General features: G+C 38.3%; 1 protein-coding gene and 2 pseudogenes across 2 annotated transcripts; 1 reads left to right on the plus strand and 2 right to left on the minus strand.

Annotated features, from left to right (window-relative positions):
* Positions 1 to 41,079: 41,079 nt before the first annotated feature.
* PRKD1 (protein kinase D1) lies at positions 41,080 to 392,186 on the minus strand. Of its 2 annotated transcripts, XM_061394915.1 has the most exons (19): positions 391,683 to 392,186; positions 197,967 to 198,105; positions 129,968 to 130,099; positions 128,489 to 128,649; positions 113,681 to 113,704; positions 99,856 to 100,066; positions 98,299 to 98,376; positions 96,277 to 96,481; positions 92,077 to 92,200; positions 90,511 to 90,588; positions 88,935 to 89,214; positions 86,906 to 86,958; positions 84,688 to 84,760; positions 82,153 to 82,259; positions 67,396 to 67,557; positions 66,742 to 66,840; positions 65,555 to 65,822; positions 42,872 to 42,957; positions 41,080 to 42,066 (listed from the first exon to the last, which is right to left on the minus strand). In XM_061394915.1, exons 1-19 carry the CDS (start codon positions 391,944 to 391,946, stop codon positions 41,848 to 41,850), a joined length of 2,763 nt encoding a protein of 920 aa, XP_061250899.1. In that variant the 5' UTR covers positions 391,947 to 392,186; the 3' UTR covers positions 41,080 to 41,847. The 2 variants fall into 2 exon arrangements, with proteins under 2 accessions (XP_061250899.1, XP_061250900.1); XM_061394916.1 differs by lacking the exon at positions 113,681 to 113,704 and having other exon boundaries at positions 391,683 to 392,185.
* On the minus strand, positions 123,439 to 125,903 carry LOC133234705 (AFG3-like protein 2; annotated as a pseudogene).
* Positions 392,187 to 406,599: 14,413 nt separating the features above from the next.
* On the plus strand, positions 406,600 to 407,710 carry LOC133233981 (nucleosome assembly protein 1-like 1; annotated as a pseudogene).
* Positions 407,711 to 576,716: the final 169,006 nt, after the last annotated feature.

The raw sequence follows: 576,716 nt of genomic DNA on the forward strand, positions 1-576,716 counted from the left end.
ACTTAGGAGGGTCTTGCCTCCAGTAACCATTCCTTCTTCTCAACAAGCAAATCCTGATTTCTTCCCACACACTCCTATCCCAAAAATAATTGGGCTATCTAGCCCTTCTGTCTTCTCAGTCAAGATCTTAAAGAGGATGGAATTAAGTATTTAATTTCAGTCCTTCTCTTGAGCAAGACCTTGAGGCAGAGAAGCAGTGAAGAATCTTCAATTCTTCTTTCAGATCCTTGCTGATCTTCACAAACTGATCACATCTTCTTGTGTCAGCTCAGAAGTCAGCCCTACACAACCCTCCATGTCCTTCTTCCTTCTTTGCAGCAGTGTGCAAGGGAGGTGGATGGATCCTGTTTGTAGAATGCAGCTGCCTCAGACCTGGTGTTTTCATCTTAGAGAGGGAGCTGCTCTTAGATCCGGTGAATCTTTTTATGCCAAAGTTTGCTTCCTTTGTTACCTCGCAAAGTTAATTATCAACTGATATCTTTATAGAGGAAAGAATTATTTGGTGGGAAACTGAGGCATGTGAGAAGGCTTAGTAAAAAGGCTAGTAGCATATGTCATTACTCTTCTCAGAGACAAGTAAATGATAGGCAAATTATAAATGTGGTTGATTTCTTAGCTCAAATACCTGGAATTAAGCAAAAGGATAAGTAGAGGAATAAGAAAGGAAGAGTAGTAAGCCTGATGCCTTTCAAAACAAGAAGATACTCATCACTGATACATGCTTTTATTGTGATCTTTACACAATATCACGATAAAGGCATCTTTACATAATATCCCTGCATTTGCTTTCAAAATAACAATTAACACATTAACAGCAGAGAGGGCTTTCAGACACCAGTTACCTAACTGGAACAATTCAACTAAATAGGCCTGATGTTGAAATGGATATTGTGGTGAAATGTTTCTGTGTAGACTTCTCTTTAAATTATTCTCATTTAAACTGCAAAGCCGGAGAAGGCAATGGCACCCCACTCCACTACTCTTGCCTGGAAAATCCCATAGACAGAGGAGCCTGGTAGGCTGCAGTCCATGTTAAGGGTCGGACATGACTGAGCAACTTCACTTTCACTTTTCACTTTCATGCATTGGAGAAGGCAATGGCACCCCACTCCAGTGTTCTTGCCTGGAGAATCCCAGGGACAGGGGAGCCTCGTGGGTTGCCGTCTATGGGGTTGCACAGAGTCAGACATGACTGAAATGACTTAGCAGCAGCAGCAAACTGCAAAGCCAAACAAAATTCTAGTGTCACCTTTGACAGTAAGAGACACTGATGTACAGAACAGTCTTTTGGACTCTGTGGGAGAGGGAGAGGTGGGATGATTTGGGAGAATGGCATTGAAACATGTAGAATATCATATATGAAATGAGTCGCCAGTCCAGGTTCAATGCACGACACTGGATGCTTGGGGCTGGTGCATTGGGACGACCCAGAAGGAGGGTATGAGGAGGGAGGAGGGAGGAGGGAGGAGGGAGGAGGGAGGAGGGTTCAGGATGGGGAACACATGTATACCTGTGGAAGATTCATTTTGATATATGGCAAAACCAATACAATATTGTAAAGATAAAAAATAAAATAAAGAAAAAAAAAGATTAAAAAAAATATTTGGTTCTTCAAATTTTGGGGGGGATGGGGCTGGAAAATAAATATATCAGTCCATTTTATTTCTTTCAGTGTAATCACAGTACCTATGATAGTAAGGTTTTTAATACAAATTTATAGAGGGTTTCCTACAATAATGATTCAAACTAGCTAGGTAGTCAGAAAATAAAGAATGATAAGAAAAATGTTCTTTCTGCTGTTTTCCTCTCAAAATAAGAGTTGTCTGACTTTAAAAGATCAAGTTTTATCTTTGGTTTTTCTTTCGTATCCTCATGTCCAGATCCAGTGAACCTAAGATTTGTGTATAAGACTAAAAATTTCACCTATGGCACACAAATTATTTTGTTAGGGTGCCATCTGCTGGTGTCAAACAATCAAAGACTTTTTTTTTTTTAAGATAAATGTTATGCATGAATTAAAACTAAAGGCTTAGAAGTTATTCAATTCAAATTATATATAGATATAATATAGACTATTTTCAAATGGTTGTCTGGTGCATAATTTTTAAACACTTTTAATATGGCAAGATAAAAAGTGACTTTATTCTAAAATGAAGAAAGTGGAGGCATCAGACATTGCCTTGACTTCCTGGTTCCTGATCTGTTTGGATTCAAGCTTCATTTTTCAGTTTCCATGGCTCCCCTGACTTTAAAAAATTCTGTTAAATTTTCCCTTAGAAAAGCAATTTAATTGCTGTGTTTGTGATTACATCGGTTTCAACAGATAAAATCTTAATTTACCCATTCACTGGGCTTGTTCTCTAAGCCATGGTATAAGATGCATGCAAAATGTGTTGCCTCTCTCTAAAGCAAGCTTATCAGTGTAGCCCTTATTATGCATGTACAATATCGATGCCCAGCCTACCTTCATAAGACGTAAGGAAAAGCAACTGCTTTACTTCCTCCCTTCTTAAAAATCTTTACCACTTATCTATGTGACATTGAGCAAAACATTTAACTTCCCTTTACTTCTTCCTTATCTGTAAATTTCAGATATAATTAGTAATTATCTAGTTATTTTGATTGCTAAAAAAAAATCACATCTATAAGTTTCTTAAAATACTGCCTGTGTCATAGTAAAAACACAATAATATTAGCGGCTTTACCATAGTTGTTATTTAAATAAAGAACACGGGTTAGTATCAACTAGAAAACCATTGCTTTACATAATTTGGGGGATCCTTAACGTCCTTCCAATCAGGAGATATAAAATGTCTATTTGTATTCATACTTTGGAGAATATGGAAAAATTAATCATTTCCTTACCTTTTTTTTCTCCCTTTTCTATGAGCACTTAACTGATTTGAAGTCTCAGCTCCCTTAAATCTTATATAAAGCCTTTCAAGGTCTGACCTATGTACTTCTCCATCCCCATTTCTCACTCTGTTCCAGCCATAATGAACCTCTTCCAGTTGCCTGAGTGAGCCATGTTTTCACTCTCCACAGGTTTGTGCAGACTCCCTGTGCCTGGAACATCTTCGCCCCCTGCCCTGCCCCCATCATCTTATCTCTTAGCTCTCCTGTTAAGAAGCCTTTAAGGCATGACTAAGCAACTTGCCTGGAAAATCCCATGGACAGAGGAGCCTGGTAGGCTGCAGTCCATGGGGTCGCTAAGAGTTGGACACGACTGAGTGTCTTCACTTTCACTTCTCACTTTCATGCATTGGAGAAGGAAATGGCAACCCACTCCAGTGTTCTTGCCTGGAGAATCCCAGGGACGGGGAGCCTGGTGGGCTGCCGTCTGTGGGGTCACACAGAATTGTACACGACTGAAGCGACGCAGCAGCAGCAGCAGCAGCAAGCAACTAACCTACATACACACAAGGCAAGGATCAGATAATCCTTTCCTAGACTCCCATAATGCTCAGTACTCCTCTATACCACCATTCAGTTCAGTTCAGTTCAGTTGCTCAGTCCTGTCTGACTCTTTGCGACCTCATGAATCACAGCACACCAGGCCTCCCTGTCCATCACCAACTCCCAGAGTTCACTCAAACTGACGTCCATCGAGTCAGTGATGCCATCCAGCCATCTCATCCTCTGTTGTCCCCTTCTCCTCCTGCCCCCAATCCCTCCCAGCGTCAGAGTCTTTTCCAATGAGTCAACTCTTTGCATGGGGTGGGTAAAGTGTTGGAGCTTCAGCTTTAGCATCATTCCCTCCAAAGAACACTCAGGGCTGATCTCCTTTAGAATGGACTGGTTGGATCTCCTTGCAGTCCAAGAGACTCTCAAGAGTCTTCTCCAACACCACAGTTCAAAAGCATCAATTCTTCTGTGCTCAGCTTTCTTCACAGTCCAACTCTCACATCCATACATGACCACTGGAAAAACCATAGCCTTGACTAGACGGACCTTTGTTGGCAAAGTAATGTCTCTACTTTTTAATATGCTGTCTAGGTTGGTCATAACTTTTCTTCCAAGGAGTAAGCGCCTTTTAATTTCATGGCTGCAGTCACCATCTGCAGTGATTTTGGAGCCCAGAAAAATAAAGTCTGACACTATTTCCACTGTTTCCCCATCTATTTCCCATGAAGTGGTGGGACTGGATGCCATGATCTTTGTTTTCTGAATGTTGAGCTTTAAGCCAACTTTTTCACTCTCCACTTTCACTTTCATCAAGAGGCTTTTGAATTCCTCTTCACTTTCTGCCATAAGGGTGGTGTCATCTGCATATCTGAGGTTATTGATATTTCTCCCTGCAATCTTGATTCCAGCTTGTGCTTCCTCCAGCCCAGCGTTTCTCATGATGTACTCTGCATATAAGTTAAATAAGTAGGGTGACAATATACAGCCTTGACAAACTCCTTTTCCTATTTGGAACCAGTCTGTTGTTCCATGTCCAGTTCTAACTGTTGCTTCCTGTCCTGCATACTTAGGGTGTTAAAAAAGAAAAAAGAAGAACTAGATAAGAGCATTCAAGAAACCAGATTGAGAATTGTTACACAGAGAAGTCTCATGGGAGAAACACCTGAAGCTACTCTCTTGTCTTTGAATGTACACTGACTCTCTCTAATAAGGAACATTCTATCTTGGCTGTTCTGCTTCCTTCTGAGACTGAGCATCTATTGCTATCACTACCCTAAATTAAATTCAATAAAGAATATTTAAGTTAATTCTGATGAGTGTATTCATGAGACTGCCAACAATGTATTTTACCAGCTCTAAGAATAACACTCAGGACTTAATTGTTAATATAATAAAAAATAATTAAGTTTAATATGATAAATTTAATATGATAAAGAACTTTTCAAACTTCACTCATGTGTTGTTTTATTATTAATTTTTATTGAAGGATATTTGCTTTACAGAATTTTGTTGTTTTCTGTCAAACCTCAACATGAATCAGCCATAGGTATACAGATATTCCCTCCCTTGTGAGCCTCCCTCCCATCTCCCGCCCCATCCCACCCCTCTAGCTTGATACAGAGCCCCTGTTTGAGTTTCCTGAGCCATACAGAAAATTCCCATTGGCTGTCTATTTTACATATGGGCAATGGCACCCCACTCCAGTACTCCTGCCTGGAAAATCCCATGGATGCAGGAGCCTGGTAGGCTGCAGTCCATGGGGTCGCTAAGAGTTGGACACGACTGAGTGACTTCACTTGGACTTTTCACTTTCATGCATTGGAGAAGGAAATGGCAACCCACTCCAGTGTTCTTGCCTGGAGTATCCCAGACACGGGGGAGCCTGGTGGGCTGCCGTCTATGGGGTTGCACAGAGTCGGACACGACTGAAGCGACTTAGCAGCAGTAGCAGCAGCAATGCAAGTTTCCATGTTACTCTTTCCATACATCTCACCCTCTCCTCCCCTCTCCCCATGTCCATAAGTCTATTCTCTATGTCTGTTTCTCCACTGCTTCCCTGTAAATAAATTATTCAGTATCATTTTTCTAGATTCCGTTTATATGCATTAGAATACAGTTTATCCTTCTTTTTCTGATTCACTCCACTCTGTATAATAGGTTCTAGGTTCATCCACGTCATCAGAACTGACTCAAATGCATTCCATTTTATGGTTGAGTAATATTCCATTGTGTATATGTATCACCACTTCTTTATCCTTTCATCTGTCAATGGACATCTAGGTTGCTTCTGTGTTCTAGCTAATGTAAATAGTGCTGCAATGAACAATGGGATACAATATGTCTTTTTCAATTTTGGTTTCCTCAGGATATATGCCTAAGACCGGGATTGCTGGATCATATGGTGGTTTTATTCCTAGTTTTGTAAGGAATCTCCATACCGTTTTCCATAGTAGTTGTATCAATTTACATTCCCACCAACAGTGCAAGAGCATTCCTTTTTCTCCACACCCTCTCCAGCATTTATTGTTTGTAGACATTTTTAATGATGGCCTTTCCGACTGGTGTAAAGTGATATCTCATTGTAGTTTTGACTTGCATTTCTCTAATAATTAGCGATGTTGAGCATCTTTTCACGTGTTTGTTAGCCATCTGTAATGTCTTCTTTGGAGAAATGTCTGTTTAGGTCTTTTCCCCACTTTTTGATTGGGTTGTTTGTTTTTCTGGCTTTGAGTTGCATGAGCTGCTTCTGTATTTTGGATAGTCCTTTGTCAGTTGTTTCATTTGCTATTATTTTCTCCCATTCTGAGGGTTGTCTTTTCACCTTGCTTATAGTTTCATTTGCTGTGCAAAAGCTTTTAAGTCTAGTCAGGTCCCATTTGTTTACATTTGTTTTTATTTCTGTTACTGTAGGAGGTGAGTCATAGTGGATCTTTCTTTGATTTATGTCGAGTATTCTGCCTACATTTTCCTCTACGAGTTTTATAGTTTCTGGTCTTATATTTAGGTCTTTAATCCATTTTGAGTTTATCTTTGTGTATGGTGTTAGGAAGTGTTCTAATTTCATTCTTTTACATGGAGCTGTCCAGTTCCAGCACCCTTTATTGAACAGACTGTCTTTGCCCCATTGCATATTCTTGCCTCCTTTGTCAAAAATAAGGTACCCATAGGTGCATGGGTTTATTTCTGGGCTTTCTATCCTGTTCCATTGGTCTATATTTCTGTTTTTGTGCCCGTACCATACTGTCTTGATGACTGTAGCTTTGTAGTATAATCTGAAGTCAGGAAGGAAGGAACTTCAGTATAATCTGAAGTTGATTCCTCCAGCTCCATTCTTCTTTCTCAAGACTGCTTTGGGTATTCAGGATCTTTTGTGTTTCCATATGAATTGTGAAAATTTTGGTTCTAGTTCTGTGAAAAATGCCATTGGTAATTTGATAGAGATTGCATTTAATCTGTAGATTGCATTTGGCAGTATAGTAATTTTCACAATATTTCACAATCTTCCTACCCAGGAACATGGAATATCTCTCCATCTGTTTATGCCATCTTTGATTTCTTTCATTAGTGTCTTATAATTTTCTGTGTATAGATATTTTGTCTCCTTCAGTTCAGTTCAGTTTAGTTGCTCAGTCATGTCTGACTCTTTGTGACCCCATGAATCGCAGCACGCCAGGCCTCCCTGTCCATCACCAACTCCCGGAGTTCACTCAAACTCACGTCCATCGAGTTGGTGATGCCATCCAGCCATCTCATCCTGTCGTCCTCTTTTTCTCCTGCTCCCAATCCCTCCCAGCATCAGAGTCTTTTCGAATGAGTCAATTCTTTGCATGAAGTGGCCAAAGTACTGGAGTTCCAGCTTTAGCATCATTCCTCCCAAAGAACACCCAGGGCTGATCTCCTTTAGAATGGACTGGTTGGATTTCCTTGCAGTCCAAGGGACTCTCAGGAGTCTTCTCCAACACCACAGTTCAAAAGCATCAATTCTTTGGTGCTCAGCTTTCTTCACAGTCCAACTCTCACATCCATACATGACCACTGGAAAAACCATAGCCTTGACTAGACGGACCTTTGTTGGCAAAGTAATGTCTCTGCTCTTCAATATGCTATCTTAGTTAAGTTTATTCCTATATATTTAATTCTTTTTGTTGCAATGGTGAATGGGATTGATTCTTTAATTTCTCTTTCTGATTTTTCATTGTTAGTATATAGAAATGCAAGTGATTTCTATGTATTGATTTTGTATCCTGCAACTTTGCTAATTTCACTGATTAGCTGTAGTAATTTTCTGATACTATCTTTAGGGTTTTCTATGTACAAAATTATGTCATCTGCAAACAGTGAGAGCTTTACTTCTTCTTTAATGATCTGGATTCCTTTTATTTATTTTTCTTCTCAGATTGCTGTAGCTAGGACTTCCAGAACTATGTTGAATAATAGTGGTGAAAGTGGACACCCTTCTCTTGTTTCTGATCTTAGGGGGAATTCTTTCATTTTTTTACTACTGAGAATAATGTTTGCTGTAGGCTTATCATATATGGCCTTTACTATGTTGAGGTAGGTTCATTCCATGCCCATTTTTTGAAGAGTGTTAATCATAAATGGGTGCTGAATTTTGTCAAAGAATTTTTCTGCATCTATTGAGATGATCATATGGTTTATCTTTCAATTTGTTAATATTATGTATCACATTGATTTATTTGCATATATTGAAGAATAGTTACATTCCTGGAATAAACCCAACTTGATAACGGTGTATGAGCTTTTTGATGTGTTGCTGAATTCTGTTTGCTAAAATTTTGTTGAGGATTTTTGCGTCTATGTTCATCAGTAATATTGGCTTATAGTTTTCTTTTTTGTGTGTTGTCTTTGTCTGGTTTTGGTATCAGGGTGATGGTGGCCTCATAGAATGAGTTTGGAAGTGTTCCTTCCTCTGCAATTTTTGAGAGTTTTAGAAGGGCATTAGGTCTTCTCTAAATGTTTGCTAGAATTCTCCTGTGAAGCCATCTAGTCCTGGGCTTTTGTTTTCTGGGAGATTTTTGATCACAGCCTCAATTTCTTTTAATTGGTTTGTTGATAATTTCTGTTTCTTCCTGGTTCGATCTTAGAAGCCTGAACTTTTCTAAGAATATCCATTTCTTCCAGGTTATCCATTTTATTGTCATATAGTCGTTCATAATAGTCTCTTAATGGTCGTTTGTATTTCTGCATTGTCTGTTGTAACCTCTCCTTTTTCATTTCAAATTTTGTTGCTTTGATTCTGGTTCTTGATGAGTCTGGCTAAAGGTCTGTCACTTTTGTTTATCTTCTCAAAGAACCAGCTTTTAGTTTTATTAATCTTTACTACTGTTTCTTTCATCTTTTTCATTTATTTGTGCTTGGATCTTCAGGATTTGTTTCCTTCTACTAATTTTGGGGGTTTTTGTTTTTCTTTTTCCAGTTGTTTTAGGTGTAAAGTTAGGTTGTCTAATCGATGTTTTTCTTCTTTCTTGATGTATTGCTATAAACTTCCCACTTAGAACTGTTTTTACTGTATCCCATAGGTTTTGAGTTGTCATGTTTTCACTGTCATTTGTTTCCAGAAATGTTTTGATTTCCCTTTTGATTTCTTCAGTAACCTGTTGGCTATTTAGAAACATTTTGTTTAATCTCCATATGTTTGTGTTTCTTACAGGTTTTTTTTTGTTGTTGTTTGTTTGTAGTTGATATCTAGTCTCATAGTGTTGTGGTCAGAGAAGATGCTTGATATGGTTTAAGTTTTCTTAAATTTACTGAGGTTTGATTTGTGACCCAAGATGTGGTCTATCCTGGAGAATGTTCTATGTGCACTTGAGAAGAAGACTCTTTGTGACCCCATGGACTGCAGCACGCCAGGCCTCCCTGTCCATCACCAACTCCCGGAGTTTACTCAAACTCATGTCCACTGATTCAGTGATACCATCCAACCATTTCAGCCTCTGTTGTTCCCTTCTCCTCCAGTATTCAATCTTTCCCAGTATCAGGGTCTTATCAAATGAGTCAGTTCTTCGCATCAGGTGGCCAAAGTATTGGAGCTTCAGCTTCAACATCTGTCCTTCCAATGAATATTCAGGACTGATCTCCTTTAGGATGGACTGGTTGGATCTCCTTGCAGTCCAAGGGACTCTCAAGAGTCTTCTCCAACCCCATAGTTCAAAAGCATCAATTCTTTGGCACTCAGCTTTCTTTATAGTCCAACTGTCACATCCATACATGACTACTGGAAAAACCATAGCTTTGACTAGATGGACCTTTGTTGGAAAAGTAATATCTCTGCTTTTTAATATGCTATCTAGGTTGGTCATAGCTTTTCTTCCAAGGAGCAAGCGTCTTTTAGCTTCACGGCTGCAGTCACCATCTGCAGTGATTTTGGAGCCCCCAAAAATAAAGTCTGTCACAGTTTCCACTGTTTCCCTATTTGCCAAGAAGTGATGGGACCAGATGCCATGATCTTAGTTTTCTGAATGTTGAGTTTTAAACCAACGTTTTGATTCTCCTCTTTCACTTTCATTAATTGGCTCTTTAGTTCTTCTTCTTTGCTTTCTGCCGTAAGTGTGGTGTCATCTGCATATCTGAGGATATTGATATTTCTCCTGGCAATCTTGACTCCAGCTTGTGCTTCATCCAGTCTGGCATTTCTCATGATACACTCTGCATATAAGTTAAATAGGCAGGGTGACAATATACAGCCTTGACGTACTCCTTTCCTGATTTGGAACTAGTCTGTAGTTCCATGTCCAGTTCTAACTGTTGCTTCTTGACCTGCATACAGATTTCTCAGGAGGCAGGTCAGCTGGTCTGGTATTCCCATCTCGTTCAGAATTTTCCACAGTTTGTTGTGATCCACACAGTCAAAGGCTTTGGCATAGTCAATAAAGTAGAAACAGATGTTTTTCTGCAACTCTCTTGCTTTTTTGATGATTCAACGAATGTGGGCAATTTGATCTCTGTTTCCTCTCCCTTTTCTAAATCCAGCTTGAAAATCTGGAAGTTCATGGTTCACATATTGGCTTGTAGAATTGAAGCCTGGCTTGGAGAGTTCTGAGCATTACTTTGCTAGTGTTTGAGATGACTGTAATTTTGTGGTAGTTTGAGCATTCTTTGGCATTGCCTTGGTGCATATATATTTACAATTTTTATGTCTTCCTGTTGGATTGATCCCTTGATCATTATGTAGTAGCCTTCCTTATCTCTTGCAATCTTCTTTATTTTAAGGTATATTTTGCTGATATGAGGATTGCTACTCCAGCTTTCTTTTGCTTCCCATTTGCATTAAAAATATTTTTCCATCCTCTCACTTTCAGTCTATATGTGTCTTTAGGTCTGTAGTGGGTTTCTTATAGACAGCATATATATGGCTCTTGTTTTTATATATATTCAGCCAGTCTGTGTCTTTTGGTTGGAGCATATAACCCATTTATATATAAACTAATTATTGATATATATATTCCTGTTTTCATTTTGTTAATTGTTTGGGGTTGATTTTGTAGATCTTTTTTTCTTCTCTTGTATTTCTTGATTATATAAGTCCCTTTAACATTTGTTGTAAATCTGGTTTGGTGGTACTGAATTCTCTGAACTTTTGCTTGTCTGAAAAGCTTTTTACTTCTCCATCAATTTTGAATGAGATCCTTGCCAGGTACAGTAAACTTGGTTATAGATTTTTCCCTTTCAGTATCCTGCCATTCCCTTCTGGCCTGCAGAGTTTCTGCTGAAAGATCAGCTGTTAAGTAACATACAAGGGAAACCCCATACAAGCATTCCGTTATATGCTTCACCCTTGCTGCTTTTAATGTTCTTTCTTTGTTTTTAGTCTTTTTTAGTTTGATTAGTATGTGTCTTGGTGTATTTCTCCTTGGGTTTATCCTGTATGGGCCTCTTGGTGCCTCTTGGACTTGATTGACCATTTCCTTTCCCTTGTTGGGGAAATTTCCAATTGTAATCTCTTCAAAAATTTGATACTCCCTAGGGTTTGTTCTCTGGTAGTCTAGGGTACTGGAATCATTGCTCCCACTGCAAAGGCTCAGGAATTCATCTCTGGTCAGGAACGAAGATTCCACAAGTGGTTTTTTATGGCATTAAGTGAGATTAAAACAAATATCTGAAAACAAACAAACAAAAAAAAAACAAAGATGAACCCCAGACAAATGGCAGTTACAAAATCAGGCAAATAATTAAAATAATGGACTATACACATATACATATACACCCATGAGCAAATTCAAAACAGCCCAACAAAAATATAGTAGATTGACCTGGCAAACAAAGGAAATCAAAAATTATAGTTACCAGTTAAGAACAAAACTAACTAAAGCATAAACTGGAAAACAAAACTAAAGCGAAGTGCCAAGTGGGGAATAAAGCAATGAAAATAAAGCTAACAAAATGTTGAGAGGAAAGGAAAGAAAGAAAAGAAAGAATAGATATGCAAATTAAATAGAGGTAGATGAAGATTTATATAAAGATTAACTGAAAGGGGATTTATATATATAAATACATTATATGTATATGTATATTATATACATTATGTATATAATGTATTTATATGTATGTAAATCCCCTTTCAGTTAACCTTTAATGTATATAAATATATATGCATATATATGTGTGTATATATATTTATACATATAGGAAACTAAAGCACAAACTGGAAAGCAAAACTAAAGCAAGGTACCAAGTGGGGAAGAAAGCAATGAAAATAAAACTAACAAATATGTTGAGAGGAAAGGAAAGAAAGTAAAGAAAGATAGATTAGATATGCAAAGTTAAATAGAGGTAGATAAAGAAGATTTTGGATTGCATCATGACTCAGTGGACATGAGTTTGAGTAAACTCCCGGAATTGGTGATGGACAGGGAGGTCTGGCATCCTGCAGTCCATAGGGTCGCAGAGTCAGACATGACTGAGTGACTGAACTGAACTGGAAGATTTATATATATTAAAGATTAACCACAAGGGGAAAAGAACAGTAGGAAAAGCAAACAAAGGAATAAATGTAGAAAAAGTAATAATACGTTTAAAAAATTAAAATTAGAAGAAAAAAAAAAAGAGGAAAACTCCACAGAACTGCAAAAGCCCAATGTAGAGACAGAGGTTTATAACAACAATTTAAAAATGTGACTGAGGGGGAAAAAAAAGCTCAAAAGCTTAATTAGATTTAAGAGTGTCAATGGCGGGGAGGGGGTGGGGAGGAAAAAGGGAAAAAAAATCCAAAAGAATCTACAGAACAAGTCAAAAGAGAAGAATAATAAATGCTTTTCTTCAGTCACTGCTGTCAGCGTCCTTTCCTCATTGGGAGTCACAGTCCACCTCACCTCCCTAGAATGCCCTCCAACACCGTGCTGATCTTTGGACCTGATGTGGGGGCATCTCAGCTTCTAATCTGGTCCTACTCTTATGTGTTCTTGCCTCCAATGTCCACAGTTATCGGAACTAGTGAGGTTTTTTTTTTTTTTTTGTGGACGCTCTCAATGACCTTTTATATATTCCATTAACACAGAGTCTGCCTAGTTGATCATGTGGATTTAATATGCAGTTTGTACAGCTGGTGGGAAGGTTTCGGGTCTTCTTCCTTAGCCACACTGCCCCTGGGTTTCGACTGTGGTTTTATTTCCACCTCTGCATGTGGGTTGCCCACTGGGATTTCCTCCTGACGCTGCCCTGGAGGGCTTGGGTTTGCCCCTGTGAGGGCCAGGTGTGGAGGTGGTGCAGCTGCTTGGGTCGCAGAGGTTCTGGCAGCACCAGGTACTCAGGGGAGTTGGCAGCTACGGTAGCAGGAAATATAGTGCTCTAGAAGGGTATGTACTCTTGCCTGGAAAATCCCGTGGATGGAGGGGCCTGGTAGGCTGCAGTCCATGGGGTTGCTAGGAGTCAGACACGACTGAGCGACTTCCCTTTCACTTTTCACTTTCATGCATTGGAGAAGGAAATGGCAACCCACTCCAGTGTTCTTGCCTGGAGAATCCCAGGGACGGGGGAGCCTGGTGGGCTGCCGTCTCTGGGGTCGCACAGAGTTGGACACGACGGAAGCGACTTAGCAGCAAGCAGCAGCAGCAGCAGCAGAAGGCTATGGCAACCTGTATTGGCCAATACGCGCCAGTATTCTTGCCTGGAGAACCCCACCTCCCTGACAGAGAAGCCTGGCAGACCACAGTCTACAGGTTGCAAAGAGTCAGATACTACTGAAGCGACCCTGCACGCATAGACTCAAGACATTTTTTACCTGTGGCAGCTCTGCCCCAGTGAGAGTTGAGTATGAAGGTGGTGCAGCTGCTTGGCTTGTGGGTACCCTGGCGGTGCCAAGTGTGCAGGGACATGGACTGCTTCTGCTACAGGAGTTATGGCCCCATCAGTCTTTCTTTGAGTCTCTTGTAGCTGGCGATCAGAAGGCTTCTTTGGCCAGTCTTTCTCTGTAGCTCCACCCATTCAGGCACTCAGAGGGTTCCCTTGCCTGGGGTCCTTCTCTGTTGTTTGGGTTCGGTGCTTCAGGCATATAGAGGGGACCCCTGGCTGGGCTCCTACTCTGTAGATTGGCACGTCAGGCACTTAAAGGGGCACCCTGGGTGGAATCCTACTCTGCAGTTCAGTGCATCAGGCATTTGATGGGCCAGCCTCTTTATTGTTCAGCTGCTAATGCTGGTGGGGGGACAGAGGCTATGGTGATGGCCCCACCCACTACGTGTGACTCAGCAGTATCACCTTGCTTCCATGGCTGCCTGGCTTTCCTCCACAGGCATTTCACCTCCCCTTGATCTGTGTCTCTACAGTCAACAGCAGCCCTCACCCTGGGATTGCCCCACAAACCCTAAACTCCAACTCCCATGCTGTGCCTTCCAGGGGACCTGTATCCGGGGTATGTATGGCTGTGGCAAGGACTGTCTGATTCTCATTCCATTTAGGCTGCCACAGATCAGCTGTTTCACTGTCAGCCTTTAATGTTTCTCCTCTTATTCAGAGGATTGCCCTGCTGTGAAGATCAGAGCCCTGCTTCAGTCCCCCACCCACCAAGGGCAGGTGCAGTCCTTGGTTACACTCCTGTTTTCCCCTTAGTTCCTTTGTCCTACCAAGTTTTGCGTGGTTCTATATGTTCTTTTCCTCTAGTCTGGTACTCCTTTCTGCTCTCAGCTGGTGTCTGCATGCACTCCTGTGTCTGAAGGTACATTCCTGATGTATCCGTGGGGAGAGATGTACTCCACGTCCACCGACTCCTCCACTATCTTGTTCTCAGTACTTAATTATTTTTTACAAAAAGTAAACTGCTTTGACTGTTTAACCATTATTTTCACTGTCCTGGTGGCAGAAATATATGCCACGTCTTGTTTGTCTATACATCTCTATAGCCATGCTTAATCTACAGTGAAACATGTACCTTAGCATTAAAAATTGGCAAAGATGATTTTTAAAAAATCAGTCTTATTTCTCCTGAGTCCTTTGGGTATTTATTCATAAGAGTTTTGATTTAGGGTTTCCAAATGGCCACAGATTTCTGTAACATAATAAGAGGTGATGCTATTTTCTGTAATTTTCTAAAATAAAGTGTTTGTTTTGTACTATTTATAATAGCTACCTGATTTGAAGTGAGATCAGAGAAAGAAAACAAATGTGTGCAGTGTAATTTGTTTTGAACTGGAACATAGAATTCATTGAATGCTGCAGTTTGATTTACTGCATATGCAAACATCATTAGGAAACAATGATAAACTGTATACACTACTTTGTCACAGAAAATTAAGGTATAACTTGGGAAGCCATGGAGATATGTTCCAGATTTAATGACTTTCCATCACCACCCAACTCTTCTGGCAAGTTCTACAAGCAGGGGTTTTCACCCTATGAATCAGAACACATAGTTTCATGGTCCTGGGGTAAAGTTGGATCACAAGTAATCTTTTGCCAATAATTAGGTATGCATGCATGCATGCAAAATCACTTCAGTTGTGTTCAACTCTCTGCAACACTATGGACCGTAGCCCAGCAGGCTCCTTTGTCCATGGGATTTCCCAACCAAGAATACTGGAGTGGGTTGCCATGCCCTCCTCCACGGGATCTTCCTGACCCAGGAATCAAACCTGCATCTCTTATGTCTCCTGCATTGGCAGGCAGGTTCTTTACCAGTAGTGCCATTTGGGAAGCCCCGTCAATAATTATATAAATGTGTAATTGCTGTGCATTTTAAGGAAATTAGAGCAGATTTAAGTATATACCTATAGTGTCATTCTTGTGCCCAATTTGCATGCTTTTCTTGCATAGAAGGGAAATGGGTGGAGTCTTCAAAGGAGAAGGAAACTGTATTTATTGAAAACCTGTGCTCATTAAAAATTATATGAAAATGCATTTGTAGAAAAGTTCAACAAGATAATGAAATATTGAAAGGACAATGGCATTATGTTTAATGTGTTTTTTTTATGTGCATCTGTACTCTCTAATTTACCAACAATAAAAATACAATATTTATGGTAGAGCTTGTCAGGTTTTGCAATATATCCACGTTTATATGCAATTCTTAGCTCCCACGCATTTACATAAGATCACGTGACTACCTCTCAGCAATCAAATAGGAGAAGTGCTATGTCACTTTCCATCTTGGACAGCAAAAATTGGTTGAGTTTCTATTATGTGCTCCATCCCGTTTGTGCTGCTAGAAACTGCTTGAAAAGGAATCTCACCAGATTTGCATCAGACTGTAACATGAGTAAGAAATAAACATTTTTTTTTTGTTAAGTTATGGAGACTTGGGGGTTTATTTCTTAACATAGCATAGTCTATGCTATCCTGACTCATATATTTGTGCAATTTTCAATATTTTTTTCTATTTAATGTTTATGCATTCACTTGAGGCAAATATAATCATTTTTATATTACATAGGAGAAAGCTGAGACTTGGAGACATCTAAGAAAGTGAAGTCACTCAGTCGTGTCCGACTCTTTGGGACCCTATGGACTGTAGCCCACCAGGCTCCTCTGTCCATGGGATTCTCCAGGCAAGAATACTGGAGTGGGTTGCCATTTCCTTTTCCAGGGGGATCTTCCCGACCCAGGGAATGAACCCAGGTCTCCTGCATTGCAGGCAGACGCTTTAACCTCTGAGCCACCAGGGAAGCCGGAGACATTTAAGTACTTGCCTAAAAAGGAAATGGCTGAGCTGGAATATGAATCGAGCTTTCCTTTGAACTGATTTTTTTCACTTAACCTATTCTTTATTATATTACATATAATGTGACTTACATGTGAATTGAGCTACTATTTTTGCATCCAAGCTCCTTAGTATGTGAACAAAAGCAATTCCTTTCATCCCTTATTATTCTTATGTTTTTCAGTGACCTGCTTTGACCATCCTCACAGCAGAAGTCTCCTACTCTGTGAGACAAGACCCAACCTCTTTAACTGAGTTAAAGAAGATACCACAATTTGTTTCCAATCCACAGAGAATAACAATCCACAAGCATATAATAGTCTATCAGAAATCTCCCTCCTCATTCCAGTTAAAGCTGATGAGTAACTGAGGAAAACACATGTGGCAGAAGCCTGTTGCCCTGGCTGCTTGCTGGAGGGCCTTGTCCCTGTTGGACACACAAGCCAAAATGATTCTTGAGAGCCCATGATGGAGGAGAGCCATTGTGGACCTAACATCAAAAGCATCTATAATTTGGGTTGGTTTTCTAGTAACAGAATGATAGTCATTTCTCTCCATAATTTCTCTTGTAGTCAAGGCTATGTGTTTTGTACAGGGATCCCTATACGTATAATTTTGAAAAAGTCCCTTTTGTTAAATAACATGGTTAGATATGCAGCCTATCAACTCTTATCACCAAAGCTTAAATGAGTCAAAAGTGTATAGATTTAAGGGAAAAAAATTTTTTTAAATTTAGCCAAACCATTCAGCTTACTATATTTAAACAACACCTCCAGTATTCTGAAATAAAATACAGCTTAAGAATGACTATGCCTATGAAACTTGTTTAACAGTTTATTGCCTCAAGATACAGAGAACTAGTGACTTGAAATAGAAAAAATGTCTGTTTATGCCAAGGCAATGGCACCCCACTCCAGTACTCTTGCCTGGAAAATCCCATGGACGGAGGAGCCTGGTAGGTTGCAGTCCATGGGGTCGCTAAGAGTCAGACACGACTGAGTGACTTCACTTTCACTTTTCACTTTCATGCATTAGAGAAGGAAATGGCAACCCACTCCAGTGTTCTTGCCTGGAGAATCCCAGGGATGGGGGAACCTGGTGGGCTGCCATCTATGGGGTCGTGCAGAGCTGGACACGACTGAAGCGATGCAGCAGCAGCATGCTAAAGAAGGAACAGTAAAACTATGATGATTCTCTGAGTTGCTTTGAAAACAAATGTTTGAATACTTTGTAGATTTACAAACATAGGAAAATCAAATCTCATATTAAAAGCAATCAGAAAGTTAAACAATATAATGAAATATACAGTAATTATTATCTTGCAAGTAACCCAAACCTCTTAAAAACGTATCTGTACCACATTAGTTATCTGGCAATAGCTACTGAACCTTTAGAAACATCTTAAAATTTCATTTCATCAGCACATTTACTTCTTATAGATTAAACTAGAGTTTGGCCTCAAGGTTCATGGATGCTTTGGTTTGAGTTTCATAGAAGGCTGTCATTTATTCACACGCTGGCTCTATATACAATGTCTTGAGTTTTCTTTCTGTTTAAAACTTCAGTGAAATACAAAAAAGAGAGATTATGCCAATATTCACACTGTCAAGGGTAATAACCCTTTTCTTATTTTTATTAATATTTGTTGTTTCAAAATAACTACTGTAGCAACATGTAGAAAAATACATCGAAGAAAGGCCCAGAAAAGTTTATTAAGCAGCCATATCAGCCCATAATAAATTCATCTCATAGGTATTCATTTTGGACATGGTCCTTTTTTTTAAATCAAGGTCATTTAAGTTCATTCTAATACATTTTTGCTGGTATTGTTATTAAATATATAAGAACATCTAGCCATTTTAACAGAAAAACCTTCAAGCCACAGTAGAGATGGAGTCATGTAAATAACTACAATGACCACAAGGTGGCAAAGTACACAAATCTACATCACTTAGATGGGATCTTCCTGTAGAAAAAGATGTCTTTCAGCGTGGGGGAGGGGTGAGTAGGGGAAAGCTTCTCTTATGATTGTCTGCTGGCTAAAGAATAGCAAAATTATACTAATTTCTCAAAATTTGGTAATTACTCCAAATTCCTGGTTCTTGAGATGAGTGTTGGTATCATGTTACTATTCTAATTTATTATAAATTTTTCCTTTTTAAAGCAAAGTTGAATTTCTTAAATCTTACATGTGTATTTTAAAGGGAAAATGATTGGGTCTTTGTCAACGTTTTAAACCCATTTGATATGTATACACGAGTTAGTCAGAAAGTGGGTGCTATTGCTACACAAATTCAGAGTCATGATGTGATTATACGATTAGTGCTAGTTATCACAAAATTATAGTTATTTATAGTTCAAAAATTTGGGGTTTAGAAAAGCTAGATTATAAGACTTCTTAATAGTGTTGTTTCCAAAACACCATGCTCTGGCTTATCTTTTCGCTGTAACGTACTTTGAGTGATCAACCAATTTTCAGTGACCTGATACATAATACGGACTCTCAAATCTACAGCTGAAGCTCTGGCTTCCCTGAGTCCTAAACCAGAAAATCTCAGATAGCAATTGGATAAGCCGTACACAATTTATATTTACTATATTTAAACTGATCTTATTTTTTTCTTCCCAAAATACCTACTACTTTTATCTGATTTCACTTCTGATAATCCAATGGATAGTGACATCCAAGTCAGAAACCTGGGATGGCTTAATATCTATTCTTTGGTTTCCTTGTCTGGATCCTGCCCACTTCTTTGGTTTCAGCCTCTGCCACTATTCCATGCCCTTATCCTAAACTTGCCACATTTCCTCACCCTTATTTGCCTTTGCTTACGCTATTTTGTTGTCATCTAGTTAGTACTCCTGAGGTTATATAGATCCAGATAAGCTTTCAGGAAGCTTCTGGCATAATGTATTAAGTGCTTTAAAAAAATTCACAGTCTTATATTTTGTCAAATTCACTATTTTAAAAAGAAAATCATCTAAAAGCTGGTCTGACATTTGTATAAATATTATTTACAACAGCAAAAACAATCCCCAGAACACTAAGAATATATGGAAATTGCAAAATAAGTTACAGTAAAACTCTAAGAATGTTGTATAGCTATGTAAATAACATTTTCAAATAACATTTCATTTCAGAAACATACTTGATATATAATGTAAATACAAAGGTTGGGGGCCTGTATTGGGAGGACTCTGGAGCTAAACTACCTGGTTCGTATCTTCATTCTGTTACTTTCTCACTACAAAGTATTTATTATCTCTGCTCCTCAGTTTCCTCACTACAAAATAGAAATGACAATAATAGAGCTGTTACAAGGATTACAGGAACTAATGCATATAAAGTGCTGACAGTGGGTGACACAAAGTAAGTGCTGAAGTCTGTTCAGGACTGGAGTTCTGAGATTTTGCTGGTGAAACCGCTGACATCCTATGATGATAAGTTGTTTTGATCCATACCCTTTGATTAACTCCCCATGCTTATGTGTCTCAGGAAAATGTTGAGGCAAATTATTAAACCAAGTTAAAATTATTTACCTTCAGTCTAAATAGGGTACTCCCTAGAAAAATTGTTTATAATTCAAAAGAACAAATTTGGTACATTTCAGTAACTCAACAGTTAAACCACAATAATCTCTTCAGAGAAAGATCTTGAAAAGATAACTCTCAAACTCAATGTTCCAGACAAAAGAAGGGTTTAATATTCTAGCTTTTGTTCTTGAAATAGAAACTGATAAGCTTTTCCCAAATGAATATTAATGAACATAATTAAAGTCACATTATGATAGTCTACTGATTTACTCTGAAGGTGACTGAGAATTTTTTAGAACAAAATCTAACTTAGACAAGTAGATACGAAAGGCCTCAGGTTTCTGTTAATTATCTTCTTATGTAAAAAGTCAGGAATTTTCGTTTGCTCAACCAGTTGGTTTACTGATACTCAAATATACCTGTGATATTGTAGGTCAAGATTTAAGACTTTCATGTTCTCTTATCCCCTTTTAAGCTCATCAAACTTGGACTTATTCCACAACATGGAATAAGATTAACCAAGAGAAATATGTACTGACATAAGCAAAATTTCCAAGTGAATTTAGATAATTTTTAATTATTCAACTATGGAATTCTTCATTCAACTTTAAAAAAGTATTAGTTGTATTTTATAAATTAAAATTTAACTAGTTTTTCTCATTCAAAAGAGCTCAAATTCATTTTACCTTTGATGACATTATCTGATAATAATATAAAAATTATACATAATAATACAAAGAATAATCTCAAGGGAAAAAAAGAACTTGCTTTGCAGGATACCATTTTAATTTCACTAGTACCATAATTTATTTAATATGTTAATAGTTTTGCTAAAATTGTTATATATACTAAAATATAATCAGGTGTTCAAGTATTTTTTATTATTTCATACTTACCTTGCTGCTGCTGCTGCTGCTGCTGCTGCTGCTGCTAAGCCGCTTCAGTCATGTCCAACTCTGTGCGACCCCATAGATGGCAGCCCACCAGGCTCCCCCGTCCCTGGGATTCTCCAGGCAAGAACACTGGAGTGGGTTGCCATTTCCTTCTCCAATGCATGAAAGTAAAAAGTGAAAGTGAAGTCGCTCAGTCATGTCTGACTCTTAGCGACCCCATGGACTGCAGCCCACCAGGCTCCTCCATCCATGGGATTTTCCAGGCAAGAGTACTGGAGTGGGGTGCCATTGCCTTCTCTGATACTTACCTTAATTCTACCCAATTAATGAACTTTTGCTAGAAAAAAATTTTTTCCCAACTCAGTGCATTATCCATCTTCTGAGCTGTAACTGGTTGACTTACAGTCTCAAAAAGATGTGTCTATATTCTAACTCCTCAAATTTGTGGATGGCAACTTATTTGGAGAAACGTTCTTTGCAGATGTAATAAAGCTAGAGGTATAAAGATGAGACCATTCTGGATTGAAATGTGCACTAAACTCAATGAAATATATCCTCATAAGAGATATATTAGACACTTATTAGAAGATTAAATGTGGAATGGTATTTGACATTACTTTTCTAAGAATAATTTTCCACAGTATCAAACTCTCCTTGTTTCAATGATGAATTCATTACTGGAAACAGTTTTGGGTAAAATCAAATAATAATTTGAGAGCTAGTTTAACTAATCACATAACTAATTGGCCTGGTTTTAGCTGTTGATGTGGTGGAACAATTCCTCCTTGAAAGGTCACTTGAGTTTGGAAGATGAAAGGGTCTATCAAAAGATTCACGGTCCCATATCTGACCCAATCCTCTCTCCTCTCCACCACACCACAGGACAGGGATGCTATGAGACAAGTGAGAGCAAGAGAATGAGAACACTAAGTTCTTCCACCTAAAGAAAGTAGCTGGAGTTGACACATGGACAGCTAGACTGACATAGTAATAAGCATGTTATGGAAGTAAGTTCAAACTAGTGAGAAATCCATGTGGTTGAGCAGGCTATGTCAAAGAGAACAAGTATGTCTAATATTTCACTTCATTCTATCTGCTGTGATGTAACTCCACACCATTATCCATCAACAAATAATAACAGCCAACATTCTTGAAACGCTTACTGTAAACCAGGCAGTTTACCTTCATAACTCCACTGTTTACAGTTCTATGAAGTAGGAACTACTGTGAACCCCAGTCTTCAGGGAAGGTTAACAACATGCAGGTGCCTCACGGAAGTGACAATCTGGAGAAATTAAAGGCTGTGTTCCATCCACATTTGGGTAAATGCAGACTAGAGAAAACACAGGGAGATCCAAAACACTTACTGCAAGCAGGAAGCGATGTCACAGTGAGAGAAATATCTGACTAACCCAAGAATTTCCAGGAAACATTGTACTTTCTACCTTACAAAGAACATTAAATTTTTACAAACTAGAGGGGCTCAAGTCAATTGAAATACTTGAATATACTGAGACAACTGATAGCTGAAGGCTATAAACCAACACGGATGGACTAGTTCATAGAACATGGTGTATATATATATACATATACAACTACTGACATTTTTCTTTTCTGTATTTTTGGTTAATTCTGCTTAGTACTTTGGTTAGAACAAATTGAGACATTTATACATCCCAATTTTCCATTTCTGCAAATACTTATTTTTAGAATACTAAGATTTGGATTAATTACAGTGAAAAAAGAAAAGAAGTCTTGCACAAATTTAGATAGAATTTGCATGGACAGAGAAGTCTGTCGGGCTACAGTCCATGGGAATGCACAGAGTTAGACACGACTGAGCAACTAACACACAGTTTCTGACTAAATGCTGTTGTACAGCTTTATCAAAAGGAACACAATTGCCAAGCCCTAACATTCTTCTAAGAACACATTTAGTGTGTGTCACATTATTTCACATGTGTGCATGCTCAGTTGCTCAATCTCTTTGCAAATCTATGGACTGTAGCCTATCAGGCTCCTCTGTGCATGGGATTTCCCAGGCAAGAATACTGGAGTGGGTTGCCATTTTCTTCCCTGGGAGAATCTTCTCAACCCAGAAATTGAACCCACACCTCCCGAGTCCTCTGTATTGCAAGCAGATTCTTTACCCCTGCAGCATCAGACAAGCCCACATTATCTTACATTAAGATCTAATTCTAGATACTTAAGGGAACTTCCAGGGAAGTTGACTGATTGCCATTTTTAACTAGACATGGATGTTTATATAGCATACTTGTCAAAAAGTATTAGTAGGCTGTTAGTTGAGCAGATTAGATTCAAGGAGTAAGAGCTGTTAGCCTCTCACTGAGCTAATAAGAAAAACAGTGAATATGTGCTGGGACGCACTTGCTCCCACTACCCTCACTCTTGTCTTCATCCCCTTTTATCTTGCAAGGGTTGAGACTACAGGGGTCCAAAGGGTCCTCCAACCACCTGAGAAGCACCAGGCTGGTACCTTGCCTGACTTCAGTGATCTTTCCTGATGCAGCATTTTTTTCAGCTCTTCATTATGGTACTGTAGGGGCTTACCTTCCAATTCTAAAATTTGAAGGAAAAGAAATATATATAAACACCAACTTTCAGACAGATTCAAAGTCAACTCCTGGGATCTTTCTCTAGGTCTTTGTCTCTTAAAAACAAACATAACTTTATTTAAAATGCCAGACATACTTTTTAGAAATGGCAAGAATCACTGAAAAAAGAAAATTATGTCAGCAACCCTGTGTTTGAATTAATTTTGCCATTGTTTCATTTTAAATTAGAAGGCAGTCACTGTGCTTTAGTGCAGCACTTCTCAAAATGGTTATGGTAAAGACTCAGCTTTTCATTGCTTTTAATTTTCAATCCACAGATGCACTTTTGAAAAATGTAAATATGAATTACTATGATAAAATAAAAAAGACAATAAAATTTTAGTCTACTTTTTAATTATGTTCAACATAAAGTTGCTTTAGCAAATTGCCATAAAAATTCCTAAACTCTTAATCTCTGTACTCATCTTCCAGCGGCCCAAGATCAGCCTTAATTCACTTTTTACAGCACTACATTATATATATACAGTGCTTTGGTTGGGGCTTCCCAGGTAGCGCAGTGGTAAAGAATCCACCTGCCAAAGTAGGAGATGAAGGTATGATTCCTGGGTTGGGAAGGTCTCCTGGAGGAAGAAATGGCAACCCACTCCAGTATTCTTGCCTGGAAAATTCCACGAACAGAGAAGCCTAGGGGGCTATAGTCCACTGGGTTGCAAAAGCTGGACACAACTGAGCATATATTCATATAGTTCTTTGGTTGGAGTTTTAGTTTTATGGATGATTGAAAGCTATTGTTTGTTTTAATTTTAAAAAGGTGTTTTTTTTTTTTTTTCCAGTAGAAGCTGATTCTTGTAGAACTCTCCTACCCTTTGTATATTCTTCCATTAAGATTAGAGTTTAAAAATGTGAAAGGAAAGGAAGGACTATGTGAATAAATCTAGCTGATACACACTCATCAATTGGTACTTTAAAACTACTTTGATCCCCCAATTTTTCCCTTAGTCTCTCTGAGAAGTAGTAATATCACTTGTTTGTCCACTAATCTTCACTCTTTTCTAAACTTAGAGTAAAATAAGCTATGCTTGTAGCCATAGCAATCACACTTAATGTTCTCCCCAAAATGTACAAAATCTTATGCACTAAAGCAAAACAAAAAATAAATATAAATAGTGAACAAAACACACATGTATATCATTAGGAACTTCCTGTCTGGAGCCAGATGACAAGGATCCAAATCCTGACTCCCATCAGTTACTGTGTAACCTTGGGGAAGTTACTCAATATCCTTGTACCTCAGTCCCCTATTTGTAAAGTAAAAATAGATAAAACACCTATCATCGAACCCTCATACAGGTATTAAATGAAATGCTTGAGTTTTTGGCACCTTCGTTGCTTAAATCTTACATGCTATTATTGTTTGGACATTTGTTTCAGCCTCCAGACTAAAGCATACTTTCAAGATTCATTTGATTACTAGGATTCAAGAAATCTAAACCTTGGTTTCTGGTTCTAATCATGCGGGAGTAAACACATACCAGCCTACTTCTTCCTTCAAATGCAACTAAAAACCCTGGATATAATACATAGGGAGCAGCTCTCTGAGGACTCTAAAAAGTAAATGGTAGCAGACAGATTGGGGAAGGTAATCAAAACTTGAAGCACTGTCATAATCAGTGATGACCCCCACCAGCCCCCACTTTTTCAATTCTTTTCCAGTATTTGTTGGTAATGAAAACTCAAAGGCAGCCCCAAACCTGGGACTCTGCATTGAATGTTAATAGAAACAGTACCAAGAGAAGCTATTTTCAGGCTACTAAGCAGGAAAGGCGCTCCCTAGAGTCAGAGAAAGCGAAGAAAACCCAATGTTGTGGTTTTCTTTCTGTTGTCTTTTACCCTAGCCCTAGACAATCCCAAAGCAGCAACAAAAGCAACAAAAGCAGAGACTGTCAGGCAGGCACCTAAAACTCAAATGAGGTGACACTGAGTTTTGACCATAGGGACACTGGTCCCAAGACTGTAGCCCCATTGGCTCTTTTTCTTTGTATATCCTCTTGCTGTTTGGCCCTGCAGACAGACACAGTAACAGCAATTAGGCAGCAATGGGGACGTCTAGAGCCCTGGCTTACTAGCCCAAGGACCATGAAAGGTGTTCCTGTGGTATAGAGGTGTCAAGGAGACCACAGAGAGAAGGTAGCTCAGGAAAATAATTCCAGAAAGTTGTATTTGTACTCTCAGGTTCAGTCACAAGTTGTACATGCTTAAATCTGACTCTTACCAGCATAGGAAAGACTTTGAGAACCAAATTGTGGGGTAGAACCACTTTCCAGATGCTAGAATGTTCCTGAGTAGAGGACAGAGAAGACAGGTTCAGACAGCATGTTTTGTAAAGGCTTTAAAAACGGCACTGACTTTGAAATTATAGCCCAAGGACAACAAGTAGAAATTTATAGCCTGAATCTATAGGATCAATAGCTACTAAAATAAAAAAGGAGTAATACAATCAATGTTCTTAATAGACTTAAACAAAACAAAATCATAATATTAAAAATGTTCAGTATAAAATCTTAAAATAACTTAAAATAGAAAAATAAAATCTCACTATCACACAAGAAAAATGACAATCAACAGATGTCAAACCTGAGATGGCACAGATGTAAAAATTAATGGAGAAAGACTTTAAAGTAGGTATTTTAAGTGTATTCCCAAAAGTAATGCCAAATATTCTTGAAATGAAGGGAAAGATAGAAAGTCTCAGCAAGATAAACAGATCAGATCATTCGCTCAGTCGTGTCCGACTCTTTGCGACCCCATGGATCGCTGCATGCCAGGCCTCCCTGTCCGTCACCAACTCCCTGAGTTCGCTCAAATTCACATCCATTGAGCTGGTGATGCCATCCAGCCATCTCATCCTCTGTTGTCCCCTTCTCCTCCTGCCCCCAATCCCTCCCAGCATCAGAGTCTTTTCCAATGAGTCAACTCTTCGCATGAGGTGGCCAAAGTACTGGAGTTTCAGCTTTAGAATCATTCCTTCCAAAGAAATTCCAGGGCTGATCTCCTTCAGAATGGACTGGTTGGATCTCCTTGCACTCCAAGGGACTCTCAAGAGTCTTCTCCAACACCACAGTTCAAAAGCATCAATTCTTTGGTGCTCAGCCTTCTTCACAGTCCAACTCTCACATCCACACGACCACAGGAAAAACCATAGCCTTGACTAGACGAACCTTTGTTGGCAAAGTAATGTCTCTGCTTTTCAATATGCTATCTAGGTTAGTCATAACTTTCCTTCCAAGGAGTAAGCATCTTTTAATTTCATGGCTGCAGTCACCACCTGCAGTGATTTTGGAGCCCAGAAAAATAAAGTCTGATACTGTTTCCACTGTTTCACCATCTATTTCCCATGAAGTGATGGGACTGGATGCCATGATCTTCATTTTCTGAATGTTGAGCTTTAAGCCAACTTTTTCACTCTCCACTTTCACTTTCATCAAGAGGCTTTTTAGTTCCTTTTCACTTTCTGCCAGAAGGGTTGTGTCATCTGCATATCTGAGGTTATTGATATTTCTCCCACCAAAAAAGATGTCCTTTTCATTATAGGGGACTGGAATGCAAAAGTAGGAAGTCAAGAAACACCTGGAGTAACAGGCAAATTTGGCCTTGGAATACGGAATGAAGCAGGGCAAAGACTAAGAGAGTTTTGCCAAGAAAATTCACTGGTCATAGCAAACACCCTCTTCCAACAACACAAGAGAAGACTCTATATATGGACATCACCAGATGGTCAACACTGAAATCAGATTGATTATATTCTTTGCAGCCAAAGATGGAGAAGTTCTATACAGTCAGCAAAAACAAGACCAGGAGCTGACTGTGGCTCAGACCATGAACTCCTTATTACCAAATTCAGACTTAAATTGAAGAAAGTAGGGAAAACCACTAGACCATTCAGGTATGACCTAAATCAAATCCCTTATGATTATACAGTGGAAGTGAGAAATAGATTTAAGGGCCTAGATCTGATAGATAGAGTGCCTGATGAACTATGGAATGAGGTTCATGACATTGTACAGGAGACAGGGATCAAGACCATCCCCATGGAAAAGAAATGCAAAAAAGCAAAATGGCTGTCTGGGGAGGCCTTAAAAATAGCTGTGAAAAGAAGAGAAGCGAAAAGAAAAGGAGAAAAGGAAAGATACAAACATCTGAATGCAGCAAGATAATAGAAGATATAAAAGCAGAACCAAAGGCAAGCTTTAGATGTGAAAAACACAACAACAAAAACTGAAAACTCACTGGAGGGATTAAAGAAAAAAATGGAGATGACAGAGGAGTCAATAAATTTGAACATAGACTGATAGAAAGGGAAAAAAAAGATTTTTAAAAAATGAATAGAGTATTGGGGATCTGTGATATAATACCAAAAGGTTGAGCATTCACATGACTTGAGTCTCAGAAGGATAATAGAAACAGTGTACTTTAAGAAAAACTGCTTTAAGAAATGACTGAATACTTTACAAATTTGACCAAAGACATAAACCTAGAGAATTATGAAAGTCAGTGAAGTCTAAAGAGGGTAAATACAAAAATATCCACACCCAGAAACACCCTAATCAAAATCCTGAAAACAAATGATGAGCAAAAAATCATGAAAGCTTCCCCCCAAATATGAAACATTACATGCATATATGGAGACAATTTGAATGACAGCAGATTTCTTATTACAATCCAGAAAACAGTTGTCTACTTTCAGACTACTTTTTTTTTAATAACCTATGAAAAAATTTTTTTAAATTTATTTATTTTAGTTGGAGGCTAATTACCTTACAATATTGTAGTGGTTTCTGACATACATTGATATGAATGCCATGGGTTTACATGTTTAAGTACTGAAACAAAAGAACTGCCAACTGAGAATTCTGTATCCAGTAAAACTATCCATCAGTGAGGCAAAATAAAGATATTCTCAGATGAAGGAAAACTAGAGAGTTTGTACCAGCAGTACTCCTCTTAAAGAAATGCAAAAGGGAGTTCTCCAGATTAAATAAAAATGGCACTGCAGGCCAACTTGGAATGTCATCAATGAAGGACAAGGAACAGAAAGTAAACATCAGTGGAAATATAAGAATATCCACTTTCAGTTTTTAAAAAATATGTTTGATGATTAAAAGCAGCAATTAGTAGCAGTCTGATAGGGTTTTCAATATATGTAGATATAATACATATTACAACTATAACATAAAAAGTGAAAGCTAAAGGGACCTCTAAGGTGGTAACATTTTTATATTCCACTTGAAGTGGTAAAATATTAGTTTAAGTGCAGTGTTAAAAGTTAAGTATGTATATTTTAATACTCAGATCAACTACTAATGAAGGTTACAAAGAGATATAGTACAATACTGGGCTTCTCTGGTGGCTCTGTGGTAAAGAATCCATATGCAATGCCAGAGACACAGGAGATACAGGTTGGATCCCTGTATCCAGCAGAGACACAGGAGATACAGGTTGGGTAGGGAAGATCCTCTGAAGAAGGACATGACAAATCACTCCAGTGTTCTTGCCTGGAAAGTCTCATGGACAGAGGAGCCTGGAGGGCTACAGTCCATAGGGTTGCAAAGAATCAGACACAACAGAACAGACCGAGCATAAACACATAGTAAAATACTCAACATACAAACCAAAAACTAATACTAAAACATAAATATTCTAATAATTCAACAGAAGGCGGGAAAGGGGAAAGAATGAAAAAACAGGAGGAATGAATAGGAAAACATGATGTCATAGTAAACCTAAATGCAAAAATATCAGTAATTTAAGTTCTCTGAACATACCAATTAGAAGCCAAAGGTTTTCACAATGAATTTTTAAAATCCAAGACCAACTACATGGTATACATAAGAAACTCTATGTATATCCTTTCCACAGGACAGAAAAACATGTACCATTAACCAGAAGGATATAAAAATACTAAACAAAATCATCAATTAATTGGATTCAGTTGCCCTTTGTAGGACACTCTACCCGACAACAGCAGAATACATATTCTGTTCAAGTACACATGGAACACTCTCAAGACTGGCTATCATGTGGTCATAAAAAAATTAACAAATTCAAGAGAATTGAAATCATACAAAGTATATTTCTTGATCATTATGGAATTAAACTGAGAACATAAAGAACTGAAAAACTCCAAACATTTGGAAATTTAAAAACATACTTTTTTATTGGAGTATAGTTGATTAACAATATTATATTAGTTTCAGATGAACAGCATAATGGTTCAGTATTTTTACAGATCATCTTCTTTATCCATTCTTGTTGATAGACACTTGGGTCGCTCCCATCCCTTAGCTATTGTAAACAGTACTGCTGTTACTATTAGAGTGCATACATCTTCAAATTAGTTTTTTTTTCTTTTCTGGATATACTCCCAAGAGTGGAGCCACTGGATCATATGGTAGTTCTATTTCTAGTTTTACTTCCATAATAGCAGCACCAATTTACTTTCATACCAATGATGTACAGGGTTCACTTTTTCCACATTCTCACCAATATTTGTTATCTGTAGACTTTTTGACGAAAGCCATTCTGACAGCTGTGAGGTGGTATCTGTTTGTTGCATTAATATCACATTTGCATTTTTCTAATAAATTAGTGATGTTGAGCATCTTTTCATGTGCCTGTTAGCCATCTGAATGTTTATTCAGGTCTTCTAGCCATTTTTTGCAGAGAAGGCAATGGCACCCCACTCCAGTACTCTTGCCTGGAAAATCCCATGGAGGAGCCTCCATCTGCATGGAGGAGCCCATGCAGAAGGCTGCAGTCCATGGGGTCGCTGAGGGTCAGACATGACTGAGCGACTTCAGTTTCACTTTTCACTTTCATGCATTGGAGAAGGAAATGGCAACCCACTCCAGTGTTCTTGCCTGGAGAATCCCAGGGACGGGGCATCCTGGTGGGCTGCCGTCTATGGGGTCACACAGAGTCAGACACGACTGAAGTGACTCAGCAGCAGCTCAGCAGCAGCCATTTTTTGATTGGATTGTTTGCATTTTTTGATAGAGTTGTATGAGCTATTTATATAGTTTGTATATTAACCCTTTGTTGATCACATTATTTGCAAATATTCTCTGACATTCTATGTGTAGGTTGTCTGTTTATTGATGGTATCTTTTTCTGTACAAAAGCTTTTAAGTTTAATTAGGTACTATTTGTTTATCTTTGCTTTTATTTTGCCTTAGGTGACATATCCACAAGATTATTGCTACAATTTATGTCAAAGGGTGTTCTGATTATGTCTTCTGAGGGTTCTATGGTTTCAGGTCTTCCATTTAGGTCTTTGCTCATTTTCCACTTATTTTTGTACATGGTGTGAGGAAATGTCCTGATCTCATTATTTTACATGGACCTGTCCAGTTTTCCTAGCACCACTTCTTGAGAGATTGTCTTTTCTCCGTTGTATATTCTTACCTTATTTGTCATTAATCGACCATAGATGTGTGGCTTTATTTCTTGGTCTCTACTTGGTTCCACTGATCTGTGTCTGTTTTTTGTGCAAGTCATTCACAGATGTGACAGTTGGACCATAAAGAGGGCTGAGCACTAAAGAATTGATGATTTCAAACTGTGGTGCTGGAGAACAGTCTTGAGAGGTCCTTGGACAGTTAAGAGATGAAACCAGTTGATCCTAAAGGAAATCAAACCTGAATATTCATTGGAAGGACTGATGCTGAAGCTCCAATATTTTGCCTGATGCTCCAAGTCTTTGCCTGATGTGACAAAGACTCACTGGCAAAGACTCTGATGCTGGGAAAGGAGGGCAGGAAGAGAATGGGGTGACAGAAGATGAGATGGTTTGATGGCATCACCAACTCAATGGACATGAGTTTGAACAAACTCCAGGAGACAGTGAAGGGCAGGAAAGCCTGGCATGCTGCAGTCCATGGGGTCTCAAAGAGTCGGACGTGACTGAGCCACTGAACAACTACCACCACCACCAGGCTGTTTTGATTACTGCAGTTTAGAAGAATAGTCTGAGTCTGGGAGGATGTTATCTCCTATTTTATTCTTTTTTCTCAAGACTGCTTTGGCAATTTGAGGTCTTTGTGTTTCCATATAAATTTTAGTATTATTTGTTCTAGTTCTGTGAAAAATGTCATGGATACTTGAAAGGGATTGCATTACATCTTTAGATTTCTTTGGTAGTGTGACCATGATAAAAATATTAATTTTTTCAATCCAATAGTACAAGATATCTTTCCATGTCTTGGTTCAGTTCAGTTCAATTGCTCAGTGGTGTCTGACTCTTAGCGACCCCATGGACTACAGCATGCCAAGTCTCCCTGTTCATTACCAATTCCCGGGGCCTGCTCAAACTCATGTTCATCAAGTCAGTGATGCCATCCAAACAGCTCATCCTCTGTCGTCCCCTTCTCCTGCCTTCAATCTTTCCCAGCATTAGGGTCTTTCTTTTCTAATGAGTCAGTTCTTCACATCAGATGGCCAAAGTATTTGGAGCTTCAGCATCAGTACTTTCAATGAATATTCAGGACTGATTTCCTTTAGAATTGACTGGTTTGATCTCCTTGCAGTCCACGAGACTCTCAAGAGTCCTCTCCAATACCACAGTACTCTGCATGGAAGTTAAATATGCAGGGTGACAATATACAGCCTTGACATATTTTCCCAATTTTGAACCAGTCCATCTTTCCATTTCTTTGTAGCATTTCCAATTTCATTCATCAATGTTTTATAGTTTTCAGAGTCTAGGTCTTTTACCTCTATGGTTAAGTTTATTCTTAAGTATTTTGTTTTGTCAGTTTTATTATAAAGTTAACAGGCACTCACCAGCAATCCCATTCAAAGATGTTTAACCTTACGGAAGGAACATTAAAAAAAATGTATTACAAATATATATAGCAGCTCTATGAAAAATTAACTCACACTAGAAATAATGTAAATATCTTGCAATAGGTGAATGGATAAACAAACTGGATATATCCATGCAATGGAATACTACTCAGCAATAAATAATGAATTATTGATTCACATAACAACACAGATGTTGAGGGAAAGGAACTAGGGCTTAGAAGGTTACATATAATTCTGAAAAAGGCAAGTCAGTAGAGATGGAGAACAGATTAGTGTTTACCAGAAGTAAATGTGGAAGATAGTGTGACTATAGAAGAAGATCACACAGTAATTTTTTGGGGCAATAGAACTGTTTTATATTCTGACGGTAATAGTAGCTACATTAATCTGTATGTGTTAAAACTGACAGAAACCTAGACCAAAAAACATCTATTTTAGTCTATGTAAATTTTAAAATAATAATAAATGAATCTGAACATCTTAATTTGTTCATAATTCAATGTACAACACTGGAAACAAACTGTAGCTATTTTAAGGAATCAATTTCCCCAGCTTGGAGTTTAAAACATTATTTTGTATTGCTGTACTCATAGGATTAATGAGATAATATTTGTGAAATGTTTTGAGCTCCTTAAAAGGAAGTTGCTATGCAAATATAAAGTGTTGCTATCATTACTCAGGCAGTATTTTTTTCTTTTGCTTATATGATGAAGTTTAGGATCATCTTCATTTTTCACATTATTTTTAATGAATTGTAACAATAAAATGTGGTAGCCAACATACAAAATGAAACACATGTGCTAATGAGACTAAAACTTTGCAATTAGAATTTGAAACATCAGTCTAAAGATAATTGGATCTAATGATTATTTCTCTATGTACACAAGCTACAATTTTATGATGTCCAAGTTAAGCTTATTCTGCAGTTTTGCCTACAGAGCATACTTCAAGTCACTATCTCCTCTGAGACATTCCTAGTTTATCTGGATGCCTGAATAAAGGTTATCAACAATGAGGAAAAAATTCACATCAGATAGTAAGAGTACTCTGTCTTTAAAAGGGAGTAATCAAAGTGTAGTCAGTTTTATTTTAGACTATTATTTTTAAAAAGCCTTTTAACCTCATTATGAACATAAGCATGATTTGATATTTAAATTATTGGACTCCAAACAAACTTTTTATTACCCCTTTCTTAAATGTAAAACAAGGAATTTCAGTTCCTCTTGACAAAATGACCTACAGCTTCCTACATATTTTGGGACAAAGTGTGAATTCTTCTTCCTGGTTTTTGAGGCCTTTGTTAATCTAGCTCTAGTTAACCTGAACCATGTTATTTCCTGAGTCTACCTCCATAATAACCCTCTGCTTCGTTGGGAGCTTTTCCCCTGTTCAAGTTCATACTCACTTTTTTCTCTTTACTCAAATGATTCCTCCTACTCCTCTGCATATAGAAGGATGAAAGTATCCGCAAAGAATCCAGTTTTTTTTTGGAGATTTTGGAGGAGACCTATATATAGGTCAAACTCTTGTCTCTATGGGGGGCTTCCCTGGTGGCTCAGACAGTAAAGAATCTGCCTGCAATGTAGGAGACCTGGGTTCAATCTCTGGTCCAGGAAGATGCCCTGGAAAAGGGAATGGCTACCCGCCCCAGTATTCTTGTCTAGAAAATTTCATGTACAGAGGAGCCTGAGGGGCTTCAGACAAGGGGTTTCAAAGATTCCGACAGGACTGAGCAACTAACACCATGTCTTCAGGAAAGGAAGCAGAATCCAGTAGTCAATCAATATTAGACAGTTAACTACCTTCAAGAGTGGAGATAACATTATGAGAGAAAAGAAAATAATCTATTGAGAGAAAAGAAAAACAATCTATTTGAATCTCCTTGAAAACTGACATCACTAAGTGTCCAACACTCAACTAAAGTATAACCTCAGTTCTCAGACCAAGTCAGACTAAATACTTAAAAAGGAGAAGATCCAAGGGGTTTGGATATATAAAAGAAATATCAATAGCATACAACATGAAGAAAAAATAAATCTTAATTCAAAATCTTACCATTTCATTCAAGGTACAGAAAGAAGTTTTGAGGCAAATGTTCACACTTTGCAGCAGAAATTAGCTGGTAGCCCAGAATCACTTAAAGAAACCATCACTGTGAAAAGTTCCTAGGCACAATCTATGACACAAAAGAGGTCCAGGGAAGAAGGTGACTTTTCCTTTTTCAAAACAGAATTTGCCTCAGAGAATTAGAAAATGTATGCATCATTGACACCTTGTTGACATTCAACTTAAACCATTCTTTCATGAAATCTATGAATAAGAAAGTAAGTTAGAAGTCAGCTTGCCCAGTTTCTTGTCTTAATAAGAAATAAGAAATAAACTTCAAAGACATGAAAATTGTTTCTAAGCCCTGATGTTCATATGACTCAGAAATCTGTGGAATACATGGAATTCTTTGAATAGCGCTTTATTAATTTTTAGACCACACAGCTTTGGTAACAGTAAGTAATTCAAATTCATCTTGTAGATAACTGGCAGTAGAGTCTTTGAAGATTTCTGAACATGTGAGTACAACGGTGAAAGCAATTTGGGGGAACGTAAATCTGGCAGAGGTGTGTAGAGCAATGACACAGAAAGGAAATGCCTACAGTGCGGTTGATTTGAAAGTAAATGGATAACAGTGATTTTAGACATGTGGAATTTAAGTCATCGTGGACCTCTAGATAGATTACAGATTATTGAGCTTATCTATAGATTTATGGAGAGACGTAACTGGAATGTTGAGAGTTGGAAGCAGTCAATATAGATTTGGGAATATTAGCTAATATAACGGTTGAATTCATGCAAATAAATCATATCAGAAGAAAATATTAGAAAAGAAAAGTGAGAAAACCTTGGGAAATGCACATACAGGTAGGAGAGAGGAAGAAGCTCACATGTGTTTAGCTACAACACATGCCAGCAATTTGGCTAAGAAATTGAAATACTTACCTTAGTTATCCCCGCTGCTAAGTCACTTCAGTCGTGTCCGACTCTGTGCTACCCCATAGACAGCAGCCCACCAGGCTCCCCCGTCCCTGGGATTCTCCAGGCAAGAACACTGGAGTGGGTTGCCATTTCCTTCTCCAATGCATGAAAGTGAAAAGTGAAAGTGAAGTCGCTCAGTCGTGTCCGACCCTCAGCGACCCCATGGACTGCAGCCTTCCAGGCTCCTCCATCCATGGGATTTTCCAGGCAAGAGTACTGGAGTGGGGTGCCATTGCCTTCTCCGTTAGTTATCCCAATTGCACTCTAAAACATATATGCCACTCTACTCCTGAGTAGATTCAGAGGCTGTGGGAATAACTTGTCTAAATTCACTCAGTAAGGCATGGAGTTGGGATCTGGACCCATGTTTAAGTTCAGAATTCAGGCCTTTCAGGTAGTCCATCAAAACAAATGTAGGCAGGACACCAGAGAAGGAAGTTACAGGGAATATGGGCAGTACTCATACCTGTTTTTTCATTTGCTATATTCCTAGCACATAGAAAGTGGTCAAAAACAGTTGTTGAATGACTAAAGAATAATACATATTACTTACTAATGGCTTTATTGATGTCTTAGGCCAAGGATACACTGAAGAGTTTTATAGGCATTATTCTACTTAACCTCTTACAACGCCCCTGGATACATGAGAGATTAAAATGCTTTAATGGTCACCAAGAATCCAAGACAAAGTTGGTCTGTCTCTTCATTTCTAACTTCTATGCTATCTTGAGGAAGTCCATCAGTTTTGAGTAAAAAGACAATGATGACTCATTGAGAAGAGATTCGATGATAATAAAAATAAAGACAAAAAAGAGATACTAATTAGATGTTGGCTAGAATGAAAACGGTCTAACTTGATTTGTTGAGGTTTTGCTGAGGATGGGAAGGTGAACTTTTTTAAATACAAAGATATTTTGTGGTTATCAAAGCAAGTTTAATTGGGGGCAGCATTCTGTCTGAAAATAGGCAAACAAATCAGAAGAGTCAGATAAAAGGGTTACTCAGCTTTTGAGCAGATTAAAAAAAAAAAAAAAATTCTTTCTTTGAACCTGCAAGAAAAGTTCAGAGTTGGGAGAAAGAGAAACAAACAAGCCAAAGGAACAAAGGAGCAAAGAAGCTCAAGATCCTGAAGAAAACCCGCAGAACAGCTATCACGAGTGCCAAGTCTTTGTCTTTGGAAAAATAACATGGAACATTGTCCTCAAGCAGCATGCTGCTGTTAGCCGAAGTTAGTATTAAGGGTTTGAAGGATCATACAGAGGACACCCCCACCTACTTATCCCTTACTGGGGAGATAGGGAATGTTTTTATCCACTTGAGTACAGGGAGTCATGTTGTTCAGACACTCAGAGCCCAAACGAGGGAGAAATGGATTAAGTGAAAAATTTAAATGAGATGCTTCAATTTCACATATAACTGAAATTTAATGACGTGATGGTTTAGTAGTTCATCATACCCATCACTGACTACTAACCTATGCTGTCCTAGACGTGGCATCTAGGAGGCCAGTCTTCAAAAAACAGAAGCAAAAAACAAACAAACACAAAAATGAGCAGACATAAGCAGCTGTGTACTTCAGAGAAGGCAGTTTCCAGAGTATTAATCCTGGAAAGTTACTGAACAAACAAAAGCAAGGACTCTAACTATGACTGAGGGGGAAGGGACAGATGAATCATGATACCAAGTTGCTATGTTAGTTAAACTAATTTTGACACGTAAAGGAACAGGAAACTGTGATGCATAGAGAGGATAAAAAAGCACTTGATGGAAACTGTCTCCAGGAGGGTAGAAGATGGGGGAGAGAGCCCAGAAATTGGACTGAACAATGGCTTCAAAGTAGCTATTACAAACATGTTCAAAGAACTTAGGGAAACCACATTTACAGAATTGAAAAAAGTATAACCATGACCCACCTGATGGAAAATACTTTTTAGAAAGATAAGCATAATACAAATCAAAGAGAAAATTTACATTTGGAAAAAATGAAATAAAAAATTCATTGGAGACACCCAACATCATATCTGATTTGGGGGAAAAAAAAAAAAAAAGTTAACCTGAAGATAAATCGAAACAGATTACACAATCTGAAGAACAAGAAGAAAATAAAGAAAACAAAACCAAAACAGAGTTTGAGAGACCGGTAGACTCACTAAGCATACCAAACTACATGTAAAAGGATACCCAGAGAAGAGAGAGATGAAGGGCAGAAAAGTATTTGAAGAAACAATGGTCTGACTTTTTCCAACTGTAGTAAAAAAAATTATCTACAGATCTAAGCTTAAACTCAAATAGGATAGAAACAAAGAAATCCATACCTAGTACATCATCTGAAAGTGCTGAAAGACCAAGACAAAACAGCAAAAGCAGCAAGACAACATGCATCACATACAAGGGAACCACAATATGATTAAAGGTGAATTTTCATCAGAAACAATCAAGGCTACAAAGCAGTGGGATGAAAACAAAACAAACAAACAAACAAAAAACCCTGTGAACCAAGAATTCTATATCCACCAAAACTTTCCTTCAAAAAAAAAGGTGAGATAAAGGCATTCCAAGATATGCAAAGACTGAGAGAACTTGTTGCTAGCAGACATGCCATAAAAAACTCAAGAGAGTCATTCAGGCAGAAAGGAAATGGCACTAGATGGTACTCTGAATTCATATGAAGAAATAAAGAGCAATGGAAAAGGTAGTTAAATTTAAAAAACTTTTTTTTAAAACCTTTCTTCTCTCAACTGATTTAAAGGATAATTGTATGAAATGATGATTATAAAACAGTATTATTGAGTTGTAACATATACGTATATAACATATAGGATAGTGACGTCACAAATAAGGGTGGAGGGAATGGAGGTGTATGGGAGCACAGTTTGTATATTTCACCAGAATTAAGTTAGTATTGATGTTAATAGACTGTGGTAAGTACAGATGCAAATTAGCTCTAGAGTAATCACTAAAAGATAAAATAAGAAAAACACAATGAAGGAATTATGATTCTATACTAATAATATCTTGCTGACAAAAAAGAAGGTAATTAAAGAGGAGAAGAGGAACACAAAAAGACATGAAATACAAGTCAAATGCATGGTGAAAGGTTAAACAGGGCTTAACAAGGCAAGGGGATGGGGTGGAGAGAACAGTGTTTCAAACAGAGTGAAAAGACTGAAATAAAAGAGCTTGTTCCCTTTTGGCCACAAAAAGCAGTCAACCTTTCTCCATGGGCCTCAGTGTGACTTCAGATGAACCAGTATTTGGTTCTTTAAAGTCAGTCTAAATAGACAGTATGTAAAATGCAATCATGTCAGAGGTAGTCAAACAACATTAACTGAAAAAAGCAATGAGGATACAAATAACTCCTATTCTCATTGCTATACTTATTCTACACATGCAATACAATGGCTGACCATGTTTTGTTTTTTTTAAAGTCGCCATGAAAGTGAGTACTCACTAAACTCAAAGATCCCTCAGGGCTAACAGACAAATCAACAGCATCACTGATCAAAACATTTTTCTCGGCACAGTCCTTTTGCTCAGACCAAAAGCAGAAAGAGTGGGTGGTGGGGGTTGCTCTAATGGTTCAGGATATATAGAGAAGAGCAATTTTTATGGCATCCTGAGTGGACTGATAATGTCACTGTTCAAGGAATATTGCCTATGTAACGACAGAGGACACATCCTCCCTGAATCACACTTCGGTTATTTCTCTTATTTTTGTCAGAATCAGAAGATATTTCTGTACTAAAAACGTTGCTCTGCCTCTTACATTAAACACAGTCTACTGCCCATATGTCATTGAACATGATGATGTACCACTGATGTGAAGTCTGGACAACCACACTGATGATATTTAGCATAAAATGTGGTTGCTACTTCAGTGAAACTGGAGTGTTTGCAGCATCAGCTGATGGAAGAAAGTGGTGTGACTTTCAGTGGCCCACTATTTTTCTGAGCATTAGCAGTTACTTACTCTTTCCTGTGCTTGATGTCACCAAAGAATAAGTTGTCTCAATAGCATGGCCACACAGATATCTTTTTGACATGCTACTCTGAATGTAACAGAAATAGTCATGTTTGTTACAAACTGCTGGAACAGTTGGTAAGGCTGCCCCCCCACAAAAGGCTGAAACCATTATTCCTCCATAAATATTTTCTACTGTTATCTACTTCACTCCTGAACTTACTTCTTTCCTCAAGTTGCATAATATTATTCCATATCATTCTATTTTTAAACATTCCTTTTATTCTGACTGAACCATTCTACTGATATTTCTCAGGTTTATGTCCCTAAGACCATTCTTTTTCATCCTATCCTGAAGGACTTGAGTCATTCCAATCAGTTTGTGGCTTTTGAATTTCAGATATATACCTTCAACTCCAGAATTCTTCCCTAAACTCTACACACATATTTAAATATCTTCAGGATATCTCAAAGTTGATGCTTAACATCAAGGAACTTTATATTCAACATATTCAAATGTGATCTTACCCTTCCTAAGGGTGTAAGTCCTTCTGATTAATAGTCCCATCAATCACCCAAGCCAAAAACTAGGATTCACTCTGCTGCTGCTGCTGCTAAGTCGCTTCAGTCGTGTCTGACTCTGTGCGACTCCATAGACGGCAGCCCACCAGGCTTCCCTGTCCCTGGGATTCTCCAGGCAAGAATACTGGATTCACTCTGGACTCCCCTAAATTTTACATTCAACCAGTAACTAAGTTTCATTGATTCCATCTATCAACATCTTTATACACACCTCTCCACCCAGCTCCCTATTTATTACTGCATTTCTTCATGGCCCTCATCATCCCCTGTGTGTTATTACAATGGTTTACCTGGTCTTTTGGCTCATCCCTACCCTGGCTTCAATCCACTCTCTTGCTGGCAGAGTGAGCTTGCTGATGTTGCTTATCCTTCTGCTTAAGAAGTTTGGTGTCCTCTGACTTACACAGAATAAATTCCACATTCCTTAAAATAATAACAAAATATATAGTGATTAACCATTGGAAAGATCAACTATTCTCCCATTCCTCCAAGTATAAATAAAGCTTGTGTCTTAACATACTTTTTAAATACATTCAGCTGGCTCACTACACATAAAATTATTCGAAACATCACAATTTTTTTCTGGGATATAGTTAACAGTAATTCATGCTAATTCACTGTCATCCTGCTACAAAGAAAAACAGTCCACAAGTATTGACTTTACACACTTGAAGCCTGTTAAAGCCCAATACTAGTTTTATTTTCCCCAGGCTATAGAACATTACTTAAGTTGGCTCTCACGTGAGGAATTTTCCAGTGTTGATGTGTTACTGCAGTTCACCTCCAAACCTACCTGTTTAAAAAGAAATTAGAGCCATTTTTCTAATCAATCAGGAAGTTACACCAAGATTGCTATCTGTAATACTCTTATGTCTCCAAGTATACTGTTTGGTTTTGGTAATTTTTCACTTTTCTATAGGAAACTAGATGACATGCAAGACAGAAAGTTTTCAGTACCTTTGGAATCATACTTTTGTGGCTGCAGAGTGGATAAAGCTATGTTCTAGGCCATAAGATAACCGTGACTCCTATTTGGCCTGAAAACACTAGCGTCAATCACACATGAAAATAATTCAGTCAGATGGACACAGATTTTCACAAGAATATTTATTTGTTATTGTTGAAAAATACACAAAGGCAAAAGGTTGCTTAGCTGCTGATTTCCTAAAATACAGCAGGGTATTGTAAGAAAGGGGGACATACACCTGTTCTATAAATGGCAGTTACATTTCTAAGGCATTTGGGCTTTAGAGTAGTAGGCACATGTAGGCCCATTTACTTGAGTTTAAATATACTGAGGCACACCAGACAGGCAAAGGATTTTAAAATATACAGTAAAACTTTTCCATGCACTTGCGTCTTAGGATTGCATATTCATCCCCTGATCCCCCCAGCCTCCATCACTCATTTTTTCCACGTGAGTTTTGGAGTTGTTCATAGAACACTGGTAATAATCTACTCTTCAAGAGTTTGCTTATAGTGACAACAATGGGACGCACAGAACTATTTCATGGGCAGGTTCTGTAGACTCTTACCAAATTGAGGCTCCAGTAAGAAAAACACCAATTTGCAAAGGCACAGTGGAGACAGGTTTAATGCATTAAATATAACATGAATCCTTCACAATAACAAGTTTAGTGTTTCAGGGAACTTTTGTTAATACAACACAGTTGGTCACACAAAATACAAATGCTTCTGTTGATTTGTCTTGGCAACTCAGATACATCAACAGTGCTAACAGTTTAACAGCTTTGTTCTCATCTGACAGAAAATAATGGCAGTTCTGCAAGGCAAATGTTAAACCTGACCGTATGTATTTATTAATTCCACAGTGTTTTGACAGATTATAGGGGATGGAACTCAGAGGATGCTGACACGCTCACTGAGGGCTTTCATTTCTGTTTCTTCGGCCTCAGGACTGTCACTGTGGCCCGCGCTTGGGTCGATCAGGTGTGTGGGGTACTGCAGCCCCTGCTCGCCTGCAAACTGCTCCCACCTTGAGTCATCGCTCTCATGGGTGATGTAGCGCTCCCCGATTTTGCATTCCAGCTCTCGTAAATCTAACCAGGTCTGATAATCCTGAGGAAGACATTGCAAAGTGTTACCCCAGATACGACTGTAACTCATTAAAGCATTCTTTCTTACCAGTTCCCACAACATACATGTTACCCTCTTCTCTTCCACTCCAACCGTGCTGTGCCTTTCCACAGGCACCATGAAGTAACAGCATCAGCACCGAAGCCACCTTATTTGCCTAAACTTTGCAAATGCATATTGTTTATAGGATATCATGCATCAGAAGGTGTGCAGTTGATATTTGCAGTTAAGCAATGTAGAATGTTGGTGTTCTTTAGAATTCAAAGCCCACAAATAATCCTTCAGTATTTCAGAGGGTTGTTTTTATAAACTTTAATTTTCAATGTGAAAATATTTTAAAAAATTGAAGAGAACAAACAGATGCATATGCTTTATATCTACTATAAATTTGTTTTACAAGTATTAACTAGGATTTAAATATGCAGCTCCCAAACGAGTACAGTGCATGACCAGATGGGCATCTACTTGGATATTTATCAGGATTACACATACAGATGCTTCTGAAATCTGGTTCTTGAAGTTATGTTATGACCCTTCCTTCTTGTTTTTTGTTTTTGGGGTGTGTGTGCTGTGGTGTGTGTGTGTGTGGTGTGTTTATCTTTTATTCAATTTTTCCCGATACAGTTAGAAACTATTAAATCCTAAGAAGTTGCATGAATTTTGGCAAACACACTGATATAATTATACTTCAAAAATATGATACAAGATTTTTTAACACATAGTATCCAGATCTTTAAATATTTAGAAGCTTATTCAACTGAGAAAATATCCAATGATTAATTTTTACCTGTAGCCAAGGGTGACTCAAGGTCTTATCCACACTATAGCGCTTTCTCATTTTCACTTGCAGCAAATTATTGATAAGATCAATGGCTGAAAAAAAATTATTGGTAAAAATAGATGATATATCTGAAACATATGCATAATTTATTTATAGTTTATTTCACATCTGCTCCTTCACACAGTTAAATGCAACACAGTGATAACAGACACTAGAACCTGAAGAAAAATCCTCTTGAGAATTCTAAAACCTTGGCCTTAACTTTATTTTGGATCCTAAAAAAATGAATCTGAAAATAACTGTAGAGGAAGGCGTATGAGTCTTTGTGAGTATGATGTGAATTCTTTTGGTTTAGTTTTCAATACACTTTTCTGAAGTTGGAATTTTGTTTAAATATATATCATTTAAAGGTATTGCACTAATGGCAGGATATAACTAATATTCAAGAGACAGCATTTACTAATTTTTGTATAAAATGTGTTTAAAGTTTGAATACACATAATTGGCTTTATAGTGTTTGAATTAAGTGACAGATATCTGCACATCGCATTTAAAAGGAAGAAAATAAGCACAACATAGACATGACTCATGATCAACTTAAAAACCCAATGATACGGTGGTGAAACACTTGTCTCTTTCAATTTGCTTTTAAAATTAACCACTGAATTACAATTTTATCAGCCTTCATGGTTTCACAGGGAAGACAGGGAAGCAACCTAACAGCAATTCTTCCAAGAAGTTACAATCACAAACCATCCAGCCTTGTACTCAGCCTCTGATGGGGACTTTAACACAGTGTAATTTAGGAAAAAGTTGATTCTTCTAGTTATCTAGTCTACAGAGCATTTTACCTAGAGTATCATGTGTCAATCGCCTTTCCAAAAACTATATTTTCAGCCTATACCACTAACTATAGGGAATATGTAATGCACAGGCCTGTACTATGATTAACAGGGCCTCTTTGAAAAATAAAAGTAACTTTCTCATCACTCCCAGGCAAAGGGCTGGGAGCAGTAAAAAGTACATCCTGGAAAGACACCTTGAAAACAAGATCTTGAGTACTGATGTGACTGACGGAAAACCATTAGTGACTGTTCCCCTAACCAGAGCCTTGAGGGAGTTTGCTGAGAAAGGGTGTCACTAGCCGAAGGGCTAAACAAAGTCATGAAAGGCCTCAAGGTTTGACATTGAGGACTGTGCATTGTATATCTTTATCCCTGATCTGAGATGGTAAAGAACAGATACCTCTAGAGCACGAATAAGAAAGCAGAAGTTAACAATAAAGGCATGCAAGGATTAGGATCTGGGCTTTTGCCTGCGAATGGCCATCAGCCCCCTGATCCCCAGTTTATTTCTGAGTCTTCTTTTTCTTTATTCTGCTATGGCACCGCTCCCTTGGGGCGGTTCATTGTTGGGCTGGTCCTGACATTAACAGTTCACTCTTTATTAAGTTCATTAGCTTATGCTTCCCATTCATTCCGATAATAACTTCCCATTTCTTTCTTTCCACTAGCATTTTCCTCCCCAAAAGAATTTAGTGAAATCTGCCAAACTAATGGAAACATTCACATTTTGCCAAAGAATACATTCCCTCCCTTAATGTATCCTGGTCATTAAGTTTCTTAAGAGATGGATCTTCCTACCAAATACCTTAAATAGGTATCTGACAAAGATGCAAATTCACTCCCCAACTTGCTCAAGTACCAAGTCCTGAATGAGGGCGCTCTGACCCAATTGCTTGGTCTACATCACTCACTCTGAATGGATCTGAAAACACTTCATTTACAGAAGTCCCTGTAAAATAAAAGTAACTTTATTCTATCAGAATGAATCAGAATTCTGTTATCTGGCAAAGAGAAATGATTCCTACAGGCTTTTGGTAATCCAGAATTGTAGCTCTTGATAATAATATTCAAAGTATTTGCTTGCATAGAAGGACTGCAGAATGAAACTGCTAAGAATTTTTTCACTGGAGAAAGTAAATGTAACAACACACATTTAAATGCTGTCTATGCCCTTACACCCTTGCCTTAGCTAGGATACCTTAGGAAACACAGTATTTAGTACAATTTCAAATTCCAAGCATGTGTTCTCAGAGAGTTTTTGAAAGTATAGTTCTCTCAGTGAACTGTGTATCGGGCCTGGGCTTTAAAACATCCATTCACATGATTTACTCACTGGTGAGTAAAGTGCACCTTCCATTCTGGCTGCTGTGAAGTCACACAGCAAAAAATGGAGAATAAGGGGAGAAAGGAGAGTGCGTGTGCTCCGGCAAGCATGTCGCAACATTACACCACCCTGGACGCCACAGGGGATAAGGACATGTTATTAATTCACTCCTTCTGCTTTGAATTCTGTAATTAGGAAGGTAGGAGTACAGTAACTTGACAAAAAGTCTGGTTTGTGCCCAAATGGGCCCCAACAGTGAACCACACTGCCTAATGGGGAGGGAAGTACTGCCAGAGGAGAAACTCGACTTGTGTGAAGGGAATGAAATATATGAAGATGAAAAAATTGCTCTGCTGAGTGAAGCATGTAATCACAAGTCCGACTACAGCTGCAGTACCCAGCTGACCTGAATTTGCACAGCAAGCCAGTGACAAGCACCTCCAAGAGAAAAGACTTTAGGACACAAGGAGAGAATTAGACAGGATGTGTGTGTCTATACACGTGTGTCTGTCTGTGCATTTACAAATACATTTTGTGGCTCTTGGCAGCAGAAATAACTATTAAATGTTGGACATTAGTTAAATATTGGGAACTTGATGTTGCTGAGAAAATAGGCCCATCACCAGTGTTTGAGAGCTCCATTCCACTGGCCACTATTTCTGGAACTCCTAAATCCTTTCCTTTTCATTAATCAAGTTTCACATAACCCAACATTAAATGCACCCTCCAAAATACTTTCACTGAGCTCATTTTTTAAAAAGACTCTAAAGTGTGTGTGCGTGTGTGTATGTGTGTGTGTGTTAAACATATTCTCTTTATTGACTACATCCATCACATGTATATGTCATTTGCTTATCCGTTTATTCACCAAATCTTCCTTAAGGGATTACTGTTGGCAATGACACTGGCAATAAAAAAGTTAATGATAAAGCTCTGAAAAGCTCCCAAGTGCAAAGGCAATTCCAAAGGCAAAATATGCATACACACAAAATGACAAAATGCACCATTCTAAATCTTTGACCTTTATTAATACCCTCCTCAAAGAAAAAGTGCTTTCTTCAGCATTTCTGAAATGTAACTAGTTAGAGTCCTAGCGACTAACTCCAGTGGTCCCAACTATTTCACATGTCAATAATATTTCATGATACTAGTGACAAGAATTATTTTCTCCTATGTTGTGCCCAAAGTTGTCATTTTTACAACTTACCCACATTAATCCTATTTATGTTTTAGATGCAATGGAGAACTTGACTATCCCACGTGACAGCTCTTCAAGTCCTGGGGACTGTGATTCACTTTACCCTTGCTCTCGGCAGTTCTTTCTGCTGCCCTTCAGCCTCCCCAGTTTCTCTGTGCACCCTAACTTGTATGTCTACCAGCTGTTCTTGTTCACAATAGGCCAGAATTTTTCTCACAATTAGCTGCCAACTTGATATGAACACACAGGTATTATTCATAAGGCTTAGGATGAAATTTTTCCTTTTTTAAAAAATTTCACATTCATAGTCTTAGGTAGTCCTCATAACAAGCATATAGAAGTAGTTATTATTTTACCTCGATTTTATATAAAAGGAAAAACTGGAACTTCAAAAGGTCACAAAATTTGGTCAGACAGTTTCCAGGTAACAGCTGAAGATGAAACCCAGGGGAACGGATTCCAAACCCATGCTCTTAAATACTGTGGCATGCCGCATCCACGTCATACCATTAACTCGTCATTATTAACTGATGATAATGTAAAAATCTAATTAAATTAAAAAATTTTCCAACAATAAACATTAAATTCTTCTTAGTTATGTTTCTACCACACTCCTGTGTACACAAATGTGCAGATATAGACAGATCTATCTCTCTAATCTATCTTTCTGACTTTAGTTCAACATTTTGGCTTTCAAAGACTATTCTGAATGTGATGTGATCCTCTGCCATTGAAAGGACTAATCCTCTACCTTTCTACCATTTCCAAACTGAATAAGCCTGTCTGCTACGTATTAATCAAATTACTAAGAATCTTTTTTCAGGATAAAGCTTAAACACAGAACTTGATGACTCTATGACAGATTAAACTCACAACTGCCATGCCTATAAATTATCTGAACACACTGATAAATGAGTAATGTTTCCTCCCAATGTTTTCCTTCCTCTCATTCAGTCCATATGCAATTGTCTTCTCTAAAGGCTACCATGGGAGATTTTTTTCCGAATGCTTTCTTATAGTTAAGAAACATCAGTCCTTGGTATTACTCACTCTACTAATCTGTCAATACTATTTAAAAAGAATGTAATTATTCTAAGGTAATAGATTCTAAGTATACTAATATTGACTAGTACTGGTTTTTAGTCATTTCCTTCTTAATACCAGAGTTTTCTAAATGTTTGCAAACTTTTCATCACTCATTCTAGGACTTAGACAAGAACAACTATTAAGCTGCTTCCTGAATGATTACAGAATCCATTCTTTCCCTCTTTTAGAAATTCAGAAAACTCTGGTCGTTCTAAGTATCCTGGTATCTCTCCCAATTTATTCAGGATTTACTAATATAATTATCCACAATGGCTCTAAGAACACCTCTGTCAGCTTCTTCAACATATAGTATGTCCTGCTCTGAACATCATTGTTTACAGTTGCTATTGAGTGTTCTGTGACACCACTATCCCCCACCCTCTCCCCAAGTACTAGCTCCCAGCAGGGACTGTTAAGTGTAAGCCTCAAATGTGAAGATCTGAGCTAAGAGGAGAAGGAAGCCAATAGTAACGGAGTAAAAAGACTAGTAAAACTGGAGAAGCTATGGCGGTCCCCCAAAAGAGCCTACATCAGGGAAATAATTCCAAATGGGACCTCAACTCCAGTTCCAAAACTCAAGTCAAGACTGGGAATTCTGATCCAGAGGGAATTTGATAGGACTTGCCTCTGAAACTGAAGGATGTGCAGGGTGGGAGAAAGGAGACAATGGGAAAGACAGATACAAAATTGAGCCATTCTGAGAACTTCTTTCAAAAACAAAGCAAAGGAGGAAGGGACCATGGTTTGGCAGTGGGAAATAAGAAGTGACAAAGAGGACTGCAGCAGAATGGGAAGTCAGAAGGAAAATCGACAGGCTGGCATGTCAGAACAGGATACTGGCACCCAAGGCGGAAGGTTAGAAGGAAGCAGAAAACTCCAGGTTTCCTGGAGCTCCAGGAAGATATAGAGCCCCATGATAAAGAGATATTTGGGGAAGCAGAGAAAGTCTCAAATTCCTGATACCTATTACTTCCTTCCATAGATACAGCAAAAAGTACCTATTCCAGTGGGCTTCCCAGGTGGCTCAGTGGTAAAGAATCTGCCTCCTAAATGGAGGAGATGTGAGTTTGAACCTCTCGAGTAGGAAATGGCAAACCACTCCAGTCTTCTTGCTGGTGAATCCCATGGACAGAGAGCCTGGCAGGCTACAGTCCATAGGGCTGCAGAGTCAGATGCAACTGAGCGCACACACCACCACATACTGAAGTATCTGCTTTTCATGAGGTAAAGTTGATTGCTACACAGGGCTGGATTCTCCACAGTTCGGGGCAATAAGCAGATGTAATTTGGAATAGCTGTTGTTGTGTCTGGGGCCAAATATGTGCAGGAAAATCCTCCATTCTCTTGAGTTACATTTTTTTCCTTTTAAACCCTCTTTCCCTTATTTTATCAATTTGAGGCCCTCCTCCCTATCAGTGGCTGGTTCCTCCTTCTCTTGCAGTAAATATGTCATCAACTTTTTCAGACAGTACTAGAATTACTTTCTGATTGTACCTGCCCATTTACTCTGAGAGTTAGCCTTTCTACTCTTACCCTGAGAGCTCTGTTCTCCGATTCACCCTTAAACTCAATCTCTTCCTTCCATATTACTAATAAATAGTCTTAAAAGCAAGCTCTCTGAGCACCTCAAATAGCGACATTGGGACAATGTGAGAAGTCTTTTCCTTTTTCACAGGAAAATTTTAAACAATTGCATGGTTCATATTTTTATTTTAAAGAATCTCCTCTCAAAAGTATAGCATCTTGTGTTTTCTAACATGTCTCTAGCCATGAATTTATATTAATGTTTCCCATAAATTAAAATAAAAGCAAAGAAAATCTGTTTTATGGTGCCTAATGTTTCTTTTTTGCTACAACAAGTTCTTGGCTAGCACAGTTATTTTTCTCCTAATGTACTGTAAAATAATTTGAAAAATTTATCACACATTCCTTTTTTTTTTTTTTTAACCAGAATGGCCTTTGAGCAGAGGTGGGGATAGCTGAAGTTCTGTGCAGCCTGTCTGGCAGGTGTACAAGTGTATCTGAACAAGAATAAAATTAAAAGGTGTACACAGGTGCTGAAGGGCTTCATACCTTAATATGAAAAGAAATGTTCCATCAGACTCTTAATTGTATGGATTCTATTTTCTTCAGGTGTCAAAATTCAGAATCATCTCTGAAACTGTGGAATCTATATTGCAGTCATTCTCCATTTCAAAGTAAATACCACGTATATCGTCACAACAGGCTCTGAGTGCGTAGAAGGCACAGTGGCACATGTTACAGCTAAACCAAAAGGACTCCCAAACTTGGAGAACAGGCCAGAAAAAGAACGGAACTGAATATTTTTTAAGACATTATAGGTCCCTCAGGTCACCCCTCTCAGTCACCTTACATTTTGCAAAAAAAAATTTTTTTTGAATGTGCTGTTTGGCCTATGGGATTTTAGTCCCTGACCTGGGATGAAACCTGGGCCTCTGAGGTGAAAGGGCCAGGTCTGAACAGAACTGCCCTCTGAGGTGAAAGGGCCCAGGACTGCCACAGGGCCCAGGACTGCCACAGAAGTCCAGCATTTCCCATCTTTTATCATTTTGGTACCTACCTGTCTCCCCATTTTCCCTACTAGATTTTAGCTTCTTTAAGCTTGCCCAGATTGTATATTCATTTTTGCACAATTTCATAAATATTTAAAATAAAACGCATCATTTAATGTATTAGGAAAATGCTTGCTAAATAGCATTTGGTAGATTGAATACATTAATTAGAAATTTAAATATGCATTTTCTCAGCTCTAAGTTTTAATATCTGCATTCTGTGCATATGGTTTGTATATTTTGGCTAAAAATACTCCTGGATGGCAGGACATCACATCTCTACAAACGGATCACAGGATCAGTGGCTTCCTTCAGAAAATCAGAACAACGCTGAGAGTATCTGCAATACAGATCATGTTTATTTTACAGCGTTTATTTGACACAAAAGAAATTATCTGTGAAACTCTGGGGCTGACCTGTTTTGTACAGACAAGGCAGTTTAAAGAATTGCTTTTCCATACTGTCTTCTGTCCAGCTGCAGATTAGTGAGGTACAGCTTTTCAAATTAGAAGCCAGATCAAAACTATCACTCCTGTGTTGGAGTCATCATTGGTTACCACTGAGCGCCTTGTTTTCTTTCCCCCTTTCCATTCTGCTTCACTGCCTGTCATCCTGTAGGCTCAGTACTTCTCCCTTTGGCTTGCTTCATGCTGATGGTAAGTTGTGTGTCTATTTAAAAAATCGTTTTGCAACCCTTCACATTCCAGCTCTCAACCCAGCAAGCTGTTGCCCAGCAACACTAACTGGGACTCTCCTCTCAGGGGCTGAAACCAGAGGCTGCCAGCAGCAAACAAGGCCGCTGGAAATCATCATCTCACTCGTTCCTGAGTCAATTATTGCAATCCAATGAAGTGCAAGGCCTTTAGAGACTCAAGCCGGGTCTTTCCCAGTTCTCTCCTCTGTAGAAGGTTACTCCATCCTTGGGTACTCCTTTGCTTCACATTGAATTTAATTTCCTTCTAAAGACTAGAAAAACAATACTGGAAATCATGAATTGTTTAAATGCAGCATACAGCAGCCCCCAAACTGATACCAAATTGATACTAAATTTAAAAATCTCAATTAAAATATATTATTCTAATGAAGTTTTAGGTGGTTTTTTTTCTTTCTTTCATTTTCACTTCAAAGAGATTTTTGGCTTTTGGGTGTTTTTTTAAATGCAGATACTCAAGTCAAAGGCAAACTAAAAAATCTTCAGAGGAGCAACTTCCAGGTATCAGCAGTTTTGGAAGAACCTCATTCAGTTGCTCAGTCATATCCAACTCTTGCGACTCTATGGACTGCAGCATGCCAGGCTTCCCTGTCCTTCACTATCTCCTGGAGTTTGTTCAAACTCATGTCCATTGAGTTGATGATCCCATGCAAACATCTCATCCTCTGTCACCCCCTTCTCTTGCCCTCAATCTTTCCCAGCACCAAGATTTTCACATCACTTGTACAAAGTATCGGAGCTTCAGCATCAGTACTTACAATGGATATTTAGGGTTGATTTCCTTTAAGATTGACTGGTTCGATCTCCTTGCTGTCCAAGGAACTCTCAAGAGTGTTCTCCAGCACAACAGTTCAAAAGCATCGATTCTTCGGCACTCAGCCTTCTTTATGGTCCAACTCTCACATCCATACATGACCACTGGAACAACCGTAGCTGTGACTGTGTAGACCTTTGTTGGCAAAGTGATATCTCTGCTTTTTAACTTGTTGTCTATGTTTGTCATAGCTTTTTTCCCAAAGAGCAAGCCTCTTTTAATTTCATGGCTGCAGTCACCATCTGCAGTGATTTGGGAGCCCAAGAAAATAAAGTCTCTCACTGTTTTCATTGCTTCTCCATTGATTTGCCAGGAAGTGATGGGATCAAATGCTATGATCTTAGTTTTCTGAATGTTGGGGTCTTAAGCCAGCTTTTTCACTCTTTTCTTTCACCCTCATCAAGAGGCTCTTTAGTTCCTCTTTGCTTTCTGCCATAAGGGTAGTATCATTTGCATTTCTGAGGTTACTGATATTTCTCCCCGCAATTTTGACTCCAGTTTTAGCTTCATCCAGCCCAGCATTTTGCATGATGTACTCTGCATATGAGTTAAATAAACAGAATGACAATATATAGCCTTGACATACTCCTTTCCAGTTTGAACCAGTTTGTTGTTCCATGTCTCAATCTAACTGTTGCTTCTTGATCTGCATACAGGTTTCTCACCAGGCAGCTAAGGTTTCTAATACGTGGTTCAGATGGTAAAGAATCTGTCTGCAATGCAGAAGACCTGGGCTCGATCCCTGTGTCAGGAAGATCCCATGAAGAAGGGGATGCCTGCCCACTCCAGCATTCTTGCCTGGAGAATTCCGTGGACAAAGCAGTCTGGCGGGCTACAGTTATGGGGTTGCGGAAGAGTCAGACACAACTTAGCGACTAACACTTTTCACATTTCTTTCTGGCTGAGAAAGACGGTGCTGAAGCAGTGCTTCCTGGACTTTTACATGCATATGAACAATCCAGGGATCTTATACTGAAATTCTGATTAGATAAGTCTGGGTTGGAACCTAAGAGTTCCAGGTGGATCCTCACACCGCATTTTGAATAACGAAAACACTAGTGTTTTGAATAACACTAAAAGTAGCCAGTTAACAGTTTAATATTGCCCAAAGTGCCCTGGAATAGATGGCTATATACATAGACAAAAGTATCTGTCCTCAATCCCATCTTGTTCAGAATTCTGGAATGAAGACATACTGAAGGTAACGGAAAGGTTTTAGGATAGCTTCTACTCAGAGGATGCCGACAGGAAGAGTAAATAAGTTGGATTACACAAATAAGTTCTAAAATAACTATATACATATACAGATGTATTGTCAAGATAAAGTTTAACAGAGACAAATGAAACAGAGTCCTCTATTTAGCTTCCTGCCCCCACAAAAGAGGGCTTCCCAGGTGGCGCTAGTGGTAAAGAATCAACCTGCTAATGCAGGAGATGCCAGAGACATAGGTTTAATCTCTGTGTCAGCAAGACTCTCTGGAGAAGGCAATGGCAACCTACCCCAGTATTCTTACCTGGAGAATCCCATGGACAGAGGAGCCTGGTGGGCTACAGTCCATGGGGTCACAAAGAGTCAGACATAACTGAGCACACATGCACCCCACAAAAGAAATTTAAAAACAACCCAGGCTATGTACAGAATTGAAGAATGTGGCTTATCAATATTTACAAGAAAAAATCCAGAATTCTAAAGGCACAGTAAACTCAACATGATTCTACATTTAATCCATAAATCAAGTGTTATTTTAAGCCCTGCTAAAAGAAATGAGTTCTTTATAATAAAGGAATGGTGAATTCATGTTACTTCAGGCTCATTAAACCTTGAGTCAGATCAGTTTTGAGTTTTGATTTAAAAAGAACACAAAGAGGGGAGTGTTTGGACCGATGTAAAACAGGTGGTTCAAGGAAAAACTGCCCAGGAGAAGAGAAGATTGGACTGACACGATGGCTGTTTTCAAACCTCTGAGAAGAGCTTTTATTTAGAGAAAGGACTAGGCTTGTTTCTACCAGTGGATAAAAACCTAGAGACATTTTGTTCACTGTGCTAGGTTCAAACTGAAAAAAAAGTAGGGCTCCTCATACAACTGTGTATTTTCTATTACTGTAGCAACTTAGGAGTATTCTGGATAACTGCTCAGTGTATTGGTACTGTGGAGTATAGGGTTAAGGTAAGATTTTTAACATTCTATATTTTGAAATATTATTGTTATGGTGAAAGAAAGCAAACTTACAGAAGATTTAACATTTCTTGTTCCTATATCCTGATACCTCCACATATATTTAGATGTCACATTTCAATTCAACCAGGATGTATTATACATTCAGAACTGACATTTTATTTTTATGATTGGGATACATAGAAAACATTTCAATTTGGATCATAATAAACAGTCAATTTTGAGCATTTATAAAGCCAATGTTCTTGCTAAAACTTCTTCAGGTCAGTTTCTCTCTACAAATTATCATTTGTTAGAGAAAAACCTCATTAATTATATTTTATTTGTTATCAAATGGTTCCTTTCCTGGTAGGACACCTTTTAAGATATTAATTTGGAATTTGAAATATGTTTATAAATAATATATATATATATATACACTATGTAAAATTATATTATATAAACATACATATATTTAAAAATGCAGTCTACTAAGCAGATATTATTTAAACCATTGTATACCTTTGGCTCAAAATTTTTAAGTTTCTTATTAGTGAACAAAAAGCAGACTGTTTTTAAAGAAAATTAAACACAAGTAATTCCAGAATATCTAATAGAGGTTGTTTAAAGTGTTAACACCCAGTGGAAGTCCTGACCCACATCCTTTACTTTAGTTGATCAATCAGGATAGAAGCTCGTTGTACCCAGTTAGGCAGTTTTAAGTAGTTCACCGCCTTGTCCCCTCGCATCTCCTCCATGCTGTTACGTCTGACAGTGGTGCTAATATGTTGACAAATCAATCTATTCATTAATATTCAGCAGGCTTGCTGGATCTGCAAGCCTCATAAACTGTTACAAACACAGTTTAATTTTTAAATGACAATTGTCTTTCTTTTGTTTCTCATACCATTGGATTTCTCGGTCTCATCTACCCGAGGCTTATTTTCAATGGGGTTATTTTTTGTTTTGAACAATATGTAGTGAAAGAGGGACCTACAGCTGGTTCCTTTTCATGGCAAAGTGCTACTTCCAACTTAAGTGCTTAGCGTTCTGGAACGCTGTTGGATTTTGAAAACATACCATGTGGTAATGGCGCTAGGCTTTTATTTAGCTTTGCTTTGTGTTTGTACTGGCTGTATTTTTCATCTCCAATTTCTGGGGGAAAAACACACTTGTGAACAATTTTATTTGAATTTACCACACTGAATGGCAAAAAAAAAAAATGCTTTTAAAATAAAATTTAGATGCTTGGATAAATTTAGTGGTATATTATTATAGCCATTCTATGCCTTGGGATGCCATATATTCTGGACTGAACATAAATGTCAGCAGAGGACTGAGACCAAATGGAAGAATAAACTATAGCTGTGCTTATCAGGGGAAAGATGCAGAAGAAATATTACCATTGAGACTGTCAGATCACACAGTGGAAAAAACCTGTGTCACGGGCGCACCATCACAGGTTGATAATTTTGAATTAAAGACAAGTTATAGGATTAATGCAAGGACATTTCCTTTCTTTTCTTCCTTATTACATATGTCAAGGCTTTATGTCTGATCTTAATTCTTGATTACACCAACTAACCATGTGACTCTGAAGCTGAGCAGTGACAACACAGCAGGTGAGTTGAGAATAGGTGCTTCTTCAGGCTTCACCTGCGAGCACAGAAAACGATCCCTGTCTGCAGGGGTCGTGAGCTCGTTGTGAGACAATTTCCGAGGTTGCCTCTGTGTTGATTACTGCCTGCTTGCCTCCCTAATGGCATATAAAGGAATATCAAAACTCAGAAGGAAAAAATAGTAATTTATCTGGTAATCGTCATGGTCTATTACTAACCTTCCTCAAATTTACCGTGTGTCTCTAATTGAACACATCAATTCAATCTGATGATGGAAATGCATTTTTACTCTAACAGAGGCTTTCCTATCATTGCAGGTTTGTCATCATTCTCCTGGTAAGATGACTTGCACTGAGGCAAATTATATCTCACCTCATTAGCTATATAATCCACTTCACATGGTTACCAGTGTCACCTCGCTTCTTATTCTGAGAATATACTCAAGGGTAAACAAAGCTGTATAATAAAGTCATTTATAAAACAGAATAACTTAAATTGCATGTGTTAGGATCTTGACCAGCTGAAGGAATGCAGAAAGGAGAATTCATTTGACCTTCATACTTGCCTGATAGCCCAGGTGGTAAAGAATCCTCCTGCAATGCAGCAGACCCCGGTTTGATTCCTGGGTTGGGAAGATCCGCTGGCGAAGGGATAGGCTACCCTAGTATTCTTGGGCTTTCCTTGTGGCTCAGCTGGTAAAGAATCTGACCGCAATGTGAGAGACCTAGGTTTGATCCCTGAGTTGGGAATATCCCCTGGAGAAGGGAAAGGCTACCCACTCCAGTATTCTGGCCTGGAGAATTCCATGGACTGTATAGTCCATGGGATAGCAAGGAGTCAGACACTCAGACACAAGTGACTGAGCACACACATTCACATCACAGAAGTATCATGAAGTTAGACATGCATGGTCTAAAGGTTTTCTAAAATTTAAAACTAATAAACAATATGTGGAACAATTTATATATAACAATTATGAATTATATGATTACATCTCATGTCCCCTATAGCCTATAAACCTACATTCTGTAGCATCAAATTTCTACACCTATGTCCACTCAAAAGAAAATTTTCAAGTATTAAAAGGATTCTCTTTCCTTATATTTCTTTCATTGCTCAAAATCTTGACACAAGTTAGTTTCTTCTTTATTACACATAACTATTGTACAACTTTTTGCATTTCCTGGGGTGTTTTTTCTCCTTTAGTCTTGACAGTGGAAGCTTATCAAGAAGCTTTTCCTTACTAATTTTTCTTACTATTATCATGGAAGTTTATGTTGAAATACATTCAACATTTGGAACAAATTATATATCCTGATATTAAATATCTGATAAAGAAAATGACGTGAATACAAAAAATGTTACAAATGAGAGAAACTTTTAATTTATCTAAATTTGAACATTAGAAACCTACTAAACATTTTTTAGAGCGCTGTCAGCCGTCATGTCTTTTAGGAGATCTGAGCAGTGTTTTAGAAAGTGTGTTTCATGGGCTTCTTTCATTCTCAGAGCAAGATGGCAGTTTATGGGGGTGCAGTCTGGGAATCTTCATTATTAACTAGCTCCTCTTGACATGCCAAACTTAAAATATGTCTGCTATAGGCTCAGAACTAGACAATTACAGGTAGTTTAAAATGAGCCATAATCAAGGAGGTTCTTTGGCAAAATTTTTAGTAAACCCCTACCTTGCCTACTTGTGAATATTCCTATTTTTCTGACCATTAGCTAGTTTTTCCATTTCCTGATTCTAAGCTCTATATCCTTGGTCCCTATTTCTTATTGCAAGTGTTGCTTGCAATTTTCTGGGTTTCTTTTTGGCAGTATCCACCCAAGTCACTCTTATTATGCACCAGATATGACAAACAGGGAGGATAGCCTGGCCTAACTCTTGCTCCTGTGGCAATGCTAAAAATGCAATGAAAGAAATGGCATATGGGAACATGATCAAGTAAGGTGCTGCTGCTGCTGCTAAGTTGCTTCAGTTGTGTCCAACTCTGCACGACCCCATAGTAAGGTGCAATCCTTTTTAAATTCATCTGATTACTGATGCTGAAGCTCAAGCTCCAATATTTTGGTCACCTGATGTGAATAGCCAGCTCATTGACAAAGACCCTGATGCTGGGAATGACTGAAGGCAAAAGGAGAAGAGGGAGGCAAAGGATGGCTAGCATCATCAATTCAATGGACATGAACTAGGGCGAACTCCAGGAGACCATAAGGGACAGGGAGGCCTGGTGTGTTGTAGTCCATGGGGTCGCAAAGAGTTGGACATGACAACGACTGGACAACAAAAACAATTTAAAAAATGTGTAAGTGATAATGGGCTGTCCTTTCCATAAGACAAAGTAAATTTGCTAATCAAGCAACTACTTTAAAATAGGTGCAGAGTCCTTTCAAGGAACTGAGAAAGGTCATAGCCTCTATGTGCTGAGGACTAAGCTTAACCTAGTACAAGATTAAAGCTGGGGGTGAGAATGAGGCTATGTCTACTTACTGACAAGTGGTATTGGATAAGATTCCCAACTGGTGCAGTGATAAAGAATCTGCATGCCTATACAGGAGGTGCAAGAAACACGGGTTCCGTACCTGGGTTGGGAAAATTCCCTGAGTAGGAAATGGCAACCCAGTCCAGTATTCTTGCCTGGAAAATCCCATGGACAGAGGAGCCTGGTGCGCTACCATCCATGGGGCTGCAAAGAGTTGGACACAACTGAGCGACAGAAGAGCACATAGTACAGTAAAGGTCAAATGCTCACAATGATTAAAGTGCAACTCACAACACCGCCCTAAAAGGAACAGAAATGTTCTTGAACTCCTCTCTTTCCATGATTACCTGAAGTCTCCTCTTGTGCAATAATCTGTAATCATATGATTCATTCTGGAGTGTTTTATTGTATATATGCATTCTTTTGTTTGTAAATTTATTTATTTATTTCAATTGGAGGCTAATTACTTTACAATATTGTAGTCGTTTTTGCCATACATTCACATGAATCAGCCATGGGTGCTCATGTGTCCCCCATCCTGAACCCCCCTCCCACCTTTCTCCCCATCCCATCCCTCAGGGTCATCCCAGTGCACTGGCCCTGAGCACCCTGTCTCAGGCATTGAACCTGGACTGGCGATCTATTTCACATACAGTAGTATACATGTTTCAATGCTATTCTCTCAAATCATCCCACCCTCGCCTTCTCCCAAGAGTCCAGAAGTCTGTTCTTTACATCTGTGTCTCTTTTGCTATCTCACATATAGGGTCATCATTACCATCTTTCTAAATTCCATATATATACGTTCTTATTTAGTTATATTTATATGGAAGTGAAAGTGTTAAGTCACTCAGCTGTGCCTGACTCTTTGCATCCCTGTGGACTGTAACCCACCAGGCTCCTCTGTCATGAAATTCTCCAGCCAAGAATACTAGAGTGGGTTGCCCTTTCCTTTTCCAGGGGATCTTCCTGACCCAGAGATGGAACCCAGGTCTCTCACCTTGCAGACAGATTCTTTACCATATGAGCCACAAGTAGTTGACTACATTTGTTTAGCTATATATAATTTATATAAATATTTGGTTATATATATAACTATAATTAAATATATGTTTAGTTACATGTGTAATTATATATGTATGTGCATAAACAAATAAATATATATATGTGCATATACACAGATCGATTGATCATGTAAAGCGATTGAAATAGACAGTGTTCGATACATTTAAGGTAATATAGTTATGTCAATCACTCTGCTAACTACTTGCCAGTGCAATTTCATTTAACAATTAACCTAGTGAATTAGGAACTTGTATCACCATATTTCAAACAAGAAAACTGAGACCTGAGAGAGTAAGTAACTTGGATGAGGTCACCAAGATGCTGAGTGGGAGAGTTCTCAATTCAGGTCTTTGTCACTACAGGATCGCTTTTCCCTGTCTTTTTAGACATTAGTAAAAATTATGTTGCTATATTAGCTCTAAGCTAGGGAAAGCATATTAAGATTTTAATGTGACAGCATGGCTAAATCTATTAGAAGGATAATCAGGTAGCTATAAATACAGTGGGTAAGAGCATCTAGCTTGGAGCAGGCTGATAGGATTTGCAACCTAGCCCACTAAGGGAAGCCACTTAACCCTCTATGTCCACACTGCCTCATCTTTAAAATGAAAACAATTATAGTATCTACTCAAAGGTTTGGGACAACTAAATTCATATATGTAAAGTGTGTTAAGCAGTGCTTGGCTACAAGGCAAATGTTACAGAAGATCAGTGATCTTTTTCTTTCAAAATTTAATTAAATTTACTATCACCAATTTACCTGTAATATTTGCTGTGTTAGGTTTTCCTCAAAATATTTTTTTCTTAGTTTTCAAAGCACACTTCAATTTGCACAAAAAAATCTATTTTTATAGTGGAAGCCTGTTAATGCTTTTGTGTTTGTTTTCAGCCTAGTATCTTTTCACTGCAGGAACTACCTCTCTCCAACCTGGAGGGGCTCTCCATCATCCACACGGCCAATCAGAGCCTGGCTCCTGCGGTGACAATGTGATTGTTCCCAGGGTATTACGGGATTAAGCACAGCCAATCAGTGCCCCTTTCAGAGAATCTACAGCTACTGAGATAATTATGCTTCCATTCTGAGTCATATACAATGGGTAGCATGTTAGCCTGGAGCTGCTGGGAGATCACTTTGCACCACATGAAAAGTCTACCTGAGAAGGAAGACACCGTAAGGTAAAGCAGAGTGAGAGATGGAGAAATGTGTCACTTGAACCACAGGTTCCAGATGAATGGGGCTCACCTTCTGGACCTACCCCACTGTGTGAGTCAATAAATTATCTAAGTTAGTGAGAGATAAGTTTATACTATTTGCACACAAATCCTGATTAATTCACTGATATATTATTGGTAAGAATATCTCTATAATGCTGGTACTCAACTTATTATAATAGCATAAGTAATTAATAAGTTTAAAATATTCCTTGAAATTGAAAGTGTTAGTCGCTCAGTTGCATCTGGCTCTTTACAACTCCATGTACTGTATCCTGCTAAGCTCTTCTGTCCAAGGAATTCTCCAGACAGAATGCTGGAGTGAGTTGCCATTCCCTTCTCCAGGGGATCTTCCTGACCCAGGGATCGAACCTAGGTCTCTCGCACTGCAGGCAGATTCTGAAAGGTTGTTGTTGAATCACACGAAGACACGGGGATTCTTGGCCCCCGGAGGAGAAGAATTCAATCCAGGGCCAGAGACGAGGCTTGATCGCTCAGAGTTTTAGCGTAATAAACTTTTATTAATAAAGGAGATAGAGAAAGCTTCTGACATAGGCATCAGAAGGGTGCAGAAAGAGTACCCACTTGCTAGTGTTATCAATGAAATTATATACTCTCCAATGAATCCAAAGAATGTCTGGAGGTTGAAAAGACCTCACCAGACCTACTCCCATAATTTACATTTTAGGATAACAGAATTAGCCAGAAGGTTTAATCCAGAGACTGTCCTCAGGCAGGATACATTATTGTTATATAATCCTTGTAAAGTAAAAGTAAATGTCGCTTAGTCGTGTCGGCTCTTTGCGATCCCATGGATTGTAGCCTACCAGGTTCCTCCGTCCATGGGAATTTCCAGGCAAGAATACTGGAGTGGGGTGCCATTTTCTTCTCCAGGAGATCTTCCCAACCCAGGGATCGAACCCAGTTCTCCCACGTAAAGACTAGGTCTATTCCCATAATTTACATTTTAAGATAACAGAATTAGCCAGAAGGTTTAATCCAGAGACTGTCCTTAATCTAGAGACTGTCCTCAGGCAGGATACATTATTGTTATATAATCCTAAGGAAATGTACAGAAGGAAAAAAAAGTTTGTCCTTTCTTCCTCCTTGAGAATTCCAGACCCCTCTCTCCTTGGGGACCTCTAGACTCCTTATCAACCTGCCTAGGAAATGACTCTCTCAATTCTTTACTGTCTGAGCCACAAGGGAACGCCTATAGGTTCTTAAATATCAAGACATTAGAAACAAGCACCCTTTGGTGTGCAAAACTGTGAGCTATAAAGAATGGAAACAGGGACTTCCTTGGCAGTACAGTGGTTAAGAATCTGCCTTCCAATACAGGGAATGCAGTTCAATCCCTGGTCAGGGAACTAAAACATCACATGCCACAGGTGACTAAGCCCGCCAGTGTCACAGAGACCCAGTGCAGCCAAAATAAAACAATAAATAAACAGAAATCAATTGTCTAAGAAAGAAAAAAAACGACAATCAATGACTTCAAGTCCACGCCACTCTGTGACCTTAGGCAAGTCATTTAACCTTTTCAGTTTCTCACTAATACAGAGACTAAAATGCTTATTAGAGGACTGCTGTGAGGATCAAATAGCACAATAAGAGCTCAAACACACCAATATATAGTACTGTATTGAATCCATGTCTATATTAACAGAGAAAAAAGCATGATAAAGGAATTTTCTCATTCTGACCCGTCTATGTATGCTGCAAAGACCTTACAACTTTCTTCTATCTTTTGCTTTTTCATGCCAAGAAATAAAAAGTACAACTAACAGTATGACTGAAGAACACTTGGGAAATGCACACAGAAGTTTGCATATAATTTCTAAAATTATACAATCAATTCTTGGTTACCCGCCAGAGCAACTGCGTAGCTTACTGTTCTGCTATCCTTTTCCTAGATCCAAGTCCTTGGCTCACCCCACACCTGCATTCTATAAATGCCTTTCACATCCTTTATCTCTTTCAGTCTCTATTACAACTTCATTACATGGGCAGGAATCATTACTCTGTTTTACAGATGAGAAACTGAAGCCCAAAGAGGTAAGTGATAGCTAATTAGAATGGCAGGAAGTACAACATCTCAAACTACTTCACTGCTGATCCTTACCTCTGATTTATTAGAGTCACTGAGGTGCCTAGATTTTTACTTCCTTGATTTTGAATTTTTGCTGGTTCTGGTGTGGTTTGCAGTATATTGTAATATCAGCTGTGACCACTCTTTGCCAGATCCTAGTTTGCTTGTGTACTCATCAGATCCTACGTGCTTAATATTATTTGGTACTGGCCCTGTGATTATACCTAATCTGGAAAGTATTTGTTCCCAACAAGATAATGGAATAGAATCTAAGCCAATAATTACTGTTGTAACACCTCAGTTAATATTATGACATAATTTGGCCAGCTTTTCTTTATATTCAATATTACTTCTGGTTGTATACCAGCAGGTAGATAACTCATTTGCTGTCAGGGCTTCTGTTAGCAAACAGTACAACTCCTGTGCCTCAAATGTGGAAATGAGCTGGAAAAAGATGCTGAGAAGAAAGGACAATAAATGTGCAAACTGATACTTGAGTCATTTACAAGAACAAGATTCTACATGAGCTGGTTACCATATCATTTTGAGTGGCAGGAAATTTTTAGTGCTTAGACATTTCTATAGCCAAGTAAAATGTATTCTTTCTGGTCAAATATAAATGCTTCTTGAATTAGCCCATGTAATTCTCTTTTGTGCAATGCTGTATCTCTTCATTCTTTACTGACTGGCCTAAGTTCCATCTCCTCTGAAAATTCAATTCTGACTAGTCAAGTCCATAGTGATTCCTTCTCCTCTGAACTTGGAGACCCTGATTTTATACCAAGCTAACAATTCAAGAAAATATATGATCATTTTCCCAAGTTCATATAACTCATCTCCCCTATAAACTTTCACGTTGTTTGAAAGATATTTTATGTTTTGTCTTTTACTTTCACATTACTTACACATGTATATTGTAGTTTCCCAGCAAAAGTTCCTTGAGCTGTTGATATCCATTCTTTTGCTTTCCAATACAAGTGATAATTAAACATTTACAGCCTATAGCTAAGAAGATTACATCCACATAGAAGGCCAGCATATTACATGATACCAGAGACCAGGCATGATTTGTTCCACTTCTTCAAGCAAAGTACTCTACTACTCCAAGGAAAAAAACATTTTAATGTGAAGGCTATTTTCCTAATTTTCCAAACATTCCTGCAGAACAGGAAAATGTCCGACTGGCTGTAGAGATATTTCACATTTGTGCTGTGGTTAACAACATCGATTTATTTTTACTGGATTTCTAGATTACAGGTATCAAACATAATGTTAACTGCATTTAAAGGTAATGTTCCCCGGCAAGTTCAGGTCACAAGGTTATTTGACAATTCCCTCTTTTCTGCCTCCTGGATAAGAAAAAGAATTACACTTCCCTTTTTGCCTCTGTTGACTTATCCTAAATATATTTCATTAGTCTTTCAGCTACATGGTAATTCTTTTGAAGGTCAAAGATTCCATTAAGATATATCCACCTAGCTATAATTTCAGCTAATTAGACAATGTTAGTCAAAGTCAAAACTATAGTGAGGTAGCAGTCAGAATGGTCATCATCAAAAAGTCTATAAATAATAAATGCTGGAGACGATATGGAGAAAGGGGAACCTTCCTACACTGTGATGGGAATGTAAACTGGTGTGGGCACTGTGGAGAGCATTATGGACGTTCCTCAAAAAACTAAGAACAGAGTTGCCATATGATCCAGCAACCTACTCCTGTGTATATACCCAGACAAAACTATTATTCAAGAAGATATATGCACGCCTGTGTTAAGAGCAGCACTATTTACAATAGCCAAGACGTGGAAGCAACCTAAATGTCCATCAACAGATAAATGGATAAAGAAGATAAGTATACATACAATGGAATATTACTCAGCCATCAAAAAGAATGCAATAATGCCTCTTATAGAAACATGGACAGACACAGAAATGATCACACTAAGTGAAGTAAGTCAGAGAAAGACAAATACCGTATGATGATCACTTATATGTGGAATCTAAAACATGATAGAAATCAACATATCTGTGAAACAATAACAGACTCACAGATACAGAGAACAGAACTGTGGTTGCCAAGGTGGAAGGAAAGTAGGGGAAGGAAGGAATGGGAGTTTGGCATTAGGAGAGGCAAACTATTATATATATGATGGATAAACAGGGTCCTACTGTGTAGCTCAGAGAGCTATATTCAATATCCTGTGACAATTATAATGGAAAATAATATGAAAAAATATATAATGAAAGTGAGTCACTTTACTACATAGAAGAAATTAACACAACATTGTAAATCAACTATCTTTCAATAAAATTTAAAGAAAGTTGCAGCCAATAGTAACTCAAAGCTTTGATAATGGATGGACTGTGCCATTTACAATGAACAGTAGTCTAAGAACTAATTATCCAGGCAGTTTATACATGCTTTTTTCCAATTTCTATACCACCATGTGTAATAACAGGTATCAAGCAGATATTTATCTATGAATGTATTTGCCTTTTCAAGTGGTTAAAAAGTCTCAACAAACGTAGAACTAGATGTTGCCTGAAAACTAAAAAGGAAGCATGACTAAGGGTTAAAGAATGGATGTTCAGACCATCTGAGCATAAATCCTGGCTCTGCCATTTACCAGCTTTGTGATTTTGGTGGGGGTTCACTCCTTTTGCCTCAATGTCCTTGCCTGAAATCTAGATATAATAGTAAAATCTATCTTAAAGATTTTTTGGGGTGAGAATTAAATAAACTCCAAAGCATGTTAATGAAGAACTCCCTTGTGAAGCATGCAGTGAGCCATTTTCTCTAGCCTGACTGGGCCCACCACTTCTTTTTAAACTATCTATCACTCTCCCTTTAAGAAGTAAATATTTATTAAGGAGAACTTAATTTTAAATAATGAAACACTGCCAAGGTAATCTACCCTAAAAAATCATCAGGATATATATAAGAAATTATACATGAAATTATCTAACACTGAATAAACAGAAATAATCTAAAGTATAACACTAGGGAAATGACTAAATAAAATATTATATACATGCTCTAAAGCCACATACAGGAAAACGGTATACAAAGAACTCGGTATACTAATATATGTAATGTGATAACTAAAATATCAGTATCATAAGGTTCTTGTGTCCATTGTAAGTTAAAAGTGCTTAAAACATAAATAGGCATATAGTAAATCAAAGATTACTGTTAGTAAAGATCAAGTATTGCCATTGTATCTATGTATAAATATTCGTAAGTTCTTAGGAAATAACCAATGATGAACAGTTTCTCTTTATTTCATTTACCTCTTAATTTTTATTTCTTAATTTCTCTATATGTAAGTTTCACCAGTAGATATTTTTGTCTCCATTTCCTTTACTTCTCAACCCACCTCAATCAATTTGTGCCCCTACTCTGGTGGGCAATTTGCCATGAGCATTTATCAATTTAAATTTCATGACTGAATCAATAATGTAACACTTAATGAGGAAATCATTATCACTTCTGAATAGGAGATATTACCTTCGTGAGAGATTTCCTTCCAAGGATTCGGTGGATACATGAAAGCTGCATTCTGGATTTGGTCGTGAATGTCCTCATCTTCATTAAATGGGAACGTGCCACTTAAGCTTACATAGATGATGACCCCAACAGACCACATGTCTAGAGAGCGATTATAGCCCTTGTTCCTTAGAACTTCAGGAGCCAGGTAAGCTGGGGTACCCACCACTGACCTCCGGAAAGACTTCTCTCCAATGATCCGGGCAAAACCAAAATCACAAAGTTTCACCTGTTGATAATAATGGTTTGAAGATACAGTCAGGTCACTAATTTGTGTATCAGTCTGTCTTGGTCCACAACAGCTAAAAAACAACTATAATACTTTATATATATTGTATGGATTTCTCATGGTAGAACTAACAGCTATTTTCCATTTTATGTACTTTGAGGATAGCAATTTATGAAAAGACACAAAAGTATATTTTTATTCATAAAAATATCATCTAAACATTTTCCCTTTCTCCTCCTAGAACTGAGAGACAAATGTGAAAATATGTATACATAAAAGTAGGTTATTCTGTTTTACAAGGCAGGAAAACATCATGCAAAGTGATGGATTTAACTCAAGGACTTATTATATGTAAAGGCTGAAGGATAAGCACACGCCATCATTCACAATATCCTCAAAATTAGCTCTGCATGGAAAGGTAGCCAGGATCTGAGGGCCTCATGGAAGCAACACAGAACAGCCACCTTGGTCAGGTCACTTCAGACACGAGGGTATCTGGAAAGAGATCAGTTGTTTTGCATTCTCTGAGTTGAGGAAAAGAAGAAACTTCTGTCTTCATCCCTGGGAACAACACTGAACTGCAATACCCTGCCTAACATTAGAGAGCTGGCAGCATCCCTGGGACTCTGAAGTTGTCTCCCTCTCAGGCCAGTGCTCCCAGCACTGACCTAGTGCTGCCGGTTCCCCAGGATGTCCACACCACGGCAGCAGAAGCAGGATGAGAGGCCTGGTGTGCATTATATTATAAAGGCAGGCTGAACTGAGATGCAGAATGACAGAGGCAGTCCCCATAGTACAAGAAGGTAACAAATGGATGAAGACAGACAGGCAAAGTTTTGAGGAGAAAGGGTGACAGAATGCAGCAAGGGAGCCAGTGATGCTCTCGGCAGCCTTTTTGCTGAGAGGCTTTCATACTTGCCTGAGGGAAAGGATCAGCGGATGCTAGCAACACGTTTTCTGGTTTGAGGTCACAATGAACAATATTTTTAAAGTGTAGATGTCGCAAAGCCACAAGTATCTATAAAGGAGAAAATCATCAACATCAGCTTATTTTAATCTAAAAGGTCAGTTCAAAATGTTCTCTACTAGGACATAAATTTAGAGGGTCAAGAGAAAACTCAAAATGAACAGTGACATTTCTTTATGCTTCAGACCCTGAAATAAGCCAGCATGTTTCTAAGGAAACTTTATTGGAAAAAGTACTATATTATGGTAACCAGATGGCAACCGAAACAGGTAAAGATAAAATAATTCAATAATATCTAACAGGCTACACATTCCTGAATATTTTCAAAGATTCAGGACTCAGCCACTGTGCATTTTAAAATTTCATGAGCAGTTTTAATACCTGTGCCTGCATATACATTATTCATTTGGTACTATCCTAAACCCTGACTACTACAGATATAAATTAGATAATAAAATAAGCCATTCCACTTTTTTTTTTTTTAGTGTAGTTCAGACTCTGGAGGTAGGGTCTAAACAACAGGCCTAGAAAGCTCTAGTTAAATAGTGATAACATCTGATATTAAATATTACCTTTTTTATTTCCTGACTCTAATTGATTTCTTACCTGAGTAATTAAAAACTTCGTTATATGCTCTGGCAACCTGCCCTTTTCACTTGACAAGATCATCTCCAGCATGTCTCCATGGAGTTTTTCCATAACAACAAACACTCTTTCAGGCGTCTCAAACATACACTCCAAATTTACAACACCAGGGTGATGAAGGTTCTATTAAAGATAAATAAAGCACTTGAAGAAAATGAGTTTTTGATACTGTTTGGCAAGCTCACTGATTATACAAAACTGTTCAAGCTTAAAGCTATGGAGAAACCCACACTTTAGATTTTTAACACCTCTAAATTCCACATGTGCTGCCTTATATTTTTGAAATTCTAATGTCTCCAAAAAATACATCTTGACTTTCTGTGCACAGTGAGTATTTTTTTCTATGCTATAAATCAAAATTCCAGCACAGTGAATTGCTAATTAGGTTTTAATTAGAATATCATATTGAAAAATCTGTAGTTTCTTAGGATCATCTCCAATATTAAGCATACTGTCCTAAATAAGTTTACTAGGCCATCCGTACACACTTAGTAGAAATTTAATGTAGACAAGATGAAATACGTTCATGGAGTGCATCTGACTGCACTGATGAAGCACATTAATCAGTGCTTTTGGAGCTGCTGCCGTGCTCTTGGAGGCTGCTCTCGTTTGCTACAAAAGCTCTTACACAAGAGTAAAGATCCCCATGAAAACAGCAAATATTATTGAGCCTCTGTTTTGTTCAGGACATCATGCTATGTGGTAGTGCTTCATAGTTCTCAAGCACTCAATAAATATTTCCACAATAAACTAATGGCCAATAATGATAGGCTGCATTTGGCTTGACATGTTAATTGTCACACATGTCAAGTAAAATTACTCTTAACATTAGTTGGGCCCTTGTAATGATGCTTAACTCTGAATGTTGGTCTGGGGTCGTCAACAAAAGCCTTTGATCATTTGACCTTTATTTTTTTCCCCTGCACACAACAAAAAAATCCAAAAATTAAAAGAAGTATTATATATTCCATTAATATTTCAATGAAAAATGGGGAAAAAACATACATCTTGAATAAAAATTACTGAAAGAAAAAAACATGGACTGACTTAAATGTGTTAACAGCTGAACACAGGGAAGAAAATAAATCCTTTATTCCAAGGGAAAAAATCTTAGCCATAAAATTAAATGCAAAATGAAATGTTCACAAATTATTGGAAACCTGAAACGGCTCGGTCTTCAGACCTCACGGACAGATGCTGGGTGGTGAGCAGCAGAGGGGACGTGAGTGAATCTGGAAGTGTCACTGTCGTCCACGCTACTCCTCAGCGCAGAGAGCCTGGCATTGACTCAACACGGACATACGCTGTGGTTGGCAGTAGCTCCCATGATGAGAACCTGCCTCGCTGGATGAGAACCCCATCCACTACTCTGCAATTCTGCTCTCTGCCTTAGACATCAGATGGGACTTTAATATGTGCTTATTTAATTTGTATTTTTCCAGAATGTTCTAGACCAAAAGTAGAAAATGAATTAATGAGATTGTTTTCTGTCAATGATTTCCCCGTGGACTCTGAAGGACTGTATAAATGTCCTCTAATAGCTTCTTTATGTAAAAGATCAAGGAAAATTTGGCTATTTCTTGGTAAAGGACTTTGAATATACTTAGGTATATATTTTAGGAAATAAAATATATTCAATGAATTCATTGAATTAAAGGTCACCTGAAAGCAAACTGGTAAAAGAAATATGTCTTGGAAAAGTTTCAGCTCCTACATTCATCGCACTTGGTCCTTGATCTTTCACCAAAACCTTTACGTTTTACAGGTCTGCTAAAGAATATATTGAATGGTAGCTGAAAAACCTTTCCAATAGCAAAATGACTTTATTTTTTCTGCATAGCTGATATGTAGTAAGTTGATAACTTCTTGAGTTCATTATGTATGGTTGAGACAAAGCCATCACAGATGCCTACTCAAAAGCTGTATGCTTTTGAACTCAATCAAATGACCTAACTTGCTTTTACATTCAACAATAACAAAAGTAAGCAGAATATACAGAATCATGTCTTCATTAACAAAAGTCTCTATCCTGATGAGAAGTTAATTTATTTAGCCTAGAGAAGATATCTGAAGACTATAAGAGAGGGAAAAAAAAATTAAAGTTACTATTTTGTATCATGCATCATTCATATTGCCTTTTTAATACCTTAAGGTCAACTCTAAGATGAGCTTTAACCAAAGTAGCTGATATGACTTGTTCACAATTTTAACTTTTTATAGAAACTATGAAATAGCTTTTCAAAATTTTCCTTTTAAAGTCTAAAGTAAATTAATTAACTTAAAATGATTTGATGATTATAACATTAACTATGGCACAGTCGTGTTCAGAAAGAACTTTTGTTAACTTCTCAGGCCTAGCTCATAGATTTGGATAATAAATTTCATGGCAGAGTAAGCTATTACAGGACTTTGTGGCCATCTGTTTGTTGCATTTAAGTAATCTAATTTTCAGGAAATGAAACATTTGGTCAAATATAGGAAAGAATAGTGTCCATTCACACATTACAGATTGATGACATATCCATGGGGTGAATATGAGTTATTTTGAAGTCTGGGAGGAAATGCCATTTGGAGATCAAGACAAAAATTTTCCGACTCAAACTGCCTAGAGAGTTCTTATATAATTAATGGAAGCTAGTCATTAAAAGCAAAAGATTTTATAAAAGCAGTAATACTTTATAAGTAATATTTAATTAAAAATTTTAGTTTATACATGTATTCTATTTTACACATTTTACATTTGCATTGAGAGTTATTTTACTTTACTCATAATCTTTAATTCTAATAGTGTTGCCTTATTGTAAACCTCACATTGTGAATTCATTCCAAACATCTAGCTGTGATAAATTAATGTCATGTTTTCCCCTTCTTCTACCTTCAGGATTATTATACTCAAATATATGAGAGGTAGGAAAGAGAAAAATTAGATTCAATGTATCTATTCAACAGATTATTTAGGAGTCAGCCTTAATGTGGGAACTTCTGACTACTTTCCTATCAAACAACTAAGTGATTTAGGTCATACTGAGACCGAAAGGAAGAAAATTAAGTGAAGAATCCAGGATCTAAGTTCTAAGTAGCACACAGAGCAGACAGAATACACCAGCACAGTGTACAGTGGCAAGAATGGGGAATTGAGCTACAGCAGCATGGCAGTGACTACTGATAGTCACTCCTGAACTGAAAGAACACACCATCTTACACATCTTCTAATTACAGTCTTTTAAAATTTATGCTTCACTTACTAACCCTAGAATTCACAATCACTTAATACCTTATGAAGGGGATACCTTGATAGTTGCTAAAAAGTCAGTGTAGAGAGGAGATAATTATAAGAAGACGTGTGAAAGATAATACCCAAATTCATGTGGTAAACTCAGCTATCTTGCCTAAATTTTCTCTTTAGTTTGATAACCAGAAATTTAAAGTGGAAGAAAAGAAAATTTCCTTTTGTCTTTCACCTAAAGGAAGTTGTATTAAGTATGAAGCCCACACTTAACGCCTTCTACTCTGTCCTCTCCTATCTTCCTAGGTTGCTCTAATGATAAAGAACTCGCTTGCCAATGCAGCAGACTGAAGAAATGCAGGTTCAATCCCTGGGTCAGGAAGATCCCCTGGAGGAGGACATGGCAACTCACTCTAGTATTCTTGCCTGGAGAATCCCATGGACAGAGGAGCCTGGTGGGTTACAGTCCACAGGGTCACAGACAGTCGGACATGACTGAAGCAACTTAGCATGCAGTATGCACACATCTTCCCTCATGGGCTTCCCTGATGGCTCAACGGTAAAGAATCTGCCTGCCAATTTAGGAGACATGGGTTAGATCCCTGGGTCAGGAAGCTCCCCTGGAGAAGGAATGGCAACCCACTCCAGTATTCTTGCCTGAAGAAACACAAGGACGGAGGAGCCTGGTGGGCTACAGTCCATGGAGTTGCAAAAGAGCTGGGCATGACTTAGTGACTAAACAACAACAACATCTTCCCTCATGCTGTATTTTTAAACTTCAGTGATGACAGACGTGCTTCTACTCTGATGTCAACAGGTGAGGGCTGTGTTACACCACATGAGAGCCCTCCTGATTTAACACGGGGTGGGGATCATTTGGTTGTTGCATGCAAATGTGTCCTTATTTCACGATTGGTTGACTAAAGCCTACAATTTATAAACAGTTTCATACTCTAGAACTTATTTTTTAGGAGGTAACATTTTGGGAATGCACACTGATAATAACTCAGAACCAATAAAGCTAACATATAATGTCAGAGGAATAAATGCACCAATATTACTTCAGTAAGACCAAATGTAACAATCCACCCTCCTGTAAATCACTGGGTGACATTTAGATCAATGGAGTCACAACCAAATTTAACCTATTAGACTCTGTGAACTCAGAAATGATCTGATCATTCCCGGTAAAACTGTTTGCATATACCATCCATCAGAATTTGCGATGTAATATTATATTTTTGTGTGGCATTAATTGGCTCAGATTGACCCTGGTTTAAATAGTTCAAAATTTTGTGGAAGAAATAAGTTGAAGCATCTCTACTGTCTGTTAACAAAATATATATATTGTGCCCAGATATCAAGAAGGGGAGTCAGCTTTTAGATGGCTAGCTTACAATACACAATTTACCATTATTTTTTCCATCTTAAGTTAGCTACAAGTTCTGTGCATCCTATTAAGTAACACTGGCCCAAGAAAAATTTTTTAAAGAATCAGTTCAATATTTGCATAGAAGAAAAAAAAATCAGGTCAGGCCTGATATGTAATTCCTGTATTCACATATATCCATAAACCTATCTACAACCCTCTCTATCATTCTGAACTTAATCTTTTCTGGGACTGATTTAATCTAGCTTTAGATTTCAAGGCCATGCAGACACATGATAAATAGAATGAGTTCTCTCCTTTCCTTATAAAAGGAGAAGAGACTGAATGCAGAGAGAGAGGAGTATGCAAAAAACATACTTACAAAACCCTCTCATCACCTCTCATGTTTCTAGCCCAATTAGCATAAAAAATATGTGCTATTTTCTACTCATCACCAGGAATCTTGTAGGGCGTACGAATGGGAAATCTAAAAAGCGAAATCTAGATTCCTAAACCCACCATGTGGACTCATACACTGAGGTTCCATTGGCACTGTCTGTATATGACTAAAGTTGTTACTATAATTTTGGAGAGTTGAGGGAGTGACTTCTACCAAATGAAAGGCCCTTACACAGCAAGAATACTGTACACATCCAGGCATCTACCCCCAAAACCCCTGACCAAGGCCAGTTTCAAGCTGAATTTAGGCAAAAGGATCCAATATTTGAGAATAAGAACAAAGGCTTAAAAGACAAAAAAATATCAGTAACTGGTTGTTACTTAAAAAAAAAAAAAAAAAAATCAGTGTTAGTAAACATTCCACCCATAAAGTGTGACCCTCTTTCCTCCATGCCATTACTCAGCTTGTGTTTAGTGAAAAGGCATGAATTAAAAGAATGGCATGTTAAAACAAGGAAGTTGGAATTTGTAGATCAAGGTGTGTTTACTGAACATAAAGGTTAAAAATTGGATCAAATAGCTCGAATTTTTTTTTTTTTTTCTATTTGCTACAAATGCATGGCAATAGACACACATTGGAACATTTTTTTATTTCCTGCTAACCTACCTGGCTGGAAACATGAACACATGAATCCAATCTCATCCCAATGTTAGATTTAAAGTATAACTTTTAACAAAGTGTATCACTGTAACCCAATTACTATACTTGAGAGGTCACCACTCCAGAAAGCATAACATTCTATTATGAGGTTAAATGACCCGTACAGACGCAGAATCTACCTGAAGTCTTAACTACTGGATACTGGGAACTGGAGCGAGCATACCAGGTGTACTGGAGAGGGTCAGAGGACAGAACGTCATGTGCAAAAAAGTCAGATTGTGTTATCTTACATTGTATAAGGATTTTGTGGCCCTTAGATGGCATATTATCAAAATTGAACAGGTTTTTAATTATGGGGCATCTCAGAATCTTTAAGCGAAAGACTATTCACTTCCAAGATGTAGATGACCTGGATGTAGTATGCAGTATTTTCTAAGCTTTCTTTTAGAGCACATCTTAATCCTCACCTTCTTCCATGAAGGAACTCAGAAGACATGATCTTCCAAAAATAGGTTGGGGAACATTGATTTAAAAAAAACACTTTAGGGACTTCCCTGGTGGTCCAGAAGCTGACTCTGCACTCTCAATGCAGGGGAACTAGATCCCACATGCCCAACTAAGAGAATGCATGTGGCAACTAAAGATCCTGCATGCCATGATGAAGACCTAAGATCCTGTGTGCCAAAAATAAACCAAATAAGCAATAAATAAAATAGACCTGGTGCAGCCAAATAAATAAACAAAAATAAATATTAAAACATTAAAAACACTTTATATATTATTTAATTTGACCCCCACTAAACATTCCTGTGAAGCAAGCACATTGAGTCAGATGAATTCTAATCCATAATTAAGGAAACCAAGATTAAAAGAAACTTATGAAAAAACTGAAAAGCTCTGACTGGATCCTGGCCATCTGACACTAGGTTCTCATTATGACTAAATTGTTATGGAACACAATATCTAGTCAGAAAATTTTTCAAGTTTGTTTTCTTTTTATTATAATAGATTTTAAAATGTTTTTTCTTTTGTTTTAGACACATATATACATAATTTACAGACTTAATTGGAGCATGCAGAAGATAACTTTAGAGTTGTAAAACATGTCTTCAAAAGAAACAATTTCATGAAAATTGTTCACATAGTAATATAAAAAAGAAAAAATATTTGAAGAAATATGAACATATAAGGTGAAACAACAGAAGTATAAACTTTTTATTAAACATAAAAGATAAAGTACTCACTTTTTGAATATTTTTCTCCTGAGAAAGAAAAGTTGACTCCTTCATGCTTTAAATAAAATCACCAGTTTCTGCAAATTTTCATTTTCCCACTCATACTTAGCAATATTATTCTCTGGTTTCCTGTTATGATTATCTCTTTCCACCTACTCTTGATCATCTTTTTAGACTAAGAGAACAAAGCCAGGTATTTACAAGATATATATTTAATCTTGTTCTGTGAAGATAAATTACCATGTTTTGTAGTCAAACAGGAATGAAGGTAAAGTATACTTTATTATCTTACTGGCATGCTCTGCAATTCTATACCACTCTGTTTCCTTCAGCTGTGGCAATATAATTTGTTCAACAAATATTTACTGAGTGTTTACTAGGGGCCAGGCATATGTTAATATATTTTCAGCTGTACCCCAGGCTTTGAGTCAACCGTGCTCTTTGTTAACACAAAATTACATGTCTCTATGTTCTCTATTTAAGAAATTCAATATCAAGTTATTTGAAATCATTCCTAGGAGCTAGACAAGTGGTTTCAATACTATTAATAGTAAGATAAGTATGGAATCTTTACTATATGCCAGGCACTAAGAATTTCAACAAATTATCATACTCAATTCTTATAACATCTGTACAAAATTTTATGGATAAGGAAATTGAGACTCAGAGAACCTAAGTAACTTATCCAAGCTTCTGAGACTCTTAAGCCTGATGTGAGAACCCTGGCAGTCTAAGCCCAGAACCTATGCTCTTTAAACATTATGCTATCTGTTATCTTAGTATTTTCCTTGGATTAAATCCATTTAGAACCAGTGCTGCCTGTTCTAACCAGTATGCATCCGGGGCTATGCTACTTAAGCCTCTTCATCTTACTTTCACAACCCATTTGAGCATGTTCTCTGGATTTCTGAACGCTGCCTCATCAGTCTTCTCACCACAGTGTCCCCTAAACCTGTTACGACAACCACACTGACAATTTGGATTCCTTGCCTTCCTGACTGATAAAATGTCTTCCCTATAGCTTAATCTGTTTTTAAGCTGGTGTACCACCCCACCCCCACCCCAGTGTTGTTCTCTGTTACCAGTTCCACTCCTGATCTTGAAGATTCATTGCCTTTAAAGGTATCACTCTGACTTACTGTCTGGTTTCTTTCACACCCAATGCCCAGTCTTCCTCCCATGGCTAAGCTTTAGAGGTAGCTGTAACATCTGGAACAATGAGCAGCCCATCTACACTCTTCCTTCTCATAAAATATCATAGTTTTCTAACTGGAGCCTAAAATTTAATTACTTATTTATACAGAATGGGGGCGTTCTGACTGTTAAAACTAGCTTTGATTATTATAACTAGTAGAGCCTCCAAAAAAGTTTTCTTGTTTTTTAAACTTTTTTCTCTATATCATCCCTCAATATTGATCTGACTGTAATAATTTTTTGAAAATATTTCAATAATTCACAATCACCCAAGCATAATAAAATCCAGTTGACTTGGCACGATATCTATGGTTCTCCATGAACTCTCACAAAAGCCATTTCCTAGCCTTACCTAAGTGTACTCGGTCCTTTCACAGCAGTCTCTAAACTAAGGGAGGCAAACTCTTGGGGAAATGGAAAATTAAGAGATGTATGAGCAGAGGAATAGTGTTAAGGAAAATTCGCTTTGTTTATATTTGTACCCCTACTACCTGGCACATGGGAAGTACTCAATAATTATACTTTGAATGAATGAATCTTAATCCATAAATAATTTTCTAATACAGATCTATTTGAGAAAATCTCCATGTTCTTCAAATTCTCAATTCCCAAGTTGCCTTTCACAATATTTTTTCCCCATTTTTCAAAAGGAAGGTATGTTTCTTATACATTCCAAACACTACTAAGGTACCTTGCCATGGGGAAGAAAATTGTCTAGGAAAAAAATAAAGGGAAATTATGAAATATTGTGTTGGTATGAACGGAATAACTCTAATAACTTGGAACTCAATTCTTTGGCAACTTAGCTTCTTATGCATGCTTTCACCAAAATCAGAGAAGGATTTAATGGATCTATTAATAGAATTAAAAGAGGATGAATTTCCGAAGATAAATCACTTGGACTGTTTCTATCTTATCTGGAGGGGGTGGCGCTTACAACTTGGCTTCTACAATTTAACAAAAGGAATAAAACTGCTGAACTGTTTAATTTAAACAAAAAATAATAATCACTTAAAATTTATTAACTATATTAAAAAAATAAACCTCATTAAATAATGTGCTTTCAGTAACATTTCACTTTTTATGTTAACAAGCATAGATCAAACTTTACAGAATATTTATCTTACTAGACAAAGGTTTTCCTAATAACTGTAATGATAAATGAATTCAGGAGAATGCTTTACACATTCAGTGTTATAATCAAGAAATTTAAAAATACACAATGATTTTTATTGTAAATAAATATGAAAGGGGAACCAATAAAAGACTTTAAAGTAAAAAATATATATAACGTTGGAATATATTTCTGTGGTAAAAAAGTATAATGTAGTCAAAGAAAACAAAAATACTGTAAAATATGCTATTGCTTAAAAAGCCTATGCATGTATTTTTAAATGACTGTTTAAAGATATAAAATGTTTTTGATATTTAGATTGTAATGCATATATTTAAATGAGTTATACAACAGCTTTATTTTCAAATACCGGGATTTTCACTATAGTACAAAATTAAAATTCTTTGGACTTCTGACAAAATAGTTCTAGCTGTCAACTTAAAAATATACGAGCAGATACAAAGATTTTTAGAATTCTTTCTGAGAATTCTAAGTGTTTAGAATTTGAAGAATTTTTAGTATTATTTTTTCAAACCACATGAAGTGATTTGAAGCCACACTTTTTAAATGATCTAGTTTTCTACTTATATTTCATAGTGTATTTATTTTATTAAGGTGGGCCCTCAGCCTAATAACCCTTTCTAACATTTCTTTGGTCATCAAGAATCATGACCCTTTCAAGATTTCACCAATGCTATATTTCCGTTTGAAAATCTCCCTCATTCCAGTACCCTGACCTCTGCCATAACTCATGCCTTCTTTCACTATGTTCTGTTTCCACAGCTATCCTGACTTGCAGTTACTTGTATCTGTCTGTCCAAATATATGATTAATATTCTAAAAGGTTTCATTCACTGTTATACAACCTAATAAATTGCTTTGTATCAAAAAAGGAAGGGCTTCAAGAGTACTGTTGAATGACTTAATATTTTTATTAATTGAAGGAAATTAATTGAAGTTCCTTTGAAACTGGAGAAATGATAGCAAAATGGACAAAATTAGAGAATAACTTGCGGGGAAAGATGTTAGGAATAATCATTTGGTGTTTGGTTAGTTGGTTTGGATAAGACTGGCACAGCAAAATGGAGATGTCCTAACGTCAGAAACAGGAGACTGCAGTGTCTGTGAAAGAACAGAGCTCACAAGATAAATTAAGGAAATAACCTGAGAAACAATGACAGATGTGTCTCTTAAAGTGGATGAGCTCACTCTGGAATGAGTCCCAGATTGGCATAAACCATTTAGATGAAGGGAAGAAGGTCAGTAAGAAGAACAGAGCTAGCAGGGAAGGTGAAGTGGGGCCTGATGAGGGCAGGGATGAGTGAGAAGCGAGAAATGATCAATGCTGTTGAAGCACTGAGGCTAGTCAAGTAGGGTAAAGACTAAAACATAGCTAAAGAGTGATAGTTGGGCAGAGGTAGAAGACAGGAGTATGGCAAAAGTTCCTTACACTGTAAAAAGGCGTGGAAACCAAAGACAGATATTTATGAATAAGAATGGAAAGCAGCATAGAGCACAAATTTAAAGTACATCAATAGAAAATGTGCTGCAGCCATGAGAGATGGCCTAGACAAATCAAGAACACAGTTTGCTGTTGCTGTTCTTTTGTTTTAAAGTTATGAGAAAAAAAAAAAAAGAAAAAAATAAAGTTATGAGATACTTTGATGGAAAGAAGAGTGCCTCGCAACAGAGAAATAAGAATGATGGTGGAATTTTAGGAGATAAGTAAAAGGCGATATACTTAATCTACGGCCTGTAAAATTCTTACATATCTTTTCCCACATTCTGTATTCAGTACCTTTAGTATTCCAAAATGCTTTAATATAATGTATCATAAACAAGCTCTAGTATTGTTCCTTAGAAAAAAATAAGCTGATATTTAAGATAAGGACAAAATAGTATATCGATTAGAATTATACACATTCATTAGCATTGTCCTAAAGCTTTTGTGCATTGTGACATTATGTGAGAAAATAAAAATGAATTTAGACTGAACAAGCCTATGCTGATAACTTAAATTGTATTAAATATATCATGGCAGTATCACTTACTTTAGATTGTAAGTTTCTAAGCCTTCTAAGATTAATTGCATCTTCTTACAAAAGTCAGTTTTCTGTAATATCCCCAATAATCATAAACTATCTTTCTATCCCTATCTTGTTAACATGAATAGAAAAAAAACAAAAATTTCAGATTTACCTTTTTTAAAAATCAAGATACAACTTATAAAATCATACTATAAATAAGATCTCTTGGTAATTTTTAGTCTGATCTATATTCTCTTTTTCCATAGCACTTACCATATTCTGGCCTACTACAGAATTTTATATGGAATGAAGTTTAACATCTACATTAATTTATCATCCTTCTAAAATATAATAATAATAACAAAGCATTTAGAGATAATGAAAACAGCTATTTGAAATGATGTAAATCAGGGATAACTATGCCAAAAGATTCACACTTGCCTTAATTTTTCAACTGTTCAAAGATATCTAAAGAGTGTAGCTTTCTATGACTAAATCAGTCTCTTGAAAGCCTTCGCCCAGTAAAAAAGATGAATGAGAAAAAGAAAGGAGAAGCCTACTTTTTCACACATTCATTTTTACAACTTTGAAGTCTTCTACAAGCTAAGAAGGTTTTTTAATTTAAAACAAAAACAACAACAACAACAAAACAGAAACAAATCAGAGTTCAACAACAACAAAAAAACTAACAGAACTACACGAGGAGAATGTTCTCCCATCAGCCATTTCCAGCCCACTTGGTCCTCTCCGGACAACCTCAGAAGAAAGAACAGGATGGGGCAGAACTAGTCAGACTCCAGGTATAAGCATAAACGAGGAAACTAGCTTTCATAAGTGAGAGACCGCGGGCAGAGGATACCAAATGCTTCTATATCACTCCAGAGGGAGAGGATTCTGCTCCTCAAGATTAGGAAAAGAAAACCTTCTGCACCATTCAGCTGATTTCAATCACGGTACTTTTTCCGAACTTATCAGTTAGTGAGTCAGAATCCTCCCTGCATCTCTCTGCTTATTACCGTATTTTCTTTTCAGGTTTAAAAAATGAATTACTTATTTTTATAAGAAATATAAACCAGGGTAGTGAGGGCTTTCAAAGAACTAACAATCCTTCTTAACTAACCAATTAACCATTAATAGCAAACAGAGTCCAGACATTTGCTTCCTGGTTGGATACTATGACTTCTTATGTGACAGGATGATGTCTCTGTACAGTTTTAATTCAACAAGCATTCATCCAACAAATATTTGCTAAACATCTAATGTTTGTCAGGAACAATCTTTGGTGTTTGGGATGTATATATTTTGGAATATATATCAGTTATTTGATACTGTTGGCAAATAACAGCATCTGCCCTTTTGAAACATATATATTCTACAGCAGGGATTGGCATTGGGGATGGGGAAAGAAACCCACAGCAAATATAATAAATAAAATTCTGTAATAGGCCAGAATATGGTAAGTGCTATGGAAAAAGAGAATATAGATCAGACTAATTTCTGGTGAACAAGTTTGAAACAAATGTCAACTTTTGGTAAAGTATGAACTCTCAAACCTCATATACATAAACCAAGCTTTAATAAGATTCCTTCTACAGGTTTTGTAATTAAAAATTAAACATTTAAGTATGTTGTAAACATCAGACTAAAAGTAGACCTGAAAATACAATTTAAAGACAATTTAAATACAATTTAAAGACTCATGACAGGAAGGACTTGAGTGTCTTTGTCCCCACTGTATCCACTGAGCCAAGAACAGAGCTTAGCTCATGATATTTACTCAATAAATATGAGTTTGATGAAGGAAGTGAAGAACAATTGGGGACAATGGGGATGAATGATAACTGATGAGGATTCTTGAGATTTCAGGCCATAATATGTGAACTGTTCAAACTCTTTGTATGCTCAAGAGACAAAATCTCACTTTCAACCTAACCAAATTCTTTATAGAAAATCACATTATAATGAAATTTTTGCCAAATACATGTTTACTGCATCTGAGTTGTTGATTGCAGCTACTCTTTTGCAAAGGAGATGGAGTCAGTTTATGGTATATTTTATTTTTCTACCTTACTACAGAGTCAGCAGCTGATAATGTGTTGCCATGCTCAGGAAAGCTAATTAAAAGGCTATACAGAGAGAATTTGATGTTCCTCTGCAGTTCCAATAAAAAGTAGAAAGGTATATAACCATGTTAATTGAAACTCCTCTTATGTCCTGTAAAGAAGGAGAAATGTCTTATCCTTATGCCAACTGTGGCAAGGCTGCAAAGGAGTCGGCCTTCAGGACATCAGGTGAGGGTGGAGACTGGAAGAGGGGGGTCCAAGTATGGAAAGGTGTCACTAAGTTTTCAGATGTGACAACTCAGTGTTGTCAAGAATTTTTTGCAAAAGAATTTGAGTAGCAAGCACTAAACTATGCATGAATTGTCAGCTTAAGATCTGTGGTTATCTTCTTCCCAGAAGGCAGAGAACACTGTGGTAGTTCTTTGTGTTACATTAGTTGTCCAAAAGCACAAAAACACCATGTTTAGAACGTATGAGTCTCAGAAAAGTCTATGTCATTTTTTAATATACAGCAACAATTATTTTGGTTGTCTGTACACATGAGATCCTTTAGGGCAGAAAATCATATCTTTTCCAACTTTTTTATTGTATAAACTCAATAAATGGCATTTATATGAAACAATAAATGAAGAAATGCAGTCTGTTTTGTTTTGCTAGCAATGCTCAGATGAAAATTATTTAATAAAACTATAAATCAGAAATTATGATCAGCTTGTATGACAAGTAAATAATTATGGGAGTTATATAAAAATGGGCATTTATCAAGGATCTAAACTGTCCAGACTGGATGGCTAGGTTGGCCACATTTAGTAAACAACTGCTCCATTTCCTTTTGATCTGCATAAAAAGTTTTAATAATTTAAAAAATTATGTATATCACATAATACTTTTCATTAGCAAATTCTGGCTTTAAAAAGGGACTGGCTTAAAAAATGAGAAGAGTTAAGGAAGTCTCAATATTAAATAAAAGGCTTACAGTAAGACACAAAGAGGACATTAATAAGATCAAGATCATCTGATTCTCAGGCATGTATTACTTTTTTCCTTGATATGCTGACAGCTACATACTGACATATACTTGATTCATATAATTATCACAGCATAAAGGAAGAATGTTTATGAAGGCAAGGTCATTGATAATGTAAAACAAAATGGTTGCAGCATGTCCACTATGGGCAAATGCTGAAACATTATTCATTTAATGAGAATTAATAACACATTAAAACCTAGAATTAAGCACATAGAAAGGAAAAGCTGCTGCCTCGTCTCAGGGAAGATACCAGGCAGGCAGTGGTTTGATGCTTGATCCGCCTTTTCACTTATTTAAACATGTTCCTAAATATCTATGCCACAGATAATGGGTAACTTTTCTTTGTTTTGCAGAAGTTAATGGAATATATTATAGCCCCCACATAAAAAACAAAAAGTACCTGAAGAATTGCAACCTCATTACGAAGCTGGCTTTCTTGTTTTGTTGGAAACCTTAACTTGTCAATGATCTTAATAGCTACATCTCTTCCTGTTTTACGATGTTTTCCTTTAAAATAAAAAAGAAATAGTAGCATAATCTTATTAAATATCATCTCTACTGAAGAATACCAGAATTTATAAGGACATTTTAGAATTATAAAAATGTTTTACTGAAAAAATTAACATTTCTGGTGGGCACTGACTTATGCCCATCAAGATTTCATTTCTTAGCTCCATTATTATAGATCAAATATACACTATAAACTTAGCCAAATTCAAAACACAAAAGAATTAGGACATTAAAAGCTATTCATATGAACAATCTGATATTTTCTTACAAAACATATGTATTAGAAACAGGATATTGAGCTACTTAATATAGAAAATATTCATACCACTGGCAAGACTACTCTCCTTAAGAAAGGATGAAGTCCTGATAAACTAATGTATATTATAACAGAAAGAATAAAATTCTTGGCACGAATAGCTTCATGGTCTTGAGCAAACCACTAAAGCTTTCTGGGTTCCTCATCTTCAATGGCAGCACTGTTGTGAGAATGAGATGTAACAAGATATGTACAGTACACAGAGTGCCCAGATAACTATACACACTCAAAAAACATGTTATCATCATTATTATCACCATCGTCAACATCTGACAGGCCCTTTACATATATCATATCCAATTTAATTCGCACAATAAACCTTCTAGGGAATCAAAGGGTCCCCTCAAGCTGTTCACTTCTACACTACTAGATTATAGAAGATACAGAATATAGTCATGCTAATTGAATTTGGAAGTGAAACTAATTACTCACTATTTTTGGTCACATATAAACTAATTCAAAACTCGATTATTTTTACATTTGGTGTAATTCTAGAGCCCCTTCTCCCTAAAACCACTTTCACCATTCCTTCCAACTCCTCCGAGAGCGCTTCCCTTCACAACTGACAAAACTATTGTCTTGTTTTCATGTTCTTTCCTTTGGCTGCAATCTCTATTCCAATTCAGACTTTTTACTGCAACTACTGTCTCCAAGACTGTGGGTGTTTTAGTCTCCCTGTTTCTGTCTCTATGGCACTTGCCTGTCTTCCGTGACTGTTCTTATCCGCTTCATCCATACGTGTCCAGGTATAACTTTCTAGTCTTCCTTGTGGAGGCCTCCTTCTAAACCCGCTCCTCCACTGCTGGATGTTACCAACTATCTGGCACATGCCGGTTTCTCTAATCTCGTTTCTTACCCATTTCACCCCCACACTATATTCAGTCATGTATATTTACCATACTTCATGGGCTTCCCTGGTAGCTCAGTTGGTAAAGAATCCACCTGCAATGCAGGAGACCCTGGTTCAATTCCTGGGTCAGGAAGATGCCCTGGAGAAGGGACTGGCTACTCACTCCTGTATTCTTGTCTGGAGAGTTCCCATGGACAGAGGAGCCTGGTGGGCTACAGTCCACGGGGTCTCAAAGAGTTGGACATGACTGAGCGACTAAGCACAGCACCATGCTCTATACATCATGATTTTTTTTCTTGTATGCAATTATTACACTGCAGAACAATTCCTTGGGTTGTACTTAGTCTCCCCGATCACACTGTTAGGCCTTGACAGAAAATACAATGGTTGCTGACTCACTGACAGGTTTTCTGTCAAAAAAAATGATTTGTACATTTTATAAGAATCAAAATTACTTTGTAAAACGAAGTAGAATTTAATTAGTTTTTAAATTAAAGAGCACAATATTATACTATGATAATAGAATCAAACATTGTGATTATTTCAGAGCACCCCATCTCACAAAAAAGATAATCTGTTAGTGATTATATTGAGAAATTCAAAGTTATAAGGCCATTTTACAGGGCAGATAAAAAAACTGATATCTTTCCTAAGGATCTGAAAAATGTGATTGAACTGACTAGAATCTAAGACAGAAGTTTTAACTAAATTCACCAAATAACCTGAGAATAAGAAAAATGTAAAAATTTAATATTTTACTTCATACATGTAAACAATACAAACCTTAACAAAATACATTACATTGCTAAAGATGTTAGAATAGAAGATGTTAGATTCTAACATCTAATAAAGACGTTAGAATAGACTAGTTTTTCCCTAGTTACATGAATGGATTTCTATAGCATTCTGGACAAAATATGCTAAGAGGAAAAAGAATGTTTCCAAATTATAGTTTCCTTGTTTCTCAATATTTTGCCTGTATAAACCAGTATTTAACCATTATTGTGTATAGAGTTTAATCCATATTTAAGTAAAACAAATTTTTTAGGAGTAGAGAAATTTCTCATTCAAAACAGACATGTGCTAATTTTCCAGTTAGCAATCATCTCAAGAGAAATTTCTAAAAAGGTAAGTCACAGAAAGACCTAACATACAAAACACATCAACATATAGGTTTTTATATTCTTCTTGGAGATATTAATTTTAACACAAGTAGCCAAAACTTTAAATTAATAAAAATACTTGGTGATTCAACATACCTCCATACACAATTCCAAACTGTCCAGAACCCAGTACTTCATCAGGAAAAATCTGATAAACTGTGCTGATGTCCTATAGGTGCAAGTCCAGAGAAAAACAAACATTAAGTGGAACAACGTATTAGTCCTAATAAATTATATAATTTATTAAATATATCATTAATACTTAATGAATTTAAACATAATTTAAATGCCAGATGAAATCTACAATATAATGATAATATTAAAAACTCACCCTTCAATTTAATGTTGTAATGTTTGAAAACTATTCTGCTCTTAAGCAGCAGAAATTTTTCAGTTTTCAAGTAAATAGGTTTCATTAGGAAGAAAAAAAGACTTAAAACTATATAATGTCATATATATATATATATATATATATAATGTCATAAACATATATAATGCCAATATTTAAAAATGGATTTGCTTATTGAGATGGTTATTTAGAAATTTCACATTAAATAATCATGATTCCCAATCACGTCTGTGTGAGTCCTGATTCCAACCCATTTCATTCTTTACGGCTAAAATGGTAAGGCTGCTTCTTCTTCAATCATCTACATCAGATGAATTTAAATTAGAAGGAAAAGGGGCTGAATCACTGTGAATGAGCCAGAGACACAACAAACAGATAATGAAATTCTCATTTATAAGGTGACCAAACTGTTTCACTTTTTCCACTTATAGAGGTTCAAGTTTCCAAGCGTCTACTCTTTCCTCTTTGAAGTAATAATTGCTAAGTAAAATATTCTGTTTTAAATGACTGTGTTTACAACCTGTGATTTGATGATGACAATCATGAAAGTATAATGTAATACTTTTTCACTTTCAGTATTGCTATGACATACCATGGAATTTTCTGCCAATCCTCTATCGTTTTACTGTTGTCCTTTCAAAACCAAAAGTCCCTTTACATCACATCTTACCCTTTGCATATTCTATATATTCCTATCCTTTTCCTTTGTCCCTCCTCCAGGAAAAAACTGTAAGTCCTCTCTATACTCTGATCCCTTCAGAGTATCTATGGTTCAGAGTTCAAGGTTGTCTGAAGACAAGAAAAGAAATTAATACTACTCTAGTAGTCTGAGTCCAAGTGCTACTTCATTTTTTTTCTGATAGCTCAATGGCCACCTAGAATTTGTGGGTGGAAGAACCACAAAGGAATCTAGAATTTCCCAAGAGATTTATAGGTAGATAAGTATTTCTCAAAGTCTTCTCTGGCTAAGTAAGAGCAACAGAAATCTTTATCTATCTTGTGACTAATAGAAAAAGAGGTCTTTATCTTGTGACTGACAGAATAAGAATACAGCTAATTTTTGTCACGAACTTTTCCTAATATTCTCAATCATATTGGTTTTCAGTTTACTTTATGCCAATTTAGTAAAGGTTGCAAAGTTATGCTGGTGATAAATTAAGTTTCACGGAGTTTACTTTTTGAAAAGTAAACTCAGATCAGTGTAAGGCTACAAATGTTTTCCTTTTGGTCACAGGCATAGCAGTCAAAATTGAGGGAAAAATCTGAGTCACAGGATGAGGTAGGAAAGGCCTCATTACTTTTGGGCTTCTTGCCACAGTGACAAAGTATAATAAAAAAAGCAAACATATGACAGAGTGTAAATTACTTCATAATATGTATATGATCTACACAGAATTTTCAAAAACTGGGCTGATGGAATTAGGTGGTACAGTTGACTAGGGTGCTGGAATGCAGACCCATAAAATCTCATTTATGCAGTTTATCAGGTCTCCTTGGTAAGTACAAGTGATTGTAAGTGTATTTGCAACTCCCTGTCATATGATAGCACTCATGGGTAGCAATCAAGGAAAGGGAATAAGGGCACATTTAAGCTACTCATGAAATTCAAATAATTTATCTATTTTATCTGATATTACATAACAACAACCATTTAAAATTCCAGTATCAAGATGGGTCAAATACATAAAAAATCAGGCACTGCATTCTAATTGCTTACCTGAAATGAAAAATAGTTATTTAACTCTCCACACTACAGAACAGATTACAGAAAATCACTAAAGAATTGATACAATGCAATGTTTCTAAAATTTTATAGAGGAAAAACATCCAAGGGGACCCTATTTTATTTTCTAGAAAATACTAAAAAATTAAAATATCAGATCAATAAAAATGCATTTTATGATGCTCTTATTTTCCAATAAAAGATCATAGTACCAAGTTTTATATTAGTAGGTATATACTCACCACATTTTCTTGAATCTGGCAGTTTGATACTGAAATACTCACAGAAATATCTCCTAGAAAAACACATTAAAAAATACACAAAAGAAGTAAGAGAGGTAATCGCAAAATAGGTAAACACATGCTTATTAATCAAGCTGCAGGGGTGTTTTTAAATCATAGCAATTAGATTTTTCTAAGAAAATGCCTATTAGAATATTTGTTTGCTTTTACAGTTACAGATTTACTCTGTACTTGGCTTTGAAAAATAATAGTATTTTGTCAGTTTAGAGTTGGAAGTCATAAAGATTTGGGTTCAAATTCTGGTTTGCCATTTTTAAACTCTGGTACAAGCAGAAACAACTTAATGCTACTAGGGTCTGATTCCCTTACCTGTAAAGCAGGCAAAACATTAACATCCACCTATTGGGGTTATTTTAAAAATAGAGCTCTCACATAAAATGGTTAGCACTCAAATAGGCATATATATCCCCTATTGACATGTACTGAGCTTCCCAGGTGGTGCTCGTGGTAAAGAACCTGCCTGGTGAGTCCCATGGACGGAGGAGCCTGGCAGGCTATAGTCCATAGGGTGGCACAGAGTTGAACATGACTGAAGCTACTTATGGAGAAGGCAATGGCACCCCACTCCAGTACTCTTGCCTGGAAAATCCCATGGACGGAGGAGCCTGGTAGGCTGCAGTCCATGGGGTCTCTAAGAGTCGGACATGACTGAGCAACTTCACTTTCACTTTTCACTTTCATGCATTGGAGAAGGAAATGGCAACCCACTCCAGTGTTCTTGCCTGGAGAATCCTAGGGATGGGGGAGCCTGGTGGGCTGCTGTCTACGGGGTTGCACAGAGTCAGACATGACTGAAGTGACTTAGCCGTAGCCAAAGCTACTTAGCATACATGCATGCAATATATACACTGGTTGTAGAGATCAACTAAAAAGTCGTGACAAATCAAATCTATCACAGATCATCAGTCACTGTGATGTGAAAACAGAGGGTGCTTTGCCACAGGCTCTATTAATAGCCATTATGAGACTGTAAAGTTACATTTGTATACAGATACTCCTCTAAAATATCTTTTGAAAATGCATCCTCCATTTTTGATCTTGACTGAATTCTGGTAAAATTTATCTCGTGCTACAATGAACAGAGAGATCTACCTAGGAAAAAATGATTTAAGACTTTCCAAGTACTCTGAGCACAGAGAAGGCACTGGCACCCCACTCCAGTACTCTTGCCTGAAGAATCCCGTGGCCGGAGAAGCCTGGTAGGCTGCAGTGCATGGGGTTGCTAAGAGTCAGACAAAACTGAGCGACTTCACTTTCACTTTTCACTTTCATGCATTGGAGAAGGAAATGGCAACCCACTCCAGTGTTCTTGCCTGGAGAATCCCAGGGACGGGGGAGCCTGGTGGGCTGCCACCTACAGGGTCGCACAGAGTCGGACACGACTGAAGCAACTTAGCAGCAGCAGCAGCAAGTACTCTGAACACTAAGTCACCTGCAAAGAGTAGCACATTTGGTGGTTTTGGAGGACTTGTGTTAACTCAGATTTGCAGATGGCAAAACTGGCATTCCAGTCAAGCTCAAGCTGACAAGATTACTTCTTCTTTTATCACCAACGAGATTACTTCTTTTATCACCAATAGCCCAAGTTTCTGCTATTATTGGATATACTGGGTTGACAAGCATCTGTTCAAATTTTTAATATAAAATAAAACACCTTAGTATATGTAGAAGCTTTTATTTGGAGACCACACCGCCCTTTTTGTTTGTTCAGTCACTAAGTCATGTCCAACTCTTTGTGAACCCATGAACTGTAGTACACCAGGCTTCCCTGTCCTTTACTATCTCCCAGAGTTTTCTCAAACACATGTCCACTGAGTTGGTGATGCTATCCAACTGTATTATCCTCTGTCACCCGCTTCTCCTCCTGCCATCGATTTTTCCCAGGATCAGGGTCTTCCAATAAACTAAACATCCCTAAAGGGGTTCTCTTCACCTGTTCCAAAGACAGACAGAAAACCAGCAGACTCACTGTGCACGCTGGTTCCTGAGCCCACAGAGGACCCCTTGGGTATGACGGGCATGAGAGCGTGCTGGATTGCCATCTCCCACATCCTGGCCACATCGGCACCAACGCCACTGGTGAGGACACTGCTGTTTGGTGGCGGGCTGGAGGGGTTGACCACATTTTCTCCCACATAATACACGATGTTTGCTGTAGTGATCTCAAAGCAGTGAGGGTTGGCCCCACTGGGAATTAAAGCTGATGGTTTTGCTGGTTCCAGAGATAAAATTTCTGATAAAGGTATTTCCTATGGCAAAAAAGTGTGTACTTAATGGAGTTTATCAAAAGGATAAAACTTTCAAATAAAACTCATGCCAGGGACATGTAAGAAATGACATTACAATCAGCTATCATTTCTATAAAACAGTTTTATAAGACACAGACTATAACTAAGAAAAACACAAAAATAAAATTATCATTTCCTTTTTCCAGAAAAATTCAAGTGGCTTTTTAGTATGTTCATGCAATAAGAATAAATATGAATAATTTTGAACCTGCATCAAAATCTAAGTCTTAGACTATAAATGATAATTTTAATAACTGTGAGGTAAAATCACAACCCTTTTGAAATGCATTTGGGTATGCACAGCTATTTTTAAATTTCAACTATTCTTTAAAGCACTGAAAATGAATCATGTAATTTGACTTGATAGATGTTAATATAATAATATAGCCACATGAACAGTTTTAGTGAGGAACACCACAGAGAGTGGTTTTAAAAGCAGTTGCTTTTACGACAGTTTTGATATTTAAAAAATTAATCACCGTATTGTCTTTTCGGATGGAGAAGAAATAATAACTTTTAAATAACTCTTAAGAAATAATAACTTTTAAAACAAATTTTTAATTTAAAAGTTAATGAGGTTTCCTTTTTCTGTTAGGTCTGTGTAAAGGGGCCATGGAGAACACCTACTATCGCTGAGCCTTCATTATTCTTGATGGAGCAAATATATACTTTTTCACTCTAAATTTCTTTGGAACCATGTTTCACTGGGTGATATGTTATGTGACATCTGTATTATTTCATGTAGAGAGACAGAATGAAAACAACCGCCAAATTATTTTTCTAGCAGAAAGTGCTCCTTATGATACTGGCAATACATGGAGGAGTCATACAATGTTTCTTAACCCCTGGTGACATACTTGCAGGACTACCAATGCAAAACAAAACAAAGAAAGTTGGATAGAACAGACTTCAGGAATTCACTTTTCACTCATCTTCTGTGACCCTGAACTTGCTAGTTAAATCACACATCCCTGCTAAAATAGATGGTTAAGCTTCTTCTCCCCCTCCCCCTACCCCACCATCCCATGGGGCCAGAAGCATTCCACAGTGAAATTTGAAATTCACAGAGGACTAATCAGCTCACAACCTGATTTCCCCCAAATCTAAAAACTACAGAGAAGAAAAAAAATATCTCTGGGAGCAAGCTTCAGAAGAGTCACGTTTGTTGGGTGTAATTTCGTATTTCTGATACTCTACATTCCCACAAGAAAGCAAGAGAGGGCATGAGACCTCAGTCAAGGAAAGAGTCACCCTTACCTTGTAGTACCTGCTTCCTGTGTCATTCTGAAAGAGGGTGATACATTTGCTATCCAATCTCCAATAGTGCCGCTTCCGCTGAAACAGAAGTTTGATACAGTATCTTTTAAAAACTTAAAAAAAAAAATTCAAGACAGATATAATCAAAACATTTTCCCACTGGGGCATAAGATTTGATGGTAGAAAGTGTGCGGCCTTTGGAAGAGGAAGACTAACAATTTCAAGACTCTAGAGGGTGTCTATTCAGCAAATGTATACAGTGAGTTTCTGCACCTACATTTGAGTTATAAATATTAAAAGAGATGATATATTAGCACCCAGAGCAGTGCCTGGCACTTAGTGCAAGTAGAATAAATAGAAAACACCATTTTAAAATGTACTTGATGGCTTGAAGAGCTAAAGGTGGATTAATAGCTGTAATAAAAGGGCTTAATGGGCAACATAATATTTATATTCTATTGTTTTAGAACATAAGGCATGCCATGCTGATCCAGCCAGGCATTCTGGCTTCCATTAGAGATGGCACAGTAGAACTAAAGAATGTTGAGTAGGATGGCAAGGCTGACTCCATGGCATCAACCTAACATTAGAGGAATGCATCAATAGCTTGACTTTCTCTTAAGCTTACTGCAGATCTAAACATCCATGATTTGGTGATCAGGTCCTTGTGTGTCTGTATGAATGCATGTATTTCTTCTTTTCAGACTAAAATGTCCTAATACTATTCTTGGTCTCTTCTACAACCTGTCTTACACCAGTCAAATATACTAAATATGCTTCAAATATTTTACCACATCTAGGAAAGACTGGATGGAATTCAGTTGAGTCCTACAGTAAGTCATGTAAAGCTCTCTCTGGAAGAGAAGGTTGAGATTAGACATAGCTGTTAGGTTATAGGTGTCCATTTACCTAAAGAAATGATAGGAATTCCATGGCTAGGAAGTGATGAGGAAAACACTACCAATAGCTGAGAAAGAAGCTTATTACTAAAGGTCAGTTAGTTTAATTGAAACATATGTCAATACATGCACACCTCATGCATCAACTATTAGGAAAATAAGAAGTAGTGAGAAACTCAGAGTATAATAAAACTTGTAAATGTGCTGTCTTTTATCTAATAAAATATAAGATTACTATGTTTCTGAATAGGTCAATTTTTAAGTGAACACTTAAGGATTTAAGAATTATATAACAGTTATTATCATTTTTTCTCTCCCTAAAATGCAGTGCTCAAAAATTTTTTGAATCACAGATGAGCATTCTGAAAGTTTTCAAGGCTGCTATAAAAAGATAGGTAGACACTCAAGTTGTTTGGGAATCATCTCAAGTAATACAGGGAAATGACTTTGTTTCCCTGAAATTGCTGTCTACAGTCTTTTCTAACTCAGTTGTTTGCTCAGCTACATGGAACACTCAGAGACTGTGAATATTCTCCCCTGATCCTGAAGCCTGCCTGCACTAAGGTTTGCTCCTGCTAACCCAGATATCCCACAGTCTTGACAGAGCACCAGAAGCCCCTCTAATTAAAGCTCACAAGACCAGACAAGAGCTTGGTGTGGATCTTACCAGCGTGTCCTTGCTGGTGTAGTGGACCATCCATCCTTCTTTCATCACTGTGCTGCTTTTCCTCTTCGTGTGTTTGACAGACTGTACTACTCTCATGAGTGGGATGTTGTTGCTTGTTGATGGACTTGAAAAGCCAAAATAGTTTAAGAAAGAAATGTTTTTAGATACAGATCTTCTTTTCCTGCCTAAAGCCTTATTTCAGCTATTTCAAAGTGAAAGGCAAAAGAAAATTTCACACCCCATTTTTAGTGAAAGGTATCCTTCCCTGGTGGTTCAGACGGTAAAGCGTCTGTCTACAATGCAGGAGTCCCGGGTTCGATCCCTGGGTCGGGAAGATCCGCTGGAGAAGGAAATGGCAATCCACTCCAGTACTATTGCCTGGAAAATCCCATGGACAGAGGAGCCTGGTAGGCTACAGTCCATGGGGTCGAAAAGAGTCGGGCACAACTGAGCAACTTCACATACATACATACAGTGTCAGAGTACCATGGTTCAGACTCTGCTCTGAAGACTGAGAGGTGCTTTATATGTACATCTTAACAATCCCTGAGCAGAAGAGTAAGCACTTAGGTTTTCAGGTGAACTAAACACTTGGTGCTCAGTATTGGGGTAAACATTGGGTAGATTACTATCATAGTGTACAGAGGCCACAGTTCAGAGTCACACGTGAATGATCATTTGCTTAATAAATATTATAGCCACAATATTAATCATTTAGATGTAATATGTTAACATGAAATTCTGTCTAAATAATTTCACAAAAATTAGAATCTGCTGTTCAAACTGTCTTTTAAATAACTATTGCTCATGGAATTATGCCTCTCCTTCATGTCCTTCTTTTCTACCTCTATGTCTGCACTGACCCACCATTTACATGCCACCAATATTTTGATACTAAAGAAATGTTCATCTTCAAAGGAAAGTGGGGGCATAGGCATTTTCCAGTATTTGAAAAATATTTCTCATGTTATTAAATGAAATAAAGTCCAATTATTTTATTGCTCTCCTCTCATGAACAATTTTAGTTATGAATTTTAGTTACGGAGTGCCAATGAACATGGCACTTATAAAATGGACATAAAAGTTTGAATATACTTTATAAATCAGAGGTTTGGGAGCTATTTTTGTAGAGTCAGGTAATACACATTTCAGGCTCTGCAGAATACTTAACTCTGCCATTGCAGCGCAAAAGCAGCCACAGCCATAGCTATGGACGGGCATGGCTATGTTCCAATAAAACTTTATAACACAAAAGGCAACAGATTGATTTGGCTATAGTGTGCTGACCACTAATATAAAAAATGGGGATCATCTACAAATCAAAAGTACAGACAATCAAATCACAAATATGAAACTCCACACACTTCTGCAACAAAATCAAGAACAGTAAGGTCCAGACATAATGTGATTCTTGTAATAAAGTGTTAGTGGCTCAGTCGTGTCCGACTCTTACTGACCCCATGGGCTGTGGCCCACCAGGTTCCAAGTGGGTTGCCATTTCCTCCTCCAGGGGATCTTCCCCACCCAGGAATCAAACCCATGTTATCTACATTGCAGGCCAACTATAAAGTAGATGGTGTTTGCTAAGGTTGATCCCTGATCTATGTATTTGCACACAACAAGCTTTGAATAAATATTAACTTAGTAGTAAATTTTCTGTTTGAAAGTATGTGTAACCCTCACATGCAAAAGAAAATAGGTCAAAAAATGAGGCAATATCAGGAAAGGATGCAAGCTACACTTCTCCAGGGGAATCCCGACCGCCTAGCTCCAAACTTAGGAGCTTCTTCTACAGTACACAGCTCATTTATAAACAAATTACAGGAAAAGTTTGGACATGGTTCAGCTTGATTCCAGACCACAGAGATAAAACAAACATGGCAAAAAAGCAAGTCACGTGAATTTTGTGGTTTCCCGGTATATATATGTTATGTTTACACTATACTGTGGTCTATTAAATGTATTATATAGCACTATGCCTAAAAAAAATCAATGTATATTCTTTAATTAAAGATTAGCTTATTACTAAAAATGGCTAACCATCATCTCAGCCTTCGGGCAAGATGCAGTCTTTTTGCTGGTGGAAAGTCTTGCCTTATTGTTGATGGCTGCTGACTCATGAGGATGGTGTTTGTTGAAAGCTGGTGTGACTATGGCAATTTTAAAAACAGGACAACAGCAAAGCCTGCCACATCAATTGATGCTTCCTTTCACAAATGATTTCCCTGTAGCACACAATGCTGTTTTATAGCATTTTACCCACAGAACTTCTTTCAAAATTGGACTCAAACTCTATACTGCATTATAAATTAAATGTGTGTGCTAGTATTACTCTAAATCCTTTGTTGTCATTTCAACAATCTTCACAGCATCTTCATCAGGAGTAGATTCCATCTCAAGAAGCCACTTCCTCTGCTCAACTCTTACAGTTTATCATGACACTGCAGTCACAGTCTCAGGCTCCATTTCTAATTCCAGTTCTCACGTTATTTGCACCACATCAGCAGCTACTTCCTCCACTCAAAGTCATCCGTGAGGTTTGGAAACAACTTCTTCCAAAGTCCTGTTAATGCTGATATTCTGACCTCTTCTCATTAATCATGAACATTCTTAATGGTATCTGAAGAGTAAATCCTTTTCAGGTTTTCAGTTGACTTTGTCTAGATCTATCAGAAGAATCACTATCTATATGGCAATCTTACAAAATGTGTCTCTAAAAATAATAGAAGTTAAAATTAGCCCTTGATCCATGGGCTGTAGAACAGATTCTGTGTCAGAAGGCATGAAAACAACGAGAATCTTACCATCCATCTCCATCAGAGGTCTTGGGTGACCAGGTGCATCGTAAATGAGCAGCAGCATTTTGAAAGGAATTTTTTTTTTTCCTGAGCAATAAATTTCAACAGTGGACTTAAAATATTCAGTAAACTATGCTATAAACAGATGCAATGTCATCCAGGCTTTGTTGTTCCACTTACAGAACATAAGCAGAGTGGATTTGGTATAATTACTAAGGGTTGTAAGATTCTTCAGAATGGTAAATGAGCACTGGCTTCAACTTAAAGTTACCAGCTTCAGAGTCAGCCTGTCCTTTGAAGCTTTCATCTTCTAGCTGTGAAAGTCTTAGATGACACTGGCTTCAAATACAAGGCTGCTTTGTCTATACTGAAAATGCTATGTGTAGCTATCTTCATTAACTTAGCTAGAGTTTTTGGTAACTTGCTGCAGTTTGTACATCAGCACTTGATGCTTCACTTCATACTTTGATGTTATGGCGATGGCTTATCCAATCTTTAATAGCTTCAAACTCTTCTTCTGCATCTTCCACATTGCTCAGTCTTCATAGAATTGAAGAGTTAGGACCTTGATCTGGATTAGGTTTCGCTGTAAGGGAATGTTGCTGTTGGTCTGAACTTCTATCAAGGTTAAACTATCTCCATCAGCAACGGTGCTGTTTTGCTGTCTTATCATTCACGTGTTTATTGGAGTAGCACTTTTAATTCTATCAAGAACTTTGACAACCTGGCTGATGGTTTTACCTCAAGAGGCTGAGCTTCTGACCCATCTTGGCTTACAACATGCCTTCCTCACTAAGCTTAATCATTTCCAGCTTTTGATTTAAAGTGAGAGACACATGAATGTTTCATTTGAACACTTAAAAGCAATTGAAGGGTTATTAACTAGCTTAATTTCAATACTGTTGTGTCTCAGGAAATAGGGAGGCCTGAGGAGATGGAGAGAGACAGGAAAATGGCTGGCTTGTAGAGATGTCATAACACATAATGTTTATTGATTAAGCTTACTGTTTTATATAGGCATGGTTTGTGGTGCCCCCAAACAATTACAACAGTAACCTCAAAGTTTACTAAACATAGATCACTCTAACAAACATAATAATAGTGAACACGCGTGAAATATTGAGAGAATTACCAAAATGTGACACAGAGATGCAAAGTGAGTAAAAGCTGTTGGGAAAGTGGTACTGATAGGTGTCCCTACCCAAGGTGGCTACAGAGGTTCAATTTGTTTAAAAAAAAAAAAAAGGAATACCTATGACATGCAATAAAGTAATAAAACCAGGTATGCCTGTAAACACAACTTTAAGTTTTCTCTGTAATTGATTAAAATATCAAAGAGCTTTAAAAAGTAAATACCGCTTGGGGCTCGCCTGTCTGACCAAGCCTGGGAGAGCACCCTCACCTGATGGTTCTGTTGGAGTCCTCGTGGTCCGGGTCTGGATCCTGCATCTCCCCACTGTCGTTCTGGCACTCGGCCATCACCATCTCAGCGTCCTGGACCATTGCCTCTTCCATGTCATCCATGAGCCCACTGTTTCTTTCACTGTCATTGTCATCGCTCCCTTCTTCCATGACTACGTCAGACTCTGCCCCAGGGCTAAGCAAATCTACAAAATTGTTTTGCACCCATGAAGATAAGCCTAGTATCCTAGAGCCAAGACTTAAGAGAAAGTTAGGCAATCCTAAAACAAATCAATTGGAAGCCCTAAAAATACAGTCATGTGAATAATTCTTCCTTTCTTTCACTTTCCTTTTAAACTTTAGCTCATAAGTATCTGAATTTATGAGAGGATAAATATATAATTTTAAAGTAGATGCTCATTTTTTAGGCCCCTAAGCCTAGAAGCATAAATACGTCATGGGGAGCCTTGGAAGGACGCCAAGGGTGATGCAGAAACAAAGTGCTAGGAAGCAACGTGATACCAGGAAGAGGAAACTAATCTTATTTCAGCAGCACAGCACCCTGGTGGGAAAGAGAAACATGTGGGAGGATGTGGGAAACTTTCACATGCACGAACACGGAATGTCACTGACTCCTGATACTCCACTCAGTAACTTTTAAAATCATGAATTTCAATAGATTAAGTTGGTCACATAAGCAGCACTGTTTAAATAACTATCAAACAAATATTTGATGTTTGAAATAATACTGAATCCTGCCATTACACAGTTGATGCTGCTGCTGTTGATGCTAATGCAGCATAATTACTTACTAATATAAAGTTCTTACTTTAAAATTAGAAAAAAGACTGATTAGAGCCTATTTAAGGCTGATGGTTTAAATAGCCTGCCAAGTTTGGAAAACGCACATTTTCCCAGATTTTTCAGACTGTATGGAAAAATGCGATTTCAAATTAATCAATATAACAAAAACTATACTGTTTCCCCTTAGTTCCAGTTATCTAGTACAGGTTGACATTTCCTGGGCCTGAATAAAATCAATACCACATGCCACTTAAACTGGGAAGACTGCCAAGTTTTTATCTTTGGCAGCACTGCAAAGCCAGAAACTACTATGGGAATGTTTTCCTAGAGAGCTTTCTCTTCTTCTAGAGAAGAAAGTGGAGAACACAGATAATCACTTGTTCTTCGGGATTTTAGTAACACAGAAATACTCAACCAGTTTCTCCCATCTTTTACCACCAGTTTTCTTCTCAGAGGAATCAACAATCTGATAACAGGCTGAAAGTCTAATGCAGTCTACTATCTATGGGTAAAGTCAACCTGGGACTCTGTGTCAAATGTTTTGTTCAGAATCCATAAGGAATTCTACCAGGGAAGAAAATGAGAGCTGTTCCTTTAGAACACAACATTTTTCTTAGGATTCCTTCAAACTTAATCTATGCAATTAAAGTCTTCCCAAAGGAATATTCCTCAATATAGAAAAGGATATGGAGCTTTTAACTGGCTGAATTAAATTTCCTTTTATTATTATTAAAGATGCATATTAACAAGTACACACACAATGAAAATAGTAACTGGATGGATGAAGAAAGTAGGTAACTGTTTCCGGTCAGTCAATTTCTGTGATTCTTCCCTTGACCAACAGGGAATAAAAGTTAACTTCTGTTTCAATGCTTGGAATAAAAAGGATGGAGGAAAAGACAGATAGGTATAACTTGCAGACATTACAACAATTTCTACATTTCTGAATGAACTAGGATAGATGTAGAAAATGAGGCAGTTGGGGAAGAAATCCTGGATATCCAGGTTTTCAGTATGAGGTGGTTCACCATGTAAAAATCCAGATAATCTCTGGTCTTTATCATAATACAATGACGGGTACTTTTCTACAGTAAAGTAGGACAGAGGCTGTAATTTACTGAGTCACAAGTATCTGAATAGAAACAAAAGTAAAGAAAATCCCACTAAGTCCTATATGACACATGCCTTAAGAGGGAGAGAAGGCTGACCTTCTACCTACCTCCGTTAATGGTCACTTCGCCAAGGCAGTTGTTGGGCACTTTTGGTGCACAGCGTTTATGACAGTTGAATCTGCAATCTAATCACAATGATTTTATTTTTGGTGGCTTAAACAACAAATGCAGGAGACCTGGGTTGGATCCCTGGGTCTGGAATATCCCCTGGAGAAGGGAACTGCTACCCACTCCAGGATTCTTGCCTGGAGAGTTCCATGGACAAAGGAGCCTAGTGGGCTACAGTCCATGGGGTTGCAGACAGTCAGATACAACTGAGAGACTAACACTTTCACTTTCAAAACAACAGAAATTTATTCTCACACAGGTCTGGAAGATAGAAATCCAAAATCTTCCTCCAGAAGCTCCAGGGGAGAATCCTGATGACTGGATTCTGATGGTGGCTGGCATTCCTTGGCTTGTGGCCACATCACTCTAATGTTTGCTTCTGTGGTCATGTCACCTTGTCTTCCTCTGTGTCAAATATCCCTGTCTCTGTCTGGTAAAGATGCTGTGATTACATTGAACTCTCCTGGATAATCCAGGCTAAACTTCCCATCTCAAAAGCCGTAAGTTAATCACATCCACAGAGACCCCTTTTCTATATAAGGTACCATTTACAGGTTCTGGGGATTAGTACTAGGACACCTTTAAAGGCCATTATCAGCCACCACAAGTATGGACACAGGGGAAAGGTTAGATGATGATCAGAAAGGAGGCTAAGATCAGAGCCAGAGAAGCAAGGTGGAGAGCTATGTGTACATGGTGAGGGGAGGAGGGACTGTTCACAGGAATCAACCTGGGATCAGCATCAAAAGGAACAAGGGCGGTAAGGAAGCCTGCCTGAGATGAGGCTAACCATGCAAGTTCCGGCTGGTCCCTCCAGGCCAGAGTAGCAAACAGCAGACAAATGACAGAATCCTGCCATTAGGGGAGTGTGAGGTTGAGCCAGGGAAGGCCACTGAGGCAGTGGGGGAAGGAAGGGTAAGCCATTCATCTATACTGACCTGTGAGTGAATCAGAAAACACACCCCTTTCTCTAGATGCTTCACTATCAGCCTTGGAAAAGTATTATTAGCATACTAGTATTGTAAGAGCAAGCACACTTTCAGGGAAAGTACTGTAGTTAACACAAATCTAATGAGGCCCCTTAGGTCTACACAGAGCTTGCACCACCACAGATGTTGGAATAAGCATGTCCAGTAGGGTACAAGAAGCAGGGCAAGTGAGGTTAAGGAGCTCCCTGGTCCAAATGGGAGGCTGAAGGAGGCTTAGGTAAGATCCAGCATGGGCTTCACTGCTCTCCGTGGGTAGGTTTTTATAGCCATCCATCCGTCATGTATTTTCTCAGTGGGCTAGCTCCACCGAAACGGTCAGGAGGTGGACAGAGGAGCAGGAGGTGAAGGCCTTGAAGGCTGTTTTATTTGGTGCTGATGTTGTAATCACAATGATTTTAGAAGAAAATATTAAAACCAAGCATTCATCCAGAAAGAAAAGTGATGAGGAAAACAGTTATTTCAAATGGATGAGGATCAAGTGTTGGCTGGTGGCAAAGTCATCCTTACCTTTGCACTGCAGGCCCTGCCTGAAGAGCCCCTTGAGAAGCTTCTTGCAATACTGGCACACGGTGGGCCGGGTGTACGAGTGGATGACGAATGTGTGCGGCACTTTAACTTTGGACAGCAAGATCTTGTCGAGCTGGATGGGTCGCCCAATGTACGACTGGGAATTTGACCTCTTCTCTCGACCAATGAAGGACTCAGAAGGTGACTTTTGCTATATGTTTGAAAGACAACAGAGGACAATAAGTTGTAAAAGACTGATTTATATGTTTATGCATTTTTATTTTCACTTTGATTTAATTTTTCGACAAAAGGGTTCACATTATTACTGAGCCAAGGCTCTAGTGCAGTAAAACTGACACAGAGAGAAAAATCATTTTCCCAATAAAACACATCCAGCTTTTCAGGTGGTAGTGATGTTCCCAGAGTGATACGGTTAAGATGCAAGTGACCTTGATGCAGCATAATATATTTATGTATTTTTAAATTGCTTTTTGTTTTACTATTGTATTTAGTGGACTGATTGTTAAGAATGTCAGTGGAATAAACTAAAACTATGTTTCTGTTTATTAATGTAATTTATTTCCCCTTTATGTCTTACTTGAGTACTTTGCTTTTACATCTGAAAACAGAATTGGAGATCAGAATATTTGAAACTGATTTCTGGGACTTTAATTTTCAGCTTTTTATTTTCATTAGTTTTAATGGAGAAATATAAAGTTGAAAGCAAACAAAAATATGGTTCTAAATCTCACTGCATATACTACTTCACTGATATTTACTAAAGATTCACAGGTACAAAATGTAAGAAATTCAGGAGGATAATAAATGAAAAGCAAATCCCCCCAGTCTGTCCCATACAGTACCTCATCTGAAAAGGGCCGATAGTTTCTTTGGATTTTCTCCAAGAAAAAAATATACATAATTTAACATTATTCCTCAACCATATAAAAGTAGAGTTAAACTTATACTATCATTTATAAAATGAGAAACAGTGACTACTAGATTATATAACAGTCACAAATATTAATGTTTTGGTTACAATTATATCTCTGTACACTCCTGTTTCTCATTTTGTAATTACATCATCAGCTCTATATAGATTTAAAAAAACAAACGAATTAAAATGAACTGTGTTTCCAGTGTTTTTGAACAATTTCATGGTATCTCTTGATATCATGGAAATATACTTGGGAATCATCAGAAATAATAATCATTGGAATAAAAGAACTGAATTACTTTTTAATAGTCATTATAATTATATAATTCATTTATTAAGCTCTTAACTTAGTATTAACTCTTAATAATCACTGTTTTAGGTACCTTGTAAGACAGGCCTTGTTATCTATAGTTGAGGCATCTAATTTTGGGGTCAAATGCTAGTACATAGTACAGTCAAAACATGAATCTACGTTTGTCTGCTTCTAGAGCCCTTGTATTATCACCTTACTTAGTTAATGTCTAATTCGGGTAATTACTGAAAAGATGAGAAACAAATCATATATACATATAATTTCTATCCCTTTCAATGTCTATCTGCATCAAATGGGAAAATTTTGATTTACAGATTCACTAGCTGCAATAAAAAGAAATTAGAAATGAGGTTCTACTTAGGGATATTATGTCTACAGTTACATTTATACCTTCAATTCCATAAAAAAACTATGAAGCAGAATTATTCTGGAAGGGCTCAACTCTTGCAGAGACATCATGGGAGCTTTTAAAACTGAGTCTAAGGTTTGCCAAATCAGAATCATAAATATATTGAATAAATACCTTCAGTGGAATTTAATTTTACTGGAAAATAATTAAGTTCATTGGGTTAGGTCCTGTTTTAACAATCCAATGGGCCAGTTTTAAGTGCACTAAAATGAAAAGTGGTATTTTTCCACAGTTGGAAAGTTTCACCACTCAAAATAAAAGCTGATCTGTTGTCACACTTTCTTAGCAGACTTACAATGTTCTCAAATTTGGAAAATTGTATGAAAAGTTGACCAAATGACTTCTCAGTTATTTTTCTTAACTTAAGAGACTTAATTCTAAGATGTGTAGACAAAGCCAGTTTGATGTTGGATTATTCAGTATACCATTGGGCAAATTCACTTAGATGAGCAAGAGGCAATCAGATAAAGTTCAATGTTCTCACCCAATATGTTAACATTCACATAAACACTACCACAAACTACAAGAACCAGAATTATTCCTGAGAAGTCATTTATTACCTTCAAGGCAGGATTACCTAAGACATTTTAAAACCTTACATGATTTTAGGGAAAAGAAACTGGCTGTTATTTTGTGGCCGAGTCTGTACTACACACTCAGGCAAAGATGAGATTCACACAGCCACATGTGTCCTTGGCACTGAATAACAATAAACTGCAGATTTATAGTGTCAAAATGAAAACTAATAGCATTTAAGATACAATAGCAATTTAAGATTTTAACAACATTATCAAAGCGTCCTCTTGTCATTTATGACATCTTAAAATCAACTGGAGAAGGCAATGGTACCCCACTCCAGTACTCTTGCCTGGAAAATCCCATGGATGGAGGAGCCTGGAAGGCTGCAGTCCATGGGGTCACTGAGGATCAGACACGACTGAGCGACTTCACTTTCACTTTTCATTTCCATGCATTGGAGAAGGAAATGGCAACCCACTCCAGTGTTCTTGCCTGGAGAATCCCAGGGGCAGGGGAGCCTGGTGGGCTGCCGTCTATGGGGTCACACAGAGTTGGACATGACTGAAGCGACTTAGCAGCAGCAGCAGCAAAATCAACTAGCAACACAACCAGACATTCTCATGATTCTCTTTTCTTACAGTTCCAAATAGAATCAGTCATTTTCAATGTGGCCTCTATTTCTAAATGAAAAAGTGAAGTTTAAAAATCATGAGACGGGGTGCATGCATGTGGTAACTGATGTAATGGAGATTGAACTGTATTCTATGTTTCTGAGAGTTTACACATATACATTTATACCTGCTTTTCCCTGTTATGCAGCAAAATTAAGAGCTAAGACAAAAAAAGAAGACTGGGTTACTATCTTATGACTTTGTAAATGCTTATTGAAATATTTATCCATTCTTCAAAGCGTGAAAAAAAGCTTTACTGATATATAAGAGATTGTAAAACAAACATAAAAATAAGATCCTATAAGGCCATTGACCTGTAATATAAATTTATATTTATAATATTTATCTATATATCATTGGTTACATAAATGTTTAACAACCATTATTTCTGGAATCCTGCCAATCATCATTTCTAATAATATAAAAGCAAATAAAATGCTCCTAAGGGTTTTCAGAATCAGTGATACATTTTGATTAATAATTCACATTCAGTTACCATTTTAAGAAAGTTACTAGTTGTAATTTCCATTTTTATGTGAAATTTTATTTGAAGGTATAATGCCCAAAATCCACATTACCATATTTTTTTTGTTTGATGCATCAAGCTATGGAGTAGGCAAAAATTCAGAAGTTAGTAATTTTAAAAGAAATAGAGGATGGTTTTACAAATCGCATTGATCTAAATTAAACTAGCTTGGACTTTAAGATAATTTCAATAGGAAAGCAGACTTACAATTCAAAGGGTAATGCTGACTTAAATAACTAGTTTTTATGGAAGAATCTGCCTGCAATGCAGAAGCCCTGGGTTTGATCCCTGGGTTGGGAAGATCTCCTGGAAGAGGGCATGGCAACCCACTCCAGTATTCTTATCTGGAGAAGCCCATGGACAGAGGAGCCTGGCGGGCTACAGTCCACATGGTCGCAACGAGTGAGACACGACGGAGCGACTAAGCACAGTACATGGATGTTGTGCATTATTATACAAAGTAAAGAGATATGGTATCATTATATTTCTTCATTAACTTACTTCATTTTAATATTTTTTATGTACTTGTATATTTGTATAAAGTGAAGTGAAAGTGTTAGTTGCTCAACACTGTCTGACTCTTTGTAACCCCATGGACTACAGCCCGCCAGGCTCCTCCATCCATGGAATTCTCCAGGCAAGAATATGGGAGTGGGTAGACATTCCCTTCTTCTGGGGATCTTCCCGACCCAGGGATCGAACCTGGAACTCCTGCATTATGGGCAGATTCTTTACTGTCTGAGCCACCAAGGAAGTATATTTGTATACTTAATCATTATGAGTACATTACTTTACACTTGTAAGTAAGATCTTTAATTATGGTAGAGAAAATTCTCGCTTACCTATCAACACTAGTGAAGTTTTGATTAGGCTTACTAGTTTAACTAAATGGTGTTTAAATTAATCTCCACTGTTACTTGCTGTTCCAGTATTTGGGGAACCTGGACAATCTGCAGAATGAGTGTTGTGGTTTTTTTTCTCCCTGGGAATAAAGAGGAAAGTTGAAATGCTTTGGAAAGGAAGAAGTAAACAGCAACATTTTGTTTCATTCTGCTTCATTATTATGTGTAGAGCAATGACTGGCTTAAAACTCTGAACAGATATAGCATTCTCTTCTCTATAATTACAGTAAGCACATACAAGAGGATGCACTTCTAAAAATTTACATGTTTACATTAGCCATTGGTCTTATGTATTGTTCTTTTCCTGAGTGGAGGAGTTTGGATCAAATTGTAGGTGTGAAACTTTTTTGAGAGCTGACATCACTGTATGACATGGTATTTGTATGGACTGACATCAATGATCTGATCTGGCAAATTGCAGATGATGAAAAGTATAAAGGTCTCTCTTATTCTCATTGTAAGAAGGATCACGGTCATGAATGGGAGAGAATATGAGAACAGCAAAATGATGAAAGCTGAATTTTAAAGCCAAGATTAGATATTAAAGATTCAAGAGATTACAATGTTTTCAAGACTGTGGTTTCCTGACGTGTCTGTAACATCCACATGTTAACAGTGTTTCGTGTGAAACGACTGCCAAAGTTAAAAGTGCACGCACTGAACACCTACTTATGGAGACAATGCATCTTGCTTTTCTAGACACAGAATCTGGTTTTTAACCTGGTATATTAAATAATGACTCAGCAAGTTTGGAACCCTCCCAGGAAATGACTGCTTAGATTACATTATGGAAACTCCAACTGCCAGCACATCTTTAAACATTCAACAGGACTCTGAAACAATTTCCCAACAAGGTATATTCCACTTCGCAGTTCAAAATGAATTCTCTTTATTAATAAATCTAAAAAACAGAGGGGGAAAACTGCCTTTACTTGTGGTTTCTTGTCATTTACATAAAAATTAAAAATAAGATTTCCTGAGAGATAAAAGTCACTTTATAAAAAACAGCATTCAAATGAAACTTTATCCAGTATTAAAATATAGACCCATAATGGCAACTGAATTTGGAGTGACATAAATTCCTACTGAGTTAAAGAGAAATGGAAAAGTTAATACTTTTGTGTACACTTTGAAGTGTCTTTCTGGATTTATCATTTTCAGGACTCCTTTTGGTCTTAATCATTAACACAATGGGGCTTCCCTGGTGGCTCAGACAGTAATAAATTCACCTGCAATGCAGGAGACCCAGGTTCAACTACAGGGTCAGGAAGATCCCTTGGAGAAGGGAATGACTACCCACTCTAGTATTCTTGCCTGGAAAATTCCATGGACAGAGGAGCCTGGTGGGCTACAGTCCATGGGGTCGCAAAGAGTCGGACACAACTGAGTGAGTAACACTTTCACATTTGCACTTTTCACTACACAGTAAGCTCCTAAGGGAAGGACAGTGTCTTAATCACATTTGTCTTCTGCTAGTAGAAAGAAGAACCTGGTACAATGTAAGTAATAAGCAATGCTTGAACAATAATGAATGTTTTCAAGAAATAAATGTATGCAAATAATGGATGAGACATTTCAATAGAGATGTTCAAAATATAGACTGTTAATACAAGCATTTAAAAAAAAAATGAGGATTACATGCACTGTAACACTGACATAGTACTACATGCACTGGTAACACCAACACACTTGCTCTACAGAATTTCAGTTTTGAGAAAGTACAGTTGACTAAGCAATGTTTTTCACTGGAACTGTTCTCTGTACTTGTCTGCCTGCTCCTCATCCCTACTTAGCATATACAACATGTATACAATATCTATCACAACCCTTCTGCTCTAAAAAGCGGACAGGTAGAAAGCTCAAATATGTACCTGTAGGCTGTTAATATTAATGGGTGCAGGAATGCAACAGAGAATGTTGGAGCTTATGGAAAACTGGAGAGGACAGGTTCAGTTTAAAAGGGATGGCTGTGGCTCAAATACTTCTAATGGCTGCCATGTGACTGAAAAAGCCTTATGTTTTCAGCTTTTTTAGTTTTACAAAAGCAGCAGAAAATCTAAGCACTTTATGAAATAACTCTATTTCTAAATATCAGCGACTCTGAAAACAATTCTGAAACATTCAGTCAACAGAATTGGGGAATAAATCTGGTCATGGGGAGGAGTTTGAGACCTCAGGATTAGATAAAGACATAAAATACTTTCTATAACTTTTGTATGTACCAGATTCTTTTCATGGCACTTTATTTCAACTCATTTCAATCTCATGATCACCAGGTTTTTTAAAGATAAGGAAACTGAACCATAGAAAGATTACATCATCTGCCCAAGATCATACAGCCTGTAAAATGCAGAACCATGAACTCAGGTAGTCTTGTTCCGGGCTTGCTTCCTCTTTTCTTAGTCTCTCCCAGCTCTCATATCCCCTGATTTTATACTAATATAAAAATAGAAAATATTTTCTTCCCTTCATTTAAGTCACGAAAGAAGAGTTCACAGAAATGAGAATAACAAAGCAATAGTACGTTCTACATGCCAAGTGCACCGTGAAAATATTGTGAACCATTTAACCTTAAACCACAGAAGAGATTTTCAAGCAGTCTGCCTGTGCTCAGAGGATAGCATCAAACATGTGTTCCAGAACATTATGGCTAGCAGAATATATAGCGTCTATTGTTTAAGAATCCCTCAGTTGCCTGCCTACTTTCCTATCCAGCTGCTGTTACGCTTAAAAGATACAAGCACCACTGTGTGACACCAAGCCAAGCAAACATTAACCTTTTTTTACTGAAGTGTTAAGACCTAGCCTTTCTGATTATCAAAGAACTGGGCAGATTAGTGCCTTATAACAATTTGCCCCTACTGCTATCAAGATGGATCTACCTAATTTAACAAGTATTTCCTAGGACAAATTCTACCCAAAGGCTCAAGTCAGATGCTATAGGACATATAAAGATTAATCAGTAACAATCTCTGTGCCCAATAAGCTTACTACCCAACAGAATTCTGGACACAACATAACTGTTGTTATTGACTTGTGCCCTTTCCTTCTTTAGGTTCTGCCTTACTCTTCAGATTCCAGGTCATATATCACCTTCTCCAAAAGGCCTCCAGACTACCTCATTTCCTGCCCACATTCCTTCCACACTCTTTTACTCTCTGGCACATCATAACTTTCTCATCCAGGGCAATTACTGCAGCCTACAACTTGTCTTACTTACCTGTTTATTAGGTAAACAAAACCATCTCCCTTCAGTAGAATATAAGTTCCATGAGAATGGGAACTTGACAATTTTGTTCATCACTGTATCATCAACTTCTGGAAAACTGCCTCACACAGAATAAGTGCCCATATGCATCCAGGTTCAAAGAAAAAATAAACCATTTCCGTGGTGGAGATGAAGGGGTCATTCAGAAAAGGAGTTTCCTGAGGAAGAGGTACTGGGTATGGACCCTGAAGTGAGTCTTACCATGCAATGGCTATGTTAACTAGTATTAGCAGCCAAAATTCTGTTTAGGACAATTCAGTCCTCCCAGTGTTTGGACTGACTGGAGATTTCTTTTATATACTCTGAAGCCTGTTTATCCCACTTGGAAATGATTATCTGACCTCACCCATCATCACTACTAGTGAAACAGGACAGTGAATGCTTAGTCTCAGGCTATTTTATGAAGGGAAAAGAAACGATTGACGTCTTTCCACAACACTTAGATGAGTATTTCATCTCAAAAATGGGGAATCTGGGATTTTCCAGAGCAGTTCCTGGGCAACAGGCAAGTCTCAACACCCCTGTAAAATGGAGTTCACATATGAACACTCTGGTGTGATGCCCTGTAATTCCCTGAGTGGAGGGTACGGTGTTTGGTGAATTTTAAATTGTTTGGTGCTATTCTGTTACAATTTTGACTCTATAGGCCTGGAACTACCTGCCAAGTGTGCAGATAAATGAGTTTGGCTACTCAGTTGGATACCCTAAATATACAGCATAAATAAAATCTAATCAACACCTTTTCAAAACATTGAAAAGGACTGCTACAGGGCAGAAAAAAAGTGTACCCCCTGCTCAGAGGTGATGGATGCTGTTTCACAGTAGAGAATCCACTTTTAATGTTTGAAGCAATTTGTGAAACCTTTCACACTAATAAAATATATAATCTCTTAAAAATACAAGGTGATCTGGATTTGCTGAGTGCTAAAGCAGTCTTGGAAGTTACATTAACTTTTATATTGCCTCACTCTTTTTAAGTAAACAGAAATAAAGGATAAAGGAATCTAACTATTTTCTTAAGCAATCCACCCTTTCCAGGGAAAGCACTAGACCTGCTGGAGAGTTGTTACAAATTGCATGCACTGTTCTTCCAAAATGTCAGTTACTTACAGCCTGTAAATCTGTGGGTTCTTGGAGTAAAGGGGAAACATAAGACCACCTCTCCATAAGGATAAACTTGAGGGCAGTGTAACCTTAATGTCACATGCTATACATTCACAAAATAAAAATGGAGCATTTCCACGGCGGAAGAAAATAACTTTGCATGTCAACAAGTGGAGGGCTTTGACTGTCAGATTTCATCTACATATAGAATGTGAACTGGAAGGTAAGCAGATCATGTGGAAAATCCAAGAATAGCGATTTTAGGGATACATATTCTCATAGTGGGCTTCCGTGGTGGCTCAGAATGTCAAGAATCTGCCTGCAATGCAGGAGAAAGTGAAAGTGAAGTCGCTCAGTCGTGTTTAATTCTTTTCGACCCCATGGACTGTAGCCTACAAGGCTCCTCCATCCATGGAATTTTCCAGGCAAGAATACTGGAGTGGGTTGTCATTTTCTTCTCCAGGGGATCTTCCCCACCCAGGGATCGAACCCAGGTCTCCCGCATTGCGTTGCAAGCAAATGCTTTTACCATCGGAGCCACCAGGGAAGTGCAGGAGACTCGGGTTCAATCCCTGGTTAGGAAAGATCCCCTAGAGAAGGGTATTTGACCCTGATTGAATTGACAGTGGGCCTGGCCTCAGCTTATGAGTTCATGGGAAAGCTGAATGAAACAATCTGGAAAGATGCTTTCCTATCGATTACTGCCTTGGACACACCAAGGAGAAGCTGGAAAAAGCATGACGTAAACAGTGCAAAGCTGCAAAGTTGCCTCTCCCTTCAAAAACGGCCCACAAGGATAACTCCACAGTAGTTTATAGAATCTTAGCCTGTAACAATCAATGATGAATATATAGCATGTGTGTATATGTACGTGCACATGTGCTTTTGCAAGAATCAAAGAGTAGATTTTAATGCAACTTAAAACAGAGAAAGAAAAGTATGAGACTTTTTTCTTTACCTACCAAAAGAAGAAGAAGAAAAAAAAGAAGAAGCTGACTTTTAAAAGTACAGGAAAGAATTAACTCAGTGAAATTATGTCAGTGTACACAGCTACAGAGAACCAGACACTTCCAAAAACTGGGCTATTTGGTGAAAAGTCCATTTGTTCATAACTTCTGGACTCTGTTGCATCTTGTATCTCACTATATTTATTACCAAAATTGCAATACTCATTACTCTTCTTGAGAAGGGAGTGATGACTTCATCTCACCGGACAGAACCAATCTAATGGTTAGAACCAGGTCTTGTGGATCAAGTAAAATGATGTATCTAAATATTTGCGAACACACTGATAAAACATTTTAGAAAGTGAATTATTTCTAACGTTTCTAGAAGTTTAATTTATAGTACCAATTTCAATCATCCACTCTCTTCACTCCTCATTTCTTCTATACAAACCTTTATTTTTTTCCTGGGTCAGAACATTTATGAGGATACAGAAACTCTCCAGGTAAAAACGAGCAACCCTCTTTCATAGTACTCCTCTAGGAGCGCTGTGGTCACAACGATGACGATGGCAGGCTGGATGTGACACTAGACGGGCACAGCCAGCCACTGAGCAAACGCTTGTCCCTGGGAACGGGGTGGGTGTATCTTAAAGCAGAGAACAATGCTTTGGGTCTTAAGGCACGGCTGTGGAGGAGCATTAAAGAGGCCAAAGTATCTTTGCGATATGACTGCACGAGTCTTCACTAAAGATTCATTTGTGTAAAAGATCAGCCGGTACATGTGGACAAGAGGCATATGATGTCCCCTCTTCAGCGGAGTTCATGAAGGACTCTCCAGCTGTGTTCACATTCAGAATTACACAGCTGGAAGTCTATGTGTAGAGTACGAAATAATAACGTGCGTATGATAAGCTAGACACATTGGATGAAACCAGGCAACAGCTGATTAACAGCACAGCAAAGTAGGCCTCACACTCTTAATTTTACTGACCAGCTCCTTCCTGACAAACCTATCACTACACATACTCTTCTGACTCTCAGGAGAAGGGCTGCTTGAAGAATTCTTGGATGTCTTTTCCTCACTGGAAGTATACACTGGAGAACTAGTTTACACAATCATCAAAAGAAATCTCGAAATATCTGGCTAATGTACTAATGTAGACGTCATGGCACATATTGAAATGGAAAAACGACTTATTCATTCAGATTAATCACCAGGATTCCTGGAACTCCAGAATACAAGCGTAACAAGTAAAGTCTCTACCTCTAGATAGACTTTTGCTACTTTGGAAACTATCCTGGAAAATATTTGGCCAGAAATTTCACCATAGTTACATTCAGGATTAGAAATAACTTTCCCCTCATTATTTGCTCATTTGAAAGGAATCTATCTTGACTATTATAAGGCATATCAGGATCATATCCAATTACAGGTAGATAATGTAATACTGGTATGCTTTTTTTTTTTTTAATTTATTAATGAACAGAAACAGTAACTGAATGAGTCATTTTGTGGGGAGAGTTTTTAGGAAGTATGCAGCAAAGAGTTCCTTGGTACAATTCTTGTCTTAATTAAATGGGAGTCAGTAAACTTTATAAAAAAATAATAGCAGTTTACAGCAAATTATTATTTAGAAAATATGTACCCTCTCATAAAAAGTTAAACTGAATATTTTCCAAATTTTATAAAAAAAGTGAAATGTAAACAGTCAGACACAGGAAAAGCTTCTTAAATAAGCAATTTATATTCTAACAATATCTGTGCAGTCTGAATGTTAAGAATTACCAAAAAGACTTGTCTAAAAGCATTTAATTTCACACACACATACACAATTCTAGAGCCTCTTAACTTCAAAGCTGTAATAGTAAATGTTTCCTTAAAGACATTTTAAAACATTTAAAATAACTTCAGCAAAGTTCTTAAATTTTTAAAAAATTCCATAAGGCCTACCTAACTTTAAAACAATCAAGCCATGACTGTATCCTGTGATTACAAAGGACACCCGTGCTTTAAATTCTGTTCCGTTTTCTAACTTGACTTCAGCTCACTCATGTAAAGAGAAAACTATTCTTCTGAATCATTTGAAAAGAATATAATATTTAATCTGCCTACAATTATTTATTTTCAATAGTACTCCACTTACAGTTAGATAAGGAGTGAAAATATGTTTTCTCTGTTTTAAAATATCAGTATGGGGAAAAGCCATCAAAAACACATGTAAAATTGAAGATATACTTCCACCATTGATTAACAGACAGAACAGTACGTATTCTAAACAACAACCAACAAGCAACTCAATAGAGAAAGAGACAGGGAATTCACCATGGGTAAAATACAAATGGCCAATAAATATACGAAAAGCTGTTTCTCTTCTCTAGTAAAGAAATGATATTTATTAATAGAAATTATTTTACCTATCCAATTAGTGGATAATTGGATAATTTAAAAATACTGATAAAATTGACTGTTGGGAAGAGTATGAGGAAACAGACTCTCATACACTGTAGTCAGTGAAGTTATAAATTTAAACTTTTACAACGTTTTGAAGAACTAGTTGGCCACAAAATGCACATATTCTTTAGCCTACTTGGATTCTAAGGATATAACCTTCTGGAGTCATTCAACAAATACTTACTGATAAACCTATAATTAAATCTGTAATAAGTTTACAAATGTGCAAAAAATACAGACAAGAACACCTATTTCAGTATTGTTTTTTAAAGAGGAACCAATCTAATCGATAGAGATTAATTAATATGCATCATTGCAATATAATACCAGGAGCTTCTACAAAAACTTTTTGTTTGCATTTTGTTTCCCTCGGGAGCTAATCCATGAAGGCCTAGTTGCCTGTAAGCTATACAACTTGCATAGAAAAGCCAACTACTCTTCAGTCTTCTTTTACACAATCTGCTCTGAGTTTAGTGCAGGAGGGTGAAGTGGAAAATGCTTCCTATCCTTGTTTGGCTTTATTCCCAAAGGATAATTTGAAGGGAAAAATACTACTCCACATTTAAAATTATGTCTGGAAGGCACTGTAAATTACAAAATTTAAATTTATAAGAATATCATTGACCTAGCATTTACTCTGGACTTTTCTAAGTAGGGCACATTTTGAACTAGGTTGATTTTTCAAACATGGGAATTTACTATTATTGAAGAAGATCTCTTCATTTTACATCTTATGAATCAAGGTATCTTGACTTCTCAATTTTATTTAACCCAGAACATGTTCTGGTTGTGTTTTCATTAGCGTCCTTTGTTAGAGTTACCTTAACAAGACCATTTTAGAATGGACACTGATAACGGTATTTGACATTTATAGTCTCATGAAGGAAAATAATAATATGTCAACCCTCAATTCACCAGAAGTACAGAAAAGAAAAATGAAACATTAACAAGTCAACTGGTCAAAACAAGTTATCACAATAAGAGCACTGCTGTGTATCCTGCTTTAACACTTGACTTCTCCCCAGTGTTTAGGTCGTTAATTGCCTAAGATGGATAAAAAGTCAATTTTTGAGGGGATATTTCTTAAAACCTTTGTGAAAGAAACTGAGCTTCTTTTCCATATATAATTTCTTCTTGGATTGAGATGTTAATACATACAGTTGCATACCATCCTTTTTAAATAGACTGTGATTAGACTATAAATTAAATAGACTGTGATGATACATTAAGAAAAAGCTCCTTTCCTAAAAAATTATAGTCATTTTCAGACAGTGGCTGCTCTGTGCCTTACTGTGCCAACCAAAACTGGTGGTTATCAGGACCATGACCTCACTTGGCATGGTTCTGTGGCCCCGGCACCAGCACATAGCTCTAATATGTGCATTTCAGTAAATGCGCTACCAGTGTTCGGTTCTCTTTTGTGTTCTATACTCTTCTCAGCTGGTCTGCTCAGTTTCGTAGAAAAGACAACAATGTTATGGAATCAAGGAATCTAAGGGCAAAATTTAATCAAACGAACCATCTATTGGTCTAAAGCCTGCATTGCTCTTTGTCTTACCGAAGACTGGGAAAATTTGAACAATAACATCAGGAAAAGAAAACAACCACCAACACCACCCGTGGGCTTTCTGCAGTTCAACAGGTTGGATTCTGAGCTAAAATTCCGACCTGAGTATCACAGAATCAAAACAGATAACTGTCTGATGTTAATTTAGTATTATAATGCTGGTTTACAAAAAGATAGTGAAGCACATTTCTAAGTAGAGATAGTACCTACCTCAAAGCCAGGACTCACAGGAGACTGAAACATGAAGTTGTAAAAAGCAAAAAGCAGACAACGGTGCAGAATAAAGGAAGGAAAAAGATAAGAGAACCATGTTATTAGAATAAAGCAATGCATGTTGCTCAACAATATTATTAGCAAATAATAGATCTGTTTTCAACAAAAAGCAAAATGTGATACTCATCAGTCTTTGTGGAACAGAAACATCTGGGTTAGAAATTACTTTTTAATATTTAAATGGGAGTGGAGACTTTAAGATGGCAAAAACAGAGTTTATAGTTTTGCGCTGGTAGAGGTGAAAAAAATATCTACATATCAGTGTCAGTGATGAGAGACAGTTCATTCACCTTGTTGAAAATGAATCAGAGATAGAACGAAGCATTTTGACCTTTAAGTGAAAGATGAGATCTTCTTCACCGTAATTCATCCTCTCAATGGGAAAAGAAAGGAAAAGGTCATCCAAGTAATCAAACGTGACACAGTTGTTATCTGCCTTCAGGCAGGAATAAGCTGATGAATAATCAGTATCAGTCAGTGCTGTACAAACCTGGGAAGTCCAATACAGGCTTAGAGTTTTAATGAGAGAAATATGTCTGTGGTGTATTCTTTGCTCATTTTAGAGTCCTTGATGCATAGCATTGCTTTCCTGTCTGATTTCATCCAAGTTTGAAATATACTTGAAATATACTTTGAAATATACTTTCAAAAGTTGAAAGGTTATTAAAAAAATTTTAAGAGGAGGAATATCCATGAAAAAAACATTTTAGTTAGGTAAACAAGTATCTGATAATTTATGCTGAATACACTTTTTTTAATCTCTGTTTCCTCAAGCTTTGTGGGTCACCTCTATTTAATAACTAGAAATCAAAGCTAAACTAAAAATAGTTGACTTTCTTAAACAAAAAATGCACGACTGTGTTTTGAAATGAGTAATATTTCTGGTATGGAATAAATCATTACACTTTGAGAAAAATCCCAGTATTTCTTCTCTCAATCCCTAAGTATTCTAAGCAATCTACTGCTAAACCATTTTGTCAGAGACTTTGGAAAGTGATGTATATTCACACTGAGGTTCTGCTAAGATTAACTGTTACTCAGTAATACCTGTGTTAGATTACTGGATTAACATGAAGCATGAGCACAACTCAGGGACAACAACGGCTCATTTGGCCAGATCCAAACATGATTTTCGGAGAAGGCAATGGCACCCTACTCCAGTACTCTTGCCTGGAAAATCCCATGGATGGAGGAGCCTGGTAGGCTGCAGTCCATGGGGTCGCTAAGAGTCAGACACGACTGAGCGACTTCACTTTCACTTTTCACTTTCATGCATTGGAGAAGGAAATGGCAACCCACTCCAGTGTTCTTGCCTGGAGAATCCCAGGGACAGCAGAGCCTGGTGGGCTGCCCTCTATGGGGTCGCACAGAGTTGGACATGAATGAAGTGACACAGCAGCAGCAAACATGATTTTGGAGGAGAAATTATATAACTGTTTCAATGTACTTTTATGGAACATTTTTACACAGAGGCAAAACTTTCTCTTTGAGAGAAGCCAATCAAATTTCCTCAATTTCTAAAATAAGATATGATCCTTGTCATCAACATATTTCATATCCAAAGCACAGGATTTTCTTCCAGTGTAGCTCTGAATGTCTTTATGCTGGGCTATCATCAGAATTCAACTCTAGCTTACTGCTGGTTCAGTGCTCGGTACTTGAAGATGGACTAGGCAACATGCATTGACTTACTCCTTTAAGTTGCCATGTCTAAAAGAGTATTTTTTCCCATTAGGTATTTCCGGGGTTTGTGAGAAAAGGGGATTCCATATTTGAGTAAGTTTAGGAGCACTGATTTCATTATTGTAGGACTTCTGTGAACCATAACTATACTCAATGAATACTGTGAATGCCAGTACTTGGATGGACAAAAAAGCATTTCCTAATCTTATCTGCCTAGGAGAATGAGTTTTTGGATAGTATTTTATAGCACCATTATCTTAAAGAAAAAAATTTGGGGAATCACACACCTCTGTATTTCTCCCTCGCTATCAAATTAGAATCACCAGAAATGTCCATAGGTCACCAAGAAAAAGAGAACCACCTGTTCTTTCTGAAGGTGGTTGGAATATTTTACTAGAGCTTTGTTTTTATTTTTGTTTCCTCCTCGAAGGCAGACCATATGAATAACAGTTTTATATCTGTGGTGAAGACTACTATAGAAAATGTTTACTATGTAAATGAATACTATATATATTAGGATGTTGTGGCATATTACTTTCATTTACCACTCAGAGAATTTATGATTTTTGTGACTGAACAATGCAATTTCTATAACTTTAACTTGATTGACAGGAGTCTCAGAGTTAAATTTAATTATTAATTATTCTGATACAACATTTCATTCTTTTCTCACATGAGTTGGGATGAAGAATCGTAGTGACTTTGTAACTTTCTATTAGGATACGTACTCACTATTGTCATTTAAAAATATCTTTACTGAGGTACAATTTTTATGGCATAAAGTACAGAAAATTCTAGGTGTACCTCTCAATGAACATAAAAGCATGAACCTCTCCGCAGATCAAGATACAGAATATTTCCAGCATCCAGAATGGTTCTCTCCTGATCCCTTTTAGTCTTTATTGATCAGAACTTCAGACACTGGATTCATAACCATATAACCTTTGTGTCCATTTTTTCCCCAAATATTATTTTGTGAGATTCATTTATGGTGCTGAAGGAATCAAGAGTTCCTCAATTCTACTGCTGTATTGCTATATACTACTATCCCATTGTATGACTCTACCATTATTTACGTGTTTCTAGCTTTTAGCTCTGATCAATAAAAATGCTAAAAACATGCTTGTAACAGTAGGATTCACATTGACACCACTCCCCTGCCCCACAAGATGAAATCGTTAGGTATCCATGTAAAAAATATGAATAAGATTTATAAGAGGAAAAATACAAAACTTTGATGAGTGACATCATAGAGCTAAATAATAGAGATATCCCACATTCACATTTAGGAAGACTCAATACTGTCAATTCCTCAGTTATTCTCAACTTCACCAATAAATTCAATGCAATCCCAATAAAAATTGCAGCAAATTATTTTATGGATATTAAGAAAGTGATTCTACATTTTATCTGGAGAGGCAAAAGACGGAGTATAGCCAATGCCATACTGAAGAGAACAACAAAGTTAAAGGACCAATACTATTCAACTTCAAGAGTTACTATAAAGTTATAATAATCAATACAGTGTGGTGTAAGAATGACAAGTAGATCAATGAATCAGGATAATGAGTCCCCAAACAGGTTCCCATAAATACAGTCAGTTCACCTTTGACAAAGGATCAAAGGCAATAAAATGGAGAAAAGATGGTCTCTTCAATAAATGGTACTGGTGACTCACATATAAACAAACGAATTTAGACACAAACATTACATAATTAAATTAATTAACTTAAATTAAGAAGTGAATTAATTTGTCTATGCCCATTCCACCCGGACTGTGTCCGGCCTTGTCTGATCTCACAAGCTAAGCAGGGTTGGGCCTGGTTAGTACTTGGATATGAGAAGTGAATTAATTTAAGTCATTTTAATTCTACATGAATCACAGACCTAAATGTAAAACACAACACTATAAAAATCACAGAAGACAGCAAGATAGTATAAAAGAAAACCTAGGTAACCCTGGATATGGTGATGCCTTCTAAAATACATAACCAAAGAGACAATCCATGAAAGATAAGCCCGACTTCATTAAAATGAAAAACTTCTGCTCTGCAGAAGACAATGTCAAGAGAATCAGAAGACAAGTCACAGACTAGGATAAAACGTTTGTGCAATATTAGCAAAAAACACATCTAATAAAGACTGTTACCCAAAATATACAAAGGACTCTTAAAATTCTACAATAAGAAAACAACCCAATTTAAAACTGGGCCAAAGACCTTAATAAACACTTTACCAAAGAAGATATACAGATGGCAAGTAAGCATATGAAAAAAGTTTCATATTATAATATGTCATCAAGAAAATGCCAGTTAAAACAACAAGAAACCACTACAACACACCTCTCAGAATGTGAAATCCAGAGCAAAGACACCAAATGCTGGCAAAGATGTACGGCAATAGGATTCTCATTCAATGCTGGTGGGAATGCAAAATGGTGCAACTACCTAGAAGACTGGCAGTTTCTGATAAAACTTACCATATGATCCGGCAAATACGCTCTGTGATACTTACCTAGAAGAGCTGAAAAGTTATGTTTACACAAAAACCTATGCACGATGCTTATAGTATCCTTACTCATAACTGCCAACATGTCGAAGCAACCAAGATGTCCTTTGTTAGGTGAATGGATAAATAGGGACAACTCTGGACAGCACAACAGTGGAATAATAACTTATTCCACATTAAAATTAAGTGAGCTGTCAAGACATGAAAAGACACAGAAGATACTTAAATATGTCCTACTAAGTGAAAGAAGCCAAAGTGGAAAGGGTACGTACTGTATGATTTCAACTATATGATGTTTTAAAAAAGCCAAAACCACAAAGACAGTGAAAAAAAAAATCATTAATTGTAGGGGTTAGGTGGAGGGGATGAAGGAAGAATAGATAGAGCTAAGAGGACTTTTTAGGGCAGTGAAAATATTCTACATGATACCATGATGATGAGTAAATGTCATTATACATTTGTCCAGATCCACAGAATGTATAACACCATGAATGAACTAAAGCAAACCGTGGACTTTGTGTGATTATGATGTATCAATGTATGTTCATCAGTATTAGCATAAGTACCACTCTGTTGAGTGATGGTGATAATGTGCGGGAGCTTTGCATGTATGGGGGCTATGATAAAATGTGGGGGTATGTGGGAACTCTTTATGCCTTCCTTTTGATTTTGCCATGAACCTAAAGCTGCTTTAAAAAGTGAAGTCTAAAAAGATTTTTAAATGCTTGCATATATCTTTCCATGTATGTCTATACACATTTCCGGTAAATATATACCTGGGAGTAAAACTGCTGAGTCACATGATATGTATATATTCAGCTTTAGAAGATAATTGCCAACCAGAATGCCAAAGTTGTTAAACGAAATTATATCTCCATTAGTAGTGTATGTGAGTTCCAGTTGTTCAATATCTTCAACAATGCTTGTTACTATCAGTTGTTTTCTCCCAATGTTAGGTACTCCGTGCTGTGCTTAGACAGTTGTGTCTGACTCTTTGCAATCCCTTGGATTGTAGACCGCCAGGTTCCTCTGTTCATGGGGATTCTCCAGGCGAGAATACTGGAGAGGGCTGCTGTACCCTCCTTCAGGGGATCTTTTCAACCCAGGGACTGAGCCCAGGTCTCCCGCATTGCAGGCGGATTCTTTACAGATTCTTTACCATCTGAGCCACCAGGGAAGCCCATGAATACTGGAGTGGGTAGCCTATCCCTTCTCCAGGGGATCTTCCCAATTCAGGAATCAAACCAGTGTCTCCTGCATTGCAGGTAGATTCTTTACCAGCTGAGCTACCAGAGAACCCCTGGTGTAGAGATATTTCACTGTAGATTAACTTTAGACTGTTTGATAACGAATGATGCAAAATATATTTTCAATGCTTATCAGCTGTCTTCTTTTGTAAAGTACTGTTCAAGTACTTTGCTTATAGCTTAAATAAGGTTGTCTGTCTTTTGAAGTTTCACAGATGGTCTTCATACATTTGGATATGAGTCTTTTATAAGATATATATACACACACACATATTATATATATTGAAAATGTCTTCTTTTATGATTTGCTTTTCCAAGTTTTTAATGGTATATTTCACTGAAAACAATTTGTTACTTTTAATGGTGCCTTTATCAGTTTTTTCCCTTTGTCTGTGTTTGAGTCCTATTTTTAAAAGTTTCTCATGACTCAAATTCTTGTAGATATTCTTCTATGTTATTTCCTAGAAGCTTCTAATCTGTCTAGAAGTTATTTTCATGTGGTATAAGGTAAGGTCACGATTCATATTTCCCACATACATATACAGAAATACTTGTTGGAAAAAATCTTTTTCTCACAGCAGAGGTATAATTGTCAAAACTTAGTTGGTCTGTACATGCACATAGCTTCTGGACTCCTCCTGTTCTGGTTCATTGGTTTATTAATATTTTTCTGCTCCTGTGTAATACCACATTGTCTTTATACTTAATCTTGTGTAACACCACATTGTTTTAACTATGACTTAATGCTGGTATGTCTGGGAATTCTCCAGCTTTGTTCTACATCAGGGGTTCTCAAACTCCACACTACTGACATTCTGAGCCAGGTACCTCTTAGCTTGGGGGCGCTGTCTGGTGCACTGGTCCCTCAAATCCTAACAGTCTTGGTTGTTCTTGGGTACCTTTAAATGTTGTTTTATTATGTTCTGTTATACTTTATTCAGCTTTTATAATTGTCCCTTTTAGGAGAGTTGATTGATACAAGCTTTTTCATAGCTAGGAGCAAAACTTCTGGAGTAAATTATTAACTTTTTGCCTAAGTCTAAGCCTTGCGTAACATGATTTCAAATAAATGACTTTCTTTAACTTTTCCGTAATACCACACAAACATCTGTAACTTTTTAAAAAATGATGTGTAAGTCACAAATAAACTAATTGGATCATTTAAGCTGGAGTCAAGATTGCTAGGAAAAATATCAATAACCTCAGATAGGCAAATGACACCACCCTTATGGAAGAAAGAAAAGAAGAACCAAAGAGCCTCTTGATGAAAGTGAAAGAGGAGAGTGAAAAAGGTGGTTTAAAACTCAACATGCAGAAAACTAAGATCCGGTCCCATCACTTCATGGCAAATACATGGGGAAACAATAGAAACTGTGAGAGACTATTTTGGGAGGCTCCAAAATCACTGCAGATGGTGACTGAGCCATAAAATTCAAAGACTTTGGCTCCTTGGAAGAAAAGCTATGACCAACCTAGACAGCATATTAAAAAGCACATTAGCTTGTCAACAAAGGTCCGTCTAGTCCAGGCTATGGTTTTTCCTGTGGTTATGTATGGATGTGAGAGTTGGACTGTGAAGAAAGCTGAGTACCGAAGAACTGACGCTTTTGAACAGTGGTGTTGGAGAAGACTCTTGAGAATCCCTTGGACTGCAAGGAGATCCAACCAGTCCTTCCTAAAGGAAATCAGTCCTGAATATTCATTGGAAGTACTGATACTCAAGCTGAAATTCCAATACTTTGGCCACCTGATGCGAAGAGCTGACTCATCTGAAAAGACCCTGATGCTGGGAAAGATTGAAGGCAGGAGGAAAAGGGGACAACAGAGGACAGGTGGTTGGATGGCATCACCAACGCAATGCACATGAGTTTGAGTAGGCTCCAGGAGTTGGTGATGGACAGGGAAGCCTGGTGTGCTGTAGTCCATGGGGTTGCAAAGAGTCGGACATGACTGAGCGACTGAACTGACTGAATCTTGACTTCCCTTCTGCAACTGTCTAAAAGTTTATAAAACTGATTTAGTCTTAATAAGTTTACTTATACATAATGAAAAACATATTAGTGTGCCCTCTTAAGTACCTACTGAGTTTTTCTTGTTTCCTTCTAACACAAGTGATGATGTACAAAAAGATATACACTCTTGCAGAGATATTAAGCCATTAATTATCTACATTTTGGATTTTCTTAAAAATGGACTACATCATAGCTAGAATAATGGATACAGTTTACTGTCAAAGCTGATGACAACGCTGAAGAAGCTGGAGTTGAACAGTTCTATGAAGACCTACAAGACCTTTTAGAACTAACACCCAAAAAAGATGTCTTTTTCATTATAGGGGACTGGAATGCAAAAATAGGAAGTCAAGCAACACCTGGAGTATCAGGCAAATTTGGCCTTGGAATACAGAATGAAGCAGAGCAAAGACTAATAGAGTTTTGCCAAGAAAATGCACTGGTCATAGCAAACACCCTCTTCCAACAACACAAGAGAAGACTCTACACATGGACATCACCAGATAGTCCACACCGAAATCAGACTGATTATGTTCTTTGCAACCAAAGATGGAGAAGCTCTATACAGTCAACAAAAACAAGACCGGGAGCTGACTGTGGCTCAGATCATGAACTCCTTATTGCCACATTCAGACTGAAATTGAAGAAAGTAGGGAAAACCACTAGACCATTTGCGTATGACCTAAATCAAATCCCTTATGATTATACAGTGGAAGTGAGAAATAGATTTAAGGGCCTAGATCTGATAGATAAGAGTGCCTGATGAACTATGGACGGAGGTTTGTGACATTGTACAGGAGACAGGGATTAAGACCATCCCCATGGAAAAGAAATACAAAAAAGTAAAATGGCTGTCTGGGGAGGCCTTACAAATAGCTGTGAAAAGAAGAGAAGCGAAAAGCAAAGGAGAAAAGGAAAGATACAAGCATCTGAATGCAGAGTTCCAAAGAATAGCAAGAAGAGATAAGAAAGCCTTCCTCAGCAATCAATGCAAAGAAATAGAGGAAAACAACAGAATGGGAAAGACTAGAGATCTCTTCAAGAAGATTAGAGATACCAAGGGAATATTTCATGAAAAGGTGGGCTCGATAAAGGACAGAAATGGTATGGACCTAACAGAAGCAGAAGATATTAAGAAGAGATGGCAAGAATACACAGAATAACTGTACAAAAAAGATCTTCATGACCAAGATAATCACGATGATGTGATCACTGACCTAGAGACAGATATCCTAGAATGTGAAGTCAAGTGGGCCTTAGAAAGCATCACTATGAACAAAGCTAGTGGAGGTGATGGAATTCCAGTTGAGCTATTTCAAATCCTGAAAGATGATGCTGTGAAAGTGCTGCACTCAATATGCCAGCAAATTTGGACAACTCAGCAGTGGCCACAGGACTGGAAAAGGTCAGTTTTCATTCTGATCCCAAAGAAAGGCAATGCCAAAGAATGCTCAAACTACCGCACAATTGCACTCATCTCACATGCTAGTAAAGTAACGCTCAAAATTCTCCAAGCCAGGCTTCAGCAATACGTGAACCGTGAACTTCCTGATGTTCAAGCTGGTTTTAGAAAAGGCAGAGGAACCAGAGATCAAATTGCCAACATCCGCTGGATCATGGAAAAAGCAAGAGAGTTCCAGAAAAACATCTATTTCTGCTTTATTGACTATGCCAAAGCCTTTGACTGTGTGGATTACAATAAACTATGGAAAATTCTGAAAGAGATGGGAATACCAGACGACCTGACCTGCCTCTTGAGAAATCTGTATGCAGGTCAGGAAGCAACAGTTAGAACTGGACATGGAACAACAGACTGGTTCCAAATAGGAAAAGGAGTACGTCAAGGCTGTATATTGTCACCCTGCTTATTTCACTTATATGCAGAGTACATCATGAGAAACGCTGGGCTGGAAGAAGCACAAGCTGGAATCAAGATTGCCGGGAGAAATATCAATAACCTGAGATATGCAGATGATACCACCCTTATGGCAGAAAGTGAAGAGGAACTCAAAAGCCTCTTGATGAAAGTGAAAGTGGAGAGTGAAAAAGTTGGCTTAAAACTCAACATTCAGAAAACGAAGATCATGGCATCCGGTCACATCACTTCATGGGAAATAGATGGGGAAACAGTGGAAACAGTGTCAGACTTTTATTTTTGGGGGCTCCAAAATCACTGCAGATGGTGACTGCAGCCATAAAATTAAAAGACGCTTGCTCCTTGGAAGGAAAGTTATGAACAACCTAGACAGCATATTAAAAAGCAGAAGACATTACTTTGCCAACAAAGGTCCGTCTAGTCAAGGCTATGGTTTTTCCTTTTTTTTTTTTTCAGAAGGAAAAACGCAGCATTTACACTTTATTTGTGACATAAGGAAGCCGTATTTACACAGTACATTCTTATTTTTAAATATGTTACACAGGTCTCCTAGAAAACCACTCCATCACAGAACAGCAGCATGTAGCTTGGGTTCCTACTTTAAAATATTAAATCAAATTGAAATACTCTTTAATTTCATAGCCCATCACAGAGGGAGACTCTGAGGGAGGTGGGAGTGACGGGCGGGTGATGGTGAGCACACCCCCATGTGAGGGCACAGGAGACTGGAGGCTGGGGACGCATTCCCGCCCCTGTGACCTCCGAGGCCAAGGACGAAGCACCCCTTCCCGCCGTGCCCATGGGGCGGCTCTGAGGGTGCAGCACCAGGAGCTATGCAGGGCCGGCACCCTGGACCAGGCTGGTCACCTTCTCTCCCGCGGGCTCCTCCGAGCCCTCACGCTCCCTGTTTCAGTCCTTCAGGCCCTCGGGGAGTGAGGTGTCCTCGTCCAAGCTGCCGGTGCCTTCCACAAACTCCTCATATATAGACTTCTCCGCAAATGGCCTGGGGCCCAGAAGTTCCACCATGTGGTTCTTGTCTAACACTTCTTTTTCTAACAACAGCAGAGCAACCTTCTCCACATCAGCTTTCTTCTCTGTGAGGAGGGCTACTGTCCTCTTGTAAGCATCGTTGATAAGGATTCGTACTTCATCATCTATGAGTCTGGCAGTAGCCTCGCTGTAAGGCTTCTCCAACACCACATCCCCCTGACGTGGGAGGTCAAAGGAGATCTGCCCGACCTTCTCGTTCATGCCAAACTGAACAATCTGGGAGTAGGCACTCTGGGTCCCTTTGTGCAAAGTCGTCCTGGGCGCTGGTAGTGATCCTGCCAAAGAAGATCTCCTCGGCCACGCGGCCGCCCAGGGTCATGCACATGCGGTCTAGGAGCTGCTGCCGGGTGAAGAGGTACTGCTCCCGGGGCAGGTACTGAGCGTAGCCCAGCCCTTTGCCTCATGGGATGATGGACACCTTCAAGAGGGGGTCTGCGTGCTCCAGGTACCAATTGGCAACTGCGTGGCCTGCCTCGTGGTATGCCACTGTCTTCTTCTCCTCGGGCTGCAGGACCTGCGTTTTCTTCTCTAAGCTGCCAATCACTCGTTCAATTGCTTGTTCAAAGTGTTTCTGGTTTACGGAATCTGAAAGGTGTCTCACGGTGATCAAAGCAGCTCCGTTGCACACGTTGGCAACATCGGCTCCTGAAAACCCCGGGGTCAATGATGCGATTTCCTCGCCAGCTTCTCCTTTTCCAGGGCGCTATCCAGCTTCAGAGGTTGGGGGTGAACTTTGAAAATAGAAGCTCTTCACCTTAATGTCCAGCGGTCCTTGAGAAACAAAGAAGATCTGCCTGTCGAAGCGGGCCGGCCTCACCAGAGCTGGGTTTACGATACCCGGTCGGTTGGTGCCCACGAAGATGACCACATTGGTGGTTGTGTTGAATCCGTCCATCTCCACAAGCAGCTGGTTGAGCGTGTTCTCCTGCTCACTCTGCCTGCCAAAGTTGCCCCTCCCTCTCTTCCTTCCCACCGCATCTATTTCATCGATGAAGAGGATGCAAGGGGCGTTCTTCCGAGCAAGGGTGAATAAGTCACGGACTCTAGCTGGACCCACACCAACAAACATCTCCAAGAACTCAGACCTGTGGTCATGTATGGATGTGAGAGTTGGACTGTGAAGAAGGCTGAGCACCGAAGAATTGATGCTTTTGAACTGTGGTGTTGGAGAAGACTCTTGAGAGTTCCTTGGACTGCAAGGAGATCCAACCAGTCCATTCTGAAGGAGATCAGCCCTGGGATTTCTTTGGAAGGAATGATGCTAAAGCTGAAACTCCAGTACTTTGGCCACCTCATGCGAAGAGTTGACTCATTGGAAAAGACCCTGATTCTGGGAGGGATTGGGGGCAGGAGGAGAAGGGGACGACAGAGGATGAGATGGCTGGATGGCATCACTGACTTGATGGATGTGAGGCTGCGTGAACTCCGGGAGTTGGTGATGGACAGGGAGGCCTGGCGTGCTGCGATTCATGGGGTCGCAAAGAGTCGGACACAACTGAGCGACTGAACTGAACTGAAGATCTATATTGTTATACTTTTCTTTCTATTTTAGCAGCACTATAGAAATCCAAGTTCAACATAATTGCCAGAAATGGGTAAATTAATAGGATTAGCAATATTTTAATTTGTATGTGAAGTGATGATTTTTAAGGTAAAAACAAGGAATCTATTGTGGAAGAGAAAGTCATTTTCTTACATTTGGGACAAAATCCATACTGACGGCAGACATGCAGCACGGGTGGTCTAGTGGCATTAGTTAGCGACGCCACCTTTATACAGGCCATTACTCTTTTCAGAAGTGGGAAATATTCTTTACTGTATATGGGACTAAAATATTCTAAATCATTACCATAATATTATCTTTGTCTAGGCATTCACAGAGAAGGCAATGGCACCCCACTCCAGTACTCTTGCCTGGAAAATCCCATGGACGGAGGAGTCTGGTGGGCTGCAGTCCATGGGGTTGCTAAGAGTCGGGCACGACTGAGCGAGTTCACTTTCACTTTTCACTTTCATGCACTGGAGGAGGAAATGGCAACCCACTCCAGTGTTCTTGCCTGGAGAATCCCAGGGACGGGGGAGCCTGGTGGGCTGCTGTCTATGGGGTCGCACAGAGTCGGACACGACTGAAGCGACTTAGCAGCAGCAGCAGCAGCAGCAGCAGCAGGCATTCACTATAACTTTTAAACTATAGTTACTGGTCTTAGGTGTTTTGTCCAGAGATGAAAAGAGACATATTTGCTGTACTCCGAGTAAGCAAAGAGAGACACACAGGCACCCGTCAGGGACACAAAGGGCTATGATGATGTAAAACACACATTTGAGAGCCGGTATGTCACACACACTATTCCCACAGGCATTTTTCATTTAAAGATTACCTGAAAAGCATTTTACACAAGGTTATGAAAGTTTATGTAATACTTTTCAAAGTATCTTGTGGCCCCAAATTTTCCCACCTCATAAATATCTTATTAGATCAAACTTTTATAAGCATTCTTGGCAAATATAGTTGAAAATCTCATTTTTAAAATGCATTTTTCAAACATATTTTTAAGCATTTATGATAAAATTTTCATTCAGTAATAAATCACTAATGAATTTGACACCTGGTGTACAATATAGTTTATAATCAAGTAATTTGAACAATTAAATAATTAAGTAATTTGATTAAATAAAGCAATTAAAGCAATTAAATGATCTGGGTGAAAAACACAAAAACCTGCTTAAAGACTTTGGTAATCTAAATTAAATTTGTATATAAATTATACATATGCAAGCATATAATAATTTAATTCATATTTATAAACTCTAAATGATATATATATGATCTTTGGATGTATATATACATGTATATATGTGCATATATGTATATATTATTAAAAACTGAGATAGCTTTAAAAGAAAAATATTCAGCATTAATTATCTAGATTCTAGTCTATTCTAATGATGAATAACTTTAGAGTTTAACCTTATGAAATGTTAACAAATTTTTAAAAATCTTTTCCTGGTAAAACTCAAAACAATACAAACTGATTTACAATTCTGTTTCTTAAACTTGTTTAAAAGCGTCTATCCTGAAGCAAGAATAACCGCTAACTTATAAAATCAATACTTACAAAAATTCAAATGAAATCAAGAAACTTCAGAGTTGGAAAGATAATATGAGAATTATTTGAAAAAGTAAATAGAATTTGACTTAAGCACCTTTCAGTAAGAGTATCACTAATTCTAATACAACTTTCTAGAATAATATATAATCACACACATGTATTCTGAAGAGTCACCAGAATATAATATATTCTACTAGCTACTGATGGGATTTACTGCCTGCCTTACCCTAACAGGTTCACTTCATGAAAATACAAGAAACTCCTCCCAAAAAAGTCATAGTAACAGAGTATGGACTTTTCCTATTTATCGAAACAAGCATTCATTTGACTTAGATAATCTAGTTTATGCTATAACAAAATTTAAGTGATATAAAGATCACAATAAAATAGTTTCCAAACAATAAATTAATTAATATGACCTTTGTAGAGATGGTTTCAAAATGCATTACCCCTCTCCACTCCATGGATTATATTTAACCTAAATGTTTCATAATTTTTATTTTTTTTCTTTAATTGATACACTAATTAGATTATAAAATGTTTTTTTGTAATATCTACTGTCAGAGCAAGTAAACGTAGGATTTCTAAGCTCACACCGTTAGCTTATTTCAGAAAAAAAAGTTCTTATTTTAAACGTTGCACATAATTATCACAATTTTTGCTTTGCTTTGAGTGTCTGGAAAATCAAATTTTAACTTTCTTAAAGAAAATATTTAAGTCATATCCACAGATATTTATGGGAATATTTAAAGTACTACGTGCTGTTTTTCTCATGACATTTGTCAATCAGTGTGACTGTGACAATACATCGGCACATATGCCATTAATGCCAAACAAGTAAATACCTTCATCTTTTCAGAGAAAATTGCAAATTTTCTCCCACAATAAACAGTCAGCTATACCACAAAGTACTCTAATAATCTTCAGAGAAGAACATCTTTTATCTCTGGTTTCCAAATTTTGACAAACTATGTTTTGCAACATTCACACATTAGCTTGTGCTGCTCTGGCTCCATGACCATGATGAAACCTCACAGATTTTAAAACTGCTCTAAGCTCACAGATAAGAGCAAACTCAAAGCTGTTGGATATTTGCTGAGGCACTGACCAATCTACAGCACAGGCCCTGAAGAAACACAGTCATCAACACCCTGGCTGTGTTCTTCCTCCCAGGACACTGTCTTGGATTGACACTGTTACCACATCATCCTTCAGATTTCTCATGTAAACTGGGAAACAGATAAACAAAGAGGCCATACCAGAAGGGGCTCATCAAGGGCACTGGTGGAGAGCTCGGCAGATGCTGTGCGGACAGTGCTGAGCCCAGTAAGGGAGACATTTGAGAGCCTTCTCCGCCTCACGCCACTGCAGTTGTTGGGGATTTTAAACGCACATCTCTTGTGGTAATTCAGCCCACATCCTAGAAGGAGACAGCAAAAATGACTTTTGTTCAATGATAAATTAAAAGCTACTCGAGTCTATGGTATAAATTATGAATTTTGAGAAATAGTACTGCTTCCATTTTTCTTCAGGCTGTTTGAAAATTTAAATTTTCTCTTAAGGTTTTTCTGAGCTTTATCATCTCAATATGTCAATAAGCGGGGTTTTGAAATCTGATGTTATTGGATGAGCTCAGCAACCAGTCTGGTTATCAGTTTTAAAAATGTTTTCTAACATAAAGGACTTGGTCTTTGAGGGGTCCAGGAACAAAACTCCAAAGAGATGACCTATTTTTAGCTGCTATAAGTTCTACTGTGAGAGAAAATTAATCATAATGTCTCATAACTTCTGAACTATATTGATTTGAGTCAAGGCTCCACAAAACTTATTTGTCTACCTGGCCTTGGACAATTAACTTCACCTCAGTCTTTCTGTTGGTAAAATGGGGATAACTACCACCTTGTAAAATCATTAAGAAAATATGTAAAATATTTCACATGCTAGCTTCCACAGGTAAATAATTAGGAAAGCACTGTTTTTCTCTCAACATTTCTACTGTTCATAGTTCTCGCATTGTAGTCTTACCTCAAAATTCTCCCATGTGTCACACAGTAGACAAATTTTCATACACCTACCCTTTAGGTAGACTTTCTTCTACCTTTTTACAAACAAAAATTCAGAAATTATGGTTACCTTATTTATAGGATTCATCATGAAAGCTTAGGTTTTCTGGTCAACATTCAAACAGCTCTATCCCTCCCTACTCCACCTCTTAAATAGTAAGATCAGGGTATAATCTGATTTGTTTTTAAGAATACATCATGGTGTTCTAGAAATCGGATTGAGTAGTTCAAGGAGTTCTGTCCATAGAAGATGATACAACTATGACCTTGGTGTGGAAAGCTTGGTACATGTTCCAGTCGGTCACTTAAAAGCTGAGCGATCTTGGATGGTTTGATTAAACTTCTGAATCTTAGCTCATTTCAACATTTATTGAATGCTTATTATTCCAAGTTCTAGCTTAAGATATAAATTGTAATGTTTAGTCTGTTAGCAAAATAATCAACACCTTATAAGAGAGAAACATATCCATACAATACAGGGAAAAAGATAGGAGAATCTGGTTTCCCAGATCAGAGCTAATATGTTGAAGACAGGAAATGAACAGAACAGAATCCACGCACTCCCCAGATCCATGGAAGATATCTGAGGGAAAGAAGAAATTGCAGAAAAGGTCACAACACAGGCAGGTAACCCCAGCATGTATTCCATTGGGCCAGGAAGGGAAATCACTTTACCTTCACATTTAAGGCCTTGACGCACCAGCCCCCACAGCATTTCTCCACAGTGATCACAGAAAGCTGGAGCTCTGTATGAATGAACAAAGAGAGTGTGGGGGCGAATTTGAAAGTCTTCAAAGGTGGCGGAAGCTGTAAAAATAAAAAACATTGAAAAATAAGTTGAATGAACACCCTGATCTGTAGATAATTTGTATGCATGATAACTACTATGCAAGTATGTATATAACTCTCGGCAAAGTTAGGACAGATGCAACACTGCCTGACTTTTAGCCATTCCACTGCATTCTTCCCAACCACAGCTTTATAAGTGGTGGCACAGGAACCTCTTTCTTGTCTTCCTGCTTCTTAAGGTCTCAGACCACTTCAAAAATAGCCAAATGGATACTTGTATATGTATGGCTGAGTCTGTTTGCTTTTCACCTGAAACTATCACAAGGTTGTTAATCAGCTATACTCCAACATAAAATAAAAAGTTTTAAAAAATAGCCAAAACACTAGAAGAATCAATGAAAGGATAAGTCAACTTGATTTATAGATAGGGGATGTTACTTGAAAACACTTTGCTTCTTCTCTTACTTGAAATGAACCTGAGGTATTCAGAAGTATTAAAGGAAAAGAAACTCTTGATGAATTTTATTTAGACAGATCAGAAGAAAGTATGCTTGAATATGACCTTGAAGAGAGGTACAGTAGAAGGGTGGGGTCTAACTGGAACACAAGAAATCTAAGCGGCCTCTTTTGGAGAGATAAAGTTGTTTGAACTCTTATGCAATATAACCAAGCATTTAAATCCTGACCTAAAAATAACAAGCAGCCTCTTCACCAATATGCCAGAGGGATTTAATATACATACTGCTGAACTTCAGTTCACTTTGAAAAATATACTTTAGTAAATCACATTCATGCTATAGGGTATTTTTATTATTGCTTATTGTTATTTATTCTATATGTTATTCATACAGAGTGTTGAAATTCATTATTTTTAATTATACTTTTCCATAGGACTTTTTAATTATGTTATAAAAATATGTTTCTTTTGGTGTTGCTTAAATCAAGAAATAGAAAGGTACAGAGAATACAAAGTGAAAGGCCACCCCTTTCTCCCAAATTCGAATGAGTGGGGCTGTATTTTCTAGACCTATTTGCACACATAGCCTGATCTTGAGGCTGTCGAGTATAGCCCAGGAAGAGCTGACCATAGACTGAGAAGAGCTAGGGGAGGCTTTGCCATTACCTGAGTGACACCTCACTTAATCGTCATGAGTCTCAGTTTCCCACACATTAGAAGAAAGGTCTGACTGATGGTGACTTCTCTTAACCCCGAAGTGTAAACTTCCATTAATCTTAGAAGAGGACCAGGTGCACTTAATTTCGTAAGGTTTTATGCAAAGAGAATTTTGCGGCAAACTTAGGTCTTACATAGATGATTCTATTCTGCCTTCCTTTCTCTGCCTCCTGTTTGTCTTCTTGCCTCGCTTTTTCAACACTTATTAAATGCCTTTTCCATGTTATCTGTCAATGGCACCAATCCAGTTTAAAAATGTAAAGATAAGTAAGACATATTTACAGAGCCTTCCAGATAAGCAGGAGACAGATAAAAACAAATTTTTACAACTCCATAGTAACATTTAAATACCTTAAAATAACTTTTTAAGGTTCAAAGAAGCTACAAAGTTTGGCCTAAGTTACTAAATAGGACTAAGACTACAATCCGGAAGTGTTTTGTCTCCAGTCCAGGCTCCTTTTCATCATTCTTGTGTTACATCTTGTCTTTCCTAACTCTACCCCGAGAGTTATATCCAACAGCCCCACTGTGCGAGAAACAAGTATCTGCAGTTTTCCTGCTGGTGACTTGGATAGCAGGTACGGGCCAACGAATCACCTGTGGGAAGACTTACGAAGTGCTTACCTTGCTAAGCGTGCAAAGTGTGGCAGAGTGAATGCTGAAGCTGTAGGCAGTTCACCCCTGCTAGATAGGTGTCCAAAACTAGGAGCACAACTTTGAGAGTATCATATCCCTCAGGGCAAATGAAGATAGAACATGCAGGAAAGTGAAACACTTCAATCAGAAAGAATATGACTGGCGGTTCACAGAACATATAATTGAACCATGAAAGGAGATGAAAAATTTTAATGGGTTGGTTTCCCCTTGAATCTTGAATAAAAGTACTTTATTCCAAATTAATGTGCTTTATTACTGGAAATAAACTATCAACTTATTAAACGTACAATTTTTACTCAATGGAAAGATAATGAGAATGATAATACGGTTAAGGTTTATTGTACTCTTACTGTATACTGGACACTACACTAGGAGATTAAAGTGTGGGAAGAAGGAGCTAATCAAAGAACTGTAGCCAAGTAACCTGCTCTAGCATTATCTACAAGGAGTTCTGATTAATGTTAATATTTCTTACAAAAAGAATTTCAATTGAAATAAGATTGAGAAATTGCATTATTATGTTTCTCACTTCAAGTTTCACAATATTACAGTCAGTGCTTATTCTAAGTAAATCAGTAAAAGGTATGGTTTGAGTACCAATCAATTTGCTTTTATAATCTGGTCAAAATGTGTCTAATTTTGTAAATGCTAAATCCTCCTTAAAATTGGTCTCTCACCATCATGGACAAAAATTGTTTTTAAAACATCAAAGAAAATAGCTAAAGAAAATATTTTGTGCCAACCATTAACTCCTCACTTCTCCCCTGCCTCTCCCTCCACCCCCTACTCCCACTGAATGACACCCAAACAACTGTGGCAATACCATGATAGCAATTAGTTAAATAATTACGGTAGTTTTCAAAATAAGGAATCTTAGTACCTGACAATACTAATACCTACCTGCATTCAGATTTTTTGAATTAATCAGAATGAATATAAATAATTAAAAAGATTTTCAAAGATATCCCCAACCCAATTTATGTCAGGTACATTTGTTTTTTTCACTTTTTGAAGGGGATTAACATTCATAAGTAGTTAGCACCCTTGACTTATGTTTAAATGCCATTTTCTAAAGTTCAATTTTAATTTTAGAATAATTAAACACATTTTTAAAATAAAACTACTAAGTATGGTGAGGTTTCACATGCATTTGAAATCAAAGCACAACATCAATTCATTATGAATTTACCTGTTTCTGCACCCTGGGGGAAATCAGCATTAGCTGAGTGTATGCATGCCATCTTGCCTAATCACAAAATTGCACTGCAGAGATAATCACTTAGCACAGGAAAACAAAGTGCATGCTGTAATTCCATTTCACTTAAGGTTTGGAAGCAAAATGGGCAGAGAAGAACAAGAATATTAACGTGTTTAGGGATCCAAGAGAGGACAATGTGCTATCTGTCTGGATGTCACAATCAATCAGGTGACCTAAATTAAAACCATATGACCAGGCTACACACTAAACACAATGGGCCCCTTATACTGGTATTTGTATCTCTGATTTGCTCTATTCACAGTCTATTGTTATACTCCATGGTGCAGGAGAGGAGAAAATGACATGCTTTCCTTAGTCATTGAGCATTTGAAACAGGTAATTGAGCCAAAAACTCTAAGATAATCAGTACTTCTTTTTAGGCTCATTATAAATTGTTGCACAAAAATGGAATAAACTGTTTGGTTAGCAGTACAGCTTCTGAAGCAAAATAAATAATCTCTGGAGGTCAAATTTATTTGCATAATAAAATAAAATAATGTCCCATCTTGCAAGATTTTCAGTTAATTTCTCTTACTGGTAATTTTGGCAATGGGGGAGAAGCATTAACTCTTTCTGGCACTGACAGGTTGGAACAGGTATAAGAAGAAAAGCTTAACACATTTCAAGTATCATCTCATTCAATTTTCACAAGGACTTTATGAAGTAGATATTATCATCCCCAATTTACAGATGAGAAAATTGAGTCCCAGAAAAATCAAGGAGCTGTCCTAGGTGACACAGGATCTTGATTCAGACAATCTGACACCTGAACCATACAAACTCTGAATAAAATAATCATATTCTCTGACCATTAAAATTCTGTGGATTATAAATTACCTGCATATTTACTGAATCAATAGGAAAAGATTCAAAAAAAAAAAAGAAAGAAAGAAAGAAACACTGTAAGAAAGTATAACACACCACTAAAGGCTTCCCTGGTGGCTCAGACGGTAAAGAATTTGCCTGCAGTGGAAGGGACCTGGCTAGTTTCTAGTTTGGAAGATCTGCTGGAGGAGGGCATGACAACCCACTCTAGTATTCTTGGGGATTCCTGGGGAATCCCCATAGACAGAGGAGCCTGGCGGGAGCTACAGTCCATGGGGTCGCAAAACTTGGACACAACTGAGCGATAAGCACATTGTAAGATGCATCCTTACTTCAGACTTGCAAAAAAAAAAAAAAAAATACGGAGTAAAAACGTCCATGAAATAACATATAGAATGAAATTAATTCAGCTTATGATCAACATTCAGAAAACTAAGATCATGGCATCCGGTCCCATCATTTCATGGCAAAGAGATGGGAAACAGTGGAAATAGTGGCTGACTTTATTTTTGGGGGCTCCAAAATCACTGCAGATGGTGATTGCAGCCATGAAATTAAAAGACGCTTGCTCCTTGGAAGGAAAGTTATGACCAACCTAGACAGCATATTAAAAAGCAGAGACATTACTTTGTCAACAAAGGTCCATCTAGTCAAGGCTATGGTTTTTCCTGTAGTCATGTACAGATGTGAGAGTTGGACTATAAAGAAAGCTGAGCACCTAAGAATTGATGATTTTGAACTGTGGTGTTGGAGAAGACTCGAGAGTCCCTTGGACTGCAAGGAGATCCAATCAGTCCATCCTAAAGGAGATCAGTCCTGGGTCTGGACGGACTGATGGAAGGACTGATGTTGAAGCTGAAACTCCAATACTTTGGCCACCTGATGTGAAGAGCTGACTCATTTGAAAATATCCTGATGCTGGGAAAGATTGAGGGCAGGAGGAGAAAGGGAAGACAGAGGATGAGATGACTGGATGGCATTGCCAACTCAATGGACATGAGTCTGTGTAACCTCCGGGAGTTGGTGATGACCAGGGAGGCCTGGTGTGCTGCAGTTCATGGGGTTCACAAAGAGTTGGATACAACTGAGCAACTGAACTGAACTGATGATCAAAAATTCTTTTAATATGCTTTCTGCATATTCTTGATTTTTTGAAATCCTCCTCCCTCTAAACAAACTGGAGTTAGTAACAACAACTGGATTTAAAATTTTTACAAAATCAAAGGTGATGCATAATTAACAGCCAACTGGAGTTTTGTTTCTACGTGATAGCCAGTGTTATTCAATTGGTAAGTCTGACCCAAAGCAAAATGTTATAAAGCTTTAAAAGCTGTTAAGATTTGTTGTAAATAAATTTGTTTTTTTCTTAACTTCTAGAATATTGAAAATAGCTTCTAAATACCACACCCCCAAGTTAAATATACATACTCATCAGTTTTAATGCATCCAAAGGATAAGAAACCATATCCACTTTAACATCCTGTCATTCATCCATCAGATCAGATCAGATCAGTCGCTCAGTCGTGTCCGACTCTTTGTGACCCCATGAATCGCAGCACACCAGGCCTCCCTGTCCATCACCAACTCCCGGAGTTCACTCAGACTCACGTCCATCGAGTCAGTGATGCCATCCAGCCATCTCATCCTCTGTCATCCCCTTCTCCTCCTGCCCCCAATCCCTCCCAGCATCAGAGTCTTTTCCAATGAGTCAACTCTTCGCATGAGGTGGCCAAAGTACTGGAGTTTCAGCTTTAGCATCATTCCTTCCAAAGAAATCCCAGGGCTGATCTCCTTCAGAATGGACTGGTTGGATCTCCTTGCAGTCAAAGGGACTCTCAAGAGTCTTCTCCAACACCACAGTTCAAAAGCATCAATTCTTCGGCGCTCAGCCTTCTTCACAGTCCAACTCTCCCATCCATACACAACCACAGGAAAAACCATAGCCTTGACTAGATGAACCTTTGTTGGCAAAGTAATGTCTCTGCTTTTCAATATGCTATCTACACACACATAATAGATATACATAAGTAATCCTCTGCCAGTCATGGACAAAATCCTCTGCCATCTGAGAGTGTTCATTCGTGTGAGAACTATTGACAAATAAGTTTATTGCATTGTAAACATCTCAAATCTTCAGAAAAAAAAATTTTTAATATTGAGCCCAAATACAACTTTGTATCTTCTATTTGGTGGTGACAGTTTAAAAGCAACCACTTAAAATTAAGACATTTTTGTGTCTTAATTCATGTAGGTCAAGCAGGCCAAATACCTTTAAGCATATAATTGATTAACATTATGATTTACTAATGTATCTAGAAACTACTATATAATAATGTGTGTATATATATACACATATATTGTCACACAGTATATATTGGAAATAGAAAAATAACAAGGAATGGTATCTGATGTTGAGGGTTCAAAGTCAAAATGAGGATGAGAGACCCATAAATAATCATAATACAAGATGCAGAGGTGAAAACACAAAGGAGAAGGTAGCTGAGACCGCCTCGGTCTATCAGGTAAAGCTCCATCATGAGGGAATCACTGAAGAGAAATCTCATGAGTGAGGAATATTTTGAAAAGCAGAAAAGAGGATAAAGGAAAAGAGGAAACACTTCATATAGCTTGATTTTATTTAAAATTATCTACATATTTCTCCATAAATATAATTTTGTGGGTTCTTGACACTTCATCATCCTTGGTGTAGTGTCAAGACAGTTTGCAAGGGTGACTGCAACATTGTCCATAGTATAGGTCACTGAGAGCTTGTAACAGATCATTTGCATGCTATTGTGGCCCGGATATCTGACGACACTGGTAAAATTCCACCTGGGCATGTGCACTTCCCCTCCCCTCCCCTCCTCCACTTACCTAATACACACACACTAACACCCTGAGATTGGTAATTTCTCTGTGCTTCTCCACTGGTCCCAGTCTCTCCAAGATACTGCTGTACCAGATATTCTTTTCCTCCATCCACTGTTCAAGTTAATCTCATGGTTCATGTTTTTGTTATACCTGGAGACATCTAGAGTTGGGAAAGTCCTTTACCTCTCCAGAAACAAGAGCATTCAACAAATTCTTGTTGAGACACTGCAATAGTATCTTTTAGATGACTGGAGGGAAAAGAAAAATGAACATTTCAAATTTTCACTCACATATGACCCAAAAAATTATTAGTGAGGAGCAATGATGGGAACTTGGGAGGCTGGGACTATATCATTCCAAAGATTATAGCAGCCAAGGGAAGAATCATAAAATTTATTTAGCTATGCTGATCAGGCAGTTCAGAGAGTTCTGGGAAAATATTTTATAAGTCTGTGGCCAGAGACTCTTAAAAAACATATATGCCTCCAAGAGGAATAAAAGGGTCTCACAAGCTAGAGTGACAGCACAATAACAAGTTACCCTAATTAGGGAGAAGAGGGGGGTGGTACCTAGAGAAACTGATGTAACTTCCCAGGGAACTCTGATGGGCTCAAACTAAGCAAGAGAGGGCATTAACTACAGAAGGAGCAGCAGCCTCAGGGTGACAGCAAACAGTGGCCAGGCCAGTGAGAACCACTCTAAGAACGCCAACAGCAGGAGAGAGTGGAATCTTTTAAAAAGCTGGAACAGAAGAAAAGGTCTTTTAGTTGTATGTTGTATGTGGAAAGAATGAAGCAGAGACAGGCCTGAACTATGGAAAAATAGTTTAATGCTAATAAAGTAGGAAAAGCCAAATTATTCAACTATAGTTTTCTAGAAGTGGACTATCTATATTCAAACTAAACAAAGGGAAGAAGAAACATCAAATATACTCAAGAAGGAAACAAGTCTAGGGTAGAGAACAAAGATTATCTAAAGGCTTTAGATGGACTGTTTTCAATTGACCCTGGCAAGTTATATAAATTTATAATCTTATGAAAACATCTACCATAATATTCTTAGAGAATCTTGTTGGGCTTGTGGAATTATGCTAAGAAAAACAGAAGATGCCCTGATAAGAATGGAGAAGTTTTAAAGGAGAGTTAATGAAGAAATTTAGCCCTAGTTCATATCAAAAAACTTTATAAAACTATGACCTTTAAAATAAGTGGTGGTTGTATAAGAAAAACAAGATAAATATGATAGAGCTGATCACCCAGAAATCTATTCTGTGTGAGTAAGTGAGCGAAGTTGCTCAGTCGTATCCGACTCTTTGCAACCCCATGGACTGTAGCCTACCAGGCTCCTCTGTCCATAGGATTTTCCAGGCAAGAGAACTGGAGTGGGGTGCCATTTCCTTCTCCATTCTGTGTATGAACTCAAAATATGATAGAATAGATATTATAAATCAATACAGCAGGGAAACACAATTTAACAAATGATTCAACAATTACTTGGGGGAAAACAATTTAGATACTTATTTCCTATGTTATACAAGTAGATAAATATACATAAATAATATATATATATATAAAATACCTGATGAGTAAAAAGTTAAAATAACAAACCATGGAAAAACTAGAAGGAAATAAAAGTGTTTATCAATCTCTTGAAGGAAAAAAGACTTTGGAAAGTAAGAGACATTTATAAATCTTCAAAGTAATGGAAGAAATCAAATGGAAAGGTTTATTATTAGCAGGATAATGTAGCTGGCACTACTGACTGACTTGGCCTAAGAGTTATGTAATAGTCTCTTTTATTTAGCATAGGTTTATTTATAATAATTATATAGGCTAGGTCACAGAATTACGTTTAATACTTCTAAGTATCTAGACTATAATCGTCAACATTCAAGGAAAGATCTCTACACTTCTTAGATGTCAGGCAGGGAGGTGACAAGGCCTATGTTCTAGCATGAAAATTAGGAAAAATCCCAATATTCATTCATTCCTGCTCAGAAAGAAACAGATCCTTCTTCTTAAGTCTTCCTTCATTTTTTTTTTTCAACTAGAAACAAGCAGCAGGACAGTAGGAGTTTTAAGGGCTAAAATTCTGCTCACGAAACAAGATGTATTCGTGAACTTGGAGAGTTACAGATAACGTTTGAGCAATCCATCCTTTGTTTCCCTCCCAGGCAACTGAGCTCTGTGGCTGATGGGGAGCATCTCCCACAGAACTAGCAATGTCTCCTGCCAGGAAAATGCTACCAGAATAAAAGACATACAAAAGGGTGCTCTGTGTAACTTAAGCAAGAGAGTTATAAGAACAAGTTACTATGTTCATCCCCCTCCACATTAAGAAGACACCAAAGACACTCACATTAACACTCCCTCCAGCACACCTTTTGATCCAGTCATTACTGATGCATGCCTCCCTGCCTTTCACACAAACCTTCCCTTCTGCTTCCCATCCCACAACTCAGCTTGTATCGCCTGCTCTGGAACACCTTCAGCGATAAGCCCACCCCGTGGTAAAGAATTTGCCTGCCAAGGGCAAAGACGTGAGAGATGTGGGTTCAATCCCTGGGTTGGGAAGATCCCCTGGAAAAGGAAATGGCAACCCACTCTAGCATTCTTGCCTGGAGAATCCCATGGACAGAGGAGCCTGGAGGGCTACAGTCTACAGGGGTCTCAAAGAATCAAACGCGGGTGAGCGACTGAGCACGCACGCACACACCTGGCATAAACTGCCCTCTTCTTTGGTAAGTTCCTGAGTACACTTGTATCATAAAATGTATCAGGCTCTAGGGAAATCTCCTATCCCTTTATCCATTCACACCTTAAGATGAGCAGATTGATGAAGGATAGATCATTTACCTTATGAGTCTATATGCATATATTAAATGATCAAAGCCCATGTTTGAATAAATGGAGCAATGCCTTTAAAACTCATAGTGCTAGCCTACAGTTCTAAGGTTCTACATTTTATTAAGTTCTAATAACCTGTAAATAGAGTATCCCAAGTCCAGAAACAAAGTCCATCAGAATCATAGCATGGATCACAATTTACACATTTTTAAAAGTGTCTAACAACGTCCTTGACACTTCGATGGATATCTTTGTTAGTGCCTTATTATTCTACAGGCAGTGTGGGGCAGGCAGTGGTGAGAACCATGGACTGAGTGTCAGAGCATACTGGAGCTCTGGTCCTTGTCATGGCAAAGGGGCGACCTTGAGCAAGTTACTTCCTCTCTCTGAATCTGTGTCCCTCTCCCTTCAAATTGGCTTACTGAAGCTCACCTAGTTAGGCTCTGAGGACACAAGGTGGTCAGCACAGTTTTTGGCAGATTGATGGTAGATATGACAGTAATTTCTTAGTATAGTGATTTACAGTATGGACTTTGTAATAAAAAAAGATCTGAGTTTGAATTACAATTATTACTTATGCTTTTTACAATTATTGTCATCATCATCAACACCAATAGAGGGAAATAATGCCTTTCAACTTATCATCCACAGCACTTAAAACATTAAAACCTTTAAAAAATATTATTTGTTTCCTCTACTACCTTACAAAGAATATGTTTCCACTCCAGAGGAAATTGCTTTTCTTTCCACTGTTCTGGCTAATGCAAATTAAATGGTGCTAAGTCCATAGGACTGTGTCTAGTTCCTTCTCTAAAATGAATCAATTAACAGTTGGGAATTGCAGTGGGGAAAGAAGGGTCACCACATCCTGATGTGACTGAATGACAAATGCCACAGCTGGAAAGGGATTAGAGAGCATCTCAGGTCAAGAAAGAACATAAATGGTTGCCCCATGTGTCCAGCATAGAGGGAAAAGAAAATTAAGTAAAAATGTCATGGAGTCAAATTCTAGCTAATGAGTGCAGGCTCTGCAGGCATCCAGAATAGGGGAAAGAAAGGTCAAATCTGTTTCTCAGAAAGCTCCATCACATACAGGAGACTTCATACCTTTAAAAGGATAATGACCTCATTTACATGAGGAACACCAGCGTACAAACTGCCCATTAAGACTACTTACAAAAGGCTGGTAGACAAAAGCTAGGTATGGTAATATACTGAAATGTTCTAATAGGCAGCAGGGTTTCTGGCAACAAAGAGCATCACTGTTGTCAAATATCTCTGCACGTAGAGACACCAGGCCGAGATCCTATATGCTCTGCTTCAAGTTTCTTTAAGTCTTACTGAACTTTTCTTATAAACAGATGCTTGCTTTTGATTCATAAACAAAACAAAACTTAAAAGCTGTGAAATTTCCTGGGTATTCCCACTCCCAAAGAAGCAACAGCTGAATCCTGGCTGAAGTCAAATCAATGCCCATTGACCAGGCACTTGCTGTGAGCAGGAATAGATCTGCCTGCTGCTTAGGGGCGCCCAGAGAAGGATTTTCATTGCTTAGGGACTCCTCATATTCTTTTAGAATAATCAGGCTGATTAACTCAGTTGGTCCATTCTGGTTTATCAGAATAAAAGAGTTTTATTAATTGAAAATCTGCATTTATGCCTTTTAGTCATGTCTATTGAGTACATTTTTTTACATAAAGTAAAATCTAAACTTTATTGAGAACAGTTCTGACTCTTTGAGACCCCATAGACCGTAGCCACCAGGCTCCTCAATCCATGGGGATTCTCCAGGCAAGAATACTGGAGTGGGTTGCCGTGCCCTCCCCTTCAGGGGATCTTCCCAACCTAGGGAAGATCCTGCATTGCAGGCCACCAGGGAAACCCTACAATTGTCTAGACAACACCCTAATGGAAACATGAAACAATTTTTTTTCAACTATTCCCAAATTCCCTTGGGCTCCTTTGGAGATAATCTCTTCCGCAAGTCCATTCATTCCTTGGCAACCACTGATTTATTTTCTGTGCCTTTTCTAAGGCCTTTCCTGGTAGCTCAGCTGGTAAAGAATCTGCCTGCAATGCAGAAGACCTGGGTTTGATCCTGTGTTGGGAAGATATCCTGGAGAAGGGGTAGGCTTCCTACTCCAGTATTTGTGGGCTTCCCTGGTGCTCAGATAGTGAAGAATTCACCTGCAATTTGGGAGACCTGGGTTCAACCCCTGAATTGGGAAGATCACCTCTCCCTTTGGAGAAGGGAAAGGCTACCTACTCCAGTATTCTGGCCTAGAGAATTCCATGGACAAAGCAGCCTGGCAGGCTACAGTCCATGGGGTCGCACAGAGTTGGACACAACTGAGTGACTTTCAAAAATGTCATATAAATGTAGCCTTTTGACTGTAGCTTCTATCAGCATAATGCATTTGAAATTCATCTCTGTTGTGTGCTAAGTCAAATTCCATTTGGCTGATATGCTACAGTTTGTTTATCCATATACCAGTTGAATCCTTTCAATAGGGCATCAGTTTATCCATTCACCTGGGCATTACGGCCAAGGGTCAAGCTGGGTTTGAGGGCAGTAGGGATCGAGGGTTCAGAATCCAGGATGTCCAGGCTCCAGTGGGGAGGCAGAGGTGGAAAGGAATGTTTATTTGTGATCTGTACAGGTTATTCACAGCATGGGAAATTTATTGCTGAAAACAATTTTCTTTTTACAACTCTGGAAAGTGTATGACTTTCAGAGTGAGGTAAGGTGGTTTCATTGCTGTTTACACCCATCTCTTCTAAGCTGCACGATCTCTCTGTATCTCATTTCCCTCATCTTCGAAATAGGTATAACTATTAAAGAATAGCTGCATAATTATTTCATTGAGAAAACATTGTGAAATAATTGCATTGCACTTGTCACTATACTGTGGTAGTCCCTGAAGTACTGTAAAACACAGAACACATTTTCTCAATGATGCATATGCAGATTTATGATAATCTTACGTTTTTGCATTATTTGCAAAAAATAACTCAAAATAGACTACAGACCTAAATATGAAGCCTGAAAGCCTCAGAGAAAATGTTTATAAGCTTGGTTTAAGCAAAGATTGCTTAAATACAATGCCAAAAATATAACTCATTTAAAAAAAATGATAGGCTATTGCTTTATTTTTTTCAAAGGATTAGTCTCCAAAATTTAAAAACAGCTCATGTGATTTTCTGGAAGAGTTTGAGTAGGATAGGTGTTAGCTCGTCTCTAAATTTTTGGTAGAATTCAGCTGTGAAGCCGTCTGGTCTGGTCCTGGGCTTTTGTTCTTAGAAGGTTTCTGATTACAGTTTCAATTTCTGTGCTTGTGATGGGTCTGTTAAGATTTTCTATTTCTTACTGGTTCAGTTTTGGAAAGTTGTACTTTTCTAAGAATTTGTCCATTTCTTCCAAGTTGTCCATTTTATTGGCATATAGTTGCTGATAGTAGTCTCTTATGATCCTTTGTATTTCTGTGTTGTCTGTTGTGATCTCTCCATTTACATTTCTAATTTTGTTGATTTGATTTTTCTCCCTTTGTTTCTTGATGAGTCTGGCTAATGGTTTGTCAATTTTATTTATCCTTTCAAAGAACCAGCTTTTGGCTTTATTGATTTTTGCTATGGTCTCTTTTGTTTCTTTTGCATTTATTTCTGCCCTAATTTTTAAGATTTCTTTCCTTCTACTAACCCTGGGGTTCTTCATTTCTTCCTTTTCTAGTTGCTTTAGGCGTAGAGTCAGGCTATTTATTTGACTTTTGTCTTGTTTCTTGAGGTAAGCCTGTATTGCTATGAACTTTCCCCTCAGCACTGCTTTTACAGTGTCCCATAGGTTTTGGGTTGTTGTCATTTTCATTCGTTTCTATGCATATTTTAATTTCTTTTTTGATTTCTTCTGTGATTTGTTGGTTATTCAGCAGCGTGTTGTTCAGCTTCCATATGTTGGAATTTTTACTAGTTTTTCTCCTGTAATTGAGATCAAATCCTACTGCATGGTGGTCAGAAAAGATGCTTGGAATGATTTCAGGTTTTTTGAATTTATCAAGGCTAGATTTATGGCCCAGGATGTGATCTGTCACATAGAAGATTCTTCTTATGGCCCAGGAGAAGGTTCCGTGTACGCTTGAGAAAAAGGTGAAATTCATTGTTTTGGGGTGAAATGTCCTATAGATATCAATTAGGTCTTACTGGTCTACTGTATCATTTAAAGTTTGTATTTCGTTGTTAATTTTCTGTTTAGTTGATCTATCCATAGGTGTGAGTGGGGTATTAAAGTCTCCCACTATTATTGTGTTATTGTTAATTTCCCCTTTCATACTTGTTAGCATTTGTCTTATATATTGTGGTGCTCCTATATTGAGTGCATATATATTTATAATTGTTACATCTTCTTGGATTGATCCTTTGATCATTATATAGTGTCCTTCTTTGTCTCTTTTCACAGCCTTTGTTTTAAAGTCTATTTTATCTGATATGAGTATTGCTACTCCTGCTTTCAGAGGAAGGTAAACTTCCAAACTCATTCTATGAGGCCACCATCACCCTAATACCAAAACCTGACAAAGATGTCACAAAAAAAGAAAACTACAGGCCAATATCACGGATGAACATAGATGCAAAAATCCTTAACAAAATTCTAGTAAACAGAATCCAACAACATATTAAAAAGATCATACATCAAGACAAAGTAGGCTTTATCCCAGGGATGCAAGGATTCTTCAATATCCGCAAATCAATCAACATAATACACCAAATTAACAAATTGAAAGATAAAAAGCATATGATTATCTCAATAGATGTAGAGAAAGCCTTTGACAAAATTCAACATCTATTTATGATAAAAACCCTCCAGAAAGCAGGAATAGAAGGAACATACCTCAACTTAATAAAAGCTATATATGACAAACCCTCAGCAAACATTATCCTCAATGGTGAAAAATTGAAAGCATTTCACTAAAGTCAGGAACAAGACAAGGGTGCCCACTTTCACCACTATTATTCAACACAGTTTTGGAAGTTTTTGGCATAGCAATCAGAGCAGAAAAAGAAATAAAAGGAATCCAGATTGGAAAAGAAGAAGTAAAACTCTTACTGTTTGCAGATGACATGATCCTCTACATAGAAAACCCTAAAGACACCACCAGAAAATTACTAGAGCTAATCAATGAATATAGTAAAGTTGCAGGATATAAAATATCAACACACAGAAATCCCTTGCATTCCTATAAACTAACAATGAGAAAACAGAAAGAGAAATTAAGGAAACAATTCCAGTCACCATTGCAAAGAAAAGAATAAAAAATACTTAGGAATATATCTACCTAAAGAAACAAAAGACCTATATATAGAAAACTATAAAACACTGGTGAAAGAAATAAAAGAGGATACAAATAGATGGAGAAATATATCGTGTTCATGGATCAGAAGAATCAATATAGTGAAAATGTGTATACTATCTAAAGCAATCTATAGATTCAGTGCAATCCCTATCAAGCTACCAACGGTATTTTTCCCAGAAGTAGAACAAATAATTTCACAATTTGTATGGAAATACAAAAAACCTCAAATAGCCAAAGCAATCTTGAGAAAGAAGAATGGAACTGGAGGAATCAACCTCCCTGACTTCAGTCTCTACTACAAAGCCACAGTCATCAAGACAGTATGATACTGGCACAAAGACAGAAATATAGATCAATGGAACAAAATAGAAAGCCCAGAGATAAATCCATGTACCTATGGACACCTTATCTTTGACAAAGGAGGCAAGAATATACAATGGAGAAAAGACAATCTCTTTAACAAGTGGTGCTGGGAAAACTGGTCAACCACTTGTAAAAGAATGAAACTAGATGACTTTCTAACACCATACACAAAAAGAAACTCAAATGGACTAAAGATCTAAATGTAAGACCAGAAACTATAAAACTCCTAGAGGAAAACATAGGCAAAACACTCTCTGACATAAACCACAGCAGGATCCTCTATGACCCACCTCCCAGAATATTAGAAATAAAAGCAAAAATAAACAAATGGGACCTAATTAAACTTAAAAGCTTCTGCACAACAAAGGAAACTATAAGCAAGGTGAAAAGACAGCCTTCAGAATGGGAGAAAATAATAGCAAATGAAGCAACCAACAAACAACTAATCTCAAAAATATACAAGCAACTCCTGCAGCTCAATTCCAGAAAAATAAATGAACAAATCAAAAAGTGGGCCAAAGAACTAAACAGACATTTCTTCAAGGAAGACATACAGATGGCTAACAAACACATGAAAAGATGCTCAACATCACTCATTACCAGAGAAATGCAAATCAAAACCACAATGAGGTACTATTTCCTGCCAGTCAGAATGGCTGCTATCCAAAAGTCTACAAGCAATAAATGCTGGAGAGGGTGTGGAGAAAAGGGAACCCTCTTACAGTGTTGGTGGGAATGCAAACTAGTACAGCCTCTATGGAGCAGTGTGGAGATTCCTTAAAAAACTGGAAAGAGAACTGCCATATGACCCAGCAATCCCACTGCTGGGCATACACACTGAGGAAACCAGAATTGAAAGAGACACGTGTACCCCAATGTTCATCGCAGCACTGTTAATAATAACCAGGACATGGAAGCAATCTAGATGTCCATCAGCAGACGAATGGATAAGAAAGCTGTGGTACATATACACAATGGAATATCACTCAGCCATTAAAAAGAATACATTTGAATCGGTTGTAATGAGGTGGATGAAACTGGAGCCTATTATACAGAGTGAAGTAAGCCAGAAAGAAAAGCACCAACACAGTATACTAACGTATATATATATGGAATTTAGAAAGATGGTAACAATAACCCTGTATGCAAGACAGCAAAAGATACACAGATGTATAGAATAGTCTTTTGGACTCTGTGGGAGAGGGTGAAGGTGGGATGATATGGGAGAATGGCATTGAAACATGTAAACTATCACATGTGAAATGTTTCACCAGTCCAGATTCAATGCTTGATACAGGATGTTCAGGGCTGGTGCACTGGGATGACCCAGAGGGATGGTATGGGGAGGGAGGTGGGAGGGGGTTTCAGGATGGGGACACATGTACACCCATGGCGGATTCATGTCAATGTATGGCAAAACCAATACAATATTGTAAAGTAAAAAAATAAATAAATAAACTGAAAAAAATAAAAATAAAAACAGCTCATTTAGCTCAATATCATAAAAACAAAGAACCCAATCAAAAAATGGGCAGAAGACCTAAATAGACACTCCTCTAAAGAAGAAATACAGATGGCTGTGTGGCACGTGAAAGATGCTTAACATCACTAATTATTAGAGAAATGCAAATGGAAACTAAAATTAGATATTACCTCACACAAGTCAGAATGGCCATCATCAAAAAATCTACAAACAATAAATATTGGAGAAGGGGTGGAGAAAAGAGAAGCCTCCTACATTGTTTGTGGGACTGTAAACTGGTACAATCACTATGAAGAACAGTAAGGAGGTTCCTCAAAAAACTAAAAATAGAGCTACCACATGATCCAGTAATTCCACTTTTTGGCACGTGTCTGGAGAAAAACGTGGTTTGAACGGCTACATGCACACCACTGTTGACTGCAGCCTTGTTTATAAAAGCCTAGACATGGAAGCAACCTAAATGTCTATCAACAGAGGAATGGATAAAGAAGACGTGATACACACACACACAATGAAATACTGTTGTTGCTGTTTAGTTTCTAACTTGTGTCCAACTCTTTTATGACCCCGTGGACTGTAGCCTAGCAGGATTCTCTGTCCATGGGATTTCCCAGGCAAGAATACTGGAGTGGGTTGCCATTTCTTTCTCCAGAGGATCCTCCCTACACAAGGATCAAACCTGTGTCTTAGAAAGTAGATTCTTTTATCACTGAGCCACCTGGGAAGCCCACACGTAGCCATTAAAAAGAATGAAATAACACCATTTGCAGCAACATGGAGAGACCTAGAGATTATCATACTCAGTGAAGTGAGTCAGACAGAGAGAGATAGTTATACGATATTGCTAAGATGTGGAATCTTTAAAAAATGATACAGATGAACTTATTTCCAAAACAGAAACAGCTTCACAGACTTAGAGTAGGAATATATGATTATTGGAGAGAAGAGGGGAAAGGGTAGGTTGGGAGTTTGGGACTGACACGCATACACTGCTATATTTAAAACAGAAAATTAACAGGGACCTACTATACAGCACAGGGAATTCTCTCAATATTCTGTAATAACTTAAATTGGAAAAAAAAATTTGAAAAAGAACAGAAACACGTATTTGTACAACTGAATCACTCTGCTGTATACCTAAACATGGCTAATTATCACTGCTAATCAAGTATGATACACACAAAAATTTTAAAGTAAAAACAAAGCAGAAAATAAAATAAAAATTGATAGACTTTAGCAAGGTTAAAAACTTCTTGTCCTTGAAAACCCTGATTAAAAAATGAAGAGAAAAGCTATAATCTGGGAAAAAATATTTGCAAAATACATTTCTGATAAAGGACTTGTTAAAAACTGTCAGCAATGTTAAGAAAAGAACATATTCAAAAATCAGTAAAAGGTCTAAAAAGACAAGTTGACCAGAGAAGTTACATGGATGAAAACACAGGAAACCTAGTTCACTGCAGTACACTGGGGTCCGGTGGTCTTTAGTAAACTAGTCTGGGATCATTATTACCATTTATGATACTCTTCAATCACAAAAGCATTCATGTTCTACACATTACCTTACAAATTAATACATTTGGGGATATAACTCACAAATACACAGGGCTGTATATATCTATCTTAGAATACTGCATTACTTCTTTGTAACAGAAATCACAGTCTATGATTCTACTTAAGAGAATATTTTGGAAGATTAGGGGCTTCCCAAATAGCTCAATTGGTAAAGAATCCGCCTGCAATACTGGAGACATGGGTTCATTCCTTGTGTCAGGAAGATCCCCTGGAGAAGGGCATGGTAACCCACTCCAATACTCTTACCTGGAGAATCCCATTGACAGAGGAGCTTGGCAGGTAACAGTCCACGGGGTGGCAAAGAGTTGGACATGACTGAGAGACTAACACTTGGAAGATAAAGTCATCATTGCCAAACAATTTTTTAGAAAACATCATAAAGAACTGGAGACTGTATGATTTTTTAATCTAAAATTTTAACTATGTTTGGATAGCCCTTAATTAATTTTGTATGACAACATTCATTTTTGATTATCAAAATGCTCTGCATGTGTACAGTAAATGAATTATTTCAACTTTGTTCATTTACTCACTTAATGTACATTTTATTCTCAGGTAGTTCTATTACAATTATACCTGATTTTAGTCTTTTATTCAACACCACCCCCTCTCCCTTTTAAAGTCACAAATCACAATGTCATTATTATTGTAGGCAACAAGGGGATAATTTCACTGTCAAATTCTCTACCAGAGTTCTGAATCTAGTGGTTTCTGGACAATACAAGATAAATAGTGTACGATAAAAGTTTTAAAGGAGATAGATATAAATTTTAATCTAAATTTGAAGTTTCCTGTTATGGTTTGCTCAGGTTAAGTGATGCTCACACAGTAGTAATATTTTCCTAGTGATATTCTAGAATTGGAAGGGAAGGGAACAAAGTAATCTTCAAATTATATATGAATCCTTGACATTATGGTAATAGGTCCTTTCCTCATCTAGAGGAACATTCTCCTGTGACTGGCTATTATTTCATGTAATGGCAGAGTTTATTTTGTGCTGAGCAGGTAGATAACAGAGAAGCAGAAAGGACTGGGTTGTCTGATTTTATGTAATGGGTTAGGAATGCCAGTTCTGGAGCATGAATGCCTGGGTTTTGAAACCCAGCTTCATCACTTAGTGTCATCCTGGCCATATTCCTTAACTCTGTAGGTCTTAGCTACCACATCTGTAAAATGAGAGTGATAAATACAAAAGGAATTCCCTTAGGAATGCTTTAGTATTAAATACGTATATAAGCATTTATACCAGTACCTGGCATACAATAACCATAACAATAAGAAGTTTGCTAATAATTCGGAAAATTTTTTGTTTCTCTAAGCTCACCGTATTGTTAACAAACTACGATATTTGCAAAGTGAGTTTGTCCTGTCTGGCTCTGTCCATATTATTTCATAATTCATTTTTAAGTTATGTGAAAATTGCAGAAGTGGAACAGTGTAAAAGTTTTTCATTCAGCTTTCATAAATAATTTTTAAAATGATGTTTCTACATTGTAAGTCATCAGAGATAACACTCTGGTCAACATTTTCAAATCATCAATGAAAAGAACTATACTTAGGTACTGATTCTTAATTTCCTGTTTTTGTTTTGTTTGCCTTTGTTTTTTTTGTTGTTTTGTGTTTATTCTTAATACAGCATATTGCCTGGCATTTCAGCTACTCAGTACATATATGTTGAATGAATGCAGTATCTCTTTCTTAAAGGAACATTCATTCATTCAACAGCCATTTATTGTTCTGACATAAACAAAAATTTATTTAGCACTTATTGTATTTTCAGGTTAGATGTCAATCAGACATTAATATGATGATCATTATTAATGTTGTTTTGTACGACTTTCCATTTATTCGATTTTTAAAGTCCTTAATGTTTTCATAATGGTGGATCTGTACTTGTCCTAGGTTGGGATTAGGTTCACTGTTTATTTCAAAGAAACCTGAAATAACAGTGGCATAAACAACATGGGAATATGTTACATGCTCACACAAAGAGGAAGGAAGCTCCATGCTGCTGTGGCTATCCGGGAACCTGTGCTCCTTTCAGCTCACCACCTGGGTATCTCCTCAGTCTGTTCTTTCTGTAGCTCTAACATGGCCACTACTTCTAGACAGAGGGTTACAGAAACAGGAGAGCATACTTCCCTTCACTCACATTTGCTGGAAGCCATTAACTGCAGGATTCCTACAGAAAATGTGCCCCAAAATTTAAAAAATAGGGGTTTATATGAAGGAGAGGATGGATTCTCAAGAGACAATTCGTCTCTTTCACAGTGGATTTTAAAAAAAATTATTTTAAGAGGATGAGAAGGGGACAACAGAGGACGAGATGGTTGGATGGCATCACCGACTCAGTGGACATGAGTTTGAGTAAGCTCCGGGAGTTGGTGATGGACAAGGAAGCCTGGCATGCTGTAGTCCATGGGGTTGCAGTCAGACATGACTGGGCGGCTGAACTGAACTGAACCATGATAATCCTCATCTTAAATCAGAAGATATTATTTGAAATGATAATAAGTAAGTAATAAAATAAACATTAAAAAGGGCAATTTGTACATCAACTTTCAGCTTTAGGTAAGTTAAAAGCTTCAGCCATTATTAAAAGCTGCCTGTTAATCAGAAGACCACTTGTCAGGAGAGAATGCAATCATTTTCCTGGACACTTTTTAGTAATTTTGCTAGATTAAAATGATAAAGAAAAAAATTGCAAAATTCCGAAACCAAGTCATGTGCCATGTTTATCAAAGAAGCTGATGAAAATGAACCTATAAATGGAAATTTAAAATGGAATAAAACTGATTTGATGATAAGCAGAGAATAGATTAAACATGTACCATATGGCAATTTTAGTCCATCTTCCTAAAGTGTGCTATAAACATAACATTAGCACAAGTGATTCTGAGCAAAACGTTCCAAAAGGTGATTTTGCCTGCAGGATTATTACATTTGGTAGAGCTTTGAAGTCATTTTTCAAAGGTCACTGTTCTCAACACTCAAAGATTGTATCTGGCCTTCAACATTTCTGGCTCACTCCACATTTACTGTAACATTCTCCAAATTACTTCGACATACATGATTAAACCAAACAAAAAACCGTAATCTCCAGCATATATAAAACAAAGTAGATAAGATTTACAGTTAATCTCCTAGTATTTTATATCGTAACTGAAGCAAAATGATAAACTAAAAAAAACAAACTAGGTCAAGTAGACCATCACACAGCATGTGACCAAATGTGGGTTTGGAGATTTGAAGATAAACAAGAGTTCCAGGCAAGGAGAGGGAAGAGTGTGCAGAAAGATTTGCTATAAAAGATGAAGGAAAATATACATCTTAGAAAGAAGAAGCAACAGAATTTCTCAGATAGAAACACATAGGAATACAGTTCAGAAGAGGAAACAAACATGGAAAACGAGGGTCACTGAAGGAATGAATGCGACTAGGAGCTTCACAGGTGGCTCAGTGGTAAAGAATCTGCCTGTTGGTGCAATCCCTAGGTCAGGAAGATCCCCTGGAGAAGGAAATGGCAACCCACTCCAGTATTCTCACTTGGAAAATTCCATGGGCAGAGGAACCTGGCTGGCTACAGTCCATGGGGTCGCAGAGTCAGACACAACTTAGCGACTAATCAGCAGCAATAGCAACAGTGTGAGTAGGAGGGAAGGTTTCTATTGTCAAGCAGTGGGAAAGACAGGGAATAGTTTATTTGAGAGTAGCTGATGGCCAACTTTGATATATCAAGCTTAGGCTCAAGAACACAATTACACATAGTTTTGAACTGTCAAAAAATGACTTTAATTCAGTTAAAGTATCACATATACAAGAGAACATATGTAACATATGTGTGGTTTAAAGAATAATAATAAACAGTCATTGTACTTTCCATTGAACTGAAGAGAAAGAAAAATCATCATTACTTCTGAAGTTGCCTTATGATTCCCTTCCCAGCTAGGTAATTAAACGAGAAGTGTCCATGTTTTGGTTAAAGTAGTCAAGTATGTTCAGGAGCATTTCCAGGGAGATACAAAAAAATAAACTTCAGAGGGCAACATGAATCCTACCTTTTTTATACTGGTCATACGGTTCTTGCAGCAAGAATATTTAGAGTTCACAGGGTCACAAAGAGTCTGACACAACTTAGCGACTGAACAACAACAACAACGATGACAACACGAATCCTGTGGGCCTCAGACTAAGAAAGAAGCAGTGGGAATACAGAAGAGAGGAAAAACCTTCAGTACACTGTGATGAAACAATCAGAAGGCAAGTATGACTCAAGCTGTTGTTTATTTTGCTTGTTTATTTTTGAAGCCGTTTTAATTTGACTTGTTCTGGCATGAATGAAACAAAATATTGGTACTCCTAATAAAAACAGGGAGAGAAAGGAAGGTTTGAAGGGAAAGCCCATGTTTTAGATCCAGCATTGAGGCATTTAAGTGTGAAAATTACATCAGTAGAAGAAAATGCACAATGAAGCCAAGGTGAAGGACAAGGATTCAAAAAACAATTTTCCAGAAATGCCTGTGGAAGAATTTGAGACTTGACATGAGTCCTCTGAGGAGTAAGAAGTAAAGAGTTAAGATTTGAGGCCAGAGAGCTAAGGAAGAGCCAGACGGAGGGATTATCAGAAGTAGAAATACAGGGCAGAGTGGCACCAGAAGCTCCCTGTGCCACTAGCAAGGAAAGAAAAGAGCTGTGGGAGAAGGGCGAGCTGTGTGGCCTGAGAACACACCAGCATACTTTTTCATGTGAAGTCAGTTAGAGAGTTTTGTGAGACAGAGTGAAGGGGCAGAGTCCAGCCTGATGGACACTGACAAAGAAAAGGATGAAAAAAGAGAAAGTGATTGTGCAGGGACTTCTCCCCTCACTTAGAATGCCACAGGATTCTCGTATGTTTAAGCTTCTTTTATCCACAGCAATTGGCATTAAAGGGCAACAGAAGTCCACAGTGATTCCTTGGACTGCAAGGAGATCAAACCAGTCAATCTGAAAGGAAATCAGTCCTGAATGTTCATTGGAAGGACTGATGCTGAGGTTGAAATTCCCAATACTTTGGCCATCTGATGCTAAGAACTGACTCCTTGGAAAAGACCCTGATGCTGGGAAAGACTGAAGGCGAGAGGAGAAGGGGACGACAGAGGATGAGATGGTTGGATGGCATCACCAACTTGAGGGACATGAGTCTGAGCAAGTTCTGGGAGTTGGTGATGGACAGAGAAGCCTGGTGTGCTATAGGGGTCGCAAAGAGGTGGACATGACTGAGCGACTGAACTGAAGTAAGGACAACTAAGTTCCCTCTCTGGATTCTAACAAACATATGTGAGTAATTCTTTGCTCTTGGCCAGAACAGCACTTAGAGGAATAAAGTCTGTTGTGGGTGAGGGTGTGGTCTCTTCTCTCCAGTCTTCCTTGTAGCCTACCTTGCATGTGAGAGGTGAAGACAGCCTTCTACAGTATTCTCTCTAGTCTCCTGTGGCAGCCTATGGCTTAAACTACCACCCTCATCAATTTGACCTTATTTTAAGCTAGTATATTCACTGCAGTATAGCAAAGATGGGCATAGAGTAAATATGAGAGTTTAAGACACAACCAAAGAGCGCATGCTCTGGGGTTGGAACCTTGGGCACAACCCTTTGGTCCTTCCATCACTCATCTGCTACATGACTTTAGGTGAGTTCTCTGTGCATCAGTTTCCTCATGTGACAAAGGAATTGAAACAAAAATAAGACCTAGTTGGTTTAGACGTTTGAATGAGCTCTTAGAATAGTGCCTGGCAAATGGTAAACATGCAAAAAGTATAAACTATTTTTTGTTGTTGTTTATAATAATTTTTTTCTTTACTTTTGTCCTTCCTCTCTCCCTTCCTTACTCTGAGTGTGTGTGTGTGTTGGAGGACAACACAGCGTTAATGTTTGTCAAAGATTTGCTCTATGTATTCAATCTAAAAGTCTAAATCCAAATTTCAGGAACAGTTTTATAAGAATACCCATCAAAGATTCTGGAAAAGAAGTTAAATCCTTGTTATTTTAAAAGTGGTCCATGGAGTCTATAGCATCAATATAACATCACCTGGAAGCTTATCAGAGATGCAGAACCATAGTAATCCATACCCTTCACACCTCTCCCTGCCCTGCCAGACATACTGAATCAGTACCTATGTTTTAACAAGATAAGCACAAGATTCAAGTGCATATAATTAGATTTGGGGCTTTTGAGGGAGCTGATGAGGCTTTGGAATTTGAGTTGATTCTATAATGACTTTTGTGGATCCTAGGATATGGGACAGAGAAGGCAATGGCACCCCACTCCAGTGCTCTTGCCTGGAAAATACCATGGATGGAGGAGCTGGGAAGGCTGGAGTCCAAGGGGTCGCTAAGGGTTGGACACGACTGAGCAACCTCCCTTTCACTTTTCACTTTCATGCATTGGAGAAGGAAATGGCAACCCACTCCAGTGTTCTTGCCTGGAGAATCCCAGGGACAGCAGAGCCTGATGGGCTGCCTTCTATGGGGCTGCACAGAGTCAGACGTGATTGAAGCGATGCAGCAGCAGCAAACATGATTTTGGAGGAGAAATTATATAACTGTTTCAATGTACTTTTATGGAACAAATTAAGTGCATAGTATCTGCCAAACCTTGATGATATTCTCAGATATAACATTCACATTAGATCACCTGGTATGATAGAGAAATTACTGGGAGGGCACTTAGACATGTCAAGTAATCATATACTTGACTATCTTTAACTAAAATGAGAAAAAAAATAGTATTTCTGAGAAACACTTCCCTTTTGTCACAGTTCCAGTGTCCTTTGTGTAAAACCAAAACCTGCCCTCATGGATCATAGTATTGATTCTGTAATTTTGATTATAAGCCTGCAATGTGGCACAAACTGTACTCACAAATTCACATACTTAATGCTGAAACGCTTTCAGAAGGATTAGAACAAGCCAATAACACTAACAGGATGCTGAGAAAATGAGCAGTTAGGCTTTCAAAATTGCTGAGTATAGATGTAATTCTCAATTACACTACCAATGACATTTTCCATGGTAAACACTACACTGAACCTAAAGATAATCAACAAATGGAAAGTGAAAACTGGCAAAATGGTCATGGATCATTGTGCGTAACTTGATATCCACTGATCATAAGGTGTGTGTGTGTGTGTGAGTATTCATGTAATTAAGTATTTAGGAATGCAGTGTGACTTATGGTTCTCTATCATACTAGGTCATCTAAAATGTGAAAGTCATATCTGAGAGTATCAACAAGGTTTGGCAAACATTTTGCACTTATTTATTGAGCACTAGCTCAAGTGAGGAAGCTGAATTATGTACATCAATCTATCTATCTCAAAGGCTTTTTCTAGATGTTCCCTATGCCTAAAAGGATAAATTGGGTTCAGGGTGCCAATAAAACAATTTTACTTCCCTTTTTAACTTTCAAATCTTCTGAAAACATAGCTCAGATCCGTCATGTAATTAGTATCAGACTAATCTTTCTGCAAAACCATTTTCATCAATACTCCTCCCCTGCTTAAAATTCAATGGCTCTATCTTTCTCACTTCATTATTGATTCAAGAAACATCTGCTGAACAGCAACTATACAGAATACACAGTGCTAGGAAGTGGGCAGGGAAAGGGTGGTGGGGATATTAAGAGGGAGAAGTAAAACATGGTTCAGGTGCTTAGGGTCTAGTAGAAGAAGGCATAACATGTGCATACACTCTACCATAAATAGACTGTGATAAATACTGTAGAAGAGGAGGGAAAACTTCATGCAGAGTCTGGGATCTCAGGCGGGTCTTGAAGGGTAAATATGAAATGTGAGAGGCAAAGTTAGGACGGGACAGGTATTCCAGGCAGAGAGAATTGCCCAGAAGCAGAAAAGCAAAGGGCAGTTCAGAGCACAGCCAGTTTGATTGGATCGTGGATTACCCAAACGGGATCTACAGAAGTGTGCCAGGGAAAAGGTGGGAGATTAGTCAGGGCTTGTGTGGACTGGATACTTGCTTAGGGAAGCTATATTCAGCAGACAGTGAACAGGGAGGAACCACAGGCCTGGGAGGACAGGTGATGCCAGAATGTGGCCAGGCTTTGGAAGCTAAGTATGTTGATGGTCTGCAGAGAAAATGGACTGCAGAGGCACCAGCTAGAAAGAGTTACAAGGGGTCTAACAGTGGAAACAAAGGAGAGAAAAACAAATGTCCACATATAGATATAAATGCTATAAGTGTTAGATATATATATGATTTAAATGCTATAGACTTGACAACTTATGTGATGAGGAGTCACTGAGAAAACAGTCAATGGTGACACTGAGCCCTGACATCTGACTGGTAACCTGTTGGTACCATCGAGGATAGCTATGACCAGCAGGTGTGAGCTGAGTTGGAGAAAGAGTGGATTCTTCTGCTCTGGATATATTGCACCAAGAGTGCCAGTGGGATATGGAAGCAGAAATACCAGCAAGTGGTTAGAAATGTTTTTCAGGACTGAAGAAGTCACCCACCATGCAGGCGGTTCTTAAAGGCATGGGAGTGAAAAGGTCCCCAACAGAGACAGTAAAGAGGCCAACTGGAGGTCTTCTGAGGGATGGAAGAGTCATGGTCAAAGAGGAGGCAGCAGTTCAGTGGAAGCTAAGGAGAAAGTGATGTCTAAATGGAGCAACTTTTAAACCACTAGCAGATACTGCAAAGATGACTATGAAGTAGGACATGGACTGAGAAATAATAACTAACATTTATCACACACATAGTACAACATCTGATACTACGTCAATTTATGTGTACAATATCTTTTATTCCCGACACCAAAACACAAGCAGATTCTACTGTCATCGTACAGATGAAAAAACCTAAGGCTTTTACAATTTAAAGGAATTATCCAAGGGCGTAGTGCTAATTGTTACTGACAAATCAGAGCAGCTGGACACCAATGATCATTTTCTCACAGTTAACCAATTCTTTGGGCTCATATGCCCAATTGCTGTGAGATTTCTTTGGCTAAAATGTCCTTCACATCCCTCAAAACCAGCCCTCAGAGCTCAGTTCCAGAACCATCATTCCCAGAAAGTCTTCTCTAATATTCTTTTTTATAACACTCATAGCATCTACTCTTCAAGATGCAGAAGACCAGAAAGTTTTAGGTAATGTCCCATGTTATGCACCAACAATTTAAGTGCATTGTTCTCTCCTCAACTAAGTAACTAATGCCTTCAGACAGATTTATCACTTTGTATACTTCCACTGTATCCTACAAAGCAACTTGTGACAGATGTGGTAATTTCAGTCAGGAAATATTTGTTGTGAATTAACCCATGACTCCAGCAAGAAGAGATAAGAAAGCCTTCTTCAGCGATCAATGCAAAGAAATAGAGGAAAACAACAGAATAGGAAAGACTAGGGATCTCTTCAAGAAAATCAGAGATACCAAAGGAACATTTCATGCAAAGATGAGCTCGATAAAGGACAGAAATGGTATGGACCTAACAGAAGTGGAAGATATTAAGAAGAGATGGCAAGAATACACAGAAGAACTGTACAAAAAAGATCTTCATGACCCATATAATCACGATGGTGTGACCACTGACCTAGAGCCAGACATCCTGGAATGTGAAGTCAAGTGGGCCTTAGAAAGCATCACTACAAACAAAGCTAGTGGAGGTGATGGAATTCCAGTTGAGCTATTCCAAATCCTGAAAGATGATGCTGCACTCAATATGCCAGCAAATTTGGAAAACTCAGCAGCGGCCACAGGACTGGAAAAGGTCAGTTTTCATTCCAATCCCAAAGAAAAGCAATGCCAAAGAATGCTCAAACTACCACACAATTGCACTCATCTCAAACGCTAGTAAAGTAATGCTCAAAATTCTCCAAGCCAGGCTTCAGCAATATGTGAACCGTGAACTTCCGGATGTTCAAGCTGGTTTTAGAAAAAGCAGAGGAACCAGAGATCAAATTGCCAACATCCGCTGGATCATGGAAAAGCAAGAGAGTTCCAGAAAAACATCTATTTCTGCTTTATTGACTATGCCAAAGCCTTTGACTGTGTGGATCACAAGAAACCGTGGAAAATTCTTCAAGAGATGGGAATACCAGACCACCTGATCTGCCTCTTGAGAAATTTGTATGCAGGTCAGGAAGCAACAGTTAGAACTGGACATGGAACAACAGACTGGTTCCAAATAGAAAAAGGAGTTCGTCAAGGCTGTACATTGTCACCCTGCTTATTTAACTTATATGCAGTGTACATCATGAGAAACGCTGGACTGGAAGAAACACAAGCTGAAATCAAGATTGCCGGGAGAAATATCAATAACCTCAGATATGCAGATGACACCACCCTTATGGCAGAAAGTGAAGAGGAACTAAAAAGCCTCTTGATGAAAGTGAAAGAGGAAAGTGAAAAAGTTGGCTTAAAGCTCAACATTCAGAAAACGAAGATCATGGCATCTGGTCCCATCACTTCATGGGAAATAGATGGGGAAACAGTGGAAACAGTGTCAGACTTTATTTTTCTGGGCTCCAAAATCACTACAGACGGTGACTGCAGCCATGAAATTAAAAGACGCTTACTCCTTGGAAGGAAAGTTATGACCAACCTAGATAGCATATTCAAAAGCAGAGACATTACTTTGCCAACAAAGGTTCGTCTAGTCAAGGCTATGGTTTTTCCTGTGGTCATGTATGGATGTGAGAGTTGGACTATGAAGAAGGCTGAGTGCGGAAGAATTGATGCTTTTGAACTGTGGTGTTGGAGAAGACTCTTGAGAGTCCCTTGGACTGCAAGGAGATCCAACCCGTCCATTCTGAAGGAGATCAGCCCTGGGATTTCTTTGGAAGGAAGGATGCTAAAGCTGAAACTCCAGTACTTTGGCCACTTCATGCGAAGAGCTGACTCATTGGAAAAAACTCTGATGCTGGGAGGGATTGGGGGCAGGAGGGGAAGGGGACGACAGAGGATGAGATGGCTGGATGGCATCACTGACTCGATGGACATGAGTCTGAGTGAACTCCGGGAGTTGGTGATGGACAGGGAGGCCTGGTGTGCTGCGATTCATGGGGTCGCAAAGAGTTGGACACGACTGAGCGGCTGATCTGATCTGATCTGAACCCATGACTCCAGACTCTAAAAGAAATCAGAATTGGGTTGAGAGTCAAGGGAGCAGAAACATTTTCAGTTACATGGATTTACCAGTGTGGTAAGAGAACAGTAAGATATTCTCAGCCCACCAAAAAGACAGAATGGACAGTAACTAAGAAGGAAGGACCCTGCTCATTGGATAGGGCTGAAGAGGACTGCTCTGAGCTAGAAGTTCTGAAAATATACCTGGCTTCTCAGTTATCACACCACTGAGACTGTTAGCAAATTAAGGCAGACAATCTTTCCAACTGATGAGACATTTAAGCTTACTTTAGAAGATTTTCTTGCCTTTTGTTCTTTGATTTTTGAAATATGAAAGAATTTTTTCCCCTTTCTATAGAGTATTCTACAAAAAAAGTCTCTCCAACAAAAGCATTATTTATTCATTTATTTTATTTTACTTTTTGTTAAAAAAGGAAAGATGGACTCCTCTTATAAGGAAGATTTAGGCCAACTCCAAAATGTAAAGCCCTCCCATTCCTTGGCTCATATCCACCTAGCAGCACTTCTCAAGCACAGATTCAACGTGACTCCTTTCTCACTCAAAGTGCAAAGGAGCAGTCCACTAGGCAGAAGCCTGACTGCTACCTTGGGACTGCATGTGTCCTCAGTCACTCGGTCATGTCTGACTCTTTGTGACCCCATGGACTGTAGCCCACCAGGCTCCTCTGCCCATGGGATTTCCCAGGCAGGAATACTAGAGTGGATTGCCATGCCCTCCTCCAGCAAATCTTCCCAAGCCAGGGACTGAACCCACGGCTCCAGTGTCTCCTGTACTGGCAGGCAATTCTTTACCACTGAGCCACCTGAAGCCCCTTGGGACGCCTTATCTGTATCCAGAATATCCAACTTGATGACTGCCAGAAGTATATCTTTTTCCTGCTTTGAGAGCTTGTTTTAAGCTTGTCTAAATATGCTCCATCTACAGTGTTATTCCAAACGTACTTGAGAAAGCAAATGCCAAAGTAAATGCATTTAAAAACACTGTTCCTTTCATCATCTGCAATGGAACTTCAGCTTGATAGAATTGACAGGATACCACACAGAAATATTGAAAAGTTTTATTTGGTTAAGAAAAAAAGACTATAGCAATGAAGCTTTTTACCACTGAACTTTCCTTATACACCGTTAAGTTTTTATCTTAAATTTTTCTGTAAATCATCAGTATTTATCTCTCTGAAATATTAAACAGAATAATGTTCTTACAAAAATACAGTTTATATCCTCTTTAAGGGAAAAAGTCAAGTTCCTTTAATTGCATGGAAATGAATCTGGTATTACAAACTATTATGACAAGGGGACCACCTTACTTAGCTTTAGCTCCACTTTGTTCACATGAACAAAAATGTGGGTGGTTAGAATTTCTAATTCTGTGGTCAACATTCTGACATATTTTTCAAGAAAGGTGATAAAGCTTTGGAAACAAACAGCATTCTTTGTGGATCTTTAATTTAATACTTTAGAAAGATGGATAGCTATAATTCAGAGAATGAACAAAGATGTATCTTTATGCTCACTCTCTGTGTGTGCTAACAGTCTTTTCTATGCAATACTGGACCAGCTAACTATAACTCAAACTTCAGATGTTTATTCTTAGGGGAAAAATGTTTCTATTTTGGACTGTATAGCTCTCATCAGCATTTAGTTTTAGAAATAGAAACTTTTTAAACTCAGAATTTCTAACAGTAAGACAGATTCTCATTTTGATGATGACAGCTGATTTGGGGAAAATTTTTATTTCCATTTTAAAGTCTTCAAAGATACACATATAATAACTTTCCACAGTAACAATATTAACAGGGGGAAGACATGATGCAGTTTTGGAGATGGTGTGTACACTTATTCAAGGGGCTTCCTACTTTCTTTATCAATTTTGTGAAATGGGTTAGAGCTCCTGTCCAACTGGTGGCTTGAAACTTCCTTTACCTTAATTTGAATCCTTTGGGATTCTTTCTTGAGTAGAGAGTTGCTTCCCAATTTAACTGGTGACATTTTTGCTTGATGTGCCTGACTCTGATTAAGTGGACGGGCAAACACCAGGATTCTCACAAGGTTTCTTGATGAGGCACTTAGGGGAATGACTACCGGAAGTATGGTCAGCTGGGAGAGGGTTGGGGGCACTTTAAGCTGGTACTTCACAATCCAACATGATATCCAGCTATCTTCATTAGTCAACTGTGACAAACATGCTTTTGCAGTCTTCTTGACACTCAGGGTGCTCCAAGCACCCAGTTCCCATGGCTAGATCTTCTTCCCATTTTCTGTACTAGGATACAGACAATCCCCTCTAAATCTGTTGCCTAATGTTGTTTGTACCAGGTTTCCCTTCATTGGTTAAACCATGAACTCTAACCACGGGCTGGCGCCCTGCTATTATCTGACAAGATGGTCTGGATTCCCAGTCAAGGGCTTTGTCTATACACTATGTAACTCTACTAGCCAATTACCAGCTGTGTGACCTTGGTTGGATTCATAAACATCTCTGTGCCTCAGTCTTTTCATCTGTAAAAATGGGAATGATCATCACTTACCTAACAGAGTATTTTGAGGATTCTTAGGTGATTAAGCCAATACTTAGTACTCAAGTAAACACTCAAGAAGCAAATCCATTATCATTAGTATTCTTTCTACCTGAGGTTCAACAGGGCTGATGCTGACCACCACACAGAACTTACCACCAGTGGATTGTTAAGAATATGCCACAGTATGGGTTTCCCTGGTAGCTAACCGGTAAAGAATCTGCCTGTAATGTAGGAGACCTGGGTTTGATCTCTAGCTTGGAAAGATCCCCTGGAGAAGGGAATGGCAACCACTCTAGTATTCTTGCCTGGAGAATTCCATGGACAGAGGAGCTTGGCAGGCTACAGTCCATGGGGTCACAAAGAGTAAGACATGACTGAGCGACTTTCACTTTCACTCTCATTGTTGTCAGAGCCTTTTCCCCAGTTCCTAAAGCTCAGACTCTTTTACTTCATTCTCCATAGCGTGACCTTCGCCACTCCCTGCCTGCCGCTGCTAGCCTGAGCCCTGCTGAGGCATTCAGCCACTCATACTCTTTGGGCATTTCATCATCTACAACATATTTCTTTTCATAATATGGGCTTAAAATTTTTTATCAGAATAGAAAACTTCTTGTGTTTTCTTAGAAAATGCACCTTAGTCTCTCATGATGTATGAGAAAGTACTCAAATCTATTTAACCAGCTGTGTTAAAAATCCAGTTAAAACTAGGTGTCTTCATATTTTTGGTGGGAAGAAAAACTGTTTGAGATTAATAGTGAAGAGGAGAGACAAAGGGAATAGGCGTTAAGTATATACTTATCTCTTCACAACAGAGTCACAGGCCAATAAACACCTGAGGCTCAAAATATTTTGCTAATTTCTTTAAGGTCAACAGTGTGAGGTCCAAGTTCACCTAAGACTCCAGCACAGTTTGCTGCAGGAGGAAAGGGGGTCCTGACAGTGGACACTCCTGGCTTGGGGAGGAGAAGCCGTCTTCAGTTATTACAACCACCGGGACACACTGTTCGCCACTGTGGGCTGTTGTGCTTAGTCGCTTCAGTCGTGTCCGACTCAGCAACTCCAAGGACTGCAGCCCACCAGGCTCCTCTGTCCATGGGAATTCTCCAGGCAAGAGTACTATAATGGGTTGCCATGCCCTCCTCCAGGGGATCTTCCCCAGCCATGGACCAAACAGGAGTCTCTTGCATCTCCTGCATTACAGATGGATTCTGTACTGCTGAGCCAGCAGGGAAGCCCACTTGCCACTTTACAGATACCTTCATACCAGAATTATCATCACTGATTGTATATTCATGTGACATTTGTCTCCTGATCATTTTCCCAGTTACTTACTACTTAAGAGTCTAATGTTAAAACCAATCACATTAACACAATTCACCCCAAACTAGTGCTCAATATCTATCACTGAAATCAGCAGAGGAAAACATAAACATGCCTTCATAAGCACATCCATTTGTATATCCATTTGCTGTCCTTAAAACTATTTCATATCCATAATTTCATTTCATCTGCCCAACATTTACATTAGTTCCCTATTGCTGTTGTACCACACACTTAGTGGCTCAGAACAACACACATTTATTATCTTACAGTTTAATAAATCAGAAATCCAAAATAAGTCTCAGTGGGCAAAATCAAGATGTCAGCAAGCAGTTTTCCTCCTTGAGTCCTCAGAGGAGAATCTGTTTTCTTGCCTTTCCAGCCTCTAGTTCGTGGCAGGCATTCCTCAGCTCATGGTCTCAACTTCCTCCAATTCAGGACACCCTGAATGCTACTTCACAAGCAGTAACTTCTAGAATGTAATTAGATCATCTAGCTGCTATACTGCGGGCTGACTGTACAGGATCAAGGGCAGAAGCAGGTAAGAGAGACGATGTTGGCTTGCACCAGTGAAAACAGGAGAGAAAGGGAAATGTGATCAGCACCTGCATATATGCTGAAAGCAGAACAGACATGACGGACGAGCAGATGGAAGGTATGAAAGAGAGGAAGCAAGCATGACTCCAAATTCATAGGCTGAGCACAGAGTTGCCATTCACCTAGAAGAGGAGGGTATGAGTCGCAGGTCTACAGAAAGCTAAGAGGAGTCCAGTTGTAGACGTGTTACCTTTGCAAAGCTTATTAGACATTCCAGATGGACATGATGAGGAGGCAGGTGGCTAACAGAGTCTGGAGTTCATGGGGGACATCTTCAAACTGGAAAAAGTTTAGAGCGAATCTTTAGGGAAACAGCAGAGAAGAGGGAGACTGCCAGGCCAGGAAAACTGGCTCATATTATCCCAGATTTTAAAAGGAGGTAACAAAGTGGGGGAAATGGTAGACCATAAACTTAGAATATAAATTTCTCACTGGATTATGAAACAAGCTAAGAGCACTGAGGAAAACAAAAACAGGGCTCAGTTCATGATTAGCCAGATATATTCACTTTGTCTTAAAAGTAAGTCTTCTGTAAATGTTCTTTTCAGTATATACAGGAACATGAGGGCATAAAGCATCTTGTTTTCTGCAAAGCATAGAAAAACGTGGCTTGGGTTAGCCAAATAAAAAAACAAAAGAAAACCCCAAGGGTTGAACATTAAGCTTATATAAACTGCTGACTAATACATAAAGTAATGAATTCGTATATATCACCAGTAAAGCTTTCAGTCATACTCCATAAAACCATATACTTGTCTGTATTTGTACATATGTACATGGTTTTTTGGTTTTGCTTTTTTTTCAAATCATTATTTTGGATGGAGAGATGAAATGTGAAGTATATACAAAGTTAGGAAATGCCAGGTGTTTATGAGACATGAAAATTAAGTTTCCCAAATTATGAAATAAAACTCAGATTACAGACTAAAGCTGATTCCTTTGTTTCACACCTTCTATCAGGTTCATACTTATAGATGTTTATAAAGCTGCTAATGGTTACATGGTTTGGAGGTGATGAAAATTTCTAAAATTAGATGGTGATGGCCACAAAATTTTGTGGCTATACCATTGAATTACACATTCTAAATGACTGAAATTTATGGTATATGAATTACAAGTCAATAAAGATAATTTACATGTCTCTAAGACCTATTGAAAATAAAAATAAATGAGATGAACCACTTATATTATCCTAACAGATTCTGCTTGAAACATTCAGTTGTTTGTTTTTTTGTTTTCTGTCATTTGCCACAGACATAGTTGCCACTAAGTATTTCTGAATTATGAGATACAACTTGCAGTTGCAAAGATGAGTGTTAACTGACACTCAGCCTCAGTGTAGGGAAGACGATAGAGAGTGGCGGAGACAGCACAGGGGAAGATGCATCTGGAGAGTGGCTACCTGCTCTGGGTGGCGGCTGCTTGGGATGCTGGGTCCGAGCCCCAGGCCCTCTGGATTTTCAGAAAACCCTGAAATCCAGATTTTACGGGAAATCTTTACATTTTGAAATATTTGCTCTGATTTTCTGGAAAGGACACTTTGCTGGATTAATAACACACGTCTACAGGCTGCATCCAGCCAGTGCACTGCCAGTTTGTTGCCGCATTTTGATATATAGTCAATGAACATAAAAATCACGTGCCCATATTCAAGGTGACGCCTACTCTGACCAGATAATTTAAAACCTCAGTGTCCGGAGCTAAAACATGGGGGGCTGCATCTTTTGAAAACTATTCTTACATTGTGTTCCTAGGGAGACAGCCACTTCTACTCAGATGACACCAACACAGCTCCCAGTGTTACTACTGCATAAGTGAATATATGTACACAAGACTAAACATTTAATAAAAAGTTAAAATGTCATCTGAATTACTGTTTTCTAAAATAAGGATGGTCTGTATCATGAATGCAGATATGCTTTTAGTAACATTTTAAATTTCATGAAGCAAAATGTTTTAGGGTAGCCCCTGATTAACAGTATTTTCTCCTACTGCAAACATCTGATCTATTAAAACCTATGTGCAAAATGACTTTGGGGAGAAGGCAATAAGGCTGTAATACAAAATTCTGTTTCATGAATTGGACTAAAGAAATTTTAGGTAATCAGACTTCAGTTCTTTTCCACTTTTTTTTTTTTTTTGACATGATGTGCTTGAATTTCTCCAGAAATTTCAGCACATGTATTTTTAACTTTAACAAACAGTAAGCCTTAATGTATTCCTGTTTGACATAATGTAATTGTAGAACTCCTACAGCTTTCTACTTTTTTGATATTATATAAGAACCCTGTAATTTTATATGCCAGAGAAGACAGAGCACCTGAGAATAAATGCCTATTCAAACTTGTAGAGCAATATGTGAAGATGTACTATGCATTTCTACTTTAGAAATGTCTACTTTAACCTGAGGTCAAAATTCACAAGAAAACAAGAGATGCTCAAAAAAATTTACTGAAATATGCCCTTCTGATTATACCTTATATTTAAAAATTTCCTAAAACCTATCATCATTAGTGACATGGGATCTGTCAAGCATTGATATTTGGAGCAATAACCTAGTGTTTCCTCACATCAAAGATTTGGATATTTGAAGCTAAATTTTAGAAAAATTGAAAAAATGACATTCAAAACATAAATAAATGTTTCTAATTACTATTATCTGGATCATGAGATACTATGTAAAACCTTTTAAATTACTAAAAGTAAGTAGATATGGTTCCCTAGGATGTAATTTTTTAATGAAGAGAGCAAAGTAACAAGCTTAACAGTTTTATTTACAAGGAAAGCTTTTTACAGTTTTGAAATTTCATAAAGCAAGCTTTATCAAGCTCTATCAAGTATGACAGGGAAGAAACAAAATAATAAAAAATGATCTATTAAAAGAAATTCTAGACCATAGATAGTTTGGCCTTCTGAATCAATCCTTGCCTTTCTCGGGTGTCAATAAAGTTTCAATGCCAGAAGGAAACCCTGGCTTTTCCAATTCCTTTCTAGCTTTCTAACCATGAAAGATTACTGTTAAAAGTGGGAGAGGGTCTGCCCTGCTTATTTGAGGAACTTCATCCTAACCCTCTGCATAAAAGTATGTAGAGCCATCTGACAATGCAAAAGACTTCCAGACACAACTCCACCCACTATCTTTAACTGCTGACTAGTTTGTGAGCCGACTGCTGGTTTGTGATTCCTGACAGTCTATTTAATCATGATCCACTTGCCCTAAAGTCAAAGACAAAATCAACAGCAGCTAGGACTCTATAAATAAATCACAAAACACAAAGTTCAGCCTGCAACGTCCTCATGAAGTAAAAGAAATTTTGTATGGGACGAGTGAGGAAGGTCTTTTCCTGTTAGATGCTCAAGTTCAACCATAGATTTATGTGGTCAAGTACAGCCTTTGACAAAGTGCATAACCAAGGGTTTGCTTACTTTTTTCACTTAATTTAATGTTAATACTTCCATGTCCCTAAAAACAGATCTCTTCCATTCTACCTTCTATTAAATAATATTTCCTGGTAATAAAGTACAAAAATTTATTTGGTTACTGAGCACTTATTATAGTGGATTTCTAATTGGTTGCGAAAAACCTTGAAAGAGTATTTCTACATGCAAAAGTATTACTAAAGGATGTATTGCTAGAAGCAGAATAGTTTGGTCAGTGGGTTTACTTTGTAAGGATGTTAAAAGGAACTACCAAGTTACCAACAAAATAAGTTTACCATTTTGTTTTCCAACCAATAATATATGAGGTTGTCTATTTCTCTCAAGCATTACCTGTACTGGACATTGTGGAGCTTCTAAGTTTTGAGAATCTGCTAGGTGAAGATTATATTATATTAATCTGCATTTTTTTATTAAAAATGCAAAAGAAATCTGTTGCATTTCTATACACTAACAACAAAAGGTCAGAAAGAGAAATTCAAGAAGCAATTTCCTTTACCATTGCATCAAAAAGCATAAAATACCTAGGAATAAACCTACCTAAGGAGACAAAAGACCTATACTCCAAAAACTGTAAGACACTGATGAAAGAAATTGAAGAAGATATAAACAGATGAAAAGATATGCCATGTTCATGGGCTAGAGGAATTAATATTGTCAAAATGGCTATACTACCAAAGGAAACCTACAGATACAATGCAACCCCTATCAAATTATCAATGGCATTTTTCATTGAACTAGAACAAAAAAAAGAAATCTCAAAATTTGTATGGAGACACAAAAGACCCTGAAGAGCCAAAGCAATCTTGAAAAAGAAAAACAGAGTTGGAGGAATCAGGCTCCCTAATTTGACTATACTACAAAGCTACAGCCATCAAAACAGTATGGTACTGGCACAAAAATAGAAATACAGATCAATGGAACAGGATAGAAAACCCAGACATTAGCCCATGCACCTATGATCAATTAATCTATGACAAAAGAGACAAGAATACACAATATTGGAAAGACAGCCTATTCAACAAATGGTGCTGGGAAATCTGGACAGACACATGTAAAAAGTGAAATTAGATCATTCTTTAACTCCATACATAAAAATAAGCTCAAACTGAATTAAAGACCTAAATGTGAGACTGGATACAATAAAATTCCTAGAGGAAAACATAGACAGAACACTCTCTGACATGAATTACAGCAATATCTTTATCAGTTCATCTCCCAGAAAAATGGAAATAAGAACAAAAGTAAACAAATATGACCTACTTAAACTCAAAAGCTTTTGCACAGCAAAGAAAACAATAAACAAAATGAAAAGACAACCCACAGACTGGGAGAAAATAATTATAAATGATGTGAACAGTAAGGGATTAGTCTCTAAAATTCACAAACAGCATATGATGCTCAACAGTATCAAAACAAGTAGCCCACTCAAAAAATGGGCAGAAGACCTGAATAGAGATTTCTCCAAAGAGGACATACAGATGTCCAATAGGCACATGAAAAGATGTTCAACATCACTAGTTATTAGAGAAATGCAAATCAAAACTACAATATCATCTCACATCAGACAGAATGGCTATCATCAAAAAATCCACAAACAACAAATCCTGGAGAGGGTGTGGAAAGAAAGGAATCCTCCTACACTGTTTGTGGGAATGTAAATTGGTACAGCCACTATGGAGAACAGTATGGAAATTCCTTTGAAAATTAAAAATAGAGCTAATCCCACTCCTGGGCATATATCTGGAGAAAAGCAGATCTGAAAAGATACATGCACCCCAATGTTCACTACAGCACTGTTTACAATAGTCAAGACATGGAAGCAACTTTATCCAATCAACAGATGAATGCTGCTGCTAAGCCGCTTCAGTCATGTCTGACTCTGCACGACCCCAGAGACGGCAGCCCACCAGGCTCCCCTTCCCTGGGATACTCCAGGCAAGAACACTGGAGTGGGTTGCCATTTCCTTCTCCAATGCATGAAAGTGAAAAGTGAAAGTGAAGTCACTCAGTCGTGTCCAACTCTTAGCGACCCCATGGACTGCAGCCCACCAGGCTCCTCCGTCCATGGGATTTTCCAGGCAAGAGTACTGGAGTGGGTTGCCATTGCCTTCTGCAAACAGATGAATAGATAAAGAATATGTGATACATATATACAATGGAATATTACCCAACTGTTAAAAAAGAATGAAATAAGGCCATTTGCAGCAACAGAGATGGACCTAGAGAGTGTCATACTCTGTGAAGTAAATCAGACATAGGATGAGAAATATCATATGACATCCTTTATGGATGGAATCTAAAAAGAAATGATACAAATGAACTTACTTGCAAAACAGAAAGAAACTCACAGACTTGGAAAACAAACTTATGGTTGTAGCGCGGGACAGAGGGTGGCGAAAGGCATAGGTTAGGGAATTTGGAACTTTCACATATACTCTGCTGTACTCAAAATGGATGACCAGTAAGGACCTATCGTAGAGCACATGGAACTCTACACAATGCTATGTGGCAGCCTGGATGGGAGGGGCATTCCGGGGAGAACAGATACATGTATGTGTGGCTGAGTCCCTTCAGTGCTCACCTGAAATTACCATAACACTGTGAATCAGCTATGCTCCAATACAAAATAAAATGTTTAAAGTCTGAAAAAAAAATGAGCTTTGTCATCATTTCAAATGTTTATTAAGTTTCCCACTTGTATTCATGTTCTTTTAGTTCTACTTTTGTGACTTGTCTAGGTCTTTTCAAACTTTTCCATTGATTAATTTCACTTGTGATTTCTGAAGGAGCTCTACAAAAATACAAACTCTCAATCCTTTGTCTATTATGGCAGAACATTTGCTGATTCTTGTATTAGTGTTTTATATTTATGGCTTTTTAAATTGTTCAGAAGTTAAATATTTTAGTAAGTTTGAATTTGATAACAACTTCCCTTATGGATTTAGAGTGCCATGTCACACTTTAGAAGGCTTTATCTACAATTTATAGATTTGCTTCTTTGCTTTTGACTAGTTTAGAATTTATTTTCTAAGTGGATATCCAATTGTTTGAACATCACCTATTGTATAATCCACTTTTTTTCTATTTAATCAAAATTATATTAATTTTTTCTATACAAATATGTTTCTTCTTGATTATATTTTTCTACTTATTTGCTTATCTACAAGTTAAAATCACACCATTTTAATTATTTAGATGTATAGAATGTTTTGATACCTGGAAGAGTAAGTGCCCTGCCCCTCTACTATAATTTTCTTTTACAAGGCATTTTATAATTTTATTATGAAAACTTTTAAGCCTGAAGAAAGAACAATACAGGAAACTTCCATTCCCAACACCAGATTCAAAAAGTATCAGGATTTTGTGACATTTGCTTCACAACTACTCCTTTCAATTCTTTTTTTTAAACCTCTGCTGCAGTATTTTATCATGGAGAAGGCGATGGCACCCCACTCCAGTACTCTTGCCTGGAAAATCCCATGGACGGAGGATCCTGGAGGCTGCAGCCCATGGGGTCGCAAAGAGTCAGACACAACCGACCGACTTGCAGATTCCACACATTTCATAATTACAGTTGAAGTATTCTTGAGCATATTTCTTAAAATAAAAAATGACATTTTCATACATAAGAGGAGAAAGAAACGGCAACCTACTCCAGTATTCTTGCCTAGAGAATCCTGTGGACAGAGGAGCCTGGTGGGCTGCTGTCTATGGGGTCGCACAGAGTCGGACACGACTGAAGAGACTTAGCAGCAGCAGCAGCATACATAAGAACAAATGCTATAATAACATCTAAATGAAACTAACAACAGCTACATTTCTTCATTATTTTCATTCCGCAAACAAACATCTTCAATAGTTTCAATGGCTTTTTAAAATTGATTAATCTGAAGAGGTCCAAACAAGTTCAATACATCACACGTGGTTGAAAAATTCTCTTTTTGAGGGCAGATCCCCCTCCTCTTCCTTTCCTTCCTTCTTCTCTTTCTCCCTTTTTTCACACCACTAATAGGCTGAAGAAGCCTAAGTGCTTCTACATCTTATTTCCTCATTTAACTTACTCTTCTTCATCACATGTTGCTTATTAAAGAAAAGTTAGCTCTGGAGGCTTGGTTGGATTCAGGTTCAACTTTCTTGGCAAGAATACTTTATGCTCATGTCATAGTTAATTTTTATTATTTTTTAATTGAAGGATAAGTGCTTTACAGAATTTTGTTGTTTTCTGTCAAATCAGCAATCCCACTCCTAGGCATACACCCTGAGGAAACCATGTCATAGTTAATTTTTATATGGCAACTTGGCTAGGCCATAGTACCCAGATAGTTGAGCAAACATTTATTTTAGATGTTTCTATAAAGGCATTTTAAAGGTGAAACTAACATTAACATCAGTAGACTTTGAGTAGAACAGATTACTCTTCGTAATGTAAGTGGGCCTCATCCAATCAGCTGAAGGCCTTAAAGGAAAATAAAGACCTCCTCTGAGGAAGAAAATTCTGCCTGCAGACTGCCTTCAGACTTAAGTTGAAACATCTACTCTACTGTGGGTCTCCAGCCTGCTGGCCTAGCTTGAAGATTTTAGACTTATAGACTTGCCAGTCTCAATCACATGAACCAATTCCTTAAAATAAATCAATCTCTTTCCATCTCTCTTTTTATCTCTTTCTATTGGTTATGTTTCCCTAGAGAACCCTGTGTATAGTTCAGTACCATGTATTTCACTTTGCATAACATCTGGAGACTCACAATATCTGGTTGCCCTACTTGAGTTTTGCTGATTGATGAATAGATTCAAGAGATGACAGCCTGGTTTTTCCATGTTTTGGTTCCCCACAAAAATTTCATTAATGCAGAGGCTCTCAACAATGTGGTCCTCAGACCAGCAGCAGCAGCATCACTTGGAAACTTGTTAGAACTGTATGTTCTTGGCCATATCTTAAATGTACTAAATCAGAGATACTGGGGGTGAAGCCCAGCAATCTTTTTTTTTAACAAGTCCCCTGGGAGATTTTGAAGCACACTAAAATTTTTAGAACCAATGCTGTAATGGTTTCATCCACTGGTGAACACTGCCTGAATCAATTATCTCATTAGAGGCTGCAAAATAGTGATTTTAATTCTATCATTCGTTCTATCCTGTTAGTTGGGAAATTTATATAAAGAATATCTTTTTCTCATAAAGTGGTGCTATTTGGCTATTTTGCAATACAGTTTGTATAGGGAAGGCAAAATAAATTCTTATTTTTTTCCTTTTACTTGCTATTATTTTCAATAATTAATTAGTACTCTATTTCCAGTAGTGTTCAATAAATATCTGCTTTTCTTTTTCACTCTTTGTTTTAAATATCATGAGCTCACCAATTTGCATTTATTCAATGTTTCCATCAATTTGACTTATTTCTTTTTGATGCTTAAACTGTGCCACCTTTACTCAGTGGGAGACTCTTCATGTTGGCTCCTGTATCTTTTTGACAAGACTCACTAGGTTTTGATGACTTCTTAGCCTTTGACTGTGTGGATCACAATAAACTGTGGAAAATTCTGAAAGAGACGGGAATACCAGACCACCTGATCTGCCTCTTGAGAAATTTGTATGCAGGTCAGGAAGCAACAGTTAGAACTGGACATGGAACAACAGACTGGTTCCAAATAGGAAAAGGAGTACGTCAAGGCTGTATATTGTCACCCTGTTTATTTAACTCATATGCAGAGTACATCATGAGAAATGCTGGACTGGAAGAAACACAAGCTGGAATCAAGACTGCCGGGAGAAATATCAATAACCTCAGATATGCAGATGACACCACCCCTTATGGCAGTAAGTGAAGAGGAACTAAAAAGCCTCTTGACGAAGGTGAAAGTGGAGAGTGAAAAAGTTGGCTTAAAGCTCAACATTCAGAAAACGAAGATCATGGCATCCGGTCCCATCACTTCATGGGAAATAGATGGGGAAACAGTGGAAACAGTGTCAGACTTTATTTTTCTGGGCTCCAAAATCACTGCAGATGGTGACTGCAGCCATGAAATTAAAAGATGCTTACTCCTTGGAAGGAAAGTTATGCCCAACCTAGATAGCATATTCAAAAGCAGAGACATTACTTTGCCAACAAAGGTTCGTCTAGTCAAGGCTATGGTTTTTCCTGTGGTCATGTATGGATGGGAGAGTTGGACTGTGAAGAAGGCTGAGCGCCGAAGAATTGATGTTTTTGAACTGTGATGTTGGAGAAGACTCTCGAGAGTCCCTTGGACTGCAAGGAGATCCAACCAGTCCATTCTGAAGGAGATCAGCCCTGGGATTTCTTTGGAAGGACTGATGCTAAAGCTGAAACTCCAGTACTTTGGCCACCTCATGTGAAGAGATGACTCATTGGAAAAGACTCTGATGCTGGGAGGGATTGAGGGCAGGAGGAGAAGGGGATGACAGAGGATGAGAAGGCTGGATGGCATCACTGACTCGATGGGTGTGAGTCTGAGTGAACTCCAGGAGTTGGCGATGGACAGGGAGGCCTGGCGTGCTGCGATTCATGGGGTTGCAAAGAGTCGGACACGACTGAGTGACTGATCTGATCTGATCTTACTTCCTGGCACAACAAAATATCACAGGCTCATCTTGTATATTTCCTGTCTTAAACATAAATTCTCCAACCTTCCAAGAATCACATACCAACCTTCTGAGAATCACATAAGAAGGCCATAATCTGAATAGGCTTATTCCTGTACATTTTCCCTTCCAATTCAGCTTTTTCAGATTAAATAAGTCTTTTAAACATTACAAATAATTAGATTGCAATGAATACATGCTTACTCTAGGAAGAATGGAAATATTTATTTTATTGATACTTCCTATCTAGGAATATGAAAATATCTCTTTTGCTCTTCTTTTAATGTCTTCTAGCAGGTATAGTAGTTTTCTTTTAGAAGCATTAACATTTCTAAGGTGCAATTCTATGTACTTTATGGATTTTTCTCATGATTTATGATTTATTATCTCACCTTATTTTAAACATTAATCACTCAAATAATTTTTCAGCTAAATTCCTTAGACTTCACTACTAGAGAATGAATTGTTTTAAAGATTACTAGTTTTGTTTTTAATATTTATTTACAAATTGTTTTACATATGTCATTAGCTAAGACCTCTTGTGCAATACTTAATAATGATGCATTCGATTAGCCTACTGTGTTTCATTCCAGACTTTTATGAAAATGATTCCTTTTTATTCCACTGTTACATGGGATGCTTGATACAGGTTCCTTAAAATATGGTTTATAAAGTTAAGGAGTTTATCTTTATTTCTAACTTGCTAGATTTACTGCAAAAAAAGGATGCAAAGCTTTTCTAGTACCTATTGAGCTGATCATATCATTTTTCTCTTTCAAACTATTAACATAAGAAATTACATTAATAAATCTTTAGAAAGCATGTACAATCCTTCACTCCTAAAATAAAAGTGATGCAGAGTATCCTCTTTAATCTTTGGCAATTCCTTTATTTTACTGTGCCTTTTACATGCTTTTGAGTGGAATTAGGAACTCACTATTTCCAAACATTCTTGTATTCTAATAAATGAATTTAAAAATATACATTTTCTTCTTGAGACTGCACTGACAATATCCTGAAAGTACATGATATACAGTGCTCTCTATCATTCATTTTCAAATAGTCTATCATTTCGTTGCTTTTTTTCTTTAACTTTAATTTCTAGTGTAATATTCTAAAATTTCCAAGTTGATAAATTTTGTTTGTCCTTTAGATTTTTATTTTCCCTTACTGCACTGAGGTTATATTGGAACATAGCCTGGCTTGTTTCTACTTGGAGAAATTTATTAAGATTTTCTTTGCTATGTGGTCAATCCCTGATTTTTTCCCCATAGGTTTTTGATCATCCTTTGCCTGTGCTTTCTCTTAAGCTACTTCATCTCCATTTACTGATTCTCAGCTCATAAAGCTATCATTTAAATCCAGAAGTCTGCCATCACCTTCCATGCAAAAATGATGATAATGTTTATGACTGCATCTTCAAGACTGTGGACTAAAGTTAATGTCTCCTTTTTATTTTGTGCCTTTCATCTGTCAAGAAATCTACTTCACCTCTGTGAACCCCCACTATATCAAGTATGCTAATTAAGTTTTGTCGCCCCTGCTTTGGTATGCAGATCATGCAGAGTGCTACATGTGAATCATCATACTCCACTGGATTTGAGGGAGTTTCCAGTGCTCTTAACTGAAATTAGTATACAAATATCTATGAGCTCTAGTACATAAAACAAAGATAGAGTGAAAAAGAAAAAATAAATACCTTTTAAACACCACTGGAAATAATTAGAGCACCAACTAATTATTGTACACACACACGTACATAAACGTGCAGGCACAGACTCACACACAATTCAGTCCATTCAATTTTTGTCCTGTCGAAGCTAAAGATGCAATATTATTCCATCAAGAATATCATATCACTGCATAAATATGTATAAGTTAAGAAGAAAAGAAGGCTTTGCATTGGCAAGAATGGCAAATCCCTGCTGCAGAAGGATCAAAGCACATTGTACTTCAGAACTACAAGGTGCTACAGCCAAATCCTCCAAATTTTATTAACAGGTTGTCCTCAGAAGAGGATAATTTCAATAATGCAATTTCAATACAATACTTAGGTATTTCCCAGAATAAAGCTTATTTTCAACTTCTTGCCTCTTTAATCCTTATATTCTAAAGATCATTTATGATAAAAACTCTCCAGAAAGCAGGAATAGAAGGAACATACCTCAACATAATAAAAGCTATATATGACAAACCCACTGCAAACATTATCCTCAATGGTGAAAAATTGAAAGCATTTCCTCTAAAGTCAGGAACAAGACAAGGGTGCCCACTTTCACCATTACTATTCAACATAGTTTTGGAAGTTTTGGCCACAGCAATCAGAGCAGAAAAAGAAATAAAAGGAATCCAAATTGGAAAAGAAGAAGTAAAACTCTCACTATTTGCAGATGACATGATCCTCTACATAGAAAACCCTAAAGAGTCCACCAGAAAATTACTAGAAATAATCAATGACTACAGTAAAGTTGCAGGATATAAAATCAACACACAGAAATCCCTTGCATTCCTATACACTAATAATGAGAAAACAGAAAGAGAAATTAAGGAAACAATTCCATTCACCATTGCAACGGAAAGAATAAAATACTTAGGAATATATCTACCTAAAGAAACTAAAGACCTATATATAGAAAACTATAAAACACTGGTGAAAGAAATCAAAGAGGACACTAATAGATGGAGAAATATACCATGTTCATGGATTGGAAGAATCAATATACTGAAAATGAGTATACTACCCAAAGCAATTTATAGATTCAACGCAATCCCTATCAAGCTACCAACAGGATTCTTCACAGAGCTAGAACAAATAATTTCACAATTTGTATGGAAATACAAAAAACCTCGAATAGCCAAAGCGACCTTGAGAAAGAAGAATGGAACTGGAGGAATCAACCTACCTGACTTCAGGCTCTACTACAAAGCCACAGTTATCAAGACAGTATGGTACTGGCACAAAGACAGAAATATTGATCAATGGAATAAAATAGAAAGCCCAGAGATAAATCCACGCACATATGGACACCTTATCTTCGACAAAGGAGGCAAGAATATACAATGGATTAAAGACAATCTCTTTAACAAGTGGTGCTGGGAAATCTGGTCAACCACTTGTAAAAGAATGAAACTGGACCACTTTCTAACACCATACACAAAAATAAACTCAAAATGGATTAAAGATCTAAACGTAAGACCAGAAACTATAAAACTCCTAGAGGAGAACATAGGCAAAACACTCTCTGACATACATCACAGCAGGATCCTCTACGACCCACCTCCCAGAATATTGGAAATAAAAGCAAAAATAAACAAATGGGACCTAATTAACCTTAAAACCTTCTGCACATCAAAGGAAACTATTAGCAAGGTGAAAAGACAGCCTTCAGAATGGGAGAAAATAATAGCAAATGAAGCAACCGACAAACAACTAATCTCAAAAATATACAAGCAACTCCTACAGCTCAACTCCAGAAAAATAAACGACCCAATCAAAAAATGGGCCAAAGAACTAAATAGACATTTCTCCAAAAAAGACATACAGATGGCTAACAAACACATGAAAAGATGCTCAACATCACTCATTATCAGAGAAATGCAAATCAAAACCACTATGAGGTACCATTTCACACCAGTCAGAATGGCTGCGATCCAAAAGTCTACAAGCAATAAATGCTGGAGAGGGTGTGGAGAAAAGGGAACCCTCTTACACTGTTGGTGGGAATGCAAACTAGTACAGCCACTATGGAGAACAGTGTGGAGATTCCTTAAAAAACTGGAAATAGAACTGCCTTATGATCCAGCAACCCCACTGCTGGGCATACACACTGAGGAAACCAGAAGGGAAAGAGACACGTGTACCCCAATGTTCATCGCAGCACTGTTTATAATAGCCAAGACATGGAAGCAACCTAGATGTCCATCAGCAGATGAATGGATAAGAAAGCTGTGGTACATATACACAATGGAGTATTACTCAGCCATTAAAAAGAATACATTTGAATCAGTTCTAATGAGGTGGATGAAACTGGAGCCTATTATACAGAGTGAAGTAAGCCAGAAGGAAAAACATAAATACAGTATACTAACGCATATATATGGAATTTAGAAAGATGGTAACAATAACCCGGTGTACGAGACAGCAAAAGAGACACTGATGTATAGAACAGTCTTATGGACTCTGTGGGAGAGGGAGAGGGTGGGAAGATTTGGGAGAATGGCAATGAAACATGTAAAATATCATGTAGGAAACGAGATGCCAGTCCAGGTTCGATGCACGATGCTGGATGCTTGGGGCTGGTGCACTGGGACGGCCCAGAGGGATGGTATGGGGAGGGAGGAGGGAGGAGGGTTCGGGATGGGGAACACATGTATACCTGTGGCGGATTCATTTTGATATTTGGCAAAACTAATACAATTATGTAAATTTAAAAATAAAATTGGAAGAATAAAAAAAAAAATAAAGATCATAAGAAATTAAAAGTTCTTAGAGCAACTGAAATTATTTATGAAAGACCCCCATGGTATTTCCTTATACACTAATACTTTCCTTAATCCTCACTTCACCAAACCTTTATCCTCTAGGTGAACACAAAAGTCAATTCCCTTATCTTTATTTCTTCTTTTATATTTCATCTACTTTCTGTCTCTAAAACTGTGACTATTCTGGGCATTTCATATAAATGAAATTTCATATAAATCATGCAATATGCCACACTCATGTCTAGTTTCTTTCATTTAGGATAATGGCTTCAAAGTTCATTTAACATATGGCACGTATAGCAAGCACTTCATTCATTTTTATGACTATGTATAGTATCCTATGAATGGATATACCCCTTTTTTTATCTTTTCATCATTTAATGAAATTTTTGTTTTCTATATTTTGGCTTCGGTGAATAATGCTGCTATGAACAACTGTGTACAGGACTTTGTAGGAACTAGTTTTCTCTTGGGTTTATGCCTAGGAGCAGAATTGCTGGGAAATTCTGAGGAACTGCTAAATTCTTTTCCAATGCAGCTGCACCATTTTACATTTTCATTAGCAAAACATGAAGGTTCCAATTTTTCTACATCTTTGTAGAAAATGTATCACTGCCTGTTTGATTATGGCCATTCTAGTGGGTATGAAGTGTTACCTCACATGGTTTGGTTTGCATTTCCCTAAAGACAGATGATGTTAACCATCTTTTCATGTGCTTATTGGTCATTTATGTAACCTCTTTGAAGAAACTTCTGTTCAAATTTTTGCCCATTTTAAAAATTTGGTTCCCCCATGTCCTTTTAAGCCTTTTAACTTCAACTGAGGCTCATTTAAGCCTATTAACATTAATGAAAACTTACTCTACTTGTTCATTAACAAGTGCTTTTTAGGAACACTGTTGTTAGACGCTATTCAAGTTATGAATTGAAAAAACTCAAACACTCATCTGAAAAGTTTCATTTTGGGTTGATAAGTAATAATGCTAATGTCCTAAACTGATTATCATCTGTATCATATTTAAATCCAAATCTGACCCAAGTGCCTATGATGATAATCAGTGCAGAAGTTTAACATATTCAACAATTTAGTGAACACTTACTGCCATATGGTACACAAGGCTCTGAAGATAATAAAACAAAAGAAACAAGTTAAAACATGTTAAGAAGTTGACAGCAGTCTCATATAATCTTTACCAACAGTTCTATAATATTACTACATTTAAAATTAGATAACCATGGCCCCCTTACTCAGAGTATCATTTACTTTAAACCAATAAACGTGTTCTAAACAGAGTGTTAGTGAAGGGAGCACCTGAGAGGAAGAGTTGCTTGACTCAAATCTGGTGTTTTGGTATGATTTCCAGGAGGAAGATGCATATACCAAGTCATAAAAGATGAACAGAAGTTGGCCAGGCAAGTCAAAAGAGAATGGAGATGCATATGAAAAGCACAGGCTGTAAGGCTATTAGGTATGATGGGACACTGAAAGTAAGACAGGATATTACAAACATGGAAAGAAATGAAAGAAGTTCCATATGTCTCTAGAGTGGGTAGGGAGTGCAATAGGGGGCTATGTGGCTGGAGAAGTAAGCAGAAGGCAAATCACAGTTTTTCTAAGACACGTAGGAGGATTTATCCTTGTACTACTGAAGGGTATTATATAGAAGAATGGCATGATCCAGTTTAGGCTTTAGAATTTATGAGGGTTGTGTGATGGAAGAGAATGGATGAGAGGGGACAAGACCAGAGGCAAGGACACCAATTAGGAAACTATTCTGATGATACAGGTGGGCAACTATTGTGACCTGAACTAGAAAATAGTAAGAGATGCAGATATTTAGTAAAAGGTAATATCCACAGAACTTGCCAATTTATTATATTCATTCATTCATTTATTCAACTTATATGTATTGTGCTTACTAAGGGTCAGGCTCTCCTATAGGCAGTGGGGATAAAACAAAGAAATAAATTGTACCTGTAAAGTGAAAAAATAAAACAAACCTAGAACGGAGGAGACTTTAGGGGATCAAATATTTAAAGGATAACATTAAAAAGCATAATTAGAATTGTTTTGCATGTCTTCACAAATTAAATTAAATAATTTAGAGAGTTGAGGTAACTACTAGGGTTTGATCCAGCAAGTCTTTGTTTTGGTGACTATTGCTATGTGAAAGTCAAAGTGTTAGGCGCTCAGTCATGTCTGACTCTTTGAGACCTCCTAGGCCTTAGCCTCTCAAGCTCTTCTGTCCATGGAGTTCTCCAGGCAATAATACTGGAGTGGGTAGCCATTCCCTTCTCCAGGGGATCTTCCAGATCCAGGGATCGAACCCAAGTCTCTTGCACTGCAGGCAGATTCTTTACTGTCTGAGCCACCAGAGAAGCCAGACTATTGTAAATACATAAATATATGAATTTTTTAAAGTATTTCAAAACTTATATGGTGGTCATGATGTCAAACATATTTTAGCTTTCTGATTTAACTATTAGTTTCAGTAAGATAAAGACATGAAGTATATTTATATATTATAATCTTTATTTTACAAAAACTATAGGTCTTTAAACTGAGGTAAAGCTACAATAACTTCTTTTACAGCAAGATAATAAACACTTATATATTTATTCCAAGATACATATTTACACAGCTTAACCTTTCCTGTAGTATTAATGTGTCACATTTCTTCAATTTGAACTACAATACTTGAAAAAAATGCTATTAAGCCAAGTTTCTTTTCATGGCAAATTCAGATCTAAAGATGATAGGATCCTTACCCATTGATTAGCACCTGCTACAGAAGCAGACTCTTATAGAATAAAGAAACTCCATGAAAGTTAGTTTATTCAGTATACAGTGTTTGATTTATCATTTTTACTACTAAGGAATTTAAGGAAGAGATGTATTTTATTTTCCCAAATTAAGGGGGGAAAAAAAATCTCAAAAGTGTAAAAAAATATTTTACAGTTTTCCCTGGCTAAGAACCATACCTACTTAACCATCCCAGAAGAATTCCAATTTAAAAGTTATAAAATATGATCATATAAAACAATAAATGCAAGGAGATGATTAACTTAAATTCAGGACCAAAGAAAGGGACCCAGTCAGGGAAGAGGCACCCAAAGGTTTTCATGTTTATGGTATTTCTCTAACTCTTCGGTGAGATGGTTGGTATAGTAGATACAGTTCTCTTCAGAGAAAAAGAATCAACAGAATATAGATAATCTGTATCTGTCTTTATAACTGTTACCATATCCATGTGTGCGTGCTCAGTCATATCTGACTCTTTGCGATCCTGTGGACTGCAGCCTGCTAGGTTCCTCTGTCTATGAGATTATTCCAGCAAGAATACTGGAGTGGGTTGCCATTTCCTCCTCAGAGGATCTTCTTGATTCAAGGATTGATCCCATATCTCCTGCACTGCAGGCAGATTCCTCACAACTGAGCCACCAGGGAAGCCCCATCTATATCCATCTCTATTATCTATATATACAAAGAGAGTACTGGCTCACACAATTATAGGGGCTAACAAGTCCCAAGATTAGCAATAATCAAACTGGAGAGCCAATGATGTAGTTCCAGTCCAGTCTAAAGGCAGGAGAAGACCAATGTCCCAGCTCAAACATGACCTCTCCTGCCCTACATTTTTGCTCTAATCAAGACTACAGGGATTAGATGAGGCCAACTCATCCCAGGGAGAGCAATAAACTTTACTCAGTCTATTGACTTAAATTTTAATCTCATCCAGAATAATCTCACCCTCATAGACATACCCACTATGATATTTAACCAAATATATGGGCACCCATGGCCCATTCAAATAGACATATAAAATTAATCATCATGGTTCACTATACTGGTATTCAGAATTACCTTTTTAAAGTATAAATATTTATGTATATGTGTATGCTCTTTATATGTTTAATAGGAAAAGCTGAACTCAAAGATACTACTATGACAGGTGACATTAGAATGTGTTATCTAATGTATTAATAGTAAAACAAAAATAGATAAAAACCTAAAACTTGGTTTTGAATAAAAGGAAGAAGAAATACATCTCACAATCACCAAGGTCATAAAAAACAAGGGATGTCTGAGACACTGGAGCAGACCATATGAGACTGGAAGAAATGTACCAACTGATGCCGTGTGATGCTATGGATTCGGCCCTGTAGCAGAAACAGGACATTACTGGGAAAATGCTGCTAAGTTCAAACCACTGACCAATGCTGATTTCTCAGTTTTGATAAACGTACCAGGACAAAGATGACGACATTAGAGGAAAGTAAATATGGGTGAGGTGAACTTTCTGTACTGTCTTTGCAACTTTTCTGTATTTCTATTCAAAAAATAAAAAATTTAGGTAAAAACCTACCCGGCTTGACAACTGAGTCAGTTGCTAGGGAGGTATCATTTAAGGAGGTCAGTCTCATTTCCAAGCAGGAATGAGGCACTGATGCTTGTCTCACTAGTTCTGAGTGTTAAGTACTCCAGGAGACCAAAAATAGATTTCAGACATTAGCAATAGCAACCCAAGACCTCTGCTCAGCACTAAATATCTTAAAAGCATAAAATCAGCAAGAGTGGAGATTTACACAGGAGATAATCCGGAGGTTGCCATTAAGCTTGTAGGACAACAAGATGAATCTATTTGGCTGGATATGTAAACATTACATGTTTGTTCTCAGGGAAAAGGTTATATATTAAGGATAGAGAATTAAACAAACATTTTTCGTTAAAATTGTCACAATAATTGTTATAACAACATGTCATATGGTCTAGTGTGTCTTTCAACTTTGGAATTTTCCAAGCATTTTAAGTCCTTAAAACCAAAATTAAATTTTTCCTTTCAAATTGAGATCTATGGTGGCTCAGATGGTAAAGCATCTGTCTACAATGCGGGAGACCAAGGTTTGAGCCCTGGGTTGGGAAGATCCCCTGGAGAAGGAAATGGCAATCCACTCCAGTACTGTTGCCTGGAAAATCCCATGGACAGAGGAGCCTAGTAGGCTACAGTCCATGGGGTCGCAAAGAGTCGGACACAACTGAGCGAGTTCACTTTCACTATGAAGGCTTAAGTTGCCAAGCAAAGTATATCAATCATGAACAAGTAGTTGCAGAGTGAATACTGTATGTCTGGAACTGAGCTTACTATTATATGTATTTCTGAAGAACTATAACATATTGTCCCTGTTCTTTAATATCACTAATCTTGTTTGATACATAAGATAAATGCTTATCAAGTACACTCATGTTAGCAAACTTGTGACTTGCTCTATCATTGCTTTTCATGCCCCAATCCACAGGAAGTAATTTTTTATAGGTTAATTCTCAGAAATGTAAGTGATTTTTTTAACTGCTCAAAATTCACATGGTGAGAGGTCTCACATGAGGGCAACACAACATATAACCAAATGAATTCAACTTAGACCTTTACTGATATGAATGTCAAAGTGCAAGGCTGGGGCAAATCAATTTCAAACTATCCAACTTGAGTTTTGTAATGATTACATCTAGTCACTGTTAAGAAAGGTGCTTTCGGATGGAGTGCTCCATACCAGAGCTTTTTTATTTCCTCATGTACATCATTCCTAAATAATCTGACTGTGGATAAATAGAGATACAGGGGTAGTTTTTTCTTTACATTTTTTCAGCATCACAGGATTACTATGTGAAGAAAAATCTTTTTTCTCATCTTTATTTTTTAACAGAGGACCAACTGCTTGTTCTCATCAAGAATTCTCCACACAGCTCTACGTTATCACATTCTAAGGATTAACAAGTTATAATGATCAGAACCTTAAAAAAATTCCTGGGGAAAATAAAATTAGAATAAGATGAGACCCAGAGTTAGCCAGAAATTCTTCATTTTCTAGGAACCAAAATGCTGAAATTGCTTCATAAAATGAAAAAACAGGAATTTAGAGTTTGACTCAAATCCCAATTCTTGTATTACAGTATATGTAGGAAAAGTGATACTTGGTATATTTGTGTGTTGACTTCTTTTTGAAATCAACACTGGTAAGAGGCTATAGACGTCTTTAAAATACTTAGAAAAGTGGAGGTACAAATACATTCTGGTGTAGTACTGCTCTTTTCTTTCTATTTTATTCCTCCATACTGGCATAATGAATAGTCTATTGCTGTTTAAGACTTAAAACAGCTGCATTTCTAATTCTGGCAGATTATGAGGGATTTTTATATGGGTTGCATGTTAAAAGCAAATAAATGACATGCCAACCAGCAAAATGAGAGTGCTGGGCAGATGGTGGCACGGCTGAGTTACTGAATTGAAGTGCTATGTGCTACCAATCATGGAACATCAAAAAGAGATATTTGGCAGCTTTTCAAGTGAAGCCCAATCCTTTACCTCAAGCAAAAATAATTTATGTGTCCACAAGATCTTCAGATAGCCAGTATGAACCAAAGATCTTCAGTAGCCATTCTCCAATTGGCCTTTGTTAACACAGGCAGCCTTCAATGACTTTATTTTACAGATTTTGATGGTATATATAATTCTGTCCTTCCTTCCTTTCCTCCTCTAGGTTCTCCTGTGACTGTGCATGTGTGTGTGTGTGTGTGTGTGTGTGTGTGTGTTGAGAGACAGAGAGAGAAGGAATATGGAAACAATTTCTCCTACTTCTAAGGGGATTATCTTAGAAGTCAAGAAGGCTTTTCAATATATGATCATAGTGAAAAATAAAATACCCATATAAGATAATGAGATAATACTGATCAATATTAATCTTCATAGGTCCATCTTGATCAATACATTTTAAAACTGCATTTAGAATGTTACCATGTAAATTCTTGCAAATCCAGAGATGACTTTCCAGAGAATAAACAGATGGGCACTATATCAAAGAACGGTTTGGTCTTCAAAATCAGGACTTTCTCTATTCAAGGCATCTTATGAAGTATGAGATCAAAGCTATATAACTTTTTAAATAAATATTTTAGAATTTACATTCTTAAGTAAATGCTGTTCTTTATAACTTGGATAAGATCCATTGTTAACCCCTGATATTTTACTATATTTTGTATGTTTTTATAAACCACTATACATAAACACTGAGAAAATGTGAAATAAAGAAATGAAGTTATTAAAATACTGTACAAATAGTCTATATACTATACCAGGATGCTTCCTTCCTGATCTATTCTTTTCTACTATCTACTTTTCGCATGTCCTTCCTTACTAAGATGACTTTATAAGATCTGGATGTCTTAGATAATGTGTTAGTTACTGTACATTATTATCATTGTCAAGCCTTAGTCTGAAGGCACACAAACTCTAAATAGCTTTTCCAGTGCCACAGCTATTAAATGGGCTGATAGGAACTGGATTCAGGCAGTTTGGTGCCATAATCTGTGCCTTTCACCAGAGTTAATACTAGGATATTCTGTGTAGCACAAAATGAAATAAGATAAACAGATCAAGATGCCCTGAGGAAAGTGAATGTTGTGCCAAATAAAATAATTCATATAGTGGAAGTGATGTAGTACTGACTTGTACCATAAAGGTGGCCCATGAACTCAGATTTGAGAGGCCAATGCTAAAGCAAGAAGGACAGGGAGGCCTGGCGTGATGCGATTTATGGGGTCACAAAGAGTTGGACATGACTGAGCGACTGAACTGAAGAGCAATATTATTCACAAAATCGAGCTGCTTTCAATATTGAAATCTGAGGAATTTATCCAATAAGGAAGTCACAGGATGATACAGTAGAAAGTTTCTCTCATGACATTTTGGTAAAAATATGCTACCAGAATTTTCAGTTGTCTTATTTATAACATCTCTCAATTTGCCATATCAAATAACATTTCAGTTGAAAGTGTTTTTGCATTGTGTGTGTGTGTGTAAAGTGTTTCAGAGTCTTAGTAAAATGTATCTATATAGCTGCTCTGTCCAAGAGAACTTTTTTTGATTATCAAAATCTTCTATATCAATATGACAGTTATTAGCCAACATGCCTATTAAACACTTAAAATAGTCAGTGTGACCAAGGAATTAAATTTTAATTGCCTACAATGTGGGAGACCCAGGTTCAATCCCTGGGTCAGGGAGAACTCCTGGAGAAGGGAATGGCAACCCACTCCATTATTCTTGCTGCCATCCCTCCCCCCCCCCCAAAAAAAAAAGTTTAGTTTAGTTGTATTCAACTGAAATTAACCACACATAGTTAGTGGCTACAACACCGGACAGGGCACAGTCAGAGCCCTGGTGGGATACATATCCCTCAGCCGATTCTCATGACTACAATTTCATATTTTTATAACAGATGGACAAAATAAAAACTCAAATGCTTCTATTTTCTAGTTTGAGCCCAAGCACAAGAGTTCTGTGTTATTTACCTCAGCAGAAAACTAACCATTTTTTCAAAGTTTCTGACTCAAAAAGAATCCGTACCATCTCTGTTCAGAACAGATCCAAGAACAGTTGTGTGGGCTTTGCTGGTAGCTCAGCTGGTAAAGAATCTGCCTGCAATGAAGGAGACCCCAGTTTGATTCCTGGCTCAGGAAGATCCCCTGAAGAAGGGATAGGCTACCCACTCCAGTATTCCTGGGCTTCCCCAGTGGCTCAGATGGTAAAGAATCAGCCTGCAATACAGGAGACCTGGGTTTGATCCCTGGTTTGGGAAGATCCCCTGAAGGGGGGCATGGAAACCCACTCTAGTATTTTTGCCTGGAGAATCCCCATGGATAGAGGAGCCTGGCAGGCTACAGTCCGTGGGGTCGCAAAGAGTTGGACTTGACTGAGTGACTAAGCACACATATGCACAAGAACATACTTATTTACAAGATACTATTATTGCCTAAAATGTTTTTATATTATGGTCAGATCCTGTAACTCATCTATTTTAGTATCTTTGATGCATCAAAGTTTTTGTTTTTGGGTTGGAATGTGATTTTTGGAGATAAGCTCCAAATAATTCTAAGTTAAATCTGGTAAATAAGAAATTAATAAGATATTTTATATGCTTTATAAACCAATTGTAAAGACAAAATTAACGTAAAAAGACAAAAAGAACAAGAACATCTCATTATGTCTTCTACAACAGAAGGATTCTAAATACGCAAGTCTTCTGAGACCCTGTTATATCATTGAGGTGCTAACATGGTAAGATTTATATACAGTGATCAATCTCCACTCCAAGAAGCAATTATAAGGAATTTTTGGTTACACAGAGGCCAGGCAATATAGAGTTTAAAAAACTCCTTTGTGTGGTTTTCTCTATCCATGTGTTCTTTTCCTGTTGATCTGGATGACTTACAATACTGTCCTCAGTTATAGACGTAGTAGATGAGAAGAGAAGGAAAAAGCATGATTTCTGGCTGGATATTCACTTGCCAAATGGTAAAGAATTACTCATTAGGCTAATTCTGTGTAAACAGAGGGGCTTGATATGTCGTCCTCTGAAAACCACAGTATGTACAGGTATAGAGATATTTATAGAGACTGAGACTCCAGTTTTGGAGTGCATGACTCAGGTGTTCTATAGATCTTGCCAGCTGACCCTTAGGCACAGACAGCTGTTCTGCTGGATGGATAAAACCATAGAGCTTCAGTGTGAGGAGAGGAAGGAGGAGGGGGAGCAGCAGGCAAGGTCAGCCAGCACCTCAGGATATCACTCTTTATTCCTTCCACACACTGCAACAGAAAGCAGAGCCCAAGGTCAGCTCCAGGGTCACCTCTCTGAGCTCTAATGCCAGGTATGGAACACTGAGGCATCAGATGAAGAAATGACAGTAAATTGATGAAGGAAAGTGAGATTAATATGGAGGGGGAGTGCACTAAAAAGAAGTGACTACGAAACAGGTTTTAGATAGAAAGCAAGGATATCTGTAAGAAAAGAGCAATGTGTAGGAAAGCTGATTCAAGCAAGAATGAATGGCCTTTGATAGTAAATGAGCTTACTTGGTCACAGAGATGAGCATAATCCAGGATTTGCAAAAACTAGATAAGAAAACAATTTGTATTTTATGAATTAGGTCTCATTTTACATGAGAAATGTTGTAAAAGACATTGCTATGCTTTGAAGGAAGAACTGAATTTCTAAAATAATTTCCAATTATAATTAGCTTTTAAGAATATATAGATGATAGCAAGAAATCAGAAAAAAAGGATTACTCATATGATAATATAGATCTTACTAACAGATTAGGCCAAGAAGTGTCAACAGTAAGCACTGAAATTCAATTCCAACAGAACAACAGCAATTTTGGATATCTTACATGGAGCAACTATTTAAGTATTCATTTGTTTCTTGGTCTGTTCATTTTAAGTATGTATTTACTTACTAAACAAATAGACATTGATTGAATGTCATATGTTGGATCATGAGGATTCAATATCAAAATAAACAGTTCCTGTTTCAAACAATGTGCAGCCCAGTGGGGTCAAGAGGGGCACGAAGAAAGAAAACTTCACATGTGCCAGGCATCTTATGAATGTTTTCTATTTATTCTCATGAAATCTAGAACCCAACCCTATACTGGAGACACTGATATTGCTATTTGACAGGTGATAAAACCTGGGTTCAATCCCAGGTTGGCAAGATCCCCTGGAGGAGGGCATGGCAACCCATTCCAGTTCTATTGCCTGGAGAATCCCCATGGAAAGAGAAGCCTGGCAGGCGACAGTCCATAGGGTCGCAAAGAGTCAGACATGACCAAGCGACTAAGCACAGCACACAAAAGACTCAGAGGAATGAGGTGACTTGCCCAACACTATGTAAGAAATAAATGGCAGCTCTAGGGCTTACACTACAATCTTTGATTAGAAGTCACTATTTATCAAATTGAAGTTATGTGGATGCTACAAAAGAAATATCCATATTTTTGAAAGAATATATGTAAAGCACTTAGAACAGTGCCAAACACATCATAACTGCTGTATGTCCTTATATCACTATCACTAATCTATTTCTTAAAGAACAACATAGGGAAGAAACATTATTTATTCAAAACTGTGTTAGCCTGAGAGTTTGGGATTAATGTATACACATTACTATATATAAAATAGAAAACTGACAAGGACCTACTATATAGCTATGGAACTATACTCAATATTGATAGCATATTCAAAAGCAGAGACATTACTTTGCCAACAAAGGTTCATCTAGTCAAGGCTATGGTTTTTCCCGTGGTCATGTATGGATGGGAGAGTTGGACTGTGAAGAAGGCTGAGCGCCGAAGAATTGATGCTTTTGAACTGTGGTGTTGGAGAAGACTCTTGAGAGTCCCTTGGACTGCAAGGAGATCCAACCAGTCCATTCTGAAGGAGATCAGCCCTGGGATTTCTTTGGAAGGAATGATGCTAAAGCTGAAACTCCAGTACTTTGGCCACCTCATGCGAAGAGTTGACTCATTAGAAAAGACTCTGATGCTGGGAGGAATTGGGGGCAGGAGGAGAAGGGGACGACAGAGGATGAGATGGCTGGATGGCATCGCTGACTCGATGGATGTGAGTCTGAGTGAACTCCGGGAGATGGTGAGGGACAGGGAGGTCTGGCGTGCTGCGATTCATGGAGTTGCAAAGAGTCGGACACGACTGAGCGACTGATCTGATCTGATCTAATAAGGGAAAAGGGGCTTCCCTGGCGGCTCAGAGGTTAAAGCATCTGCCTGCAATGTGGGAGACCTGGGTTCGATCCCTGGGTCAGGAAGATCCCCTGGAGAAGGAAATGGCAACACACTCAAGTATTCTTGCCTGGAGAATCCCATGTACCGAGGAGCCTGGTGGGCTTCAGTCCATGGGGTCACAAAGAGTCAGACGCGACTGAGTGACTTCACTTTCATAAGGGAAAAGAATCTGAAAAAAAATGTATGTATGTGTAACTGAGTCACTTTGCTGTATACTTGAAGCATAACATTATAAATCAACAATACTTCATTAAAAAATTAAAGAGAAATATAATGTAGGAAAAATGCAACTTATGTATGAAATTTTCAAATGAAGATTCTTCAAAAAACATTTCTTTAGGGTTTGTCTTATGCCCCATGTGACCTGGGGAGAATGTCTTCTCTTTGACTTGAAATTAAGGATAGTTAGGTTAAAAAAAGAGAAGCAATGCACTCTTATACTGTATCTCCTCGGAGAACCCACCACAAAAGGACAAATAATCGAGAAAACTACCAAAGTACGGGAGGAGTGCTCTGAGGCCTCACCTCCCCATGAGGTCACAAGTAAGAAAGGGTGGGAAATCCGACAGTCTGCTCTTTGCATTCACTTTTCATTGAAAATGGTTAAGGGTGTCACAATGAGACCCAAACCAGGTTTATTTGAAAGGTAAGAATGGAAGAGAATTAATAACACTAATAAATAGAAATGCTGAAGACACAGTTAACATAAACCATACTTAGAAGAAAAGAGTAATGACCTATAATCTTATTTTTCAGGGTTTCCATTGTTACAAAACCACCTACACAGATAATTGCAACTAAACTTGGACAGGAACTGAGACCACTTAGCCTGGCAGAGCTAGATACTCCAGAACAACTACAAAGAAATAGAAACTGAGCAGTAAAGTCCAGGACTTTTACAATCTAGTTACCGAAGCAGTATTAGGGTTGAGGAGGTGCTTCCTATGACTAATTCCACTTTATTAAAAGCAAACAAACAAGCTTATGTCTATATAATGTACTCCTGGATGAATAATAATGCAGGGACCTAATATATCACTCTCAAGGTTTATTCCTTCCATCCGTATTTCAGAGGGGGAACATACTACTAAGGAATGTACTATATCTGAGAGAAATAGATGTTACTTGCACAGCACCATTAAATCAATAATTTACACTTACTATAAAATAAAGAACTAGTTAGAATTTTGTTTCATTTTTTTTTTCTGACTTATGGTTTAGGCAATGAATCTTACTAACAGAAAAACAGTTATAAGGATACCTTAAATATATTGATCCTAAGACACTATTTCAATTTTGATTAGAACCAAGAAATTATATGAATGGATCCTATTTAAACAAGGGCACAGTTACTTTTTATTTCATATTTTGTATCATAACTCTACAGAGAAAAGCCTCCAGAATTTTCTTAACCTGATCACAATTTGTACATTTATTAAGTATCTATTTTTATGAGGAAGAGGGAAAATACTGGCCCTGTGATAAAGATCACGTCAATAGAACTTGTAGCTAGTTCGTTGCTGGTTTTGTTGTTCAACTATCATCAGTGTTTCCCTGAAATATAAACTGTCTTACTATAGTAGGAATTCTCTGAACAGATTCTCAAGAAATCCTATTTACTGGTCCAAGTTCAAAGGGCTAACTTGAAGCAGTATGAAGATTTTAGTCACTTAGATTCAAGCTCTGGTTGACACTACCCCTACTCACTGCAGGATATGGGCAAGTTAAAATTTATATTCCATAGCTTTTAAGGTATCTGATTTCACTATGTCACAAAGTCATTGCAAAGGAAACATCAGTGCTTGTGCAAACTGCTTCAAAAGCCTATGCTACTATGTAAACAAAAAGTTATTGCTTCTTAACTCCTGCTTTCCCGTGGTTCAAACACTGCTCTCTGTGAGAGAGCAGTGGCCTCTACAGAGAGAATGAATATACCCTCTCACATCACCAGTCCATGGGCATGACCCATGTGAACCGCTGAACCCAAGACTCACCAGATAGAGTGGGCGGGGTGGGGTAGGGGGTAGTATTCTGTGATACAATGAAACTGAGAAGTGATCTTGGAGAATTATCTTTCCTGTTAGCATTCACCAAAGTTGTGAAGAGTCCTGCAGTAAATAATTCTTTAAACATTGCTTAAAACAACATTTCTCAAAGTAATGAAAGAACAGGATCTCCTTCTGTGGTATGTTTAACAACCATGAACATCATGGGAAAAGGCCACTTAAGAGTCTGAGGAGAGCAATCGAAACAGCTAACATCAACTCTGCTGCTGCTAAGCACAGAAATTCTCTAAAGTGCTTTACACATTAATTTATCTTAATTTTTATAATAACCGTACAATGTAGGTACTATTGTTTTCCCCATCTTATAGATGAGGTAACTGGACCACAGAATTATTTAATGTCTTAGCAAAGATGTTAAGAGGTGAGTACCATACATACACACTATAAACCCAGATAATCTGGCCCTGGAAACTGTACTCAATGCTTAGGCATACTGCTTTACTTGCAAACTGAATAAAACATGGAGTCTATGTTTTATCATCACCGTATGATACTTTCCTCCAGTATAAGCTACTTTTTAGATAAAAACAAAAACAAACAAACAGAATCTCTGAATCCCCGAGGTTGACTTCTCTGGTGGTTCAGATGGTAAAGAATCTGCCTGCAATGCAGGAGAACCAGGTTCAATCCTTTGGTTGGGAAGACTCTTAGGAGAAAGGAATGGCTACCCACTCTAGTATTCTTGGGCTTCCCTGGTGGCTCAGACGGTAGAGTCTGCAGTGTGGAAGACCCGGATTTGATCCCTAGGTCAGGAAGATCCCCTGGAGAAGGAAATGGCAACCCACTCCAGTATTCTTGCCTGTAAAATCCCATGGACAGAGGAGCCTGGCAGGCCACACAGTCCATGGGGTTGCAAAGAGTCAGACACGACTGAGTGCCTTCACCTTGCCTGGAGAATTCCATGGACAGAGGATCCTGGAGGGCCCCAGTTCACGGGGTTGCAAAGAGTCGGGACAGGACTGAGCCACTAACACACACACACATACAACTTGTACAAAATCACGAAGGAAGTCAATGGTACTATACGGCCATAAAATCAGTTCTTCAGCCCCTCAGGGGAATCCCCAAACCATTTGGCAGATGCGCTGAACAATGTATGAGGACAAGACTTAGGAAAAGGAAGTGAGATCATGCTAAGGCAGCTATAGCTCTCCTTGGTGTCCCCTTCTTTTTCTCATCTCCTTCATGAACTATACCCATATGGTTACTATATCTATTTTACTTTTAAACTATATCTTGATCTCTACCTCATTTCCAGCTCTTTTGTCACTGCCCAAGAACAGGCCCAAATCCTTCTAACTGGGCTATAGCACTAGCTTTCCAAGGAAGCTCCCATCCCTCAACAGCTGGGAACAAATAACCACATGTATAAACAACACTTTGCAAAGGCATACATAATCAGGACAATCTACTGTGAAGGGTAATGAAAATTTCCCAGAAAAAATATAATAAAAGAAAGACTTAATATTTAGCTCTTAATTTATGTTAATAAAAGAAAGACTTAATATTTAGCTCTAAGACTTTAAATTGTGATTTTATTTGGTAAGTTCTTACAGTCCTTGTCTATTTTCTATTTAATCACCTACAAGATAGATACATACACACAAATACACAATTATTAGAGATCAAGTCCAAACAAAACAAAGCAAAAAGAGTTGAGTCATATGAACTCAGTCCTGTTATTAATATGCTTGACTATGGCTGAATTACCAGGCTTCAGTAGAGATTCATCATGAAGAAGACTTCAGATAAATTTCATTAACTTTCACAGCTCAGTACCATATACTTGAACTTGACTTTGCCTTTAGTAAAAGAAATTTCCATTTGCAGTGTTTTCTTACTTCATAACAATAACAGCAGACGAAGTTTGCCAGCTGTGGGAGTGTATATGGTGGGGCACTTCCATGGAGTTGTTTTTTCTTTTTCTCTATAACCTACTCCCATCCACCCATGAGCAATCTTTTCCTGGCTTACTGGGTATAAAAGCACTAGCTCAACCAAGCCATGTTTTCCAAAATTAAAAAAAAAAAAAAAAGAGGGGGGAACCAGTGAATTAGCCAGGAGCAGTCCAGTTAGTACTTACAGATGAGGAAAGGTCTCAGCAGAAAATGACATAAGCACAAGAAAATCTTTGATGTCGTCTGAAGAGACAAGAGGATTTAACCTTACTGAAAATTAATACTTTCCATATTTTCTGACATTTTATTACCATACTATGTCAGAAAATGTTCCTGTTAGTGGAATGTTGATCAAACATGAAAAGAATCAGATTATGTTTATGTCACTACAGAGTAAAATTTAATTTTTCATGAGGAAAAACAGAAAGCTTGGATAAATGAATTTTAACAGTAAAATTATAGTCTCCAGGAGGGAAATTTCCACAGCAAGTTTATGTTCTGGAACTGGTCAAAAGGCCATAGCGGGGATGTCCAGTGTTTGGCTCCTCTGCTCCACTTACCCATTACATTTTGAATGAAGCGGATCCTCTACCACACCTCCAGGAAATGGCATATTTCTCTGGCCAATCATAGCATCCATTCTCTTCAAGGACTGGCTCAGGAATGAGTATGTTTATGAGCTTCCTTGCACCATGACCTGCAGTGTCTTAGTAGCTATCATTTGTCTTGCCTCAAATTATAATGTAATACAATCCTGCCCACATCACAGGCACTAATTCCATGTCAGGGCTGGGTAAATGTATAGCAAGGAGACTTGAAGTTCAGTTTACTTTTGAGGATATATCTAGAAATAATATTTTTACAACAAGTAAATATTTTTACAAAATTGTGTATATGTGATAACTTCTAATGTGATAGCCAATAGCCAATCAAGCAAGCCATATATGTTTACTGAGAACCTCATGTCTATGGTAACAAAAGGATAGGGAGAGAAGCCTGCAACACAACAGTAAAGCCAGGTGAAGGACAGATCTGCCCTGAGCCGTGCTGGCAAGGGATGTGTGTCTGGCAGTCATGTGTGGTTCAGGAACAGGGATGGTAAAAAAGATTGTTAAAGCAATTCAGATTACAGACAGGTATAGCAGGAACTGCTATGATGTAACAGAATATCAAGTAGTCAGTATTGCATCAAAGTGATGTAAGACATGAATACAGAGGGCCATGAGCTGTGGGGAAAGAAGAATAAAGGAGGAAATCTAGTCCGAAAATGGTAGAGAGTTAATGATTAAAAACTACAGTGAAAAAGACAGGAATTGTGTATTTGGTGGCGACTGACAAGCTGGAGAAGGAGTGCTGCCAAGTGGAGATCTCCGAGCTGGGGCTGCGCCTTACCGGTGAGGCCAGAGTTGAGGCTATGCTGTGGGTGACTGACAACAATGAGCAAAGGTAAGCAGTGTGGGGGAAAACAGGGGTATAAAACGGAGGGGTGGGAGGTTTTAAGTAAACACTATTCTTAATATGTACTGAGAAAAGCAAAATACTGAGCATTAGAGAGGGAGAAGAGGTAGAAGAATATAGCTGCCAAAGATGTTTACAGGCAAATGCCGGAGATCCAAACATAATTGCATGTGTAGGCACACACTGTATATATGCACTATATGTACACATGTGTGTAACATATGCATATGTATGTGAATAACATAAGGGTTAAATGTGTCAGGGAAGTGGAAATACGTGAAATGTGAAAAGGGTTCAAAGGTTACGGTTCAGGAGAAGAATGAGATCAGGCTGTTATAAAATGGCTTCTTTTAAATACCAACCAGACAGCTGCTGAGAGAGTAGAAGAGGCTTTCCTGAGCTGCCCGATCACCTGATCGGGCAGCAAGTGAGGAAAAGGGACACCTTTAAACACCCCTCAGCACTGTGGCCAGGGAGATAGGAGAGGCGGGACAGAGAACACCCAGGGTGGATGACAAAAGAGGTGGAGTGTAGGCATAGCGAGGTTCTGGGTTTGCACAGATGGAGAGTAAAAGCAGAACACTGTTACGTCAGGTCAGCATGGGGCACGGCAAGTCTGGCTCATGGAAGGCATGGGGATAACATGCAAATGGGCAGCAGCTCTCCCCGTCAGAACACACACATATAGCTTGCATTCAATCTGTAGGGTGTTACTCTGAGGACTTGACAACAAATGTAAAATGGGAAGAAAAAGAAATAATTTAGAAATCCAGTTATGAAAATCTTCATATATTTCTGGGCACAGCCACAGGAAAAGGGCTCATAAAACATATTCTTTGCAAAGCCGACTGGCTTTGAGTCTAACATGAATTATGGTGACGATAGATCTGGTGCATGCTGTCTCTGAATAATTTATTTCAGGCTGCCTCCAGTGTTCAGAAACAGGAAACTTAGAGGACAACATGGCGAGGCACTCGTGCTGTGAGGCCAGGCGCAGTGAGCCAATGTCCAAAGAGTCAGAGAAAAGGAAAAGGGAGGACACAAGCAAGTGATTCCCCCTCAAATTTAAAAAAGGGAAAACCTTTCCTTTTTTGGTTTGTTTAGCAACTGGCAAAGCTATAAGCAACAGGAAAATTATTATTTTTATCTAGTGAAACCAGCTGTTTTACAGGCTCTATCTACCCAATGAAAATGTGGCAATCCCAAGACCTCTCAGGGTCTCCTATCAAGGAGAATCAATACAGACAATGCGAACTGGACTTCATCAAACCAAAGGCCAGGTGAATTATAATCAGTGCATCCAAGTACAGGGCTCTGGAACTTGAGGAAAATGAAGCCTAGAAACATTTTTAAAGTGAACAGATTTCCCTTAAGAAGGCCAGAAGGGAAAAAGGAGCAGTACAATCTGAATTTCTCAATAATGACTCAATTTTAACAAAGATAAACAATAAAAATCTAGACCTCTTTAGAATATTGGACTGATTACTGTTGTTAAGATCCCTGCTACATGAGTTCTCTGGCATTTTTTTAAAAAGTTAAATTTTTGTGACAGGCACAGTCCAATCCTAAACAAGAAATATAAATCCTAAACAAGAAATAACAATCTGGGCAGAGGAAATGCAGCTGTTTCCCAGGGAGTGAGTTAGCTAAAGTCGCACAACATGGCCTGACCTGCTGTAACTCCTGAGCTCTGGTTTCCAATTTGATCTTGGCTAGTAGCTACTGGAGTTTCGACTGGACTAAAGCAACGGTTTCCAGGCCTTGGCTTTCAGACACTCAGTAGATTTGGGGCCCTGACATCTGTCTTAACTTCAATGTTGGTGAGTGTGTTTTCATTTGCTTTTGCTGTTTCAAGTGATTTAAATAATGAATGAAAGTATTCATGTGTGTTTTGGGGGATTTGGGGAGAGTGCAAAGTTGGGAAAAGTGACTGGGACAGAACTGGGTGGGGAAACAGCCAATTCAAGAGAAACCTTTTGCTCTTTTTCAAAATAATGTTGAAAGTTCATATAGATAAAGCCCTAAAATTTCCTCTTGAGGTTGGGTTTGATGTAATTTTTTTTTTTCTAATGCTGCCTTAAAAATTTATGGCCAAGCCTGGATGGCAGGGAAGTTTGGGGGAATAGGATACATGTATATGTATGGCTGAGTCCCTTTGCTGTTCATCTGAAACTAACCCAACATTGTTTATTGACTATACCCAATACAAAATCAAGTGTTTAATATAAATTAATGAAATCAAAACCAAAAAAAAAGTAAAACTTATGGCCAAGAATTCTCCAGATGCAAAGTATTAATCTATTAAGGAAAAAGTATACTACCTGACAAGACAACTTCAATGAGATCGCCTTCTTGGATATCGTTAGCTGTTTTCACCAGCTGAAGGATGTTTTCAGAGGTAGGGTCATGGCGAAAAAGCAGGATCTTATCATACATTCCATAGAAACCACATTCAGGAAACTGTAAATACAAACACCACAACAGGTTAAGCGTCAAAATCTTCCTAAATTTAAAATAAAGATCAAATAAATAAATGTCAGAGCACAAATACAAGCTAATTACAAAAGTTCAAAATATCTAGAACATTAACAAATAAAAACGAATGGCCAAGTAGATACTGAAATGACTCCAAAGCAGGAGGAAAGAAATCACAGTTCATAAAAGCAATAACAACAAAATGCTCTTCTAATTACGGAGCAAAAAAACAGGAGAATCTGAGATAAGATTCAAAGACATTTGTGGCAGTAAAGTGGTTAAGAATTACAGTGAGTTCTAAGAACTGAGTCTTTTCACATGACTTACAGCAATTCAATAACATTAAAATGGGACTATGTTACAATTCCATTACAAATGTTGTTGCAATTTGTCTGCAAAAAAAAGAGGCCAGTCCATTTTGGCATATTCAAAAATAAGAGATGACTCAACAAATCTAAATATGTTCTGTGTGTGGGCAAAGGTGTTATCTAGATCCTTTGATTCAGGGAAGCACCAGAGGAAACAATCCAACTCTCCCTGTTGCTGCTGCTCATGCAGTGCATTTAGTTTCCATGCCATCTAGATGAAATAGGTAAGTATTAACACAACAGCTAAAAGTCAATTCAAGTATACATAGTTAATATTCTCCTCACAAGGATAAATCCAAGTTTATTACCCAAGATTATCTCCCAGTAGCAGGCATATAATGAAAGCTAACTGAATGACATTTTATACTGAGCAAGTCTATAAAAATTCTGATATTAACAATTACTATCAGAATATTAACAATCAATATTATTCCTTACATTTCCTCTCTTCCTTCTAATGCAAGAAAGAGTATTAAATTCAAACCACAGTACTGGCTGATCAATTTTGTTTTAAAAGTAAAATTATTTGATCAAAGGATAGAAACGTCCTTAAGAATCTCCCCAGAGTTCACTGCAGCACCGTTTAAAACATCCAAGACATGGAAGCAACTTAAATGTCAATAGACAGAGGAAAGGATAAAGAAGATGTAGTAAATATATACCATGGAACATTCCTCAGCCATTAAAAAGGACGTAATAATGCCAATGGCAGCGACATGGATGGACCCAGAGACTGTCATACTTACTGAAGTAAGCCAAAGAGAGAAGAAGAGATATCGTATGACATCCCTTACATGTGGAATCTAAAAAGAAATGATACAAGTGAACTTACTTACAAAACGAAAGAGGCTCACAGACTTAGAAAATGAACTTACAGTTGCTGGAGGAGGGGGAGAATGTGAGGAAGAGATAGTTAAGGAGTTGGGGTGGACATGTACACACTGCTATATTTAAAATGGATAACCAACAAGGACCTACTGTATAGCACGTGGAATGCTGCCCAACATTATGCACAGCCTAGCTGGGAGGGGAGTTTGGGGGAGAATGGATACATGTATGGCTGAGTCCTTTTGCTGTTCACCCAAAATTATATCACAACATTGTTAACTGGCTCTACTGAAATATGAAATAATTTTTTTAAATAAAAATCAATATAAAGATATTAAAAAGAGAAAAACCTTAAAGTCAATTTTAAGTTTATTACAAAGAGCATTCTGTATTAGTATTGGAAGATTTTTACTAAAACAAAGAACCTAGGCTAATGTTGCATGTGAAAATGGCTCTTTTCTTGTATGTGATATTTTCACATAATCAGCAACTGCTATTTGCTTTATAAATCTATATTTGTCTTGTGTGGGAAAAGGTCATAAGTCAAAGAGAAAAAATTGTCTTGTTCCTGAAACTTGTGATGTGTCTGACACGTATGTCAATAAAGGCTGATTTTAAGGAGGTACTGTCATGAAGAAATGTCCAGAATATGGTATCTTCTAAAAATAAATTTATTATGCATTCTTCTTTCTTTTTCCATGTTAATAAAATTAGGGGCTACAATCATTTTAAGGTATTTTGTGTGAACTGAAAATAAGTATATACAGAACATCCTCTTGCTCTTAAGAGTTTGCTGACAAGTAGGATTTATCTGTATATCTGTATACACTTAGTATATCTATCTATCTATCTATCTATCTATATATATATATATACACTTAGTATATATACAGGTATATATCTGTATATCACTTAGTAAAGTTGGCTTCCTTAAAATAAACGCAAGAGCTGAAATGATGTCACTGCTTCCACTGTGCTAATTAAAACTAATACTTCCTTTTTTGGTAATTTCTCCAACAATATTAATTGAGTGAAAAGAAAGAAAGAAGAAAGAACTAAAACACCATTTTCTAAACTAAAACAGTGAACAGTTCACGTATTACTTTAAAAATCAACTCCACTTGATGGGCAATTTACAGTAAATGAAATGGACATAAGTGTAAAAGTCTTAAGTTCTGACTCTTGATCAACACCAATGCAACAAAAATTATAACACGAAACATATTCATCAACCTCTTAAGCTTTATAGTACTCCCTTGTAGTTGATGCTACACACCATTTTGACTCAACATAGATTTACCCTATCACCAAAGATTAGCTCACCAGCTACAGAATTTCATACAAATGAAATCATACAACATGTACTGTGTGCTCTTTAAGTGGCTTATTTTGTTTATTAGAATCTTTTTGAGATTTGTCTACACATTCTATATTTGAGATTCATCTCTTTTTACTCTTAGTTATTAGCATTTCATTACATGGCTCAAGGATACTTGCTTCTCTGTGCTCCCACAGACAGACATTAGTGTTTTTCCCCTCGGTTTGTGGATACTATAAATAATAATGCTATGAAAACTTATGTACAAATGTTTCAGTGGGTATATATTTTCATTTTCTATGACTAAAAATTTAGGAAGAGAATTTCTGGGTCACATAAGTGTATGTTTGACTATATAAATATCACTATGTCAATAACACATTATACTTATTACTGAAACTTTATATTAGGCTGAATATAGTTAGTGTTAAGTGCTTCATGTTCTTCCTTTTTGAGACTGCTTTGAATATTATATGTTTTCTGAATTTCCATACTCATTTTAGAACCACTTTGTCAATTTGTACAAAATAGATCTGCGGTGATTTTTCAATGATATTACACTGAAACATAGATCAACCAACTTCAGTAGATGTATATTCTAAGAATGCGGAGACATTTGTTTTGTTATGAATAAGGTGGTATACTGCTTAATATATTAATTTCTTTAAAATTTCTCTCAAAGTTCTTTTGTAGTTTTCCGTATATATGTCTTAGATATATTTGCTAAATTCATCTCTAAGTTTTCATATTTTATGCTATCATAAATGGCTAAATAGGAAAAGGAGTACATCAAGGCTGTATATTGTCACCCTGCTTATTCAACTTATACACAGAGTACATCATGAGAAATCCTGGGCTGGAAGAAGCACAAGCTGGAATCAAGACTGCCAGGAGAAATATCAATAGCCTGATATGCAGATGGCACCACCCTTATGGCAGAAGGTGAAGAGGAACTGAAAGTGAAAGAGGAGAGTGAAAAAGCTGGCTTCAAGCTCAACATTCAGAAAACTAAGATCATGGCATCTGGTCCCATCACTTCATGGGAAATAGATGGAGAAACAGTGGAAACAATGTCAGACTTTATTTTTGGGGGGCTCCAAAATCACTGCAGATGGTGACTGCAGCCATGAAATTAAAAGACGCTTACTCCTTGGAAGGAAAGTTATGACCAACCTACATAGAATATTAAAAAGCAGAGATACTACTTTGCCAACAAAGGTCCGTCTACTCAAGGCTATGGTTTTTCCAGTAGTCATGTATGGATATGAGAGTTGGACTGTGAAGAAAGCTGAGCACCGAAGAATTGATGCTTTTGAACTGTGGTATTGGAGAAGACTTTTGAGAGTCCCTTGGACTGCAAGGAGATCCAACCAGTCCATCCTAAGGAGATTGGTCCTGGGTGTTCATTGGAAGGACTAATGCTGAGGCTGAAACTCCAATACTTTGGCCACCTCATGCGAAGAGTTGACTCAATGGAAAAGACCCTGATGCTGGGAGGGATTGGGGGCAGGAGGAGAAGAGAATGACAGAGGATGAGATGGCTGGGTGGCATCACTGACTTGATGCACATGAGTTTGGGTGAACTCCGGGAGTTGGTGATGGACAGGGAGACCTGGCGTCCTGCAATTCATGGGGTCGCAAAGAGTCGGACACAACTAAGCAACTGAACTGAACTGAACATAAAGTAAAATCTCTCCTTTTTGGTGTGAAATTCTGCAAGTTTTGAAAACTGTATACCATAACCACATGACATATATGTGCTATACACATCACGACCAAAATAGAAAACAGTTCCTTTTACTATAATTTAGTCTTTTTAAGAATGTCATATAAATGGTATCATACAATAAATAACTTTTAATCTGACTTAATGTCTGCAGGGTCTGAAGTGATTTCTCTCTACTATTTTCTCATATCTGTTATTTGTGTCCTCTTTCTGTTTTGATTAGTCTAGCCATTGGTTTATATATCTTTTTTATGTCATATTGTTTTGATTACTACAATCTATTTTGAGTCAGAAAGTGTCATGTCTCCAGGTTTATTCTTCTGGCTCATAATTGCTTATCATTGAAGAAGGCAATGGCACCCCACTCCAGTACTCTTGCCTGGAAAATCCCATGGATGGAGGAGCCTAGTGGGCTGCAGTCCATGGGGTTGCTAACAGTCGGACACGACTGAGCGACTTCATTTTCACTTCTCACTTTGATGCGCTGGAGAAGGAAGTGGCAACCCACTCCAGTGTTCTTGCCTGGAGAATCCCAGGGATGGGGGGAGCCTGGTGGGCTGCCATCTATGGGGTCACATAGAGTCGGACACGATTGAAGCGACTTAGGAGCCGCAGCAGCCTAATTTCTTGGGCTTTTCAGGGGTCTTCTGTGATTCCATATGAATTTTAAAGTTGTTTTTCTACCTCTGTAAAAAACCTCCTTGGAATTTTGATAGGGACTGCGTTGAATCTGTAGGTTACTTATCGTAGTTTGACATGCTAACAACGTTAATTCTCCCAATGCATGATTATGCAATGCTTTTCTATTTATTTGCCTTTGCTTTTGCTCAGAGGTATTTGTTTTCAGCATACAAGCATTTCACTTCGTATTTCTCGTGTAACCATGAAAGTTCTTTTCATCAAAGTCCATCACCTCTACCATTTCTGATCTGTTTCAATTAGCTCTTTTAATCCCAGTTATGGGTCACATTTTCCTGCTTTTTTATATGCCTACTTTTTAAATTCAAGCTAGGTTTCAGCAGTATGTGAACTGAGAAATTCCAGATGTACAAGCTGGGTTTTGAAGTGGCAGAGGAACCAGAGATCAAATTGCCAAAATTCGTTGTATTATGGAAAAAGCAAGGGAGTTCCACAAGTACACACCTACTTCTGCCACTGACTACACTAAACTTTTGACTGGGCGGATCACAGCAAACTGGAAAATTCTGAAAGAGATGGGAGTATCAGACCACTTTACCTGTCTCCTGAGAAACCTGTATGCACATCAGGAACCAACAGTTAGAATCAGACATGGAACAAATGACTGGTTCAACACGGTGAAAGGAGTATAACAAAGCTATATATTGTCACCCGGCTTATTTAACTTATATGCAGAGTACATCATATAAAATGCTGGGCTGGATGAACCATAAACTGGAATCAAGATTTCCAGGAGAAATACCAACAACCTCAGATATGTAGATGATACCACTCAAATGGCAGAAAGTGAAGAGGAACTAAAGTGTTTTTGTTGAAGGTGAAAGAGGAGAGTGAAAAAGCTGGCTTGAAACTCAACACTAAAAAATTTAAGGTCACTGCATCTGGTCCCATCACTTCAAGACAAGCAGAAAAGGAAAAAGTGGAAGCAGACAGATTTTATTTTCTTGGGTTCCAAAATAACTATGGATGGTGACTGCACCCATGAAATCAAAAGATGCTTGCTCCTTGGAAGGAAAGCTATGACAAACCTAGATAGTGTATTCAAAAGCAGAGACATCACCTTGCTGACAAAGATCTGTCTAGTCAGAGATATGGTTTTGCCACTAGTCAAAGCTATAGTTTTGCCAGTAGTCATGTACAGATGTGAAAGTTGGATCATAAAGAAGGCTGAGCACCAAAGAATTGATGCTTTCTACTCATGGTGCTGGAGAAGACTCCTCAGAATCCCCTGGACTGCAAGGATATCAAACTGGTCAATCTTAAAGGAAATCAACCTTGAATATTCACTGTAAGGACTGATGCTGAAGCTGAAGCTCCAATACTTTGGCCACCTGATGAAAAGAGCCAACTAACTGGAAAATACCCTGATGTTGGAAATGAATAAGGCAAAAGAAGAGGGTGGCAAAGGATGGTTAGATAGCATCATGGACTCAGCGGACATGAGTTTGAGCAAACTCCAGGAGACAGGAGAGGACAGAGGAGCTGGCATGCTACACTCTATGAGATCACAAAGAGTCGGACACAACTTAGCAACTGAACAATAACTTTTAAAATCTGATACCAGGTTTTATGAATTAACGTGAACAGTTGGCCTTTGTCTTCCTTTAAAAAACACTGATATTTGTTTTGGCAAAACACTAAAGTACTTGCAGACTGGTTTTATCCTTCTAAGGTGTACTTTTAAGATTTGTTATGGGAGCTTTAGAACAGTACTTGGTCTAGGGATAATTTAGCCCTACGAAACTCCAATACTTTGGCCACCTGATTTGAAAAGACCCTGATGCTGGGAAAGATTGAAGGCAAGAGGAGGAGGGGATGACAGAAGATGAGATAATTGGATGGCATCACTGACTCAATGGACATGAGTTTGAGTAAACTCCAGGAGTTGGTGATGGACAGGGAGGCCTGGCGTGCTGCAGTCCACGGGGTCGCAAAGAGTCGGACACAACTGAGTGACTGAACTACTAATAATGCATGTCGACATCAGTTTGCCAACAAAGGTCCGTCTAGTCAAAGGTATGGTTTTGCCAGTAGTCACACACAGATGTGAAAGTTGGACCATAAAGAAGGGTGAGAGCTGAAGAATTGATGCTTTCGAACTGTGATGCCGGCAAAGATGGACATCAAACCAGTCAATCTTAAAGGATATCAACCCTGAACATTCATTGGAAAGACTGATGCTGAAGCTCCAATCCACTGGGCACCAGATGCAAAGAGCCAACTCATTGGAAAAAACCCTGATGCTAGGAAAGTTTGAGGGCAGAAGAAGAAGGAGGCAACAGAGAATGAGATGGCTGGATGGCATCATCAACTCAATAGACATGGATTTGAGCAAACTCAGGGAGATAGTGAAGGAGAGGGAAGCCTAGCGTGCTGCAGTCCATGGCGTCACAAAGAGTCACACACGACACAGCAACCGAACAACAACTAATGCATGACTCTATCTCTACAGAACACCTCAAATGTTCAGTGAAATTTCTGTCTGTCTGGAGAAACTTGACTGTCCCTCAGTCTTCTATAGGCTCTGGAGAGTTCATTTTACAGGTTCCCACTGTTGCTCTTTCTTCTGCCTCATAGACTTTTACTCTATGGACTTGTATTCACTTTACTATTCAACTGGCCCCTTAAGCAGTTTTCTGGAGCTCTTCCTTTGTATAGCTCCTACCTTGCCAGTATTCTTCCCATGAAAATTATTTTGATGTGGTCACCTTGAGCTCTATTACCTGTTTCCTCCATACAACCAGATAACTAAGCTCTTGGGTTCTTTCTCCCTATACTACACTCTGGATCAGGTTCCAGGCAGAAGCCTCACGTGACTGTACTTGTTTCAACTACCTTGTTTGTTTCCTTTTCTCAGGGATCACCTGCATTGCCTATGGGCCAGGGTCTGTAACAGGCATTTCACATTTTCTGCATTATTTTCTATTTGTTTGTGGCAGGTAAGCAGGCCCCATACCAGATACTCCTTGTGAATGAAAGCCAAACTCTCATGTGTTTTTAAATATAGAATATCAATATTTTCTACCCAAACTCTTTGCTATTTAATTCCATGTAAATAGCATTTGTAAGAAAAGTAAATTAAAGAAAAATAAAATACCTACAGGTAGTAAGAATACAAATTTAATGTTACATTGAAATAAATATGCAAAGTATATTTAATAAAATAAGAATAAATAAATTTAGTAATTATCACATAACCCTCAAAACACAGTTTGACCTATTGAGTGAAACTAACTGTTAAAGGATTGCCCTTGATTAGAATATAAATATTTCCCAAATATAATACATTAATTAATTCACAGTTCCTCTTACCACATTCTTTGAAAAACTATGGGTGGCTGATTCTGACTCAAGAGAGAAGAGGAAATTCAAGGGATTCAGTGCTTGAGCTGGGGTGAATAGAAAGTAACAGCTGGAAAGGAAGAAATGAAACAGCAACTGTTTCCCCTAAGAAAATCTAAACTTTACCATCTTCTAAGCAAATGCATTGTCAATGTGCTCGTGTGGTGGAAGGATAGGTAGGAATACTAAAGAGGGGCTTAGGAGACAAGGATTCTACTGGCTCATCACAATTTTGGTGCAGCCTGACCTTATCCACACGCCTCTTGCTGCTGCTGCTGCTGCTGAGTCGCTTCAGTCGTGTCCGACTCTGTGCGACCCCATAGACGGCAGCCCGCCAGGCTCCGCCATCCCTGGGATTCTCCAGGCAAGAACACTGGAGTGGGTTGCCATTGCCTTCTCCAGTGCATGAAAGTGAAAAGTGAAAGGGAAGTCACTCAGTCGTGTCCAACTCTTCACGACCCCATGGACTACAGCCTACCAGGCTCCTCCATCCATGGGATTTTCCAGGCAACACGCCTCTTAGTCACCTCTATATACCATCCTTGTGGTTCAGTACTGCTGACATATGGACCTCACACTCTGTGACATGCCTCCTTATAAAACCATGGGTGTAATGTAATGTAATCAAAGATTTGGTATTCAAGTAAGGCTTGAATCGGAGAAGGCACTCCAGTACTCTTGCCTGGAAAATCCCATGGATGGAAGAGCCTGGTAGGCTGCAGTCCATGGGGTCGCAAAGAGTCGGACACGACTGAGCGACTTCACTTTCACGCACTGGAGAAAGAAATGGCAACCCAGTGTTCTTGTCTGGAGAATCCCAGGGACGGGGGAGCCTGGTGGGCTGCCGTCTACGGGGTCACACAGAGTCGGACACGACTGAAGCGACTTAGCAGCAGCAGCAGCAAGGCTTAAATGCCTCATATCCTAATTATTATAGGTCTTTCCAAGGGTGACTCAGAAAACATTTGGAAAAGTCAGAATAAGTACAAAAATACCAATATATGCCACACAATAAAACCATTATTTTAAAAGACTAAATTTAAAAAATGAAGGTAGAGTTCTAAATGTTTTTGAAGGTGGTTTCTCCAATATATAAATGACTGAGGTGGGGAGATCCACTCTCCCATTTTCCTTCTTACTGGGTCACAGACATGGCTGTTCTCTCTTCACTAACAAGACATTCAGAAACAAGTTGCAGAGCCTTGTGAAACAGGGCACAGGGGTGAACATGGAGATCTAGTCTCTCGGGACAGTTGTCATGGCAGCAGGAGCTAAGGGTTTGATTTTTTTTTTTTTAGATTGTACCTTCTTTTTTTATTGGCCAGAATAAAACAGATGCATATTTGTCTGTTCCTATTACGAGAAAACCTTTTCTTTTTTGTAATGTAATGTTCTGCTTGAATAGAAACTATATACAATAAGACTTTCAAAAATTATATTTAAAAATGATGTCTGCAAGGTGAAAAGTGTAATGGAACAATGCCTGACAACTGAGAAGAGAACATATTGGGGAAAACACTCAGGGAACAACATTCCCTAATTTGGTCATAATCATCTGTTTTTATGTGAAGGTGTATGAGCTTTGAAATCTGAAAACCCTCATTAAACTAAACAGGCTTTCAGAAAGGCTCAGAGGCTTGTAAACTCAGCTGGAGCTTATTACAAGATCAGTTCTATGTTTCTCAGGGGCTTTGTGGTTGTGAGCGCAAACATTTGAGATAAGTGATTTCAAGCTCTCTCCAAGTTCGACTCTAACAACACTGGCCACTGTGAAAATATGGCCAACAATCCCGGCATTGGTCGTAAGCTCTTTAATTCTACCCTATGCTGGAAACCTCTGTGCTGCTGTGTGTATCATTTGGCATTTTTTGACCACAGAGCACAATTTACTGTTACATTTCACTATAAATTCAAGGCTGGCCAGACAATGTGCGCCAGAGTAGAATAAATACATGTTTTAATGAGTAGCTGAAATGCGACCTGGCCAACGGGAACTCTAAGGAACAAAGGGTGCTTTTCCATAGTTGAGGCCAATCACAAAGGGCAAGGAACAAGCAATACCAGAAACAAATTAATCCATGACTCAGTCAAGCAGAAAAAAAAAAAAAAATCGGAGAGAAAGAGAGAGGAATGGCCTGATTAGGAAATGAAAATACACTGCAGCTCACTTTCGCTAAAAGGTGATGAATAAAGGCCTGGAATTAAGTTTTTCTGCTCAATAAGAGAACACATCAGGCAGCTGAAGATGGCACTCTCCTCATCAAAGATGATTCTCAAATCATTTTCCAAGAACTCTCTTGTTTACAACAAGCAGTGCCATGACTGGTCACCCTTAGTCAGCAAAGAAATTAAAAAGGTACTACCACTTCCTAGCCAAACTCCTCCCCAAGTTTTGTTCCAAGAGTACAGGGACAATGAGGACACGTTGCAAGCAACTATTTTCACGAGAACTAGGACCTCCCTCAGAGGAGTTGCACCGGAGTGAGGCTGCTGTGGAACTATAAGCAGCAGAAAGGTCAGGCATTTAGATGGTTCTGAAAGCTTTAGACACTTAGGCCAGTAGGATCTTTCCAAGAGGTATCTTCAGCGAGATCCAAGACATCAGCTCACAAAAGTGAAAGTGTTAGTTGCTCAGTCGTATCTGACTCTTTGCAACCCCATGGACTGTAGTCTTCCAGGCTCCTCTGTCCATGGAATTCTCCAGGCAAGAGTACTGGAGTGGGTTGCCATTCCCTTCTCCAGGGGATAGTCTCAACACAGGGATCAAACACGGGCTTCCTGCATTGCAGGCAGATGCTTTACCATATGAGACACTAGGGAAGCCCCCATCATTCATAAACTTGTCTTATTAACTTTGCCTAGGGAATTAAACAATCCCCCTTTAAAAAAAATCACCTAATAAAAGATTGAAAAATGAAGTATAAAAAAAGATTAAGTCAATGAAAAAACAACAAACACTTAGTGAATAACCACTGGGTGATTATCACACACATAGCACTACAGGTAGAATGACAACAAATTATGAGATGGCTGAAGCCTACTAAAGCATGAACACTATATTTTCACTTAGAAACACAAGTTTATGTAAGTCAATTAGAGCAAAAAAGGAAAAGTGAATAATCTATATTATTTGCAGGCATCCTTCTGAAATGTGTTCAGATTTGGGCACAGGCTCTTTTATTTGGTGATTTCATATCCTCAAAAGGAGGCACTTGAAAAGAATTCCACACTATGACCACATAACTATGTGACTAGTTTCTGAATGTAATCTTAGGAAACAGAAAGCAGAAAAAAATTTATAACTTTTCTTTTTTCTTCGCTCCCTCCCACCTCCACCCAATGCTACTCTGATCCAAGTTAGGCAGAAAAGAATACTGTTCCATCAAAATAACTAAGAACTACTCTTAAAGGTAGGTTTCCTAGGTGGCTTAGCGGTAAAGAATCTGTCTGCCAAGCAGGAGACGTAGGTTCGATCCCTGGGTCAAGAAGATCCCCTGGAGAAGGAAATGGCAATCCACTCCAGTATTCTTGCCTGGGAAATCTCATAGACAGAGGAATCTGGCAGGCTATGGTCCACGGGGTGGCAAAAGAGTCAGATGCGACTTGGTGACTAAAACAAACCCTTAAAGATAGTACTTTACTATCTCTCCTAGCGGCAACCTATTTTCCTAGAGTTCTTGGTCCAATCAATCATGTCTTAGTCTTAGAGATGTGATTCATGTAAATAAATTTGCAATGCCTATTTTCATACAATATTTTTTTTAAAGTATATGAAAATTTTCAGTTTCCAAAACAATAAAGACTAAACAATAATTACAGTGCTGATTCTAAGAAGATTCATTATACATTTTCCAGCTATGAAAAAGGCACCACTGTCCACTGCAGAGCCAGTGACATATCGCTCTCCATATGACTTTGCTATTTTTCTGGGCCACTGGCATGCTGTCCAAATGCAGATCTCCACGGCCAAAAGTCACAATCCTTGCCTTGTTCCCTTGGTAGTTTCTTCTCTCACATGAGCAACTATTCCACAAACTTAATGCTTCCTTTGGAAAGGGATGCTATCAATGTCAGAAATCTTCCTGGTCCAAGCTCAGAAACAAGTCACTTCAGTTAGTCCTCCTCTCTCCACTCTACTGCCAAAAATTTCCTTTTCTCATACTAGAAAGAACTTTAAATTTATCCATTCTTACTTTCTGACAGGCAGATTAGAATCTGACCCATGGACTGTCTTCTGCTTAGATTTTTTTTTAAGCCTCTCTCCTTTTCATTAAAGTCAAAACCCATCGTTTAAACAATCGTTTTCATTCATAATTTTGAATCTGGACTTAGCCTTACCCTCTATATGCTGTACAGTATAAAAGAAAAAAAGATACCTGAGAAAAGAAAGAATATACTTTATCAACGAAAGGGACTTGAAATCTTTTGAAATTAAAGTTTAGATTAAAAGTGAAATGGTAGATTTTGATTATGAACTTTGAAATTCAGCCATACTAAAAGACATAGAAACATGCATAAAACCTGAACTTGCAATACCTTTAGAGAATAAAGCTAGACTTTAATTCTTCTTCCCTGGGCATATAAATATACTGATGTTCAGTATCAGATATTGCTCAAGAAGTCTGTCTAATATATTATATGCTTATCTTTAAGGCAGCAGGTGTGACTCAGTGTGATGCTTAATTGTTGGCAGAGACTTTTCTTCTATTTTAATTTGAATAATATGCCACCTATTAAAAAGACAAAAGCAATAAGAAATGACTTAATACATCATTAACTCTAATGCAGCAACTTCTGCATATAGACTTCCTAGAAGTATTTTAAATCATTATTTTGTTGTATATAATTTTTAAGTTTTAGAATAAATGTTCATATCAAGCAATTATAGGTGGTAATAATTAATGAGATCCTCACCATTATTGTGTAAAAACATATTATCCTACATTATAGCCTGACAGATTACTAGTCAGTGACAGCTATTAGAAGACTTAGTAGGTACTCTGAAATTATTCACACAACAGTAATTATGTGTGTGGATGTGCAGCTTGGAAATGGAAAAAATATATATACTTCACACTCTTTGTCTCACTGTGAATAAAACTGTCATTATAGCATACTGTGGATTTTTTACATTGTATAATAAAGCTACATGTTTGTTTATTAATGAACTAATGACAACTGATACATATATTGGATAAAATGAAGAATGTGACAGCAACTAAAAAGGTTTAAGAATCAGAAACTTTGGGAAAGATAAACTCCCAGAGATTATTTATCCTCTCATTTGGAGATAAGTAGATTGATGTCCAGAACATATTACCAAGGTGGCAATATTAGGTGATGTCAGAACAAGGATGAGCAGCCAAGTCTCTTAAAATATACTCCTTGATCTTTTCTCTCAGTTCTGCTTCTCTTAGAAAAAAAATATACAGTAAGTGTAGTCAAATGTCCAGCAAACAGTGAGTCAAGAGTTGAAAACCCTGAGTGCTTTTCTTGGCCAGAAAGTACAAATCTAGGCCTACAGATTATAGATTTTGAACAAATCAAGGTAATGGGCTTAATGAGCTTTATAGCAGCTATTCCCTGGCAATCTCCAGTTCTTACTAGATAGACAAGTCATTCAAACAGTAGAGTGAAGTAGCCCGGGGAAGACTGGCTGACAGCGGAGTGGTCAGCTTACAGCAGTGGAAAAACTGGTTGGGATCATTGAGACAAGGGGCTGTCAGCCTTTCCACAGCCCACCCTCAAAGGAATATTGCATTACATGGGATTGCAACTAATATTTATAGAGCAATTGATCTTTTAGATAAAAAGAAACACATATATAGTACTGATTAATACATTGGAAAAGATTTCTATTAAATTTTGTAAAATAAAATTGAAAAATAAAATGTACTTGGAAAATTTGTACATCTGACTACTGTCTTCATTAATGATAATAAAGGTTAACTCTATTAGTTTATCAGATCAGATTCAGATCAGTCACTCAGTCATGTCCAACTCTTTGCAACCCCATGAATCACAGCACGCCAGGCTTCCCTGTCCATCACCAACTCCCGGAGTTCACTCAGACTCACGTCCATCAAGTCAGCGATGCCATCCAGCCATCTCATCCTCTATCATCCCCTTCTCCTCCTGCCCCCAATCCTTCCCAGCATCAGAGTCTTTTCCAATGAGTCAACACTTCGCATGAGGTGGCCAAAGTACGGGAGTTTCAGCTTTAGCATCAGTCCTTCCAAAGAAATCCCAGGGCTAACCTCCTTCAGAATGGACTGGTTGGATCTCCTTGCAGTCCAAGGGACTCTCAAGAGTCTTCTCCAACACCGCAGTTCAAAAGCATCAATTCTTCGGCGCTCAGCCTCCTTCACAGTCCAACTCTCACATCCATACATGACCACAGGAAAAACCATAGCCTTGACTAGACGAACCTTTGTTGGCAAAGTAATGTCTCTGCTTTTCAATATGCTATCTAGGTTGGTCATAACTTTCCTTCCAAGGAGTAAGCGTCTTTTAATTTCATGGCTGCAGTCACCATCTGCAGTGATTTTGGAGCCCAGAAAAATAAAGTCTGACACTGTTTCCACTGTTTCCCCATCTATTTCCCATGAAGTGGTGGGACCGGATGCCATGATCTTCGTTTTCTGAATGTTGAGCTTTAAGCCAACTTTTTCACTCTCCACTTTCACTTTCATCAAGAGGCTTTGAGTTCCTCTTCACTTTCTGCCATAAGGGTTGTGTCATCTGCATATCTGAGGTTATTGATATTTCTCCCAGCAATCTTGATTCCAGCTTGTGTTTCTTCCAGCCCAGGATTTCTCATGATGTACTCTGCATATGAGTTAAATAAACAGGGTGACAATATACAGCCTTGACGAACTTCTTTGCCTATTTGGAACCAGTCTGTTGTTCCATGTCCAGTTCTAACTGTTGCTTCCTGACCTGCATACAAATTTCTCAAGAGGCAGATTAGGTGGTCTGGTATTCCCATCTCTTGAAGAATTTTCCACAGTTTATTGTGATCCACACAGTCAAAGGCTTTGGCATAGTCAATAAAGCAGAAATAGATGTTTTTCTGGAACTCTCTTGCTTTTTCTATGATCCAGCAGATGTTGGCAATTTGATCTCTGGTTCCTCTGCCTTTTCTAAAACCAGCTTGAACATCAGGAAGTTCATGGTTCACATATTGCTGAATCCTGGCTTGGAGAATTTTGAGCATTACTTTACTAGCATGTGAGATGAGTGCAACTGTGCGGTAGTTTGAGCATTCTTTGGCATTGCCTTTCTTTGGGATTGGAATGAAAACTGGTCTTTTCCAGTCCTGTGGCCACTGCTGAGTTGTCCAAATTTGCTGGCATATTGAGTGCAGCACTTTCACAGCATCATCTTTCAGGATTTGGAATAGCTCAACTGGAATTCCATCACCCCCACTAGCTTTGTTCGTAGTGATGCTTTGAAGGCCCACTTGACTTCACATTCCAGGATGTCTGGCTCTAGGTCAGTGATCACACCATTGTGATTATCTGGGTCATGAAGATCTTTTTTGTACAGTTCTTCTGTGTATTCTTGCCATCTCTTCTTAATATCTTCTGCTTCTGTTAGGTCCATACCATTTCTGTCTGTCCTTTATCGAGCTCATCTTTGCATGAAATGTTCCTTTGATATCTCTGATTTTCTTGAAGAGATCCCTAGTCTTTCCCATTCTGTTGTTTTCCTCTATTTCTTTGCATTGATAGCTGAGGAAGGCTTTCTTATCTCTTCTTGCTATTCTTTGGAACTCTGCATTCAGATGTTTATATCTTTCCTTTTCTCCTTTGCTTTTCACTTCTCTTCTTTTCACAGCTATTTGTAAGGCCTCCCCAGACAGCCATTTTGCTTTTTTGCATTTCTTTTCCATGGGGATGGTCTTGATCCCTGTCTCCTGTACAATGTCACGAACCTCAGTCCATAGTTCATCAGGCACTCTATCTATCAGATCTAGGCCCTTAAATCTATTTCTCACTTCCACTGTATAATCATAAGGGATTTGATTTAGGTCATACCTGAAGGTCTAGTGGTTTTCCCTACTTTCTTCAATTTAAGTCTGAATGTGGCAATAAGGAGTTCATGGTCTGAGCCACAGTCAACTCCTGGTCTTGTTTTTGCTGACTGTATAGAGCTTCTCCATCTTTGGCTGCAAAGAATATAATCAATCTGATTTCAGTGTTGACCATCTGGTGATGTCCATGTATAGAGTTTTCTCTTGTGTTGTTGGAAGAGGGTGTTTGTTATGACCAGTGCATTTTATTGGCAAAACTCTCTTAGTCTTTGCCCTGCTTCATTCCGTATTCCAAGGCCAAACAATTAGTTAACTCTATTAGTATATATAAAGGTTAACTCTATTAGTATTTATTTTGGATGCATGAAGTATAATTTTCCACTATGTTAAAACTAAATTTGAACAATAAACATGCATACACCATTTACCAGGTTTAACAGGAGGTTTAATTTAATAGCACACACTGGCACCAAGTATTTATGTAATCCTTAAAGATGATACTAACCCTCAAATAATTAAAGGACCTCATACACAGTTTGTCAATTTATGAAACTCAATTAAAAAAAATCAATCTTCAGTAAAATAACTAAGTAAACCATCTCCTTTTTAACTGTTTACTCTCATGTTCTAAAATGTTTAAATTTTACTAAATTAATTTTATTCTAGGTAATTTTCATTAAAAAGAATAATGGTATAGATCTAAGTATGCGTAATAATCACAGATTATAACAACACTGGAGATAGGTGTGAGAGAGAGGACATCTGGCTGAGTTACACCCTAGATCACAAATTCAGAAAAGAAGTTTGGAGATACAATATTGGGCTGGTCAAAAAGATGTTACGGAAAAGACCCGAACAAACTTTCTGACCAACTCAATACTTTTCTTACCAAAGCTATCTAAATGATATACCATAGAGGAAGGAGGAATGAGTATAGATACTGACTTTCTAAATGAAGTTGAAAAGCTTAATGCCGTGAATTCAGTGATCATGATGAGTGCTCACCTAGATCACCATGCACACAGAACATCTCTCACAAAAGGTAGGTACGGACCGGGGCACACCACAAGGGCTCATGGTCCCTCAAAAAATACTGAGCACACACGCTCAGACATTGTATCTCTAACTAGAGGCATGATGATAAATCAAACCAGAGATAGTCCCTGTTGTCACGAGATGATTCGAGAGGATGCATCATCAGGAGAGCACAGGTAGGGGAAACCGACAAGGCAATATTGCACTTATGTAACAGCACAGTAAAATCAATGTTATAAAGAAATGGAGTGCCATCCTAAGAGAGCATTATAATCAAGGACTATGACAAAGGACTAGACAGGGAAGTAGGAAAGACCTCCCTGAAGAGATAGTATTTTAGCCCAGAGCCAATGCTCAAAAGCAGTAACTTCAGATGGAGGGAGGCAGGAGGCTGGAGTTCCAAGCAGAGCAAGCCTTTGTGTAGGAATCTTTCACGTTCTTTATTATTTTTAAAAATGATGGTTCTAAGTCTCCTTTGATTAAGGGTAGAAGAACTATCGTTGGTTCCCACATCAACACATCTGCAGATACATCATACACACTGGGCCCAATGCCTGCAACTTTGTAGCTCTGATTTCGTGTAAGACCCAACAAAACACTCATTCATTCAAGAATCCCCTGGACTTAGACACAGACCTGAGTTCAACAACTAAATTAGTATATCTTAAATCATATACACTTACTCTATGAGAAGCTCTATGACAATAAGGTTTGAAATCAATTTAGAAAATGTGGCATCCACTATGCCCTTCTTGAAAACCCATCATGCATATTATCATAATTAATGTTTATAAAGAAACTTGTTTCCCAATCATATTTGTATATATGTGTGTACCTACGTGATATATATCATATATGTGTGTATGTGATATATATGTGTACGTATGTGATATATACCATATTTGTATATGCAGATTTTAATATATACACACAGACATATACTTGTTTATTGATTGATTGATTGCCTCCAGGAGCCACTGTAGAGATTAAATTAACACATGTAATGGAGAAGGAAATGGCAACCCACTCCAGTATTCTTGCTTAGACAATTCCGTGGACAGAGGAGCCAGGTAGGCTGCCGTCTATGGAGTCGCACAGAGTTGGACACAACTGAAGCGATTTGGCATGCATGCACTGGAGAAGGAAATGGCAACCCACTCCAGTATTCTTGCCTGGAGAATCTCAGAGGCAGAGGAGCCTGGTGGGCTGTCGTCTATGGGGTTGCACAGAGTTGGACATGACTGAAGTGACTTAGCAGCAGTAGCAGCACATATAAAGTATTTCTAATAGGGTCAGACCCACGGTAAATGGTAAGTGTTTATTGGTGTTATCAGAGATGATACAACACTTAGTTAAAAGTTAGTTATAAGTAAGTAACTAAGAAAACCAACATTTCCAAGCCACTACAGAGGAGGGCCAATTCAGCCACATCCGTTAGGCATGCTTAGAATTCTGCTATTTCTGCTTGGTTTCTATAGCTCCAATGGAGCTCACGTGATTTCCAATTGACTCTAGCCAGATCCTGAAACTAACCTATTTTTGGTGAAAATAATTTAATAAAATGATTTTTAATCAACTCCCTTCCTTGTATTTATTTATACTCTAACGTTACTGCATTAATTTCAAGTACTGTACTAGAACCAAGCAAGGGCCATAGATTTGAATGTTGGCATCAATACTGTGGAATTCCATTGTTATGATTGTGCTAATGATCTTTTGGCTCCATGGATAAAATGCTCATTTCCTGAAAACCAAATCCCCAAGGAGCTGGTGTATTTTTTTTTTTTTCCATTCTTTGTACTAAGCAGGCAGTGCATCTGATTTATAGGATCAAAATGAAAACAATTTCTCTCATTTACTTTGATGTTCCCCAAGATAGGCAAGAATTTTTTTCTCCTCTTGTAAAATGCTATACAGCTTCTGGAAAGAATGCTGTAACTTGGGGAAGGGTCAGGAGTGGCCAAAGATAATAAAATCACCTGCCACTCTACCAAAAGTAACCATTTAGTAAACTGGCCTTTCAGTTCATTTCAAAGTGGCCAGATGTCCTCAGCTGAGTTCTTTGTCAGGAAAAGGTTTTGGCCCCACCCACTAAGCCTGTATTACAAGGATATCTGCAGAGGCTCTTACAGATACCTGTGATGCCTTGGATCATGGTTCAGGTTACTGAGTCATAGAGAAATGTATTATATTTCCAGCAAAACTGACCGGTCTTCTGTTGCTGTCACTCATAAAGGCAAATATAGATAATCTGAGAAGACTAAATATCAAACACGGTGAGACAGAACAAGCACAGCTGATCCCAAGAGAGGTGGAATTAAAAGATGAACCATTGAGAAAAAAAATTATATATGTCTGTGTTCTTTGATTTAGAGTACCATACAGATGAATATAAAGGTTAAACAGTATGAGTTAGCATTACATTAATTTTTTTTTATTTTTCATACATATCAAAATGTTAGTATTAGTTGCTCAAATGTTAGTGTTAGTCATGTCCTATTCTTTGCGACCCCCTGAACTGAAGCCTTCAAGGCTCCTCTGTCCATGGAATTCTCCAGACAAAAACACTGGAATGGGTTGCCATTTCCTTCTCCAGGGGATCATCCCAATCCAGGGATCGAACCCAGGTCTTCTGCATTGCAGGAAGTTTCTTTACTGTCTGAGCCACCAGGGTACTCATGTATAACAAAGGTTGCCTACAAATATATATGTATGCTAATATAAGATAACTTGAATTTTTTAATAACAAAAACAGTGATAGCTAACCTACCAATAATTACACTAACATATCACGGCATAAGTTTTTCCAGTACAAGCCTCTATTTTTATTTTATTAGGTGTCTGGAGACACAGTGGTAAACAGCAGATGAACAGTCCCCACCTTCATGAAAATCTAAGATACTCATTTTCCCTGCCTAAAATTCATGAGTTTATCATAGACAATCCTCCAACAGCTAATTTCTTGACATTCTTCATCTTGTTCTCTTGGCATTTTATAATCTTATTTGCTTATACTAATCACAGAACAGGAAAAATGGTAGTCAGTATTGGGAATGTTTTAAGTGAGACATTTTGAGAGAAGTTTCTCTTTACCTTTAAAAGAGGGCAGGACAAAATCTTCCTGAAAGGAGTTTGGTTTACAGTGTGACAGCAGAGAAATCCAGGCCATCTGAATAGCCCAGTTACCGTGAGTTGTCAAAACTCTATTGTATTCTCAAAACAACTGGAAGTCACGAGTGCAAAAAGTTGATATATCATTTGATCTAGATCCAGTCATTGCACTAGTTCACATTCCTTTTCACTGATAAATGCATATAAAAATTAAAACAACATCTGAATCGAACAGGATATTTTAAAGTTCACCACAATATGTGTACTATACCGATTATATTAGCACTGAAAATAAACTGTGATTTGTGGAACACAGAGAACCAAGAAAATCAGAAGTAAAAGAAATTCGATATCTCACTTCAAACTCATTGAAAGGAAAATTCTTTAGCTGAGACTAGAACATGTGTAAAATCAGACCACCATGTTTTATGAAACTCCAAACTCAACAATCAAATTTAGATTGCCCACAAAACACTCAAGATATATTGTACTCCAAAGTCCATCCCATTTTCCTCACCCCATTTATAGATGTCTTCCTCACAAGAAAAGACCCTGATGCTGGGAAAGATTGAAGGCAGGAAGAGAAGGGGATGACAGAGGACAGATGGTTGGATGGCATCACTGACTCAATGGACATGGGTTTGAGCAAGCTCCAGGAGATGGTGAAGGGCAGAGAAGCCTGGCATGGGGCAGTCCATGCATTCGCAAAAGTCAGACACAATTGAGCGAATGAACAACAACAATCTCACAAGAAGTACTGGTGCTCAGTACATACACTCTCACATGAACTGACTGCAGGTGAGCTGTCTGCCCAACCTCTGCTCTCAAGCCAGTCTCGTAAGACTGGCAATGACCTTCACATTGCCAGATTCTTTGTTTGACTTTCAGTCCCCAGAAGCACTATCTCAGCAGCATTTGACTCAGTGGGTCATTCCCTCCTCTCAGCAAAACACCTTGCCTTGATTCTGCAATAGCACATTCTCTTGCTTTTCCAATTACTTGCTATGCTATAACTTTTCAGCCATTTTTACTGAAACCTTGTCTTCTTTCCAACCTCTTAGATGCTGGAATGCTCAGGGCTCATTTTTCAGAAAGTTTACTTTCTCTGTTTATAATCATTTCCCTAGAGGACCTCATCCAGTCTTCTCGCTTTGATGATGATGGACATTGGTATCATCTCTATTAATTTGTTTATCTTTATCAACGAGCTCTTCCCTGAAACACAGATTCACCTATCTAATGATACACAATATCACTGCATTGATACATCTATGAGGTATTCACATTAGCATGTTCAGAACAGAACTTTTGATTATTCTCCCCACTGCTTACCACCTGAAGAAATGGCACCAACATCCAGTTGTCAAGTCAAAAACTTCAGAATGATTAAATTTCCTCTCTCTCTCTCTTACTTCAGATGCACTCCATTAACAAATTATGTTAGCTCTACAAAAAAGTACACCATACTCCAAATTAAAAACGTTTCACCGTCTCCATTGCCATCTTCCTAGTCAAAGCCACCATCTCTCACAGAAACCCCAATAACTGCTCAAGCCACCTGCTCTTCTCCTTGGTCCCACAACCTACTCTACACACAGGACATGGAATCATCCTTTTACAATCTGCATCAGATCAAAGCCCTGCAAAGGCTTCCCTTCATACTTACAGTCACCTCACAGTGGTAATCAGAGCCTACAACGCTCTTACCCCAGCTATTACCTCTCTGATCTCATCTGCTGCTCTTCGCCCCATTATTATCCTTCAAATAAACCATAAACAGTTCTACCTCTGAGCTCTTGTACCCATTCTTCTCCTCCTGCTTGAAATACTACCCTTCCTGATGTTCGTTCAAGTGACCAATTCCTTTATGTTGCGCAAGTGTCCCCTCCTCAGCGAAGCTTTCCCTAAGTAAAATAACAGTTCCTCTAATACATCTTTTATCCTGCCCTCTGCTACTTCAGAGAAGTCATCACTATATAAATTTATATAATGTATCTGTCTTCATTTTTTAAAAATTATGTTTCCCAACTAGAACAAAAGTTCCATTAAATCAGGGACTTTTCCCATCCTATTCATTATTATAACTCAAGAACCTAGAATGGTGTCAATACTGTCTAATGCATAGTTTGTGTTCAATATGTAATACTGAATGCATAAATAAAGAAGTCACCAAAAAGTGAGATATTTTACCTCACAAAAGTATGACAGGAATGTGTTAACCATTCTTACATTTTTCTTTAATATTATAGCCTATCAGTATTGAAAACCAATTTATGACTTCTCAATGGAGGTTATAAAATCTATCCGGAGACATTTTAAGAACTTGTATTAGTGATCCATGGATTTAAAGTTATGATCTGTCTTTATATACTAATTCCACAATTAAGACTTGTCAATGACCTGTATTTACTGGGACAGTCTGTTCCCCTTTGACTCTTAAAATAAAATGGAATTTATTTTTAGAAATCAGGATTTCCTTTCCCTGCAGAGGTTACAGCCCAGACACATCTGAATACTCAAATGTTTACAATGACTTTGGCAGACAGCTCACCCTGGAGAAGCATGCTTCCCCAGTATAGAAACTCCAGACTTCTAGAACCTAATTCTTAGATTTTGTGCCACTTTCAGTATTTCGCCCATTGATTTATCAGAGAATTTTGACCTTATCATTCCTATAAAACTTTAGATTAAGCAACGAGTACTGACTATGCTGCTTTACAAAATCAACAGCTAACTACACGATCTTGGCTCAGTTCACCTCTGTCTCTTATCAACTACCACACTCCCCACAGTCTCTCTTCTCAGGAAGCTTCAACCACCAGGCACGGCTGCAGTCATGGTCTTCATTCTTGCTGCTCCCTTTGCCTGGAACACTCTTCCATCTAACAGTCCACTGGCGCATACCATCTGATTCTGGTAAATTTCACATGAATATCTTTATATTATCTACATCACTGTGTGCCTGTATTCTATCTCTCCAATCGCTGAAATGTGACCTCATTTGAGCGCAAACTATGTGTTTGGTTGACTGCTCTATTCCAGCACCCAGGGCAAGGCCAGGCTAAGAGCAGATAGTCAATAAATGGTTGTTAAATTAATGCTCCATAAACAGCATATATTCACACCAATCCCTCTCATTATTCACTGAGAACATGTTTCATTTATTTCAAAACTATTAAGAACAGGCTATACTGAAACCTACTTGAGAATCTAATTTTCTTTCTCAGTTACAAAATGACTCACTTTATTGATCTGGAGAACATTACTGAAATGTAAATAAATATGACTCATAGCTAACAATTATTAATATATTTCATTAATCTGTGAATTGATGTGATTTTATCTATGATTCTTTTTCACTACTTCTCTGAAATAATTTCTCAACATTAAGTTCCTACAGTCAATATACTTTAAATAATTTCAATGTAAGTAAGCTTTAAAGAATTGTACTTTAAAAATACATTTCTTCTTAAACATATGTATCAAAACCACTTCAAATACTTCACAGAACATGTCTATGGGCACTGCGTAATCTGGCGGCAGATTACTATTTGAACTATTTCCCAACAGAAAATATAACAGAAAATATTCTGACTCTAATAACAATCAGAGCCACATCTATAATTAATGAATACATAAAACATGCTCTAACTTTGGATTACAAAATACTGGGGGAAAATGAAATCTATACAACCAGCCAAAACACATGCTAAAGGAATTAAATATAAAATAAATAGTTAAAAAATAAATCAGAAAGAACTCTAAGAGTATATTTATCTGATTATGAAATACCTTTCTAATCATTTATGACAAGCAGACTTCTGGTTCAAGATGACAGATGAAACATAAACATTAATGTTTGTTTCCATGAATCCCACTGAAAGAACAGTAAAATAGAAAGTGAATTTAAGTCATATCACTACTGAACATGGAAGTGGAAAGAGCCATCAATGAACCAAAACTGTTGACAAGTATCAAAGAGATAGAAATCTGATGGAAACAAATCTCATATAGGCCCTTGCATTTCCGGTGTATTTATTTACAGAGACTGACTACTGTTCCCCTCAGGGTAAGCTTCCAAGGAGCAAGGATCTTATCTCCATCATCCATCACTCTATCCTCAGCATCCAGCACAGGGCAGGTAGATAATAGGTGCTCAATATATATTTGTCTCCTCAATGCATTAATAGCCATTTAACAGAAAACTAAAGAAATACAATGAGTCATTTTAACATACCACTGAGGCTTCCCAGGCGGTGCTGGTGGTAAAGAACCCACCTGCCAATGCAGGAGACTTAAAGAGACGTGGGTTTGATCCCTGGGTCTGGAAGATTCCCTGGAGGAAGAAATGGCAACCCACACCAGTATTCTTCCTGAAGAATCCCATGGACAGGGCTGGTGGGCTATAGTCCACAGGGTCACAAAGCGTCAGACATGACTGAAGTGACTGCATGAAGGCACAATGTACCACTATGCCACCTTTAAAATCAAATGCCAATCATATACGAAGTTCTCAATAAATATGTCCTGAATGAATGAATAAATGAATGGATAGTGGGAAAAGAAATCTTTAATGCTGTAAATCTGTCATGATGCTCTGGTAAGCAAAAAAGAAGATTATAAAACAGTGTAGACAATGAAGCCCCTATTTTGTTAAAAAAAAAAAAAAGAATGGGTTCATAGAAAAAGGATTTGAAGAGAACAAACAAACAAAAAAACCCATTAACCGTAGATATATCTAGGAATGGGATTGTGAAAGGCTGCATTATCTTGTATGCTTTTGTTTTTGCATTTTTTTAAACTTTACACTGTGAATATGTAATCTCTTCATAATCAAGGAGAGGAAAAAGCTATTGTACAACAGAAGGACTTAGTTCTGCTATTCTCCAAAAAGTACTTTGCTTGCTATCTCTTCGCCCACTCTCTAGCCAGCCAACTCATACTACATTATGTGCCAGACTGTAGCCCCATTCTTCAAACACACAGGAATGGAGGAGAGAAAAACAGAGGCATGGCGAGCAGGCTGTTATTACAGAGACAGGCAAGGGCCAGGCAACAGACTGTAGCCTGCCTTCCAGCATAGAATTTTACAGCCTCTTCAGGTTGGAACACGTACCAGATGTATCTGTATGCGTGTATACATGTCCATGTTGGAACAGTATATACAGGTCACTCCTCCAGGGACTTCTTTACCACAGTACAGTCCCCAGCACCAAGCTAGAACCATAGGTCACAAGTATAGCTGAGGTCAGGAAGAACAGGTCAGGCCCACTTAACTCAATTATTCAACAGTCATTACCAACCCGTGCTTGGTATCAGCTTCCTTACCTATACAAATAAATCATGTGGCTGTCTTTACAGTTCTGAAACAGGGCCTGGAATGTAGTAAAGTGTAATCAATAATTGACATTATTATAATTACTTATTAATAAATAAGATAAGAAGATGCTATAAAAACAGTGACTGAAAGATGAAACCCTGTAGCTCTAAACTCTTATTTAATCACAAATCCAATATTTATTTTCCTCCTGCATCTACAAGACTGCTTTAGGGACAATATAACTAGCTGGCAGAATTTGTTGGGGGCTGTATACCATACAAATATGAAAAATGACACAGCAAAAATATTAGAAAAATGTATTCCAGAAAATAATAGAAAATGTATTCCAGATCACATAAAAGAGGTATTATAAGGGACAGGTCTGAAAAACTGCCAAGAGAATTATTACCTTGTCCTTGAACCGTCTGGAACAAGGGTCACTGAATCACAGTTCATTACAGGTCTCCTCAGAGGTGTGATCAACATTCTAACAAATGTGAACAAAGGGATGCCCAGAAGAGAATCAGTTCATTCTAGCAAACAAAATCTGTGAACAATCAGCTATGGATTTCAACATTTATTTAGCTTCATAAGTTCATATCATCTACATTTGTGCCAGGAGAGTATGTGAGCAGAGAAAATATTTGTAGTTAGTCAGTCAGAAAAGTGTATCTTCCCACTCTAAGATCTACATCCGCCATCATGGAGAATATGTGCTGTGGTGGTGGTATAATGGTTTTTGTCATTCTTTATCCATTCCTCTCTTGGAGAAATAGCATTTCACTTTTTGGTAGAGGGAATTACTGTTACATCTTTGGTCTATTGGATGAACAAAATAAAGAACATTTCATTCCTCCTCTGGTAAAAGGGTAATGACATTACCCAAGTTGTGCAGACTGAAGTCTGCTGTGTGTCTAATATTTAAACTAAGTGATACAAGGACATGAGAGGAGACACTGACATAGGTCTTAATCAAGGCATCCTAGGCTATTAGTGGATCCTGCTCAGTCACAGTTGCCTATCACGGGTATTCGCATCCCTTTATGACAAAAGTCTGAAAATCAGTATTTCCCTCATCGTCAAGCTAAGGGAGATCATGTGACTTAATTCTGGCCTGTGACACAGGGGCAATCTACTGGCTGCTTCGGGGAACACTTTTCCCTTCCTCATGAAAGAATAAGGCATGCAAAGTAAGCTCTCTCACTGACATGATCTCTCAGATACCTTATGGCTTTATTCAGAGTTTTGTAAGTCTAGGATGTCTAGAATGTAGGCAGCTCTCTTTCTTTTTAAATTATGAAAGTATGATAACATTCACAGGACACTTGGAAAACAATATATATTATGATTATTTTAAGTAGACAAATTAAGATTTGTAGTTGTAGTTTCAATATCAAATTCTTAAAAATAGAATGAATAGACAGAAAAGGAGAAAGATATAATAGATCTGAAAAGCACTATGAACCAATTCAACATCAGTAATATTTATACAATTTTCACACAACATCAGAATACAAAATCAACTCAAGTTCCCATAGACTATAAACCAGGAGACACAGGAACATATTCAGTGACATAAAACAAGGTGTAAAAATTTCATGGTCTAAAGGTATTGAAATCACTCAGAGTCTGTCTCTTATCACTCTGGAATTATGTTAGATATCAATATCAAAATATATTTAAAAATAGCCCACATATTTTTCAAGTGCAATGTGACATTTACCAAGAGAGATATTTGACTTAAGACTTTGAAACTTAATAAAGTTAGAGTGAAAAAACACAGAGGGTGATTGCAGAGAAGAAAACATTTAAATGAGAAATTAGTATCAAACTGAGAAATTAAAATCAAGGATACTTTAAAAACCCCATGTATTTGGAAATCCAATGTCCACTTTTAAATGATGGGTGTATCTAAGAAGCCATAACAAGGAAAATTAAAAAAATATTTGTAACAATAAAAATGGAAAGAGAATTTATCAGAGTTTGTTGCACACAACTTAAGTTGCTCAGTGCAACTAAATACAATATGGAATCTTGAATAAGACTGAATGAAAACAAATAATGGATGCTAGCATAGAATTTTGTGCAATTTGAACAAAATCTACAGTTTAGTTAATAATACTGTATCACATGTTAATTTATTGATTTTTTTAAAATATAGAATTTCTTTATAGTCTCAGAATTGGATTAGACATAAAGCCTCATTTAAAAAAATTTTAAATCACTAACATAATTAGCTTTCTAGACTTTTACCAGTAATACTACATGCCAGAATAAACTGAACTATATCAAAGTTCTGAGTGAATATAAATTAGAAATATAGCATTCTCTTCACACTTAGTCAAACAAGTGGAACCAAAATGTCATCAATTTTTAGCTAAGCAAAAATTCACAAGTTTTCTAAAATATATTACATTGTACGTACTATATATATACTATACACAGACACACACACACACACACAAGCTTTTCTACGATAAAGACTTGAGAAAGAACAACAAACAAGAGACAGAGAATTGGAAAACATAAACTAAATGAATGGGAGCACTGAATATATGAAGTAGAAAAAGTGACACAAGCTAGATAAAAGTAGAAGACCATTATACAGCTCAGTTGTTTTTAAATGTGGCTGCTCATTAGAATCATATCAGGAGCTTTGGAGAAAAAAAAACAATACCTGGGCATTTGTATTTTTCAAAAAATTCCAAGATAAATCTAATGTGCATTTGGATTTAAACAACTGATTACACGTTTTTCTATTAAATGGTAGTTTTAGTGTTATAGAATTCCATTATTTTCTGTTGACCAATCATGATACAATATTATTAAAATGAATAAACAGGTACATAATCATAATAGTAAAAGATGTTTGTCAGTTTTCATAATCAACAGCCAGGCAAAAAATAAAAGATAATTGCAACTGCAAGCCATAATAGAAACATGATTAACCTAACAATATAAATTAATTACATACAACGGAAGGTGGGGGATGTTGAATAGTGGAAATGCATACACGCACATGTTTTCATCCACCAAGTCAGCCTATGTTTTTTGCTTGGTGCATTTAAATCATTTACATTTAAGGTAATTATTGGTATGTACGATCCTATTACCATCTTCTTAATTGTTTGGGGTTCTTTTCTGTAGGTCTTTTCTTTCTCTTGTGTTTGCTGCCTAGAGAAGTTCCTTAGTGTTGTAAAGCTGTTTTGGTGGTGCTGAACTCTCTTAACTTTTGCTTCTATGTAAAGCTTTTGGTTTCTCCATCAAATCTGAATGAAGAGTCTTTCTGGATAGAGTGTTCTTGGTTGCAGGTTCTTCCCTTTCATCACTTAAAACATATATATCACGCCATTCCCTTCTGACTTGGAAAATTTCTGTTGAGAAATCAGCCAATCACCTTATGGGAATTTCTTGTATTTGTCATTCTCCCTTGTAGCTTTTAATATTTCATCTTTGTCTTAAATTGTTGTCAGTTTGATTATTATGTGCTTCAGTATGTTCCTCCTTGGGTTTATCTTGCCTGGGACTCTGCACTTCCTGGACTCGGTTGGCTATTTCCTTTCCCACGTTAGGGACGTTTTCAGTTATTATCTCTCTGAATATTTTTTTGGGTCCTTTCTCTCTCCCTTCTCCTTCTGGGAACCCTATAATGCAAATGTTGGTGTGTTTAACCTTGTCCCCAATGTCTCTTAGGCTGTATTCATTTTTTTTTTTCATTCTTTTTTCTATATTCTGCTTTACAACAGTAATTTACATCATTCTTGTCTTCCAGGTCACTTATCTGTTCTTCTGCCTCAGTTATTCTGCTATTGATTCCTTCTAGTGTACTGTTCTTTTCTTGTTTGTTTGTTTTTAGTTCTTTTAGGTCTTTAGTAAATATTTATTGCATTTTCTCCATTCTTTTTCCAAGATTGTGGATCATCTTCACTATCATTATTCAGAATTCTTTTTTCTAGAAGGTTGCCCACCTCCACTTCATTCTGTTGTTTTTCCAGAATTTTATCTTGTCTCTTCATCTGGGACATAATCTCTGCCTTTTCACTTTGATTAATTTTCTGTGATGTGGTTTTCAGTCTGGCAGCCTCAGGATTATAGCTCTATAGTTTCTTTTGTCTGCCCACCAGCAGATCAGGCTAAGAGGTTTGTGTTAGCTTCATGATAGGAGAAAATGCTACTGGGAAAACTGGGTCTTGCTCTGGTGGGCAGGGCTATGCTCAGTAAAACTTTAATCTGATTGTCTGCTGATGGGTGGGGCTGTGGTCCCTCCCTATTAGCTGTTTCACCTGAAGCAACCCAGCCCAGGAGTCTACAGGCCCCCCATGGTAGGGTTAATAGCAACCTCCCTCCAAGAGGGCTCACACCAAGGGGCACCTCCCAAGACTGCTGTTGTCAGTGCCCCCATCTCTGCAGTGAGCCACTGCAGATCCACACCTCCATAAGAAAGCCTCCAATATTAGCAGGTAGTGTTGGTTCAGTCTCCTGTGGGGTCACTGATCTTTTTCCCTGGGTCTTGGTGCACACATGATTTTGTTTGTGGGCAGCTATCTTAGGACCAAGAGGATAAAGAGAATCAGAGAGATACCAGCCCTCAACCTGATACTGTGGAGCAGTAGGAGAAACCTTAGAAACTGCTACTTACAAACTCCATACTAAATACATTTCCATGTCATTATGTTTAATGGGGCTTCCCTGGTGGCTCAAATGGTAAAGAATCTGCCTGCAACATCAGAGAGCTGAGTTTGATCCCTGGGTCAGGAAGATTCCCTGGAGAAGGGAATGGCAACCCACTCCAGCATTCTTGCCTGAAGACTTCCATGGACAGAGGAGCCTGGTGGGTTGTAAAGAGTCGGACATGACTGAGCAACTAACACTCTCACTTTTCACTTTCATAGTTTATTACTGTTCTGTGGATTTTTCATGATGGAGCTGAGTACACCTATAGAATGAGTACATAAAAATGACTAGCAACTACTGCCCTTCTTATATCCATGTCCATTCAGTTACCCAGTAATTTTTAGGCCTTCTTCCTCTGACTCTGAGATTGACCATGTAACTTGCTTTGGCCAACAGGATGTAAGCAAACATGATTCAAGATCTGGAGGTAAGAATTTGTCCTCTTTCGCTACACCTGTCACTGCCATGTGAACATCACATACATGCATATATATACACATCTACAAAGAGGAAATTTTTTTCCACTATTCAAAACCACTATTCAACTCAGCAAAAAATTCATTCAAGTCACTGATGAACATGCAAAGTTCTGACCTCCTTCTTTGTTGTTTCATTTTCATCTTACTTGTTCAGATAAAAAATTATAAACCAACAGTCATGGCACAACTATACTTATTCATCATTTGCAACCATAGTTGCACTTCAGGATGTAAGAGTTTAAGCGGAAAAAAAGACAAAATTATTCTCTGAGATATAATTGGCTATGTGAATTTATAATAAAAGGTATTTTACTTTTATTACTTGTAAATTATATGCTACACCTTTTACATCATAAAATTGACAATACTTTTTTTCCAAAGATTGGGGTGTTAAACATTTACCAATATACTACTGAGTATGATATAACATGCCTCGTCCTCTGAACTCCAAAAGGCTGAGACAGAAAAGAGACTTTTCTATTTTTCCATCATAAAAAAAGATAATAAATTGTTTTCCCCAAGAGAATGCTGTTCAGCTCTATAGGAAAAACATGATATCATCAGTGAAAGTAGGTTTCAACTTCCTTAGAAACATGCAGATAAAGCTAGAATAATGGTGGGAGGTGGGGTGAGGAGGGGGATTTACAAACACAAGGACTTTTTATTTTCATTCATCCCAGGACTGGGTAATTTTTAAAATTTATTATTATAACCACATTTATTGAAATGTTTGCCTCAATTAGAAATAGGAATCAGTTAACTATTTCTTACATGAGCCTCATTTCTGAAGATCCATGAGGGTGTCAACAACTTATGTCAACAGCTAAAAAATGATATTAGTTGATACTGTGATTAAATTCTTTTCATTTCTATGAAATCGTCAAAGAACAACCTACAGTACTAAAAAAAAGTTAAAGATAAATATATGGAGAAATAAATGTTTCTGATTTCCTGAGTTTTTTCATAACCTTTACTTTCTATTGCTAAAATATGTGCATGAAAATAAGATTAAGGAACCTGGCAGTTTATTCCCTCCTACCATTTTCCTCTCAAAGTCATGTTAGGAACAGAGTGTGGGAGGTGTGCAGGATAGATCTGCAGGCTGAGGAAAAACCATCTTTTATTAGAAAAAAATGGGGACAGAGGAACAACTGTTTGGAAGAGGAAAAAACATAGAAAAAGAAACAACAAGACAGTCATTTCTTAACACAGAGATAAAGGGAAAAAGCGGAAAAAGCAAACAGATGTTGTGAAGAAAGATTGTGAAAGCACAGAGCCAAGAAATGTGAATGACAATATACAAAAAACTAGGAGGCATATAAAAGAAGCAGGAAGAGCAGAAAGAAAAAGAAAGAAGGAAACAATCACAATGAAACCAGTTTTAATAGAGCTAGGGAGAAACTTCTTCTACATATGACATCATTCATTTCTAGCTTTCTGTGCCATGATATTTCAGAATCCATCCTGCAAATGCTTACTAAACCTTCTCCTCCAATTTAAATAGTCAGCCATTTTCTCCACGTCTGGAGGACTCAGGTCTTTGGGTGGCTAATTTGATAGTATCTATAAATGAAGTCAACACTCTGTGTCTTAGGTTGGTGTTTACATGGTACTCTCTCATACTCTATTAGAGTCTACTTTTGGTGTCCTGATCTCTTGAACATCCTTGAGCCGGTAGACACTTGCCTTTTTTGGCCAGACAGGATTCATTCTTTGGTCTTTAAGTATACCTACATTTCCTGCTTCCCTTGGGATATGTCTTTTTTCCCCTTCTCTTTTATACCAACAACTTCCTTTTCTCTTTTCACCCCAGGTAAAGCCACCATAATGTGGTTCATGGGTATCTTTAGTTTGTATGTATATGCACATGTTTTGATTTACATAAATAGGACTATATAAAATACTTCATTATTTTTTTGCTTTTGAGATGTATCCACATTGCACATCAAACCACAATATCCACTTGCTGCCAATGTTCCCTGATGTCCACTAAAATCTATTTATCCACTTTTCTGGTGATGACACCCGTACATCTACAAACTCACTGCCTCTACAAATAACACAGTAATAAATATGCTGATTCAGGCCTCCTCATTTACCAATGCAAGAAATTTTTTGAGGATGTCTGTACCCAAAAATGCTGAGTTATGATACTTGTTATTTTGACTGAATAGTAGAAGATGCTCTCTAGGATGGAGAAGGCAATGGCACCCCACTCCAGTACTCTTGCCTGGAAAATCCCATGGATGGAGGAGCCTGGTAGGCTGCAGTCCATGCGGTTGCTGAGAGTCAGAGACGACTGAGCAACTTCACTTTCACTTTTCACTTTCATGCACTGGAGAAGGAAATGGCAACCCACTCCAGTGTTCTTGCCTGGAGAATCCCAGGAACGGGGGAGCCTGGTGGGCTGCCGTCTATGGGGTTGCACAGAGCCAGACACGACTGAAGCGACTTAGCAGCAGCAGCAGCAGCTCTCTAGGATAGTTGTACCAGTCTACATTTTCACCAGCAGTATCTGAGGCTTCCTCACTATACAAATCTTCAATACCTGGCATTACCCAACTTCAATGTTTCTAATTAAAAAATAATTTGAAGTTGTGGGCATTCGGGGTATCTTCCTCTATAAATTAGCTGTTCATATATTCTTTGCCTGTTTTTCTATCGGTGTCTCTTTCCCTCTTTAGTTGATTTTTTGAAACTCCTTGTATTCTATATATTGGTCCCTTGTTGGGTTTTAGATATTTTAAATAATTTCCCCCATTTAGTTACAGGTTTATTAATGCTGTCCATGGTAACCTTTGATGAGCAGAAATCCTATAACTGATGATAAAAATTCATCAGTTTATAATTTTATGGTTTTGTTTTTGAAATTTTGTTTAAGAGGGCCCTCTTCCCTCTCTCTAAAATCTCTTAAATTGTGTTCAATTCATTTGATAATTCTAGCTTTCATACTTCGGTCTTTCACCTACTTGGAAAAGGTACATCTTTTGTACGTGGTATTAAAAAGTATTAGGTTTCTTTTTATAATGTTGTGAGCCAATTTTCCCAAGGTCATCTATTAAACAATCCATTTGTTCCCCAAGGATTTACAATGTTTTACCACATAAAAAACTTATCCATATATATCAGTTCATTTCTGAGCTCTCCATTCAATTCCTTCAGTCTATTTGTCTATTCTTGTATCAAAAAAAAAAACAACAAAAAACCTTCAAAGAAATTCAACTAAGACTTTCTACTATGTCTTAATATTTGATGGCCAAATCTCTCTTCTATCCTCTTCTTAAGGTTAATTCAGTTATTTCTGGAATTCTATTCTCCCTAAATATTTTTAATAAAATTAATATTTTTAATCCAATTGAAATTGAGATCGATTAATTTTGGCAGATTTGACATGTTTATAGTATTAAATTATATGATCCCAAGAGTATGGACGATCTCTTTTCATACACATCACCTATTATGCTTTCTATTTAACATTTCCTATGAAAGTCTTGTATAAACTCAGTTGTTAATCCCCAGATATTTACTACTTTGTACTGCTGTTTTTACATTGTGATTTTTAGTGATTACTCTTCATAGCATAGTAGTGATTTCTAAAAATTAATCTTGCATCTAGGACCTTGGTTAACTCTTTTAACACTTCTAATAGTTTGCCTGTTAATTTTTTTGTAAGGTAGATGGCTATCTCATCTGCAAATAAGGTGTCTTTACTCTCGTTTCAGTACTTCCATTTCTTTAAGTGTTGTTCTTTACCATTTACACAATCCAAAATATATACTAAATTTTTCCATAAAATATAATCATTTCTGTAGTTTTTTATATATAACCTTTACCAAACTAAGAAGTACCCTTCTAAGCCTTTAGTCCCAAGATATATTTTTCATAAACAGATAGAGAACCTTATCAAATGCTTTCTTGGGATCAATAAAGATGATCATTTGATTTTATTTCTCCTTTGATCTAACAGTATGATGAACTGTTCTCACATTTTTAAATATCAATATAAAGTCTTACTTGATCATGATGGATTATTTGTATTATACCACAGGATATGCTTAGCCAAAGTTTTACTTTGTGTGGATTGCGGTATCTATACTCATACGAGAAACAGGCCTATAGTGATTTTATTTTCCTGTTATGCTCATCGGGCTTTAGGTTTAAAATTATACTGCTGCTACTGCTGCTAAGTCGCTTCAGTCGTGTCCGACTCTGTGTGACCCCATAGACGGCAGCCCACCAGCCTCCCCCGTCCCTGGGATACTCCAGGCAAGAACACTGGAGTGGGATGCCATTTCCTTCTCCAATGCATGAAAGTGAAAACTGAAAGTGAAGTCGCTCAGTCGTGTCCGACTCTTCGCTACCCCATGGACTGCAGCCTACCAGGCTCCTCCGCCCGTGGGATTTTCCAGGCAAGAGTACTGGAGTGGGGTGCCATTGCCTTTAGAGTTACTTAAATTAGCTGGTAACTGTTTCTCATTTTCAATTTCTAGAGCAACTTTCAAGAACAGGAACTAGTGTTCTTTAAAAGTTGGGTCCAATTAACATAAACTCATCCATCCTAGATTATGCGTTCTTAATAGTTAACTGATCAATTTCAACCCTTTACTATATCTTGTACTAATTTGAGCATTTTATACCTTCCAGACAGAGGATGAGATGGTTAGATGGCATTATCGACTCAATGGACATGAGTTTGAGCAAACTCTGGGAGATAGTAAAGGACAGAGAAGCCTGATGTGCTTTAGTCCATGGGGTTGCAAAGAGTCAGACACGACTGAGCAACTGAACAACTACTCTATCTTTCTGGAAATAGATTAACTTCATCTTAGTTTACAAATCAGACATTGTTCCTTGGAGAATTAACTCTTCCCCTGCTCTAAAGGTAGACCATGTATTTTAAAGCTACCAATCAGCAAAAATGTTATCTTTGCTACAGTGAGTAGTCGGGATTACCTGTATTACCTTAACTGGCCCAGACAGAAAACTCAGAACTTTTCTGTGAAGAGGAATAAACAAAGCTCTTCATTGCCTGGCTTCACAGCATAATATGAGTATGGAATCATAATGGGAGAGGATGGGTTTTAGAGACTCGCCGCATAGGTTGGACCCAAATGTGAGCCAACAAAGACAAGAGATAAATCCTGGTGAGGCTGAGTTCTGGATAAAAGCAAATCTATCCCCAGTCAGTGTAGTTTAGTGTGTCAAGAGATCCTCAAGGAAACATTTCTTAGTTTCTGACATTTGCAGTCATACAATTCCTAAACTTCTGGTCCTAATACTTTGGCCTGTAAACTCCTGCCCTGAAAATGCTGCCTGAGGGCAACCGTTGACTCTGTGGCCTCTAGCGTGATATTCTGAGCCCACAGTCTCTGCTTGGTCTCGGCTATGCCCAACAGAGCCCTCTGAAGTAGAAGCCGTGATCTCACTTTCAGAACTCAGCTTTCTTTTACACTCTGGACAACCAAGCTCTCTTTCTAGCTCTCCACCCGACCACCACAATCCCGGTGCCCAGGTCACAGCATCAGACAAAAGAGAAATTTACCAATTATCATACACATTTATCACTCAGTTTTCCCAGATAGTCCCCAGTTGTGACTTTGCAGTTTCATAAGCCTAATGAGAAAGAAAGAAAAAGATATTCATATACAGTCATATCTATATCTATAGTGGTTATACATATGTATTTTTTTCCTCTAGTAAGTTCTGGCACTCTCAATATCCCTATTGAGTTTCCAGAACATATGATATCATTTCAAAGACATATGACAGAGAAACAATGTTTAGATTTCTAAAAGTGACACAAACTGAATTTTAACTGTAACAAACTGTTGTACCAAGCTATGTTTAAAAACTTTACATTTAGAAACAATGACACATGCTGCCAAAGTCTGTTTGAAGTGTTCTTTCCCTGTAATATATATAAAGATTTTCTGTTTTTAAATCAAAATTTACTCAGTAATAAAGGTATACCCAATATTTTGATGACTTGGGGAGGGAGGTAAAAAAGAATTTGAAAATATGCACACAGCAGTTCATCTCTTACCAATCATGCTTTCAAGAATAAAAAGCAAGGTTAAATTTTTAAAAAGCCCTCTAATACTAATAGTATAGATAGTTCTTTAGAACATTACTTTAAAGCAAGACAAAATTTCCACCAAAACTGCCTAGTGTCTGTCCTTTATTCTGACCCTGATGGAAATGAACACTCATTTCAGGAACTACACTACTGGTCCTTCCTTCATTGCAGACTGAAGTCACCACCATGTAGTCAGGAAGTCTGAGGTCCTGCAGGCAAAGCTGTGAGCCTGCGCAGTGGCAAAACCACAACAGACAGGAGACAAGGTATTTCAGAAACTACCTGAAAGACTCAGGAGTCATCATCAGGAACTGCCCTTTGAGTCAGCTGTTCGTTGAGTTTCACAAAAAGAGCAGAGTGGCTAAACCCAACTTCAATGCTTCTTTTAACTTGAATGCTCTCTGGTAAAACAGATGATTTGATTTTAAAGTCCTTTTGTCCTAGTCTATTAAGGTCATGTGGTTTAAGAACAATAGAAATTTATTTCATACAGTTCTAAAGGCTGACAGTTCGAGATCAGGATGCCAGCATGATGGGAGGCAGGTGACACCTCTCTTCTATGTCACAGACTTCTCACAGTTTCCTCACATGATAGAAGAGGTTAGGGAGCTCTGTGAGGTCTCTTTTATAAGAGCTACTACTCTAACTCATGAAAGTTCCACCCTTATGACTTAGGCACCTCCCAAAGGCCTTGTCTCCTAACACTGTCATATTGGGCATTAGGATTTTAGCATATGGATTTTGGAGGGACACAAACATTCAGGCCATACCATCCTTATATCATATAAACTTCATGATTTTAATTTTAGATTTGTTTATCTTAGTAGTTAAAAGACTGTAAGTAATTATAACTCCAAGTTTAAATAGTAAAAATAATAAAAAGATAGAGGCTAAATTAACATATAAAGAAAGCTGAGAACCAAAGAATTGATGCTTTTGAACTGTGGTGTTGAAGACTCTTGAGAGTCCCTTGGACTGCAAGGAGATCCAACCAGTCCATCCTAAAGGAGATCAGTCCTGATAGTTCATTGGAAGGACTGATGTTGAAGCTGAAACTCCAGTACTTTGGCCACCTGATGCGAAGAACTGACTCATTTAAAAAGACCCTGATGCTGGGAAAGACTGAGGGCAGGAGGAAAAGGGGACGACAGAGGATAAGATGGTTGAATGGCATCACTGACTCAATGGACATGAGTTTGGGTGAACTCCGGGAGTTGGTGATGGAGACGGAGTCCTGGCGTGCTGCGGTTCATGGGGTCACAAAGAGTTGGACATGACTGACTGACTGAACTGAACTGAAATTAACCTATTGTGCATGAGTCTTAATAAAGATCATCAGAGCTAACATGTCCAATTGCTAGCAAACTGCAACAACTCCATACCCTTAAAGACTGAATAACTGAAGTCTGTTAGCTGTTTCACCATTCTTAAGTTCTAATGCAGTGCCTGGGCATACAGACAAGCATCATACTAGAACCTAAGCATTCCGGGCTGAAAGATATTTCCTGCTTCCAAGGAGCTCACAGTCTAGTGAGAGAGTTGGCAAACCAAGCAGTAGTTACACAATGATAAAGCTACATGCAGAGATGCAGAGCCAGCCCACCTAAAGACAACAAAGCAGAAGTGTCACCTCAGCTCAGTTTTGAGGCATGAGGCATCATTGGGCAAAGAGAGAGGGGCGTGTGAAAATACACAGAGTTTCTGGAGAATGATGTATGGCTGTAACAAATCATACTTCAGGAAAATGGCAGGAAAGGTAAGCAGGGAGAAGTCCTTGATTATCACAATAAGCCCATTTTGTTTCAGTGTGAGTGCAAAAGAGTTTAGTTTTTTTCCAACAGAAACATATGTCATCCTAAGTAAGGTATCCCATGGACTGCTATAGAAGAGTGAGAGCTGCAGCGGCTGGGATCCAAACTGCAATTGCTCACAGCCATCCAAGGGCAGAGCAGTGAGAACACAGTGAAGGGACGCAGCTCTGATCAGGAGGGTGCAGTGTGCCTAGGGAAAAGGCAGGGGCAGGACAACTGCCACATCTGCGGGTTGTCCCACCAGGTAGATCACGTTGATCATCTCCAAAACTGTGAACACAGGAGGACTGTCACGTCTGAGGCTTGACCCACCAGGTAGATCACATTGATCGTCTCCGAAATTGTGAACACAGGAGGAAGAATTAAGGGAGAAGACGAATAACTGTTCTTGGAAGTACGAAAAGCCAGGATGCAAGCTTTGCTTCCTGGGTGTGCCTGTCTTTCTGACTGCACTGCTCAGAAGCTAGTAATTTTAGGCCAAAATTATAGTTTCCTGCGGGATAAATAAAAATCTCTTCTTACCAACGTGGGGGTGGGGGTGGGGAAGAAAGCATGAAAAGGATAAAGAGAAAACAGAAGATCCTTCGATGAGCAGAATGAACAATGTGGAAGAAGAGGGAAATGATATCCACAGAAAGTGGAAAGAGAATCATTAGCATCAGCAAGAGTGAACCAAACCTTTGCAGCTGTGCAAGGTTGGACTTCAGGGTGGCTCCAGTGAGACCAGCAAGGGGACTTCCCTGGCAGTCCAGTGGTTAAGACACAGTGCTTCCACTGCAGGGGGCACAGGATCGATCCCTGGTTGCAGATACTAAGATCCTGCAGCCCTTGTAGAGGTGGCAAAAACATAAACTAATAATAAAAAAAAAATACAATGAGACCACCAAGGGGACTTCCTGGTGGTGCAGTGGTTAAGACAGAGAGTATCCACTTCAGGGGGCAGGGGATCGATCCCTGGTTGGGGATTCTAAGATCCTGTAGTACATGCAAAAGTGACCAAAATATAAAATAGTAATAAAATACAGTGAGACCAGAAAGCCATGGAAGTAAAACTTTCAGAGAAGGCTGGCAGTTCAGCAGGAGGTCACAGACCTCAGGCTCGTCTTGTTAACAAAAGCCTGTTCTCTCCCTGAGGGATCCGAGGCAACCACGGGTCACAGGGCTTACTTTACTCCTTTTTCCACAGATGGCTGATAGTTAGCAAATACTGATACATAACTGGAAAAGTTTAATTGCAATATCAGTACTCACTTGTATCGTATCTGCAAAGAAATTCTTCAACTGAACTTTAGAGCACAAGAGGTCAATTCCACCAAGGTGTTGGGTGTAGTCCACATGTTTTTTTGACCAATATTTAAAAATTGGGAGGTTTTGCATCATTTCTGATTTCAAAAATTGGAAGATCTTGATATGAGGCCCACCCTATGACATCCAGAGTTGGGACTAAGTAAAAGCCTCCCTCTTCAGATGGAAAACTTTCTAATTTTGGAAACTTGGTCTATTGCTCTTGAAGAAAAGGATCTTCTTGTCACACAATTATTTTCCATACTGTAATCATATTCCTTTGATAAAAGCACATTCACTTCCAGTAGAAATACATTTTAAATACTACTCTTACAAACTGTCAACTTATAAACTTTCATAAATAAGAATAAAGCTGGGTTCCAGAGAAAAAAACATCTCAAAATTTTACAGTTGGTGTTCATTAGTATTATGTGGTCTTTTGGTCTTAACCATCACAGGGGTCTCTAGTCTAAGGAGACTGATGGAAACGTGCTGGGTTCTGTGGGCTCCATGGGCTGGGTTTTGTGAGCATCCAATATCGAGATTATATGCAAAGGCAGTGAGTGTGGAAGATGCTAGTGAGATGATTCCATGCTATCAGGAAGCAAGCAAAAGAGGAGGAAAAAAAAATGAAAAAGGAGAGTAGTAGCTGGGACTATGCAAGTGCACACGGAATTCATCGGAAAGAACACGTGAATCACTTGGTGTGTGAAAAGTACAGGGCCCTGGAAAGGACGCTAATTACAAAACAGGTCACATTGCTAAAATGTGTTAAGCATTGTCACACTTTAGGTAACTTTAAACACTGGCCTAACACAAATTTAAAAATATAAACATTCCAGAAGCCACTTCACATGAGGAAGAAACTGCAATCCTAGCCCTCTGCATTTTGTCAGCAGTCTGAAGGTTGAGCAATTTAGTGATACTCAGAATAAGCACAAAAGAGAGGGCTTCTATTAAAATGTATAACATTGTATTTTAAGGCAAGAAATATGAGAACCCACCAAGGACACAGAAAACATCATAAGAGCCACAGGCACAGTGTTAGAAACTGGTATTGTCTGCAGTTAGGTGCCAACCTTGTGTAAATGAAAAGCTGAAACATTATGGCAAAATTCACTAGGTGAAAACTCTCACAGAGGCACTCATGCAGACAAGTTCTGTACATATATTTTCTCTGTGACAAAGACACTACATATTAATCACTGGCAAAATATTTTCTATTTACAAAAATTAATTTCAGCTTTTTCAAATTCAGGGTAATGGTCAACAGTTAAAATAATCTGGCTGAACAGACCCTTGACTAAACACATGCAAAGGCTTTAGAAATATAGACCTCCCCAATGTTATTCAATAAGAGACTGTTGTGTCCAGTTAATGGTCAAGAATCATTGTTTACTATTTTTGTATGATAGCGGTTTTCAATAGCTCTCTTATTTTCCTTTTAATAGGCAGCATTCCACTCAGACAACCCCCAATGCCCTCTTTCTTCATAGTGGAGAAACTGTTCTGTATTCCAGTTTGCAGAGTTGCCGAGTTGCCAATGAGAGACCACACACCATTGACTCCTGCTCACAACAGTGGTGATTAGAACAGCTTCTGGATCCCAAAATCACTATAAAGGGGCACTTAAGCCTCACGATCTGGAATCTTCTCACCTTAACCAACACTAAGCATGCTAGTTAAAATGCATACAAGTGAATTACTTGTTGATGACTACCTTGTAGCTCCATTCTAGCGGCCCTACAGGGTAAGTCACTCCACTTTGTTCTTCAGCCTTTCTAGATTCTTTGTAACACAGATATCTACCCTAACAACTGGTAGCTTGTATTTATCCAGTTACACAATAAAAGTTCATCCTAACAAAGTGCATGTAGACTTGGTGCTCCTAGGCATATCTTGGTTGGCTAGACTTCCTAAGGTTCTACTTTTAATTTCAAGCAACCAGTACTGAAATATTTCTAACATACAGAACATGCTTCCTCACCTCCAAAGGATATTTTGTTGAATGTAACTTAAATTTTGAACATTACTTGAAGCCATCATAATAAACATCAGTCATTACTGGAAGCGACACAGTTCAGTTCAGTTACTCAGACCCCAATGACTGCAAAATGGACTGCAGCTCGCCAGGCTTCCGGTCTATCACCAACTCCCGGAGCTTACTCAAACTCATGTCCATCAAGTCAGTGATGACATCCAACAATCTCATCCTCTGTCATCCCCTTCTCTTCCCACCATCAATCTTTCCCAGCATCAGGGTCTTTTCCAAAGAGTCAGTTCTTCTCATCAGGTGGTGAAAGTACTAGAGCTTCAACTTCAGCATCAGTCCTTCCAATGAATATTCAGGACCGATTTCCTTTACGATGGACTGGTTGGATCTCCTTCCTGTCCAAGGGACACTCAAGAGGCTTCCACAACACCACAGTTCAAAACCATCAATTCTTCAGTGCTCAGCTTTTGTTATACTCCAACTCTACATCCATACATGCTGCTGCTGCTGCTAAGTCGCTTCAGTTGTGTCCGACGCTGTGCGAACCCATAGACGGCAGCCCACCAGGCTCCCCTGTCCCTGGGATTCTCCCGGCAAGAAAACTGGAGTGGGTTGCCATTCCCTTCTCAAAAGAATGAAAGTGAAAAGGGAAAGTGAAGTCACTCAGTCATGTCCGACTCTTAGCAACCCCATGGAATGCAGGCTACCAGGCTCCTCCATCCATGAGATTTTCCAGGCAAGAGTACTGGAGTGGGTTGCCATTGCCTTCTCTGTATCCATACACAACTACTGGAAAAACCATAGTTTTGACTATATGAGCCTTTGTTGGCATAGTAATGCCTCTGCTTAACAATATGCTGTCAAAGTTGGTCATAGCTTTTCTTCCAAGAAGCAAGCGTCTTTTAATTTCACGGCTGCAGTCACCTTCTGCAGTGATTTTGGAGCCCCCCAAAATAAAGTTTCTCACTATTTCCATTGCTTCCCCATCTATTTGCCATGAAGTGATGGGACTAGATGCCATGATCTTAGTTTTCTGAATGTTGAGTTTTAACCCAACTTTTTCACTCTCCTCTTTCACTTTCATCAAGAGGCTCTTTAGTTCTTCACTTTCTGTCATAAAGGTGCTGTCATCTGCATACCTGAGGTTATTGATATTTCTCCCGGCAATCTTGATTCCAGCTTATGCTTCATCCCGCCCAACATTTCCCATGATGTACTCTGCGAATAAGTTAAATAAACAGAGTGACAATATACAGCCTTGACACATTCCTTTCCCAATCTGAAACCAGTCTGCTGTTCCATGTCCAGTTCTTATTGTTGCTTCTTGACCTGCATACAGATTTCTCAGGAGATAGCTAAGGTGGTCTGGTATTACCAGCTCTTTAAGAATTTTCCAGTTTGTTGTGATCCACACAGTCAAAGACTTTGGTGCAGTCAATAAAGCAGAAGTAGATGTTTTTCTGGAAGTCTTTTGCTTTTTTGATGATCCAACGGATGTTGGCAATTTGATCTCTGGTTCTTCTGCCTTTTCTAAAACCAGCTTGAACATCTGGAATTTCACAGTTCACGTACTGTTGAAGCCTGGCTTGGAGAATTTTGAGCATTACTTTGCTAGCGTTTGAGATGAGTGCAATTGCGTAATAGTTTGAGCATTCTTTGGCAATGCCATTCTTTAAGATTGAAATGAAAACTGACCTTCTTTTCCAGTCCTGTGGCCACTGCTGAGTTCCCCAAAATTGCTGGCATATTGAGTGCAGCACTTTCACAGCATCATCTTTTAGGATTTGAAATAGCTCAACTGGAATTTCATCACCTCCACTAGATTTTTTTTCCAGTAACACTGCCGAAGGCCACTTGACTTTGCATTCCAGGGTGTCTGGCTCTAGGTGAGTGATCCCACTCACACCATCGTGGTTATCTGGGTCATGAAGATCTTTTTTGTACAGTTCTTCTGTGTATTCTTGCCACCTCTTCTTAATATTTTCTGCTTCTGTTAGGTCCATATTGTTTCTGTCCTTTCTCGTGCCCATCTTTGCATGAAATGTTCCTTTGGTGTCTCTAATTTTCTTGGAGAAATCTCTAGTCTTTCCCATTGTATGTTTTCCTCTATTTCTTTGCATTGATCACTGAAGAAGGCTTTCTTACCTCTCCTTGCTATTCTTTGGAACTCTACATTCAAATGGGTATATATTTCCTTTTCTTCTTTGCCTTTAGCTTCTCTTCTTTTCTCAGCATTTTGTAAGGCCTCCTCAGACAGCCATTTTGCCTTTTTGCATTTCTTTTTCTTGGGGATGATCTTGATCACTGCCTCCTATACACCGTCACAAACCTCCATCCATAGTTCTTCAGGCACTCTGTCTATAAGATCTAATCTCTTGAATCTATTTGTCACTTCCACTGTATAACTGTAAGGGATTTGATTTAGGTCGTATCTGAATCGTCTAGTGGTTTTCCCTACTTTCTTCAATTTAAGTCTGAATTTGGCAATAAGGAGTTCATGATCTGAGCCACAGTCAGCTCCCAGTCTTGTTTTTGTTGACTGTATATAGCTTCTCTGTCTATGGCTGCAAAGAATATAATCAGTCTAATTTTGGTATTGATCATCTGGTGATCTCCATGTGTAGAGTCTTCTCTTGTGTTGTTGGAAGAGAGTGTTTGCTATGACCAGTGCATTCTCTAGGCAAAACTCTGTTAGCCTTTGCCCTGCTTCCTTCTGTGCTCCAAGGCCAAATTTGCCTGTTACTCCAGGTATCTCTGGACTTCCTACTTTTGCATTCCAGTCCCCTATAATGAAAAAGACATCTTTTTTGGGTGTTAGTTCTAGAAGGTCTTGTAGGTCTTCATAGAACCATTCAACTTCAGCTTCTTCAGCATCATTGGTTGGGGCATAAGACTTAGATTACTGTGATACTGAATGGTTTGCCTTGGAAACAAACAGAGATCATTCTGTCGTTTTTGAGATTGTACCCAAGTACTGCATTTTGGACTCTTTTGTTGACTATGAGGGTTACTCCATTTCTTCTAAGGGATTTTTGCCCACAGTAGTAGATATAATGGTCATCTGAGTTAAATTCACTCATTCCAGTCCATTTTAGTTCACTGATTCCTAAAATGCTGATGTTCACTCTTGCCATCTCCTGTTGGACCACTTCCAATTTACCTTGATTCATGGACCTAACTGGAGAAGGAAATCGCAACCCACTCCAGTATCCTTGCCTAGAGAATACTGTGGACAGAGGAGCCTGGTGGGCTGCTGTCCACAGGGTTGCACAGAGTCGGACACGACTGAACCAACTTAGCATGCATGCATGCATGCGTTGGAGAGGGAAAGGCAACCCACTCCATTATTCTTGCCTGGAGATTCCTGGGGACAGAAGAGCCTGATGGGCTGCCGTCTATGGGGTCACACAGAGTCAGACACGACTGAAGGGACTTAGCAGCAGCAGCATGGACTTAACATTCCAGGTTCCTATGCAATACTGTTCTACACAACATTGGACTTTACTTTCATCAACAGTCACATCCTGGGTGCTGTTTTTGCTTTGGCTCCATCTCTTCATTCTTTCTGGAGTTATTTCTCCACTGATCTCCTGTAGTTTATTGAGCACCTACTGACCTGGGAGTTTCTCTTTCAGTGTCCTATCCTTTTGCCTTTTCATAGTGTTCATGGAGTTCTCAAGGCAAGAATGCAGAAGTGGTTTGGCATTCCTTTCTCCAGTGGACCACATTTTGTCAGAACTCTCCACCATGACTGACGACATTTAAGATGGTGGAGTAAAAGGACATGCCCTCATCTTCTCCCGTGGGAACTCCAAAATTACAACTCGCTGCTGAACAACTGTTGACAGGAGAATGTTGGAACCCACCAAAAAAAATATACCCCACGTCCAAGGGCAAAGAAGAAGCCGCAGCAAGACGGTAGGAGGGACAAAATCACAATTAGAATCAAGCCCAATACCCAGCTGAGACACTCAGAGGGCTCAAACAAAACCTCGTGCGCACCAGGAGACTCCACAGAGACTGAGCCAGACCTGCTTTTGAGTGTGGAAGCAACACAATAGAGCATCAAAGTCAGAAGCATTTTAAAGTCCTGGGCTCACTGCTCAAATTTATCAGGTTACTGAGGACTGCCTGACCATTGGACTCCTTATGCACAAAATGGGAATAAGAACACATTTCTCATACTGTTGTGGGGATGACTGAATAGATAATTAAGACCACTCATAAAACACACGTCTGCATCATTCCTCTAGAAACGGGAATGCTCCCAAAATCTGATGAGACAGGTGAAACTTCTGCCTCTAGTCTCATAGTTCCAGACCAGGACAGGGAGTTCTCATGCTTGACTTGATCATTATGTCTATTTGCCTGTGCTATGTAGGCTGATTAGTTTTCTGTGATTGTGGTTTTCATTCTGTCTGCCCTCTGATGGATAAGGATAAGAGACTTATGGAAGCTTCCCGATGGGAGAGACTGACTGTAGGGGAAACTGGTTCTTGTTCTGATGGGCAGGGTCATGCTCAGTAAATCTTTAATCCAATTTTCTGTTGATGGGGGGGCTGTGTTCTCTCCCTGTTGTCTAACCTGAGGATAAAGGTCCCTCTAGTCAAAGCTATGGTTTTTCCAGTGGTCATGTATGGATGTGAGAGTTGGACTGTGAAGAAAGCTGAGCGCCAAAGAATTGATGGTTTTGAACTGTGGTGTTGTGGAAGACTCTTGAGAGTCCCTTGGATTGCAAGGAGATCCAACCAGTCCATCCTAAAGGAAAGCAGTCCTAAATATTCACTGGAAGGACTGATGCTGAAGCTGAAACTCCACTACTTTGGCCACCTGATGCGAAGAGCTGACTCGCTGGAAAAGACCCTCATGCTGGGAAAGATTGAAGGCAGGAGGAGGAGACAACAGAGGATGAGATGGCTGGATGGCATCACCAACTCAATCAATGGACATGAGTTTGAGGAAGCTCCAGGAGTTGGTGATGGAGAGGGAAGGTTGGCATGCTGCAGTCCATGGGGTTGCAGAGAGTTGGACACAACTGAGCGACTGAACTGATGTAGGCTGAAGCTATCACTGCTATCATTATGTTAGCCAGTGATCTAACAAATGAAAAAAACGGGATACAGGATACAACAAATAAAAGGAACCTTACAATATAAAACAGAAAGGAGTTCTGCTCCTTCTCTTGTAAGCAAAGAAATGGGTTCCCCAAAATAAAGAGCTTCCTACATGGAGATGGGGGGAAGAACCAGTGCTACAAACTGATTTATACCACTGGGCCCATCACAACAGTCTAGTTCTTTTGATAAACGTTAGATGTATCCTAGAATAATCAGCAAGACCTTTTTGCAATGAACCTGACTGCAAGTTCAAACAAGCATTAGCAGACAGACATAACACCACCATGTCACCTGTTGCTTTGACTCTTAAACTCCCCTGTTTGACTTTTTAGGCACTCCAATCACCACTCTGCATGGAGACTCACCATTCCCGGAGGATCAGCTAATCTAGTCAAATCAGGAAGCAGAATGCTCCTCTGAGTGAAAACACTGAATTCTCAATTCAGGGGTTTATTCTGCAGATGTTAGCTGTTTCACTTGCAAGATTCTTATACTCTCTCCATGCAAAGGATGGAGATATCTATATAACTCCTAACAGACCACATTCATCTCACTAATGGAGAATTACTTCTAACATTCATTTCATTCATTAATTTTGTGGCTCATACTTATCAAGCAGTATCTGAAGTGTTCTTAGTGACCACTTTAGATGGCAGACTCCCCTTAGGGTTCATCTTATATAACCAACCATGTGTACAGGGGAAGATAACTTGAGCACACACATGTATTACTGACTATACTGAAATATATCAAAAGTAAATTATGATCAGTAACAAGCAGAATGGAGGGGTTTGATTGTTGTTAAGTTTCTGGTTTGGGTGGAAGAAGGATTGGAGAATAAAAGGCAGAAGCTTCAAAGACAGGAAACATAGATCCTGTAGCTGTGGGTGGTGCACCAGGAGCTTCTATAGGTGTTTAAGGGACTGGTGATTTGGTTTGTACCTCATGGGAGGAGCCACAAAAAAAAAAAAAAAAAATCAATGGACTGGGAACCCAGCAGCCAAAACTTCCCTTCTCCCTGCTATTCTTCCTGCTTAAGAGTATGTACAGAGTAGAGAACTGGCTGCAGCAGCTCCTGCTCTAGTTAGAACATACTGTCTGCTGAGTTTTGGCTCACTCTGGATCCCAAAGCAATCCAGGAAACCTGAATTACCCCTGCCCTCTAATAATATTGTTGATTTCAATCTCCTTTAAATGTATAAATTAGGATAGCCTGTATAGTTTCTTTGTCAACAGGTAGACAGATAGACTGATTTTGTTTTACAATGATACTTCAGTCATTCTACAGAAAAGAATCACCCGGGAAGACTTTCAAAATTAGACATGCCATCCCACAGACATACTGAATCAGAATCTCTGTGGTGGGACCCAAGCATGGGTATGTTGGGGGTTAAAGAAAGTTACTATTTGGATCAGGGCTTCCCTGGTGGCTCAGTGGTAAAGAACCTGCCTGCAATGTTGAAGATGCAGGAGACGCAGGTTCAACTGTTGAGTCAGGAAGATGGTCTGGAGGAGGAAACGGCAACACACTCCAGGATTTTTGCCTGGAAAGAGTCCCATGGACAGCGGAGCCTGGTGGGCTACAGTCCAGGGTTGCAAAGAGTCAGACACAACTGAATGACTAAGAATGCATGCTATTTGAAGCAGGTATACACCCTTGATAAAGAACCACTAGAGAAGTGCCAGTGCGCAATAATGATGAAGTAGGTTTTCAAACCAATCTCCCTCCACCAGCAAAAAAAGAAAAAAAAAATTCTTAAAAATGCTGGTCATTTTTGTTTAATAAATCATTTTAAAATCATCAAACAGGTGACAAGATAATAAGGAATTATCAGAGCAATCTGATAATTATTGAAGGAAAAACAAGAACCCAGAGAGATAAGCTAGCATGGAAACACAACTTTCCTTGAATGCAAATTTCAAAATTCATATAGATCTGAATTTCCTCTTAATGGGTTCACTAGCAGGTGTTTGAAGTCCCAAGGTGACACAGGGTGAGGCTTCTAATAGGAGACCACACTGGAAGAAGAAAAAATAGATTCCCTATGGAACCCTAATTCAAGAGTACAGGTGAAATAGAATAGATTTGCAGCTGTGATCAGCATTACGACAGTCATCCAAAGAAGCTCAAGCCTTGAACTTGGTGGTACCAGACTCAAAGTGCCTCCAGAAGGTAGAAGCAAATACAGATTCTCTCTGGAGGAAGATTCACAAGTAAACATGACCATATTCAACTAAAGTACTTCTGCTGATCAAACTGCTAAGTGCTGCTAAGTCACTTCAGTCATGTCCGACTCTGTGCGACCCCAGAGACGGCAGCCCAATAGGCTCCCCTGTCCCTGTGATTCTCCAGGCAAGAACACTGGAGTGGGTTGCTATTTCCTTCTCCAATGCATGAAAGTGAAAAGTGAAAGTGAAGTCGCTCAGTCATGTCTGACTCTTCGCGACCCCATGGACTGCAGCCTACCAGGCTCCTCCATCCATGGGATTTTCCAGGCAAGAGTAATGGAGTGGGGTGCCATTGCCTTCTCAGTCTGTTGATCAAAAGATGTCAAGAAAAACAAAGACAAGCCACTGAATGGAAGAAAAAATTGTAATATACATAACAGATAAAGGACTAGAATCTAGAATATACACAGTCCTATATAAGATCTATACAGATACTTCACAAAAGAGGAAATCCAAATAGTGAATAAATACATGAAAAGGTGCTCAACCTCATCAATAACCATAGATTATTATAGTAAATAAAAAAAGCACAAATCACTAAAGTTCCTATAGTATGATTATACTTACATAAAAGTCAAAACCAAGTATGATCAAATAATATTGTTTAGATATGCACACATGCTGCTGCTGCTGCTAAGTCACTTCAGTCGTGTCCGACTCTGTGCAACCCCAGAGACGGCAGCCCACCAGGCTCCCCCATCCCTGGGATTCTCCAGGCAAGAACACTGGAGTGGGTTGCCATTTCCTTCTCCAATATGCACACATAGTGAGTGGCAAAATTCTAAAGAGAAAGGAAAAGAACTGGGGAGCTGGAGGGGATTATAATTGGGATGGGACACACAGGAAAGCTGGTAATGTTCTTTTTCCTGACCTGGTGATGACTGCCAGGATTTATGTTTACAATAATCCTTTAAACCATACTTCCAGCCTTATATACTCTCTTGATCACATGTCATGTTTCATAATGAAGCTATTTAAAAAGAAGAGGAAAGAGGAGTAATAACAAGAGGGAAGAAGAGAAGCACAAACAAGGAGGAGGAGGAGGAGGAGGAGGCAGAATTGGAGGTGGCAGAGAAGCAGAGGGAGAAGGAGGTGAAGAGGAAGAAGGTTTAACACCAACTTAAATCCCAGGTTCGGTAAAACCAGTGACCATGTATTTTCCTTTGAGTGCACAAGTGTCAGATCAGTTCTTACCATACAGCCCCTTTCTGCAAACACTCTCTGCTGCCCCACTGTTCACTGTGCTCTGAATTCAGCTATTGTCCTGATTTTTGGTTCTCTTTGATAGCCTTCTCAATCAGCCAAAAACTGTGACACAATACATCCTACAACAAGGAGCAGAAATATGGGCAGGATACCACAGGATGAGACTTACTCAATATAATTTCAGCTTCATTTAATCTTATAGATATCATTCTTACAGGTATGATAAATACCTCCTCAGCTGTGGCTTTGCTTTCATGGATATTGTCCATGAGTTTCACCGATGCTGAACAGTCCTGATAGAATATATGATCACCAGTGCCATGTTCTCCAGATAAACTACGACAGCAGGTCTGAATTTTCTCTCCTCAACCTCAGCAGGAGTATTCCCACAGAGTTTTGTTTTTTTGTTTTTTTTTAATAACTTTTAAAAATGTAGTTGGGGAAAATGTAGTCAGTAAACATAACTCATGGCTTCTCACAGATTTTTAGATAACATTTTAGGGGCCAAACAATGTGATTCTTTTAAATGAGGAATTTAGATCATAGATTTTGGGGGAAAGGAAGAAATATGCCTAAGTATTTATTCAACATACTCCTTATTCTTAGGGGACACTTTGGTATCACTCAATGCACTGGACTTGAAAATTAACTAATCATTCTCTGGCTGTTCTGAGGAAGAAATTCTACTTAAGGTTAGGAATTTGTTCCTTCTTCCAAGTGAATCAGGTTTTATTTAAAATACACTGTCCAAAAAGGAATGGTTTGTATTCCATGTCATGATTAAGTTTTCAAAAGTTATTTGTAGACAATTTTATATTATTGCTAATTATAGTCCCCAACCCTTACCCCTAAATCCTGATTTTCATGTTATAAGACTCTCCTCAATCATTTCTGCCTTCAACAGAAAACCTGCCCAGATTTCCCGTGCAACCTGTTCACTTTCTCCAACTCCAAGAGCATCCTTAAACCTATACAATAATACTACCAAATTCATCTCTGTGGAATGCTCATCCAGCTTGAAAACCTCAGCAACAGTGAACCCCAACTTCAATGAGAGAAAATCCATAATCTGAGTAATAGTAAGGATATTGTAATTATTTTTTGTGAGTAGTCCCACACCTGGCCCATGTGCATTTTTGAGCCATGCAAAATATCTTCAAGCTCTCAACCTCATGCAGATTGAGACAGATATATATATATACACACACACATACATACATATATATAGAGAGAGAGAGGGAGAGAGAGGATTCTATCTTCTAATCTTCAGGTTAAACATACTCCATTTTTTCAGCTGTTTTTCAACCAACGTGGTTTCAAGAACCATCACTGGACTGAAATCATTTTGTCAATGTTATTTCCAAAATAAAGTGAGCAAGCTCAACATGGTACGTCACACCTCCACCATGTCACTATTAATGCAGACTGGAATCAACCCTGTTTTTGTCAGCATTATCATACTGTTATCTGAAGCTAAGCAAACCTTCAGAATTTCTCTTTTTCTCTTTCATACACATATTTATATTTGTATAAGTGTGATCAATTTCAATAAAGTTATATCTATTTTATATTTATACATAATACAACCCTATAGTTATTATATAATTAATTATTAATAATAGTTATTATTAAACAACTTTTGAGTCGCTTTTAATAGGTACCTTTATTCTTTTAAGCAAGAGGTAAATTAGTATTTGATGAGTGCCTACTGTCTGTAACACAGAAAACTGTTTGTTATTTTAAAGATAAGGAAACAGACGTACAAAATCACAAAAGTAACATGCCTTGGAATCAGCATTCAGACTTCATCTGACTCCTGACTGTGCTCTTACCTCCCTCTCTTTACCACTCATTCCAGGACTTCAGATAAACTGACTTGACAAACAGGCCTTGAGTCTACCCAAGTCGCTGATAACCTTGTGAATAGGGCAAAACCAAGAAGGAATCTGGCAACAAACGAGGAACCTCCCACAGGAAGACACACTGATCCATTCAACAACAGTCCTTGATGGGTTAATTTCACAACTAAGAACTAAGCTAACCATTCCCAGGAAGTCCACACTTTTCCACCTACTTTGTAAGAATATCAAAAGAAATTTTGTAAAACAATCCAGACTCACAACATACACAAAATTCCCTGCATCCCCAATCAAATAACTGTTTGAAAAGAGGTGTCAACTGTTGAAAGATAAAGAAACTGAAGCAAAAATCCATTGAAACAGGACAATGTAAATCAAGAAGTGGTGAGGAGATGTTCACTGACAGGAGCCAGGGGCAAGATTTTTATAGGGAAGACAAGACTTTTATAGTGGAATTACGCCATTGGCTATAAACTGCTGCCTTATTTGGGAAAGTCCTGTTTGCGCTTTACGATTGGTTGTCCTTAGGTTTTGATTTCTTAACCTTGAGGCATTACAGGCTTAAGTTTGGGTTTGTTTATATAGGCGACTAACGCACTTGAACCATTTCAGTCTAATGGACTCCTTGTCTAATTAACTTGGTATGGTATGATTTCCTCTTGGATTCTGGACAGTGCACCACCTTCTATTAATCACTGCTACTTTTCTAAAGTGCTCACAGGTTCACAAGTTGTTTTTGAAATTCTGCTAAAAATTGAGACTACAATAATTGATAATTTATAAATTCTTCTATTACCCCTCTGGAAAATTATCTTTAATCACTTAGAACTCTTCAATTTTTTGTAAAGATGATTAGTGATTTTCCAAAATCCCTTGTGTGGTAAATCTTGGACTCAAGACAAAACATCTTTGTTACCAAAGGGCTAACTATTTCCACATCATTTAAGACATCAAATTCCTGTTAGCCAGTTTTGTTCTACCTCTAGAACTTGAAGCTCTTTCTTCTTGATTAAAAAAAAAAAAAATCCAAGTAAAATAATTATTAAGTACCTCTGCTTTCTCTTTATCATCAAGGAACACCATACAACAGTCATTCAAACAGTCTACTTCTTCTATGATTTCATTAGGAAACTAGTTTCAAATACATTGTTTCTTGGCAAGATGTCCTGTATTTCGGATTATGCTTAAACTTTCTGAAACCAGTTTTTAAAAGATGCTCTTCCTCTATTATAAACATCCTTAATTTACCTATATCTCAAGGCCAGCATGATATGCATCATTCTGAATCCGGGAGACCAAGTTACTTGTAATCCCTGACCTGTACATTTCCTTCTGCTCCCCACACTTCAAAATGCTGAACCTGGGCCAAATGTTAGCTGATAAGAAGGAAACTAAAAGCATTACAGTAACTTGTACAAATACCAGGAAATAACAGAAGCGGCAAACAGATAAGAGTCGTGAAAAAAAAAAGACAGAAATGCAGGTTATGGGAGCTCTCACACATCACCAACTGGGGAAACCAAGCCCCACTGCAGGGTCTATCTGCAGAGATATATCCAGAGGGACTCCATATGGTGCTCTTTTTTTCTCATATTTTTTAAAATACGGAACATCTAAGGTCCCTTGGAATTTATGTAAACATTTCTTGAGGAAGAGTCCATATTTTACTTAATGAGGAAAAAAGCAGCAGTTTACCATCTCAACCCCCAACTCACTGGTTTATTAAGGAAACTAACAAAGAAGCTATATACCATATACACATACCTACATACAAGTATATAGGAAGACAGTGGTATGGACTATTATATAAGGAAATTTCATCACCTATATGAACATAAACAAAAAGTCCTATTAATATACTTTTAAATACTATGTATATTATAGAAAATAATTCTCAATAAATGATGTATATTATGTGTTATATGTCACATTAGAAATCATATTTCATTTATTATACCTTATATATTATACATTTCATAATTACGTGTTTGAGTATACATTTTTCTTCCATTATCATCTGAAATGTTCCTGACATCTACTTAATACCAATCCTGTCTTTACTGACATTTCATAATTGCCCATAGGTTGCAAAGCTCTGCCCAAGATAAAACATTATGTGATTATATGCATTGCTGCTGCTGCTAAGTCACTTCAGTCGTGTCCGACTCTGTGCGACCCCATAGACAGCAGCCCACGAGGCTCCCCCGTCCCTGGGATTCTCCAGGCAGGAACACTGGAGTGGGTTGCCATTTCCTTCTCCAATGCAGGAAAGTGAAAAGTGAAAGGGAAGTCGCTCAGTCGTGTCTGACTCTTCGCGACCCCATGGACTGCAGCCCACCAGGCTCCTCCATCCATGGGATTTTCCAGGCAAGAGTGCTGGAGTGGGGTGCCATTGGCTTATCAACAAAAAATTAAAGAATACTTCTCTGCATTCAAAGACCACAGGATTTGGTTTCTCAAAAATCTTAGCTTCTTTCACCTTTTCTGCAAAAATAGTGTCCATTTCTCTGTTACCCCTTGCCTGTTACCCACACACTTTTCAATCCTCTACAATTCCTTAGTAAGTACAACTGATAAGAATACTCTTCATAAGATTTTATCCTAGAGAAACCTTAGTGATTGCATTCTTTTTAAAAAAATGTTATTGGAGCACAGTTGCTTTACAATGTTGTGTTAGTATCAGGGGCATAACAAAGTGAATCAGTTATGCATATACATATATCCACTCTTTTTTAGATTCTTTTCTCATATAGGTCACTGAGTAGAGTTCCTCATACTACATCAGTTCAGTTCAGTTCAGTCCCTCAGTCGTGTCCAACTCTTTGCGACCCCATGAATCGCAGCACGCCAGGCCTCCCTGTCCATCACCAACTCCTGGAGTTCACTCAGACTCAAGTCCATCGAGTCAGTGATGCCATCCAGCCATCTCATCCTCTGGCGTCCCCTTCTCCTCCTGCCCCCAATCCCTCCCAGCATCAGAGTCTTTTCCAATGAGTCAGCTCTTCGCATGAGGTGGCCAAAGTACTGGAGTTTCAGCTTCAGCATCATTCCCTCCAAAGAAATCCCAGGGCTGATTTGAATGGACTGGTTGGATCTCCTTGCAGTCCAAGGGACTCTCAAGAGTCTTCTCCAACACCACATTTCAAAAGCATTAATTCTTCGGCACTCAGCCAGAATTTTTCACAGAGCCTTTGACTGTGTGGATCACAATAAACTATGGAAAATTCTGAAAGAGATGGGAATACCAGACCACCTGATCTGCCTCTTGAGAAATCTGTATGCAGGTCAGGAAGCAACAGTTAGAACTGGACATGGAACAACAGACTGGTTCCAAATAGGAAAAGGTACATCAAGGTTGTAATTGTCACCCTGCTTATTTAACGTATATGCAGAGTACATCATGAGAAACGCTGGACTGGAAGAAACACAAGCTGGAATCAAGATTGCCGGGAGAAATATCAATAACTTCCCATCATACTACATCAGATCAGATCAGTCGCTCAGTCGTGTCCGACTCTTTGCAACCCCATGAATCGCAGCACACCAGTAGGTTCTTATTAGTTATCTATTTTATATATTAAGTAATGATGGCCTATTCTTTACCTTCACTTGATATGACTTCTTGTTTAGGGTCATCTTTTGTTTTAATTCAATTTTTTGGTGCTCAGTGGCTTTAAATTTCCTAAATGTTAAAATGTCCTTATAAAATCTTAACTTTTTGGACTGCTTAAAATAGTTATAAAATAAGGGTTGGAAAACTGATTAAAATACTTTTGACAAATCTTTCTGCCAATGCTTTAGATAGTCCTTTTAGAAATAATTAACTTTAAAAAAAAGAGAGACAATTCTTTGAGTGGTAAAGACAACTCAAGAACATTATATTACACAGGTATATACATGTGTTTCTATGTGATACATAAATTATGATCAGGTCTATTTTTCTGATGAGTAGTTGTACGCATCACAGCCATTTGTGCTGTTTGTTACTTCTTTTAAAAATATAAATATACACTTCTATAATTCAACCACATTTGATATGTTATTTCTACAGAGAGAAACATAATAAATTACTCCAAGTTTTCACTAGTTTCAAACATTGATTTTTCCTATTTTGAGAAAAGTAAATTGATAAGGGACCACAAGCTAGCCATGAGACGATGAGACAGATTCCTACAATCTAGAAATTATTCCAAACTGACTAATTGAAGACTATATGCTTAATGAAAACTAACCATTATGACTAAGGAGCCACTAAGGCCTCCACCTACAAGACCTCATACTTCAAGCCAGAAATCCACAAACTAATATACATTCATAAGGAACAGCAGTGAACTGAAGTATTAAGTTTTAAGTACCATAAATATTACATCAGAGAAAGAAAAGATCAGTTGAGCTGGATTATGTGAAAAAGGCTTCCTAGAAAAGGTAAAATATGAACAAAGTCTAAAAAAAATTATGATGTGAATAATAAGCTCATGGGAGAACCAATCACAAAACCAAAAACCTTCTCTATTTGTACTGAAAGTAGGATTGATCATGAAAATGACAAGGGGATGGTAATGACTGCGGCACATGCTAGAGAACAGGCCGAGAACGCATAGGGAGAACGGGCACTTCGTAGGGGGAGACGGAATAAGGTCATGATGGGCTTAAAGTGCTTGACTAAATTTGGGGTTTTTTTTAAGGCTCACTGTATATGTTGTACATTCAGAGATTTTAGTTTATAGGAACACTTCCATAACATAATCTTAGAACACACTTTTACTGAATAACCTGACAAAGGAAAGAAGAGCAGTCAGCATATTCTTTCTGAAAAGCACTGAAATGGAGACGATTGTATCATCTGTGAATATTCTTGGAAAATGCACTGAGGTATCTGATTCACTTCTGTAGCCACTTCTATAAAGTGACCATTTTATAGTCCTCATTTTTTAATTGCCATTTTCTTTTGTCTTATCAAGAATACCCATAGGGTTTATGTATCCAGAAATATACCTACTATGCATTCTTAATGCCCTTATATTTCTTGAATACCTAAAAACATTTGCTTTGCTAAGACTGTTATCATGAGGCTCGGTTCTGTTGAAAAATAAAAAAATGAAAAGCTGCTTGTTTAGAGAAGGTTCTGGACAATGGAGAAGAGATGTTATCAAAGATGCTCTGAAGTACAAGTGAACATTTCTGACCACTATCAATACTTCTCTGTGTCTTAGCCAAGTGTTCTGCTTTCAAGAGCTCTTGCATTAGTATGTTCCGGTCTGATTCATAAATGCATTTTGGGTCATCTGCTTTATCTTAAAGACTCTTTTACTTTAATGATTTCCTCCTGAGTTTTGAGTATTACTAACAACAAAGAAAACAGTCCTGAAGCAAAATACAAAATTTGATTTTATATCATGTAAAGTATACATTATACATTTTAGATGAATTATAACTATGAACCTCTCCTTTGAACAATTTTAATATTTAAATTATCTTCTGCTGTATTTGGTTTGGAAACTCTTCACTATTTAATAGTCAGGATAAAAACTGGTTAGAAGCATCATCAAGTATTGTTGTACCTAAAGATTTTGTTGTTGTTGTTTAGTGACAAAGTCATGTTTGACTCTTTTGAGACCCCATGGACCGTAGCCCACCAGGTTCCTCTGTCCATGGGATCTCCCAGGCAAGAATACTGAAGTGAGTTGCTATTTCCTTCTCCAGGGGATCTTCCTGACCCAGGGATGGAATCTTAGTTTCCTGCATTGTAGCTTTAGAAACATATCATTAGATACCTAACATCTACTTGCTAATGATGTATGCTTGGCTGAAAGAGCATATTATAACAAAAAGAAAGATGTATACTGTGTATACCATATAATTATTATTTACTTTGCCAGCTGTAATTTAACAGAAGACTTGTAATTTATTCAAACAATATACAGATCATACGCCATAATACCATTAGGTTTTTACTTCTGGTTTTTGAACAAAATACTTGATGCCTCTCAGTGATAAAGGTATTCATCAACTGACTTGAGTTTAACAATCCCGGGACCTAGTGAGACCCAGAGGATTTCTCTGATTTAACCTATTTACAACATACCAATTTCTCAATCTCTATTCTTGTTTTCCAACTCACAGCTCATATCTCTGGTTATTTCATTGTTTAAAATTATCTCTAGATTAAACATCTTTAAACAGAACAAGGAATCACTGTATCACAGGGTCTTTATTCCCATATTATAAAACTTAACAATATGATATTTTATTCATTCACTCACTCAACAAAGAATCTTAAGCTTTAAGTGTGTACAAGATGCTGTGGACAAGATATATCTAGCTCCACATTCTATAGGAGATATAGATATTAATGAAGTAATCCATTTTATGACTGCAATAGTCATAAGTATTACAGAGGTGTACATGATGCTATGAAACCATATAAAACAAAGTTCCAACTTAATTTGGGGAAGAGGGACTGGAGAAAAGGACTTTCCAGGAAGTCTTCTCTGAGGGCTACTGTGAAAATTAAATATTTGAGAAGCATCGGGCCTGGGTCCCAGAACATAGCAGCATGTAGTGAAGTGATGGTGATAATGATGATGGTATGACACAATTAAAGTCATTCAGCTCTATATCGTTCTAGTCCTCCAGACCAGGCAAGTTTAGAATATATTAAGAATAGAACCAGATGTGCTAGTATGTTGCCTATTGCATGAGGAATAACAACAAAGGGCCTTAGAGTCTGTAACTGTCCATTCATTGTCTTTATCATTATTATAGATTCTCCTCATCAGAGGCTTAACAGTGTGTGTCTTCCCAGAATAGGTCTAGTTCTCCTATTCTAAAATGTTGTTCGAGATTCACATGGGAATCTACTACTATGCTACTCAGTCAAGAGAAGAGCTTGGGCTGTGGTCAAGAAGGGCCAATCATAGTAGGTCCCTCATTCCTTCAGTTCGCATCAAGCCATTGAGAAGTTTAGCATCCTTGACCTGTTCACTTCTGCCCTCGCATGCCTCCATCATGCAGCTCCCCTTTCAAGGGCCGTTTCAGTGAACTCATCTTCAGCAGTACAGCCCAGGGCCTGCTAGTGTATGCATTCACGTGTGTGGACAACCAAATGACTAAAATAGGCTGAGGGTGGCTTCAATGAATGCAAACACAGAAATAAATATGAATCAGCGTATACAACAAGCCTGAAATACACACAGTAACCTTCTCACCACAAGAGAAACTACTGTTTGACTGTTTTCTTCTTGTAGTAAAAGTGAAACTGATTTTTGCTCACTTCATCATTTTATCCTTTTCATTTAATGCCATGCATTATGAGATTGCCATCTCTCAGACAACATGGTAGCTGCTTTCATATGTGTTACTTTAAAAATTTTTTTAACAGCTTAACTAAGGAGTAGTTGACATAATACTCATGTATTATAATACTCATTATTATCATAGAAAGTTCACAGCTTGATAAGTTTTGGCATATGAATACCTCACCAGAATCACCACCAAAAATCAAGATAATGAACATATGCTTTATCCCAAAGGAACTGCTATAGACTAAACGTTTGTGCCACCCTCCAGTTCACATATTTAAGCCCTAATCCCCAGTGTAACAGTACAAGAAGGTGAGAAGTAGTTAGGCTATGAGGATGAAGTCCTCTTGAATGGGCTTAGTGACCCTGATAAGAAGACACATGAAAGAGACGATCTTTCACTCCACCATTTGAGGATGCAGCAAGGAATACTGTGTGCAAGCCAGGGAGAGAGACCTCACCAGAACCTGGCCATGCCAGCACCATGATTTCAGACTTCCCAGCCTTCAGAACTGTGAGAAACTAATTTCTATTGTTCAAGCCACTTGGTTTGCCATATCGTATTACAGAAGCCCACACCAGCCAAGACAAGAACATATGCATCACATCTCATGCTCCTTCCCAATTCCTCCCTTAGCATCTCCCCACCCTCTCATTCCAAGCAACCAGTGATCTACAGTTCTGCACTATGGATTAGCTTGCACTTTCTGAGACTTTCTACAAACAGAATCATTCATCATGTACTTTATGTGTGGGGCATCTTTCACTTAGTATAATTATTTGGGGCTTCATCCATGTTGTTCAGTGGCTAAATCCATATTATACCATATTATCAATACTCCATTCCTTCTTACTGCCAAGTATTATTCCATTGTGTGGGTATACCATAGTTTGTTTATACATTCACCTGCTGAAATGGACATCTAAGGCTACTGCAAATAAACTTTTGTAGGTATTTGTATATAATAATTTGTATGGTCATACCATACCAAGATGTAACAGATTTCTCATGGGTAAATACCCAGGAATGGAGTAGCTGGTATATATGACTTTTAAAGAAACTGCCAAACTGTTTTCCAAAGTGAATGCACCATTTTATATTCTCAACCAGCAGCGGATGAGTTTTACTTCCTTTACGTTCTCACCAACACTAAGTATGGTAAATTATTTTAATTTTAGCCATTCTAAAAGTAAACCTTGTTTAATTCCCCCATGAAAAAGAATCTCCATGTCATAGATCATAACAATGAAGCTCTGCTCATGTTTTCCTCCCAAGGAGATAAATCACAAAAAGCTCCTTCAGAGTACCCCAAATTCTATTCTAATACAAAAACATAAAACAAAAAAATGTCAAAATTCTTATGCAATTTGATTTTATAACTGAACTTTCATACTGTAGACTTGAATCATAGTAAAACTGGTAACCAAATAAGTTTTAATCCCAAACATAGACCACATCATGAAATATTAAAACAAAATACCTTCTACAAACTCAGAAGGTCCAAATTTTGTACTGTAACCCTACAGAGTTGGGTAGGATGAGATCCTTTGTTAGTACAATTATCAAATATTAGTAATATTTCAAATGTTTTACATATCAATTTATCTCAAATGTTATTATGAATAGTTCTTTTGTAGAAAAAAAAATGTATTCAATATTTAAAGTTTCCAAGGCCAATACTTGGCACAGTATGAGCTTGTGAAATTTTGACCAGGATGCTGAAATTTGATGACCATGATAACTAGAGAAAAAAAAATGTGAGGAAATAATTTGCCATCTTAGTAATAGCAGCAGCCAGGAAAATTGCTAAAACATTTTAAGTGCCAGAACATGACATTGTTGAAGAACTCAGGAAAAAGAAAAGTTTATTATCTTATATGGAAACTTTCAACCAACTCCCAAATACCTGGACACAGCAATACTTGCAAAGAAAGCAATGACATGATGGAAAGCAGACAGGAAAACTAATTCAAAATCACTTTGCAAAGTTTTAGTAAAACAGCCAACATTAAAGTGCTGCCAATTTGAAGCCACTGCTTTAAAAAAGGCAAACATCCTTCTAACATTCACTGGATCAAAAGTGACCTAATCACAAAATAAAATGCCTTCAAAAACAAAAGAGAATGGAATGGCAAAAAAGAGACAGCTACAAATCAGTCTTTTTTAACTTCCACTAGCATCATGAAAAACATGACAATCTGCAGATTATTAGCGCTGCCAAAACTGGAGAAAGTTCTTGTGGTTAATATAAAAACAAAATATGCATACATATACAAGGATAACAAAAGACTATTTTTTGCTTGTAGGAGCACTGTAATTTTATTTAAATGGTAGGTGTTTCTGCAGAATAGGAAATGGGACTGCACTTAAAAAAATATCAAATTTATACCCATTATACAGTAGTCACCTTTAAATTTTGGCAAGAAAAAAAACTGTCCACATGAAAAATAAAAGAAGCAAACTACTTAAAAATCTTCCAAACTACAATAACCAAAGAAACTGCTTATTTCCCCCTTTCAGGTAAATTTGAGATTTGCTCTCCTTAGAGAAAACAAAAACCACTATCAAGAATCTGGTTTGTTCTAAGATACTTGAGTACCTAAATCCTACATCCCATCCTGTAAAAAAAAAAAAAAAATCACAGCTACCTTTAAAATGTGTGTTCTGTGGAAAGTTGGGAAGGTAAAAACACTATTTTATTTGAACAATTAAGTTTCTTACACTTAAATAGGTACAATGTTTAAAATAATCATATCCATAAACAGTGGATATTTCTGATTCAAACAGAGAAGAGTACAAGTTTGGTCTTTTGGTTTGTTTTTGTTTGGGGAAGGAGGTATTCCATTTGTTTTCAGTTGCTTAAGCTTTGAAAAATGAACCTGGTCTCCAGCACTCTGTATAAGTCACCTGAAGGAGTTGAAAGGAAGGAGTCGAAAGAGGAGAGTGAAAAAGTTGGCTTAAAACTCAACATTCAGAAAACTAAGATCATGGCATCTGGTCCCATCACTTTATGGCAAATAGATGGGGAAACGGTGGAAACAGTGACAGACTTTCTATTTTGGGGCTCCAAAATCACTGCAGATGGTGATTGCAGCCATGAAATTAAAAGATGCTTACTCCTTGGAAGAAAAGCTATGAAAAACCTAGACAGCATATTAAAAAGCAGAGACGTTACTTTACCAACAAAGGTCCATCTAGTCAAAGCTATGGTTTTTCCAGTGGTCGTGTATGGATGTGAGAGTTGGACTATAAAGAAAGCTGAGCACTAAAGAATTGATGCTTTGGAACTGTGGTGTTGGAGAAGACTCTTGAGAGTCCCTTGAACTGCAAGGAGATCCAACCAGTCCATCCTAAAGGAAATCAGTCCTGAATATTCATTGGAAGGATTAATGCTGAAGCTGAAACTCCAATACTCTGGCCACCTGATGCAGAGAACTGACTCATGTGAAAAGACCCTGATGCTGGGAAAGATTGAAGACAGGAGGAGAAGGAGATGACAGAGGATGTGTTGTTTGGATGGCATCACCGACTCTATGGACATGAATTTGAGTAGACTCTGGGAGTTGGTGATGGACAGGGAAGGCTGGCGTCCTGCAGTCCATGGGGTCGCAGAGTAGGACATGACCAGGAGACTGAACTGAACTGAACAGAACAGAACATTGATAATTTATAAGGTTTTTTTTTCTTAAATACATAATATTATTTTTATTCCTCGAATGGGTTTATTTTGCATTCATGGGAATGCTAGAGAGAGACAGAAAACAAGCAATCTAGAGGAGTACCTTCTCTAATCATGGCAATTCACAGGTCATGCTGTGAGTTTACTATCAAATGTTCCTTCCAATACAGATTTTTGCTGTGGCCATTGTAAGTCAGGCTGTTAGCAGTTTGCAAATTTCTTCTGTGCAAAAGCGGTTAAGCTTCTTCTGTTGCCATAAAAGGCAGATATATTAACAGATATTTGGGGTTCAAATCAAACTTGCAATTTACGGTTAACATTCAAAAAGGTGACTTCGAATTTTAAAAAATTACTTTAAATTATTTTCAAATTTTAATTTTATTCATATAAAATAGGGCCATAGTTCATATCATATATTACAGTATATGGTAGAATATACTTAAGTATATAAAAGTAAGTGTATTTCTTTTTAATATATGAATTCTTTTTAATGTATGCAACAATTATTATAGGCACAATCTTAAATTAATGAAGAAATAAACAAAGCTAAATTATACTAAATACCCTTGTGGCTCAGCTGGTAAAGAATCCGCCTGCAATGCGGGAGACCTGGGTTTGATCCCTGGGTTGGGAAGATCCCCTGGAGAAGGGGAAGGCAACCCACTCCAGTATTCTGGCCTAGAGGATTCCATGGACAGTCCATGGGATCGCAAAGAGTCAGACACGACTGAGCAACTTTCATACTCACACCATCTGTAAATTATAGGGCTTTTTTTTTTTTCCTTAGCCTATTCCTTTCACTACCCTTCTACATAGAGACTCTTAGATATTTATAATTATTGTGCAGACAAAATGCTGCATGCTGAAAAATTTATTAGAAATATGGCTGTTTATCAATTTTTACTACATCTTCATAATAAATATAAAAAATTTATACACATTGCTATATTTAAAACAGATATTCAAGAAGGACCTACTGTGTATAATAGCACAGGATACTCTGCTAAATATTCTATAATAACCTAAGCAGGAAAATGACTTGAAAGAGAATATATATGTATATTGTAACTGAATTATTTTCTGTACACCTGAAACTAAAATAATATTGTTAATCAACTATACTCCATTATAAAGAAATAATTTTAATTTACTGAAATAAAAGCAGTATAAATATAAGAAAAAATTAGGTACTCTCCCTCTCCCCCTCTCTTTCTGCAACTATATTTATTTATTTATTTATTTATTTTTGCAACTATATTTAATTTGGGGGTTAGTTTCTTGAGTAAAAGTCTTAGAATCAGAAGTTAAATGGTAATCAAAGGCATGATCACAGTTGCAACCTTCCCAATATACTGATAAACTCTTCCAATTTATAATACTAGCAGCAATGTGTGAGTTCACATATATCCCTACAGCTTTATCTAAAATGGACATAATTTTTAGTTATTTAATAATTTCAGACTGTAGCACACACCCCACACTTATTTTAATTTTGTAATATTACTAAGATGAATATTTTTCTTTTCAATTTTGATATTTCTGTTCTCACTTACATGAAAATTTATTTTCATCTATGTTTCCTCTGAATATCATTCATAATTTGCATGAATTCTCAAAAATGACATCAATGTCAATTTCCTAGTTATCAACTCCATCAATAGTTCTTCATGTTATTAAATTGACTACAATTTTGAATACAGAGAAAGCAGAAAATTTCACCCCTAAATCATTTTGCTTTTTTCAATTTTTCAATTTTTCAATTTTTAAATATAACATATCTATATATATATGTAACTTTTAATGTTTTTTACATTACATATGTCTTTTTTGAATCACATGAGATATAGGGAAAATGTATTTACTTCTATAGTCTTATCTCAGTTTTGTAAATGGTGCATTAAATAACTCATGTTCTCACTATATTCTCACCTAATTTTCATCTTAAATTCAACAAACATTTTCTGAAATCTTCAATTTAACTTGTCTTTTCTTCAAAATAAGTAGTACATGTGTAACTCGGTGAATGAGTAACGTTTTGGTGACTAACATTGAAATGAAGTTATCTGGAATTGCTTTCAAATTAGAGTTATTTTCCAGTGAGAAATTATAACCAAACTGACCAAGTAGTTAACAATGATAAAATATTTTGGAATACTCCCAAATTCTTGGTATTAAAATAATCATTTAAGACATGTGACACAAAATGTTCTAGGATGCTCATCATTATAACTGAAAATAAAAGTATACTGTTGACTGTATATCTCAACTTGGTTAAAATAGTAAGCTACTTTTGTATTGGTAGGTAGGCAAAAGTGAACAATGCTTACAACGGAGGCAAAAAAAGAAAAACCAGATAAGGTACTAAGATCATTTTAAATGTGTTAGCTGTTCATAATTAGTATATATGTTTCTTCTTTAATTATAAATGTTATATTCCTTAATTTATCTATTGATATATAAGTAACAGTGCTATGCATATTTGTAACACTTTTTTACATGAGCAAATGATTTCTCTGGCTAAATGATATCTCCCAAAGGGATTACATGGTGTATTATGTTGGTATGAATTAGTTTGTTAGATAAATAACTTTAAACATGAAATAGCAATCAACAAGTATGCATAAAAATCATTTAAATGTGTATGATGTTTTCCTGAATTGAGTGATTCCAGTTTGTCTATCTGAAGTTAAATTTTCCAATTTCTGAATACAGAAATTAGAATGAATGTTTAATTATAATGATAGCAATGTTTTAGAATTTTGTTCTTTATTTATCATCTTATAGATGGCTTTTCCTTTTTGAGGGAAGATGCAAAACTGGTCTGTTGAAATTTTAGGGTGCAGAACCAGAAATTCCAATGACTTCTGAAATAGGAAAATTGAACGTTTGGGAAAGAGTTGTGCATTAATGACACATACTTGGCAGTCATCAGTCTATAAATTATACTTAATGTCACGAGGCTGAGTGATGTCCCCAGTGGTAAGTGCAAATAAAAGAGAGAAGAGGACCAAGTACTGATCCTTCGGGCACGCCCATGTGAAGAGGTCTGGCAAAAGAAACAGGAGGGAGAAACGAGTCACAGACATCCATGATAACACACTGGCTCTGAGGCTCTGGGGCAGATCAAGGAAGACGACCAAAACACTGGCCAGTGCAAGGGCAGGGCCTGGGAGGGCACGATGAACCCGATCCGACTTCTGGTGGAGCAGTGGGAACCTCAGTCTGATTAAAGAATGTTTAGGAGACAATTAAAGGAAAACTAGAGACAAGAAGTATAGACTTGTTGTGAATTTCACTGCCAAGAGAAACAAAAAACAGCTAGTGGGGCAGAGAGAGGAGAGAGCAAGACGGTTTTGTGTGGGGTTTTTTTGTTTTGTTTTCAACACAATGGAAATTTTTTAACAATTATAAAGTCCCGAGACAACATATTTTCCTAATCCAATGTAAAGTTCTAATGAGGAAGGGCATTACAAAATGATGACCTAAGCTAATAAGAAGAAAATGATTTTGTCCAGAAAACTTTTATTAATAACTCTCAATTAGGCCAGCCCTATTTTCAAAGTAGTTAAAATTTACAGGAATCTAACTATATATCAAAAGCAACAGTCAAGTGCTCTTCTCCCTTTCATAAATGATATGGGAGTAATGGGAAATCTCCTGAGGGACACTTATCCCAGAAGAGGTTAAAAAGCAAAGCTGTATCAGGTGGGCTTTTAGGGAAAATATTAGTATGCCATGTATATCAACTATCTGTATGTAAATAATAAATTAAAATCTTGATTGATTGGTCAAACATAATAAGCTTAATTCAATAAAATACAGCTCTAGGATGATGTTATTAACACAAGTTCAATTTGATATTTAAAACGTCTTCTGGAAGGAATGGTTATTTAAATGTCTGTCTGAAGTATCAGAATTATACCAATAGAACATATAAAACATGTACCGATGATGTGATTATACGGTTAGCCACACCCTTACACCAATCTGGGGCTTCCCTGGTAGGTCAGATGGCAAAAATCTGCCTGCGATGCAGGAAACCTGGGTTCAATCCCTGGGTTGGGAAGATCCCCAGAAGAAGGGAGTGGCAAACCACTCCAGTCTTCCTGCCTGGAGAATTCCATGGACAGCCCATGGGGTCACAAATAGTCAGACATGACTGAGTGCCTAACACACACTTTCACTTTATACCAACTTGTCACTAAGTAACAAGGTTTCTCAGAACATCTAAAACTTGTATGAAAGAGGCTACTTTGCACTGACTGTAATGGGTAATTAATTCAAACTATACACGGGGGCCTTACTGGTGGAGATCCTGTGTCCCACTGAACTCAGGAAATCTCATGGCACATCCACCACTGCAGAAATACACATCACTGGAGGGCCAGCTGTTCATTCCAGCTCTCCTGTCCTTTCTCCCTTTCTCCTCTCTCCTGTCCTGATCTGTCCAGGGATCAGGATCAAGGTGGGGGACTGTAAAACAGACAGATTATAACTGCACTACATTTACTTTCCTTTTCTTTCCCCAAAACAAAGAATTTTGAGATTATCAACAGTTAATACCAAAACCCAGATGACATACAGAAACAAACCTTCATACTAAAATTTAAACTGAACCCAACTCATGAATTCTAGTAATGGAGACATTCAATCAGGTACAACTGTACCTACAGAGCTAAATATCATCCAAATCTCACTGCATATTAATACTTAAGGCATTCTAGAAACCATCATGAAGATGTATGCACACTTAAATACAAAGAATTGTCCTCAGATCATTTCCAAGTTGTTATGAAACTGTCAACAGAAATTTTAACAATTAAAATGGACAAATATCAGCTTTCCTCTTTTGGAAAATTTGATGTCTTTCAAGACATGTCTGAAATGAAATTTTGCCCCTATAATTTTTTTTTCTTTGAGAATTGCACTTTTCTGACAGCAATATGCAGTTCCACGCAGATCCACCCACTTCCCACTGCTTTTCAGACTTATGTAGCAGAAGCGCCACCAATACACATACATATTCATAAGCTGTCTGAAGCATTAATTCCACACATGGCAATGTATACTTGCATCTGTGGTTGGAGCTTCTAATTTGCAAAAGCAAATATAATGTGTCTAAAAATCTTGATGAGTGAGTCTTTCAAATTCAAGCCCAGAACATTAGGGATCCACGTATACATAATTTCAAGCAGCAATAGATTTAAGTTTTCTGACTACCTAATATAATTCTCTCCAAGTCAGAGTGTCACTATATGAATCTGATTATTGTCAATGCTAATTTCTCTAATTTACTTCATATATGTATTTCAGGTTATAAATATTCATAACCAAAGTCCTCTGATAGTATCCCCTTCCATTAGTCTAAACTAAATTCTACTTTCTATAACACAAATCTATTTTCTCCCATCCTAATTTATCAAACGGCTAAGAAAAGTAGTTGGCAGTATCTATTCCAAACAAAGAAACAACCTAACCTTTCATTTCAGTGTATAATAGGCTAGTTGAAATACAGATAATTCAAAGCATCTTACGTATCACTGATTCCTCATTTTTCTTTTTCCCTTTTTTTTTTTTTTTGGTAATAATCTCATCAGTGGTTGAGCTGATCTACTTCTGTCCTTGAGTTCTAATTCTACTCTAGTAACTATAAATGTTCATAGGGTTCTCAAGGCAAGAATATTGAAGTGGTTTGCCATTCCCTTCTCCAGTTTTGATGAAAGTCTTCTCTTGATGAGAGTGAAAGAGGAGAGGAAAAGGCTGGCTTAAAACTCAACATTCAGAAAACTAAGATCATGGCATCTGGTCCCATCACTTCATGGCAAATAGATGGGGAAACAATGGAAACAATGACAGATTTTATTTTGGGGGGGTCCAAAATCACTGCAGATGGTGACTGCAGCCATGAAATTAAAAGACGCCTGCTCCTCGGAAGAAAAGCTATGACCAACCTAGACAGCATTTTAAAAAGCAGAGACATTACTTTGCCAACAAAGGTCTATCTAATCAAAGCTATGGTTTTTCCAGTAGTCATGTACGGATGTGAGAGTTTGGACCATAAAGAAAGCTGAGCACCAAAGAATTGATGCTTCTGAACTGTGGTGTTGTGGAAGACCCTTGAGAGTCCCTTGGACTGTAAGGAGATCCAACCAGTTCATCCTAAAGGAAATCGGTCCTGAATATTCACTGGAAGGATTGATGCTGAAGCTGAAACTCTAATACTTTGGCCACCTGATGCAAAGAACCGATTTATTTGAAAAGACCCTGATGCTGGGAAAGATTAAAGGCAGTAGGAGAAGGGGACGACAGAGGAAGAGATGGTTGGATGGCATCACCCACTCTATGGACATGAGTTTGAGTAAACTCTGGGAATTGATGATAGACAGGGAGGCCTGGTGTGCTGCAGTCCATGGGACACAACTGAGCAACTGAACTGAACTCTAAATGAGCAGATTTCCCTCTTACTCCTCTTTCTTGGGTGCACAGCAGGGTGGGGGGTGGCTACTTAAGCCAAGAATGGCCCTAGTTTGCTAACTCAGGACTTTAAAGCACAGAAATTTGTACATAAGTGCTTGAAAAATAAATAATTAAAGGACTGGCATCAATCTAAAAGCACATAAACAGTTTGCAAGCGTCAAAATTGTAGACTTGCTAATTTCTTGGCAAATTTCAATATGACAAAAATCATTAAAAGGTGAAAACCTCAATTAAACAAGTAAATTGTCTTAACGTAGTTAAACACGCGACATGTTAATGAATTAACTTTGTAAATCAGTGGGGAAAAAAAATTGCTTCTCGCTAATATTTCAGAAAAGATAACAAATTCCTTTGCTCAGATTTTGATTGTTTATTTTTGTTGATTTTATTAACCATGCCAGTGGTTCAAAACAGACACCTGAAATTGCTAGGATTTCCTGAGGAAAGCCTATCGCTATATTTGGAGTTGTGTTATTTATAACACTTATTTCCTCTTTCTAAAAGGTTGCAGGAGCAAGGTTTAAAAATTGTTTACTATTAAAAAAATGTTTATTAAAGTATCTTGCAAATGAACATAGAATGTTTAGAAGTTCAACAACTTGCTTGGGCAGCGCTGTACTCTCTTAGAGAGTGGCTCTGCAACAAATATATGGATCTTCCAGAAAGTCCCAAAGGATTTACAGATAGTAGTAGTAGATCCTCATCATTTGCAGAGTCTGTATTTGTAAATTCACTTACTAGCTAAAATGTACTTGTAATCCCCAAGCCAGTATTCACGATGCTTCTGGGGTCATTCGCAGACACTTCTCGGTGTTTCATAGAGCAGCAAATTTCTGAGTCACCGGACATGCACATCCCCAGTTGAAGCTCTGCCTTCATATCCTGTGTTTCTTTCAATGATTTCACTGTTTAAAATGTCCCCCAAGCATAATGCAGAAGTGCTGTCCAGTGTGCCTGAGTGTAAGAAAGGAAGTTGCAATGGGCCTTAAGTAGAAAAATATGTGAGTCAGATTAGCTTCATTCAGGCATGAGTTAGAGTGGTGGCCAACGAGTATATTAAGCCCCATTAAACAAGGTATCTTTAAACAAAAACACACATAAACAAGATTATGTATTGATTCATTGACAAATGTGGCCAGAGGCTTACAGGACCCAATCTGGCATTTCCTGTATGAACAGTGGTTCAGGATTGCTAAGTCAGTGTTCAAAGTAACTTTGTAGAATATAACTACTACCAACTGTGTTATTTCTAATCAATCGACTGTGATATACCACCCTGGGCTTCCCAGGTGGCGCTAGTGGTAAAGAGCCCATACGCCAATGCAGATAGATGGTTAAGAGGTGCGGGTTTGGATCCCCAGCTCAGGAAGATCCATTGGAGGAGGGCATGACAACCCACTCCAGTATTTTTGCCTGGAGAATCCCATGGACTGAGAAGCCTGGCGGGCTGCAGTCAAAAGGCTGCACAGAGTTGGACACAACTGAAGTGACTTCGCACACACGCACCCATACCATCCCAAGGATAGGCAGCACTGGGAATAAAGCAGAATGTTCACATTTGCTGACTTATTAAGAGTGTTATCTCTAATCTACAGTAACCAAACAAACAAAAAACTTGACTTCTATGGATTGACCATGGTAATTTTGGGTCTAGTAATGATATTACTTTTCTAGTGAAATCCAGATCCCTAAACTCATCACTCTTCTTCCTTTCCAATGTCTTTTTATTTGCAAAGACCATGTTTCAGGAAAATAGTTAACATGTTCTACCTTATAAAACCCACAAGCAAAACTGTGAACACTGTAAATTCTGTATATGGCTAGATGCCAACATCAAAAAGGAGGGGAAAAATACCTGCTTCTGAAAAAAATACTGTGTTTCTGTTGCTGCTGGATTTCCTTGAAAGAAAAAGACTTCAGCAATTTTATACATCTGTCCCTGGAAGGCTATCACATGAATATCATTGGGCTGTTTCAGCCTCTATTTCATTCATCCTTCATACCCTTTTCCTTCTCTCTCCACATTTGCTCCCTATCCGATAAGAACACTGGCTCCAATTCTTATTTAAAAAATTACTATATGCCATATTAATTAAATTAAGAATATTTTTTTAATTGGGAATTTAAGATAAGGCAATAAACACTTCTGTGTAATACCTTTGCCTACTTAATTGTCAGGACCTGTACGAGGTTAAGCAACCAATCTTTGTCTCCAGAGAAACAGAGCCCAATAGAGTTGTGTATGGCATGTGTGTGTATATATATTCTCTCTGTGTGTATTATGTGGTTGCCGGGGCTGGCAAATCCAAAAATTATCAATCAGACAGGAAAGCTGGAAACTCAGGCAGGAGCTGATGCTATAATCTTGAGGCAAAATTTCTTCTCAGTATTTGCTCTTTAGGCCTTCAACTAAATTGATGAGGTTCATCCATAGTATTATTTAAGTCAACTGACTGTGGATGTAAACCACAACTACAAAATACCTCTTCACACCAAGACTCATATTAATGTTTAACCAACTGGACACCATTGGAAAAGACTCTGATGCTGGGAGGGATTGGGGGCAGGAGGAAAAGGGGACGACAGAGGATGAGATGGCTGGATGGCATCACCGACTCGATGGACATGAGTTTGAGTGAACTCCAGGAGATGGTGATGGACAGGGAGGCCTGGCATGCAGGATTCATGGGGCCGCAAAGAGTCGGACACAACTCAGCGACTGAACTGAACTGAACTGGACACCACAGTTACATCAAGGTAACACACATAAATAACCATCACAGTACTCTACCCCATAAAGTTGCCTCCAGTAAATACCAATAAGCAACAGGGAAACAAAATGAACTGAGGCAAGAGTCCTGGGATGAAATCTCAGCTCTTTCACTAACTGTATGGTTTTAAGAAAATCACTTTATTTTCCTGAACCTTGGTATGCTTATTTGCAAAACAAAAACCAAACACTGGTTTTTTACAGTGTTGGTATTTTACAGATTTGATAAAGAGCTTAAGGCAATCAAGGAGTGGCAGTACAGTGTTATTAGTGTCTATGTCTTTTATAACTGTATTAAATATATGTCACTAGTATATTCCTAACACACACTAACTGCTTCATAAATGTGTGTGTAAGAAAGAAAGGAAGAAACAAGGCGGAAAAGAGGGGAGGGAGGGAAGAAAGAAGGAAGAAAGAAAAAATGAATGAAGAAATAAATATCAAAGTTCACTTCTGGAAAAAACCTAAAATCACAGTTCTTGAGACTACAGGAAAAACACACACACACCAAAAAAAAAAAAAAAAACCAGTCCCTTATTTCCAAAAATTTAGACCTGGAGTGGTAAAGAAGGCCAGTTCGCAAATACAAACATTTATAAACATAATGCAAACATTAAGAAAGAGATACAGAAGTGAATGAATTTAATGCATAAAGCATTCTGGTTTAAGACAAATAAAAGGCACATTCTGAGCCTATGAAGGGTCAAAAACCAAACACAATGTATGAGATAGTCACCTAGAGACATCACTGTAGAGGGATCTAATTGTGGCTTTGTAAACCTGGCTTACCTTACAAATTAATTGATAAGGATAGAGTGTTGCTAAATTTAAAACAAGGTTAAAAAGCAACATCTTGAGAATGACACTGCTGGAATGGAAAGTGTAAAGGAGAACTGTAATACAGTCAGTTGGAGTGACAGATAAGAGATTAGAACCTGAAGATCCATTAATGTTTATATCAAATTATCCAAGGAAAAGAACCTTATCAGGTGACCCAGTAAGGCAATGAGGTTTTCCCATAGCCTAGATGGAATATCCTTCAAGACTAATCAATTCCTTATGTTTCAATTCTGAGCCAGTTTAGCAACTATCTGGCTACTGATTCTGCTTCACAGTTACCTTGCTATGGAGAAGCAATGCCATGGAAAGCATATCATTCATCATAAACTGGTAAACAGGCATTCTGGTTCATAAAAATAATTTTTGAGGAGTTTTATCAGCACAGGGTTTGTTTTTTTAGGAGATATAGCAACTCTGGCTAAAAGGGAAACAAAATTTCTGGAGTTTAAAATTTGAGAACCAGAAACTGCATCTCATTGAGTCAGTCTTGGGGTAGGCCAGCCTGACAGGCCATGCATGGAAGCCCTTTCTGTATTCCTCCCTAATACAGATCTTTGAATCATTCCTGTATGTTGAAGGCTGAAAAGACCCAGAGACTTCAGGAAAAAAAAAAAAAAAAGAGGATAGGAAGTATTTCAATGGGTAGAAATTTTGAGTAGACCATTCCAGATGGAAAGAAAAGTATAGCTAAGGTTCAAAGATGGGGAAACAAAATGTACATACTGATTAGAACAAACAGTCCAACTTTGATGTCCATACACAGGAAGACTGAACAAGAAAACTGTACACGTTGACTGGTCATTTAGACCATTGTAAGTGACCAGATTAGATAATGGTTTTTATTTTATTGGCAATGGGAAGCCTCCAAGTTTTCCTTTGAGGTGAATATCAAAATTTTAAGTACAATTACATAATTAAGAGGATAATCCATTTCTTGGAGGAGAGAGTGGCTGATCCATGAAGCTTATTCCAACAGTCTACATGCTGCTGCTGCTAAGTCGCTTCAGTCGTGTCCGACTCTGTGCAACCCCATAGACGGCAGCCCACCAGGCTCCCCGTCCCTGGGATTCTCCAGGCAAGAACACGAGTGGGTTGCCATTTCCTTCCCCAGTGCATAAAAGTGAAAAGTGAAAGTGAAGTCGCTCAGTCGTGTCTGACTCTTAGCCACCCCATGGGCTGCAGCCCTCCAGTGTCCTCCATCCATGGGATTTTCCAGGCAAGAGTACTGGAGTAGGGTGCCATTGCCTTCTCCGAACAGTCTACATAGTAGGTAGTAAGAATACTAGTTGGAAAGATGGTTGTCAAAACCAAAGAAAGTAAAGATCAGACCCTGAAGAAAGGATAATCATTGGCATTCACTGTGCATCTGATTGAATGTGAAAGATGAGGGACCCCGTAAGGTTGATACGTACTCCAAGGTTAGGAGTAACAGTATACCAGTGCCACTGAGGGAAATGCACATGCCAGGGGCTAAAAGCAGGCATACGGTAGCAGGAAAGACAAAAAGGTTGCGTTTAGACAATCCAGTATTTGGTCTTAAGTAACAAACCCAGTTGCACATGCTATGCTAAATATTGATATTAAGAGATTCAAACTATTAATGTAAAATGATGTTTGAAATGTATCAAATAGCATATCAATGATTTAAAAAAAACCGATATACATGTACTAAGGAGAAGAAAGGAAAATTAAAATATACCAATTAATCCTGGAAGTTTTCACAAGACAAAGGTGTTTTGAGCTATAGTTTCAAAATTTACATTACAAAGATAGGATGAAAATACAGGGATTGCCTTTTCAGCGCTGACATACACGGTAAAAAGCTGACAATAAATATTTATTAAACAATGGTACTTATCAATGAAAATAAAGGTAGCATATAAGTAATATTATAAGATGATACAGATTTAAATTTTAAAACAAGCTGAATCTTAAATTTACACAGATCTTTTTCTTTCATTTTTATACCCATATAGTGCAAGTTTAATAATTTAATAAAGTATGTCTATGTATGTGTGTCTAAAATATTGTTAATAAATATACTGTTTCTGTTGTTCCCCTTCAATTAAAAATATTAGCAAGGTATTAATGGATAACTTTATTATAAATCATGAGCAAACTAACTCAAGTTTTCTAGGATTATACATTTAAATGGTAGAACTATCCTGCTTTTTATTTCACAATTTGAACCATTTATAAAATAATATTTTAATTATTTAAAGGTATTTTTGTTTATGACTGAGAAAACTCATAACCCTAAGGTGAAAACACAGGTACATAATTATAAGATGACACATGTGGTGGATATTTTTACACGTCACCCTGGCTAGGCTATAGTACCCAGTTATTTAATCCAACAAGAATACAAATGTCGCTGTAAAGGTGTTGTGTAGATACAATTCATATCTACAGTCCTTTGACTTTCAGTAAGAAAATCACCCTCAATCATCTGGATGAACTTTCTCCAAAGAGTCTAAAAGCCTAAGAGCAAAATGGAGGTTTCCCTGCCTGATAGATTATATATTTCAGACTTGCCAGACTTACTCCTACAATCAAGTAAGCCAATTCTTTGAGATACTTCTTCTCACACACACACACACATACACACACACACACACCCCTTATTGATCTGTTTCTCTAGAGAACCCTGACTAATACAACATGACAAATGTTGTATTTCCACTTTTCCAGCTAACAATCCAGTACTTCCGGTCCTTTCTTGACAGCTTAGCAGAGGTATGAGCACCATAGCTGAACAATCTGTGAGGGTGGTGAAGGTTCCCCTGAGGTGGTTTCATTTGGCTGAATCTTGAAGCTATGGCACCAGGCAGGGGAGGAAGGTAGCCAGGTGAGGGGTGTAGTGTAATCTACGTAGAAGGACCAAGATAGTCAGAGGTCCAGAGGTTTGAGAGTATCACTATATGCAGGCAAAGGCTAACTATGTGTCCAAAGCAGAAACTGCAGGCACAAGAGGGGCACAAGATCTGTCTGAATGAGTCATGCTCTGCCCAGGGGCAACTGGAGACACAGGTGAATTTTAAGTAAGGATGAGACATGATCTGAATTATATTTTAGAAAGACTGCTTTTGTGAGGCAAAGTATAGGAGACAGGTATTAGTGTTATACTTCTGCTGTCTCTCTTTACAGTAAATGATATTAAAAAACCTGAGTAAATTTCTTTATTAATAATCATGGTTGCAATTACAAAGAATGCATGGTAGCTGAGGAAGTTGAGTTAATATACCCTTTAGTGGTACATAAGTCAAAATTCAATCTAGCAAGCTGAGTCTTTACTCTTCACAGCCACAGCAAGCTGGAGATTTTCCAAATGTTCCACCCACCCTTAAAGATAGGCATATGTAAAGGGCAAGGCAACAATCTAACAACACCACTCTGCATGGCTGACAAGACTAAACTGTTTAAAAGCACTTTTCCAGCTAACAGTCCAGTACTTTCGGTCCTTTCTTGACAGCTGACAGAGAAACCAAGAATCGTAATACTTGCCTGACTCTTCTGTATGCTGTCTACCCCATAAATGTGTCCACTGTCTTCTCTTTTTAGAAACTTGTTTCAAGGAAGCACTAACTCGAAAACATCAAGAAGCACTGAACTCTCCGCGAGTGCCAAACGCCCGAATGTGCTGCTTTGTGCACCCAGCCCTGTGCATCAGCCTAACTAAGAAAACACAGCCTAATTTTTAAAACTGAGTTACCAGAGCAACAAAGTGAACAGTTAAAAAGCTACGAACTTAATCAATGCAAGTCATTGTTGAAAAGATTATCCCCTGAGACAAATCTCTCACTGCTAAAATTATTGCTATTTATCTGAAGTGTTTTCTGAAAAGGTAAGAATCACAGACTGAGGACTTCAGATCAATGAGGTGTTTTGTTTTTTTTTTCCCCCAATGAGCTAAAGCTCACAGTAGACCTAAGCTACTCTTTTAATCATGACATTAATCAATAAAAATTGCACCCAAGAGAATGACAGCATAGGTTCTTCAGGGAGTCTAGTAGGGCTTAAACTGCTATACTTGTGGAAATAGTCAATATTTCATGTTGTAAAATATAATGCAGGTTGATTTTCTTCCTATTTCCCCAGAGCAGAATTTGGGTGCTAAAAACCCAGAACATTAGCCTGGTGCATTATGAACATTAATGTGTTTAAGAATCACCTGTGGATCTTGTTAAAATGCAGATTTTGAGTCAGTTGATTTGGGTGAGGCCTGATATCTGCATCTTTGCAAGTTCTCGGGTGATGTCAGCAGACCATCCCTGAAGTGGCAAGATGACAGAATCCATTACTGACTGGTCAACAGAAAACAGCCAAAGGCAGTACACAGGCAGAGGGATGCTTACAAAAGAAGAACTTGACTGCAAAAGAGATTCTACTTCTAGATTTTCTACCCCATACTGCCCTCTATGAAAATGAGAAAATGGCAATACTCAACTTACCTTGAAGAGTAGCATTTTCCAAATGTATCCAAAGGAGCCCTAGTTATTTGGGATATTAATAGGTGTTGTCAGAAAAATAAGATGCTAATAAGAGGCTCAGTGATCATTTGTTTAACTAAACAATATTGCTAATGTTCGTTAAAACACTGTATGTCAGGCATTGTTCTAAATGCTTAATATGGAATAAGTTATTTAATCTTCACAGCAACACTATGAGGTAGAAAGTATATTATCATCCCCATTTTATAGACACGGAAAAAAAGCAAGGAGAGGTTAAGTAAGTAGCCCAAAGTCACAACTCTGGTGAGTTGCAGAGCCAGGATGCCACCTCTGGCAGGCTGCCTCCAGAACAGAGATTCTGATCTCTGGAACATAAATAAGCACATTTCAGTGCTGCTGGGAAGTGTGAATCACTGCAAGGTGACAGAAGTACTTGTAAGCTGCCAATGAAGGGGAACAGAGGATGGAGAGGAAAGAGGAAAACTGAAAAGTTAGGGTAAGACAGGACAAGAGAACAAGCTAGAGAAGCAAAAATTTAGAAAATGTAAATAATATTTGGAGAAAAATAGATTGAGAAAAATGCAGTGTCATCCATCCAGACACTGACGCATGGAATAAAGACCGATCTGCTTGGCAAATAACGTCCAAGAGAGGAAAGCAAGTCAAGTTGCAGATCTCACCAACCACAGGAGGACAGGAACGCTTTACTTCCACCAAGTATACTGAGAAGCCCTCACAGATAACAGTCATGCTTATCCTTACACTAATTACCTAATTTACAGATTCTCTGGGCCCCCTGCTAGGCCTCTTTCTTCTTCTTACAAGATTGTTTGGATATTTTGCTTCTAATTAGCAACTTTGTGAGAGTGAGTGGGGAGAAGATTAAATCAGGGTTTGGGGTTTTTTTGGTTTGTTTTTGCTTTTTTTGTTCTCATCTAAGGATCCAGCAATAGGTTAGGAGTTGGGAGATTCGGATGTGAAACTAATGATGAAAATACACTCTCATTAAGCCTAGTTTTCAATGCACCCGCTTTGCTTGGCCTTCACATTGCCGGAGAAGAAATGCACTGAATGTACCCAGCCTGAAGTACGTGGTCAGACCACAGCCAGCACATTATGCAGAGTATATTCCAGGTCAGGCAGAACCATAAACAAAGCAGTTGTTTGGTTAGATGAGTCCTAGGAAACAGTTCAGATTGTTCAGACAAGCATTAAAACAAAAACTGACCTCGGAAACTTCTGACATTCACTGATCCCTAATGCAATATATATGCACAGATACTCAGGAAAACGCTAGCACTAACTTAAGGAAAAGCAAAACCTTAACTGGAGATGAGGAACTGCCTTTCAGAGTCCGGAAAAGATCTGATATGTAAGTGTATTTACAAGTGCTAAAATGAAGGGGTTTTTTTGGTTTTGTTTTTTTTCAAATGGAACAAGAGAGGGCATTTGCTTCTGTACTGAGATGTATCCTAACAACTGTACTTACTCTTCATCATCGCCTCCCCCAGGAGCACTGATGCCTGGTATTTATGAGGGACCTCTATTAGTAGGGCTCTGAGATGAAGCAGTATAATTCTGTTATGCTAGGACTTCAACCCACATTTACAAACTTCTCACATATTTTAATTATATCTGAATGTTTGCCATCAGCATGTTTCTTTTTTAAAAAAATAAGAATCCTTCATTGTTCCAAGACACAAACCGTATCCCTTTGAATTCCAGATGAAAACATGTTAGGCCTATTTATGATTGTATTTCAATAGACAAGTATACACATGTAAAGTAGTTTCAGTGTTATTTAAAAATACACTTCAATAGGTCTCATTGTGTTGATATTAGCAGAGCTCTCAAGAAAATGCTTCCAGGTGGCAGGCACCTGCTCTGGCTTTGAAACACCAACCTCAAAACCTATAGTCAAGCACTGAAATGGGGAAGAGCAACAAACTATGTATTTCAGCACCTAGCCATGTTGGCAGCTCATTTGGAACTGGTTATTGCCAGCTGGGCATTTTGCCATTTCCTTGAGGCAAAATTAAAGTGGAAGATGCAAGGGTTTTATTGTAATTTTCCACCACATATTTATATCATTATGGGTTTTGTGCTGCTCTAGTCCCCCATACAGTCTCACTGAATATCTTCTTATTATGTCAACAGAATCTGAAGCAAATATAGGAGGATGCAGTAGAAACAAGTGGGCACTGTGTACACTACATAACACTATGCCTATCCATATGGGCTCCATAATTTGCAGGGCCCCATGCAAGATGAAAAAGTGAGGCCTTCCCCTGTTCAAATGACAGAAGAAAAGTTCCAGTAAAGGTACTATAGAATGAAGGTTTTCCCTTTCTCCTGCAGTTTCTCTCTCAACATGCCACAGTGTTGTTTATTTGCTATTCAATGTTACAATCCTTGCGGCACAGGAATACCTGCAGAGTGAGCGCTCTGTACAGCAACTGGGGAGGGTCAGTCAGTCAGGCATCTCCCCTCCCACAGGCGCAGCAAGCTCCACACAGACCCCAGGAACACTGCAATCTCCACACAAGGAGGGACGTGGACTGGGTTCCTAGACTGGGCTGGGTGAGAGGTGTCACCCTACTGAGGTACCGCAGTGACACTCCAGGATGCAGACAACTGTATCAGTGTCCTGTCCTGAGACATAGAAGGCTCTTGTTCCAGATCCCGAGCGTGCCCTTCCAGGGGCTAAAGGCAGCAGTCGGCAGGAGCACAGAGGAAGAGCACAGGTCTTTGGGGTCCTATGAGGTGGGGGTGTGAGCAGTGGAGAACACAGGAGAACCCATCCCAAGGAGGCAGTCACCCAAACCAAGGCTTCCAGCTCCGGGACGCAGCTCCATCGTCTTGTCAGACTGCACTTACAAAACGCAAATTCAAACAAAAAACTAAGGACTTCAAGTCAGGAAAGTCAGGATATTGAACCCCAACCGAAAGCTCTGGTCACAAGCCCATGAAGCTGGCACTGATTCATGTAAAAACCCAAGGTCTGCGCTCACGTCTGCAGGATGTGCACTAAAACTGGCCAAAAGAGACACCAGCATGCCTGCTGCACAAGGACAACACACAAATTCATCATGTGCTCCTTAAATACACACACACACATGAACACATGCACACAAATCAGTACACATAAAACTAAGACAACCTGAGTAACCCCGGGTATAGGTGGACATTACCAATGTCAGTATCTTACTTGTGATACTATAATACAACCCTGCAAAACGTTACCTTTGGGAGAAACCATGTAAACTGTACAAGAGATTCTCTGCGTTATTTCTTAAAATCGAATACTGCAATTATCTCAAATTTGAAAAAAGATCCAAGGCCTATTAAATGGACAAAATATAGCATACAGGCAATCATCACTACACCTACCTATACCTGGATATATTCAGAAACATTAAATTGTATATAATTTGACTTGACATGATGTAAAAGAGCGATCCTTGAAATAACTAGCTCAAATAAAAATCTGCAATCATCATGTTAACCACACAGTGTACTATTAGGACGAATGTGTTCAGCTTTACCTCTTATTGAAACTTGTCTTATCTACTTGAGATAAAATGAAAACACAAATTGAGAAACTACAGAAATACTCTGGAAACTGAAGTGGCCTACTCAAAGGCATGCCTTTATGCACAAAAGGGGGAGAAGGGTGTGTGGAAAAACACAAATTCAACTTTAAGTTCAAAAGCAAATTTAACTTCTTGCATCCAGAAGTAGGCCGGTCCTACCATTTCCAACTGAAAGGACGTATCTGCTGCTGGTACAGTAACTTAATTTTTACACTAAAAGATAAAAACATCTTGCCTGTTAGATGCAGAAACATCACAAATATAATGAGAAACCTTTGAATTCTCCAGGCTGAGTTCCCATGGGACTGAGCCAGGTGAGAATTCCATGCTGCTCTTTAGGTCTGTGTATGTGAGCAAATGGGCTTCTCAGGTGGCTCTAGTGGTAAGGAATCTGCCTGCCTATGCAGGAAACAAAAGAGACATGGTCCAATCCCTGGGTCAGGAAGATCCCCTGGAGGAGGGCATGGCCACCCACTCCAGTATTCTTGCCTGGAGAATCACACGGGCAGAGGAATCTGGCGGGCTCTGGTCCATGGGGTCACAAAGAGTCGGACAGGACTGAAGCGACTTAGCGTGCACGTACATGCATGCAAATACCCAAAGGGGAGTGTTGCAGCGAGGAGGCCAATTCTGTCACCATGTTGGAACTGTTTCTTTGACTTGCCTTTCGTTGCTTTTGTTATTATAATCGTACAGAATTGTTTGCCTCAGAGAATCCTGCCCCTCTGCCTGACTGTTAAACTACAGTGCCTTTGTTCAGAACCCTGTCCACCTGTGGATGGCAGGAAGGAAGAAATTAACACATCCCCTGCCTGAGGCCTGCCATTCTAGGAAACGTTTGGAAGATTAACGGTCTTATTTTGCTGCTCACCTCCCTTCACCTCTAATCTACAAAAGAACCTGGCATCCAGACCCCAGTAAAATGGTTATTTTGAGGCGCTAGCCTGCCATCTTCTCCGTCTGCCGGCTCACCAATTAAAGTCTCTTCCTTGCCTCAACACTACTCTCTCGGCTTCACTGGCCTACTGCGCAGTGAGCAGAGCGAGATTGGACTCGGTAACAAGAGGGGAAGGGAAAGGCCACTTCTGTAGGGCCTCAGAGACAGACACTGCCCACTGGGCATCTAATTCCACCCTGACTTCCATAAATAAGGTAACAGAAGAGATGTTATATCTCTTAATACAGATCTTAATATCACAGAGCCCAACACATTGGAAACACCAGACTCTAACAGTCTGTATCAATCTTTGCAGCCTGTTCCCGCTGTGACCTCTCAAATGCCCAGCACCAACACCGTATGAATTATGCATCTAATTACTATTTCGTGCTCTGCCAGACAGTGCTCAGGGTCAAGATAAACCCACTTTTGGTTCAAGCCAGAATTTTGCAGAGACATGAAGAACTGATTAAGCAACGAAAGAAGTTTGAGATTCAAATTCATTTTGCCACTGCTAACTCTGCACCTCTGGTAAAACACTGGGCTGTTCATTAGTTAAATGGAATTTGAATTTCAAAGATAGATGAATATTCATTCACTTTGGCTAATTACATACTAAGGCATTCAAAAAGTATTTGTTGAATGAAAGACTGAATTAATGAATGGATCTGTACAGACATTTCTCCAACCTGTTTTTTTTTTTTCTCTTTACTTGCTAAATTCCCTTTCAGCTTCATTTTGGAGTTAACATATCAAAGTAGAGGGGGAAGAACCACAAATAAAACAGCACTTTGCTCACGACCTCACTTGACTGTATCGTGCGGGCTCAGCTACATAATTAATCATTGTCAGCGCCAGTCGGACGTGGATCTGCCAACAACTCCCTGTCAGGCTTTGCCAGGTGTGGCAAATTACTGAGGCTTCGTCTAGCCAAGCTTTGAGCCTGGGAGTCTTTAACAAAAAGCACTTAAGAACCTCCCCAGGCAGAGAGCAGCACTGGCTGGCTATCAATGTCTCCTTCTCGTGGTTGCCCTAGTTTGTTCTGGCAGTCTCCAAGTCCTATGGATCCCTCGGCTTCTTACTGTGCCAGGGCACTAAAGAACCAGGCTTTCTCTGTCTCATCTAGGGTCTTCAAATTCATGAAAGCTCACCTCTTACGTCTGCCTGTGCCCTAGCCACAGCCCGCACACCTGACCTCCATACACTTTTGCAAAGGTATATTAAAAACCGTCTCCACTTGGCGTTAGGCTCGGATCCCAGGCTGGCAGCGTGCCCGTCTCAGTGATTCCCTGCTGCCTCCAGGGCTGGCACGGACACAAATGCAGCTCTGTATCTGCTTACCACAAAAACCTTGACTCTGTTCTATTCTATCACTGGTTCCCCAGCACTTGAAATGAAGCTAATTTTATTTCATGAAATTTAATTAACTACATGCAGAAGTTTTAATGACTATCAAAACAGAGGGAAGCAACAACTTGAATTGTTTCACTATATAAACAGTGTAAAGAATGGTTTAATATTAAATAAATATCAGTCTAAAAGATGACAGAACGTGTGGCTTAACATAGATAAACAATGCAAAGTACTCTGTGTTGATTCTTAAAAAATAGTTTTCTAAAATTTCCCATTGAAATAATTTGCTGCTCCAACCTTCCTGCTTTTCTTCCAAGCTCTATTTCAGAGGTATCCCTCTGCCTTGAAAACTTAAAAAGCTACTACTTTAAAAAGTGCAACAAATGACCTTTTAGTTATCAAAGAAAAATTACCAGTTGAGTGAACATTACTATACCATTAAATAATTAATTGTGACATGGCAAAACTCCCATTATAAAATACTTAAATTATTTAAGATAAATCAAACATATGGTAATTCGCTATTTCTTTCTGACCCACTAGTACATCATAGCTGACATGAATGCCATGAAGAGTTTTATGATTTATCTGTTCCCAGCATATTATCACCTCTCCATTTCAGAAATTCAGTTTCAAAATGTCGTTGGAGGGTAACTGTTGAGAGCAAGATGTTAAACACGATGATGAGAAGAAACGTGAAGAACAAAATACAAGCCTTTGGCACACACTGAGGTCCAAATACGAACGTAAAAAATGAGGAGACATTTATTGATAACATTCTAGCCATTAATCCAAGTGGTACTTAATTAGAGAGGCTGGAACAATTTACAGACTCTGCAGTGGCACGGTCACTGAGAACTCAGCCTGATACATCTTGTAGCATCCATGTCTCTGGAGAGTGGGACAGGCCTACTCATCACAGGGCACTTCCTAGCTGTAAACAATATATGTCTTTCCAAGTCTATATACTCACAATCCACTAATACTTCCAACTATGAGTCAGAATAGCACATTTCAGACTCCCTTTTTCTCCCAGGTAAACTACAGAAATTATAATAGCTCCTATGCCTATCAGTTTAAATTTAGTGCCAGTTTTCTACATATTAATAATATTTATGTCTTCATTAAGTTAAAAAATTAATTCTGCCCTCAGTGGAGGTATTTGAAAAAAAGGGAACACTTTAATAAATGAAACATAGCCATGTCAGAAATTAATCAATACTCCTCTTAGAAGCCTTTTATCAGTAATTTATGGAAATCAGCACAGAGAGAAAGCCATGCTCCCTGAGGTACTACCATCACTACCTAACAAAAGAAACAGCCATGCTCCACAAACTCCGGAATGACAACAGAACCAAATAGTACGGAGTTGATTTTCATTGTTTTAAAAGATATTTTATTGTTACTTAAATTTATTGCTATGAAACCTATATAGTAACATAATAGAAAAAGTATTACCCATGAATGCAACATTTACATAATCTGGAAAGTTACTTCCTTTTTAAATTCTCATTATTTACTGCCCAACATTTGAACATCTTTTCATTAACTATTAGTTAATGAAAAAGTTTATTAGTCCTTATTTACTCAGGTAATTTTTCTAATAGTATATATATATACTATATATATATACTAATAGTATATATATATATACACTCAGCCACATAATTAGTAATCTTCAGAAGTTTAATTTATTCTGACTCTGCCCTTTATGAAGATGTTGGTTTAGGCTTCTTTAGTTTTGCTGACAGTCTTATATTTCAATGGAGTGTAAAAGTCCTTGCTTTGGACTGAATGTGTGTGTGTCCCCCCACAAAACTTTGTATCTTCAAACTCTAAATCCCCAATGTGATGGTATTAGGAGATGGAGCCTTTGGAAGGTAACTGGTCATGAGGGTGGTGCCCTCATGATAGGATTAGCGTCCTTACATGAAGAGACACAAGAGAGCTTGTTCTTCCTTACTCTTTCCCTGCAACTAAGGACACAGCAAAGAGATGGCCATTTGCAAACCAAAAAATGGGCTCTCATAAGACAACAGACGGGGAAACAGTGGAAACAGTGTCAGACTTTATTTTTTGGGGCTCCAAAATCACTACAGATGGTGACTGCAGCCATGAAATTAAAAGACGCTTACTCCTTGGAAGGAAAGTTATGACCAACCTAGACAGCATATTCAAAAGCAGAGACATTACTTTGCCGACAAAGGTTCATCTAGTCAAGGCTATGGTTTTTCCTGTGGTCATGTATGGATGTGAGAGTTGGACTGTGAAGAAGGCTGAGCGCCGAAGAATTGATGCTTTTGAACTGTGGTGTTGGAGAAGACTCTTGAGAGTCCCTTGGACTGCAAGGAGATCCAACCAGTCCATTCTGAAGGAGATCAGCCCTGGGATTTCTTTGGAAGGAATGATGCTAAAGCTGAAACTCCAGTACTTTGGCCACCTCATGCAAAGAGCTGACTCATTGGAAAAGACTCTGATGCTGGGAGGGATTGGGGGCAAGAGGAGAAGGGGACGACAGAGGATGAGATGGCTGGATGGCATCACTGACTCAATGGACGTGAGTCTCAGTGAACTCCGGGAGTTGGTGATGGACAGGGAGGCCTGGCGTGCTGCAATTCATGGGGTCGCAAAGAGTCGGACACGACTGAGCGACTGATCTGAAGACAACAGATATATTGGCACTTTGATCATCCACTTCCCAGTCTCCAAAACTGTGAGAAATAAATGTTTCTTGTTTAAGCCACTCAGTCTATGGTCGTTTGGCAACCAGAACTAAGACAGTTGCCATCTACGATATTAGGTCCTCAATAAGGTAATTAACCTATTCCATGTAACCCTGTGACTACTCAAAGTGGTTTCCACACATTGAAATGCCCCAACATTCCATGCTTTCTCTGTTGCTACCTTCAGTATAAAACAAACTACTGTTGATCCACTAGGTTTCAAAAATGACTCATTTAAACTACATTCCCTGGTGGTTCAGACAGTAAAGAATCTGCCTGCAATGCAGGAGACCTGGGTTTGATCCCTGGGTCAGGAAGATCCCCTGGAGAAGGGGATGGCAAACCACTCCAGTACTCTTGCTTGGAAAATTCCATGGACAGAGGAGCCTGGGGCGGTGTGGGGTGGGGTGGGGGGTGGGGGGTGGGGAGGGCACTAAAAGTCCATGGTTCACAAAGAGTCAGGCACGACTGAGGGACTTTCAATCACTCACTTCAAACAAAAGAGACATCTTAAGGCCTGAGGGTTAATACACATTTATATACTCTCGTGCTAGCTGGGTTTCTTATTTTGTTTTTTCAAAGAATGAAGTTATATCTCTGAAGTGTTAGTCGCTCAGTCGTGTCAGACTCTTTGCCACCCCATGGACCATAGCCCACCAGGCTCCTCTGTCCATGGAATTCTCCAGGCAAGAATACTGGAGTGGGTAGCCATTTCCTTCTTCAGGGGATCTTCCCAACCCAGGGATCGAACTTTTATCTCCTATATTGCAGGCAGATTCTTTACCATCTGAGCCACCAGGAAAGCTAGGATCATCTTTAAAAATGTGTGTGTTTTTTTTTTCTTTCAAGCTTACATACCTAACATCTGTGAAATTTTAAACTAAATGTTCTTCACAAGAATACAGAGTGTGACTTCTTCTAAATAAAAATGAAGACACATATGAGCAAGTACAAGTGAATGGGTAAATAAATATGGTTAACCTTCTAACAATGCCTCTGTCAACCAAAGCACAGGTAGGAAAGGCAAATTGATACATTTCAACTTTTAAGAAGGTTAAACTTCAAAAATAGCTACAGTTCTTTAATTTAGGGGGACATATGCAAGTCCCCCTACTTCTCTGAGGGGGACTGTCTATAGAGCTGTGCATTCTGCTTTTTACTAAGTCAAACCACGAAAAAAGAATAAGTGTAATAAAACTGGGAGAGGAGGAGACATTTGTTTTTATTTAACAAACTCATATCATTCACTATATTCTAGGCACTATTTTTAAGTATTTTACAAATATTAACTCAATAAATCTTCACAACAACTTTATGAGTTGGTACTGTTACATAATTCCCATTTTACAGATGAGAATGTAGAAGAACAGAGAGAGGTAGTAACTTGTCCAAGGTCACTTGGCCAGTAAACTGCTTGGGCCAATATCTGAACCCAAGTACTAAGACCTCAGAGACTGTGCTCTTCATAATTGCCGTCTTCTAGCCATCGCTTCCCTTATTCTTCTCATAAACTCCACCAAAAAATCCAATCCACTAAGAAACCAGGACAACATCCTTATTACAGAAGAGAATGAAAGCATATAGAGGTTTGGAGTTTTCCTTCTCACTTAAAGGCAATGTAACAATTTTTCACTTAAAAAAAAAAAAAAAGACTTCCAAACACAAATGACAAAAACAGCAGGGAAGGAAAAGCTATTTTCAAGCTTCTAGGAGGTTATCATAAACAATGAAGAGAGAAAAACAAATTAAAGTTTTTTAAGAAATGGCATTTGACACTATCCTTTCTACCTTGCTGCCCATGATCGTTTGACGGCACTGTACCTAGAGGCTGTGCAGGGCACTCTACGGTGTGAAAACAAGAGATGACTGTGCTTGGAAAGAAAAGAGAAGCATATTGTAAGAAAATGTAAAAGCACTGTAAGGTCTGAATGTTGTGGAAATAAGCCCAGGCTGCTTCTCAATTCATGAGTTTAGCGGAAACAGCAGAACAGATGACAAACAGCAACAAACAGAAATGTAACCGCACGATTCCCTCCGGTCGTGGGAACAAGTGCCCAGAGCCGCTTACTTAATCTGATGCCAATTTACTTTCTTGTTTAAACATTCTAAATATTTGTTATCTACGAAATATTCATGTATTGTGTTTTAATACCTTGAGGGTTTTATTCTTCAAGGAATTTAGAAGTACCTATAGTTAAAAATAGCAGAACTTCCTCAAAATAACAGCAAAAGTTTTTATTTAAAGATTTAATATTAATTAATTAGACATCACATGGAACTGGAGGTGAATTCAATCCTCCTGACAGGTAAAATTTCTAATTGCGTAATGAACAGTACTCTTGAAATACATACTTCATTTTATTTTAAAATAAAACAAAAATTTTACCTCTTTTTCAATATAATTATTTTTGTTCCATTTTGCAATACTTTTGTTTCATTTTAAGGAAACCCAATAGATGGCACTTTTTTTCTTTGCAGTACCACAAAGAACATTATTTAAACACCAAAAATTGGTTTCTTCAATCTCCATCTTTTAGGTATAATTTTTTTTTTTTTACTTTTTAATTTAACTTTTTATTTTATATTGGAGGATAGCCAATTAACAGGGCTTCCCAGGTGGTGCTAGTGGCAAAGAACCTGCCTGCCAATGCAGAAAACCTAAGAGACATGAGTTCGATTCCTGGGTCAGGAAGATCCCTGGAGGAGGGCATGGAAACCCATTCCAGGACTCCTGTCCATGCAGAATCCCATGGACAGAGGAGCCTGATGGGCTATAGTCCACAGGGTCACAAAGAGTTGGACAGGACTGAAGCGCCTTAGCATGCACGCACACAGCCAATTAACAACGTTGTGACAGTTTCAGGTGTACAGCAAAGGGACTCAGCCTTACATATGCAAGTATCCATTCTCCCCTAGCCACCTGGATTGCATGTGTGTGCGCTCAGGAGCTCAGTCATGTCTGAATCTTTTGTAACCTGTAGACTGTAGCCCACCAGGCTCCTCTGTCCATGGGATTTTCCTAGCAAGAATACTGGAGTGGATTGCAGTTTCCTCCTTCAGGTGATCTTCCTGATCCAGGGATCGAACTGCTATCTTCTGTGTTTCCTGTTCTTTACTACAGAGCTACCTGGGAATCCCAACCACATCAATGGGTAAGTAAACATATTTTTTAAAGTATACATATTTTAAAATACATGCTTTTTGTGTAAAGTTTAACAAATATTATCAACTTAATAAAAAAATTAAATTATAAATAGTTTTAATGTAGTTATTATTGTATTAGATGTGATAATAACTTGGCTCAAATCACTCACTGTTAGGTTAAGGAAACAAAAATGATTACACAAAATCTACAGATATATCAAAGCTCCAAATAAGAAGTGTTCTACTAAAAAAAGAGGCTGAAACAGTGTATTATTCAAAAGCGAATGTTGTAACATACAAAAGAAGGTTGTGGAAATGTCCACATTAAAGGAGGTAAGTTCAGTTCAGTTCAGTTGCTCAGTCGTGTCCGACTCTTTGCAACCCCATGAATCACAGCACGTCAGGCCTCCCTGTCCATCACCAACTCCCGGAGTTCACTCAGACTCATGTCCATCAAGTCAGTGATGCCATCCAGCCATTTCATCCTCTGTCGTCCTCTTCTCCTCCTGCCCCCAATCCCTCCCAGCATCAGAGTCTTTCCCAGTGAGTCAACTCTTCGCATGAGGTGGCCAAAGTACTGGACTTTCAGCTTCAGCATCATTCCTTCCAAAGAAATCCCAGGGCTGATTTGAATGGACTGGTTGGATCTCCTTGCAGTCCAAGGGACTCTCAAGAGTCTTCTCCAACACCACAGTTCAAAAGCATCAATTCTTCGGCACTCAGCTTTCTTCACAGTCCAACTCTCACATCCATACATGACCACTGGAAAAACCATAGCCTTGACTAGATGGACATTTGTTGGCAAAGTAATGTCTCTGCTTTTGAATATGCTATCTAGGTTGTCATAACTTTTCTCCCAGAGAGTAAGCGTCTTTTAATTTCATGGCTGCAGTCACCATCTGTAGTGATTTTGGAGCCCAGAAGAATAAAGTCTGGCACTGTTTCCACTGTTTCCCCATCTATTTCCCATGAAGTGATGGGACCAGATGCCATGATCTTCGTTTTCTGAATGTTGAGTTTTAAGCCAACTTTTTCATTCTCCTCTTTCACTTTCATCAAGAGGCTTTTGAGTTCCTCTTCACTTTCTGCCATAAGGGTGGTGTCATCTGGATATCTGAGGTTATTGATATTTCTCCCAGCAATCTTGATTCCAGCTTGTGCTTCTTGTAGTCCAGCCTTTCTAATGATGTACTCTGCATAGAAGTTAAATAAGCAGGGTGACAATATACAGCCTTGACGTACTCCTTTTCCTATTTGGAACCAGTCTGTTGTTCCATGTCCAGTTCTAACTGCTGCTTCCCGACCTGCATATAAATTTCTCAAGAGGCAGGTCAAGCGGTCTGGTATTCCCATCTCTTGAAGAATTTCCCACAGTTTATTGTGATCCACACAGTCAAAGGCTTTGGCATAGTCAATAAAGCAGAAATAGATGTTTCTGGAACTCTCTTGCTTTTTCCATGATCCAGAGGATGTTGGCAATTTGATCTCTGGTTCCTCTGCCTTTTCTAAAACCAGCTTGAACATCAGGAAGTTCACGGTTCACGTATTGCTGAAGCCTGGCTTGGAGAACTTTGAGCATTACTTTACTAGCATGTGAGATGAGTGCAATTGTGCAGTAGTTTGAGCATTCCTTGGCATTGCCTTTCTTTGGGATTGGAATGAAAACTGACCTTTTCCAGTCCTGTGGCCACTGCTGAGTTGTCCAAATTTGCTGGCATATTGAGTGCAGCACTTTCACAGCATCATCTTTCAGGATTTGAAATAGCTCAGTTGGAATTCCATCACCTCCAAAACAGCTTCCCAAGTGGCACTAATGGTAAAAGAACTCACCTGCCAATTCAGGAGGCCTAAGAGACACAGCTTTTGATCCCTGGGTCAGGATGATCCCCTTGAGGAGGGTATGGCAACCCACTCCAGTTTTATTGCCTGGAGAATTCCTTAGACAGAAGAGCGTGGCATAGAGTCTATCATTCATGGGGTCACAAAGAGTCTGACACGACCGAAGCAACTTGGCACGGGTGCACGCGCGCGCACACACACACACACACACACACACACACATAGACAAAGGAGGTAGACAATCACTAAACACAATCCCTGACCCCAGGGAAGATCCTGTACAAGAAGGAAAAATGCTCCAAAGAAAGTTATTGACTCAGTGGATAAAACTGCAATATGAAAGACAGAATATAGTTTTTCTTGGTAATACATTTATTGAAGTTGATATACTCTGGTTGTATAAAAGAATACCTTATCCTTAGGAAATGCAACCTGCATAAGATGGAAAGACCTGCATAAGATGGAAAGATATTTGCAACATCCTCAGATGGTTCAGAGTGGAAAAAAAAAAGTGTGAGACTTTATGAGAAAAAATGTTTAGGTCAATCTGGGTAAAAAGTAGAGAAGTGTTCTTTGTATTACTTTTATCGTTTGCAAATTTTATATGAGGCTGAAATTATTTCCAAGTTAAAAAACCAAACAAAACCAACAATGAGAAACTATTGACCTGAACCAGAAGCATGAATTAAATCCCACAGATTGAGCTCACTCTTTACAGGACACAGAAGTAGAGTCCTTGAAGCCTGCCCTCAAGGTATTGATTTTATGTCATAGACTAACAGAGTCATTTGAGTCTCAGAAGACGATGGTCCCTATGGAGTGCCAGTTTTTTCTAACCATGAAGGTCTCTCCAAAAAGTTACTCCTGGATACATTTCAGTTCCTTGGCCACTATAAGCTTACAGTCTCTATGAGATGGAGAGAACCATCTACCTTAAACACAATGGTTGCAAGATCACAAATCCACACCTTATCAGACCTGGAAATACGGTTCACCCACATCACCAGTCCAGAGGCCACACCTTAGGGCGACAACTCCAGTGGTCTGACTAAGTGAATGTCTACTTAATGCCTACCACATGTAGGCACTGGGCTACATGCTAGGAATAAAAAGATGAATAAGCCTTGCTACTAATCTTAAGGAACTCATAACCTAAGGTGAAAAGGACCTAATTCTGTAATATTAGTATAATATATAAAATACTCCTGTAATACAAGTGTATATCAAGTGTTCTGAGGACTCAGTGAACATGTGAGACAGCTTCATTCAAACATTTAGTTTGTGTCAGAGAAAGGAACCTTAAAGTTGGGATGACGACCTTCAGCTGACAGAAAAAAAAGTGAGAAGGGAATTTCTGGCAAAAGCAACTAATAAAATGAGACAATGGCATAGAGGCATGAAAATGTAAGCTGTTTTCAATGACTATAGGAAGGGAATCACCATGGCTGGGGCAGAGCATCTCCTGTGACTGTGGTTAACGAGGGAGATAAAGCCAGTTAGAAACAGTTCCTGAATGACCTTGTATAGCATGCTAAGGAACTACAAGATAACATTTACACAAATGGAATAGCAGAATTTTTAAAATATTATTTATCTATTTATTTGTTTTACATTTTGGCTGTGCAGTATGTGGGATCTTATTTCCCCGACCAGGGACTGAACCCATGCCCTCTGCACAGTCTTAACCACTGGAGCATCAGGGAAGTCCCCCAGATATTTTAGAAAGACATTTCTGATGCAAATGTTAGTATTTATTGCCACAAAATGATGGAGTCAAGGAGAAGAGTTCACATGCAATTGCCTCAGCCTTCAAGAGTTAGGTATGACCAGGGCTGGAACTGAGACAATGGCAAGGGAAGAGATATTAAAGGAAGCAGAATTAGTAGAGCTCAGCAGCCAACTGATTGTGTGCAGTGAGATATGACAGGGATGAGAGTGAAGATGCAACTTGCTTCCTTAAACTTTGAGAATTACTAACAGTGACTGAGTCTGAAATTTCAGTGTAGTAAGCTTCAAGACGTTCATTATAGAATACCGGATTCTGAGAAGTGCACTGAAATTCAGGAGGGAAGTTAGGGTAAATGTGAAGATGCTGGAATCATGTTGACAATGATAGCCTTCTTGTATTCTTTAAGGAGAATTGTGCAGATCGAGAAGATAAAGATATATATTCATCCAAAGATGATCAGGAGAAAAACAAGCCAAGAGAGGGAAAAGGAACGACAGGACAGAATTATATGGTATCTGGTATTACATGGTAGAATCAGATGCTCAGTCAACAGAGTTTAAACAGCACTCACCACACAATCACTGCGGCCAATTAGGCACCAGACGCTTGCTACCTCCTGACTGTGAAAGTTGAAAAAAATTGAACGTAAAAGTCACTCAAGTCCTGTCTTACTCTTTGCGATGACACCATGGACTGTAGCCCCCCAGGCTCCTCTGTCCATGGGGATTCTCCAGGCAAGAATACTAGATCAGAATACTACTCAAGTATTATAGCCTTCAGTGGATCTTCCCAACCCAGGGATCAAACTTCGGTCTCCCGCATTGCCAGCAGATTCTTTACCATCTGAGCCATGAGGGAAGCCCAAAATACTGGAGTGGGTAGCCTATCCCTTCTCCAGGGGATCTTTCTGACCCAGGATTCGAACCAGGGAAGCCCACATCCTGATTATTACACTATCTTAATTTCCTACTACATCAGAACAGGACAGTCACTTTCAAATTCAGATACAGTTCAAGTGACATTCTCGTACTATTCACTCTCTCCTTACACACTGAGCTACAAAATTAAACAAAAGACTTTATATTATTATATTAAAAGGAACTATAACCATGGACACACTAGAGCCTTTGTGGACATTCAGGACTATAAAGATAAAAAATAAAGATAAAAGATAAAAAAGCTCACAAACTTATTCTTGAACACATTCACCCTTCTTTAAGAATTATTATATTTATGTGGAAAATATAATAAACCATGATTCAAATAATGTAAACTTCTGATTTCAACAGAGCACTGCCAGGTGACTGGGCTAAACGACAAGCATCCTCCACAGGGGATGCTTGCAGATGCACGTGTGACAGCATACGTGTGCACACACCCACACACAACCTCCTCATTCACACAGACTTCATCATCAGAGTGACCTTTTTAGCACTCTGCCTTTGTCACCCACAGTGACCACCGGTCTGGTGCAATCACCAATCCTCTCACAGAAACAGTGATATCTGTAATCAGTAACTCAGCATAGCAACCAGGTTTTACAACTACCTCCCTGAGCCAATTTGGTTTCTGTACAATTTTTTTCTTTCTAAATTTCACGACTAATGTACTGCCTGAATCTGCGATGTTCTGAGCCTCCCAGGTCACTACAGAAAGTAATCTGTTTTTCTTGTACAATCATTTGAATAAGTAATACCCAGTCATCTGACTACAAGTATTCATTACACATGAGCTATAGAAAATAATCAGTCATGGATCAAGTTTAGTAGCTTCAAAACAAATGACATAGGTAGGATTTATACAGAAGCCTTCCAGGAGTTTCTTTTGTCCAGAAATGATCTGAAATTTATCCTATGTGCATTATACAACCTTCTTTTGCATTTTGTGAATATTTCGCTTGGGTCAGTATTCACTTCATGCCTTTCTAACTCAGCAAATAAAAGCTCAGATTCAAAATGGCTTTGCTGTTGGTCTAGCATGTTAATAGAGCAATGATTATTTCAGTGTTTCAACATGGACAGTCAAAAAGACGACTTTATTATGAAACTCCTGTAAGACAAACAGTATTGTTTATAAATAAAATCTCATGCTAAGAAGTCCTTAGCTTCCAAAGGAAGAAAGCAATCACTATGTTTACTGGCAGTTAATGTTCTGCCCTTTACTTTAGGTACATAATATCTAGATTTTAATCGACATTTTTCAAATGTTGCTCTAAGTACAGAATCCTGGGTTTTGCTCATGCATATCTGGAAACTATTCTGTTCAGGGACTATCCCACGAGCAATGAGGATGCAAAGCATTCTTTACTGTGCATTGCTGCTAAGAAAATACTCCCACAGGCAGTTCTTGGCTCAGTACTGCCACATTCCTGAAGGTTATTCTGATTAAAGAAGAGCTGGGCATTTCTGTGAAGAATCAACACACCAAAAATTTTTTTTCCATAGAAATTTTAAAGTTATGCCAATAATAAATTATACCAAAGACTAATTCAAGATAGGAAACAGTGCAGGCAGGTTTGAAAGTCACATTTGAATTCAAACTGACCTGAATTCCCAGGTTTACAGGCTCGACGGCTTTAGACAAGTTATTTGAGTATGCCGAGCATCCAGATGGAAATAACTGAATATAATGTGTGAGTAAACTAAATCTAGCATAGGCTCTCAATAAATATTACCTTCCATCTTGACTCTCCATTTTGATACTGTAAATAACAAAACTGTTAGGGAATTCTATAATTTTTTCATTATACATGTGTGTGGCTTATGTTTCTGTAGAAAGAGAACATCACAAATATCCCATTGTGATACATGACAAATAACTATCACAAGTGGATTCATAAGTTATGTTTAATTGTTAGTTACTTCCATTGCCTATGTATTCACAGAATAATAACAAAGGAAAACTATTCAAATACACACATTAAAGTATGTATGTGATTAATAAATGAAAAAAGGCTCATAATTTTAAAAATATCTGGGCTCCCAGTGCCATCAGATCAACTGACACATATGTCAAAAATGATTAAGTGAAATCCACATTATCACCTCCTTTGTACTATCTAGTAAACTGGATCAAATATAAAACTCTATTTAATGGGACACAGTCTCCATTACATAACCCAAGAGCTGACATGAAAAGGAAGAAGGTCAAGTCCACTTTTTCAAAGCTCTTAGGTAATCAGAGGACAGAAACATCAGGATGAGATCTTTACAAGTTGTTGATGGAAGAGGAAAAACATGGTTTTGAGTCTTTGATTCTCAATTGTAACCATTTCAAAATATATCTCATTAATAAACATTTTTCCATCTTAATGATGAATAGCCACCTGCTGAAGTCAAAGAAACAGAAGCCCACTTTTAATTGGAAACAGCAAGACTGTGTGTATTTTCCATCGTGTATTTTGGCTTTCCAAATGTTCCATTTGAGAACCCTGAGGGTGAGCCTTAGGAACCCCCCAGTTTTCCATAAGCCAGCACATTCTCAGACACACTGCACGCGTTCAGTTTAATCAGAAGATACACAGTTGGAAAACACTGCTGGAGGTTCATGCATATTTTAATCAGTTTGTGTAAATTTTAAATGAGTTATCAGTTATGGTCAGGGCACGCAATTCTGTATTTGGAAAGTTCTTAAATGGAAGGAATGGGATCCGAATGTCCTAATGCTCCTTTATTCATTTTAGAGAAACAGCCTCTGTCACACTTGCTACCTTCTGCCAAAGGCTACAAAGATCAAACTTAGTGGTAGCAAACTAAGCTAAATAACGTTTTGTCCAAGTTTCCAAAACAAGCATTCACAATTTCCACTCAGAAAAAATAAAGGTGGGAACTATATCTTAGCGTTCTGAACAACCAACATTATGTCATAAGTAAACTTGATTCTCCCACCCCCACTTCAAAAACCACAATTTTTTTAAGAGGCAGCAACCCTTTGTGGCGCCTTCTTTTCCCTACTAAATGAGATCTAGCCATAGGAACTCAATTTAGAGTCAGTATCATTTTCTGTTTAGGGCCGTATACCAATAATTGGGCACAACGTTAAGTCTCTCTGATTATAACTGAAGTATCAAATGACCTGTCAAAATGTTACTTGAAAAACAAACAACTTGACTGACATCAATGGAGTATATTAATATGCCAGAAATATATTCATCATACCAATGAAATTCTAGCAGGAACTCTGTTAAGTATATTCTTTAACTGGTTGTCATTCTAAATGACTTGGAGATAGTTTAAATAATTGGCCATAAGAAATCCCTATGTAGATAACCGAGGATGTGTTTAGTTCAGGTTTGTTTTTAATTAAGAGAAACTTGTGGTTACAAATAGCCCAGTATTTGTCAGTAATGATGACAACATATTTTTTACTTCAACTGGACATAAACTCAGCAGTCATCCACTTGTCAGAACATACTGAAAAAGCCAAAGAATTAATCACTTCAACAGGGGATCCTATGGGAGGACCAGAACGTCCATATTTTAAAATTTCACTGTATGTAAGACTTTTCCAAATAGAGATAATACTTTTGGTTCCAAAATCTAGTGGGTCTCTAGTTTTCCTCAGTTAGGAATCCAAAGGTAAAGTGTTTTTTTCTGAGTTTCAGAAAAGAGATTTTCTCAGATGTGTCAGGAAATGGATGCTTCCTGATGAAATAAGAATAAAGACTTACGGGAAAATAGTGTATAAAAACACTGTTTCTTTGTAATGCCATGATTACTATAACAAAGGTATGTATAGAAAGCAGGATGTATGGCAGGTATAAGGTCTGAAAAAGTGATACTGTAACTGATACTTGACAAACAATAAGGAGCAACTGGTTAGGCTGAGAGCCATATCTTTGAATGCGTGTGAGTGTGCATGTATGATTTGTATGAATGTACGTGTGTGAAAGAAAGGTCACTGCCACAAGGCAGTGAAAATACCCTCTAGTAAAAGTGGCATCAATTTCAATGGGATAAAGAATGAGAAAAACAGATTTTCCAGATCATAAAGACTTTTAAAGAAACTTTATACAAAGGTATGGACCTAATTTCTAAAGGGGACATTATATAAAGATTATAAAAGGAATCATGACATGGCTTGATTTATATTTCAGTTGTATTGTATCAAGTGGGGTTTTAAAGACTGGACTGTGGATCAACAGTAACTTTCTGAAAAGGACCACCAATATTTTGGCAACACTCCCATCAAGAAGTGGAGTCTCCCAGATGTCCATTGGCAGACAAAAGGATAAGGAAGTTTTAGTACATATATGCAATGGAATATTACTCAGCTATAAAAAAGAACACATTTGAGTAAGTTCTAATGAGGTGGATGAAACTGGATCCTGTTATACAAAGTGAAGTAACTCAGAAGGAGAAACACCAATACAGTATATTAATGCATAAATATGGAATTTAGAAAGACGATAACGATGATCCTATATACAAGGCAGCAAAAGAGACACGGATGTAAAGAACAGACTTTTGGATTATGTGGGAGAAGGCAAGGGTGGGATGATTTGAGAGAACAGCTCTGAAACATGTATATTACCCTATGTAAAATAGATGACCACTGCAAGTTTGGTGGATGAAGCAGGGCACTCAAAGCTGGGGATCTGGGATGACCCAGAGGGATAGGGTGGGGAGGGAGGTGGGAGGGGATCAGGATGCAGAGACACATGTACAGACATGGGTGATTCATGTCGATGTATGGCAAAAACCATCACAACACTGTAAAGAAATTATCCTCCGATTAAAATATATTAATTAAAAAAAAAAAGACAAAGAAGTGGAGTCTGCAACTCTCCCTGAAATCTAGACAGGCCTGTTATTACTTCAAGCAATAGAGTGCAGTTAAGTAATGATATGTAATTTGCTATGCTTCTCCTCAAGAGAAAGGACCTCCCTTTCCTTTGGGCATCACAGTTCTTAGGAGACCTCTCTTGGAAGCCAGCTGCCATGTTGTGAGAAGCCTAAACTACATGGCATAGACATAGACAGTCTTCAGCCATCTTGCCAGGGAGCCAGTTCAGTTCGGTTCAGTTCAGTCGTTCAGTCATGTCCGACTCTTTGCGACCCCATGAATCGCAGCATGCCAGGCCTCCCTGTCCATCACCAACTCCTGGAGTTCACTCAAATTCACGTCCATCGAGCTGGTGATGCCATCCAGCCATCTCATCCTCTGTCGTCCCCTTCTCCTCCTGCCCCCAATCCCTCCCAGCATCAGAGTCTTTTCCAATGAGTCAACTCTTCGCATGAGGTGGCCAAAGTACTGGAGTTTCAGCTTTAGCATCATTCCTTCCAAAGAAATCCCAGGGCTGATCTCCTTTAGGATGGATTGGTTGGATCTCCTTGCAGTCCAAGGGACTCTCAAGAGTCTTCTCCAACATCACAGTTCAAAAGCATCAATTCTTTGGCGCTCCGCTTTCTTCACAGTCCAACTCTCACATCCATACATAACCACTGACATAATACTAAAAAAGCCTCCAAATGCCTCTAGACCCCAGCCACTTGATTTTTCCTAGCTGTCACCACAAACATCATGGAACAGAGACCAAAAAGACTCCCTGTACCCTTTCTTAATCCTGAGCTACAGAATTTATTAACATAATTTTTTAAAACCTGTTTAATGTCATTAAATTTGGGGATGATTGTTACATGGAGATAGATAAGTGGAATAAGGTCCACATTTAAAACAAGATCCATTACATTATTTTTCAGGTAGTTCACGCTCAGCTCTTCCTTAAGTAGAATCCAAAATACACTGCCTCATACAAATAATGCTAAAGCTGAAACTCCAGTACTTTGGCCACCTCATGCGAAGAGTTGACTCACTGGAAAAGACTCTGATGCTGGGAGGGATTGGGGGCAGGAGGAGAAGGGGACGACAGAGGATGAGATGGCTGGATGGCATCACTGACTCGATGGACGTGAGTCTGGGTGAACTCTGGGAGTTGGTGACGGACAGGGAGGCCTGGCGTGCTGCGATTCATGGGGTTGCAAAGAGTCACACGACTGAGCAACTGATCTGATCAGATCTATACAAATGCAATAGGGAAGAGTGTCATGTATGCTTTTAGATTTCACTTTTGTTAAAGATAAAGACTTTACTTTTTTAAGATCACTTCCTCAGCAGAAGTGAGGAAGGTACAGAGAGATCTACACAAACTCCCTGCCCCATACATGCACAATGTCCTCTATTAGCAACATCCCCCACCAAAGTGTACATTGATTGCAACTGATAAACCTACACTAACAAATCATTATCACCGCAAGTCCACAGTTTACCTTAGGATACATTCTTGGTGGTACATTCTATGGATTATATTCATGGGCAATGACAGGTTATCAATCGTTTCAGTATCATTCAGAGTATTTTTTACTCCCTTTAAAAAAAAAAAAACTTTTCTATTATGTAGTTTTTAAACCTAAGTATTTTAAAATTTCTAATTTGGAGAGAGAGGGAAGATGGTTTGTTTGTTGTATGTTTGTTTCTATCCATTCTTGATATAACAGGAAATCTTTTACAGAATTACCCTTAGGCATTAAGCCCATCATAGTATAATATTTCTCCACTAACACAGAACCCTCACATTTAAGAAAAATAGAACCTCCTTTAAGTTCAGACAACTTCCCCACTTGAATTCTAGCATTATGCATACTTTGAAACAGATGTTGTTCTAGTCACGTGTACTCTTTCTTTATTTTACTAAGTTCATATTTACTGCTAAAATGTTTCTTTTAAACTTGCCTTTGTATATCAGGGAAAATAAACAAAACACAAAAATGAAAGACAACTGATTCACTTATTTCCTTCAGGCTGACAGATTTCATAGAAAGTGCTTTTGTAATAAAAAAATATTAATGAAGTAGCAATGTTTTGTGCAGACATTTGCTCCTCTGTCTACTTCATTTATAAATACATTTTAATGAGGTAATAGAGACTACACAGCTCTGCAAGTGTTCCTTTTTCTAACATTTGTTCTGAATTCAAAGATTAGAAACAGCTAATCTGCTGCATTTTGGGGGCTGCTTTATGAATACAGCATTTAAAGCACATTGTTCGAGCATCTGGAAAGCTAACATCTCATAAATAGCCCATCCTCCCAAACATATGATTAGACAATAAGGGTAATCTGAAATTTGTTTAAAATCAGTAGCCATAAAGTAGATACAGTGTACTACAAATTGTCCCTCCCCCCTCCCTACCCTCCACCCCAGCATGTGTATTGAAACATGCCTTAATGGGCCTTCATTTGCCAAGAAGACACTCAGAGTAGAGTTTGTCTTTGTACAATTAAATTATGCACATTGTCAAATCTTCTCATTTAAGAAATCTATATTTTACTGAATCATATCTAAGAATTAAGTCAGGTCTGCCCTGGAGGTACTCCATGTGTCTCCATTCTCCTGTTAAGAGGATTAAAGGCCAACTCTCAATTTTTTTTCTCAATAGATTTTTTTTCCCATTATTACTCAAGCCTGTGAATATTTAACCATAACAATCAGCAGACTTTAATAAAGGACATTGTTCAAGTAGACAGTCAACCTTCTAATCAACACACAGAAAAAAAAAATCACATGTAACCCAATGTTCAAAATTTTTCCTTATTTCAGATATATAATATATATTCCTTTTTAAATTAAAAACTATGATGTAATAAAAATTTAGACAAAAATATGATCCGCTTACATGATGTAAGATGCAAGTCCCTGGGGGTCATATATATCAAGTTTATTGTAATATCCTAGAAAAACTTGTTACCTAAAAGTAGTTTCCAAAGAGGAAAATATTTATGACTGAAGTATCCCAGAGTCAGTTTATTTCATACATTTACGACTGAAGTAGCTAACATTTATAGAGTTCAGTCTTACTCAAGTATGTATATATTTAAGCATACACGCTAGGCATAGCGAGAAGTGCTCCACATGGACTATTTCATATACTCTTCAGAACAATGCTGTTAAGTAGGTACTACCAACAGTTTCCATTTTACAGATGACGAAACTGAGACAAAGTTTACAAAACAGACCTAGAGTCATACAATTACAAAGCTCCTAAAATGTTCAAGTTTATAAAAAGTATTTATCATTGTCTTGCTTTGTAGGCAAGGAAAGCGAGGCCAGACAGTTTAAGGTCACAAATACATTAGTAGCAGAACATGATCCAACCATGCTCTTCTCAATCACGGTCAATAAGATGCTTTTTATTTCACATTCTGTGTAGGGGTCTTTAATTGTTAAGTCCCGTTTGTTCTCATTTGTAGCATCTCTTCCTAAATATGCTGTGTTCTTCCAGCCAGTGTATTAATCATCCAATGATCATTCAATCATCACTTGTTACAGGTGTTCACAGCTGACATTCATAGAATTACCTTTTATTTACGTACACGTTATGCTCTGTAAGTATGTTGCTTTGCCACTCAAAATTATGCTTAGGGGATTTGAGCATGTAATATATGTATGTATATGGGCCGTTACTTTTCATTTCTAGCTATATCTATCCTATAAACATACTGTATTATTTTAGTTGTTTCTCTTTTTCATCATAAAAAAAACAATGCTATATCAACATACCTGTACATGTCTCTTTGGGCTAATTTACAGAAGTTTCTGGTTCAGTGCACATGTGTATTTTTCAACCTCACTATATATATGGCCAGATGCTTTTCCAAAGCGGTTGTATACAAATTCACACTTTCACCCACTACACAGTTATCCCTACCAGATACCTCATCAAATTTTCCCTAATGTATATTGTCCAAACCTTCAAATTTTGTTGGAGGCTGTGTCTGTGTGAAAGTCACTCAGTCATGTCCAACTCTTTGCAACCCCATGACAGTAGCCTGCCAGGCTCCTCTGTCCATGGGATTCTCCAGGAAAGAATACTGGAGTGGGTAGCCATTCTCTCCTCCAGGAGATCTTCCCGACCCAGGGATCGGACCTGGGTCTACTGCACTGCAGGCAGATTCTTTACCACCTGAGCCACCAGGGAAGACCTTGTTCAAGGCTATGAAGTTGTATTCTACTCTTTTTATGCATTTCCTTGATTACTAGTTTCTTAATTGCTTTGATTTCTTCCTTAATTCATTTATCATTCACCAATTCCTCCACTGGCTAGTTTATATTCTTACTGATCTAAAAAACTTTTTCTATTTGTTTGTCATATATGTTGTTCTTTCTCAGACAAAGTTGGCTTTAGCTTTATTCACAGTATCCTTTATTATAGAAGGACTCTGATTTAAAGATAGTAAAGCTTATCTATTTTTTTCTTATTGACTAGCACAATAAATTCAAATTCTTATAAATGGATGTATTTTTCACCCAAGATTTTTTGAAATGGCCCCCTTATTTGTAACTATCTCAAAGAAAATTAAGAGAAAAATAAGAACTGGACTAATTCCTTCTTTGCACTGAGCCAAGTGCTCCTCAAAGTGACTGTTTACATCCTTGATAATTATCAATAAAATTCAGAATTCATCACTTCATTTTCAGTGGCACTTTTTTATTTTACACTGTTTTAAGTAAAAATATTTATCATTTTTATTAAGGTAACATTTTCCATCATCATGAGGACCACCATAACTTATATGATTATATATTTTATCAACTGACCCATCTGTAGTATTTTATTTTATCCTATTTGTACCAGGGTATCACAGTTAGGTATATATATATCACATATATATGCCTCCTTCAGTCAGTTTTTCTTATTACTGAGGTATCTTACATTTTTAAGCTTTCAGAGAAGGTGGAAATACAAATTCCATGTACAACTGAAAAATGTTATATAAATAAAGATATTATAAGGACAAAATATATTTCCCTATAATTCATGATCTATAAAATATCTTTTAAATATAATGTATCTCAAAAATATAGAAGTTGGCAACAATCCAATTTTGAAAGGTAGCACCTAATGAGTACTTTCTCTAGCCTATATTATTCTTTTGGAAATTCTGTGGAATACTTAATAGTTCCTTATATAGTTCTACACATCAAACATCCTGCCATTACCTATGTAACTATAGTAAGTCACTAAACCTCATTTTCCATTTATGTGTAATAAAATAGTACATTAGGCAAAATAATCTTCAAAATTCTATTCTTTTATAAGTTTGTTAACCTACACACACACATACACACACACACACACACAAATTCTAAAGGGTTTCAACAGCAGCAATGAAACTAAAATTTCATTTTGACATTCAGCTGCCCAGAATGGGATAGGCAACTTCCTTTCTTCAATGTATCTACTGAAATAAAAACCATTACTCACAACCCAAAGGCAGAGTGCCTCAGAAGAAATGGATTCTGATGATGTCAGATATTTATTGTTGCTTCCAGAACAGAAAGAATTGAAGAGTCTTTCCTTCCCCGTAAAGTAGGAAACATTTCAGTATAAGAATATGTATAACACAGGTCTCTGTACAAGTGACCCTATTTATCCATTTTCTGTGTTATCTCTGAAAAAACTTTATTTCCTATACATTGAAATTGCTATTTGTGGAATTCAACCAATTTCAATTTCATATATAAAAATCTATGCCTTTTACTCTTCCATTTTCTATCCATCAGACCCATTACTGAATAGATAGTAGTGAGTTTGAAAAAAAAAAAAAAGAAAATGAAAAACTCTCGGGAGAGTAGCTATTCAAACCTCTCAAGATAAAATACAGAGCAAGGAAGACAGCTCTCTTCTGAACGAGCAAGTCCTCTTCCCAATGGAGATCCTCTCTACAGATTTCCTACTGCAATAGACCTATTCTTCCTTTTAAAAGTAATTACATGGGTTTTAATATTAAATTATATGGATTCCTAAACCTTTAATTTGGTTTAAACTACTCAAATCTTTTAAAGCAGATTTTCTCAGGGAAAAAAATTATTAATAAGTTTCATGAAAATGGCTCTAATGGAGACAGAAGGTGTCAGCCATTCATTGTTTTGGCTGGGAAAACTCATAAATCCAAGTTGTCATTTGGGCAAAATATAATTGTACCATTTATTTAGTTTGCTTGTGTTAACATACTATTGTCTCACTTTTCTTGTTTTGTTTGAAATAGAGGCTTGATTCTTTTCATTGATTTTTTTCACTGTAAGATAATTCTGTCTAGCTCTTTCATCCAATGCAAACATCACTAATATTACAATAAGACCTTCATTAGTCCTCACATGTAACTAAGTTCCAGGTTTAGCTTGCCCTAAATCTTAGGACAAAGCAATTTAACCAAAGCACATTCTTAATAATTTAATCTTTGGTCTTCTAGTTTACAGACAATTAACATATAAATGATTCTTCTCCCAACACTATTGTTTTCTATTTAACTAAATATTAGTGGCACTATTGTATAAAATATTTATTCAAAAAACAATTAACAGGGTTTCCCTGGTGTCTCAGTCATAAAGAATCTGTCTGCTAATACAGGAGACATGGGTTTGATCCCTGATCCAGAAAGATCCCACATGGTCCACAGCAACTAAGCCCGAGCACCACAATGATTGAGCCTATGCTCTGAGCCCAGGAACCTCAACTAAGAGAAGCCACCACAATGAGAAACTCATGCACCGCAACTAGAGCAGCCCCTGCTCCCAGGAACTAGAGACAAGCCCATGCAGCAACGAAAACCCAGCAAAGCCAAAAATAAATAAATAAAAACAAATTTAAAAAAAAAAACACAAAAAGCAGTAACAATAAGTTACTAACATTACATGTCAATCATTATGTGTCCTACCTAGCACTTCACTAAACATTTTACAAAGGATTAGTTCATCAATGCTGCTACATCCTAAGAAGTAAATATTATCCCCATTGTAGGAAGAAGGAAACTGACTCATATCTGCTAAGTAATTAGCCAAAGGTCATACAGCTAAAGATGGTACAGCCAAGAGTCACAGCCAGGCAGTGGGTTTCAGAGTCAATGCTTTTAAACGCTATGAATTACTACCTTCTAGTCCATAATGCTATAGAGAGACCTACTTTTTTTCTTGAACTTATCCTTTTCCACTGGTGACTTTACAATTTGATTAATATTAACACACAAAAATACAAACAAACATATGAATATGAACTAACAAGTACACTTAATTAAAAATGTACTCATGCTGTGAATACTGTTTGAATGCAATAAAAAATAAATTTATTTTGTAGAATTACTGGAGCAGTTAAAAAATGAAAAGATCAAAACTCTTAATTGCTTTTACCTAGCAACTTGTGCTGATGAACACTAATAACATTTTCCAGCTCACATTTTATTTCTTGCCTTTACTGGCTTAAATAATTGAAAACTGGATGACGGGTTTGGCTTCTGCCTTTTTACTGGGTAAAAACTCTTATAATTACATAGTACAGTTTACCTCAACAGGCATAACAGCACAGATTTAAAGCAACTGATTGTTATTTCAGACCAACTTAATTAAAAATCTGTTGTTTCTTGTTCAAAGACTCCTTTCCTCAATCTGTGCTGACCGACCAGACTCTCAAAGTTTCTCACCTCTGGGCTTGCCTTTTGGAGAAAGTATTTTAAAATTCAGGCATAACCAATAATACATTCTTCCTGAGGTCCAAGACATCTTTTCATATTTCATGCCATCACAAAACCCAATAAAACACTCTAGAAATAAAAAGGTAAAATAAATAACACTTTTTTGTTGCTGTTGTTCAGTTGCTAAGTTATGTCCAACTCTTTGCAATCCCACAGACTGCAGCACTCCAGGCTCCTCTGTCCTCCACTGACTCCTAATATTTGCTCAAATTCATGTCCACTGAGTCACTTATCCAACCATCTCATCCTCTGTCGTCCCCTTCTTCTCCCGCCCTCGATCTTTCCCAGCATCAGGGTCTTTTCCAATGAGTCAGCTCTTCACATCAGGTGGCCCAAGTATTAGAGCTTCAGCGTCAGTCCTTCCAATGAATATTCAGGGCTGATTTCCTTTAAGAATTGATAGGTTTGATCTCCTTGCTGCCCAAGGGACTCTCAAGGGTGTTCTCTAGCACAACAGTTCAAAAGCATCAATTCTTTGGTGCTCAGCCTTCTTTATGGTCCAACTCTCACATCCATACATGACTACTGGGAAAAAAACATAGCTTTGACTATATAGACCTTTGTCGACAATGTGACGCCTCTGCTTTTTAACACACTAAGCTTGTCATAGCTTTCCTTCCAGGGAGCGTCTTTTAATTTTGTGGCTGCAGTCACTGCCCTCGGTGATTTTGGAGCCCGAGAAAAGAAAATCTGTCACTGTTTCCACTTTTTCCCCTTCTATTTGCCATGAAGTAAGTGATGGGACCATATGCCATGATCTTGGTTTTGAATGCTGAGCTGTAAGCTAGCTTTTTCACTCTCTTCTTTCACCCTCATCAAGAAGCTCTTTAGCTCCTCTTCACTCTCTGCCATTAGAGTGGTTATCATCTGCATATTTGAGGTTGTTGATATCTCTCCTAGCACTTAAAAGATATGAACTAAATACCACAGGGCTTCCCCCATAGCTCAGCTGGTAAATCATCTGTCTGCAATGCAGGAGACCTGGGTTTGATTCTTGGGTTGGGAAGATCCTCTGGAGAAGGAAATGGCAACCCACTCCAGTATTCTTGCCTGGAGAATCCCATGGATAGGGGAGCCTGGCAGGCTACAATCCACAGGATCGCAAGAGTCAGACAGGACTTAGTGACTAAACCACCACCACCAAATGCCATAGGAGACTGGAAGACAGGACTCTCCAGATGAGGCAATCAAGAGAGGCTTCACTGAGAAGCTGGTGTTTATGCCAGGTTTTCACTGGAGCATGACTAAATTCAAACAGACTGGAGGGAAGGGGATATTTCAAACAAAATGGACTGTGCCTGGAAACAAACTCCAGCCAGCTGGAAAGTAAAGCTGTTTACAAAGTAAATCTGAGATGAATGGGGGAGAGGGCATGCTGAACCTGGACTGTCAAACTGAGGTTTTGATATTCTATTTGGTAAATCTTAAGGAGTCACAGAATATTCTGAACCATTCAGTCTTAAACCAGAGCAGTGAACTTGAAAAATTAATATAGTAATCAAGAGTAGAATGGAATCCAGGGATGTTTACTACAAAAATTAGTGGCTAAAAAAGTGGTCACTAGTATTGAGGATCTTGAAGAACAATAAAGAGACACTGTAGACACGGAGCTCACGTCCTTACAGCCTTGGGAGTTAGAACAATGCCTTAAGAGGTCACCAGACTGCACTAATGAAGGTGATCAGCAGCAGCTGGCATCAGTAAACAGAATGCAGAGAGGAACTACTGAAAAATCACATATCCAGGACTCAGCCCTTGGGAGCAAAGGTTTGTCAACATCTCCCCATCTTAAGTCAGGGGCAGCAAGGAAACCAGCCTCCTTGAAGAGGGCTCAGGGAGGAAGACCAGTGTCATCAGAGGGTTCACTTTCAATTAAGGGGAGCAAGTGGGAATAATGATGCCCAGATGTGGTAAGCAATGAAACAAGCATTTCTTGGGACAATGAAAAGACCAGTAGGGGGGAAGGCCATATATGAGTGAGCTAGACAGGGTTAGGATGAAGTTTAGTGGCAAGTAAGTTAGAGGAAGAAATGACAGGCCATATGATTCCACAAAATACTCCTAAAAAATATAATAAAGTCACAGTTCAGTTCAGTCACTCAGTCGTGTCCGACTCTTTGTGACCCCATGGACTGCAGCATGCCATTCCCCATCCATCACCAACTCCCGGAGCTTGCTAAAACTCATGTCCATCGAGTGGGTGATGCCATCCAACCATCTTATCCTCTGTCGTCCCCTTGTCCTCCCACCTTCAATCTTTCCTAGTATCAGGGTCTTTCCCAAGGAGTCAGTTCTTCACATCAGGTGGCCAAAGTATTGCAGTTTCAGCTTCAACATCAATACTTCCAATGAATATTCAGGACTGATTTCCTTCAGGATGGACTGGTTGGATCTTCTTGCAGTCCAAGGGACTCTCAAGAGTCTTCTCCAACATCACAGTGCCAAAGCATCGATTCTTTGGTGCTCAGCTTTCTTTATAGTCCAACTCTCACATCCATACATGACTACTGGAAAACCCATAGCTTTGACTAGACAGACCTTTGTTGGCAAGGTAATGTCTCTGCTTTTTAATATGCTGTCTAGGTTGGTCATAGCTTTTCTTCCAAGGAGCAAACGTCTTTTAATTTCATGGCTGCAGTCACCATCTGCAGTGATTCTGGAGCTCAGAAAAATAAAGGCCAAAAAAATAAAGTCATAATCATAGCCCTAGCCCCAGGATGGTTAGCTGCTTCTGGCTGTGAGTATAGACAAAATGATTCCATCTAGTTCCTTGCACAGTAAAAGATCTTTGGTTGAATTTAGACTTTAAATGGTCCTAAGAACTGAATAAAGGGATCATGCACCTCCACACCCTAAGTAATTCCAATAAACACATTGACTATATAGAAAAGAAGAAAAGAAAGGCAATTAAGTACCCTTTTTTCTCATGATGACCAAAGTCATCAAAATCATACTATTTCCAAAACTAAAAGAAAAATAACAACAAGCAAACAAATAAAAACACTACTTTTAGATCAGGCTGTTTTGCGGCAGCCTGAAGTACATGGTTGGTCTGCTTTTAAAAAATGGAATTTTGTTCATAATGCATAAACCTTGCACTTTCAATCAATTGTTTTCTGATAAATATTAGTCATTAGTGCTAAGAAACTTTATTCACCTTTCTTCTTTGTATTCAGAGAAGCTTAATATTTAATGCTGTAAAAGTAGAAACTTAATCAAATTCATTTGTATAAACCCTTGGGTAACTAAAACCTATTTTCACGGAAGACAATTTATGATGAAATATAGTAGCATTAAAGATTTTTTTTTAAGATTTCTTTTAAATGGGCACTTATAATCTAGGATATAAATTTAATATAAGGCTACATTTTGTACCTAAAGCTTATATAAGTAAAATCAAATGTAAAGTATTATCATTAATTATCATTAATTACAATAATAGTGTAATAGTATTTTATATGAATAAAATATTGATTCTCAATCAATAAAATGATTCATTTAGCTTTGCTCACAGTACTTATTGTGACACACGTACAAAATACTGTAGACCTGTATTTTTATAGAATTTCAAACATTGCAATAAAAAGCTTACTGACTAATTTTGGGAATGCCAGATTTACTTTATCAGTATACCTATTTTTCAAACATTAGTCAGTGTTGTACTCCATTAGCTGTTACTCCATGGCTGCTGCCTTTTGTTCTCAGCAGATCACAAAAGTGCAGGGCACAAAACTCCCTGCTTGCATTCACGTTCTAGTTTTCACAGATGAAAATCTAAGGATATTTAGTGAAGTGAAAGGGATTCTGAGTTTTCTGATTTTATAATTCTTTCAAACAGGTTCCTTTGGTGGTGAATGTTCTGGGCCCTTAAGTCTAGGAAAATGTCTCTGGCCCTCCCACAGAGAGTTCATGTATATAGGTATAGGCTTATAAACCACTTATTTTTAAAATTAGAAACACTTAAACAAAAACTGCAGAGTAACATAACACAAACCTTAATGAAACTACCATCCCAGTTTGTCCATTCTTAACACTGTGCCATATGTGCTTCAGATCTCTTGTTCATTAAGTTATAGACAGAATTCAGGCCCTCTACATAAAGCTATCAAGAAATTACTTAGAAGTAGAGAATTCTGTAAAAATACTTTTCAGATACATGAGGTTTAAGTTATTTATCAATTTTTTTTTCTTTTTTTTTTCAAACTCTTGTGTGGAGGGTTGGCTTTCAATAGATTGCTGCAAGGAAGCTGCTCTGCTATGTATAAAACTCTGACCTAGGAGCAGGTTGTCGGCAAAAAGCATGGCACCTTCTGTTGCACCAGGCTGCCCACGAATGTGTAGTGTGAGACAGGCGAGGAAGCAGCTGCATTTCCGGCCGTGCCCTGTGCCTCAGGATGATGGGTTCTCCGCTGTCACAGGTTTTTAACTATACAGTGATCAAAAATGTCTGTATTACATCAATATTTGGTGCTTACAGAGTTGGCTTGATGCCACAATATATGATCCACTTTGTAAATAGTCACTGTATGATTGAAAATATGGTTTATTTTCCAATTGCTGGGTTCAGGACTCTAATATGTCCATTAGATCAGGTCCGTTAACCGCTGTCAAGGTCTTCTACATTTTTATTAATTTTTCATTTTTAATTGTTTGATCCAGTGACTCTAAAAGTGTGATCCCCAGTCCAGCAGCATCAGTTTCCTGGGATTGTTGGCAAGGTAAATGCTCAGGTCACCCCAGATCTACTGAACCAGAAACCCAGTGGGGACAGGGAGTAAGGCAAAGCAATCTGTTTTAACCTACAAGTTATCCTGGTGTATGATACAGCAGAAAAAGTACTGGCTTGAACTACATACCTCTGAATAAAAATGATGTAGTATTTGCATATAAACTATATATGTCCTCCCATACATTTTAAATCATCTTTACATTATCTATAATACCTAATACAATGCAAATGATATGTAGACAGTTGTAAATACAATGTAAATGCTAAGTTTTGCTTTTTAGAACTCTCTTCAAATTTCCTTTCCCAAATATTTTCAAGTCACAATTGGTTGAATTTGAGGATGTGGAACTCATGGATACAGGCTAACTATATATTTATATGCATCAATTCTGACTGTGGATTTATCATTTTTTCCCTTGTAAATCTGTTTTTCTTTAGCTATTTAATAGCTATGTTATTTGGGAGTATATAATATCCAAATCAGTCTACTGTCCTGGCAAACTGTTCCTTTAACATGTAACAGGATAATCCTTTCTGTATACTAACTGTCCATCTTTGACCCATGACCCTCCAAAACCAAACCAAACTGTTACGTCCACAGGACTGTGAGTAAATCAGGCATGAACACTATCTTTCCTTTGAACCTCATTTTCTGAAAGACTTCGGGAAATACAGACTGGGCCCCGGGTTGGATATTGGGAGAAAACTGGCCAACTAAAGGCTTTGAGGAAAAGGTCATCAAAAAGACAAAAGTCCAAAAGTGAAATGAAACAAGAAAATTCAGATAGATTGTCCCATCATGAAATTTACAGAAAGGGCTAGTCAGAGAAAGAGAAGATGTTGTGAACTGAATTGTCCTGGCTCCATGCCCAAATGTCAAAATTCCTATGTTTAAGTCCTAATCTCCTAATACAAAATGTGATTATATTTGGAGATAAGGGCTTTAAAGAGGCAAACAAAGAAAAAAAGAAGTCATGTAGGTGATCCCTAATTCAGTTATGACTGGTGTCCTTATTGGAAGAGGAGATTAGGACGGAGGACCTGAAGACACACAGGGAAGATGGCTATCTACACGCCAAGGAGAAGCCCTCAGAAGATTATCAACCCTGCTGACACCTTGATCTTGGACTTCTAGCCTCCAGAATCCTCAGAAAATAGACTTCTGTTGTTTAACCTACCAAGTCTATGGTACTTTGTAATGGCATCCTTAGAAAACTAATAAAGAAGATAAGCTCAGGATGGAAAACAAAGACTCCATACCAAAACGATAGCAGATATTGACCAAGGACAGGATACTGACCCTGAAAAATAACCTCTGGAACCTGGAAAAGTTATAAATGCTTTTTACAGAGTCTCTGAAACCACAAATAAACAGAACATCACAAAATGCTCCTCAAACATGTTCATTCAAAACATCTTAAATGTACTAATATCACTACTTTTCAACAAATATTTATTGAGCACCTACTGTGTGCCAGGCGCTGTTGGATTTGGGATTCTGCAGTAAACAAAAAGGTTAACATTCCAGCCTTCTCTAAAACATCCACTCTGGTGGCAAGTAACAACAGTGAACAACAGAGCTATTAAATACATGAATGATCATACAGTGTATTGGAAATGATAAATGCTATAGAGCAAACACAGTAAGGGGGATTAAGGGTTGTTTACAATTTAAATATAGCTCCAGGATAGGCTTCACTGAAGAGGAGAAATCTGAGCAAAGACTTAGAGGCATTACTGACCTTGGGTCTGGTACTATATTAAGCCATATACAGAGATTATCTAACTTATCCTCAAGATACTTAGAGTGGAAAAATATACTATACCTATTTTACAGGTAAAGAAACTCAAGCTTAGGAAAATATGGAATTATTGTCTGGAGGGACCAGGATAACTGAGTAAACCAAATATCTAGTGAGTAACCAAACCCAACTCCAGACGTTCCTCAAGGGCAAACGAGGGAAACATGGAAGAAAATAAGTAAATATAGTAGGAATGCCAAGTGCAGAATGAGAGAGAAGTGTAAGAGATTACAGGAGAAAGAAGGTGTAGCAAAGCTAGGGCATCTTTTTCAAAGGGAAGAACCCTTAGAGAAGTGAAAGTGAATTTCAGGTACTGTGTTTAAATAGTGTTTTTAACACAACATATACTCAGCAAGTTAAAATGCAGATCAAAATACTCCTAAGATAGATCAAGAGACTGCTAAACAGTTAAAGAAAATAATTGTCAAAGATAATGGGCCAATTAAACAAACTATAGTATATAGTCATGTTAAGTAGATATTAAAATGTCTAAAAATAATTTTGATATGAGAAAATGAGGATATGCTATTGAGACGAAAACATATAAATACACTATCAACAGTTTTGCTTTAGCTCTGTATAAGTTTGTACATGTGGTATATGCATGGGTGTGCATCAGCTACACAGACACAGGGAAAGACTAGAGAAGGGAAGCAGTTTTTATATTAGCATAGCAGGATAACAGATGATCATCTGCAAAGAACACTGGTTTAAACAAAAGTTTTTTTTTTTTTTCTTACACACTTAAAAGACGTCTAGAGGCTGGCAGCCCTGAGTTGGTATGAAGATTTCATGAAGCTATCAACGACCCAGACTCCTTCTAGTTTATCACTCTGCCATCCTTACAGTATGACCCTCATCCTCAAGTCCAGTGAGACTGAGAAGCACTATCCAACAGATATCTATTCTAGTCAGCAACATGGAAGAAAAGTGTGAAGAGGAAGGGTACCCTCCTGCTTAAGATCATTTCTCATCAAGACCACATAACACAGCCAGCCATCTACAGCACAGCACGATACATCAACTTTACTTGGGTGGCAGAATTCCAATCTAACTGTTGTGGTTGCTCTTTTTCCGAAGAAAAACAGGGGCAAGAAAGCACCTAGTAGTTCCTGTCATAGATTTTTCTATATTCTCTAAAGTTCATAGAAACCATGGCTAATATTTATAATTTTGAAAGTTTTCAAAGGTTTTTGAACTTGGATACTCAAGTTGTTAAGTGATACCAAAACATAAGCAATCTGTAAAGAAAGGGCTTAAAGTTAAAGAGAAAAAACTAAATTATTGACAGGCTAATGTCTACTCATCATAAATATTAAGGAACTATATACTACCTTAGATACCAAATCCAGGCACGTTTAATGTGTTTTCTGTCTATAAGCATACAACAAAAATAATTATTCCCAGAAAGGCCTATTAGGTTATAAAATATACTTTTAAAAGAGTTGCAAAATTACATACTTTAGGATGAAGTTCTTTAGCACTTTTAGAAATTTGGAACAGCTGGTGGTGGTTTAGTCTCTAAGTCATGTCCAACTCTTGCAACCCCATGGACTGTAGCCTGCCAGGCTCCTCTGTCCATAGGATTTTCCAGGCAAGAATACTGGCAAGAGTACCAGTATTCTTGCCTGGAAAGCTCAGTCAGTAAAGAATCTGCCCTGAGTGCAGGAGACTCGGGTTTGATACCTAGGCTGGGAAGAGTCCCCTGCAGAAGGGAATGGCTACCCACTCCAGTATTCTTGGAAACATTTAGATAAATTCTGAACACAAGACAATGGGATCAAGATTAATGTATTAATAAAATTCCCAAAATAAGAGCAAATTTAAGACAGCATAAGATTTTAACAGTACATGACTTAGAAAATAAGTCACACTTTGCATAGCAGCATATTTTGCTAAATTGATAAAGCTAGTACAATGGTAAAACAAAAAGATTAAAAACAAAAAGAATCAAAATCACTGTCTACATGGTATTTGTAGTATGATCTACAGTATACAGTACAATGGAAATAATTACAGAACAAAGAATAATTAGCAAAAAAAAAAACCCTCTACCCAGTTGAGAAAAAAAATATTTCCCAACAACAAACGATGCATTTACTGTTATTAAATATTAGAAGAGGACCAGAAGTATATTGTTTACCCTCACCAACCACAGACCCAATATAGTGCTTAAAATTTATAATCTAGGGTGAGAAGTTGATGAATTAATTTAATATCAGCTCAGGATGTTACAACTACTATATTAAATACACATATCAATTATAAGATGCAACTTGATTTCAAATAATAAAATATGAAAAAAAAAACTCTTAAATTTAAGGAAATATACTATCAGTATTTTGCATCTAACCAAGTAAGTTGCATTTCTTTCAACATCTAACAGGTGATAGTTGCTGGTATTATTTATTTATTCATTTCAAACTAAAATCAAAAATTATCAATGTCAGGCATTCTCCCAAGCCCTGAGGATACAGGTATAAACAAGACAAATCCCTGGCTTGTGGAGCTTACATTTTACTGTGGAGACAATTAACAAATAAAGTACAACTGCAGGCAGCAATAAGTGCTACAAGGAAAAATAAAACTGAAGAAGAAAATAATCAAGCATGAGGAGAAGGAAGGGGTATTTTGAATTTGGGCAAGGCACATCTCTCCAGGGAAATAACGCTTAGGTAAAGTTTCAACTGAAAGGAGCTTGGGTGCCACATTAATACCCAAGGGAAGGACAGTCCAGACAGAGGAGTCCACAAGTACAAACACCCTGAGGCATACATGCTTAAACAGTAAGGAGAGGGACTGGGAGGAGAGGGGAGGGAAGACAGAGGCGATGAGTCAGAAGGGCAGCCGGTGGCCAGACCAAGCAAGGCCCCATGAGCCACGCTATGGGTGTTCAGGTATACTCAGTGTGCAAGCAGAAGCCACTGGGCAAGTTTACAGTAGAGCAGTGACGCAACAGGACACACTAGAAGTATCCTTCTGGTAACTAAGAAGAAAAGGGACCACAGACAGACAAGGGCACAAGCAGAGAAACCAACAAGTGGCAGACAGGCAACTGCGAGCGGCAGTGGCAAAGACAAGGAGGCGGCAGAGAAGGGCAGGCAGAGCTGGAGGACAGGCTAGAACTGCCAGCACTCACTGGACTGGATATGGGATGACAGTGAAAGCGGAGTCAAGCATGCCACCAGTGTGTCAGCCCAAGCAACCGGATAAACACTGATGCCGTTTATGACGATCAACAAGACACTGGAAGAAATCAAGAGTTCAGTTTTGGACACATGAAGTTGAGATGCCTAACAGGTATTCAAGAGGACATACTGATTACACAGCTGGATATACAGGTCTGGAGCTCAGGGAGGAGGCTGAGGCAAAAATTAAAATTGGGTATCATCACTATATAGATAATAATTAATTAGACAGCACTTGATACCATCAAACTAGATGAAATAACTAGGAATAAGTGTAGATAAAGAGAAGGCCAACTGAGTCCTGTAGGAGCTCAACATTGAGAGTTTGGTAAGAGAAAGTGAATCCAGTAAGAGACTGAAAAAGAATCAGCACTGCTGTAGGAAGAAAATGCAATATAATGGACACCCAGTGAGAATTTATCTTAAGAAAGACAAGGACAATTAAAACCACATCAAATGCCACTGACAGCATTGAAAAAGATGTGACTAGCTCAAGTGGTGACCTTGAAAATAGCTTTATTTCTTTTGACTATGAAAGCCTGATGTGCTGCAGTTCATGGGGTTGCAAAGAGTCTGACACGACTTGGTGACTGAACACCACCACCACAACCACAATAGAAACTAATCTGAGCAAATTTAAACAAAATCTTTTATGTATTTTATGGTGTTCATTAGGCAGACACAAAAGTCTCTCCTGCAGCTGAGGCAGAAATGGAGAAAGAAGGCCATCCCATGGCTTCCAAATTTCAACATGCTCTACACTTCCAGCTGTGCATAAAGACCAACTGCAGTTTCTGTGACTCCTACAATGGGGGCATGTCTAACATCACTGGCTTTGTCCAGGACCTGATCAAGCAATAATGTGTTGGACAAATCCTAACGGTAACAAATGCCTGCTGGCATACTGACTATTGTTCCAAGAGCTGTTCTAAGGACGGTGCATATATTATCCCAGTAATGACAACCACCAGTTAAGGTAATATACAGATGAGACTCATAAGTGCTAAATAACTCATTTCACAGCTGATTAAGTGGCAAAGCTGAGATTTTCAGAATCTTGTATGAAAACTGACCCAAGACAATTTGGCCATGCACAATATGAAGCTCTTTTTGACTGTTACTACCAATAGTTAGAACTGAAAGGTTTGGATTTTTGTCTCTGGACATCACAAGTAGGTATGAAAGCAAGCCTTAGAATAAATTGTGATCCACTTATAACATCAAGTAGCTATAAGAGATACAAAAGCAAGCAAACAAAATAAGTTTTTTAAGCCTGTTTATGAGTTCAATGAGGTCCCAGATTTCTAAATTTATAGGATCATAGATCATACATCCCATGCAGCAATCTAGACAAAGGATTTTGTTATCCTTACACAAGCAGTAAGCAACTACATCTGATTATCTGCGGTCCAAGTTAGGGATTCATGCTTCCATCTCTCCTGAAAGCCACCCTGATTCCTATGCCATGATATGGCATGGGCAGGATGTATGTCTAAGACTATTGCAGCCAATCCATGAATCTTGAATACCACTAATTATGTAGGAAATAAACTAATTCTAAAATCTATTATGCTAACTAACAAGCTAAGAATTTCACCAATAAAAATACAATTCGGGCACTTGTTACTGAAATGCAAGTTCATGTGCCCAGCGCACAAAGAGGGCAAACAATACCAAAATATCAAGAGTTTGGGAACAGAGAAACGTTTATTGAGGGCCCTGCAGGGAGATGGTGGCTCATGCCTGAAAAACTCCAAACTCTCCGAAAGCTTTCAGCAAACCCCTTTTCTACAAAAACGGAGGCAGAGGCGTGGTCAGTTGTTGCAAAATTCTCATTGTCAAAGCCTTTGTTCTTGAGGTCAGGTCATGGTCAGGAAAGGATGTTCCTGTAATCTCTACCAGTTCAGTCCAATTGGGTCACTCAGTCATATCTACTCTTTATGACCCCATGGACTGCAGCACGCCAGGCTCTCCTGTCCTTCACCAACTACCGAAGCTTGCTCAAACTCATGTCCATTGTCGGTGAAGCCATCCAACCAACTAATCCACTGTTGTCCCCTTCTCCTCCTGCCTTTAATCTTTACCAGCATCACAGCCTTTTCCAATGAGTCAGTTCTCATCACGTGGCCAAAGTACTGGAGTTTCAGTTTCAACATCAGTCCTTCCAATGAGTATTCAGGACTGATTTCCTTTAGGATGGACTGGTTTGATCTCCTCGCAGTTCAAGGGACTCTCAAGAGTCTTCTCCAACACCACAGTTCAAAAGCATCATTCCTCAGCACTCAGCTTTCTTTATAGTCTAACTCACACATGACTGCTGGAAAAACCATAGCTTTGATTAGATGGACTTTGTTGGCCAAGTAATGTGTCTGCTTTTTAATATGCTGTCTAGGTTGGTCATAGCTTCTCTTCCATGGAGCAAGCATCTTCTAACTTGATGGCTACAGTCACCATCTGCAGTGATTTTAGAGCCCCCACAAATGAAGTTTCTCACTGTTTCAACTGTTTGCCCATCTATTCGCCATGAAGTGATGAGACCAGACACCATGATCTTAGTTTTCTGAATGTTGAGTTTTAAGCCAACCTTTTTCATTCCCCTCTTTCACTTTCAAAAGGCCTTTAGCTCTTCTTCACTTTCTGCCATAAGGGTGGTGTCATCTGTGTATCTGAGGTTATTGGTATTTCTCCCGGCAGTCTTGATTCCAGCTTGGGCTTCATCCAGCCCAGCATTTTGCATGATGTACTCTGAATGTATAAGCAGGGCGACAATATACAGCCTTGATGTACTCCTTTCCCGATTTAGAACCAGTCTGTTGTTCCATGTCAAGTTCTGACTGTTGCTTCTTGACTTGTATACAGACTTCTCAGGAGGCAGGTAGGGTGGTTTGGTATTCCCATCTCTTGAAGAATTTTCCAGAGTTTGTTGTGCTGCACACAGTCAAGGCTTTGGCATAATCAATAAAGCAAAAGTAGATGTTTTCCTGGAACTCTCTTGCATTTTCTATGATCCAATGCATGTTGGCAATTTGATCTCTGGTTCCTCTGCCTTTTCTAGATCCAGCTTGAACATCTGGAAGTTCTCAGTTCACATACTGTTGAAGCCTGTCTTGGAGAATTTTGAGCATTACTTTGCTAGCGTGTGAGATGAGTGCAATTGTGTGGTAGTTTGAACATTCTTTGGCATTGCCTTTCTTTGGGATTGGAATGAAAATGACCTTTTCCAGTCCTGTGGCCACTGCTGAGTTGTCCAAATTTGCTGGCATATTGAGTGTAGAACTTTCACAGCATGATCTTTTAGGATTTGAAATAGATCAACTGGAATTCCATCACCTCCACTAGCGTTGCTTGTGGTGATGCTTCTTAAGGCCCACTTGACTTTGCATTCCAGGATGTCTGGCTCTAGATGAGTGATCACACCATCATGATTATCTGGGTCATGAAGATCTTTTTTGTATAGCTCTTCTGTGTATTGTTGTCACCTCTTCTTAATATCTTCTGCTTCTGTTAGGTCCATACTATTTCTGTCCTTTACGGTGCCCATCTTTGCATGGAAAGTTTCCTTGGCATCTCTAATTTTCTTGAGGAGATCTCTAGTCTTTCCATTCTATTGTTTTCCTCTATTTCTTTGCATTGATAGCTGAGGAAGGCTTTCTCATCTCTCCTTGCTATTCTCTGGAACTCTGCATTCAAATGGGTATATCTTTCCTTTTCTCTTTTGCCTTTAGCTTCTCTTCTTTTCTCTATAGGAGTCCTCTATTTGTAAGGCCTCCTCAGACAACCATTTTGCCTTTTTGCATTTCTTTTTCTTAGGAATGGTCTTGATCCCTGTCTCCTGTACAATGTCACGAACCTCTGTCCATAGTTCTTCAGGCACTCTTATCATATCTAGTCCCTTGAATATATTTGTCACTTCCACTGTATAATCAAAAGGGATTCGATTTAGGTCAAACCTGAATGGTCTAGTGGTTTTCCCTACTTTCTTCAATTTAAGTCTGAATTTTGCAATAAGGAGTTCATAATCTGAGCCACAGTCAGCTCCCAGGCTTGATTTTGCTAACTGTACAGAGCTCTCCATCTCTGGCTGCAAAGAATATAATCAATCTGATTTCGGTATTGACCATCTGGTAATATCCATGTGTACAATCTTCTCTTATGTCGTGGAAGAGGGTGTTTGTTATGACCAGTGTGTTCTCTTGGCAAAACTGTTAGCCTTTGCCCTGCTTCGTTTTGTACTCCAAGGCCAAATTTGCCTGTTACTCCAGGCATCTCTTTTCTTTCCTACTTTTGCATTCCAGTCTCCTATGATGAAAAGGACATCTTTTTTGGGTGTTAGTTCTAAAAGGTCTTGTAGGTCTTCATAGAACCATTCAACTTCAGCTTCTTCAGCATTACTGGTTGGGGCACAGACTTGGATTACTGTGATATTGAATGGTTTACCTTGGAAACAAACAGTGATCATTTTGTTGTTTTTGAGATTGCATCCATGTACTGCATTTCGGACTCTCGTTGACCATGATGGCTACTCCATTTCTTCTGAGGGATTCTTGCCCACAGTAGTAGATATAATGGTCATCTGAGTTAAATTCACCCATCCAGTCCATTTTAGTTCCCTGATCCTAAAGTGCTGATATTCACTCTTGCCATCTCCTGTTTGAACACTTTCAATTTACCTTGATTCATGGACCTAACATTCCAGGTTCCTATGCAGTATTTTTCTTTACAGCATGAGATTTTACTTCCATCACCAGTCACATTCACAACTGGGTGTTGTTTTTGCTTTGGTTCCATCTCTTCATTCTTTCTGGAGTTATTACTCCACTCTTCTCCAGTAGCATACTGGGCAGCTACTGACCTGGGGAGATCATCTTTTAGTGTCCTACATTTTTGCCTTTTCATACTGTTCATGGAGGTTCTTTAAGCCTCCATACCTAAACAGTATGATAACTCTCACTTATTTCTTCTTTAATTTGTGGTGTAAACAGAAGAGCTATTTTAATGATTGGACTGCAAGGATACCACTGCAGTGGCTGATTCATTGTTTTGTCAGCATCTTCATCTAAAGTAGACATGGCAAACATTGTTTATTTTTGAATGTATCTGAGAACAGTTAGAACTGGACATGAAACAACAGACTGGTTCCAAATAGGAAAAAGAGTAGGTCAAGGCTGTATATTGTCACCCTGCTTATTTAACTTATATGCAGAGTACATCATGAGAAACGCTGGGCTGGAAGAAGCACAAGCTGGAATCAAGATTGCCGGGAGAAATATCAATAACCTCAGATATGCAGATGACACCACCCTTATGGCAGAAAGTAAAGAGAACTCAAAAGCCTCTTGATGAAAGTGAAAATGGAGAGTGAAAAAGTTGGCTTAAAACTCAACATTCAGAAAACGAAGATCATGGCATCCGGTCCCACCACTTCATGGGAAATAGATGGGGAAACAGTGGAAACACTGTCAGACTTTTTCTGGGCTCCAAAATCACTGCAGATGGTGACTGCAGCCATGAAATTAAAAGACGCTTACTCCTTGGAAGGAAAGTTATGACCAACCTAGATAGCATATTCAAAAGCAGAGACATTACTTTGCCAACAAAGGTCCATCTAGTCAAGGCTATGGTTTTTCCTGTGGTCATGTATGGATGTGAGCGTTGGACTGTGAAGAAGGCTGAGCACCAAAGAATTGATGCTTTTGAAATGTGGTATTGGAGAAGACTCTTGAGAGTCCCTTGGACTGCAAGGAGATCCAACCAGTCCATTCTAAAGGAGATCAGCCCTGGGATTTCTTTGGAAGGAATGATGTTAAAGCTGAAACTCCAGTACTTCGGCCACCTCATGCGAAGAGTTGACTCATTGGAAAAGACTCTGATGCTGGGAGGGATTGGGGGCAGGAGGAGAAGGGGACGACAGAGGATGAGATGGCTGGATGGCATCACTGACTCGATGGACGTGAGTCTGAGTGAACTCCGGGAGTTGGTGATGGACAGGGAGGCCTGGCGTGCTGCGATTCACAGGGTTGCAAAGAGTCGGACACGACTGAGCAACTAAACTGAACTGAACTGACCCCTCATAATGGAATTGTTCTACTCCTTCAGCTGTGGCTTCACTAAAACATGTGTGTCTGGATGAAGAGTCACACACTGTGAAGAATGCTGCATCCTAAACCTCACACCATAGAGGGAATAAAAGGAAGCTGAAATTGGCCAACTGGGGAAAAAAAAAAAAAAACAGAAAACCAAAAAGCACCTGCCGGCCTATACAGTAAAAGAAAAATCCTTCTGCCAAGTCTACAAGAAGACATTTTTTCATTTGATCCAAGCAGATAACTTTACATCCCAAATATAGAAACTTAAGCATCACTGCCTACCCCCAACCCCCTCAAAAAACAAAACAAAAAAATTAATTCAGCCAATTGCTGAAATACTTGAATAACTGGTAGCACAACCACAACGAAAGATCTATCAGGTGCCCTAAGCACAACAATAAAGACACGAAAAGCAGAGTTCTCATTAGGTGTTTTGGGGGAATAAAAGAGAACAAACAGCAAAAGTGTCCCCCGGGAATAAGGAATACAGACAGCTAAAGGGCGTGAATAACAGACAGAACTGTATCTAAAGTCTGCAGCAGGAGGTCCTATCAACAGTGAGCATGAGATGGAACAACAGGGTTGTCAGCCCCATACTCTCATCACTGTGCCATTTTAGTGCTGTTTCTATTTTAATACTTAAAAGAGGGAAGATGCAAGCTCGGGTCAGAGTGCAAGCACAGGGGTCCAGAGCCGATGGGAGTCTAGCTAAGGTGGGAATGACCCCCTACACACAGCCCTGAGCCTCTGGTCAGCTGACAGGAGACGAAGCAGTCAAACGGAACTCAAGGCACCAGGCTTTCCTTTCCCCATCCTAGCCCATCTGCCTTCATATGCAGGGCACAAGAAGCCCCTTATTAATCCTCGGTTAACAGAGCCTGTGTCTAACTAGCAGGGACTAGTTTCCCTGGAATCATCACTTGCTTATTTCTGGGATAACAGGGAAGGGGGGAAAGAGGCTTGAAGATCAACTGTACTACTAAATATGTGACCTTGGGCAGGTTACTCCACCTCTTAGTCATCTTTATGTGTAAACTGTTTCATTATACACTCTTCAGGACTGTGGTAAAGACTGAATGGAATCATGAATGCATGTGAAATACCCAGTATATCAGACAGTCAGGAAACAGTCTCTAAAATAAACACTGCCATCGCTGTTACCGGCTCCCTATCCACATGTGGTAGTGGCAGGCTAGACAACTTACCTTGATACAACCAACTCTCCCACATCCCCTGACCCTTGATTTACAAATGTCCAACTTACAAAAGGCAGGAGATAAAAGGCAGGGACTTCCCTGGTGGTCCAGTGGCTAAGACTCCACACTCCCCAATGCAAGGGGCCCGGGTTCAATCCCTAGTCAGAGAACTAGATTCCACATGCTACAACTAAGAGTTTGCATGTGACAACTGAGACTCTGTACAGCAAAGCAAATAAATAAATATATTTACAAAGTAGCTTACTAAAAAATATACCTTCTGTCCCTCCTCTGTCTCTCTGTTGTCATCAGAGAAGAAAACTCCAGTCTTTTCATAGAAGGAAGAGAAAAAAGTGAAAAGTAAGGCTCCATCCAGACCTTACTCTGTGGTGGAAGGAAGTGTTGGCCTTTGAAACCCAGTGGCCCCTGGCCCAGAGTAGCTCCTCTAATGCTCCCCGAGTGTTTTCATTTAGGTTTGAAACCATAAAGCCCCAGCAATTAGTGATTCAAGTATCCTCAGAAAAACACAAATTCCTGAATTCAGTTTATGGTTATGCTCATATTATGCCTCATCTATACACTTATGAGAAGTTGTTCAGTTAAACTGCTCTCCTCACAGGGTACCTGAGGGAGAACCAAAGCCAAAATGCTGGAATGCAGAGCAGGCTGAGTGCAGCAGAAAAGGGCAGTGTGGGAAGTGAGGGTAACCTAGGGCGCTGCAAGTCTGGTGGAAGCACAGAAAACCACAACCAGCCAAGTTAAAAATGCCTCCACAAGGTAGCTGCCAGGGATCTGGGGCAGAGAGGTCTTCTTCTTTTCACTCCTACGACTTGGTTTCTTCCTTCTCTCAAGAATTAGAAGGCATTCTTCTATCATTAGTACCACAGTGAAGCTTTAGTAACAGGTTACAGGGGATTTCTGTGAGACAGCTAAGAATCTTAACTTCATTTAACTTTTTTTCATGGAAGTAAATTGAGTTCTAAGTTCCACAGAACTCACTCACATGACTCCCTGACAACAGAACCTACAGCCTGTCTTAATTTATTTCATTAAGCTGGGCTTCCCATGTGGCACTAGTGATAAAGAATCCACTTGTCAATGCAGGAGATGGAAGAGACACGGTTCAATCTCTGGATTGGGAAGATCCCCAGGAGAAGGAAATGGCAACCCACTTCAGTATTCTTGCCTGGAAAACTCCATGGACAAAGGAGTCTGGCAGGTTACAGTCTATGGGCCACCAAGAGTTGGACATGACTGAGTGACTGAGCACACACACATATTTCACTAAACTAATAGATGAGCAAATGTAGGGAAGAATGAATACATGAAGGGAAAGCCTTCATGACAAGCCAGCATGAGGAGCAGTTTGACCAATCTCTTTCTCTTCCTGATCTCAGTCTGGTATTCTTCTAAGTATGTATCATTATCTGACCTTATAATACATATTTGTCAGTTGATTGTCTGCCTTCTCTACTATAGCATAAACTCTTATGAGGGTACACACTGCTTTTTGGTTTGCTAAAGTCCCCACCTAAAATGAAGTCTGGCAACTGCAGATGCTCAGTAAACACTTGCTGAATGAGTGGATGGCAGATCTGAAAAGGCAATGTCTTCATAAGACACTGTAAGATTGAACACTAGGCCTCGAGGAGCAGCACTCTGGGCCCCTCGCTCACTCAGTCTCCACTTCTTGTTTCACACAAGTACCTGACTGCTATATGGTGTGACCGCTTCCTTTTAAATAATGTTCCACTGACCACTTGGAAGCACTGCAGAACCCCTGTCATGATATGAGTGATTGTCCTTGGCACCAAATCTCCCCCAGACTTTTTTTTTTTTTTTTTAGAAAAATAGCAAGCCTTCAAAAAGAGATTCCACCTGCACCAAAAGTAGACAATTCCACGTATAGAATAGATCTCTCTGGTTTTTTGTTTTTTTTCTTTTCCAGTGTCATAAACCCCCTATCTTCTCTCTTTGAAAAGACTTCCGAAGCCAAATCCCATAAACGGAACTGTAAGATCTTTCCATTACTTTTTCTGTAGAAAAAAGCTACTGATACCTAGAAAAATGAGGGAGGGGACACCTATTTCACATGGAGTGTCTGAAATCACTGCTAACCATCTCCTTCTGATATTAGAGAAGTCTCTTCTATCCAAATAATGGCACAGTACCATTTATTTCTAATTAGTTATTGTCTTTTTGGTTTCAAAAAGGCCATGACAATTAAACTAATGCAAAAGTCTGGTCAAATCTATATTTCCAGACCAATGTATTCATTGCTCATACTGACTGTTATGAAGTAGTAAATCATTTCCCCACTTGAAGACTCTCACATGAAGCACATGGTAATTCTCAATAAATCAGGCTACCAATAGTCAAAGCCCAGCTTCTTCATAAACCATATTTATAAGCCTGGCACTAATGACTTCCTTATATTCAGTCACCCAGCTTCCTCATGTAGATAAGTGGGTAAAATAAAATAAGCTTCATTTTATAACCTTGTCTCATTATAAAAATTCAAAGATGGAAAGAGGAATTTAGTAAGTAATCAATTACTAATACTCAAAAAGTTACATCATTTGGTAGAAAACATTCAAGGCCTAGAAAGAGATCTGTAATTCTTCTTCAGTTGGAGATGAGAATTAGGAAATAAACTGTTTTTTAAAAAATAATTAACTCTAATAACTGAGTCTAAGATATTTCTTTAAAACAATATATAATTAATATTTTTCATAATCTGGATGAATAAGGTATTCTTGTGGGTTTTTAAACTATTTTATGAGTTCTATGTAATTCAGTCCTAGTCAAATTAGCTCTATTCCTAGAAAATTAAATGCAAGACAGGAGGAGTAAGAAGTGGCTTTGGAAAATAAACACTTCACTCAAAATATACATAAATTGATATACCATGTCTACAATCTCCAAAATAAGTACACTTCTCCTCAGTGTTATTCCTGAAAAAAAAAAAATTATATGACAGGGAATTTTGTTTCCAACATGATTAGCTGCATTGCACTGAAAGCCTGGAAGAGCAGAGGTCTACTGAAGAAAATATGTGGCTACACTTTTCTGGAAGAATGAAATCCAAAGTAAACTGCATAGGCAACGTATCGCTCAGAAGGGGACATGCAGACACTCTTCTTAACAGAAGGTAAGACAGACGATAACAGCATTGCTAACAGTGGACACTGCAAGGCAGAAGTCAAACCAGATGTCTCAGACTAGCTGCAACCAAGCCAAGGAGCAGTGTATGGAGATTTCAGGGGAGTTCAAACTTGTGTCTTTAACTCTAATCTCACCTGAGATGTTGCCCAAAGTTGGCAGAGAGATACTTCTATACCTGTAACTCTAGAAAGAAGACCATATTCTAGCTACTGCTTCTGCTTGGATCTTGCCAGGTGAGACCGTGGTAAAGAATCTGCCTGCCAATACAGGAAACTCAAGAGACACGGGTTCGATCCCTGGGTCAGGAAGATCCCCTGGAGGAAGAAATGGCAACCCACTCCAGTATTATTGCCTGGAGAATTCCATGGACAGAAGAGCCTGCAGTCCATGGGGTTGCAAAGAGTCGAAAGCGACCAAGCACGAGCACAAGCCATACCTTACATACCTTACAGACAGTGTTTTAACTATCCGTAATTTACAGAGTAAGCTTATAAATATTTACCTTCTATGCTCTTTAAAAACAAGGCAACTGAGGCTTAAATAACTTAAATGTCATTCCTGAGGTCACTTAATAAAACCTAAATTTAAATTTCTGTCGTTTGACTCCAGGGCCAACAAACTTTCCACCAAATCAACATCTCAGGTTTCCAAGATCTTTATCTCACCCAATTATATGTTAAGTCCGTAATCAGACAGGTTACATTTTCCACATTCACTAAAAAAACAGACTAGCCTGATTTCAAGCCTACACGAAACAGGCCCTCCCTTTATTTTTTAATATAGTGATAATACACTAAGCAAGCCAAATTAAACTCATTTTTCAGCCAGAATAAATTATAAAAGTTGTCCAAATAAACTATAACTGGTACCACCCAAACCAACTATAACTTTTACTGAGTGATAGCTGTGGGGGGAAAATGGCGGCAGGGAAGAGAGTTCTCAGTTTGATTGGTGCCACTTCTCAGGCAATGAGTTGTTTTTAGCTTGTTTTCCTCTACTAAGATGGGCCGTGACTCACAATCCTGGCACACCATTTCTAGAAGTTTTTATACCATACACAATTTCTATCCTACCTGTTCACCAAGAGTTTTCTTCTTTGGCAGCTTCATAGAGCAAAATCAACTTTGGCTTTGATAAAGACAGCAACATCTTACTAGCTGGATTAAGCTGCCACTCTCCATTGAGAATCTGAAGACCAGTCACTCAGGTTCAAGGGTTTCCTTTCACTGACCTCTCAAGTGGGAAGACACACATAATGAGTAAATTTGGCAGAAAAGCGTTCCTTTAGGAGTTAAAATTCAAAAGTATTTTATTTCCAACTCTGGATATGTAGTATCTTTTCAATATTGTTCTTTTTGTGTTTTAATCCATAAAGTGAGCATAAATTTCTACTCATACCTTCTTACGGTAGAATAAGGTAAAAACAAGATCTCAGACAGGAAAGTATTTTGAAAACAAAGGAATCAAAAACAAAGTGTTCTTAACTGAATGCTTCATCTGTATGAAGAAAATACACCACTCCCCTAGAGAGCTGAAAACAAGCCACCTTAGTTTTCAGTTCAATTGTTACCGGTTGTCCATTCGGGAACCATAACAGAAGCCGTTATTCTTCCGTTCTCACATGATAATGTACATACAACTTACTTTCCATTGTACTAATTTTCTCTGTCCAACTTTTTAATTTTGTTTTATTTTTAATTCACTGATCCCATATGCCACACTCCATGGTGCTTACTGGAATACCCGTGAAAAAAAGGATAATGGGGAGAGACAGTCATTAAACAGTTTACATTTACTAATGCAATAGCTGCCATGAAGGAAAAGGTATGTAGTACTATGGGCAAGTAGAAGAGTCATGCTTGACCAAGTCTAAGAGGATGGGGAAGGTTTCCATAAGGAAAAAATATTTAAACATACGAATTCTTTTTTTCAGTTTTTGCTTGCAAGTATAAGATCCATAGTTTCTATTCATTAGTGTTCTAGAAATGCTCTTGCTTTTCTCTCTTCCAATCCTAACTTGATACTATTGAAATAAATTTCATTTTTTTAAAATTTTCGATTCACATTTTGCCTCTTTCTCTAAATTTCTCACTCTATTTCCTTTAAAACAAACAAACGAACAAAAAAAGAACATAAAGACTTTAGGTTACAGGAATGAGGAGCTTTTAGAACTAACTGTTCAAAGCTGTGTGCTGTGCTGTGCTGTGCTTAGTCCCACAGTCTGTCCGACTCTTTGTGACCCCATGAACTGTAGCTCTCCAGGCTCCTCTGTCCATCGGGATTCTCCAGGCAAAAAGACTAGAGTGGGTTGCCGTGCCCTCCTCCAGGGGATCTTCCCAACCAAGGGATCATACCCAGTTCTGCTACATTGCAGGCTATTCTTTACCATCTGAGCCACCAAGAAAGCCCATGAATACAGGAGTGGGTACCCCATCCCTTCTCCAGGGGATCTTCCTGAACCAGGGATCGAACCAGGGTCTCATGCATTGCGGGCAGATTCTTTACCACCTGAGCTACCAGGGAAGCCCACTGAAAACTAAATAAGCTTAAGACTATTCCTATCTGCTCTGGTCACAAAGTGACTTCTTACAACTGAGAGAAAAAGAAGAAATATAAATACGTTAATATACAGTGAAACATCAAGCAAAATATACGACAAAGAAAATCTGACCAGCATTCTCTTGTTCTTTGTTTTCAAGGCTCCTTGGAGCATTCTACATTCTTATTCTTCATATTCGGATAAGATGTCCATTACCCTAGAGAACTATATCCTCAAATGTACTTTTTCCCCAACAAAAATCAGTAAAGCATACAGAGTTTTTCACAGACTCTAAGGTAAAATCATATAATCTCAAAACCCAGAAAAGAACAGCAGTTTTAGCTATTTCTAGGAAACAGAGGGGATGCAAGAACAGCCAAAATAATTTTAAGGTAATCCTAAAATGGTATAATACTGTTTTGAAACTTAAAAAGTTTGCTTTTAAAATACAGATGTATGGTATTAAGTTAAAGCAATGACTCTAAAGCAAAATACTAGAGAGAATATGTATTTCATTAATTAAAAAGCAGAACTAGGGCTTCCCTGGTGGCGAGACAAGGCAGGAGACATAGGTTCCATCCCTGGTCCCAGAGATCCCACATGCCTGAGGGCAACTGGGCCCCGTTCCACAACCACTGCACCCACGCTGCAGAGCCCGCTGGCTGCGACTACTGAAGTCCACGCATCTGGGGTCTGTGCTCCACAAGAGAAGCCACCGCACGCGAAGCCCACACACCAGAGCTACAGAGTAGCCTGCGCGAGCAACAGTGAAGACCCAGGGACACCATACATAGATAAACAAATCTTTAAAAACAATACAAAACTAAATCATATTATTTGGGACATTTTTGTCACTACTAGGCAATGACTAGATGTGAATTCAACTGGTCACATATTAATATTCCTGCCATTGTAACTCAGTCAGAAAACATCCCTGTAACTCTACAGAAGGAACCAAAGAAAACACATATGGGAAGTTTCACTCTACACTCAATGAGTAGAGCTTGCATTTAAAAGTCCCTAAGGGTTCCTGAATATGGCATCTCAGTTGTTCTTGTTCTGTCATTTAGTCGCGTCCCACTCTGCAACCCCACGGACTGCAACACGCCAGGCTTCCTGTCCTTCACCAGCTCCCAGAGTTTGCTCAAACTCATGTCCAATGAGTCGGTGATGCCATCCAACCATCTCATCCTGTCACCCCTTCTCCTCCTGCTCTTCATCTTTTCCAGCATCAGGGTCTTTTCCAATGAGTCAGATCTTCGCATCATGTGGCCAGAATAATGGATCTGCAGCATAAATCCTTCCAATGAATATCCAGGGTTGATTTCCTTTAGGATTCACGGGTTTGATCTCCCTGCTGACAAGGGACTCTCAAAAGTCTTCTCCAGCACCACAACTCAAAAGCATCAATTCTTAACTCTTAGCCTTCTTTATGGCCCACCTCTCATATTCGTACATGATTACTGGAAAAATCACAGCTTTGACTACATGGATCTTTGTCGGCAAGTGATTTCTCTGCTTTTTAATATGCTGTCTAGGTTCGTAAAAGTAGAAACAGTGGCAGATTTTATTTTCTTGGGCTCCAAACTCACTGCGGACAGTGACTAGAGCCATGAAATTAAAAGACGCCTGCTCCTTAGAAGAAAAGCTATGACAATTTATCTACCAATTAATCCAATTCTTTTTTCAAATGTAGACTCTGATCTTAAAAAGACACATTCTATCTGGCTTTGAAGTATATCCACAGTACACCTTATAGCCCAAAGTTCAGAGTTCAATGCTTATTCTTCCCCATAGATCCTCAGTACTGACAGCATGAAGAAAAGAAAAAATTAAGCATAGCTACTTTTTCTCTAACAATGTCACTTCTTCTTATCAACAATTATTGTTACTTTTGCATTTCAAAGGCTCAGAACACACATTTAGAATGTCCCCTATCACACAGGCAAGCCAAAAGGAGTAGGGTTATGAGTATGGGTGTATAGATAAGTTGAGTGACAGTTTGGCAGCAAAACGAATCATTTTGAAGATGACTCTGCTGCTGCTGCTGCTGCTAAGTCGCTTCAGTTGTATCCGACTCTGTGCGACCCAATAGATGGCAGCCCACTAGGCTCCTCTGTCCCTGGGATTCTCCAGGCAAGAATACTGGAGTAGGCTGCCATTTCCTTCTCCAATGCATTAAAGTGAAAAGTGAAAGTGAAATCGCTCAGTCACGCCCGACTCCTAGAGACCCCATGGACTGCAGCCTACCAGGCTACTCCGTCCATGGGATTTTCCAGGCAAGAGTACTGGAGTGGGTTGCCGTTGCCTTCTCTGGAAGATGACTCTAAAAAGGTGCAATTTAGTTAATATCCCAAGAGCCAAGGATTAAGGTATTACTAAGGACAAGGGAAATAAAGGAAACAGAGGAGAGTTAGCCCATGTGAATAAACAGCACAGATCTATTGGATTTCTCTCTCTGAAACCTGTTTGCAGGTAGATGCTCTTGAATTCTCTCTAGGTTTGATCTTTAAGTCACACACTCATATTAGTTCATCAGGTTTTCCTCAAATAGCTGCATCTTTATTGAACTGGATATTGAGGTAGACTTTTCAGATCTTCAACTATTTTCTGTATTTTCCTGGGGCATAAGTCACATGTGCAAGCAACATCTAATTTTTAAAAATATACAAAAAACTGCTACCAATGTATATTTATGATAGTATCAATCAGTCAGGAAGTACTCAGTGATCATATGAAATTAATACACAAAATGCAAGGGAGGTATAGATGCCAAAAAATGTCACGCTCAAGATAATGCACACTGAAGATAATGTAAACATTATGAGGGTAAAGGACTGTGCTTGTCTTATTCCCTTTGTCATTATCTCTAGCCTCCAGCACAACAGAACAGGCACTGAATAAACACGTGTTGAGTAAATAAGTCTTAAAAAATGCTGCAAACAAGGAAATTAAAATGGGCGTGATCGTTTCACTCATCTCTGTGTCTTTCATTTGCCGTATCTCTCTGCTGCTTTCTGGTAAGGGCAGGAAATCTCAAATCCCAGTCACCTGGCTTACTCTTCAGATTACTTATTACAACAAACCTTCTATTAATCCTGTGTTTGACTGAGCAGAATAATCCATTAACTCCCATATGTCTGGGATACAATAATAATTATTGGCTTGCTGCTGCCAAGTTGCTTCAGTCATGTCCAACTCTGTGCAACCCCATAGACAGTGGCCCACCAGGCTCCCCCATCCCTGGGATTCTCCAGGCAAGAACACTGGAGTGGGTTGCCATTTCCTTCTCCAATGCATGAAAGGGAAAAGTGAAAGTGAAGTCGCTCAGTCGTGTCCGACTCTTCGCGACTCCATGGTCTGCAGCCTACCAGGCTCCTCCGTCCATGGGATTTTCCAGGCAAGAGTACTGGAGTGGGGTGCCATTGCCTTCTCTAATTATTGGCTTGCTAGACCTTAAATTACTTTTTAAGCATCAAAGGTTACCTTGTGCTTTGAATGTATTTAATTTTCTTTGAGTCCACAACTTTATATTACCCCAAACTAAAATGGGAGAAGGCAATGGCACCCCACTCCAGTACTCTTGCCTGGAAAAACCCATGGACGGAGGAGCCTGGTAGGCTGCAGTCCATGGGGTCGCTAAGAGTCAGACACAGCTGAGCGACTTCACTTTCACTTTTCTCTTTCATGCACTGGAGAAGGAAATGGCAACCCACTCCAGTGTTCTTGCCTGGAGAATCCCAGGGATGGGGGAGCCTGGAGGGCTGCCGTCTATGGGGTCGCACAGAGTCAGACACGACTGAAGTGACTTAGCAGTAGCAGCAGCAGCAAACTAAACTGAACAAAAAGTACCATTATTCAACCATGTTGAATGATAATGTAAATTATATGTTAGTGAAAATTCACATGGTAAGATAAAGTAATGGACAGCAAATAAGACATGGAAATTTAGAAAGTATACTGGTATTATTTCAGACCAAAAAAAAAAAAGGATTAGCCTTGAATATAGCAACTACGTCACTTAGGGGTCTAGCATCTCTCTCCAACATTTTCTTACTGAGACAACAGACAGTACACCTGGGTGCTTCCCAGGTGGCACGGTGGTAAAGAGCCCGCCTGCCAATGCGGGAGACACAAGAGAGGCAGGTTCAGTCCCTGAGTCAGGAAGATCCCCTGCAGTAGGAAAAGGAAACCCACTCCAGTATTCTTGCCTGAAAAATTGCATGGACAAAGAGGCCCAGCGGGCCTCTGAGCACACCCGCGAGAGCGTGCGTGCACGTGGCAACGGTGTCGTAAGAGGTCTAGCATATCTCTCCCCATCAGTTTCTTACTGAAATAGCAGACCGTACAAGGATTTTACAAACAATGCAGTCAAGTAGCTAATTTCTTAGTCAGCTATGTACCAGCACCATATAACACTTTGGCACTTATGTACGTGAGAAAAAATTCTCACTTAATTTATCATTATCAAAAGCTTTCCCTATGTCTTCTCTAGCATGCTTCATTGAGGCATATTACAAAGATACAGGAGAAACTTATGCATTCTAGATGCTTATGTCTACTTGCAAAGATGAATCTGTTAGAGAAAGGATAAAACACAATGGCAGCACAAAGAGAGGTACAATTCTCCACATGCCTAGGGAAAAAACAGATGATGCATGCTAGCACGGGGATGGGGCAGCTGGGAAAGAGATCATTGGAAAGGGCATTTAAGAGTTGAGGCCTACAGGCTGGACTAAATTAAGAAAGGACATAGGAAAAGAATGTGGTAGAGGAAAGGCATTAATAAATACCATTGGGGAGAGAAGTTAGAAACAGTGAGAAAAATACTGTAGCAGACTTGAGCTTCAGAGTTTGTTTCAAGGCTTATGTACCCAGTGAAGCCCGGCTCATAGCAGACTCTCAACTCTAACAGCCTTCACTTCTTCTCCATCTGACACTGGATTCCTACATACCTACCCTAAAAGTTGTCCTGAGAACCACTATACATTTAAAATCTTAGAAGCCAATCTGGCCACAATCTTCCATATTTCTGGATCTCTAAAACTTCCATTCCCACTATATCTTTATTCGATAGGAATCTTATTTTCACAGTCTGCAAACTCCCATTTTCCTACTGGAGGAGGAAGAAAATAATAAAGCAAACAAATATAAACTCAGAACTTTGAATACGCTATAACAAAAATAGAATGTAACCAGAAGAGAGTTATAGGGAGACCAATTCACACAGTTTGGTCAGAGGAAAACGTTCTGAGGAGTGACATTTAAGATGAGACATGAAGGAAGAGAAGAAGCTGACTCTGGGAAGGACACAGAACAGGACGTTTTAGCCAGAGGGAACAGTACATACAAAGGTTTCTAAATGAGAAAGATCATGGCTTCATCTAGGTACAGAAAGGCAGCCAGTGTGACTGGAACACAGTGGTCAAAGGGTGGAACAGACAGAAAAGGAGGTCAGAAAAGGTGACAGGGACCATGTGACACAGACTGTAAGCTGTGATACGGAGTTTGGAACTTAAGATAATTTGAAGCAGGAGGATAAGATGGTCAAATTTGTTGGTAAAAGATGACCATGACTCTGGCATGCAGAAGTGGTGTTAGATGCAGGATGGGCATACAAGGAAGTTTTTGACATTCCAGGTAGTATAAAACCTGGCATATGATGAATGTCCCAAAAACTGATGACAGAATTAACAAATAAATGAGCCAACAACTTTGAAGCAGGGAAGTGGTAGTCACGAATTAATTTTAGAATGATTAGTCCAGCACTGTGTTTTAGACTACAGAGAACCTGTGCTGGGACAGTGTTAGTCATACACCCTGAATATCTGGAATTTTACAGAATATTTTGCAGTTGACCATGCCTTCTGAAAATTCAGTCAAGCTTTATATGATTTCAAAAATCAATGGAATAGAACAGGGGTCTTATTTATCCAGAAAGGATTAAATCATTCCGTGTAAACCATTCCTCAAGTTTAATAGAAGTCTTATTTATTTTGTGTCTGGCCAACTGTGTGTGTGTATATAATATAATGTGTTTAGAGATGCTGATGACTGATGGGCAATCAAGAAAAACTCAAGTTGAAATTATTAAGGGCTGGGACAAGAAGCAGTTTGCAATCACCATAGGAACTGCTTGAACTGAGTGCCTTGTAGCCATTCTGGCCAGAAGCATCCCTCAAAGGGCACCACCGCTTGGCACAGTTTAGTCCTTTCTGATGCAAGAGCTATCACTTCTGAAATCAGGCTCGGTTGTGTTAAAAAAGAATGTCAATAAAATTAAGCTCAAACTATTTGACTGATTAAAAGGTAAAATAAATAGGAAAAGAAGTATGTCAAGGCTGTATATTGTCACCCTGCTTATTTAACTTCTATGCAGAGTACATCATGAGAAATGCTGGGCTGGAAGCAGCACAAGCTGGAAAATTGCCGGGAGAAATATCAATAACCTCAGATATGCAGATGACACCACCCTTATGGCAGAAAGTGAAGAACTACAGAGCCTCTTGATGAAAGTGAAAGAGGAGAGTGAAAAAGTTGGCTTAAAACTCAACATTCAGAAAACGAAGATCATGGCATCTAGTCCCATCACTTCATGGGAAATAGATGGGGAAACAGTGGAAACGGTGGCTGATTTTAGTTTTGGGGGCTCCAAAATCACTGCAGATGATGATTGCAGCCATGAAATTAAAAGATGTTTACTCCTTGGAAGAAAAGTTATGACCAACCTAGACAGCATATTAAAAACCAGAGATATTACTTTGTCAACAAAGGTTCGTCTAGTCAAGGCTATGGTTTTTCCAGTAGTCACGTATGGATTGTGAGAGTTGGACTATAAAGAAAGCTTAGAGCCAAAGAACTGATGCTTTTGAACTATGGTGTTGGAGAAGATTCTTGAGAGTCCCTTGGACTGCAAGGAGATCCAACCAGTCCATCCTGAAGGAAATCAGTCCTGAATATTCATTGGAAGGACTGAGGCTGAAGCTGAAACTCCAATACTCTGGCCACCTGATGCGAAGAGCTGACTCATTTGAAAAGACCCTGATGCTGGGAAAGATTGAGGGCAGGAGGAGAAGGGGACGACAGAGGATGAGATGGTTGGATGGCATCACCGACTCAATAGACATGGGTTTCGGTGAACTCCAGGAGTTACTGATGGACAGGGAGGCCTGGTGTGCTGCAGTTCATGGGGTCGCAAAGAGCCAGACACAACTGAGCGACTGAACTGAACTGAACTGAAGAACAATAAAAACTATGGTGGCCCTTATTCTGTAAAACAAGTCTATCAGAAATATTAATACATGCAGGTACACTTTGAGAGATCTAGCTCTGAATCTGATCTTCACTGCATTTTTTTCCTTTTGTTTTTTCATGGAATCATAGAAGAGGGGGAAAAGGAGATGAAACATCATCAGTTCTTAGTACAATTTTTTTCCTCAGAAGTAATAAATAAAAAGACATTTTCTTGGAGTACAGTTGAGCTTTTCAAAAGTGTGCATCATGTTTAAAAGTAAAACAGATAGCTTACTTAACACATAGATTCACATTCTCTTGTTTTGCAAAGGTTTTCATGGAACAATGAAACTCAGCATAGTAATACCAATTTATTATTTCTAGTTCCTATGGAAACATGCACTCAACTTATGGAAGCTAATTGATACGGACACAAGTGCAAAGCAAATACATTAACAAAGAATCATATAATTTATTACTCTTGTAAAATGAGTTGAGGTATCAGATAAAATAGCCAAAAAGGACCCACAAGTCACCCACAAGCTCTCCAAAGTCATTAGCCATCAGTACCAATATGAAAACAAAAGCAAAAACATAATCCTACATTTCAGAATCCCACATTTGGAATTTGCCATGTGCAAATAAACATCACACATAGAAGGATTAAGGCCAAACTCAAAGGAAGGAAGAAAGGAAAGAAAGAAGGAAATATCTAAAAAGGAATGTGCGTGCGTGCTCAATCATGTCTGACTCTTTGCAACCCCACCTACTATAGCCCGCCAAGCTCCTCTGTCCATGGCATTTTCCAGCAAGAATACTGGAGTGGGTTCCCATTTCCTTCTCCAGGGGATCTTCCTGACCCAGGGATCTAACCTGTGTCTCCTACATTGCCTGCATTATTTACCATGGAGTCACCTGGAAGCCCCTAAAAAGGAATACGAATCTCTTAAATAAGGTCACATAAATAAGAGTACATACTTTTATTATAAATCTGTTAGTTATTCAGGACTTGTAACCTCAAGACAGAGAATTAGATAAAAGCACAAATATGTTAAAATCAATCAGCAAATATTTGTTGGTGTTCTACTATGTGTTAAGCAATATGCTAAGATCTGTAAGGGAACAAAACTAAATTTTAATTCATTTTGACAAGGTGAAAAGACAGCCTTCAGAATGGGAGAAAATAATAGCAAATGAAGCAACCGACAAACAACTAATCTCAAAAATATACAAGCAACTCCTACAGCTCAACTCCAGAAAAATAAACGACCCAATCAAAAAATGGACCAAAGAACTAAATAGACATTTCTCCAAAAAAGACATACAGATGGCTAACAAACACATGAAAAGATGCTCAACATCACTCATTATCAGAGAAATGCAAATCAAAACCACCATGAGGTACCATTTCACACCAGTCAGAATGGCTGCGATCCAAAAGTCTACAAATAATCAATGCTGGAGAGGGTGTGGAGAAAAGGGAACCCTCTTACACTGTTGGTGGGAATGCAAACTAGTACAGCCACTATGGAGAACAGTGTGGAGATTCCTTAAAAAACTGGAAATAGAACTGCCTTATGATCCAGCAACCCCACTGCTGGGCATACACACTGAGGAAACCAGAAGGGAAAGAGACACGTGTACCCCAATGTTCATCGCAGCACTGTTTATAATAGCCAAGACATGGAAGCAACCTAGATGTCCATCAGCAGATGAATGGATAAGAAAGCTGTGGTACATATACACAATGGAGTATTACTCAGCCATTAAAAAGAATACATTTGAATCAGTTCTAATGAGGTGGATGAAACTGGAGCCTATTATACAGAGTGAAGTAAGCCAGAAGGAAAAACATAAATACAGTATACTAACGCATATATATGGAATTTAGAAAGATGGTAACAATAATCCGGTGTACGAGACAGCAAAAGAGACACTGATGTATAGAACAGTCTTATGGACTCTGTGGGAGAGGGAGAGGGTGGGAAGATTTGGGAGAATGACATTGAAACATGTAAAATATCATGTAGGAAACGAGTTGCCAGTCCAGGTTCGATGCATGATGCTGGATGCTTGGGGCTGGTGCACTGGGACGGCCCAGAGGGATGGTGTGGGGAGGGAGGAGGGAGGAGGGTTCGGGATGGGGAGCACGTGTATACCTGTGGCGGATTCATTTTGATATTTGGCAAAACTAATACAATTATGTAAAGTTTAAAAATAAAATAAAATTAGAGAAAAAAAAAAGAAAAAAAAAAAAAAGAATTTACTGTGCACTTCTGTTGCGCCATGTACTAAGATAATCATCAGAGGATACAAAATAGATAAGATACCAAGATACCACTCTAGCAAAACAAGACATTGTTTTCAATATAATTTATGGGCAACACATGCTACTAAACAGGCATTATTGGCTAAGATGAAAAAATGGGCCAAATAAACTGTACAGATATGTGTGCCAAGAGCTTTCATAAGAGAGAGACGATTTAATAAGCTTAGTCGATCAGAGAAGTTTCACAAAGGAGATGACAACTGACTTGGGCTTGAAAAAAATGAAGAGAAATTGAAAAGTGAATGCAGTTAACAAAGGTGATAGGGCAGGAATTTACAACTCTGGTTTGGGTCCTGATAAGACCTGAGTTTAATTTTGAGGGAACTGGAAACAATGATGGGAAGGTAGGCTGAGGCCGATAGAAAAATACCTTTTACTGGCTAAGGGGTCTTACTTTGAAGTGATGACAATACTTTGAAACTAGAGAGAGGTAACGGATGCCAAAACCAAGTATTATGTGAATTTTATATTGTGTTAATGTTGATGATGACAAAAATTATCATTAATTACATTAATTACAAAAACACTGGAAACATCTAAACACCCAACCCCTTAGAGACTGCTGCTGCTGCTGCTAAGTCACTTCAGTCGTGTCTGACTCTGTGCGACCCTATAGACGGTAGCCCACCAGGCTCCCCGTCCCTGGGATTCTCCAGGCAAGAACATCGGAGTGGGTTGCCATGCCTTCTCCATTGTGTGAAAGTGAAAAGTGAAAGTGAAGTCGCTCAGTCGCGTCGGACTTGTAGCGACCCCATAGACTGCAGCCTACCAGGCTCCTCCATCCATGGGATTTTCTAGGCAAGAGTACTGGAGTGGCTTGCCATTGCCTTCAGACTAGATGTTGAAAATCCATATGATAATGTTGGATAAGTCCATATGATTAAAAAAACTATATGGGCTTCCCAGGTGGCGCTCTCTATCTAACAGAATTCAATGTAGTTCATGGTGTCCCTCCTTTTCTTTTGGCCTGATACCTGTTTTTCTTTGAAGGTATTACCAACCAAGAGGGCTCTTCTCAAAATATGAAGCTCATCATTGTTGCTCACTCCATTTCCTCACTCTTAACTTTCTTTGAATATGAGGAACTCCTGTCATTACAGTCATCAACAGTGAAATATTTTAACTTTTCATTATTTCCAAGGTGAAACAAAAAAAAGGCAATCAGGTAAAACCCTTTAGATTTCCTCCTATTTCATAAAATCCATTAAACAACTGCCCAGATTATATTTCACAGTAAGATGAGCAAAAAGCACACCTCCTCTTCAGCTGCAGCCCCTTTCCTCGTGCATTCATTGCTGCCAAAATCAGAACCTACAGTTCGGGAGCTGTACACAGTTGCATCTTGTTTTGAGTTTTTGTTTGCAAACTGTCAGTAAGATCAAAATAAATTGCATGATATGCAGTCCAATATGTATATTCTTGAGTACATCTCAATGTATCCACCAAAAAATATTCATAGCTGCAGGTGTACAAAAAAAAAAGGCAGAATTATGGCTTGATTTGCCTTGATAAGCATGGCAATTTTCTGTACACTTTTCATAAAGTGCTAATCAATTTCAGCTCAAAATAGATTGAAACACCCAACAGATTGCTGCCATAGTCCACAAATGTTTGTCTTTCATAGACTGTGGCAATAATGTGAATTCTGAAGAGGAAAACTGCATCTGAACTATATACCTTATAAAAAGAATCCCTTTCATTTGCCTTAATATTCCCTGAAGAAATGATAAAAATTATTTTGAAATCAGTTACATTGGAAATTTCCAATTTTTCTTATTACATCTAAGTCATTGCTTTCCACATAGTAATATCTGTTGTTTAAATATGGTTATAGATGGATTATATTTAGAATTCAGTGTAGTGATGATATTTAAGAATCAGATATCACATCCATATTACTTAATATTCCTCTAAAATATAATTACAGACATCACATACAACTTGGAATTGAATCATCACAGACTTCTGCAATATATTACTCTTTGTCTATATCTTTAACCAGTAAATGAAGTGTAATTTTTAAAAAAATGTTTTGTCAATATTCTAGTCCTTCCATTAAGGTTATTTCACAAACACTTCAAGGTGCTAATATTCATATTAATGCACCTTTTCGAGTAGCAGTACTCCTGCCATATGATTCACTCATCTGCCCAGGATGTTTTGCCAAACACAAGTGCCAGAACTTTGCTGAGGACTGTCGCACTCCTACAAGGGAGCCTCTGCTCAAAACTGAGCATATACTTTCCCTTCCGTTAAGTGTGAGAAACAATCGGTAATGACATTTAGATCTGAGTACGGTATGCTCTCCATGCAAAGTAAGAAATTATATGAGAATAGATAACATTTCGAATTTTCACACCTTCCTCTTCAAAGCTACGAAAGTGATAATATAATTTGGGGGGAATAAAAGCTACAAAATTTGGCTTTAGAAAAAAAAAAAAGAGTACATAAAAGTTGTGACTTTAAGCAACTTCTGTGATTACCATCTGCCAAAAAATGTTGCCAGAATCACAGGAAACAAAGTATAGTTGACTCAGGCTCTGCAGTCAGAAAGCCCAAGTTCTCATGTTGATTCTGTCGTTAAATAGGTGACCTTGAACAAGTGATTTGTCCTCACCATGTCTCAGCTTCCTCATCTATAAAAGAAGAGAGAGTATGTAGCTCAGGGTGTAGTGAGATCATTAACATATGCAAAATTCTAAGGGCTAAATGAGATAATACATGCAAAGTGCTTAGCAAAGCAAGGTCCAGTCAATCCTTAATAAATGTTAGCTACTCTTATCAGCATCATCGGTATCATCATTTCAAAGAGTCATGAACACTCTTACCTGACTTATTTGCCAAATGTTTGTTTCTAGGTCTGAGTCCTTATGTATAACATAAATTAACCTATTTTCCAAAAGAGATGATAACAATCAAAGCAGTACGCATGAGACAGTAAAGCTCTTGGTCCAAATTACCATCTACTAATCGTGGTAAAATAAGGTTGAATAAGGTACATAAAATATAGGAAACACACTTAGAAAGTGTGATCTTCACTCTTCTGCACAAACAGAAAACTGTCATCTTTTGCTTATCCCAGACCTAATATAACAGTAGTTTTATTCACTGATGGGCTCCCCTGGGCTTACTGATGAAGAATTCACCTGCCAATGCAGGAAATGTGGGTTCGATCCCTGAGTCAGAAAGATCTTCTGGAGAAGGAAATGGTAACCCAGTCCAGTATTCTTGCCTGGGAAATCCGCCAGGGGCGGAGGAGCCTGGCGGGCTACAGTTGATGGTGTCGCAGAGAGTAGGACATGACTTAGCTTCTAAATAATACCAATATTCACCGATAAACTGTTCCCATGATGTTTTTATTCTCACTCATCAGTCTCAGGAATTTAGCTATTCAGTCACCTCTATTTAGCTATTAGATTTTCAGGAGCCACTGAGGGAAAAAGTTTACACATTCTGACATTGAAAATTTGATTCTGACACTGTTTCAGGTGAGGAAATTCAAACAAAGAAACAAAAACACACTATTCAGGAAAAACCTTTAAAATATACTTAAAATGTAACCACAAAATACATTTCAAATCTTCTTAAATAATTACTATAACCATAAGGAAAACATCCGACTGACCTGACTCAAAAAATACTGTCTCCACACCAAGTATCTTCCTTTTATTTCCTTCCTTTTGGAATATTTCTATTTGATAGCTGCCTTGGAGCAAATCAATATACCAAAGCAATCAAAACGAAAACACAATCAAGTAAATTTAGGCTATGAAAAACAATATATGTATTTAGATGTTGTTTTCCAGAGATAACAAAGAGTCATTTGCTAGTTCCCCTTAGCATTTTATTAGATTTTCTGTATTTGTGTAATTTTCTTCAAAATGTCAAAGCATCAGCACAAATGACTACATGACTTAAATTATCACTTGTTCACGTTTTCAAAAATAATTTACATACAAGTTAAAATGAAGGCAAAATATTGCTTCACAAGTAAATTTGATGTTGCTTATACTATTTTTCTCTTATAATTAGAGGCATTTCCTCAAGGACAAGCTTTTGAAACTTTAGCTATGTATTAAGTTAAAATTAGATTTTATAAGAGGTTTCTGATTTAGAAAAACAGCCTTCATTGCTGTACTGAATATTTTGAGGATAGCAAAGCAGATCATGACATTTTCAAAAATATTTTGTACATAATACATAACCAATATGCATTTGTGAATTGACGTAAGTAATATCCTTCCCGTACAAGAGACTTTTAAATGTTTGTTTTTAAAAGTGCCTGAACATATCATACAAAATGGCTGTTAGCCACTTTTTAATCAGTAATACACACATGTAAGGGAGAACCTTATGTATAACCCAGAAATATGCAAGAAAAACCAGTGTAGAGAATGTAGTAAAGAATATGTTCTTATTAAATAATTTCATATTAACTTTATTCCTATCTTTATAAAATATGTATAGTTTTTAATTTATAATATATGCATTTATTAATATAGCTATGTAGAATATGTGATTCAATTTGTTTTCACCAATGGTGTGTTGTTCAAGAGAGTCTGAAGACCACACAAAGTGGAAGCTCTTCATTCTCCAATTGAATTCGTGAAGTTATTTTACATATTATTAAGATTTACTTGCTACAGGTTTAATAGTTTCATCATATATATTTCATTGCTTGGTAATATATACAATAAAAGCTTCATGTATCTTGCACAGACTAACTGCTTTGTCACACACATTTCAGCTTCAAGTTATAGCTGATGTTCATGGAGAGGAAAAATAAAAAACAATCCTGAATATGATATGTATATTGTCCTTATAGCTGTAAAGATTTTTATTCTGATAGAAGTAATGCAAATATGTTAGGCAAACCTCTGAACTTTCTGAAATCTAAGTTTTCACATGTATAACACAGAGATAATGCTTCACAGATTTTTTTTTTTTTTTTTGCAGGGGAAGGTTCACAAAGCCAGGGTGATAGGATGAATTATCATTATTAATTTCCAGGAGTCATATGCAAAATAGAAAGTAACAAGTGCTTGCAATACTGTGGAAAAACTGGAACCTTGACACATTGCTGGTGAAAATGTAAAATGCTGCAGTCACTGTGGAAAACTGTTAGGCAGCTCTTCATAAAGTTAAACACAGAATTACCTTATGACCCAGAATTCCACTCCTAGGCATATACCCAAAAGAACAGTAACTCAGATACCTGTACATCCATGCTCACAGCAGTATTACTTACAACAGCCACAAGGGAGAAACAACCCAAGTGTCCATGGACAAGTGTATAACCAAACTGTGGCATATATATATATATATTATAATGGGGTATCATTCAACTATAAACTGGAATGAAGTTCTGATAATATGGGACAACCTAGATAAGCCTTTAAAACATATATGCTAAGTGAAATAAACCAGACACTCAAGAACATCTTATGCTTCCACTTTTATGAAATACCTAGAATAGGTAAATTCACAGAGACAAAAAATTAGAAATAGGGAGGCGGGAACAGAGAGTTACTGCTTAATTAATGAATGGAGATTCTGTTTAGGGTGATGAAAAAGTTCTGGAATTAGTGGTACATTCAACATCATGAATGTACTTAATAACACTAAATTCTACACTTGAAAATGATTTAAGTGGTAAATTTATGTTCATTTTACCACAATAAAGCATTTAATAAATATAAAATTGCATTATTACATCCTCTCCAGTATAATTCTTCCTATGCTATTCTCCTCCTCTTTTAGTGAAAATTACTAAAACAGTTGTCTTCACTCACAGCCTCAATTTCTTCTTTTTTTGTTTAGCCTCCACTTCTGATCTATCTCCGCAACTCCTTTCAGTTTGGCCTGGGCCCCACAGGACTCCTAAAACGTCTTCACAAAGAACTCCGTCCAGAACCATCACCCCCTGCCAAATTCTTCCCTGACATGCCCACTGACCTGGCCTCATTCGAAAAACACCTTGCTCCTGGGTATCATCAAATGATATACTAGGTTTTCCTCCTTGCTCTCTGACCCACTCCTGACAATTCAGCCATTTGTTTGTTTCGGGGGTTTTCATTATTGCTGTTGTTGTTTGTTTGGTTAGGTTTGGTTCTGGGCTGTTCATCCTTTGTTAATTTTTTAACTTTGTCCTCTAGTTCCACATTTTAGACTTCTCTAGTCCAATCCATGGACTCTCACTAGGCTTATTTCTCCCCTTCACGACCACGGTGAAATGCACGTGGTTTCCCAAAACTTCCCCTTCCTTTTATGTCCTTACCATGGTGAACTGTTCCATCACTCAGTACTCCAAGACATTATGCCATTTTTGCTTTTCCCTCCCCACCCTGCCATACAGCACACCCACACACACACAAGCACACAAAATCACATGCAGTGTTCTTAACTCTTGTGGAAGCCAGCTTTTGAATAGCTCTGGAATTCATTCACTCTTTTCTATGCCCATGCCCACCACCAGTGTCAGTTACTACCCCATGGTACTGTACTTAATAAGGGACGGCAGTGCCTCTTGTTCCATTCTGATCTCTTCTCATCAATGCAGCCAGACTTAAGTTTCTAAAGTAAATACATCTCTTTTTATATTCTTCTCCTCTATGAAAATCTTGTGTGGTTCCTCAATGCCATGAGAATCATGTAAAAGGTGACATATATCTTCACTACATAACTTCTAAGGTGTCTCTTCTATCCCCACCACGAAACTTAATGTTTCAAGCAAAGTAAACTCCTCCCAGTTAGGATGCCAGGTTCCCTAAGACCTGCAGGCAGACCACTGAAACTGGACTTGGGAGAGTGAAAAGGAACAATCCAAATAGGACTCCAGGACTAAAAGACTATCCCAGGAAAACAGGAAGATGCTTTCTCAGCCCACAAGGCCTCTGCCCTTACTGTGCACTCCAATTTCTCCTCCAACCATTTCACCTAATTAACTTCCAGTTCTCACTGAACTGAACTATTGCTTCTTCCATAAAGTTTCCCCTGAAGCCCCAGAACAGAAACTCTGGAATCCCAAAACTTCCTACCTTTTCCCACTTCACTCTTTATTTACTCCTTTCATAATCTTCATGGTACTTTACTGTAATTTTCTGTTTATTTGTAAACTCTCCCTCTACTCCACTGCAATTGACTTTACACTCCTTGAGGACCAGACTTACTAACACTGTATATCTGAGTCCAGCTTAGTCTCTGGCATTATAATAAACACTCAATAAATATTTGAATAAATTCATGTTTCAAAATTATGAATTGATAACTATAAAACCAAGGAATCTCTTTTAAATACATATTTGGACATAGTGATTTCAGTACTTTAGTCAGCTTTAAATTATTCTACAAATAATAATTTACTATATCTATTGTATACTTCTATTTGATTTGTAATCATGTAGCGTATCATAATCCTGTTAGGGGCTCAAAGACCAATCCTAGGCATTTATTCTGTAGAAACAATTAGGATTAAAAATAAATAAGCTTTGGTATAAAATTGTATGTTCTATATAGTTTCTCTGCTTTTATTATGGTAATATACATAATATAAAATTTATCATCCCATTTTTAAGATGGTACCATTAACTATTTTACTGTACAGATCAGTAGGGTTAGGTATATTCAACTGCCTAAACTTTTTCATCATGCATATCTAAAACTCTGTATCCATTACACAATTCTCTATTTCCCATTTTTCCAGCCTCTGGAAACCAATGAACTTAACAAATCTCAATATCTCATATAATGCAGTATTTATTTTTCTGTGACTCACATATTTAAACCTAGCATAACAGTTCATTCATTTTATAATACATGTCATAATTTCAACTTACACTTGAATAATATATTACTGTATGTATATTTCATGTTTTATTTGTTCATTAATCCATTAATGGACACTTGTGTTGCTTCCACCTCTTGGCTATTGTGAGAAACACTATTATGAACATGGTCACCAGTTTCTTTTAATAGCAGGAAATAAACAATATTACAATCATTAAAACCAAAGATGGAAAGGCTTACATAAAAGAGAAGTATTTTAAAGTGTGTATATTTATTGCTTTTTTCCAGATATTATCTTTAGATAAAATTTTATTTTTGTGACTTACACTTTCACTAACAGACATATGTTTACATGATCCAAACATAATGTCTGTTCTAAAAATGAATATTCATTCACTTTAATGACAAAGTAGCTCTTTTTTGTTACATTTAGAAGGAACTTACTTTGGGGAAAACACTTGTTTTCTGATTTGGTAGTATATTCAATTGACATATCATAGAATACTTTATTTCATGCATGAATATGTAACAAACTACTGGCCTTTGGGGCTGCATCTGAGATTTGCACAGTTCAGAGAAACCAAGACTGGGAACAAAGATAAGCAGAATTAAATAGATTGAGAACACAATTCACAATTATGAAACTTCTGCAATCTGTCTTTACTCACTGCTCTCAGATGCATCATTGTCAGCATCTGACCCCGTTAGGTGGCTGATAAGAGGATTTTGAAGGCCAGCAGATTTTATTTTTAACCTCTCCATATGGTTGACCTTCTAGTTCCAATGTGAGCATCATCTGCAGAGATGATCATCAAATGGCAACTTCTACCCTAAAATGTTTTGGGTAATTTGGTCAACTCAAAAGTGATGCTCAGTTAAAGAACAATTTGTGATCTTCTTTGTACTTTAAAGTCTGTACACAAATACATTGTAAAAGGTCTCTCTGCCACAAACACATTTTTTAAGTTTTGCAGGGCTATAGACAAAAATAATTTACTGACATTAGGATTAAAAGTAGTTTTTCAAACTATATGCAACATTCTGCTTGTATAATGTATAAAAGTGTAGCAGTAGCTTTTGCTGGTAAGATTTTTCAATCAGCAAAGTTCTTTTTTAATATGAAGCAAAATATCAAGTTTAAAATAACTAAAAAACAAGGTAATAAGGTTTTATAAAAAATTTTCAAATGCGTACCAATGTATTAATATTTCAAGTCTAATATTAGCAATATCAATGAACAACACATTAGGCTATAACATTTTTCAAAATTAAAAGAGATAATAATTTTATTGCAATTCATGGTCCACAGTTTTATACCCTCTTGAACTCTGAAGATACAGATGGCAAATATGGTTTTCCATATATGAAAGTTTTGCATATAAGAATAATATAACATTCTTAAGGCCAAAGGGCACATTAAAAGATGATCAATATTGCTAATTTGCTAGAGAAAGGCACATCAAAACTACAAAGAGAGATCACCTCATACCAGTCAGAATGGCTATCACCAAAAACTGTAAAAATACTAAACACTGAATAGGGTGTGGAGAAAAAGGAACCCTTCTACACTGTTGGTGGGAATGTAAATTGGTAGAGCCACTATGGAGAACAGTGTGATGCTCCTTAAAAAACTAAAAATAGAGTTACCACATGACCCGGCAATCCCACTCTAGGACATATATTTGGAGAAAACTATAATTCAAAAAGATCCATGCACCCAAATGTTCATTAAAGCTCTATTTACAATAGCCGAGACACAGAAGCAACCTAAATATACATGGACAGATGAATGGATAAAGAAGGTGTAGTATATTTATACATTGGAATATTACTCAGCCATAAAAAAGAATCCAAACTGCCATTTGCAGCCATATGGATGGACCTAGAGATTATCATACTAAGTCAAGTAAGCCAAATAAAGAAAGAAAAATATCACGTGCTATCACTTATATATGAAATCTAAAAATATATATATAGAAATGAACTTAAACACAAAATAGGAGTAAACTCACAGACATAGAACACAAATTTATGGCGTAAGTTTGTTTTCTTACAAAGGAGAAAGAGAGGGGGGTTCAATTAGAAGTTTGGTATTAACATATACAGACTACTATATATCAAACGGGCTTCCTTAGCAGCTCAGCTGATAAAGATCCACCTGCAATGCAGGAGACCCTCATTCAATTACTGGATCAGGAAGATCCAGTGGGTAAGGGAGAGGCTACCCACTCCAGTATTCTTAGGCTTCCCTGGTGGTTCAGATGGTAAAGAATCCACCTGCAATGCTGAAGACCTGGGTTCAATCCCTGGGTTGCGAAGATCCCCTGGAGAAGTGAACATCCCCTGGAGAAGGGAACGCCTACCCGTAACCAAACAAGGATCTACAACACAGCATAGAGAACCATACCCAATATTTTTCAGTAACCTATAAGGGAAAATAATCTGAAAAAGAACAGATATATATATATATATATATGTATACATAACTGAATCACTGTGCCATACAACTAATGTATAGTTATTAACCAACTATATTTCAATAAAAACATTATAAAATTATTCATCCATCCATTTATTCAACAAACATAGACATCCATTATGTGCCAAATACACATTCAAAGAAACATGTAACAACAACAACAAAAAAAACAGAAGAGACGAAATTCTCAACACATCAAGGACTTTAGTCAGGTGGTAAAGACAAAAGTTAGGATATTATTAGAGCATGTAAGCGGTTCACTGAGAGAGGAAGGGAAGGAAGGAGACTGGGAGTACAGAATAGAACAAGCACAGAATTCTTTCCTGAGAAGTGAACAAAGAGCATTCTACAAAGACTAGTACATAATTCACTGGTAAATTCACCAGGGGTTGAGCCCAGAGTTTGGTGGGTAAAGCGACAAGTCTCTCGGCAGAAGAAACAAGAGAAGACAGACACAAAATCCAGTCAAAATGCTTAAAACATGTTTTTTTGTAGGCTCTATTCATCATTGCTGAGACAATAAAATGTAGAATTTATCTGAGATGAGATTTCAATGGGTACTATTAATCAAAAAAGCAAAACAGTATAATACTTTTAACACTCATGGTCTCCTACTCATCCCCAGGGACCTCATATTTTTGAATTCAGTTGGCTCTTCTTTCCTTTTCTTTATAAATTCACATTTGCTCAACACTTGGGAACAACATCATATACCAATTATAGGACCAAAGAGTGACTAGATATTTATTCAAGACAGTTTGCAGAAATAATTATAACTTAAAAAACTGTTTCAGTACTTACTGTTAGTCGCTCAGTCATGTCCGACTCAGTGAGACTCCATGGACTGTAGCCCGCCAGAGTCCTCTGTCCATGGAATTCTCCAGGCAAGAATACTGGAGTGGGTTGTTATTTCCTTCTCCAGGGTATCTTCCCAACCCAGGGATAGAACCCAGATCTCCCGCGTTGCAAGCAGAGTCTTTACCATCTGAGCCACCAGGGAAGACTTAAAAATATGTCTCCTTTCCTGGCAAAACCTAAATAAGAACAGCACTGAGGCAGACTTCAGAGAAGGCAATGGCACCCCACTTCAGTACTCTTGCCTGGAAAATCCCATGGACAGAGGTGCCTGGTAGGCTGCAGTCCATGGGGTCGCTAAGAGTCAGACACGACTGAGCGACTTCACTTTGACTTTCCACTTTCATGCACTGGAGAAGGAAATGGCAACCCACTCCAGTACTCTTGCCTGGAGAATCCCAGGGACGGGGGAGCCTGGTGGGCTGCCGTCTATGAGGTCGCACAGAGTCGGACATGACTGAGCGACTTCACTTTCACTTTTCACTTTCATGCATTGGAGAAGGAAATGGCAACCCACTCCAGTGTTCTTGCCTGGAGAATCCCAGGGATGGGGGAGCCTGGTGGGCTGCCGTCTATGGGGTCACACAGAGTCGGACACGACTGAAGTGACTTAGGAGGAGGAGGAGGAAGGGGGAATTTCCCTAAGGAAGAAAATTTAAATCTAAGTATACTTTTTTTTCTGATACAATGGCTGGAACATGTTTATAAAATACGTGAACTATGAGGAACACTATCTGATGTGCAGACAAAATCCCTACAAAGTCCCTTCAGGCGACAGTGCAGTGTGGCTGCAGGAACTTTAAAACAAGGACAAGAGAAAGGAGAGAATGAGACTTGCTCCCACACAATCTCTACACAAGGAAGAGTGAAAGCTGAAAGTGAAAGTCACTCAGTCGTGTCCAACTCTGCGACCCCATGGACTATACAGTCCATGGAATACTCCAGGCCAGAATACTGGAGTGGGTAGCCATTCCCTTCTTTAGGGAATCTTCCCAACCTAGGGATCGAACCGAGGTCTCCTGCATGGCAGGCAGAGTCTTTACCAGCTGAGCCACCAAGGAAGCCCCTACACAAAGAAAGCTTACAGTAAGTTCTAGCTGCTGGCAAACAATGTTACTCATTAATATCCTAGAAATAAAAGGAATTTTAGTGTACCTGACATGTTCAAGAGTTCAAACCAAACTGTACCCTGACATGTTTTTAATATATAGCAGTAGCTGCCAAAAATTGAAAAGATATGAAAAGAGAACATAAATAATTTTATTACCACTAAATGAAGATATATCCAGACCCAGGCGATTGTTACTGCTTCTTACTCTCTCTGCCTCTTTCCCAAAAACAAAAGACACAAAATCATAGTTTCACTAAATTGATGGCAACATCTTTTAAGACATAATATTATGAATGAAGAACCTATTACTGTTTTTAAATGAACAAGCTTCTTTTCAAGAATCATATTTGGGAGAGGATTCCAGAAGCATATGCAACTATGCAATGACAAAACTTACTTTGTGCCTCGCACCATCTGATACCCTTCCAGGCAATTCTTCTAATACAATAAACCCCATAAGCTAAGAAATGTAAGGCAGTGAGCAACATGTAACCACACCCACTGTACATGTGTGCTCAATGAGACAGTCTTCAACAGATTCTGTAGCTATTTTGCAAAGGAACAAAAGATGGACTGAGCAATTGCATTTGTTACATTTCCCCTGTTGGCCACACTGAATTTATCATAGCATTAAACATCATCCAGACTGGTATGTGATGCTAAAGAAAAAAACACGAATTGTAGTGATTCTCCCTCCTTTGATGATAGGTGCCGTCATTTTAACACGAATGATTGACATTCGACATCAAGCAGCTTTCTGGAAAGGAACTTGTGCACCTCTCAATGGCACATCTGGTATCTGCAGATGGTGTGGATTAGCATAACTTTTCCAGCAATAATGCGCCAAAAGCATAACGCAAAATAAGACTTATGCCTGATGTCAATTGTTTGTTTCTCGCCAACGTTAATATAAAATCTTCTAGAGATGGTTCTAACGCTTACTATCAGCTTAAACTAGAGGGAAAAAACTCAGGAAGCAATCTTGACTGTCTGTGGGGTGGGGTGGGTAGTGAATATGAATTAATTAATTTTTATGAGCACAAAGGTGGTCAAGTCTCCCACTAGGGGTACGACAGGTACACAATGGGGAGTTAACATGACGCATGCCTCTCCTATAATGAAGATCTGATCTGTGTCATGTACGTGTCAAGTATGTGTGTCAAGTACGTGTGTGTACTTAATATGTCCATGCTGCAGTAGGAGCCAATATTTCTTTCAAATCAGCATTAAATAAGCTATATGTTCTGTGAGGATAATACTAAGGAAAAACTGGGCATCCAATTAATTACAGGAGCAACATTAGGCTCCTTGAGAGATATAAAAGAATACAAGAGCCTTTCCTCAAAGCTTTTAAAATCAAGAAGAAAAGCTCAATTTATTAATATATGGTGTCATACGTCATAAGTGACATGAGTCCTATTCCATATGACTTGAGGCAATGTATAAATGCCTCATAAAACATTAACAATGAAGAAGGTCTATAAAAAGATTTATCAGTTTTCTCTTTGAAAAGGCCTCATGAAGGGAGACACCATACTCAAGACCTGGAAACTAGGCTGTATTTTAGCAAGCATTATATTCAAGAGAAGAAGAAAAAATTCAGATCTAAATGGCTTAATGCAAGGTTAACAGGACAGCAAAACTCAAGTGTCATTTGAGGAAATTTGCTGCATTCACAGCAACCAACAGGGTTGACACAGGTGAGTAATGGGAATAAAACTCCACATAGCAATGAAATAGAAAAAGACAAGAGAAGTGATGAAAATAACAGGTACACCATATGAATCAGAAATTCAGTTCCTAGGTAATGCATAATTTATACAACATTAAGTTATTTATAGCTCATCTAGTTCCAAAATCCCCAGTATTAACTGATACCTACTGAACCCTTTTTCTAAAATGATCTTAAAAGAATTCACACACAAAAAAGCATACAATGTATAAGGTGAAAATCATTTGGTGAGTACAGTGGAGCAAAATCAGTCCTTGATTACATAAATAGTGATAGTGACCTAAACTTTGAAACATCTGTCTTCCCCCACCCCCCGAGTTGCTGTGTTCCTAATGTGTACAAACACCACCCCCACTGCAAGCCTTCAGACTTTGGGTTCTCCTCAGAGGAAGATTACTACAAAATTAGCAGCATTAACCCTCTAGCCTGTGAACTCTGATACTATTTCTTAAACTCATTTTAACTTTAATGCAATTTAAAATTATAAATTCTGTTGGCCTAATATGATCAAAAGTATGATTTTTAAAGGCAATTATGTCTCATATCTATATCAGAAAGACTATTTTCAAACCAAGGTTCTGATTAAGATTTGTAGTTCCATCTGGAACTATATTCAATATCTTATAATAAATTATAATGAAAAAGTGTGAAAAAGAATACATATATATCTATTATGTACATATATATATGAAAGCTGAATACACATATATACACAAATATAACTGAATCATTTGCCATATATCAGAAACTAATGCAACATTGTAAATCAACTATACTTTAATAAAAAATAAATTTAAAAAATAATTTGTAGTTGCAATGAGTTCTACCAATGCTTCTTCAAGTAATATACGAACATCTATTGTATATGGGATAAAAAGAAGTTTCTATTTATTAATACATGAAAATATATAGAAAACAACCGCTACATCATTACTTAATAATGACACACTAGGAGTTTTCGTCTGTAAAACTGTCATTCACATTTTAAACTTTTCTCCTGAAGTTTTGACTAATGTCCTGCACATTTGAAAAAACAAATAAAAGAGCTTATGTATTAAAAATGAAATGACAGTATAACTATTTGAGTATAATGCTTCTGCATAGAGAACCAATGAAAAAACTACGACATGAGTGGTTATTTTCTTCTTTGCAACAGCAACAACAACAAAGTAGAAGAATATAATTGTAACGTCCTATTAATTATTAGCAAGTGATCATAAAAAATCACTTCACCTCAATTTCTTCATCTGCGAATACAGATGCAAGTGTCTAATGTGTTATTTTCTTCAAGGAAAACAAGCCATTGGGAAACCAGACAAGAAGTCAACATATCTAAGTGGTGGTAATTGTAAGTAAATTCAAGTAAATCAAAGATTTTCAAAACAGAAGTTTCAAAATTTAAAAACTATCCTTATGGTGTTCTAATAGTCCATTAAAAACTAGAGATGTCTGGAACAATATCTCCAAACAAAGGTAAATTTTCGGAATTTCATAACAGCATATCAATTTATATGCTATATATAATGCATATGATTAAATGTCTCATGTAGTCCAAGTATCATTTTAAAATAATATGAATCTGAAATCTGACTTACAGATGTAGAAAACAAACTTATGGTGACCAAAGGTACCAAGGGGAAGGATAAATAGGAACCCTGGGGTTGACATATACACTGTACTATGAAGAAAATGTATGGCAAAACCAATACAATATTGTAAGGTAATTAGCCTCCAATTAAAATAAATAAATTTAAATTAAAAATAAATAAAATAGATAACTAGCAAGTTCCTACTTTATAACACAGGGAACTCTACTCAATACTCTGTAATGGTCTATATGAAAAAGCAATCTAAAAAAAAAGAGTGGATATACGTATTTGTATAACTGACTTACTTTGTTATACACCTGAAACTAACACAACTTTGTAAATCAAGCATATGTCAAAGGTTTTAGAAATAATATAAATCTCTATGCATGTGTGCTCAGTCATGTCTGACTCTTTTCGACCCCATGCAGTGCAGCCCACCAGGCTCTTCTGTCCATGGAAACTTCCAGGCAAGAAGACTGGAGTGGGTTGCCATTTCCTACTTGAGGGAGTCTTTCTGACCCAAGGGTTGAACCCACATCGCTTGTGTCTCCTGCACTAGCAGGCAGATTCTTTGACACTGTGCCACTCGGGAAGCCCCATAAATCTCGACACTTTCAAGTTAACTTTTTGTGAACCTAAAACTTTTCTAAAAAATAAAGTCTATTAAAAAATAATATATGGTATTTTTGATGAGAAATGTAACCATTTTGAATATAAGAAATTACTTTGTACAAAGAGTTATAATTTTAAAAGATAAAAAAATAAATAAAAGCTACAGACTATTAAATTAAAATTCCATTCCTTACAAATGCTTTTTGAGCATTTACAAAATAATGCAGTCAGTAATGCTGAAAAATGGATTATTATCTAGCCTACTCTAAAAAAATACTTCAAAGGTCCTTCCATGCATCCAATAAGAATTTACAGAGCATATATGGTATGCAGACACTCATCTAAGCTCTGCAGACACAGAAAGAAGCAGAAAAGTATCCTTGAGTACAGAGTCCAATAGAAAAGACAGACATCAATGAAAGAATCTACAATTCAGTGTGAAATTACATTGTGGTAAGACAATAATGTGATAAATGCTACTTTAAAAAGGAGACACACAGAAAAAGTAAAAAAAAAAGTCTACACTATTCTACCATAAAATAACCAAGATCATTTTACTATTATAACTTTTCTCTTTGCAGATGAATAATATGACACAGTCATACCCTCTCCCCCAAGTTTCCAGAATCACAAAGTGTACCTCAGACTGCAAACTGAGAAAATTGCAATAATGGCTGGCAATAGTTCAGATATTTAGGGAATTCTAATCTGAAGACGTCAACCACTAAGGTGCTCATAGATACACTTCAATCCTGCCCATCCTCCTCTTCAATCCTGCCCATTCTCCCCAACTCTTCAAAGGGAAACTTTTGGAAAACTTTTAGCCCTGAAAAATATAGGAAATCACTTAAACTAAAAACCCTTTCTTGGTAATTCTCTAACAAGGTTCTCAAATAATTTGTGTCACTTTTACTATATGTCTGAGCTTTAAAAATCTCTAATTATATTATTTATCCTACCATAGTAAGTATTTTACAATTTTTGCCAATTTTTATCAAATGTTGTTCTCTCCTGACACCATTCTGTTCTCCAAAGAGCTGCTAGTTTCTGATATGCTCAGATATTTCAATGGTTTTTTTTTCCTCACTATTGAGAACTTTTATTAATTCTCCCAATCTGTTATAAGTAGAAGAATAAATCACTGAAAGGCAACTGTGAACGTGAGAAAACCTCATCAAATAATCTCAGAGTCAATCCCTGCCCATAACTCACTGTTTTACATTTGTACAAGAAAGCCAAGCCTATAAATTCTCAGTTCTTGATTTCTAAGGCTCATAGGCTGGGAGGAATAACAAATGCAGCCCAGCACCTGACATGATAAATGTTGTCCTAAAATAAATACATGTGGGTCAGAGTGTGTGTGTGTGTGTGTGTGTGTGTGTGTGTGTGTGTGTGCGTGTGTAGGTAGGTATATGATAATAAACTCATGACAATGTGAAGAATGAGAGTGAGTTTGACAATAACCTTAGAAAATTCAGATATACTTTAAGGACTATCAAAGGACTGAAACAAGCCCCTTGACTTGTCTTTTTTTCTTAAATAAAATGGTTAAAGATAACATATTCTAAGTATCTTCCAAGGAAAGGCAATATTCTAATATAATAACTCTTCCAAGAAAAGACATTGCCTAAATAGCATGTGGATGGATGAGAATGCAAACCTGAAACCAATTATCAAAGAAACCTGACAGCTATTTGACACTACATTCTCTGACAATAAAAGATGCCTAATTTTTTATGAAGTTCATCCACTGCTATAAAGCTTCCTGTTAGATGCCTCACAAGATTAAAAACTGTATCTATTACCAAGGTCACAGGTCATAGCTTCTTCTGATGAGCTTAACCTACATTTCAGTAATAAAAAAAAATGAAAGTAGCTCAGTCGTATCTGACTTTTTGTGATCCCATGGACTGTAGCTCACCAGGCTCCTCTGTCCATGGGATTCTCCAGGCAAGAATACTGGAGTGTGTTGCCATTTCCTTCTCCAGGGGATCTTCCTCATCCAGGGATCAAACCCGAGTCTTCTGCACGGCAGGCAGATTCTTTACTGTCTGACCAATACCTGATACTAAAAGTAAGAGAGAATATCAAGAACATCAGCCAAATATTTAACAAGTGCCTGTATGAAGCATAAGCTAGAATCAAGATTGCTGGGAGAAATATCAATAACCTCAGATATACAGATGACACCACCCTTATGGCAGAAAGCAAAGAAGAACTAAAGAGCCTCTTGAAGAAAGTGAAAGAGGAGAGTCAAGAAGTTGGCTTAAAACTCAACATTCAGAAAACTAAGATCACGGCATCCAGTCCCATCACTTCATGACAAAAAGACGGGGAAACAATGGAAACAGTGAGAGACTTTATTTTCCTGGGCTCCAAAATCACTGCAGATGGTGACTGCAGCCATAAAATTAAAAGATGCTTACTCCTTGGAAGAAAAGCTATGACCAACCTAGACAGCATTTTAAAAAGCAGAGACATTACTTTGCCAACAAAGGTCCGTCTAGTCAAAGCTATGGTTTTTCCAGTAGTCATGTATGGATGTGGGAGGTGGACCATAAAGAAAGCTGAGCACCGAAGAATTGATGCTTTTGAACTGTGGTGCTGGAGAAGACTCTTGAGAGTCCCTTGGACTGCAAGGAGATCCAATCAGTCCATCTTAAAGGAAATCAGTCCTGAATATTCATTGGAATGATTGATGCTGAAGTTGAATCTCTAATACTTTGGTCACCTGATGGGAAGAGCTGACTGTTATGAAAAGACCTTCATGCTGGGAAAGATTGAAGGCAGGAGAAGGGGACAACAGAGGATAAGTTTGTTGGATGGCATCACCGACTTGATGGACAAGAATTTGAACAAACTCTGGGAGTTGGTGATGGACAGGGAAGCCTGGCATGCTGCAGTCCATGGGGTTTCAGAGTCAGACGTGACCTAATGACTGAACTGAACTGTTCTATCCCAGGAACTGTGTTCTAGACACTGGAGACTTACCAAGGAAGAAGCACCAGTGCACACCTCCCATCACACAGGGTCAAGGGATGCTGGCAGGATGCCCAACCCACAGCTATGTATTAAGAAGCAAAAGCAAAATGAGTGGACAAAAAAATGCCTTTGAAAGGGATAAATATCATTGCTGTGGCAAAGGTACTGGTTGCTCAGAAATGGAGCAACCTTTCCCCATATAAAACAGAGCCACCATGGATGGCAACATTCTCTAACCAATTCAGCAGCAAAAGCAGAAGCCACAAGTGAAATATTTGGTTAGATACCAATTTCCCTTCTTCCTCCCTCCCATGTACTATTATAGTCCATTATCTAAAGTCACCATGTCTCTTCCTCCTCCATCTTCATATATACAAAGAAGGCTCTTTCTTCAAGGTCTATGCCAGTGCTTACCTATTCCAAGAGGTAAGCTTTCCTGATCCCTCTAATTAGTAGGATCTTGTCCTTGTTTATCTCTGCCAAGGCATAGTCTCTCCCAAACTGCCTTTACTACTAGATGGTACATTTTTAGTGTTTTTTTTTTTTTACAAATCTTCTTCTAGATTATTCTGTTTGCCACATATGCAGTAAATTTCTAAAAAAAAAAACAAACAAAAAAAAACTGTGTACCTTACCTCTATTTAGTCCTTACAGAAAATATACACTGTGTGAAAAATAGAAGGTACTTGAGAGATAGCTGCAGAATTAGATTCAGAAACAGAGTTTACATATAGCTACTGCTGCTGCTGCTGCTGCTGCTACTGCTGCTAAGTCGCTTCAGTCGTGTCCAACTCTATGAGACCCCAGAGACGGCAGCCCACCAGGCTCCCCCATCCCTGGGATTCTCCAGGCAAGAACACTGGAGTGGGTTGCCATTTCCTTCTCCATTACATATAGCTAGCTATTTATAGATACATACATGTATATATAATACCAAAATAATCGAAATTTATTTTTTATAAAACCTTCTAAAGGATTTCCCTAGCCAGTTCTCAAAATTTCTAAAATGTTTTTATCAAAAGTTTTAAGGCCCACTGATGTTGACAAATAAATCACTTAAATTATCACATTGGTATTAATAGTAATGACTTAATTTGGCATAAATTAGGAATTATTTAAGTTCACAAATCCACCTCTCCTCTTAATATATGTAACACCACACACTTCTTACAGATCCTACATTCTCCAGATGTTTTTTTGTTGTTGTTGTTTTTTTAATTTTATTTTATTTTTAAACTTTACAATATTGTATTAGTTTTGCCAAATATCGAAATGAATCTGCCACAGGTATACCCACGTTCCCCATCCTGAACCCTCCAGATGTTTTTTTTACACACAGCTCTTCAACACCTTTTTTTCATCTCATCATCCATGTCTATACATACAACCGATCTTTCTTTCATTTAAAACATACCATTGTACTCAGTATAGCACCCTTGATAAGTATATGGTAGATACTAGATAAATAATTAACTGGGCTTTCTCTTTTCATTTCAAGATTCAAATTTCCCAAATACCTTCGCCAAATTATTGAAGAAATTTATCTATGTATCAAAATCAAATTTCTGTGCCTTTTCCACTAAATTTGGAATTATTACTGGCCACCGATACCAAAATAAACAAATAAATAAAGGACACAAGAGTACCGACATTGGACATCATCTCCTTCAGAAGTTTGTTTTGTAGTTTCTGCCTTACAATAAAAGTTTTAACCAAATTAACTTTCTTTGCAGGGCTAAAAATGACTTAACGCTCCGAGGTCTATTACATATACGTCCTGACCTCCCATTACATATTAACTCAAAGCTCCTGGTGTGCACTGGCTTTAGTGTGCTGATCTGTGGAACTTTAGAAGGGGACCCATTAGAATGAGAGCACATCAAATGTTATACAGTGCCCAGCTGGCACTTCAAAATGTTAGAGCTGATAATAATAAATATGAATAGCCATTCACTAAAAGGGAGGTCACTAAAATTCTAGGTGGCTTCATTCATTACTTACAAATAAGAATCTGTCAACATTTCCATCAAACACATCTATTTATAGAATGTTACAGCCACAAAAGTTATTTTGGAATAGAGGCACCATTAAGAATGTCCATCAAAGACTATTTCTTCATAATGTTAAAAATAAGTTCCATTCAGCTCTATGAATCTGAAATACATAGAATACCATGTTTTGTTTTGTCACTAAGTTGCGTCCAACTCTTTCATGACCCCATGGACTGCAGCCCACCAAGCTTCTCTGTCCATGGAATTTCCCAGGCAACAATACTGGAGTGGGTTGCCATTTCCTTCTGCAGGAGATCTTCCCCACCCAAGGATTGAACCCAGGTCTTCAGCATTGCAGGCAGATTCTTTTACCGCTGAGCCACTGGGGAAATCCTTAAAATAGCATATATATTTCAATAACGTATCTGTTTTTACTTCCGGAATGGCGACTGATGCGATATCTCAGCGTACAATTCAAACTTTTAAAAATGCATCAATGATATAAAACTAAGTTACAATAATGATATTAGTAGATTTTCATTTCCTAGTAGAAAATACATTTCATAATAACAAAAATGTAAAAGATAAGATTTCAAAATGGACACAACAGAGCAGTTCATTACCAGCAAAACCAAATTTTATTGTTTAAAGGTTATATTTTATTGTGGGTGTTAATGACCAAAGTTAATGGTTTTAAAAATAACTGGAATTTAAATTTTAAAAAAATTAATAGTATAGCTTTATAGGTTTGTTTTTCAAATATTAATGTCATACTTTTTGTCTTCACCGACATATATGGTGCCAAAGTTTTCCCTCCCTCATTTACATTTGTTAAATATAACTTCTCTTAAAGTTAGGAAAAAAATGTCAATAATTCCAGTCACAAAATGTATAAGCACATGTGATGAAAAAATATTTTATAATCTTTCAATTTCAAAACTGAAAGAGGAGAAATGTCTGTTGCCATTATTTTCTTTAGCATATGGTTCTTAGTGTCTTACCTATTACCACTGGATTCATGGCTATCGATTACAGTGCAGGAAAGAGTGCATGTCCTTGGATTCTAGTCCAAGGTCACCTTGTAATTCTGAATCCTAGACCTGCCCTTAGGTCTCACCCTACACTAACAAAATTTCTTTGATAATTACTAGGAACTATCTGTGAAGCTATCTTCACTTCCTGAATGCATTCACCAGGCAGTGAGTGCTCTTTATTTACCAAATACACCATCTGAGGCCGAGATTCAAAAGATAAACAAAAACTTTTGTATCTTGGACCTCATGAAGCCTGGAATCCAGCAGAGAAAAGAAATACTATACAAATAATGACATGACTATTTATATACAGTCATGCCACTTGCTTCAAAGGGAAAATTTAGTGAGAAATGGAATTGTATAACCAGGGAGGCTTTTTCTGAGGAAGAGACATTAAAAACTGAGACATTCGGGATGATCAAGGGTGAGACAAGTAAAGGGGAAGGGAGGTCCAGTCAGAAGGGATGAGATGTATGAATGCAAGGAGGTAGGACGGGCTTGGGGTCTTTAAGGAACTAAAGAAAACCATCAGAGCCAAAAACAAGGAAAGAGGCAAGAAGGATGTCCTGGGTGGATCAGTCGATGGTGCAGGGCCTTCCTGACAGATTACTGTCAGTGTCATGGATTGTGGACTTCATCCTAGGTGCAAGGAGAAGCAGACCATCTTCACTGGAAGTCAGAGCCAGAGGAGTTCCAGTGATGTAGTCTGTGCCTTCTGAGAAACAGAAGAAGGCAAAAACGGGACAGGGGTCTGTGGAGAATGAGCTACAGAAGACGTCACTGGAGGGTTTACAAAGAGCTATGCTTTAATGAGACTTGTGTTTGTACTAAAGTCTCTTCTTGCTCAGAGAAGAGATGAGAATACCTGCAATACAAGCAAAATTGATGATGTGCAGGACTGCGGAGATAACAGTGGAGATGGACAGAAGTGAACAGATGAGCAACTAACATTTGGAAACACAATAAATTAGACATGGTGATTATAAAGTAGAGAGGGAAGAGAGAGAGGGTGGTATTGAGTACGACTTCTCAATTTTTGAAATAAGCATGGGCAACACTGAATCACCCTGAATCAAGTGCTATCTCTACTGTCAAAGGAAGAACAAAGACAATCTTTATTGAGCTTGAAATGTTATTTATTCCCCAGGGCTTTAGTAAAGTCAGTCTAAAATGAAGATGTCCTACTTAATTTCTAGCCATATGACATTAAGATGTGAACATTCAAATAACAGTGCATATTTAAATTCAAAGCCCTGAAGAAAAGCTTTGAAAAGTGGATACCCTCTGGCTCAATACCACGTTTATAAGAATAAATACACCTTTATGTGTATTATGCTTCTCAGATTACTCTCACTATCTGGATTGCTCACTCTCCTCCAAGCCACTGTCATCTCTCATTGGAATTCATATAATTCACTATTTATTATGCTTATTTTTCATTCCATTTCTACCCACTAGAATGTAAGTTCAAAGGGAGCAGGGATTCTATCCATTTTGTTCACTAAAAGATCCATGTCCTAGATTAGTGCTCCATCTAAGGTAGGTGCTCAATATACATTTATAGAACAAATGAATGGAGGAAGGACAAAGTATTATCTCACTGAATCATGTCCCAAGCCTTAGTGGTAATAAGGGAACAAGGATCTCCATTTTGTTTATGAGAAAACAAAAGTTATGAGAATTTAAATGATTTTCGTATGTAGCAAATATACTAGGCCAGAACTTAAATCCAGACTTCCTGACTCTGAAGTCAGGTGGATCAATTTTTATGCTTCCTAGTCATCACGTTTTAACATGGGCACCCAAACACATACTCTCAGATATTCCCCATCAAAACTGTTAGCCTACACAGAGATATGTTCTTCCCTTCTCTAATATTCACTTAGGTGACAGGAACAGAAGTGGATTCAGTGGTTTTCTCTCCCTGACAATTAGTAAGCCATCAGGAAAATAAAAAAAGAGAACGTATTTCTCCATCAGCAAAACCTTTTGATACGATTATAATGCTGGGCCAACACAACACAAAATAAACAAGACGTGTGACAACAAAGTTAAAGTATATTACATCTTGGTGGCTAAGCCTTAGTTACAGAACATGATACAAAAATGCTGATGCTTCAATTTATCGTGAGAATTAAATTTAAAAAATAAGAGAGAGAGGCAGGAAAGACATTGGCTCTGCAACTACAACTAGCACAAAAATGAGTCTTCTTGTAAGAGCCTAAGAAGAAAACAAATCCAGTAACTATCATTTTTAGCAAAAAAATGGGCAGTAGAAGGGACTATAGATACAAAGTACGAGATAAAATAATGATATTAATATGTAAGTCTTCTAAATGTTTTTTTTTTCCTTTTAAAAGCATGCTTTCTTTTAGCTCTGATTATAAATGTTTTAAATTTGTCATATACTGTTAAAAATTAAATACAGTAAAAATAAAAACACAATCTCATCAGCCAAGAAAGGCCATTTATTCATATTTTAGATGATCAGATTATCTTTTCAGACTTCTATGTATATATACAAATTTTAATTGGCTCACTTTATACCTGTTTTATAAACCTTTTTTCACTTTACCATGTAACACAGATTCCTTTTTATAAATAAAAACATAGTTCTACATCCACATTTTAATGCCTACATAATTTTCGATAGTGTGAATATAACATAATTCATTTACCTATCCTTATTGTGACATATTTCAGTTGTCTAGTGTATATATCCTCGGATAAACAACTATGCTGGATATCACTGCAGATATGGTTGGATATTCCTGCACATATGATTGTGTATATGTGAGATTTTCATCTTATAAAAATCTAAGAAATGGAATTGCTAGATCAAAGAGCAAAGAATAATTTCTATGTATTTTAATTTATATCTTCTAGACAGGTGGTTCCAAGTTTATATTCGCATCAGTGAAACACAAGAGCAGTTCTTTTCCATCACCAAGTATGACTGTTTACATCTTTACCCAGGTAAAAGGTGAAAACCAATCTCTTAAAGATGTTTCATGCGCATTTTTGTTACAAAATTTCCCAAGCTACTGGCAAGACCTTTTTTTCCAAATGACCTATTTTTATTCTTCAAATCCACAGTAGAATCACTGGGAGTGGGCCCCAGGACTGCATTTTTAACACACTTGAAAGATAATCCTCATGAACACTCAAATCTGAGAATCACTAGCCTGTAAATTAGTGCTGAAGAGTTTACAAAATGTTTGGCTTACTTTGTCTCAATAGATATACCCAACCAGCAGGAAGAAGAGGAAGATCAGGAGACACTTTCAAAAACTAAAAAAATAAATAAATAATAATAAGGCTCAGAGAGGCTTAATAACTTGTCCAAAGTCCCACAGCTAACAAAAGAAAGAAGTTTTCATAATGCTACACAACAGAGATAAGAAATCTTCCAATTTCACAAATCTTAAAATGATGCATCTTAAGTTGCAGAATATTTGGAAATAAAATTATGTTACTCAGCTAACTCAGATTTAACCTTAAGCTAAAAGTCACCAGGTAGGGAAGAAGTATTATATAATGTTTTTTATGTTTCAAACTGATATTTTTAGACAGGAATTAAAAAGAAACACTCTAATAGAGAAAGCAAAGATGAAGCATGTGTTAGGGAGGAAGGTGTGGGCCAAAACCCTCACGAACTTTCTACGCTGCTGTAACCCCATGAGAGGCTACAATAGATTCGATTCATTTTGAAAAGTGTGTATTTTCTATAACAAGAGGACGAATGCCACATGAAAGTAATCCTGTGCGTTCCAGTCCAATGATCTTTGATGTGGAATCACGATCCAGTGGGAAAACAAGTGTTCTGAAGCAAAAAGACCTTTGCCATTTATTAATTATTCAGACTTGTTATCAAATTCTTTTTGTCACAACTTCCTAATTTATCAGGTAAGAATAGTTTCAATCTCGGAGCATTTTTATGGAGATAAAAAGAAAAAAGGAAAGAAAATAAGAAAGATGATCTGCATCTGGTAAGTGCCTAGTTATTCTAAATTTTTCTAAATATATGATTAAAAATTAGAGTTGCATTATTCAAAGACTGACTTACTAACCTGGCAGAAACTGACTGCTTCCATATGATCTCTTAGTATTTTGACAGCTTAACTAACTGTTCAGTGCACAATAGCTGTAGTAGGCAATCAAGCAAAACAGGAACCACTAATAAATCTATTAAACCTTCAAAGAGAAGTTCAGTTATTGCTGAAGAGAGTGCCATGTCTAGTTATTTGAAGAAAATACTTTTGTAATTTTCAAAATATCATCTGCATATGAAGTTTAATTTGGATGGCGTGTGTTAGTTGCTCAGTCGTGTCTGACTCTTTGCAACCCCATGGCAGGTAGCCCTCCAGGCTCCTCTGTCCATGGGATTTTCCAGGCAAGGATCCTGGAGTGGGTTGCCACTCCCTTCTCCAGAGGATCTTTCCAACACAGGAATAGAACCTGGGTCTCCCACATTGCAGGCAGATTCTTTACCACCTGAGCCACCAGGAGTCTTTTTCACACACACACACACAAAATACCCCAGAAAACTAAAAACATTTTACTTTCATGAAGATATAAATGAGCTTAAGTGTAAAGTATGGAATAGATATTAGTCATGTATGCTGTATCACTGAAGACAGACATATAATACTTTAATGTGTGAGGGAAAATAGAGTTTAAAAAATAATTTGGTAAGTCCTTTCTCCAGGATAAATTATTTTTCTCAGTAATTTTTGAGAAAAGATAAATTATGAGTACTAATATTCAAGAAGTAGTAGTTAGCATTTTCTTATATATTGAGGTACTTTCTCAAAAACAATCTAGTATACTAATATAGAGCTACTTAAGTTTACTGAAATGTAAAGGAATATACAATATACCTCATACATTATGTGCCCTTTAAATTTAAAACAAGTTACAACTGAAATAAATCTATCCTAAAAAAACTACTGTTTATTTATTTCACAAATTAAAAAAATTAAGTTTTTATTATTCATCATGATTCCAAAACAGTATATCTAACTTTTCAACTCTGGATTTTGCAGTTCTACATTTATTTGTATTTTTCTACATTAAGACAAGAATGTCAGAGACTCACTGTATAATGTTTATTCAGGTCATTAAATGTAATAATCATCTCAGTTTGAAACAGCCACAGAGGCTACTTCATTTTTAAAAGGATTCAAAAATTTAACTACATTTTAGCTAATGTGCCTAAGGAAGCTATGATGTGGTCTGTGAACTCCTTTAGGCAAGGCATGGTCTTTTTCTGTTTTTACATCTTTTTGCCTAGGGCAATAAAGATTCATTACAAAATCTTTACTGAATAAATGAATCCAACATTACTCAAATACTGACGCTTTTGATGGATAAGATATACTATATATCACTTGATTATTAGACTTCTTAAAACACTCATCATTATATCTTCAAACGTAATTAGATTGATAATTCAAGATACTGTTATCACTACTCATGTTGTTTTTGTTTTTAATTGAGCTGGCTTAAAACCGGACTAAATAGGCTACTACAATTCACTCCAAATGATTGGGTGTGTCCACAGGACAAATTGCTTGAGCCTTCCTTTGCTACACTTACTATATTTTAAGATATTCCTTTTAAAATAAAGTGAGATATATTTTAAAGAATGAATCAACATTAAGGCTCTTATCTTTTTTAGAGGAGAGAAGGCAGAGAATATCTCAGTGGGCTGAAAAATTTGAAGACTCATCCAGAAGGTTGATTTACAATATCTTGATCACTGGAGTGTTCTGAAGTTTAATTGATTAATATTTATGAAATGCTCAAAGTGCAAATTCTCATACTTATGATGCAAATGTGAAAATATTTATATCAAGGTTAGCACTTGCTATTTTGAATTCAAACCACAATTCACTAAGAATCAATACAAGCACACACCAGTAGAAGGCAGTTTACATCAAACAAACACACTGTTTTCATAACACTGAATTTAGACACATTTGTAAATAAAAATCAAACATCTCCTTATGAGAGTTTCTATGATATAAATCAATTTACCAATTCTCAAATCTTGTCAAAAAATTTTAGGATCACGAACAGGGTCCAAGATGGCAGCATAGGAAGACCTCTGAATTCATGTCCTTCCACAGATACACAGAACGTCACCTACATAGAGAACAATTCAACCTGAAGACCTGAGGGTTGATTCATTTTTTACATACAGTTTCTGCAAATAAAAAAACTAGATATAAATGGGTAGGAAAGACAGAGACACAGTATCCCCTGGAACCCAAATCCTGATGCTATGAACTACAATAGGGAGGGATATTGCTAAGGGGCCTGAGTGCAGACTCACCTGCCCTGGGACACAGTGATAAAATAACATTAAAAAAAAATAATGTGTTAAAAAGCTGGACTATACAGGAAGGAAATCCATTTACGAGTACTAGAGGTTCTGCCAAACAGCCAGGAAATTACCAGAGTCAGCTCTGAGGTTGGAAGTACCAGCAAGAACCACAGTTTGAGGCCCCTTAGGACTCCCCCTAGCCCCGGCCTTCCTGTCAAAGTGCACACAGGCACAGGACTCCTCAGGGACTGCCCCCAGCCCAGGCTGCTCCATCTCCAGCTGCCCTGGGGTGCATTCACCCAAGGACTACACCTGGCCAGGACCTGTTCCAGCTCCAGCCGGCCAGTCAAAGCCACCAAGCACAAGTAATCTGCATAGGGGACATTCCCATATTCGGCCGATTCTTCAAGACCAGGAGAGGCAGCTGTTTTGCCTAATTCATAGAAACAAAAATCTAAAGTCAAACAAAATAAGGAGACCAAGGAGTATGTTTCATACAAAAGGAAAAATAAAACTCCCAGAAAACACCCTAATGAAATACAGATAAGTAATTTATCTGATCAAGAGTTCAAAAAAGTAGTCCTAAGAATGCCCATGCTTTCTGAGGAGAATGGAGAAACTCAATGAGAACTTTAAAAAAGAAATTAGAAAATATAAGAAAGACCAGATTAGAACTAAAAAATACAGTAACTGTAATTTAAAAAATGCACAGAAGGGCTCAAAAGCATACTAGATGATACACAAGAAGTATAAGCAATGTGGAAGAAAGAATGGTGCAGACAACCCAATCAGAACAGCAAAAAAAAAAAAAAGAATATTTAGAAATGAGGAGAGTTTAAGGGACAACATCAAGTACACTAACATTTGCATTACAGAGTTCCCAGAAGACAAGAGAGAGAAAGGGGCAGAAACCGTTTTTGAAAAAAAATAATGACTGAAAACTTCTTTAGCGTGGGGAAGGAAACAGACATCCAGGTCCAGAAAGCACCAAAACTCCCAAGCAAGTTGTGTCTAAAGAGATCTACACCAAGACATATTCTAATTCAAACAGCACAAACTTAAAATATTGGGTTAGCCAAAACGTTCCTTCAGATAGTATGAGAAAACCTGAATGAACTTTTTGACCAACCCAATAAAAACAGAATTTAAAAGTAGAAGAAGAAAAACAACTAACTAAATATAACAGAAATCTCATAAGACTATCAGCTGATTTTTCAGCAGAAATTTACAGGCCAGCCAGAGGAAGTGGCAAGATGTATCTGAAATACTGAAAGAAAAAAACTATAACCTGGAATACTCCATCTGGTAAAGCTGTCATTCAGAAACGAAGGAGAAACAGTTTCTCAGATGTAAAAACTAAAAGAGCCAACACAACCAAAACAGATTTACAAGAAATAGTAAGGGTCTTCTTTAAGTAGAAAGGAAAAGGCCACAACAATAAACAAGAAAATATAGGGAAAATCTCACTTATATATAGTAAAGTCAGTGAATCAGCCACTTAAAAAGCTAACATGAAGGTGTAAAGAAAAAAGTACTATCATTAACTATAACTTCAATAACTAGTTAGACCAAGTGAAGTCGCTCAGTCGTGTCCGACTCTTTGCGACCCCATGGACTGTAGCCTACCACGCTCCTCCATCCATGGGATTTTCCAGGCAAGAGTGCTGGAGTGGATTGCCATTTCCTTCAACAGAGGACGTTCCCAACCCAGGGATCAAACCCAGGTCTCCTGCATTGTAGGCAGACGCTTTACCGTCTGAGCCACAAGGAAGTCCAATAAGTAGTTAAGGGATACGCAAAATAAAAAGGTGTAAAATATGAAATCAAAAACAGAAAATGTAGAGGAAAAGGGTACTAAAAAGGTGATGCTTTTGGAATGCCTTCAAATTGAGCCTATAAAACGAAGACTATTAAAAAAAGGTAAGGATATTACCTAATGAAAAAGGGGTCAATATAATAAGAAGATATAATATTTGTAAATATTTACTCACTCAACATAGGAGTACCTAAATGTATAAAACAAACACTAAATAAATAAAGGAAGAAATGGACAGTAATACAATAATAATATGGGACTTGGATATATCACTTAGGTCAAGGGACACATCACTGAGACAGAAAATCAATAAGGAAACACTGGCCTAAAATAACACATTAGATGAAATAAACGACATAGAGAAAGAACCACACAGCCAAAAGAAGCAACATGCACGTCCTTTTCAAGTGCACATGGAAGATTCTTCAGGATAGATTATATTTTAGGCCACAAAACAAATCTCAATATATTTAAGAAGACTGAAATCATATCAAGAATCTTTTAGACCACAATGGTATGAATTGAAGTCAACCACAAGAAAACTAGAAAAGGAAATAATAATATGGAGAATAAACAGCATGCTACTCTACAACCAATGGGTCACCACAGAAAACAAAAGAAAATTTTAAAAACCCTTGAGACAAATGAAAATGGAAACACAATTGCCCAATATATATGGGATGCAGCAAAAGCAGTTCTAAGGGGAAAATTCACAGTGAGATAGATCTATCTGCAGAAACAAGAAAAATCTGAAATAAGTAACTTTAAATATACATTTAAAGGAACTAGAAGAAGAACAAGCAAAGCCCAAAGTTAGTAGAAATAAGAAAATAATATTAGAGCAGAATTAAATGAAATAGTCTTAAAAAGCCATAGGAGAACTCAATGAAACTAAGTTTGTTCTTGGAAAAGATAAATGAAATCAACAAATCTTTAGCCAGACTCATCAAGAAAAAAGAGAGAACCTAAATAAATCAAATAAAAAATGAGAGAGAAGAAATTAAGCCAACACCACAGAAATACAAAAGATGGTTAAGAGAATACTATGAACAGTGATATGCCCAAACAAATTAGATAACATAGAAGAAATGGATAGACTCCTAAAAGCATAACAATCTTCCAAGATTAAATAATGAAGAAATAGAAAATCTGAATAAATCAATTACTAGAAATGAAATAATTATATCAGTAATCAAAAAACTCCTGCAAAACCAAACTCCAGGTCCAGATGGTTTCACAGGTAAATTCTATCAAACACTTTAAGAAGAATTCACACCTATCGTTCTCAAATTATTCCAAAAACTGAAGAGGAAGGATCACTGTTAAACTCAATTTATGTAGCTAGCATTTCTCTGATACCAAAACCAAACAAAGACAGTACACAAAGAAGAAAATTACAGGCCAATATCCCTGATAAACACAGATGCAAAAATCTTTTGACAAAATATTAGCAAACCAACTAAAATAATAGGTTAAAAGGATCATACACTGTAATTGTGGGATAGAGTTCAAAAATACAAGGATGACTTGATATCTTTAAGTCAATCAATAATATATATCCTATTAGTAAAATGAAGGATATAAATAATTTAATCATTTCAACAGAAGTAAAAAAAAAAGCAACTGACAAAACTCATCTTCCACTTATGCTAAAAACTCTAAGTAACAAAAAGCTCTCAGTGAAGTGACTTGATTGCTTGGCTAAGATTTCATTACTATATATACATTTTTGTTGTTGTTGTTGTTTAGTCACTAAGTTTTGTCCAACTCTTCTGTGACCCTATGGACTGTAGCCCACCAGGCTTCTCATGGCATTTCCCAGGCAAGACTACTAGAGTGGGTTGCCATTTTCTTCTCCAGGGGATCTCCCAGACTCAGGTATCATACCTGTATCTCTTGCATTGGTAGGTGGGTTCTTTACCACTAGAGCCACCTGAGAAGTCCATATATAGATATAGATAAATATATGTGTGTGTGTGTGTATGTGTATCCATTCAGTTCAGTTTAGTTGCTCAATCGTGTCCAACTCTTTGCTACCCCACAGACTGCAGCATGCCAGGCTTCCCTGTCCATCACCAACTTCCGGAGCTTGCTCAAAATTCATGTTCATCGAGTTGGTGATGCTACTCAACCATCTCATCCCCTATCATCCCCTTCTCCTCTTGCCTTCATCTTTCCCAACAACAGGGTCTTTTTTAATGAGCCAGTTCTTCGCATCAGGTGGCCAAGTACTGGAGCTTCAGCTTCAACATCAGTCCTTCCAATGAATATTCAGGACTGATTTCCTTTAAGATTGACTGGTTTGACAATCAGTTCAGTTCAGTCACTCAGTCGTGTCCAACTCTTTGCGACCCTATGAACCACAGCACTCCAGGTCTCCCTGTCCACCACCAACTCCCAGAGTTCACCCAAACTCATATCCATTGAGTCGGTGATGCCATCCAACCATCTCATCCTCTGTTGACCCCTTCTCCCGCCTTCAGTCTTTTCCAGCATCATGGGTTTGTCCAATGAGTCAGTGTTTTGCATCAGGTGGCCAAACTATTGGAGTTTCAGCTTCAGCATCAGTCCTTCCAATGAATATTCAGGACTGATTTCCTTTAGGATGGACTACCTGGATCTCCTTGTTGTCCAAGGAACTATCAAGAGTCTTCTACAACACCAAAGTTCAAAAGCATCAATTCTTTGGCATTCAGCTTTCTTTATAGTTCAACTCACATCCATACACGACTACTGGAAAAACCATAGCTTTGACTAGACGGACCTTTGTTAGTAAAGTAACGTCTCTGCTTTTCAATATGCTGTCTAGGTTGGTCATAACTTCCCTTCCAAGGAGTAAGCGTCTTTTACTTCATGGCTGTAATCACCATCTGTAGTGATTTAAGTTCAGTTCAGTTCAGTCGCTCAGTCGTGTCCGACTCTTTGCAACCCCATGAATCCCAGCATGCCAGGCCTCCCTGTCCATCACCAACTCCCACAGTTCACTCAAACATACGTCCATCGAGTCAGTGATGCCATCCAGACATCTCATCCTCTGTCGTCCCCTTTTCTTCCTGCCCCCAATCCCTCCCAGCATCAGAGTCTTTTCCAATGAGTCAACTCTTTGCATGAGGTGGCCAAAGTACTGGAGTTTCAGCTTTAGCATCATTCCTTCCAAAGAACACCCAGGGCTGATCTCCTTTAGAATGACTGGTTGGATCTCCTTGCAGTACAAGGGACTCTCAAGAGTGTTCTCCAAGGCCACAGTTCAAAATCATAAATTCTTCAGCACTCAGCTTTCTTCACAGTCCAACTCTCACATCCATGCATGACCACTGGAAAAACCATAGCCTTTACTAGACAGACCTTTGTTGGCAACGTAATGTCTGCTTTTCAATATGCTATCTAGGTTGGTCATAACTTTCCTTCCAAAGAGTAAGCGTCTTTTAATTTCATGGCTGCAGTCACCATCTGTAGTGATTTTGGAGCCCAAAAAAATAAAGTCTGACATTGTTTCCACTGTTTCCCCATCTATTTCCCATGAAGTGATGGGACCAGATGCCATGATCTTCGTTTTCTGAATGTTGAGCTTTAAGCCAATCTTTTCACTCTCCACTTTCACCTTCATCAAGAGGCTTTTGAGTTCCTCTTCACTTTCTGCCATAAGGGTGGTGTCATATGCATATCTGAGGTTATTGATATTTCTCCCGGCAATCTTGATTCCAGCTTGTGCTTCTTCCAGTCCAGCGTTTCTCATGATGTACTCTGCATAGAAGTTAAATAAGCAGGGTGACAGTATACAGCCTTGACGTACTCCTTTTCCTATTTGGAACCGTCTGTTGTTCCATGTCCAGTTCTAACTGTTGCTTCCTGACCTGCATTTAGGAGCCCCCCAAAATAAAATCTGTCACTGTTTCCATTGTTTCCTCATCTGTTTGCCATGAAATGATAAGACCAGATGCCATGATCTTAGTTTTCTGAATGTTGAGCTTTAAGCAAACTTTTTCACTCTCCTCTTTCACTTTCATCAAGAGACTCTTTAGTTCTTACTTTGCTTTCTGCCATAAGTGTGGTGTCATCTGCGTATCTGAGGTTATTGATATTTCTCCCGGCAATCTTGATTCCAGCTTGTGCTTCATCCAGTCCAGCGTTTCTCATAATGTACTCTGCATATAAGTTAATAAGCAAGGTGACAATACACAGCCTTGACGTACTCCTTTCCCAATTTGGAACTTGTTCTCTTGTTCCATGTCCAGTTCTAACCATTGCTTCTTGACCTGCACACAGATTTCTTAGGAGGCAGATCAGGTGGTCTGGTATTCCCATCTCTTTAATTTTTTATATAATTTCATCTTTTTAACAAATACATATGTTTTACAGGTACAAATACACATGTACATATATAACTGTTTAAGTCAATTATAAGCTTGGAAACATAAGTCTAATTTAGAAAAGTTTTTGTGCACCTGTCTTTGTGGTAATAATTAATTAAAAGGATCAATCCCTAGTCTGGGTTCCTCATAATTTCAAATAGTTGATCTTATTTAGAAAAAACATTTTCTTTGTATTTTTTGTAACAGGCATCTAGCTAATTCAAAAGTATTATCAAATGATTATGAAACAACCATAAAGAGATGAGGTGTAACTCACTGCTTTTCCTGGCCTGGAAATGTTAAAGATGTTCTATACATATAGTCTGGGTGTTAAAAGGACATGAACTTTGGAGCCTAGATGCCTAAATTTAAATCCCAACTCTGTCAGTGCCTATGTAATGCTGGATAATTCTTCCAGTGACAGTTCCCTCACCTAAAAAAATGAGGGTAAATGTTGTTATCTATTTCTAGGGTAAACAAATAAGCTAATCTTTTAAAAGAGTGGTATAGTAATGGCTGACAAATGTCAGCTGTATCAATGATAAAATTCACAATAATAGTAACAATTGCTTATATTAACTGTTCTATCAGAAGTTGATTCCTAATGATGTTTATACCAGTAGTGCCTTACTGAGCAGGTTTTGACAGAGCTTAAATGATCAGGGGTACAAGCTGAGTTCAAAAAATCAAATCATAACTGATTTTTATTCATGAATTCAAACCTTAAGGTAAGATTAATAAAAACTAAAAGTCATTTGATATCATTCCCAGTTAAAAGAGGGGGTATGAAAATAGGATCTAACTCCTGACTGCCCCTAGTATAAAATCAGTAGCCTAAAATAATCAGAATTAGATTTTTTATTAAATTAATTTTAATTAGACATTAATTACTTTACAATATTGTGGTTGTTTCTGCTACACGTCAACATGAATCAGCCATGGGTGTACATGTGTCCCCTCCATCCTGAACCTCCCTCCCACCTCCCTCCCTACCCCATCCGTCTGCGTGGTCCCAGAGCCCTGGCTTTGAGCACCCTGCTTCATGCATCAAACTTGCACTGGTCATCTATTTTACATATGGTAATATACATGTTTCAATGCTTTTCTCTCAAATCATCCCAACCTTGCCTTCTCTCACAGAGTCCAAAAGTCTGTTCTTTACATCTGTGTCTCTTTTGCTGTCTTGCATATAGGGTCATCATTACCGTCTTTCTAAATTCCATATATATGCGTTAAGATACTGTATTGGTGTCTCTCTTTCTGACTTACTTCACTCTGTATAATAGGCTCCAGTTTTATCCACCTCATTAGAACTGACTCAAATGCGTTCTTTTTATAACTGAGTAATATTCCATGTGTATATGTACCGCAACTTTCTTATCCATTCATCTGCCAATGTACACTGGCTGCTTCCATGTCCTAGCACTGTAAATAGTGCTGCAGTGAACACTAGGGTGCACGTGTCTCTTTCCCTTCTGGTTTCCTCGGTGTGTATGCCCAGTAGTGGGATTGCTGGGTCATACGGCAGTTCTAGTTCCTGTTTTTTAGGGAATCTCCACACTGTTCTCCAAAGTGGCTGTACAAGTTTGCATTCCCACCAACAGTATATGAGGGTTCCCTTTTCCCCATACCCTCTCCAGCATTTATTATTTGTAGACTTTTTGATGGCAGCCATTCTGACTGGCGTGAGATGGTACCTCATTGTGGTTCTGATTTGCATTTCTCTGATAATGAGTGATGTTGAGCATTTTTTCATGTGTTTGTTAGCCATCTGTATGTCTTCTTTGGAGGAATGCTGTTTAGTTTTTTGGCCCACTTTTTGACTGGGTCATTTATTTTTCTGGTACTGAGCTGCATGAGCTGCTTGTGTATTTTGGAGATTAATTCTTTGCCAGTTGCTTCAGTTGCTATTATTTTCTCCCATTCTGATGGCAGAATTAGATTTTTAAATGGAAACCAGTTTAGACAAAAGGGAAATAAATCAATAGTTTGTGGAGAACACAAGATACTTTTTATGACGACAGTTTAATCATACTCCAGGACTGCCAGATGAGTGATGTTGCCTCTTAAGTTGATTTTCAATTGCACAACACACTGGCTGTGTGAGATACACCCTATCAAGGTGAAAGAGCACACCTTCAAGGGAGTCAGAAAGAAAATTCTTGGAGGAGAAAGGCAGGAAGATCACACCACACTATTAAGAGTGTTGATACTTGGCCTAATTTATGAAATTTAACCAAGTTTCCCTCCAGCAACTCTAGTCTTCCATATTCTTGAACCACAAGGAATGAGGGGTGGGAGAGGAGGGTGACTTGGGTCACTAATCCAAAAGTAAATAGGAAGGAAGGGTTTTTTGTATATCGAGAGCTCGACACTTAAAATTCTGGATAAAAGATATACTTGATGACTTTAAATAAGTATTTACCAGTGGAAGAAAATTTCACTGTGAAAAATCCAAGTTCAGATAACTCCTGTACTCAACCAGTTATTTTGTTCTCTGTAAAATCTTGTCAGTAAAGGTGGGAAGCATCTTTGCATAAGTAACCTGGAAGCATGATCATTTTAAACAGAAACACAGGTACACAGTCGCTACTGTTTTGTCATTAATGATAGATATAGGGATATCATCTCCCCCAGCTTGGCACCAAGGGCTGAGAGAAGCCCTCCCCAGGAGTGATTGTTGAGGTTATACAAACTTTTAGCTCACAGCATGCAACTCTTTTGCCCAAATATGGTTGCTACATATAATACTTGGGTGATCACACATCCCACATCCAAGGACTGGATGTTATGTTAAAAAGCAACAGGATTCCAGAAAATCAAATATGATATCCACAGAGAGGTGTTTAAGACTCTGGGGAAAGTCAACTCAGATATTTAAGAATGTCCAAGAAGGCTTAAAACTGCATGAAAAAGTAAATTATGAAGCAAACAGGATACAAACAGCAGGGCAGAAAATTTAAAACATATGAGGAATAAATCTGGGTTGTCAAGAGCTAAAATTATGAAGAGAAAATAAAAAGAGCTTAGAAAAGACAACCCCCCCCATGAAATAAGAAGCAAACATACACACATACACATGGATAGATATAGATATATAATTTAACACCAGCTGCTGCTGCTGCGAAGTCGCTTCAGTTCTGTCCGACTCTGTGCAACCCCCTAGACGGCAGTCCACCAGGCTCCACCATCCCTGGGATTCTCCAGGCAAGAACACTGGAGTGGGTTGCCATTTCCTTCTCCAGTATACAATAAATAAGTAACAAAGTATGAATAAAAATGATTTTCAAAAACAAGCATAACTTTAAATCATTTTAAAAGCCTAAAATCTGACTTAAGAAATCTAAAACATAATTGTCACATAAATGTGACATAAAAATATTTTTAAAAAAATGAAAGTAACTAAGGTTAAGAATTGACAGGAACGAAAGAAAAGGTAAATATTTTTCAACTGTAATTCTACTGAAAAACTAGTGACTATTAATTATCTAAAAAGTTCCCTGCTGGAGACCACTCTTGAGTGTCCCCTGTCGGCCCATCTGAGTTTCTCAAGTTCACTCCATAAACCAGTGAGAAGCAAAAAAAAAAGCAAAGGAACAGTCAGCTAACATTCGTGGAATTTGTGTTATTTTTTGATTCACACCCACCCCCCCCCCCGCCACCGCCCCACACTCCCCATCCTGGGCAAACACATTATACTTCCCTCTCCATCACCATCTCACCTACAGCTATCTTTTGTATGTCAGGCTTTTTATTATTTCCCCAATTATGTTCTTAAAATCTACAGGTAAATGAGGCTGATATGACAAGTAAAACACTAAGTGTCTTTCTTAACACTTCAACTAGGCATCCACTAACAACCACAAAAGACTCCTTTCTGTTCTCCATTCAATTCAACAAACATTTATTCAGGCCCTATTATAAAATGTTTTCAGGAAGGAGGCTTTCACTGGCTTCAAATCCTTGGCCCAGTCAGTCAGATGAGAGGAATACCAACTCCTCAGAAAAGATTCAGATCCCAGAGTGTTGTGTGTGTGTGTGCTTGTCTCCTCAAATAACAGTCCAACTTTCTTCTGAAGTACATCCTATATTCCAAAACACTTCTAATTCAGTTAAAAAAACAATTATTTGAATAATAATTATGGAACAAAGGAAGAAATGAGGATTTCCTAGAAAGCAAATAGCCCAGATATAACTATAGGCTTAATTTGCATAAAGCCTGACCACACAGGGTTCTGCTTCTAGAAACTTTACCATAATGGGATAAATCATTAGTTTAAATCATTCAGTGTCACACACTGTTCTAGATTTCTGGGATATAACAGAAGAAAAACAGGCAAAGATGGTTGCCTGTTACACTCTCATGTGATTTTCTTAATCTTATTCAATTTACTAAATAAAGATTTCCCTGAGCCTTTGTGTGTAAATCGAAGTTTTATCAATCAAAAGATACTTTAAATTATCAAAGACAGGTCTACAGTATTGAATAAACAATGCAAATGTTTCTTTTGCAAAAAGGACTTTTGGAGAAAATGGACATGTCAAAGATGACTTCACATTTACGTCGTTAAGAATCTCGTTTTGTATTTCAGGTATCTAATGAACATTACAGAGAATGGTAATAGCAAGCAAGGGTGAAATTTTAAGAAATTATCCTATGGAATTTTCCTAAATATTTATAGGAATGTATATTTTTCAAACTACTTTTTTAAAGATTAAAATGAATTTAGATATAGAGAAAATAACAGGCCAGTTGTTATAAAAGAAAGCTGGAAAATGGAAAGTGTTGTTTCCTTTTCAATTTTATTATTTGCTCATTGTGAATTTGCTAGATATATTCCATACAGTCTACCCACTGATGGATTTAAGCACTCGCTATTAAATGTAACAGTTTATTCTGAAACTTTCTCTTTTAAAACACAGCAAAAGCCCCAAACCATATGTGTTTGTAATTTTCAAACTGAAGAAAGCAAAGAACCACTATAATTCTAAAATAAAAACTATAAATATTAATGTTAGAATTATTAACAGACAATACTAAAATATTAAAGACAATATTAATCTTAGGAATTTTAACAGACAAGTTCAAATATAAATCTTATATATGTAACTGGGGAAAAGTCTGCCATACTATATGCATAAAGACATTAAAAAAATTGATAGAATCTTAAATACCCAAGAACAGTTGACAAGTTAAACATATTGTATTAAATCCATACACAAACTGTATTCAGATATTCAGATATACATATTGGTGCCCTAAAGTGTTTTTTTATTTATAAGGAAAGATACCAAGTTAGAAGAATCATCTTATGAGTCGTGACTAGGTGGTCAGGAAAAGCCCTGAGAGAGGGCCAGTGTTCAATCACACATTTAATATCCCTAAGAAGTTATTTTCTTAAGAGCCTTAAAAATGTTTAAGTATGAAAAAGCAGTTATCCTATCAGGTTCAAAATTCTTTAGTGTAGATAGTAAAGGGTTTCATTTATCTTAGGAGCTGAAGTAATTAAAAATCCAATCAAATGATCGATCTGGGTAGGAACTAGAGAATTTTCAGCACACAGAAGTAATATATAAATTAGATTCAGGGATGTGGGGGACACGATTACCTCCTGAAGTAATGGAATTGAAACAAGATTCCATGGAACTGACCTAAACTTCCAACAAGAATCCACTTTCTGTCCCAGCTAAAAGCACCGGCGTTTGTTTATGCAAACTTAACTAAGAGAAGACAACTGTAGAATTTACATGGAAAGGGAACTCCACAAACTATGTGAAATCACGTAATTATTTCACAGGTAGAAAAAGATCTTTCAAAATGGGGATATTTGTAATTAAATAGGGGAAAGTTTAAGAGAGTCAAAAACATCATATTAATGCTTTTATTAATACTTTTTCTTATATATTATGTAAATATAATTAGGCAATTAATTTTAATTTTGGCTTATGTATATGGCAATGGAATACTTAAGAACTTAAAATTTTACCATATTTGTGTATTTATAAGTTTCATTTATCAAATGCATAAAAATTACTTAAGAAGATATAAAGGTTTATCAAGCAGGTGATTGCAGTATTTAAAGGAAATCAAATACATTAAAATGTTTGAAAGTATCCAAATAATTGGATTTGCAAAGGATATTAATTCTTCAAAGATTCTTATATGTGATTGTCTCCTAGAGTAAAAATTTAAAATATAAGTTGCACTAGAAAGATTAAGACTAACATCTGAATTTGTAACTTTAAAAACTTGAAAACTAAATTCTAAAACCAATGTAAATATCTGAATAGCCTTCACACAAAAATTATCCCCAAGGCCCTGAACATTTTATATTTAAAACTTGACATAGAAAGTACCGTATGAAAAGAGAAAAGAACAATATGTGAGTTATGATGAGCATATTCATTTATAGGATGAGAACTCTCATTTTGTAATTGATCTGACTTTCTCACCTTTTCGGCCGTTAACGTGGTATATTAGTATCCTGTCACTTCTGTAATAAACTACCACAAACTTAGCAACTTTGAAAAACACAAATTTATCCTCTCAGAGTTCTGGAGTCCAAAGTCAATTTCACAGAGTTAAAGTCAATGTGTGGTTCTTCTAGAGGTTCTAGGGGAGAATCATTTTTCCTGTCTTTTTCAGCTTCTAGCTTCAACTGCATGGCTTGGCTCAAGACCTGTTTTTCAAATACCACCCCCACCCCAGTTTCTCCTGTCACATCTCTTCCTATTATTATGCTCGGTCTCCTCCTGTTTTCCCCTCATAACGACCCCAGCATTCCTTGGTTCCCAGCCCGTTTCCTCCTTCAAAGTCAGCAACAGGAATCCAGTCCTTCTTATGCTTGTAATCTTTCCTGCTTCTGAGTCTCATCCTTCTGACCTATCCTAGAAGATTCACCACGTTTAGGGGTTTACATGATGGGACTGGCCACCCATATAAAATTCTTAATATTACTTTAGAGAATCCAGGATACTCTCCTGACCTCAAAATCCTCAGCCAACATCTGTCAAGTCCCTTCTGCCGTATCATTTGCAGGTTCCAGGAATTAAGATGTGGACATCTTTGAGGATCACTATTCAGCCATTATATGTGGCAATTCTATAATTTTCAAAATAAAAGAAAAACATAGGTTTCAAAAAAAAAAAGAAAAACGCAATTCTATAATTTTCAAAATAAAAGAAAAACAGGTTTCAAAAAAAAAAAACAATTATTTAATTGAAGTATAAAATTATAATAGTTCATGCGTGGAAAATTCTAAACAAATGATCATACAAAATCAAATTTCTTTTCAAATGGCTTTAGACCCCATTTACTTGCATTATTTTCAACACTGTAATTTCTGAACCTAAAATTCTTACTATTACTTCAACAGTATAATCATCAATAGAAGTCAAGCATAGAGGACTAGGTATAACTCATATATTTGCTTCTTCCAGGCTCAACCTGTGAATATCTTAAGAAAATATGAGCTATAACCTACACATTATTATCATGGGACAACACAATTTCCAAAAAATTATCTCCCTTATTTGCCTACTTGTTTTTTAAATATAAGACAAGTTTTCTAAGTAATCAAGGATATTGATTTGCAATTTTTCTTTCTGCTAACCACATTATACTTTCTGCAGACCAGAGAATAAAAGATAGTACAACGTGAAACTATGATAATGTTATCCCTCTGCATGTAAGTCAGAGTATTCTGCCTTTGTGATGGTTGCCAAGGGTACAGGAGCTTCAAGGCAGGCCTTTCTGTTTACCTACTTGAATTAATAAGGGTAGCATGAATCACCAAAATAAGTACAATTATTTGCTGTTTGATACAAAAACACATACATAAGTATCATGGCACCTTGATTTACACTGACTGGTTGGAAAAATAGAGTGCAAATTATTTTAGATACTATATTCAAAGTCAGATCTAATTAACTGGTTTATGAAATCAATTCTAAATATTGGCTATATCTTAAAGTTACACAGAAACTTTCGATCAAAGGGGATAGTAACCTAATCAAAGTAAGGTTTTTGTTTGTAGCCCAAGAATCCACTTAAAATAGTTACTCAAAGTGACATAGTTAATATATATAATCTGAAGACTCCATGAAATAGATTTGACATGTAAGTTTTGCTTTTATCTTTAAATATACAAGGACATTTGGCCAAAAGGCAACACAATGTCTGCCCTAAGTAAAGTTTTCTTTCTGTTTTTGTCTGTTGCTTGTTTTTAACTTAAAAGTCCACCGTTTTTATCAGTAAACATATAATTTAAAGGATTTCCAGGACAACAGACACAACTGGGACTATCCCAGGTAAGTGGGCATCCGGTCACTCAATGGGCCCACTCAATGTAACTCCACTCAATTAAATTAGTCCATTCTTATTGTATGTTCACTTTTGCTCCATCTTCTTCCCAGAGAATTGAATAAAAGCTAAGATCATGCAAGATCTAGTCTTTCATTCTTTGCAAATCTATGCAAGCTGGTGGATTTCTTTAAATACTCTAAAAATCTACATCCCAGGTGACAATAGGTGCCACAGTGAGTGAAATGAAGTCACTCAGTTGTGTCCCACTCTTTGCGACCCCATGGACTATAGCCCACCAGGCTCCTCCGTCCATGGGATTCTCCAGGCAAGAGTACTGGAGTGGGTTGCCATTTCCTTCTCCAGAGAACCTTCCAGACCCAGGGAGCGAACCCAGGTCTCCAGCATTGCGGGCAGATGCTTTAACCTCTGAGCCACCACTGCCTGCCAATAGGTGCCACAGTAGCAGATGGAATTACCATGTATCAAAGGGAAGGGCATAGAACCTTCCTGTTAAGAAACTACTCTAAACCTAAGTAATTTTTTCTCAGCACTGATCATTGATAGAGAAGAGCTGCTGCTGCTGCTGCTGCTAAGTTGATTCAGTCGTGTCCAACTCTGTGCGACCCCATAGACGGCAGCCCACCAGGTTCCCTGTCCCTGGGATTCTCCAGGCAAGAACACTGGAGTGGGTTGCCATTTCCTTCTCCAATGCGTGAAAGTGAAAGTGAAGTCGCTCAGTCGTGTGGGACTCCTAGCGACCCCATGGACTGCAGCCCACCAGGCCCCTCCGTCCATGGGATTTTCCAGGCAAGAGTACTGGAGTTGGTTGCCATTGCCTTCTCCGAGAGAAGAGCTAGGCATGAGCAATTCACTTTACTGCTCCTTGAACAGCAACTGATGCTATGTTCTCCTAATTCAAGATGGGTTACCTCAAGATAAGGCTTACAGGCATAGTACTTACACTAGGAAACATCTAGTAAATTCAGATTTCTACTACAACCAGATAGGTCTTTGCCTTCTCGTCACCCAAGAGATCACCAGTGAGAAATGTCAAAAGAGAATTCCCTAGGAACTTGTCCATTACACTAAAGCTGCAAAGTCCAAAATATGTCAAAGACAGGCAATATTTCAGGTACATTTCCAATCCATCAGGGCTGAATATAACTACTTTCCTATATGCTTTCCAACAGTCATTCAGGGCAGGAACCCTTAGTATAAAACTGAGTTATGTCATACTTTAAATCAAATCATGTCCACTTATACAAGCAATTACATTTCTGTAAAGCCTAAAGACAGTACAATTAGTCTACACAGGAAGTGCTGGCCTTAGTCTTGTACACAGACAATGCAAAGGAGCAATTCACAATCCAGACTGGACTAAAGTGGAAAGGAAAACTTCCATGTGGCCTGCAATTGATTATGTATAAGTGCGAGTTTACCTTATGGTAGGCTAATTCATAAGCGACCAAAAATAGACAAATACATTAAATTTATAGAAAAGAGGAATCATACATGCAAACCACAATCCTTAGCATATGCACACAGTCAATCCACATACTTCTCAAATGAAAAGCAACCACTGACAGGCAGTTTTCTTAAGACCCTTAACTATTTTCTCAGAATCTTCTCACAATCAATGTCCTATTTAAGAAGAAATGATTCATTGATTTTCATAGGTAGCTAAGATACTTTACATCCACTAGTCTTGAGCCACACTTGACCAATACATATTCTTACCATAATCGCTTCTTCCAAAACACCTTCATGTCCACATTTCCTAGGAAGGAAGTGCTGTGAACCAACCCAGGAAATTTAATCACACAGGATAATTAACTTCTCTGGATAAACAACAGTGGTGTCTGGAAATTTATAAAGATGGGTGAGGATTGGCTATCCTTACATCTTCTTACCGGAGTACAATGAAAGCAAACACCAAACCAGATTCTGCTACGTAGATATTTATTTAAATAAATAAATATATAAATAACAAGTAGATACACTGCAGTTTATATGACTCCTCAAGGGTAATCCATGTTTCTAAAATATCACTACTTCAGGCAATCACGTATCTCTCAAGGCCCTAATATCCCCAAAGAGAGTCCATATTTCATGTCCCTTATGCGTATCTTGCCACTGATAAGATGGGGGACATGCAGTGGTATCCCCCAAAGTGGTTAGAATCTCAGCTGACCTGACCACTAACTGGGATGTGAACCAAAATAAGGCAAGTCTTCTAGACTAAGAAATAATTTAAACTAACAGAAATAATATCACACTGTCAAAGCTGAAGTGTTTTTAAGTAGGGAGTTTAATGTAAGGGAGTTTAACATTCCCCTCCCTCTCAACTTGGTAATTTCAGACTCTGTATAGACCTATGGCCATTCCAGCTCTCCCTGTTCTTAGGATTACCTACAGTGATGGGAAAAAAGAATTGAGTGGTTTTGCTTTTTACTTAATAGTTACCTGATTGGAGTAGTAAATGATTTAACCTCTCTGACCCTTATTCAGCTCCTTCAACCTTAAAATGGAGAGAAAATGACTATCACAAAGAGCTACTGTGAAAATCAGACACGACAAATGCCAAGAAGCTAAGATACAGACAGGCACACAGAGTCCGTGCCAGGAAGGTGTGGCTCCTGGAGGCTCCCTTTTGTGGGCGTCTGTTACCATGAGCAGAACCCTTCCTGAAACTCTCACAGTCGAGTCCTCACGGAGTTGCTATTTGAACCCCTCATCTGTGACATTCTGAAAACTTCCCAAGAGGACTATCTGCGTGTAAAAAGCCACTTCCAGACCCCTTCCAACCGCTTCCCCGATGGGACCATTCCTGCTGACTGAATCCGTGAGGGGTCAGGGCTGTGCTCTCACCCTCCTTTGCTGCCCTCAGGTGCCTCTAGTCTCAAAACCCCACAGCCCTCACTGTTGGTAACCCACTCGAATCCACTCAGTCCCCCTGGATTCAATGCCATCACCACAGCTTAGCTGCCGCCCTTTTTGTACCCAACCATTCCCTCAATTCCTTCCTGCTTTTAACAATGCTGAAAACCGCAGCAGCTTGTGGCTCATTTTTTCATGATCATATTCGTATTTTTCCTTCATTTCATGACATGTATGCGAAAAAAAAAACGACTGCTGACAATTATGAAGCAAGGAATTCAGACATTTTTGAAACTGTGCCTAAATACAAGCAGTAAATTCAACAAATTCCTCAACAATCAGTGACCTAGAGAGAATAAAAGCCAATGAACCAGTGCAGCAATGAAAAGTACATAACTTTTTTTCCTTTTCCCTAAAATAAGTTGAACAAAATCTGTGTGTGATTGCATATTTAAAAATCTAATCTTCATATTTGCCAACACTGCTTAGCTGCTGTATCAACTGTCTAGCTTTAGTCTAATAAACCCTTTTTGAAACTCTGGAAGAAATCTCTATATAGGAAATTATAAATTTGGACAGGCATAACTGTGTCTCAATATGTAGTATTCTTATACCAATTTTCACCTTTTTAAACATATAAATTGTAAGAAATTCCAAAATGGCCACAGTGGCCATGTAACTAAAGGCCTTATTTATTTAATTACCTGTTTTCTGTGAGACTAGAAAGACAAAGTAAGAAACAGCATAATGTGGGTTTCTCTGCTGCCAAATCACTTCAAGTGGTGCTGTCACTACTGGTTTTTAATGGGAAAAAAATATTTGGTTGACAGTATCAGAGGAATTCCTGGGGGAAATTTCACATATTCTTGTAGATGGAAAAGAACTTTTAATATCTGTGAGCAAGACAACCATTTTCTCTGTATCTAAGTTCTATCAAAAGAAAGAAAAAGTTGATGCACTTTTTCTTTTTATGTTGTTCTAACATATTTCAGCCTCAAGGAAAGACTTAAGAAACTTAAATCTTATTTTCAAAACATCTCTAGAATAATACTGGGGACATTAAAAGATGAGCACTATCTTTAAAAGCATCCTACATTTTTAACCTGTATTTCCACACTTGGGCTTAGATCTTACAGATGAACTGAGGTGACTATCCAAAGTCAAAAACATTAGCTATTTTCAACACACAAAAACAATGCAAACAAATATATTTTTAAAAAGAACCTCTATGTTATGATCAACTCCAATGGGACTGAATTTTACTCATTTCTAATCCAATCTGAGTCCAGCCCTGCTATCTTGATGATTATACTAGTCTTTCACTACAGCTTGAGAACTTATTAGGAAAAGGAGCATGTTAAGGCTGTATATGGTCACCCTGCTTATTTAACTTCTATGCAGAGTACATCATGAGAAACGCTGGGCTGGAAGAAGCACAAGCTGGAATCAAGATTGCCGGGAGAAATATCAATAATCTCAGATACACAGATGAAACTGTGTATCTAAACTAAACTAAAGAAACTAAAGAGCCTCTTGATGAAAGTGAAAGAGGAGAGTGAAAAAGTTGGCTTAAAGCTCAACATTCAGAAAACGAAGATCATGGCATCTGGTCCCATCACTTCATGGCAAAGAGATGAGGAAACAGTGGAAACAGTGGCTGACTTTTTTGGGGGCTCCAAAATCACTGCAGATGGTGATTGTAGCCATGAAATTAAAGACGCTTACTCCTTGGAAGGAAAGTTATGACCAACCTAGACAGCATATAAAATTAAAATATGTCATAAAATATGTCATATTAAAATATGACAGCATATTGTCAACAAAGGTCCATCTAGTCAAGGCTATGGTTTTTCCAGTAGTCATGTATGGATGTGAGAGTTGGACTGTGAAGAAAGCTGAGTGCAGAAGAATTGATGCTTTTGAACTGTGATGTTGGAGAAGATTCTTGAGAGTCCCTTGGACTGCAAGGAGATCCAACCAGTCCATCCTAAAGGAGATCAGTCCTGGGTTTTCACTGGAAGGACTGATGTTGAAGCTGAAACTCCAATACTTTGGCCACCTGATGCAAAGAGCTGACTCATTTGAAAAGACCCTGATGCTGGGAAAGATTGAGGGCAGGAGGAGAAGGGGACGACAGAGAATAAGATGGCTGGATGGCATCACCAACTCAATGGACATGAGTTTGGGTGCACTCGGGGAGTTGGTGATGGACAGGGAGGCCTGACGTGCTGCAGTTCATGGGGTCACAGTCGGACACGACTGAACAACTGAACTAAACTGAGAACTTATTCAATGATTCCTGTGTAATACACATCAATATATAGGTTTCATGTAATTATGCATTCCACTTTTTTTCTTCAAAGGCTGGATGAATAACTACTGATCATTGTTGTCTGAAGGTTTTATAATGGAGCATGAACTTCCATGAGTGTTAAGTAGTAGCTGGTGAAAAGATCTGGAGAAAGACTTGTGACTGGCTTAGCCAAACTTCTACCTTAACTGTTCCCCAGTAAAATCGCCTCTAGCCCCAGTCTAACACTTCTGCACGTGCACAATTATGTTACTATCAGCTATTCGTCAGATGTATAGTTTAGCAAACTAGCTCTAGATGCTAGCAAGACAGCAAAGTGTGATCTCTATAAGCCATTTCCAAGTGTTCCTCCTCACATCAACGATTAATTTGCACATAACTTTTTATTTGTCTTGAGGACCAGATCTGAGAATCATTATACTGTCAAATGGGGTACCATTACCTGTTTTATTTTGCTTTTTGTCAAACGAGATATCATTGGAATTCCACTTGCAATTGAAAAGGAATTAAATCAACTTGTCAAAAATAATAAAAAGCAATATAATGATCTTTATCAACATTTGTGTTTTTCACTTGATAATAATCAAATGGCTCCTTGACAAATTTTGAGAGGTTGAAAATTGAGAGGCAGTATAAAAAAGCAACTACTCATAACATTTGCCCTGTTGTAGAGGACAAAAAAAAAAAATGTTACCTTGGCCTTAGCGCCATATTGCTTTTTAATAGAATTTTAATTTTATATTGAGATAAGAATAAGACAACAGAGTATACATTTCTTTCGTTAATAAAACAGTATGCTAGTCTATAAAGCCTCACAGATCAGATCAGTCGCTCAGTCGTGTCCGACTCTTTGCAACCCCGTGAATCGCAGCACGCCAGGCCTCCCTGTCCATCACCAACTCCCGGAGTTCACTCAGGCTCACGTCCATCGAGTCAGTGATGCCATCCAGCCATCTCATCCTCTGTCGTCCCCTTTTCCTCCTGCCCCCAATCCCTCCCAGCATCAGAGTCTTTTCCAATGAGTCAACTCTTCGCATGAGGTGGCCAAAGTACTGGAGTTTCAGCTTTAGCATCATTCCTTCCACAGAAATCCCAGGGCTGTAATACTATTTATTAGTCACCTATATACCGAGAGTATATTTAATCCTCTACACATATTATCTTTACTCTTCAAAGTAATCTTAGATAAGTGACAACCATACATTTATAGGATTTTGATTTGTCTAGTAAGGTCATTAAAAGGCATCCATGAATAAATAGTGAAGACCTACATACAATCATCTCACAAATAGAGTAAAAGTAATTGGCAAAATAAAGTTTCAAATCTCCCTTAATAGTTACGACAGGAGTTTGGTGATACAGAGCAACACATTCATAAAGTACTAATAGTTTCCAGCTCTGCCTCTAACCTCCTCTCTCACATACACACAGACTATAGCTGGCACAGAAAAGTCTTTCCAATTTATTTTAATCCTGGAGCTAAAGATTTAAAGTAATTCATATATTTGTCAAAACAGCCAATTGTCCAATTCTCCCAGCCCAAAGTTTGGAAGGCTTACTCAAATATTTCCTTGGGAAAAGTGTTCAACAGCATACACTGATATGAAAAGGTTTTTAGTTCTGTGTATTGATAGAAGAAACATAAAGCAGAGTTTCTCTTTTGCATTATAAGATATATAATGAGGCCTCAATTTTGCAGCCTATAATGCAAATTATAAAACAATACTTTAACATATGGTGGCTATACACGGATAATTAGGCTTTCAAAATTATGTTTCAAAACACACTTAGATACTTAGACAATATACTACATATGTATATAGTAGACATGTATTAACAGGCATTACATATATATCAAAATATAATCGTATTGTAAACTAAACTTGAAAATTGTAAATACACCATATTAAAGCATTATATTACTTTAAGAATCATATAATGAACTGACACATTCTATACTTCATCATTAAATTAGAAATAACAGAAATGATGACAACTGTAAATGACAATGATGACAGTATAAATGATGACAATACAGTGATGATAAATGTAAATTCTGAATAAAAATATACAAACCTACAACCCAAACATCTATTTGCTTAAAAGGATTTTGTTGGTCTATGTGTGCTGACCTGGTCAAACAGCTAGACACTCCCAGTTTCTTCAATCTGTGTAGAAGCAGCATAGCTAAAATTAACAATAAAAATTAAAGTGACACTACAAGTGTTAAGAAAACAGTTTATAATTAAGAAAGCAAAACAACTATAAACAGAGCACAGCTGCTCTCAAACTAAGGCACTATCCTTTGTTATACCTTTAATGAGCTCTCTTCCCTAAAATTTCACTTCTTAGTTTCCTTGGTCAGAAAAATGACTATGCAAAGTGAAAATATGCCAGGAGCCTTTGAGATGCTATTACTTCATTTAAGTAAATTCAAAAGGGAAATATGACTTGTCTATCTAGTAAGATAACAGGCAAAATGAATGGATAGTCCTATTAACTGCATTCCACATCCCTAAATTAATACTGCTTGTTTTTAAAAAGTGTGTGTGCGCGCACAGATGCACATATTCAAGGTTCTTTTGATAGTAGAAAGTAACAATGTTTCAAAATGAAGTCAATTACTATAACTATTTTTTTACCCTCCAGAAAATAATAGTCATGAATGTTATCTAACATGATATATATCTTCATATACAACCAGCCTTCAAGGTTACATGCTTACAAAGTAAAGACATAAGCATTAATATAGAGAAAACATTAAACTAATATTTTCCCAAATATACTGTCTCTATATTCATAAAGTGTTACACACCAAGATGTATGTGACACTTTAGATTTTTCACCTAAACTATTTTAAAAAAATCAACTGAATCACTTTGCTGTATACCTGAAACACATTGTAAATGAACTATGCTCCAATATAATATAAAACCTATATTAAATATTAAAAAATATTTTTAAAAATTCTTTAGCTATATAATTCAGTACATACTTAGGGTACATTTATCTTAAAATCAGAATATTTTTGCTCAATTACCATCAAAAAATTTTAAGCATAATCATATATCTGCCACTTAGCAAACTACATGATGAACAAAAAACCATAAATTCTAAGTAATAGCAACAATAACTTAAAATACTATTTCTCAGAGATGGACCTCTCTTATTTAGCTCATTCCACAGTCGTTCATCCCATGGAAAATGTCCCATGAATGTTGCTGATAGAAACTGAACTGTCAGCTAATACTTCCAAAGATTTAAGATAGTCTGATCTCTGTTAGCATTTAGGAAACTCAAAGCTATCACGTGAAAACCTTCTTAACATGTTACAACGCAATGAATGTGGAGGGCTCAGAAAATCTAGAGAAATCTGCTGAGAACTCTGAGAATCTCTGAGAACAGGACTCCATTCTACATAGTAAATTGTAAATGACTTCTAAATCCCAGCACTGTCCTAAAACATTCATTTCTCTCCCTTCTTCCCTTTCTTTTTCTCTCCTGTCATCCTATCTCTGAGTTAGTATCTTGAGAAAGTAATTCAAGAGAATCTGAAATAAGGGACAAAGAAATTCTTCCCATTTCCTTGACTCCACACTGACCCCCTTCTCCATTTCTGCTATCCTGTGATGGATACTCAGCCCTCTTAATCTTGAGGTACAACTGTATCTCAAGATAGATGACAGAAAACAGATAGATGAAAATTTTTCCTATCGAATAAATATCTAATTACAGTATCCTGTATATACATAACTCTCAAATCCACACACATCTCTCAATCTCTCTCTTAGCCACAACATTCCCCCCCGCAAAAAAAAAATAGTGTAAGTGAGGTCTTTATTCGGCTATCCCAAACAAACTCTCAAACTCTTAGAGACAGAACTACTAGAATAAAAAGAAAAGGAAGGGGTTCCCCTTGTAAATCAGTCACCAGGACTGGTGATTTCCCTTTGCCAGTGTTTCTCCAGGTCTCTCTTCCAGAGCTTTGGCTCAGGATTCTATTAGCTCATGAACTCCAGTTTTCCTTCTGCCATAACATTTTTGGCCTTCTAAAACATATTCCACAAAGCAAATCCATCTTTCAGCTGTCCTTGATTTGACGTCTCTGTGTAGAAGATACAGAGACTCCTAGTAATTTGAGTTCATCTTAGTTGAAAAGCCTTTTCATGATTTTACTTTCTCTAAATACTCTAGTCACTATCCTCAGGTCCTCTGTATTCCATAGGTGCTTTCTGCTGCTCTCCAGAACATATATCATCCCCTCCACAAAGCATTCCTCTTGGTAGTTACAGAGAGAAGAATTCACTCTTCATTCAATTTCTAGTCTCAAACCTCTTGAAACATGCATATTTCTCCTCATTCTAAATTCCATCAAGGTGTGGCTATATGCATGTGTGTATGTGTGTGTGTGCGGGTGTGTGCACAGGCACTCCCTTTAAAAACTGTTCAAAGATAGTCTGTCCATATTAATTTGACCCATTGAATATTATCTGTAACTCACTTGCTTTCAGCTAAAATTCTATACAATCACATTAGCTCTTTAAAAACTTTATCTTAGGTTCTTTATGTGCTTATTCAGTATTATCCTTTAATTAACTGGCTTGCACTCCAATGGAAATTGTTGTAGACTGCAACTTCCATTAAGGGAAGGCTTTCAGTGCCCAGGAGCAGGCTCCTGTTAACCTGCAACGGACACTTCACAGTATTGATGCTGCTGCTGCTGCCAAGTCGCTTTCAGTCGTGTCCGACTCTGTGCGACCCCACAGACGGCAGCCCACCAGGCTCCGCAGTCCCTGGGATTCTCCAGGCAAGAGTACTGGAGGGGTTGCCATTGCCTTCTCCAACAGTATTGATGAGGAGAAGGCATACGATAGGACTTAAAACAGAATTAGGCAGTATCTGCCATTTACGTGGAAGATGCAAAAAACTAAGAGTCACGCGTATTATAAAATGTCACTCCTTCCAATAAACAAAAACTCCTGACACTCCCTGTTAACTTAGTCTGGCCTCCAGAACTTTTACAACTTTTAAACTAGTGATTTCTCCCTAGGGATTTTTCCTAATATCTCTGTGCTCAGTGCTACAATTCACAACACACAGGTTTAGCAAATTCTGTTCCAAACAGTTTAAAGAAAGCTTTCATGATTATTCAAGGGACCTTTATAAGGCAAGTACCAGTCAGTCCTTCAGGGTGGAAATTCAGCACCTTTAGAGACCTCTGTCTCCACCCAGAAACCCTTGCTGTTTACACTAAGAAGACTGGCGCCATGGCCCCCTTTCCTTTACACTCTTATCACCCCCTTCCATGCGACTCCCCTGTGGACCGCCACAGAAACAACCTGAAATTCAGAATCGCGCTATAAACAGCGATAGGCGGGCCAGGTCTCCTCCCTGGGCGGCATGGTCCAGGATAATGGCCCTTTTTCCACCCTGCCTTTGGTGGCCGCTGTCCAAAGTTCCACAGCCTCAAACTTAGGGGCACAGCCAGCCTGGGGTGCTCCTGGACAGAACCCCTCCCATTCACATGCCTGTGTCCTGGCTCCAAAGCTCCACTATCAGTGCCCTGGGAATCAAAATCCAGAAGGCTGCAACTTTCAGATTTATCATTGAAAAAATTGAGCCCATGTTCAGAGTTGGGAATAGAAGACCACAAGGAGATGGGGAGCTGTGGTCTGGTCATTTGTTTTCACAGCTGGCGGAGTCAATCATTCTCTCTTAAAAGCTTATTTGACAGGTGAGAAATTCCTCCTCTCTAGATCATTCCAGGAACTCCTCAGCATCAATCTGAGCTGGGAGAGGGGCCTGAAGGGGAAGGGAGTGGTGCTGAAATCGTGCTGAGCATGTCCCCGGGGAAACTCTAGTGCAGGAAGGAGGATTTCGGCGCCAGGAATGTGCTGGTCCAGGGTCCAGAGCGAAGAGAGGGGAGAGCCGGGAAGTCTTTAGTGAGAGGGAGAGGTGCGACCGGAAAATAGAAGATACCTGGAAATGTCCTGAAAGGGATGGAATTGGGGGAGAAGGATGCAGACTGGAGAGAAATCGGGAATACAAAGAGGTTGGGGCAAGGGGAGAACTGGACAACACGAAGTGCAGAGCCTCGGATGCGGGCATCCAACCTCGGCCGGTGTGGGACCCTTCCAGAGCGCCGGCTAGGCTGGCTGCCGGCCGAGCCCCCGGAGCCGGAAAGTTGGCGCGGCGAGGGGCGGCCGGAGGGCAGTGCCCCCAGCGCGGCGGGGAGGCGCCGGGCTGAGTCGCGCGGCGCCTTACCTTCTGGTCGACGATAGAGCAAGCCATCTCGCGGACGTGCGCCAGGCTGTAGTCCCCGGACGAGTCCTGCAGCAGCAGCACCGGCTCGCGGCTCAAGCCGATCTGCAGATGGAAGGAGATGCCCCCGGCCGGGGCCGCGACGGGACTTAGGAACGGCGCGGGCCCCGGCCCGGACCCCGGGACCAGCGCGGCCGCCGCCGCCGCCGCTGCCGCCGCCACGGGCAGCAGCGGGCTGGGCGGCCGCAGGACCGGAGGGGCGCTCATCGCTCGGCCAGGCGCGCCGAGGGCCGCGGGGCCCGGCGGCTGAAAAGTTTTGCTGCCGCCGAGCCGGGAGCTTCTTTCTTCAAGAGTCGAGGCGGAAAATAAAAACTTTCCGGAAAAGTCCCCGCGCGGGGGGAAGGGCGAGGGATGAGGATCGGGAGGGGAGGGGGTGGAGAGAAAATGGCCGAGGCGGGAGGGCTGCGCCGGCGGGAGGGCCGCGCCGCCGGCACCGCGGGCGGCGCCGCCGCGCGGAGGAGCAGCAGCTGCGGCGCGCGCGGAGAGACGGGGCGGCGGGTCTGCGAGGCCGGGGCGCCGGGCGGGGGCGGGGAAGGGGGCGCGAGGGGCGGGGTAGGGGAGCGAGGGGCGGGCACTGCGGAGCCACCACCCGGCGGGCGCCGGAGCCGCAAGAGCCGCGGCCGCACTGGCCACAGTGTGCCCGGTGGCCGCCCCCTGCGCCCGAGGTTCCCTGGGCCTGAGCCTCCCCTGGCTCGGGCAGGACTGAGCGGCAGGGAATGAGGCCGCCTCCGCGAGCATGGTTCGACCCTTCCCTCCCTCCCTCCGGGACCCCGCTCTCTTCGCTGTCCCGGCTGCCCGACTGCGGACGGACGGGACGGGGCGCCCTTCCTACGGCCCGCTGCCCGGTACTAGGAGCTTCACGGTCCCCACAGTCCTCGCCACATCCTCCAAATGTCCGAGGACGACGCACTTCTACCCGTGAGGTGGCCTGTGCTAAACTCAAGAATGCCAAGCCCTGCGGTTCTCCGTGGGTCTTACCTTCGGAGGGAGGATGAAAATAGAGGGTCTTCGGAAACCCACTTACATCCCGGGTCCTTCCAGGAACCCTTGGGTTCGTTGCCAAAGAGGGTGGGAAGCCAATCCACGGAAATATATTTAACCTGTCTTTACTTTTTTTGACACTGACACACCCTGATACCAAAGCCCACACATTCCACCGCAGCTCCCAAGGCACCAGACATAAGTTGCTAAACTCAGACTAAGTTCTCTTTTGAAAGAGAAGGCATTCATTGTCTACATTTTAAAAAAAGAGGAAGGTCTGATGCAGTCTCTGTCCCTTACCCTTATTCTTTGTGTCTGAAGCTTCTACCCTGCAAAGTCCTCAGAATCCGTTCCTTCATTGGAAAGTCAGCTTTATATATACCAGTGATGCTCCCAGCGGCACTACCAGCTAGGTTGGGCACCATCGGCTTTAGTTTTGATAGTTGTTCCCTGCTGTTGCCCTTCTTGTAGTTTTGGCGGGGTTGGGGAGGTGGGAAGGGTGCTTGGAGAGGAATTCTACTCTCCTCCTCCCACCAGGGTATGCTTCGAACACTGCACAGGGTGGGTGACGGTGCAGATGCACAGGGCCTCAGCTTTGAAAGGCCCTGCCACAGTGATGTGCTGACTGTCACCATCTTGGAATACTTAATGGTTTTTTGTTTGTTTGTTTGTTTTTTCATTTTGCAGTGTGTTAGTTGCTCAGTCGTGTCCGAATCTTTGCAACCCCATGGACTTAGCCTGCCAGTCTCCTCTATCCTTGGAATTCTCTAGGCAGGAATACTGGAGTGGGTAGTCATTTCCTTCTCCAGGGCATCTTCCCCACTCAGAGATCAAACCCATGTCTCCTGCATTGCAGGCAGATTCTTTACCACTGCGCCACCAGGGAAGCCTGGGAGACAGACAAATTATGTAGCCCACTTTTCCACTTCCCTAGTCCTTCCCCTTATATGGCACAAGCACCCACGCAAGTGCAAACACACACAGGCAAACTAATAATGTATGTTTTATTTTGTACTGTTACATTGTTTATGTCTTGACCTCTGTTTCTGACCCAAGACATGACATTTCAAGGTGATTTTCTCTTCAATCCTCTTCCCCAGGGTCAGTAATGGAGACCTGAATGTCCTCAAAGGCATTGTCACTCACTGCTCTAGAAGAGACCTGAATTTTTCTGTCTCTGGATTTGATGGTGTGAGAAGGTCTACATACGTGTTGGCAGTTTCCGTTTTCTTACTTAAAAAGTGGTTCACTTCATCTATCCATCCATCCCTCCATCCATCCCTCCATCCATCCATCACATGCTCCTGTGGAGTCCGACTCTTTGCGACCCCAAGGACTTAGCCTGCCAGGCTCCTCTGTCCACTGGTTCTCCAGGCAAGAATACTAGAGTGAGTAGCCATTTCCTCATCCAGGGGATCTTCCTGATCCAGGGATTAAACCCACGTCTCCTGCATTGCAGGTGGATTCTTTACCCCTTGAGCCATTGCGGAAGCAATTTCCCTAATATACCAGATTCAGCTAAGCTAGAAGAAGCATGGGCTTTCCCAGTGGCTCAGCAGTAAAGAATCTGCCTGTCAATGCAGGAGATTCACCTTCTATCGCCAGGTCAAGAAGATCCCCCGTAGAAAGAAATGGCAATTCACTCCAGTATTCTTGCCTGGGAAATCCCATGGACAGAAGAGCCTGGTGGGCTACAGTCCATGCGGTCTCAAACGTGTTGGACATAATTTAGTGACGGAACAACAAGGAGAAGAGTGGAATTATTCTTAATGCTATGCCTTTTGGTTCTCTGCTGTTTTTTAATGTCAGAAAATGTATTTCATTTTCTTTTAAAGTCTGAATAAAGTCAATATTCCCACAATTTCCTATTACCAGACAAAAAAGTCTGCTGGTCAGTTTACAAGGCCTTACAAAAAGCTAGTTTTGCTTAACTTGGAGCCAAAACCTGAATGACAGAAAAGGCCCTTAAGAAGATCAGGGGGAATTACGAACTAGGCATAGGAAACAGCTGGTGTAAAGGAACTAACACAAGAATGTACTTAGCATTTTCAAGGCACAGGAAAAGAAGGGCAAGTACCTGAGATGAGGTCAGAGACGTGGTTGAAGCCAGATCACAAAATGTCTTGAAAGCCCATTGTAAAAGAGCTTTCATTCTATTCTCAGTGCACTGTCCAACCACTGGAAGATTTTAAAGCAGGGAATGATAAGATTTAATTAGCATTTTAAAAAAATCACTCTCTGGCTCTGTGTATAGGAGAAAAGAGTCAAAGCAGAGACACCAGGTTGGATATTAGCAGTTGTCCAGTCTAAAGACATATATGGCTTGGATGACTCTGGTCGTTAAGTTCAGATACTAAAAAATGTAAAGTTGCAGGATCTAATTTGGAGTCAGATCTGAAGGTCTTAATGATGAATCAGATGTTTATGAGAAGTAACAAAACAGCAGAGTTGTGAAAGACTCCTAGATTTCTGAGCAATTAGCCTCATGGTAGTGCTGATAACTGATACAGAGAAGACAGGGAGGAAGCAAGTTTGGGGAGAAATAAGATTTCTGCTTTGTGTTGAATTTGAGATGCCACTGGGTATTCAACTTAGAAATAACAGTTACAGTTGAGTATTTGAGTCTAGAGTTCAGGAAAGAGAGGATGGTCAGAAATACACTTGAAAATCGTTAAGTGTGGAGATGTTTCAAAGTGAGATTAGATGAGCTCACTAGAAAGGGAGGGATTGAGGCAGTCATCAGTTATATGAGACAGGAACTTAGATGTCCTACATAGGAAGAAAGCCGTGGAACAATAACTTGTTTCCTATACTCTGATTTCTCAATAGTTTGAAGGATGTTGGAAGTAATTGAGAAGAAAACCAGGGGCAGGAGAGAGAATTCTAAGGAACTGTAATTCTGGAGAATTAGAATCACTTTTAAGAAGCTGGTAAATTACTGGATGCAAGAGAGTGAATAAAGAGAAACAAGAAGAAAAAGAGTCTCAGAAAGGGTCCCACAGAACACACTTTGGGAAATGGAGTACTATTCAACAAATGTAAAAGAATTTCAGTTAAATTTTGAAGGTAAAGAAAATTGCTCAGAATTAAAAGCAGATACTTTGAAGAACACCACAAATGGCAAAAACAGATGCATACTGAGTGTCCAGCAGTTCACAATCCGTAATCAGAAAGAGAATTCAAAATAACCTGATTTGAATAGTTGTCAGTTTGGAAGCACAATATACCTTGTCCAGATGAAACAGACAGTGGAGAAAGAAAAATGAGTAAGAAACATAATGTAATTTGGCTGAAAGGATCCTATCTATCCCCAAGTACAATCATTTTACAGCCTAAAAAACTGAAAGCAGAGAAATTATATACTAATGTGGAAAATTGAAATTTGAAAGAGAAAGTATGGTCCCAGAACGGCCTCCTTTTTACACAACTGATCATTGGAAGCTATAAGCATGAAGATAACGGATGATGAATGGACGATAGATGATTAATGTATATGACAACTATTTTATATTGTTTGTCTCCTTACAAGAGTTCATAAATGATAGTGTGCAAGATCAGGTTAAATAAAGTTAATGATACAAAGCTGGCACAACAGAAAAATAATGTCCTAATGAAGATATCAACCATACAATTATCTGCCAAAGTATTGTTCTGCTAAAGCCTGAGCTTGTGACAAAATGTTACCTTGTCTTATTGATAATTTTGTGGCAAATAAAACAGAAAAGAAGTGAAGTTCATTTTTACCAAGAAGTAAAACTAATTTATTATTTAAGAAAGCAAATTTCAAAACTTCAAAGAAAAAACAAATATGATCCTAGAGTCAGAGACCCTCAAAAGGACAGGAGGCCTTCAAAGAAAAGCACTTAACTATAAAATCACAAATGATCAAGGTGAGGAATAAATTCACAGCAGTATGACTACACTTTAAGTTTTGAATGAGTACATATCTGCAAAGAGAATGAATGAGTAGACATAAGCTGTATTAGAAAGAGTAAATGAAAATAAAGGTTACTCATGAACCATGAACTTCCCCTTGAACTTCCAGATGTTCAAGCTGGTTTTAGAAAAGGCAGAGGAACCAGAGATCAAATTGCCAACATCCGCTGGGTCATCAAAAAAGCAAGAGAGTTCCAGAAGAACATCCATTTCTACTTTATTGACTATGCCAAAGCCTTTGACTGTGTGGATCACAATAAACTGTGGAAAATTCTGAAAGAGATGGGCATACCAGACCACCTGACCTGCCTCTTGAGAAACCTGTGTGCAGATCAGGAAGCAACAGTTAGAACTGGACATGGAACAACAGACTGGTTCCAAATAGGAAAAAGAGTACATCAAGGCTGTATATTGTCACCCTGCTTATTTAACTTCTATGCAGAGTACATCATGAGAAACGCTGGGCTGGAAGAAGCACAAGTTGGAATCAGGATTGCCGGGAGAAATATCAATAACCTTAGATATGCAGATGACACCACCCTTATGGCAGAAAGTGAAGAGGAACTAAAGAGCCTCTTGATAAAAGTGAAAGAGGAGAGTGAAAATGTTGGCTTAAAGCTCAACATTCAGAAAACGAAGATCATGGCATCCGGTCCCATCACTTCATGGGAGATAGATGGGGAAACAGTGGAAACAGTGTCAGACTTTATTTTTCTGGGCTCCAAAATCACTGCAGATGGTGACTGCAGCCATGAAATTAAAAGACACTTACTCCTTGGAAGGAAAGTTATGACCAACCTAGACAGCATATTCAAAAGCAGAGACATTACTTTGCCAACAAATGTCCATCTAGTCAAGGCTATGGTTTTTCCAGTAGTCATGTATGGATGTGAGAGTTGAAAAGCATCAATTAAATGCTTTTGAACTGTGGTGCTGGAGAGGACTCTTGAGAGTCCCTTGGACTGCAAGGAGATCCAACCAGTGCATCCTAAAGGAGATCAGTCCTGGGTGTTCATTGGAAGGACTGATGTTGAAGCTGAAACTCCAATACTTTGGCCACCTGATGCAGAGAGCTGACTCATTGGAAAAGCCCCTGATGCTGGGAAAGATTGAGAGCAGGAAGAGAAGGGGACGACAGAGGATGAGATGGTTGGATGGCATCATCGACTTGATGGAGATGGGTTTGGGTGAACTCCGGGAGTTGGTGATGGACAGGGAGGCCTGGCGTGCTGCGGTTCATGGGGTCGCAAAGAGTCAGACACGACTGAGCGAGTGAACTGAACTAAGCTAAAAACAACATGTACTAGCAATACGAGATTGCCAAGTTTTTTAAACATTCTTTCCCCCAAAGAATTAACTTGTAGGCAATAACTGAATTTTTCTATTTAATTTTTGCTTATGTGTGAGGTTACACATTTTAATGTGTTCATAGATCACATGTATATCTTCTTTTCAAATATTATGTTCTAAGTTCCTCATACATTTTTATATTGGAATATTTCCTGCTATTAATGAATAAGAGATTGTCATATATAAGGAATGCCATTCCTTTCTTATGCATGCTAAGTCGATTTAGTCGTGTCTGACTCTTTGGGACCCTATGGGTTGTAGCCCACCAGGCTCTTCTGTCCATGGGATTCTCCAGGCAAGAGTACTGGAGTGGATTGCCATGCCCTCCTCCTGGGCAGCTTCCCGACCCAGGGATCAGATGGGATCAAACCCATATCACTTGCATCTCCTGTGCTGGCAGGCTTGTTCTTTACCATCAGTGCCCACCTGGGCAGATAGCGTGCTGGGCAGATACACAGAGGCAAATGCTTTTTGTCACTCATCTTTTAACTTTTTATGGGGTTGTATCTTTCAAGCTGCTTTATCTATGTTTTTTTCTTTTTCTGCCTTTGTGTGTATTGCTTAGAAAGGCTCTCCCTAATCTGAGATCGGGAGAAGGCAGTGGCACCCCACTCCAGTACTCTTGCCTGGAAAATCCCATGGACGGAGGAGCCTGGTGGGCTGCAGTCCATGGGGTCGCTAGGAGTCGGACACGACTGACGCAACTTAGCAGCAGCAGCAATCTGAGATCAGAAAAAATATTCATCTGTAGTTTTTATTTTCCATTATTACTCTATAATTTTGCTTTATAAGAAATTTAATCAATCTGGGAGCTATCTGAGTACATGTACTGATTTCTAGACCTATTTTTTCTAAAATATCAATTGTCTCAGCTATTGGAGGACATTTTTATTTTTTTTATATTCATCAGTGGGCTAGAAAAAATAGATCCAGCTTCCAGGATTTAGCTTGAAGTTTTTTTATTTTTTTACCTATATCTCTCTGTTTAAAGTCATGAGTGAACTTTAAAATTTGTTTGTCCAAAATGTTGAACATTTAATATCCTGCACACATTCAAAATACCTGCATTTACAAATATTTCTATTTAAATCTATGTTCTTTTGCTAGACTTTTCCCCCTAAACATCATTCCTTCCTGGACAGGAATAACTTTGACTCTGCTGTTCTAATGAGAACTAAAATCTACTGGCTCCAAGGTATTACAAAATTTGCTCAAGTCTCCTGTAGAAAACAGAATGAAACACTTTTTCCTTGGACTTCAGTATACTCAGAAGGCTATTGCTTACAGTTGCCAACTCTATTTGTGCACATCAGCTTTCATCATGTCGATCCAACATTCAAATTCAGAAACCATTAGTAGCAGCATTTTTTTAAAAATATATAAAGATGCAATTCTTCTAATCTTATTTTTCAAGACCCATTGGTTCTAGGGATACAAACTGTTCCTCCATTCTTACTGGATCTTACAAGTTTTCATAGCCAAATATTTTATAACTATGAATATCAAATACATCCCATCAGTTGATACAATTCCATAACTTACTCTGTTTAGTACATGTTATTTTGTGACACTTTACATGCTGTTTATTCAGTATTTTTTATAAAGCACTGACTAAATCCTGAAAAACTAATAGGAAAGAGTAAAGGAGGTACAATTAATACAAAGTTGCTGTTTGGGTTCCTTCCTGGAAAAAAATATTTTTTGAGCTGAAATTTCTTGTGTGTGGTTTCTAATGCTTTATTTGGAAAATAAACTTTTTAAGAGAAAGAATTTGGCAGATTTTTTTTCTTCGTGACATAACCAGGAAAAATAGTTTTAATAGTTTGAGAAAAAAATAATTTGCTTTTCTTGGCTTAGAAAAATTTTTAATGACTTTATTTCTAAAACTCACTTATTACTATAAAATTCATATTCCACTAGGATAAAAGGCTGTGTAATTTAAATTAAGTCATTTATATGAAATTAAAGCTATATTTTATTATTTCTTATCCTCAAACATAACATCATAAAAAATCATATTATTGCAACCACAGTAAACTTCTTACCCATACTCTACTATTTTAAACTGAATTTACACATTTGATCTCACATATCATCAAAGTAAACATCTCTACCTCATACAACTCAAATTAGAATATTCACTTCTTGAATTATATATTTTGTATTTATTTTAAATATATAAATTCTTTATATGATTTTATATATTTTTATAAGTATATTTTGTTTTGTTCAATAAGTTTGTCATCCAGACTAAAGAAAATTGAAGTCCTCATAAACTGAAAAAAAATCATTATGTTTTTGACTTGTTTCAGAATGTATTCAAGAAAAGAATTATGTACTTACTCTTTTAGATAAATGAAGAGTATTCTAGAATGTCTTAACTTTTACACTTTGCTGCCCTGCTTGAATGCCAAAGTCAACAAGTATAGACAATGAGATGTGAATGCTTGTTGGTTTGTCCATATCACAGCAGTCCTATCACTGCCCAGCATATCTTTCTCTTCTCTTTATTAGTACATATTCAACTATATCTAACCTTGCGAGTTGAATTTTTTTAAAAATTAGTTACTGAAATAAATTTTACTTGCTTAGGACCTTCCCTGGTGGTTCAGGCAGTAAAGAATCCGCTTGCAGTGCAGGAGACCCAGGTTTCATCCCTGGGTCAAGAAGATCCCCTGGAGGAGGAGATGGCAATCCACTCTAGTATTCTTGCCTGGAGAATTCCATGGACAGAGGAGCCTGGTGGGCTACAGTCCATGGGGTCGCAAAGAGTCAGAAACAACTGAGTGACTAACACTTTCACTTTCTTTGGAGAAATAGAATGATTTAAGTCACCTATGAGGAAGATTCATTTTAACATTTATTTCTTTAACCAATATTTTCTTTGTTTTTATATACAATTTTGAATATCTCATAATGGAATGATAAATGGATTTACATGGTGTTAACTTGTGACATATCCCCTGCATCTTTTCAAAAAAAAAGCCATTTTAATCATCAGAAACATTTATATTAAAATAAAGCAGTGCAAAAATGGGGTTTCCCCAGCTAGCTCACCAGTAAAGAATCTGCTTGCAATGCAGGAGACACAAGAGACACAGGTTCTCTCTCTGGATAGGGAAGATCCCCTGGAGGAGAAAATGGCAACCCACTACAGTATTCTTGCCAGGAAAATCTCATGGACAGAGGAGCCTTGTGGGCTATAGTCCATGGAATCACAAAGAGTTGGACAGGACTGAGCAACTGAGCACTCAGTGCAAAAATCTCAACTAATATCCATGATTTCTGCTGAAGCATTTAGCCCTCATCCTCCTCACAGTCACTACAAAAGAAGGAAAGTAATGTATTTTCTAATTGTTACTGTCTGATTTTAAACAAAAATTTTATCACGTGTTCATATTACATAGGACAGAAAAGCACTTGGTTTAGAATCTGAGCTTCAAGGGCAAGACTCTTGTTTTACCTACCCTTCTATCCCTTAGCACCCAAACATAGCAAATGTTTGTTATTGTGCTTTTTTTGAATAAAACTGTTCAACTACAATCAGAAGATTATAAATACAGCAAATTTTTTTCAAGATAATAGTCTTTTATATCCACTCTGCTCAAAAGCTCAAGTCACAGAAACCAACTCTACTTCAGACATTTCCTCACGGCACTCAGTTAATGAGATTCAGATAAATTCTATTCTTGTGACCTAGTCTGACATAGTTAGCTCCCCTGGCCTGATATGTTCATAGCATTTTCTCAGTGCTATTTCTCTAGTATCTATCACATTATAAGGATTTTAACTTGCATCTTATACCTGTGGGTATTTCCAGAACCAATTATTAAAACTGATACAGAATAAATGCTGATACTTGGTAACAGTTTAATAATTGTTTATTGAAGGAATCAGTAACTTGAGTTTGAAATGGCTCAAAATAAATAAAATGAATTGCATAATCTAATGGCCTAGCTTTTTCCAAAATCAAGTACTTCAGCTGTGCTTCTAACATGGAATAACATGCATTGTTTTTTGGAGATTATAAAAGTGGTATTTGCTAATTTAGAACATTTGGAAAGAAGAAAAATCAAAATAAAAATAATCTATCAGCTACTAACTCAGTTAATGTTAATCTTCTATTTCTCCTATGTGAGTATGTATATAAAGTAATATTAAAAGTAGTTGTTTTCTAATATGATTTCAAACTTAATATACCAAAATATTTTTCTGAAGTCATTAAATATTCTTCAGAAACATCAATGGGATAGCTGCAGAGTATTCTAGAATAAATTTTGTGACTTGCTATTGTGACATTTACTTTATTTTTGTTTTCCCTAGGACACTTTTAAAAATGTGAATAATAGCACTATTACTTGGGCAATAAAGATATTCACAAATTGAATATCTGCAGGAAAAAATGTATAAATAAGATTAATAAATTGTGGGCGGTATTGGCTCTGCTAACAAGGATTATATCTAGAGGCTTTTAAAATAGAATCATTTAAAAATGCACAAAATTTCAAAGAATTCATAATGGTGACATATATTAAGCTGACATAAAATCTGAAAAACCATTTCTTTAAAATTAGCAAGACACTTGGTAGCTTTTTAAATTGAATATTCAAATCAAATTTGACACCTCAGGAGAACATCAGTTCTGCTGTCAGAAATCAAAACAGTGATGTATGCTATATTTAGAAAGTAAGTGATAGAATATATATTTTTTACTGTATTTTATTATGACAGAATTTAATTAACTTATGAAATATCATTGACAAGTGAAATTGTAAAGTATTTGCTTTGCTACTTTCTAACCATACTTTTTGTTAATTGGCTAGAAATATAAGTGCCAATCTAATTTTCTTAATGCTAAAGTATAGTGCTTTTAAAATTATAAGCACATGATTCAAAAGCTGATGGAATAAAGGATGTTTAAAATTGATTTTTTAAACCTAGTAAAACTTTTTTTTAAATTTCTATTTTAACAAACCAATCCCATTTTCAAGATAACAAAATCATGGATTATTGGGTAATGATAAAATTGGTTAAATAATCTAGTTTTTAGATAAAACAATAATTAAGCAATATTATTCTATTGGACCTATAAAATTTGCTTCCTCATTCCCAAATTATGTCAGTACAGCATCTCTAAGTGACCTATGTTCTTCAGTTCAGTTCAGTTCAGTCGCTCAGTCATGTCAGACTCTTCGAGACCCCATGAATTGCAGCATGCCAGCCTCCCTGTCCATCACCAACTCCCAGAGATCACCCAAACTCATGTCCATCAAGTCGGTGATGCCATCCAGCCATCTCATCCTCTGTCGTCCCCTTCTCCTCCTGCCCCCAATCCCTCCCAGCATCAGAGTCCTTTCCAATGAGTCAACTCTTCACATGAGGTGGCCAAAGTATTGGAGTTTCAGCTTTAGCATCAGTCCTTCCAAAGAACACCCAGGACTGATCTCCTTTAGAATGGACTGGCTGGATCTCCTTGCAGTCCAAGGGACTCTCAAGAGTCTTCTCCAACACCACAGTTCAAAAGCATCAATTCTTAGGCACTCAGCTTTCTTCACAGTCCAACTCTCACATCCATACATAACAACTGGAAAAACCATAGCCTTGACTAGACGGACCTTTGTTGGCAAAGTAATGTCTCTGCTTTTGAATATGCTGTCTAGGTTGGTCATAACTTTCCTTCCAAGGAGTAAGCGTCTTTTAATTTCATGGCTGCAATCACCATCTGCAGTGATTTTGGAGCCCCCAAAAATAAAGTCTGACACTGTTTCCACTGTTTCCCCATCTATTTCCCATGAAATGATGGGACCAGATGCAATGATCTTAGTTTTCTGAATGTTGACCTATGTTCTTGCTGCTGCTGCTGCTGCTAAGTCACTTCAGTCATGTCCGACTCTGTGCGACCCCATAGATGGCAGTTCACCATAGTCACTGTTAAACTGCATGTTTGTGGAGCATTTTGACAGTCCATAGCCTTGAAACAATCTGAGGAAAGCTAGCTTCTTTGGAATAAATATGTCACATACACAGACACATACACATACATTCCAGTATTGTATTAGCAAAACTAAAACTAGGGTCATTACAAAATAGCCCTTTTGGGTATAATCTCAAAATCTTAAAGAATTTACTTTTTAATGGCAGAATGGTGAATGTAGTTGTTATGGGATGAATTGTTTCCCATTAAAATCCCTATATTGAAGCCTAACCCCCAGGACCTCAGGATGTGGTTGCATTTAGAGGTAGGGCCTTACGGTTAAAAATTAAGCCTTTAGGGAAGCCTCTAATCCAATCAGACTGGAGTCCTAACAAGAAAAGTCCTAAATAGAAAGATCTACAGAGCATTCATGCCCAGAGGTACCACCATGTGAAGTGGTAGCAAGAGAACAGCCATCTAGCTCCATAAGTGTGAGAAAATAAATTCATATTGCTTAAGCGATCCGGTCTACAGTATTATGCTATGCTAGACCTGGCAAACTAACACAATCACATATAATACGTTAGGATAGAATGAATATGTTTCATGTGTACATACAGAGCCAAAAAACAAAGGTCTCTTTTCTTGGACCACTAGACATACAGTACAATAGCCTCTCTTTCTGATGTTTGACCTTTTTAATTTCATCAGAAAAGTGTGGGAGGGGAGCATGTTACTGAAAAATGTCAAGGAAAAATATGAAATTACTTAATAAGATAATATAACCCTGAACTTAACAATTCACAGATAATTAGGATAATAGACTCTTTAATTTTTCTTTTTTTAGTTGAATGAGAGACTCTTTAAATTCTACAGTGCTTAACAATTTTCAAAGGTTTCACACACATGATTTAATGGAATCCCGTAATAACTCTGTTTTCCCCTACCTCCATATTGCCTGTCTTCCATTTCTCTCCCCATTGGTAATTCCAGTTTGTTCTCTGTATCTGTGAGTCTGCTTCTTTTTTTTTTCTTATTCACTAGCTTGTTGTACTTTTTAGAAACCACATATAAGTGACATCATACAGTAGCTCTCTTCCTCCAAGTCCATCCCTGGTGCTGCAAACGGCAGAATTTCATTCTTTTTATCACTGAGTAGAATTCCTTTATATATATTCCACTCCATGCCACATCTTCTTTATCCATTCATCTGTCCATGAATGCTTAGGTTGATTTCACACCAAGGCAATTGAAAATAATGCTGCTAGGAACTCTGGGGTGCATGGATCCTTTCGAATTAGTGGGGTTTTCCTCCCCCACATACACACCAAGGAGTGGAATTACTGGGTCATATGGTGGTTCCATTTTTAGGTTTTTTGAGAACTCTCCATACTGCTTTCTACAGTGGCTGCACCAATTTATATTCCACCAATAGTGTATGGGACTTCCCAGGTGGCGCTCCTTGTGAATAACCCGTCTGCCAATGCAGAAGACATAAGAGATCCCTGGCTTGGGAAGATCCCCTGGAGGAGGGCATGGCAACCCACTCCAGTATTCTTGCCTGGAGAACCCCATGGACAGAGGAGCCTGGCGGGCTACAGTTCATGGGGCCGTGAAGAGTTGGATACAACTGAAGCTACTGAGCACACATGCACAACAGTGTGCCAGAGGGTTCCCTTTGCTTTACATCCTTGCCAACGTTTGTTATTTGTGTTTTTTTGGTGATTGCCATTTTGACCAGTGTGAAGGTTTGATTTGCACTTCCCTGGTGATTAGCGATGCTGAGTTCTTGATCTGTTCATGTGGCTGTTGGCTACCAGAATTTCCTCTTTGGAAAAATGTCTATTCAGTTCTTCTATCCACTGTAAATCAGCTTGTTTAGTTTTTTGATGTTGAGTTGTATGAGCTGTTTATATATGTTGGAAATGAATCCCTTATCAATCATATCATTTGCAAATATCAGAAGCTGGAGGAATCATGCTCCCTGTCTTCAGATTGTACTACAAAGCTAGGGTCACCAAACAGTGTGATACTTGTGGTTAATTTATCTATAATAAAGGAGGCAAGAATATAGAATGGAGAAAAGATAGTCCCTTCAATAAGCGGTGCTGGGAAAACTGGACAGCTATATACAAAAGAATGAAATTAGAACATGATCTAATAAAAATATACAAAAATAAACTCAAAATGGATTAAAGATCTAAAGGTAAGACTGGATACTATAAAATTAGAGGAAAAAAAAAGGCAGGACAGTCCTTGACATAAATCAAAGCAATTTTTTTTTGGATCTCTTCTCCAGAAGCAAAGGAAATAAAAGCAAAAATAAACAAATGGGACCTAATTAAACTTAAAAGCTTTCACACAGCAAAGTTAACCATCGATGAAACAAGACAACCTACTGAATAGAATAATAGACTCTTTTTAAGAAAATTAATTTTGCTGTTTTTGATATCAATCTTAATTATTACTGTAATTACAAATTGGATAAAAGCTTATCCCTGAGGGAATGAATACTTTTCAGGATTTAAAAAGTGCTTTAAATAAAGTATGAAAAAGGGAAACAGCTTTTTTAGTGTCATCTGCTCACCGTGCCGCCTCCTGCTCCTCCCGCCGCAGCCCTGAGTCACTCACTGCCTGCGCAGCTCCGCCGCTCGGCTCCCCACCCTCGCCACCGATATTTGGCATTTGTACAACATGGCGCACATCGACAACTTGCCTAGGGTAGTTAAAAGACGAGTGAATGCTTTCAAAAACCTTCAAGTTAAATGTGCACAGATAGAAGCCAAATTCTATGAGGAAGTTCATGATCTTGAAAGAAAGTATGCTGTTCTTTATCAGCCTCTGTTTGATAAACGATTTGTGATCATTAATGCCATTTATGAACCTACGGAAGAATGTGAATGAAAACCAGATGAGGAAGATGAAATTTCGGAAGAGCTAAAAGAAAAGGCCAAGATTGAAGATGAGAAAAAGGATGAAGAAAAAGAAGATCCCAAGGGACTTCCTGAGTTTTGGTTGACCGTTTTTAAGAATGTTGACTTGCTCAGTGATATGGTTTAGGAACGTGATGAGCCTATTCTGAAGCACTTGAAAGATATTAAAGTGAAGTTCTCAGATGCTGGCCAACCTATGAGTTTTGTCTTAGAATTTCACTTTGAACCCAATGAATATATCACAAATGAAGTGTTGACAAAGACATACAGGATGAGGTCAGAACCAGATGATTCTGATCCCTTTTCTTTTGATGGACCGGAAATTATGGGTTGTACAGGGTGCCAGATAGATTGGAAAAAAGGGAAGAATGTCACTTTGAAAATGATTAAGAAGCAGCAGAAACACAAGGGACATGGGACAGTTCGTACTGTGACCAAAACAGTTTCTAATGACTCTTTCTTTAATTTTTTTGCCCCTCCCGAAGTTCCTGAGAGTGGAGATCTGGATGATGATTCTGAAGCTATCCTCACTGCAGACTTTGAAATTGGTCACTTTTTACGTGAGCATATAATCCCAAGATCAGTGTTATGCTTTACTGGAGAAGCTATTGAAGATGATGACGATTATGATGAAGAAGGTGAAGAAGCGGATGAGGAAGGGGAAGAAGAAGGAGATGAGGAAAATGATCCAGACTATGACCCAAAGAAGGATCAAAACCCAGCAGAGTGCAAGCAGTAGTGAAGCAGGATGTATGAGGCCTGAGGATAACCTGCACTGATCTACCTTCTGCTTCCATGGAAGGGATGAATTTACATCATTTGACAAGCCTATTTCAAGTTTTTTGTTGTTTGTTTTCTCATTTTTGTTTTTTCATCCTAAAATAAAAATGTCATATAATTAAAAAAAAAAAAAAGAGGGAAACAATTTTCATGTGGTATTTTACATCTTTTAGAATCGATACTGCTGCTGCTGCTGCTGCTGCTAAGCTGATTCAGTCGTGTCCGACTCTGTGTGACACCATAGACGGCAGCCCACCAGGCTCCCCCGTCCCTGGGATTCTCCAGGCAAGAACACTGGAGTGGGTTGCCATTTCCTTCTCCAATGCATGAAAGTGAAGAGTGAAAGTGAAGTTGCTCAGTCATGTCCAACTCTTAGCAACCCCATGGACTGCAGCCTACCAGGCTCCTCTGTCCATGGGATTTTCCAGGCAAGAATTGATACTAGCTGGTCTTATTTGAAGAGTTTTAGAGGTAGAAGTGGTATTATAGACCATCCTACCTAATTGGGCTTCCCTTGTGGCTCAGCTGGTAAAGAATCCGCCTGCAATGTGGGAGACCTGGGTTCAGTCCCTAGGTTGGGAAGTTCCCCTGGAGAAGGGAATGGCTACCCACTCCAGTATTCTGGCCTGGGGAATTCCATGGATTGTATAGTCCATGGGGTCACAAAGAGTCAGACACGACTGACAAACTTCAACTTTACCCAATTGCTTCATTTTAGAGGTTAAAAAAGGAATACTCTAGGTCATATAAGTTAGTAGAAGGGCCAAGGAAAGAGTGCCTTCATGCCACAGCGCTTTCATCCCACCAGTGGTCTGCAATCTGAATTCGGCTATGTACTCCATTAGTACATAGTAGAAGGGCATGTACCTTCTATACATGTGGTTGCATACTTACTTGTAACTTAATATATGCATACTTACATTAATGTTATATGATTAGTGTAAAATGTATACAAAAATAGAAATTCAAAAGAGCGTTTACAAACAGGACTTCCAGGTCTGGATAACACTTATTCTATAGTTTTCTTGTTACAACTAAAACCCCTGAACATCATATATTAATGAAACAAAGGGGGACTCTGTAAAGTAGGGAGAAGAAAACAGGCCAACTAGGTATTTTGACAGCCAAGAAATAACACAAAATTCAGTTCACTGTCGTTTTATTGCCTCATACATCTGGACTGGGTGCTAGAGAGGCCTCCAGCCTGGAAATACCAATAGATATAAACATAACATCCCAAAGGAAAGCCTGCTTTCTGTCACCAAAAGACCAGGAAAGTAGAAGCCCAATGAGACAGCAAATTCTGAGATAATAACTGCCTTATTCTAGTCTAACACCATGGAAAACCTGCGATCCACACCCATCATTAAAGGCTGAGCAGAAAGCCTAGACTTCAACTCTCATCAGCCCACTGTAACAAGAAACACTCCCAGTACACATAAAATATCCACCATTCTACCCCTGGAATGATATCAGAGGAAGCCAATGCAGAGCTTGGATTTTCACTTCTTCCAGTTCTCCACAATCTCCTATCAGTAGAGAGCACATGGTGAGCCTAGACTTCCATACCATCTGAATGGTAATGAGGCATCCCTTTCCCTACTGCTACAGTGGCGCTAGCAGAAGCCTAGTGAAGAGTGAAATTCCACACCCATCCAGCAATGAGGCAAGCCTCCTCACTGTAGTAACAGTGAAGACTGACCAGGGAATCGAACATCCACCTCTACCTAGCAGTAATTACACTGCCTCTCCCTCTTCTCACACAGTGCTGGAGGAGGTCTGCTAAAATAGAAGATTTAAATCAGATCCAGAGTATCCTAACACAATACTCAAAATGTCCAGGATACAACTAAAAATCACTGTCATAGCTAGCATCAGGAAACCCTAACATAAACGAGAAAAGAAAATAAACAGATAATGCCACCCAGATGTCAAAGATACTGAAAGTATCTGGCAATGATTTTTAAATGAGACACTATAAAAAGGCTTCAATGAACAACTAAAAATATGCTTGAAACAAAAGAAAAAAATAGAAAGACTCAAAAAGAAACAGAAAGCTTTAACAATAAAAGAAGAACAATGAGGAGGAAGAAGAGGAGAAAGAAAAATGAAAATTTTACAACTGAAAGAAACATTAACTGAATATCCAGTAAACTTTCACTGAATGAACTTAGCAGAATTAAAAAGGTCAGGGGAAAGAACTGGTGTGCTTGAAGATAGAACAGAAATTACCCAGTCTAAACCAGAGGAAATACAGACTGAAACAAAGAAATGAACAGAGACTAAGTTATCCATGAAAAGAGAGGAAGATCTAACGTTTATGTCAATGGAGCCACATATGGAGAGAAGAAGGTAGATCTTGAGAAGTATTCAAAGAAATAACGGCTGAATGTTTCCCAAATTTGGCAAAAGACATAAGCCTACAAATTTAAGGAACTAAGCAAATTCCTAAAAGTATAAGCCCAAGGAATTTCATACCAAGACACATTATAATCAAACCTCTGAAAACTAAAGACAAAATATCTTGAAAGCAGAGAAAAATGATACCTCACCTCTAGGAGAAAAATGATTCAATTGATAGTGGGTTCTCCTTAGGAGCCATGGAAGCTAGAAGAAAGAAGCACAACATTGTTTAAGTACTAAAGGAAGGGCTTCCCAGGTGACTCAAAGATAAAGAACCCACTTGCCAATGCAGGAGACACAAGTTCAATCCCTGGGTTGGGAAGATCCCCTACAGAACGGAGTGGCTACCCACTCTTGCCTGGAGAACTCCATGGGCAGAGGAGCCTGGTGGGCTACAGTCCATGGGGTTGCAAAAAGTTGGACACAATTGAGCAACTAACACTTCGCTTCATTTCAAGTTTATTACACTTCACTCAAATGAAGTGAAGTGCTTCATTTGAGTATCAATGGTATCATTTGGTATTTGGTATCATTTGAGTATCAGTGGTATCATTTGGTATTTGGTATCAAAAGGCTGATACCATTATACTGTATAAGTTATGCATGTATAGTATAAAATATAATGCAACCACTAAAATTACAAATATATACACTTAAAAACACTTTATTCAGATAAATCAAAATAAAGTTATTTTTTAAAGTTTAGGTAACACACAGGACAGCAGGAATAAAATGGAAAAGAAAAACGGAAAATGAGAAATAAAATGGAAAATGTAAACCCTAATGTATCAGTAATTACATTAAATGTAGTTTGTCTAAATATACTAATTAAAAGACAAGAGATAGGCAGGGTGAATTAAAAATCAACACTCAATATAGGCTATCTACAAAACTGACTTAGTTATAATACTATAGAAAAATATAAAGTAAAAGGATGGAAAAGATATCTTATTCAAACATTAATGAAAAGAAAGAGGGACTATATTGATATCAGGTCACTTAGAGTTAAAAGTGAAAAAAATTTCCAGGGACAGAGAGGGACATTACATAATAATAAAAAGTCAGTCCACTAAGAAGACATAACAATCCTAAAGGTGGAAGGTCTAAACATCAGAACTGCAAAATGAGTAGGGTAAGAGGACTGATAAAAGTGAAAGGAGAAATAGACAAATTCACACTTAGAGAGCTGGAGATGTCAATATCCCACTCTTAAGAAATGATAGAACATCTAGGCAGAAAATCATCAAGTATATAAAAGAAATAAACAATACTATCAACCAACAACAATGAATTCACAATTGTAAAACACTCTACCCAGCAAGAACAGAATACACATTCTTTTAAAATATTCAGTTCAGTTCAGTTCAGTCACTCAGTCGTGTCCGACTCTTTGCGACCCCATGAATCGCAGCATACCAGGCCTCCCTGTCCATCACCAACTCCCGGAGTTCACTCAGACTCACGTCCATTGAGTCAGTGATGCCATCCAGCCATCTCGTCCTCTGTCGTTCCCTTTTCCTCCTGCCCCCAATACGTCCCAGCATCAGAGTCTTTTCCAATGAGTCAACTCTTCACATGAAGTGGCCAAAGTACTGGAGTTTCAGCTTTAGCATCAGTCCTTCCAAAGAAATCCCAGGGCTGATCTCCTTCAGAATGGACTGGTTGGATCTCCTTGCAGTCCAAGGGACTCTCAAGAGTCTTCTCCAACACCACAGTTCAAAAGCATCAATTCTTCATCGCTCAGCCTTCTTCACAGTCCAACTCTCACATCCATACATGACCACTGGAAAAACCATAGCCTTGACTAGACGAACCTTTGTTGGCAAAGTAATGTCTCTGCTTTTGAATATGCTATCTAGGTTGGTCATAACTTTCCTTCCAAGGAGTAAGCGTCTTTTAATTTCATGGCTGCAGTCATCATCTGCAGTGATTTTGGAGCCGCAAAAAATAAAGTCTGACACTGTTTCCACTGTTTCCCCATCTATTTCCCATGAAGAGATGGGACCAGATGCCATGATCTTAGTTTTCTGAAATATTTAAAATATTAATAGGGCATTTATCAAGATCCACCATGTCCTAGGCCATAGACACAGCTCAACAAACTTAAAAGAATCAAAATCACGCAGATGGCATTCTCTGATATAATGGAATCAAACTAGAAATCAATTACAGAACAATACCATGAAAAGTTCACAATACTCGGAAACCAAACAAGTGAGGGAGATCAAGAAGCATACTGATTTAAGTTTTTTAAAAAATGTCTATATCTAACAATTTGTTGGATACAGCTTAAGCATTGCTGAGAGAGAGATTTATAGCACTAAAGGTATACGTTAGAAAAGAGGAAAATCTCAAAGCAATAATCTAAACTCCAAGCTCAGGAACCTAGAAAAACAAGAAAATAAATCCAAAGCAAGCAGAAGAAAGGAAATAATAAAAAGCAGAAAACATAAAACTAGAAAAAACCCTACAAAATCAGCTTCTTAAAGAGCTGAATTTTCTTTCTCAATAAAATTCATATATATTAAAGAGTGATAAATGGATGTGTTTGTCACATTTTGCCAACTTCAAATCGAAGATGTAAAAGTTTATCTCAGCTCTGGAGACCTCAGGAAGTTCTGCATAAGTTTTTATGCGCCTTTAATGGAGGTTTAAACATGTATGGAAAAGAACTTACATGCCTCTAATGGAAGTTTTGGCTTCCCTTGTGGCTCAGATGGTAAAGAATCTGCCTGCAATGCTGGAGACCCAGGTTCGATCCCTGGGTCAGGAAAATCCCCTGGAGAAGGAAATAGCAATCCACTCCAGTATTCTTGCCTAGAGAATTCCACCGACAGTGAAGCCTCGTGGCCTACAGTCCATTGGGTCGCAAAGAGTTGGACACGACTGAGCGACTGCACTACACTAATGGAGGTTTCCTCTCAAGGGATTTAATAAAGCTCACTGTTAGTCATGTTTTCTTTTGTCCTAGAAGGTACTCTATTCAATTTTTTTAAATTTATGACTGTGAGCTCATGGATTTTCTTATTTCTTTATGATACTGAAACCTTTTCTTTATTATTATTTATTCTGATGCTCAAATTTTCTTGTACTTGGCCAGTGAATCCTTTCCAGTCGATGCCTGAGTCCTTCTGGTGTATCCTGCTCATTGACTAGTCTTCTGGCACAAGAAGATAATCCAGGCTCACTTTCTCCTCCATCTTCAGCCCTGGAATTAGTTATTTCTCCAAGAAGTTCTGGTTCCGTTAGTGCAGAATAAGTTGCTAGAAATCAAGATTAGGGCCCTGTCTGGTAGTGTCCATTGGGTCATTCCCTCTAGTCTTTCTTAGCAGACAGAGCTAGGAAATACATTATGTATATATTTATATACACATTATATATATATATTTATACATGAGTATAAATACATTCTGGAGAAGGAAATGGCAACCCACTCCAGTGTTCTTGCCTGGAAAATCCCTGGACGGAGAAGCCTGGTAGGCTGCAGTCCATGGGGTCGCACAGAGTCCGACACAACTGAAGTGACTTAGCAGCAGCAGCAGCAGCATAAATACACTCATACTTCTATAACTATTTATACTCGTTTGTATCGGAGAAGGCAACGGCACCCGACTCCAGTACTCTTGCCTGGAAAATCCCATGGACAGAGGAGCCTGGTAGGCTGCAGTCCATGGGGTCACTGGGGGTCGGACACGACTGAGTGACTTCACTTTCACTTTTCACTTTCACGCATTGGAGAAGGAAATGGCAACCCACTCCAGTGTTCTTGCCTGGAGAATCCCAGGGACAGGGGAGCCTGGTGGGCTGCTGTCTATGGGGTCACACAGAGTCGGACACGACTGAAGCGGCTTAGCAGTAGCAGTAGCAGTATATATTATAAAACAATGAATTCACATTAATCAGTTCAGTTCAGTCACTCAGTTGTGTCTGACTCTGTGCGACCCCATGTACCACAGCATGCCAGGCCTCCCTGGCCATCACCAACTCCCGGAGTTCACCCAAACCCATGTCCATTGAGTCAGTGATGTCATCTAACCATCTCATCCTCTGTTGTCCCCTTCTCCTCCTGCCCTCAATTTTTCCCAGCATCAGGGTCTTTTCCAATGAGTCAGTTCTTCACATCAGGTGGCCAAAGTATTGGAGTTTCAGCTTCAGCATCAGTCCTTCCAATGAATATTCAGGACTGATTTCCTTTAGGATGGACTGGTTGGATCTCTGTGCAGTCCAAGGGACTCTCAAAAGTCTTCTCCAACACCACAATTCAAAAGCATCAATTCTTTGGTGCTCAGCTTTCTTTATAGTCCAACTCTCACATCCATACATGACCACTGGAAAAACCATAGCCTTGACTAGATGGACCTTTGTTGACAAAGTAATGTCTCTGCTTTTCAATATGCTGTCTAGGTTGGTCATAACTTTCCTTCCAAGGAGTAAGCATCTTTTAATTTCATGGCTTCAGTCACCATCTGCAGTGATTTTGGAGCCCAGGAAAATAAAATCAGCCACTGTTTTCACCGTTTCCCCGTCTCTTGCCCATCAAGTGATGGGACTAGTTGCCATGATCTTAGTTTTCTGAATGTTGAGTTTTAAGCCAAATTTTCACTCTCCTCTCTCACTTTCATCAAGAGGCTCTTTAGTTCTTCTTCACTTTCTGCCATAAGGGTGGTGTCATCTGCATATCTGAGGTTATTGGTATTTCTCCCGGCAATCTTGATTCCAGCCTGTGCTTCCTCCAGCCCAGCGTTTCTCATGATGTACCCTGCATATAAGTTAAATAAGCAGGGTGACAGCCTTAAATATACAGCCTTTACGTACTCCTTTTCCTATTTGGAACCAATCTGTTGTTCCATGTCCAGTTCTAACTGTTGCTTCCTGACCTGCATACAGGTTTCTCAAGAGGCAGGTCAAATGGTCTGGTATTCCAACCTCTTTCAGAATTTTCCAGTTTGTTGTGATACCTTCAACTATAATCCACTTTTCTGCCTTTCATGGTTTTCTAATTTTCTCCTTTTCTGAGTTTGTTAATATGGGCTTCAACATGAGAAACTTGGTTCCCATCATTCTTAATATCTTTATTCATTTGCTCAAGTAAATCACTCATTTTTCCCAATGTAACCAGCCTCTCTACTATGCTGGCTTGCCCTCCACCTCCACACAGTGCCACCAGCACCACTGTGTCCTTGGCCAGAAAGCCTGCTGGTCCATCTCTGTGTGCCCTCCCAACCTTCTTCATTACCTGCACTCTTACCTGCAGAGCCTGCTGGCTCAGGCCCTCACCCTGTCTCCCTAAGTTTCACATTCTTATCACTGGCCTGCACTTCGTGTGGCTCCACTGTCTCTTATTGCCCCCAGCTTCTGTGTAACTTTCTCCATGGATTTAATTGCTCTTCCTTCTCTCCAAGTGTTTAACATTTCCTTCTGGAATCATTTCCCTTCTGTCTGAAGAGCTTCCTTTAGCAATTCTTTTAGAACAAGTCCATTGACTACTCCCATTTTCTCTTAGTCTTCCTTCACTGGAGACTATTTTTATTCACCTTAATTCCTAAAAGACATTTTCACTAGATACAGAATTCTGGCGTGACAGATGAGGCAGTGTGAGTCAGTGTTCCTCTTTTTGTCTGGGTGGTGTCAGTGAAGCCCAGCAGGAAGGTGAATGTACACATTCAGCCAACTCTTGGGCTATATCTCACCAGGAGATTAGTTTCTAATAGAAGATTAAATAGTACCCAGCATAGCCCGGATACGATAGAAAATCACTCATTGTACCAGGAAAATCACATGAATGAGAAACAATGATCAATATATTCCAATACTAAAAATAATCAGATATTGGAATTATCTGACAAGAATTTTAAAGCAACCATTATAAAATGCTTCAACAAGCTATTATAAATTTTGTTGGAACAAATGAAAAGACAGACAATCTCAGCAAAAAAAATAAATTACTTTAAAATAGCAAATGAAAAGTATAGAACTGAAGAATGTAATATCAAAAATAAAAACTTATTTAACGGGCTCAGTTACAGAGTGGAGATCAAAGAGGCTAGAATCATTGTACCCGAGGGTAGATCAAGACAATTTATGTTGAACAACAAAGAAAAGAAGGACTAAACAAAAAAATAAATTTTCAGACTGCTGGGACAATTCAAAAGAGCTACTACTTCGATCACACAATTTTTAGAAAGAGAAAACGAAACTTAAGTATTCAAAGAAATAATGGCTGAAAACCTTTAAAACTTGGTGAAATACACAAACAGATAGATTCAAGAAGTTGAATGAGCCCCAGGTAAAATAAAACCAAAGAATTTCATACCAAAACATATCATAATTCAATTTCTGTGAAGTAAATACAAAGAAAGTATTTTGAAAGCATCCAGAGAGAAATGACACTTTACGTTTGGAGAAAAGCAATTTCAAATGACAGCAGATTTTTCATCAAAAACCATGGAGGCCAGAGGAAGCAGTACAACATTTTTAAAGCACTGAAAGGTTTTTTCCAATTGAGAATTGCAACTCAATTGTGGGAATTTTTCACAACATATACATCTATCAAATCATGCATTCTTTGCTTTAAATATTTTATAATTTTATCATTATACTTCACTAAAGCTGATAAAAGGCTAGCTACAAAAACGTGAATGAAGAGGGTATGGGGACCCTAATAAATTAAAAAAAAAAAAACAGAATTTGTTTCCAAGAAACCCATCTGTAAAAAATGGCTATAAGGAGTTCTCTGAAAAGAAACGACGTTGTAACTGAAGACTCGAAATTTCGGAACAGAAAGAACACTGGAATGGGTAAGAGGAAGGATTGATATAATAGACTCTATTACTTGAGTCCTGAGTCCTGAGTTTTTAAAATCTTACTTGATTGAAGTCAAAACTATAACAGTATATGATATGGTACTCAATGAATATAGAGGAAATACTTGAGACAATTATATTTTAAAAGTTGGGAGAATGTAGGGACCTATGTGGAAGTAAGTCTCATACACTCCCCTCAGAGGAGTAACATGTGAGTAATAGTAGGTTATGGTAAGTTATGTGTGTACATACGATCAAGGGAAATAACTTTAAAAATTATACAAATCATATATTAATAAACACTAAAGTAAATCCAGATGGAGTCCTCAAAAATCTTCAGGTAACTCACAAGAAGATAATGAAAGAAGAGAAGAAGGATAAAAAAAAGACAGCAAATAATAAAACTTGAAAAAAAATCCCTAACATATCAAAAGTTATGTTAAATATAAACAGTCTAAGTACAGGATACCAATTAAAAACCAGACACCGGCAATCATTTGCATCCACATGAGTCTCCAGTTTGGAAGTAATTAAGTAAGGACAGGCTCTGAAGAGCAGCATTTTTTTTTTCTTTTTTTTTCCTAGTGATTGTGGAATTGGCAGTGCCATAAGCAGTTTTTACCTTGGGCCTGTTTTTAAAGGAGTTCAGAAGTTGGTAATAGACTATGGGTAACATCCTGGTGAGGTTAGCCCATTTCTTCTTCTAGCCCTCTTAATGAATGTAAAAGCTATCTAGTACCTTAATAAATAAAGCCTTTTCTGCTTAAATTAAGCAGAATGAATGTTGTTGCTTGAAACTTAGATTCTTAACAATAGAATACTTTGTATTAGAAATGCAAGGAACCCTCAAGGAAATGGATATTTGGGATTCATTATCTGGCAGATTGAGTGTAAAGGTTTGGAGGATCCAGTTAATCTTAGCGAGAAAAGCACTGGTACCTGGTGCATACTGTAATGAAACAATTTCTTATTTTATCATCTGTGCCACTGAGCACCTGGAATACAGTGACTATTAAAGGCCAAGAATGGGAAGAATGAATGGCTGCTGCTTTAGAACAGTAAAATGGGCCTGAAGAATGCAAGAGTTTTAACATGAGTCAACTACTTCTAAAAGTGCTGAGCTTTGAAAGAAAGGAAATGACATATTTATGCTTTTAAGTGTTTAGGCTTAGAGAGTCAAAAAGTCAGGGTGACAAAATGATTACCCTAAAATTAGCTCTCATCTCTACAGAGCTGATGAAACTGAAAATTAGATAAACAGTCTAATCCTGTGGCTTTTGAATTACATCCGTTGAATTCAGTCAGTACCACGTCGCTCGTTGAAAGTTAAGACACTGAAATTCCTGTTGTAATTGGGACAAATGGGAAACCCCTGAAAACTCAGAGCATCTTGAATACTTTAAGTCACTAAACATCCCTTACTGGAAGAAAAAGCTTTCCCACCAGTGCTTAATGAGCTTTTCCTGCCCTCCTAGAATTGTGTAAGCATGTTGCCTGGGGGCAGTTACCTTGCAAGGTAGTATAAATTTTCTCACCACCTATTCCCAATACCATTAATGCCTTAGGCTCATAACCAGTGTCAGAGGAGCAAGCTCCAAGATACTATTGTGAAATTAAACCCATGAATAAAAAGCTTATACACCAAAAAAAAATGCAGTATATTGCCAAATTATATTGCCAAAGACCCACAGGAGTATATGTGAGGATGGATTCTGAGGTTCTGAATCAGAAAAAAAAAAAAGGAATATAATCATTTTTTGAGACAAAATTTTAGATATGGGTTTAGAAAAAAAGAAAACTCATGATTTTTTTAAAAAAAGCAGAAAAATAGACAAAGCTATCTTCGAAAGTAAGTGGTGTCTATTCTCTGCAAGCTGAAAACAATAGTGAGAGATGCTGCCATCAATATGAACCCCATTAGCAGCACTTAACCCACATAGTGATAATCAGTCATTTGATGCCCGTCACTTTGCCTTGCTGATTGATTAGGACGTGCTTGGCTCTGAAAAAAGTTATGTACTCACTAAAGTACCCCATTATCTGTATAAGCAAAAGAAACAAACACCACCACCTCCATATAGAAAACAGAGTCCAGAATTGAGCCTCCATGCCATGGCTCCATCAGTCAATCCACAGCACAGAATTTCTTGAATGCAGAGGAGGCTCGGAATTCTTGAGAAGGAACTCGATGATGGCATTGTCTGAGACTGATTTCCTTCAGGGGCACACTCGAAGTGAAGATTCCTACACAAGTGGTATATTTTAAAAGTGCTTCCAGGAGAAGCCAAGAAAGGGGTGGGGAGGCTGGACCTGGAAGAAGAACAGCCTCCGTTTCACCCTGAAGGATCTCTGGAAGATAAACTGAACCTCAGAGTTTTCCCACCTCAGGAAAAGGGAGCGAGAGAGATGGCATCAGTATTTTTATATCCACAGACACTGGCTAAAGCCCACCCTGGGATTCAGCTGTACACTTTCAGATATTTTGGTTCTTTGCATCTGCAGGCTAAGTGGCTCCATTAGCTGAAAAGTCAGCTTCTAGAAGAGGAATTATAGAGGCAGGCCATTCACAGAAATGGTAATAGATCTGAGTAGACCTGTGTGAAGCACTGATAATGCCCATTACAAACATATTGTTGTTGTTCAGTCACTCAGTAATGTCTGGCTCTTTGTGACCCCACTGACTGCAGCATGCCAGGCTTCCCTGTCCTTCCCTATCTCCCAGAGCTTGCTCAAACTCATGTGCATTGAGTCAGTGACGCCATCCAATCATCTCAACCTCTGTTGTCCCCTTCTCCTCCTGCCTTTAATATTTCTCAGCATCAGGTGATTTTCTAATGAGTCAGCTCTTTGCATCAGGTGGCCAAAATATTGGAGGTTCAGCTTTAGCATCAGTCCTTCCAATGAATATTTAGGACTGATTTCCTTTAGGATGGACTGGTTGGATCTCCTTGTAGTCCAAGGGACTCTCAAGAGTCTTCTCCAACACTACAGTTCAAAACCATCAATTCTTTGGTGCTCAGCTTTCTTTACAGTCCAACTCTCACATCCATACATGACCACTGGGAAAACCATAGCTTTGCTAGACAGACCCTTGTCAGCAAAGTAATGTCTCTGCTTTTTAATACGCTATCTAGGTTGGTCATAGCTTTTCTTCCAAGGAGCAAGCATCTGTTAATTTCATGACTGCAGCTACCATCTGCAGTGCTTTCGGAGCCCCCTAAAATAGTCTGTCACTGTTTCCATTGTTTTCCCATCTATTTGCCATGAAGTGATGGGACCAGATGCTATGATCTTAGTTTTCTGAATGTTGAGTTTTAAGCCAGCTTTTTCACTCTCCTCTTTCACTTTCATCTAGAGGCTCATTAGTTCTTTGCTTTCTGCCATAAGGATGGTGTCATCTGCATATCTGAGGTTATTGATATTTCTCCCGGCAACCTTGATTCCAGCTTGTGCTTCATCCAGCCTCGCATTTCACATGATGTCCTCTGCATATAAGTTAAATAAGCAAGGTAACAATATACAGCCCTGACATACTCCTTTCCCAGTTTGGAACCAGTTCACTGTTCCACGTCCGGTTCTAACTGTTGCTCTTGACCTGCATACAGATTTCGCAGGAGTAGGTAAGGTGATCTGGTATTCCCATCTCTTGAAGAGTTTTCCAGTTTGCTGTGATCCACACAGTCAAAGGCTTTAGTGTAGTCAATAAAGCAGAAGTAGATGGTTTTCTGGAACTCTCTTACTTTTTCTATGATCCAACGGATGTTGGCGATTTGATCTCTAGTTCTTTGGCCTTTTTAAAATCCAGCTTGAATATCTGGAAATTCTCAGTTCATGTACTGTCGAAGCCTAGCTTGGAGAATTTTGAGCATTACTTTGCTAGCATGTGAAATGAGTGCAATTGTGTGGAAGTTTGAACATTCTTTGGCATTGCCTCTCTTTAACACTGGAATGAAAACTGACCTTTTCCAGTCCTGTGGGCACTGCTGAGTTCCCCAAATTTGCTGGCATATTGAGTGCAGCACTTTAACAACATATCTTTTAGGATTTAAAATAGCTCAACTGGAATTCCATCACCTCCACTAGCTTTGTTCATAGTGATGCTTCCTAAGGCCCATTTGACTTTACATTCCAGGATGTTCTGGCTCTAGGTGAGTGACCACACCATCAGGGTTATTTAGGTCATTAACATCTTTTTTGCATAGTTCTGTGTATTCTTGCCACCTCTTCTTAATATATTCCGTTTCTGTTAGGTCCATACCATTTCTGTCCTTTATTGTGCCCATATTTGCATGAAATATTCCCTTGGATAATTTTCTTGAGGAGATCTGCAGTTTTTCCCATTCTATTCTTTTCATCTCTTTCTTTGCATTGTTCACTTTAGGAAGGATTTTTTTTTCTCTCCTTGCTATTCTTTGGAACTCTGCATTCAGATGAGCATATCTTTCCTTTCCTCCTTTGCCTTTAGCTTCTCTTCTTTTCTCGGCTATTTGTAAGGCCTCCTCAGCAACCATTTTGCCTTTCTGCATTTCTTTTTCTTGGGGATGGTTTAGATCACTGCCTCCTCTACAATGTTATGAGCCTCTGTCTATATATACATATATATATATATATATATATAATATATATCTATATTTTATATATATAATATATATATTACATAGCTTCTTTTGCAATATTCATTTTTGATTTTTTTAATTTCATTAATTTTATTCCTTTTTGGCTGTTCTAGGTCTTTGCGGCTGTGCAGGCTTCTCTGTGGTTGCCCTGAGCAGGGGCTACTTCCTAGTTGTGAGGCAGGGGCTTCTCACTGCAGCGGCTTCTCTTTTTGTGGAGCTCAGGTTCTAGGGCACGGGCTTCAGTAGTTCCTGCTCCAAGGTTCTAGAGCACAGGCTCAACAGTTGTGGCACATGGACTTAGTTGCTCCTTGGTATGTGGGGTCTTAGTTCCCTGACCAGGGATTGAACCCATGTCTCCTTCACTGGCAGGTGGATTCTTTACCACTGAGCCACCAGGGAAGCCCTTGATATTAGTTTTGCAATGAAATTTTAAATCTTTAGACTTAGTTCTATTTTTCCCTTGTTTCACTATTTATCATTTTATATAAATTATTACAAATTCCTTATTCTTTTTTTTTTATTCTTAAGAATGTAAGTTTTTTTTTAATTTTATTTTATTTTTAAACTTTACATAATTGTATTAGTTTTGCCAAATATCAAAATGAATCCGCCACAGGTATACATGTGTTCCCCATCCTGAACCCTCCTCCCTCCTCCCTCCCCATACCATCCCTCTGGGTCGTCCCAGTGCACTAGCCCCAAGCATCCAGTATCGTGCATCAAACCTGGACTGGCAACTCGTTTCTTACATGATATTTTACATGTTTCAATGTCATTCTCCCAAATCTTCCCACCCTCTCCCTCTCCCACAGAGTCCATAAGACTGTTCTATACATCAGTGTCTCTTTTGCTGTCTCGTACAGCGGGTTATTGTTACCATCTTTCTAAATTCCATATATATGCGTTAGTATACTGTATTTATGTTTTTCCTTCTGGCTTACTTCACTCTGTATAATAGGCTCCAGTTTCATCCACCTCATTAGAACTGTAAGAGCTGTTAATTTTCCTTCATTTCTCAGTTGAAATTATGTACCTTTGGGATAATATTTTTTTTCATAAAATATGTGACATTTCTATTTTCAGATTTCTTATTTATTTCAAATTGTTTCTCTGCCGCCTTAACTTGACTGGGTAACACTCTTGAAATTTAACCTCTCTTTGAGTCAGAGGACATAACATTTCAGAAAGTTAAAAGTGCCTCCTTAACTTTGTGGGGTGTGGGTGGTACAGATTGTTTCATGACTTCTAGACAAGCCCCAGTGAAAAGCTAGGTTGTCTTTCTTTAAATTGCCCCATTTGAGGTCTGAATTCAATTACCATCCTATTTGAGGTTTCAAGAGTAACCCCTCCTAACCTCTTGAAGAATCTTTTTGGTGACCCTAAGGAGAGCAGTTTTCAGTAAAGTGGTAGAAGCAGAGCCAAAATTGAAAGGGGATAAAGAGAATAAATTCTGAGGAAATGAAGCAACCAATATAGACATTCTTTCAAGAAGGCTGGTTAATGAAGGGAACAGGAGAGCAGCGGAAGTATCTAGAGAGAAGACTGGTTGAGGAAAGATATTTTCGAGATGAGGAAGACTTATATAGCACATTCCTGAAAGAAAAGAGAAGAGAGCTCCTGGGGCAGAACAGGTTTAAGACGCCCATGAACAGGGACTGTTGTGTGAGGCAATATTCCAGAGAGAATCAAAGGGGTTAAGGTCAGTATACAATTACCAAATGTATGCTTTGAGATCCCAAGGATGTGATTTTTCGCAAGTCTTTTTTTTTTTTTTTTAAATAAATCTCTAATTTGGCAAGCCCCACTCCTCAGAATTTCTAAATTTGAAACAGGGTTTACTTTTTTTAGTCAGACTTTCCCAAAGGAATAAAAAAAAAAAGCACCTAAAATTTTGTGATGAGAATAAATAATGCCAAATTAGTTTTGGTCAGCTATTGATTTCTGGTGTATTTCGACAACTTCATTCTCATCTCTGATTTTTAACCATGAGCATGAGAGACTTGACTCCAGAAATGATCATGGTATATGCCATTTAGCTTGCTAACTATTATATTGACAGAAACTAAACAAATTTGTTTTTATTCATAGTTGTCCATTGCATTCTATTTAAAAAATTTCATTGAACAACAGTGCAATTGGTAATCAGTAGAACACTCTTCTATTAATGCATCCTCTTTATCTCAAATGCTGTTACTAAAGGATTTTTGGGTCTCTATTTTAGTTGGTTTAAAATCATTTTCCTTAACTGCTAGTGAATGTGCATGTGTTTATGTAGACAGACACAACTCTTCTATGATGAGAGTAACGGTGTAGTGAAAAAAACATTTATTGGATGTGTATTGGCATAGCACCTGTTGTTTATACACATCAACACTGAAAATGGAAATGCCTAGACTGATGAGCTAGATATTAATCAAGTTAGAATTAGCACTAGACTTTACATGCATTACTCCCCAAATGTTGGAGTAAATGGCTTATTCCATACGCCACATATTCAAATTTGCATATGCTAATATTTGAACAATTATGCATGCTTTAATAATTGATTGGAAAGCTAAGTTAAAAGAAACCATTTCAAAAATTCTTTTAAATAAATATTAATATTCTAGTGTGTTTGGAAAAAAAATGGAATTGAAGGCATATGATCTTCTGGGGAATTGTTCTTAATTACTTTCAGACATATGAATATTACAGGGTTTTCAATCTAAGCAGACATACTGTCGTTAGAAACAAATTTTCTGACTATATCAGGTGGATGTTTTCATTTGTCCTTAAGAGGCTATCTGGCATGAAGTAGTAACCAACAGAGTCTTTCTGGAAATCTGGAAACTGATCTGTATTGCTTATGCTAAGTCTAATAATATGATTTAATTAATTCATTTAATATATGTACTTTAAAGCAGGATTGACAGCTAAAGAGATTTATTTAAAAGTATACATAATTCAGTTTATATTGCTCAAATGGACATAATCAATAACTTGCTGCTGCTGCTGGTAAGTCGCTTCAGTTGGGTCCGACTCTGTGCGACCCCAGAGATGGCAGCCCACCAGGCTCCCCTGTCCCTGGGATTCTCCAGGCAAGAACGCTGGAGTAGGTTGCCATTTCCTTCTCCAATGCATAAAAAGTGAAAAGTGAAAGTGAAGTCGCTCAGTCATGTCCGACTCCTCATGACCTCATGGCCTACCAGGCTCCTCCATCCATGGGATTTTCCAGGCAAGAGTACTGGAGTGGGTTGCCATTGCCTTCTCCGAATCAATAACTTAAACTATTCTAATTATTTGACATGGACACAGGGAAATAAAAAATATTTGAGCTGTCAACAAATATTTTGTCAACAAATTCAAGAATGAAAATTAAATTCCCATTTAATATTTAGTTTTTAGCCCCTATATATCCCAAAAGATCCTTTGCAAGCTAAATGAGATGAGCATAGACTATAATGGAGACAAAATAATCACAAGCTTATTATAAAAAAATTTAGACTAGAAATCATAGGCTTTACTCCATCAGAAAAATAAACAAAGACAATGAACAAAACAAAAGCATGAATCGGGTGCAGTTTTCCAACAACTAGAGCAGATTAAACAAAGCATGTTTATTTTTGTAAGCATTTTCACAGCTCAAACAACCTAAATTTAAAAAGAATCATAGGACCTTCTCACAAAGTAAAAATGCAGACTCTAAATGATGACTAGCTTGTGGAAACCTAAATACGGAGACTGAAACTGAAGATGCTATGGGACCAATAAATAAAGGCTCAAGGAGAGGAAACTGGCCTGAAGTTTCTGATGCTGAATTTTAAAAATACATATATAAATGGATAAAAATTTTTCTTCTGCTTTTGCTAGCTTATAAGACTTTGAATTTTTAACAAAAAGATTAAAGATAAAGTTATGCAAGGCTAGCATCACTATATCAGAGAAGGCAATGGCAACCCACTGCAGTACTCTTGCCTGGAAAATCCCATGGGTGGAGGAGCCTGGTAGGCTGCAGTCCATGGAGTCGCGAAGAGTTGGACACGACCGAGTGACTTCACTTTCATTTTTCACTTTCATGCATTGGAGAAAGAAATAGCAACCCACTCCAGTGTTCTTGCCTGGAGAATCCCAGGGACGGCGGAACCTGGTGGGCTGCTGTCTATGGGGTTGCACAGAGTTGGACACGACTGAAGCGACTTAGCAGCAGCAGCAGCAGCATCACTATATATCTTGAACTCAACAGACAAAAGTGACAGTGAGTGCTTAACACCCCCCGCACCTGCTGTCAAACTCTAATTTTCTAACTTCTTGGCAAACAAATGAATGCACTGTACCCATCTATCAGTGGATTTCATGGACAGTTCTGTTCATGTGAGAAGCACTGAATTCTGAAGGGGCAGAGCTGCTAGCGGGCAATACATCAGACATTAACAGTCGCAGGCATTTACGCTCAGAGAAAGGATAAAGTTACACTGATGTGTTCAGTGACTATGTGAAACTGGATTCTCACGTCGCTAATTAAGACCTGGCACTTTCTCTTCATTATTAATTTTTTGTTGATTAGTTGGATTTGTTGGTTTGTTCATAAAAATTGTGGAGTATGCTCCAGAGAAGCCAGCCAAACATCCCTGCCTGTGTTACCCTGAGTAGCCTGGAGACAGAAGAGTGGGGCTAAATCCTAACTCTCAAATCCATATGACCTTCATCAAACCAGTGGTATCTGACTGAGATCCAGGTTCTTTAGTTGTAAATGAAGCCCATCATCTAGATTAATTCCACAGCGGTGTTTCCCAATCTCAAGTTTTCTTTGGACTACGATACAGGCATTCCAATTGACACCAAGGCAGAGTCAGAGCAGGGGCTTCAGAATGCTAAGTGGGATATTTGGAGCACCTTCAGGGTTCACATCAGCAGAAAAATTTATTCTTCAACTTGCTGAATTTTTCAGATATTTATAGCAGTACGTTAAATAAATTTTAAAAATGATGACTCACCAAAGAGTTGTCATTTTCACTAAAACAGCTTTCTTCTAAAAAGACTTGAATTCTTATCTTCTATGAATGAAATGAGTAGAACTGAGTAGAAAACCGATCCCCTATCATTATAAAATAACACTTTAAGGACCTGGCAGGGAGCGGGATATGATTCTGGGCATACTTCAAAGTGGGTAGCGTCTGTCTTTCAAACACCAGTCTTTCTGTTGCTTCAAATTTTCCTATCTGCCGTGGGAGGGAGGCCTTTCTCCCAGGGATGCGATGAGATTCAGGGATGAAATGAGAGACTGTGTGGGGTGTACAGGATTAGATTAGAGTATCTGGTGTTCAGCATAAGTGAGGGAACGTCCACATTGAGAATTCCAGGTAAGGCCTCTATCCCTGCCCCCTTGGCACTTTGTTCAGGGGCTCATTCAACAAGCATTAGGAGTGGCTCGGATTAAAAACTGATATTCATGAATCAGTTCATCTTACTCATTGATTTATTAAAAGCTTTACTTACCAACTTGTGAAGAGCTCATCCACATGTCTCTCCCCATTCTTCTTTGTTACCATTCTCCCAATGTTGTTCTTTCCAGGTCCCTTGCCAACTGATATGATAAACTTGTGAACTATTTCTTATGACTCAACATAGATCTGCATCTCAGGCCATCACTCCTTCCCTGCCAACTAGACAACTAGATGTTCTATTCTTTTGAAGGACTTTCCTCAGCCGCTGTCTTTCAGGGCCACCTGAGTGGAACCATAATGCAGTGCCTGTCAATTTTCAGACATTTGTTAATACACAGTGCTGAGCCAGACATGCAAGTTAACAAAGAAGTGACAAGGTGGCAGAAATAGATACCATGGGGTTCTGAGCTGCCCACTCATTCATTTTTGCAGAGCCTTCTGGATCTGCTGAAACTCTATCTCATTCAGACCATTTTCATTTAACATTGGAATGTATCTGTACATATACCAGTTTATGATTCAGTGGACTTTAACACGGGCAATTAGGAGTCCATAATTGCTCAGTGTCCCATGCTCAGATCTTCAGTCTCTACTAAAGCCAGTCAGGAACTGATTTTCAAATGGAAAATGGTTAATGGCAGAAGAGGACATGACCTTACTCCAAAATCCTAGAGCTCTCCTATCAATACTCCATAGATCCTCTCCATCTGCCACAAACTCTCTGAATACAAATTGGTCTGCTGAGTCCTAAGGCTTAGGTGGCGAAACCGTTTACACCATACTTGTAACTAGAATATTACAAGTATTAGAATATTTTTAGGCTCTAATTATATCATTCAACATTGCCTGATAGATTATTCAGTAATTAAACTGGAACGACATGCCCAAATGTGTTATAGGTAGCCCCTGATAATCCAAAGAGACTCACTAAAGTGTGCCTTTTTCTTTGTGGTGGGCGATGTGCCTCTCATTTTAGAAAGGTTCTCACCACATGCTTAAGATAACACAAAGGCCTAGAAACTTCACTTATGTGAAGAAACCAGCACTTTCATGGGGTTGACCTCCTATCCTATGGCATATCTGTGTTTCAGTAAAGCACTTAGGGTGCTTGCCAGTTCCTACTCACCAGATCAAATGGGCCTAAAAGACCTAATAAGACTGCATATTTAATTGGCACCGCAACTTGGCAACTTAGAGTCAGGCCATGGGCTTTATCCTCTGCCATGTCTGCTCTGCAGCAATAGGTGATAGACATTCCTTTAACCATACAGGCTTTGTGATTTTCCTTTTTGCAAGGACTCCAGCATTCAAGCCTTTCAATGTGTCCTCTGCACTTTACACACTGGGCTTCCCAGGTGGCGCTAGTGGTAAAGAACCCACCAGCCAAAGCAGGAGAAACAAGAGACGTGGGTTTGATCCCTGGGTCAGGAAGATCCCCTGGAGGAGGAAATGGCAACCCACTCCAGTACTCTTGCCTGGGAAATCCCATGGACAGAGGAGCCTGGCAGGCTACAGTCCAAAGGGTGGCAAAGAGTCGGACACGACTGAAGCAACTTAGTACATATGTACATACTTTAAACACCAGAGAACAGTGAGAAATAACCAGCTCAAGCCACAATTTTGTAATCACCATTGTCCCCAAAGTGATCAAGTGTCAAAGTCACCTGATCTTCAAATATTTTGCCTTTGACATACTCTCTCTTCTGTGTCACCAAGGGTGATAATTTGAGTAATAGTGATGTCACGACATGCCACAATTACTTGTCACATTTCCCTATGATAAGGAGGTTATCTGCACCCTTCACAAACGTGTTAACAACTCAGTTACAGAATCCCATTTCAAAGATTTATTTCCTGTGATCACTCTTGATGCCAATCATTTTTTTAGAATCTTAGAAGGAAAAAAAAAAATGTCAAATTCAAACCAAGAGACTAGGGACTTCCCTGGCGGTCCAGTGGTTTCAATCGGGTGTGGGTTTGATCCCTGGTTTTGGGAGCTAAGATTCCACATGCCTCAGGACCAAAAAACCAAAACATATAAAAAACAGAAATAATAAGGTAATAAATTCAATAATGACATTAAAATGGTCCACATCAAAAAAATCTTTTAAAAGCATGAGAGACTAAAGAGAAATTACTGCAGGGACTATTTAAAATTTGTGGGCAAGGTTAAGGGAAACCAACGAGAGATGGTAATGTTTCCTTGGGTTACAAACAGCAGGAAGCTGATAACACTCATTGATAGATGGATAGACAGATAGATAGATAGATAGATATCTGTATAACTATACATATATAGCTTTTAGACAGATAACTGACTTGTCTTTGGAAAGTACATGAATAAAACACATGCTTACTTTGAGAGACAAGATTATATTTAAAAGTCTGTAATAGAATCACTTACTTGCATTTTAGTGATACCATAGAATGGCCATAACTTTACCATCAATAAAAATCCTTTAATGCCAATGTCAACACTAGCCTGAGATTTAAACAGCATGAGTACATATTAGTATTATTCAAACTGTGCAGTCTTTTTGTATGTGGTCACTTTAAGATCTACCTTTACATTTTATTGATTTCACACCCTTAAAAATATTTGTGGGGACAGTGTATATGCTAGAAAGTAATTTAATGGGTTGAATGGTGGCCCTCAAAAAGATACATCCACATTCCAGAACCTGTGAATGTAATCTTATTTGGAAAAGGGATTTTTGCAGATGTAATTAAACTAAGAACTTCCAAATGAAATTATCTCAAAAAGAGATACTTAGAGGAGAGATACAAAAAAAAGACAAGATGGCCAATGAAGATGGAGCCTAAGAAACATCTGGAGCCACCAGGAACTCTTAAGAGAGGAAGGATTCTCCCCTAGATCCTTTGAAAGGAGCACAGCCCTGCCAACAACTTGATTTCAGATTTCTGGCGTCCAGAACTGTGAGAGAATAAATTTCTGTTGTTTTAAGTCACCAAATTTGTGTGATTTGTTATGGCAGCCCTAGGAAACAAATATAGACATCCATAAACATTTCACTTCAGCACATTTTTCTGGTGGAAATGATGCTAGGCACTCAGGGCATAAAAAATGACTATGGCATAATTCCTTCATTTTCTAAAAGGGCAAGCAGACACATTCAATTAACTCAGGGAAATAATGTTGAATTTGCAATATGAGGGGAGCACAGAGGCAGAAGTTATGAATTTTGGCAAGACTATTCAAGTACTGTCAAGTGGTATGATGGATGAAGTTGGAGTACAAGGATGCATGATGGAGAGAGACAAAAGATGAAACTGTAAAAAAAACAGAGGAATAGACTTTGAATGACCTTAATTATTATTTTTAAAGAGTTTAGTATTTCATTCTGAAGGTTAGGCTTTGTTAACTTTAAGCACCAACTCCAAGAGACAGATAGTTGCTACCTGGAGTTTGGTGTTTAGATGAATTATGAAGCTTATTTGACTTACTTATTCATTCACCAAAAATTTATTGAGATCATATTGTATGTTAGTGATATGCTAAGGATATGGAATTTAGTGGTTGGCAAGGTAGAAACAACAGTCCTTACTGAGTATATAAACTAAAGGAGAGGGGGAAAAAAACCTTGATTGATTAGCCATGGACACTGGGGAGAATATATGCTTTCACAGAACACTCATTAACTATGCTTTAGGACACGGGGAGCTGTTGAGGGGTTGCAACCTGATACTGGGAAAGGTTGAAAGCAAAAGGAGAAGAGGGTGGCAGAGGATAAGATGGTTGGATAGCATCACTGATTCACTAGATATGAACTTGGGCAAACTCCAGGAGACAGTGAAGGACAGGGAAGCCTGGCATGCTGCAGTCCATGCGGTCACAAAGAGTTGGACACGACTTAGTGACTGAACAACAACAACAACTTGAGCAGTGACCTGAATGTAACTGTATTTCACGGGGATTGCTCAGTTGTTGGGAAGGACAAACTGGGCTGGGAAGAGACCAGAGACCAAAGGATCTGTGAAACACTATTAACAATCTTGGAAGAAACTATGATCATCATAATTAGGGAAGAAACAGTGGAAATGGGGGAGGATGCCTGGATTAAAATCATATTCCACAAATAAAGTTGATAAAGCTTATAATTAATTAGAGTGAAATGGGAGTGAAAATGTTGTGGAAGCCTCTGATTGTCTTTAGCTTAGATTATTACCAGTCTATGTCCACTCTGGTTGTAGAATGCACCATTATTTGATTTGTCACTAAGGAAGGAAAAAAACCCTCATTAAACTATGACATAATGCTTTCTAATCTCTTATAATTTTTTATTTTGAAGCAACTGAAAAAGTTACTTCAGATTTATTTAGACAGAAGACTTAAAAACCATAATTTACTCTTCTGAAAAGGAAAACATAAGCAAAATAGATTGCTTAAGGCATTTCTAAAACTATTTTCCCAATCAGAATTCTAACTCTTATAAATCATTTTTTCTACTCAAAATTGTCAAAATTCATTTTTTTCATACAGTATTGTCTTCTGGGCCAACAAGAGTCCTCTACTATTGTTTTTGAAATTTTCTTTGAAGTTGTAAGCTTTGAAGCTGGCATTTTGTTGATATTATAAGAGCATGTCAAAGGAAGGCTTTTAGACAATGTCTAGGATTTATATGCCTTCAAGTGATCCTTAAAATTTTTCTTGACTAAAAGGTCAGGGAATTGCCATTGTCCAGCTCTACTGAGAGGAATAATTAAGATGTTCATGCGGGGACCGGTAATGAAAATTATATTACAACTGTGTCCTGGGCCAACAATTAGAAGTCATTAATTATGAGAAGCATCCTGATTTCAGAGATGTTAAAATGAGTGGGAGTGTGCTTTAGAATTGATGAAATGTGGGGATGATGACATTAAATAAGACAGGCATCAGAGGGATATTAAAGATTCAAATTAAATTGTTTCATTGTTATACTAGAAACACAAATAGTATGTATAGTTCTCAGAATATTTTAGAGGAATAAGTGATAATAGACATTTTGAACATATGCTTCCTTAAATTATGCGATATAATGTTTTAGTAAGATTCTTGGTGGAGAAGGCAGTGGCACCCCACTCCAGTACTCTTGCCTGGAAAATTCCATGGACAGAGGAGCCTGGTGGGCTGCAGTCCATGGGGTCACTAAGAGTCGGACACGACTGAGCGACTTCACTTTCACCTTTCAGTTTCATGCGTTGGAGAAGGAAATGGCAACCCACTCCAGTATTCTTGCCTAGAGAATCCCAGGGTTGGGGGAGCCTGGTGGACTGCCGTCTATGGGGTTGCACAGAGTTGGACACAACTGAAGCGACTTAGCAGCAGCAGCAAGATTCTTGAGGTAAATCTGTTAATAATGCAGTGTATATACGTCTGATTGGAAAGTGTATGGTGGCTCTCTGTAGTTCCTTCCCTCGGCACTTTTACAGGAACTGTGATGTGCACTTTCTCTGACAGATCACACTTGGGCCAGACAGTACAAGCCTAGAAGCATCCCTGGCTGCTTCTATGAAGTACTGAACCTTAAGAAAAGAGTAAACTTCAAAGAGGCATTCTACCTGGCTACCCTTGACATCTAGAGGGTTTTTGTTTTTTTAAAACCATTAAGCGCACCAGAATCTATACTAAAACAGTACTTCGAAAAAGGGGATTATTTAGGCTGGTCTCTATTACTTGTCATTTGAAGAATTGCAAGTGACAGTTTTAACCACAGTCAGAGGAAACCAGGGAGTAAAGTGGAAATTTAAACTGTTCTCACTTTCTATTACATTTTAGTTAGGTTAGATAAGTTTTCCAACTATTAATTTCATTTTGAACTCATATTTCAACTATTGCCTGTTTGTTTTCCTGTTAACATTTATAGCAGTGAATGAGAAGACATTATTTTTAACTTCAAGTTGACACCTTGAAAACACAATAGAACAGATTGTCTTTCAGAAAAAAACTGAAAAATAATGGCAAACTTAATGTAGGAGGAGGAACTGTGATATGCACATTTTAGGCAAAACTAAATCATCACCACTACAACCTCCTTGCTAGTGTGAATTGGCAAAATATTTAACGTCTTTGAGCTTTACTGGCAAAATGGATATGCCAATGTTTTGTAATGATTGAATATGATAAAAATGGAAAATATTAAATGTAAAAATGTAAAGATTAAATATGATAAAAAAGAAAAGATTTCTTGCATATAGTAGCACTTGGTAAGTGATAAGTGATAGCTGGGCTTCTCCCCAGGTGGCGTAGTGGCCTGGGAATCTGCCTGCCAATGCAGGTGATACAAGAGACTCAGGTTTGATCCCTGGATGGGGAAGATCCTCTGGAGTAGGAAATGGCAACCTGTTCTAGAATTCTTGCCTGGAAAATTCCGTGAACAGAGGAGCCTGGGGGGCTACAGTCATGGGGTTGCAAAGAGTCGGATGTGACTAAGCACATGTGTGCACGCACACACAGTGGTAGCTACCATCATCCTTGTTACCATGGTTCTGCATTACAGAGCTTTACAATTACAGAAGTCCCTCAGAATTCCTTCATTTACACATGGGCTCTTCATCTTTGGGATCTGGAAGGGCAGCAACAAGTTGGTTTAGACAAGGGTTGTGTGCTTTGTTATTAGAGCAAGTCATATGAAACAGACATTTTTGTGTGTTGAGTTTCTTGTGGCCATATTATTTTGTGGGACTTACTCAATGTGTCAGCTCGTTACATCCCACTTTGATTTTTTTCCACTCTAAAATTGTCAATTAAAAAAATCTATCAATGCTGGGATAAGTAGTCAGTTTGGATATTAATGATCTGTTTAGTGTTTTGTCTTTCCAGTCATAGTTTATTTCTTGACTATGAAATAATTGAGTAGCTGCCATAATAAGTTATAAAAATTAGCAGACAAATCAAAGAAAAGCACAAAAAATGACAATTGATAAGTAAGATGTGTAACACCTTTCCATCTTTCCACCACTAGATCGGGCCTTGTGTATGTTTATGGTGTGACTGAGAAACAGTGGGAAGGTGGTCCCATGCCTGAAATCCTGTGCTTTCCTGTGTGTTGAATGCATCTCAGTTTATTAAGATGACTCAGACGCTGAAGCCATCTGAAGGGACAGAGGTGCTTCAAAGGAGAGATGCTGCCCTAAGATAAGATGTGACACTTGCCAATCTTCTCTACACTACACTGCACACTCTCTCATCTTATTCTCTGATATTTTCACCTGAAAATCAGAGGTGAGCATGTACAATGTGTATGTTATGGTCCGTTTATCATTCTTGGCAATTGTTTGGTTCACCATTTTTCAAAGTGACATGTCACTCACGGATAAAAACCGATTGAGTACCAGAAGACTTGTCCTTCCAGCAATAACTCTTCCTTGGGAAGGGTTTTGTGTGTTTTGATGGGAACAAGAAGTAAAGTGCACATGATTGAAAACTGTGCTGTACAGACAGAATTTCACCTCCACTGAATCCCAGAAGTTCGGGAAATGAGAACAAATTAATGGTTGCAGCTTGACTTTGTGTCTTTTCAACAAAGTTGTACATAACAACAGATTAAGTAGAAGGCTTTACACTGATGAACTCTTCCCTCTCAGGAATCCAATAATTAATAAGTGGTCACTTTTAATTATATGTTTGTCCAGGCGACAAACATGTTAGCGAACACAACCGATTCTTAATAGGAAAGGATTTGATGGTAAGAAATGACCTTATATGGATTTTTAGAGAGAGAGAAATAAGTGTGTGGGTATGTTTGTGTGTGTAAGTACGTTGGGGAGGGACGTCCCGGGGGGTCCAATGATTAAGACTTTACCTTCCAATGCAGGAAGTGCAGGTTCAATCCCTGGTCAGGGAGCTAAGATCCCACATGCCTCATGACCAAAAAACAAAACCCGAAACAGAAACAATCTTGTAACAAATTCAATAAAGACAAAAAATGCTTCACATTTTTAAACAATGTTAAAAATAAAAACATGTTGGGGAATAATTGACTATGCAAAATATTTTAATCTTAAAAAAAAAAGTGTTTCACAGTAAGGTAGAAAAGCCAATGGGAAATAAATGTGAATACATTTGTAAAACTGAAGTTTGGAATACAATTAGACATTCTTTATAACAAATATACTTGTTTTTTAATGTGCTGACTTCTTGAAATAAAAGTTACCTTTTATCTCTGTCAATGAAACCTGTTTATCTTGTTCTACAGCACCCAAAGGCTCATAAAGAAATATTTCTCCAGAATGTTTTGTTCTGGAAAACAGGGTCATTTAAACACTTGATAACCTACGGAAGACCTAAAATATTTGTAGACTATACGCAGATGAAAGGACTTTCAACCTTTTGAAACTTACTACCATTTCAGCTGTGAAGAGAAAAATACTTGCCTAATTACTTTTTAATCAGGTTTAGCATGAACTTGGATATTTCCCTTGTATTCTGTGAAACAACACACCTCCTCAACCCTACTGCTCACTGTCTATAAATAACATTTCTCAAAAGGTGTTTAGCAGTTCACTAGACCTTTATACCAGGCATGAAAAAAGAATTAGGTGGCTAAATGAGTTTGGTACATTGTGCATAACATTACCTTTCTCAGGATTTCTTTCATGTGATTAATTGCTCCCAGAAGCAATGCAATAAAGAAGCTTTAGTTTGCTTAATATAATGTCTCCCAAACGTTTTGGGGGCTCTCAGTGGCTCAGTGGCAAAGAATCTGCCTGCAAATGCAGGACACTCAGGTGATGTGGGTTCGAGACCTGGGTTGGAAGATCCTCTGGAGAAGGAAATGGCAACCCACTCCAGTATTCTTTCCTGGAGTATCCCATGGACTGAGCAGCCTGGCAGGCAATAGTCCATGGGGTCATTAAGAGTTGTACATGAGTGAGCAGGCGTGCACCCAAATGTCTTTGACCATGAAATTATTTTTTAAGAAACACAATCTGTCTTCACACCATTTTCTACCTTCCTTCCTCAAAAAAGAAGGTGCTTAATACATTGCCTTGCAAGTGGTTATAACTTCTGTTCCAGCTTATTTTCATCATCTCTATTTTTCTTTCTCTTTTGGTCATACTGTGCAACATGCAGGATCTTGGTTCCTCAACCAGGAAGGGAATCCAGTCCCCCTGCAGTGGAAGCTCAGAGTCTTAATGACTAAACTGCTGGGCAAGTTTCCACTTGCTCTCAGCCCCAGTTGAGGGACTCCCTCCCATCAGCTTCTGGCTTTGGTGGTCCATGAGACTCAGCTGTATCTTTGTGTTGATTCTTGGTTAGCGACATCATATTGTCTTCCTCTGAAGAATGTGTTTGTGTTGTGTTGTGATGGTCCCCTGGGAGGCTAGAGCCCCAGTCTCATCTACATATTGTGGCCAACTCTTGAGCTTCAGTCTTCCAGGGGAACTGACAGCTTGGAGAAGGGGAAGTCCTGGCTGACTTCCTTGGTTTCCATTGAGAACCACTTCTCAGTATGCCTTTGGAGAGATGGCTGGCCCTGATAGCCAGCTTTCTCTGAATTCAGACTATGAACTTTCAGTGCCTTTGTTTGTCTGCAATGGACCCGAGCCAATTCCAGTACTAATCTTTTAACAACTACCTGCTCATGAACAATAGAAATAACCACTGAACAGTTGAACAATATTCCACAGAACTGTTTAATCGGGGAACCCCCATTTGTACCCTAAAGACACATTATAGGAAATATTAGTCTTTTTAGGTATGGTAGAATAGAACATAATAGTTAATGTGCCTCAGACCACAAACTCAGAGGTCCAAGAAATAAAACAGAACTTTCTAAACCCTGTTACACTGAGTCGTGTTCAGAAATTCTAGCATCTGTCTCAATAATCCTCTCCAGGGATATGTTATGTCCCAGGGACAGGTTATGTTCCAAGTGATGTGGCAACAAGGCAGAGGGAAAGGGATACATAAGTTGCTTCTAAGAAACTCATCGATCCAGTCAAGCAAGGCCTTAGAGTCCAGAAAACCCCTTTAGCTTCTGTGCCACTCTGGGAACCCTATGTGAGGCTACCTGGGGTCCTGTCTGTCTTTAGACATGCTTTCAGAAAGACGTAACCTCCTTTTCTCCTCCCATCTACTTTTTATAGTCTCTGGGCATTTTTTCTCTCATGTTTCTGTTTTAGCTATTTAATATGTGCCCTAAAACCTCTCCTATCCCTTCCCTGAGGCTATAAAGACTATTTTTGTTTTTTTCTGTCTCAATGGGGGCAATGGAGGGAGGAAATACTTGAACAGGATATATAAGTAAATACCAGAATAAAATTTCAACTTCATATATTTTTCTAGAAATTCTCTGTTTTCTGCAAATAAATTTACTCTTTCATCTAGATATCACCCCAAACCTCCATCTCCGGAGTATAGAACTTGTGTCTTTATCCCCAGCGGGTTCTGAGGACTATAACTCCCACTCTCTTAGCACTGGCTGGCTGTGTGGCAATCTTTCCCTAATGGTGGAGTAGGGGAGTCTCATTTAAGATAGATCTCTTTTTTCCTTTGTTTGTGGGTCACTACTGTCCCTTGGAGGGTCTCAGTCTTGCCTTCCAGGAAGCTAAGCTAGAGGGGCAGATGGAATGCTCTTTGTTTGGGATATGCCTGCAGCAGTTTTCACATAATTGGTGAGAGAGTGACGCAGAGAACTGGAGAAGACCAATGAGCAGTTCTCCAAACTGACATCACCCATTACTTAGTCTTTCTCATAGATCAGACATCTGGTACAAGAAGCAAACAGATTTGGTTCAGCCTGGCTCTTGTGGGGCCCCTGGGGCCCCTGGGGCTCTGTTTCAGCTCTGGTTTCTTCAGATCCGCACAACCACTGTATCAACACATCAGAAATCGCAGCATCTACAGTCTTTTCACCAACCAACAAATCCATGCTGCAGCCCTGCAGTCTTTTGAAGAGGGTTGCTGACCATAAAAATTACTCATCTTCTCCATAATCAAAGCAAAAAAAGGAGTATTTCCACTTCCCTAAATCTTAGAAATATTATTCCATCAGGATGAGCAGTGTTCCCCGGAGGAATTCTCACCTTGGTCTTAGTTTCTGCATTTGTGCCCCAGGCCACCCCATGGAAAACAAATTTAGTGTTTGTACAGTGGAGAAACCCATGAGTCCCTTTGCCCTGGACGAGCCTTGAAAGCTCTGTGGTTGCTCCACCAGGCTTCCCATTAAGCCAGAAAAATGCCACCCAGGACTTTTAACTGAGTAAGAATCCATCTAAGTATTAGAGCCTGAGCTGGTACTACTGAGTTGGTACTACTCCACCTCACATTAAGAAAAAAAAAAAAACCTTAGAGTTGAAAATAAGGTTTTAAAAATCACCTTTAATCCTTCTTTTTTAAGCTATTTTCTTGGGAATCTGAGAATTTAATTTTGTCAGCAAATTGATAAGGCCGCATTTCCTTTTCTTCTTTTCTGTGCCTGCCATCTTACATATGCCCAGAGTTACACGGCATTTTGTAGGACTCTCTATGGCCAGTCTCATCATAGTCCACTGGTATTTCTGAAATAAGCAATGACCGATGAGACCTTACAAGGTGGTGGTTAAGGGTATAAGCTCCACAGTCAAATTGCTTGAATTTAAATCCCAACTCTACCAATTATTAGAAGTGTGACCTTGCATAAGATAATCAACCTCCTTAATTTGTTGTTGTTTTCAGCTTTCTTTTCTTCATCTAAAGTAGCTGTACCCACCACATGGGGTAAAAATATGGAAAATATGACATTGAAAATTTAAGTGACTAATGATACATTTATAATAACATAAAAAAATTAAATACCTAAGAATAAATCTAGTGATATATAAGACTTCCAGATACATGCCAGCACTACTGAGAAAAATAAGAGAAAAGCCAAATAAAATGATAAAATATGATTAAACATAATTTCAACCCAGGTGACAGAAGCATATATATATATATTTTTTTTTTTTTTTGTGGAAGTTGACAAGAAAATCCAAAAATTTACATGGAAATGTAAGGGATTAAAGATAGCAAGACCATTTTTAAGAAAAAAAATAGAGACTTTGTGGAATTGTCACAGGGTAGATTAATGGACTAGTAGAACAGTATAGGAAATCCAGAAATAGACCCATGCATATAATGACAAAGGAAGCTTGAAAGGCAGCGGGAATAAAGTAGTATATACAATAAATTGTGCTGGAGCAATTAGATATTAATTTGAAAAAAGATACCTCTACTTCAAGCCACATACAAGAATCAAGGGAGTACAAATTAAATAATAAAGGCAAAGTTTAAAAAAAAGCCTAGAAAATAGTAATGGAACATATCTTAATAACAGAAAAAAAAAATCTTAACTAGGATACAAAAAATACTGATGGTAAGGGAAATGATTATCAAACTCTTAGGTTGGCCTGAAAGTTCATTCAGGTTTTTTGTAAGATCTTACAGCAAAATTCAAATAAACTTTTTGGCCAATCCAATACACTATTAATACACTAAAATTAAGCACTTCTCTTCTACAAAAGACACCATTAAGAGAGGGATGTGGCAGGTCACAGGGAAAAAATTATTTGTAACACCTTTAAATGGTAAAGAGTTTTTTCCAGAATATAAAAGGAACTCCTATCAATCAGTAACCAAAGACAGACACTACAATAGAAAAATAAATATTTAAGAAGGTCCTTAAACTTTACTCTTCAAGAAAATACATATTGAGACACCAGTGATATAAATCCTACTTGGTTATTGTGTGTAATCCTTTATATATATTGTTAGCTTTTTTTGCTAATACTACAGTAAGAAATTTTTTGTCCATATTCATGAGGGATATTGGTTTGTAGTTTTCTCCTTCTTTTTTTTTTTGTATTGTATTTCTCTGGTTTCAATATGATGGTAATATTTTTCATTCAATAAATTGTAAATTGTTTCTTCCCTTTCTATTTTCTGGAAGAGACTGTGTAGAATTTGTGTTAATTATTTAAGAGTTTGCAGAATTCACCATATGGGTCTGGAGATTTCTGGTAGTTTTAAAATCATTAATTCATTTTCTTTAATAGCTATGGGTCTATGTAAATTATCTATTTCATATTAGGTGAGTGGTGGTAATTTGTATTTTTCATTGAAATAATCCATGTCAGTTAAGTTCCCACATTTATCTGTATAGAGTTGTTCCATAATATTGTTGTTCCTTTATTATTCTTTTGATGTCTGCAGGGTATGTACTGATAGGCTGTTTCATTCCTGATATTGGTAATTTGTGACTTCTTTCTTTTTCCTTTGTTAGTCTTTCTAGAAATTTGTCACATTTACTGATATTTCAAAGAACCAGATCTTGGTTTCATTGACTCAGTCTATGTTTTAAATGTTACTGCTTTTGTTTCTAATCTTAATTATTTCCTTCTTTCTGATTACTTGGGGTTTACTTTGCTTTTCTTTTTCTAGATTCTTGAGGTGAAAGCTCTAAAATTCTCTCGACTTAGTTGTATATTTGAAAATTGCCATAATAAAACGTTGGGAGGGGAAATTAACTAAAGCACGGGCCTTTTCACATATCCTTCTTGACCTTCATATCTATCTCCACTCTAGTATAAACACTGCTGCTGCTGCTGCTGCTAAGTCGCTTCAGTGCGATTCTGATTCTGTGCGACCCCAGAGACGGCAGCCCACCAGGCTCCCCCGTCCCTGGGATTCTCAAGGCAATAACACTGGAGTGGGTTGCCATTTCCTTTTCCAATGCATGAAAGTGAAAAGTGAAAGTAAAGTTGCTCAGTCGTGTCCAACTCTTCGTGACCCCATGGACTGCAGCCTACCAGGCTCCTCTGCCCATGGGATTTTCCAGGCAAGAGTACTGGAGTGGGGTGCCATCACCTTCTCTGAGTATAAACAGTACCATTTGCCATTTCCTTGAGTTCCTGTAATGCCTTACACATTTTCATCACTGTATTTTAGTTGTCTGTTTGCATTTATTTCCTCCATTAAAATTTGAGTTCCTTGAGGATGTAAATTATGCAATTTACCTTCATATCCTAAATAGTGGTCTATGTACAACTTCAACTTGATAAAGAGCATCTACAAATACCATACAGAAAATGCTATTTAATAGAGAAAGGTTGAAACACGAATGCTTTTCTCCCATGATTGGGAATAACAATGTATGCTTCATTACTCTTATTAAATCAGTACTAGAAGTTTTAGCCCATGTATAAGACAAGGAAATAAAATACATACAGATTAGAAAAAAAGATACAGAACTTTCCCTTTTGCAAATGACATAACTGTCTATACACACAAAAAAAGTTCCAAGAAATCTACAAAAACATTACTGGTTAATAAGTGAGATCATCAAGGTTAGGGGATTACAAAAACCAGTTGTATTTCTATATAGTACAAAGGACATATGAACACTGAAATTAAAAATATAATACCATTTATAATCATTAAAATGAAATACTTAGATGTAAACATTAAAATATAGAGGGTTTATATACTAAAGTCCACACAAAACTGATGAAAGAAATCAAAGACAATCTAAATTAATGAAGAGAAGTATAATTTTCATTAGGAGACTCAACATAGTAAAGATGTTAATTTTCTCCAAATTTATACATAGGTTTGACACAATTGCTATCAAAATCCCCAAAATATTTTATATCCAAAATTAAATATATATAATATATTACAGACAAAATTATTATTTAAAAAAAAATATTTGGAAAGGCAAAGGGACTAGACTAGAAGAAACAATTATGAAACCAAAAATGAAATAGAAGGAGTCAGTCCACCTAATTTTAAGACTTATTAGGACCTTCCAGGTGGTGTTATTGATAAAGAACCTGCCAAACAATGCTGAAGACACAAGAGACTCAGGTTCAGTCTATGGGTTGGGAATATCCTTTGGTGGAGGGCATGGCAACCCACTCCAGCATTCTTGCCTGGAGAATCCCAAGAACAGAGGAGTCTGGTGGGCTACAGTCCATAGGTCTGCAAAGAGTCAGATACGACTGAAGCAACTTAACATGCACACATAATAATCAGAACTGTGTGCCACTAGCAGAGATAGACACAGAGACTAATGGAACAAAATGGAGAAACAGAAATAAACCATACCAATTTGCCCAACTGATTCTTGACAAAGGTCAAAAAAACATTCAGTGAAGGAAAGGAAACCTTTTCAACAAATAGTGCTAGAGCAGTTGCAATCCATAGACAAATAAAAAGAAAAATCTCAACCTAAATATCATAACTTATACAAACAAGTAATTTGAATGAATTTAAATATAAGGTGTAAAATTATAAAACTTCTACCAAGAAAAAAAATAGGAGAAAATCTTTGATCTAGCGCCAAGCAAACAGTTCTTAAACTTGACACCAAATGTACAGTCTGTAGAAGGGAGAATTGATAAGTTTGACTCCATCAAATTTGAACACTTTTTCTCTGCAAAGTCAATCAGTCAGTTCAGTCCCTCAGTTGTGTCCGACTCTTTGCAACCCCATGAATCACAGCACGCCAGGCCTCCCTGTCCATCACCAACTCCCAGAGTTCACTCACACTCACGTCCATCGAGTCAGTGATGCCATCCAGCCATCTCGTCCTCTGTCGTCCCCTCCTCCTCCTGCCCCCAATCCTTCTCAGCATCAGAGTCTTTTCCAATGAGTCAACTCTTCGCATGAGGTGGCCAAAGTACTGGAGTTTCAGCTTAAGCATCATTCCTTCCAAAGAAATCCCAGGGCTGATCTCCTTCAGGATGGACTGGTTGGATCTCCTTGCAGTCCAAGGGACTCTCAAGAGTCTTCTCCAACACCACAGTTCAAAAGCATCAATTCTTCATCGCTCAGCCTTCTTCACAGTCCAACTCTCCCATCCATACATGACCACAGGAAAAACCATAGCCTTGACTAGAGGGACCTTTGTTGGCAAAGTAATGTCTCTGCTTTTGAATATGCTATCTAGGTTGGTCATAACTTTCCTTCCAAGGAATAAGCATCTTTTAATTTCATGGCTCAATCACCATCTGCAGTGATTTTGGAGCCCCCCAAAATAAAGTCTGACACTGTTTCCACTGTTTCCCCATCTATTTCCCATGAAGTGATGGGACCGGATGCCATGATCTTCGTTTTCTGAATGTGGAGCTTTAAGCCAACTTTTTCACTCTCCACTTTCACTTTCATCAAGAGGCTTTTGAGTTCCTCCTCACTTTCTGCCATAAGGGTGGTGTCATCTGCATATCTGAGGTTATTGATATTTCTCCCGGCAATCTTGATTCCAGCTTGTGTTTCTTCCAGTCCAGCGTTTCTCATGATGTACTCTGCATATAAGTTAAATAAGCAGGGTGACAATATACAGCCCTGACATACTCCTTTTCCTATTTGGAACCAGTCTGTTGTTCCATGTCCAGTTCTGTTGCTTCCTGACCTGCATATAGGTTTCTCAAGAGGCAGATCAGGTGATCTGGTATTCCCATCTCTTGAAGAATTTTCCACAGTTTATTGTGATCCACACAGTCAAAGACTTTGGCATAGTCAATAAAGCAGAAATAGATGTTTTTCTGGGACTCTCTTGCTTTTTCCATGATCCAGCAGATGCTGGCAATTTGATCTCTGGTTCCTCTGCCTTTTCTAAAACCAGCTTGAACATCAGGAAGTTCATGGTTCACATATTGCTGAAGCCTAGCTTGGAGAATTTTGAGCATTACTTTACTAGTGTGTGAGATGAGTGCAATTGTGCGGTAGTTTGAACATTCTTTGGCATTGCCCTTCTTTGGGATTGGAGTGAAAACTGACCTTTTGCAGTCCTGTGGCCACTGCTGAGTTGTCCAAATTTGCTGGCCTATTGAGTGCAGCACTTTCACAGCATCATCTTTCAGGATTTGAAATAGCTCTACTGGATTCCATCACCTCCACTAGTTTGTTCGTAGTGATGCTTTCTAAGGCCCACTTGACTTCACATTCCAGGATGTCTGGCTCTAGGTCAGTGATCACACCATCGTGGTTATGTGGGTCATGAAGATCTTTTTGTACAGTTCTTCTGTGTATTCTTGCCATCTCTTCTTAATATCTTCTGCTTCTGTTAGGTCCATACCATTTCTGTCCTTTATTGAGCCCATCTTTGCATGAAATGTTCCCTTGGTATCTCTAATTTTCTTGAAGAGATCTCTAGTCTTTCCCATTCTGTTGTTTTCCTCTATTTCTTTGCATTGATTGCTGAGGAAGGCTTTCTTATCTCTTCTTGCTATTCTTTGGACTCTGCATTCAGATGCTTATATCTTTCCTTTTCTCCTTTGCTTTTCACTTCTCTTCTTTTCACAGCTATTTGTAAGGCCTCCCCAGACAGCCATTTTGCTTTTTTGCATTTGTTTTTCTTGAGGATGGTCTTGATCCCTGTCTCCTGCACAATGTCATGAACCTCATTCCATAGTTCATCAGGCACTCTATCAGATCTAGGCCCTTAAATCTATTTCTCACTTCCAGTGTATACTCATAAGGGATTTGATTTAGGTCATACCTGAATGGTCTAGTGGTTTTGCCTACTTTTTTCAATTTAAGTCTGAATTTGGCAATAAATTCAACCAGTAACAGGCAAATTCTCTGCAAAAGATCCTATTAAAGGATAAGATGTCAAACTACAGACTGGGGGAAAGTATTTGCAAATCACATATCTAATAAAGGACTATATACAGAACTCTCAAAATTCACCATAAAAACTAAAAATCCAATTAGAAAATGGGCAAAAGACTTGAAGAGATATTTTACTGAAGAAGATGAATAGGTGGCAAATAAGCACATAAAAATGTCCAACATCATTAATCACTAAGGCCAACACATTAAAATCACAATATATCATTAGACACAAATAAGTATGACTGAAAAATAATAATGACAGAAACAAAGGCAAGGGAGTGAAGAAACTGGATCACTTATGGAAACAGTTCGTTTTCTTAAAAAATCTAAACAAGCAACTATCACATGAGTCAACAGTTGCTGTCCTGGGTGTTTACCCTAGAGAACTGAAAACTTCAATCCATATGAAAAATTACACATGAATGTTTACAGCAGCTTTATTTGTAATAGACAAAAATTGCAAACAAATGTCCTTCAGTGGGTGAATGGTTAAACAAATGGTGGTACATATGTACTCGGAACTATTATTCGCCCCCCTCCCAAAGGAATGAGTAACAATCTGGGTAAAAATGCAAATCTCTGGAGATTATGTACTGAATGATTTTATTTATATAGCTTTCCTGAAATGACAAATTATAGAAATGGAGAATAGATTAGTAGTTGTAAGGGGTTAAAGAGGAGGTGGGTTAGAAAGGAATCAGATATGGCTACAGAAGTACAGAATGAGTAGTGATGGGAATTTCCTTATAGTGATGGAAATGTTCTTCATCTTGACCGCATCAGTGTTAATACCTGCACTGTGATACAATATTATAGTTTTGGTAGATGTTATCTTTGGGGGAATCAGGACAAAGAGAATACAAGATCTCTTTAAGTTCTTACAACTACATATAAATCTACAATTATCTCAAAATAAAAAGTATAATAAAATGAGAGAATAATACATAATACTAGAATGACTAAAACTAAAAAAGCTGAAAATATCAAGTGTCTCTAAGGATATAAAACAAGACTCTTGAAAGTGCCTTGGACTGCAAGGAGATCCAACCAGTCCATTCTAAAGGAGACCAGTCCTGGGTGTTCTTTGGAAGGAATGATGCTTAAGCTGAAACTCCAGTACTTTGGCCACCTCATGCGGAGAGTTGATTCATTGGAAAAGACTCTGATGATGGGAGGGATTGGGGGCAGGAGGAGGAGGGGACGACAGAGGATGAGATGGCTGGATGGCATCAATGACTCAATGGACGTGAGTTTGAGTGAACTCCGGGAGTTGGTGATGGATAGGGAGGCCTGCGTGCTGCAGTTCATGGGGTCGCAAAGAGTTGGACATGACTGAGCGACTGAACTGAACTGAACTGAACTGAAACTTTCATTACACTGCAGGTAGGATTGTAGATTGGTGTAACTACTTTGGGAAACTACTTGGCATTATCCACTGAAGTTGAACATATGTATGCCATATGACCAGCAGTTTCACTCTAGTATACATATCCAGCAGAGATGTTTAGAAATGTGTTCCAAAGAACAAACATTTTTGTTAATTTTCTCAAACTAGAAACAATTTAAATGCTCATCAACAGTAGAAGGAATATATTATAGTATATTCATAGAAGGAAATGTTACACCATGGTGAAAATTTTTAAAAATTAAGCTCCATGTAATAGCATTTGTGAACCTCAAAAACATAAGTTTGATTTAAAAGATCAGTATATAAAACAGATTTCATTTGCATGAATCTCAAAGATGGACAGAACTTAACTTGTGATATTGTAGGCTTGGATGGTGGTTTGAAAAAGAAGATGGGCAACTGATAAGGAGGGGTCTAAGGGGGACTTCTGAGGTTCTTAGCCTGGGTGTATTCTCTTTGTCAAAGTTCATGAGGTTGAACACTATGGCTTGATATGAGTAACAGGTGCACTTTCTTCTATGTACATTATATAACTGAAAAGGCAATTTTTTTTAATAATAAGAACTTCAAGAGAAATTGGCAAATCCATTCTCTATGATCTCTTCGCACCACCTGGTGTGAAGAACTGACTCATTGTAAAAGACCATGATGCTGGAAAAGATTGAAGGCAGGAGGAGAAGGGGATGACACAGGATGAGACGGTGGGATGGGATGTCATCATCAACTCTATGGACATGAGTTTGAGTAAGCTCCAGGGGTTGGTGATGGACAGGGAAGCCTGGCGTGCTGCAGTCCATGGGGTCAAAGAGTCAGACATGACTGAGTGACTGAACTGAACTGATTTTCTATGATGAAGACTTTAAGACACCTCTACCAATAACTGATAAATCAAACAAACAAAAAAAAAGCTGAGGCAACAGGAAATTTGGACAACACAATTAACAACTGTAACCAATAATTTAAGCATATGGAAATGTTTATAAAATTTATCCAGATTGAATATATTAACATTCACTCTGCACTCTAAATCCTTTCCCCTCTCTGGAGCATAAGTTTTTTGTTTACAAAAACTAGACACATGCATTTATATCTTTTTTATACCCTATAACATATTCTATGAATCAATGAACTCAAAGTCAATTACCTGAACTGTGGAATAGAAAATGGGAACTCCAGGCAGAAAATTATTCTAAATTAACATCTCAACATATTTATTAAGCGATATCTTGTACCAAGCACCTTATTAGCTTAAAAGGCAATGGCACCCCACTCCAGTACTCTTGCCTGGAAAATCCCATGGATGGAGGAGCCTGGTGGGCTGCAGTCCATGGGGTCACTAAGAGTCGGACATGACTGAGCGACTTCACTTTCACTTTTTCATTTTCATGTATTGGAGAAGGAAATGGCAACCCACTCCAGTGTTCTTGCCTGGAGAATCCCAGGGGCAGGAGAGCCTGGTGGGCTGATGTCTATGGGGTCACACAGAGTCGGACATGACTGAAGTGACTTAGCAGCAGCAGCAACAGCAGCAACATAATATAGGCTTTCTGGATTTGAGAAATTCACAATCTGGTAGAGGAGACTGATATGTAAAACAATGATATGCACTGGTGTGCTGGAGTGGGCTGATACAGGCTCATGAGTGCCAACTGTTAAACATTTGGGAATTTTTGCCAGCCAGTTGTTAAACCATTGATAGCTTCAAATTGGCCATGGTGGGAGAACTTACACCATGGAAATCAGCAAATACTACTAATTAGGGCTTCTCCACACCCTACAGGGAGCTTATTTATTAGCATACTATTGACTACACTATAAAACAACCTGAGGAGTATTTTGCAATACAAAATGAACTAGTGTTGTGGAAGCATACACAATGCTTAACCAATCAGGAAAAGAACGTTCCAGAATATCCTCCTAGATCAGTTGAGTTTGATTTGGCCAAAAGAGGAAAAAAAGTTTGTGTCAGAATTATGAAGGTTGTCATAGCATTCCAAGAGAGGGCGTTGCACGTGAGACTGCTGAGACAGAGTCACGTGTCAGACAGGCCTGTGGCAAACACTTGTTCCGGTTGTGTACCGCACAAAAGCACCATATCAATGGGTCATAATTCATGTTTTTAATATTTCTCACTTTTTGCATGTTTTCATTATAATTATTTAATCTACAGATGGGCAATCTGTATATTTATGGCAATTTTTTGGCTTTTATCATAGTAAATAGAGTTGGTCTTGATTTCTCCATTTTGACTTGCAAGGGTGATGTGAAATCAAGAAAACTCCTGTTGATCTGACTACATTTTTACAATCTGTGCTTCCAAAAGAGGAGCTTCTTTTCTGACGGATGTACTAGTTAGGGGGCATACCTCTATATTTCTTAAAATTTGCCTGATGGTTTAATCCAGATAATTCTAATGTTTCATTTTGCAGTTAATATCATCTACATTTACCCCACCAGAATGTATGCTAAGTTTCCACTTTAAATCCGTAAGTGCTTTCATGTTGACATGATTCATATGTAATTATCAATTCAGTCGCTCAGTCGTGTCCGATTCTTTGTGACCCCATGAATCTCCGCACGCCAGGCCTCCCTGTCCATCACCAACTCCTGAAGTTCACTCAGACTCACATCCATCAAGTCAGTGATGCCATCTAGCCATCTCATCCTCTGTTGTCCCCTTCTCCTATATTTCATAACTAACACTTAATAACAACAATCTATTTGTAACAAGTCCAATTGGGTAATGATTCAATCTGTGGTAAATCTGCTATCGATAAATGAGAAACTATATGACATACCTATTTTTTCCTTGAGGAAGAAGTGTGTTTTTTTCTAATTACCACAAAGGTGCTATGTGGGTGGGTAGAGCCTGGTCAAGGGGAATCACAGCATAGAGGGTGGGAATGCAGGGACACAAATACTTTCACCTTATGCGCCAGTTTCTTGACAGTTAGGATATAATGTTTTCTATTCAATAATTCATTCATCTTTTCTTAGTTGCCTACTACTTACAAGCTAAATTCTGTAGAAACTATATGAAGCACACAGTAGAGAATCAGGTAATGTATAATATAATTAATTAATAAGTAAGCAAAAATTTATCAAAGAAATATCTAATTCTTATCATCACCAGGACTCTGGAAAAAGACCTTATGATCAGGACACACTAAATCTCCAATAAACCCAGCAACACAAAATAATGTGAACTTGTGTGTCCAGAGGGCCTAAATGAAATGAGGATGCTAAAATAACATTTACAAACAATTTTTGGTATGTACCTTTTTTAATTGGCACTTTTATTTATGGCAGAACCACATTGTTCCTCATTTTAAAAGCAAGAAATCACAGTTTCAAAGAAATATATCCAAGGTTGCACAGCTTGTGACAGTGGAAATATAGCTAGATTCCTGTGACGACTGCTATCCCTGCAGTGATTCCTACAGACTTGAGCATTTTCCTCTTCCTGATGATAGAGTGAATCTGTCTAGGGCAATCTTGGCTGCTGGGCTGTATTGTAAAAGATGACTGACTAGTTAGAGGGTGAAGGGAATCTTGCCACCAGGTTGGAGGCTTAGAATCATAACTGAATGGAAAAGGAGAATTTTCCCAAATTACCTAGATATCATGCTCATGATTTTGAAGACTAAAAACAGGCAATACATTTGCAAACAATGATAATGGGAACAAATATAACAGATTACTTAAATGCTTAAAAAACAACATATATGTGATTTTTCTGTCCATATTTTACCTTTAAATTCATACAATTGAAATTAAAATTTGTTTTACAGTTACTTAGAACAATTATACAAGAGAAGACTCTACACATGGACGTCATCAGATGGCCAACACCAAAATCAGACTGATTATATTCTTTGCAGCCAAGATGGAGAAACTCTATACAGTCAGCAAAAAAAAAAAAAAAAAAAAAGACCAGGAGCTGACTGTGGCTCAGATCATGAACTCCTTATTGCCAAATTCAGACTTAAATTGAAGAAAATAGGAAAAACCACTAGACCATTCAGGTATGACATAAATCAAATCCCTTATGATTATACAGTGGAAGTGAGAAATAGATTTCAGAGACTAGATCTGATAGACGGGGTGCCTGATGAACTATGGACAGAGGTTCGTGACATTGTACAGGAGACAGGGATCAAGACCATCCCCATGGAAAAGAAATGCAAAAAAGCAAAATGGCTGTCTGAGGAGGCCTTACAAATAGCTGTGAAAAGACGGGAAGGAAAAACAAAGGAGTAAAGGAAAAATATCCCCATTTGAATGCAGAGTTCAAAACAATAGCAAGGAGAGATAAGAAAGCCTTCCTCAGTAAAAAATGCAAAGAAATAGAGGAAAACAGCAGAATGGGAAAGACTGGCGATCTCTTCAAGAAAATTAGAGATACCAAGGGAACAGTTCATGCAAAGATGGGCTCGATAAAGGACAGAAATGGTATGCACCTAACAGAAGCAGAAGATATTAAGAAGAGGTGGCAAGAATATACAGAAGAACTGTACAAAAAAGATCTTCATGGCCAAGATAACCACTATGGTGTGATCACTGACCTAGAGCCAGACATCCTGGAATGTGAAGTCAAGTGGGCCTTAGAAAGCATCACTAGGAACAAACTAGTGGAGGTGATGGAATCCAGTGGAGCTATTTCAAATCCTGAAAGATGATGCTGTGAAAGTGCTGCACTCAATATGCCAGCAAATTTGGAAAAGTCAGCAGTGGCCACAGGACTGGAAAAGGTCAGTTTTCATTCCAATCCCAAAGAAAGGCAATGCCAAAGAATGTTCAAACTACTGCACAATTGCACTCATCTCAAACGCTAGTAAAGTAATGCTCAAAATTCTCCAAGCCAGGCTTCAGCAGTACGTGAACCATAAACTTCCAGATGTACAAGCTGGTTTTAGAAAAGGCAGAGGAATCAGAGATCAAATTGCCAACATCTGCCGGATCATGGAAAAAGAAAGTTCCAGAAAAAAACATCTATTTCTGCTTTATTGACTATGACAAAGCCTTTGATTGTGTGGATCACAATAAACTGTGGAAAATTCTTCAAGGGATGGGAATACCAGACTACCTGACATACCTCTTGAGAAACCTATATGCAGGTCAGGAAGCAACAGTTAGAACTGGACATGGACAATAGACTGGTTCCAAATAGGAAAAGGAGTATATCAAGGCTGTATATTGTCATCCTGCATATTTAACTTATGCAGAGTACATCATGAGAAACGCTGGGCTGGACGAAGCACAAGCTGGAATCAAGATTGCCGGGAGAAATATCAATAACCTCAGATATTCAGATGACACCACCTTTATGGCAGAAAGTGAAGAGGAACTAAAAAGCCTCTTGATGAAAGTGAAAGTGGAGAGTGAAAATGTTGGCTTAAAGCTCAACATTCAGAAAACGAAGATCATGGCATCTGGTCTTATCATTTCATGGGAAATAGATGGGGAAATAGTGGAAACTGTCAGACTTTATTTTTGGGGGCTCCAAAATCACTGCAGATGGTGATGCAGGCATGAAATTAAAAGATGCTTACTCCTTGGAAGGAAAGTTATGACCAACCTAGATAGCATATTGAAAAGCAGAGACATTACCTTGCCAACAAAGGTCTGTCTATCAAGGCTATGGTTTTTCCAGTGGTCATGTATGGATGTGAGAGTTGGACTGTGATGAAAGCTGAGCGCCAAAGAATTGATGTTTTCGAACTGTGGTGTTGGAGAAGACTCTTGAGAGTCCCTTGGACTTCAAGGAGATCCAGCCAGTCCATTCTAAAGGAGATCAGTCCTGGGTGTTCTTTGGAAGGAATGATGCTAAAGCTGAAACTCCAGTGCTTTGGCCACCTCATGCGGAGAGTTGACTCATTGGAAAAGACTGATGCTGGGAGGGATTGGGGGCAGGAGGAGAAGGGGACGACAGAGGATGAGATGGCTGGATGGAATACCAACTCAATGGACATGAGTTTGAGTAAACTCCGGGAGCTGGTGATGGACAGGAAGGCCTGGCATGCTGCAATTCATGGGGTCATAAAGAGTCGGACACGGCTGAGTGACTGAACTGAACTTAGAACTACTATATGTATTTGTACTATAGTAAAGTAATCATTTATTCCAAATTTGGGGGGATACTTATTTTAATTCTGACAAAGTTCTTAGAAGTAGTGTTTTATGACCATCTTTACCAAAGGATTAAATGTCTGATTAGTCACTTTGGATAGACAGGAATCCTAATTTCTTTTAGCTGATTAAGGAATTTCCTCATGTGGTAACATTTCTATTATCTGGGATTTCATGCTTTTCAACTAACAGTGCTTAAAGGCAAGAAGTTTTGGTTGTGCTTTCACATCTAAAGTTATAGAAGGATATAGAGTCGTGGGATTGGGAACCAAGAGCATGACACATATCTTCATGTTATCTGATTGTGAATGTCTCCTCTAATTAATTGTGAACTTCTTGAGATTAGAAAGTGAAAGTGAATCACTTAGTCGTGTCTGACTCTTTGCCACCCCATGGACTTTAGCCTACCAGGCTTCTCCGTCCGTGGGATTTTTCCAGGCAAGAGTATTGGAGTGGGTTGCCATTTCCTTCTCCAGGGATCTTCCTGATCCATGGGTTGAACCCAGGTCTCCTGCATTGCAGGCAGATACCTCTGAGCTTAGGGGTAAGTTATTTTCCCTTTGTTTCCCAAGCACTGGTTTAGGCATGTAGTAAGACAGATAGCATATTATCCCTCTTATATATGGATCTAAAACAAACCAACCAAGCTCACAGATACACAGAATGATTGGTGGATGCCAGAGGTGGCTGAGGGTTGAGGCAGAGGGGAAAGGTGGAGGTAAAAGTTGAGAGAAACAAGTGAATGGGGTCAAAGGTTTAAGAAAGGAAATTTAAATTTAATACTAAAAAGCTATCAAAAAATGGGCCAAAGAACTAAACAGATATTTCTCCAAAGAAGACATACAGATGGCTAACAAACAAATGAAAGGATGCTCAATATCACTCATTATCAGATAAAAATGCAAATCAAAACCACAATGAGGTACCATCTCATGCCGGTCAGAAGGGCTGCTATCAAAAAGTCTACAAACAATAAATGCTGGAGAGGGTGCGGAGTAAAAGGAACCCTCTTACACTGTTGGTGGGCATGCAAACTAGTACAGGCACTATGGAGAACAGTGTGGACATTCCTTAAAAAACTGGAAATAGAACTGCCATACGACCCAGCAATCCCACTGCTGGGCATACACACCGAGGAAAGCAGAATTGAAAGAGCCACGTGTACCTCAATGTTCATTGCAGCACTGTTTACAGTAGTCAGGACATGGAAGCAACCTAGATGTCCATCAGCAGATGAATGGATAAGAAAGCTGTGGTACATATACACAATGGAATATTACTCAGCTATTAAAAAGAATGCATTTGAATCAGTTCTAATGAGGTGGATGAAACTGGAGCCTATTATACACAGCAAAGTAAGTCAGAAAGAAAAACACCAATACAGTATATTAATGCACATATATGGAATTTAGAAAGACAGCAACAATGACCCTATATGCGAGACAGCAAAAGAGACACAGATATAAAGAACAGACTTTTAGATTCTGTGGGAGAAGGCGAGGGTGGGATGATTTGAGAGAATAACATTGAAACATGCATATTATCATATGTGAAATAGATCGCCAGTCCAGGTTCGATGCATGAGACGGGGTGCTCAGGGCTGGTGCACTGGGATGACCGTGAGGGATGCGATGGGGAGGGAGGTGGGAGGGAGGATCAGGATGGGGAACACATGTAAACCCATAGCTGATTCATGTGAATGTATGGCAAAAAGCACCACAATAGTGTAAAATAATTAGCTTCCAATTAAATTAAAAAAAGAAAAAATAAATAAATAAAAAGCTATCTGAAACCACATCTTTGTGGGCCATCTTGATGAATATAAAATAACATTATTATTATTATTTGTATGAAATAATATTAAAGAGAAAGAGTGGGGAGAAAGAAATATAATACACATAAAGTACACAATATTAAGTAAAGTGTACAGCTCAATGAGTTTTACGAAGAGATACACCAGTGAAACCAATACCGACATGAAGAAATAGAATATTAAAATAACAACCCAGAAACATCCCTTATGTCTGTTTGCCCTTGTTACCCAATGGAAAAAGAGTATACCTATTTTACTTTTATCTTCATAGCTTAGTTTTGCCTCTTTTAAAACTTGATATAAATGGAATAATTATTTCACTTAATATTATGCGTGTACATTTAATGATCTTGTGTGTGAAAAGCATACTTTTTTTTTTCACTGCTGTATGGTATCCTACTCTATGACTATAACACAATTTATTTATCTGTTTTTGTTTTTGCTCTAAACAAAATAAAGTATACAATAAAAATATTTCAGTAAGTACAGTATTCAAATAAACTTTTACAGGGCATCACATGTTTCTCTGATAACACATAAATTTGGCTCATTTAGTCAGTGGGGGTAGAGCATTGGCTATTGAAGGAATAAATAAGAACAGATAAAAAAAAAAAAAAGAACAGATAGCATGGTCCATAGACACTGATGAAGTAGACAGGTAAATACAGGCTGTGGCATGCAAGTAAATGCGGCTTGCTCTACGAAGTGATGGAAGAAGGAAGAAAAATGTAGAGGAACCTGTTGAGAAGCAGTAGTCAATGACAATTACAGGTTATACTATCAGAAGAAACCGGAAATCACTAGACCCAGGATTATCTCTGGTGAACAATGAGAAAATAGAAAATCAGTTTACAGAATTGAAGAGCATGGCATAAGAACAAGGCACCACTATACTGCAGAGTAGAAAACACTTTGTAAAACAGTGAGGGACATTTTTTTTTTCTTTTACATTTGTCTGCAAGATTTTTCATTTGCCTACACTGATAACTGGAATTAAAGGTTGTATGATCTGTTTAATGATCCAGAGAGAGACCCAGTGTAACAGCCTTGTTAGAGCTTCACTGAAGCATTAAGTAAGTGCCAGTGTTAAGGTCTTTTTCACTTAGTCTATGAGCACTGATTGCTGAAGTTGAGACTATGTGAGCAAAGTGAAATGAAAAACTGAATAATCAATCAACCAAATTCAAAGTAGCTGGTCATTCAGGATAATTCATACACAAAACACCTACATATAATTCTTCTTGAAGAGCTTGTTTCTATGATTAGCTCAATGTCCCCTGATATTCAACCCTTGTGTATCCAGATAGTAAGAGCCAGCTGCTCCTTAACCTTATACTTAGCTTCATTCATATATCACTTTAATGAAAACTACAAGTCATCTGTTTCAGTCATCTGAAACAAGTCAATTGTTTCATTTATACCGCCCATTACAATGGCACAGCTATAATTTTCCTGTATCTCTAGCCTTTATTTAATAATTCACCTTTTTCAAATATTCAACAACCTAAAAGCAAGTCAACAATTTTGCTTGTAATTCTACGACATTACCAAAACGATGAGTCATACATACTAAGTGACATTTCGGTGTACAAAGAGTGATCTAAACAACTTTGCACCTGCACTTTTCAGGTTTCTTTAAATTTGATTTTTAATCTTATACAATGCATTTTAATAACTTTACTGAGCTCACCCTTCAAAGCATGTAATCCAGTATCATTTGATGTATTTACAGAGTTATGTAACCATCACCATAATCTAATTTTAGAACATTTTCATCATCCCAAAGTACTTCTTTTGACTACAGCTTCAAATCATAATTACATTTTTTAGTTAATGAAGAAGCCCACACGTTAGGGTTAACCCCTGCTTTCGTTTTTCCCCACTCAATGACCTCAGTCTCTCTGTGTATTTGTACGTGCCTCTGTGTGTGTGTGTAAGTCACAACAGAGTTCACCTACTTCAAAGTTCTAAGTATTATAAAAATCCTCCTGCAACACTTTTTTATGAATAAAACTATTTCTGTCACCTTTTTTTTTTTTAAGTAGCAGAAGAGTATATTTAAGGTTTTTGGAATCGTACCATAGATTCTTAACTGAAGCTGAGAGATTTTCAACCCTAGAAAGCTTTTTAAAAATGCAGATGGGGAGCACGTGTATACCTGAAATTTTTTTAATTTTAAAAATTAAAAAAAAAAAAGAGCTAAAAAAAAAATAAATAAAAATAAATAAATGACAAAAAAAAAAAACACAAAAAACTAAAAAAAAAAAAAAGCAGATTTTTCCGAATGAAAGCAGGATGGCATGGTGACTCCTGGAACTTTTTTCCTATGGCCCTGATTAAATAGAGAATAAAACATATATATTACTGATGAAATGACTAAACAAAAGTTATCATGGAAGATTTTGAGAAAAGAGAAGTCTACAAAATTGAATTAATTATATTTTCTATACTAACTGGGGAAAAAACAAAAAAAGCTTTCTTCTCTTCTTACCTAAATAGAAATAGGCTATGACTCTATTTTAGCAGGTTATAATGCACGTACTTGAAACAACTTCCTAAGTTATGATTCCTCTCTATCACAAAAACACTGAAGCCCTGGAAGCAACTATTTCTCTTTCTGACACTGACTGACTGGATAGGTCTAAGCTGGAACAATCAGGAATTTGAGATTGGGGTGACAGGAGCCTGACTCAATTTCTTTGAGTCTTGAAATACGCAGGCTCAAAGATCGAGCTACCTGTGAGCGTGATCGGCCTTCCACATAGATCAGAGAAGCAGAGACAGCAAACACACAGGCAGAAAGCGAAAAGTGTGAAGCAAGTATATGCAAATTAACAGACTAGGCAGAAAGAAAAGGGATCTGAGCAGAGAAGGAACTCTGCACAGCTTTGCACGCTGTAGTTCCTATATCTTTCAGGCTCTACAGAACTGTCCTTTGGTTCTGTGAGATACTTCCTTGTACTTAAGCCGATTAACTTTGCTTTGTATTTCTGGAAACCCAGAGAGTCCTGTAAGTTGACTAGTTTAAAGTGGAACCTAAGCATTTACTTAAGTATCTAAATCATTCATGAGTGACACCAAAGAAATCAAGACACAAAATTTCTGCTTTTGATTAACATAAAATCTTATTAGGGAAACAGACGAACAAAATTCTCTAGAACAATGCAGCTTATTCCATAATGAACGTTAGGCGGTATAATTATGTGCAGTAAACAACAGAGAAATCCATGTGGGCTTCAGCAAAGAGGGAAGATCTTAGAGTTGCAGTTTTTTGTGTTAAACATTGAACGATGAGTAGAGTTTGGTTGGATAAAAAAATTGGTTAAATAAAAACGTGTTCTAGATTAGGATATAAAGAATGAGCTGAGAATGACAGGAGCTGTCTGGACTTCCTGTAACCAGATAAAAGGAAGGAGTTGTAGATCCTTAAGCAAAGGTGTATTGTGACCAAATGTTTGTATACAAAGTTAAATCTGGTTGTGGTATGCTGTACAGTTCAGAGGCAAGTGAACTAACTGACTTGGAAGATGGTTTCTCTCTGACAGTGATTAGAGAGAGGGGGAAATCTAGGACATGTGGAAGAAGAAACACAATGACTCAGATCAGTGCTTCTCAAACATTATTGTATGCACTAATTGCCTTAGAATCTTCTTAATTGTTAACAATTTAAGGGGAAGGATAGAACATAAACATAGTAAAACATATAGTATTAAAGTTGGAAAAATCAAGTAAACAGCCCAAAGTCTATTTTGGCTAAGTTTCATTCAAACAAGTCACATTGAACACCTTCTGTGTTACACAGATATGATAAATTTATAAGGAATCAAGTTATATGGTAAAATTAAAACTACTTTTAAAGCCTTTGAAAGGACTTTACTGAGTTCATAAAAAATACTTCTGAAAGTCCTGGGAATCTTAGATGTGTCACACCTGGATATACTTTTAATGAAAGTGTGCATCTGAATTTGTAATGGAATATTTCGCAGCTTTCACAGTTATTCATCTCAGAACAAACATCTGTCATACTAATCAGGAGATATATGATCTGCCTGAGTACTCATTTCCCATCTATAAGGGGCCAGTTTAAGCATTCTCTGTTTTTTTTATCATAGATAGTAGAGAGGAATTTCTTTCCAAAGGCACTGTAAAAATTAATTTCTATAGTAAACTGAAGGAAACACTATGGGATTAGTTAGTCAAAGGAAACAAAAAACAGATTGAGCAATCTGTCTTTGTACGTATGTGTATACATACATATGCATTTACATATGTATGTATTTAACTAGCTATAGCTACACTTCTGCCATCTACGAATCTGTAAAAGAAAAAACCTGAATAAATAAAGTGTAAATGGAAGCTTATTAAACTATAATTGCTATAAAACAATAGTTTCTCATCCTCTAAAATTTATATTTAAAAATTGCTAAATGTATCTTTGTTCACTAAGCACTTTAATTAACAGCTATAACATGGTGATTATATTATTCAACATTTAAATGCTTAATTTGCAATCTGGAATTGCAGGCATTCCTTGATAAAGACATATTTTCATTTGTTGCACTTGTATTTTTAGTAGAAGACAAAAATAAAAAGATACTTATATGGTAATATGATACTAGATCCATAAACAAAAGTTTTACTCATTTTTTTCCTTGCTCTTGAGATTTAAAACACAGTAACAATCTATATTTACACGTTGAGCTGTTTGGATATTTTTCATATTCTGCGAGGTTTGGAGTACTGTACCTGCCATCTACTGGAAGTCTATGGGAGGTACATTTTGCCACTAGCAACTCAAGGCCTCCAAGAGAGCAGTCTAGAAAAGGCTCTCAGTGCTATTTGTGGAAATCATACCACAGGTTTTAAGGTCCTTTAAAGAAAATTAAAATAACCTCATTCATCACTGGTGAAAATACAGAAGGAACCCATATAAATTTGAGTAGGCAAGCTAGAGATTCACATCTGAAATGTCAAAAGTACTAAAAAGGCCATGAGCAAAAAGATCTACAAATTTCCTTCCCAGCATTTGTATTAAAGGAAGTGTTCTGGCCATAGGAATATGTGTATACAATTCCTAACTATTACAAGTAGCTTTTAAGATCAAGGGAGTCAGGATTCTGAAGCCTTCTCTAGTGACTTTTGTCTATTTCTGGGCTTTAGCGAATTATGTGAATACAGAAAAGGGTAATGGGGAAGAAGACAGGATAAACTGAGTCTGCAGCTGAAATGTTGAATGACTGCAAAGAATGAAACACCACAGTCAGTTGTTTAATTACATTCTTTTTGACTCTATTTAATTCCTTCATCTATGCTCTGGATCAGAATGGTTAGCTCCAGCCCTACAAGGACTTACATGTTCAGATGTCTAGACACTTACATGTTCAGATGCCTAGATTTTCCTATTCAAATCATGGCAGTCTATTTTCTCACCCTAAATAATTTTGATATAATATATCTAATGATCACTTTCTCCTGATTTATAGGAAAGCCCCAGACATTGAGTTACCCTTTAATTAAGTTTTTATTGAACTCCTTTAAAAATTATAATTTAAAAAACTTAAAAACATAAAACCTCCCAGCTTTTAATCACTCTACATTTCTGGTGGCTAGAAGTAATTCTTAGAAGTAATAAGCTCTAGAATTACATGATCATAGACAGAGCGGCAGGGTTTCATACAGATTAACAGTGGCACTAAGAGGTAGAATAATTTAATTCAAGGACGTACAATTTAGTGGTAGAATTTAAACTGTAATTCAGGTTGTTTCACTCTAGTCACTATTATTTCTACTACTTTGCACTGCCTCAGATGTAATTATAAAATAGATATTGGACTTGAAATTGAAACAGGGAGCTTGAGCTATTGTCATGTGAAAAAAGGGAAGACAAGTAAGGAAGAATAAAGATATTTGCCAGGTATGTTCTTATTACTGTACATTAAGCATATTCACTTTTACTTTGAAATTCAAACAAGGCAATCACTAACCCATGTCAAATTTTTAGACTTAAATTAATCCACCTCTTCTTAAACATATCAATGAGAACATATAGAGACAAGGGATGTTCACAGTTAGAGAGTTTCAGAGACAAGCAGCACCCAGACATTTCTAAGCCTAACTGATGAAACAGTAGGACTTTGTGTCTAGCAACATTACAGATTAGAGACCCTGAAAATCTTCAACTGCAAACACTTATAAGTATGAGATAATAACTTAACAAATGCTGTTGAAAATGCATAGTCAAATTCATAGAGAAGTTGTAAAATCCCTAGGGGCTAAAAGCAAAAAGAAAATTGGAAACCAGATTAGTGAATTGGTGCTGATAGTTCAGCAGCTTGAGGGAGTGAGGAACATTAGTCACTTATGTTATTGAAAGTAATTTAATGAACATTATGTACCAAAACATTGGAAATGCTTGAGCTGGGGAGTTGGACCAGCAAACTTTCCCCTCACCAGATGCATATATAAGTCCAGGACACATGAAGGGTTATGTTCTCAGGGCAAGGGTAGCTAGGGAAAAGTTTGTGTACTGGCAAAGTGAAATGAGAGAAATTTTGTTGGTTGACCTGGGATCTAGGTAGGAAAAAAAAGTCTATAAAAAATCTGCATCCACAGAAAAAGCAAATTGCAGAATATGACCCTGGGTGCTTTAGATAATAAGATTGAAAAACACTAAAAAAATAAGTACATTTAAATGGATTACAATAAATAGAGGAGGGTGGGAAAGGAGGCTCAAGAGGGAGGTGATACATGTATAATTATGGCTGTTGTATGGTAGAAACCCTGGAGGAGGGCACGGGAACCCATTCCAGTATTCTTGCCTGGAGAATCCCCATGGACAGAGGAGCCTGACAGGCTACAGTTCATGGGGTCACAAAGGGTCAGAAGGACTGAGCAACTAAGCACAGCACAGCATGGTAGAAACCAACACAACATCATAAAGCAATTTTCCTTCAATTATAAAGTAAATTTTAAAAAGTAAATAAATAGAACTAAAATATCTAAGAAATTAATAAAATACTATCAATAATGCATATAATAGATTACTTTGCAGCAATAAAAAAAGATTAGGTAGATCTATATATGCTTATAAAGATCTCCAAATTTTCTTATAAAAATGCTAATTACAAAAGCATCATGTAGTATAAATACATTGTTGTTTTAAAGAATTAAAAAGGCACTTATCTGTTTCCTTTAAGGATATTCATTCTCTTTTTTATTTGAAAATTTTTTATTGAAATATAATTAATAAACAAAGAGACATTACTTTGCTGACAAAGGTCCATCCGGTCAAAGCTATGGTTTTTCCAGTAGTCATATATGGATGTGGGAGTTGGACCATAAAGAAAGCTGAGCACTGAAGAATTGATGCTTTTGAACTGTGGTGCTGGAGAAGACTCTTGAGAGTCCCTGGGACTGAAAGGAGATCAAGCCAGTCAATCCTAAAGGAGATCAGTCCTGAATATTCAATTGGAAGGACTGATGCTGAAGCTGAAACTCCAATACTTTGGCCACTTGATGAGAAGAACTGACTCATTGGAAAAGACCCTGATGCTGGGAAAGATTGAAGGCAGGAGGAGAAAGGGATGACAGAGGATGAGATGGTTGGATGGCATCACCGACTGGATGGACATGAGTTTGAGCCAGCTCCAGGAGTTGGTGATGGACTTGGAAGCCTGGTGTACTGCTGACTGTGAGGTTGCAAAGAGTCAGACATGACTGAGCAACTGAACTGAACTGAACTAATTAATGAACAATATTATGTTAGTTTCAGATATTCTACAGGATGACTTGATATTTGCCTACATGATGAAATGATTACCACAATGTCTAGTAACCATCTGTCCCTATACAAAGTTAGTATAATATTATTGACCATATTCCTTATGCTGTATACTACATCTTTGTGCCTTATTATTTAATAATTGGATGTTTATACCTCTTAATTTCCTTCCCCTATTTTGCCCCAACCAACCCTTCTCCCCTCTAAACAACCCATTTTTTCTCTGTATCTATGAGTCTCTTTTCATACTGTTTTACTTATTTAGTTTTTTAGATTTCACATAAAATTGAGATCATATTGGATTTGTCTTTCTCTGTCTAAATTATTTCACTTAGCATAATAGCCTCTGGATCCATCCATGTTGTTCCAAATGGCAAGATATCATTTTGTATGGTTGAGTAATATTATATACATATATATATATATATATATATATATATATATATACTACATCTTCTTTATCCTTTCTTCTATTGATGAACATTCAGGTTGTTTCTGTATCATGCCTATTGTAAATAATGTTGCAATGAACATCAGTGTGCATATAGATACCTGGAAGTCAAATTGCTGATTGATATAGCAGTCTTATTTTTAATTTTCTGAGGAACCTCCATACTTTTTTCCACAGTGGCTACACCAATTTACAATACCACCAAATGTTCATAAGAGTTCACTTTTCACCACAAAGGATGTTCAGTTTCCTTATATTTGGCCTCAGTCAATTGTTTTGCTCCCTACAATTTTAAAATATAATGCAAGATGATTTATAATGAAAAAAATTAGGCCAGGTAAATTTGAAAAAAATAATGGAAAATAACTTTTACAAATAAAAATTATAGGAAAAAATAAATTAAAAATTTAGTCTCTGAAATTTTTTTAAAAAAGGGATTAGATATGGCTAAGGATTGAGCTAGTGAATAGAAAGATAAATTTGAAGAAACACAGAGAGACCAAGGAGAGAGAAAAATATAAAAAAATGATTAAGAGATGTGAAGTAAAATGAGAAAGTCACAGATATTTGCAAAAGAAATTTCAGGGGGAATAGAGAGAAAATGGTGAAAAACTTATCTATTAAAAGAATGGCTGAGAATTTTCCAGAAGTTATAAAACACTTCAGTCCTCAGATTTAAGAAGTAAATCCCAAGCAGTCTCTAAAGCAGCAAATGCAAATAAATGATTTTTAAACCAAGAGAATAGTCAGACCAGAAGCAACAATTAGACACGTGTTTCTCAGTAGCAATAATGAAAAAAGGAAAGACAGTAAATTACCTCCTTCATTGAGCTGAGAAAAAATTAAATTCTCACAAAAATCAATATTTTACGCTCATTTAACATCATTTAGGAATGATATCCAAATGGATTATATTTACTATCAATAACTATCACTAAAGTGTTAGCCACTCAGTCATGTCTGACAATTTGTGACCCCATGGACTGTAGCCCACCAGGCTCCTCTGTCCATGGATATTCTAGGCAAGAATACTGAAGTGGGTAGCCATTCCCTTCAACAGGAGGTCTTCCCAACCCAGGGATCAAACCTGGGTCTCCTGCATTACAAGCAGATTCTTTACTATCTGGGCCACCAGGAAAGCTCATAACTATCACTAAAGGAATTGCTAATGACTATTCGTCATGAAGAAAAGACTACTGAATTTTTAAAGAGGGATTGAGATCAAAAAAAGGAAGGTGAACAAATAAATTGGTAAAAAGTAGTGAAAATGAAGTTGCTTAGTCGTGTCCAACTCTTTGCGACCCCAGGGACTATAACCTATCAGGCTCCTCTGACCATGGGATTTTCCACAAGAATACTGGAGAGGGTTGCCATTTTCTTCTCCAGAGGATCTTCCCAACCCAGGGATCGAACTCAAGTCTCCTGCATTGTAGGCAGATGCTTTACCATCTGAGCCACCAGGTAAAAAGTAGATAAATCTAAAAGAGTACTGACTTTTTTAATATAAGGATAATAATGATTAATTTGGGGAGGAGGAAAAGAACAAATGAGCTTAAATACCCAACAAACAACATATAAGTTGGAGTGGTATTAAAGAGTAAGGCCTTTTTATTTGGGGAAAGTCTGATGTGATGATTAATTTTATGTGTTAACTTGACTGGACCACAGAGTAGCCAAATATTTAGTCAACATTGTTCTGGATATTCCCATGAAAGTATTTCTGGATGAGATTAGCATTTAGTAGACTGGATGAAGCAGACTGCTCTCTCTAAAGTGAATGAGCCTTATTCAATCATTTGAAGCCTGTCTAGAACAAAAAGGCTGACCTTCCAATGAATAAAAGAGTTTTTAAAAGTTTGAGCTCTGGGATATTGGCTTTTTTTCCTACCTTTGTACTCAAACTGAAACAATCAGTTCTTTTGGGGTCTCAAGCCCACTGGGCTTTGGACTAAAACTATACCATCAGTATTTCAGGCTCTCAGACCTTCAGATTGAGACTGAAGCTAAACAGTTGCCTTCCTAAGCCTCCATTTGTGTGATTAACCCTGCATATCTGAGATTTACCAACCTCCATTTTCATGAGAGTTGATTCCTTATAATAAATCTCTTTCATTCTCAATCTCTCTCTCTCTTGATTTCTCTCTCACTCTAGTTCTAGCTGAATCTCTAAATCCATCTTTATCTCCCTCTGTATCTCTATCCTACCAATTCTGTTTCTTTGGGGAACTCTGACTAAAACAGATTTTACCAACAGTGGTTCTAGAGGAATAGAATTATAAATTGAATTGGTTCTGGGGTTTCTTGAATTGGCTTTCTAATCTGATTAGATTTTGGGGTTCCCTGGCAGCTCAGCTTGTAAAGAATCTGCCTGTAATGCAGGAGACCCTGGTTTGATCCCTGGGTTGGAAAGATCCCCTGGAGGAGGGCATGGCAACCCACTCTAGTATTCTTGCCTGGAGAATCCCAATGGACAGAGGAGCCTGGCGGGCTACAGTCCATGGGGTTGCAGAATCGAGGACACGACTGAATAGAATTTTAAGTTGATTTGGTTGTGGGGTTTCTGAAATTGACTTTCTAATCTGATTAGATTTAAAGATGCTAATGATTCCATCTCCATCAGTAAAGACAGCACTGATAGTTCATGATCAGGCATGATCTGGCAACAAAGATAAGCAAAGTATCACCACTGGAGACTCCTAAACAGTCACTTACAAGAAGCAAGGATCTAAGTATCTGTGTATGTGATACTTTTGAACATTTTTGTCAAACTAACAAATATAAGGAGATGGACTCATTGCTCCTAATGTTGGTGGACAAGATGGGAAAAGAAAAGAATGAGCTCAGGGGTTCAAATTCCTAACTCAAGTGCCACGGAGATAATCTGAAAGCTCGATGTGTGCTCCTTTAGCTGTAGGGCTGAAAATCTAAAGCAGAATCTCAACCTGCAGCTAGCTGCCTTACAACTCCCAGCCTGGTAGGGTGTCTACTATTAAAGGGCATTGATTGGAAGGGATCCGGATACTGAAAGGTGGAATGGGGACACACAAAAAAATCTTGATGAAGCTAGGGACACTTAGTCCCTAATTTTGATGAATCATTTTGCCAAAGGAAGAAGTCTCTCTACTCACAATGGAAGAGGCCCTTTCAACCCCAGTAGAAGCAGCCTCTCCATCCCTATTTGAGGGGATTAACCCTGCAAGGCCTGATGAAACAGTAAAGGCCTACCCTGAGGTGGCTGCACACAGGACAGTGCAGATTGTTCTCTACTCCTCCATGCTTCTAGACCTACAACTAGACTCAAGTCCCAAGGCCCCTGAAGCTGAAGTACAAAGTGTGACCCATGAGGATGTGCACTTCATTCCAAAAGCAAACAAACAGACATAGTTTTCCAATTTGTACAGACAGAATGGATAAGGATGTGGGGTAATGATGTCAGAAATACAAAGTTGGATCAGGCCAACTTCATCAATATGGGCTGACTAAGCAGAGATTCTGCATTTAATTATACATCTTAGGGAGTTAGATAGGGATCTAACAATTTGGTTGGTTGGTTGGTTGGCTAAAACAGATCAAAAGTGGCCTACAGTAAGCAAGTTAGAAATGCTGGACCAACTTTGGTTTAATGTAGGTGAAGGGAACCAAAGGCTTAGGGAGACTGGACTGCTAGAGTGGATTTGTCACTTAAGAGCTATTCATTCACCATAGAAACGTTTGGAAGACACACTTTTCAACACAGCTACAAGGAATAAATCTGTGAGGTGAACCCAACAGCCCTGAATAGCTCTGTTTGCTCATCTTTCTAAACCAGACCTTACATTGGGATCTGCTGTCATTTTGAAACCTAAATGCAAGAGTAACTGAATCCCGGTTCAGTTCAGTTCAGTCACTAGGCTCTGTGACCCCATGGACTGCAGCAGCTGCCAGGCTTCCTTGTCCATCACCAGCTCCTGGAACTTGAGGATGAACAGAATGAATCCCAGTGGCAGGGGCCAAATGACACCACTCAGCTGCCAAAGAAAGTAACTGTGGCTACTGCAGTGAACAGCAGAGTCGAAGCAGCAATTGGAATAGTACGAATCAAGTAGCTGACCAGGGTATTCCTAGATGTGAACTAAATAGCAAGCCTACTAAATTCTTGATCTGTATAAGCAGAAAAAGTCTATGTTAAGTGACTAAAAGTTTAATTTGAATATAAAAAGAGAGAGTCACAGCCCTTCAATCAGTTCCCAGACTTTAGCCATTTTACAGACATAGAACCTTTTAAATGCAAGAGTCTTCAGAAAGACCCTGATACACTGCTAGAAATTTATACTGCTAATCTTTATCTCAGTCCTTTCCTCAAGGGATCTATAGCCTTTTACCAGGATAGCTGTGCTATCCTGAAATAATCAGAACTTTCCAGGCTCTGAACTGACACTCATTCCAGGAGAAAAGCATCACTGTGGTCCACCAGTTAGAGTAGGGCCTTATGGAGGTCAGGTGATCAATTTTAGTTCAGGTGTGACTCACAGTGAAGCTAGATATGGATGTGGGCCCCCATGTCTATACTAAGGCTATTTCTCCAGTTCCGGAACATAATAATTGAAATAAACATACTCTGCAGCTGAGAGATTGCTCAGATTGGCCCTCTGATCCATGGTAAGAAGGCTGTCCTGGTGGGAAAGGTCAATTGGAAACCAGCAGAACTGCCTCTACCTAGGAAAATAGTCAACCAAAAGCAATTCTACATTCCTGGAGAGAATGCAGAGATTAGCACCACTATCAGTAGCTTAAAAGATGCAGATGTGCTTATTCCCACCACATTCCCATTCAACTTTCCTACTTGATCTGTGAAGAAGTCAGAGGGATCATGGGAAAGTTAGTGGATTATTGTACGTTTAACTGAGTAATTACTCCAATTGCAGATGGGGTTTCATTGTTTTACCAATACACTCTGGTATCTGGTAATCAGGTATACAGCTTTGATTTGGCAAATGTTTTTTTTCTGCATAGCTATCAATAAAGATCACCAGAAGCAGCTTGCTTTCAGTTGGCAAAACCAGCAATACAATTTCACTTTCTTACCTTCGGGGTGCATCAACTCTCCAATCCTATGTCATAATTTAGTTTGCAAGAATCTTGGCTGCCTTTCCTTTCCACAAGAAATCACTCTGATTTACGACATTGATAACATTAAGCTGATTGGACCTAGTCAGCAAAAAATAACAACTACTCTAGACTTATGGGTAAGACACTAGTGTCAGAGGGTGAAAATAAATCCTACAGGAATTCAGGGACCTTCTACATCAGTGAAATTTCTAGGGCTTCATTACTGTAGGCCATGTTGAAATATGCCTTCTAAGAAAGCTGAATGCTGGAGAATTGATGCTTTTGAACTGCGGTGTTGAAGAAGACTCTTGAGAGTCCCTTGGACTGCATGGAGATCAACCAGTCCATCCTAAAGGAAATCAGTCCTGAATATTCATTGGAAGGACTGATGCTGAAGCTGAAGCTCCAATACTTTGGCCATCTGATGGGAAGAAATGACTCATTGGAAAAGATCCTGATGCTGGGAAGGATTGAAGGTGGGAGGAGAAGGGGCCAACAGAGGATGAGATGGTTGGATGGCATCACTGACTCAATGGACAGGAGTTTGAATAAGCTCCAGGAGTTGGGGATGGACAGGGAAGCCTAGCATGCTGCAGTCCATGGTGTCGCAAAGAGTTGGACACAACTGAGCGACTGAACTGAATTGAACTGAAGATGAAGGGTAAGTTATGCAACAACTGAAACAGAGACATAATGCCTAGTGGACTTCTTTGGAATTTTGAAGAAACATATTCCACACTTGGGTGTGTTATTCTGGCCCATTTACTGAGTGACCTGAAAAGTTGCTAGTAATCGTGGATTAGGGAATGAAGTGCTTGAGGAATTTCATAGGTGCACTTGCCTTCAGCCTCCACAAAATAACGGGAAAGCACTGCAACTGGATAGCTCCAATAAAACAGAGGGAATAATTTTCAAAAGAAAAATCAATGGCAGGCTTCCCTGGTAACTCAGTGGTACAGAATCTGTCTGCCAGTGAAGAAGACACACACTCCATCCCTGATTCCAGGAAGATCCTACATATCTCAGATCAACTAAGCTTAAGCATCACAACTATTGAGCCCGTGTTCTAGAGCCTGGGAGCTGCAATTACTGAGCCCATGCGTCACAACTACTGAAGCCCGCTCACCCTAGAGCCAGTGCTCTGCAACAGGAGAGTAGTACCCGTTCCCTGCAACTAGAGAGAAGTTCATGCAGCAACAAAGACCCAGCATAGTCATAAATAAACAAATAAAGTTATTTAAAAAAATGAATGAATATAACCTATGCTACGACAGATGAATGAAAGAAATCTGATACTCTTCTGTCTTCTAGTGTCCAAGTAGCCCCTTAAAACAACAGGCACTGTGCCTGGCAGCTAAATATTATTAGGGATCCTTCATTTATTTGACTCATAACCAGAATTTTTCATGGATAACACATCTCTAAGTCAGATATAAAACACATAAACCACTAAAGAAAATAAAGATTCATGTACTGTTTGAAAAGACTGAAAGATAAACAGAAAACTAGGCATAATTTGTAACATATATGTAAGATGATGGATTAATAACCCTAAAATAAAAACAACTTATGAATCATTAAGATAAAACTAAACATTCCAAGGGAATAAGATCATGAACAGATTATCAATAAAATACACATATCTAATAAAGATGTGAAAAATATTTATCCTCATGAATGATTTAAGAAAAAAATTTCTATCATTGATGCAGTTCAAACAAGTCAGACTCTTAGGTCACAGAGAAGGGTGAGAAAATGAAGAAAGAATCTGAGGGACCAAATAGAAAATATCTCACAGAGTAAGTTTTGCTAAATAAAGTCTCTGAGATTTTCCGATAAGATATCTGTAACATCTGCACAAAGGAAATATGGAGAAAATTTGCAAACCTTTGTTTGGTACTGTTTGCTCCTTTTGATAGGTATGCCTAAACTATTTTGGAAGAGGCAGGAACCATTGTTTCCTTAATAAATCAAAATAAAAGCTAGTGGGATTTCCCCATTAGAAAAAGCCTAGTGGGATTTTACCATCAGCAGAAATTGTAAAAAAACAATTTACTTACCCTAGAGGATTTCCTCTATGCTGCAGGAGTATGGTATAGTCCTCCCATCACAGAGGGAGCAATTTGTAGCTCCTGAGACTAGTACAGTTTGATCGGTTGAATTTCGCCACCTCCAAGTATAGAGCTAAAAATGAAGAAGAAAAATGCCTTATTATTACTTGGAAATTACATCCAATTGAGAGTTACATACATTGAAACTATTGATCAGTCACAGTGAGTATTAATATCCTGAATTTTTTTTCCAATTAAGACATAAAGATTCAAAGCATAGTCTAGCCCAGATCTGGCAAAATCCTACAACGATTACTCACTTGTTCAGTTGTTTGTTCAGTTCATTCGATGTACTTTTATGTAGTCTATGTCAAGGATTGTTTGAGATAATAGATACACAGAGGCAAATTCCTTCTGGAACTCATAGTAATGAAGACAAATATGAAGTCTTACACAATATGATAGGAGGCATTTGATACAAAGTGAAAGGGGCTATGAGAACACAAAAGAGAATTTCTGAGGGTGGATTTCTTAAAAGCAGAGCCTAAGAGACAAGGATTCTTGTGCAAGTGATTTATTGAGGGAGTATGTTCAAGTGAAGCATAAAGTACAGTGAGGGCAGCAAGAATCTAGGCAAAGAGGTAAGTTCAGTAGTTTTGCTTTTGCCTGATTCTTCAAGAAGCCTTGGGTCGTGAGCAGTGTGATAAAGTTATCCCGCCTTCAAATAAAGGCCCAGACCTTGTATCAGTAAGGCCCAGTTTCCAGGATGGCCCTGGGAAGAGGGCATAAGCACCCAGGCATTTTCAAATGTGGAGGCTTCTGTTGACCAGGGACAACTCAGGCATATCCCTGTAGTCCATTAGCTGTCATCACTCACAGCCAATGGGGGATGGGTGCGCTGGCCCAGGAAATAGAATCTGTGTCTACTGCATTCCACTATTTACACCATTCAGACCCACTTGGTTCTCACATTACATTCATATCATGATGGCACAACTTCTCCAGGATCTGGGTTGTTCAAAATTCCTGGAGAAACTTCCAGGAGGAGGGTTAGTGAGACAAACTACAGTCCCCACTGTACTAGTACTGGCCAGTTGCCTTCTCTACTCACCCATTCTATTCTAGAGTCCTTTCTGCCTTGGATAATATTTTTGTTGATTCAGGTAGCTTGCCAGTAAGGTGACTAACACTGTCAGCCCTGGCAGATCTGAATCCCTGGTTACCCTGACCATTCCAGGTCATGGTTGCTTTATTAACCCACTTACCGTCACACATGCACTATTAAAGTGGAGCATGGGAATACCAAGAGATGACTCATGGGGTCACTTGTGTACCAAAAATATCCCTCCCTACCCCACAGTACAACATGTCTTACTTCCTGCTTATCAGAGTTGTTATCCCTCCCAGTATGGAAATTTCCTTTTTTTCCTGCTGGTCTATTGGTACAAGGAGCCCAGAATAACCAGTGGCAGCTGCAGCTTTAATTTCAGTGGAAAACTTAAAAAGCAGTCCTCTTCTTGAGGCCTCTAGACACACAAAGCCTGAATATGCAGGATCAGACAGCACAGATTCGTCAAGTGGGTTACTAGTCAGTTACAGGTGTTGGCTGACTCCCACTTAACCTCCATGCCTTGATTACCAGATCCACATATCCCACCTGTTGGGGACACAGCACCATCATCACAGCGTGTCATCTTCAAGCCTCAGCTCACCTTCAAGAGGCCATTCCAGCACTCTGTCCAGCTGGCAGCTTCTGAATGGTAGTACATAGTAGGAACAATACATCTCATTTGTCATATATGGGTCTTGGTTCACAGCAATATCATACTGGATTTCATGCTGGTAGATCAGACCTTTGAATTGTGGGTGCTGGCTTAAGCACAGTGAATAGGAGATGCAATCTTATATCCAGAACATGAATGAATCACCATCAGATTAAATGGTTTCTCTTTCTTGGGTGAAAGGGGTCCACTTTTATCAGTTTGCTTAAATTGATTGGGGGCTCAGTGCTGGTCTTTGGGGCTGACGAGTTAGATAGTCAGCCATGGTAGTAGCCAAATGAACTGTGCTGAGATGGAGCCTATTTTAACGGGCCCACCCCTATCAGGGCTCTGACTCGTACCACAGGCTTGCTGAGGCTATGAAATTAGCCTCCTTTAAATGTTTGCCACTCTTAACAGTTAAAACCTATGTCTGGTTGTCAGTTCAGCCTGCACTTTGGCAACAAGAGGCATAGGTCTCTAACTGGAGTCAAGGAAGTATGTTTTACTTTAAATTGGAGATGGAGTCTAAGCCTGTCATTTCTCTCTTTAAGGCATTAACGGCGCTTAGCATCCATTCCCAATACCTCAATCTTCGTAGTTATTACTGACCTGAAATTCTTAAGCCTCAGAACATTACACAAGCTATGTCCACCTGTACCCCATCCAAGATCACCAGAAGTGAAAGTCTTAGCAGTTGTATTGTTACAGAAGGTCAGACACTGTGGCCATCTGGCTGGTGAATGATCTGACCTCAGCCTCCCATCCTTAGAGACTACTTTCTAAGATCATTCCTGGTACCGACTATCTTAAGTTGGCTTTTCTGAAAGCAGAGCCAGAGATAGGGATTCTTGTGCAAATGATTTGGTGAGGAAATTCTCTCAGAAGAAACCTTAAGTTAGTGAGGAAAGCAGAATAAGGCAGAGAATGAAGCTAGGCAGAGAGATAGCAGAGGTCTAGCCTTAGCAATAACCTGGTAAACTCTACAGCATGAAGGGCACGCTAAGTAGTCCCACCTTGAGGCAAGAGGGTAGCCTTTCATCTCCCCATGTCATCAGTTCTGGGACTGAGGACATTTCAGATATTTTTGAGTGAGAAGGATTCTGTTGGTGGGATGCAATCTCCTGGTATTAATAAAAGGGATCTGGTCTGGGCACCAGCAGCTCTCCTATAGGAGGAATGAGAAACTCTTTGCTAGGAATTAGAAAAGATTTTGTCATGAAGATGACACTTGTCTTGTTAGGAAGAGAAAAGAGGTAATGTAATTAGGCTAAAAGTGGAGTAGCCAAAATAGGGGGTGAAGAGTAATTCAGGCACAAGATCACTGACTTCAAATCTGAAGGAGATTTGTGCTCAGAATCATGTGTACTTGATTTCAACATTCTTCTGAACTCAGTGGAAGCTCGTCTACTAGGTGTTAATTTTTATTTTTATTTAGTTTCTTTTCTTTGTTTCTTTTTCTTTTCCATTTTTTCCTTTTTGGATTATTTTCTTTAAGCTATAGGCTGCCAATTCTTCCTGGCAGTAGTATTACTGAATACAGCTAGTTAATGAGGTATGCTGGGGTTAGTTTACAACATTTATACTAATTAAGGTATTTAAACATCTCACTAGAATAATAATAGACACCGTATAGAAAGGCTGTATACTTTGGCAGATGTTAAAAAGGAAAAACTGTGTATGGGAGGTAGTCTTGCCAGGGGCTCCAGAATTTCTGAAACAGTGTAGTATATAAAAGTTTATATTTAAAGTAAAACTGTAGCAAAATGGCCAAACTGGGTTAGAAAAAGAGGAGACTGTATACTTTTGGATTATCCCAATTTATTACTTGCAAGATATAGCACATAAGAAAAACCACAAAACTGACATTTGACCAATAGCATTACATTTTGAAATCTCCACATTTGGGACTGATAATTTGAGTAAAAATGCTGTCCTTCATATAGATGTTCAGATAATCACCATCATTCAGTTGAGTTACAGCCTTCTGGGAAAAGGGGCAGGGAAGGAAAGACTCAAGGCTAGGTATTTGCAGGTGCATTCGGAGAAGGCAATGGCACCCCACTCCAGTACTCTTGCCTGGAGAATCCCATGGACGGAGGAGCCTGGTGGGCTGCAGCCCATGGGGTCACTAAGAGTCGGACATGACTGAGTGACTTCACTTTCACTTTTCACTTTCATGCATTGGAGAAGGCAATAGCAACCCATTCCAGTGTTCTTGCCTGGAGAATCCCAGGGACGGGAAACCTGGTGGGCTGCTGTCTATGGGGTCACACAGAGTCAGACACGACTGAAGTGACATAGCAGTTGGGTGAGTGCGCATATTTGTATGAGTGTCTGTGAAGTGAGAGAGACTTTTTGCATCTGTGCTATTTCAAAACCAAATACAAATAATCTCCATTTTGAACTGTGCATACCTGTGTATCTCTGGTGTAATGTGTAGGTAATCAAGATTTAACACCACAATAAGGCCAGCATTTGAAATTAGAAGAGGAGAAAAGACTTTCTTTAGAAGCTACCAACCTGGAACTAGTGCTATACAGTCAGAAGCTTTGGTTATTAAGTGAAATCAAAAGCATATCAGGCCGATCAACATCTTAAAAACCATTAGTGTTTCATTTAGAGAGAGTGTCTTGTTTCTGAAATATTCATAGCTGGAGTCCACCACCACTGCTGAGATTTACATCTCCTCTCTTCCCATTATGCTTGCTGAATCTCTTTACTTGCTATTGTAGGAAAAATATTCAAAGATTTATAGGCAGCAAAGAGAAGGCAGCAAATTATGACATCCATTATTGGCATCTGCTCTTGTCTGTATCCCCAGGAAATGCAAATACAAACGAATTCCAATTTTCTGCTACAACTGAGTTGCAAAGGGAACTGTTATATGCAGATGAGGCAACTTCTATTTGGACAGAGATAAAATGGAAGAAATTTCAGTCTACTACACTTGGCATACCATTTGCATAACTCTGAGAAAACTGTCACAAAGGGATAATAAAAAATCATAAGGCTCTTAAAGAATCACATAAAACGCCTGTAGCTAGGCTGCTTATAAGAGAAACAGACACAGCTTTAAGTTGCATGGGTGGGTACAAGATCCAAAAACAAAAGGGTGATTAAATATAGATGCTTCTATATTCATTGGTAAAAGTGATCCCTCTTCTCATGTTTGGCAAAGGGATTATTACACTAGGCTTGAAAATAACATAATCCAGTATTCAGTAAAGACAGACCTGGCATAAGCCATTGTTTCTCCTGAAGGAATGACAATGACAACATTTTCCATTGTGCTGGAGGCTCTCTGAAAGCCAAGAACTCTTGTATCCACGGATGTCCTATATCCTCAGTGTTTAAAGTAGTTTTGAACGTGATAGCATCTCCAAATAAAATGTTCAATGATAGGAATTGAAGGGGTCACAGTAGGACAGAAGTGGGACTCAGGAGATTAATGTTCTAAGTTCTCTGTCTAGACTTTGAGAATTTGGCCAGGTTTCCCTATCTCTATGGGCCTCACTCCCACCTCTGAAAAGAAGGAGGCAATAATATCCATCTTAATTGGTTTGGGAAAGAATTAAGTGAAGTATCTGTGTTCAGGATAACATCTGGCATAGATCTGTCTCTTAAGACCCAAGTCCTTTTTTTCCTACCTCCTACAACTCTGCTATATGTCTCAGCTGAGGATTAAGAAGGTCAGCAGTTTCTGACAATCTTAGACCCCAGGCACATGGCTCATGTTACCTGTTATCTGTCTGCTCTTATCTTAATGCTCCATTTGCCTCAAAATTCCTTTCCAACATTTACTAAAACTTTGGCCTCTGACTCTCAATTTCCCTCCTACTCAAGTCCTGATGTCATATCACACATGCTTTTCTTGTCTATCTGGCTTTTCCCACCAGAATCATGATTTGCCTCAACTTTTCAGGGCTCCACTCTCTCCACTCTCTCTCCCATGCACCTGCTGACTCTTTCCTCCTCTCTGCCATATAAACCTGACTGCTTTCATCCGTTTACCATCTCCAGGTTAACACAATTAAAATGTGAATGATCATGGTGAGCTATGTAACTTTACATCTTTTGAAGTTTGATATACAAAGCTTTCTTAATTTCTGCCCCAAGATTAATCATTCCTCTGGATGACTGACCGTGGGAACATTCATTTCCTTCAGGAAAAAACACCACTTCCATTCACTGGGTATCATCTTGTCCAAGTGAACAATACAACTGTTTTAATCACCTTCTATTCAGAACCCTGTTGATGAGGGAGGGACTCCCACCATGGAGTTAGTTGTAAGGATGGTCCCAAAGAACATATGATACCCCTGGTCCTCACAGTTCAGGAAAGTGCGACACTACCTGCCAGGCCGGGCCACATGGGCTTGTGCTTGGGAGCAGAGTGAACTTCCAGGGACAGGGGGAGGCAGCCATGAGAGTAGCTAGAGGGCTAGTACCCCATGGTTCCTAGGAGAAAGTGATTGACTTGCTGGAATAATTCTATGGGATGGCAGGGAACCGAAATCTGCTACTCAGGGATAAGCAGGAACCGCATCTGGTCTTCATGATAAGGATAGCTGTTTGGCTAGGGGCTCTTGGCTCTGAGAGCAGAGTGCGGGTGGGGGGAGTTTGTGATTAGGGTATTTGAGGCCCTTCTTATTTTACCAGATGTCAAGGCAGCACATCATATTCAGCCTTAATTTTAGGCTTTATTCCCCACAAACTCAAAATTCCTTTAACTCCTAATTTCAAGGACTTTCACTTCTGTTCTACGTTGATAGGGCTTACATTTCCAGTCTAAAGCTCAGAATAATAATTTCCAACCTCCCACTTATTTTTTTTAATTGGAGTATAATTGCTTTACAATGTTGTGTTACTTTCTGCTATACAACAAAGTATCAGCTTTATGTATAAAACCTCCCACTTTTTATTATCTTTAGAGTTCTGTCTTATTGCTCTGCCATTTCCTCCCTGGGAAAAAAAACTCAGCTCTGAATCTACTGTATATTCTTCTGAGAACTATGGGATAAAAACCGAATGGCAGATGAGATTTCTGCTGTTATATTTTCATTGTCTTTAACTGTCAGTGGATTATTAATATTGCCTAGAATCTCACAGCCTTGTTCTTTCAATTCACAGAGAAGCTGTTCCACATTTCACTGCTATTTTCAAGGTCCTACCTAACCTTTCCCCAGTCGTGCTTATCAAAGCATCTGAGATAAGAATTCTATCTACACAGCCATGCACCTTAAGCCTCAGAAGAAGGGCCCTTTCTTTTGCTGCTGCTGCTACTGCTGCTAAGTCGCTTCAGTCGTGTCTGACTCTTAGCGACCCCATGGACTGCAGCCCACCAGGCTCCTCCATCCATGGGATTTTCCAGGCAAGAGTACTGGAGTGGGGTGTCATTGCCTTCTCCGAACATATACACACTACTATATATAAAATAGATAATCAGCAAGGACCAATTGTATAGCACAGGAAACTAATCTTGGTATTTTGTAATAACCTATAAGGAAAAAGAATCTGAAAAAAATAGATACATATGTATATAAATCTGAATCACTTTCTGTACACCTGACACTAATACAATATTGTAAATCAAGTATTCCTCAATAAAAATAAACTAATTAATTTTTTAAAAAGAAAACAAACATGGCACAGGAATGGAAAATAAAAAAGGAAGTTTGGGATATACATATACATACTACTATATATAAAATATATATATAAAACAGACAATCAACAAGGCCTTACTGTGTAGCACAGGGAAATAAATGAGTATTTTGCAATAATCTATAAGAAAAAAGAATCTGAAAAAGAATATATATATATACATACAATATATATGTATATACACATATATATGTGTACATATATACATATACATATCTATATATACACATATATATGGGTTTCTCTAGTGGCTCAGGTGGTAAAGAATCTGCCTGCAATGCAGGAGACCTGGATTCAACCCCTGGGTCAGTAAGATCACCTGCAGAAGGGCATGGCTACCCACTCCAGTATGCTTGTTTGGAGAATTCCATGGACAGAGGAGCCTGGCTGGCTACCGTCCATAGCATCAGAAAGAGTCAGAGATGACTGAGCAACTAACATACAGATATACATAAACTGAAAAAGAATACACACACACACACACACACACACACACACACACGGGCTTCCCAGGTGGTGCTGGTGGTAAAGAACCGGCCTGCCAATACAGGAGACATAAGAGGTAAGGGTTCAGTCCTTGGGTTGGGAAGATCTCCTGGAGGAGGGAATGGCAGCCCACTCCAGTATTCTTGACTGGAGAATACCATGGGCAGAGGAGCCTGGCGGGCTGCAAGCCCATAGGGTAGCAAAGAGCCGGACACAATTGAAGCAATTTAGCATGCACATGCACACAGAGACACACACACACATATATAACTCAATCACTTTGCTCTACACGTGATAAACAACATCATAAATCAACTACACTTTAGTAAAGACAAATACATGAATAATTAAATATCCTCCAGCCCCATTCATTCTCAGTGACTTGCAGCAACAATCAGTCAACATACATCAATAAATTGGCTCTCATCAAACCTAGTGTAGGCCTTTCAGTCTATCCTGGGGCCCTCTAGAACATGGGATGTTGTCAACTCCACATCCCTACATGCAAGCTCCTAATTCTCCAACCACTGGTTTTCAGTCATGTCTTCCTCTGCTCGCTATCCTCTACCTGCCCTGAATGTTGGGAGCTGCTCAGGGTTCAATTCTCAGCTATGTTCCTTAGGTCCTCTTATCCATACTCCATGAATGCTGACTCTTAAAGCATGTCTTACCCAGAGCTTTTCCCTGAGCTCCAGATCTCTCATCCTGACGGGCTACTAATTATCACCAAGTGCTTCAGATTCTGCACACGTTAAACTCACCCCTCTTCCCATACATTTGCTTTCTACTTCATCCTTCAAAGATGTCTCTACTTCATTTTACATCCCTGCTTTGTTTTTTTTTTTTTCTAATTTTATTTTATTTTTAAACTTTACATAATTGTATTAGTTTTGCCAAATATCAAAATGAATCCGCCACAGGTATACATGTGTTCCCCATCCTGAACCCTCCTCCCTCCTCCCTCCCCATACCATCCCTCTGGGCCGTCCCAGTGCACCAGCCCCAAGCATCCAGCATCGTGCATCGAACCTGGACTGGCAACTCGTTTCCTACATGATATTTTACATGTTTCATTGCCATTCTCCCAAATCTTCCCACCCTCGCCCTCTCCCACAGAGTCCATAAGACTGTTCTATACATCAGTGTCTCTTTTGCTGTCTCGTACACCGGGTTATTGTTACCATCTTTCTAAATTCCATATATATGCATTAGTATACTGTATTTATGTTTTTCCTTCTGGCTTACTTCACTCTGTATAATAGGCTCCAGTTTCATCCACCTCATTAGAACTGATTCAAATGTATTCTTTTTAATGGCTGAGTAATACTCCACTGTGTATATGTACCACAGCTTTCTTATCCATTCATCTGCTGATGGACATCTAGGTTGCTTCCATGTCCTGGCTATTATAAACAGTGCTGCGATGAACATTGGGGTACACGTGTCTCTTTCCCTTCTGGTTTCCTCAGTGTGTATGCCCAGCAGTGGGGTTGCTGGATCATAAGGCAGTTCTATTTCCAGTTTTTTAAGGAATCTCCACACTGTTCTCCATAGTGGCTGTACTACTTTGCATTCCCACCAACAGTGTAAGAGGGTTCCCTTTTCTCCACACCCTCTCCAGCATTTATTATTTGTAGACTTTTGGATCGCAGCCATTCTGACTGGTGTGAAATGGTACCTCATAGTGGTTTTGATTTGCATTTCTCTGATAATGAGTGATGTTGAGCATCTTTTCATGTGTTTGTTAGCCATCTGTATGTCTTCTTTGGAGAAATGTCTATTTAGTTCTTTGACCCATTTTTTGATTGGGTCGTTTATTTTTCTGGAGTTGAGCTGTAGGAGTTGCTTGTATATTTTTGAGATTAGTTGTTTGTCGGTTGCTTCATTTGCTATTATTTTCTCCCATTCTGAAGGCTGTCTTTTCACCTTGCTAATAGTTTCCTTTGATGTGCAGAAGGTTTTAAGGTTAATTAGGTCCCATTTGTTTATTTTTGCTTTTATTTCCAATATTCTGGGAGGTGGGTCATAGAGGATCCTGCTGTGATGTATGCCGGAGAGTGTTTTGCTTTGTTTTTTATTCTCCTATCCCCTAATCCAAAATCCTGAGTAATATCCAGATCTCCTTCTACCTTTGTCCTCTATTTTTATGTCTTTATTCGTCTACTTCAGAGTGGATTCTTATAATAGTTTCCTAGAGTCCTCCATTCGGAGAAGGCCATGGCACCCCACTCCAGTACTCTTGCCTGGAAAATCCCATGGACGGAGGAGACTGGTGGGCTGCAGTCCATGGGGTCGCTGAGAGTCGGACACGACTGAGCGACTTCACTTTCACTTTTCACTTTCAGGCATTGGAGAAGGACATGGCAACCCACTCCAGTGTTCTTGCCTGGAGAATCCCAGGAACGGGGGAGCCTGGTGAGCTGCCGTCTATGGGGTCGCACAGAGTTGGACACGACTGAAGCGACTTAGCAGCAGCAGCAGCAGAGGCCTCCATTAAAGGGTCTTTAGTCCTCCAAAGAGTTTGGGATATATACTGTAGTCAGTGGTTTCCAAATCTGATTTACCCAGAGAACCTGAGGAAGATTATTTAAAAATACAGGTTTGTTATTTGTACACCTATCTGTCTCCCACCTTAAACATATTGAGTAAGAAAGGGGATAGAAATATTCTGCATTTTAAAAATTTCCCAGCTGATTATCAAGTAAACTGCTGTCTGATAAATACTGGCTCTTGGTGAAGTATTAAACAATGATGTTGCATATAACATTGTGCTTTGGAAAGTTCAGGAAGCAGTCTGCAGGCTGGACTAGAGGCTGACTAAATGTTGCCCTCATGTTTTCTTGAAGATAAAAATGTTAAAGGTACCACTACATACACAGATAGTGGTCCTTGTCAATAGTAAATCTACCTGTATTCCTATCATTATCAGCTATCAGTCTCTTCTAACTATAAAATAGATTATTAACATCTGTGCTGACTGCCCACAGTGACCAAGAAACTCAGAAATATTAATTAACTTTTGTGAAATCACACAATAACTCAGTAATATAAACAAAGATCAGATTTTTATGATTTTCTGACTCCTTGTCTTGTGTAGTCTTCCCTTATCCAGTAAACTGTCTAGAGATGGTTTATCATTATATCTTCTTTAAATAAATCTTTTCAGTGGCTTCTGGAATTAACCAACACCTCATTTCCCCATTATGAAAGTGTTCAGGCAATCATACCCACTCTGAAGCCCAGGCCTTCCAAATCCTCTGAAGAAGGTTCAAATCCAAGAAGTGAATACATTTTATCTAAGCAGAGCCTATCAGAACATTTTTAATAAAAACGTGGCCCAATTTCAGAGCTTTCTTTTCATTAGAGCAGGTCTGAAAGCAAAGGCCTTGAAAGTGGTTAGAAAAACATAGTGTAATCACTATGGTACCATTATCCTGTCCCTGGGTAATCATTAGGCATCAGCTTGCCAAAGCGAAGGGCGGCAAATTACTCATTTATTGTTACCTGAGCTGTGCAGAAGATTGAAATCTGGACTACTAATGATTTTTTTTTCACCTTGTTTGGGAGATTCTGTAGAAAAGTTCACATGTAGCACAGATGCAAGCTGGATGGCGAAGGTGCTTTCAGACAAATATGAAAGGGAAGCAAAGCATCACCTTTCTTCAAAAGTAAAGCTGAAAAGCTCCATATCCTTTCATAAAAGCAGCTCCAAGGGGAAAATACTAAAAAGTCATCAAGACCTAGAATGGGAGAAGAAACTAGTTAGCTGACTTTCAGTAGATTTGGATCTGCTCTGAAAGATATTAGACACTCAGAGTACAAGTTGGATTTAACACAAATAAAGTTTAAGGTAAATATTTACCAAAAGTTTGTAGGGGAAAAAAAAAATCTTATTTAGTAAGATCATCTAATGAATTAGATTTGTGTGTGTGTATGTGTGTGTGTGTGAAACTTGCTAAAGCAAGTTTCAAATTTAATAAAGGCTCCAAGTTTAGGTGTGGTAAAAGAGAACCAAACCGTTCCTAATCTTGTTAAAGTTGAAGCATCTACAAGATCTAGTACAGGCAAGTATGACTGGGAACATGAAAGATAGCCATTACAATATCTGTGTCCATTCCTAAAACAGACACCTCGAGTGAACTTCCAAGCAGTTCCTGATGCTGAGGATGACGGATGTAGGCAGGAAAGAGAGTTCAAGACAGTTTTAGACAGTTTTGTGAACGTGAAATGTTACATTCAAGAGTAAAGATCGATTTGCTTCTATAGGAAAAAGTCCAGTGTCTGGAATGGGGACGTGAGAATCAAAAAGCATTGATTTCTATTGCTGGCTCAGCTGGTGACTGCTTCTGTAGTCAGAGGCAATTTTCCTAGCCTATTTGTGACTAAATCTCAGCATCTACAAAATGAGGTTAGGAATCTTTTCTGTTTGAGACCCAGCTAGGATTATTAGGACTTTTGTTCATGTTATTAATGTTTATGATGCCTTCTGGGATTTTCAGATAAAAGCACTAGATAAGCCCAAAGTGCTATTAATATTACTTTTTATGTTATTCCAAAAGGGTATTGTGGAGGCTGATGAAATAACACTTGCAATATTCTACTGAAAGGGTTGGAATAAACAGTGTTGGTATTATTTAATGCATAAATTATCCCTTAAAGAACATGCAGAAAACCTACAAGTGGTATCTTCCTTATCAACCTGGTATTAAGCTTATACCAGACTCTCAGTCACCCAAAGCATTTGCCAAAAGATTATACATATATATCTATTTTGCCATCTAAACTCATGATGCCAGTCTACCCACTCCATCTAGAAAGGTGAACTAATGTGCCACGAAGTTTCATTTGTTCAGAATTTTGAAATCATCTAATAAGTTGTGAATCATAATTTTCCCTTTGTTTCACTGTTGATTTCTTAACTGTTCTTGATGCATTGTAATTCAGTTTTCTCACGGATGGGGTTTTAGCACGATGGCATCCTTTGGGGCTTTGGATTTTTGTCAGAGGTTTGCTTCATGTTTAATGCCTTATATAGAACGCTGGGCATATTTTTATGATGCCTGGCTTTGAATGGCTATTAAAGTGTATATTACAGGCATAAGGCACCATCAATTTACAGTATTTTACCTACTTATACCATTTCCAGGCTCTCTATTGTAACATTATCATTAGGGTTGCTGGCCCTTTGCTGCCAACAACATGATTAAATCCTATTACAATTACTCTTGTTATAAAATCTTCTCATGCTTCTTGGCACTAAAGGTGCACAGAGCCATGCAGGTGGTCACATAAAAAGGAGCAATGTACTCTGAACCGAAATGTGAGGAGAGCTCTAGCCTAGAGAAGGCAAATAGATCCCCAAAGTAAGATATTACTGTATTACTGTACTCTCTGGGGATGGATTTTCTTTTGAAGTTTAGTTTATAATACTAAAGAGGGTTTTGCTCTTATTTTGTTTTTCTCCCTAGGGGAGTTAAAGAGGGGGGTGTAATCTGGAGGAATTCCTCCTAAAGAAAGGCTCAGAAAAAGGCCCAGTGATGACTAGAAAAATGACAGGCTGTTTTAAGACAAAGAGGAGAGAATCTAGTCCAGGAAATAATGTCTCCTATTTCATACACAATAATGGTACTTCTCACACCTGGGAATAATAAAATGTGAGTTGGGATTTCTTTCCCTTCTTGTGGTGAAGCATTCTGCAGTGCTTCTCACAAGCAGAAGCAGCAGCTCGTAAGGTGGAGAGGCACTCGCTTTATGGTACTGCCCTGTCTTCAGAACCGTTTAACCTGCCTTATTAGTATCTCTGTCTAAGCGTCCACATCCTGAGAAAACAGACAGGTCCCTGCACAGTGTGTATCTCTGCAGAATGTGAGGCAGTGCAGGGGGCTGGTTGCGCCAACTGCCTGTGCTTACTTCCTGCCTCTGTCACGTGTTAGCGTGCTTTCCAGCAAAACGCCTGTGCCTAGGTTTCAGTTTCCTCATCTGTTTCCTCATCCTCATAAGGTGGTTGGGAGGACTGAAGTAGTTGATATTGATAAAACACTCAGAAAAATGCATGGCCCGTAGAAAATGTGCTCCTCTCCGAGCAGCAGTGGTGCACGGTGGCACTGAAGTAGCCCCTGGCGTGGGCCTGTACACACACACATGAGTTCTTTTGGCACGAAGGAATGCTTCTACTTTTCCTTCCTCTGCCTGATGAATAAATATGCAGTGTGAGGAAATCTGGCAAGAGAAAAATGGAGCATATAAAAACACACCCAATTCACTGTAATACAGAGCTATATAATACAATAATAACAGTTAATGATTATTGGACATAGGCTTCTGCTGCAGTGGGCGCTTTATGTGTATCATTTCACTGAGTTCTCTAATAACTCTATGAGCAGGCATGACTATTATCCACAGTTTACCACTGAGGAAAATGAGACACTGAGATGTGAAAATGATACAACTTATACATGAAGAGCTGGGACTAGTTTATCCGACTGCTGGCTTTCTAATTATCTCCCTCCTCTTCCTAGATAGATAGTTAGGAATAAGAATTATTAACTTTGCACGTAACTTTGAATGTGTATACAGTTACAAATATAAGATATATATGTGTCCATACATTACATATTTTCTCAGAAGCAGAACTAGAGGTTACAATGAAAGAGTTCATTTATAGATATGTAGCTCTATTAAAACAACTGTCTCTTCATGTGTAAAGCACATTCATTTGTATAAAGGGGCATATGAAGTGTCTACTCTCTTGGGACTCTATATGCGTGTCTTGTCTATTCTCCTTAATGCCAGCAGCAGAATAAGGTGAGGGTGGGATAGGAGCATGGTCTGCCCCAGGTATAGGTTGTAAGGAGGCACACTGTCTATAGGGAATTGAAAAATCATAATAAAACCAACTAAACATCTGCTTACTTTTTCTTACCACCATGCATTTCTAAATCACATAGGTGATAGAATACCGCTCCTTCCCAGGGCAGGCCTCTAATCCTCTCCCAACTCCCTCCTCTTTGGTTTGCCACTGCATATCTGCCTTAGGGAAGCAAATTAAAGTGGGATGCAAAGGAAAGGGTATATTCTCAATAGTAAAAATACCTATTAGCTATCTATTAGGCATTTGTTTAGCACATAGATATTTATTGTTAATGACTGCTGTTAGGACACTTTCACAGAACAGAGAAAAAAGAAACAAAGGCAAATAATTGCCAGAAAAACATCTTTGCTCAATCCATCCCTTTTAACATCCAGAAAGGCCTGATGTCACATATCCACTTTGCTTTGTTCCTGTTGTTAGTCAGGGAGGTGTGTAGTTCTTTGATGATGAGATGAGAATAGAAGTAGTTAAGGATAAACCCTCTCCTATTTAATGGCTCCATTCTTTCTTCTCCCCAAGGTGACAGATGATGTACGGAAAGGAACAAGAATTCAGAACAGTATGACTAAATCACACTTGTTAAAGTTAGAAAAGCCCTGAATAGGTCAATTTTACTGACTTCATAGAGGGAAAAAAGCACAAGAACCTATTCATGAGGGGTAAAAGGTGTTGCAACTCCCTACCTGAGCTTACAATTACTGTTTACTCACCTGCCTACTACCATTATTGTCATCAAACTTTATCGATAAGGTCATCCCAAGGCAAAACTAGAAAATATGAGGAGTTACTTTTAGAAGACTTCTACAGGTTTTGAGAGCTCCCATCTTGTTACCTGTGGCTGCTCCCCTAGGCTTCAGTGCCACCACCATCATCACCATCTCCCATGCCTCTATCACCACACAAGATTTTGAGGGCTTTGGCACTAACTCACGTTCCCAATCTTCTCCATGTATTTTCTTCCATCAACATTTTCCCCTCCTGTGTCCCATTCCCTCAGATCCCTGCCATGAGAAGACAGCTGGTGATAAATCAGACAGTCCAGTTCCTGAAGCTGGAATCTAGTCATCCTTGGTATCTATGTGGGATTGGTTTCAGGACTCCTGCAGATACTAAAATCTGAGAATGCTCAAGTCCCTTAAATAAAGTGGCCTAGTATTTGCATATAACTTAAGTACATCTTCCTCTATATGTCAAATCATTTCTAGATTACTTTTAATATCTAATATTAATATAATATAAATGCTATGTAAATAGTTGCAACTACAGTGTGTTATATAAATAGTTGCCAAAAATTCAACTTTTGTTTTTTGGAACTTTCTATAATTTTTTTCTGGAATATTTTCAGTTTTTGGTTGTTTGAGGATGTCGAACCCATGGATACAGAAGGCCAACCATATGAAACAATTATGTTGTTGTTGTTGTTGAATTGCTAAGTCCAACTCTTTTGCAATCCCCATGGACTGTAGACACCGGTACAATACCTGTTAGCTATCCTAATAGGTATTTAGAAATTTAGTACTGTCCATTTAAATCTCCCCTGTCCATGGGATTTCCCAGGCAAGAGTACTGGAGTGGGCTGCCATTTTGTTCTGCAGGGGATCTTCCCGACCCAGGGATTGAATCCACGTCTCCTGCATTGCAGACAATTTTTTACCACTGAGCCACCAGGGTAGCCTCAAACAATTAAATGCACATCAAATAGGTATATTCATAAACATTTATAGTATGTTTTCATGTTCCGAGTTGTTTTCTCTGAGTTAATGAGCACTGTTAAGGCAAACTATCATGTAAACTATCAGGCGGTGGGCACAGCACATCCCGATTCCACGGCTTTCAATGAAAGCTCTACTGTACCCTTTTAAACTGAGTGTGCTTGACATCATTCACTCCTGTTTTACACATAATCTTATGCCTTCTGAAAAACTGAAGAAAGAAGAAAAACAATGTTTGCACGGTCCTGTATTTACCCACATATTTACCATTTCTGACATTATTTATTTCTTCCTGTGGATTCAAGTTACTCTCTGGTGTCATTTCCTTTCAGCCTGAAGAACTAGCTTTAGTATTTCTTGTCAGGAAGATCTGCTAGTAATGAGTTCTTCCAGTCTTCATTGTTGAGGAAATATCTGCTTTGCCTTCATTTTTGAAGGATAATTTTGCTGTATATAGAAATTTGTGTGTCTGTTTTTAACAGCTTTATTGTGATATAATTTATACATAATTTATCCATTTAAAGTATATATGTCAATGGCTTTTAGTATAATCAGAGAGTTGTGTGACTGTCACCACAATCAATTTTAGAACATTTCTGGATGTAGAATTATATGTTGAGAGTAGCTTTCCATTTCTTTCACTACTTTGATAATACCATTCCATTATCTTCTGGCCTCTATTGTTTCTGATGAGAAATTAGTTATTAATCATATTGTTTCCCCTGTATGTAATCAGTCATTTTTCTCTTCTTTCAAAAAACCTTTTTTGGTTTTTCTACTGATTGTCTTCATGTTCTCTGATTATTTCTCCTATTATCTGAAATCTGTTGTTGAATCCCTTTAGTGAATTTTCTACTTTTTTAAAAACCATAATTATTTATTTTATTTATTGGCTGTGCTGGGTCTTCACTGATGTGTGGACATTTCTCCAGTTGTGGCAAGCGGGGGCTACTCCAGCTGTGGTGTGTGGGCTTCTTACAGAGGTGGCTTCTCTTGATGCAGAGCATAGGCTCTAGCATGTGCGGGCTTTGGTACTTGCAGTTCCTGGGCTCTAGAGGGCAGGTTCAGTAGCTGTGCACAAGCTTAGTTGCTCCACGGGCACTTGGCATCTTCCCAAAGTGAAAGTCACTCAGTGGTGTTCAATTCTCTGTGACTCTATAGATTGTAGCCCACCAGGCAATCAAACTCATGGCAGACTCTTTATCACGGAGCCAACAGGGAAGGCTTAGTGAGTTTTTTGGTTTGCTTATTTTACTTTTCATCTCTAGAACATCCACTTGTTTCTTTTTTATAGTTTCTGTTTCTTTACTGAGCTTCATGGTGTGTCACTGTCATCATATTTTCTTTTAAACACTTATATTTATATTACCTGAACATTATTTCTTTCAGTCTTTCAGCATTTATAACAGCGGCTTTGAAGTCTGTATCTGGTAAATCCAAAATATTGTATAAGCTCACTCAAAGATAGTTTCTGCTTCTTGTTCACCATCACCTTTCTACATATCACATTTACCTGTTTTTTTGCATGTCCTATTTATTTGTTGTTGTTGTACAGGATATTATATTTTATTTTTTTAAGATTTTATCTATTTTATTTATTTCAGCTGTGCTGGATCTTCATTGTGTACTGGCTTTCTCTAGTTGCGTAAAGTGGGGTCTTCTCTTGTTAAAGAGCAGAGGCTTCTCTTGCTGAGGAGCATGGGCTGAATAGCACTGGGCTTCAGTAGTTGCGCATCCTGGGCTCTAGAATGCAGTCTCAGTAGTTGTAGCTCATGGACTTAGCTGCTCCGAAGCATGTGGGATCTTCTTGGACCAAGGATAGAAGATCAAACCCATGTTCCCTGCATTGAAAGGCAGATTCTTAGCCATTAGACCACCAAGGAAGCCCAAACATTCTAGACAGCATATTTTGAGTACAGTTCAGTTCAGTCACTCAGTCGTGTCCGACTCTTTGCAACCCCATGGATTGCAGCACGCCAGGTCTCCATGTCCATCACCAACTCCCACAGTTCACCCAAACTCATGTGCATCGAGTCAGTGATGCCATCCAGCCATCTCATCCTCTGTCATCCCCTTCTCCTCCTGCCCCCAATCCCTCCCAGCATCAGAGTCTTTTCCAATGAGTCAACTCTTCACATCAGGTGGCCAAAGTACTGGAGTTTCAGCTTTAGCATCATTCCTTCCAAAGAAATCCCAGGGCTGATCTTTAGAATGGACTGGCTGGATCTCCTTGCAGTCCAAGGGACTCTCAAGGGTCTTCTCCAACACCACAGTTCAAAAGCATCAATTCTTTGGTGCTCAGCTTTCTTCACAGTCCAACTTTCACATCCATACATGTCTACTGGAAAAACTATAGCCTTGACTAGACAGACTTTTGTTGACCAAGTAATGTCTCTGCTTTTGAATATGCTGTCTAGGTTGGTCATAACTTTCCTTCCAAGGAGTAAGCGTCTTTTAATTTCATGGCTCAATCACCATCTGCAGTGATTTTGGAGCCCAAAAAAATAAAGTCTGACACAGTTTCCACTGTCCCCACATCTATTTCCCATGAAGTGATGGGACCGGATGCCATGATCTTCGTTTTCTGAATGTTGAGCTTTAAGCCAACTTTTTCATTCTCCACTTTCACTTTCATCAAGAGGCTTTTTAGTTCCTCTTCACTTTCTGCCATAAGGATGGTGTCATTTGCATATCTGAGGTTATTGATATTTCTCCCGGCAATCTTGATTCCAGCTTGTGTTTCTTCCAGCCCAGCATTTCTCATGATGTATTCTGCATATAAGTTAAATAAGCAGGGTGACAATATACAGCCTTGATGTACTCCTTGCCTATTTGGAAACAGTCTGTTGTTCCATGTCCAGTTCTAACTATTGCTTCCTGACCTGCATATAGGTTTCTCAAAAGGCAGGTCAGGTCGTCTGGTATTCCCATCTCTTTCAGAATTTTCCACAGTTTGCTGTGATCCACACAGTCAAAGGCTTTGGCATAGTCAATAAAGCAGAAATAGATGTTTTTCTGGAACTCTCTTGCTTTTTCCATGATCCAGCAGATGTTGGCAATTTGATCTCTGGTTCCCCTGCCTTTTCTAAAACCAGCTTGAACATCTCGGAGTTCATGGTTCATGTATTGCTGAAGCCTGGCTTGGAGAATTTTGAGCATTACTTTACTAGTGTTTGAGATGAATGCAATTGTGCGGTAGTTTGACCATTCTTTGGCATTGCCTTTCTTTGGGATTGGAATGAAAACTGACCTTTTCCAGTCCTGTGGCCACTGCTGAGTTTTCCAAATTTGCTGGCATATTGAGTGCAGCACTTTCACAGCATCATCTTTCAGGATTTGGAATAGCTCAACTGGAATTCCATCACCTCCACTAGCTTTGTTTGTAGTGATGCTTTCTAAGGCCCACTTGACTTTGCATTCCAGGATGTCTAGCTCTAGGTCAGTGATCACACCATCGTGATTATCTGGGTCATGAAGATCTTTTTTGTACAGTTATTCTGTGTATTCTCGCCACCTCTTCTTAATATCTTCTGCTTCTGTTAGGTCCATACAATTTCTGCCCTTTATTGAGCCCTTGGTATCTCTAATGTTCCCTTGGTATCTCTGATTTTCTTGAAGAGATCTCTCGTCTTTCTCATTCTGTTGTTTTCCTCTATTTCTTTGCATTGATCGCTGAGGAAGGCTTTCTTATTTCTTCTTGCTATTCTTTGGAACTCTGCATTCAGATGCTTATATCTTTCCTTTTCTCCTTTGCATTTTGCTTCTCTTCTTTTCACAGCTATTTGTAAGGTCTCCCCAGACAGCCATTTTGCTTTTTTGCATTTCTTTTTCTTGGGGATGGTCTTGATCCCTGTCTCCTGCACAATGTCATGAACCTCCTCTGTCCATAGTTCATCAGGCGCTCTATCTATCAGATCTAGTCCCTGAAATCTATTTCTCACTTCCACTGTATAATCATAAGGGATTTGATTTAGGTCATACCTGAATGGTCTAGTGGTTTTCCCTACTTTCTTCAATTTAAGTCTGAATTTGGCAATAAGGAGTTCAAGATCTGAGCCACAGTCAGCTCCCGGTCTTGTTTTTGCTGACTGTATAAAGCTTCTCCATCTTTGGCTGCAAAGAATATAATCAATCTGATTATTATATTATATAGCAACTCTCAATTCTTGTTTTCCTGATTTTCCCTTTTGAGTTGTTCTTCTGTCTCTTTCAGCCCTCTCTCCCTTCCCTTTCTCTCTCCTTCCTTCCCTTTCGCTCTTTTCATATGTAACTTCGTTGAATTTATTCTGTAGTAGCTATCTCTTCTGTAATGTGCCAGCACTAATGTTTCTGCTAAGATTTTTAAATTCTTATTTCTATTTGTGAGCCTGGCTTCCCAGGGGTCACCCTGAATAGCTTAGTGGCCAGTCAATAAGCTACAGGTTAGTGGTCAGATACTGTGCTCAAATACTTTAAGCCCATAAACTTTTCTTCTGCCAATGGATCTCTGTGTGATTTGAAGAAGATGGGAAATCAGTCCTGAATATTCTTTGGAAGGACTGATGCTGAAGCTGAAACTTCAATACTTTGGCCACCTAATGCAAAGAATTGACTCATTAGAAAAGACCCTGATGCTGGGAAAGATTGAAGGCAGGAGAAGGGGATGACAGAGGATGAGATGGTTGGATGGCATCACCGACTCTATGAACATGAGTTTGAGCAAGCTCTGGGAGTTGGTGATGGACAGGGAAGCCTGGCGTGCTGCAGCCCATGGGTCACAGAGTCGGACACAAATGAACGACTGAACTGAGCTGAACTGATTCAAAGTTCAGACAGTTTTAATGTCTGACCCAGATTTTATTTTCCTCTCAGCTCTCTGGAGTCCCTCTGCGTTTTCACACAGATGTCAGCTGGGGGTGTGTGGAGAACATATATAGCCTTGCTACAGTTCTCTCAATTCAAAGATTTCCCTGTTAAATTTTTGACTGGTCTGTGGGCCTGCCACCCATCACAGTCAGGAAGGACCTCAAACTCCGGCTAGCAAAGCTAGAAGCTTGTTTCATTAATTTCTTACCAAGTTTGCTGCTTTTTCCGAAAACACCTCTCAGCCGTGGGATTTTGCTTTCAGTTACAGACCAATTTCACTCCTTCTGGCAGGGAAGTTGCTGGTTTCATAGAAAATCTTATCCTTGTCTAAACAGTGTGCCAGTTGACCTGGGGTGCGAGAGAGATACAAGCAGCCACAGGCAAGAAGGCCACTGTCTCCCATTGTTTTTACCTAAACTCCAACAGATTTTCATAAATAAATGGATCTCTCTTTATTGTTTGCCTTTGGTTGATTTCTAAAGCCCAGAAATACTTGGGGGCTTTGACAACTTGGTACAGTTTTACAATCAGCTTTTGAGAATAGGATTTGCTGACTTCCTCCTTCCCCCACGGTTCAGAGTTCTACCTTCAGATCATGCATTTCCTTATTCTACAGTGGACCCCTTTTTCACCATCTAGTTTCTGTCCTGGGGGCCAATTTTGACACATATGCCTGACTACAGTGGTGCAAGAGACAGGGCTGAGCCTGTCCCAAATAAACAAAGCAAGAGAATCATGATGGATTTCAAAATGCAAATTTTATAGGTAAGTTCCCTTATCAGTGGTTTGGGACTAGTAAAGGGTCTATCAAGGATGGTAAAGGCTAGAAAATCGGAATATTATTAATGGGGATTCACAATATCCTTGTTATTATGAAAGGCACCATGACATTATGGCACACTAAGAGCATAGCAACCCAGAAGCACTGACCAGTAATTGTGTGAAATGGTGGCTAAAAAAAAGACATAAAATATCATGATTGCTGAGAATTTTAAGAGAAAGGATTATTGCTGCTGTTCAAGCTTGGGGTTACCTATCTCTGTCCCCCAATAGTCCTAGTTCTGCTCCATGTCTGCTTCCAGAAACACATATTCCTCATGAAAAACAGCATGTCAGCCTATTCTCTGCAAAAATGTGTAGGCGTTTGATTTGAAAGGGGATCAATAGAGGAGTTTGGCTTACAGATGAACAGACAGGCTCACAGGAATTCAAGAATGGGAAACAATAACATCAGGATTTAGGGGATGAGATCCAAAAGGTCAGGACAAGGCTGTTCACCCTGGCTTTAATGTAGGTTCATGCTAGTGGGTCTCTGCTTCTCCCCTTATCTCATTTTTCTGCCTACTTTCCTCTATAAACCAGTTTTTTTTTTGTTAGCTCATGGTCTCTCTGCTCCCACAAAAGGCCACAGGACTTTGGCTTGGCAAGAACTGACTTTTATCCATCTTTACAGATATTACAGCTCTTCTTCAAAAACTAACTTAGTCATTTAGTGTTCACTTTACAATTCTCAAAAGAAAAAAATCTGATTCATCCACTTTGGGTCAATAGTCTCTGGCCAGTGGGTCGAGGCTATTTATGTAATTATGACTTTCTATGGCCACCCTTTCATCAGGGGCCATGTGGTGGAGATCTCGTTAGGAAGGTGCAGAGACCAGCAATGAAGGCAATGACTGACATCTATAATATAATGTTTCTTCCTAAGTGAGTTTCTCTATTCCTCAAGTGCCAAAAATTTTGCTGGACTTTTTCTAAGGCATATACACTCAGAAATTGCTTGCAGTGAGCTCTTAGAATGACTTTGATAACAAATATTATACACTGCTTTAATTTCAACTTGCCAGAGCTTACTTTTCCATCTCATCGTTGTTGTTGTTCTGTTACTAAATCATGTCCGACTCTTTGTGACCCCATGGACTGCAGAGCACCAGACTTCCCTGTCCTAAACTATCTCCTGGAGTTTGCTCAAACTCACGTCCAGTCGGTGATGCCATCCAAACATTTCATCCTCTATCATCCCCTTCTGCACCTGCCTTCAATCTTTCCCAGCACCAGGGTCTTTTCCAATGAGTCAGCTCTTCACATCAGGTGGCCAAAGTATTAGAGCTTCAGCATCAGTCCTTCCAATGAATATTCAGGCTTGATTCCCTTTAGGATTGACTGATTTGATCTCCTTCCTGTCCAAGGGACTCTCAAGAGTCTTCTCCAACATCACAGTTAAAAAGCATCAACTCTTCGGTGCTCAGCTTTATTTATAGTCCAACTCTCACATCCATACTGGAAAAATCATATTTTCACTAGATGGACCTTTGTTGGCAAAGTAATGTCTCTGCTTTTTAATATGCTGTCTTGGTTAGTCATAATTTTTCTTCCAAGGAACAAGCGCCTTTTAATTTCATGGCTGTAGTCACCATCTTCAGTGATTTTGGAGCCCCCAAAATAAAGTCTATCACTGTTTCCATTGTCTCCCCAGCTATTTACCATGAAATGATGGCACCAGATGCCATGATCTTTGTTTTCTGAATGTTGAGCTTTAAGCCAACTTTTTCACTCTCCTCTTTCACTTTCATCAAGAGGCTCTTTGATACCTCCTAGCTTCTGGTAATTGGCAATTCATGTTCTTTGATTTTCAGTACTCCAAGTTTGCTTCTGTCTTTATAAGGTTGTCTTTGTTCTGCATGTCTGTGTCTGTCCAAATCTCTTTTTCCTTATAAGGATACTAATTCTTGGATTTAAGGCTCTAACTCAGTATGTTCAGCTCAGTCACTCAGTCACGTCCAACTCTTTGTGACCCCATGAATTGCAGCACGCCAGGCCTCCCTGTCCATCACCAACTCCCATAGTCTACCCAAACTCATGTCCATCGAGTCAGTGATGCCATCCAGCCATCTCATCCTCTGTCATCCCCTTCTCCTCCTGCCCCCAATCCCTCCCAGCATCAGAGTCTTTTCCAATGAGTCAACTCTTCGCATCAGGTGGCCAAAGTACTGGAGTTTCAGCTTTACCATCATTCCTTCCAAACAACACCCAGGACTGATCTCCTTTAGAATGGACTGGCTGGATCTCCTTGAAGTCCAAGGGACTCTCAAGAGTCTTCTCCAACACCACAGTTCAAAAGCATCAATTCTTCAGCACTCAACTTTCTTCACAGTCCAACTCTCACATCCATACATGACCACTGGAAAAACCATAGCCTTGACTAGATGGACTTTTGTTGACCAAGTAATGTCTCTGCTTTTGAATATGCTATCTAGGTTGGTCATAACTTTCCTTCCAAGGAGGAAGCGTCTTTTAATTTCATGGCTGCAGTCACCATCTGCAGTGATTTTGGAGCCCAGAAAAATAAAGTCTGACACTGTTTCCCCATCTATTTCCCATGAAGTGATGGGACCAGATGCCATGATCTTAGTTTTCTGAATGTTGAGCTTTAAGCCAACTTTTTCACTCTCCTCTTTCACTTTCATCAAGAGGCTTTTGAGTTCCTCTTCACTTTCTGCCATAAGGGTGGTGTCATCTGCATATCTGAGGTTACTGATATTTCTCCCGGCAATCTTGATTCCAGCTTGTGCTTTTTCCAGTCCAGCGTTTCTCATGATGTACTCTGCATATAAGTTAAATAAGCAGGGTGACAATATACAGCCTTGACGAACTCCTTTTCCTATTTGGAACAAGTCTGTTGCTCCATGTCCAGTTCTAACTGTTGCTTCCTGACCTGCATGAACAGTATGAAAAGGCAAAATGGACTGGAATGGGTGAATTTAACTCAGATGATCATTATATCTAGTACTGTGGGCAGGAATCCCTTAGAAGAAATGGAGTAGCCATCATGGTATACAAGAGTGAAATGCAGTACTTGGATGCAATCTCAAAAACGACAGAATGATCTCTGTTCATTTCCAAGGCAAACCATTCAATATCACGGTAATTCAAGCCTATGCCCTAACCAGTAATGCTAAAGAAGCTGAAGTTGAATGGTTCTATGAAGACCTACAAGACCGTTTAGAACACCCAGAAAAGATGTCCTTGTCATTATAGGGGACTGGAATTCAAAAGTAGGAAGTTAAGAAACACCTGGAGTAACAGTCAAATTTGGCCTTGGAGTACGGAGTGATGCAGGGCAAAGGCTAATAGAGTTTTGCCAAAAGAAGTAACTCAGTATAACCTCATATAAACATCTGCAAAGATACCATTTCCACACATGATCATATTCACAGGTACCAGTGGTTACGTGAAAGTGAAGTCATTCAGTCGTGTCCGACTCTTTGCAACCTGATGGACTGTAGCCTACAAGGGTCCTCTGTCCACGGGATTTTTCAGGCAAGAATACTGGAGTGGGTTGTCATTTCCTTCTCCAGGGGATCTTCCCAACCCAGGGATCGAACTCAGGTCTCCCACATTGCAGGCAGAGGCTTTACCATCTGATCTCCCAGGGAAGCCCCTAACCAGGGGTTAGGACTTCAACAAATATTTCTGGGAGACACAATTCAACCCACACAAATCCAGTTAGGAAACTAGCCTGAATGAAATGGAGGACATATACTACGGAAAAAATGATGATAATCATGAAAATGGAAATCATGAGACCTGGGTCATAAATATTCATTGTGCAGATGCAACACCATATTAATCAATTCCAAAGGTGTCTTTCCCAAAATAGCCTACATAAATTTGAAGTATTAGAAATATTTTCTAGAACTCTTCAACAGTTTTGAGATTTGTTTGATTATTCTTTGATGCTTTTGTTTCTTCTTTCTACTTCGCTGGGCATTTCCAAAGATTTTCCTAGATTTTCCCCAATATTTCCTATTTTTGAATGTTACCACAGTTATACTATCTAGTCTCTTTATCTAAAGCCTGTCTGTAACTCTCTACCCTAAATCCTCTAATTCAGCCAATATCCCTCCCTGATATTCCTATTTTTACTCTCAACTGGATCATTGCCAGCAACACAAATAAAGATACTTTTATTTTGCACATCTCAAAAGAACTGTTGAGCCCATTTTATCTGCCAGATGCTGCACAAAAGATTTTATTCCCTTTGTAACAAAATTCCTTGAAACATATCTATATTCCCTTCACCAAGTCCTACCTACACATTCCTATTTGACTCTCACTCCACCATTCCACTCAAAATGTTCTAGTCATGGTTATTAAATAACTTCCACATTACTAACTCCAACAGTCAATTCTTAAGCTTCATCTTTCTTGACCATTCAACAGCATGTGACACAGTTGACTACTCTTGTCTTGTAGATACACGTGCCTTCTGGGACAGCACACTCTTCTCAATTTCATTTCACTTCACTAGTTACTCCTTCTAGTTTTCTTTTCTGGTGATTCTTCTTTAGCTTCTTAATATTTGAGCATACGAGAGTATCCTTGAATCTCTTTTCATACATGCACGCATGCACACACACACACACACTCACACACTTCTGGTATCTCATCCAATTTCTTGGCCTTAACATCTGTATGCTAATGACTCCAAAATTTATATCATCAGTCCAGACCCCTCTCCTGTACTTTAGACTCACATATCTAACTGCCATTTCAATATGCTTGGATGTGAAATAGACACTTCAAACTCACTATGTCCAAAGATGAAGTCATCCTGCCAGCATACCCGCTCTGCTTATAGCATCTCCATCTCTGATGATGGCAATTCCATTCTTTCAGTCATTTGTGCCACCAATCATAGTCTATCTTGGCTTCTTCTTTTTTCTCACACCCCATATAAAATCTACACAGATTTGTTGTTCAAAATATAAAGTAGATTCATGATGTAATCAGAATCCAACCACTTCCTCTATCTCCACTGATTTATACTCATAAACCCACTACCATCTCTCACTTAAATTATTATTTTAATGTTCCTCTGACTGGCCCTTTTCTACCCTTATCTTTCTACAGTTTATTAATAACATAGCAGCCAGAGTAAAGTTGCTAGAACTTAATATAACATCTCTCTTCTTAAAATCTTCCCATGCCCTCACCTCATGTAGAGTAAAATCTAATTTCTTTACAGTGGCCCGGTCACTAACTTCACACCAGCCATAATGTCCTCTTCAGATCAGATCAGATCAGTCACTCAGTCATGTCCAACATTTGCGACCCCATGAATCGCAGCATGCCAGGCCTCCCTGTCCATCACCAACTCCTGGAGTTCACTCAGACTCACGTCCATCGAGTCAGTGATGCCATCCAGCCATCTCATCCTCTGGTGTCCCCTTCTCCTCCTGCCCCCAATCCCTCCCAGCATCAGAGTCTTTTCCAATGAGTCAACTCTTCGCATGAGGTGGCCAAAGTACTGGAGTTTCAGCTTTACCATCATTCCTTCCAAAGAAATCCCAGGGCTGATCTCTTTCAGAATGGACTGGCTGGATCTCCTTGCAGTCCAAGGGACTCTCAAGAGTCTTCTCCAACACCACAGTTCAAAAGCATCAATTCTTCGGCGTTCAGCTTTCTTCACAGTCCAACTCTCACATCCATACATGACCACAGGAAAAACCATAGCCTTGACTAGACGAACCTTTGGTGGCAAAGTAATGTCTCTGCTTCTGAATATGCTATCTAGGTTGGTCATAACTTTCCTTCCAAGGAGTAAGCATCTTTTAATTTCATGGCTGCAGTCACCATCTGCAGTGATTTTGGAGCCCAAAAAAATAAAGTCTGACACTGTTTCCACTGTTTTCCCATCTATTTGACATGAAGTGATGGGACCAGATGCCATGATCTTAGTTTTCTGAATGTTGAGCTTTAAGCCAACTTTTTCACTCTCTACTTTCACTTCCATCAAGAGGCTTTTGAGTTCCTCTTCACTTTCTGCCATAAGGGTGGTGTCATCTGCATATCTGAGGTTATTGATATTTCTCCCGGCAATCTTGATTCCAGCTTGTGTTTCTTCCAGTCCAGCGTTTCTCATGATGTACTCTGCATATAAGTTAAATAAGCAGGGTGACAATATACAGCCTTGACGAACTCCTTTTCCTATTTGGAACCAGTCTGTTGTTCCATGTCCAGTTCTAACTGTTGCTTCCTGACCTGCATACAAATTTCTCAAGAGGCAGATGATCAGGTATTCCCATTTCTTGAAGAATTTTCCACAGTTTCTTGTGATCCACACAGTCAAAGGCTTTGGCATAGTCAATAAAACAGAAATAGATGTTTTTCTGGAACTCTCTTGCTTTTTCTATGATCCAGCAGATGTTGGCAATTTGATCTCTGGTTCCTCTCCTTTTCTAAAACCAGCTTGAACATCAGAAAGTTCGCTGCTCACATATCGCTGAAGCCTGGCTTGGAGAATTTTGAGCATTACTTTACTAGCGTTTGAGATGAGTGCAATTGTGCGGTAGTTTGAGCACTCTTTGGCATTGCCTTTCTTTGGGATTGGAATGAAAACTGACCTTTTCCAGTCCTGTGGCCACTGCTGAGTTTTCCAAATTTGCTGGCATATTGAGTGCAGCACTTTCACAGCATCATCTTTCAGGATTTGGAATAGCTCAACTGGAATTCCATCACCTCCACTAGCTTTGTTTGTAGTGATGCTTTCTAAGGCCCACTTGACTTCACATTCCAGGATGTCTGGCTCTAGGTCAGTGGTCACACCATTGTGATTATCTGGGTCGTGAAGATCTTTTTTGTACAGTTCTTCTGTGTATTCTTGCCACCTCTTCTTAATATCTTCTGCTTCTTTTAGGTCCATACCATTTCTGACCTTTATCGAGCTCATCTTTGCATGAAATGTTCCTTTGGTATCTCTGATTTTCTTGAAGAGATCCCTAGTCTTTCCCATTCTGTTGTTTTCCTCTATTTCTTTGCATTGATCACTGAAAAAGGCTTTCTTATTTCTTCTTAACATTTATCAAATGTGTTAGGTTTTCCCTTGCCCTAGGCCCTTTGAAACCACTTTTCTTTCTGCCTAAAATGCCTCTCGGAGAAGGCAATGGCACCCCACTCCAGTACTCTTGCCTGGAAAATCCCATGGACGGAGGAGCCTGGTGGGCTGCAGTCCATGGGGTTGCTAAAAGTCGGACACAACTGAGCAACTTCACTTTCACTTTTCAGTTCATGCATTGGAGAAGGAAATGGCAACCCACTCCAGTGTTCCTGCCTGGAGAATCCCAGGGATGTGGGAGCCTGGTGGGCTGATGTCTATGGGGTCACTCAGAGTCAGACACGACTGAAGTGACTTAGCAGCAGTAGCAAAATGCCTCTTCTCCGGATACTTGCAATTTCTAGCTCCTCATCCTTCAAGTCTGAGTAATTATTCACTTTTCAATGAGCCTTATCCCAACCTACATCAACACCTCCTCTAAATAGTCATTATTTTGTACTACAATCTTATTTATACAATATACTGTATTTATTTTCCTTTGTTTATTGTCTATTACCTTCTTCCTCCAGAATATAAGTTTCGTGAGGACAGGAAATTTTATCTGGTCGCTGATGCATTTCAAGCAACAAGAACAATGAATGCTTGTTAAGTGAATGAATGCTTTGTCTAACTTTTAAGGCTATACTAATAGCTTCTGATGGAGAAGGCAAGGGCACCCCACTCCAGCACTCTTGCCTGGAAAATCCCATGGATGGAGGGGCCTAGTGGGCTGCAGTCCATGGGGTCGCTAGGAGTCGGACACGACTGAGCGACTTCACTTTCACTTTTCACTTTCATGCATTGGAGAAGGAAATGGCAACCCACTCCAGTATTCTTGCCTGGAGGATCCCAGGGATGGTGGAGCCTGGTGGGCTGCCGTCTATGGGGTCACATAGAGTCGGACACAACTGAAGCAACTTAGCATACCATAGCACAGCAATAGCTTCTGAAGGCAAAAATAACTTTTCTTTTTCCTCTAGTGATCTCACCAATTGATATATAATTATGACTAGTATAACACCAAAAATTGGCTTCAAAACTAGACCTCATCACTGATACTAGCAGAGAACAGCTTCAGAGTATGCTGAGGGGCACAACAATTTATGGGTCTCGGAAAGGTTACTGTTAAGCGGTTGTAAGCTGCAGTGATTAATGGTCCTTTACCTTATTGTGCATTGCACCATGGCAGGGGTGACACTGTATCCTTGGTGTACAGTTGGACTCCACTTCTCAGCCATGGCAGTCTTAAGTAGGTCATGAGAGTAGTTCTGTACAGTAGAAGTAGACATTCAATAGAATAGAATCGCACTTTTCAGGCTGAGTCCTGAAACTTCCCTTTTGATTTCTCCTTCTGGTCCCTGGTCCGAAGGAGAGGATGCAGCGGAGGATTCAGATGATGTAGAAGCTGATGGAATCACCGCATGAAAGGAGGCTGAGTCTCTAAATCACAGGGTAGAAGATGTCTCACCAAACTCTTTATTGGACAATGAAATGAATGATGGCTAAAATCTTTATATTTTTAATGTACTGATAATTGGGGTTGATTTTTAGGTCTAGTCCACATGGCCAACAGAGTCAGTTCCTCACATCATCTCGGAAAGGTAGTATGAAACTTGATTACCTAAAGCTATGAAAATGACATGTGTTAGCATGAAGGAAACTTGAAATATTTTGGCAAAAATCTTTGTTTTTAACTAAAATGCTCCAATATATTGGCATTTCTTCTTGGAATAAATAGGTTGCTGCTTTCTGGACCTGAGATGTGAATCTCTGGCCTAAGTTAGGATTCCTCTTTGAATTCAATGGCAGTGTCACTAGGAGAGCAAGTTGGCTGTTTGTGCTTGGCACCACCTGGCTGCAGTTACATCGCTCAGCACTAAACACACTGGCTGTGTCAGAGTTGAGTACTGTCATTCTGATGAAGTGGGGAGTGTGTTGGCCTGGTGGGAAGCCTTTTAAATTGAATGACAAGGTTTTTCTTATTTGTTACATCCCCAGGCCATTGTCAAATCATATAATGCCAGCCCAGGAAAGTAATTACAGAACTGTTGTGAGGCTGTTAGCAGCTGCTTTTCATTTTTCCCCATTGTGACTGGGATGTGGTGGAGAAAAATTGGGATGACTAAGAACCACAACATAAACGCCACCCAATCTGTTGGCCAGTCACATGTGGCACTTACATTCAGTCAAGGGAAAAGAGCAGGTTCCTGAAATGTTATTAGATATAGATGTCAAATATAATGAAGAATCTACAGACAACTATCAGAGACCAAGTCATGAGGACAGATGAATTTCATTTATTAAACCATTACTAAAATCATCAGGCCACAAAGTCTAATTGTTAAAAATAAAATCATGTGTTGACCTCATAGAACTACCCCTTTCCTCTTAGCTGTTTCTTCTCTCCCTTGTTTTCTTTTTTTTTTTTTTAATTATTTTTGTAAGGACCACAATGAACCTTCAGCTCAGTTCAGTTCAGTTGCTCAGTCGTGTCCGACTCTTTGCGACCCTATGAATCGCAGCACGCCAGGCCTCCCTGTCCATCACCAACTCCCGGAGTTTACTCAGACTCACGTCCATCGAGTCAGTGATGCCATCCAGCCATCTCATCCTCTGTCGTCCCCTTCTCCTCCTACCCCCAATCCCTCCCAGTATCAGGGTCTTTTCCAATGAGTCAACTCTTCACATCAGGTGGCCAAAGTACTGGAGTTTCAGCTTCAGCATTATTCCCTCCAAAGAAATCCCAGGGCTGATCTCCTTCAGAATGGACTGGCTGGATCTCCTTGCAGTCCAAGGGACTCTCGAGAGTCTTCTCCAACACCACAGTTCAAAAGCATCAATTCTTCAGCGCTCAGCTTTCTTCACTGTCCAACTCTCACATCCATACATGACCACTGGAAAAACCATAGCCTTGACTAGACGGACCTTTGTTGGCAAAGTAATGTTTCTGCTTTTCAATATGCTATCTAGGTTGGTCATAACTTTCCTTCCAAGGAGGAAGTGTCTTTTAATTTCATGGCTGCAATCACCATCTGCAGTGATTTTGGAGCCCCCCAAAATAAAGTCTGACACTGTTTCCACTGTTTCCCCATCTATTTGACATGAAGTGATGGGACCAAATGCCATGATCTTCGTTTTCTGAATGTTGAGCTTTAAGTCAACTTTTTCACTCTCCTCTTTCACTTTCATCAAGAGGCTTTTGAGTTCCTCTTCACTTTGTGCCATAAGGGTGGTGTCATCTGCATATCTGAGGTTATTGATATTTTTCCCGGCAATCTTTAACCTTCAGCTAATGATATGTAATTCATTTCCAACAATAAATGCAGAGTCTCATAAAAAGCAACTACCAGAATATATGAAGGGGAAATGGGCAATACTCGATGTATTTTCATCTTACCACCTTGTCTTAATTTGGTCCTTTGGAATAGGAACTTTATAAGCTGGCCAGTGCTTATTTCCAAGGTTAATTTATTTCCTAAATTCTACTGAGTGATGAAAGGTATTGTGATAGGCTACTGATGTAAAATATGTATTGTTTTAAAGTTATAACTGTTTAAAGTTAATGGAAACTGCTTAAGATTCTTAACACAACTGAGTGTTGTGTTTCCAATCAGGTGACAATCTAATCAAGATGAACCCTAAGTGATTATTCATTATTCATTTTCTTTGAATGAAATGGTTTAAATAGCATGGAGCTATGCTAGCAAGTTACTATGTTCACATGTAACCCTTTCTTGTTCTGCAGGTCATTTCTTTCCTCTCTGAGGTTATGGAAATATAATAAATACATTTATATGTCTTCTGTAGTTTGCAGAAGGCAGTTGCTTCCCTATATTCTACACAAACTTCCTTCTGCTAACAATGTGTTACTAACTTTCATGAAATAATTTATTTCTAAATGATGAAAGTGGTCAAAGGCTTCCAACAGCATTCCGAATGAAAATAATTAGATTTGTGGTAAAGATAAGAGTGAGGTTTGAAACCTGTCGGTACATATCACTAGGTAGAAATAAATTATGGCTTGTCAAAAATGACACATTTCAACAAGGTGCTTCCTTTTCACTCTGAGTAAGACCTTTTTCCACCCAGCAATTAACTTATTCCCATTAATATTCAGTAGCATTGACAAGGCTGACAGAGTAAACCTGGGTTTTATAAAACTAAAGACAGATTGATAGAGACTCATTACGTTGTCCAATAATTTCATCATTGTATGGTAGATCTTAATAAATAAAGAACAAAGCTGTTGACTATAGCATTGATTTGTTGTGCCAGGTAAAAGACTCAAATTTTCTGTGTATATTTTCTTTTTGTGACTCATAAATTTATTTTTGAAAATAAACAGTAATTTTGCCTAAAGGGATGCAGAGGTGACACAATAATACATTTATACCATACCATAATATGCTTAGCACTGGCATAGTTTTCTTTAGGTATTTCTTCACAGTCTATAAATAATAATTATGCTACACAGTTAAATTAAATAAAATGAGTAACTGCACTCAAACGACCCTTTGATTATAGATTGAGAAAGCTTAAGCGCAAGTATACGCTTGTGGTGTGGTAGAAAAAGAGCAAAGAATTAACTAACAGCCCATGGGAATGGGAAAACCAAACATTTCCGTCTTCCTCCATTTATGACATAAAAAGTAGGAAATAAAATAAAGCAGGTTTCACAAAGCTTCAAGATGTGTCAAAGATGATGTTGCTTAGAGACATAACATCTGTTCTGTTTTTGTAGTTGTCATATTTTCTAAAAAAAAAAAAATGGAAAATTAAACACTGTGTTTTTCCAAGCTTATGGACACAGTTTTTCATTGTTGTTGTTGTTTTTCATACAGGACACTTTGGCTGGGTTCAGCTTTCTCTTCTAGAACTGTGAGAAAAAAAAATTCTCACTGTTGGTGAGAAAAATGTGATCTATGCCTAACAAAATCAACTTGCATTTTTTTTCTGGAAGTTTTTAGATTCTTTCCCTCTGCCATGACAGGTGACTTCTCACAGGTGAAATCTGTCATTTTTCCTCAAGAGTTCTTTCTCCTCTAACGTTATACAGCTCAGCAAATTTTTCTGCCAGGGGCAATATTAGTGATTTCTGGATGTATTACTGACATGGAATTTTGCCACTTGTATTTATTTTCTGTGCTGTGACAACCTACTGTTTTGTGGTAGAAATGACATGATTTTAGTTCTCATCAAATTCATAGTTTCTGCAAAAGTCTAATTTTTCATAAGTGAAAATTCATGTAGTGAAAATGGAATCATTTCACACAGTTCTTACTTTGGCCCCAAGCACATGCACTGAATAACTCCACTCTTCATTCCCCCTGTTTTGTAAGAATCAAAGTCTGCAGATGGGCAAGTCACACCTGAATACCCTAAGTAGTTTGTAATTAGACTGTAACAATAAAAGCTTTGGATTTAATTTTCCTATGTGCTGATTTTTGTCTTTTGGATTCCTCTCTGACGTTTCACATCCCTTAGATTTTTATCTCCCATTAGCTCTTACCTCTCCTCCTTCACAGCAGTCTACTCTGATTTCAGCTTTATTTATTCAGCTCCCTTGCTCCCTCTCAAACTCTGCCTTAAATGATCAATTCTAATGTTTTCCTTCAGTTATTGTTTTATTTCCCTTTTGATTATTCTATTCTATAAACCATGAACTTGCTCCTGCTCTTCATTAATGGAGACTTCTTAGAGAGGACAGCAGAAGAACAGCTGCGTTTATTCGTTAATCACAGATTTAATGAGAATTTACTATGTGCACAACATTGTGGGAGAACACAGAGTGCTGTCTACACCATCACTTCTCTTCATAGCAGCTGATGCTCAAATAGCACCAACTGTGTGTCCAACACTGATCTATGTGGTAACAAACATCAACTCACTTGGCCCTCCCAATAATCCCTACATTTTAATAAGCAGGTTTTATTATTCAGGTATAGTGAGGCCAACAAATCAGCAGATGACTGCCACTGAAAGGACAGTTTGTTACTCATAGTTCCCAACAGAGGGGAACTCATCACACTGTGGAGGGAGCACCAGGATCAACCAGAAGATAAAACGAGTAGAAGGAGAATGTGGACAAGAGCCTTTACTGTGGTTTCCATTGTGGGAAACAAGCAAGGCATGGTAAACAGGCTTAAGATTGGCTTTGATTAGTTTGAATGATTTCAGGGAGCTCTTGGGTGTAGGGGCTATCCCAAGTTGCCTGATGCCTGGCCTTGATATGACTGAGGCATGGAAATTGGCCTGCATTGTAAGAGACTGACAGAGGAGGCAGGAGAGGGTGCAGGCTTTGGCTTGGGGACACACTCATAGACCAGTCATTTACATTACATTACATTACATTACATTAATTACATTAATGCTCTGAAGGCTAGCTCTGGGATGGGCAGGTAGGTCTCCAGTGCCAATAGGGTCCCACATATCATTTCAGAATAAAAATAAGTGTGCAATACACCCTAGAGGCATAGTACTAGTATTAGCAAAGCCACATATCTGTTAAGTGATTGAGTCCAGATTTGGGCCCAGTAGGTCTGGCTCCAGAACTCACATTCTTAATTCTATGCCATGCTGCTTCACCAAGGAACTTGGATTTTTGTAAAGGAAATAAAAAATGTACATGATGTCATCTAAGTGCTGTAAAAGTTAAGAGAGGCTTCAGAACTCAGTGGACAGGGATGGCAATCAGATTGGCAATCAAATTCAAAATTTCAGGAGAAACACTAATTGAATGTGCATTTGAAGGGTAGCAAAGACGCCCACAGATGTGAAAAGATCATTCCGGGCAAATAGAATTGCCTGAGCAAAAGTATGAAGATATGAAGCCAATGAATGATTCAAGGAGTTGCAAACCCCCTGCATGGCAGAAGCAAAGTCTGTGCATGGGAGATTGATGGAAATGATACTGGGAAAGTTATTTGTAATCAGCATTAGGTCATGAGTGAAATAATAAGGGATCTGGACTTAATTCAGGGGAAAAATGAGAAACAGAGGTGTAATATAGCATTTTTATATATGTATTTATATGTTCAGTTTAGTTCAGTTCAGTCACTCAGTCATGTCTGACTCTTTGCGACCCCATGAATTGCAGCATGCCAGGCCTAACTGTCCATCACCAACTCCTGGAGTTCACTCAGACTCACATCCATCGAGTCGGTGATGCCATCCAGCCATCTCATCCTCTGTCGTCCCCTTCTCCTCCTGCCCCAATCCCTCCCAGCATCAGAGTCTTCCAATGAGTCAACTCTTCGTATCAGGTGGCCAAAGTACTGGAGTTTCAGCTTTACCATCATTCCTTCCAAACAACACCCAGGACTGATCTCCTTTAGAATGGACTGGCTGGATCTCCTTGCAGTCCAAGGGGCTCTCAAGAGTCTTCTCCAACACCACAGTTCAAAAGCATCAATTCTTCGGTGTTCAGCTTTCTTCACAGTCCAACTCTCACATTCATACATGACCACTGGAAAAACCATAGCCTGGACTAGACGGACTTCTGTTGACCAAGTAATGTCTCTGCTTTTGAATATGCTATCTAGGTTGGTCATAACTTTCCTTCCAAGGAGGAAGCGTCTTTTAATTTCATGGCTGCAGTCACCATCTGCAGTGATTTTGGAGCCCAGAAAAATAAAGTCTGACACTGTTTCCGCTGTTTCCCCATCTATTTCCCATGAAGTGATGGGACCAGATGCCATGATCTTAGTTTTCTGAATGTTGAGCTTTAAGCCAACTTTTTCACTCTCCTCTTTCACTTTCATCAAGAGGCTTTTGAGTTCCTCTTCACTTTGTGCCATAAGGGTGATGTCATCTGCATATCTGAGGTTATTGGTATTTCTCCCGGCAATCTTGATTCCAGCTTGTGCTTCCTCCAGCCCAGCATTTTTCATGATGTACTCTGCATATAAGTTAAATAAGCAGGGTGACAATATATGGCCTTGACGTATTCCTTTTCCTATTTGGAACCAGTCTGTTGTTCCATGTCCAGTTCTAACTGTTGAATATTGGAGGGGGTGGCCATTTCCTCCTCCAGGGGATCTTTCAGACCCAGGGATCGAACCCTTGTCTCCTGCATTGGCAGGCAGGTTCTATACTGTCTGAGCCACTAGGGAAGCATACTTATATGTTACATGCAGTATATACATTATATCTACACATATGCATATACATTCAAAATACATATATATATATATAGATATATATATATAGGAGGTCTTTAAGTAGAAAAGTTATGTGATCACACTTGTGTTTCAGAGGTAACCTAGCTTCTATGGAAGCAGAATTGAAAGTGGAGAAATAAGTGAAAACATGAATTAGGATGTTATTGAAATAACTCACATGAAACTTAAGAATACATCAGAGAGCATTAGGGGATTGATTCAAAAATCATTGTACAGACAGAGTTGAAAGCACCTTGTTACTGATATTTCATCAGTTGAAACTACATCACACAAGGAGTGGCTAACGGAACTGGGAATTTTACCATGAAGAGAAAACTCAAGGATAGACTCTTTTTGTTGCTGTACTAGGCCAGACTTCAGAGGCTGCTTTGGGCTGCAAGGTGGGAGAGAATAAACAAACATATGAACAGAGCTCAGGAATGCTTGTATTTTGGTCCAGTTCAGAAGCCAATAATATTGATAAGTAGCATGAAGAAGCCTCAGTTCCACTATGGCTCAGCACAGAACCGTTAGTGGAATAAAAACATTATTTATAATAAAATATTATATATTTCAATATGCAGATACTCAGTCAAGATTAACCCAGAAGACTTGATGATGTAGTTAGATGCTTGCATTTACTGGTAATGAACACACTCAGGATTTAAGAAAGTTAAAATCAGAAATCTATCATCAAAATAAATTCAGAAGATGAAAGAGTAGAGATATTAATGGTCACTAAACTAAAAATAAGTTCTAAGAGACCAGACTTATTTGTCTATTAGAAAAAGAAGGAAATAATCTTAATTGAAATAAGGATAACATGCCAAGACAAATTACAGACTTTGGAAACAGAGAAAACGATGAAGTATGATATTAGCACAAATGAGCCGGGCCTTATTTATAAGCACAATGTCAAAATAATTCCCAATGTTATGACGGGATAGTGACAAAGTATCTCTGAAAACATATCTCCTGCCTTGAATTCCCTCACATGTTGAGGCTCACAATCAGTCTCTGGCACTTAGAAAGTCCCAGGAGATCATATCCTTTGGTACGCTATGGGGAATGGAGGGTACACTGTGTAAAGAAGCAGAAATACAAGAAACCACAGAACAACTATGATAGAGAATCTATGTACACTGGCAAAAACAGACAACCCTCAGAATAAATAACTGCAACATGTAATTTATAATCTTGATTTCTTATTATTGTTATTCACAAACATTTTTTAATATATGTGATAGCAATAACATGAAATATAAAAACAATGTTTATTAATAACATCCATTGAGATCCTTGCATTTTGTGTGTCTTCACTAATTTAAAAATCATTAATTCTAAGTCTGTTAAAATGAGTCTCAGATTTCCTTTGTTTTATATTTGCACGTGGCAGCTAAATATGCCAACTGATGCTGGTATGTTATATTGGTGACTCAATTATAATGAGTGGCATTGCTTTGTTGATGTGATTTTCTGAAATGGCAAACTGCACTCAGAAAACAGACGGTAATATTCCTGTGATATAAACCGTATCACATTCCTGGAAATTTGAGTTTATAAATGTAAGGAAGAAATTTTGCTGTGATGTATAAAGTTATTTTCCAGTCTCTCAAATAATTGTAAACCATTTTCCCCTACACAAATATTAATTTCAAATTCTAAAAATTTGAAAGTCATATACCATAACTCTCTATTGGTAAAACTGACATATGTATAGAGGGACAGCTACCATCTCTGTCTACTCACACCCTATAAAAACCAACATCATCCTCCACTTGCTATGAAAAATTAAAACAATCATATCATTTAAAAATTGTACCTGTAAAGAACTACTGGTTTAAGTAATGGAGCTCAATGTAAGGGAGATCCCTACCATAAGACATACTCAAGCATATGCTAGAACCTCTGCACAAAAATGGTAGGCAGAATTCAAGCACTGGGTTAATGGCTGGATTTGATCAAGGTTGAAAAATCAAATGCTTACAGACACAAAGCAGGTATGAGAAATGTGTAAACTGGGCCAAGAGAAAGACAATGGAGAACTATGTGGTCTGTGTGAACTGTTGTCCCAGCACCATTTGTTGAATGAATATTCTTTCCTTATTGAATTGTCTTGGCATTCTGTCAAAAATTAGCTGGTTATAAATATGAGGGTTTATTTCTGGACTATCAATTCTATTCCCTTGATTTATATGTATTAGTACCACACAGCATTGATTACTATAGCTTTGTAATACTTTTGAAATCTGTAAATGTGAATCCTTCAACTTTATTCTCCTTTATCAAGATTTGTTTTTGTTTTTGTTTTTTGGCTTATTCTAGATCCCTTGAATTTCCAAATGAATTTTAGAAGCAGCTTGTCAATTTCTGCAATAATCCCAGATAGATTTTGGCAGGGACTACACTGAATTTGTAGATCAATTCCAGGGATATTGCTATTATAATATTGTCTTCTGATCCATGAATATGGGATGTTTTTCCATTTATTTAGGTATTTTTAAATTTCTTTCAACTATGTTTTATAGTTTTCAGAGTACAACTTTTGTACGTCTTTTGTTAAGTTTATTCCTATTTTATTGTTTTCCATCTGGATGTTTTTATGTCACCTTCTTACCTAATTGCCCTGGTAAGGTCTGCTTAGTTCTCAAAATTTATCTATTCTGTATTCCATTTCTCTTTTATGCAGTATTTACTAACTTGCTTTGATCAAACCAATCCCCTAACTCTCTCTTTTAGTACTTTGCATCTTCTGTTATCTTTAGAGTCTTTCATAATTTAATCCTTCAAAGAAAACATCCCTGATTAATATGACCCTACTACCCAGAGATTACTTTTTTAATCCACACTACTCTGACACACTCATGGTCACAGTTTGGATTACCATTTATCCTAATACTGCTTGTGATTTGGGACACTTTATTATTCAAATTAAATTGTAAGCTTTGTTGAATATGGTTAATATTTTCAACTTTAAAGTTTTCAAAAAAATCCTAATGGAATCTTATGTGTAAATAAATGGTTCAAAAAATGCTTTCCATTTGTTTTCATCCTTTCACAGAGAAGTAATTCAGTGAAATGAAAGGAGTACTACATGGTCTTGAATCCTGGCTTTGCCACCTAAATTCTGTATGTTGCGTGATTAATAATTTACATCTGAGCCTCAGCTTTTCCATCTGTAAAATGAGAGTAAAAATGTCTAACATTAATAATAAAGATCAGAAATAGGCAAGTAAAACATACAGCCCATGGCAGGCATTGATACACGGCATGTGCTTTCATTATTGTAAGAGCTATGTGGCAATTAAAAAACTAGGCTTAGAGTTTTTGATTTATAAATAAATAAAAAGGGAGAATGGAAGCAATTTAAATAGTTAAAAATGTTATTTCAGACTCTTATTATTTGTATTACACTGTCATGTCTGAGTCCTCCTCATCAGTGCCATCTTTTCCTTGGAACTCTCATCATTTATTTCAAGGGGAATATATAGCAACAAACAGGAAGTGTGACACACAGGCGTGCACATACAAACACACATACATGCCCAATATTATTCCTTATTTTATACAAATTTCTGGCATCTCACACTATAAAACAGAGGAATAACGTCAAGATGCAATTTACTGAAAGTCAGTATTTATAATTAAATAATACATGTTTCCATACATAGCTTTGAAAGGGCTCTATTCTAAGTCATTGTTTCAGTTTCAAATTAAGTGAGAAACCTTGGAAACTACTTTCATTGTTACTGGGTTCATATTTTGTACCAGCTAATCAGAGAAAAGTAATGCAAAATGTTACATGCTGATTTTCGCTTCTCCACAAACTCCTGAAATAATTCTCTTTGTAAAACTTTATTTTACAACTTCTTGAACTTTATTAAAGTACAAATTCCTTTATTACACCATCTTTAATGAAAAAATACTTAAATAAATACATTCTAAATAGAGCAAGTCAGCAGATGTATTAGAGTAAATTAAAAAGTTGCACATTCCTGGGCTTCCCCAGTTACAGTTGTATTTTTGGACTTGCTCTCTGTGGGTGACTGAATAATTTTTCAGTCTTTATAGAGAATTTTTTTAAAGCCTGAAAGGTTATTTCATATGTACTGAGGAAATTATGTGTATCATCAAAGTCTAGTCAGGAAACAGAAACCACCTGAGTAGTTAGAGACTTTAATGCAGAAAATTGATTCCATGGGTGATGAAAGAGCTGAGATACTAAACAAGGGACACTGGGGCAATCCAAAGATTAACAACAGCAGGAAGCCACCCTCGCCCACAACTGATGGGATAAAAGGCAAAGGCAGTGTTCCCAGCACTAGTGGAAGCTGGAACTATCATTTGGCCCACCTGCCAAGAGTTGGATTCATGAAGCTGCTGGCAGGGAAGGAAGGAGAGAGATACCCTGGCTTACTGCTCCCCACCACCTCCTCCACAATCCAGTCTGAAGACAGCAAAGCATGGGAACCAGTGTTACCTCTTAATAAAGAGCAGACCAGGGGAAGAGCAAGGAAAGGATATGAAAGCAAACAGAGCCAGGATACACACATCATAAAATTACCTACTTGTTGGAGATGGTGAAAGGGAGCGAGTGGGATAGGGTTATGGTCAAGAAAAGAGCACGGCAGAAGTGTATTCATTTACATTTTGGTAGAGGATAAAAAATGGACCCTGAAGTTTTTATTCTTTTACAAGAGAATAATCAATGTGTTTGGGCTTCCCTGGTAGCTTAGTTGGTAAAGAATCCACCTACAATGCAGGAGACCCCAGTTTGATTCCTGGGTTGGGGAGATCCCTGGAGAAGGGATAGGTTAGCCAGTTCAGTATTCTTGGGTTTCCCTGGTGGGTCAGACAGTAAAGAATCTGCCTGAAAACAGGAGACCTGGGTTCTATCCCTGGGTTGGGAAGATCCCTTGGAGGAGGGCATGGCAACCCACTCCAGTAATTCTTGCCTGGACAATCCCCATGGACAGAGGAGCCTGGCAGGCTACAGTCCATGGGGTAATGAAGAGTCGGACACGACTGAGCGACTAACCACAGCACAGAAATCAATGTGTTTGGGACTGAGATAAGCTATTCTGCCTCTTGATTTTGCATTACACACTAGGCTTATCAATGCCAGTATAATCTCACTTTTGGGTGGACACCTAGGAGCAGGGGCCACATTACCCTGTCTCACCACAAACTTTTGGTATCTCAGTATGGCATTACAATATTCTAGTGATTTGCATACACACACATTTTAATTGACAGAAATATGATAGAACATGAAATGGCTACAGGAATCAGCTCTGTAAATTAATTGTGAAACATAAGTTGTGATCCTAATGTTCTGTGAGAATGTAAAATTCATCAAGACAATTTTAATATAATGAAAACTTTTATGGCTCAGGGGAAGAATTATCACAAAAATGAGGTCGGACTTTGCTTCCCAAGTTATTTGATCAAGAGACCACACACCCCAGCTACTGCTGGATTTGCTGAAGCCAACAGAAATGGGTTGGACAGGAGAGGAGAGAGTGTGAAGATTTTAGACCATGAGTGGGAGCAGAGAAGGGCCCATTATGACCTCCAGCTGGTTCCTATTCACTGAAGTTAGGGACTGACTCCTGTCTAGTGTGCAAAACCATTAAGGGGATATTATTACCCTTCATCTGATCTTGACAAGAGAATTTTTTTGTAATTAAAAAAAAAAAAGACAAACTGATTAAGCTGCATCTGGGTTAACTTTCCTAAATAACAAATTGGCAGACAGCCTGGAAACAATGTAAATTCTGCTTCATTAAAATTATAATCACAGTTGATTTTTTTTCTTCTACCTAACTGGCTACAGAGAAATAAAATTCTGATGGTTGTATGGCTCAAGTAGAAAGGCAACACACATTTGCACAGAAATTTCCATAGATAGGACTGGAGGTAACCACATAGAAAAATGGGTAGTCTGGAGAGACAGCTACTTCTTTTTGGATGTAGGGCCATCTCCAGAGCACCCTCATATTCACAAAAATGTTCTATTAAAAGGTCAAGAAAGCCCTGGTTTGAGTTCCCTGAGTCATACAGCTCTGTAACAACCTAGAGGGATAGGATGGAGAGAGAGGGAGGTTCAAGAGGGAGGGGATATATGTATACCTATGGCTGATACATGCTGATGTTTGGCAGAAACCAACACAGTTCTATAAAGCCTTCAATTAAGAAATAAATAATTTTTTTAATTATGAAAAAAATCTCAAAACAACAAAAAATATTTTTTAAAATATAGGTTTCTGGTTTCTAAATGTTTTTCTAATTTGAAAATGTTTCCAAATAAATTGAAAAATAAACAGAATTCAAAAAAAGAGACAAGTACAAAAAAAAAAGGTCAAGGAAGGAGGCTTGCAGAGACCCCTTTAGTTTGGAAACATAAATAAGGGAGTTTATCTGCATATTAAATAATCATAGAAACATTTTACAATATAGCTAAAAACTGGCACATAACAGTTTATTTGCCTAAACATTTTTCTGCTCCAACTGAATAAGAAAAATAACAATAAAATATTTTCTCAGTCAACTCTGAAAAATGCCAAAGGAGTAGGATCATGATGTGTCTGTTTGGCATCAAATGTGTTTTGACTTGTTGTCTTTAGAAAGGACCTAAAGGTTAAAGAAAAGGAAAGAAAAGCAAAAATTGATTTTGTTTCAAGTTATTACCCTACAGCAGTTTGGAACCATGCAAGGCAGAACAGTTGGGGGAAAAGAGCTCTTAAGAGAAAAGTAAGATGAGTTCATTTTACATATGAAATGGAAGATGTCCAAAACATACTTAGAAGGATAAGGTTGGCTCTTTCACAAGGTGGAGCAATTCACGCTTTCACTTGCTTTGGGGGCATCCCTGATAGCTCAGATGGTAAAGAATCTGCCTGCAAATGCCAGAGACCAGAAATCAGTCCCTGGGTGGGTAAGATCCCCTGGAGAAGGGCATGGCAACACACTCCAGTATTCTTGCCTGGAGAACCCCATGGACAGAGGAGCCTGGCCAGATATAGTCCATGGGGTCACAAAGAGTCGGACATGACTGAGTGACTAACACTTTTCACAAGGCATCTCAGGAAAAACAGCTGCTTCAGGATACTAGCTGCCAGAAACTCACTAAAATAGACAATGAACCAAAAAAAGCCACACCTTTGTTAAGAAGCCTGGCTCAAATGGTAAAGAATCTGTCTGCAATTTGGGAGACCTGGGTTCCATCCCTGGGTTGGGAAGATCCCTGGAGGAAGGCATGGCAACCCACTCCAGTATTCTTGCCTGGAGAATTCCCAAGGACAGAGGAGCCTGACAGGCTACAGTCCATGGGGTCACAAAGAGTCAGACATGGCTGAATGACTAAGCACACAACACGGCACACATGTGGACACAGAGGCTCTGAATGAAAAGTGGAGGAATTATGTGGTTTCAGTCAGTGGTGGGGATGACAAAAAGGTTTCTGCATGTCCCAGGGTGTCTTAATCCATGGCCATGTTCATCTGCTACTGAGTAGGGAGTTTTCCCATGATAGATGGAGGAGAATAGGAGAAGGAAGGTACACATCTGTTCAGGTTATGTTGTGGATGGTAAACTTATTTTTCAATTATTCAACTTGGCTACTTTTTTAAAACAGAGAGAAGGAAATTCCTTGAATGATTGATACTGCTGCACCTCATTGCTGCACCTCATTGACATTTAGCTCAAAAAAGCTAAAAGCATCTGCAAAGTTTTCAATCTCTCTAAAAAGATAATGTCCAACATGATGCTGTGAGAAAGGCACCGTGCAAAGAAAGAAACCCAGAACCAGAGTGCCCAATTTCTATGTCCTGTATCTCCATGGATTCTACAACACAAAACATCAAGGATTGCTCTGAAGAAATAGCTTACTAAAAAAAAAAAAAAGGAAGAGGTTGAAGAATGTGCTAAACTTTCAGCCTAGTGAATGGGAGACCAACGAAGAACGCCAGGAACAATTCCAAGAGACGGAGGCTACTCTCTCTAAAGAGCTTCTATGCTAGTCTGAGTCCAGTCAAAAACAAGATTTTCTAAAAGTAACAAATAAGATCCTATATTTAAAAAAAAGAAAGAAAATATGGTATCAAAGCCTGGATAAAATTCAGGAGTGAAAATGTAAATTCTTTGTGAACACCAATACCATAAATGAAGTTAGAAAATAAACAATGGGCAAAAAGGTTTGCATCACATATAAGAAACAGAAGGTTGGCTTTCAGTAAATTTCAACCAATTAGTAAGAAAAACGGCAAAACCTGTGAACAAGAATTTCACAGAAGAGGAAACAAAAATGATCAATAAACATATGGAAAGATGCTCAGTCCACTAATGGCCAAGAAATGGATATTAAAAACACATGATATATCATTTTATACCCTTTGGGTTAGCAACAAAAATTTTTTTCATTTGATGTAGTCAAAGTACTATGTAAACAAGGTCAAGTGGCCACACATCTCAAATTCCAGGCTTGCTTAAGCAGCACTTCCTGGGAAATAGGGAAAGGACAGGAACAGGGGCCCTGGAGCACCTCACAGCAGTCTGCTGCTGCTCCTGCTGCTGCTAAGTCGCTTCAGTCGTGTCCGACTCTGTGCAACCCCATAGACGGCAGCCCACCAGGCTCCCCCGTCCCTGGGATTCTCCAGGCAAGAACACTGGAGTGGGCTGCCATTGCCTTCTCCGGATGCTTTTATGTAGCGGGACTGAAAGGGGCCAGCCCCTTCACTGAGGGGATTAAAAACCAAGATTAGGTAGCAGTGTAATAAACAGGACCTTTGCTATGGTTCTAAGTTGCCAGGTTGGTGTTCACAGTTGGAAAGAATGCCAGTCTCTTTCTTAGGAGTCAGGTAGGTGCATATTGTGGCTAATTAGCAAAGAATCTGCTGCTGTGCCTTCACAGTTGAGGAAGCGGTGGTCCCTTGCCTGGCATAATGCGGTGAGGAACTGAGGTCTGAGCCTTGAGACTGCCAAGTATTGGTGGCCTTAAACATAGGTCACAAGCAGTTTCCATGGAGCTTTGCAGCAGTCCAGCTCTCTTTGGGAAACCAATCTATAGGAGATTGGTTGTGGACAATTTAACTCTTCCTTACCTTTCACAAGGGTTTAGGGGAAATGGTGGTTTTCATATAATGCCAACAGAGATCTTACATTTTACAGCTGTTTTGATGGGAAGTGGGTGGGCAATTGACCTAGTTCCTATTTTCTGACAATACCCCAGAGAGATTACAAGACCCCAAGGAGGAATGGATACAAGTTTCCAGTTTCTGCAAAGACCCCTATGTCTAAAATATAATAAAAAAATCTGCAGAGTTACCCAGACCTGAATGGAATGTATGGCTTGGACAACAGACATTTTAGTACCAACCAATATACAAGGGATATCCAGAACCCCTTGAAATTTGTTTATAATATTGAACCCCTGGTGCAACCTTTCAGAGAAAGAGCTTCAGGAATGATCAATGAGTTGCCCAGCAGCACAACGGGAAGGGGAATAGTTAGACATTGAGTTAACTTAAAGAAAGTAAAGAATTGTCATGTTTCTCACAAAAACATTTAATTTACAAAGTTCTAGTCCAGGAAAGTTTTATTTTACTTTATCTTTTAACATATCATATCATAATAGGGAGAATAAACATTGTTTTAAAAGTTTTGTAATTCCCTAATGTTTCATAGTGGTTGTGAGTATTTGAGATAAAACCAACCAGGTTTCAAATTACTTCATGATAAGTGCTTGAGGTGTGATTTTTAATCTTTTAAGCTGTACCTTCTACAAGTGTAAAATAAGGATTGTTATTAATCATTAAAATTAATGAGACAATGTTTATAAAGCACTTAGCATAGTGATCTCAATCAGTGGTACTTTAAGGATAATATTCACATTATAGAAAACTGAGAAAATAAAACAGAGAAAAAAATCACCCATACACTGATCATCCTAACACAAGTACCATCATTTTGGATAATTTCCTTTTGAGGTAGATTTTTAACTTTAGTGACTGTTTTGTTATAGTTGTCATGCCAGTCTCATAAGGGCAGAACATTAACACCTTTCATACTTGATAAAAAAAAATTACTAAATTTTTGGGAATTCCTTAGTGTCCCAGTGGTTGGGACTCCCACACTTTCACTGCCTAGAACTGAGGTTCAGTCCCTGGTTGGGGAACTAGGATTACCACAAGCTGTGCAGTGTGACAATAATAATAACAACAACAACAACAAATATGGAATTTTAAAACTAGTTGTCTTTTTTTTCATATTTGATCTGGTAATAAAATGCAAGAAACTTTCAAGTAGGCAGGACTGTTCTTTTTAAAACATTTTTGATATTGCTTTTACAAAAAAATGAATTTTTAAGTTGCCTATATCATTTCAAAATATTTCAGAAGTATGATTGCTGTTGTTTAATCACTAAGTTGTGTTGGACTCTTTTGCAGTCTTATGGACTGCAGCCCACCAGGCTCCTCTGTCCATGGAATTTTCCAAGCAAGAATACTGGAGTGGGTTGCATTTCTTTCTCTAGGGGATCTTCCCAACCAAGGGATCTAACCTGCATCTCCTGCACTGGGAGGTGGATTCTTTACCAATGAGCCACTAGGCAGAAGTCTGATTAGGCAGCCTCAAATATGTGAAGAATATTCCCTAAATCATTTTTAAGCACTCCACTTTTAAAATTTTCATTATTGTTCCTAATACATGTAAATAAAGATACTTTTTAAAAGTAATATTTTACATGAGGAATCCAATTGCTTTATACATTTGAAAGGGCAGTTCCTCTTTTTTCGTCTCTGTAAAAACAAAATGGCAATATGAATGTGGAATTGCTGAGTTACTTAAGATTCTTGAAATGTATTTATTTCCCAAGGACTTCCTCATATTCTTTCCAATACCAGTGAAGTTACTGCTTTAGCAAAAGGCATATCACTGCTTGCCATTATGCTCATTTTGTACTTTCTTAGGTAGTATTCATTTCCTTCCTGTCATGAGTTAAGAGACGACTCAAAAGCAGCTTAGGTAACCTATCCCTTGGCTGAGTACTCTTAGAAATTTTGTGATGCAGACAAGAGGAAAGTGAAAGTGAAGTCGCTCAGTCGCGTCCGACTCTTTGCGACCTGGTGGACTGTAGCCTGCCAGTCCTCTGTCCATGGGATTCTCCAGGCAAGAATACTGGAGTGGGTTGCCATTTCCTTCTCCAGGGGGTCTTCCCAACCCCAGGGATTGAAGCCAGGTCTCCCGCATTGGAGGCAGACACTTTAACCTCTGAGCCACCAGGGAAGCCTGGTGGACAAGCAGAAGCCAGTTTTAAAACACTTAACTGAATCTAGGGGAGTCAGGGCAATATCTAGAAGACATTTCAGGCCTCAAATGGGAATCCAGGCTTGCTGATGCCCCATCTCTTATCACTTTCCCACATCCTCCCACATACACCCTAACTAAATCTTTCAGCACAGACAAGCCAGGCCTCCTCCTTCGTTCTCTGGTTTAATAACTTTGCATCTCAGCAAGATTCATTTTCCTATGTTGGTGAGTCTCAATAATATCATAGACAAAACCAACATATACAATCATCCTCTATCCATGGATTATTCCTCTTCAATCTTCATTTGTTAATATGTTTGACTCTTTTACTAATAATTGGCAGCTTTAACAACAGAGTCTTGGGGGGAAAAACAAATTAAATTTTGGTTTTAGCTTTCATCATTGAATCCTGATTGAATAAAAATTCTGTTTTATGTACTTAGAAAAAGCACTCCTAGAATTTCATTTTGCAGAATATATCCAAGTAATAGCTTAATTGAGTGCATATAAACTGACTCATTTCATAAATATCAGAAAAACAAAAAGACACAGAGAAAAAAATTAAATCAGTAAGTAGAAGTTGTTTTCAAATGATATATATAATAAACAATAACTACTCATAATTTGAAAAATAATATCAGAAACTAAAAGTAAGCAACTCATCTACAGAATATTTCTTTATTTAAGATAAGGCATTTAACAAGCTTCCACTGCTTTTCGCCTACCCCCAACCCCCACCCTTCATCATTTATTAACATTATTAATGTGAAGGTTTAGTTTCACCTATTTGAAAGTAAAACACTATTTTGAACATTTGGTGCTTTCTCTTCAGAATCATTTTGAAATTTGCGTTGTGCATTATAATTATAGCTACAATAATTTTCTTGACCTCTGTTTAGCTGAAGAGAAATGTTTAAATGAAAATAATGCTAGTTTCACTTAAATAGTAGCGTTGCTACCCTATGACTACTTCATTCTTCAATTCTTAGTTCTCTTTCTTTTCTCAGTTTTCATGTTCAGGCATACCCTGTTTTATTAAGCTTCATAGATACTACGTTTTCACAAATTCAAGGTTTACAGCAACCCTGTGTAGAATAAATCTCTAGGCACTATTTTTTGAACAGCATTTTCTCATTTTGTGACCCTGTGCCACATTTTGATAATTCTGGCAATATTTCACATTTTCATTATTGCGTATTTGTTATGGTGATCTGTGGTCAGTGATCTTTGGTATTTACTACTGCAATTGCTTTGGGGCACCACAAACTGTGCTCATATGAGACAGACAATGAACTTAACTGATACATGTTGTTTGTGTTTGGACTGCCTACTCATCAGCCATTTTCCAGTCTCTTTTCCTCTGCTCTTGCCTCTCTATTCCCTGAGACACAACAGTATTGACATTAGGTCAGTAAATAATCCTACAACGTCCTCCTAAGTGTTCAAGGGACAGGGAGAGGGGCAAGTCTCTCACATTAAATCAAAAGCTGGAAATGATTAAGCTTGGTGAGGGAGGCATGAACACCAAAAGCTAAAAGCTAGGTTTCTTGTGCTAAACAGTTAGCCAGGTTGTGAATGCAAAAGAGAAGTTCTTGAAAGAAATTAAAAGTGCTATTCCAGGGAAAACACAAATGTAAGAAAGACTGATGATATGGAGAAAGTTGTAGTGGTCTGCACCGAAGATGAAATCAGCCACAACGTCCCCTTAAGCCAAAGCCTAAGCTACAGCAAGGCTCTAACTCTCTTCAATCCTAGGAAGGCTGAGAGAGGTGAGGAAGCTGCAGAAGAAAATTCTGATTGAAGCTAGCAGCAACTGGTTCACAAGTTTTAAAGAAAGAAGCCATCTCCATGACACAGAAAGGCAAAGGAAAGCAGCAAGTGCTGATGTAGAAACTGCAGCAAGTCGTTCAGATCTAGCTAAGATAATGGATGAAGGTGGCCACGCTAAACAATAGATTTTCAGTGATATGAGACAGCCTTATACTGGAAGAAGATGCCATCTAGGACTTTCCTAGTTAGAGAGGAGAAATCAATGCCTGGCTTCAAACTTCAAAAGACTAGCTGACTCTCTTGCTAGGGGCTAATGCAGCTGGTGATATTAAGTTGAAGCCAATGTTCATTTGCCATTCTGAAAATCTTAGAGTCCTTAACAATTATGCCAAGTATACTCTGCTTGTGCCCTCTAAATGGAACAACAAAGCCTGGATGACAGCACATCTGTTTACAACATAGTTTACTGAATATTTTAAGCCCACTGGTGAGACCTACAGCTCAGACAAAAGATTCCTTTCAAAATGCTACTGCTCATTGACAATTCACCTGGTCATACAAGAGCTCTGATGAAGATATATCATAAGATTCATGCTGTTTTGATGCCTGCTAACATAATATTCATCAAGGAATAATTTCAATTTCAAGACTTATTATTTAAGAAATATGTTTTTTAAGGCTATTAGCTGTCACAGTGATTCCTCAATGAATCTGGGTGAAGTAAATTAGAAACCTTCTCCAAAACTTCACAATTTTAGATACTGTTAAGAACATTCACGATTCATGGGAAGAGGTCAAAATATCAGCATTTAAAAGAATTTGGAAGTTGATTCAAGCCTGCATAGATGACTTTGAGGAGTTCAAGACTTCAGTGGAGGAAGTCACTGCAAATGGGGAAATAGCAAGAAAACCAGAATTTGAAGTGGAGCCTGAAGAAGTGAATTGTGAAAATTTTGTTATAAAACTTTAAGGGAAAAGGAGTTCCTTCTTACAGATGAACAGAGTAATTTCACGAGATGGAATCTACTGTTGGTGAAGATGCTGCGAAGACTGTTGAAATGACAGCAAAAGCTACAGAATATTACATAAACTTAGTTGATAAAACAGTGGCAGAGTTTGATGGGACTGAGTCCAATTTCAAAAGAAGTTCTTCTGTGGGTAAAATGCTATCAAATAGCATTGCATGCTACAGAGAAATCATTCATACAGGAGCCAATTGATGAGGCACACTTTATCACCGTCTTATTTGAAGAAATTGCCACAGTCACCCTAATCTTCAGCAACCACCGCCCTTATCAATCATCAGCCATCAACATCAAGGCAAGACCCACCACTAGCAAAAAGATTACATCTTGCTGAAGGCTTCACATGATGGTTAACAGGTTTTTTTTAGCAATAAAGTAGCTTTGACTTAAGATATGAACATTGTTTTAGACATATTGCACACTTATTAGACTACAGTCTATAACTTTTATATGCAATTGGGAACCAAAACATTCATGTGACATTCACACTATTATACATCTTAATTTTGTGCACAGGAGGATAGTACACACAGCCAGTGGTGTTACAGTGCACAGGTATCTTAATGTAATTAAAAGCCCTTGGAAGATGCCCATGATATACAGGTTACATGAATTGCAGGAAAAAAGTAAAGGTAAATACTCTTATACTCAATTAACTTGGCAGTTATTTAAAAGACTAATTTGTGTAGGACTTGCTAGGATTTTGAGAGATAATAGCTGAACGAACAAGTACATAACAAATGTGTGAAAAATGAATTAGAAAATAGATTAGAAGGAGAATCAGTTATGTGATGATCCCTGAATGCTTATGCAAAAAATGGAAATGTAGACCTTGATCCATTTCTAATAAGTCTTTATAAAATCTTTGATTCAAAACATAATTTATTCTATCAAAAACTTAGGAAAGAACAGAAATGGAGTCACAGATGTAGAAAACAAACTTACAGTTACCAAGGGAGGAAGTGGGGAAGCTGGGAGGGATAAACTGGGAGATTGGGATAGACATACACACACTACTATATATATAAAATAGATAACTAATAAGAACCTGCTGTATAACACATGGAACTCCACCCAGTTTTCTGTAATGACCTATATGGGAACAGAATCTAAAAAAAGAGTGGACATATGTGTATATATATAAATATATATATATATATATATATATATAACTGATTCACTTTGCTGTACAGCAAAAACTGATACAATACTGTAAATCAACTATACTCCAATAAAAATTAATTAAAACAAAACAAAAAAACAAATACAAATTTAGGAGAAATATGGAATACACTGAATACTAAGGGAGCAAATAGATTTAGCTGCCTCACATGACCATTGACCACATATATGTAGAATGTTTGTGTAGATTTTCTAAGTTATGTGAGTTGATCTGACTCTTAGCTAGGAACACATTATTATTTTAATATAATCAAACTAAGGGCATAATTTCCTTATGATGAGATTTTCTGAATTTCCTGGGAAATAAAAGTGACTGTGTCATCTTTCTAATTAAAAATGTCAGAGAATGCCCTGGTAGTCCAGTGGTTGTAACCCTGCACTTTCACTGTCAGGGAGGGTGGCTGGCTTTGATCCCACAAACTGTGTGGTATGGCCAAAAAGGAAAAAAAAAAAAAAAAATTCAAGAAGCCTTATCTAGTAATCCAAACAACACTGTCAGTACAGATAGTTCAGTCAGGTATCTTAGGCCTGAGAGTAGATTCCAGATCCAAATGACACAATTATTTAGTCAGCATATCTATACCAAACTTAGATTAATTGCAATTTTCTTCTTTGTAAATACAATCATGTATAACAGGCATATAGAAAAAGTAAGCTTCTAAATATAGATGAAGAAAAACAATTGCTGAGAAGTCCATTTTTGCCCAACCATATGAGTAAATAAATTTTCAGGAAGACAAAAGCATAATTATGATAACATCATGGATTCACAAATTGTTCTTTTTATGAAGAACTCAAAGATAATTAATAGTACAGACAACATTAAAGAAATAAAGAGCTGCTCACATGAGGTGTTGCAATTGTAAATTTTGTTAAAATTGGAGGTTCTAATCTTTTGGACAACAATGCTAAAGTTTTGCTTTTGTGCAACCCAAATAATTACTGTGTCTTAAAACACTTGATCACTTTATCCATTCCTTTAGAAATCACGTGAGAGACTTATGCCTCTTATAAGAAGAGGAAGGAGGAGAAGACAAAAAACGTTGAAGAATATGCCCAACTATCAAAAAGGACTGAGAAGGTAGTATTTTCCTAGCATAAGGTACCAATGCTCAAATAAAGCTGGTATTTTGGAGTCAACCAAGAAATCAGTCAACAAATGTAGCTTGAATACCTTCTTTCTTTCCTAGAGGTGTAAAAGGATGCCATGTGGGCTCCTCCAGCTTTGGAAGAACTCCAGAGAAATATCTCACCGAGGTTTCATGGCAGACAGGGGGCCAAATGCATCCTGGATAATACTCTTGTGGTGTGTTAAGAAGGTGTTAAAGAGCCAAAGAAAAGTCATTTTCAGATTTCTCTGAGCCAGATTTCTTTGGGGGAAAAAAAAAAAAAAAAAAAAACCTCATAACAGATAAAAAGTCAAACCTGACAGATTCCAGATGAGGCTTAGAATTTTAGTATATTCAACCTGTACCCACACCTTAATAGAGATAAGGCTGTCCTATGTTAGCCTCTCATTATCTATAGGAAGCAACACATCTTCTGATAGAATGAATAGGGGGCTGGGAATGCATTGAGAGAAAAAAAATGAAGGGACTCAACTCAGGAGCAAAGCCATTTGGCATAGATTGGGCTTCTGACACCACGATGGCGTACTGGAACTCATGAGGAGCTCTTGCAGGATTTTGGGTATGTGTAAGATTAAAGACTCTTAGACAATTCCCCACTGAGAAAACAGAGGGTACATATCAAAGGTTTATTGGCACTGACCACAGATACACTCTGATACTACAGCCCTTACACAGCTGCTTAAAATGAGAGAGGAGAAACACGGAGAAGAGAAACAGGAGACAAGCTTTTGGAAAGCACAAAAGCCTCCAAACAGTTCCAATCTTAGAGTGTTATGATGTTAAAATATGAGGCACATTATCAGGAGATGAAAGTTCAAAGAGGCCTCAGCTTCATGTTGGATAAACAGGAACATATGCCCAGACTCAGAAATATTTCAAATGTGTTGTGAAACTTCGCTCAGTTAGGAGAGAAATGTTAGAGTTCAACTGTGAAAAATTCAATTGCATATTTGAAAAAAGCAGGTGCTGGGAAAGACCACAAACTTTCCGAGTGTGTCAGCACCATACACCACAATAGCAAACAGAAGTGAAAATGTTATTAAGGCTTAGAAAGGTTCTCTGAACGATACATCAAATGAGTCCAAGTACTAGTTACATGTCATTGTGGAAATGCATTCCTCTGAGGGGAAAATAAAAATCGAAAAGAAGGAAGTTGCAACACTGTAGATATCTCAGAGTCAGCCTTTGTGGGTATTGTATAGAATGGAGGGAAATTTGTGCTGATGTCTCTACATAATAGAAGTGAGAGATCTCTGTTGAGGGAGTTTAACTGAAAGAAAAAAACAATTTTACCCACAACATCTAAGCCTAAAATTAGCTCACCAGAGAAGCCCTATTCCAAAGGAATTTTATTTGCTGATTTCTGAGTTGTGATGGCAGAGGAGAGGATGTACAGCTAATAAAAAATTTTTTCTTGGGACTTCCCTGGTGGTCCAGCAGCTAAGACTCTGTGCTTCCAGGGAAGGGGGTCTGGGTTCGCTCCCTGGTCGGGGAACTAGATCCCACGTGGTACAAACAGTTCACATGCCCCAACTCAACCAAGAGTTCACATGCACACTGCAACTCCAAGATCCTGTGCTGCCGCAACTAAGACCCAGGACAGCCAAATACATAAATAAATGTTTTTTAAAAGCACATACAAAAAACACACATCTTTTCTTAATCTCATTATGGAAGAGGTTTGTTAATGTAGTTACTCCATTACTTCATTCTTCCATAGATGAAGTGGCTTCTGTCTCTGTCTCTTTAGTTCCCACAAAACTGAGAACAGTATTCCTTGAATAGTGAAGAAAAGCCAGATCATCTGGGCAACAACTGGGTTGTTGTTTCCAGTACCAGCATGGAAAACAGAGGAAGAGTCCAGAAGTTTCAGGAACCCAAGGGGAGGTCGATATTGGGGTGCAGAGCTGGCTTTGCTCCCAAGGTAAGCACTGTCACCTCTTCAAGTTCCAGTGCTCTCCTCCTCTGTCCCAGCCACACAAAGTCATCCTGCCAAGCCTTGCCCTGCCCCACTCCCAAACCCAACATACTAAACTCTAGGCTTTTACTTGTAAATCTTACAATTTGGAAATTGTCTTGAACAGCATCCACAGAGAAATGATGAGAATTATCACAACTGGAGCACTACTGATCAAAACTACTCCACTTGCTCTGTGTCTCGCCCTGAAGTCTTGCAGTGCTTTCTGCAAATCTGCAAAAATAATCTGTTACTATGCCACTGGATCAGGGGATTAAACTCCCAAACCTGCATTGATACTGGTGGTGTGAAAGAGGTTAGAGAGAAGAGAAAGTAGTCTGACAGAGTAGCAGTATTAAGGGGAAGCAGTTTAGAGATAATCACTCTTTTGAAATCTGCACTGTTCAATCAACAATACCATTTCCTTATTGCAGTGACCTTCTGCAATGAGGAAAGTGGGAAACTCTGCTTTCCCACTAAATATTCTGGAGGAAAAAATTTAAGTACAGTAAAAATGCACACATACACATACACACATCCTCATCATGCATGTCTATCTGCTAGAACTTATAACAAGTGATAAATGCTTATAACGTGTCATTTTGTTTCAGATTTTTTAAAAACAGAGCATTTCAGATAAACCTGAAATAGTATTTGTTGCTCTGTTCCACTCCTCCCTCCCTCCTTCTTCAGATGCTATCATATTTGATTTGCTTCTAGGTCATTTTATGCATATATCTATATATAAATAATATACAATATTGCCTTGCATGTTCTTTTAATTATTCATATATGCAATCATCTTGTACATATTCTTCAACTTGCTTTTTGTCACTCAACAAAGTTTTATATGAGCTATGTGTAAGCAGTTTGTTCACTTTAATTGTTAGGTAGCATTTCATTATATAATTGACCATACCATAATTTTTCCCATTCCCCTATTAGATATTTCCCATTTTCTACTATAACACACAATACTATATGAATATCCTTATATATGTCTTATACATGTGCAAGAACTCTCCATAGATACTTATATTTTCAAGTAGAATTGCTGGGTTGTAGGATTCGAGAACTTTCATCTTTACTACATCATACCAATTGGTTCTCTAAAGGGTTATGTGAATTTACATTCCCACCAGCAATGTTTGATAGTCCCTCTTTTTCAACATGCTCACCAACACTGTGTATTTATATTTTTAGACCATTTGCCAATCTGATGGGTATAAACTAAACTCTCCCAACTTTAATTTAAATTTCCTTAATAATTGCCAAGCTGGAAATTTTTCATAATTATTGGTCATTTAGGTTTCCTATTTAGTGAGTTCCTTTTGAGAGGTTTCCCCTTTTTTCATACTCATTTGGAGATCATCATATATTCTGAATACTAACATATCTCATATATGTTTATCTCCTCTGTATATGGTGTATTTGTGGGGGCTCCAAAATCACTGCAGATGGTGACTGCAGCCATGAAATTAAAGGAAACTTGCTCCTTAGAAGAAAAGTTATGAACAGCCTAGACAGCATATTAAAAAACAGAGACATTACTTTGCCAACAAAGGTCCGTCTAGTCAAAGCTGTGGTTTTCCCAGTAGTTACGTATGGATGTGAGAGTTGGACTATGAAGAAAGCTGAGTGCTGAAGAACTGATGCTTTTGAACTGTGGTGTTGGAAAGACTCTTGAGAGTCCCTTGGACTGCAAGGAGATCCAACCAGTCCATCCTAAAGGAAATCAGTCCTGAATATTCATTGAAAGGACTGATGCTGAAGCTGAAACTCCAATACTTTGGTCACCTGATGCTGGGAAAGATTGAAGATGGGAGGAGAAGGGGACGACAGAGGATGAGATAATTGGATGGCATCACCAACTCAATGGACATGAGTTTGAGTAAACTCTGGGAGTTGGTGATGGGCAGGGAAGCCTGGTGTTCTGCAGTCCATGAGGTCACAAAAAGTCTGACCCAGCTGAGCAACTGAACTGAACTGAACTGATATGGTGTATGTTTTATAACTTTGTTGTGACTAGTCAGAAAGACATTTTTAATACTGACATATCAAGTTTTTTCTTAATGAATTATATTTCTATGTTTCACCTAAAATATACTATATTATAATTGCATATATAAGCATATATATGTACAATATACAAAGAAAAATGTTAAAAAAAATAAAAAAAGACAAATGTTTACATGTATACACACACACAACTATTACCCACAAATTCGCCTGCAGAAGTTTAACTCACAAATTTATTGGACGGGTCGTTTTCACGAAAAAATCTGTGCTATTCGAGTGGATCTGCTCAGCAACTGTTTTTCACTTCAAACAGGGTGCCAAGCACATGAGGATGGCAGTACAGCATCTGGCAGCAGAGAGGGCTAAGAGCAAGTCACAGCTCTGCCACTTACTGTATTTGACCCTGACCTCTCCATGCCTCAGTTTCCTTACCTGAAACATGGGTTTCACCATGATAACTATCACATGGATCCTTCTGTCTTGACGTTCTCATGCATTAAAAAAGGTGAAAGTAAAGGCGTTCTTCTAAGTCCTTTACAATTAACTCATTGGATTCTTACAACAACATAACAAAGGGGGCACTATTATTATCTCCATTTTACAGATGAGGAAACTGAGGAGCAAGAAGGTGACTAACTTGATCAAGGCTCCATAGTTAACACACAGCAGAGGCAGAATTTAAACTTCCAGAACCCATGCTCTATAGCACTTCATTGTACTGCCTCCTAGTAATTTTTCCGTAAGTAAATGAAGAAATGAATGTAAACCACTTAGCCTACTGCTTCATCTATAGATATGCTCTAAAAATGATCTTTATTTTCTATAAAGGCTATTCTAAATTTTTCACTTAAATCTAGACTTGAATATCTGCTTACAGGTGACCTTACATTCAGTTCAGTTCAGTCGCTCAGTTGTATCCGACTCTTCGCAACCCCACGAATAGCAGCACACCAGGCCTCCCTGTCCATCATCAACTCCCAGAGTTCACTCATACTCATGTCTATTGAGTCGGTGATGCCATCCAGCCATCTCATCCTCTGTTGTCCCCTTCTCCTCCTGCCCCCAATCCCTCCCAGCATCAGAGTCTTTTCCAATGAGTCAACGTTGCATGAGGTGGCCAAAGTACTGGAGCTTCAGCTTTAGCATCATTCCCTCCAAAGAACACCCAGGGCTGATCTCCTTCAGAATGGACTGGTAGGATCTCCTTGCAGTCCAAGGGACTCTCAGGAGTCTTCTCCAACACCACAGTTCAAAAGCATCAATTCTTCGTCACTCAGCTTTCTTCACAGTCCAACTCTCACATCTATACATGACCACTGGAAAAACCATAGCCTTGACTAGACGGACCTTTGTTGGCAAAGTAATGTCTCTGCTTTTGAATATGCTATCTAAGTTGGTCATAACTTTTCTTCCAGGGAGTAAGAGTCTTTTAATTTCATGGCTGCAGTCACCATCTGCAGCGATTAGTGTGCCCAGATATCTTCTGTGGAACACTGCTGGTGCTGCTGCTAAGTCGCTTCAGTCGTGTCCGACTCTGTGCGACCCCATAGATGGCAGCCCACCAGGCTCCCCCGTCCCTGGGATTCTCCAGGTAAGAACACTGGAGTGGGTTGCCATTTCCAACGCATGAAAGTGAAAAGTGAAAGGGAAGTCGCTCAGTCATGTCTGACTCAGCGACCCCATGGACTACAGCCCACCAGGCTCCTCCATCCATGGGATTTTCCAGGCAAGAGTACTGGAGTGGGGTGTCATTGCCTTCTCCGCTGTGGAACACTAGAGCCATGGAATCCATGAATTGTCTCTTAAGACTGTTGGGAACTGCCTGGCAGTACGGTGGTTAAGACTGCATGCTTCCACTGCAGGGGGCATGGGTTTGACATCTGGTCAGGGAACTAGGATGCCACAAGTGATACTGTGTGGCCAAAAATAAATAAATAAAATTCTTAAAAATTTTTCATATAGGGCTTTTGCCTTCTCCTCCTCCTCCTTCAAAATACCTTTAAGGAACCTCACCTGCCTTAACTTTCACGTTCAAAGTTAGGACCTTCCAACAGGTGCACTTTCACATTTTTTCCTCCTGATCTACAAATAAAGCACCTAATATAGAGTCTGAAATAGAGCATATGTTGAGTAAGTGACATTTTACTATTCAAACTCTCTGGTGTCAATGTGCAATAGGAAAATCACTTCCTCTTCATAGACTGACTTGCATTTCTTCAGCAGCATCAGTGGGAGGTGGGTATAGGAACAGTGGGATGTTAAAGAAAGAAAGTACATCTTTCCACCAGAGAAAGAATTTCAGCTTCTTTCCCAAGGTAAAATCTGTATTTATGTCAATGATCTTACTAGCTTCTTCTAGTATCTTAATTTCTCTTTCAAGTTTTCAAAAATTTTTCCTCTTTTATTCTCTATAACTCTTATTTTATTGACTCTGAGACATCATCACTTGTAAAGAATAAAAAACGTTGCCATTAAACTAGGATAGAACACTTGATCACTCACCTATATCACTCTTTAGCCTACACAGAAAAGAAAACATAAGCAAATAAGTTGAATAAAGTATTTCTAAGGCTTTGCAATCTCAGGTTGATTCCTCCCATACTCAGGATTCTTGATGGTATTTTTCATACAATATTATACTCTGTTCTATCAAAAGTGTGATATACCAGTTCTTACAAATGCTCCACTGTTGTCCCCAAGACATTCTTCCAAATACAGGGCGCCTGGGTTTGACTGCTGGTCAGGGAACTAGATCCCATATGCTGCAACTAAGAGTACGCATACGGCAACTAAAGATGCTGCATGCAACAGTGGCGATCTAAAAGCCTTTGTGCCACAAATAAACAATAAATAACATAGACCAGGTGCAGCCAAATAAATAGATATGTAAAAATATATGGAGGCCATTAAAAACCCTTATAAAATTTCACAGTCTCTCCCTTCTCTTACTTTGAAAATTGAGCAAGCAGAGTGTTCAAACTTCTGCAGCGTCAAGATGATGGAGCTTGCATCAGCTAGGGTCCATAAATGAATGTGTGGTAGAGAGCCGTCCACTGACCCATTTGGGACATATAACATGAGCAAGAAATAAACTTTCCTAGTACTGAGATTTGGGGATTTTTGTTACTGCAGCATAAATTGGCCAATCCTAATTAACATACATTCTAAAAGATTCAGGATATATTAGATGAAATAAGTATCAGATCAGATCAGATCAGATCAGTCGCTCAGTCGTGTCCGACTCTTTGTGACCCCATGAATCACAGCACGCCAGGCCTCCCTGTCCATCACCAACTCCCAGAGTTCACTCAGACTCACGTCCATCGAGTCAGTGATGCCATCCAGCCATCTCATCCTCTGTCGTCCCCTTCTCCACCTGCCTCCAATTCCTCCCAGCATCAGAGTCTTTTCCAATGAGTCAACTCTTCGCATCACGTGGCCAAAGTACTGGAATTTCAGCTTTAGCATCAGTCCCTCCAAAGAAATCCCAGGGCTGATCTCCTTCAGAATGGACTGGTTGGATCTCCTTGCAGTCCAAGGGACTCTCAAGAGTCTTCTCCAACACCACAGTTCAAAAGCATCAATTCTTAGGCGCTCAGCCTTCTTCACAGTCCAACTCTCACATCCATACATGACCACAGGAAAAACCATAGCCTTGACTAGACAGACCTTTGTTGGCAAAGTAATGTCTCTGCTTTTGAATATGCTATCTAGGTTGGTCATAACTTTCCATCCAAGGAGTAAGCGTCTTTTAATTTATATAATAAAAGGTAATATAGTTTGTTTTTGTATATGGAATTACAGCATTTTATGTTTTCTTCATTATAATTTTATTTCTTCTGATTTTTAAAAATAAGCATACTAGAATTTCTAATGCATAAAATTAAAAATTTCCACTTTGTAAAAACCTATAGAACAAAACAAATTATATGCATTTAAAAAAATTCATGAATGAATACATAGAAAACGCAAAAACATATCTAAATTTCACCAGCTCTTTCACAAAGTAATAGCTTTTTTTTTCCAATGGAATATAGAGCTATACAGACAGACAAGGTTGCTCAATCTATTTGGGGGCAGGGGAGGGGCAGGGGCAGGGTAAGTGGGTGCTTATATGCTATAACCCTGAGGCAAGTGAAAGAAGATTCTTGGTGGCAGTAGGAATGCTGTGATACCATACAGTGTGGGATAGAACATTCAGAATAAATGTTCTCTCCTAAGTGAAGTAAGTCAGAAAGATAAAGACAAATATCACATGATAAAATTTATATGTGGAATCTAAAATACAACTCGAATTAATATATCTATGAAATAGAAATAGACAACAAAGGTTTGTCTAGTCAAAGCTATGGTTTTTCCAGTAGTCATGTATGGATGTGAGAGTTGGACTATAAAGAAAATTGAGTGCCAAAGAACTGATGCTTTTGAACTGTGGTGTTGGAGAAGACTTTTGAGAGTCCCTTGGACTGCAAGGAGATCCAACCAGTCCATCCTAAAGGGAATCAGTCCTGAATATTCATTGGAAATACTGATGCTGAAGCTAAAACTCCAATACTTTGGCCACCTGATGTGAAGAACTGACTCATTTGAGAAGACCCTGATGCTAGGAAAGATTGAAGGCAGGAGGAGAAGGGGACGACAGAGGATGAGACAGTTGGATGGCATCACCGACTCGCTGAACATGAGTTTGAGTAAGCTCCAGGAGTTGGTGATGGACGGGGAAGCCTGGTGTGCTGCAGTCCATGGGGTCACAAAGAGTCAGACACTACTGAGCGACTGAACTGAACTGACTGATACAGACATACAGCACAGACTTGTGGTTCTCAAGGGGGAAGGGGGCTGGGGGAGGGATGAATTGGGAGTTTGGGATTAGCTGAGGTAAACTATTATATACAGGATGGACAAACAGCAAGATCCTTCTTTAAATAACAAGGTTCTTCTGTATAGCACAAGAAACAATATTCAATGTTCTGTCATAAAACCATAGGAAAAGAATATGAAAAAGATACATATATGTATAAAACTCAGTCACTCTGCTGTACAGCAGAAATTAATGCAATGTTGTAAATCAACTATACTTCAATAAAAATTTTTATTGAAAAAATACCCTCTCAATGGAAAATGCCTTGAATGTAAATAATGAAGCTGCAGATGAAGACCAGAATCTTGAATTATCCAAACAGCAGAGGTAGCTGCCCGAGCAAAGAATAGCCTGTATGCAAAGCTTCTGTGGCCCTCTTGGAATTCTCAGTTACTGTTCTTCAGTTTGCCCAGACACTGACCCCTTTTCCTTGGGCTCTTCTCAGCTTCTCTTTCTTTTCTACCTTGTCTCTGGGCCTTCTATCACTTGTTCTCTTCCATTCCATTTTCTGCTGATTTAACTCTCAGGAACCATCATGACCTCAGGATATTTTCCATTACTCAGACATTTTTCCATTACTATAAAAGCAGTCAGAATGTGCCTTTATATGGTGGCAAACAGAATATGCATGGCCTTTCAAATGAAAGCAAAGTTGGAAGAGTTTCTTCCAGTTCCCTCATGGCAAAGAGTGAAGGTTGTAGAGAAGGATGGAAAACATGAATGCTTCCGATTTCGTGAAGGTTATTCCTCCGGAGGCAGAAGATTGTTTTCCCTGATATTAGTTAGCCCAGTGGGGTAAATGTTAGGGTTGGGAGCCTTCCTTTGTTGCAGTGCAAACATTGACTATTCCATTTACTTGTTTTCTATTCAATAGGGCAAATCCACAAGCAGGGAGCTCCCTAGTTTTCTGACACTACATTGATGTAAAGCTTTAAAGATACTCTTCTTAAAAGCAGAGAGAACTGAATAGAGGTTTGATTCTGTGCCATGGTGCTAATGAGTATCGGCTAAGGAGGTCTGTGACTGGCAGAACTGGTGTGTGCTTTAAGACACACAGTGGTGCCAAGAAACAATACAAAGTGTGAGAACAAGCAGACTGAGTCACGATTCATTGCAGATTCTAAATGGTACACTTCTGTCTCTATATATAGCATGTCAAAAGTGTCATTTCTCTTGTCATGAGAACTTTTTAGATTGTCACCACCATAAGTACTGCAACAGGAGTGTTTCTTTCTATTAGCTACATCTGAATCCCAGAGCAAGAAGTAGTTTCCCCTGATACATTTGACTTGGGGTTTATTAGGCTGGGAGAATCTCTGGGGGGAAAAAAAAGCACTGCTTTTTGATTCTATGTAAAGAAAAGTAGTTCTGGTTGACAAAGACTACATAGTGTTGTACTTTTTTGGATCTGGCTGCAGAAATCTCCAAGTATGGTGTGAAAGATGTATAATATTTTTTCAGCAAGGCTATTTTTTTTAATGGGTATTATGTGGGTTTGAAAACAGAATGGGAGCACCCTTGTTAGTAATCCTTCCACGTCCCGATTGTGCAGCTGAGGTGCTGGAGGCGAGGGGCTGTCACATTTTCAAGTGTAGGGGGAAGAAAAACACTTTAAAGGGGTCACATGTATTTCTCTTCTGTTGTTTCTGCCTTAAAAATACATCTTTGATTCATTTTGGGGAAATGCTCTTGTTTATGCAGATACATTATAAAATAAAGTCTTCCTTTGTAACATGAGACAAAATAATTCTCAGGAATGCCTCTCGGGATGCTTTAATGAAGGATCTCTTTTATTTATTTCTTTTCTTAGGTGTATTTTTTAAAAATCTCTGGTAAAAGCAAATCTACTTGATCTCAAGAACACATGATGACAGAAATCTCACTATGACCTGATGTGGACAAAATTCACTTTAAATGAGCTTTAAACACATGCACATTCATTATATGGCACTAGGGTTAAAAAAAAAAAAAAAAGCCAGGGTCCTCACCCTCAAAAAGCTACAATGTGACTTTTTAAAGCAGTAAGTGCTGGTTCTTTTTTTTTACATTATAAAATTTTATATACAGTAAAACATTCTTTTTGGTGCACAAGTCTGTCTTTGACAAATGCATACAGTAGTGTAATACCATTGTAATAAAGACACAAATAGTTCCTTTATCCCAGAACGTTCCTCCAAGTCCCCTTGTAGTCAAATCCTGCACCCACCCCAAATCCTGGCAACCACTTATTGGTTTTCTGTATCTCCATAGTATTCCCTCTTCCAGAACATCTTATACATTGAATCACAGTGTATGGAGCCTTTGGGGTCTGGCTTCTTTCACTTAGCAAAGTATATTTAAGATTCACTCATATTCTGTGTGTGTTGGTGGCATAGTGATGAGCTTAGCAGCCTTCCAGGATTCTTTCATATTCTTACATGGATTTAGGTGCATTCCTTTTTATTGTCGAGAGTCGGACACGACTGAAGCGACTTAGCAGCAGCAGCAGCAGCAGCAGAATTCTATTGTGTGGTGTACCACAGTTTGTCTCCCCATGTATCATTTGAAGGGCATCTGGGTTTCTTCTAGTTTTTGGTAATCATGAATAAAGCTGCTATCATTATTCATGTACGGGTTTTTGTGTAAACATGAGCTTATATCTCTCTTGGGTAAACACCTGGAGCACTGGAATAGTAGTAGAACTGTTATGTCATATAGTAATTGTATGTTCAACCTTAAAAGAAACTGGCAAACTGTCTTCCTATACCATATATTATATTATGGGGCTATACCATATAGTATATTCCTATCAGGAAGGTACAAGAATTCCATTCACTCACAGGACTTATTCACAATTGGTATTGACAGTTCTTTTTAAATGTTACTTGTTCTGATAGTTTCTAACGCTATTTCATTATGTTTTAATTTGCATGTTCCTACAACTATTGATGCTGACCATCACCTTGCAAGCTTACTTGTGATCCAGGTATCTTCTTTGATGATGTATTTGTACAAATCCAGTAAAATGGATTCTTGGTTTTCTTGCAGAGCTTTGAGAGTTCTGTAGGTATTCTGGATGAAAGTTTTTCCTTAGATAATGAGTTGTGAAAATATCTTTGTGAAGTCTATAGCTTATCTTTTCATTCTTTTAGCAGTGTTCTTTGTAAAGCAGGTCTTCGTTTTGATTAAATCCAAATTTATCATTTTTTTTTCTTTTGGTGCTTTTGGTGTCATAGCTAAGAAATTTTTGCCTGGCCCAAAGTCACAAAGTTTTTCTCTTGTTTTTTTCTTCTAGAAATTTGATAGCTTTAGATTTTATATTTAAGTCTATGATCTGTTTTGAGTTAATTTTTGTATAAAATATGAGGTATGGGTCAAGGGTTTGTTTTGTTTTGTTTTGTCTAACTGGTTTAACTTCATTTGATGAAATGCTATACTTTCTGCATTAAACTGCCTTTGCACCTCTGCCAAAAATCAATTGACCAAATATATGGACTTCTGACTCACAAATTCTGCCTCTTGTGTTTATTTTCTTACTTGGCTCAGAGGTTAAAGCATCTGCCTGCAATGTGGGAGACCTGGGTTTGATCCCTGGGTTGGGAAGATCCCCTGGAGAAGGAAATGGCAACCAACTCCAGTATTCTTGCCTGGAAAATCTCATGGACAGAGGAGCCTGGTGGGCTATACTTCACGGGGTAGCAAAGAGTCAGACACGACTGAGAGACTTCACAATGTCACATTGCCTCGATTCAGTCAGTTCAGTTCAGTTCAGTTCAGTCACTCAGTCGTGTCTGATTCTTTGCGACCCCATGAACTGCAGCACGCCAGGCCTCCCTGTCCATCACCAACTCCTGGAGTACACCCATGTCGGTGATGCCATCCAACCATCTCATCCTCTGTCGTCCCCTTCTCCTCCTGCCCTCAATCTTTCCCAGCATCAGGGTCTTTTCAAACGAGTCAGCTCTCTGCATCAGGTGGCCAAAGTATTGGAGTTTCAGCTTCAACATCAGTCCTTCCAATGAACACCGAGGACTAATCTCCTTCAGGATGGACTGGTTGGATCTCCTTGCAGTCCAAGGGACTCTCAAGAGTCTTCTCCAACACCACAGTTCAAAAGCATCAATTCTTTGGTGCTCGGCTTTCTTTATAGTCCAACTCTCGCATCCATACATGACCACCGGAAAAGCCATAGCCTTGACTAGACGGACCTTTGTTGGCAAAGTTATGTCTTCTGCTTTTTAATATGCTGTCTAGGTTGGTCATAACTTTCCTTCCAAGGAGGAAGCGTCTTTTAATTTCATGGCTGCAATCACCATCTGCAGTGATTTTGGAGCCCAGAAAAATAAAGTCAGCCAGTGTTTCCATTGTTTCCCTATCTATTTGCCATGAAGTGATGGGACCGGATGCCATGATCTTAGTTTTCTAAATGTTGAACGTAAGCCAACTTTTTCACTCTCTTCTTTCACTTTCATCGAGAGGCTCTTTAGTTCTTCTTCACTTTCTGCCATATTGCCTCGATTACTATGGCTTTATGAGTCTTAAAAACAGATTGTATGATTCCTCCAACTTGTTCTTTTTCAAAACTGTTTTGGCTATTATAGTTCCTTTGCCTTTCCATATGAAATCTAGACTCAGCCTGATGAAAGTGTTAGTTGCTCAGCTGGTCCGACTCTTTGCAACCCCATGGATTATAGTGTCCATAGAATTCTAAAGGCCGGAATATTGAAGTGGGCTGCCATTTCCTTCTCCAGAGGACCTTTCCAACCCAGTGATAGAACCCAGGTCTCCCACATTGCAGGCAGATTCTTTACCATCTGAGCCACCAGGAAAGCCTAGAATCAACTTGGAGATTTCTATCAAAAAATACTGTTGGAATTTAGACTGGGATTGTGTTGAATCTGCACATGTTTGTAGAACATAAACTTCTGTAAAGCACAAATCAATATCTTAAGAGACATCCTAGAATCAATCCACATGAGCTAGCATTTATGTTTGTGAACTTGGCATTTGACAGATGCATAGCACCTCTCTTTTGAAGCAGTACACGTTGGATAATGCACCAGAGGGGGGGAACATATTGAGATTAGAAAATCTACTTCTTAGTCCAATACATTCTGGTGGCAAGTCTCAGCAAAATAACAAGTCAATTTTCAGGTATGCAAATCAGCAGAACAGGCCTTAGAAGCCCATGTAGGTAGGTATGAAAAGACAGCTCATCTTCTGAACATACTCTGCCTACTTGTGTCAAAGTAGCAAACTTCAAGCTGGAAGCATGATTCACTCTGCAGGAAGACTGAGTGCTGTCACACAGAGAACCACCGTCTCCTAGAGTGCCCCTGTCTGTTTGTCCTATTTGGAGAATGACAACACAGCTGCTCCAAGTTAAATGATAAGAATGAGGATGTAGAGGGGGTATTCACATCATATTGGAATGGTTCCTAGTCCAAAGAGAGTTTAATGAAAGGGAGCTTGAAATTCTTGTTCATGGGCCCCTCAGATCATTCCTATAGTAATATCGCAGAAAAGAATAGTGCTCTTTTCAGTGGTTCATCTACACCCTGTTTCTTCCCTTCAATTAGATTGTTTGATGAATTGCTAGTTTTCTTGGTTTCCTGCAGATTTCCATTGTAAAAGTTGTAAAAAATCTTTTAATTGCACCAAACCAAGTACCCATCCTTTGTTGACAAGGGGTTGGCTTGTGTCTTGAGAGATTTTCAAACAAAGTCTGTGGATAAAAGTATAGCAGCATGTTTTGCACATTGAAGGGAAAAAAAATCAAAGAGAACTGGCCTCTTTTTCTTGTTGTCACATGCTTTCTGGCATCGTTTTAAATTTATTTATAAAACTGCTGTCATTAATATTATGCTCACTTGGTTGAAATTATTTTGTTTCTCCCCTTTGGAAACAGAGCTGCTCAAGACTGATAAATAATAACACATTATATAAGTGCTGTGGATTATTTAACATTCTTATTAATGAGATATTTTCTATCCAAAAATGACAATCTTCAAAGCTCTGCAGAGGTAAACTTGTCAATCTCAGATCATAAATAGTGTTTACATTTGAAAGATGAATCTGATACATTGGTAAAATGGTTAATTTTGCCCTCAAACCTTCTTCTTCTTCTTTTTTTTAAAATGAACTCATTGGTAGAATAGTTAGGATGAAAAGTTCTCATTAAAAACTGATCTTGTGTGTATGGCACTAAGCCAGGCTGAAAAACACCAGCTCATGCAAACTCAAAGATTTTTGAGAACATAGTTTCAGATTCTGCTAAGGCTATTTTCACTACAATTTGTTGTCAACCCAGCCAATAAGCATGGCAAAAACCATAAAGGAGATGGGGATGCAACAGACTGGACTATAAAGGAGATTGGGATGCAACATAACACCTTGCTTGCTATAGCTTCACCTGTTCAGACATTCCACAAGAAATTCATTCAGTCATAGGAGGTGGAATCTCAGGCTCGCTCCCCTCCAGACTTTAGGGTAAGAGGATGGCAGGGGCATTCGCTTGATTAGCATGTGAGGAATTCTTGCTGTGCCCAGTTAGCTACCTCCCATATCATCAGCTCTTCTTTTCCAGGCACTAGGCTGGGCCATTGGAGAAGGCAATGGCACCCTACTCCAGTACTTTTGCCTAGAAAATCCCAGGCACAGAGGAGCCTGGTAGGCTGTAGTCCATGGGGTCGCTAGAGTCGGACACGACTGAGTGACTTCACTTTCACTTTTCACTTTCATGCATTGGAGAAGGAAATGGCAACCCACTCCAGTGTTCTTACCTGGAGAATTCCAGGGACGGAGGAGCCCGGTGGGCTGCCGTCTATGGGGTCGCACAGAGTCGGACACGACTGAAGTGACTTAGCAGCAGCAGCAGCAGCAGGCTGGGCCATAGCTTCGCACAGGTGTCTTCCTCTAAACATACTGCATTTAGGATCACATCCACTGGGTCTTTAAGGGTATCTGCTTCCCTTTTTCAAGCATGCTTCCATTGGGCTTCCCTGATAGCTCAGTTGGTAAAGAATCTGCCTGCAATGCAGGAGACCCCAGTTTGATTCCTGGGTCAGGAAGAGCTGCTGGAGAATGGATAGGATACCCACTCCAGTATCCATGGGCTTCCCTTATGGCTCAGCTGGTAAAGAATCCGCCTGCAATGTGGGAGACCTGGGTTCAATCCCTGGGTTGCGAAGATCCCCTGGAGAAGGGAAAGGCTACCCACTCCAATATTCTGGCCTGGAGAATTCCATGGACTGTATAGTCCATGGGGTCACAAAGAGTCACACACAACCAAGCGACTTTCACTCACTCCACTGGCATAATTATGCTAACCTTTACCATTGCTTTAAGAAAACAATATATTCACAACAAAGCGTATTTATACTCTCAGCTTCCACAGCTTTTGCGGCCAAATTTTTGACTAATATAAGAGGGTAAGGAAGTTCTCAGCAAACTAGTTAGGGTGTAGACAATAAAAGCACTTGGGTGACCATATAATAAATTAAAGCTTGATTGCTTTGGATTGCCGTTTTTAGGAACAGATTTACAAAAAACAATCATTCATACAACCTCTAAATCATCAACCATGTGTAACTGTTTAAAAGCTTCAAAAGAAAAAGAGACTAAAACTTTAGTTTTAAACAAAATGGCTCCAATTACTTTTCCAGACTTCAAAGATTTCAGAGTCTGTGAATTCTCAATTCCTCAGACACTTCAGAGTTACAAAGAGAAGTAAAATAAGTTTCCATACAGCATTTTTATTCAATCTCATAGAACAGGTTAATATCAGGTTGTATTCACAGGAAGAAGTATTCTTTACAGTGTAAGGAGCATGGCTGCTCTCTCAGTGAGGGAGAAGAATCCTTCCTTACTCTTCGAGAGAGCTGCCTTCTAAATTCATGCTTGATGCATCAAATATCCTGATGTTCCATCCTCTCCACAATAATGTAGCAACATAATCTTAACCCTGAGCACCTCCGGCAGGAGATGAAGACTGGAGGGAGATGAGGGTGTAACTGCTGCTGGGAAGGAATTTACAGAATGTATAAAGGAAGGGGAACACTAAGCATGGGGGTGCCATAGTTACCATGCACTCTTGGAGAGTTCAAAACCAGAAGGAGACTGGGAAAAAGAACAGCAATAAGAAAAAGATGTGAGAGACCAAACTCTTATTGGCTCTCAGTGGTGGAGATGGTATCATTGATAACTGGAGATGGTACTTCATAGAACCTAAAAAAAAACTTGTTTTTAAGAGAAGAAGAAAACCATAAATGTAGGTATTAACTCACCCCACTCTCAATTGCCATGAAAAAGACTAAAGAGCATAAAATGAATATGTCAGTACCAGTTCTGCGAATGAGGGGGAAATACCACTCCCAGGCCAGACACTTGGAATTTCTACTGTATTGAAGGTGATTATAGAAGGCCACTTGGTGACTGTTCTATACTCTGAATTACCTGGAATTCACAGTACAGGTACAGGAGACCCTAAAATAACCCCCTAATAACCTATAACTGAGAAATGAGGGCAGGATATGGAGGAGGCACCCACACCAAACAGAAAATGTGTGTGGATGAGCTTTAGTCTAGAGCAGATGGTCCCCCAAAACCAAGAGTTGGCAAAGTAGGGTTTCCTCAGAAAGACATGTAAAAAATACTGTAAGTCAAAAGAAGAGAGACCATCTGGAGGAAGCAGAGGAAATGCCTTCCCTAAAATAGATTTATTGCAAGAAAAAGAGCACATTTTATAAAATGTCTAGTTTGAGTTCTCAAAATATATGTCAAACATCAAAAGGAAGAAGTTAAGAAATGTCAGATTTCATGAAGGTAAAAAATTGTTCAACTAAAACCTGAGGAGGGGCAATAAACAGAAGACTGGATATTGCAGAAAATTCACTTCAGTGAAATAGAAGATAAATTTCAGAATTTATCTAGTGGTGAAAGGTAAAAAAATGAAAATAATTTTAGATAATAAGAATTCTATGGAAGAAACATTCTAATCATCCAATCTGTATGTTACAAACACTAGAATGATTGAAACCAAGAATAAGGAAGAAACAGAAATAAATAAGATAGAAACAAATAATAAATGAATTTTTCAAATTAATAAAGCCTGAGTCTACAAAGCAGAAATGTTCCCTGAAAATCGCCAACTCAAGAATAAATAGAAAAAAAATTAATTTCTTAAGTACCACCTATTTATATTGATCTAAAACATTAATATCCTCAAAACTCACATAGTTTAATACTTTCTAAGGCAAGATGTTACTTGAAATCCTTTCTTTCATAACTTCACTTTCTAGCAGCATCAACTACTTTTGACTATTTCAAGTGGATTTTTTTTTTTGGCCATGTTATTTATTTTTTAATTGAAGGATAACTGCTTTACCGAATTTTGTTTTCTGTCAAATACCAACAAGAATCAGCCATAGGTACACCCACATGACCTCTAACTCCCGAACTTCCCTCTCATCTTCTTCCCCATCCCACCCTTCTAGATTGTCACAGAGCCCCTGTTTGAGCTCTTTGAGTCATACAGCAAATTTCCATTGGCTATTTATTTCACATATGGTAATGTAAGTTTCCATGTTACTCTTTCCATGCATCTCACCATCTCCCTCCTACCCTCCCCCATGTCCATAGGTCAGTTCTCTATGCCTGTTTCTGCAATGCAGCCCTGCAAATAATTTCACCATGACCATCTTTCTGGATTCCATACATATGCACCAGTATACAATATTTATATTTCTCTTTCTGACTTACTTCACTGTGTATAATAGGCTCTAGGTCCATCCACCTCATTAGAACTGACTCAGATTTATTCCTTTTTATGGCTGAGTAGTATTCCATTGTATATATGTACAACAGCTTCTTTATCCATTCACCTGTCAATGGACATCTAGGTTGCTTCCAGCACCAACTAACTCTAAAGAAGATTCACATTTAGTCTAAGCAGTGTCATGCAAAATCTACCTGAGACTCATGAATTTAGGACAACAAAACTAAACTGACATCAAACCCAACTAATAAAATAAAAAATATTAGGCCAATACACTTAGCACGCACAAACCATGCACTTAACTCCCTGCTTATATTAAGAGATTTAATCTAAGCCTACAAACACTGAGTTCAGTTATCTCAGATCAGGCAAAACAGTGAAAGAAAACAAAAGTTTTAGCAATTTACTCAATTCAAACTGGGAATTCAAACTAGACATCCTAGAAGAAACAGATAAATTCCTAGAAATATATAATCTTACTAAACTGTATCACAAAGAAAGAGAAAATTGGAACAGGCCAATTACTGACAACGAAACTGAGTTCACATGGAAAAGCAAAGGAACAAGAACAGCCAAAACAATTTTGAAAAGGAACAAGCTGAAAGACTCACGCAATCTGTTTTTAAGACTTATTACAAAGCTACAGTAATCAATGAAATATGACATTGGTGAATCCAGTATATTGTATATGTATAACATAACATATATATTGAAATGTATCAAAAATCACTATGTTGTACACCTGAAACTAATAAATTGATAGATCTGTAGGTCAGCTATAGTTGAATAAAAATTTCCTTTTAAGTGGAAGCTGATGTTTCCAGTGTCCACTGTACCACAGAAAAATATATACTGTGAACTTCAGTTTAAGGGTTACTAGGTAATGTGACCAGAAGAATGGATTATGAGGATCTGTCTCCTTATACTTGTGTCATTAACATCTGCTGATTTATATAATTTTTAGAAGAAACTCAAACTGCTTAGACTAAGCAAATGGCAAGTAGAATCTTGATCTTTTAATGAGCCTGACTAGTAAACACAAATATATGTGTAGGTAGTACTCTTGCCTGGGAAATCCCATGGATGGAGGAGCCTGGTAGGCTGCAGTCCATGGGGTCGCGAAAAGTCGGACACGACCGAGCCAGTTCACTTTCACTTTTCACTTTCATGCACTGGAGAAGGAAATGGCAACCCACTCCAGTATTCTTGCCTGGAGAATCCCAGGGACGGAAGCCTGGTGGGCTGCTGTCTATGGGGTCGCACAGAGTCGGACATGACTGACATGACTTAGCAGCAGCAGCAGTAATATATTAAAAGTCTCCCACAAATATTGGTACCCTGTCTCTGAAATCAACATATGTTATCTCCTACCACTGGGCTGCTCTTGCTCTTCCTCCCTTTTCTGGATCCACTCCCCTTCCTCCTGGGCTTCTCTCACTGTTTGTGCCTTGTCATTCAGTCATGTTCACTACCTATGTATGCTTAATCATTCAGTTGTGTCCAACTCTTGGCAAACCCATGACCTATAGCTCACCAGGCTCCTCTGTCCATGGTATTCTTCAGACAAGAATGCTGAAGTAGGTAGTCATTCCCTCTCCAGGGGATCTTCCTGACCCAGGGATTGAATCTGGGTCTCCTGCATTGCAGGCAAATTTTTCACCATCTGAGCCATCAGGGAAGGCCTTCACTATCTATATTAACAGTCTATTGGGAACAAGTCTTTGGGATTTAACTTGGACCTCAATTCCAGATCCTATCTTTCCTTTTTCCCATGGCCCTGTGAATCTTCTACTGCAGATATCAGACACTATGACTCCTAAATCTTGCCCTAAGCTCTGGAGGAATTCTCTCCCTACAACTAGAGGAGAAAACAGAAATCAAAATTTTTGAAAGTAATTTACAGATTGATAAATATTTATCATGATTTAGGTTTCCTCAGTAGAGGTACAAGGAGGAAAAACTTCCCAGTGATATATAAAGCAGCTGCTAACAAGGATATGGAACTTACTGAGCTTGAGGGAAAATTATAGAAAATACAGTTTTCCTGAAATTTGGAACTGAATATAATTCATGAATTTAATTTGTGGCCCTGTAGCAAAACTATGGCTTTTATTTGATTTTACTTGACTCTGAAAATGTATTCTCTTTCATGAAACTACAAACTCAAAACTGAGAGAAACCACCAGTGATGCAATTTTGGAATCAGAATTTTTATGTGTCTTTTTTTATGAAGTATAGTTGATTTACAATGTTGTGTTAGTTTCAGGAGTACAGCAAAGTTATTTAGTTTGATAAATGAATGAATGAATAAATAAACACATATATATTCTTTTTCAGAGTCTTTTCCATTATAAGTTATTATGATATTGAATATAGTTTCCTGTGCTATACTATAGGTTCTTGTTTATCTATTCTATGTATTGCTTGTTGTTGCTAAGTCGCTTCAGTCGTGTCCGACTCTGTGCGACCCCATAGACAGCAGCCCACCAGACTGCCCCATCCCTGGGATTTTCCAGGCAAGACCACTGGAGTGGGTTGCCATTTTCTTCTTCAATGCATGAAAGTGAAAAGTGAAAGGGAAGTCGCTCAGTCGTGTCTGACTCTTCTCGACCCTATGGACTGTAGCCTACCAGGCTCCTCCATCCATGGGATTTTCCAGGCAAGAGTACTGGAGTGGGGTGCCATTGCCTCCTCCAATTCTATGAATAGTAGTGTATATCTGTTAATCCCAAATCCTAATTTATAACCTTTTCTTTTCAATGTCTGAGTTTATTTCCATTTGTGTAAATAAGTTCATTTGTATCACATTTTTAGAGTCCACATGTAAGTGATATCATAGGATACTTGTCTTTCTCTATCTGACATATCACACAGTATGATAATCTTGAGGTCCATGAATGTTGCTGCAAAATGGCATTATTTCATTCTTTGTTATGACTGATAATATTCCATTGTAAGTATGTGTATATATATATATATATATACACACACACCTCACCTTTAACTCAATGTAATAAGTAGTAGTATTATTGATTTGCTAAAAAATTATCAATGACTAGCAATACACTATTAGTGGTAAGCTTTTCATATAAATAAGTTGATTAAAATTAATTTTATATGACTTTCAAACTAGATATTTTAATAAAATCGGTTATAATTTATATTTTTATAAATTTTAAAAGTCCTTATAAACTGAGTACATACAATATCTGATTCAACAGCCCCATCACTGAAAAAATGTGAATGTCCTGGCCTAGATGATGAACTGTCTATATAAGGAAAGACACAGACAAGAAGAAGAAACATTGAGGGAGGAGCCAAGATGGCAGAGGAGTAGGACGGGGAGAACACTTTCTCCCCCACAAATTCATCAAAAGAGCATTTAAACGTCGAGTAATTCCACAAAACAACTTCTGAATGCCGACAGAGGACATCAGGCACCCAGAAAAGCAACCCAACTCTTCGAAAGGAGGTAGGAAAAAATATAAAAGACAAAAAAAGAGACAAAGAGGGAGGGACGGAGTTCCGTCCCAGGAAGGGAGTCTTAAAAAGAGAGAAATTTCCAAACACCAGGAAACCTTCTCACTGCCGAATCTGTGCCGAGCTTTGGAAGCACAGAGGGCAACATAACAGGGAGAAAAAATAAACAATTAAAAATCGCAGATTGCGAGCCCTACGGTAACTCCCCCAGCGGAGAAGCAACGCAGACGCCTGCACACGCCATTAGCAAGCGGGGTCTGGGCAGGGAGGCGTGGCGCGGGCTGCATCGCTGAGAGTAAGAATCTGGCCTGAATACCCTGAGTGCTATCAGAGCGAAATAATTTGGGCTAGCAAACCAGTCTGTGGGATAGCTACCACGCAAAAAGCCAGCCCCAACCTAAGACACTACCAGGCCCGCGCACGGAACAAAGGACTGAACAGAGATAGCCGGCTGCAGACCTTCCCCCTCTGGAGACAGGCAGCCAGAGCCGGAAGGGGGCAATCGCAGCCCCAGAGAGACATTATCTATAAAACTGTAAGCAGGCTTCTTTGCTAACTAAAACTTCTTGGGGGTCTGGACGGTCAACATCTGCCTGACAAGGTGCGCCGGTTTTACACCCAGATAACCGAGTGGCGGGGAGGCGATAAGTCGCAACATTGGCGTTCGCCAAACACCTCATCACCTGAGCTGCTTGGACCTGGGAAGAGCACAAAATGCAGGCCCAACTGAGTCTGCGCCTCTGAGGACTACCCAAGTGCCTGAACCTGAGCGGCTTGGACCTGGGAGGTGCATGCAGCCCAGGGCCAGCCTCGGATTGTTCTCGGCGGAACAACCTAGAGCCCGAGCAGTGTGGGCAGGGAGGCTACACGCGCCGTGAGCGGGGGCAGACCCAGTGTGGCTGAGGCACTGCGAGCGCACGCCAGTGTGAACAAGTGAGCCTAAAAAAAAAAAAAAAGTTTCCCCCACCATCCCCTTTGTGTCAGGGCGGAAGCCAGACACTGAAGAGACCAGCAAGCAGAAGAAGTTATAACAGAGGGAAATGCCTTGGAAGCTACGGGCAATAGATTAAAACCCCGTGGTTACTACAGACTACATAGGAAGGGGCCTATAGATCTTGAGAAATATAAGTCGGCTCAAGGAACTAGCCAAAAATGAACTGAACCCACAATACAACAAAACCAGAGAAAGTCCTAGATATATTTTTACTATTTTTACCATCATTCTTTCTTTCTTTCTTTTTTTTTTTAATTAAAAAAATTTTTTAAGTCCTCTATTGTTCCTTTAATTTGCACTTTTATAACCTATTACTTTGCAAAAAAAAAAAAAAAGACCCTATTTTTTTCTTCTTCAGCAAACTTCATATATATATATTTTATAATTTTTTGACCTTGTTTTTTTTTTTCTTCTTTTCTTTAACATTGTATTTTTGAAATTCCAAACTCTACTCTAGTTTTTTAATTTTAGCTTTTTGGTATATGTTATCAATTTTGTACCTACAATTTTTTTTTATAATTTCTGTGACTTTTTTTTTTTCTGTTTCATTCTCTTCTTCTTTTATATAACATTGTATATCTGAAATTCCAAACTCTACTCTAGATTTTTAATTTAGGCTTTTTGGTATTTGATATAAAATTTGTACCTGTATTTTCTTTATAATTTTTGCGACACTGTTTGTTTTTGTTTGTTTGTTTTCTCTCTTTATGTTTCTTCTTCCTTTTTTTTTAACATTGTATTTTTGAAATTCCAAACTCTACTCCAGATTTTTAATTTTTGCTTTTTGGTATTAGTTATCAATTTTGTACCTCTATTTTCTTTATAATTTTCACGACCTTGTTTGTTCTTCTTTGTTCGTTTTTTCTCTCTTTCTTTTCCTTCTTCTTTTCTTTAACATCGTATTTTTGAAATTCCAAACTCTACTCTAGACCTTTAATTTTCACTTTTATGTATTTGTTACCAATTTTGTACCTTTAAGAACCCAATCTTCAGGACCCATTTTTCACTAGGGAGCGAGATTACTGGCTAGACTGCTCTCTCTCCCTTTGGACTCTCCTTTTTCTCCACCAGGTCGCCTGTGTCTCCTCCCTAACCCCTCTCTACTCTATCCAACTCTGTGAGTTTAGGTGTGTTCCAGACGGTGGAGAACACTTAGGGAACTGATTACTGGCTGGATCTGTCTCCCTCCTTTTCATCCCCCCCTTTTATCCCTCTGGCCACCTCTGTCTCCTTCCTTCTTCTTCTATTCTCTGTATAACTCCGTGAACATCTCTGAGTGGTCCAGTTGTGGAGTGCACATAAGGAAGTGACTACTGGCTACCCCACTCTCTCCACTATTGATTCCACCTCATCTCATTTGGGTCACCTCTAACTCCCTCCTCCCTCTTCTCTTCTCCATGTAACGCTGTGAACCTCTCTGAATGACCCTCACAGTAGAGAAACCTTTCATCTTTAACGTAGATGTTTTATCAATGGTGCTGTATAGAAGGAGAAGTTTTGAAACTACTGTAAAAATAAGACCGATAACTGGAAGCAGGTGGCTTAAGTCCAAACCCTGACTCCAGGGAACTCCTGACTCCAAGGAATATTAATTGACAGGACCTCATCAAACACCTCGATACTGACACTGAAACCAAGCACCAAACAAGGGCCAACAAGTTCCACGGCAAGACATACCAAGCAAATTCTCCAGCAACAAAGGAGCACAGCCCTGAGCTTCAAGATACAAGCTGCCCAAAGTCACCCCAAAACCATAGACATCTCATAACTCATTACTGGACATTTCATTGCACTCCAGAGAGAAGAAATACAGCTCCACCCACCAGAACACCGACACAAGCTTCCCTAACCAGGAAACCTTGACAAGCCACCTGTACAAACCCACACACAGCGAGGAAAAGCCACAATAAAGAGAACTCCACAAACTGCCAGAATACAGAAAGGACACCCCAAAATCAGCAATTTAAACAAGATGAAGAGACAGAGGAATACCCAGCAGATAAAGGAACAGGATAAATGCCCACCAAACCAAACAAAAGAGGAAGATATAGGGAATCTACCTGATAAAGAATTCTGAATAATGATAGTGAAATTGACCCAAAATCTTGAAATTAAAATGGAATCACAGATAAATAGCCTGGAGACAAGGATTGAGAAGATACAAGAAAGGTTTAATAAGGACCTAGAAGAAATAAAAAAGAGTCAATATATAATGAATAATGCAATAAATGAAATTAAAAACACTCTGGAGGCAACAAATAGTAGAATAACAGAGGCAGAAGATAGGATTAGTGAATTAGAAGATAGAATGGTAGAAATAAATGAATCAGAGAGGATAAAAGAAAAATGAATTAAAAGAAATGAGGACAATCTCAGAGACCTCCAGGACAATATTAAATGCTACAACATTTGAATCATAGGGGTTCCAGAAGAAGAAGACAAAAAGAAAGGCCATGAGAAAATACTTGAGGAGATAATAGTTGAAAACTTCCCTAAAATGGGGAAGGAAATAATCACCCAAGTCCAAGAAACCCAGAGAGTCCCAAACAGGATAAACCCAAGGCAAAACACCCCAAGACACATATTAATCAAATTAACAAAGATCAAACACAAAGAACAAATATTAAAAGCAGCAAGGGAAAAACAAATAACACACAAGGGAATTCCCATAAGGATAACAGCTGATCTTTCAATAGAAACTCTTCAAGCCAGGAGGGAATGGCAAGACATACTTAAAATGATGAAAGAAAATAACCTACAGCCCAGATTATTGTACCCAGCAAGGATTTCATTCAAGTATGAAGGAGAAATCAAAAGCTTTTCAGACAAGCAAAAGCTGAGAGAATTCTGCACCACCAAACCAGCTCTCCAACAAATACTAAAGGATATTCTCTAGACAGGAAACACAAAAACGGTGTATAAGTTCGAAACCCAAACAATAAAGTAAATGGCTACGGGATCATACTTATCAGTAATTACCTTAAACGTAAATGGGTTGAATGCCCCAACCAAAAGACAAAGACTGGCGGAATGGATACAAAAACAAGACCCCTACATATGTTGTCTACAAGAGACCCACCTCAAAACAGGGGACACATACAGACTGAAAGTGAAGGGCTGGAAAAAGATTTTCCATGCAAATAGGGACCAAAAGAAAGCAGGAGTAGCAATACTCATATCAGATAAAATAGACTTTAAAACAAAGGCTGTGAAGAGAGACAAAGAAGGTCACTACATAATGATCAAAGGATCAATCCAAGAAGAAGATATAACAATTATAAATACATATGCACCCAACATGGGAGCACCGCAGTATGTAAGACAAATGCTAACAAGTATGAAAGGAGAAATTAACAATAACACAATAATAATGGGAGACGTTAATACCCCACTCACACCTATGGATAGATCAACTAAACAGAAAATTAACAAGGAAACACAAACTTTAAATGATACAATAGACCAGTTAGACCTAATTGATATCTATAGGACTTTTCATCCCAAAACAATGAATTTCACCTTTTTCTCAAGCGCACATGGAACCTTCTCCAGGATAGATCACATCCTGGGCCATAAAGCTAGCCTTGGTAAATTCAAAAAAATAGAAATCATTCCAAGCATCTTTTCTGACCACAATGCAGTAAGATTAGATCTCAATTACAGGAGAAAAACTATTAAAAATTCCAACATATGGAGGCTGAACAACACGCTGCTGAATAACCAACAAATCACAGAAGAAATCAAAAAAGAAATCAAAATTTGCATAGAAACTAATGAAAATGAAAACACAACAACTCAAAACCTGTGGGACATGGTAAAAGCAGTCCTAAGGGGAAAGTTCATAGCAATACAGGCACACCTCAAGAAACAAGAAAAAAGTCAAATAAATAACCTAACTCTACACCTAAAGCAACTAGAAAAGGAAGAAATGAAGAACCCCAGGGTTAGTAGAAGGAAAGAAATCTTAAAAATTAGAGCAGAAATAAATGCAAAAGAAACAAAAGAGACCATAGCAAAAATCAACAAAACCAAAAGCTGGTTCTTTGAAAGGATAAATAAAATTGACAAACCATTAGCCAGACTCATCAAGAAACAAAGGGAGAAAAATCAAATCAATAAAATTAGAAATGAAAATGGAGAGATCACAACAGACAACACAGAAATACAAAGGATCATAAGAGACTACTATCAACAATTATATGCCAATAAAATGGACAACGTGGAAGAAATGGACAAATTCATAGAAAAGTACAACTTTCCAAAACTCAACCAGGAAGAAATAGAAAATCTTAACAGAACCATCACAAGCACGGAAATTGAAACTGTAATCAAAAATCTTCCAGCAAACAAAAGCCCAGGTCCAGATGGCTTCACAGCTGAATTCTACCAAAAATTTAGAGAAGAGCTAACACCTATCCTGCTCAAACTCTTCCAGAAAATTGCAGAGGAAGGTAAACATCCAAACTCATTCTATGAGGCCACCATCACCCTAATACCAAAACCTGACAAAGATCCCACAAAAAAAGAAAACTACAGGCCAATATCACTGATGAACATAGATGCAAAAATCCTTAACAAAATTCTAGCAATCCGAATCCAACAACACATTAAAAAGATCATACACCATGACCAAGTGGGCTTTATCCCAGGGATGCAAGGATTCTTCAATATCCGCAAATCAATCAATGTAATACACCACATTAACAAATTGAAAAATAAAAACCATATGATTATCTCAATAGATGCAGAGAAAGCCTTTGACAAAATTCAACACCCATTTATGATAAAAACTCTCCAGAAAGCAGGAATAGAAGGAACATACCTCAACATAATAAAAGCTATATAAGACAAACCCACAGCAAACATTGAAAGCATTTCCTCTAAAGTCAGGAACAAGACAAGGGTGCCCACTTTCACCATTACTATTCAACATAGTTTTGGAAGTTTTGGCCACAGCAATCAGAGCAGAAAAAGAAATAAAAGGAATCCAAACTGGAAAAGAAGAATAAAACTCTCACTATTTGCAGATGACATGATCCTCTACATAGAAAACCCGAAAGACTCCACCAGAAAATTACTAGAACTAATCAATGACTATAGTAAAGTTGCAGGATATAAAATCAACACACAGAAATCCCTTGCATTCCTATACACTAATAATGAGAAAACAGAAAGAGAAATTAAGGAAACAATTCCATTCACCATTGCAACGGAAAGAATAAAATACTTAGGAATATATCTACCTAAAGAAACTAAAGACCTATATATAGAAAACTATAAAACACTGGTGAAAGAAATCAAAGAGGACACTAATAGATGGAGAAATATACCATGTTCATGGATTGGAAGAATCAATATACTGAAAATGAGTATACTACCCAAAGCAATTTATAGATTCAATGCAATCCCTATCAAGCTACCAACAGGATTCTTCACAGAGCTAGAACAAATAATTTCACAATTTGTATGGAAATACAAAAAACCTCGAATAGCCAGAGTGATCTTGAGAAAGAAGAATGGAACTGGAGGAATCAACCTACCTGACTTCAGGCTCTACTACAAAGCCACAGTTATCAAGACAGTATGGTACTGGCACAAAGACAGAAATATCGATCAATGGAACAAAATAGAAAGCCCAGAGATAAATCCACGCACATATGGATACCTTATCTTTGTCAAAGGAGGCAAGAATATACAATGGATTAAAGACAATCTCTTTAACAAGTGGTGCTGGGAAATCTGGTCAACCACTTGTAAAAGAATGAAATTAGAACACTTTCTAACACCATACACAAAAATAAACTCAAAATGGATTAAAGATCTAAACATAAGACCAGAAACTATAAAACTCCTAGAGGAGAACATAGGCAAAACACTCTCTGACATACATCACAGCAGGATCCTCTATGACCCACCTCCCAGAATATTGGAAATAAAAGCAAAAATAAACAAATGGGACCTAATTAACCTTAAAACCTTCTGCACATCAAAGGAAACTATCAGCAAGGTGAAAAGACAGCCTTCAGAATGGGAGAAAATAATAGCAAATGAAGCAACTGACAAACAACTAATCTCAAAAACATACAAGCAACTCCTACAGCTCAACTCCAGAAAAATAAATGACCCAATCAAAAAATGGGCCAAAGAACTAAATAGACATTTCTCCAAAGAAGACATACAGATGGCTAACAAACACATGAAAAGATGCTCAACATCACTCATTATCAGAGAAATGCAAATCAAAACCACTATGAGGTACCATTTCACACCAGTCAGAATGGCTGCGATCCAAAAGTCTACAAATAATAAATGTTGGAGAGGGTGTGGAGAAAAGGGAACCCTCTTACACTGTTGGTGGGAATGCAAACTAGTACAGCCACTATGGAGAACAGTGTGGAGATTCCTTAAAAAACTGGAAATAGAACTGCCTTATGATCCAGCAATCCCACTGCTGGGCATACACACTGAGGAAACCAGAAGGGAAAGAGACACGTGTACCCCAATGTTCATCGCAGCACTGTTTATAATAGCCAGGACATGGAAGCAACCTAGATGTCCATCAGCAGATGAATGGATAAGAAAGCGGTGGTACATACACACAATGGAGTATTACTCAGCCATTAAAAAGAATTCATTTGAATCAGTTCTAATGAGGTGGATGAAACTGGAGCCTATTATACAGAGTGAAGTAAGCCAGAAGGAAAAACACCAATACAGTATACTAACGCATATATATGGAATTTAGAAAGATGGTAACAATAACCCTGTGTACGAGACAGCAAAAGAGACACTGATGTATGGAACAGTCTTATGGACTCTGTGGGAGAGGGAGAGGGTGGGAAGATTTGGGAGAATGGCACTGAAACATGTAAAATATCATGTATGAAACGAGAAGCCAGTCCAGGTTTGATGCACGATACTGGATGCTTGGGGCTGGTGCACTGGGACGACCTAGAGGGATGGTATGGGGAGGTAGGAGGGAGGAGGGTTCAGGATGGGGAGCACATGTATACCTGTGATGGATTCATTTTGATATTTGGCAAAACTAATACAATTATGTAAAGTTTAAAAATAAAATAAAATTTAAAAAAAAAAAAGAAGAAACATTACGTAAACTTAGACTGCAACCACTTGTTCATGGGTTTGCTTATGTGACCATTTCCCATGGATAGATATAGATGAGCACAAAGAGATAAGCCAATAGGTTAATTAACTGCAAATTACAAATATACTATTCACATATTCATTATAGAAATATGAACTAAGAGATTTGTTCATTAAGATAACACAAGAGTCTAAGCAAATGTTCTATGGAGAAAGTAAAGACATATATTATTGCAGTAAATCTTTTTCATCCAAATATATATCCTTCAAAGCATTTGCTTTTTTCTCTATTTCCTAATGTTTTAGGACTTGGTCACCTATGTTTAGGAATAAGAAAGCACTGTATTCTACTGTTTTCTCTCTGCATTTTACAAATAACTAGGCATGAAAAAAATTGTACATGAATAGGTGAGGAACAGTAAGAGATTACAGGGAAGAAAGTGTGTAATTTGAGTTAGTTCTTGAACTGGAATTGACAGATTAATCAGTTCAGTTCAGTCACTCAGTTGTGTCTGACTCTTTGTGACCCCATGGACTGCAGCACTCCAGGCTTCCCAGTCCATCACCAACTCCTGGAGCTTACTCAAACTCACATCCATCGAGTCGGTGATGTCATCCAACCATCTCATCCTCTGTCATCCCCTTCTCCTCCCACCTTCAATCTTTCCCAGCATCAGGGTCTTTCCAATGAGTCAGTTCTTCACATCAGGTGGCCAAAGTATTGGAGCTTCAGCTTCAGCATCAGTCCTGCCAATGAATATTCAGGACTGATTTCCTTTAGGATGGACTGGTTGGATCTCCTTGAAGTCCAAGGGACTCTCAAGAGTCTTCTCCAACACTAGAGTTCAATTCAAAGGTTAATAACACAGATTAATATTCACAGATTAATAACACCAGGGAAATCTAAAACACATAAATCTGTAAGAAAAATTAGCATTTTTTTCTTGTGTTTAAAGCATGATGTAGGGAGATATAGCTAAAGAACTCAACTTTGTAGTTATTCATTTATTTCATACCTAAAGTTGTCATTGTTCTTTGTGATTCTTTACCTACCACCATGCCCTTGAGTCCTTCACCAAAACTACAGATGGAAAACAAACAAACAAACATACAAATAGAAAAAAAGGACTCAGTTAAATGAGGAAAATGTAGCATTCAGGAGAATGTAAGTTTATGTGGCTGGGGGTCGGTGGGGAGGAAGGATGGCCTGAATGTGCTAGCTCCACAGGAGTACACGCTCCCATGATAAGGCACCATGAAGTCCTCCTCACAGTTAAAGCAGATATGTTAACTATCAGAAACTCAATTAAATATTAACATGTTAGCAGATGAAATGAGTTAGCTACATGCTCTATAAAACTTAAGTCTTATTTCTATTTGTTCTATAGTAGTGTGAAAAGTGGAGAAGGCAATGGCACCCACTCCAGTACTCTTGCCTGGGAAATCGCCATGGATGGAGGAGCCTGGTAGGCTGCAGTCCATGGGGTCGCTTAGACACGACTGAGCGACTTCACTTTCACTTTTCACTTTCACGCATTGGAGAAGGAAATGGCAACCCACTCCAGTGTTCTTGCCTGGAGAATCCCAGGGACGGGGGAGCCTGGTGGGCTGCCGTCTACGGGGTCACACAGAGTCGGAAACAACTGAAGCAACTTAGCAGCAGCAGCAGCAGCAACAGTGTGAAAAGAGACAAAGTGTGTCAGGAAAGAAGCTAAGGAAACACGAGGAAAACATGTCTTATCTAATTGAGAAGCCTACCACTGTCAGGTGCTACCATTCATCTTTTATAATTTCCAACCACAAACTCCTGTTCTAATCATCTACCTTGTCTTCTTCAGCAAATGTTTTTGATATGTTTGACTTTTTTTTTTTTTTTTGGTTTGAGTAGGCCACCTCATGCAAAGAGCTGACTCATTGGAAAAGACTCTGATGCTGGGAGGGATTGGGGGCAGGAGGAGAAGGGGACGCCAGAGGATGAGATGGCTGGATGGCATCACCGACTCGATGGACGTGAGTCTGAGTGAACTCTGGGAGTTGGTGATGGACAGGGAGGCCTGGCGTGCTGCGATTCATGGGGTCGCAAAGAGTCAGACACGACTGAGCGACTGAACTGAACTGAGACCATAATCAGTTATTTTCTTAAAGGCTAATTATAAAAACATGTTAATAAAAAGAAAAAGAAAAATGCATGCTTCACTCATTTTCCTGAGGCAAACTTTCTACAGCAGTCTGGTCTTAGATAAAGGCAGAATGTGAAAAGACCCTTTTTTCTTGTCTTCCCTAGGTGGCCCAGCATGAGAGATTCAGGGTAGATTTACACTTTACTCACGGTAATATGTGGCCCTTTGTTTTCCTGTCTTTTCCCTTCACCTCAGACATACCATCAGAGTTAGATAGTTTTTCCTGGACATAAATTCTGGATTCTGTACAATAGAGAAGCAAAAGAAATAGTCTATAAATTGCTCGAGTTTGGGTATTTCTGTGGTTGGATTGTTTGAAAATTTAAGAAAGGTATTTGAATACTACTCTGAAATTGAAACCAGAAAAGGACTTCAAAGCATCAATCTAAATTTTCCAAACTTTCTGAGAAGATAGTTCTTAATTTAAGATTCACTGTTAGGTATGGATGAGAATTGCTAGCTTACCTGAACCAGCTGCTACCAACTCATGTTATGTTCATAATAATGAAGTGAGAATTTTGGCAAGTGAAATCTGTTTAAAACCTAAGAGGCTGGAAGCATCTGTCAAACGCCCAAAGCTAATGGTTTACAAACCAGATGATGATTGCGTACATGTTATGAATTTCTGTTGTATGTTGCTTTCCCAAGTTTTGTACACAAAGTGGTGAAGGTTTTCATTCTATTGATGTGACTCATAAATACAACAGATGAGATGTTTGATAAAAACATTGCTGTCATTTCTAATGAATTCATAAGCTATTGTTCAACTCGCTTTTATGCTACAGGCTCAGCTGAGAGCCCAGGAGTTTGTGTTTAATCAGACAACATACATGTCTATCCTTCCAGATCACTGGGATAATGACCCCTAGGATTTTTTGGAAAAGCCTAACTTCTAATTCTGTCAAGTCTAATTTAAGAAGATTCAGCTTAACTCCTTGGAAGAGCTCATTTCTTTTTTTAAAAAGTGTATTTAATTGGAGGATAACTGCTGTACAGGTTGTGTTGGTTTCTGCCATGAATGTGAAAGTAAAAGTCGCTCAGTGTCCAACTCTTTGCAACCCCATGGACTATATGGCCCATGGGATTCTCCAAGCCAGAATACTGGAGTGGGTAGCCTTTCCCTTCTCCAGGGGATCTTTCCAACTCAGGGATCGAACCCAGGTCTCCCACATTGCAGGCAGATTCTTTACCAGCTGAGCCACAAGGGAAGTCCAAGAATACTGGAGTGGGTGGCCTATCCCTTCTCCAGCGGATCTTCCTGACCCAGGAGTCAAACTGGGATCTCCTGCATTACAGGTGGATTCTTTACCAACTAAGCTACCAGGAAAGCCCTTGGTATGTAAGGTTTCTGCCACACATCAACATGAATCAGCCATACATAAACATATAAGAGCTCACTTCTGTATAAGCTTTTTATACTTTCAAGTCATTATTCCCTGCAGTCTGACAGAGGATAGCTGTAGTACATTCTCAAAGCTGCTAACACACAGAAAGCTACAGTTTATAGCAGGAAAGCAGAAAGGCTGGGTATCGAAGGAAAGCATAATGGTGTTTGAATTGAATTTTGAGACTGAAAGAGAAAGAATTTAAAGAAATGCCTGTATTTATAACTTCCAGAGAAGACAGCTTTAGATTGCCTTTTTCTGTCAGTCAGTTATGAGAATTGCTAGGTGGTCTGCAACAACTGGTACAATCATATTTTACACCAGGAATGCCCATCATCATCCTAACACAAAACCTTAGGTTTTCCTCCAGTTGTCTGCAAGTGTAGTCAAGTCTTTTCAGGATTTTCTCTTTTTTTTCCCCTTTATGAATTCTCTTCTAATTAGAGTCTGACTGGAAACCTTGCTATTCAATGTCAAATCACTCAACTGATGGTACACACATTCTTGGCTTAGTTAGATGTAGAGTCCCTGAGACTGCAGTTAGTAACTGATTCAGCTTTTGCAGCATCATGAAAAGGGGAGGATCTTTTATTTTGATCGCTTTCCTTAGAAACGAATGACTTCATTATATAGAACTAAAAAATAATCTTTGTAATGGACCCAATTTGATGATTTAATGTCTAACAAGATTATGAAGAATGTTGGTGGGAATGCAAACTAGTACAGCCACTATGGAGAACAGTGTGAAGATTCCTTAAAAAACTGGAAATAGAACTGCCTTATGATCCAGCAATCCCACTGCTGGGCATACACACTGAGGAAACCAGAAGGGAAAGAGACACGTGTACCCCAATGTTCATCGCAGCACTGTTTATAATAGCCAGGACATGGAAGCAACCTAGATGTCCATCAGCAGATGAATGGATAAGAAAGCTGTGGTACACATACACAGTGGAGTATTACTCAGCCATTAACAAGAATACATTTGAATCAGTTCTAATGAGGTGGATGAAACTGGAGCCTATTATACAGAATGAAGTAAGCCAGAAGGAAAAACACCAATACAGTATACTAATGCATATATATGGAATTTAGAAAGATGGTAACAATAACCCTGTGTACGAGACAGCAAAAGAGACACTGATGTATAGAACAGTCTTATGGACTCTGTTGGAGAGGGAGAGGGTGGGAAGATTTGGGAGAAGGGCATTGAAACATGTATAATATCATGTATGAAAGGAGTTGCCAGTCCAGGTTCGATGCACGATACTGGATGCTTGGGGCTAGTGCACTGGGACGACCCAGAGGGATGGTATGGGGAGGGAAGAGGGAGGAGGGTTCAGGATGGGGAACACATGTATACCTGTGGCGGATTCATTTTGATATTTGGCAAAACTAATACAATTTTGTAAAGTTTAAAAATAAAATAAAATTAAAAAAAATAAAAATAAAAATATGGTCCAATACTAGGAATTTGACAGCACAATGAAATTTCATTCTTTTCTTAAATAAAAGTTTTATTTTTGTCCATTTATTTCTCTACTGAAAATAGTAGGGAAAAAGTGAATTTTAGCATATATATGTAAAGAAAACTCTTACATGTTACTGTCTGAGCCACCAGGGAAGTCCAGGAATACTGGAGTTGGTAGCCTATCCAGTGGATCTTCCTGCCTCAGGAATCAAACGGGGTCTCAGGCAGATTCTTTACCAGCTGAACTACCAGGAAAGCAGAGGAAAATCTACACATTAGGAATGAGTCACCAGAAGAAGAACCTTTGTCCCTTTCCCAACCCAGGGATCAAACCCAGGTCTCCTGCATTGCAGGAGGATTCTTTAACAGCTGAGCTACCAGGGAAGCCCTTCCTTTAGCTACCAACTATTGACTTCAATGACTCAATTTAGAATTCATAGTTTTATAGATTGTTGATTAAAAACACAACAGCTATAAAGTTACACCTCAATTATGACAAATCATGATAAATAAAACTGCACAGAATGGGCCAGACTAGAATATTTAAATTTCTTATATCTAGAAATATTTTTATATTAATACTTGATAACCTATCTAAATTATATTTATTGGGTTTTTAGAAGCAAAACATTAATCTAGGTTGAATCTATCTGTCTCCAAAGTTCCCAATGAGATAGCTCAATGCCAAAAGCCAAGTGCTAAATATGTACCACTTCCACCATAGACAATTACTGAGGGGTCCTATCAGTAAGTGAGGAGTGAATGGACAAGAACTCCTATCTGCTAGAGCACCTCTTCTCCCTTCTGTCTAGCGCATTTAATAGGAAGTCTCCCTTGGTCTTCTTTAGTATACCCTTAAGAAAACATCTGGTCACCCTTCAGCCCATGCTTTAGGGCAACAACCTTCTGTCTGGTTCATTGGAGGAGAATCCCAGCCACCTTACTATCTTACAGTATAAGACACTATGTAAACATTGGGGATGTAGTGATTATTAAGATTGACATGGTCCATATTCTCATGGACCTAGTGATGATGACTTCTAACCAGTCATTTATAAATATGAAAAGATATTTTAAAATCTCCAAACATATAAAGAAAACAGGTTGCTTGAAAAAGAAGTAATCTATATGTTAGGGAACTGTGTTGTGAGAAAAACCCAATATGAATTAGCTTAAGCAATAACAAATACAAAAAATGGGGAGAGGAGAATGGAATTTAGAAGTTTACACAAACAGAAAATGCAAGGTATAACTGTGGTAGTTTAGTCGCTAAGTCGTGTCCGACTCTTGTGACCCCATAGACTGTAGCCTGCCAGGCTCCTCTGTCCATGGGATTTCCCAGGTGAGATTACTGCAGTGGGTAGCCATTTCCTTCTCCAGGGGATCTTCCCAACCCAGGGATCGAACCCGGGTCTTCTGCATTGCAGACAGTTTCTTTACCAACTGAGCCATCAGGGAAGAAGACACTGATTTTATTACTTATTATTACTAAGACTAGGGTATAACTTGGAGAAGGAAATGGCAACCCACTCCAGTGTTCTTGCCTGGAGAATCCCAGGGATAGGGGAGCCTGGTGGGCTGCCATCTATGGGGTCGCACAGAGTCAGACACGACTAAAGCGACTTAGCAGCAGGGTATAACTAGCTTTAGTAATAATACTGAAATGAGAGATTTGGAACTGCAACAAGAATCTCACCATAAATTTACTCTACTTATAAAAATGTCTTGGCCTCATTCTCCTGCTGCATATGGGTCTTATCCTCAAGGTCAGGGAGCATAGTTGCTGGTTACTCTGGATTCTAACATTTTCAGTTGTAAAGCTTTTACAAAAGATTAAAAAGCCTTCCTTCCAGCTGATAAAAGTCTCAAGGAAGAATTATGATTGGTCCAACTTGTGACTGCATGCCTAGAGCAGCCACTGTGGTTAGAATGATGGAGCACTATGATAAGTTTAGCTAGTGGGCTTCCCTGGTAGCTCAGCTGGTAAAGAATCTGCCTGCAATGCAGGAGACCCCAGTTCAACTCCTGGGGAAGGGATAGGCTACCCACTCCAGTATTCTTGGGCTTCCCTGGTGGCTCAGATTGCAAAGAATCTGCCTGCAATGTGGGAGACCTGGGTTCACTCCCTGGGTTGAGATGATCCCCTGGAGGAGGGCATGGCAACCAACTTCAGTATTCCTGCCATAAACAGAAGAGCCTGGTGGGCTACAGTCCAAGGGATTGCAAAGATTGAGACACTACTGAACAACTAAGCACTGCACTGTGGGGTATACTTGGACTGGGAGCCCCCCACCAGAAAGGCATGTTTCGGGTGGTAGAACACTGGAATCAGAAATGAAGGCTGATGGAGAATAATGATGATAACACAATTGACGCTGGGGATACTGCTCACAAAGAACAGTCAGAGCCACTGGAGTAAAACACAGTTTCTGAATAAAACAAGAGACAACTTAAAATGCAATTTCTAAGAACTGAGTAAAATACATCATTAAAAGAGCAATTTTTCATGAAACTAAAGGAAAACACATCTATGGTATTCATGTATTGGGAATGACAATGAGACAATGAGTCCAACCAAAAAAAATAACCCAATGGATTGCTTTATGGAAATCGAAGGCAATGTTAAATAGAATTTATAATAAAACACACATTTAGCATTAACTATATACTAAGCAGGCTTGGCAACCCACTCCAGTATTCTTGCCTGGAGACTCCCATGGACGGAGGAGCCTGGTGGGCTACAGTCCACGGGGTTGCAGAGAGTAGGACACGACTGAGCGACTTCACTTTCTAAGCAGGCTTCCCAGGTGGCGCTCATAGTGAAGAACCTGCCTGCCAAGGCAGATGTGGGTTTGATCTCTGGGTTGGGAAGATCCCCTGGAGGAGGGCATGGCAATTCACTCCTGTATTCTTGCCTGGAGAATCCCAGGGACAGAGGAGCCTGGCAGACTGCAGTCCACAGGGTCACACAGAGTGGGACACGACTGAAGCAACTTAGCACAGTACATACACTAAGCATTCTTCTAATAACTAACTCACTTGATTTTCACAATAGCCTTACTAGGTAAGTTATAGTACTGTTTTCACTTTACAGATAAGCAAACTGGTGGCTCAGAGGGTAAAGCGTCTGCTTGCAATGAGGGAGACCTGGGTTTGACTCCTGGGTCGGGAAGATCCCCTGGAGAAGGAAATGGCAATCCACTCCAGCACTCTTGCCTGGAAAATCTCATGGATGGAGGAGCCTGATAGGCTACAATCCATGGGGTGGCAAAGAGTCGGACACGACTAAGCGACTTCACTTTCACTTTCAAACTGAGGCACAGAGAGGTTAGAGTTACTCAAGATCACACACCTGATAACTAAAAGAACCAGGATACAAACCCAAGCAATGAGATCCAGAGATTGTGCTGCACCTCTAAATTAAGATGGATCTTTTTAAATTGAGAAATATCCCTATGCCGGCACAGAAGATAAGAATGTGTCAGGCACCTGAGATTGAGGTTCTTAGCCATGCACCTGCCAGTCAGCACGTCTATGTGGGAACTCAAGAGTGACCAAGGGAGTTATTTCAGAAAGATCCTTTTCATGTGGTTTTCTGTTTTAATAATTAGAACATAAAATTTTATTGTGCTTTTTCTTTGTCACACATTTCCACAAAAGATAAACTATTGCTAAAGTTCAGGCTCTTATATTATAACATTTTACACATTGTATACTTCACACATTGTATCATTAATACACACAAATAAAATTAATCTTCCAGAATTCAAGATAGTAAGCATCTGAATGTAGAGTTCCAAAGAATACCAAGGAGAGATAAGAACGCCTTCCTCAGCGATCAGTGCAAAGAAATAGAGGAAAACAACAGAATGGGAAAGACTAGAGATCTCTTCAAGAAAATTAGAGATACCAAGGGAACATTTCATGCAAAGATGGGCTCAATAAAGGACAGAAATGGTATGGACCTAACAGAAGCAGAAGATATTAAGAAGAGGTGGCAAGAATACACAGAAGAATTGTACAAAAAAGATCTTCACGACCCAGATAATCATGATGGTGTGATCACTCATCTAGAGCCAGACATCCTGGAATGTGAAGTCAAGCGGGCCTTAGAAAGCATCACTATGAACAAAGCTAGTGGAGGTGATGGAATTCCAGTTGAGCTATTTCAAATCCTGAAAGATGATGCTGTGAAAGTGCTGCACTCAATATGCCAGCAAATTTGGAAACCTCAGCAGTGGCCACAGGACTGGAAAAGGTCAGTTTTCATTCCAGTCCCAAAGAAAGGCAATGCCAAAGAATGTTCAAACTACCACACAATTGCACTCATCTCACATGCTAGTAAGGTAATGCTCAAAATCCTCCAAGCCAGGCTTCAGCAATATGTGAACCATGAACTTCCTGATGTTCAAGCTGGTTTTAGAAAAGGCAGAGGAACCAGAGATCAAAGCCAGGCTTCAGCAACACGTGAACAGTGAACTTCCAGATGTTCAAGCTGGTTTTAGAAAAGGCAGAGGAACCAGAGATCAAAGCCAGGCTTCAGCAACACGTGAACAGTGAACTTCCAGATGTTCAAGCTGGTTTTAGAAAAGGCAGAGGAACCAGAGATCAAATTGCCAACATCCACTGGATCATGGAAAAAGCAAGAGAGTTCCAGAAAAACATCTATTTCTGCTTTATTGATTATGCCAAAGCCTTTGACTGTGTGGATCACAATAAACTGTGGAAAATTCTCAGAGAGATGGGAATACCAGAGCACCGGACCTGCCTCTTGAGAAACCTATATGCAGGTCAGGAAGCAACAGTTAGAACTGGACATGAAACAACAGACTGGTTCCAAATAGGAAAAGGAGTTCGTCAAGGCTGTATATTGTCACCCTGCTTATTTAACTTCTATGCAGAGTACATCATGAAAAACGCTGGACTAGAAGAAGCACAAGCTGGAATCAAGATTGCCAGGAGAAATATCAATAACCTCAGATATGCAGATGATACCACCCTTATGGCAGAAAGTGAAGAGGAACTCAAAAGCCTCTTGATGAAAGTGAAAGAGGAGAGTGAAAAAGTTGGCTTAAAGCTCAACATTCAGAAAATGAAGATCATGGCATCCGGTCCCATCACTTCATGGGAAATAGATGGGGAAACAGTGGAAACAGTGTCAGACTTTATTTTTTGGGCTCCAAAATCACTGCAGATGGTGACTGCAGCCATGAAATTAAAAGACGCTTACTCCTTGGAAGGAAAGTTATGACCAACCTAGATAGCATATTCAAAAGCAGAGACATTACTCTGCCAACAAAGGTTCGTCTAGTCAAGGCTATGGTTTTTCCTGTGGTCATGTATGGATGTGAGAGTTGGATTGTGAAGAAAGCTGAGTGCCGATGAATTGATGCTTTTGAACTGCGGTGTTGGAGAAGACTCTTGAGAGTCCCTTGGACTGCAAGGAGATCCAGCCAGTCCATTCTGAAGGAGATCAGCCCTGGGATTTCTTTGGAAGGAATGATGCTAAAGCTGAAACTCCAGTACTTTGGCCACCTGATGCGAAGAGTTGACTCATTGGAAAAGACTCTGATGCTGGGAGGGATTGGGGGCAGGAGGAGAAGGGGACGACAGAGGATGAGATGGCTGGATGGCATCACTGACTCGATGGACGTGAGTCTGAGTGAACTCTGGGAGTTGGTGATGGACAGGGAGGCCTGGCGTACTGCGATTCATGAGGTTGCAAAAAGTCAGACACGACTGAGCAACTGAACTGAACTGAACTGAAGAAGCCAAAGATATAGCAAAAGATGCTGAAACTTCATATCCAATCTCCTCAGCATAACCATGCCAAAATTTCCATATGGCACCAAAAGATAATCAGGCCTGACAGTAATAACTGAGATCCATGATAACTCCTAGAAATGAAGAGATCAATGGAATAAGTAATAAAATCAGTGTATCAGAAGAAGATTCTTGGCAGGGCCTCATGTGGAAAGAATGACGATCATGAGCCCCACAGGAATAATCTTCCAATAATATATAAGTTGGCTGTATTTAAAATGTAATATTTAATATCTTGAACTATTCAAATTTACTTGATTGGGATTATGTATACTAATGTATGGGCTTCCCAGTGGTGCTAGTGGTAAAGAACTTGCCTGCCAGTGCAGGAGACATAGGAGACATGGGTTTGATTCCTGGGTAGGGATGATCCCCTGGAGAAGGACATGGCAGCACACTCCAGTATTCTTGCCTGGAGAATCCCATGGATAGAGGAGTTTGACGGGCTACCAGTCCATAGGGTTGCAGTCAGACATGACTGAAGCGATTTAGCATGCCCACACATATCCATACTAATGTATGTGTGTTAGTTGCTCAGTCACGTCTGACTCTTTATGACTCCCATGGATTATAACCCACCAAGCTCCTCTGGCCAAGGGGATTCTCCAGGTAAGAATACTGGAGTGGGTTGCCAGTTCCTTCTCCAGGGACTCTTCCTGACCCAGGGATCAGACCCAGGTCTTTCACATTTCAGGCACATTCCTTACCATCTGAGCCACCAGGGAAGCCCATACTAATGTATACACCACTGATACACACAGTGGGGCTTTTGCAGTGGCTGAGGAAGGCAGGGAGGCTGGTTTTCAGGTGCTCAAAGCTTGAAGTTGCCTGTACCTTCTCCTCAATGCATTTCCATGGAACCAGAGAAGCTAGGAAGTTGTGCCATAAATATCCCCCTATACATTCTCACATTTATTTTACTTTTGTTTTATGGCAGTAATTTTATTGAAGTATATTTTATACATGGTAAAACACACATGATAAAATACACAGCTCTCAAAAACATAGATTGAAAAGTTTTGACAAGTGTATGCGTCTGTGAAATAACCATTCAAATTATCTGAATCAAGATAAAGATCTATGACCTCTTAATGGTAAGACCTAAGATAAATCAACTGTGAAACTGCAATGTGTGGGAGCTTAATCATTCCAGCTTATTTATAAATCAAATCTAATGATATCCTTATATATGCAAAGCAATGAGATGTGATCTATAGCCTTAAATATTTCCTTTACTATAAGGAAAGAACTGTTGAATATAATTTAATAAAGTTCTCAGTTCAAAATGGAAAGAAAGTGAAGAAAATAAACAGAAAGTAGAGAGAGAAATTCAGGAAACAAGAGGCAGCAAATAAGTTACAAAGCAGAAATGAAGAAGCATTAATCAAAAGAGTTAAGAGCTTGTGTCCTGAAAAGAAAAATAACATATAATATGCACAAATGTGAGGAAATGGATAAATAATAAAAGAGGAAAAACAAGTGCATAACTTTAAGAAAAGAGATATAATCACACTTTTTTATGGAAGAGAGACTTAAAACGATAAGAAACAGAGGAGACTGGTGAGCTACAGTCCATGGAGATTCTCCAGGCAAGAATACTAGAATGGGTTGCCATGCCCTACTCCAGGGGATCGTCCCAACCCAGGGATCAAACCCAAGTCTCCTGCATTGCAGGTAGATTCTTTACTGTCTGAGCCACCAGGGAAGCCCAAATTTATGCTAATAATATAAAACTCAAAAAGCACTATTTTAAAATATAGATTCAAAAAAGAAAATGCTGTAAGTACTACAAATAATACAAGAGAATAACTTTACAGCTTGGATTAGTAAATGCCTTTGTGAATATGACTCCAAATTCAGAAGCAATAAAAGAAAAGCTCTACATTAAAATACTATTAAAAAGTAAAAGCTTCTACATGGAAAAATATATAAAAGTTAAGAATAATAAATTGGTGAATTCTTTTTGTAAGACATGTAAGGATCAAAGTGTTAATCTTTTTACATTTAAAGAGTTCCTACCAATTAATAAGAAAAAAGGACAAGTCAGTATAAATATAAGCAAATTACATAGACCACTCACAAAAGCATAAATAAATGACCAATTAAAAACTGAAAAGATGCTCTCACTATTAAAATCAAAAGAACAGAAAAACCTAAAGAACTGTGGGGAATCAATGTTTTACCAACCAATCTGAGGAAGAATTTAAACAACAAATAAGACCTGGTTTCAGGGAGGAGATGAGAAAACAAGCACTCATATACAGTACATAAGTCTGGCTCTTCTGGTGGGCAATTTTGTATAATTGAAATATTTAAATCTTTGACACAACAATTCCGATTCTAGGAATCACTAAAGAAGCAATCAACAAGTTAAAAGATACATACACAAGAGTATTTATTACAGCAGTTTATAAGAATAAAAATTAGAAAACTAAATATCCCTCAAGAAAGCTGAGCGCCGAAGAATTGATGCTTTTGAACAGTGGTGTTGGAGAAGACTCTTAAGAGTCCCTTGGACTGCAAGGAAGTCAAACCACTCCATCCTAAAGGAAATCAGTCCTGAATGTTCATTGGAAGGGCTGATATTGAAGCTGAAACTCCAGTACTTTGGCCACCTGATGCGAAGAGCTGACTCATTTGAAAAGACCCTGATGCTGGGAAAGATTGAAGGTGGGAGGAGAAGGGGATGACAGAAGTTAAGATGGCTGGATGGCATCACCGACTCAATGGACATGAGTTTGAGTAAACTCTGGGAGTTGGTGATGGACAGGGAGGCCTGGCGTGCTACAGTCCATGGGGTCGCAAAGAGTGGGACACTACTGAGTGACTCAACTGAACTGAACTGAATATCCCTCAACATGATTTGATTATATATACAGTCTATAAAAGATAAACTTGAATTACACATACAGAGAAGGATGAAGAATCAAATATTGCTCATTTCTATTTTCATAAAGTTTAACTGGATCACAGCCAATCCATAAATTTACTCACTGGCTACAGATGCTTTTGAGCTCAAATGTAGAATTAAGTAGCTATGACCAAGACAGTATGATCACAAATCCTAACATATAAAGTATCTGGACCCTTACATTAAGTCTGCCAAACTCTGCTCCACTGATAGAGAATAACACATATGGTAAATAAAATAAGAAAAAAAAAACTGTTACACAATTATACATATGAATAGATAGACAGGTATTCTAGAACTGTTTAGTAAGAACATCACAAGTGAACCTACCTGGATCTGTCTGGGATGGTTAATTCTTTGAACTATCTTTGAATCATTGATGTGAACATACATTGTCAACATACAGATCATAGATAAAGATGTAAGGATGAACTGGAGTGCAGAGATGTAGATGATATAAATGATAGAGCTAAGTTTAAACTCAGTTATTATGTGAGTCACTTATTGTATTTATTGTATTTCCTTTACAGATAGATTTGTGGGGGGTGGTGGCACATGGTTTGCTTCTTTCTTTTAGAAGCTAAGCTGAAGAAAGTCATAAATTTTTACTTCCTGTAGTAAGGACAAGTTGTTAAATCTGTATGCCAAAATGTACAATGGTGCGTCGCATCTGAAAGTGGACATATTCTCCTAGTTAATTTCCTATTCAAGTTGTTCTATTAAAATTATTATTCTTTTCATATAGTAAAGTGAAGTAGAATTTGTGGAGCTGTAGTTGTGTGTGACTGAGCTATTATCTAATTGAACACAATAATTCAATTATCACAGATATAGTTGGAGGTACTTCAATTTATTATATTACATTTTTATTATAATCCTTTCTATTATAGCCAAAACAGCTTTGGAGAGGTCGAGTTCAGAAAGGGAAAAAAATTTATGCTGCTTTTATTTTAAATCATCTAAGAGTACTTTATTTACTTACATATAGTCTCCTCTTGCATGTTTCCCCCCTTTCAGTTTTTAGAAAGAAATATCTAACATTTCTCTCCACAGTTTCTTTCCAAGTGGGCTATTACTAATGTCAACAAAAGCAATAGGCTATCCTCTGTAGATTTAAAAAAAGCAGTTGGACAGGCACGAATGACCCCTGTTTGCTTAGAGTAAAATGAAGTGTTTACCTCTATATTCAGCAGTTTTAGAGAATTTCCAGGAGGAAAATTGTGCTTTAAATAAGTACTCTTCAAATTCCATCTTTTAGAAGATTATAGAGTTCTATGGCAGTACTCATGAGTTGTTCAAAATTTGTTTCCTAAAAATCTATTTTAAAATTATTTTTGAATTGATGATTAAAAATAAGCATATACCTAAGAATTCTACATCAAATTCTAATGCACTGTCAATTATCAAACCCAAAATTGTTTGGGTTCCTTCCTCATTTTTATGAAGACTTTAAAATAAAGCTCTTTTTCCCCGACTCTGCATATACCTGAGTATTGAAAATGTCATTTGGGAGAATTGTAGCTCTGCATTGCTTTCTTTATTCTCAATTCAGATTAATCTGTGTTGATTCCTGTAAGATTTGCAGGTGAGTGCGCACTGGTCACAAAGATGTTATGCATGGCAGCTAGCTTTCTGGATGCTCTCCTCCATTAAAACAACTTTTCCCTCCCGTTCCTCTGAGCATCTCCTTCCATGGTGACTGCTGGGAGCCATTAAAGCAGAGAATGAGAGCTGTTCTGAGGTCTTCAGTTCTTTTTTTAAAAATTTAACCAAATGGCTTTAATTTGTTTTTTATTAAGTTATATTTGACATATATTAGTTTCAGATGTATAATATAGTGATTTGATGTTTTTATACATTACAAAATGATCACTGCAAGTCCAGTTAACATCTGTCACCCTACAACATTGTTACAATATTATTGACTATGTTCCCCATATATATATTATATCCCTGTGAATTATTGCATAGTTGGAAGTTTATACTTCTTAACTCCCTTCACATATTTCATCCATCCTCATCCCAGCAACTGCCCATTTGTTCCCTATATCTATGAATCTGTTTTCATTTTGTTTCATTTATTTATTGTTTTGGTTTTTAGATTCACACATGAGTGGAATCATATGATATTTGTTTTTCTCTGTCTATTTCACTTAGCATAACACCCTCGAGGTCCATCCACACTGTTGCAAATGGAAAGAATTCATTCTTTTTACCGCTGAGTAATACTTCATTGTGTGTGTGCATCCAACTTCTTATTCATTCATCTGTAAATGGACATTTAGGTTGCTAATGTAAACAGTACTACAGTGAACATAGTGGTACATATACCTCTTTGATTTAGTGTTTTCATTCTCTTCAGGTAAATATCCAGAAGTGGAATTGGTAGATCATACAGTAGTTCTGTTTCTACTTTTGAGGAACTTCCATATTGTTTTGGGGCTTCCCTGGTGGCCCAATGGTAAAGAATCTGCCTGCTAATGCAGGAGATGCAGGAGGCCTAAGTTCGATCCCTGAGTCCGAAAAATCTCTTGGAAAAGAAAATGGCAATCCAATCCAGTATTCTTGCCTGGGAAACCCCATGGACAGAGGAGCCTGGAGGGCTATAGTCTACAGAGTTGCAAAAGAGTCAGACACAACTTAGTGACTAAACAACCACCATCACCATATTGTTTTCCATAGTGGCTGCACCAGTTTACATTTCTACCAACAGTGCACCAGGGTCCCCTTTTCTCTACATTCCTATTATTTATAGTCTATCTCAGAGCTCTGGAGCCACTCTATCCCTCCAGAGCACCCACGTGAGTTCTTTCAGTCAGGGCTCCAAAAGGTGCAGGGGCATTAGCTCACCACAGCATCTTGCCACAGAGCAACAGTCAGCTGAGCAATAGTAAGCCAATCCACAACATATTATATTGTAATACAGGTAGCTCGGCATTAATTGTGAGTTCTGAAAGCTTCCAGTCATAGGTTTATACTCAGAACAGGAATGTCAATAGTTAATTTTAATAATTTAACTTAGAATCAAAATTTCCATTCTAATCTGTTTTCAAGTTTCGAGATTAGTTTAATTGAAGAGCAAGCTGAGAATATAGGTAAGCAGCTAAAAATTATTACCATTTTCAAACATATATTTGTATGAAACAAGATTTTCCCAAGATTGCTCCCTCTAAAGTCCTTTCTGATCTATTCCCTTCCCACTGACTCCTTTGACACCATTCCATAACTCTGTTTTTTGGAATTCCAAATATACTTTTACTGTGATGACAGTCATGTGGCTTCTGGAATGACACTGACTTCCCCTATCCTCACTACTGGGCCTTGAGACTTTCAGCTGTTTATTCTTTTGGAACCTTTGTGTCCTTACCAGGAAACCAAGATAGATTAAATGAGGTTATTATGTGAGTGCTGTGCTGTGCTTAGTTGCTCAGTAGTGTCGGACTCTTGAATAGCCTAGCACAATAAATGTTAGTTCCTTTTCTTTCATTAAATACATGTAATTTTTAATACTCTGGAGGTATTTTTCTGGTGCTCTATTAAACTGTAAGCTCTATGACAAAGAATATTCAATTGTGTGCAACTTCCCAAATAATAGGCACTTGATATTTTTTGTTTAAACAAAAAAGAGATAATAAATGGATCACTCTTTTTCCAATGGTCATGTATGGATGTGAGAGTTGGACTGTGAAGAAAGCTGAGTGCCAAAGAATTGATGCTTTTGAACTGTGGTGTTGGAGAAGACTCTTCAGAGTCCCTTGGACTGCAAGGAGATCCAATCTGTCCATTCTGATGGAGATCAGCCCTGGGATTTCTTTGGAAGGAATGATGTTAAAGCTGAAACTCCAGTACTTTGGCCACCTCATGCGAAGAGTTGACTCATTGGAAAAGACTCTGATGCTGGGAGGGATTGGGACAGGAGAAGGTGACGCCAGAGGATGAGATGGCTGGATGGCATCACTGACTCAATGGACGTGAGTCTAAGTGAACTCTGGGAGTTGGTGATGGACAGGCAGGCCTGGCGTGCTGCGATTCATGGGGTTGCAAAGAGTCGTACACAACTGAGCGACTGAACTGAACTGAACTGAATCAAGATCAATGGGATAGTTTAACAGACAAATTTCTTGCAATAATAAAAGTAATCACCATATTCTATATGGTACTTTTCTTCCTTAGAATTAAAAATAAAACAATCAGGACTCATCACACTTTATAACACATATAGTGAAAGACGATAAATAATGACCTACAACTGTGGAGGAAAAATCTTCAGTTCCTAAATATCAGTAATTCTCATTTCATAAGAAGCAGAATACACATGATTTGCCTTAAAACTATACAACAAAGCAATGAAAGGTTAAAAGAGAACTAGAACAAAACCACTTATCTGAGAAAACTATTCTTTCCTTAACAGCTTAAAACAAAGGAGTTCCTATGGTCTAGAACCAGACAACCATTACAGAATTTTGACCAGAATCATGGCATAATCTAGTGAGGATTCCTAACATATTGGAGGTGAGGTGAAATTTTTAAAAAAGAAGCATACTTACTAAGAATCAAGTCACTGTGATACCAGTGTCTTCTAGAATATCAATGTCTTCTAGAAAATAGAGGTGTTTCAAGAAACCTGCAATGAAAGAAAAGCATGAATGGTATTTAGAGCATCCTTCTGCCCTCCAGGAATTTATATGCTAAGGAATGATTTCATAAGAAGCTTTCCACTAATTTTTTTTTTTTTTTTGGCCACTCCACATGGAATGTGGGATCTTAATTCCCTGTGCATGTGTGTTAAGTTGCTTCAGTTGTGTCTGATTCTTTGCAATCCTAAGGACCAGAGCCCGCCAGGCTCCTCTGTCCTTGGGATTCTCCAGGCAAGAATACTGGAGTGGGTTGTCCTGCCCTCCTCCAGGGGATCTTCCCTACCCAGGGATCAAATTCATTCCCCCTGCATTGAAAGCACAGAGTGTCAACAACTGGACTGCCAGGGAAGTCCCCCATTAGATCATTTTATTTAGAATTCCTTCATTTTCTTTTAATTAAACGTGTAATCACAATTATTTAAGGAAGCATGCAAGGCAATAACGTCAAAATGAAAAAAAAAATAGCACTGATACATGAGTTCCTTATATATTGAATAGCTAAGCAGGAGTAGGTTGGAAGCAGACTGAAAATAGGAAAAGAAAGTGTTAGGTTCTTAATGTTGGTAGACACTCATGTAGATCAACTCTGAAGAGAGAGGCAATTGGTTTTGAGCAATATAATTATGCATTGAAAGTTGAAATTCCTAAACAAAAGGATGGTTGGTCATGAAGAAAACAGGTAATACAGTGAGTAAAATTTTTAGCTTTTAACAACAATGTACATCCTGGCATAATATTGACACTATTCCATTTTTACATTTTTACTCTTTGAACACAAAAGGTCATCTTAGGAAAGCAGAGTAGATATTGATATATTTTATATTATATATTTATGTGTGTAGAGATGTGTGTGTGCATGTGCACATATAACATTCCTATCACACGTGCAGACACACAACATTCACATGTGCACACGCACGTGCACACACACACACACACACACACACACACTCTTACCTACACATTGGAGTCTTTCACCATCCTGGTCTACTGATGGAAACAGATATAGACAGAGGAGTGAGAGAGAGAGAGAGGAAAGAAAAAGAATTGAAACATACTGTAAATAGATGGAGTCTTGTTTACAGCAATTCTTAAACATTTGTTTTATAACAGTTGTTTCCATGTTCAGCCCACACCAGCTGTTCCCCAAACATAGAGTTTTTAATACTAATACACTGTGTACCAACACAATTCTCCATAAAATGTTTAATGCACTGTAATCTTTGTCTTATTACTGCTCTTGTTCTGACTACATCCAGCCCATCCAAAATTTCAAAAGAATTTTAAGGAAGTAGTCATTTGTGGTCCAGCACTCTTGCCCGGAAACTCCCATGGATGGAGGAGCCTGGTGGGCTGCAGTCCATGGGGTTGCTAAGAGTTGGACACGACTGAGCGACTTCACTTTCACTTTTCACTTCCATGCATTGGAGAAGGAAATGGCAACCCGCTCCAGTGTTCTTGCCTGGAGAATCCCAGGGACGGGGGAGCCTGGTGGGCTGCCGTCTATGAGGTCGCACAGAGTCAGACACGACTGAAGCGACTTAGCAGCAGCAGCAGCCATTGTGGAATGGGAAAAATGATTTCTATATTTCAAAACTATAAGGTGGCTGATGAACAAGGTTTGCTAAAAAACAAAAGAGTTTCCTGCACCAGGACTGTGTTTAGCCTTTAAATACCACTGTGAATGTTAAGCCAGATGCATTATTAATAAATGTCATCTTTTCAAATGAGTTCAGTGTTAATATTGATACAAACTTTCTTCCTGTTCTTAATTTTCATTTCAATAAAGATATGAATGTTGGCAAGCACTCCTATTGACAATTGATAAAATTATGCAAACACAATGTTTTTGCAGCTTTTGAGTAAATATTGCATGCTAATGAATTCCAAAGTGTTTTCTGTGTTCCTGTAGGAGCTGAATTTGTGTAGGTGGACCACGCCATGGATGTGCTTTCTAAGCCTGTTAAACTTATCTCAGCAGAGCTGTTGTTTGCCTCCTAATAAGCAATTTGGTAGTTTTATCATGAGCTCTGAGGCCCTCCAAAGATCATTTATATAATGACATCCTGTGAAAGCAAACCTCTCTAGAACTTTCTGAAGGTAATAATTAGTTCATATATTTGTTCTGTCGCCACAGTGGTGCTTTCAAAAAGCTTCCTGCTAATTTTCAGTTTAAATTGGATGCCACAGGTTTGTTCTTCAGTTGTAACAAAATGGTTTGGGGCATAGAGGGACATGTTTTGAAAAAGAGTTTTAAAATATCTAACTTGAAAAGGAAAACATTCACATAGCTAATGATTCTTTTATACTCCTGTCCTTAGATTTTCAGGAGATAACTTGGGAAATTAATATATCAATGCAGAGAAGACAACCTAAATAAAAGGAAAGTAGAAAGAAGTTAACAGTAGTTTACAAATACCCAAATAAGGTCTTTCTAAATGGACATGACATCCAGGGTGGTTCATTGTTTCAAGAAATGCATCAATATAAATTATTTGAATGTTCATAAAATTCAAGAATTATGCCCTATTGGGGACATTCTAAAGAAATTATTTAATAAAAGAAAAAGTCTGAGTAAATTTAATGGTGTTATTAGTTTTGTCTTAAAAGCAGTATATTCCTACTCTGATGAATTTGGTCATAGCCACAACACAAAATAAAATTTGCTATGCATAAAATTTCTTTCCAAGGACAACAAATTAAAATTAGATTTTGAAATAGAATTAGGAAACTACCATATCAATAGCCTCCCAATCTTTATGACTATTAAATTTATATGCCTCTAATGAAGAAAGCTGAGCGCCAAAGAATTGATGCTTTTGAACTGTGGTGTTGGAGAAGACTCTTGAGAGTCCCTTGGACTGCGAGGAGATCCACCCAGTCCATTCTAAAGGAGGTCAGTCCTGTGTGTTCTTTGGAAGGACTGATGCTAAAGCTGAAACTCCAATACTTTGGCCACCTCATGCGAAGAGTTGATTCATTGGAAAAGACTCTGATGCTGGGAGGGATTGGGGGCAGGAGGAGAAGGGGAGGATGAGGATGAGACAGAGGATGAGATAGCTGGATGGCATCACCGACTCGATGGACATGAGTTCGGGTGATCTCCGGGAGTTGGTGATGGACAGGGAGGCCTGGCGTGCTGCAATTCATGGGGTCGCAAAGAGTAGGACATGACTGAGCGACTGAACTGAACTGAATACATGTATATGTAATATTTCTGAAATATGTAAACATACTACATCATTCATAAATATTATGTAAATTAGAAAATGTACACAAAGTAGGAAACTTAAAAGGCTAAGATAAAAACAGACATAAACAGATGTTTGGATTGTCAGTCTCTAATGAATACTCTCTCTCCTTCGGAAAACACTTACCGTATCAGGTATCATTCTAGGAACTTTACATATTGACTCACTTAATTCACATAACAACTCTTTAAAGCTGGTACTGCTAGTATCTTCCAATTATTTGGAAATAATTTATCTGGCTTAAAGGGAGTCACTCTGCTCCTGGCATAGCCTGGCCTTGCTGTCCCCAGGCAAGGGGTTCAAGAATAGTTTGTAATAACTGTTCACTATTTTCTATATTATGGATTTTTAAATAACATTTTATTAGCAGCAAAGACATGTCTTAAAAGCATAAACTCCTATAAAAGAGAGTTAGTGCATTTACCTTGAAACTTGACAGATATGTATTTATTTCAAGCAGAGCACTTTCAAAAGGAAAAAAAATCTAGGTATTTATTCAGAACATCCATTTTATCAATGCTTTTCCCTTCTCTTCTGGAACCAGTGCTCTTCATTATTACTCTGGCCATGATTAAAAACTTGGAAGAAAAGTAATAAACTTCCTCAAATTTAAATTAATTAGATGACACAAAGGTGTGCTTCAATCTCTTCTTCTCCATCTCATTCCCTAGGTAGGTTTTATGTTTTCCTCTGATGTAGTTACCAAGTGCTTTCTTCATTGGTTAATTATATTTCTAAGGCTTCTTCCAGACTACATCTTTATTTGACTCTCACCTGCGACATCTTAGTTTTCTTTAACATTCCTGACGTTTTTCCTTTTCCTTTAATCCTTCCTTAGGATTTACTTTCCAGGCAGAAAGTAAATACCTACAGATTCTACCTAACAAATGCTAATTGTTTCTAAGTACTAATCCTTGGACCACTGGTCTTACAGAGTTTGAACTATCTGTAGCAAAATGAGAAATACAAGGTGTGCACAAGTACACATACAAATGCACACACCTATGCAGCTCTATTATACAGATGCCAGGTGAAACTACCTTTTCTTGGGAAGGCGTCTCCTTTATTCTGGAATTATATGCTTACATTTTAAAAATAGTAATTATCTTATTTCTTACACACAACGACAATGGTAGATGAAGTGTCCTTTAAACTATTTTTCATTATTTGTTAAAATAAAATTTGTTTACCAACAGTGCTTCATTTTATTCAATTTTCAAACTACGGGTAAAAAATTCCTTTTTTTTTTAAATTCAAAGGTTTTGGAACCACTTGTCTAAATAATTGACTCAATCTTTATTTGTTGACCAATTTGCAAGGTAACCCTTACATTACATGTATCTTAATACATTATTTATTTAACTAAGCTACAGGATGCCATTCTGTCAACTCCATTCCCTTCAACAATCACTTAACAGGAGTGGAGAAATCAGAATATGTTTTTCTTAGTCTATACAATGACTAAACTGTTTCACACATAGACAAGTACTTAATAAATAATATCAATGCTGGTATTAGGAATATCTTGTTGCCATTTCAAAGTACTTTAGGAAAATCATTTGGTTTGCTGGAATCATCTCTTTTAATCAATGTATTTCTAAAATGCAGTAGAAAATAATTATGGGCAATACTGAGTACTGAAGTCAAAATGAATTTCATAACCAGTTAGCAGTAATTCAGAAGATGATATATGCAAGAATGAGTATTACCTTCAGTAATAAACAGCAATGTATTCTCAAGGGTTATGGATTTTTTACTGAACACTTAGACAAGGCTCCTCTGAAGAGCTAAGCACCTGCTGCTGCTGCTGCTGCTGCTGCTGCTAAGTCGCTTCAGTTGTGTTCAACTCTGCGCGACACCAGAGACGGCAGCCCACCAGGCTCCCCCGTCCCTGGGATTCTCCAGGCAAGAACACTGGAGTGG

Source organism: Bos javanicus, chromosome 21 (genome assembly GCF_032452875.1).
Source record: "Bos javanicus breed banteng chromosome 21, ARS-OSU_banteng_1.0, whole genome shotgun sequence".
NCBI lineage: Eukaryota > Metazoa > Chordata > Mammalia > Artiodactyla > Bovidae > Bos > Bos javanicus.

What these genes read in the sequence shown, in the direction of transcription:
- PRKD1 (XM_061394915.1), bottom strand. Translation starts at nt 391,946, where the DNA reads ATGAGCGCCCCTCCGGTCCTGCGGCCGCCCAGCCCGCTGCTGCCCGTG. An exon ending in CTGTGAGTCCTGGCTTTGAG is followed by an intron (nt 100,067 to 113,680) that starts GTAGGTACTATC and finishes TCAAACATATAG; the next exon opens with CAAAAGTCACCTTCTGAGTC. An exon ending in GCAGGGCCTGCAGTGCAAAG is followed by an intron (nt 98,377 to 99,855) that starts GTAAGGATGACT and finishes CATTGTGATTAG; the next exon opens with ATTGCAGATTCAACTGTCAT.